Below are 576,716 nucleotides of genomic sequence, written 5' to 3'. Positions count from 1 at the left end.
CCCGACTCAACGGCCGCCCAGGGCCCAACAGTGGCTTCGATCACGGTGGATCAATCCAGGCCACACCCGTTGACAAAATCCATGATGGACATACAGGTAAACGGGAATTTAACGAAATGTTTAATTGACTGTGGGAGTACCGAGAGTTTTATCTACCCTAGCCTGGAACGGCACTCATTAACGGTAACCCTTGCATGGAGCAGAATTGCTGTGGCTGCTAAGCCCCACACTTCGGACATTTTGGGCTGCTGTGTGGTAACACTGACTGTAAAAGGCACGGACTACAAGGATTTTAAACTGCTCGTGATGCCAGAACTCTGTGTTAATGTAATCTTGGGCCTGGACCTCCAGTGCCACCACGAAAGTGTCACACTAGCATATGGCGGGTCCCAGCCACCACTCACAGTCTGTGGCCTATCAACCTTAAAAATCAGCCCGCCCTCTTTATTCGCTAATCTCGCTCCGAACTGTAGGCCCATAGCGACCAAAAGTAGATGGTACAGTCTGGAAGACAGACACTTTATCAAGGCGGAAGTGGACAGACTCCTGCGGGAAGACATTATTAAATGCAGTACCAGCCCGTGGCGTGCCCAAGTAGTCATAGTTAAAAATAGCGAAAAGAAACGGATGGTAATTGACTACAGCCAGACTGTTAATATTTATACCCAGCTGGACGCCTACCCTTTACCCCGCATATCAGAAATGGTCAACCAGATTGCGCAATACCGAGTCTTCTCGACTATCGACCTCAAATCCGCATATCACCAGCTCCCCATTAGAACGGAGGACCGCCCATACACCGCCTTCAAGGTGAATGGGCACCTCTACCATTTTCTCAGAGTGCCCTTTGGGGTAACAAATGGGGTCTCGGTTTTCTAACGTGAGATGGACCGCATGGTTGACGAGAATAAACTACAAGCTACCTACCCCTATCTGGACAATGTCACTATCTGCGGGCACAGCCAGCAAGACCACGATCTAAATCTTGCGAGATTTTTAAAAAATGCCCTAAAGCTGAATCTAACCTACAACGAAGACAAATGTGTCTTCAACACAACCCGTCTCTGTATCCTCGGCTGTGTGGTGGAAGATGGGGTAATTGGACCGGACCCTGACCGATTACGCCCCCTAAAGGAACTGCCCCTGCCACACAATCCCAAAGCTTTAAAAAGGTGCCTGGGATTTTTTTCGTATTATGCCCAATGGGTGCCCAATTACTCTGATAAGGCCCGACCCCTCATTAAATCGACGTCCTTCCCACTATCAGCTGAAGCTCGGGAGGCTTTCACCAGTATTAAACAGGACATTGAAAGGGCTGCAGTGTGTGCAGTGGACGAATGCATTCCCTTTCAAGTCGAAAGCGATGCGTCAGACTTTGCCTTAGCTGCGACCCTCAATCAGGCTGGGAGACCTGTGGCCTTCTTCTCCCGAACCCTTCAGGGACCTGAAATCAGGCACTCTTCTGTCGAGAAGGAGGCACAGGCTATAGTGGAGGCACTGCGGCACTGGAGACACTACCTAGCCGGCAAACGTTTCACCCTGCTCACTGACCAGCGGTCGGTGGCTTTCATGTTTAATAACAAACAAAGGGGGAAAATCAAGAATGACAAAATACTCAGGTGGAGGATCGAACTATCCACGTTCGACTATGATATTATGTACAGGCCGGGAGCCCTTAATGAACCCCCAGACGCCCTATCACGGGGAATGTGTGCCAGCATTCATACGGACAAATTACAGGGTCTCCACAACGACCTCTGTCACCCAGGGGTCACCCGACTATACCATTTTATAAAATCCCGCAATCTGCCCCACTCCATCGAGGAGGTCAGGGCAATGACCAGAGCCTGCCGCATCTGTGCGGAATGCAAGCCTCGTTTCTACAGGCCTGACCGTGCACACCTTATCAAAGCCACACGGCCAATCGAGCGCCTAAGTTTGGACTTCAAGGGACCCCTTCCCTCTGCCGACCGTAACGTATACTTCCTCAATATCATTGATGAATATTCCCACTTCCCCTTCGCCATTCCCTGCCCAGACATGACCAGTGCCACGGTCATCAAGTGTCTCTGTAATCTATTCTGCATGTTTGGCATGCCGAACTACATACACAGCGATAGGGGGACGTCATTCATGAGTGACGAGCTGCGCCAGTTCTTGCTCTCGAAGGGGATAGCCACTAGCAGAACCACTAGCTACAACCCCCGGGGTAATGGGCAAGTGGAAAGGGAGAATGCTACTGTTTGGAAGGCTGTCATGTTAGCCTTAAAGTCAAAAGGCCTTCCGACCTCCCGCTGGCAGGAAGTCCTCCCAGACGTGCTCCACTCCATAAGGTCTCTGTTATGTACTGCCACTAACGCTACCCCTCATGAAAAGATGTTCGTTTTCCCCCGGAAATCCACCTCGGGCATATCTCTACCCGCGTGGCTGACGTCTCCGGGGACAGTACTATTGCGGAAGCACGTGAGAGGCCATAAAACGGACTCCCTTGTGGAAAAGGTACAGCTCCTCCATGCAAACCCTCAGTACGCCCATATCGAATACTCTGACGGGCGAGAGGACACTGTTTCCATAAAAGACCTCGCTCCCTCGGGGAGCGGAGAGAACGAGGGGAGACTACCCGATGAAGACCTACACTACAAAGAGACAGGACGCCCAGAGGTATCAATACCCAACTTTAACCTGGAGGACACTGCAGATAACCTGGAAGACACTGCGGAGGCCCGGACAGCGGAGGAACCAGAATCCACTCCCCTAGAGGCACCCCAACCGGCTTTGCGCCGATCACTGAGAACTGCAAAACCTCCTGACAGACTCACTTATACCAACTTTTAAGAAACATCACCCCGATGGACTAAATCTATAGAAGGGGTGAATACAATGAAATCTGTTTGTCTTGATCCTGTATTCATTTTGCACTCATGTATATTACCCTCCCCCACTGTGTATAGTTTCACTTCCTCTTCCCGACTAACCTGGGAGGTTCCAGGTCTTGGCTCTTGGCTCCGCCCCGACTTCTCTTACATAAAGATCCCAGGATCTGTATGACTCATTCCTGTGAACCAGTCGGCGTGTTGAGATGTTAGCTCTGATCTTAGTGATTAAAAGCCAACTTGTTTAAGTCTATAACTTCTAGTTTTGTGGTTATTGAAGGCCCATCAAAACCAAACCCCCGCCATGATGTTTTTAAATAGAAGACTAAGATGCTGGCTGGATTTGGTCAAGCCAAACGTCAGAAGGGATGTAGACAACCGGCAATTTCAAAGCATGAATGAAAGGCCAACTAGAACCTTCCAGATAGGTCAACCAGTTTTGGCCCGGGACTACCGTACCGAGAAATGGCAGCCTGGAAGTATTTGCACATGACTAGGACTGCTGATGTATACCGTGGACATTGGAGAAAGCATAATAAGGCGCCATGCTGACCAGATCATAGAGACATCCAAAAAAGGACAACCTACACCACAACTCTATATGCCTAGTGATGAAGCAGAGATACCCATAGTATCTACCTCCAATCCGGTGATACTGGAACCACATGAACCCGACACTAGCAGTGAAGCCGAATCGACCTTGCCAAAAGAACCTACTACACCACCGAGGCGTTATCCGGACCGAGTCAGGAAGCCTACAGAGAGACTGAATTTGTAATTGATTAACTTCAGCAAATGTGTATATTATTGTTCTTGTAAAAATGTTATTTAATGATTACTTAAAATGTTATGTACTATTTATCTAAAAGGGGAGGAATTGTAGTGTACGTACCTTTAAGAGGAACTATGTTTTTGAAGCCCTTGTATACTGTAGTACCAGTAGTGACCACTCGGGTATATAAGCCTGTGTAGCGTCTTGTGTAGTTAGTTCACCTCTGGACTTTGTTCAGTAAACACTTGTTAAATCAACTCCTGCATTCCGTGTCTCCATTAACACACGGATCTAACACAGGTGGCTGCACACACTTGCATCACTCAGGTAACCGATGGCCTCTTTGCCCTCGCGCACAATCACATCCATTTCACCAGGGATCGCGCAAGTGTGAGGGCGCGAGCGCTTGGATTAACTCAGCTGACAGACTTTCCAAGGGTGCAGGGCATCATTGACTGCACACATGTGGCCCTTAGGGCACCCCATCGCAATCCAGGAGTTTTTGTCAACTGCAAGGGCTTCCACTCCCTTAATGTTCAGCTGGTGTGTGACCACAAGAAGGAGATTTTGCATGTTTGTGCCAAGTACTGTAGGGGGGTGGTGGGGTTGGCGCATGCGCCCAGTCAGTTATGCCCCTGACTGTTTCTGAGCGGTTCGAATTGCTCCCACGCCCCTGGGTTCTAGACACCGGAGTTAGGTACAGGCGGCGATACAGAAAAGACTCGAGTAGACAGGTGGTTTGGATGTAAGCAAAACCAATATTTTATTGAAATAGAAATTAACACAATCTTATGAGAAGTTACTAGTGTAAAATTACAGGCAAATACAAAATAACTATACTTATACAGGGAATGGGGAACACACGGCACATCGAGGGAAAACAACTATCTTAACAATCCCCTTATCCTTATCCCACCCCCTATACCTAACTAGGTTAAGCTATGAGGGGCCAGAATTCATGCTCACCAATCCAAAATCTGCTGAATTCACACAGCGGTGGGGCTTGGGGTTCGCTCTTTGTGCTCTCTGGGGCCTGCCATCATCAGGTGGTCTCGGGGCACTGCAAGGGCGTCATCCAGGTACAAGTACCCCAAGGTTAAAGTCTTTGCTTGGGTACTTTACCTCGCAGGGATGATGGTTCCTCTTCCTCGGGCGGCAGTTGGAGTTTGCATGAAGATAACTCGCAGGTCGGCTGGATTGAAGGCCCGATTATTCAAAGTGTTTCTTCAATCGTCTTCCCAATTCGTCGTCCCAATTCGTCTTGCCTCCTCACCTCGTCTCATACCGCCTCACCTGGCCTGGTTTGTCCGTGTCTGCCTGGTGCAATGCCGGGCGTTCCTGATGGGTTGGGGAAAAGGCACGGGCGGTGGCCAGGCGGTAAGCGCAGGATGGGGGAAGAGCAGCAGCCACGAGGGCGAGGAGCAGGAGCAGAGAGCGAGAGCCAGCGAGAGAGATTGCTACCCGGGACTTTCAGTTATACTCCTTTGGATGGCCCTTATCTGCGCGCCAAATCAGGTTAGTTCATTGTCCCAATCTTGGTGGGCTATTTTAAATAATGGTAGCAATCTAAGCTAACTAGCCGGTAATCGCACCTACTGGCCTGATGTCTGAGCTGTGTTGTTATTAATGCATCTTATTCGGCCTGTCCAGCCTCGATGGCTTCCTTAAGCTGTTTCCGATTATTTATGCAAACTGCTTGATGGCCTCAAGTATAGGCCTAACTGGTTTTTATCTGTCTCCGGTTTGGCTTAATGCATATTCAAAGTCCCACTGTCTGCTTTTCAAAATACAAAAGTCCTTCTTCACAGAAACTGCATATTAGGTTTCGATTTCCCCAAAAGCTACTTGTGCCACAGAGTCCAAGCTTTTAAAACTTGCAGGCTTTCGGCCACGAGGTGCTGATGCCATCTTTGGGAACCCTTTTAAAAAAATGTCCACGCAGGGTCCCTTTTATTAATAATAACCTTTGGGGAAATGTGGAAATTTTGCAAATCCTACACTCTCCCCGTGATACTAAAACTTGCTTGAAGTATCATTCTTACAAGGTGTGCAAAAATTTTTTCTGACCCTCCATAGTCAACCTTCCCCTGTAATTACATATCTAATTTACCCACGACACATGCACTTCCCATTCCGCGAAAATGTAGTGTACATCAGCACACAAAGGATAAATCACAGACTTTACACACATCCAAGCACGGAGGAGGTCCGACACCCCTGCACCACTTGGTACACACACATCTTTATTAACGCGTCACAAAAAAAACAGAAAAACCTTTATTAAAACATCAAACACAAAAAAACAACAATCTTTTATCAAAATACTAGGAAAAAGACTTAAGCAGGCGTATCTCCCTCCACCTTTACATAATGTTCCGTCCAGATCCTCTGGTTTCGGAATTCTGACCACTGACCTTTTCCCTTACATTGAATGCAAACTAGATACAACACTATCCCTAGCTGGCAAACCACGAGAATGTGGGAAGCCAGTCTGATCCACGAAGGGGCCTCTATGTTATTGAAAATGTCCCACCAGGGTGGAATCACAATATCCGTTATCTTAGTCCCTATCTCTACTGTTTTCTGCTCTAGAGTGTAAAAATGTTTCTGCGAAACTATAACGGCTTTGAGTATTTTGGTAAGAGGGGGAATTTCATAGCCAAAGTGCGCTATGTACTTCTGCAAATTTGTAAAATTCTCCTTCACAGTGAGGTGAACAGTGGAGGGTTCAGGAATAGGGACAATTCGCTCCTGGGCCACTTGAACTTCTGCCTCGGGTTTAAAACAGAAACTGTTGTCACTAACCGGACACCAGCTATGCTGTCCATGCTGGTAGTGGGACGCGCCAGTGGTGACACAATATGTCCCACCTCCTATATATGCTACCTGCCATTGCCTCTGTGGTACAATTTATAGGTTTTGCGCCAGCAGCTCTGAACCCACACTACGGTTTTGAATAGGCATTCAAGTGCTGGGGACACAAGATTATGTGTGCTCCCCGGCTCTGGCACCCTGAGAGGTCAGTACCTGTCATAGAAACATAGAAACATAGAAGATAGGAGCAGGAGTAGGCCATTCGGCCCTTCGAGCCTGCTCCACCATTCAACGAGATCATGGCTGATCATCCAAACCCTAGCACCCGGTCCCTACACCGACAGCCATCCCACACAAGCCCTATCCCCGTAACCCCGTAACCCCACGTATTTAATCCCCCCTAACACTAAGGGCCAATTTTTTTTTTTATCATGGCCAATCAACCTAACCCGCACATCTTTGTCATAGCGTGCTCCCACTTAATGACATAAGGCGGGACCACTGTGAAACGAATGTGTGCAGCCCCTTGAATGACTCCAATGTTCTCAACCCTGTATACCGGTGCGGGTCGGGCTATCCTACCCATGACCGGCATCCTAACTACTACTCCCATGATTGTGTGGTTGGACCGTCCACAATCCATGGGGACTGGGTAGGCCTCGGAAGCTAGCCGGAGTTGGCACGGGCTTAATGCATTCTCAAATCGGTGGAGGGCTGCGAGGTGCTTGTTACTAATCCAGGGGGGGAACTAAACCTTGTTTTAAATCCTCCAGATTACTGCGGCCCTCGCCCAGTAACCACGCCCCATATAACTCGCACACCTCATTCTGCGCAGCCTGGTCAGAAGCATTTCTGTCCTCCCTTATGAGGGCATTTACCGTCTTTGCGTGCTTCTCCAGCTCGGCTATGATTTCTTTTAAATCGACCGTCATGGCCTGGTCCTCATGCAACTCTGAGCCCACTACCTTGTTCACATCCATTAATATCTTGCTTAACTGTGTTTTTAAACTGTTTATCTGGGTCTGCAGCTCTATGTCATCCAAACTGTTGATGACAGAGGACCCAGTGTTAAATGCAGTAAAAACATCATTCCATACTCCCCTTCTTTGTCTCCCTGCATTACCCAAAAACTCGCGGTGTGTGGTGTACAGTTCGGTTTTGTCAACATGGGCAAAATTGAACTCATAAAACTTCCTGAACATGTCCTTTAATAGGCCCTGGTATAGCTGCTCTGTTTCTTTGGGGCACCACTCCGGTAAATGTACCTCGGTGAGATTTAATATTGCGTAGTGTACCCCCTGGTACAGCATCTGATCAGTACGTACTAGTACCAACCCATTCCCTCGTCCCTTGGTGGTGGTGGGGCAATCTTCCCTGGGTAACCTCGCTGCCTGCGCTGTGCGCGGGGCACAAGCTCAGTGGCATTGACTGGGATCGCACACACCTTCAGGCTGGTATCCCACTTCATCCCCTCCCCGGTGTCTTGCCACTGCCGGTGGAAAATAATGGATATGCCTGCGGGGCAGACCTTTTCTGACCCCCACATACAGATATAAATCCCTTGGTCCGGATCCCACCACTTGTCCCAACACACACTTAATCCTCCGTGAATCCCTGTAATCGTCCGGTGGGTTTTGTTCCCCAACCGTTCCCACTCGACTTCGGGGTTCCTCATATCTTTGCTCAGCTTCCTGAGCCACCACCACCTATCCAGAGGAATGTGTCTTTTACATGTTAAACATATTCGCTTTCCAATGGTGATGCTGACCCTCGTGGTAATGACCCATACCCTGGGGCACAGGAGGGAGGCCTCCCTGTACGTGAATCCGGTTTGGCTGGAGTACTGAGATGAATTGGACCCCAGCCATCCTGGCCACCTTCCCTCGTGGACGTAGACGGCGGTTTCCTCCGCATCCCGCTCACCGCTTCCTGTCTCCCGAGCACTCGCAGATGTGGGAATCCTGGACGTCGCCTCGTCTTCCGATGCTCATCCCAATCAGGGCTAATAGGATCACGATCCCCTTCATCCTGAAAGTCTTTCTGCAAAAAGATGTAAAAACATGCAGCCAGGTCCCCAAGAGCTTCTCTGGCTTGGTGAAGCATGGTCGGGTCCCGCGACCTCGACCCAAATACACACTCTTAGCAGATTACTTGCTTAAAACTACCCATCACCTTACTTAACTTAAACTAAACACCCAAACTTAGCTAAATAATTAAACTTAATATTAAACAATAATCAAAACTTAAACTAAAACTATATACATCCACCGCCCGTCTCCGTGCGGCCAGGCTAATTCTTGGTTGGACTGCGGCTCGCCGCTACCCCCAGCGTGACCGCACCGTCCTTCACTGTTGGTCCCTTGCAGTCTGTGGCTGCTGGCTGAGAACCTCTGTCCTTGGACCTCTCCCTAACTCGAGGGGCGGCCCTTGGTAACTGGAGGGCTGGTGACCATGGCTTTCTTGGCTGGGGCGTCCGTGGGGACCTTCCAGAGACTTTGGCGGGTGGGGCTTTCTTGGCCGATGGGCCTTTAACCCGAACCACTGCTCCCTCAGACTTGACCTCTCCCGAACCTGGGCTAGGGGCAGGTAACTCTTCGCAGCCTGCTGCTGCGAGCTGAGAGTCTCTGCCCCCAGGTCTCATGGCTGGGTCCAGGGCGGGGTTCTCGACCTCAGGTCCCTCCATCTCTACACCTGGGTTGGGGCAGGGTTTTCGCCCTCAGGTCCCTCCCCCTCGTCTGGATCCCAGAAGTGTGGGGGAGTGTCCCAATCGGTGGGCGGGATGGCCCCTCCCTTCAAACAAGCCACAGCGCCTGCCTGTGCAGTCAGTGAACTCGCTCCTGTTGCAGGCTGAGGATCTTTATCCTCAGACCTAACCCCAACTGGCTGTTTTCCCCTTTTAGGTGTAAACAGTTTACACTGGTTGATATGGAACCATTTGGTACACCGGGGCATCTTCATGGCGTATACCATGGGGCTGGCTTTATCTACAATGCTGTAGGGCCCCATGTACAATGGCTCCAAACTTCCTACTCAGGCATAGTTTCTCACCATGACCTGATCTCCTACCTCCCACTCATGGTGCTTTCTTGGTTCGAGCAGCAATTGGTTACTCCGATGCTGCCTTCCCATGTTCCCAGCCGCCTGCTCATGGACCTGCTTCAGGTGCTCAAAGAGGTTTCGGGCGAACCTGTCCCGGTTTATCTATCTGAGCTGACCCTCCGTGAGCACCAGGGCTAGTACATGGGTGGGGGTCTGCATAACCCTGCCATTCATTAGCTCGTATGGGGAGTGCCACGTGCTTCTAGACTGGCGGTCCCGGATCCTCATCAAAACCAGCGGTAGGACTTCGGCCCATTTACAAGGTGAGTCTACCGTCTCGTTCCTCAAGCTTTCCTTTAGGGTCCGATTCATACGTTCTACAATCCCCGATGATTGGGGGTTGTGTGCCACGTGCCATTTCCCTTCAATGCCTAACAGCATAATGGTGTTCTGCATCACCTGTCCGGTGAAGTGACTCCCTTGGTCGGACTCCACATACTGTGGCAGTCACCACCGCGAGAACACTTCCCGGACCAGGATCCTGGCAGTACCCAGAGCTGTGGCTGTCCTGCAGGGGAAGGCCTCTACCCATTTGGTGAACACGTCCACCAGGACTAGGCAGTACTTATAGCCTCCCTGGGCGGTGGGCAGGGGCCCGATGTAGTCGACCTCTATCGACTGCCATGGTCCCTCTACCCTCCTGACGTGTCCCATAGGTACTTTCCATTTGTGGGGGTCGGGGTTATTCGCAGCGCACACAAGACAGCCTGCACAGAACTCGCGGACATCGTCCCTGAGTCCCGGCCACCATCCCGCCTGTTCCACCCGCTGCCAGGTGGATTCAGGCCCGGGTGTCCTGCTCCTGGACCCTCATGGGGCAGTTGAAAGAATTCCCTCCGGTGCTGCTGTGGCACAACCCACTGTTCCCCCCGGAACAGCATACCCTCTTTAATGGAGAGGGTCGCTGTGCCGTACGGACCCTCTACTCCTTTTCCCTCAGCTACAGCGCTGAGGACTGCTTTGAGGACGGGGTCTTGGGCTTAGACCGTCTTAAAGTCCGGGGCTAACGCTACCCCTACACTCCCTTGGGTCCCGTCCCTACCTCTGACCGCTGCCATGGGTCTGGACCCAAACGGGTCCCAGAAAGTGCCTGTGCGGGCACCCTTCTTGGCGAGCAACTCAGCCTGCTGGTGGCGTTGGCCGCGGGGTTCTGTGGAGGAATGGGCTTTCAGCTTGTGAATGAAAACCTCCCCTTCCTTCCCCACTGCTGCCAGGATCTTTTCCAGCAGGGGTTTTACTGTGAGGGGTCTCCCGTCAGTGCAGGTGTATCCGCGGCAGGACCAGATGGCCAGGTACTCCGTACACGAATTGCACGTGAAAATGCTGTCCGAGCAAATCGTGTAGGGGGTGGGGAAGATTTCAGGTTGTGTAACAACGTACACCACCGCGGACAGTTCAGCCTGCTGGGCGCTCATGGTGCTGGGGAGCTTAATCGCCAGGGCAATGTTTGCCGCTGGGTCGTAAACTCCACACCCCGTGAGACGCTCGCCAGCAGATACTGTGCTGGAACGTCTACATAGATTTTGTGGCCTGTGGAATGTATCCCGGCCCGTAAACCTATGTTTACTTCCCAAACCCCTTCAATGGAACACCAGTGGGCTGTTCCAGGATATATCATGTTGGCTGCGAGCTTTGGCTCACAGAGACCCTTCACCTTCAGATCCATCTGTGAGAGGAGCAAGGTCCAGCGGACAATGCAGGCAGTGCTCATGGTCCCATCCTTGATCCTCCCATCCAGAAGCATCTGGGTGGGTGTGTGATGGGTGAGGAGGGTGATGGGAGAGGTGCCTGTGAAGATCAATGATCTTTTCACAGCCCAATGTGCGGCCAAAAGGTGCCGCTCACAGTTGGAATAGCTCCTTTCCGCATCTGTGAGTATCCTGGAGGAGTAGACCACCGGCCGCAGCCAGCCGTGCCGCTCTTGGAGCAGTACAGCACTCAGGCTGTCCCCGCTGGCTGCTACCTCCAGGAAAAACTCTTTCTCCCCATCTTTAGCCCCTAGAGCTGGTGTGGTCTGCAAGTCTTTCTTGAGCCTGACGAATGCTGCCTGGCAACCCTCATTCCAAAACCACTCCACTCCCTTGTGTAGGAGTCGGAGCAGAGGGGCTGTGGTGGCTGCATAGTCGTCAATACAGTCTCTACAGTACCCGGTTAGCCCTAGAAATGACCTCACACCCATTACTGTGTTAGGGACCGGTAGTTCTTGTACCACCTCCCTCCTAGCCTTATCTATGGCCTGCCCTCTGGCACGCACGGCCAGGCCGAGGAATTTCACCTCCTGCTGGCCGATCTGCGCTTTCTTTGGGTTTACTTTGAAACCCTTCTGCCCTAGCAGCTCCAGCAGTTCGGCCAATAGTGGGCCATGCTCCTCCTTCGAATCGGTAAACAGGAGCAGGTCATCCACATATTGGACCAACTGTCTGGGCTGGCTAAAATCCTTCAAACTGGTTGCCATGCACTGATGGAAAATGCTGGGGCTGTTGTGGAAGCCCTGCGGCAAGCAGTTCCACGTGTACTGTTGCCCGTTAAACGTAAAGGCAAACTTATACTGATCCTCCCTCCTTACAGGGATGGTCCAAAACCCATTGGAAATATCCAGCACCGTGAAAGTGATCGTGGATGCTGGAATACTCCCTATGAGGTCGTCAACTGCTGCTACTGTTGGTGCACAGGCTGGGATGTTACTATTGAGCACCCGGTAGTCCACCGTGGCCCTCCAGGAATTGTCTGGCTTTCTGACCGGCCATAACGGAGAATTCACGGAGGTAGCTATCGGTCTCAGAACTCCCTGCTGCGCTAACGAGGACATGACTGCTTCCATGTCCGGTTCTGCTTCCCTGGGGAAGTTATACTGCTTCTATGGTCGGGCCATGGGGTCCCCGTCTACGCTGACCTCAAACCCTCTGACCCTCCCGCAGTCGTGTTTGTGAGTGGCAAATGTGGCCAGGTGGGCCTGCACAAATGCCTGGAACACCTGTGGGGTGTTGCTGACCATGAGCCCGAGGTTATAATCCTCTTTGGGCTTCATGGTGCAGAGTGTCCCCTTCCCTTCCTTTCCTGGGATTACTACTATCTCTCCATTCTTTACTTTGCCTGCACCGCAAAGGCAATGATTCCTCAAGTCCACTAGGATCCCGTGGCCTACAATAAAATCGGCCCCCAGGACCCCTCTTCCACTTTCCAGTTCCCATTTCATCAGGACACAGGTCCACTTGGAGCGGAGCGGTCCTAACGAAATGGCGAGAGGGATGGAAAACGAACCAGCCTGTTCTCTACCCGTGAACCCCGATAGACTGTATGGGACCCCGTTAGAGAGAGGCGAGGCGGTGGGGTTAGCTGAGTAGACCACGGTGCATGATGCCCCCGTGTCTAACAGATAGGTCCCCGTCACCTTTTCCACCTCCATCTCCAAAAGGGGTCTTTTCCACTCATTATACCGGAGAGAACACAGGTAGACAGGCTGCGTTGGCTCTAGTCACGGCTGTGGGTTGGATGGGGCTGATGGGGTGAGAGCTCCGGTGGCAGCTGCTACTCTCCCTGGCCAGTCAATCAGGACCTCATGGTGTCCAAAAGTGACTCGACCTCTGCGGAAGGGATCCCTGCCCCCGCCTTTTGGGCTGGGGCTGTGGAATGATTTCCCTTGTTATCTTTCCAAGGATTTTTGCACTCCTTCCACCAGTGACCATCCTTCCCACACCTGTAACAATTGGTCTTTGTGTTGGGGGTGTTACTCCCTTCCTGGTGCCACTCTTTCCTACCCGGTCCGGGTTTTACCTGATGCACCTTTCCCTTGGGTGGGTGTGCATCGGCTCCCCTACCATTTTTATAGGCCAGAGTGTGCTGCCTAATCACCGTGAGTTCGGTGGTCTGGGGATTTTTGGGGTCGAACCAGGCTTCTGCCTTGGCCCGGATCTGTGGCAAGCTCTTCGCCACCAGGCAATGGAACCAATGGGCCAGGAGATCCCCATTCAGGAACACTCGGTCCGGCGTCCCCAGACAGGCCCTCCGGTACACCGGCCACAGCCGGTCCGTAAAAGCCTGAGGGGTTTTGCCTGGCAGCTGGATACCTTAAATAGCTACAGAGACTGGTAGTTATAACTCAAACAGTTGGCTTTTAATAGCTTAGAACTGGACAGAACAGAACACACATGTTAGCCTTCTGACCAGCTTCTCAGAGGTGAACTAGGAGGCGGAGCCAGGGGCGAAGTAACAGATCAGGGCAATCAATGGCACAGCAGAGTGGTATACAGTACATCAGCATTCCTGGCCAACCAAGAAAACAGCAGGGTTACAATAGATTACAATAGGAAACTATACACAGGTAGAATAAGGTATATACTTATAAGACTTATTTCACCACATTCACCCCTCCTATAAGTTAAGTCTGACCGGGGGTTTTACAGTTCGTAGTGAGCGATATAGCGTCGGCCGAGGAACCTCTTGGGGGACTTGCTCGGGTTCCTCCGTCGTCCCGGCGTCTGCTGGGTTTTCCAAAACGACGTTTTGTATGTCTTGTACCTCCGGGCATCCCACCCCCACAGGCGGCGCATCACGGTGCTCCACACCCGCATCTTCGCTAGCAGCATCGCTCTCTCTCTCTTCTCCTGCCGGAGCCAGGTCCTTTATTAAAACAGTATCCTCACGTCCATCAGGGTATTGAATATATGCGTACTGAGGATTGGCGTGGAGGAGCTGTACTTCCTCCACTAGGGGATCAGTCTTATGACCTCTCACATGTTTTCATAGCAGTACAGTGCCCGGGGACATCAACCACCCGGGTAGTGAAATACCTGAGGAAGATTTCCTGGGGAAACCGAACATCCTCTCATGAGGAGTAGCATTTGTTGCGGTGCACAGCATAGACCTTATGGAATGCAGGACATCGGGAAGAACTTCCTGCCAGCGAGAGGTCGGTAGGCCTTTCAATTTTAAAGACAGAACAACTGCCTTCCACACTGTCGCATTCTCCCTCTCAACCTGCCCATTGCCCCGGGGGTTGTAGCTAGTGGTTCTACTAGTAGCAATCCCTTTTGATAGTAAGAACCGGCGTAACTCATCACTCATAAACGACGTCCCTCTGTCGCTATGGATATAGTTGGGCATACCGAACAGACAGAATAAGTTGCAGAGGCTTTTGATTACCGTAGCACTGGTTATGTCCGGGCAGGGAATGGCAAAGGGGAAACGAGAGTATTCGTCTATAACGTTGAGGAAATAGACATTACGATCAACTGATGGGAGAGGACCTTTGAAATCAAGGCTTAGGCGCTCGAATGGCCGAGTTGCCTTGATGAGGTGAGCTTGTTCGGGCCTGTAGAAGCGGGGTTTGCATTCCGCACAAACGCGGCAGGCTCTGGTCATCGTTCGGACCTCCTCAATGGAGTAGGGTAAGTTGCGAGACTTGATGAAGTGATTCAATCGGGTGATTCCTGGGTGGCAGATTGCGTCGTGGAGACTTTGGAGCTTGTCAGTGCTAAGGCTGGCACATACCCCTCGAGATAGGGCATCGGGTGGCTCATTGAGTGCTCCTGGCCTGTACATAATATCGTAGTCGTAAGTAGACAGTTCTATCCGCCATCTTAGGATCTTGTCATTTTTTATCTTGCCTCTCTGCTTCGTGTTAAACATGAAGGCCACAGACCGCTGGTCAGTGAGGAGTGTGAAACGTTTGCCGGCGAGATAATGTCTCCAATGTCTGACTGCCTCGATAATTGCTTGTGCTTCCTTCTCAATGGAAGAATGCCTGACTTCAGGACCCTGTAGTGTACGGGAAAAGAAGGCTACCGGTCTCCCGGCCTGGTTGAGGGTTGCAGCCAACGCGAAATCAGAAGCATCGCTCTCTACCTGGAAGGGTATCCTCTCATCTACAGCACATACCACGGCCTTTTCAATGTCCCGTTTGATGTTGGTGAATGCCTCCTGCGCTTCTACTGATAGAGGGAAGGACGTCGACTTGATAAGGGCTCGGGCTTTGTCCGAATAGTTGGCCACCCACTGAGCATAATAAGAGAAGAATCCCAGACACCTTCTTAAGGCCTTAGGGTTATGTGGCAGTGGTAGTTCTTTAAGCGGGCGTAATCGTTCAGGGTCTGGCCCGATTACCCCATTCTCTACCACACAGCCGAGAATACACAGACGAGTAGTGTTGAAAGTACATTTGTGCTCGTTATAGGTCAGGTTTAGCTTTTGGGCAGTCTCTAGAAATTTAGCGAGATTCCGGTCATGCTCCTGTTGGTCACGTCCACAGATAGTAACATTGTCCAGGTACGGAAATGTTGCCTCCAACGCATTCTCATCTACCATACGGTCCATTTCCCGTTGGAAAACGGAAACTCCATTCGTGACCCCGAAGGGTACCCTAAGGAATTGGTACAGGCGCCCATTTGCTTCAAAAGCCGTATAAGGACAGTCGTCTACTTTTATGGGGATCTGGTGATAGGCAGACTTTAAGTCAATAGTGGAAAACACACGATACTGGGCAATCTGGTTCACCATCTCGGAGATGCGAGGCAAGGGATAAGCGTCTAGTTGCGTATATATGTTGATGGTCTGGCTGTAGTCGACCATGAGCCGTTTCTTTTCGTTAGTTTTAACCACCACTACCTGAGCACGCCACGGGCTATTACTATTTTCGATGATACCCTCCCGCTGTAGCCTTCCTACTTCTTCTTTTATAAATTTTTTATCTTCCGAACTGTACCGTCGACTTTTGGTCGCGATAGGTCTACAGTTTGGGGCGAGGTTCGCAAACAGGGATGGCGGGCTTATCTTTAAAGTGGAGAGGCCGCAAACTGTGAGCGGGGGCTGGGATCCACCATATGCAAGTGTGACGCTCTCATGGTGGCACTGGAAATCTAGGCCTAGAATTAGTTTCACGCAAAGCTGCGGCAACACAAGGAGTTTAAAATCTTTATACTCTGTGCCCTTAACAGTCAGTGTTACTTTACAGAAACCGATTACCTCCGAAGTGAGGGACTTAGATGCCATCGCGATTTTGCTCCGGGTAGGGTACACCTTTAGTGAGTACGGTTTGATGAGGCTAGGGTGAATAAAACTCTCAGTACTCCCGCAATCGATTAAACACTTCGTCGGGTGTCCGTTTACCTTAACGTCCATCATAGACTTTGATAGTGGATGCGGTCTGGACTGGTCAACCATGACTGAGGCTATCGTAGATCCGTAGGCGGCCGCTGAGACGGTATCAAATTCTGGGACCACGTGTAGGGCCGCGGAGACTGTATCAGGTACAGGATTCCCCTTACATACCTTGCTGAAATGTCCCCGTTTCTTGCACTTGAAACATGTGGCGTCTCTCGCAGGACATCGGTGTCTGGGGTGCTTGAGCTGGCCGCAGAAGTGGCATCTTGGTCCGCGGGACATCGCTGCAGTGTTGGGGCTGGGTGGGGACTCCCGTGGTGTAGGGCTGGTCCGAGGCCCAGGCGGAGAGGATGGCGCCTCCTCGCTCGGCGCGCACGAGGCTGAGAGGGCCGCATGGCCTGATGCATAGGTCTCAGAGTTCTTCTGCGCCACATCCAGCGATCGAGCTGTAGCCACGGCAGTCTTTAGATCCAGAGTGTCCCTTTCAAGCAACCTCTGCCGAATATAATTCGATCGAAGGCCCAATATAAACGAATCGCGAACCGCTTCTTCCTGGTACAAAATGGCCGTCACGGCCTTGTAGTTGCAGTCCTTCGCCAGGGCCTTTAGATTCTGTAGAAAATCATCCAGCGATTCCTCCAGTAGTTGCCTGCGGGTAGCCAAGAGATGCCTGGCATACACCTCGTTAACAGGCTTCAGGTATTGGGCCTTGAGAGTCGTGAGTGCATCCTCGTATGTAGAAGCGTCCTCGATTAGCGAGTAAGTCCGATGACTTACTAGGTTAGTCAGTAGGTCCAGTTTGTTGGCCCCATCATCGAGCGATGCAATGAAATGTTCGAAACACCGGAGCCAATGTGCGAATTTCTTCAACGCGTCCGCCGAATGTGGATCACTGTCTAGACGCTCCGGCTTCAGGAGTCTGTCCATCCCTGGAAGTAATAAGCTATTAAAATTGATATACCTTAAATAGCTACAGAGACTGGTAGTTATAACTCAAACAGTTGGCTTTTAATAGCTTAGAACTGGACAGAACAGAACACACATGTTAGCCTTCTGACCAGCTTCTCAGAGGTGAACTAGGAGGCGGAGCCAGGGGCGAAGTAACAGATCAGGACAATCAATGGCACAGCAGAGTGGTGTACAGTACATCAGCATTCCTGGCCAACCAAGAAAACAGCAGGGTTACAATAGATTACAATAGGAAACTATACACAGGTAGAATAAGGTATATACTTATAAGACTTATTTCACCACACGTGAGTTCGGTGGTCTGGGGATTTTTGGGGTCGAACCAGGCTTCTGCCTTGGCCCGGATCTGTGGCAAGCTGTTCGCCACCAGGCAATGGAACCAATGGGCCAGGAGATCCCCGTTCAGGAACACTCGGTCCGGCGTGCCCAGACAGGCCCTCCGGTACACCGGCCACAGCCGGTCCGCAAAAGCCTGAGGGGTTTCGCCTGGCAGCTGGATCGTCTTCTCCACACGGGAGAAAGGACTTCCCTCATTCATCCCCATGGACTCCAGAACCGCATCTCTAAGCTCCTCCTACCCGCTCTGCCCCCTTTTACACTCGTCAGAGAGGGATTGGAGGAGACTACTCTCCAGGTAAAATAGCAGCATCTTGGCCTTCTCAGCATGATCGCAGTCATTGATGCTGTCTGCCTGCTCTACTTCCCTGAAGTGGATCGAGGGGTCTCCCTTTTCGGAGAGCCTCGGGAGATGGTTGACCATAGCCCTAAGCTGTTGGGTGTTAAAGGGTAATACAAACTGGTTTTGGAGGGGTCCCTCATTGTCGCCATTGGCGGGAGGGCCGAACCTCCGATGCGGTGCTGGGCACATTGGTCCCGGCTCCGACCTCTCTGGCGGGGGTTGCTCCACCTCCGCCTCCATCTCTGGCTCCACCCCCCCTTGCTGCCAAACATCGCTGAGACTTGGCGCTACAGGTGGTGGTCGTGAGATCTCCTCTCTCTCAACCGGGTTGTCCCTAGGCACTACCGGTTACGTTGGAACTGTCCTCCCCTCGTTCCCCATAAAATCTGCCTGGCCTGCCTTTGGGCTTATGAGGCATACCATGCCTTTTGCCTTCCGGAGGGCCCGGATCAAATTTTCTATCCTCTCTTTACAGGGGCCGTGGTTTGCCTCCTCAAACCCCTGTTCGCTCGCTAGCTTGTAAGTGGCCTTTACCTCCTGTATTTTCTCTTCCTGTTCCCTAATCTGCCTTGCCAAGCGCGCATTCTTCTCCCGCAACCTTAACTCATTTCCCTTGGCCTCGGTGACTTGGCACCGTAGATATTCCAACTGGGCCTTGTGTTCTCCCATTAAATGCACTCTCTCCTGATTCAAGGCCTGCAAAGCTACTAATAAATTCTCCCCTGCAAGAGCCTTATCCTGGATCTCCAGGGCTGACTCCCTTAACTCGACTGCCTGTGCTGCAACGAGCCTTTCCAACAGCTGGAACTGCTTTTTAAAATACATCAGCCAAACTGCCTTCTCTAAGGACTTTGTGTGTTCCTTTCCCTCTGTCCACTTAGCTGCTGCATCTACCGGATGCCCAGCATTTAACAGAGTGGTGACCCACTTCTTAGTGTTATTCACCTTGCTAAACACATAATCAGAACTCCTTTCCTCCATCATGGTTTGCTCATCCGAACCATTGTCTACTGTATCGCAACCCTGTTGCCGGTGTCCTGCCGCGGTCGCCATTTCTGTAGGGGGTGGTGGGGTTGGCGCGGGTGCCCAGTCAGTTATGCCCCTGACTGTTTGTGATGGTTCGAATCACTCCCATGCCCCTGGGTTCTAGACACCGGATTTAGGTACAGGCGGCGATACAGAAAAGACTCGAGTAGAAAGGTGGATTGGATGTAAGCAAAACCAAGATTTTATTGGTGTGGAGATGCTGGTGTTGGACTGGGGTGGACAAATGTAAGAAGTCACACAACACCAGGTTATAGTCCAACAGTTTTATTTGAAATCACAAGCTTTCGGAGCGCTGCTCCTTCATCAGGTGAAGTGGAGAGATGCCTATAGACACAGATTATATAGTCAGAGAATAATACCAGATGATTACAGGTAATCTTTCTAACTGACATTTATCATACCTCGGAAGAGAGATAATCACAGCAATCAAAGGTGTGAATGGTGTCCAAACAGGTCAGTCAGGAAAACATTACATCTATTTTATTGAAATAGAAATTAACACAAACTTATGAGAAGTTACTAGTATAAAATTACAGGCAAGTACAAAATAACTATACTTATACAGGGAATGGGGAACACACTGCACATCGAGGGAAAACAACTTTCTTAACAATCCCCTTATCCTTATCCCACCCCCTATACCTAACTAGATTAAGCTATGAGGGGCCAGAATTCATGCTCACCAATCCAAAATCTGCTGAATTCACACAGCGGTGGGGCTCTCTTTTTGCTCTCTGGGGCCTGCCGTCGTCACGTGTTCTCGGGGCGCTGCAAGGGCGTCATCCAGGTACAAGTACCCCAAGGTTAAAGTCTTTGCTTGGGTACTTTACCTCGCAGGGATGATGGTTCCTCTTCCTCGGGCGGCAGTTGGAGTTTGCATGAAGATAACTCGCAGGTCGGCTGGATTGAAGGCCCGATTATTCAAAGCGTTTCTTCAATCGTCTTCCCAATTCTTCTTCCCAATTCGTCTCGCCTCGTCACCTCATCTCGTCCCGCCTAACCTGGCCTGGTTTGTCCGTGTCTGCCTGGTGCAATGCCGGGCGTTCCTGATGGGATGGGGAAAAGGTACGGGTGGTGGCCAGGCGGTAAGCGTGAGATGGGGGAAGAGCAGCAGCCACGAGGGTGAGGAGCAGGAGCAGAGAGCGAAAGCCAGAGAGAGAGATTGCTACCCGGGACCTTCAGTTATAATCCTTCGGATGGCCCTTATCTGCACGCAAAATCAGGTTAGTTCATTGTCCCAATCTTTGCGGGCTATTTTAAATAATGGTAGCAATCTAAACTAACTGTTTTTAGATGGCCGGTAATCACACCTACTAGCCTGATGTCTGAGCTGTATTGTTATTAATGCATCTTAATTGGCCTGTCCAGCCTCGATGGCTTCCTTAAGCTGTTTCCGATTATTTATGCAAACAGCTTGATGGCCTCAAGTATAGGCCTAACTGGTTTTTATCTGTCTCCGATTTGGCTTAATGCATATTCAAAGTCCCACTGTCTGCTTTTCAAAATACAAAAGTCCTTCTTCACCGAAACTGCATATTAGGTTTCAATTTCCCCAAAAGCTGCTTGTGCCACAGAGTCCAAGCTTTTAAAACTTGCAGGCTTTCACCCATGAGGTGCAGATGCCATCTTTCGGTATCCTTTTTTAAAAAATGTCTACGCAGTGTCCCTTTTATTAATAATAACCTTTGGGGAAATGTGGAAATTTTGCGAATCCTACAGTACCCTGGCAGCTGCCATGACTCCCTCATACTGCGCCAGTCTACTGTGCCTTCACTATTCAGTCTGCCAAACGAACTTCAGGGATGGCTGCTTGGAGACAAGGGATATCCCCTGTGGACTTGGCTAATGACGCCGCTGAGGAGACCAGCCAACGAAGCTGAGGAGCGCTACAACTCCAGCCACATTTCCACCAGATGCATTATCGAGCAAACCATTGGATTGCTGAAGATGCGCTTCAGATGCCTCGATAGATCAGGTGGAGCCTACAGTACTCAGCAGCCAGGGTCTCCCAAATCGTCGTGGTTTGCTGTGTGCTTCACAACATGGCACAGCGTCGTGGCTTGCAGATTCCGCAGGACCAAGAGGCTCCTCACAGAGCCGCCTCAGATGAGAATGATGCTGAGGATGATACTGAGGAGGAGGAGGTGGAGGAGGTGGAGGAGGCCAGAAACGAGCATCCTGCAGAGGCCCATCAACCAGCGGCACCAGTATGCGAGAACATTGCTGGCCGGAATGCAAGGAACGCACTCATCCTGGCCAGGTTTACTTAGCCTGGTACATCAAACACTGTAGCCTCGCTGCTTCTTACCTGACCATGGACAGTGACCCATCCCTGCGCATTTCTACCTATTTGAGCAGCTTGCTGACATCTGCAAGTAATCCTCACGGCCTCAATGTAAAATCCCCATTCACCAAATGACAGACGCCACAACTGCAGCAGTTGCCATCAGATTTTTTATGTACAAGAAACTGATGGCATTAAAACTATATACAAAACTTTTCACCCAAGTGTCTACCCTTGTGATTAGTGGTGCTTTATTTTTCTCTTATGCGTGCTCCTATGTAGTGGTACCCCTGTGGCTTCAGCAGATGTGGAGGCCCCTTGCTCACTTTCTGCTGCTCCTGTCTCGACACTTTTGGTGGGCGTCCTCTGGGGTGGCGAGCCTGTGAGGGCTCACCAGCAGTCTGCTGCTCCTGCGGCTGTGCAGGGGTTGAGACGCCTATCTCACTTGGGTGTGGACTCCGGCGGGGCTCTGACCGAAGACTCTGAAGTGGCATGGAAGTGTGAGCGCATGGAGAGGAGCCCCCACTTCCTTGAGGTGTGCCAACAACCTCCCTCTCATGGGTCAGCTCCCCCTCAGCGCCTGCAAGTGGCTGGAGAGCACCTTGCTGCACATCAGGGGGGCCATGGGGACCCGTCTCAGCACTGGAAGTCCTGCTCAGAGGGACTTCCATGAAGGTCTGGTTTCGGTGCTCAATAGATGTCATTCTATTCTGAGCACTCACCACGTTTTCCATACCCTGGTGACTAAGCTCCTCCATGGCTGTAGCCCTCCTCTCCTCGGCCGCAGCCCTCCTCTCCTTGGCCGCAGCCCTCCTCTCCTCGGCGGTAGCCAGCCTTACCACGGAGGTAGCCATCCTTTCCGTGGTGATGCGTCCATGCGCCAATGACTCCAATAAGGCTCTGCTCATGTTCGTCATGGACTCCTCCATTCGCTCCACACTCGCAGCGACCCTGGAGACAAAACCTGCCAGAGACTGCTGCATCTGTGCATGGAGATCCATCGCCTCTTCTCTTGCGGATGGATCCAGAGGCATAGGGTCGACATGCAGCTGAGTTGAGCTGGCAGAGGCCTGCGCCCTCCGATGAGGACTCTCCACTGCTGTCCCTGTCTCCACAATCTGCTGATGCTCACTTGTGAGCTGTGAAACACCAGGTGACAACACTACTCTATGCCCCGAAGGCCCCCCTGAGGTGTGAGTGTCTGCGCTGGTGCTGGGTGCGCTTACTTCTGCTGATGCTGCGCTCTCAGAGGTTGGAGCTTCCTCTGAGGAGTCTGGCTGCACAGCCTCTTCCTCCTCGACAGTAGGGACGGGGGCTCTGGATGGTCCTGTGGGGGAGTAAAGCAAAGAGTTAGAGATGTGATGCCAAGGCTACATGCACATTGGATTTTGCAAATGCTCATAAGTCCAAATGATGTAGCTTCAGAATCATAACAGCGACTCATGCTATGTCAATGAGAGAGATGGAAAACTATTCTTTCACCAGCTTGCGGGCTGGCTCCTTTCTCTCCTTCCCCAGCTTCCGCAGCCACATCAGCCCCGACAATCTCCATCACTCCTTCCTCCCAGGGGGTCAGGTGGGCGATGAGGGTGGGCCTCCTCCAGTCCTGGCTCGCTCTCTCCTGTTGTGAGCTCTCTTTTCCTGCAATGAGGGAGACAAGTGGAGTTTGAGTGAGAGTGCAGGAGTGAGTGTAGAGATTGCATAGCATAGATACTTAGGAGGAGACAAAGATGGTGTGAGGCTGCAAGACCAAGGGCCCTCCCTGTGCGTTGTCAGTTGTGTTCCAAGCATCAGAGTGAGAGGCAGTGTGAGGGCTGCATGGTGGAATAGTTATGTGAATGTGAGCATAGAGAGAGAGGGAATGGGTAAGGGTGCATGGATGTGACTGTGAAGTGGGATGTGGAGGAAGAGAGTGCTGAAGCTGAGTGCTGTTGGGGAAAGGCAATGGGGATCAGGTTGAGGGTGATGGAAACTGTAAAGTCTGTGGGTTGTGCAGTTAATAAATACACAGACTTCAGAAGTAACAAACAAACAGGTCTTTACTATTCGAAGGTCCGGGCGAATCTGCCCCAGCAATCATGCCACAACACTTATATACTGGTGTGGTCACTATCGGTATTACAGTATACAGAAGCCAAACAAATAGTGCCACCCGAAAGTAGTCCTCTTAAAGGTGAACGGTTACATTCAATAGTTCCCTTAAAGGTAGACGGGTACATACACTACAATCCTCCCTTTTTAGCTTATTACTTACTAAGTCCATAGTGAACATACATTCTAACATATATACAGGTTTATGTAAGACAGTTCATAGATTCAGTCTTTCCGGGGGTTTCCGGATTCTGTCAGGATAACGCCGCAGTGGTGTCGTCATTTCAGGCGGGCTAGGAGGTGCTTCTGGCAAGGTCGATTCGGCTTGAAAAGCCGTGTCAGGTTCAGCTGACTCCAGTATCACTAGATCGGAAGTAGGTGTTCTGGGTATCTCAGTTTCAACATTACCCGGATAAGGTGGTGAAGTCGGTGGCCCATTTGTGGCGGACCCTATGATTTGGTCAACATGGCACCTTATTATATTGTCTCCAATGTCCACGGTGTACATCAATGGCCCCAGCCTTTTCCCAATAGTTCCAGGCTGTCATTTCTCAGTACGGTAGTCCCGGGCCAAAACTCGTTGACCGATCTGGAAAGATCTAGTGACCCTGTCGTTCATGCCCTGGAATTGCCGGTTCTCTACGTCTCTTCTGACGTTTGGTTTTAGTAAATCCAGCCGGCATCTTAGGCGTCTATTACAGAACATCATTGCGGGAGTTTGATTCGTGACCGCATGTGTCGCATTTCGGTATGCCAACAAAAAGCTATCCACCTTATGTTGCAGACTTATATTTTCATTACTCATGGCCTTTACGGCCTTCTTGAAGGTCTGGACAAACCTTTCAGCCAATCCATTGGAGGCGGGATGGTATGGGGCTGACGTGTAATGTTTAACCCCATTGCTCTTTAAGAATTTCTTGAATTCTTCGGACACAAATTGTGGTCCATTATCAGGACAGATCTGTTCCGGCAGGCCATTCCGAGCAAACAGAGGGCTAGATTTTCAGTCGCTTGCGCCAGCAGTTAGCGCCTTAAGAGAAGTGATTTTCGGGCGCTATGCATGTAGCGCCCGGGCGCAGCGCAGTTTGCGCCCCGCCCCAAATTAAGTTGCCCGTTAGCGCCGGCGCAAAGTTTAGCGCCCGCCCGGATGCGCGCGCAGAAAATGACGTCACATCCTCGTGCAACGCCCTTTGCGCGCCCCGATTCCAAACTTCAGTCGGACCGCCCCATTGTGCGGCTGGCGGCCGGAGCGTTTGGAAAAAGGAACGCAACACAACCAGCGCGGGCCCCGGGGGGCGCAAATTAAAGGGGACGTACTCTCCAGTATAAAGGCCAGCCTTTTTTCAGAAAACACTCTTGTGCAACGCATTTCTGGAGACACAACAAGGAGGATAGCTAACTGGTTTCAAGCAGCAAGAGCCAGGTATTTTTGGACTCAGGCCAGAGCGCTGCAAGTGGCCTTTTGGAAATTAGCGTGTTTGCCAGGATTTGATGGGGGTTGCATGGGGTGCCAACGCGGAGCTGCAGCTCCATGTCCGTAGGGCTCGCAGACGCATTGTGAGAGGGGCAGCCCTGGCTAGAGGCAGAGGGGGCTACAGGCGTCGGCCACGTAGGCCTTACCCAGTCAGGCTATACCGCCAGCAGCGCTCCTACCTAAACATGAGTGCCGCGCGATGTGTTAAAAGGCTCCGATTCCGAAAGGAGGTGATTGCAGAGATCTGCCACCTGCTTCGCCGAGATCTGCGCCCAAAGCTCAGGTGCAGGACGTCTCTGTCGGTGGAAGTGAAGGTGACGGTGGCATTGAACTTCTATGCCACCGGCTCCTTCCAATACGCTGCTGGGGACATAGCAAACATCTCCCAGTACGGCGCGCATCGCTGCATCCGCCAGGTGACCGAAGCACTGTTCAGAAGGAGAAGCCAATTCATCTCCTTCCCCATGGCCCTGGAGAGCCAGCATCAGCGCGCATTGGAATTTCCCACACTCGGGGAATTCCCCTTGGTGCAGGGCGCCATTGACTGTACGCATGTGGCTTTGCGGGCCCCTCTGGAGCATGGCGAGCAGTATCGCAACAGGAAGGGCTACCATTCTCTGAATGTGCAGCTGGTCTGTGACCACAAGCAACGCATCATGGCAGTCAATGCCAGCTTCCCAGGCAGCAGCCACGATGCCTTTATCCTGCGGCAGAGTACTGTGCATGACATGTTCCAGGCACAGCCTCCCCCAAGAGGATGGCTACTCGGGGACAAAGGCTATAATTTGTGCACCTGGCTCATGACCCCGCTCCGCGCGCCCAGGACCGCTGCTGAAGAGGCCTACAACGAGAGCCATCAAACCACCCGCAACATCATCGAGCTAACTATTGGGGTCCTCAAGCATCGGTTCCGCTGCCTTGATCGCTCCGGTGGAGCTCTCCAGTATTCGCCGGACCGGGTCTCCCAATTTGTGGTGGTTTGCTGCATGCTACACAACCTGGCTATCCGCAGGACTCAGGCACTGCCACCTGACATTGGACCAGCACCTCAGGAGGAGGAGCAGGAGGAGCATGAGGAGGAGGAGGAGGAGGAGCAGGAGTACGTTCCCAGGAGGGAGCGACCAGGGCCAAGGGCCGCACGACGCCACCTTATTACACGGTACTTCTAAGCCCCCTGTCAGGGAATGGCCAGGGGCCATGAGGGAAGATGAATGCAGCCGCTCCGCAACCCCTCAGCCGGCGAAGCCAACAAACACTAAGAAGAACAACCATGGAGACTGCATGAATAAAGATAATTTTTTATTACACAAAAATGAAAAGCCCTTCCCACATGAATCCCCAAAAACAATAAACGGGCCCCACAAAAAGCCCAACAAACGACTCACTCCCACAAACTGGGGAGGAGTCACTCCACCTTTCTTCAAACCGGGCCTCAACGTCGGCCTAACGCAAAAAATAAGCCCTCCAACAACACAACCATGGGCAAAATAAAGATGGCCACTGCCATATAAAAGGAAAGCTGCCCACACCCTCTACTGAGTGGCCCGCGAGGGCGAGACCTTGCCCAGCCTTTTGCCTCCCCTGCCCGGCCTGCTGCTCCTTCGCAAGCTCTGCCCAGTGGCTGCTGCGAGGCTGGGGGAAGGCGCCTGAGGCTCAGATGCCCTTCCGCCAGATGCCGCTGGGGGGCGGCCTACACGGCGTTTGGGCCTCGAGGGGCTGTCTGCTGAGTGGCGCACCTGAGCCTGGCCACCATCAGCTGCAGCCGCTTGCCCTTGATGCCCCAGTGGGGGAATGGCGGCGACGGATGGCGCAATGTGGGCCAGCTGGCGTCTGGGATGCGCTGGCTGGTGCTCTGGCGCGGTGGCACTCGGCCGGGCCCGCACTGCAGGATCCGCAACAATCAGCCGAGGGGCGGCTTGCTGGGATGGTCCAGCGCGGCGGCTGCCCTGGCGATGCCTGCCTGAGACAGCGCGTGTGGCAGCAGTGAGTGCCCCTGTGGTCCTGCTGTGCGCGCGCATCACAGCCGCCAGGGTCTTGACGGCATCAGTCAGCATGCGGCCACTCGCGGCAGTTGCTGCCCCGAACTCGCGCCCACTGGTCGCCAGCGACTCGATGGCCTCAGGCATGCGCCCCACCACGCTCATGAGCTCCGTGTGGCGCCGGTCCGAATCCTCGGCCATCTTATCCAGCTTCCGCACCTCCTCCGAGGTGAAGGTGTCCGGACTGGAGTCGCGACTCTCCCGCTGGGGAGGAGGGGGCCGAACTAGGGGACCCTTGCCGCGTTGGTGGCGGCGAGTGTGCCGAACAGCAGCACTCCCCTCTGATCCTTCCCCCCTTTGGGGGGAAGGCCGCGGGCCACGCGCACGGCTCCTGGGTGGCTGGACGCCACTGGTCCCAGAAGCTGCATTGCCCTGCGACAGTTCCTCCAGGCACTCGTCCAGTGAGGAGGTGTCAAGCATTTCCTCCTCTCCTGCGGGACGTGACTGTTCCCCCGAAGGTCCGGCTTGCTCCTCCTCCTCCTCCTCGTCGGAGGTGCTGTCACTGGCAGCTTCAGGGTCCTGGTCGTCACCAGCTGAAAGCAGGAATGCACAAGAGTAGCTTCAGAGTGAGGAGACGGCGTCAGCGAGGGAGTTAGGACTGGTGGCATTCAGCGCATTGGTGGGACAGTGGCAAAGGAGGTAGCTCAGATGGGCCAGTGCGACGCGAGAGGGCCAAAAGGCGAGGTCCTTACCATTGCCGGGCAGTGGAGGGTCGGATACTCCGCACGCTGTGGGGACGATCACACAGGCTCCCATGAGCACACACACGCGCTCCTCCAGCCGAGTGAGCTTCTGCAGCTTGGCGCGGCCACCCCTGGCACGGGCCTGGTGATTAAACGCTACTTTAGCCTGCAAGAGAAAGGACGGGCTGTAAGTACGCAGTGAAGCCCTGATGTAGTGTGCACTGCCTCCCATGGTGGAATAGCGTGGACAGAGTGAAGCCCTGATGTAGTGTGCACTGCCTCCCATGGTGGAATAGCGTGGACAGCGTGAAGCCCTGATGTAGTGTGCACTGCCTCCCATGGTGGAATAGCGTGGACAGAGTGAAGCCCTGATGTAGTGTGCACTGCCTCCCATGGTGGAATAGCGTGGACAGAGTGAAGCCCTGATGTAGTGTGCACTGCCTCCCATGGTGGAATAGTGTGGACAGAGTGAAGCCCTGATGTAGTGTGCACTGCCTCCCATGGTGGAATAGCGTGGACAGAGTGAAGCCCTGATGTAGTGTGCACTGCCTCCCATGGTGGAATAGCGTGGACAGAGTGAAGCCCTGATGTAGTGTGCACTGCCTCCCATGGTGGAATAGCTTGGACAAAGTGTAGAGTGCCGAATGGCCACGTGATGCTCATGGCTGTCCCAATGCTGCTGGCTGAGGGCTGGCCAATAGGACTTTCAGCTCCCTTTGCCCATCATGTCAGGTGTACATGCAAGAATGAGGAGGAGACTGGAAAGGCTACTCACCTTCACAATCCTGGTAAGATCGTTGTATTTTTTACGACATTGTTTGTGGGTCCTGGGGGCATCGCCGGTGAACGTCACCCTCTGGGCGATCTGCTTCCAGGCTTTGGTGTAGTCGTGGTGGGTTGGCTTCCTCCCACTCTCTGGGAACAAGATCTTGCACCTCACCTCCAGAGCTGTGACCATTATGTCCAGATCACCCTCTGAGAAGCGCAGGGCACGCTGACGGGCCTTCTCTGGCGTTGCCATGACTCCCTGGGGCTGAGCAGCAGTGTTGAGGCCTCTTTGCAAGGCTGCAGTGTGCAGGGCGTGGCAGCAGACCAATTCGTCCCTTCCCCCTTTAAGAGCTGGTCGGCGCCACGGGGTCTGCTGTCAGTCCAAAAATGACCGCACCCGCGCTGCGCCCCGCCTGGGCGCTATCCCTCTGGACCACCGGCTTAGCGCCTAAAGATAGGAGTGGAACGCCTCTTTTAGCGCTCCACCAATCTCTTAGGGCGAAGCCACTGAATTTCTGGCAACGGGGCGCTACTTTGGGCGGGCGCTAACTTCGGGCGGGCGCTAAGGTTAGCGCCCCAAAACTAACCTTATACTGAAAATCTAGCCCATAGTCCTGAACACTGCGATGGTTTTTTCCGTCGTGGTGGTGGTCATCTTAATTACTTCCGGCCACTTGGAGTGGGCATCCACCGCTATTAGAAACATCGAGTCCATAAATGGACCAGCAAAGTCGATGTGTACTCTTTGCCAAGGCGATGAGGGCCACTCCCATGGATGCAGAGGAGCCTGGGGTGGCGCGTTCTGAACCCTCTGACATCCTAGGCAGTTCTTCGTGATCTCCTCTATGTCTCCATCAATGCCTGGCCACCACACAAACACTCTTGCTAGATTTTTCCTCTTTACTCCCCCCAGATGTCCTTCGTGCAGCTCCTTTAGCACCTTCTTTTGGAGTTTGGGTGGAATCACCACTCTAGATCCACACATCAGGGATCCTCGACACACTGACAGTTGTTCTTTCCTCTGTGCAAATGCTTGCAGTGTTGGTTCGCTCTGTGCTGGCCATCCCTCCACCGTTACATCATAGGCTCGTGAAAGAGTCGGGTCATTCCTTGTCTCATTCTCAATCATTGAGTTTGTTATTGGTAGACACTCCACTATGGATGAGTGGAACAACTCTACTGGGTCCACTATACTCGCTTCTTCTACCATCGGCAATGGCAAGCGTGACAACCCATCAGCATTTCCATGCTGTTTAGACCTTTTGTACTCAATTTCGTATTGGTGTGCCCCAAGTAACACGGACCACCTTTGTAACCTTTGTGCTGTCATGGTGGAAACGGCCTTATTTGGGTTGAATATGGACACCAACGGCTGGTGGTCTGTCAGCAATGTGAACTTTTTACATTGTAAGTAATGGTTGAATTTCTTCACGCCCCACACAAGACTGAGGGCCTCCCTATCTATTTGGGCGTAATTTCGCTCCGCGGGTGTCAATGATCGGGACGCGAAAGCCACTGGCCTTTCCGAGCCATTTGGTAGCCTGTGCGAGAGTTCTGCCCCAATTCCGTACGGGGAAGCATCGCAAGCTAGACGAAGGGGTAATGCTGGGTTGAAATGAGCCAACACTTCTTCAGAGGTAATCAACTCCTTGCTTCTGCGAAAAGCCTTTTTGCATTCTTCACTCCACTTCCATGGTGTTTCTTTCCGCAACAGGTCGTTCAGCGGATGCAGTACCGTGGATAAATTTGGCAGAAACTTGTGATAGTAATTAATCAACCCCAAGAATGATCTTAACTGTGATACGTTTCCTGGAGCGGGGGCCTTCACAACCGCTTCTACCTTTTCGGGTGACTTATGCAGTCCCTCTCGGTCAATGACATGACCGCAGTATGAGATCCGTTTTTGGAAGAACTCACACTTCTTGCGATTAACCCGAAGGCCATACTCCTTCAACCTGGTGAGTACCAGTTTCAAATTCGTGAGGTGTTCTTCCTCATCTTTTCCCGTGATTAAAATGTCATCTAAGTAGCACTGTGTGCTTGGAATTCCTTGTAACACCTGTTCCATGGCCCTCTGCCAAATTGCTGGCGCCGAAGCCACCCCAAAGACCAGTCTATTGTAGCGATACAAGCCTCTGTGAGTGTTGATGGTGAGGTACTGGCGTGACTCTTCCTCGACCTCCATCTGTAGATATGCTTGAGCCAGATCTATTTTCGTGAAATGTTTCCCTCCAGCCAACGAAGCAAAGATATCTTCAATCCGCGGAAGCGGGTATTGCACCGTGTGAAGCATCGGATTCACAGTAATCTTGAAATCTCCGCAGATACGGACCTTCCCCGGTCCCCCTGGCTTATTACTCGGTGAGGACTTCATGACGGGAACAATGGGCGTGGCCCACTCACTCCAGTCCACTTTTGACAGAACCCCTGATCGTTCAAGTTCTTCCAGTTCTGCCTCCACAGCTGGTCGTATTGCGTAAGGTACTGATCTGGCCTTAAAAAACTTTGGGCTTGCATTTTCTGCAATCTTAACCTTTGCTTTAATACCTCGCAGTGTTCCCAGTCCTTGCTGGAATACCTCCTTAGCTTCGTCCAATATTCTGGACAACCGTTCAGGTTTGACATCCTCTTTTTCGGAATCCACCGTCATGGTGTTTAGTGACTGCCAGTCCAATTTTATTTTTCGGATCCACTCCCGTCCCAGAAGTGGTGGTCCTCCCTCAGGCAATACATACAGGTCCAACCGGTGATGATCTTTATCCTTGTATCTCACCTTGACTTCTATCATTCCGATGGGGAATACTTTGTGCCCCGTGTATGTCTGTAGTACTAGTTCCGTATCCCGTAGTGGAATATGCTTGAAAAATTTCTTATAGTCATGCTTATTCATGACCGTCAACGCCGATCCGGTGTCCACTTCCATTTTTACTTGGACCTTTGCAATCTGTAGCGTTATCCAGATAGTTTGTCGGTCAGCTTCATTGCTCACGTTGTGAATTCTCAGACTGTCCAGTCCTTTGCATTTGGAGTGTGAGCCCGACTTCTGTTCCCTCAGACTCTTCTTAGTCACCTCTTGTACCTTTCCGTACCATTTTTGTGGTGACTTCTTATTGTTGTACGTTGCTCCTGACCGGCATACCTTAGCTATGTGCCCGATCTTGCCACATTTCCTGCATTCTTGGTTTTTACCCCAGCATTGATTCTGGCCGTGTGTTGTCTTCCTACAACGGTAGCATTTTGTTGTGCTCGAAGTAATTTGGTCCACCCCTAGTGCTGCCGCCTTTAGCTGCATTTCTGCTGTTCCTTTCGCTGCGGCTTCATGCGATGCAGCTATGAGGACAGCCCTGTCCAGTGTGAGGTCATTTTCTTCCAGTAGTCGCTTCTGCGTTCCTTCTTTGGACAATCCGCATACGAACTTGTCACGCAGTGCCTCTGTCAGATTCCCTCCAAACTGGCAGTATTTCGCTATCCTACGCAGTTCGACCAAGTATTCCGCATTGCTTTCGTCTTTCCTCTGCGTTCTTGCGTAGAATTTGAATCGTTCAGCCAGCATCAACGGTGTGGGGTTCAAGTGATCCTTCAGCACTGCTACAATATCATCGAAAGTCTGATCTGCCGGTTTAGCTGGTGAGAGAAGATTCTTCAACACCCCGAATGTTTTCGCACCCATCATGTTAAGTAAGGTTAAAGCTTTTTCCTCCTTAGCTATTTTGTTAGCCTTACAATGTATCTCAATATGTTCTACGTACGTGGCCCAGTCTTCTGTCTCCGAATTGAACTCGTTGATGTCCGCCCGCTTAGGCATCTTTCTTTCCTTGGGTACAACACAAGTATTTCTTCAAGTATTCTTATTTATTTGTTTATTTCTAAGATGGCGGTTTTCCCGTGAAAATGGCGGTTTCCCGCTCTTTCCTTCTCGCCCCGCCCACTTCAATCGTCTTCCCCGCCTAATGGCGGCTTCCCGCGTTTCTTCCCTGGTGGAAGGGGTACGCTTTCCCCACAGCGGACAGGTTCAGCCGCTGGGCTGGCTTCCGCACAGCTCCCCTTACTCGGCTCTGTCTTTTCCTCCCGCCCGCACGGCTCTACCGGCGCTGGGTACACCCCGTTAACGGAGGACAGTTCAGCCGCTGGACTGGCTCTCGCGCAGTCTCTCGCCCCGTTTTCGGCTGTGTCTCTCTCCCACTCCCGCACGTTCGGTTTTGCCGGCTCTGAGTACCCCGTTGGTGGAGAACAGCTCAGCCGCTGGACTGGCTCCTCGCAGTCTCTCTCTCCGCACCCGGCTCTCACCCGCACGGTTCCCGTTCGCCTCCCCAGCCCTCTCGCAGACCAGTGTTTCCCTCCCCGGCTGCGGCTGGGTTTCTCTTCCCGCGCCTACTCGCAGGCTCAGCGCTTCGTGGCTGCGGTCGCTGCCCGGATTTTTCCCGCCGATCGCGGTCCGGCTGTCACCCGACGCCGTTGGACCCGACTTTTGGCCGGCACAGCTCCCCCTCGACCGAGGTCGAGTGCTCTGCCCTTATCCTCCGGATACTTCTACACCTTCCCCTACTCACAGTCTCTTCGGCCGCCTTGTTTCTTGCTGGTCGGCTCAATCCGCACTGTGGCAGAAGGGTAGTCAGTGCCTGTTGCTGATACAGCTTTTGTTGTTAGTCTTCCTGCTTTCTGTTGTTGCCGCCTCGTGTTTTCTTTTGGTAGCACGACGAGGGCGGTTGTCTCCCTTCGACGCTTTTCGTTGCTTTTGGTAGCCTTGCCGCAGGGTACGATCGGACTCATCGCCACTGTAAAGTCTGTGGGTTGTGCAGTTAATAAATACACAGACTTCAGAAGTAACAAACAAACAGGTCTTTACTATTCGAAGGTCCGGGCGAATCTGCCCCAGCAATCATGCCACAACACTTATATACTGGTGTGGTCACTATCGGTATTACATTATACAGAAGCCAAACAAATAGTGCCACCCGAAAGTAGTCCGCTTAAAGGTGAACGGTTACATTCAATAGTTCCCTTAAAGGTAGACGGGTACATACACTACAGAAACTTCATACTTACTTTTCCGGTACGGTGAAGGTCATGGAATTGCTTCCTGCACTGCATCCAAGTTCTTCGCATGACTCCCTGAGAGTTCACCTCTGCTGCCACCTCCATCTGAGCAGTCCTGGTCTCATTGGAAGGCCTCTTCCTCCCTGAGCTAGGGAAGAGGACCTCCCTGTGGGCCCTAACCCCATCCACTAATGTCTGCAGTGAGGTTTCGTCAAATTTGGCGGCAGCTTGGGGTCTGCCACTGGCAACAGCTGCTGCAGGCTCCTCTGCCATTCTGGATGGCTCGTTGGGAAGCCTGCAGAGGTTGAAAAGCTTGCTGTAGACTTTAAAAGCAGCACGAATGATGACATCATACTGTGGGGCTTTCTGACTGGAAATAGTCAATTAACAAGGGTGCCCACACACTGGAAATTAATTGGCCAATTGTGCGAAAATTGCCTCCAGCTGGCTGACCCATTTAGATTCGTGTCGGAACCCGACATTCGGGCAACCCGACAATTCCCCGCACCTCCGGGAAAATCGGCCACAATGCCTCCGACAGTGCTGCATTCCTTCAGTACTGCACTGGAGTGTCAGCCTAGAAAACTGCTCAAGTCTCTGGAGTGGGCCTTGAATTGACAACCTTGTGACTCAGACACTCTGTCCAGTACATTGTACATCAATCTCTGCTGCGTATCTCTTTCTCCCATGCACTTCACATCATTTTGTTTCTCCAGCATACTTGCAAGGCAGTGTGGGACGTTTCAACCCTGCCCTCATTGTTGTCAACAAATTGTGACAAGTGAGAACAACCCACAGAATGCTGACAACATCTTTGGAATTGGTTAAGGACTTTAAAAGCTGAGCACAATGTGAAAGCCATTTGTTTCTGTCTTACACTCCTTGATTGGGATTATGCCAGGAAACAGCTTTCCAGAACGTATTAAGCAGCAAATAAGGTGCAGTGCATCATTCATTTTGCAGCAAACCTAATTGAATTACATGTTAGTTGTTTGGCTTTCAGCATATTATTAAACATAGCTGGATGTTCTAGCTGCCACAGGAATATTTCAGTTTACATTTCAAGTTACAAATGCTAACTTACCGACTCCTGCCAAATGACTTGATCACAAGCCAGAGCAAGAGCCACTTGAATCGGACAGCCATACATGGCACAAATCTATATTAATGACTTAGATGAAGGGACTGAGTAATGTATCCAAGTTTTCCCACGGTACAAAGCTAGGTGGGAAAGTAAGATGTGAGGAGGACACAAGAGAGATATAGACAGGTTAAGTGAATGGGCAATAAGGTGGCAGATGGAGTATAATGTGGCAAAATGTGAGGTTATTCACTTTGGTAGGAAGAATAGAAAAACAGAATATTTTTTAAATGGTGAGAAACTATTAAATGTTGGTGTTCAAATATATTTAGTTGTCCTCATACAGGAAACACAGAAAGTTAGTCTGCAGGTACAGCAAGCAATTAGGAAGGCAAATGGCATGTTGTCCTTTATTGCAAGGGGTTTGGAATACAAGAATAAGGAAGTCTTGGTACAATTGTACAGGGCCTTGGTGAGACCACACCTGGAATACTGTGCACAATTTTGATCTCCTATTCTAAGGAATTATACACTCACCTTAGAGGCGGTGCAACAAAGGTTCACTAGATTGATTCCTGGGATGAGGGGGTTGACCTATGAGGAGAGGTTGAGTAGATTGGGCCTATACTTTCTGGAGTTTATAAGAATGGGAGGTGATCTCATTGACACATGTAAGATTCTGAGGGGGATTGACAGGGTAGATGCTGAGAGGTTGTTTCCCCTGACTGCAGAGTCTAGAACTAGGGGGCATAATCTCAGGATAAGGGGTCGGCCATTTAAGACTGAGATGAGGAGTAACTTCTTCACTCAGAGGGTTGTCAATCTTTGGAATTCTCTACCCCAAAGGGTAGTGGAGTCTGAATCGTTGAGTGCATTCGAGGCTGAGATAGATAGATTTTTGGACTCTAGGGGAATCAAGGGATACAGAGATCAGGCAGCAAATTGGAGTTGAGGTCGAAGATCAGCCATGATCTTATTGAATGTCAGAGTAAGTTCAAGGGGCCGTATAGCCTACTCCTGCTCCTCATTCTTATATTCTTATATTTTCTAGGTAAAGAAGTTTCTCCTGAATTCCCTATTGGATTTATTAGTGATTATCTTATATTTATGGCCCCTAGTTCTGGTCTCACCAGCAAGTAGAAACATCTTCTCTATATCTGTCCTATCAAACCCTTTCATAATCTTAAAGAGCATTATCAGGTCCTCCCTCAGTCTTCTGTTTTCCAGAGAAAAGTGTACCAGCCTGATAGGTATAACCTCTCAGCTCTGGTATCATTATGGTAAAACTTTTTGCACCTTCTCCAGTGCTTCTATGTCCTTTTTATAATATCAAGATCAAAACTGTTCACACTACTCCAGGTGTGGTCATATCATGGTTCTATACAAGTTCAACATAATTTCACTGCTTTTCAATGCTATCCCTCTACAAATGAACCCCAGTGCTTTGTTTACTTTTTATTGGCTTTATTAACCTGCATTGGTGATTTGTGTATCTCTGTTCCTCTACCCCATTTAGACACCGAATTTCAGGCATAAAGTGAAAGGAAATTCTGGGCCCAGGAAAACATTGGGGTCCTTAACCTTTACTGTACACCATGGAGGATGACATTGAAGATAAGCACACGATATACAGATGGCAGGTGCTGCATGTCTGTGGTGGAGGCAAAGTCCTCATGTGGGTCCTTAATCTCACTGAGCAAACACTTTTTGGCTTTCAATAAAATTTATGAAACTCCCCTCATGGTGTGTCACATCATTTTGCAAAGGGAGTAAAAGCCAGCTGTTATAGCCTCAGGAATAGATTCTGTAAATCCAAGGCTGCATCACTGCTAATGTTCTCAAGCATTTCTGCCACTAAATTAAACCTGTGAGTCATAGCACTGCTAAGTGAAAATGGCAGTGCAAATACCAAGGAATCAGTGGTAGAGTGCATTGCAGATTCCTACACACTGTAGGGTTTGTCTACACAATCCAAACATTGGCCCTTACCGGCATCCAAAAGGTTGGCGAAGTCTGGGCGGTAACTTTGGAAAATTACTACACAAGCAAATCGTTTTAAGGCTAAACAATAAGTTCGTACAAACTTACTGAAGTAAGAAGTGGTCTTTGAGTTCTACAACAACAACAATTTGCATTTATATAGCGTCTTTAACGTAGTAAAATGTCCCAAGGTGCTACACGTTATCAAACAAAATTTGACAAGTAAGCCACATAAGGAGATATTAGGATAGGTGACCAAAAGCTTGGCCAAAGAGGTAGATGTTAAAGATCATCTTAAAGGAGGAGAGAGAGGTAGAGAGGCAAAGAGGTTTGGGGAAGGAATTCCAGAGCTTATGGACTAGGCAGCTGAAGGCACGGCAATGGTGGAGTGGTGGAAATTGGGGGATGTGCAAGAGGCCAGAATTAGAGGAATGCAGAGATCTCGGAGGATTATAGGGCTGGAGGAGGTTACAGAGATAGGGAGGGGCAAGGCCATGGAGGGATTTGAACATGAGAACAATTTTATAATTGAGATAATGCCGGACCGGGAACCAATGTAGGTCAGCGAGCACAGGAGTGGTGGGTGAATGGGACTTGGTACGAGTTAGGATATGGACAGCAGAGTTCTGGATGAGCTCAAGTTTATGTAAGGTAGAAGATGGCAGGCCACCCAGGAAAGCATTGCAATAGTCAAGCCTAGAAGTATCAAAGACATGATCAGTCTGTCGCACTCAAGGCTGTTGCATCTTCTTCAGAGCTCCTGTTGTTCTAACCTTTGACTGCAGGGCTCTTTACTTCCCTGTTGTCCTCTTCTTATACATTCTTCTCAGTTGGGCGTGAGTACCATTTGTTAGGCCTCAACGATTGGTAGTTTAGGCTTCGAGGATTAGCTTACTTTCATTGATTGACAGGTAAGCCAATTGAGGCTAGGTGCACCGATCTCATGTGACACATCAGACTGATATGTACTGCCTTTTTTTCACAATTCTGTTGTCCAATCTTTCTTCTTAATCATCTTGATAGAGTCCATTACCTCCATGGCCTCTTTTATTTGTCACTTTGTCTGATGTTGTACTCAATCACTTTGTCTGTGCACTCTCTTCTATTCCTCACTTGGTGGGCAGAGGAAACGCTTCAAGGACACCCTCAAAGCCTCCTTGACATAGTGCAACATCCCCACTGACACCTGGGAATCCCTGGCGCAAGACCGCACAAAGTGGAGGAGAAGCATCTGGGAAGGCGCTGAACACCTCGAGTCTCTTCACCTGGAGCAAGCTGAAGCCAAGCGAAAGCAGCGCAAGGAGCGCATGTCAACCCAAGCATCCCACCCACCTGCCCCTTCAACCACAGTCTGCCCCACCTGTGACAGAGACTGTAGGTCCCGCATTGGACTCATCAGTCACCTGAGAACTAATTTTTAATGTGGAAGCAAGTCATCCTCGGTTCCGAGGGACTGCCTAAGAAGAAAAAGATTCCTCACTATCTAAACCCCTTGTGGTGTATGTCTCTGGGCTGGCACATGTCATGCTGATGCATACTGCCACTGAGCAATGGCTCTCCATTGGGTCCTGAACAATCTAGAATGAGATAAAATAGCAGGTATGGGTGAGACTTGTGTTTTTTCACTCCAACATTAAAACATCGAAGGGGAAAATTTGTCCCCTTAGTGCCTCCCATTAGGGCCAGTAGATGGCGCTAATGGGGGGCTAGACCAGGATCGCCGGGGCGCGGCAAATCCCGTGGTGCACACCAAATCCGGCCCCCCCGCGTCGTAGCGCCGCCGGTAAGAGGTATCGCCGGGAATGTCGACATCAGGTGGATTGTGACATCAGTGAGTGTGCAACACTCACTGACCACCCGATTTGCAAAATTGTTTCTCGCCACTTACCTCACTGTCTGGAGTAAACACCAGCTGGAAGAGCTGGCGTGCAGCACCAGGAAGCCGGCTCAAGGGACGTTATTTAAAGGGATCATCAGTAATCACTCGCAGCTGTCAGGTTAGTGCAGTTTCAGTGTTTTTTTGTTAATTTCAGACACTGCAACAGTTTCATTCAGTAATTTCAAGGTTCTTTCGTATCAGGAGTCTTCTGGCAATTAAAACGTAACTACATTTATTCTTCACAGATTCAAACCGCTACACTTGGTAACATTAATGGGGGCTATACTGGCATGCCACCTCACCCTCCAGGATCTATGGCAGAAGGAGCATTGACATCTAGAAATACAGGAATGTGTGTGCAGAGAGCTAAGGAGGGACATCAAGGCTCTCACCAGGAGGCATTACCCTCCGACGGTATTCTGAGAGCACTTCTCCTACCTTCAATTAAGCGAGGAGTATTAGACAGCTCCGCTTCACCAAGGCAGAACTCTGCCACCTCCTCCAAACAGACTTCCAGCCTCACACCAGGATGACTTAAACCCCAGATCCCCTTTACTCACCACATCCCCATCATTCCATCCCTCTCACAGGCCATATCACAGTGCAAAGCTAAAATGAGAGACACTACAAAAGAATGGTAAGTGAAGTAATAAATTTATCAAAATGTAGTGGACACATATTGACACCAAAAATATTTACTTTTCACCCTTGTGCAATCCCTTAGTGCCTGTCGTTATTGTGCCTTTTCCTTCTCTAATGTTCCTATGAAGTGTTGGTCCAATGGCTGCAGCAGGGCTGGTGGAAGGCTGCTGAGTGTCCATGCGGGAGACTTTAGATGGCCTTGCAGGGCGTCCTCGACCAGCGCTGGGCCTGGAAGGCCCGGCTGTAGACTGCACCACCAGGGCGGCAGCAGTCTGGGCTGGCTGAATGACAGGCAGCAATAAGGGTAATGGCGGAGTGGCAGTGGTGGGAGCAGGAATGCTGTCATCCTGAGAGAGGACAGCAGGTTCTGGCTCCACTGATCCACTGCCACTCCCCCGGGGCAACACCTCAGCATCCCTAGCAATCTGTTGGAGCACAGATTGCTGGCCTGCTGTGACACCGTGAAAACCCCGGTCGGTGGTGGTAGACCCAGCCACAATGGCAGCAGTCACAGCTTGCGTGGCATCAAGCTGAGACTGCATGAGAGCAGTCTGAGATTGGATGCCACCAAGCAAAGACTCCATTACAGCACTAAGACATTGTGTCATTTCCACATGTGCTGCAATGGAGCTGTCAGATCGCCTATCACATGCGGCATCAGGTCTGGGTTGCCACGGTCTCTCTGGGAGTCTACCATCCTTTGCAGATTGGAAATGATGGGCTCCATGATGTGCACAGAACCTTGTGCAATGTTGGAGGTGGACTCCTCCACACTCCTTCGCATTGCTAAGAAGCTCTCGGGCACCCTTGCCATTGCACCTATCATCTCCGTGTGCATGCCCATCACCCTTCTTCTAAAGACCCCCCCATCGAGGTCCTCATCTGTGTCCTGTGCAGCAGAACTCGTGCGTGTACTCAGCCTCCGGGGAGCTGGCCCCAGAGCTACCCTTTCCCCCTGGCCTTGGTGCAGCCCAATCGTCCCTGGCGCCTCACTCTGTGTAGATCCCGCTACTATACTAGACTCTAAAGAAAGCGTAGTGCCAGTATCTGAACTGGTGTCTGTGGGTGAGAGATGCAGTGATGAGGTGTGTTCTTCCTCCTCCTCTTATTCTATCTCGCTCTCTGCCATGCCCTCAGGGACAGGCTGCTCAGGTGCTTGCTCATTATCTGAAAGCATAAAGGCACAAGTGTCAGGTTAAGTTGAGGGGAGGGGAGGCAGGAAAGAAGGAATGCATGCATAGAGCATAATTAGCTGGAAAGTGGGAAAGGCTTGTGGGGTGAGGGGGAAGTGGGATGTGAGAAGGAGTAGGGATGAACTTACTGTTGTTGTCCCCAAGGGGTTCAATGTTGCCATTGGCCACGGTGCCCACCACCTGGCGCCTAATGTTTTGCAGCACTCGATTCTCCAATGCAGATGTGAGATGTGGGTGTGAGTGCTGGTAGGTAGAGATTGTTGGTGGGTGAGTGCTGGGGTGTGGTGCATTGAGCAGTGTGTGAAGATTGTGGTACAGATGGTGGTATGTAGCATTCGTTGAAGCATTCACTCACCCTAACAACCCAAGTGAGACCAGTAAATTTCTTCCTGCACTGTGTTTGGGTCCTGGGGACCACAGTGCTACCCAAGACGTGCTGCGCTACCTCCCTCCACATGGTGTGGACGACTTGTGGCGAGAGCCTCGTGCCACTTGTTGGGTGGAGCACCATCCTTTGTCTCTCCACAGCAAAAACCAATGCCTCCAATGGTTCATCGGAGAATCTGCGGGCCCTTTCCCAGGGTTGTGGACCTGCCATCAGCAACCTGGTTCAGTCCTGCAGCACCATCTCCTTGTTCTGCTTCTGTTTGCTGAAACAGCTGCACAGCCAACAATGCTGAGAATGAGGTGCTGCAACATCAATGAACCTTCCCTTTAAGTAGTGAAAAAAGCCTGTGGCAATGATGAGTTGCAATTAGACTGCACCCGATATTGGTCCACCCTTTCAGTCGAATGCCAATGAGCTTGGGTTTTAAGACTTGATTTAGGACTCCAATCATTTTTCGTGCAGTCTAAAGCATTTGCGCCTGGTGCTAATTCTCCAACTTCTCTACTGACACCACCCATTCCTTGGCTATAACGAATTTCTAGCCTGAATTACTTAGAATGTACAGTTCAGAAACAGGCCATTCAACCCAACTGTTTGTGCTCCACATGGACCTCCTCCCACCCCTCTTCATCTAATCTAATCAGTATAACCTTCTATTCCGTTCTCCCTCATGTGTTTATCTAGCTTCCCCTTAAATACATCAATGCTATTTGCCTCAACTATTCCTTGTGGTAGCAAGTTGCACATTTTAACCACTCTCTGGGTAAAGAAGTTTCTCCTGATTCTCTATTTTATTTATTAGTGTTTCTTATATTTATGGCTCCTAGTTTTGATCTCCCCCAGGAGTGGAAACATCTTTTCTGAGTCTACTCTATCAAACCCTTTCATGATCTAAAAGACCTCTATCAGGTCACCCCTCAGCCTTCTCTTTCCAAGAGGAAAAGTCCGCAGCCTGTTCAAACTTTCCTTTTATAATAACATTATAACAATTATAATAACTAAGTACAGGAGCTGCATTTCAGATCAGTTTAAGATCAGTTTTTCAAGCAATGGATATGGTCTGCTGCCAAATGGGACAAACCAGCATTGCAGACTAGACTTCTCAATTCCGATTACCTCACCATCTCAATGTACTTGATGCCCTGGATGTTAATCGTGGCTTCCTTATAGGGAGTGAAGACTTTCTCACCTGTTCTCCACCACTCAGTTTTATTGGAGGTGAACTTATCCTAGAAAGAGAATGATATGGTTTATGTTGGAGCAATTGTTACATATTTAGCATAAACATGCAGCTCCATTCAGTAATTATCCGTGCACTGTATAATGTACAGGATGGAGACATTGCAGATGTGCCACAACCAAAGTAGTTTTGACATTGTCACTGATTATTTCCTTTATTGTTTCACATGTTGACAACTGTTGAGAATTTTAACATACAGTACTTGGATGCTCATCTATAATATACCATAAAATAGGCCCCTGTTCTGGCTTCTTATATTGGTATTTTCCTGAGGTCAAAATAATTCTTCCACAAAGAAAGGAAGATGGAAGAGTATATTCATTTACATTAAAGCACTTAACAGCCAATGTATTCCATTTTGAAGTGTAGCCCAAGAAAAAGCATTCACTTCCTCTGTGATTTGCAGCCATGTTTGACAAATTAACTGTAACCCTTTAGGTTGCATCTGTAACATGCAAATACCATTTCTGCGATGCTGATCCTTGTCAATTAATGCCTGCAGGGCCCTCAAATCTGGCTTTTCTGGATCTTTTCCTTCTTAATATTATTTCCAATGCCGCACAAACAAACTATTTACAATGCTTAACTAGACTGTTTTCAGCTTGTTTAGGGGATTAAACAGCAGCTGCTTGCAATTGGCTACCTTACTTCAAACAAAGGTGACGATAGGATAAACGCATGGTTTCAGGTGATCTTTGCACAGCAAAAAAAACGCATAAAATCATTTACTGAGGGTAGATCCAGAAAGCCATATTTAAAATCATTATCAATGCAAGGTAGGGAATTCCAAGATTTTGTCCAGTGATGAAAATTATATGTCCAAGTCAGGAAGATGTGTGACTTGAAGGGGATGGTGTTCTCATGATGTTGCTGCTCTTGTCTTTCCCAGCGATAGAGGGCACAGGGCTGGGAGCTGTTGTTGCAGGAAGCTTGGTGAGTTGCTACTATGCATTCTGCAGATGGAGGAAATGGATATTGAATCCAGCGGGTATCAAGCGGCCTGCTTTGTCCTGGATGGTGTTGAGCTTTGTGAATGTTGTTGCGGCTGTACCCATCCAGGTGAGAGGTCAGTATTCAATCTCATTTCTCATGAGCCCTGCAGATGGTGGAGAGGCTTTGAGCGGTCAGGAGGTGAGCCATTGATCAGAGTTTCCAGACTGATATCATTGTTCCAGTTAAGCTGGTCATTGGTGACCCCATAAGATGTTGATGGTGGGAGACAGAACAGAAGTGGTGCTGTTGCAGGTTGGGAAGGTATTTTATCTGGGTCTTGTTGGAGCTGCTCATTGGCTGACACTTTGGTAATGCAAATGTTTGCTGCCATTTGTCAACCCAAGTCACAAAGCTGTTCAGATCCTAGTATAAGCTGGAATAGCTGCTTCATTATTGGAAGAGTTATGAATGGAGTTGAACATTGTAGAATCATCAGCAAACAGGCCTCCTCGTGATGGTAAAAAAAGATCATTAATGAAGCAGCTGAAAATAATTGGGCCGAGGACACTGCCCTAAGGAACGTTTGCAGTGATGTCTTAGGGCTGCGATGATTGCCTTCCGACAATCACAAACATCCTCCTGTGTGTCAGGTATGACTCCAGTTATTGGAGGAATTTCTTTTTGACCATCATTGATCTCTGTTTTGCTAGGACTCTTTGATGCTATACCTGGTTGAATGCTGTCTCGATGTCAAGGGCAGGTACTCTCATCTTTAATCTTTATTTAGAAAGACACTGATTAATCAGGGACAGTCAGCATGGATTTGTCAAGGGAAGGTCGTGTCTGACTAATATGATTGAATTTTTTGAGGAGGTAACAAGGAGGGTCGATGAGGGTAGTGTGTTTGATGTAGTCTATATGGATTTTAGTAAGGCTTTTGATAAGGTCCCTCATGGCAGACTGGTCATGAAAGTAAAAGCTCATGGGATCCAAGGCAAAGTGACAAGTTGGATCCAAAATTGGCTCAGAGGCAGGAAACAAAGGGTAATGGTCGAAGGGTGTTTTTGTGGCTGGAAGGCTGTTTCCAGTGGGGTTCCGCAGGGCTCAGTACTAGGTCCTCTGCTTTTTGTGGTATATCAATGATTTGGACATGAATGTAGGAAGTATGATTAAGAAGTTTGCAGATGATACAAAAATTGGCCGTGTGGTTGATAATGAAGAAGAAAGCTGCAAACTGCAGGAAGATATCAATGGGTTGGTCAGGTGGGCAGAACAGTAGGAAATGGAATTCAATCTGTAGAAGTGTGAAGCAACACATTTGGGGAGGGCTAACAAGGCAAGAGAATACACAATAAATGGTAGGACACTGAGAAGTTCAGAAGATCAGAGGGGCCTTGGAGTGCATGCCCACAGATCCCTGAAGGTAGTAGGACAGGTAGATGAAGTGGTTAAGAAGGCATATGGGATACTTGCATTTATTAGCCGAGGCATAGAATATAAGAGCAGGGAGTTAATGCTTGAACCGTATAAAAAATTAGTTAGGCCGCAGCTAGAATACTGCATGCTATTCTGGTCACCACATTACAGGAAGGATGTGATTGCACTAGAGGGGGTGCAGAGGAGATTTACAAGGATATTGCCTGGGCTGGGGAATTTTAGTTATGAGGAAAGATTGGATAGGCTGGGGTTGTTTTCTTTGGAACAGAGGAGGCTGAGGGGAGACCCAATTGAGTCTATAAAATTAAGAGTGTCCTAGATAGAGTGGCTAGGAAGGACCTATTTCCATTAGCAGAAGTGTCAATAACCAGGAGACATAGATTTAAAGTGATTGGTTGGACGTTTAGAGGGGATTTGAGGAGAAATGTTTTCACCCAGAGGGTGGTGGGGGTCTGGAACTCACTGCCTGAAAGGGTGGTCGAGGCAGAGACACTCATCACATTTAAAAAGTACTTGGATATGTACTTGAAGTGCCATAACCAGCAAGGCTATGGACTGTAAGATTTGCAAAATTTCTACATTTCCCCAAAGGTTATTATTAACAAAAGGGACCCTGCATGGACATTTAAAATAAAAGGGTACCCAAGATGGCGTCCGTGCCTCGTGGCCGAAAGCCTGTGAGATTTTAAAGACTTGGACTCTGTGGCACAGGCAGCTTGTGGAGAAATCGAAACCAAAGCTGCAGTTTCTGTGAAGAGAGACTTTACATTTTGAAAACCCGACAGGACTTTGAATATGTATTAGGCCAAATCGGAGACAGATCAAAACCCAGTTGGGCCATCAAGCAGTTTGCATAAGTAATCGGGAACAGCTTAAGGAAGCCATCGAGGCGGGACAGGCCCATTAAGATGTATTAATAACAAAACAAGTCAATTATCAGGCCAGTAGATGCGATTACCGGCCATCTAAAAACAGTTCATTTAGATTGCTACCATTATTTAAAATAGCCCACCAAGATTAAGACAAAGAACTAACCTGATTTGGCACGCAGATAAGGGCCATCCGAAGCAGTATAACTGAAGGCCCCGGGTAGCAATCTCTCTCTCTGGCTCTGGCTCTCAGTTCTGCTCCTCGCCCTCATGGCTGCTGCTCCTCCCCCATCCTACGCTTACCCCCTGGCCTCTGCCTGTGCCTTTCCCCATTCCATCAGGAATGCCCGGCATTGCACCGGGCAGACACGGACAAACCAGACCAGGCGAGGTGGGACGCGATGAGGTGAGGAGGCGAGATGAATTGGGAAGACGAATGGGAAGACAATTGAAGAAAAGCTCTGAATAATCGCGCCTTCAATCCAGCTGACCTGTGACTATCTTCATACTATCTTCATACAAATTTCAACTGTCGACCAAGGAAGAGGAACCATCATCCCTGCGAGGTAAAGTACCCAAGCAGAGACTTTAACTTTGGGGTACTCATACCTGGACAATGCCCTTGCAGCAATCCGAGACCACGTGATGGCGGAAGGCTCCAGAGAGCACAAAGAGCGAACCCCAAACCCCACCGCTGTTTTGAATTCAGCTGATCTTTGATTGGTGAGCATGAATTCTGGCCCCTCATAGCTTAATCTAGTTAGGTATAGGGGGTGGGATAAGGATAAGGGGATTGTTAAGATAGTTGTTTTCCCTCGATGTGCCGTGTGTTCCCCATTCCCTGTATAAGTATAGTTATTAGTATTTGCCTGTAATTTTATATTTGATGTGTTACTGTTGCGAAATGTGGGAGCCAGTGGACCCCATTGCTGCTCACGGTGATTACATTTGCGATAAGTGTTTGCTGCTAGAGGAACTCCAGCTCCGTGTTGATGAGCTGGAGACCAAGCTTCAGACACTGCGACATATCAGTGGGGGGGAGTGTTACCTGGAATCTATGTTTCAGGAGGTATTCACACCAATTAGATTAATTAATTCAGGTGTAGTCCGTGGTCAGGAACAGGATGGTGTGACTAGAAGTGAGGCAGGTAAGGGGATCCAGCAGGTAGTGTTGGAGGAGCCACAGCCCTTGCTCTTGTCCAACAGGTTTGAGGCTCTTACTCCCTGTGGGGATGGGTTACTCCCTGTGGGGATGGGAACGGGGACTGTGGGGAGGATGAGCAACCTGGCCACAGCACCGTGGAGTGGGGGGCCATTTAAGTGGCGGGAATTAAAAGAAATGTTGTAGTGGTAGGGGATAGTATCATTAGGGGGATAGATAGGGTTCTTTGCAGCCGAGAGCGAGAGTCCCGAAGGCTGTGTTGCCTGCCCGGTGCCAGGGTTAAGGACATCTCCTCTGGGCTGGAGAGAAAATTGGAGTGGGAGGGGGAGGATCCAGTTGTCGTGGTCCATGTTGGTACCAACGACATAGATAGGACAAGGAAAGAGGTTCTGCTGAGGGAGTTTGAGTAGCGAGGGGCCAAATTAAAAAGCAGAACCACAAGGGTAATAATCTCTGGATTACTACCTGAGCCACGTGCAAATTTAGCTAGGGTAAATAAATTAGAGAGTTAAATGCGTGGCTCAAAGTCTGGTGTGGGAGAAATGGGTTTTGCCTCCTGGGACACTGGCATCAGTACTGGGACAGGAAAGAGCTGTTCCATTGGGACGGACTTCACTTGGCCAGTGCTGGGACTAGAATCCTGGTGAATCGAATAACTAGGGCTGTGGAGAGGGCTTTAAACTAATTAGTGGCGGGGGGGGAGGTTTTAAGAGAGCGAAAAATAAAAATGACAGTGGAGAAGGCAATAGAGCAAGGTAGCAGTGGGGTAATTAAAAACCAGAGCGTGTCAGGAAGGGACAGAATGTATGATGAAAAAGTAAAGTAATAAAAGGGGTAAAAGCAGGAATAAATTGTCAGAAAACATATTTGAAAGTTCTTTATCTGAATGCACGCAGCATTCATAACAAAATAGACGAGTTGATGGTACAAATAACTACACATGGGTATGATCTGATGGCCATTACAGAAACATGGCTGCAAAAGGATCATGACTGGGAACTAAACATACAAGAGTATTTGACAATTAGGAATGACAGACAGGAAGGAAAGGGAGGTGGGGTTGCTATGTTAATCAAGGATGGAAACACTGCAATAGTCAGAAATGATATTGGGTCAAAGGATCAGGATAGTGAAACAGTTTGGGTGGAGATAAGGAATAACAAAGGGAAAAAGTCACTAGTGGGCATAGTCTATAGGCCTCCTAGCAGTTGCAACTCTGTTAGTCGGAGTATAAATCAGGAAATTGTTGGGGCTTGTAATAAGGGAACAGCTATAATCATGGGGGATTTCAACTTTCATACTGACTGGACTAATCAAATTGGGCATGGCAGCCTTGAGGAAGAGTTCATAGAGTGTATTAGGGATGGGTTCCTTGAGCAGTATGTAACTGAACCAACCAGGGGGCAGGCAATCTTAGATCTCGTCCTGTGTAATGAGACAGGATTAATAAAAAATGTCCTAGTATAGGATCCCCTTGGAATGAGTGACCATAATATGGTTGAATTCCAAATTCAGTTTGAGGTTGAGAGATTTGGATCTCAAATCAGCATACTGAGCTTAAATAAAGGAGACTATGAAGGTATGAGAGTAGAATTGACTAAAGTGGACTGGGAAAACAGATTGAAGTGTAAGACGGTGCAAGAGCACTGGTCTACATTCAGGGAGATATTTCACAACTTTCAAGAAAAATATATTCCACTGAGGAAAAAGGGGAGTAAAAGAAAAGACAGCCATCCGTGGCTTAGTAAAGTAATAAAGGATAGTATCCGACTGAAAACAAGGGCATATAAAGTAGCCAAATCTAGTGGGAGGATAGAGGATTGGGAAGCATTTAAAAACCAGCAAAGAATAACTAAAAGATTAATTAAGAAAGGGAAGATAGATTATGAAAGTAAACTAGCAAAATATATAAAAACAGATAGCAAGAGTTTCTACAGCTATATAAAAAGAAAAAGGGTGGCTAAAGTGAATGTTGGTCCCTTAGAGGATGAGAACAGGAAACTAGTGGTGGGGAACATGGAGATGGCAAAGACGCTGAACAAATATTTTGTATCAGTCTTTACAGTAGAGGACACTAAAAATATCCCAACACTGGACAAACCGGGGGCAATGGGGGAGGAGAAGCTAAACACGATTAAAATCACGAAGGAGGTGGTACTCGGTAAAATAATGGGACTTAAGCCGGATAAATCCCCCGGACCTGATGACCTACATCCCAGGGCCTTGAGAGAAGTGGCGGTAGGGATTGTGGATGCATTGGTGATTATTTTCCAAAACTCCCTGGACTCAGGAAAGGTCCCGGCAGATTGGAAAACTGCTAATGTAACACCCTTATTTAAGAAGGGAAGTAGACAAAAAGCTGGAAACTATCGACCAGTTAGCCTAACATCTGTGGTTGGTAAAATGTTGGAGTCCATTATTAAGGAAACAGTAACAGAGCATTTGGATAAACATAATTTAATAGGGCAGAGTCAGCATGGTTTTATGAAGGGGAAGTCATGTTTGACAAATTTGCTCGAATTCTTTGAGGACGTAACATACAGGGTGGATAAAGGGGAACCAGTGGATGTAGTGTATTTGGACTTCCAAAAGGCATTTGACAAGGTGCCACACAAAAGATTACTGATCAAGATAAAAAATCATGGGATTGGAGGTAATGTACTGGCATGGGTGGAAGATTGGCTATCTAACAGAAAACAAAGTGTTGGGATAAATGGTTCACTTTTGGGCTGGCAATCAGTAACTAGTGGTGTTCTGCAAGGGTCAGTACTGGGACCCCAACTCTTTACAATCTATGTTAATGATTTGGAGGAAGAGACTGAGTGCAACATATCCAAGTTTGCCGATGATACAAAGATGGGAGGGAAAGCAGTGACTGAGGAGGACATAAAAAACCTGCAAAAGGAGATAAACATGCTAGGTGAGTGGGCAGAGATTTGGCAAATGGAATATAATATTGGAAAGTATGAGGTTATGCACTTTGGCAGAAAAAATCAAAGAGCAAGTTATTATCTAAATGGAGAGAAACTGCAAAGTGCTACAGTACAAAGAGATCTGGGGGTCCTGGTACATGAAACACAGAAGGTTGGTATGCAGGTGCAGCAGGTGATCAGGAAGGCCAATGGAATCTTGGCTTTTATTGCAAGGGGGATGGAGTTTAAAAACAGGGAAGTCTTGCTGCAGTTATACAGGGTATTGGTGAGGCCACACCTGGAGTGCTGCATGCAGTTTTGGTTTCCATATTTAAGAAAAGATATACTTGCTCTTGAGGCGGTTCAGAGAAGGTTCACTCGGTTGATTCCAGAGATGAGGGGGTTGACGTATGAGGAAAGGTTGAGTAGGTTGGGCCTCTACTCATTGGAGTTCAGAAGAATGAGAGGCGATCTTATTGAAACATATAAGATTGTGAGGGGGATTGATCGGCTGGATGCGGTGAGAATGTTTCCACTGATGGGTGAGACTAGAACTAGGGGGCATAATCTTAGAATAAGGGGCTGCCCTTTCAAAACTGAGATGAGAAGAAACTTCTTTACTCAGAGGGTAGTTAATCTATGGAATTTGCTACCCCAGGGAGCTGTGGAAGCAGCAACGTTAAATTGATTTAAAATAGAAATAGTCAGTTTCTTAGCAGATAAGTGAATTAGGGGTTACGGGGAGAGGGCAGGGAAGTGGACGTGAGTCTAGGTTCGCATCAGCCATGATCCTATTGAATGGCGGAGCAGGCCCAAGGGGCCGTATGGCCTAGTCCTGCTGCTACTTCTTATATTCTTATGTTCTTATGTACTAGTAACTTCTCGTAAGACTGTGTTATTTTTCTGTGCAATAAAAATTTGGTTTTGCTTACATCCAAACCACCTGTCTACTCGAGTCTTTTCTGCATTGCCGCCTGTACCTAAGTCCGGTGTCTAGAACCCAGGGGCGTGGGAGCAATTCATACCACTCACAAACAGTCAGAGGCATAACTGACTGGGCGCACACGCCAACCCCACCACCACCCCCTACAGAAATGGCGACCGCGGCAGGACACTAGCGACAGGGTAGCGATACAGTAGACAATGGTTCAGATGAGCAAACCGTGATGGAAGAAAGGATTTCTGATTATGTGTTTAGCAAGGTGAATATCACTATGAAGTTGGGTGTCCGGTAGATGCAGCAGCTAAGTGGACAGAGGGAAAGGAACACAAGAAGTCCTTAGAGAAGGCAGTTTGGCTGATGTGTTTTAAAAAGCAGGTCCAGCTTTTGGACAGGCTCGTTGCAGCACAGGCAGTCGAGTTAAGGGAGTCAGCCCTGGAGATCCAGGATAAGGCTCTAGCAGGGGAGTAGGTATAAGTGGCTTTGCAGGCTTTGAATCAGGAGAGATTGCATTTAGTAGGAGAACACAAGGCCCAGTTGGAATACCTACGGTACCAAGTCACCAAGGCCAAGGGAAATAAGTTAAGATTGCGGGAGAAAAATGCCCACTTGGCAAGGCAGATTAGGGAACAGGAAGAGAAAGTACAGGCGGTAAAGACCGCTTACAAGCTCGCGAGCGAGCAGGGGTTTGAGGAGGCAGACCACGGCCCCTGTAAAGAGAGGATAGAAAATCTGAGCCGGGCCCTCCAGAAGACAAAAGGCATGGTATGCCTCATAAGCCCAAAGGCAGGCCAGGCAGATTTTATGGGGAACGAGGGGAGGACAGTTCCAACATCACCGGTAGTGCCTAGGGATGACCCGGTTGAGAGAGAGGCGACCTCACGACCACCACCTGTAGCGCCAACTCTCAGCGAGGTTTGGAAGCAAGGGGGGGTGGAACCGGGAGTGGAGCCAGATGTGGAGGCGGAGGTAGAGCAACTCCTGCCCGAGAGGTCGGAGCCGGGACCGATGTGCCCAGCACGGCATCGGAGGTTCGGCCCACCCGCCAATGGCGACAATGAGGGACCCCTCCAAAACCAGTACGTATTACCCTTTAACACCCAACAGCTTAGGGTTATGGTCAACCATATCCCGAGGCTCTCCGAAAAGGGAGACCCCTCGATCCACTTCAGGGAAATAGAATAGGTAGCCAGCATCAACGTCTGCGATGACGCTGAGAAGGCCAAGATGCTGCTATTCTCCCTGGAGAGTAGTCTCCTCCAATTCCTCTCTGACGAGTGTAAAAGGGGGCAGAGCGGGTACGAGGAGCTTAGAGATGCGGTTCTGGAGTCCATGGGGATGGATGCGGAAGTCCTTTCTCCAGCGTGGAGAAGACAATCCAGCTCCCAGGGGAAACCCCGCAGGCTTTTGCAGACTGGCTGTGGCCGGTGTACCGGAGGGCCTGCCCGGGGACGCCGGACCGAGCATTCCTGAACAGGGATTCCCTGGCCCATTGGTTCCATTGCCTGGTGGCGAACAGCTTGCCACAGGTCTGGGCCAAGGCAGAAGCCTGGTTCGACCCCAAAGATCCCCAGAACACAGAACTCACGGTAATTAGGCAGCTCACTCTGGCCTATAAAAACAGTAGGGGAACCGATGCACACCCACCCAAGGGAAAGGTGCATGAGGTAAAACCCGGACCGGGTAGGAAAGAGTGGCACCAGGAAGGGAGTAATCTCCCCCAACACAAAGATGAATTGTTACGGGTGTGGGAAGGGTGGTCACTGGCGGAAGGAGTGCAAAAACCCTTGGAAGGATAACAAGGGAAAGCATCCCACAGCCCCAGCCCAAAAGGTGGGTGCAGGGATCCCTTCCGCAGAGGTTGATTCACTTTTGGACACCATGGCCTAGAAATTGGGTATGGCCCCGCCAGCTCGGTTGCGCCGAAAATTTTGCGCTGGCCGCGGAGCCAGTTGCGCCCGTCCCATATTCACTTTTAGCGCCCCAAGGCGGAACCGGGCGCTGTTCCAGGGTGTGCCCGCCCCCGCTTGGGGCGCTGAAAGTGAATTTCAGCGCTCCCGGTGCCGCTGCGCCACCCGATGCGGTGCGGCAGGCTGCTGTACTGCAGGCCTCCTCCTTCTCTTAAGGAGGAGGTGCCTGCAACGGCCGGAGCCCCGATCGCGAGTGCCGGCAAAAGAGCCCAGCACAACGGAGAAGTGCCGGGCTCCACGGAAACCAGCCAGCAATGCCGCGGGGGGGGGGTGGAGGAGGCCGGGGAAGGAGGTGCGGGCAGGCGGCCGCCGAAAAAGCGGCCGACTGCACCTCCACCTTAAAGCGCCCCGCTAAGGCTGCAGTAAGGACCCGGTCTCCTGATGTTGTTAGTGGCCGCCACGGAGGAGGCGGCGGCAACTGAAGATGGGGTTCGGGGCGGTATCGGGGCGGCACCGGGGCACTGCGCACACCGACGACGTCATCGGTGCCAGCGCAGCGCTACCGGCTACCGCCGCCATTACCGCGGCTCTCAAAATCAGCGCTACCACCCCTACTGGTGCAGAAGCCATCTTTGGGCTGTAACTGGGCGCAAAGCCCACCGAATTTCTAGGCCCATGAGTTCCCTATTGACTGGTCGTGACTAGAGCCAGCGCAGCCTGTTTACCTGTGTTCTCTCAAGTATGATGAGTGGAAAAGACCCGTTTTGGAGATGGAGGTGAAGAAGGTGATGAGGACCTATCTGTTAGACACGGGGGCATCATGCACCGTGGTCTACTCAGATAACCCCACCACCTCGCCTCTCTCTAACGGAGTCCCATACAGTCTATCGGGGTTCACTGGCAGGGAACAGGCTGGCTCGTTTCCATCCCGCTCACTTAACGGTTAGGACCGCTCCGTTCCAAGTGGACCTGTGTCCTGATGAAATGGGAAGTGGAGGGTGGAAGAGGGGTCCTGGGAGCTGACTTTATCGTGGGCCACGGTATCCTAGTGGATTTGAGGAATCACTGCCTTTGGGGTGCAGGTAGAGTAAAGAACGGAGAGGTAGTAGTAATCCCGGGAAAGGAAGGGAAGCGGACCCTCTGCACCATGAAGCCCAAAGAGGATGATAACCTCGGGCTCATGGTCAGCAACACCCCACCAGAGTTCCAGGCATTTGTGCTGGCCCACCTGGCCGCAGTTGCCACTCACAAACACGACTGCGGGAGGGTCACAGGGTTTGAGGTCAGCGTAGACGGGGACCCCATGGCCCGACCACAGAAACAGTATAACTTCCCCAGGGAAGCAGAGCCGGACATGGAAGCAGCCATGTCCTCATTAGTGCAGCAGGGAGTTCTGAGACCGATAGCTACCCACATGAATTCTCCATTATGACCGGTCAGAAAGCCGGACAATTCCTGGAGGGCCAAGGTGGACTATCGGGTGCTCAATAGTAACATCCCGGCCTGTACACCCACAGTAGCGGCAGTTGGTGACCTCATAGGGAGTATTCCAGCATCCGCGACTACTTTCACGGTGCTGGATATTTCCAATGGGTTTTGGTCCATCCCTGTAAGGAGGGAGGATCAGTACAAGTTTGCCTTTACGTTTAAAGGGCAACAGTACACGTGGAACTGTTTGCCGCAGGGCTTCCACAACAGCCCCAGCATTTTCCATCAGTGCATGGCCAACAGTTTGAAGGATTTTAGCCAGCCCAGACAGTTGGTTCAATATGTGGATTACCTGCTCCTGTTCACTGATTCGAAAGAAGAGCATGGCCCGCTATCGGCTGAACTGCTGGAGCTGCTAGGGCAGAAGGGTTTAAAAGTGAACCCCAAGAAAGCGCAGATCGGCCAGCAGGAAGTGAAATTCCTCGGCCTGACCGTGCGCGCTGGAGAAAGGGCCCTAGATAAGGCTAGGAGGGAGGCGGTACAAGAACTAAAGGTCCCTAACACAGCAACGGGTGTAAGGTCGTTTCTAGGGCTAACCGGGTACTGGAGAGACTTTAATGAGGACTATGCAGCCACCGCAGCCCCTCTGCTCCGACTCCTACACAAGGGAGTGGAGTGGCTTTGGGATGAGGGTTGCCAGGCAGCATTCGTCAGGCTCAAGAAAGACTTGCAGACTGCTCCAGCTTTAGGGGCCATAGATGGGGGGAAAGAGTTTTTCCTGGAGGTAGCAGCCAGCGGGGGCAGCCTGAGTGCTGTGCTGCTCCAAGAGCGACACGGCCAGCTGCGGCCGGTGGTCTACTCCTCCAGGATACTCACAGATGTGGAAAGGAGCTATTCCAACTGTGAGCGGCATCTTTTGGCAACACATTGGGCTGTGAAAAGATCACTGATCTTCACAGGCACCTCTCCCATCACCCTCCTCACCCATCACACACCCACCCAGATGCTTCTGGACGGGAGGATCAAGGATGGGACAGTGAGCAGTGCCCGCATTGCCCGCTGGACTTTGCTCCTCTCACAGATGTATCGGAAGGTGAAGGGTCTCTGTCAGCCAAAGCTCGCAGCCAACCTGGTATAACCTGGAACAGCCCACCGGTGTTCCATTGAAGGGGTTTGGGAAGTAAACACAGGTTTACGGGCCCGGATACATCCCACAGGCCGCGAAATCTATGTAGACGGTTCCAGCACGGTATCTGCTGGCGAGCGTCTCATGGTGTTTGGAGTTTACGACCCAGTGGCAATCATTGCCCTGGCGATTAAGCTCCCCAGCAGCATGAGCGCCCAGCAGGCTGAACTGTCCGTGGTGGTATACGTTGTTACACCCACCGAAATCTTCCCCATCCCCTACACGATTTGCTCGGACAGCATGTTCACGTGCAGTTCGTGTACGAAGTACCTAGCCATCTGGTCCCGCCGCAGATACACTTCCGCTGACGGGAGACCCCTCACAGTAAAGCCCCTGCTGGAAAAGATCCTGGCAGCAGTGGGGGAGGAAGGGGAGGTTTGCAACCACAAAGTGAAAGCCCATTCCTCCACAGAACCCCGCGGCCAAGGCAACCAGCAGGCTGACTTGCTCGCCAAGGCGGGTGCCCCCACAGGCACTTTCTGGGACCCATTTGGGTCCAGACCCATGGCGGCAGTCAGAGGTAGGGGCGGGACCCAAGGGAGTGTAGGGGTAGCTTTAGCCCCGGACCACAAGACTGTCCAAGCCCAAGACCCTGTCCTCAAAGCAGTCCTCAGTGTAGTCGCTGAGGTAAAGGGAGTAGAGGGTCCGTACGGCACAGCGACCCTTTCTGTTAAAGCGGGTATGCTGTTCCGGGGGGAACAGTGGGTTGTGCCACTGCAGCACCAGAGGGAATTCCTTCAACTGGCCCATGATGGTCCAGGAGTGGGACACCCCAGGCCTGTGACCACCTGGCAACGGGTGGAACAGGCGGGATGGTGGCCGGGACTCAGGGACGATGACCGCGAGTTCTGCGCAGGCTGTCTTGTGTGCGCTGAGAACAACCCTGACCCCCACAAAAGGAAGGTCCCTATGGGACACATCAGGAGGGTAGAGGGACCATGGCAGTCAATACAATTCGACTACATCGGGCCCCTGCCCACCGCCCAGGGAGGCTATAAGTACTGCCTAGTCCTGGTGGACGTGTTTACCAAGTGGGTAGAGGCCTTTCCTTGCAGAACTGCCACAGCTCTGGGTACTGCCAGGATCCTGGTCTGGGAAGTGTTCTCAAGGTGGGGACTACCACAGTATGTGGAGTCCGACCAAGAGAGTCACTTCACCGGACAGGTGACGCAGAACACCCTGATGCTGCTAGGCATTGAAGGGAAATGAAACGTGGCCCACAACCCCCAGTCATCGGGGATTGTAGAACGCATGAATCGGGCCCTCAAAGAAAGGCTAAGGAAGGAGACAGTGGACTCACCCTGTAAATGGGCCGAGGTCCTACCGTTGGTTTTGATGGGGATCCGGGCCAGCTAGTCTAAAAGCACGGGGTATTCCCCGTACGAGCTAATGACTGGCAGGGTTATGCGGACCCCCACCCATGTACCAGTCCCAGTGCTCACGGAGGGTCAGCTCAGGGAGGTAAACCGGGACAGATTTGCCCGAAACCTCTTTGAGCACCTGAAGCAGGTCCATGAGCAGACGGTTGGGAACATGGGAAGGCAGCATCGGAGTAACCGATTGCTGCTCGAACCGAGAAAGCACCACGAGTGGAAGGTAGGAGATCAGGTTATGGTAAGAAACTATGCCCGATTAGGTTGTGTGGAACCATTGTACATGGGGCCCTACAGTATTGTAGATAAAGCCATCCCCATGGTATACGCCGTGAAGATGCCCCGGCGTACAAAATGGTTCCATATCAACCAGTGCAAGCTGTTTCAGCTTGAAAGGGGAAAGCAGCCAGTTGGGTTAAGGTCTGATGATAAAGATCCTCAGCCTGCAGCAGGAGTGAGTTCACAGACTGCACAGGCAGGCGCTGTGGCTTGCTTGAAGGGAAGGGCCATCCCGCCCATCGATTGGGACACTCCCCCACTCTTCTGGGACCCAGACGGGGGGCAGGGACCTGAGGGCGAAAATCCCGTCCCTAACCCAGGTGCCGAGAGGGAGGGACCAGAGGTCGAAAACCCCGCCCCGGACCCAGCCATGGCACCTGGGGGCGGAGACTCTCAGCTCGCAGCAGCAGGCTGTGAAGAGTTACCTGCCCCTAGCCCAGTTTCGGGAGAGGTCAAGCCTGAGGGAGCAGCGGTTCGGGTTGAAGGCCCATCGGCCAAGAAAGCCCCACCCGCCAAAGTCCCTCGAAGGTCCCCGCGGACGCCCCAGCAGAGGAAACCATGGTCACCAGCCCTCCAGTTACCAAGGGCCGCCCCTCGAGTCAGGGAGAGGTCCAAGGACAAAGGTCCTCAGCCAGCAGCCATGGGCTGCGAGGGACCAACAGTGAAGGACGGTGCGGTCACGCCGGGGGTAGCGGCGAGCCGCAGTGTGACCAGGGATTAGCCTGGCTGCCCGGAGACGGGCGGCGGATGTATATAGTTTTAGTTTAAGTAAGTTTAATTATTTAGCTTAAGTTTGGGTGTTTTAGTTTAAGTTAAATAAGTTGTTGGTAGTTTTAAGTAAGTAGTCTGCTAAGAGTGCGTATTTGGGGTCGAGGTCGTGGGACCCGACCATGCTTCACCAAGCCAGAGAATCTCTTGGGAACCTGGCTCCATGTTTTTACAACTTTTTGCAGAAAGACTTTCAGGATGGAGGGGATAGTGATCCGATTCGCCCTGATTGGGATGAGCGTCGGAAGACGGGGTGACGTCCAGGACTCCCACATCTACGGGTGCACGGGAGACAGGGCGCCTATAGCGACCTACGGGAGTGGTGAAAGGGAGATGGAGGAGACCGCCGTCTACGTCCATGAGGGAAGGTGGCCAGGATGGCTGGGGTCCAATTCGTCTCAGTACTCCAGCCAAACCGGATTCACGTACAGGGAGGCCTCCCTCCTGTGCCCCAGGGTACGGGTCGTTACCACGAGGGTCAGCGTCACCGTTGGAAAGCGAATATGTTTAACGTGCAAAGGACACATTCCTCTGGATAGGCGGTGGTGGCTCAGAAAGCTAAGCAAGGACATGAGGAACCCCGAAGTTGAGTGGGAACGGTTGGGGAACAACACCCACCGGACGATTACAGGGACTCATGGAGGATTAAGTGTGCGTTGGGACAAGTGGTGGGAACCGGACCAAGGGATTTATATCTGTATGTGGGGGTCAGAGAAGGTCTGCCCCACAGGCATATCCATCGTTTTCCACCGGCATTGGCACAGCACCGGGAAGGGGATGAGGTGGGATGCCAGCTGGAAGGTGTGCGCAGCCCCATTCTCCCCGATCCCAGTCAATGCCACTGAGCTGGTAACCCGCCCCTGTAAGCCCATGCCCACGGCGCAGGTGGTGAGGTTATCCAGGGAAGGTTGCCCCACCACCACCAAGGGACCAGGGAATGGGTTGGTACTAGTCCCCACCGATCAGATGCTGTACCATGGGGTACACTACGCGGTAGCCTCCGTGATTTTAAATCTCACCGAGGTACAATTACCGGAGTGGTGTCCCAAAGAAACAGAGCAGCTATACCAGGCCCTATTAAAGGACATGTTCAAGAAGTTCTATGAGTTTGATTTCGCCCACGTGGACAAAACCGAACTGTACCCCACACACCGAGAATTTTTGGGTAATGCAGGGAGGCAAAGAAGGGGAGCATGGAATGATGTTTTTACTGCGTTAATACTGGGTCCTCTGTCATCAACAGTTTGGATGACATAGAGCTGCAGACACAGATAAATGGCTTAAAAACAGTTAAAGAAAATATTAATGGATGAGAACAAGGTAGTGGGCTCGGAGTTTCATGAGGACCAGGCCATGACGGTCCATTTAAAAGAAATCATAGCCGAGTTGGAAAAGCATGCAAAGATGGTAAATGCCCTCATAAGGGAGGGGAGAAATGCTTCTGTGCAGGCTGCGCAGAATGAGGTGTGCGTGCTATATGGGGCATGGTTACTGGGCGAGGGCCACAGTAATCTGGAGGATTAAAAACAGGGTTTAGTCCCCTCCTGGATTAGCAACAAGCACCTCACAGCCCTCCACCCGTTTGAGAATACATTAAGCCCGTGTCAACTCTGGCTAGCTTCTGAAGCCTACCTGTAATGTATGTACCTTTAAGAGAGGAACTATCTTTTACAGCCCCTGTATACTGCAGTACCAGTAGTGACCACACCTGTATATAACACCGTGTAGTAATTTGTACAGTTAGTTCCAGCATACCCTCTCTTCAGTAAACACCTGTTATTACCGTTCTCCTGCAGTCCGTGTGTTATTTATACGCGGACACTACAGTGGCGACGAGCAGGTTCGAACTCACCTGCAGTACTGCATCACCTCACGGGGATCCATCCCTGAAAAGAAGCTTCTTGGAGGTCGAAGCCAGGGCAACGGGCGTTGACCGCGGGCAACCGCCCAGTGATCCATCGGAGTTCAGAGAATCGCAGGGGAGGCTGTGGAGAGCTGGGCTTGGTTCTCCAGTCAAGGTGTTCCAGCAAATCGGGCTGGTAGCAGGTAGTGCGCTGACCCTTCCCGGACTGCGGCGGGCTAGAGCTCAATCGAGCGGCTCTGCAAGGGGGCCGAGCAGCGTCGTCGGGAAGAAAAAGAGAGAGGGTGGAGCGCACAGGGCGCGGCCGGTGCTCAAGAACCGGGCAGCGTTAAAGAAAATAAACAAGGGGGAAGGAAAAGAGACGCGCAGTGGACAGCGAAGAAGAATAAAACTAAGAAAATTAATTAACAAAAGAGAGACGCGCAGAAAGCCGCGAGGTGCCGCCATTACTATTTAGAACACCAGGAGCAGCGTTGGCAGTAGTGTGGGAAGAAGGAAAAGTGCGGGAGGCGCCATTTTAATCCATTGGGGAAGAAGGAAAAGCGCGGGAGGCGCCATTTTAAACCACCCAAGATGCCGAAGAGTGGCAGCATCACTGCTTCCGACAACGAAATAGAAGACTGGACCACGTATGTGGAAAGAATTGAAGTGTACTGCAAGGCAAATGAGGTGGCCGATGAAAAGAAGGAGTTGGTATTATTGAATTTGATGGGCGCGAGAACGTACGGCCTATTGCGGAATTTAATTACCCCAGCTAAACCAATGGAGAAAAGCTTTGAAGAGATTGTCAATATCTTACAGGAACATCTAAACCCTACACCGCTGCTGATAGCAGAAAGATTCAAGTTCCATAAAAGAAACCAGCACAAAGACGAAAGTAATGCTGGCTATCTTACGGAACTATGCAAGTTATCAAAACACTGCCAGTTCGGAGCAGGACTGGCAGATACCTTAAGGGATAAGTTTGTCTGCGGGCTCCAGAGTGAAGGAATCCAGAAACGACTACTTTCGGAAAAGGACCTTATGCTAGAAAAGGCTTTCAGCGTTGCAGTATCCTATGAAGCAGCAGCACGGGGAGCTGCGGAAATACAACAGAAACCGCAAGGGTATAGCACCAATGAAACGGCATATGGAGCAGAAAAGTGCTATCGCTGCGGCAGAACAACCCATGACCAGAAGAATTGCTGGTTTAAGGACAAAGTATGCCGGCAATGTGGAAAAGTGGGACACATAGCACGAGTCTGCAGGTCGGGAAAGAAAACCAACACTAAAAGAACTACCAAGGAAAAGTACAAGAAAGTACAAAAGATGACGGACAGCAGTTCAGAAGATCAGAAGAGTGATAATGACTCCGGGAGCAGGAGACTAAGTTGTCTAAAGTTACACAACGTGATTGCAAAGGAGGATCACTGAACCATTTGGGTCACCCTCATGATAGCAGGGTCCCAAGTAAAGATGGAATTGGACACAGGATCAGCCCTAACAGTCATGAATCGACGAGACTACGAGCGGCTATTCTCACACATACCCTTGAAGGACATGTCCATTGTCTTGAAGACATATATGGGGCAAAAAGTCTACCCCAGAGGAAAAATAAGGGTGCCCGTTAAATACAACGGCAAGGAAACACAGAAACTGTATCTATATATACTACCAGATGGAGGACCACCATTATTGGGACGTTAATGGATCCGAAAAATACAATTGGATTGGCATTCCATTCAGGCGCTAACTGTGGCTGACAAAAAGGATGACGACATCACACCTGGATGACTGTCAAAAATTCTAACTGATGCGAAAGAGGTGTTCCAGCAAGGACTTGGGACTCTAAAAGGTGTAACGGCAACGATAAAAATTGAAGATAACGCAAACCCAAATTTTTTTAAGGCCAGACCGGTACCGTATGCGATCCGCCCAGCCGTTGAAGCAGAGCTGGAGAGTCTGGAGCGTTCGGGTGTGCTGTCCAAGGTGGACTGGAGCGAGTGGGCCACACCCATTGTTCCTGCAATGAAGAAATCATTGAGCTGCACGCCTGGGGAGCCGAAGAAGGTTCGCATCTGTGGGGACTTTAAGGTAACTGTGAACCCAGTCCTTCACACAGTACAATATCCACTTCCGCGGATAGAAGATATTTTCGCCTCACTATCTGGAGGGAAACGCTTTACGAAGATTGATCTGGCCCAAGCATATCTACAAATGGAGGTAGAAGAAGCATCTAGAAAATACCTCACGATAAACACTCACAAAGGTCTTTACCAGTACAACCGACTGGTATTCAGGGTACCATCAGCCCCGGCTATTTGGCAGAGGGCGAGGGAACAAGTCCTGCAAGGGATCCCGGGGACCCAGTGTTATTTGGACGACATCCTGGTTACGGGCGAAAATGACAGTGAATACCTTGCCAACCTGGAGCAGGTGCTCACTAGATTACAAGAATATGGGCTACGAGCCAATCGCCCCAAATGCGAGTTTTTCAGGAAACAAATCTCATATTGTGGCCACGTGATTGATGAAGAGGGGTTACATAAGTCCCCAGACAAGATTGAGGCAGTAGTCAAGGCTCCAGCACCGGAAAATGTGTTGCAACTGAGGTCGTTCCTCGGGTTGGTGAACTACTACCATAAGTTCTTGCCAAATTTGTCTACAATTCTGCACCCAGTGAACGCCCTGCTGCAAACTGGAGTAGCATGGAAATGGAGTGATGAGTGTAAGCGTGCCTTTCAGAAATGTAAATGCCTAATCACTTCAAAAGAAGTATTGGCCCACTACAATCCAACACTACCGATTCGGTTGGCATGTGATGCGTCTCCCTACGGCATTGGAGCGGTGCTGTCGCACAAATTCCTTGACGGTTCAGAGAGGCCAATAGCCTTTGTGTCACGCTCGTTAACCTCAGCCAAGCGTAACTATGCCCAGATTGACAGGACGGCCCTCAGCCTGGTGTGGGGGGTGAAGAAGTTCAATCACTATCTGCAGGGGCAGAAATTCACCTTACTGACTGATCACCAGCCTCTTGTCTCCATTTTTAACCCAAAGAAGGGCGTTCCGGTGATGACGGCGCAACGGCTGCAAAGATGGTCCCTTTTTCTAGGGGCACATCAATACGAAATAGAGTATAAGGGCACGAAACAGCATGGAAACGCTGATGGGCTGTCGCGCCTGCCGTTGCCTACAGTGGAGGAAGCACCTGCAGTGGACCCTGTTGAGATATTCCATTCGACCATAGTCGAATGTCTACCTGTTACAAACTCAAGTATAGAGAAGGAAACCCGAAATGACCCAACACTCTCTCTGGTTTATGATTTGACAGTGAAGGGATGGCCAGCACATGGTGACTCACTGTTGCCAGCATTCTCGCCAAGGAGAGAACAGCTGTCAGTGTGCCGGGGGACCTTGATGTGTGGATCCCGAGTGGTAATTCCACACAAGTTGAGAGATAGAGTGCTCAATGAGCTTCATGAGGGTCATCTGGGAGGGGTAAAAATGAAGAGCCTGGCCAGGGCATTTGTGTGGTGGCCGGGAATCGATAAAGAAATTGAGGAAATGACCAAGAGCTGCACAGGATGCCAGAAAGTCCAAAACGCTCCACCACAGGCCCCGCTACACCCATGGGAGTGGCCCTCATCTCCATGGCAACGGGTACACATTGATTTTGCTGGCCCATTTATGGACTCAATGTTTTTAATCGCCGTGGATGCACATTCGAAATGGCCAGAGGTCATCAAAATGTCCTCCACCACCACGGAGAAAACTATTGCAGTCCTATGGACCATCTTCGCCAGGAATGGCTTGCCAGAACAGATTTGTTCCGACAATGGACCACAGTTTGTATCCGAAGATTTCCGGAGGTTTTTGAGGAATAATGGGGTAAAGCATTACACATCCGCCCCATATCATCCAGCCACAAATGGATTGGCTGAGCGGTTTGTTCAAACCTTTAAAAAAGCAATAAAGGCGATGTATAACGACAACATACCACTGCAACACAAGGTGGATAATTTCTTGTTTGCTTACTGGAATGCGACACATGCAGTCACCAACCAAGCTCCAGCCATGATGTTCTTTAACCGAAGGTTAAGATGTCGCCTGGATTTGCTCAAACCAAACATAAGACGAGATGTTGAGAATAAGCAATTCCAGCACATCAATGAGAAGCCAACCAGGAGCTTCAAGATAGGGCAACCAGTCTTGGCCCGCGACTACCGAACAGAAAAATGGCAGCCAGGAACGATATGCACACGGCAGGGACCACTAATGTACACAGTGGACGTTGGAGAGAGCATCGTGAGATGCCATGCTGACCAGATTCTAGAGTCACAGGAACAAGTCAAACCCATGCCACAATCATACGCACCTGGTGATGAACCCGATGTACAGATTGCGTCTACCTCAGAATCAGTGGTATTGGAAGCTGACGAACCAACCAATGACAATGAGCCAGAATCGACTCCGCCGCAAGAACAGGATACTCGAGAAAGGCGTTATCCAGACAGGATCAGGAAGCCTCCTCAAAGACTGAATTTATAAATGATTATTTCAGCTGATGTATATAGTACAAAGAAAATTGTAATTGTAATTAGTTATTATTTAATTGTTAAATGAATGTTATGTACTGTTTATCTAAAAGGGGAGGAATTGTAATGTATGTACCTTTAAGAGAGGAACTATCTTTTACAGCCCCTGTATACTGCAGTGCCAGTAGTGACCACACCTGTATATAACACCGTGCAGTAATTTGTACAGTTAGTTCCAGCATACCCTCTGTTCAGTAAACACCTGTTATTACCATTCTCCTGCAGTCCGTGTGTTATTGATACGCGGACACTACACTACCCAGTCCCCATGGATTGTGGGCGGTCCAACCACACAATCATGGGAGTAGTAGTTAGGATGCCGGTCATGGGTAGGACAGCCCAACCCGCACCGGTATACAGGGTGGAGAACACAAGGAGTCATTCAAGGGGGTGCACACATTCGTTTCACAGCGGTCCCGCCTTACGTCATAAAGTGGGAGCACGCTATGATAGGTACTGACCTCTCAGGGTGCCAGAGCCGGGGAGCACGCATAATCCTGTGTCCCCAGCACTTGAATGCCTATTCAAAACCGCAGTGTGGGTTCAGAGCTGCTGGCGCAAAACCTATAAATTGTACCATGGAGGCAATGGCACAAGGCCATGTTCCCCTGCAGGTAGCATATATAGGAGGTGGGACATATTGTGTCACCACCGGCACATCCCACTACCAGCATGGACAGCATAGCTGGTGTCCAGTTAGTGACAGCAGTTTCTGTTTTAAACCCGAGGCAGAAGTTTAAGTGGCCCAGGAGTGAATTGTCCCCATTCCTGAACCCTCCACTGTTCACCTCACTGTGATGGAGAATTTTACGAATTTGCAAAAGTACGTAGCGCACTTTGGCTACGAAATTCCCCCTCTCCCTGAAAACCTTGCCAAAATACTCCAAGCTGTTATAGTTTCGCAGAAACATTTTTACACTCTAGAGCAGAAAACAGTAGAGATAAGGACTAAGATATTGGATATTGTGATTCCACCCTGGTGGGACATTTTCAATAACATAGAGGTTCAGACTGGCTTCCCACATTCTCGTGGTTTGTCAGTTGGGGATAGTGTTGTATCTAGTTTGCATTCAATGTAAGGGAAAATGTCAGTGGTCAGAATTCCGAAACCAGGGGATCTGGAAGGAACATTATGTAAAGATGGAGGGAGATACGCCTCTTTTTCCCTGTATTTTTGATTAACAAATTATTGTTTTCTTGTGTTTGTTGTTTTTAATAAAGGTTTCTGTTGTTTTTTTTTGCGACGCGTTTAATAAATATGTGTGTGTACCAAGTGGTGCAGGGCTGTTGGACACCCTCCATGCTTGGATGTGTGTAAAGTCTGTAATTTTATCCTAGGTATGCTTATGTACACTACATTTTCGCAGAATGGGAAGTGCATGTGTCATGGGTGTATTTGATAGGTAATTACAGGGGAAGGTTGACTATGGAGGGTCAGAAAAATTTTGCTCACCTTGTAGAATGATACTTCAAGCAAGTTTTAGTATTGTAGGGGGTTTTGCACAGGCATGTTCGGGTCAGTCAGCTTTGCCTCTGACTGCCTTCCTTGAGCAGTTCGAATCGCTCGCCCCCTGGGCAGCAATACAGAGAAGACTCGAATAGACAGGTGGTTGGATGCAAACAAAACCAAGATTTTATTGAAGAGGAAAAACTTGATACAATCTTATGGAAAATTATTAGTGCACACTTCTACAGGCAAAAATTACAAAAGAGTCATAATAATACTATGGCCCAGTAATTCCGGGCCCAATGCGTGAGTAAGGACCGGGTACTAACGCGTGTGCCCAGAGGAATTGCCGGTTTTCAGCATGCACAGCGCATGCGCTGAAAACTGGCATTTCCTGTCCTCTGACCCAAGGGGTTAAGAGGCTGAACGCGTGTGCGGTATCAGGCAGCGCGTGCAACTTGGATTTCCTCTATTTTTAGAGAGTTGCGCGTGTGTAAAGGCCTCCGGTATTTACGCATTGAAAAACCACACGTAAGTACTTAGTTTTTCAGGTAAGTGGTCTATTAATACAATTGAGAATTTTTTTTCCCACAGGTTTGTTATTTTTAAAGAATTTCCAGTAAGGTAAGTTTAGTTTTAGCCCCGATTTTTTATATAAATTTTTTTTTCAAATTTTAAAATTATTGTTTAAAATAGTTTTTCAGAGTTCTTTATGGTTCATTTATGTAGTGCAATGTTTTTTAAAAATTTTCTTTCAGGTTTAAGTAGTGTTTTGGGGCCAGGAGTTTTCATGAGTTTGACAGCTCTTACTGTCAAACTCATGAATGAACTTTTGCAACCTCCCATTGGTTGCCCTGTGCTCACGTGATCCCAGCTGGCTCATCGCACTAAGTACGCCGCTGGGTCACGCACGTACAGCGCGGCAGGACCTCAAGCGGGCCAGTGAGAGGAAATGCAATGAGGGCCAGAATTAAAATGTCAGCGCGCCGGGTAAGTGAACATTGGGGGCTTGCACGCGCGGCAAGCTCCCGATCCTAATTTCAGGGCCTATATACTTATACAGGGAATGGGGAACACACAGCGCATCGAAGGTGTACTGGTCTCGCTAAACATACTCTTATCCAGTTATCCAGTCAGCTAAACACACATTCAAATAACTCCTCGAGAAACAGGGTGTGGTTTTGAAGCTTTATTGAATAAAATTTGTGAAACTGTAAACAAAGACAAAGTATGTTTTGTACATAGAGCTGAGTACTATACATTAAATGTTACATAAGATACAAACATGTTTATGAAAACAGAATAGACTAATTGTATAACTAAATAGCACTGAAACTAAACCTTGGTAGCTAACAGCTAATACACATCTTATAGACAAAGTATTGTCAAAATACTATACTGACAAGGTTGTTATCATGTTACTAAACAAGGATACTCACAGACATTGCGTCTTGCCTAGCGTATAAGGAGGGATGGAAGAGGATTCAGAATGTCTGCCTCATGTAAGCTTTCTTCACAACTCAGCAGATACTCCCTGGAATACTACTTCCGGGACAAACAGGAAGAAGGTCAAATAACACACTGCTATACAATAACACTGCTATACAATAACTACCACTAGAGGGTGCTATCTGCATGTAATAAGTCCAGAACAGAGGGAAAACAATTATCTTAACAATCCCCTTATCCTTATCCCACCCCCTATATCTAACTAGGTTAATCTATGAGGGGTCAGAATTCATGCTCACCAATAAAAGGGTTTCTTAGACTCAAAACAGCGGTTGGGTTCAGGGTTCGCTCTTGGTGCTCTCTGGAGCCTGCCGTCATCACGTGGGCTCCGGGTGCTGCATGGGCATTGTCCAAGTTCGAGTACCCCAAAGTTACAGTCTCTGCTTGGGTACTTTACCTTGCAGGGATGATTCTTCGCCGACAGCTTGAATTTGCATGAAGATACTCACAGGTCGGCTGAGGCTGAAGGCCCGATAATTCGAAGCCTACCCTCAGTTGGCCTTCCCTGGGTGGTCTTCCTCCTCCTCCCCTCGTCACGTCCCGCTTCGCCTGGCCTGAATTGCCCGTGTTCGCTCGGCCCGGTGTCGGGGTGAGTCTAGATGGAGTTGGAGAGGGCACGGGCAAAGGCCAGGGGGTAAGCGCGGGATGGGGGAAAGAGTGGCAGCCACGAGGGTGAGGGGCCGAAAGACAGGGGAGCGGCAATACTGACAGCAGCCGAGCAGCAGTCTTCTTCTTCCAACAACTTTCTTCAATTGCTACCTTGGGGCCTTCAATTATACCTTCGTCAAAAAACCTTACCTGCCCGCCAAATCAGGTTAGTTCTTTGTTTTATTTTTGGCGGGCTAGTTAAAATAATAGTAGCAATCTACACTGATGAGTTTTTAGATAAGAACATAGGAACATAAGAAGTAGAAGCAGGAGTAGGCCATATGGCCCCTCGGGCCTGCTCCGCCATTTAATAGGATCATGGCTGATCTGAACCTAGACTCACATCCACTTCCCTGCCCACTCCCCGTAACCCTTAGTTCCCTTATCAGCTAGGAAACTGTCTATCTCCGTTTTAAATTTATTTAATGTCGCAATTTCCACAGCTCTCTGAGGTAGCAAATTCCATAGATTTACTACCCTCTGAGTGAAGAAGTTTCTCCTCATCTCAGTTTTGAAACGGCAGCCCTTTGTTCTAAGATTATGCCCCCTAGTTCTAGTCTCACCCATCAGTGGAAACATCCTCCCCGCATCCACCCGATCAAGCCCCCTCACAATCTTATATGTTTCGATAAGATCGCCTCTCATTCTTCTGAATTCCAATGAGTAGAGGCCCAACCTACTCAACCTTTCCTCATAAGTCAACCCCCTCATCTCCAGAATCAACTGAGTGAACCTTCTCTGAACTGCCTCGAGAGCAAGTATATCTTTTCTTAAATATGGAAACCAAAACTGTACGCAATATTCCAGGTGTGGCCTCACCAGTACCCCATATAACTGAAGCAAGACTTCCCTGCTTTTATACTCCATCCCCCTTGCAATAAAAGCCAAGATTCCATTGGCCTTCCTGATCACCTGCTGTACCGGCATACTAACCTTCTGTGTTTCATGCACCAGGACCCCCTGATCGCTTTGCACTGTAGCAATTTGCAGTTTCTCTCCATTTAGATAATAACTTGGTCTTTGATTTTTTTCTGCCGAAGTGTATAACCTCACACTTTCCAACATTATATTCCATCTACCAAATTTCTGCCCACTCACTTAGCCTGTCTATGTCCTTTTGCAGGTTTTTTATGTCCTCCTCACTCACTGCTTTCCCTCCCATCTTTGTATCGTCGGCAAACTTAGATATGTTGCACTTGGTCCCCTCCTCCAAATAGTTAATGTAGCTTGTGAAGAGTTGCGGTCCCAGCACTGACCCCTGCGGAACACCACTAGTTACTGATTGCCAACCCGAGAATGACCATTTATCCCAACTCTCTGTTTTCTGTTAGATAGCCAATCTTCCACCCATGCCAGTATATTACTCCCAGTCCCGTGATTTTTTATCTTGTGCAGTAATCTTTTGTGTGGCACCTTGTCAAATGCCTTTTGGAAGTCCAAATATACCACATCCACTGGTTCCCCTTTATCCACCCTGTTTGTTACATCCTCAAAGAATTCGAGCAAATTTGTCAAACATGACTTCCCCTTCATAAAACCATGCTGACACTGTCCGATTAAATTATGCTTATCCAAATGTCCTCTTTCTGCTTCCTTAATAATGGACTCCAACATTTTACCAACCACAGATGTTAGGCTAACCGGTCTATAGATTCCAGCCTTTTGTCTACCTCCCTTTTTAAATAAGGGCGTTACATTAGCAGTTTTCCGATCTGCTGGGACCGTTCCTGAATCTAGGGAGTTTTGGAAAATTACCACCAATGCATCCGCAATCCTTACCGCTACTTCTCTCAGGACCCTAGGATGTAAGCCATCAGGTCCAGGGGATTTATCCGCCTTAAGTCCCATTATCTTACCGAGTACCATCTCCTTTGTGATTTTAATCGTGTTTAGCTCCTCCCCCCCATAGCCCCCTGTTTGTCCAGTGTTGGGATATTTTTAGTGTCCTCTACTGTAAAGACTGATACAAAATATTTGTTCAGCGTTTTTGCCATCTCCTTGTTCCCCACTACTAATTTCCCGGTCTCATCCTCTAAGGGACCAACATTCACTTTAGCCACTCTTTTTGTTTTTATATAACTGTAGAAACTCTTGCTATTTGTTTTTATATTTTTTGATAGTTTACTTTCATAATCTATCTTCCCTTTCTTAATTAATCTTTTAGTTATTCTTTGCTGGCTTTTAAATGCTTCCCAATCTTCTATCCTCCCACTAGATTTGGCTACTTTATATGCTCTTGTTTCCAGTCAGGTACTCTCCTTTATTACTTTACTTAGCCATGGATGGCTGTCTTTTCTTTTACGCCCCTTTTTCCTCAGTGGAATATATTTTTCTTGAAAGTTGTGCAATATCTCCTTGAATGTACACCACTGCTCATGTACCGTCTTACACCTTAATCTATTTTCCCAGTCCACTTTAGTCAACTCTGCTCTCATACCTTCATAGTCTCCTTTATTTAAGCATAGTACACTGGTTTGAGATCCAACTCTCTCACCTTCCAACTGAATTTGGAATTCAACCATGTTATGGTCACTCATTCCAAGGGGATCCTTTACTTGGTCATTTTTTATTAATCCTGTCTCATTACACAGGACCAGATCCAAGATTGCCTGCCCCCTGGTTGGCTCAGTAACATACTGCTCAAGGAACCCGTCCCTAATGCACTCTATGAATTCTTCCTCAAGGCTGCCCTGCCCAATTTGATTTGTCCAGTCAATATGAAAGTTAAAATCCCCCATGATTATAGCTGTTCCCTTATTACAAGCCCCAATTATTTCCTGATTTATACTGCGACCAATAGAGTTGCAACTGTTAGGAGGCCTATAGACTATGCCCACTAGTGACTTTTTCCCCTTATTATTCCTTATCTTCACCCAAACTGTTTCACTATCCTGATCCTTTGACCCAATATCATTTCTGACTATTGCAGTGATTCCATCCTTGATTAACATAGCCACCCCACCTCCCTTTCCTTCCTGTCTGTCCTTCCTAATTGTCAAATACCCCTGGATGTTTAGTTCCCAGTCATGGTCAACTTGCAGCCATGTTTCTGTAATGGCCACCAGATCATACCCATGTGTAATTATTTGTACCGTCAACTCGTCTATTTTGTTACGAATGCTGCGTGCATTCAGATAAAGAACTTTTAAATATGTTTTTTGACAATTTATTCCTGCTTTTACCCCCTTTACTATGTTACCTTTATCTTTATACATTCTGTCCCTTCCTGACACGCTCTAGTTTTTAATTACCCCACTGCTACATTGCTCTATTGCCTTCTCCGCTGACATTTTTTATTTTTCGCTCTCTTGAAACCTCCCCCCCAACTAATTAGTTTAAAGCCCTCTCTACAGCCCTAGTTATTCGATTCACCAGGATTCTAGTCCCAAGACTGGCCAAGTGAAGTCCGTCCCAACGGAACAGCTCTCTCCTGTCCCAGTACTGGTGCCAGTGTCCCAAGAAGCAAAACCCATTTCTCCCACACCAGTCTTTGAGCCATGCATTTAACTCTCTGATTTTATTTACCCTAGCCAAATTTGCTCGTGGCTCAAGTAGTAATCCAGAGATTATAATCCTTGTGGTTCTGCTTTTTTAATTTGGCCCCTCGCTGTTGAAACTCCCTCAGCAGAACCTCTTTCCTTGTCCTATCTATGTCGTTGGTACCAACATGGACCATGACAACTGGATCCTCCCCCTCCCACTCTAAGTTTCTCTCCCGCCCAGAGGAGATGTCCTTAACCCTGGCGCCGGGCAGGCAACACAGCCTTCGGGATTCTCGCTCTTGGCTGCAAAGAACCCTATCTATCCCCCTAATGATACTATCCCCTACCACTACAACATTTCTTTTTACTCCCCCCACTTGAATGGCCCCCCTTTCCACAGTGCTGTGGCCAGGTTGCTCATCCTCCCTGCAGTCCCTGTTCCCGTCCTCACAGGGAGTAAGAGCCTCGAACCTGTTGGACAAGAGCAAGGGCTGCGGCTCCTCCAACACTACCTCCTGGATCCCCGTACCTGCCTCACTCATAGTCACACCCTCCTGTCCCTGACCACGGACTACATCTGAATTAGTTAATCTAATTGGTGTGACTACTTCCTGGAACACAGAGTCCAGGGATCTCTCCCCCTCCCTGATGTGCCGCAGTGTTTGAAGCTCAGACTCCAGCTCATCAACACGGAGCCGGAGTTCCTCGAGCAGCCAACACTTACTGCAAATGTGGTCACCGCGAACATCAATGGCGTCCACCATCTCCCACATATTGCAGCAGAAACACATCACCTGCTCTCCCATTCTATGTAATTAATTAAATTTATTATTATTATTTATAAATACCCTCTGCCCTGATTCTAGATGATGAATATCACACCTTAGAAACTATAAACCTCAGAGTTTAAGTTTACAAAGGGAGAAATACTCACCAACCAATCACTTACCTGCTTTCTGGTGAGGTCACACTTCGATTATTTTTTACCTCTCTCCTTCCCACTGAGTTCCGAGTTCGGAGACTGGTAAACCTACCTGGTCTCTGGAGCCTTTTATAGCCCCGCTGCTGCCGCTGAAATTCCCACCGATGCTCTGAGGCCTTAACTGGTCTCTGGAGCCTTTTTATAGCCCCGCTGCTGCCGCTGAAATTACCGCCGATGCTCTACCGGCCCGATAATTGTCTCGTATTGTCCTGAAAGTCCTTGAAGGGCTTGTCCAGCCTCGATGGGAGTGTTTAATCTGTTTCCCATTATGTATGCAGACTGTTTTATGGCTTTAACTGTAGGCCTCATTGAATTCAGATCTGCCTCTAATTCGGCCTAATACATAATTCACAGTTTGTTTGGGTCCCAAATCACAAAGTTCTTTTCACAGGAAACCTGCAGCCTTAGTTTCGATTTACCTCAGAATCCATTTTGGAGACCCGCTGGCTTTCTGCCACGAGGCACGGACGCCATCTTGGGTACCCCTTTTAATCTCAAAGAAATGTCCACGCAGGGTCCCTTTTATCGATAATAACCTTCGGGGAAATGCACAAATTTTGCAAATCTTACAGTATCACAGCGGGGAGTGTAAGATTCGCAAAATTTCTACATTTCCCCAAAGGTTATTATTAACAAAAGGGACCCTGCGTGGACATTTAAAAATAAAAGGGTACCCAAGATGCTGTCTGCGCCTCGTGGCCGAAAGCCTGCGAGATTTTAAAGACTTGGGGCTAGAAATTCAGTAAGGCCCCGCCAGCTTTGCGCCCAGTTACCGCCCAAAGAGGGCTTCTGCGCCAATAGAGGAGTTTGCGCTGATATTCAGCGCAGCGGTAATGGCGGCGGTAGCCGGTAGCGCTGCGCCGGCACTGATGACGCCATCGGTGTGCGCAGTGCCCCGGTTCCGCCCCGATACCGGCCCGACCCCCATATTTAGTTGCGGCCGCCTCTTCCGCAGCGGCCGCAAACAACGTTCTGCAACCGTGGCCGTCCTGCAGCCTTAGTGGCGCTAGTTAAGGCAGCGGTGCGGCCGGACGCTTTTTCGGCGGCCGCCTGCCTGCACCTCCTTCCCCGGCCTCCTCCACCCCCCCCCCGCGGCATTGCCAGCTGCTTTCCGCGAGCCCGGCACTTCTCCGTGGTTCCGGGCTCATTTGCCGGCACTATCAAGCGGCAATCTCCCCGTTGCAGGCACCTCCCCCTTAAGAGAAGGAGGAGGCCTGCAGTACCGCAGCCTGCCGCTCCGCAGCGGGTGGCGCAGCGGCACCTACAGCGCTGAAATTCAGTTTCAGTGCCCCAAGCGGGGGCGGGCACACCCTGGAATAGCGCCCGGTTCCAACTTGGGGCGAAAAACTGAATTTCTGACGGTCGCAACTGGCTCCGCGCGCAGCGCTAACTTTTGGGCGCAAGCGAGCTGGCGGGGCCTTACTGAATTTCTAGGCCTTGGGCTCTGCGGCACAGGCAGCTTGTGGAGAAATTGAAACCAAAGCTGCAGTTTCTGTGAAGAGAGACTTTGCATTTTGAAAACCCGACAGGACTTTGAATATGTATTAGGCCAAATCAGAGACAGATCAAAACCCAGTTAGGCCTATACTTAAGGCCATCAAGCAGTTGCATAAATAATCAGGAACAGCTTAAGGAAGCCTTCGAGGCTGGGCAGGCCCATTAAGATGTATGAATAACAAAACAAGTCAATTATCAGGCCAGTAGATGCGATTACCGGCCATCTAAAAACAATTAGTTTAGATTGCTACCATTATTTAAAATAGCCCGCCAAGATTAAGACAAAGAACTAACCTGATCTGGCACACAGATAAGGGCCATCCGAAGGAGTATAACTGAAGGCCCCAGGTAGCAATCTCTCTCTCTGGCTCTGGCTCTCGGTTCTGCTCTTCGCCCTCGTGGCTGCTGCTCTTCCCCCGTCCTGCACTTACCCCCTGGCCTCTACCCATGCCTTTCCCCATTCCATCAGGAACGCCCGGCATTGCACCAGGCGGACACGGACAAACCAGGCCAGGTGAGGCGGGACACGATGAGGCGAGGAGGCGAGGCGAATTAGGAAGACGAATGGAAAGATGATTGAAAAAAAGCTTTGAATAATCGGGCCTTCAATCCAGCCGACCTGTGACTATCTTCATACAAACTTTAACTGCTGACCGAGGAAGAGGAACCATCATCCCTGCGAGGTAAAGTACCCAAGCAGAGACTCTAACTTTGGGGCACTTGTACCTGGACAAAGCCCTTGCAGCAATCCGAGACCACATGGCAACGGCAGGCTCCAGAGAGCACAAAGAGTGAACCCCAAACCCCACCGCTGTTTTGAATTCAGCAGATCTTTGATTGGTGAGCAGGAATTCTGGCCCCTCATAGCTTAATCTAGTTAGGTATAGGGGGTGGGATAAGGATAAGGGGATTGTTAAGATAGTTGTTTTCCCTCAATGTGCCGTGTGTTCCCCATTCCCTGTATAAGTATAGTTATTTGTATTTGCCTGTAATTTTATACTACAGTAAACTTTGTGATATCCGGCACCGACGGGACCGAGCTGTTGCTGTTCCATCAAAACTGCCGAACAAACCAGCGCTCCGTATCTGGCAACAAACACTGTTGCTTAGCAACAGCTTCTAAACAGTTGGCTGTACCTTGGAAGCGTCTCTGTAGCTTAGCAACAGCTTCAGAGAGACTTTGCAGAGCCTGACTGTTGAAAAAAAAGCCACGAGAAGAAAAAAAACCTAACAAAACAGCTCCTGATTTTTGCCGGTGGATCGAGCGTTCCGGACAATTAACCTCCAGATAAACCAAAGTTTCCTGCAGTAACTTCTCGTAAAACGGTATTATTTTTCTGTTTAATAAAATCTTGGTTTTGCTTATATCCAAACCACCTGTCTACTCGAGTCTTTTCAGTATCGCCGCTTGTACCTAAGTCCGGTGTCTAGATCCCAGGGGTGTGGGAGCGATTCGAACTGCTCACAAACAGTCAGGGGCATAACTGACTGGGCGCACGTGCCAACCCCACCACCACCCCCTACAGGACCAAGTGCTGGAAAGTGGGATCAGGATGGATAGCTCTTTGTCGACCGGCACAGACAAGATGGGCTGAAAGGCCTCCTTCTGTGCTGTAAATTTCTATGATTCTATGATGATCTCTTAACTGGTATTCAGTATCAGTGAGTAGGGAATTGATGAGTAGGTATCACTTGATGGAACTACTGATGCCTCCTTCCATCTTGTTACTGATGATAGAGAGGAAGCTGATATGGTGGTTATTGGCCAGGTTTGATTTGTCTTGTTTTTATGGATAGGATATACTCGGGCAATTTCTTTTTACATTATCAGGTAAATGACAGGGTCCTAGTTGCACTGGAGTTTAAATTTTCCCTCATAATCCTGAGCCTACTACTGCCCTAGTATATCTGAAATAATTATTTAAAATGTGTTTTTTCTATCATTAAGTGCAATATATATACCTCTATAAGGTCCCATCTGGGAAGCTTATCAAGTTGTTCCTCATGGGTTCATCCCGGCATCCATGTTGCTTGGTGTTAGAGAGTTTAGGGTCGAGAAAATTCCTGATGTGGGATGTCACTTCCACCCCTGCCCCTCTGATACCATGGGCCGCATTTGTGGTAGATGGAGGTTCTGCCCCAAGGGGTTCCATCAGAAAATGCCGGCCTTGCCTGGGATCCATCGCATCTGGGACTCACCCAAATTTCCTGCACAATGCTGCAGTCACAGCTGACTTACACTGGGAGTGTACCTTTGACCCCAAGGGAATTCAGGGACACACTATTTGCTTTGGTTTATTGCTATCATACACTGTTTAGATACGCTAAATGGTGAATCAGCTGCCTCCAATTGGTTTCTTTCAACTTTCTCTATGGTAAGTTGTGTCCCATGCAGTACATGTACTTCATATATTTTAGTTTGAACATACAGTTGTTTGCATTTGGATTTCCAAGTTGTGGTTAATGTTCTAACCAACATTTGGCTGTAATAGCATTATTCAAAAATCTGAATGGGTGCAAATTTAATAAAGTTTGCAAAAATGTATTAAAATGACAAGCTTAAAATAGGAATAAAGCAAAGAATTAAAAAAATAAACAACTAATTCCATAGAAAATACAATAAGGGGGAGGATTCCCTTTGTGTGCTGTTTATATGAGTGCATTTACAATTTCATTACAAATAACAAACAGAGACAATTTTCCCAAAATTCTACTAACAATAAAAATAAAACAAAATGAAGTCCTAAGGCTATGTTGCTAAACTTTTAAATTTGATTCTGGAGTTTGTTTTCTTTTTCTTTACTGTTCAGTACCTGACATGGGATAACAGATTGAAAAAAAAATGACGAAAATAAAAAAAGATTATACTGGGTCTTCAGTTTGAGACAAACAGTTATTTTTTTTTTTACTCCACTCTTTGACAGCCACCAGTATAATGAGGATCAGTGGTTGAACACAACGCTGTATGGCCACATCAACAGATGCCAGACCTATGCTTCTTAAGGGGGGAAAAAACATCAGCATTTGCAGAAAAAAAATGAAATCCTGGTTTGATGACGACTATCAGTGCCAATCTATCTGACACCTCAGCCTTCCTTGTGAGTCACAAAGTAGTTATAGAAGTGTTGTGTGTTAAAAAAAAGCAATTGTGTCTCACTGCAAACACCAGTAGGATTCTAATCTCCATTTACTGTAGTGAAACGGTGGGCCATTCACATGAAAACACATTGAAGCCAAAAAAGTGAAATGTGATTAAATGCAAAATGGCTGCATCACTGATATCTGCATATCACCTGCAGTGGTGTATGTCCCAATTGCAAAGTAGTCTGTGCATTCTGGATGGAAGGGTACCTTCCAGTTGGTATTTTTTCCAATTGACTTCAATGGAAATGAAAATCAGGAGAGGTGTTTAACTGATGGCCAAGCCAATATCGCACATTTTACAATATCGTCTAATGTCAAAATTACCCCACTTCTCTTTGAAGGATGCCGATCAAACTCAGTGATTTGACAAAGGCAGGCTGATAAATACACACAAAACAATAGTCACAGTGACTGTTCAATTCAAAATGCTGCCAATCAGACACGTATCTGAACAAATCACATGGAACGTTTGTCTTTGAATTGAGTGGCTTAGCTCTTCCTTCAAGCAAACTAGCTGGTGACAGCCAAGCAATGATTGTGATAAAAATTGATGCAATCTGAGACATCATCTCTTTGAGTGAAGCTTTAACTCCATGTGTTCTGTGACAGAATTAAAACAGCCATTACTAAGTTAGATTTTGTCACAGATTTATAACCACATTTTTAAAATATTAACCTCTCAAGATACTTTAGAACGGTAACCATTCAGACAATAAGGTGGAACCAATGAAATGGATTAAAATTTGGCTAGATAATAGAAACTGTATGTAGTTATAAATGAATATTTAAAATTTGTGGAGAAGTGACTTGTAGCGTTCACTTGGATTGGTTTGTGGATCTTTATGGTTTACAGTCTTCACACACGACCTTAGTGAGAGGATGAAATGCAGAATTTTTAGCCTTTCTGTTGACTGTGAAGTATATGGGGAGGGAAAATATTTAACTGAAAGAGCTGTTATTCAAAGGAATCTGGAAAAATAGAACCTGGACTAATAATTAGTAAGTGGAGTTTAACACAGATTAATATGAAATGATACATATAGGGGCCAATAATGTGGTCCCAGTGCAGCACCACAGGGACTGCTGTTCAAATGAGCTGACCTCACAGGATAACGTAAGGTCAGCTTATTTAAATATTTTTAAAGTGTGCACAACACTTAGAGCAGGACACTCTAGGAACACCACAGGGATGAATGGCAGGAATTGCAGGCATCACAATTCCTGTCTGCCCATATGGTAGAGCTATTTTTTAAAAATGCTTTGGAGCAAAATAACTCCTTCAATGTGTTGGCATTTGGAGGCTGAAGAAATGAGAGCTGTGGCCCTATTATATCAAGCTGGCCACCAAGGAGCAAAATGTATTTTTTTTCCTGTGAAGTGCTTGTTACAAATGAGCAGCGAATGAGTGGAGACCCCCCAATTTGCATGGTATTTGGACCATAGTGAATGTTATGCACAGTTCGGGGGCAGGCATCTACATGCTTCCCGCCTGCATTGCCCACTGTTCTGTGCATCAACAGTGGAGTAGACCTTGGACCTTCATACCCAATAATGCAGGGCCCTGGCACCTAAAGTTGCATTGCATCAGAGAGTCACTCTCCAAATATAGCAGCAGCACTCATTGTCAAAACAGGTAATACCACTCTGGGATAATATGACCGATGCAGGATAGAAGCAAAATGTTATGGAAGGCAGTTATAACAATCTAGAGATTGAAATGCATTTGTTTTCACAGTGTAGGAAACAAGTATGAATTAAGCATTTACAATCCCATCTTCTGTAATGAAACAAAAAAAATTGCTGTTAATATAGATGAGATTTAATGCAATTTAAATTGTCCTCTGCATGGATTAATTACATACACATTCCACACCTGGGAGAGCAACTCCTTTCATCCAAAACGTTCCCCCAACAATTGTCACTTTGATTTCTTATGTGTTAGAAGCGTAATAAAAAATTCAGCAATAATTCTTAAAGGTGTCGTAGTTAGAATTCGATTTATCCATTTTAGTTTATGACTTTCCTTTTTTGTCATTCATTCCTTTTTTTGGATAGTTATGTCAGTGGTGTACAAGCCATTTTTGCTGTCGCTTTTGAACAATGAAGTGTTTATCATTCAACATGGAATAAAGAAGACTGCATCATTGGGAATCTAATGGTTGCATGTGAACAGAATTACTGTAATCGGTAAATTATACCAGCAGCACTTTTTGACATAATAAGATCTGATTGTTTTGCTTTTCCAATTCAAATTTTTAAACTCCTTTGTTGCCATCAATGTTGCACCTTCTATCTTTGTCTTGAAGGAGCTGATGCAGAGACTCAGTGATTCTTAAAATGTATTTGATACAGGAATAGTAATAGTTTAGAAATCCCATCTCGCCAGATGTGATTGTACTTTTGGCTTTCAGCACTAAAACAGCTAAATTAAAGATTAATGTGCGTCCAGTGCAATTTGTGTCTAAGTTATTTCTATTTCAATTTGCAATATTTTTGAGGTGCTGTAACAAATTAGAGATATATTCCGCATGGTCCACAAAGGTTCTGGAGTAATAAAGCACAAAATCTGAAAGAAAATCCATACACTTCACTAAAACTCAGTGCTGCACTAGTTATTATCCTAAATTAAGCATTTCTACTTGGAGTACTTAAAGCTGATTCCTCACCAATGAAATGCTCATGGTACGAATGACCTTGGTTCAGAATGAAAAACTAGCATAAACACCCATTGGGCTGGATTTTGTCACTGGAGGCGATTTGGAGGCGGGACTGCTGCTTGTCATGTCAATGTCCCGCCTCCATCCTCGCCTGACCATTCAGAGGGATTTTCCCCTGATTGAGCTTGTTAAACCCGCCTGGCGGGTTCAGCAAGCCAATTAGGGAAGAAGTCACTGACAGATCATGTCAACGTCAGATGTGCTATCTGTCAAGACTTCTTGAAAGAAGAAATTACAGCATTTGACAGCTCTGTGAAGCAGTCAAACACTGACATTCTCTTGGGTTTGATTCGTTTTTGTGGTGAGGACAGAAAAAACATTGTACAAAAGTAAATTTCAGATGTCTGATGGATCGGAGGGTCCATCAGCCATTACCTGAAATTGACAACGTGGATGTCCACTCTCCTGATCTAGCACGGCTAAAGGCTACAGAAGTAAAAAAAGGTAAGTGAACACTTTTTTAAACTGATCACTCACCTTGCATACTTACCACTCCACACTTGCACCCACCATTCACCTCTACATCTTACTTCCAGGTGCCTCCGGCCGCTGCAGACCTCCTCCACGTCTCCTCCAACCCGGCGGCATTCTCCGAGGACGGGAAGCCTTCACCTGTGAAGGTAAAATGGCACTAATCCCTTTTTCTGCCTGTTAACAGGCAGTTAAAAGGATTAAAAGCCTTTCCCGCCTCCAGGAGACAGGACCCGAAGCTGCACATCTTTCCGCCTCCTGGCAAAAGAGCGCGGAGGCGGGATACGGGCGGGTTTGCCACCCGCCCCCAATTTCTCAGATTTTACATGCTGTCCCGCCTCCTCAGGGCTTGGAAAATCCAGCCCGAAGTGTCTGTAAGGTCTTGCATTAAAAGATAGGAGCTATCTACTGGGTGTAGTCAATTAATTAAGTTAATGGTCATCATGAAAAAGTGAAGACTGCAGCCCTTTTGCAGACAGGAATGGAATAAGTAATAAGATTTGGATCTGTGAATCCATTCCTTGCCCAGTTGTATGCAAATATATGTCTTTACTTATTACTAATAGGATTTTACGTTTATGTCTTTTGCTATCTTTTGCACTGATGTATTACTTCTAATATTTTTGACAGAGAGTATTTCCATATTAGCATAACCCAGGGCAAAAACATTACATTTTCATGAAGCATCAATCAAATGTTCACCTTATCGTTTAATGATTCCCTTCAGTTATCCAACTCTGGCCTCCTGTGCAACCTCCCCTCCCTTCACTCCACCACTGGTGAGAGAGATTTTCCCCACATTGACCTTACTCTCTGGAACTCCCTTCCTTAAATCTCTCTACCTCTCCACTTGCTATTCCATCTTTAAAAACCTTCTTAGAAGTATCAACCTTGGCTCAGTGTCAGAAGATTTTGGGTTCAAGTTCTGGTCCAGAGACTTGAACACTTTGGGCTGGATTTTGTCAGTGTGGACAGGCTGGGGCGTGTCAGGTGGAAATCGTGTCAGGACCCCGACTCCGAAGTGATGTGTTAAAAAAGTGGGATTTTCCCCCAATTGGGCAATTGATTTCCTGCATGTGGGAACCACTGGCCCAATGAGTCTTTTCATACAGAAAGTCAACTCCGATGACATCATCAATGCTGTTGGATTTAAGGAAACACTTTGGACATTGTATGAAGGACTTCATTTACCGAACATGTCCACCAGCAAGCAAAAGTGTGCACCTCGATTTGATGAGCCCTCCCTCCAAGCCCTGGTGCAGGGATCAAGATCTAATAAGGAGGTGCTCTTCCCTTCCTCAGGGAGATAAAAGCCACCACAACAGACGAAAGCTGTGTGGCTGCAAGTGGCCCAGGCGGTCAATGCCATCTCTATGTGCCGCAGAACCTGGCTGCAGTGCAGGAAGAGGTTTCATGACCTTCTCCGCACAGGAAAAGTGAGTATGACTTTCTCATCACCCTCAATCTCATCCCCATCGCCTCTCCTCACCAGCACTCTGCTTTGCCAAGCTCTTCCTCCACATCCCACTTGACACCGGCATCCCTACAGCCTTACCCATTCCCTCTCTCTCTATGGTAATATTCACTTAACTATTCGACCATGCAGCCCTCACACTCCCTATCACTGTGGCGCAATGACAACAAATTACAACTTTGTCTCCTTCTAAGCATCTATGCTATGGATTCTCTACACTCACTCCTTCATTCTCATTCAAACTCCACTTGTGTCCCTCATAGATACATAGAAGATAGGAGCAGGAGTAGGCCATTCGGCCCTTCGAGCCTGCTCCGCCATTCAATGAGATCATGGCTGATCATCCAAATTCAGTACCCTGTCCCTGCCTTCTCCCCATATCCCTTGATCCCTTTAGCCTTAAGAAATATATCCAACTCTTTCTTGAATATATTTAATGAACTGGCCTCCACCGCCCTCTGTGGCAGAGAATTCCACAGGTTCACCACTCTCTGGGTGAAGAAATTCCTCCTCATTTCAGTCCTAAATGGCTTACCCCTTATCCTTAGACTATGACCCCTGGTTCTGGACTCCCTGGCCATCAGAAACATCATTCCTGCATCTAGTCTGTCCAGGCCTGACAGAATTTTATAGGTTTCGATGAGATCCCCTCTCAATCTTCTAAACTCCAGTGAGTATAAGCCCAATCGACACAATCTCTCCTCATACGTCATTCCTGCCATCCCAGGTATCAGCCTGGTGAACCTTCGCTGCACTCCTTCCATGGCAAGAACGTCCTTCCTCAGGTAAGGCGACCAAAACTGCACACAATACTCAAGGTGTGGTCTTACCAAGGCCCTGTACAACTGCAGCAACACATCCTTGTTCTTGTACTTGAACCATCTTGCTACGAAGGCCAACATACCATTTGCCTTCTTAACCGCCTGCTGCACCTGCATGCTTACCTTCAGCGACTGGTGTACAAGAAAACCCAGGTCTTTTTGCACTTCCCCTTCTCCCAATCTATTACCATTCAAATAATAATCTGCCTTCCTGTTTTTGCCACCAAAGTGGATAACCTCACATTTATCCACATTATAGTGCATTTGCCATGTTTCTGCCCAATCACCCAACCTGTCCAAATTGTGCTGGAGTTTCACGACATCCTCCTCACAGCATACCCTCCCCCCCAGCTTTGTGTCGTCTGCAAATTTGGAGATATTACATCCAATTCCCTCGTCCAGATCATTAATATATATTGTGAACAGCTGGGGTCCTAGGACTGATCCTTGCGGTACCCCACTAGTCACTGCCTGCCACTCGGAAAACGACCCGTTTATTCCAACTCTTTGCTTTCTGTCCGCCAACCAGTTCTCTATCCAAGTCAATACCTTGCCCCCAATCCCATGTGCCTTAATTTTGCACGCTAATCTCTTATGCGGGACCTTATCGAAAGCCTTCTGAAAGTCCAAATACACCACAGCCACTGGTTCTCCCTTATCTATTTTACCAGTTACATCCTCAAAAAATTCCAGTAGATTAGTCAAGCATGATTTACCTTTTGTAAATCCATGTTGACTTTGTCCGATCCAGTCACTGCTTTCCAAGTGCTCTGCTATTACATCTTTTATAATGGACTCTAGCATTTTCCCCACTACCGATGTCAAGCTTACCGGTCTATAATTCCCCGCCTTTTCTCTACCACCTTTTTTGAATAGTGGGGTAACATTAGCTACCCGCCAATCCATGGGTACCGTTCCAGAGTCTATCGAGTTCTGGAAGATGACCAGCAATGCATCTACTATTTCTAGGGCCACTTCCTTAAGTACCCTGGGATGTAGATTATCAGGCCCTGGGGATTTATCGGCCTTCAGTCCCATCAATTTTCCTAACACCATTTCCCTACAAATACTGATTTCTTTCAGTTCCACCCTTTCATCAGACCCTATGTTCCCCGGCATCTCTGGGAGGTTATTTGTGTCCTCCTTTGTGAAGACAGAACCAAAATATGTATTTAGTTGGTCTGCCATTTCTTTGTTCCCCATTATAAATTCCCCCGATTCTGACTGCAGGAAAAGAGAGCCCGCAATAAGAGGGAAAGAATGAGGACAGGAGGAGGGCCACCCTCAGTAGCCCAGCTCACCACCTCAGAGGAGGCGGCCCTGGAAATTGCTGGGATTGAGGAAGATTCCCAAGTGGGGGACGGACAGGCGGGCGCATCACAGAAAGCTGGTGACAGAATAGTTTGGCATCTCTCTCATTGCCATTGCATGAGTGACTGATAATGATTCTGATGCTCTAACAGATTGATTTATGATCATCTGCACAATTCAATGTGCATGCAACATTTACCTCACATCTCTAACTCTTTCCTTTACTCCCCCACAAGACCATCGAGAGCCCCCATCCCCACTGTCCAGGAGGAAGAGCCTGAGCTTCCAGCCTCATCAGAGGAAGCTGCAACCTCTGAGGGCGCTCTGACAGCAGAATTAAGTGCACCCTTCACCAGCGCAGACACTCATACCTCGGTGGGACCTTCGCGACATAGAGTAGAGTTGTCACCTGATGTATCACAGCTCACAAGTGAGCATCAGCAGATGGTGGAGACAGGGACAGCAGTGAAGAGTCCTCGTTGCAGTGGAGAGGATGCTCCCAGATCGGCTCCACTGCATGTCGACCCTGTGCCTCTGGCACCATCCAGAAGGAGAGCGGTGCTAGAAATCCATTAACAGGTGCAAGAGTCTCTGGCAGGTTTTGTCTCCAGGGTCGCTGTGAGTGTGGAGCGAATGGAGGAGTCCATCGGTAATATGAGCAGAGCCTTTGGGGAGGTGTTGGCACATGAACGCATCACCACGGAAAGGATGGCAAACTCCTTGGAAAGGATGGCTCCGTGGTAAGGCTGGCTACCGTAGAGGAGAGACTGGCTACGGTAGAGGAGAGGATGGCTACATTCATGGAGGAGCTTAGTCGCCGGGGTATGGAAAACATGGTAATTGTTCAGAATAGACTGACATCTCTTGAGGAGCGATGGTCAGCTATTGAGCAAACAAACCAGACCTTCATGCAAGTCCTCTGGAGCAGGACTTCCAGCGCAGAAACGGGTCCTCATGGCCCCCCTGCAGTGCAGCAAGGTGCTGTCCAGCCACTTGCTAGCTCTGAAGTAGGGCTGACCCATGAGAGGGATGTTGGTGGAATAAAAGAAGGAAGTGGGGGCTCCTCTCCAAGTGCTCACACGACCATGCCACTGCAGAGCCCTCGATCAAAGCCCCACCAGAGTCCCCACCCAACTGAGATCGGCTTCTCAACCCCTGCACAGCCGCAGGAGCAGCAGACTGTTGCCGAGCCCTCACAGGTTCGCAACCGCAGAGGACGCCTACCAAAGGTGTCATGACAGGAGCAGCAAGAAAGTGAGCATGGGGCCTCCACATCTGCTGAAGCCACAGGGGAAGCACCACGTAGGAGCACGCGTAAGAGGAAGATAATGCACAAGTAGTCACAAGGGTAGTCACTTGGTTGTAATGTTGTGTTTAATTTTGAAAAGCCATCAGTTGCTTATTGTCATAAAAAATTCTGATGGCAAACTGTTGCAGTCGTGGCGTGTGTCATTTCGCAAATGGGACTTCCACATTGAGGGCTTAGGGCGACTTGCAATTGTCAGTATGGTGGTCAGAGTGATAGGAATCTGTAGGTTCTTGGCCATTGTTGGTCTGAGAAGAAAGTGCGAGGCAAAAGTGTTTGACTGTGCAGGCTAAGCAAATCTGGCCAAGATGAGTGCGTCCCTTCCATTCTGGGCAGCAATGTGGTCGCGCGCTGGCGCCTTCTGGCCTGTGCAGCTTCAGATGGGTGAGCAGCAGCTTGGCGCTTCTGTTGTTGCTGCTGCTGTTGGTGCTGCTGTTGTTCCCGGTTCTGCTGCTGCCACGGCTAGTCTTCATCCGAATCTGATGTCCAGGAGGAAAGCCAATAAATGGTTCTCATGCTTCTGGTATATGCCTCAGTTGAGGAAGCGCTCAGTCAAGGTGGCAAGAGGGGTTTCCCAGGAGGTCACACTGGAGATGGGTGTCAGGCTCCAAACTTCCACAACAATGGGTATGCCTGCTAAAAGCTCCCCCAGACCTGAGACAACAAAGTTCTGCCACCTGCAAATGATGATTGATGAAAACTCCTTTGTAATGGTGGAGCTGCAGCTGTTAATAACCAGTCCACTTATGAGGCCACCAGGATTCACTGGCATGTTCCAGAGGAGGCGTGCAGGATGTGGGAAAAGTGGTAAAATCAGAAAGGCCTCTCAAAATGGGATTATAGAGGCAATTAAGTGGTTGTTAAGAGCCTTAAGGGCCTATCCTGCCTCTTGGAGGCGGGATGGAAACGGGGTCAGAAAACACGCATTTAGGAATTTTGCTCGGAGGCAGCATGGATGCAGGATCGGGCCCGCCCACCATTTTTTGCGATTTTACCACCTCACATGCCTCCAATCCCGCCTCCTCGGGCCTGGCAAAATCGAGCATGTAATCTAGAATGAAAATTCAGTGTAGCACTGACATTTCAAAATTATTTCATTGGCTGTGAAGTGCTTTGGGATTTCCTTAGGACACAAAAGGCTTGAAAATGTCAACTCATTGGCCGCGATTCTGCTGACATTGGTGGGTCCGTGGTGGGCGACGTCGGTGGTGGGTCCAGACCCTGCTGCTGTCTCCAACCCGCTGTGTAAAATGACTTTCCCTTGATGGGGCTTGTTAAGCCCACCCACCGCTTTTGCCGGCCAATTAGAGGACAGCGGGTCTGGTGACATAATTTGATGGCGCGTCATCAGCCAGTTTCCTTAAAGGGACCATGGCCAACTTTTTTTTGCCATTTGTGCTGTCAGTGTTCTACAGCACTGAGGTGCTGCAAACACTGACTAGCACTGCACAGAGGTGCTCGGCTGCACACAGGCTCTCCAATGGCTCCCTCCATATGCTTATGGAGGAAGTCACAACACGCAGGGAGGTCCTCTTCCCTTCCCATGGGTGTTAGATCCGTGGTTCAGTGGATAAATAATTACACGGATGTTGTACATAAACAAATAACAGGTCTTTACTGGACGAGGGCAATCTCTAGACTGGGGTACAGAGGCATGCGCACAGCTTATATACCAGTGTGGTTACTGCCGGTACTACAGTATACAGGAGCTGTAAAAAGTAATTCTGACTTAAAGCACATACACTAAAATTCCTCCCTTTTTAGATTAATAATACCCCTTAATATTCAAATAACAATTACATTTTTGCATGTACATTCAATAACAAAAGTCCATTTATAGATTCAGTCTTTGGGGCGGCTTCCTGACCCTTTTGGGAAAGCGCCTTTCCGGAGGTTCTTGTTCTTGATGCAGAGGCGATTCTGACCACTTTTCATCGGGTAGTTCATCGGGTTCCACTGCTACTGGGTCTGAAGTAGATGCTACTGCTATGTCGGGTTGATCCCCAGGTACTCGAGACATGGGGTTGACACCTTCCTGTGACGCTAAGATCTGATCGACGTGGCGTCTCACAATGTTCTTCCCGACATCCTCTGTGTACATTAATGGCCCCTGCCTTGTACATATCGTTCCGGGTTGCCACTTCTCTGTTCGATAGTCACGGGCCAAGACTGGTTGCCCTACATTGAAGCTCCTTGTTCGCTTCTCGTTGATGTGCTGGAATTGTTTGTCCTCAACATTTCTTCGCATATTTGGTCTGAGCAAGTCCAGATGAGATCTCAACCTTCGGTTAAAGAACATCATGGCCGGGGTCTGGTTGGTAACTGCATGTGTCGCGTTTCGGTAGGCTAATAAGAAATTCTCCATCTTATGCTGTAGTGGAATATCCTCGTCGCACATGGCCTTTATCGCCTTCTTAAAGGTTTGTACGAACCTCTCAGCCAATCCATTGGTGGCTGGATGATACGGGGCGGATGTGTAATGCCTTACCCCATTCCTTTTCATGAATTGTTGGAACTCGTCGGACACAAACTGTGGTCCATTATCAGAGCAGATCTGCTCTGGCAAACCGTTTCTGGCAAATATGGTCCGTAGGACTGCAATCGTTTTCTCTGTAGTGGTTGAAGACATCTTTATCACCTCAGGCCACTTTGAATGAGCATCCACTGCTATTAAGAACATGGAGGTCCAGCATCTCGTGAAGTGGTGCGCCGAGAACAACCTGGCCCTTAACATCAAGAAAACCAAAGAAATCATTGTTGACTTCAGGAAGTCCAAAGGCGGAAGTCACACCCCCATCCACATCAATGGGGCTGTGGTGGAAAGGGTGGACAGCTTTAAGTTCCTCAGAGTCCACATCATGGAAGATATCTCCTGGTCCCTCAACACCTCCTCTCCGGTGAAGAAGGCCCAGCAGCGCCTACATTTCCTAAGGAGGCTGAAGGGATGTAACCTGTCACCCCTGATCCTCTCTAACTTTTACCGCTGCACCATAGAGAGCATCCTGACAAACTGTATCACAATATGGTATGGCAGCTGTAGCTACTATGACCGGAAAGCCCTGCAGCGGGTAGTCAAAACTGCCCAACGCATTACCGGCACCCGGCTACCGACCATAGAGTACATATACCAGAAACGCTGTCTACGGTGGTCACGGTCCATCATCAAAGACCCTACCCACCCCAGCCACAGTCTGTTTGCCCTCCTGCCATCTGGGAGACGCGACAGATGCATTCGCACCCGTACGACCAGATTTAGGAACAGCTTCTTTCCCAGGGCTGTCATCCGACTGAACTCCACAAATAAACTCTAAAGCCTGTACATCTGCCAATGCACTTTACTATGGTTATATTTATGTTAATATAGTACAAGCCAAATGTATGTTGAATGTTTAAATGTCTTAATCCAAATGTACACTCTCGGGAGCCACAAGCCTACATTTCGTTGTACTGCACTTGTGCAGTAACAATGACAATAAAAGTTGATTTGATTTGATTTGATTTTGAGTCCATGAATGGACCAGCGAAATCAATGTGCACCCGTTGCCATGGAGAGGAGGGCCACTCCCATGGGTGTAGAGGGGCCTGTGGTGGGGCATTTTGGACCTTCTGGCATCCTAAGCAGCTCTTAGTTAGGTCTTCGATTTGTTGATCGATTCCCGGCCACCACACATAAGCCCTAGCAAGGCTTTTCATTTTCACTCCCCCCAGATGACCTTCATGTAGCTCCTTTAGCACTCTCTCCCTTAACTTGGGTGGAATCGCCACTCTGGATCCACACATCACTGTCCCCTGGCATACTGACAGCTGTTCTCTTCTGGATGAGAATGCTGGCAACAGTGAGTCGCCATGTGTTGGCCATCCCCTCACCGTCAATTCATATACCCGTGACAGCGTCGGATCATTGCGGGTCTCCTTCTCTATATCCGCGTTTGTTACTGGCAATCGTTCAAGTATCGACGACTAAAATATCTCGATAGGGTCCACTGCTGGTGCTTCCTCCACAGTAGGCAGTGGCAGGCGCGATAGCCCATCAGCGTTTCCACGCTGTTTCGTGCCTTTATATTCTATTTCACATTGATTCGCCCCTAGAAACAGGGACCATCTTTGTAACCGCTGTGCAGTCATTACTGGCACGCCCTTCTTAGGATTAAAGATGGAGACAAGTGGTTGGTGGTCAGTCAGCAAGGTGAACTTCTGCCCATGTAGAAAATGGTTGAATTTTTTTACTCCCCATACTAGGCTGAGGGCCTCCCTGTCAATCTGGGCATAGTTGCGCTCGGCTGAGGTTAGTGACCGAGACGCAAAGGCTACTGGCCTCTCCAACCCGTCTGGGAATTGTGCAACAGCACCGCTCCAATGCCGTAGGGTGATGCATCACATGCCAAATGAATTGGTAGTGCTGGGTTGAAATGGGCCAACACCTCTTTTGATGTGATCAATTCTTTACACTTCTGGAAAGCTCGTCTACGTTCGTCATCCCACTTCCATGGTACCCCTGTTTGCAGTAGGGTGTTCAGCGGGTGTAATACCGTAGACAAATTTGGTAAGAACTTGTGGTAATAGTTTACCAGCCCGAGGAATGACCTCAGTTGTGACACATTTTCTGATGCTGGAGCCTTGACTACTGCCTCAATCTTGTCAGGGGACTTATGTAACCCCTCTTCATCGATGACGTGGCTGCAATACGAGATCTGTTTCTGGAAAAACTCGCACTTGTGGCGATTAGCTCGTAGCCCATATTCCTTTAATCTGGCGAGCACCTTCTCCAGGTTAGTGCGGTGATCACCGTCATTTTCGCCCGTGACCAAAATGTCATCCAAATAACACTGGGTCCCTGGAATCCCTTGCAGGACCTGATCCATCGCCCTTTGCCAGATAGCCGGGGCTGAGGCTACTCCAAACACCAGCCGGTTGTATTGATAGAGTGCTTTATGGGTGTTGATCGTAAGGTAATGTTTCGAAGCTTCTTCTACCTCCATTTGCAAGTACGCCTGGGCTAGATCAATTTTGCTGAAGCGTTTACCACCAGATAGCGAGGCGAAAATATCCTCAATTCGTGGAAGCGGATATTGCACCGTGTGAAGGACTGGGTTCACTGTCACCTTAAAATCCCCACAGATGCGGACCTTCTTTGGTTCCCCAGGCGTATTACTCAACGACCTCTTCATTACAGGAACGATGGGTATAGCCCACTCGCTCCAGTCCACTTTGGACAGTACTCCTGAACGTTCCAACCCTTCCAGCTCTGCTTCAACTGCTGGTCTGATCGCATAAGGCACTGGTCTGGCCTTCAGAAACTTTGGGCTTGCATTATCCTCTATTTTAATTGTTGCTGTTATTCCTTTTAGTGTTCCTAGCCCCTCCTGGAACACTTCTTTTGCATCAGTTAGCATTTTTGACAGTCGTCCAGGTGAGACATCGTCATCCTTTTTGGCCTCCACCTTCAGTGCCTGTATGGAATGCCAATCTAAATGTATCTTCCGGATCCATTCACGTCCTAGCAGTGGTGGTCCTCCATTTGGCAATACATATATATCCATTTTAGGTATTTCCTGACCTTTATATGTCACTTTCACCCTTATTTTTCCTTTGGGGTAGACTTTTTGCCCCGTATACGTCTTCAAGACAATCTCTGTAGCTTTCAAGGGTATGTGTGAAAATAGCTGCTTGTAGTCTCTTTGATTTATGACTGTTAGAGCTGACTCTGTGTCCAATTCCATTTCCACTTGGACTCCGTCTATCTTGAGTGTAACCCAGATAGTCTGGTGATCCTCCATTTCGGTTACATTATGTAGTTTCAGACAACCCAGCTCCTTGCTTCCGGAGTCTGTGTCACTTTTCTGTTCATCTGAACCACTGTCCATCACCTGGTGTACCTTTTTGTACTTCTCCTGTGGAGATTTCTTACTGTTGGTTTTCTTCCCAGACCTGCAGACTCTTGCTATATGTCCTGCTTTCCCACACTGTCTGCACACTTGGTCCTTGAACCAACAATCTTTCTGGTCATGTGTTGTTTTGCCGCAGAGATAGCACTTCCCTGTTCCATAGGTCATTTTGTTGGTGCCGTATTCTTGCGGTCTCCGTTGTATCTCTGCAGCGCCCCATGCGGCTGCTTCGTGTGATACTGCCATACTGAAAGCTTTGTCCAGCGTAAGGTCCTTTTCTGATAGAAGCCGTTTCTGGGTTCCTTCACTTTGTAGCCCACACACAAACTTGTCCCTTAACGTGTCTGCTAGTCCCACTCCAAACTGGCAGTATTTCGATAGCTTGCGCAGTTCCGTTAGGTACTCAGCATTGCTTTCGTCTTTGTGTTGGTTCCTTTTATGGATCTTAAATCATTCTGCTATCAGCAGCGGTGTGCGGTTTAAGTGCTCCTGTAGGATTTCTACTATGCTTTCAAAATTCTTATTTACCGGCTTCTCTGGGGTTATTAGATTTCGCAGTAACCCATAAGTTTTTGCACCCATGGAATTTAACAGAACCAGTGCTTTATTCGCATCTGGCACTTCGTTCGTCCTGCAGTACACCTCAATACGTTCCACATATGTCGCCCAATCTTCGAATTCATTGTCGAACGTAGAGATACTGCCACTCTTCGGCATCCTTGGTTGTGCGTTAACTATCACCAATGGTGCCTCCCGCGCTTCCCCTTCTTCTCCACTGGCACAAAATGGCGTCTCCCGCGCTTTCCTTCCTTCCCGCGCTCGCCCGTCTTCTCCGCTGCGGCTTCGCAAAATGGCGTCTCCCGCGCTCTTCCTTCTTCTCCGCGGCTCAATGGCGCCTCCCGCACTCTCCCTGCTTCTCCGCGGCTCAATGGCGTCCATCGCGCTCTCCCTGCTTCTCCGCAGCTCAATGGCGTCTCCCCTTGCTTCGCCCTGCGAACCCTGATCAGCCCGTGATCCCTGGCTGTGCTCTGCGCGTTCTTCTCTTGATATTTGTCGACGCCGCTCAGTCTAGAACCCGGCTGTTTCTTACCCTCTCTCTCTCCGGTTTTGCAGTATTTTTCCTCGACGCCGCTCGGTGATCAACCCCCGGCTGCGCCCTGCTCTCTTCACCCTTTTTCTTACCCCGTCGACGCTGCCCGGCTCTCTCTCTCTGCCGTCGGTCGGCTCCAGCCGCCGCTGCTCGGGAAGGGTCTGCTCTGGACCTGTCGTCGGTCTCTTACTGCTCATTGTGGCTGGGGAACCAAGCCCGGCTCTCCACAGCCTCCCCAGTGAAGTTGGATCTCTGCCTGACTGCTGGGCAGTTGCTCGCGATCGACGCCCGGGTTCCTGGCAGGTAGATTCGCATCAACACTTGTCGCCACTGTTAGATCCGCGGTTCAGTGGATAAATAATTACACGGGTGCTGTACATAAACAAATAACAGGTGTTTACTGGAGGAGGGCAATCTCTAGACTGGGGTACAGAGGCATGCGCACAGCTTATATACCGGTGTGGTTACTGCCGGTACTACAGTATACAGGAGCTGTAAAAAGTAGTTCTGACTTAAAGCACATACACTACAATGGGCAGAAGAGACCTCCCCAGGAGATCAACACAGCCTGGTTGCACATTGCAGAAACATAGAAGATAGGAGTAGGAGTAGGCCATTCGGCCCCTCGAGCCTGCTCCACCATTCAATGTGATCATGGCTGATCATCCAAATTCAGTACCCTGTCCCTGCTTTCTCCTCATATCCCTTGATCCCATTAGCCTTAAGAAATATATCTAACTCCTTCTTGAATATATTTAATGAATTGGCCTCAACTGTCTGCTGTTGTACAGAATTCCACAGGTTCACCACTCTCTGAGTGAAGAAATTCCTCCTCATCTCAGTCCTAAATGGCTTACCCCTTATCCTTAGACTGAGACCCCTGGGTCAGGACTCCCCCGCCATCGGGAACAGCCTTCCTGCATCTAGTCTGTTTAGTCCTGTTAGAATTTTATAAGTTTCAATGAGATCCACTCTCATTCTTCTAAACTCTAGTGAATATAAGCCTAATTGACCCAATCTCTCTTCATACGACATTCCTGCCATCCCAGGTATCAGTCTGGTGAAACTTCGCTGCACTCCTTCCATGGCAAGAACATCGTTCCTCAGATAAGGCGACCAAAACTGCACACAATACTCAAGGTGTGGTCTCACCAAGGCCCTGTACAACTGCAGCAAGACATCCTTGCTCCTGTACTTGAATCCTCTCGCTATGAAGGCCAGCATACCATTTGCCTTCTTAACCACCTGCTGCACACCTTCAGCGACTGGTGCACAAGGGCACCCAGGTCTCATTGCACTTCCCCTTTTCCCAATCTATTGCCATTCAGATAATAATCTGCCTTCCTGCTTTTGCCACCAAAGTCGATAACCTCGCATTTATCCATATTATACTGCATCTGCCATGCATCTGCCCAATCGCCCAAACTGTCCAAATCATACTGGAGTTTCACTACATCCTCCTCACAGCACACACACACACCCAGCTTTGTGTTGTCTGCAAACTTGGAGATATTACTTCTAGTTCCCTCGTCTAGATCACTAATATATATTGTGAATAACAGGTCGTAGCACCGATCCCTGCGGTACCCCACTAGTCACTGCTTTCTACTCGGAAAAAGATCCGTTTAATCCAACTCTTTGCTTCCTGTCTGCCAACCAGTTTTCTATCCAAGTCAGTACCTTACCCCCAATCCCATGTGCTTTAACTTTGCACGCTAATTTCTTATGCGCGACCTTATCGAAAGCCTTCTGAAAGTCCAAATACACCACATCCTCTGTTTCTCCCTTATCTATTCTACCAGTTACATCCTCAAAAAATTCCAGTAGATTAGTCAAGCATGATTTACCTTTTGTAAATCCATGTTGACTTTGTCCGATCCTGTCACTGTTTTCCAAGTGCTCTGCTATTACATCTTTTATAATGGACTCTAGCATTTTCCCCACTACCGATGTCAGGCTTACCAGTCTATAATTCCGTTTTTTCTCTACCTCCTTTTTTAAATAGTGGGGTTACATTAGCTATCCTCCAATCCATGGGAATTGTTCCAGAGTCTATAGAATTTTGGAAGATGACCAGCAATGCATCTACTATTTCTAGGGCCACATCCTTAAGTACCCTAGGATGCAGATTATCAGGCTCTGGGGATTTATCGGCCTTCAATCCTGTCAATTTCCCTAACACCATTTCCCTACAAATACTGATTTCATTCAGTTCCTCCCCTTCATTAGAACCTATGTTCCCCGACATCTCTGGGAGGTTATTTGTTTCCTCCTTTGTGAAGACAGAACCAAAGTATGTATTTAATTGGTCAGCCATGTCTTTGTTCCCCATTATAAATTCCCATGATTCTGACTGCAGGGGACCTACGCTTGACTTTACCAATCTTTTTCTCTTCACATATCTATAGAAGCTTTTACAGTCAATTTGTATGTGCCCTGCAAGCTTACTCTCATACTCTAATTTCCCCCTCTTAATTAATCCATTTGTCCTCCTTTGCTGAATCCTAAACTGCTCCCAATCCTCAGGTTTGCTGCTTTTTCTGGCCAATTTATACGTCCTCTCCTTGGATCTTATGCTATCCCTAATTTCCCTTGTTTGCCAATGTTGAGTCACCCTTTTTGTTTTATTTTTATGCCAAACAGGGATGAACAAATTCTGTAGTTCATCCGTGCACTCTTTAAATGTTTGCCATTGCCTATTCACTGTCAACCCTTTAAGTAACATTCTCCAATCCATCCCAGCCAACTCGCTCCTCATACCATCATAGATTCCTTTATTTAAATTCAGTACCCAAGTCTCTGAATCGATTACTTCACTCTCCATCTTAATGAAGAATTCGATCATATTTTGATCGCTCCTCCCCAAGGGGCCTCGTACAACAAGATTGCTAATTAATCCTTTCTCATTACATAATACCCAGTCTAAGCTGGTCTGATCTCTAGTTGGTTCCTCGGCATATTGGTCCAGGAAAACATCCTATATACACTCTAGGAATTCCTCTTCCACAGTATTGTTACTAATTTGGTTAGACCAATCTATATGTAGATTAAATTCACCCATGATAACTGCTGTGCCCTTATTGCATGCATCTCTAATTTCCCATTTAATGCCATCCCCAACCTTAGCATTACTGTTTGGGGGTCTGTATACAACTCCCACTAAAGTTTTCTGCTCCTTGGTATTTCTCAGCTCTACCCATACAGATTCCATATCATCAGAGCGAATATCCTTCCTTGCTATTGTGTTAATCTCCTCTTTAACCAACAATGCGACCACACTGCCTTTTCCTTTTTGCCTGTCCTTCCTGAATATTGAATACCCCTGAATGTTGAATTCCCAGCCTTGGTCACCCTGGAGCCATGTCTCCGTAATCCCAATTATATCCTATCCATTTACATCTATTTGTGCAGCTAATTCATCCACCTTATTATGAAAGGTCCTCGCATTAAGACACAAAGCCTTCAGGCTTGTTTTGTTAACACTCTTAGACCTTCTTAGAATTATTGTTGACTGAGGCCATGTTTGATTTACACCCTTGATTTCTCTGACTTCCACTTTTGCTTTTCTCCTTCCTGTCTTTTGCTTCTATCCTTGCTTCCCTTTCCTCTGTCTCCCTGCACAGCTTCCAAATCTCCAGCCAATTTAGTTTAAACCCACCCCAACAGCACTAGCAAACACTCCCCCTAGGGCATCAGTCCCGGTCCTACCCAGGTGCAAACTGTCCAGTTTGTACTGGTCCCACCTCCCCCAGAACCGGTTCCAATGTCGCAGGAAGTTGAATCCCTCCCCCTTGCACCATTCTTCTAGCCATGTATTCATCTGAATAATCCTTCTATTTCTACTCTGACTAGCATGTGGCAATGGTAGCAATCCTGAGATTACTACCTTTGAGGTCCTATTTTTTAATTTACCTCCTAACTCCCTATATTCAGCTTGTAGGACCTCATCCCAGTTTTTACCTATATCATTGGTACCTATATGCACCACGACAACTTGCTGTTCACCCTCCCCCTCCAGAATGCCCTGCAGCTGCTCTGAGACATCCTTGACCCTTGCACCAGGGAGGCAACATACCATCCTGGAGTCTAGTTTGCAGCCGCAGAAATGCCTATCTATTCCCCTTACAATAGAATCCCCTATCACTATAGCTGTCCCGCTGTTTTCCTCCCATCCCGTGCAGCAGAACCACCCATGGTGCCAGGAAGTTGGCTGCTGCTGCCTTCCCCCGATAAGCCATCTTCCCCAACAATATCCAAAGTGGTATAACTGTTTGAGAGGGGATGGCTACAGGGGACCCCTGCACTACCTGCCTGCGCTTACTACTCTGCCTGGCGGTCACCCATTCCCTTCCTGCCTGTGCAGCCTTTACCTGCAGTGTGACCAACTGATTAAATGTGATATCCACGATGTCCTCAGCATTGTGAATGCTCCAGCATGTATCCATTCGCAGCTCCAGTGCCGCAATGCGGTCTGCCAGTAGCTGCAGCTGGATACACTTCCCGCACACACGGTCGTCAGGGACACAGGAAGTGTCCCTGATTTCCCACATAGTGCAGGAGGAGCATGCCATGGGGCCAAACTTCGCTGCCATGACTTACCCTTTAATTAATTTAAATTAAATCAATACCACTAATTTTACTACAATTAAATGATATACTCAAGGGTCCTTGTTTCCGAGCACTCCCCGCTACACAATAGAGACCTTAGAAACTATAACCACAAAATTAAGACCTTCTAAACTTTATAAACTATGAACCTTAACTGTCAAACTATAGAGTAGTATAAGTGCTCACCCAATCAGCTGCTTCCTCCTGCCTGCGTAATGTTTTGAATCGTGATGTGGCTCTGGAACGCTGCCGTCGGTCTGCGAGATTGGTAAGCCTCTGTAAAACAGCCCGCGAAAATGAGTTTAAATATTCACTGAACCTCCACTCTCACCGCTCCCGACAATGGCCTGTGAAAAAAAGCCCGTGAAAGTGAATTTAAATACTCACTGAAACTCCGCTCTCACCACTCCCGACAATGGCCTCTGTAAAAATGCCCACGAAAGTAAGTTTAAATACTCACTGAAACTCTGCTCTCACCGCTCCCGACAATGTCCTGTGAAAAAAAGCCCATGAAAGTGAGTTTAAATACTCACTGAACCTTCGCTCTCACTGCTCCCGACATTGGCCTCTGTGTAAAAAAAAAAAAAAAAAGCCTGCGAAAGGACAGCACAAGCAGGGATGTGGACAGGAGGACATGGGTGCAGTGCCGCAAATGTTTCAATGATCTCAGCAGATCATGAAAAGTAAGTACAAAGCCACAGTCAACCTCAACTTGCTGTGCCTCTCATCACATCCCCATCACTCTGCCTTCCCTACCCTACTGCTGCACATCCTTACTCACACCAATTCACCTTGCACCTCCACCCATCCATCTCTATCGACATTAACACATTCCCATCTCACTAGCCACCCCTCACCCTCATCCTCATCCTAGTGCTATCATACCAACTAACAATACACAAGGGTAGGCACTTGGGTGTTTTATGCAATGTTCATGTTGAGGGGGAGAAATTCGGTTGGTTAGCGCCTCACATTAGCACCTGGGGGGGCGCTAATGGGGTGCTAAATGATTACCGACTGGGTGCGGCAAATACAGCGACGCCCACGAATATCATTTCATGCTTAGCGCTGGCGCTACCTCTTACCGCTTGGGCCTTGAGCACCTTGCAGATCATGACGTCATCAAGTGTGCAGCACCCTGTTACCGCCCCAGATATGAAATTGGCTTCTGCCCCCTGCTGTATCGCCGGCCGTGAGCAACGGCAGGAAGAGGAGTCATTGTCAACTCGGCTGGCCACTTGGGGAGCTCTATTTAAAGGGGAGGGTTTTCAGGTAGGCTAACCTTTAATATTTCCACCAGTCTGGATCCTGCTGAAAGTTTTTGGTCGCTTCATTGCTACTGTAAGGCTCGCAAAATTATACAGCTTCACCCCAAACCAAGAAAAGAAGAGATATTGGACTGTTTGAAATAATATTGGGCCAAAGGGGACCTAAAATCAAAACCCCAGGAAGATTTGGCTAGTTTAAACGGCATGTTCAGGCCTGTGGAAAAAGCTGCAACAAAAGGAAAGGGTTGGACACGGTGGGGCAGACAGTTTGAGTTTTGGAAAAGGGGCCAGATTGTCTGAGAATGTTCTGGGCCATCCCAGTCATTCTACATAAAGACAATAACCCACGGAAGAGACTGTTCCCGCCAAAACTTACAGGGCCACCAAGAACATGAATAATACAATATCTGCCAACAACCAACAAAAGAGAACCTGGCCCCAGCAGGAGAAAACAATCAAACAACAGTTTAAAACCACTCAGAAAGATTTCCAAAACACCTTGCACATTTTAAACTGATTTCAAAGCAATCCCGAAACCAGTTAAAAGCCAATTAAAAATAGATGGGACCATCCCCGAAATTCGATGAGAATTTAAACATATTAAAATTAACGAGCCCGCCAAAATTAACACAGGACCAGAGGAGATTTGGCAGTCAGATAAGCCAGGCCTCAAAACAGTATAATTGAGGCCAGCTTGTTCAGTGAAACAGATCACGTTGCGTTCGAGAGACAGCACAGTTCACACAGTTGAGGACACAGCTCCAGAAGGTTCAAGTTCAGTACAGGAGAGAGAAAGTACGGTTCAGAAAAAGATATCATCATCACTGTACTTAGCCAAAGGATCGGCGACTTGAGGAAAGTAGAACGAAACGGAAGGAAAAGGAAATTGCGGCAACCAAAGGCCTCAAGAAACCAACAACTAACAATATTACCACCAACTAGGTAATATTGGGCCACCGTGACCAACAAGAAACCAACCACAAAGAAGTCGAAAATTCACAAACTTGTTTCCACTCTACAAGCTAGTCTGACATACCCCTGGGTAAGATTTGACACAAAAGACTCTAAAAGCTATTCCTAACCTAAGAAAATTGGGTACTTACCCGATAAATCCAACTATGCATCCAACCACATCAGTGGACAGGCAAAGACAGAAAACCCAATGCAGGTGCAGTCTTCTACCACGTCCGGGGTACGGCAGGCCCCAACCGCCATAACTAAAGAGAACTCCGAAATCGCGAACTTCTACAATCTGTCAAGAAAGTCGTTTGGTGAGCATTTCCTGGTCCTCTAAAATTCAGCCTAGTTAGGATAGTGGGATTTGGAGGGTAAGGTATTTTTGTCTATTGTAATTCTCCCTCGCATATTCCAAAATGTTCCCCCTTTTAGAGTATAAGATTTATTGTATTGTATATTTACCTGTCTCAAAATAAAAATCTCAATTCTTTTGACCAACTCAGGTGTCTGTTGCAATTTCATTACAACCCTCAAATATGTCCAAAGTCTAGAACCAAGGGAGTGGGAGCAATTCGAACTGCTCGGGGTGTCAGAGGTGAAGCTGACCACACACACCACCCCTTACATTACAAGATGTCCAAGCCCTTCACTTTGTAGAGTGTTTGGGGCAGTAATGGCAGTTGTGCAGGTCGCTTTGCAATGCAGACTTGCCAACAAGTAGGTTGTGAAGCATCACTGGCCCTTCCCTTTAAGCGAGAGAAGCAGCCTCTGCTGCTGTTAGTGATGCGCTCCACATTGGTCAGCACTCGGCCTCTACCGCCCTTCTCCTGGACTTTAGCACAGTAGGAGAAGTGGTTAGTGCTTAATTTAGCACTCCACTTCTCTCTTGGAGTGCTAAAGCTGTGTTTCCCGTCAGGAGAGAAGCATTAGCGCCTGGCACTACTTTTCCTACTTTTCCAAAGTTAGCGCCCCAACCGGAGTGATACCCAATTTCTAGCCTAAAGTTTCTGTTAATGTGGTGTCAAACATTGAAACCTTTGGGCTAGAAATTTTTTATAGCCAAGGAATGGGCTGTGTTAGGACACAAGATGGTGAATTAGCACCAGGGGAATATGCTATAGACTGCACACAAAATTCATCCTCACTGCTCAGTAAAATGATTGGTGTCTTAAATCAAGTCTAAAAACCCAAGCTCATTGGCGTTACACTTAAAGTCTGGACCAATATCAGGTGCAGTCTAATCGCAAATCATGATTTGCCACAGGCTTTTTTCACTGCTTAAAGGGGAGGTTAATTGATGCTGCAGCACCTCATTCTCAGCATTGTTGACTGTGCAGCTGCCTCAACAACAATAAGAAAGAGGACAAGGAGAAGGAGCACTTATTTTAAATCATCATGGCAGATTGCCGCCCCAGGGAGAGAGCCTACATATTTTCCCATGAAGCTTTGGAGGCATGTGTTTTAGCACTGGAGAGAAGGTAGGCAGTCCTGTACCCACCAACTGGCAGGAGGCCATCATCACAAGTCTGCCGCATTATGTGGAGGGAGGTGTCACACCACATCATGGACCGCCCATCCGTAAGCCAGTTTGTCTGGCTGCCTCTTCCCTCCCTTCTGTTCCTCATCTTCTTCCTCCTCATCCTCGTCTTTCTCCTCAAACTCATCCTCCTCCCTCTGTGCATGTGTTCCCATCTTTCTCAATGCCTATGCTCCCTCTGGTGTAGATCCTGGAGGGCGAAGTGGCATGCCAGTACAGTCCCTATCAATCTTACTTAGTGTTGCAGTTTTAATCTTTAAAGAATAAATGTAGCTATTGTATATGTGCCACAAGACTACTGATACAGAAGAACCCTGCAATAACTCAATGAAACTGTTGCAGTAGCTGAAACTAACAAAAAGCCACTGAAACAACACTAACCTGACAGCTGTGAGTGATTACTGATGATCCCTTTGAATAACATCCCTGCAGCCAGCTTCCTGGTGCTGCACACCAGCTCTCCCTATTAGTATTTACTACAGGCAGTGAGGTAAGTGGCTAAAAGCAATTTGGGAAATCAGGCATTCAGTGAGTGTTGCACACTCACTGACATCACGATTTCCCTGGCATTGAGGTCCCCAGCGATAGCTGTTACAGGCAGCTCTACGGGGGGTCCCAACTTGGCATGCAGTGCTGGATTCACCTCACCCTGTCAGTACTGGTCTCAATGCCGCATTAGTGCATCTACTGGCACTAACGGGCCGTGCTAAGGGGACAAATTTTTAGCCCTTTATTTTCAACACTTTGTATTCTTCGACAGATTTGTGTGCACCTTTGGAAGTGGCTTAGTGAGTTGCAGTGAATGGTAAGACATAACGGTAACACCCCCCCCCCACCATGGTGATGAGTGTGAAAGGAATGGCTTGGGTATTGTAGGGTTGGTGTGGGGTGGTACTAACCTGGCACATCATGTGGCAGCCAGGGTGTACAGCATCAAGTGAAGTAAATTTGACCATGGTAAGGCTATCCCTGGTCTCCCAGGCATCAATGTGGTCGGGTGGTGATGCCCTGTGTCCTGTGCAGCATCAGGTGATTGCAGAGAAGGTTGGTGTTGTTGTTGGTGCTGCTGGTCTGCCTGGTGCTGCTGGTGTTGTGGCTGATCGTGGTGGGATTCTGAGGACCAAGGTGAAAGAATATAAAGGGCACTCATGCTGAATAAATAGATGGCAGGTGAAGTGGAGATGACAGAAGCGATCTGTCAATGGTGAGAGAGGTAATGAGGTCAGACTGGATGGAGACTTGTGTAAAGACTTGCAGCATGGTGAATCTGCAGTGGAAATGCAGTGAGGAAGAGTTAGTGACTGAGCGAAGATATCTCTGTAAGGTGGGAGCTTTTACTTTACATTTCAAGCTGTCAACTCAACAGTTGATTCAATGGCCACTGAATTCCCACCTCAGCTTGGCAGACGTGACCCCGTGGACGAGCTGCCAAATGCAGAAGGTGAACTGAAATTCATTCTTAAGTGGCTCTAAGCAAGCCAATAATTACCTGAATTGGGTTCCCCGCTGTAAACCCGCCGCTGCGTGTCGGGTCTGCTCAGTGTTGACAGACCCAATATTAAAGGAAAGGTGCGTGGTAGTGGGTTCACAGCGGGGACCCGACCCGCTGGGGGAACAAAACACTTTCCCACCCAATCCGCTACCGATTGTACCCACTGACCCGCCGGAAAATCCAGCCAACTGTCTTCCTTTCAAGAGGCCATACTGGATAGACCATAATAGCATCGGAGTGGGAGAGGTGTATACCAGATGCTGCTCCATGTTCAAGGCTAATACCATCAGCTTCCTTTTATCTTTCATCCACCTACCCACTCATTCATTTTAATCAATCACTCTCTCAATATTTACAGAGATCCTCCTGCTCATCCGCATAAATGCAATTTTTCCATGGTTTCCATAGTTCTTCTACCAAGGTTTCGGTGGACAAGCAGGAGAACCTCCACAGAAGTTCTTACCTATAGTCTATTACAATGTAATCACTGTTTCAAGGGGTATCTTGTAGCCAACAATATAACATATGTCCCTTAGAGGTACAGCTTAAAAGCATTGCCAGTGACTCAGAACAAGCCAGCATCTCACAACAACCTGCATTACTCTTACTCACTGTAGCAAGGGTCAGTTCTTCTATACCCAATCTGGAAGATTTAGATAGACTTCCTCCAGGGTTAGGTCTCTTTGGTTAAACTTGACTATTCCAATGCTCTCCTGGTCAGCCTCCCTTCTTCCATCCTACATAAACTTGGCAAAAGCAAAATATCGTGGATGCAGTTCCGGACTCAATGTCGTGTTCAACAATTTCAGATCATAACCACTACTCCCAATTTTTCAGACAGCAGCTGTTGATGATTCTGCTATTGCCATTTACACCTCTTCTAGACCCATCTTTATAGTTTCTTTCCTTGTCCCATTACCACCACTTTTGCCTTGCACCATCATTCCTTTTGTCACTTAATCTCTCCTGCCTTCCACCCTATCACAGACCTTCCCTTTTGTTCTTTCCTACCCTCACCCCCACTTTCCCTGCCTCTGTACTCGCTTAAAACCTGTTACCTCTGACTATTTCCAGTTCTGACAAAAGAGCATCGACATGAAATGCTAACTAGTTTTCTCTCTCCACAGATGCTGCCTGACCTGCTGAGAATTTCCAGTATTTTCTGTTTTTATTTGATATTATACTGCATAAACTTGAGCTCATCTAAAACTCTGCTGCCCATTTCCTAACTTGCACCAAGTCCCTTTTACCCATCACCCCTGTGTTCACTGATCTACATTGGCTCTCGGTCCGGCAATGCCTTAATTCAAAAATTCTCATCCTTGTTTTCAAATCCCTCCATGGCCTCGCCTCTCCCTATCTCTGTAATCTCCTCCAGCTCTACAACCCTTCAATATCTCTGTGCTCCTCCAATTTTGGCCTCTTGTGCATCCCCAATTTTAATCGCTCCACTATTGGCAGCTGTGCCTTCAGCTGCCTCGGCCCTAAGCTCTGGAATTTCTTCCCTAAACCTCTCTGCCTCTCGACCTCTCGCTCCTCCTTTGAGATGCTCCTTAAAACCTACCACTTTGACCAAGCTTTTGATCATCTGACCTAATATCTCCTTATGTGGCTTGGTGTCAAATTTTGTTTGATTGCACTCCTGTGAAGTGCCTTGGGACATTTTACTATGTTAAAGGCGCTATATAAATGGAAGTTGATGTACTGCAAAGTTGTGGACCATGCGACAGATGCCAGGAATTAGGTGCCCTCAACATGCAAAGATATGTGTAGTACTGTTTCAAAATACCAGTAGTATTCTCTATAATAATGCTGGTAGCAAGGGCCCTGCTGTACCTGTGCACTGATTATACTGGTGCAAAGGTTTTGTGCTGAAGGGGTTGCTCTTGGTGTCGAAGAAATCATCCTTGCAGTTTGATTTTTGTCTTCAAATAAACCTGGCACACCTGGGAAGCAGGTACAGATCTAAATAATTTGGTTTGTTGGTCACTGACTAGCTGCACATTGATGGAGTTGAAACCTTTTCTGTTCTTGTACACTGATGCATTGTGCCAAGATACCCAGATGGGCACATGGGTGCAATCAATGCCAATACCTTAGGAAATCCTGTAATGCAGTAAGATTGGGCAGCCCTGTCATGCTGCTGTTGGCATTCCCTTGGAATTGGAAATGGAACTGTTGTGCCTGCTGAACAATGCATCAGTCATCCATTTGATGCATCTGTGGACAGCAAGTTGGCTTATCCTGCAGATGCTCTCTGTACTTTCCTAGAAAGAGGCAGACACAAAATTCAAGAATGGTGATAACCTTGACTAGAAGCTACCAGTAGCTTTCTTTGCATCAGATGGAACAGCTCTATAATTGCTTCCCTGCTGAATTTGCAAAGGTAATTCTCCTCCATCATTGCCAAATGGCTGTGTGTGGGCCTGTAGATACGGTTGATGGCATAATGGCAGCTGCAGCCAATCTGGCTCTGGATCCATATGATCTTGTTTGTTTTCCTTGTCCTTCTCCGTGAAATCCTGTGAGAGGGGAGCACTGAAAGCAATCCTCACGGTTTGCAATTGAATGACAGTTAAAAAAGAAAGCTTTAAACGATCACTTGGCATCAGGTGAGAGACTTGCTTGCCTTTATTGCCCACTTTAGATCGGTGAGTTTAGCACAGTGCAGGAACAGGGTGAGAAAATTGGGAATTTAAGGAGCTGCGTCATTATGATCCTTTAATGAAGAATGCTGCCAGCAGAGAGTTAGTTGAAGAAAATTGCTTGATATGTGAAGTAGGTGAGAAGGTCGTGAATTTTCAAGCTTGTGCTTTTCTGGTCCAGGCTGGTCTAATTCCTGCCAGCAAAAACAGTCTAGCCAGCAGGAATTTCTAAGCTAGGTTTCTCCAATCAAAATACAACCATTTCCCAGTGCTTCTTACAAATAATTATAATTTCCTCTACTTTATTAAATCCTTATTAAGATAGTTGCTGTGGTGTTGCTTTGTGACTCACTGGGATGGGAACTGGAGACCTTAGCTGTCATTTTGTAAATCTCCATCTCCATCAAATCATCCATCAAAAAGTACAATGGGTGCCTCAGTTGCAGCTGTTATGTTTCATTTACCTTGAGGTCCTGTTAGTTTCTCTGGAGGTTAAGTTTCCATTTCTGACAAATATTGTTCTGTCTATTTTTGATCCATCATGTTGACCTGGGCCTTGGAAACTGACAACAAAATGACACTGCTACTAACTTTATATACGTGATGCTTGAGTGAATATTTCTCCCCAATCTGTTGTAGAACTTTAACAAGTACTAGCCTTGCCTGTTTTCTCACTCAGTACCTTAGAATTATAAAGTATATCAAAAACTACTTCCATTGATTTGGGGCCTGTAATGTAGCAAAACATTTAATGGAACTTCACGGAAGAGGAAAGGTGTTGGCATTGAACATTACCGCAGGAATGGGAGAGACAACTAAAAGGTTTGACTGAAGAGATGTGTTTTGAAAAAGGTTATAAAGATGAGAGGGAGAGTGTAAGGGGTTTTCTCTCTGAGGTCGCAGAGGTTTCTCTCGCCGGAGGCCTCTCTCTCTCTTTTGCACAGTAAAACCTTGAGTGGTTCGACCCACTCGCCCCTTAGGTTCTAGACACTGGACTTAGGTGCAGGGACTACAATGCAGAGAATACTCTTATAGACCAAGTTTAATGAAACAAAATGAAATTTTATTGCATAAGGAAAGACAAATCAAATGCAAGCAAATAAGAGGGTACATGGGAGGGAAAAAAAATCATAATAATACAGTACTAGCTAAAATAGATACAGGCATATTATACTTTACGAAGATTATCATGAAATGGGGAAACACACGGAACATCGAGGGACAACAACTCATGTTAATTATACCCAAAATGACCACCCCCTTAAACCTATCTAGATCCGATTATGTAGGGCCAGAAACATGCTCACCAATCCAACTAGGAATTGCAAGGTTTTGAAGCAGGTCTGCGTTTTGATCCTTTCAGCCGTCCTGTCTCCTCGTGGTCAGCACTGCGGGCTGCGAGCTGCGACATGCCTTCTCTTCCTCGAGGTGAAGGTCACGGACAGGCTGGATCTCAGCGGGCCTGGATGTCGATGTGGGGGAAGAGACCATCTGCTTGACCATGGTTGGAAGCCTCTAGTCGGCTTTCATATAGGTTTCTTCTGTAGTTTTGTCTCATCAAATGGCCCGGGGTTTGTCGACGATCTCCCGATGGTTATCCCGGGGCGGGATGTTGACTCGAACTGTCTTATTCTTCTTCAAGCGATGATGCCACCAATACGATGATAGCACCATGATGACTGTCCTCTTTTGCTACCCCCGGGTTCCCCCAGATATACTTCTCAGGAGAAGCCTTTATCTCCCGCCAAATCAAGGTTAGTTTTTGTTTAACTTTTGGCGGGCTTATAGCACAGTGGGGTAGTTATTATATTTAAACTGCTTTCGGGATGGCCGGTGACGGCCATCTCTGGTCTGGAATGACCTGGTAATGTTTTAATGTCTTCTTGGTGTCATTGATGCCCTCCTCATGAATATGAAACTGTTCCCCTTTGTCTGGGTAAACATTTAGATGGCCTTTATCTACAGGCCGATCTTGACTGGATCTGCATCCAATCTATATGTATTTGTATGTGTCTGGTTTCGTTCTCTCAGAAACGGCTTCCAGAACTTACTGTGGGTTGAATCCACAAAGGCTGTCTGGGGGCTGCAGGAACCATTTTAAAGTGTTCAAAAGTCAGTCACAGAGTCTGGTGGCCATTTTACATGCCCCCCTTTTTCTGGGCTTCTTTTAAAACAGTCTTTTAAAATCAAGGCCTCTTCTGCCAAAAGACCCTTATAGTACAATATTAATTTTGCGAATTCTACAGTCCACCCTGATGATACTATAACTTGCTTGAAGTATCATAATTCTGGGTGAGCAAAATTTTCTGACTCTCCATAATTAAACCATCCCTTGTATTTACCTATCTATGACCCCACGACACATGCATTTCCCGTTTCAGAAAACCTACAGTGTACATTAAGCATCTATAGATGGCAATACATTGGATTTAAAATCTGACACATATTTCCAGGCGTGGAGGGGGGCCTAATACCCCTACACCACCTGGTTCATACACATTATCTTTTATTAATAAGAACTCACTTAATTAATTTCAATAATAAGAAAAAAATACACACACAAAATACTCATGAACAAACATCAAACATAGAGGAGGGAGGGAAACTTTAACTTTATACATAGCAGCAAAAATCTAAATGGGTGTCTCTTCTTCTACCCGCACATAATGCTCTCTCCATTCTCCCCTGTTCTCATACTTCTGCGAATGTCTGACCTTTTTACAGTGTACAAACAGTAAATAAATCACAATAAAAACCTGACACACTACAAGGATGTGAGAGGCTATCCTAATCCAAGAAGGGACTTCTATATTAGTGAACAGACCCCACCACGGTGGGGTTACTATATCGAATATGTTTGCCCCTATCTCTAAATTCTTCTGCTCCAGTGTGTAGAAATGTTTCTGTGAAACGACAACGGCTTTTAATATCTTGGTGAGGTGTTCAGGGAGAGGGCGAATGATATACCCAAAATGTGCAACGAATCGTTGAAGATCGGTGAAATTCTCTTTAACAGTGATGTGAACAGTGGAAGGTTCAGGAATGGGGACAATTCGCTCTTGGGCCACTTGAACTTCTGCCTTGGGTTTGAAGCAGAAACTGCTGTCACTCACCGGACACCAGCCGTGCTGTCCATGTTGGTAGTGGGGCGCTGCAGTGGTGACACAGTATGTCCCACCTCCTATATATGCCACCTGCGGGGGCACATTGTGCCATTGCCTCCATGGTGCAATTTATAGGCTTCGCGCCAGCAGTTCTGAACCCGCACTGTGGTTTCGAATAGGCATTCAAGTGTTGGGGACACAGGATGATGTGTGCTCCCCGGCTCCGGCACCCTGAGAAGTCGGTACCCGTCATTGCATGTTCCCATCGAATGACGTAAGGTGGGACCGCTGTGTAGCGAATGTGTGCACCCCCCTGAATGACTCCAATGTTCTCCACCCTGTATACCATGGCGGGTCTAGCTGTCTTTCCCATCACCGGCATTCTTACCACTATACCCATAATGGTGTGGTTAGACCGTCCACAGTCCACTGGGACTGGGTAGGCCTCTGAAGCTAGTCTGAGCTGGCACGGACTCAATGCGTTCTCGAAAGGGTGGAGGGCTGCGAGGTGCTTGTTGCTGATCCAGGAGGGGACTAAACCTTGTTTTAAATCTTCCAGATTACTGCGGCCCTTGCCCAGTAACCACGCCCCGTACAGCACACAAGCTTCATTCTGCGCAGCCTGATCGGACGCATTCCGATCCTCCCTGATGAGAGCATTTACCGTTTTAGCGTGTTTCTCCAGCTCAGCAATAATTTCATTTAAGTGTAGTGTCATGGCCTGGTCCTCATGTAACTCAGAACCCACTACCTTATTCTCATCCGTCAGTATCTTTCTTAACTGTGTTTTCAAACCATTGATCTGTGTCTGCAGCTCCAAGTCATCCAGAGTGTTGATGACGGAAGTCCCTGTGTTAAAAGCTGTAAAAATCTAATTCACTGTACCCCTTCTTTGTCTCCCAACCCTGTCCAAGACCTCATGTGGTGTGGTGTATAATCCGGCTCTGTCTACATCAGCAAAGTCGAATTCATAAAACTGCCTGAACATGTTTGTTAACAGGACCTGGTACAATTGCTCCGTTTCCTTGTGGCACCACTCTGGCAATCGCACCTCGGTGAGGTTTAAAATCACCGAGGCCACCGCGTAGTGCACCCCTTGGTACAGCACCTGACTTGTGGGCACTAATACCAATCCGTTCCCGGGTCCCTTGGTAGTGATGGGGCACCCTTCCTTGTGGGCTTTGGCTACCGGAATCGTGGGCAGGGGCTTGCGGGGGCGGGTGATGAGCTCAGTGGCGTTTACTGGGATCTGAGAGTATGGGACTCTGCACGCCCGTGTGCTGACGTCCCACCTCATTCCTTTCCCAGCATCTTGCCACTGCCTTTGGAAAAAGATGGAGACGCCTGTGAGGCAGGCGCGTTCTGAACCACACATACAGATGTAAATCCCCTCATCTGGTTCCCACCATTTGTCCCAACAGACACTCAACCCCCCATGAGTCCCCGTAATAGTCCGATGGGTGTTGTTACCCAGTCTCTCCCACTCGACCGTGGAGTTCTTCATGGTTTTGCTCAACTTGCGCAGCCACCACCATCAGTCCAAAGGAACATATCCTGTGCATTGCAAGCAAATCCTTTTCCCGACGGTGACGCTGACTCTGGGTGCGATGACCCTCACTCGGGGACACATTAAAGAAGTCTCTCGGTACGCAAACCCGGACTGGCTGGAGTATTCCGTAGAGTTCGACCCCAGCCAATCTGGCCACCTCCCCTCATGGAAATAGGTGGCTGTCTCCTCAACGCCGCGCGCGCCTGACCCATCGGTTGCGATGGGGGCTGTGTTCCCCGAGCACCCGTAAATCGTGGAATCCTAGGTGCGGCCCCGATAGGCCCCGCTACACCCAATCACCGCGAATGCGATGAGAATTCCTCTCATCATCTCTTTGGTTTCTGTAACAAAATTAAACGATAGAGCCAGGCTCCCGAGAGATTCTGGCCTAGGTGAAGGCATGATCGGGTCTTTCGACCTCGATCCCAAACAACACACATGCTAGGCAGATTCCAAAACTACTGAAAACACTAATCACTTTAATATTTACACACCTTAAACTTAATTAAACTTAAACTTAACTTATGTACATTGCCGCCTGTCCCCGGGTGGCTTACCTAATCCCTGATTGGACTGCAGCTCGCCGCTCCTTGTGGCGGGGCTGCACTGACCTGTGGCTTGGGTCCCCCGCAGCCTTTTGCTGTTAATTGGGGACTGCGTTTTGCCAGGGATTTCCCAAGTCGGCGGTTAGTGAAATCGGGGAATCGGGCCAAGGTTTTACCGGCTGAGGCATTCGAGCTGACCTGCGAAGAGGTGCTTTGGGCGTGGCTCCCTTTGCGGCTGGACCTTCGGTTGGGACTTTAGCCCTCTCAGCCCGTGGCACCTCCATGGCTGCCGGCTTCGGCTTCCTTCCCTCAGGCTCCGCCCCTTTGGGATTTGGGTCTGTGGCAGACGACTCCTCCTCACCGATACGATGGCAAAATACTGCAGATGTTGGAAATCCGAAATAACAACAGAAAATGCTGGAAAAACTCAGCAAGTCAGGACTCCTCCTCACCTGTCCCTACAGGTGGAGGATCTCCGCCCCCAATTTCTAACTCCCCTAAGCTTGAGTCGAGGGCGGGATCTCCGTCCTCCGACTCCACCTCCTCCAGAATCGTGTCAAGGGCGGGGCCTAGCTGTTCGGCTCCCCCCCGATGGCGTTCGGATCAGGAGGAGGGCCTTAGTCTTCGGGCTCCTCCTCGTCCAAGTCCCAGACCAATGGGGAAACCTCCCAGGTGGGCGGGACGGCTTCTCTCTTCAAGCAGGCTGCGGTTCCAGCCTGTGTGGTCTGTGACTTATTGCACGCCTCAGGCTGAGGATTTTTACCCTCAGACCTGGCTTCGGTTGTTGGCTCTTTTGCACCCAGCTTAAACAGTTTGCACTGATTGATGTGAAACCATTTAGAAGCCCTTAGCTGACCCTCTAAACTGCCAGCCCTTGCTGTTGACCTAGTGTTCTCCTCCCTTAAAGCCTGCTCAACTAACTTAGCCTCCGCAACCTGGCACCGCAGGTATTCCTCCTTTTTACAGGAGGTCTCTTCCTGTGCATGTCTTGCTAGAGGACACAGGTCGACAGGCTGCGCTTGGTCTAGTCAATTCTGTGGGTTGTCAAAGGGGGCCGAGGGAACCATCACACTGTTGGTGGCTGCTATCTTCCCCTGTGAGATCATAAGAGACCGCATTGTCTCTAAAATTGATTCTATCACAGTGGGATCCATAGCTGCACCGGCTCCCTTTGCTGGGACAGGAGCTGTGGCTTGTGCTTGGGCTGGTGCTGGGGCGGTGGTCTGGGCTTGGGCTTGGGCTGCGGGAGATTTTCCCTTATTATCCTTCCACGGATTTTTACAGTCCTTGCGCCAATGTCCATCCTTCCCACACCCGTAGCAATTGAGCTTGGCTTGGGCAGGGCGATTCCCCTCCTGACGCCACTCCTTCTTACTTGGGGCTGCGGGTTTTGCCTCATGCACCTTTCCCTTAGAGGGAGGTACCTCCTGACATCTACAATTCTTATATGCAACAGTGAGCTGGCGGAGCACCGTTTCCTCCGTGACACCAGGACCTTGGGGGTCAAAGCAGGATTTGGCTAGGGCCTGTATCTGGGGCAAGCTGTTGGCAACCAAGCAACGGAGCCAATGAACCCGCTGTTCGGTGTTCATTGGAACCCATTCAGGCATGCCCGGACAACTGCGTCGACACACTGGCCACAGCCTTTCTGTGAAAACCCATGGGGGTTCTCCAGTTAGCTGCACAGTCCCTTCCACCCATTGGAATGGATTACCGTCGTCCACTCCCATAACTTCCAAGACCTCATCCCTGAGATCCGTATACCCTTTTTGCCCCCTCTTACTCTCGTCTGAGAGGCACTGAAGGATTGTGCTATCCAGGGAGAAGAGCAGCATCTTCGCCTGTTCAAGATCATCACAATCATTGATGGCGGCTGTCTCCTCTATCTCCCTGAAATGAACTGAGGGATCTCCCTTTAACGTGAGCCTTGGGAGGTGACTCACCATGGATCTTAGTTGTGGGGCAGCATAGGGCACCACGATCTGGTTCACGTGGGGACCGCTCGTGCCATCTGCGGCGTTGGGACCGAACCTCTGGTGCCGAATCGGACACATTGGTGCCGGCTCCATCTGTACTACCAGGGGTTGTTCCTCCTCCTGTACCACCTCGGCTACCCTTTCTTCCACCACCCCCTTCTCGGGCCAAGCCTCACTATAGCTCAGCAGGGCTGAGGGTTCAGTGGCTGGTGCTGCAACTACTTCGCAAGGAATCGGGTGTTTGGATTCCTGCAAAAAGTCAATCTGACTTGCTTTTGGGCTTACGAGGCATACCATGCCTTTTGCCTTAACCAAGGCCGTTCTCAGGTCCTCTATGGTCTTTTGGCAGGGGCCATGGTCTGCGCTCTCAAACCCGTGTTCTAGAGCCAGCTTGAAAGCTGCCTGGACTTCCACTACTCTCTCCTCCTGCACTCTTAGATGTTGTGCGAGGCGGGCGTTTTTCTCCCGTATTCTCGCTTCATGGACCTTTGCCTCAGTAACCTGGCATTCCAGATACTCTATTCTAACCTGATGTTGGCTGGCTACAACTTGGCGTTCCTGATTCAGCACATGAAGCGCTGTGATGAGTTTTTCCCCACCCATGGCCTTTTCCTCTATCTCTGCTGCCTGGGTAGTGACCTTGGCTGCCTGTGCTGCAACGACTCTGTCGAAAATCTGGACTTGCTTCTTGTAGCACATCAGCCACACTGCCTTTTCCACTAACTTCTTATGCTCTTTGCTATCTGTCCACCTGATGGCTGCGTCTACCGGACGCCCATCCAGTAAGAGATCGGAAATCCACTGCTTAGTGAGATTTAGCTTACCAAAGACATAATCTGCTATCCTCTCATCCATTGCATTTCGACCATTCAAACTTGGGTCTAATACATTGCAATCCTGCTGCCAGTGTCCTGCCGTGGTCACCATTTTCTGTAAGGGGTTTTCTCCCTGAGGTCGCAGCGGTTTCTCTTGCCGGAGGCCTCTCTCTCTCTTTTGTACAGTAAAACCTTGAGTGGTTCGACCCACTCGCCCCTTAGTTTCTAGACACTGGACTTAGGTGCAGGAACTACAATGCAGAGAATACTCTTATAGACCAAGTTTAATGAAACAAAATGAAATTTTATTGCATAAGGAAAGACAAATCAAATGCTAGCAAATAAGAGGGTACATGGGAGGGGGAAAAAATCATAATACTACAGTACTAGCTAAAATAGATACAGGCATATTATACTTTACGAAGATCATCATGAAATGGGGAAACACACGGAACATCGAGGGACAACAATTCATGTTAATTATACCCAAAATGACCACCCCCTTAAACCTATCTAGATCCGATTATGTAGGGCCAGAAACATGCTCACCAATCCAACTAGGAATTGCAAGGTTTTGAAGCAGGTCTGCGTTTTGATCCTTTCAGCCGTCCTGTCTCCTCGTGGTCAGTGCTGCGGGCTGCGTGCTGCGACACGCCTTCTCTTCCTCGAGGTGAAGGTCACGGACAGGCTGGATCTCAGTGGGCCTGGAGGTCGATGTGGGGGAAGAGACCATCTGCTTGACCACGGTCGGAAGCCTATAGCCGGCTTTCATATAGGTTTCTTCTGTAGTTTTGTCTCATCAAATGGCCCGGGGTTTGTCGACGATCTCCCAATGGTTACCCCGGGGCGGGATGTCGACTCGAACCATCTTCTTCTTCTTCAAGCGGTGATGCCACCAATACGATGATAGCACCACAATGACTGTCCTCTTTTGCTACCCCCGGGTTCCCCCAGATATACTTCTCAGGAGAAGCCTTTATCTCCCGCCAAATCAAGGTTAGTCTTTGTTTAACTTTTGGCGGGCTTATAGCACAGCGGGGTAGTTATTATATTTAAACTGCTTTCGGGATGGCCGGTGACGGTCATCTCTGGTCTGGAATGACCTGGTAATGTTTTAATGTCTTCTTGGTGTTATTGATGCTCTTCTCATGAATATGAAACTGTTCCCCTTTGTCTGGGTAAACATTTAGATGGCTTTTATCTGCAGGCCGATCTTGACTGGATCTGCATCCAATCTATATGTATTTGTATGTGTCTGGTTTCGTTCTCTCAGAAACGGCTTCCAGAACTTACTGTGGGTTGAATCCACAAAGGCTGTCTGGGGGCTGCAGGAACCATTTTAAAGTGTTCAAAAGTCAGCCATTTTATATGCCCCCATTTTTCTGGGCTTCTTTTAAAACAGTCTTTTAAAATCAAGGCCTCTTCTGCCAAAAGAACCTTATAGTACAATATTAATTTTGTGAATTCTACAAGAGGGCTTTGAGATAGGAGGCTGAGAGTTGGGTCAATCACTTCTCTGCCCTACATGGAGGAACACACTCTCCCTCTTTTCCACTTCCAAATCTTCATGCTCACTATTACTCAGTGCTTCACCCAAGTGAAAACTCTTCTGACGCCTGCTTCTTCACAAGTGGGTGTCTTTGGGCTGGTGCTGTAGTAAGTAAGATACCAAGATGGAGTTTGTTTAACTGTGTAAACAGTGACAGGAATGTAAGGGCACTGCAATACTTTTAGAAAGCACATAAAGTTATCTATGATGGGCCTTGCCCAGCCTTTCTCTTGCCATCTCGCCACCAATCTTGTGTATCTCCGACAGCCTCTTCTGCCGGCTGCCTATTATTTATACAGAATCTTCTTCATGCAGAGTCAGGATTTTCAAAGTGGTGTTCCTCCCTAGAGTCATTAATTTTTGTTCCTTTGTTGCATTTCTCTGGCACTGGTTGTGTATGATCTTTCCCTTTGCCACTAGACGACATTGCTGAGTGTTTCCAGCATTTACTATCTCCTCCATAGGCCTTGAGCCACCTTCTTAGGGGCTTCCTGCCCTCAAACCCGAGAAGTTTTTTTTTTCTTATAGTTCTTACTTCAGCCAGTAAAACATTCACAGATGAATCTGGGACCCCTTCCTGCTGGAGGCCCTCACTTCCCTGAGGCTGCTGCTCCTTCAGGTTTTCTTCCACTTGTTGCTCCCGCTCTCAAAAAATACACGCCCCTTTTAAAACGCTGTGGCATCAGTCCCTCCCTCCAAGCCACAGTTAGCCAATAAGTTTTTTTAAAATTCATTGATGGGATGTGGGCGTCGCTGGCTAGGCCTGCATTTAGTGCCCATCCCTAATTGCCCTTGAGAAGATGGTGGTGAGCCGCCTTCTTGAACCGCTGCAGTCCATATGGTGTAGGTACACCCACACTGCTGTTAGGAAGGGAGTTCCAGGATTTTGGCCCAGCGACAGTGAAGGAACGGTGATACAGGTCCAAGTCAGGGTGGTGTGTGGCTTGGAGGGGAACTTGTAGGTGGTGATGTTCCCATGCATCTGCTGCCCTTGTCCTTCTAAGTGGTAGGGGTCGCGGGTTTGGAAGGTGCTGTTGAAGGAGCTTTGGCGAGTTGCTGCAGTGCATCTTGTAGATGGTGCACACTGCAGCCACAGTGCGCCGGTGGTGGAGGGAGTGAATGTTGAAGGTGGTGGATGGAGTACCAATCAAGTGGGCTGCTTTATCCTGAATGGTGTCGAGCTTCTTGAGTGTTGTTGGAGCTGCACTCATCCAGGCAAGTGGAGAGTATTCCATCACACTCCTGACTTGTGCCTTGTAGATGGTGGAAAGGCTTTGGGGAGTCAGGATGTGAGACACTCACCACAGAATTCCCAGCCTCTGGCCTGCTCTTGTAGCCATAGTATTTATATGGCTGGTCCAGTTCAGTTTCTGATCAATGGTAACCGTCAGGATGTTGATAGTGGGGGATTCAGTGATGGTAATGCCATTGAATGTCAAGGGGAGATGGTTAGAGTCTCGCTTGTTGGAGATGGTCATTGCCTGGCACTTGTGTGGTGCGAATGTTAGTTGCCACTTGTCAGCCCAAGTCTGAATGTTGTCCAGGTCTTGCTGCATATGGACACGGACTGCGTCAGTATCTGACGAGTCTCGAATGGTGCTGAATAGTATGCAATCATCAGCGAACATCCCCACTTCTGACCTTATGATGGAGGGAAGGTCATTGATGAAACAGTTGAAGATGGTTGGGCCTAGGACACTGCCCTGAGGAACTCCTGCAGTGATGTCATGTGATTGAGATGAATGACCTCCAACAGCCACAGCCAACTTCCTTTGTGCTAGGTATGATTCCAACCAATGGAGAGTTTTCCCCTTGATTCCCATTGACTTCAGTTTTGCTAGGGCTCCTTGATGCCACACTCGATCAAATGCTGCCTTGATGTCAAGGGCAGTCACTTTTACCTCACCTCTTGAGTTCAGCTTTTTTGTCCATGTTTGGACCAAGGCTGTAATGAGGTCAGGAGCTAAATTGTATTACTATTCCTAACCAAACCCACATAAAGGGGGGAATTTTTCAGGGGGTCAGCAGGCACGTTTGGTGGTGGGTCGGTGGGTACATTTTCTTTTTGAGAGCGGGTAGGGAACCTGCTGTTAACCCGCTGTCACATTCATTTTCCAGATGTCGGGGGAGGCAAGTTAGATGATTAGGAGCTTGTTAACAGGCTATTTTAAACTATTTTAAGCTCACCTTCAGATTTTAAGAGTTCACCCACGGGTTCCCCACTGCTTGGAGATCACATCAGGTAAGCAGGTCGGGAGCTTTGTCAGCATGGGATCATTTCTTAGCTTGACAGCTGCAAATGTGCTATAAAAGCTCCCATCTCATAGCTGTTCACTTTACAAGGTCAGAAGCTGTTGCTTACTGCATTTGGAAGACAGATTGAGCTTTATGCATCTCGCAAGTGTTTGGAACAAACTCTGTATCCAATGTCACCTCATTCGAACAACCTCTCTCACCTTTGCCAGATCGCTTCTATCATCTCAACTTCACTTGCCATCATTGCATCAACATTGGTACCCTTGAAACTATCTTACCTTGGTCCTCAGAACCCCACCATGATCAGTCCCAATACCAGCAGCACCAGGCACACCAGCATCGCCAACAACAACACCAACCTTCTCCACAATCACCTTATGCTGCACAGGACAAAGGGCATCAGCACCCGAGCACATTGCTGCCCGGGAGGCCAGGGATCACCTCACCATGGCCAGATTTACTTCACTTGATGCTGTACACCCTGGCTGCCACATGATGTGCCAGGTTGGCACTGTGGTGTATGTAACCTGCTCCACCTTAAGAGAACTTAAGCCTGGTCCACCTTAAGAAAGGTACTACTTTCTTTGGCTGCTGTATACGTAATACCTGTGGTGACCACACCGGTATATAAGCACAGTGTAATAATATTGTATTCAGTATAGTCCGACCTCCAACCAGTAAAGACCTGTTGAATTTACTCTTGTGGTCTGTGTAGTAATTCTCACTATAACACACAGACTTAACAGTGGCGACGAGTCCGATTCTTACCCTGCTGCAGTAATTTCCACGGTGACTTCGTCCACAGACAGGACGTCGAAGAGAGGTTTCCACCCTCATCACCTACGGGAAGACACGTCGAGCGGCAGGCATCGAGCAACCGGAGTGCAGAAGACATCCTTACCTCGAAGCCTCCATCAGCGACTGTCAGCTTCTTCTACTACCTCGTGGTGGGTAAGCCGGGCAGCGACGCGACAGAAAGTCAACCGCGTTGGCTGTACAGACGGGGCTGGGAAGATGGAGGAATAAGGGCGGTGAGGTCGATCGCGACCAGAGATAAGGGCCGGGCCGCTTTCGAGCGAGAGGCGCAGCGCGGGACATCGATCGCGACCGGAGATAAGGGCCGCATTCGGGCTAAAGGCGCAGCGTCTGGGGAAACTGAAGGCGCGAGAGCCGCGGTGAAGTGGAGACAGCGTCGGGGGACGGGTGAAGACCGCCAAGCACGGGAATACCGCCATTTTGTGGGCGGAGGATGACGGCAAGAGCGGGAAGCCGCCATCTTAGATAACATTAAAAATACGATAAATTGCTACGATGCCTAAACATGGGAACATTAATGCCTTCGACAGTGATATAGAAGACTGGGCTATGTATGTAGAACGCATACAAAACTATTGTAAGGCAAATAAAGTTCCTGAGACAGATAAAGCACTAACATTACTAAACTTAATGGGTGCGAAGACATACGGGCAATTGAAACACCTGTTATCACCAGATGAACCGGCGGATAAGACGTTCGAATAGATTGTTACTGTCCTAAAAAATCATCTTAGCCCCACGCCGCTGATGCTAGCGGAACGATTTAAATTTTACGATAGAAGACAGCGGCAAAATGAAAGCAATGCTGAATATTTGTTGGAATTACGTAAGCTAGCAAAATATTGTCAGTTTGGAACGGGACTGACAGGGACACTTCGAGATAGATTTGTGTGTGGTTTATTTAAACAGGATACACAAAGGCGACTGCTCGAGGAGAATGAGCTGTCTCTCGAGAAGGCGGTCACTATGGCAGCAGCACACGAGGCCGCAGCGAGAGGCACGGCAGTAATGCAGCTACGGCCACCGGAACTCGGTACAAACAAATTGGGTTTGAGTTCTGTCAAATGTTATCGTTGTGGAAAGACAACGCACGATCAGAACCAGTGTTGGTTTAAAAACCAAGAATGCAGAACGTGTGGCAGGTTTGGCCACATAGCTAAAGTATGCCGGTCAGGAAAGAAGACCAGCAATAAAAAGTCACCGCAAGGAAAATATGCAAAGGTACACAAGGTGACAAAGAACAGTTTGACTGAACAGAAGTCAGATTCAGACGCGTGCAGTAATGAACTAGATAGCTTAAGAATACACAACGTTGGTAAGGATACAGACCTCCAGACAATTTGGGTCACTCTTAAGATAGCAGGAGTCCAAGTAAAAATGGAATTGGACACTGGATCGGCATTGACGGTCATGAATAAGAAAGATTACAGAAGGTTATTCCAACATATTCCCTTACAGGATACGGAGATTATATTGAAAACGTACACGGGGCAAAGAGTGTACCCCATCAGAAAAATAGAGGTAGAAGTGGTCCACAAGGGCGAAGGAAGCCAAGTAATGGACTTATATGTGCTACCTGAAGGAGGTCCACCACTACTAGGATGGGAGTGGATTAGGAAAATGAATATGGACTGGCACTCCTTGAAAGCACTAACGGTAGATTCCGGGGAAACAGCTGTCAAACCTAAATGATTGTCCAGAATATTGGATGAGGCTAAAGAGGTGTTCCAGCCGGGACTGGGAACACTGAGAGGAATTACGGCAAACATCAAGATTGATGAACATGCACAACCAAAATTTTTTAAAGCCAGACCGGTACCCTATGCAATACGACCTGCGGTTGAAGCGGAGCTGGAAGCACTAGAACGTTCAGGGGTACTGCCTAAAGTAGATTGGAGTGAGTGGGCTACGCCCATTGTTCCCGTTATGAAACGTCCTGCGAACAATAAGCCAGGAGATCCAGGGAAGGTTCGCATCTGTGGAGATTTCAAGATCACCGTTAATCCAGTGCTTCACACGGTGCAGTATCCGCTTCCACGGATTGAGGATATTTTCGCTTCACTGTCTGGCGGGAAACACTTCACCAAGATAGACCTGGCGCAGGCGTACTTGCAGATGGAGGTTGAAGAAGAGTCACGCCAATACCTCACGATCAACACGCATCGAGGGTTGTACCAGTACAATAGGCTGGTTTTTGGTGTGGCATCGGCTCCAGCAATTTGGCAGAGGGCCATGGAGCAGGTATTACAGGGAATTCCAGGCACACAATGTTACCTGGACGATATTCTGATCACAGGTGATGGTGATGAACAGAATCTCGCTAACTTGGAGCTGGTGCTCAACAGACTGAAAGAGTATGGACTTAGGGTAAATCGGCAGAAATGTGAGTTCTTCCAGAAGCGGCTCTCGTACTGTGGTCATGTCATTGACCGGGAGGGGCTTCATAAGTCTCCTGACAAGATAGCGGCAGTTGTAAAGGCTCCCGCTCCGGAGAATGTCTCTCAGTTGAGGTCGTTTCTAGGGTTAATTAACTACTACCATAAATTTCTGCCAAATCTATCCACGGTGCTGCATCAGTTGAACGCTCTTTTACAGAAAGGGGTACCATGGGACTGGGGCGAAAACTGTAAGAAGGCATTTCGCAAAAGCAAAGAATTGATCACCTCAGAGGAAGTGTTGGCTCACTTCAACCCGACACTGCCTATTCGGTTGGCTTGTGATGCTTCTCCATATGGCATTGGGGCAGTACTCTCACATAAATTGCCAAATGGCACGGAAAGGCCAGTCGCGTTTGCATCCAGATCATTGACCTCCGCTGAGCGCAACTATGCGCAGATCGATAGGGAGGCCCTTAGCCTTGTATGGGGAGTGAAGAAGTTTAATCATTACTTACAGGGCCAAAAATTCACACTTCTGACGGACCATCAACCGTTGGTGTCCATTTTTAACCCTAAGAAGGGTGTTTCGGTGATGACAGCACAGCGTCTCCAGAGATGGTCTCTTTTCTTAGGGGCACATCAATATCAGATAGAATTCAAAGGTACGAAACAGCATGGCAATGCTGATGGCCTGTCGCGCCTGCCACTACCTGAAGATGAAGACACGACGGAAGTTGACCCTGTTGAGTTATTTCATTCGACCATTATCGAGTGTTTACCTGTCACCAACGCAAGTATTGAAAGAGAAACCAGGAACAACCTGACACTGTCCAGAGTCTACGAGGTGACAGTGAAAGGATGGCCAACACGGGGTGATCCTCTATTACTGGCATTCTCGGCAAGGCGAGACCAGCTGTCCATCTGCCATGGTACTTTGATGTACGGGACAAGAGTGATTATTCCTCCCAAGTTAAGGGAAAGAGTTTTAAAAGAACTACATGAAGGTCATCTGGGGGGAGTTAAAATGAAAAGTCTTGCTAGGGCTTACGTATGGTGGCCGGGTATTGACCAACAGATTGAGGAGTTAACGAAAAGCTGCGCTGGGTGTCAAAAAGTGCAAAATGCACCTCCGATAGCACCGCTACACCCATGGGAATGGCCTTCAGCCCCATGGCAACGCGTACACATTGACTTTGCTGGTTCATTCATGGACTCCATGTTCCTAATCGCGGTGGACGCACATTCCAAATGGCCAGAAGTCATCAAGATGAATACCACTACTTCAGAAAAGACAATTGCGGTGTTAAGAACAATATTCGCAAGGAACGGATTGCCAGAACAGATCTGTTCGGACAACGGACCACAGTTTGTATCGGAAGAATTCCAACAATTCTTAAAGAAGAATGGAGTTAAACATTATACCTCTGCCCCATATCATCCGGCGACAAACGGGTTGGCTGAAAGATTTGTCCAGACATTCAAAAAGGCTATTAAGGCCATGAATGATGATCAGATTCCGCTGCAACACAAGGTCGATAAGTTCCTGATGTCATATAGAAACGCTGATCATGTTGTGACTAACCAAAGTCCTGCTATGATGTTTTATAACAGGAGGTTGCGGTCCAAGTTGGACTTGTTAAAACCAAATGTGCGGAGGGAAGTGGAAAACAAACAGTTTCGGCATATTAACAGCAAGACCACTCGAACTTTCGACGTAGGACAACCAGTGATGGCAAGGGGCTATGGAAACGACAAATGGCGGTCCGGAACAATCCGGGCCAGACAAGGACCTCTGATGTACACCGTAGATATTGGTCATAATGTGATAAGGCGTCATGCGGATCAACTGGTAGAGTCGAGAGCAAGGGTCGAACCCATGGTTGTGACAGAGACAGCTGTGGAAGACGTTCATGAACCTGAAGCATCTACCTCGGCCGAGAATGTATTTGATGATGATGACACCCAATACATTGGCAACCAACTAGAGGAGGCACCTCAACAACAAGAATCAGAGACCACTGAAAGGCGTTATCCAAGCCGAATCAGAAAGCCTCCTGAGAGACTGAACCTTTGAACTGTTATACCTGAAGTTATATATGTATATATGTTATGTTTATTTGAGGATATGACTGTTAAGCTAAAAAGGGAGGATTGTGGTGTATGTAACCTGTTCCACCTTAAGAGAACTTAAGCCTGGTCCACCTTAAGAAAGGTACTACTTTCTTTGGCTGCTGTATACGTAATACCGGTGGTGACCACACCGGTATATAAGCACAGTGTAATAATATTGTATTCAGTATAGTCCGACCTCCAACCAGTAAAGACCTGTTGAATTTACTCTTGTGGTCTGTGTAGTAATTCTCACTATAACACACAGACTTAACAGGCACCACCCCACACCAACACCATAAAGCATGCCTACAATGCCCAAGCCATTCCTTTCACACTCTTCACCATTGTGGGGGGGGGGGGCAGCGGGGGTACCGTTATGTCTCACCATTCACTGCAACTCACTAAGCCACATGCAAAGGTGCACACAAATCTGCCCAAGAATGCAAAGTGTTGAAAATAAAGATTTCAATGTTTGACAGCACATTAACATAAACTTCACATGAACATTGGCTAAAACACCCAAGTGGCTACCCTTGTGTGTTGTTAGTTCGTATGATTGCACTAGGATGAGGGTGAGTGTGAGGGGTGGCTCGTGAGATGTGGATGTGATAATGTAGACAGAGAGGGATGGGTGGAGGTGCAAGGTAAGTTGATGTGAATAAGGATGTGCAGGCATAGGGAAGGCAGAGTGATGGGGATGTGATGAGAGGCACAGCAGGATGAGGTTGAGTGTGGCTTTGCAGTGACGTTTTGTGATCTACTGAGATCATTGAAAGGTTTGCATCACTGCAGCCAGGTCCTCCTAATGACATCCCTGCTTGTGTCCTTCTGTGCAATGTGCAACCAGGCTGCGTTGTTCTCCCGGGGAGGTCTCTTCCACCCATGGGAAGGGAAAAGAATCTCCCTGCATGTTGTGGCTCCCTCCATAAGCATATGGAGGGAGTCATGGGAGAGCCTGGGTGTAGCGGTGCACCTCTGTGCAGTGCTTGTCTGTGTTTGCAACGCCTCAATGCTGTAGATTACTGACAGCACAACTGTCAAGATCAATTTGGACATGGCCCCTTTCAGGAAACAGGCTGATGACGTGTCATCAAGTGATGTCATCAGACCTGCTTCTTTCAATTGGCCGAGAAATGTGCTGGGTGGGCTTAACAAGCCCAATCAGCGTAAGAACACTTTGGACAGTGGGCTGGAGCCAGTTGTAGGGTTGCACCTCGCCACCGACCCCGGCCGCACTGAACCCGCCGAGGTTGGGGAAATCGCAGCCAAATAATTAGGGCCATTATGAGAAAAAAAATGGCAGGGACATAGAACTACATAAAATTACATAGAACATACAGCACAGAAACAGGCCATTCAGCCCAAGCAGTCCATGCCAGCATTTATGCTCCACTCGAGCCTCCTCCCATTCTTCCTAATCTAACTCTATCAGCATAACCCTCTATTCCTTTTTCACTCATATGCTTATTTAGCCTCCGCTTAAATGCATCTATACTATTTGCCTCAACTACTCCCTGTGGTAGTGAATCCCACATTTTCACCACTCTCTGGGTAAAGAAGTTTCTTCTGAATTCCTTATTTGATTTCTTGGTGACTAGCTTATATTGGGGGCCTTTTGTTTTGCTCTTCCCCACAAGTGGAAACACTCTCTCTGTATCCACTCTATCAAAATCTTTCTTGATTTTAAAGACTTCTATTAGGTCACCCCTCAGCCTTCTCTTTTCAAGAGAAAAGAGACCCAGCCTGTTCATCCTTTCCTGATGGGTATACCCTCGCAGTTCTGGTATCATCCTTGTAAATCTTCCCTGCACCCTCTCCAGTGCCTACAATATAACGATCAGAACTGTACACGGTACTCCAAGTGTGGTCTAACCAAGGTTCGATATAAGTTTAGTATAACTTCTCTACTTTTCAATTCTATCCCTCTAGAAATAAACGCTAGTGCTTGGTTTGCTTTTGCTATGGCCTTCTTGACCTGTGTCACAACTTTTACTGATTTGTGTATTTGTACTCTGAGATTCCTTTGCTCCTCTACCCCATTTAGATTCTTATTTTGCAAGTAATGGCCTGTATTTTGCTGCCCCTATGGGGATGTATGAGGTGCGCACGCACCCGTAAGGGCCACACATGTTCTGGGTTTCCACGGGCGAAGCTCATGCGCAAAAACCCAGAATTTGAGATCTGTCAAGAATCTTCTCGACAGATCATCCGCATCCCTGTGAAAAGGGCATCCGCAGGTGGAGAATTGGGCTATTTGCCCAACTTCTGCCCAGCAAATGCCCGTGAAATTCTTATGCCTGGTAAAAGCACATGTAAGGCCTGCTTTTACCAGCGTAAGAGATTAAATGAACATAAAAATAATATTTTTTCAATCATTTAAACATTAAAATACCTGTACAATAAGGTAAGGTTACTTTTATCCCCTTTAAAACATTTAAATTTATTTTTCAAAAAGTTAAATTTTTGTTTTAAATATTTAATTAAATGGCATTTTAAATCATTTTAAATATGTAATTTTTTTAATTTATTTGATGTGTACATGTATTTTTGGGGGTACATAGAGAATCCCCATAAGCATGAATGGGGATCCCCTTCTTTCATTCGTTAGGCCAGCCCACGTGATCCCAGGGGTGCTTGCGAACCGCCTGCACCCCTGGGATATGTGGGCCTCTACCCGCAGGTACCCAGAGAAGCCCAGGACCGCGAGTCTCCGTGCCTCCTGGACCACCAGGTACGCAGGCATTTTATTTGTGGATCGGAGGGGTTTCCCAGCGGGAAGCCTCTGACCACAAATTCAGGGCCATCATGTGCCCTCCTTATTTTTCTTACCAAAATGCAACACTTGTCTATGTTGAAATTCATTTGCCAATTATATGCCCATTCTGCAAGTTTATTAATGTCTTCTTGTAATTTGTTGCAGTCCTCCTCAGTGTTGACTATCCCTCCCAACTTGATGTCATCTGCAAATTTCGAAATTGTGTTTTTGATTCCAACGTCTAAATCGTTAATATAAATTGTGAACAACAGTGGTGCCAACCAGAAGAAAATTCAGCCAGTTAGGCTAAGTGGGTCAGAATCACTTTAAACTGATGGATGGAAGTTTTCCTTTTCTATCTCTGTAAATAAAACATAAGTAGTAGATCTTCAGGTTTACACAGTTTCCAGTGGTTCAAAATCTCAGGACAAAAAATTATACTGAATTCTGTACAATTTGAACTAATTCAATATAGGGGCAGAATTTGCAGTCGGTATGACACTGTGGCCTAAAAATTTGGTTGCTTTGCGCCTCCCGTTGGCACCCTAAGAGGACACTAATGGGGCACAAAGCAACTAGTGCCCGGGCGCAGCGCCGCCAACACCTCCCGCGAAATTCAGCGGGAGGTTAGCAGCGGCGGTGACCATTAGCGCCCTGCGGTGCTGTGCCGCCGGCGATGATGTCATTGCCGTGCACAGCGCCCCACTCGCACCCCGGCGGTGATCTTCATTAGCGCCCCCTGACTTACTGCCGGATGCTATGTTCGACAGGGTCAGGGGAGCCTAACTGCGGCCGGGGCGGTGCTAATTAAAGGCGAGATGCCGGGCGGCCATTTTTGTTGCTGGCCACAGGCAGCACCTGCCCCCATGGCTGTCCCCGGCCCCCTGACCAACCCCCCGCCCCCCCTCAGCCCCACGGAGTGCCAGCTGTGCTCTGTGAGCCTGGCACTTCGCTTGAGTGCTGGGCTCTTTTGTCGGCACTCCAATCGCTGGTGGCCCAGCTGGGCCCCGGGTCGCACTGCGCAAGGCCCCTCCCCTTTAAGAAGGGGAAGAAGGCCTGCAGCCCAACGTGGCGATATTCCCTCGCAGCACCCCAAGAGGGAGGCGGGGCGCTTCCAGTAGCACCCCGCTTCCCTCTTGGGGCGCTACCGATGAATTTCGGTCGCGGGGGTGCTAATTTCTTCGGGGAGCTGAAAGTAGCGCCCTGGCGAAGTTAGTGCCCCAAAGGGGGCATGACTCCATTTTTCCCCCCTACTCTCCCCTGGCCAGTCAGTAAGGACCTCATGGTGTCCAAAAGTGACTCGACCTCTGTGGAAGGGTTCCCTACCCCACCTTTTGGGCTGGGGCTGTGGGATGCTTTCCCTTGTTATCCTTCCAAGGATTTTTGCATTCCTTCCGCCAGTGACCATCCTTTCCACACCCGTAACAATTGGTCTTTGTGTTGGGGGGGTTACTCCCTTCCTGATGCCATTCCTATCTACTCTGCACTCCTGGTTTTATCTCATGCACCTTCCCCTTGGGTGGGTGTGCATCGGTTGCCCTGCCGTTTTTGTAGGCTAGGGTTAGCTGCCTAATTACCGTGAGTTCTGTGGTCTGGGGATCTTTGGGGTCGAACCAGGCTCCTGCCTTGGCCCGGACCTGTGGCAAGCTGTTCGCCACCAGTCAAAGGAGCCAATGCATCAGGGAATTCCCGTTCAGGAACGTCCGGCCTGGCGTCCCCGGGCAAGCTTTCTGATACACTGGCCACAGCCGGTCCGCAAAAGCCTGCGGGGCTTCCCCAGAAAGCTGGATCGTCTTCTCCACGCGGGAGAAGGGACTTCCCTCATCCATCCCCATGGCCTCTAGAACCGCATCTCTAAGCTCCTCATACCTACTCTTCCCCCTTTTACACTCGTCAGAGAGGGATTGGAGGATATTACTCTCCAGGGAGAATAGCAGCATTTTGGCCTGCTCAGCGTCGTCGCAGTCGTTGACGCTGGCGGTCTGCTCTATTTCCCTGAAGTGGATTGAGGGGTCTCCTTTGGCGGAAAGCTTCGGGATATGGTTGACCATAACCCTGAGCTGTTGCGTGTTAAAGGGTAACACGGACTGGTTTTGGAGGGGTCCCTCAATGTCGCATTAGTGGGTGGGCCGACCCTCCGATGCCGCGCTGGGCACATCGGTCCTGGCTCCGGCCTCTCGGGCGGGGGTTGCTCTACCTCCGCCTCCACCTCTGGCTCTGCTTCTAGTTCCACCTCTGGTTCCACCCCCCCTTGCTGCCAAACCTTGCTGAATCTTGGCGCTACGGGTGGTGGCCGTGAGTTCGCCTCTCTCTCAACCGGGTCGTCCCTAGGCACCACCGGTGACATTGAAACTGTCCTCCCATCGTTCCCCATAAAATCTGCCTGTCCTGCCTTTGGGCTTATGAGGCATACCATGCCTTTTGCCTTCTGGAGGGCCCGGCTCAGATTTTCTATCCTCTCTTTACAGGGGCCGTGGTCTGCCTCCTCAAACCCCTGTTCACTTGCTAGCTTGTAAGCGGCTTTTACCTCCTGTAATTTCTCTTCCTGTTCCCTAATCTGCCTTGCCAACCGGTTCTTTTTCTCCCGCAACCTGAACTCATTTCCCTTGGCCTCGGTGACTTGGCACCATAGGTATTCCAACTGGGCCTTGTGTTCTTCTACTAAATGTACTCTCATTTGGTTGAAATCCTGCAAAGCTACCAATAACTTTTCCCCCACAAGAGCCTTATCCTGGATCTCCAGGGCTGACTCCCTTAACTCGACTGCCTGTGCTGCCACGAGCCCATCCAAGAGCTGGACCTGCTTTTTAAAGCACATCAGCCAAACTGCCTTCTCTAAGGACTTCTTGTGTTCCTTTCCCTCTGTCCACTTAGCTGCTGCATCTATCGGATGCCCAGCCCTTAACAGATTGGTGATCCACTTCTTAGTGATATTCACCTTGCTAAACACATAATCAGAAATCCTTTCCTCCATCATGGTTCGCTCATCCGAACCATTGTCTACTGCATTGGCACCTTGTTGCCGGTGTTCTGCCGCGGTCGCCATTTCTGTAGGGGGTGGCCTGTGGTGGTGTTTTTGGTGCATACGCCCAGTCAGTTATGCCCCTGACTGTTTTGTGAGCTGTTCGAATCGCTCCCACGCCCCTGGCTTCTAGACATCGGACTTAGGTACAAGGCAGTACAGAGAAGACTTGAGTAGACAGGTGGTTGGATGTAAACAAAACACCAAGATTTTATTGAAGTGGAAAAACTTGACACAATCTCATGGAAAAATTACTAGTGTACACTTCTACAGGCGAAAAATACAAAAGAATAATAAGTATACTTATACAGGGAATGGGGAACACGTGGCACATCGAGGGAAAAAAACTATCTTAACAATCCCCTTATCCTTATTCCACCCCCTGTACCTAACTAGATTAACCTATGAAGGGTCAGAACTTCATGCTCACCAATCAAAAGGTTTGTTAGACTCAAAACAGTGGTTGGGTTCGAGTTCGCTCTTTGTGCTCTCTGGAGCCTGCCGTCATCACATTGTCTCCGGGCACTACAAGGGCGTTGTCCAGGTTCGAGTACCCCAAAGTTAAAGTCTCTGTTTGGGTTCTTTACCTTGCAGGGATGATTCTTCGTCGACAGCCGCCAGATTGAGTTGGTGTGCAGATATTCGAAGGTCGGCTAAGGTTGAAGGCCCGATAATTCAAAGCCTCCCCTCAGTTCATCTCCTCAGTTGGTCTTCCTCAGCTGGTCTTCCTCAGGTGGCCTTCCCTCCAGTGATCTTCCCTCCTCCCCTCATCGCATCCTGCCTCTCCTGGCCTGAATTGTCCGAGTCCGCCTGACCCAGTGTCGGGGCTAGTTCCAGATGGAGTGGGAAAAGGGCATGGGCAAAGGCCAGGGGGTAAGTGCGGGATGGGGAAAGAGCGGCAGCCACGAGGGCGAGGGGCCGCAGAGCGGCAGCACCAGCACACCAACCAACAAAGAACACACCACGAACACCGGCCGAGCACCGATTGCTACCCGGGGGCCTTCAATTATACCTTTGTCGAAAATCCTTATCTGCGCGCCAAATCAGGTTAGTTCTTTGTTTTAATCTTGGCAGGCTATTTTAAATAATGGTAGCAATCCATACTAACTGGTTTTAGATGGCCGGTAATCACATCTACCGGCCCAATAATTGACTTGTATTGTCCTGAAAGTTCCTTGATGGGCCTGTCCGGCCTCGATGGCTCTGTTAATCTGTTTCCGATAATATATGTAGACTGCTTGATGGCCTTAACTATAGGCCTAAACTGAATTTAGATTTGTCTCCAATTCGGTCTAATGCATAATTCAGAGCCCTGTCTGGTTCCAAAATACAAAGTCTCTCTTCACAGAAGCCTGCAGCTTGGTTTTCGATCCACAAGCTGTCTGTGTTGCAGAGTCCATTTTAAAATCTCACAGGCTTTCTGCCACGAGGCACGGTCGCCATCTTGGGTACCCTTTTTGATTTAAAAAGTCCACGCAGGGTCCCGTTTATTAATAACAGCCTTTGGGGAAATGCAGAAATTTTGCAAATCTTACAGCACCACATGATCCCAGGTATGCTTCCACACATGGTGTGCCCCTGAGATCTGTGGGCCACCACGCTGTGCACAACTCCGCAACGAAACAACGCAAGTTTTCGAAGGGGGGCCTCGCACCAGATAAGTGCAGATTTCTTTCAGAGGTTGAAGGCGAACTCATTAGCTACTCCGCCGACTGCAATTTCAGGGCAAATGTTGCTTGTTAGCCACAAGGATATGTGGTGTCAGAAATGTGAGTGTCACCCTAGTGCACTGGATGATATTTTACTGAGATTGATACGCGACTAGACAGAGCGAGGGGTTGACAATACCACTTATAAAGACACTAGAAGAATGACGCCATCATGCCAAAAGTACATATGATAATCCGACATGACTAAATCTTTGTGGTTGGCTAAATCTGTGCTTAGAAAAGTTTCGAAACTTACATTGACGAGACATCAACTACATTTTAAGGGCACAGCTACTGCTGCCTACGAGCTGATGCTCCAGGCTGTTACTGCTTTCATGGAATGAAAGGTGTTATTTTATGACTTTGTATTCCTAGTGGGGAGCCGTGTCTGCCAGAAGTGCATATCAGAAATTCAAATGTGCGCTTCGGATGATTTTCCAGCAATTTAAATTAATAATCAGAAACTGTGGTGCTCCCGGTGTGCAAGATTGCTCAGTGGAAATGTGAGTTTTGAAATTAACTCCTCAAATTCGTTGATTTGGCAAGATACTACGTATCAGTGTCAATATCTTGAAATGTGTGCAGCTGATGGTACCCAATACTTTCAATATCACAGGAATGGCATAAAGCAATTACAGTATTGAGTTCCAGTTGCTGCACACATTGAATTATAAAGGAATAACTGAAGCAAAGCATTTTTTTCTGCCATATAAACAGAAAATGCTGGAAATACTCAGCAGATCAGGCAGCCTCTGTGGAGAAAGAAAGAGTTCATGTTTCAGGTCGCTGACCTTTCATCAGAATTGAAAAATAGGTAGAGATATAACTAGTTTTAAGTAAGCACAGAGGCAGGGAAAGTGGGGAGGGGAGAAAAGAACAAAAGGGAAGGACTGTGATAGGGTGGAAGGCAGGAGAGATTAAATGGCAAAAGAGATGATGGTGCAAGGCAAAAGACAGTGGTAATGGAACAAGAAAAGAAACAAAAAATGGGCCTAGATTCTACCACACTCACCTTCTATTAAACTCTCAATATTCAGATCTGCTGAAGTAAGGGAGAATAATTTATTTTATAGTAAAGCTGTTTCATTTTCTGCAACTTTATTCTACTTTCCGGTTCCTGAAATCTCCAAATTCATGTCCTAAAGCTGTTGTAGATTTTTGGATTCCTATTCTGATATGAAAACTAATGGGAACTGGCAAATTCTGAGCACATTTGCTTCCACTGTAACACAGGAAAATTGGAATCTTAATGCATTGAGCAATAACTTGGATAATTTGGTACTTAAAGATGTTTGGATTAGAATTTTTTAATTGTGTATTTTGGGCAAACTAGGAATTTGACTGGATTAAAATTTGATTCTTGAGCTCCTTGTTATTTTAAAAAATATAATGAATGACTTGTGTGGTGGTATAATAAGGAAAATCTCAATAGTACCAAAATTGGAAGGAAGGCAAATAATGAAGAACAATGCAAACAAATTTAGATTACATAACTGGGTAACGAACAGATGTAGTAGCTCAATGATAAGTTAACTGATTAGTGTGGGAGCAAGGATGCAAATGAATAATATATGTTGAATGAAATAGTGATACAACATGCTGATCAGAAGAGATCTGAAGCCGACAGATAAATCTATGAACCCATTACCCCAATGCTTAGCATTAAAGAAGGAAACAAGGTACAGTGTCACAGTAACAGAAGGCAACAGAGTGAAAACCTAAAGAGGCTGCATAATATGTTGGAGGACTATGTGCAGTTCTGGTCATAGGGAAGATATTATTGACCTTGAAAAGTACAGAGCCAAGCAACAAAGATGATTCTGGTTGTCAGCTATTTAAATTATGAGGAGGGGTGAACTTGAGTTTATGTTCTTTGAGAAAGAGAACACTTTGAGGTGAAGTTTTCAATATTGAGAAGAGAACTGTCAAAATTGATCTAACAAAATTGTTCACTATGTTGAAGGACGCTCATTATAATGTGATTAATGAGCTGCCAGCGCACATTATTCCCCGATGGATAGCTCGCTAATCTAGAGCTGGGAAATCCGGTGCAGCAGCCGCGTGTTAAGGGGTTGCAGCAACATCTCAACTCGCAAGCGAATGGCATAAAAATGTTCCAACAGCAACCAATGCCAGACCAGACTTGCACCTCACATTCCCCTGTTTAACAACGGATTGCTTCTTTTCTCCCAGTGTTCCCAGCAAGAGGGACGGCTGTGCCTTCCACTCCTTCCCTTTTAGGGTTGTTGCCAATAGATCTGTCAAAAAACTGATACCCCCTCTCCCAAGAGTATATTCTCAGCAGACACCTCTTGCTGGCCCACATGAATAAAATTATTCGCACCGTAATCAATGTTGTTTTGTTAGGCCATCTGAGATTAGATTTTAAAAATTGCTTCATTTTCCCAGTCGTCATGGATAACAATAAGGATAGTTGGTCAAATTAACTAATCAGTTTCTTCTTTGTATCAGTAGCTGTAGCCTATAGCTTTTAAATTTTTGCAGATTTATTTTCTTTTAAAGCACGTCATTTAAACATAACCCATTGCAAAATTCTCTCAGTGAAAATATCCCAAAACGTGACAAAGCCACATTAAAAATGAAAAAAAAATTAGGCATCTGGTTGTAGAGTTTCTGCTTTGGGTGATCCGGGTGCAAATTGCACTAGTTTTTAGGTGTTTTTTCTCAACTTTACGCTCCAACTCATTTGCATATCAGCAAACGTACAATCTGTCATGAACTAGTGCAATTGGGCATTACATAGAAACATAGAAGATAGGAGCAAGAGTAGGCCATTCGGCCCCTCGAGCCTGCTCCGCCATTCAATGAGATCATGGCTGATCATCCAAATTCAGTACCCTGTCCCTGCTTTCTCCCCATATCCCTTGATCCCTTTAGGCTTAAGAAATATATCCAACTCCTTCTTGAATATATTTAATGAATTGGCCTCCACTGCCTTCTGTGTTAGAGAATTCCATAGGTTCACCACTCTCTGGGTGAAGAAATTCCTCCTCATCTCTGTCCTAAATGGCTTACCCCTTATCCTTAGACTGTGACCCCTGGTTCTGGACTCCCCGGCCATCGGGAACATGCTTCCTGCACCTAGTCTGTCTAGTCCTGTTAGAATTTTATAAGTTTCAATGAGATCTCCTCTCATTCTTCTAAACTCCAGCGAGTATAAGATCAATCGACCCAATCTCTCCTCATACGTCATTCCTGCCATCCCAGGTATCAGTTTGGTGAACATTCGCTGCACTCCCTCCATGGCAAGAACGTCCTTCCTCAGATAAGGCGACCAAAACTGCACACAATACTCAAGGTGTGGTCTCAACAAGGCCCTGTACAACTGCAGCAAGACATCTTTGTTCTTGTACTCGAACCCTCTCGCTACGAAGGCCAACATACCATTTGCCTTCTTAACCGCCTGCTGCACCTGCATGCTTACCTTCAGCGACTGGTGCACAAGGACACCCAGGTCTCATTGCAGATCCCCTTCTCCCAATCTATTGCCGTTCAGATAATAATCTGCCTTCCTGTTTTTGCCACCAAAGTGGAAAACCTTGCATTTATCCACATTATACTGCATCTGCCATGCTTCTGCTCAATCACCCAACCTGTCCAAATCATACTGGAGTTTCTCGGCATCCACCTCACAGCACACATGCCCACCCAGCTTTGTGTCGTCTGCAAACTTGAAGATATTACATCTAGTTCCCTCGTCTAGATCATTTATATATATTGTGAATAGCTGGGGTCCTCGGACCGATCCCTACGGTACCCCTCTAGTCACTGCCTGCCACTCGGAAAAAGAGCCATTTATTCCAACTCTTTGCATCCTGTCTGCCAACCAGTTCTTTATCCAGTTCAGTACCTTGCCCCCAATCCCATGTGCCTTACCTTTACACGCTAATCTCTTATGCGGGACCTTATCGAAAGCCTTCTGAAAGTCCAAATACACCACATCCACTGGTTCTCCTTTATCTATTCTATCAGTTACATCCTCAAAAAATTCCAGTAGATTAGTCAAGCACGATTTACCTTTTGTAAATCCATGTTGACTTTGTCCGATCTTGTCACTGTTTTCCAAGTGCTCTGCTATTACATCTTTTACAATGGACTCTTAGCATTTTCCCCACTACCGATGTCAGGCTTACCGGTCTATAATTCCCCGTTTTCTCTCTACCACCTTTTTTGAATAGTGGGGTAACATTAGCTACCCTCCAATCCATGGGAACTGTTCCAGAGTCTATTGAATTTTGGAAGATGACCAGCAATGCATCTACTATTTCTCGGGCCACTTCCTTCAGTAACCTAGGATGTAGATTATCAGGCCCTGGGGATTTATCGGCCTTCAATCCCATCAATTTCCCTAACACCATTTCCCTACAAATACTGATTTCTTTCAGTTCCTCCCTCTCATTAGGCCCTATGTTCCCTGACATCTCTGGGAGGTTATTTGTGTCCTCCTTTGTGAAGACAGAACCAAAGTATGTATTTAATTGGTTAGCCAATTCTTTGTTCCCCATTATAAATATCCCTGATTCTGACAGCAACGGACCTACGCTTGACTTCACCAATCTTTTTCTCTTCACATACCTTTAAAAGCTTTTACAGTCAGTTTTTATGTTCGCTGCAAGCTTACTCTCATACTCTATTTCCCCCCTCTTAATTAATCCCTTTGTCCTCCTTTGCTGAATCCTAAACTGCTCCCAATCCTCAGGTTTACTGCTTTTTCTGTCCAATTTATATGGCTTCTCCTTGGATCTTATGCTGTCCCTAATTTCCCTTGTTAGCCACGGTTGAGTCACATTTTTTGTTTTATTTTTATGTCAAACAGGGATGAACAAATTCTGTCATTCATCCATGCGATCTTTGAATGTTTGCCATTGCCTATCCATCGTCAACCCTTTGAGTAACATTCCCCAATCAATCCTACCCAACTCGCGCCTCATACCATCACTGTTTCCTTTATTTAAATTCAGGACCCTAGTCTCTAAGTCAACGACTTCACTCTCCATCTTAATGAAGAATTCTATCATATTATGATCGCTCCGACCCAAGGGGCCTCGCACAACAAGATTGCTAATTAATCCTTTCTCATTACATAATACCCAGTCTAAGATGGCCTGATCTCTAGTTGGTTCCTTAACATATTGGTCCAGGAAACCATCTCGTATACACTCCAGGAATTCCTCTGATGGGATCAGATCAGCCACCTGTCTTACACCCAACTCAATGTTTTAAGTCAATGGAAAGTAAAATTAGGCGGCATGCAAAACAAGTAGCCAATCCAAACCTGTCAGTGTCCTGTCGACTGAGTTAGGTTTAATGAATTCAAACTAATTCTTGCCTAACTACCTGTCTCAGACCAAAGTTGTTTCCTTACCTCCTCTCAACCCTTAAAGGGCTAGTGGCAAAAGTTTAATGGAAGCGGTCACTTAAGAATGGAGCAAAAAAATTGCTTTTTCAAAGGCTATTTGGGGCTAAAAAGGTAGGGAACCATTTTGTCAGGGTTTTACTCAGTTGGCCTCTCACAGCTCAAAAATCTTCAAGAATCAGTACTGGTAGTTCCATCACCAACCCAGCTTTGATTTGCTGTCAAACATGGAGGTAGCTTTTCTACAACTCAAAAAACAACAACCTAACAGAGCAGTAAGCATAATGTTCAGTAACTTCCAACTGGGCCAATCTGCTGGGGCTGGTCCCAATAAATATTCAGTTCAGTTTCTGACCAATATTGGGCCAGTGATGGGAGATCACCAACTTGCATGCATGAGCAACCCTTAAAGGGCTGTTGGCAAAAGTTTAATGGAAGCAGTCACTTAAGAATGGATACATATGGAGCAAAAAAATGGCTTTTACAAAGGCTATTTGGGGTTAAAAAAGTAGGTAACCAAACCTAGTTGCTGACGAAATAAATGTGGTGGTAGGCAACAGTGGGGGCGATTTTCAACATGCACCCAATATGGACGCAAAGTTAGTGGTGCATCTGCTGCAACCGCCCAATCAATTGAGCAGGAGGCCCAAACCATTTTCAGGACCGTTTGTATGTGTTACCAAAATGGAAATCAGCAGTAAAAGGGGGTGGTGGGGGAGGCGCACTACGGGAGTGGGGGGTCCACCCAGTGGCGTGGAGTGGGCTGCAGTAGTTTTGCGGATCAAATTCATGGATCAATAAAGAACATGAAGGGCCAGTGAAGGACCCTTCATTCAGGTAAAAGAATGCAATATGAAATTACTTACATAAGCATGAGCTACCTGCGTCCTGCTCACATTACTTCAGCATGACAGTTAAATATATGAATAATGAGACTGCAGCCTTTTGTTTTTTTGTGGTGAGAATTATATTAATTTAGAACCAGTGACAAATTAATTGCATGCTACAGTAATTGCTTTCTCATTTATGTAAACATATCAGTTTAGAACCTTTTTAGCTGATCAGTGAAATTATATCTGGGCAATTCAAAAGTTCATTAAGAAGAGCACTGACTTTATACATTATTTATTTATTAACTTGCATTTATATTACAAGCAGAATGCTGGGCTTTTTTCTTATGAAGGTATGGGGTAGGATAGTCTTGCAATGTTAGAAAGTCCACCATTATGGCTCTTTTAGGAGCTATTTGCTCAGCTCAGTTGAATCCCTCCTCTGAGAGCTGCACTTAATGCTTCATAGTTTGTGGCTCCTCCTCATCATCAGCTTCTTCTTGTGCCGTTGCTAGTGCCTCGCCCACTGCTGGCTTGATGCTGACATAAGAGTTTTATTAAAATGACCATTTATAGCAGCAATTAGAATTACTGTACATGTGCTGCGGGATTGACAAATCCGTTTATGCTTTTGCTGCACTTGTAGAATGGCTTTTTGAATTACCTAAACTATGTTGACTGGTTGAAAAATTGAAAGCACTGTTCTCCAGGCAATTTTTGAAATGATTCTTTTACTTTCAATTCATGATTTGGCTTGATAGGAATTTTCCTGCAGATAAGTATGTAGGACTGAAGCAATTGTTGGATAATGCGCCACATGTCCGTCGGCTACCAACATGCAGAATGCTGGAAGTCTGCAATTAAAGTGTCTGGTGATGTATTGCGATTGGAGTTGATCCCTCTTTGAAATTTGAAAGCTATATTTTTTGCCAGTGTGTAGTCTGCTTGGACAACAACAAAACAACTTGCATTTATATTACATCTATAACGTAAAAAATGTCCCGAGGCACTTCACAGAGGCGCACCCAGACAAAAAGTGGACGTTAAGCCATAGAATGAGACATTAAAAGGAGGAGACCAAAAGCTTGGTCAAAGAGGTAGATTTTAAGGAAGGTCTTAAAGCAGGAGTGGGAGGTGGAGAAAACAGAGGAACTCAAGAAGGGAATTCAAGATCATGGGGCCTAAGCAACTGAAGGCAGAGCTGCAAATGGTGGAGTGAAAGGAGGGCGGGATGCACAAAGTTAGTGAGTGTGTGATTGAGATAATTAAGTAGAAAGAAAATAGGAAAGGAATATGTTGACTAACCCTGCTGGGACAGGCCTCCAGCCTTACCACGTCCAATGCTGACTGATATGTACCTTCCTATTATGCCATTGGAGGCCTCTTCCATTGGGTGAGTGTTTGCACTGTGGGAAGACTTCCTCCTGTGCTGGTTACCTTCCTCCTGTTGTGTGTCAGCTTCTCTGGCAAGATGAATGGGAGTGGGTTAATATGTGCTCTGAGCAAGGACTTTCAACCATTGCATATATATAAACCAACTTAAAATAGTATACATGATAACGGCAAGAAGCAGCAAGTAAGGCCAAGAGTGAGAAGTAGTTGTGAGGGCAGTAGCATCTTTTATATGTATGTGACTACAAGCAGAAAGGAGGTGTAGTGAAGTCTTCCCTGCTGACTTATGGACAGCCATGGGAAGCAGAAGGGAAAGGATTGATAGTGCTCTGGCAAAGGTAGGGCTGTGCAGAAAGCATGAGAGATGTGGAAAAAGAGTCATACCTTAGCACTCCTTATGAGATCATTAAATCTCTTTCTACACTGCAACCAGGTCCTGGCTGTTGGCATTCAGCTGTTGTGCTACCTCTCACCGTGCCCTTTCACCAACTTCATTTGGGACCCACCAACTATCCGAGGGGAAGAGGACTCCTTTCTATCCTGAACTTGCTTGCTCTTTCTCTCCACGGCTGTATATGAAAACTTCGGAGCCCTGCTGTAAACACTTCCTGCCACCACACATCTTCCTACAGCTCCACACTTTGTTGCTTCTCTGCTTTGGAATTTAAGCTGCTGCAGACCTTCAAAAACCTGCTGCAACACCTGATTTCCTGCCTCTGAATTTGCGAACTGTCTATGGGGAGCAGATGTAAATAGTTGCATATCTGCTACATGATTAAAGCACCAGGCGGTCTCAACACTGTGGCAATGGGGCAGCTTCTCTTTGGATGCTGCAGTACCTGTAGTGCTAGGAACCGATCTTTCACTATAATGCAAGGTCAGCTGCTTTGTGTAATATTTCAGTGCTCCTGGCGCATGCCGCTGAAACAAAGCTCTTAAAGCCATGCTGGTCACCTTAACGTTGTGCTATTACTGAGAGGTAGATTAAAAACTAGCAAGACTAGGACTATGAATGGCAACCTTCCAGGATACTGCTTTGGCGGTCCTGTTGCAGGAGATGCTGGAGAAAAGGGCAGTCCTTTTTTGGAGTAAAGGGGCACTTGCTTTGAAGAATAGCATGTGAGAAGTTTGGACAGAGGTAGCAGAAAGAATAAAGGCTGTCTCACCTGTAAAATCAACAGATAAGAATGAAATTCGCTGGTGTCTGAAAAGTTGCATGGTAAATGTTCTCACACTTTACTTAATTTTATAATTTTGTCTGATGATGCATCTTAACAGCATTTTACTGTATGATTGGTGGAACATCAAAAAGAGAGAATGCACAGCACACTAGACTCGTAGCCATTCTAAGTACACAAGCATATCCATGTTTTAGCACTGCACTCTGTATTACTGCGATATCAATGCATTTTCTGTTTGTTCCTTGCTACATTTCAGGAACTAAATAGCAACCATGACACCAACACAAGTTACATGCATGCAGCATGTTCGCAGTCTCGCATTAGCTGCCATGAGATGAGTCCTACCTTAGTCCCAAGAAGCTCCTATTGCAACATAGTAGCCAGTCAGTTGATGCACTGAGCTAGCACCTAGGAGACGGGCAAGAATACAACTCTGGTCTCGTACTTCATAGACTGACACCAAGGTGAAGCACTCTGGTAAGAAGCATTAGGCTTACACTCAGTGTAGGCTTTCATTAAAATTATGATAGCAATAAAGTTATGTGGTAGCACAATGTCTTATCCAGCAATTTGAAAATAAAACCTCCCCAAATGATAGTCTGAAGTCAAATGTTCATAAATTAAACTTTCAAATGTATAAAGATGGTTCAACCACATCACAGCTGATTTCTCAGAAGAAACTGTTGGTTTGTATAAGAATTACAAAAAATCAAGGAAAAGGAGGAGACAGTAACATAGAAACAACAGTGTGAGGTGCTCAAGGACTTCATTGTCACTAAGATTGAGATTATCCATTCAGCTGCCTCGGCTGCTTTCCTCCCTTGCTGATCAGGCCAAACCATCCCCAAGACTTTCCCTTGCTGTAGCCTTGACCCTGCCCCTTTCGCTAGTTTCACTCCTATCGCCCCCTCATGTCTTCTGCCATCTCATCTTGTCCATATGACCCACCTCCTGTTCCCTTGACTTCATATCTACTAAACGGGCTCGATTTTGCCAGGCCTGAGGAGACAAAATTGGAGGCGTGTGAGGCGTGATGAGGACTCTCCACTGCTGTCCCTGCCTCCACCATCTACTGACGCTCACTTGTGAGCTGTGATACACCAGGTGACAATGCTACTCTATGTCCCGAAGGTCCCACCGAGGTGTGAGTGTCTGCGCTGGTGATGTGTGCACTTAATGCTGCTGACGCTGCGCCCTCAGAGGTTGCAGCTTCCTCTGAGAAATCTGGTGGCTCAGGCTGTTCCTCCTGGACAGTGGGGAGGGGGGGCTGTTGATGGTCCTGTGGGAGAGTAAAGGAAAGAGTTAGACATGTGAGATAAACTTTGCATGCACATTGAATTGTGCAGATGATCATAAGTCAATCTGTTAAAGCATCAGAATTAAGATCAGTCACTCATGCAATGTCAATGAGAGAGATGAAAAACTATTCTGTCACCAGCTTGCTCTGATGTGCATGTCTGTCCGTCCCCCACTTGCGCATCCTCCTCCACTCCCATGACCTCCAGGGCCGCCTCCTCCGAAGTGGTGAACTGGGCTATTGAAGGTGGCCCTCCTCCTGTCCTCGCCCTCTTTGTCTTATTGTGGGCTCTCTTTTCCTGCAATGAGGGAGACAAGTGGAGTTTGAGTGAGAATGAAGGAGTGAGTGTGGAGAATCCATAGCATAGATGCTTAGAAAGACAGAAAGATGGAATGAGCTTCTAAGACCAAGGGCCCTCCCTGTGTGCTGTAAGTTGTTGTCATATCATCACAGTGATAGGGAGTGTGAGGACTGCATAGTCGAATAGTTAAATGAATGTGAACATACAGAGAGAGGAAATGGGTAAGGGTTCGGGGATGTAAGGGTGAAGTGGGATGGGGAGGAGGAGGTTGACAAAACACAGTGCTGGTGATGAGAAGCGATGGGGATCAGGTTGAGGGTCATGGGGATGGAATACTCACTTTTCCTGTGCGGAGAAGGTCATGGAATCTCTTTCGGCACTGCAGCCAGGTTCTGCTGCACACTGAAATCGCATTCACCTTCTGTGCCACTTGAAGCCACACAGCTTTGGTCTGTTGTGGAGGCTGTTTCCTCCCTGAGGAAGGAGAGAGCACCTCCTTATTTGCTCTTGCTCCCTCCACCAGAGCTTGGATGGAGGCCTCATCAAATCTGGGTGCACACTTTGGCCTGGTGCTGGGCATACTCACAGTAGTAATCCCTCAGAAGTATGGTCATAAAGTTGTAAGGCTGAAAAATAACCAAGGTTGCTTGCAGGCCTTAAATCCAGCTGCATTGATGACATCATCGGAGGCGAGTTTCAATCCCAAAAGACTCATTGGGCCAGGTGTTCCCACAAGCAAATCGCACTTTTGTCCCGCCTCACATCGGAGGCGGGGTCCTGACATGCCGACCACCTGACACGCCCCCAGCCTGCCCCCATGACAAAATCCAGCCCAACATCTCACCACCCTGTTAGATCCGTGCTTCTGAGAGTATGATGTTTTTCAATAACCACACGGATGCTGTAACTTAACAGTCAATAGGTATTTACTGGAGTAGGGTAGTCTCAAGACTGGGGGTACAGAGGCATGCTCAAGGCTTATATACAGGTGTGGTCACTGCTGGTACTACAGTATACAGGAGCTGTAAAAGTAGTTCTCTCTTAGAAACATAGAAGATAGAAGATAGGAGCAGGAGTAGGCCATTCGGCCCTTCGAGCCCGCCCCGTCAATCAACAAGATCATGGCTGATCATCCAAACCCTAGCACCCGGTCCCTACACCAACAGCCATCCCACCCAAGCCCTATCCCCACATATTTAATCCCCCCTAACACTAAGGGTCAATTTTTATCATGGCCAATCAACCTAACCCGCACATCTTTGGACTGTGGGAGGAAACCGGAGCACCCGGAGGAAACCCATGCAAACACGGGGAGAATGTGCAAACTCCACACAGACAGTCACCCGAGGCCGGATTTGAACCCGGGTCCCTGGCGCTGTGAGGCAACAGTGCTAACCACTATGCCACCGTGCTGCCCCTTAAAGGTACATACACTACAATTCCTCCCCTTTTAGATTAGCAATACCCATAATATTCAAATAACAATTAACACTTTAACATGTATATTAAACAACAATAGTCCATTTATAGATTCAGTCTTTGGGGTGGCTTCCTGATCCTTTCGGGATAGCGCCTTTCCTGAGGTTCTTGTTCTTGGTGCGGAGGCGATTCTGGCCCCTTTTCGTCGGTTAGTTCATCGGTTTCCACTGCTACTGGTTCGGAGGTAGGTACTACCGGTATGTCGGGTTCACCCCAGGTACTCGAGACATGGGGTTGACTCGTTCCTGTAACGCTAAGATCTGATCGATGTGGCATCTCACAATGTTCTCCCCGACATCCACTGTGTACATTAATGGCCCCTGCCTTGTGCATATCGTTCCGGGTTGCCATTTCTCTGTTCGGTAGTCACGGGCCAAGACTGGTTGTCTTACATTGAAGCTCCTTGTCGGCTTCTCATTGATGTACTGGAATTGTTTATCCTCAACATTTCTTCGCACATTTGGTCTGAGCAAATCCAGACGAGATTTAACCTTCAGTTAAAGAACATCATGGCCGGGGTCTGGTTGGTGACTGCATGTGTCGCATTTCTGTAGGCTAATAGGAAATTGTCCACCTTATGCTGTAGTGGAATTTCATCGTCGCACATGGCCTTTATCGCCTTTTTAAAGGTTTGTACGAACCTCTCAGCCAATCCATTTGTGGCTGGATGATACGGGGCGGATGTGTAATGCCTTACCCCATTCCTTCTCATAAATTTTCGAAACTCTTCGGACACAATCTGTGGTCCATTATCAGAGCAAATCTGCTCTGGCAAGCCGTTCCTGGCAAATATGGTCCGTAGGACTGCAATCGTTTTCTCTGTAGTGGTTGAGGACATTTTTATCAGCTCAGGCCATTTCGAGTGAGCATCCACTGCTACTAAGAACATTGAGTCCAGAAATGGACCAGCAAAATCAATATGCACCCGTTGCCATGGAGAGGAGGGCCACTCCCATGGGTGTAGAGGGGCATGTGGTGGTGCATTTTGGACCTTTTGGCATCCTGAGCAGCTCTTGGTTAGGTCCTCGATTTGTTGATCGATCCCCGGCTACCACACATAAGCCCTAGCAAGGCTTTTCATTTTCACCCCTCCCAGATGACCTTCATGAAGCTCATTTAGCACTCTCTCCCTTAACTTGGGTGGAATCACCACTTGGGATCCACACATCACTGTCCCCTGGCATACTGACAGCTGTTCTCTTCTGGATGAGAATGCTGGCAACAGTGAGTCGCCATGTGTTGGCCATCCCCTCACCGTCAAATCATATACCCGAGACAGTGTCGGATCATTGCGGGTCTCCTTCTCCATATCCGCGTTCGTTACTGGCAATCATTCAATTATTGACGAATAAAATATCTCGATAGGGTCCACTGCTGGTGCTTCCTCCACAGTAGGCAGTGGCAGGCGTGATAGCCCATCAGCGTTTCCATGCTGTTTCGTGCCTTTATATTCTATTTCATATTGATTCGCCCCTAGAAACAGGGACCATCTTTGTAACCGTTGTGCAGTCATCACTGGAACGCCCTTCTTAGGATTAAGATGGAGACAAGTGGTTGGTGGTCAGTCAGCAAGGTGAACTTCTGCCCATGCAGATAGTGGTTGAATTTTTTTACTCCCCATATAAGGCTGAGGGCCTCCCTGTCAATCTGGACGTAGTTGCGCTCGGCTGAGGTTAGTGACCGAGACGCAAAGGCTACTGGCCTCTCCAACCCGTCTGGGAATTTGTGCGACAGCACTGCTCCAATACCATAGGGTGATGCATTACTTGCCAAACAAATTGGTAGTGCTGGGTTGAAATGGGCCAACACCTCTTTTGATGTGGTCAATTCTTTACACATCTGGAAAGCTTGTCTACGTTCGTCATTCCACTTCCATGGTACCCCTGTTTGCAGTAGGGCTTTCAGTGGGCGTAATACCGTGGACAAATTTGGTAAGAACTTATGGTAGTAGTTTACCAGCCCGAGGAACGACCTCAGTTGTGACACATTATCCGGTGCTGGAGCCTTGACTTCTGCCTCAATCTTTTGAGGGGACTTATGTAACCCCTCTTCATGGATGACGTGGCCACAATACGAGATCTGCTTCTGGAAAAACTCGCACTTGTGGCGATTAGCCCATAGCCCATATTCCTTTAATCTGGTGAGCACCTTCTCCATGTTGGCGAGGTGATCACTGTCATTTTTGCCCGTGACCAGGATGTCGTCCAAATAACACTGGGTCCCTGGAATCCCTTGCAGGACTTGATCCATCGCCCTTTGCTAAATAGCCGGAGCCGATGCTACCCCGAACACCAGCCGGTTGTATTGATAGAGACCTTTATGAGTGTTGATCTTAAGGTATTGTTTCGAGGCTTCTTCTACCTCCATTTGCAAGTACGCCTGGGCTAGATCAATTTTGGTGAAGCGTTTACCTCCAGATAGCGAGGCGAAAATATCCTCAATTCGTGGAAGCGGATATTGTACCATGTGAAGGACTGGGTTCACTGTCACCTTAAAATCCCCACAGATGCGGACCTTCTTTGGTTCCCCAGGCGTATTACTCAACGACCTCTTCATTACAGGAACGATGGGTGTAGCCCACTTGCTCCAGTCTACTTTGGTCAGTACTCCTGAATGTTCCAACCCTTCCAACTCTGCTTCAATGGCTGGTCTGATCGCATAAGACTCTGGTCTGGCCTTAAGTAACTTTGGCTTGCATTTTCCTCTATTTTAATCATTGCTGTTATGCCTATTAGTGTTCCGAGTCCCTCCTGGAACACTTCTTTTGCATCAGTTAGCATTTTTGACAGTCTTCCAGGTGTGACGTCGTCATCCTTTTTGGCCTCAACCTTCAGTGCCTGTATGGAATGCCAATCTAATTGTATCTTCCGGATCCATTCACATCCTAGCAGTGGTGGTCCTCCATCTGGCTATACATATAAGTCCATTTTAGGTATTTCCTGACCTTTGTATATCACTTTCACCCTTATTTTTCCTTTGGGGTAGACTTTTTACCCGTGTATGTCTTCAAGACAATCTCTGTAGCTTTCAAGGGTATATGTGAAAATAGCCGCTTGTAGTCCCTTTGGTTTATGACTGTTAGGGCTGATCCTGTGTCCAATTCCATTTTCACTTGGACTCCGTCTATCTTGAGTGTAACCCAGATAGTCTGGTGATCCTCCATTTTGGTTACCTTATGTAGTTTCAGACAACCCAGCTCCTTGCTTCCGGAGTCTGTGTCACTTTTCTGTTCGACTGAACTACTGTCCATCACCTTGTGTACCTTTTTGTACTTCTCCTGTGGAGATTTCTTTCTGTTGGTTTTCTTCCCAGACCTGCAGACTCTTGCTATGTGTCCTGCTTTTCCACACTGTCTGCACACTTGGTCCTTGAACCAACAATCCTTCTGGTCGTGTGTTGTTCTGCCGCAGCGATAACACTTCCCTGTTCCATAGGACATTTCATTGGTGCCATATTCTTGCGGTCTCCGTTGTATCTCTGCAGCGCCCTTTGCAGGTGCTTCGTGTGATACTGCCATACTGAAAGCCTTGTCCAGCGTAAGATCCTTTTCTGATAGAAGCCGTTTCTGGGTTCCTTCAGTTGTCGTGGGTGATCCGATCCAAGCAGGAGGAATACCAGTCAGTCGCTCACCTTTATACCTGGCCTGGTGGGTGGAGCCAAGGCGGAGTCGGCGGTGGTCATCCCAGGTATAGCAGTGTGGCAAGAGGCGACCTCGTACCGTGATACAATAGTGGTCAGTGATACAGTTATAACGAACAGTGGTGAACAGTGCTAACTACTAACAGTGATACGATAGTGAACGTGGTTTACCACATTCACCCCTTGTTTAGAATTAAGTCCGGCGGGGTGAAGTGTACTACCAATTCTGGTAGGTCAGTCTGTCCGGAGGCTTCGTAAGCCTCTCCGATCGCCGCAGCGGTGGTGTTGCCTTATCCGGTGCTGGTGCCTTATCCGGTGTTGATGCTGGTGTTTGCGTGGTCGGCGAGGGCTCGTGGGGTTCCGGCATGCCGTCTACCTGGGCTGGGGTTGGGGGGGGTGGTGGCGGTGTTTCCGGATCGGCTGAGGGTGCGAGGTCTCGTAGGGAGACAGTGTCCTCCCGCCCGTCTGGGTACGCCACGTAGGCGTACTGGGGGTTGGCGTGCAGGAGGTTCACCCTCTCGACCAGGGGGTCCGTTTTATGGGCCCTCACGTGTTTCCGCAGCCAGACCGGCCCCGGGGCGGTCAGCCAGGTTGGTAGAGTGGTTCCCGTAGTCGACTTCCTGGGGAAAACGAACATTCGTTCATGGGGGGTGGTGTTAGTGGCCGTGCAAAGTAATGACCGGATGGAGTGCAGCGCTGTCGGGAGGACTTCTTGCCAGCGGGAGGTTGGGAGGCCCTTAGACTTTAAGGCTAAGAGGACGGCCTTCCATACCGTCGCGTTCTCTCTTTCCACCTGACCGTTACCTCTGGGGTTGTAGCTGGTGGTCCTGCTTGCTGCAATACCTCTCTCTAGGAGGAATTGCCGGAGTTCCTCGCTCATGAAGGAGGAGCCCCGGTCGCTGTGTATATAGTTCGGGAACCCGAACAAGGCGAAGAGGGCATTCAGGCACTTGATGACCGTGCTACTGGTCATGTCGGGGCAGGGGAAGGCAAAGGGGAAACGGGAGTACTCATCAACGATGTTGAGGAAGTACACATTACGGTCAGAGGACGGGAGGGGCCCCTTAAAGTCGATGCTCAGGCGCTCGAAGGGGCGGGTGGCCTTGATCAGGCTTGCTCGGTCCGGCCTATAGAAGTGCGGTTTGCACTCCGCACAGGTCTGGCAGTTCCTGGTCATGGTCCTGACCTCCTCGATGGAGTAGGTCAGGTTGCGGGCCTTAATGAAATGGTAGAGTCTGGTGACTCCGGGGTGGCAGAGCTGGTCGTGGAGGGTCTGAAGCCTATCGATATGCGCGCTGGCGCATGTCATTCGTGAAAGGGCATCAGGGGATTCGTTCAGCTTGCCTGGCCGGTACAAGATCTCATAATCGTAGGTGGAGAGCTCGATTCTCCATCTCAAAATCTTGTCATTCTTGATTTTGCCCTTCAGCTTGTTATTAAACATGAAAGCCACCGAACGCTGGTCGGTGAGGAGGGTAAATCGTTTGCCTGCCAGGTAGTGCCTCCAGCGCCGTACTGCCTCCACGATCGCCTGGGCCTCTTTCTCGACCGACGAATGTCGGATCTCGGGGCCCTGTAGGGTCCTTGAGAAGAAGGCCACTGGCCTCCCCTCCTGGTTTAGGGTGGCGGCTAAGGCGAAGTCGGATGCGTCGCTCTCCACCTGGAAGGGGATGGACTCGTCCACTGCGTGCATCGTGGCCTTGGCTATGTCTCCCTTAATGAGGGAGAAGGCCGCGCACGCCTCCTCCGTGAGGGGGAAGGAAGTGGCTTTCAGGAGGGGTCTGGCTTTGTCCGCGTAATTGGGTACCCATTGGGCATAGTAGGCGAAAAGCCCCAGGGTTCTCCTAAGTGCTTTAGGGCAGTGGGGGAGGGGTAGCTCCATGAGGGGGCGCATTCTTTCTGGGTCGGGGCCGATGATTCCGTTCTCCACTACGCAGCCGAGGATGGCAAGGCGTGTGGTGTTAAACACGCATTTCTCCTTATTGTAGGTGAGGTTCAGCCGTTGGGCCGTACGGAGGAATTTCTCCAGATTCGCGTCATGTTCCTGCCGGTCGCGGCCGCAGATAGTGACGTTATCTAGGTAGGGGAATGTAGCCTGCAGTTCGTTCTGGTCAACCATCTGGTCCATCTCCCTTTGGAAGACCGAGACCCCATTAGTGACACCGAAGGGGACCCTAAGGAAGTGGTATAGGCGCCCATTCGCCTCGAAGGCGGTATACTGGCGGTCCTCAGGGTGGATAGGGAGTTGGTGGTAGGCCGACTTCAGGTCGATGGTCGAGAATACTTTATACTGTGCAATCTGATTGACCATGTCAGATATGCGGGGGAGGGGGTATGCGTCCAGCTGGGTATATCTGTTTATGGTCTGGCTGTAGTCGATGACCAGGCGGTTTTTATCGCCGGTCTTTACGACTACGACCTGGGCACGCCAGGGGCTGCTGCTCCCCTCGATAATGCCCTCTTTCAGGAGGCGCCGCACCTCAGAGCTAATGAAGGCTCTGTCCCCGGCGCTATACCGCCTGCTCTTGGTAGCGACGGGTTTGCAGTCAGGGGTAAGGTTAGCAAACAGAGAGGGTGGCGGGACCTTGAGGGTGGAGAGGCTGCAGGTGTTACGCGGTGGGCGGTTTAACGTTTGCTGGTTGTTGACTGTGAGTGGGGGGAGGGGTCCACCGTATGCTAGGGTTACGCTTTGGAGGTGGGATTGGAAGTCCAGCCCTAGTAGGACGGCAGCGCAGAGATGGGGGAGGACGAGGAGTTTAAAGTTTTTATACTCCGTGCCCTTAACCGACAGGGTCACGACACAGTAGCCGCTGATGTCCGTGGCGTGGGACCTCGATGCCATCGAGATTCGGCTGCGCGTTGGTAGGACAGAGAGGGAGTAGTGGCTCACCGTGTCTGGGTGGATGAAGCTCTCCGTGCTTCCGCTGTCGAACAGGCAGGTCGTGGCGTGGCCGTTCACTTTGATGTCCATCATTGACTTGGACAGATGGTGCGGGCGGGCTTGGTCCAGGGTGACGGAGAAGATGGCTGCCCCCGTAGCTCACATGAGGCACTATTGGGGTCGGTTGCCTTAATCAAAGATGGCCGCCCCCATGACTCATGTGTGGGGATGCTGGCCTCAGTTGCCCTAAACAAAGATGGCCACCCCCATGACTCATGTGTGGGGATGCTGGCCTCAGTTGCCCTAAACGAAGATGGCCGCCCCCATAGTTCGCATGCGGCACTGCTGGCCTCTGAGGATCCGCTCCTGCAGGCCTTGGAGAAGTGGCCTTTCTTCAGGCAGGTTCTGCATGTGGAGTTCTTGGCTGGGCAGCGCGACCTCGGGTGCTTCTCCTGGCCACAAAAAAAACAGCCGGCGGCCCGATCGCGGATGCCCGATGTCGGGGCCGGTGCCGGGGGTGGCGGGGCCGGTCGGGTCCGGGACGCCGACGCAGAGGTAGGTCCCGGGGGCGGCGCTGGGAAGGGTGCTGTGGTAGGGGTCGGGCCCGAGTCCCAGGGTCGCGAGCAGTACCTGGTGAATGCTTCCTGATCTTGGTGGGCCACTTCCAGGGAGATAGCGAGGGCTTCAGCTTTTTCCATGCTGAGGTCTTTAGCTTCCAGCAGTCTTTGCCGTGAGTACTCGGACCGTAGGCCTTTCAGGAATGCGTCGCGGATATTATCTTCAGTATTTTCGGCTGCCGACACCGATTTAAAGTCACAGTTCCTGGCGAGTGCATATAGCGCCTGTGAGAATTCGGCTACTGATTCTCCTGGCTGTTGCGGCCGTGATCTTAGGAGGTGCCTAGCGTACATGTAGTTTACCGGGGTCCGGTACTTCTGTTTCAGCAGGTTGATGGCGGTCTCGTAGGTAGTCATGTCCTCGATGAGAGTGTATACTCTCGGGCTCAGTTGCGCCTGCAGGACACTTAGTTTGGATGCCTGAGGGACGCTGGATTCTCTCAGGTATGATTCGAAGCAGACCAGCCAGTGTTTAAAGTCTGCGGCTGAGTTTGCTGCTCGTGGGTTCAGGTCCAGGTACGGCGGTCTGAGGGCTCGCAGCCAAGCTGGCTGGTGTGGCTGTGCTCCTGGGAGCTGCGCTGGTGGCTCCTCCGCCGGTTGTGACTCGTTGTCGGACATCATTAAATTTAGTCAATAAAATTGATATACCTATCAATTCCTCCAATAAAAGGCGAAGAGTTACGAAGGTGACTAAAGGTTTTTATTGACTAAATAACAGAGCCCACTCTCGTGGGTGATCCGATCCAAGCAGGAGGAATACCAGTCAGTCGCTCACCTTTATACCTGGCCTGGTGGGTGGAGCCAAGGCGGAGTCGGCGGTGGTCATCCCAGGTATAGCAGTGTGGCAAGAGGCGACCTCGTACCGTGATACAATAGTGGTCAGTGATACAGTTATAACGAACAGTGGTGAACAGTGCTAACTACTAACAGTGATACGATAGTGAACGTGGTTTACCACAGAAGCCCACACTCAAACTTGTCCCTTAGCGTATCTGCTAGTCCCACTCCAAACTGGCAGTGTTTCGATAGCTTGCGCAGTTCCGTTAAGTACTCAGCAATACTTTCGTCTTTGTGTTGGTTCCTTTTATGGAACTTAAATCGTTCTGCTATCAGCAGCGGTGTGGGGTTTAAGTGGTCCTGTAGGATTTCTACTATGCTTTCGATATTCCTATTCACAGGCTTCTCTGGGGTTATTAGGTTTCGCAGTAAACCATAAGTTTTTGCACCCATGGAATTTAACAAAACCAGTGCTTTCCTAGCATCTGGCACTTCATTCGCGCTGCAGTACACCTCAATACGTTCCACATATGTCACCCAATCTTCGACTTCATTGTCGAACGTAGAGATACTGCCACTCTTCGGCATCCCTGGGTGTGATTTAACTGTCAAAAATGGCATCTCCCGCGCTTTCCCTTCTTCTCCGCTGGCACAAAATGGTGTCTCCCACGCTTTCCTTTCTTCCCACGCTCGCCCTTCTTCTCCGCTGCGGCTTCTAAAAATGGCGTCTCCCGCGCTCTTCCTTCTTCTCAGCGGCACAATGGCGTCTCCCGCGCTCTCCCTTCTTCTCCCCGCAGACACTGTTCAGCCCTTGAGCCCTGGCTGTGCTCTGCGCATTTTTTTTTCTGTGCACCTTTCCCGTTTCCATCGCTCGGTCCTGAACCCGGCTGCTGCTTTACCCTCTCTCTCTCTATTTTGTTTTTCCTCAACGCCGCTCGGTTTTCAACCCCCGGTTGCGCCCTGTGCGCTTCACGCTCTATCTTACCCCGTCAATGCTGCTCAGCTTTTTCTCTGCCATCGGTCGGCTCCAGCCGCCGCTGTCCGGGAAGGGCCTGCGCTGTACCTGTCGTCAGTCTGTTGCTGATCCATCGTGGCTGGGGAACCAAGCCCGGCTCTTCACAGCCTCCCCTGCGATGTTCACTCTCTGCCGGATGACTGGGCGGTTGCTCGTGGTCGACGCCCATGTTTCTGGCCTCGACTTTCTTCCACCGCCCTCCCGGAGCGAATCGTCGAAGGGAAATGCAGAGTTGCAGGTAGATTCGAATCGACACTTGTCGCCACTGTTAGATCCGTGCTTCTGAGAGTATGATGTTTTTCAATAGCCACACGGATGCTGTAACTTAACAATCAACAGGTATTTACTGGAGTAGGGTAGTCTCAAGACTGGGGGTACAGAGGCATGCTCAAGGCTTATATACAGGTGTGGTCACTGCCGGTACTACAGTATACAGGAGCTGTAAAAGTAGTTCTCTCTTAAAGGTACATACACTACACACCCAACTTCCCTTCCTGGCACGCTGATATTGTAAGTTGTTCCCTCTCCTCAGGCACTGTCCCCTCCCTTTAAAAACTGCTGTCATCAACATCTCATAACACCTACAATCAGACCCTCTGTCTTTCTATACTAATCCCCCATCTCCAATTTCCCTTTCCTGTCCAAAGTTCTTGAACAAGTTGACACCTCACAAATACATACCCACCTTTGCCAGATGGCCAAAGTGATACTTTTTCAAGGCACCCACACCTAGGATTCTGTGCCTCCTGTCTTCAATCCCCTCAGGAGTGCTTTGAGGTCTGAATGAGTGAAGTTCTGGATTCTTCATCTCTGGCTTGGTGCCATGTACTGCTGCCTTCTTGGTGCTGGTGTTGCTGATGCCTGCATACTTCTTGAAAAGTATAATGAAAAAATTGACAAGACATGTAATGAAGTTATGCAAGAGAAAAGTGAAAGAGTAAAATAGTGTTCTTATCGCACCTGGTTTCCTCAGTCTGCTGCTGAAGTGTGCAGGCGGAACCATGTTTTAAAAGGCTGCATGAGTTTCCATGCAGTTTTACACAAATTTTACACCATTGCTGATTCCAATCGGTAGACCCAGGAAACCCACGTGTAACTCCCTCTAGAGACCAACGGAAGCCATAACACTTCTTTTGAAAGCGGAACAGTGGTGTAACTCAGCATCTGCAGTTTTTGCCTTTGTATTATTGTAGTGGTGTAACTCACTTTGAGGAAATCCATCACGCCTGGGCCCCGCCCCACATCTATTGTTTAGACAATTCATAAAAGACATAAACTTCTATTGCCTATAAAATATTGGCCCAGAAATTGGTGTCGGGGGCTTCCCGCGGTTGCAAGCCCCCGACCTACACTTACATAGCGCGCCGACAGTTGAAGCCTGGCCCTGCGTGGATTTCCTGTCAGTGGCCCGGTTCAGCTCCCGGCGCGCTGTGCTTACATGATCCAGCGGCGTAGTTAGTTCGATGAGCCGGCTGGGATCACGTGAGAACTGGGCAACCAATCCGAGGTTGCAAAACTTCATTCATGAGTTTGATAGTAAGAACTGTCAAACTCATGAAAAGTCCGGGCGCCCAAAACAGTACTTAAACTTCAAATAAACGTTTTTAAAAAATCCCACTAATGAAATGAACTATTAATAACAGTAAAAAACTAATTTAAACAATTATTCAAATTTTTGAAAAAAATAATTTTTTAACTAATCGGGTCTAAAAACACACTTACCTTAATGTAAATTCTTTAAAAATAATAAACCTGTGGAAAAAAATTCTAACTTTAATTAATAGACCACTTACCTTTTAAAACTAAGTACTTATGTTTGCTTTTTCTCGCGTAAAAACTGGAGGTTTTATCGCACGGGCAACCCTGTAAATAAAAGGAATTTCAGCGCGCATGCGCAGACTCCTGCGGTCACGCGTTCGACCTCTGAACCCCTTGGTTCAGAGGATCGGAAATGCCGGTTTCCCGCGCATGCGCTATGCATGCAGAAAACCGGCAATTCCATCGGTCCCACGCGTGAGTACACGGTGCTTACTCACGCGTTGGGACCCGAATTACTGGGCCATTAATGTGGCCAGGTGACTTGTGTAAAGGTATTAATAGTGTTTGAAGGAAAAATGGCACATAGATCAGCAATGGGGTGTATAGAAACTTCAGGTGGAAAGAGTGAAAATCAAGTATATGCCAGTAGGGTTGGCAACTCTGGAGGGTTCATCGCATGAACTCTCACCTCCAATCGCCCAACTCAAATAATCTTTCTTCCCCATCTCCAATATTTTTATATCTAATAAACAAAAGTGTTCAAAGAAACTTTAAAAAGCACGCCATTTTTTTAATGTCCCTATTATTTTTCTACCAGGTTGCTCATAGCAGTGTCCAGGAGATTAATCTTTAATTCCTGGAGATTCCAACACAATCCTTGAGGTTTGGCACCCCGACAGTAAGGAGGAAAAGGAAATGTATCAAAGGTTCAGGTTCTCTAGGCTGAATAGGGAAATTTGATCAAATGTGAAACAAAGGAACATTTAGTACTTAGAGGGAAGATAATAACGAAAGCCAAAGCAAATACTAAAAAATATAGAAAAGCCACAAAAAGGAAGATTAGAAACATAGAAACATAGAAGATAGGAGCAGGAGTAGGCCATTCGGCCCCTCGAGCCTGATGCACCATTCAATGAGATCATGGCTGATCATCCAAACTCAGTACCCTGTCCCTGCTTTCTCCCCATATCCCTTGATCCCTTTAGCTTTAAGAAATATATCTAACTCCTTCTTGAATATATTTAATGAATTGGCCTCAACTGCCTTCTGTGGTAGAGAATTCCACAGGTTCACCACTCTCTGGGTGAAGAAATTCCTCCTCATCACTGTCCTAAATGGCTTACCCCTTATCCTTAGACTGTGACCCCTGGTTCTGGACTCCCTGGCCATCGGGAACATCCTTCCTGCATCTAGTCTGTCTAGTCCTGTTAGAATTTTATAAGTTTCAATGAGATCTCCTCTCATTCTTCTAAACTCCAGTGAGTATAAGCCCAATCGACCCAATCTCTCCTCATACGTCATTCCTGCCATCCCAGGTATCAGTCTGGTGAATCTTCGCTGTGCTCCCTCCATGGCAAGAACATCCTTCCTCAGATAAGGCGACCAAAACTGCACACAATACTCAAGGTGTGGTCTCACCAAAGCCCTGTACAACTGCAGCAAGGCATCCTTGTTCCTGTACTCGAATCCTCTCGCTACCATTTGCCTTCTTAACCGCCTGCTGCACCTGCATGCTTACCTTCAGCGACTGGTGCACAAGGACACCCAGGTGTCGTTGCACTTGCCCTTCTCCCAATCTATTGCCATTCAGATAATAATCTGCCTTCCTGTTTTTGCCACCAAAGTGGATAACCTCGCAGTTATCCACATTATATTGCATCTGCCATACATCTGCCCAGTCACCCAACCTGTCCAAATCGTACTGGAGTTTCTCGGCATCCTCCTCACAGCACACATGCCCACCCACCTTTGTGTCATCTGCAATCTTGGAGATATTACATCTAGTTCCCTTGTCTAGATCATTATTGGGCCAGAAATTAGGATCGGGGGCTTGCCGCGCGTGCAAGTCCCCGATGTGCACTTACCCGGCGCACCTGCCTTTCAGCTCCCGGGATGTGTGGATTTCCTCTTCTCAGATGATGGCTCCCGGGCAGCGTCTGACGTCACGCCACCCAGGAGTGCAGCCAGCGCGAAGCCTCGAGCGCGGAGTGCAACTGAGACACGCCCCTTAAGGTCTAATTTCCATAGGACATGCCCCAATCTTTCCAAGCAGCTGGAGAGGACTGGTACTTACAGAGCAGCAGTGCAAGTAGGTTATCTGTATTTTTATGAATGTTTTGTTAACTTTTATAAAATTTTAAAAACGTTTAAATGATTTTGATGACTCTTAGATAGTTTTAAAGAGAATTGAAGCTATTTAAGCAGTTTTTAAAGCCTTGAAAACATTCTTTTCATTCTTTTCAGTTAATTAGCAAAGTGAAATTGCTGGAATGAGCACATTTCACGTGATTAAAAGAACTCAGAGCTTCACGGAGGATGACCTCAGCAATCTCCTCAATGAGGTGGAGGCGAAGCGCCTGTGCATCATGGGGAATGAGCAGTCGAGGGCACCGCGAAAAGGTCAGATGGCAGCGTGGTCGGAAGTTGCACAAGCTGTCAGCGCGACCTCGACCATTCCACGTACAGCGGAACAATGTCGCAAGAAATTCAGTGACTTGTTGCGACCTGTCAGGGTTTGTACAGTTATTACTAAAGTGTACTGTAACATTGCTTAGATTTTAAGTTAACCAGATTTGAAAAGGCTTTCAATGCATTTACTTCAGTCAAGTTACTTCTTGGTAAAGTCACCTGAGGTAGCAATAAATCTTTATGGCTTTGGGGCCAGCTCAGGGTTACCTACTGTTCTCTTATCTTGATTCCAGTGCTTGGAGCTGTAAAACTTCAATCAAAGATGTAAAGAAACACCCAACCCAGTCTTCAAAGCCTTCGCTGTCCATGTCAGAAATGCAGCTGAAGAGCAGGAAAAGTCTCATAGGGGCCTTGCAAGTAGCTCCGGAGGGCTCCAGTCATGGGGATTGAAAAGGTGCAGGAAACGTTAGGGTGTCACCTTCAGCTCACTCCGCCTCCCTCAACCCTAACTCACAGAGGCCAGTGGCCAAATCGTTATATTGTTATATTTTTCATTTTATTGAAATGTTAAATGTTTTCTTACATATTTAAATTCAAATGTTTATTTCTGAATGAAAGGATATGTAACCGTTTTGTTTCAGCAGCACACCCAGTAATCAATTTCAACATTTATTTTATTTCAAAAATTTTGACAACTGTTACAAAAGTAGAAAATAGCTAGTTTCCACCTTGAATGTCTGTATTGCAGTAAGAAAGTAAAAATAAGTGCTGTAAAATGTTGACACTTTTTTTTTACATTTTCCATTCTGCACATGTTTGAAAACGTTACAAGAGGTAGTTACCATCTTCAATTTTGTAATTTCACTAAGAAACCAGAACAAATGACTTAAACCTGTTTAAAAAGTGATTTCTAAACTGTTAACGTACTTGCACGAAGAAAGAAAGACAAGTAAATACGAACTGTTTGCAATATTTTTTCTGCACTGTTCCTGTTCACAAATGTTTTAAAAGTAGTGAAGCGCTACTTAAAATTTACAAGTTATTCACTTTATACATCGAAACTGAAGCTGAAGTGTTTGAAGATGCAATAAAAGGTCACTTTTTCACTTTAATATGTGTCTGCTTCTGTCTTTGCCTTGCGGGGGGAGGGGTAGGTACAGGGCGTTACTACTGCGTGAAGGTGTTGGCTACCAGCAGTTCCCGAGCAGCCTTATTTTCTGCGGCAGTTGGCTCCTCCCCATGAGGCCTGGCAACATGCACATTGCCATCGCCTTCATCCTCCATTTCAACAGGCAGCTGTTCTTCAGTGTTAAGAGTCAGTCCTTCCTGCAGGGCAAGGTTGTGCAAAGCGCAACAGGCCAGCACAATCCTTATCACTTTCTGGTGAGAGTACTGCAAGGTCCCCCCTGACCTATCCAAGCACTGAAAGCGTGATTTCAGAAGTCCTATTGTCCTCTCCACCACTTGATGTGCGGACACGTGTGCATGGTTGTATCTCTCCTGAGACTGATTATTGGTATTGCGGTAGGGGGGCATCAGCCATGGTCTTAGTGGGTAGCCCTTGTCGCTCAATATCCATGCGGATCCTGTAGGCAATTTGCTGAGAGAATCATACAATTTAGAGTTAAGGAGGACGAAGGAATCATGATTACTTCCCCGGTGCCCTGCATTCACGTTTAGGATCCTGAGGTGCGCATCACATAATATCATTACATTCAATGAATGATACCCCTTCCTGTTTATGTATGTCACAGGTGCATCCATTGGTGCCTTCAATGCAATATGGGTTCCATCGGCGGCCCCAATCACTTTGGGGAATCCAGCAATGCGATGAAATGCTAAGGCCATCTCCTTTTGATGTCGAGTGGACTTGTCATACTTAATGAAATCTGAAATCCTACGGCAAATGGCTTCTGTGACCTGGTGAATGCAGACCCTCGCAGCATTCTTGGAGATGTTGCTTATGTCACCGGTGCTTGCTTGAAATGATCCACTTGCAAAGAAGTTCAATGCTGTGGTTACCTTCATGTTCACTGACAAGGCAGTGTGGGTCTTCGAGCGTTGTTCCAGGTCTGCCTTCAGCATGTCACATAGTCGGCCAATTGCCTCTTTGCTGAAGCGCAGCCTCCTGACACACAACTCCTCGGACAGCATTTCAAATGATCGCCTCTCCCTGTAAACTCTGTGGGGTGGGTAGTTGTTCCTTCTGATTAAGAGCCGGTTATGGTTCCTCAATCTTCTACGTTGCTCCCTGGCATTCCGATTTCTTTGAAGCAAATCCACACAGAGCATCACGGCAACATTTCTATAAGAGGGCATGTTTCTCGCTCATAGGACTCCTCTTTACACAGACGTACCTGTAAGGAGGAAATGGAAATACTTGTTACAGTTATTTTACTAACATGAGTGGCTATAAAATCAACTCGGCCTATGCCAGGAAACATGCAATAATGGCTTGCGAACACGTCTTACCCGCCTGATGATTATCACAGGCCGAGATCCTTTTCCAATAACTTACATTTGCAGAAAGTCATCATTACATACATACATTCAACCACATACTGAAAGGAATACATACATAAATGCACATCCTTCAAGGAATATATACAGACATACATACAATCATACATACATACTTACTGAAAATAAGATAGATTACTGATGACTATTTCATTTTTTAAGCATTTTAATCCTTTTTAAACAGTCATTTTCACATTTAATAAACACATCAATTTCAATTAGGCCTTTCACTCAGCCACAATTGCTCCTTATACCTACATTACTCAAAACCCATTTAAAAAAAAAAAAAAAAGTTTAAAACTTACCTCAGACTTTCTAAAAATAAGTTTCCTCCCTTTCCCAACCAAAAATGAGCCGTTCAGAATCAAAACTGATTAAATACTTCTTCCTCCGCAGCTTCCCGGTGGCTTTACTCATCCTTTTGTCATGTGTAAAATTTTGGGACTTACACACACTCAATCCATTGATAAAAATGCCGAAGTTTAATGCGCATGCGCTGCCTGAAAGGACGCATGCGTCCCGCCTCTTAACCCCTTGGATACGAGCACAGGAAGTGCCGTTTTTCAGCGCATGCGCTGTGCATCCTGAAAACCGGCAATTCCTTCGGACCCACGCATGAGTACCCCGTCCGTACTCACGCGCTGGGACCCGAATTACTGGGCCAATATATATTGTGAATAGCTGGGGTCCTAGCACCGATCCCTGCGGTACCCCACTAGTCACTGCCTGCCACTCGGAAAAAGAGCCGTTTATTCCAACTCTTTGCTTCCTGTCTGCCAACCAGTTCTCTATCCAAGTCAGTACCTTGCCCCCAATCCCATGTGCTTTAACTTTACATGCTAATCTCTTATGCACCACATCCACTGGTTCTCCCTTATCTATTCTACCAGTTACATCCTCAAAAAATTTCAGTAGATTAGTCAAGCTTGATTTACCTTTTGTAAATCCATGTTGACTTTGTCCGATCCTGTCACTGTTTCCCAAGTGCTCTGCTATTACATCTTTTATAATGGACTCTAGCATTTTCCCCACTACCGATGTCAGGCTTACCAGTCTATAATTTCCTGTTTTCTCTCTACCACCTTTTTTGAATAGTGGGATAACATTAGCTACCCTCCAATCCATGGGAACTGTTCCAGAATCTATAGAATTTTGGAAGATGACCAGCAATGCATCTATTATTTCTAGGGCCACTTCCTTAAGTACCCTAGGATGTAGATTATCAGGCCCTGGGGATTTATCGGCCTTCAATCCCGTCAATTTCCTTAACACCATTTTCCTACAAATACTGATTTAATTCAGTTCCTCCCTCTCATTAGACCCTATGGGCTAGAAATTCAGTAGGCTTTGCGCCCAGTTTTCGCCCAAAGAGGGCTTTTGCGCCACTTGCTGAGCTTTCGCCGATATTCAGCGCTGCGGTAATGGCGGCGTTAGCCAGTAGCGCTGCGCCGCCACCGATGATGTCATCGGTGTGCGCAGTGCCCCGCTACCGCCCCGCTACCGGCCCGACCGCCATATTTAGTTGCGGCCGCCTCTTCCGCAGCGGCCGCAAACAGCGATCAGAAAACGGGGCCGTCCTGTAGCCTTAGTGGGGCGCTTTAAGGTGGAGGCGCGGCCGGCCGCTTTTTCGGCGGCCGCCTGCCCGCACCTCCTTCCCCGGCCTCCTCCACCCCCCCCCCGCGGCATTGCCAGCTGCTTTCCGCGAACCTGGCACTTCTCCGTGATGCCGGGCTCATTTGCCGGCACTATCCAGCGGCGATCTCCCCGTTGCAGGCACCTCCCCCTTAAGAGAAGGAGGAGGCCTGCAGTACCGCAGCCTGCCGCTCCGCAGCGGGTGGTGCAGCGGCGCCTAGAGCGCTGAAATTCAGTTTCAGCACCCCAAGCGGGGGCGGGCACACCCTGGAATAGCGCCCGGTTCCGACTTGGGGCGCAAAAACTGAATATCTGACGGGCGCAACTGGCTCCGCGCTCAGCGCTAACTTTTGGGCGCACGCCAGCTGGCGGGCCCAAAGTGAATTTCTAGGCCTGTGTTCCCCGACATCTCTGGGAGGTTATTTGTGTCCTCCTTTGTGAAGACAGAACCACAGTGTGTATTTAATTGGTGATGCCATTTCTTTGTTCCCCATTACAAATTCCCCTGATTCTGACTGCAAGGGACCTACACTTAACTTCAGTAATCTTTTTCTGTTCACATATCTATAGAAGCTTTTACAATCAGTTTTTATGTTCCCTGAAAGCTTACTCTCATACTCTATTTCCCCCCCTCTTAATTAATCCCTTTGTCTTCCTTTGCTGAATCCTAAACTGCTCCCAATCCTCAGGTTTGCTGCTTTTTCTGGCAATTTATATGTCCTCTCCTTGGATCTTATGCTACCCCTAATTTCCCTTGTTAGCCACGGTTGAGTCACCTTTTTTGTTTTATTTTTATGCCAAACTGGGATGAACAAATTCTGTAGTTCATCCATGTGATTTTTAAATGTTTGCCATTGCCTATCCACCGTCAACCCTTTAAGTAACATTCCCCAATCCATCCTACCCACCTCACACCTCATACCATCGTAGTTTCTTTTAATTAAATTTAGGACCAAGGGGCTAGATTTTCAGTTTAGGCAGTTTTGGGGCGCTAGCTTTAGCGCCCGCCCGAAGTTAGCGCCCGCCCCAAAGTAGCGCCCCGTTGCCGGGAATTCAGTGGCTTCGCCCTAAGAGGTTGGTGGAGCGCTAAAAGAGGCGTTCCACTACTCTCTTTAGGCGCTAAGCCGGCGGTCCAGAGGGATAGCGCCCAGGCGGGGCGCAGCACGGGTGCGGTCATTTTTGCACTGACAGCAGACCCCGTGGTGCCGACCAGCTCTTAAAGGGGGAAGGGACGAATTAGTCTGCTGCCACGCCCTGCACACTGCAGCCTTGCAAAGAGGCCTCAACACTACTGCTCAGCCCCAGGGAGTCATGGCAACGCCAGAGAAGGCCCGTCAGCGTGCCCTGCGCTTCTCAGAGGGTGATCTGGACATCATGCTCACAGCTCTGGAGGTGAGGCGCAAGATCTTGTTTCCAGACAGTGGGAGGAATCCAACCCACCACGACTACACCAAAGCCTGGAAGCAGATCGCCCAGAGGGTGACATTCACCGGCGAGGCCCCCAGGACCCACACACAATGCCGTAAGAAGTACAACGATCTGACCAGGATTGTGAGGGTGAGTAGCCTTTCCAGTCTCCTCCTCATTCTTGCATGTACACCTGACATGATGGGCAAAGGGACCTGAAAGTCCTTTTGGCCAGCCCTCAGCCAGCAGCATTGGGACAGTCATGAGCATCAAATGGCCATTCGGCACTCTACACTTTGGCCAAGCTATTCCACCATGGGAGGCAGTGCACACTACATCAGGGCTTCACTCTGTCCAAGCTATTCCACCATGGGAGGCAGTGCACACTACATCAGGGCTTCACTGCGCCCTTACAGCCCGTCCTTTCTCTTGCAGGCTAAAGTAGCGTTTAATCGCCAGGCCCGTGCCAGGGGTGGCCGCGCCAAGCTGCAGGAGCTCACTCGGCTGGAGGAGCGCGTGTGTGTGCTCATGGGAGCACGTGTGATTGTCCCCACAGCGTGCGGTGTATCCGACCCTCCACTGCCCGGCAATGGTAAGGACCTCGCCTTTTGGCCCTCTCGCGTCGCACTGGCCCATCCGAGCTATCTCCTTTGCCACTGTCCCACCAATGCGCTGAATCCCACCAGTCCTAACTCCCTCGCTGACGCCGTCTCCTCACTCTGAAGCTACTCTTGTGCATTCCTGCTTTCAGCTGGTGACGACCAGGACCCTGAGGCTGCCAGTGACAGCACCTCCAACCAGGAGGAGGAGGAGGAGCAAGCCGGACCTTCGGGGGAACAGTCACGTCCCGCAGGAGAGGAGGAAATGCTCGACACCTCCTCACTGGACGAGTGCCTGGAGGAACTGTCGCAGGGCAATGCAGCTTCTGGGACCAGTGGCGTCCAGCCACCCAGCAGCCGTGCGCGTGGCCCGCGGCCTTCCCCCCAAAGGGGGGAAGGATCAGAGGGGAGTGCTGCTGCTCGGCAAACTCGCCGTCACCAACGCGGCAAGGGTCCCCTAGTTCGGCCCCCTCCTCCCCAGCGGGAGAGTCGCGACTCCAGTCCGGACACCTTCACTTCGGAGGAGGTGCGGAAGCTCGATCAGATGGCCGACGACTCGGACCGGCGCCACACGGAGCTCATGAGCGTGGTGGGGCGCATGCCTGAGGCCATCGAGTCGCTGGCGACCAGTGTGCGCGAGTTCGGGGCAGCAACTGCCGCGACTGGCCGCATGCTAACTGATGCCGTCAAGACCCTGGCGGATGTGATGCGCGCGCACACCAGGACCAGAGGGCCACTCACTGCTGCCACACGCGCTGTCTCAGGCAGGCATCGCCAGGGCAGGCGCCGCGCTGGACCATCCCAGCAAGCCGGCCGTCGGCTGATTGCTGCGGATCCTGCAGTGCGGGCCCGGCCGAGTGCCACCGCGCCACAGCACCAGCCAGCGCATCCCAGACGCCAGCTGGCCCACATTGCACCATCCGTCGCCGCCATTCCCCCTCTGGGGCGTCAAGGGCAAGCGGCTGCAGCTGATGGTGGCCAGGCTCAGGCGCGCCACTCAGGAGACGGCCCCTCGAGGCCCAAACGCCGTGTAGGCCGCCCCCCAGTGGCATCTGGCGGAAGGGCATCTGAGCCTCAGGCGCCTTCCCCCAGCCTCGCAGCAGCCACTGGGCAGAGCTTGCGAAGGAGCAGCAGGCAGGGCAGGGGAGGCAAAATGCTGGGCAAGGTCTCGCCCTCGCGGGCCACTCAGTAGAGGGTGTGGCCAGCTTTCCTTTAATATGGCGGTGGCCATCTTTATTTTGCCCATGGTTGTGCTTTTGGAGGGCTTTTTTTTTGCGTTAGGCCGACGTTGAGGCCCGGTTTCAATAAAGGTGGAGTGGCTCCTCCCCAGTTTGTGGGAGTGAGTCGTTTGTTGGGCTTTTTGTGGGGCCCGTTTATTGTTTTTGGGGATTCATGTGGGAAGGGCTTTTCATTTTTGTTTAATAAAAAATTATCTTTATTCATGCAGTCTCCATGGTTGTTCTTCTTAGTGTTTGTTGGCTTCGCCGGCTGAGGGCTTGCGGAGCGGCTGCATTCATCTTCCCTCATGGCCCCTGGCCATTCCCTGACAGGGGGCTTAGAAGTACCGTGTAATAAGGTGGCGTCGTGCGGCCCTTGGCCCTGGTCGCTCCCTCCTGGGAACGTACTCCTGCTCCTCCTCCTCCTCCTCCTCCTCCTCCTCATGCTCCTCCTGCTCCTCCTCCTGAGGTGCTGGTCCAACGTCAGGTGGCAGTGCCTGAGTCCTGCGGATAGCCAGGTTGTGTAGCATGCAGCAAACCACCACAAATTGGGAGACCCGGTCCGGCGAATACTGGAGAGCTCCTCCGGAGCGATCAAGGCAGCGGAACCGCTGCTTGAGGACCCCAATAGTTAGCTCGATGATGTTGCGGGTGGTTTGATGGCTCTCGTTGTAGGCCTCTTCAGCAGCGGTCCTGGGCGCGCGGAGCGGGGTCATGAGCCAGGTGCACAAAGGATAGCCTTTGTCCCCGAGTAGCCATCCTCTTGGGGGAGGCTGTGCCTGGAACATGTCATGCACAGTACTCTGCCGCAGGATAAAGGCATCGTGGCTGCTGCCTGGGAAGCTGGCATTGACTGCCATGATGCGCTGCTTGTGGTCACAGACCAGCTGCACATTCAGAGAATGGTAGCCCTTCCTGTTGCGATACTGCTCGCCATGCTCCAGAGGGGCCCGCAAAGCCACATGCGTACAGTCAATGGCGCCCTGCACCAAGGGGAATTCCCCGAGTCTGGAAAATCCCAATGCGCGCTGATGCTGGCTCTCCAGGGCCATGGGGAAGGAGATGAATTGGCTTCTCCTTCTGAACAGTGCTTCGGTCACCTGGCGGATGCAGCGATGCACGCCGTACTGGGAGATGTTTGCTATGTCCCCAGCAGCGTATTGGAAGGAGCCGGTGGCATAGAAGTTCAATGCCACTGTCACCTTCACTTCCACCGACAGAGACGTCCTGCACCTGAGCTTTGGCCGCAGATCTCGGCGAAGCAGGTGGCAGATCTCTGCAATCACCCCCTTCCGGAATCGGAGCCTTTTAACACATCGCGCGGCACTCATGTTTAGGTAGGAGCGCTGCTGGCGGTATAGCCTGACTGGGTAAGGCCTACGTGGCCGACGCCTGTAGCCCCCTCTGCCTCTAGCCAGGGCTGCCCCTCTCACAATACGTCTGCGAGCCCTACGGACATGGAGCTGCAGCTCCGCGTTGGCACCCCATGCAACCCCCATCAAATCCTGGCAAACACTCTAATTTCCAAATGGCCACTTGCAGCGCTGTTGCCTGAGTCCAAAAATACCTGGCTCTTGCTGCTTGAAACCAGTTAGCTATCCTCCTTGTTGTGTCTCCAGAAATGCGTTGCACAAGACTGTTTTCTGAAATAATGGATGGCCTTTATACTGGAGAGGACGTTCCCTTTAATTAGCGCCCCCCGGGGCCCGCGCTGGTTGTGTTGCGTTCCTTTTTCCAAACGCTCCGGCCGCCCGCCGCACAATGGGGCGGTCCGACTGAAGTTTGCAATCGGGGCGGCCAAAGGGCGTTGCACGAGGATGTGACGTCATTTTCTGCGCGCGCATCCGGGCGGGCGCTAAACTTTGCGCCGGCGCTAACGGGCAACTTAATTTGGGGCGGGGCGCAAACTGCGCTGCGCCCGGGCGCTACACGCATAGCGCCCGGAAATCACTTCTCTTAAGGCGCTAACTGCTGGCGCAAGCAACTGAAAATCTAGCCCCTAGTCTCTGAGTCAAATACTTCACTCCTCATCTTAATGAAGAATTCTATCATATTATGATCACTCCTCCCCAAGGGGCCTCGCACAACAAGATTGCTAATTAATCCTTTCTCATTACATAATACCCAGTCTAAGATGGCCTGATCTCTATTTGGTTCCTCGACTTATTGGTCCAGGAAACCATCCCGTATACATTCCAGGAATTCCTCCTCCACAGTATTGTTACTAATTTGGTTAGCCTAATCTATATGTAGATTAAAGTCACCCATGATAACAGCTGTGCCCTTATTGCACGCATCTCTAATTTCCCATTTAATGCCATCCCCAACCTCGGCATTACTGTTTGGGGGTCTGTATGCAACTCCCACTAACGTTTTCTGCCCCTTGGTATTTCTCAGCTCTACCCATACAGGTTCCACATCATCAGAGCTAGTATCCTTCCTTACTATTGTGTTAATCTCCTCGTTAACCAGCAATGCTACCCCACCTCCTTTTCCTTTATGCCTGTCTTTCCTGAATTTTGAATACCCCTGGATGTTGAGCTCCCAGCCTTGGTCACCCTGGAGCCATGTTTCCGTAATCCTAATCATATCATATCCATTTACATCTATTTGCACAGCTAATTCATCCAGCTTATTAAGAATGCTCCTCGCATTAAGACACAAATCCTTCAGGCTTTTTTTTGAACACTCTTAGACCTTTTAGAACTATTATTTACTGTGGTCATGTTTGATTTAAACCCTTGACTTCTCCGCCTGCCACTTTTGCTTTTCTCCTTCCTGTCTTTTGCTTCTATCCTTGTTTCCCATTCCTCTGTCTCCCTGCACAGGTTCCCAACCCCCTGCCATTTTAGTTTAAACCCTCCCCAACAGCACTAGCAAACATTAGGAAAGAGAAAATGAGAGATAGATTAAGAAAAGGGCAATAAGAAGGCCTTACATTGCGACATTAATAGAGGACACATGAGCCAGCTGGAGAAATGTTTTAACTTCTGTTTCTCACAATTCTTATCCTACTGTACACTGCATTACTCAACTTGCAAATAACTCTCAAGTCACTCTTATTGAAAGTGGCATGTGAACTCTGCTCCTCAGCAACACATTATTACCTCTCCTCCTTTTGTCCTGCAGTTGTGTCGGGGGAAGATGAGCCAGGCTAAAGTGCAAGCTCCACTACCAGCAAACCTTGCCAGCCCTTCAAATCAAATGACATTCACTATCTTGCTTTCAATCCACAGCCCAAAGACATTCACCCTGGGGTAATTAGAGAGTGCACCAGAGGGAAATGCTCTGATTAAGGCACAGAATATCAGAACAGAAATAGCTTGGGGTGGAACATGAGGAACACATTGTTATCCAGCGGGGCAGGATACATTGCCCTTCAGTAGAAGAGTCTGGGGATCTGCATTTAATGGGTCCTGCTTTAAAGGAAGAATGTTCTCAGAGCATTAAGTGTATGTGTTGGGCTTGGGGTCTCTGTCAGACAGTGTGCTGCAGATGGCTACTTGATTGGAGAAGTCATTTGCATTACCATGCTGGATGGCTCTTCAGTACTCCAATCTGTATTGGAGCATGTGGCAGTTTCAGTGACATCTGCTGTGGAAACCCCCATGACAGAGACCTTTAGGAAAGTCTGTGCTTCTTCCATCATTGCTCAGACTGTTGCCATGACGTGGTGCCAAATTTGAGGGAGCTGCCTCTTCTGTCTTCAACAGCCTTGGTGATTGGAAAGAGAGAGAACTATGAGGCAAGGTTTCATTTATTTCATTGAAACCATTAGTTCAGCTTTCTTGCAGATCAGTGACCATGCAGATCCAATGCCTAAAACTAGTGGCACGGCAAGAATGGGCACTAATAATAGTGTGTATCTCAGAATAGTATGCCTTTTTGCCAGTTGCCTCTGAAGCTTGTGCCAGCTCGCAGAAAGGATTCAGGGCCAGGCTGCCCAAACAGCAGAACAAGAAGTGCAGATCCATCTCAGGACTTGAGTGAGGTAAGGGCAGTCTGTGCTTCTGTCATGTATGCTAAGACTGTTGCCATTGAGATCTGGGGTGTCAGATTGAAAAGGCTGTCTTTTCCAGCCTCAAAGACTAGGGCTAGGTTCCAGACAAGCATCTCAGGGGCTTTGCTGTTCCAATTAGGTCTGCATTTCTGCAGATCAGTTGCAATGCTGAACCAAAGCCCTGTACTAATGGCTCAGAAAATGGTGTTGCCTCTCAGGATAGCAGCACATATGGGTCTTCCTGCCTGCCAATTCCAATGCCTGACAACACATGGTGAGAAGGATGCAGGACCAGGCTACTGAACAAGAAGTACAACTTGCAGCTTCTCCGTCTAGAAACTTAGCTGCCATGATATGAGGGCTGCTCATATCCAGCATCCTGCCACATCTCGTGCTTTTGCCATGAATGATAGTACATAGGAGAAATATAAGGTTAGATTTACAAAGTTAAATATTACACACTGGCACAAATGGGTACTAGTAGGCAATCAAATAGAAATAAATTTGTTGTGTGTGCAGACATTATTCTTTCAAAGTTGCAAGTACGTTGATCTGGTGAAATGAATGGGCGCTGTGTAATTTGGAGTGCACAAGAAGGTTCTGTAGTTAATGATTTATTAGTGGTGGGAAGCAGGGAAGCTGTACATAGGGCTGTTGACTGCTGTGGTAGGTGAAAGAAGGCAATGCATTTAATGCATTTGGGGAGGGCTAACAAGGCAAGGGAATACACAATAAATAGTAGGGTACTGAGAAGTACAGAGGAACAGAGGAACCCTGGAGTGCATGTCCTTTCTGGAGGAAGAGAAGAGAAGAGAAGAAGGTATTCAAGAATGTCAGGATGATGAACTTGCACAGGAGCTGCATTGCACTCATCAGCTGGCATTCTACACTGGAAGACGTAGGCAGAGGAGGCCACCACCTCCCCACACCCCACCCCACAAAAAAAAACCTGGATTTGCCCGATGAGCAGAAGTAACTACTATCCAAAGATAGAGGAGGATCCCCAGTGGGAAATCTATTGAGCCCTGCCTGAAGTTGGGGGAAGGAGAGGAATGATAGCCCCACAGTATGGCTAGAATTTTCATTACCAGGGCGGGTCGGGTGCGGGCGGTCGGCGTGGCAGCTCGGATCCCCATTCTTCTTTTCATCCCGCTCCTCAGAGCGACTTTCCCGTAATGGTGCCTATTAAAGCAGGCCTGCGCATTTCCCGGCCCTATTAAATGATGCGGGTCTGATGATGTCATCGATGACTCATTTGCAGCCAGGATACTTAAAGCAACCTTGGCCACATTGCATTTGAAGGTTCAGCTAGGGGTGTGTAGGTACTACAAATCACCATCTGGTTATTGCTCAGCCTTGCACAGATGGCTTCACAGACACAGAGGGCTGCAACCACGTTTGCCAATGACTCCCTACATATTCTTGTGGAGAGAGTCAGAGTACACAGGGAGGTCCTCTTCCCTTCTGATGGGCGGAAGAGACCTCCCCAGGAGACTAAAAGAGGCTGGTTGCAAATTGCAGAGGAGGTGAACAGCAGGGATGTGGTGAGGAGGACCTGGGTGCAGTGCTAGAAGTGTTTCAATGATCTCATTAGATCAGGAAAGGTGAGTGCAAAGCCACACTCACCTTCATCCTGCTGTGGCCCTCATCACATCCCCATCACTCTGCCTTCCCAACTCTACTCCTGCACAGCCTTACTCACACCGACATACCTTGCACATCCACCCATCCCTCTCTCTCAATCTACATACTCACATCCCCATCTGACTAACCAACCCTCACACTCACCCTCACCCTAATGCAATCATACCAACTAACAACACACAAGGCCACTTTGCACTGGCACCCCACTCCCTCAAATTCACCCTTTAAAGATGTAACCCACACATTCCTTACAAGCATGCCATCATTCTCACTCAAACATCTCTTCTTTCCATCCTTGCAGGAGAAGAGAGCCTAAAATAAAAGGGAGGTGGCCACGTTGAATCCAGCAGTGGAGGTCGCCCTGGAGGTCTCAGGAGTTGCGGAGCAACTGGTGGTGGGAGACGGGGAGAGGCGGACACCTCAGCAACCTAGTGACAGAATGACATCTCATACAGCCACATGGCATACATAAGAACATAAGAACATAAGAAATAGGAGCAGAAGTAGGCCAATCGGCCCCTCGAGCCTGCTCCGCCATTCAATAAGATCATGGCTGATCTGATCCTAACCGCCAATCTACTATCACTGAAACATCTCCTGAATCTAACAGAATTAGACACACGAAATAGGAGCAGGATCAGGCTACATGGCCCCTGGGCCCGCTCCGCTACCCACAGGGCCATGACCGATCCGAACCTAGACTCATGTCCAAATTCCTGCCCGTTCCCCATAACCCTTTATTCCCTTTACTTCTAGGAAACTGTCTATTTCTGTTTTAAATTTATGTAATGATGTAGCTTCTACAGCTTTTTGGGGCAGCATATTCCATGGACCTACCACCCTCTGAGTGAAGTAGTTCCTCCTCATCTCAGTTTTGAAAGAGCAGCCCCTTATTCTAAGACTATGCCCCCTAGTTCTAGCTTCACCCATCATCGGGAACATCCTCCCCGCATCCACCCGATCCAACCCCTTCACAATCTTATATGTTTCAATAAGATCGCCTCTCATTCTTCTGAACTCCAATGAGTAGAGTCCCAATCTACTCAACCTCTCCTCATATGTCCATCCCCTCATCCCCGGGATTAACCGAGTGAACCTTCTTTGTACTGACTCGAGAGCAAGTATGTCTTTTCTTAAGTATGGACACCAAAACTGTATGCAGTATTCCAGGTGCGGTCTCACCAATACCTTGTACAGCTGAAGCAATACCTCCCTATTTTTATATTCTATCCCCCTAGCAATGAAAGCCAACATTACATTGGCCTTCTTAATCACTTGCTGCACCTGCATACTAACCTTTTGAGTTTCGTGCACCAGGACCCCCAGATCCCTTTGTGCTTCAGTACTTTCCAGTTTCTTGCCACTAAGATAATAACTTGCTCTACGATTTTTCCTGCCAAAGTGCATAACCTCACACTTTCCAGTATTGTATTCCATCTGCCAAATCTCTGTCCACTTACTTAGCCTGTCTATGTCCCCTTGCAGGTTTTTTATGTCCTCCTCACTCACTACTTTCCCTCCCATCTTAGTATCATCTGCAAACTTTGATATGTTACACTCGGTCCCCTCCTCCAAATCATTAATATAGATTGTAAAGAGTTGGGGACCCAGCACTGACCCCTGTGGAACACCACTAGTTACTGATTGCCAGTCCGAGAATGAACCATTTATCCCAACTCTCTGCTTTCTGTTCGATAGCCAATCCTCTATCCATGCCAGAATATTACCCCCAATCCCGTGATTTTTTATCTTAACCAATAATCTTTTGTGTGGCACCTTGCCAAATGCCTTTTGGAAGTCTAAATACACTACGTCCACTGGTTCCCCTTTATCCACCCTATATGTTACTTCCTCAAAGAACTCCAGCAAATTTGTCAAACTTGACTTCCCCTTCATAAAACCATGCTGACTTTGTCCTATTAAATTATGATTATCCAAATGTCCTGTTACTGTCTCCTTAATAATGGACTCCAATATTATACCTACCACAGATGTTAGGCTAACCGATCTATAGTTTCCAGCCTTCTGTCTACTGCCCTTTTTAAATAAGGGCGTTACATTAGCAGTTTTCCAGTCTGCCGGGACCTTTGCTGATTCCAGGGAGTTTTGGAAAATTATTGCCAATGCATCCACAATCCCTACCGCCACTTCCCTCAAAACCCTAGGATGTAAGCCATCAGGTCCAGTTGATTTATCTGCCTTGAGTCCCATTATTTTACCGAGTACCACTTCCTTAGTGATTTTGATCGTGTTTAGCTCCTCCCCCCCTATAGCCCCCTGTTTGTCCAGTGATGGGATATTCTTAGTGTCTTCTACTGTAAAGACTGATACAAAATATTCATTCAGTGTTTTTGCCATCTCCATATTTCTCACCATTAATTTCCCAGTCTCATCCTCTAAGGGACCAACATTTACTTTAGCCACCCTTTTTCTTTTTATATAACTATAAAAAGTCTTACTATCTGATTTTATATTTTTTGCTAATTTACTTTCATAATCTATCTTCCCTTTCTTAATCAATCTTTTTGTTACTTTTTGCTGTCTTTTAAAGTTTTCCCAATCCTCTATCCTCCCACTAGATTTGGCTACCTTATATGCCCTTGTTTTTAGTCGAATACTATCCTTAATTTCTTTACTTAGCCACGGATGGCTGTCTTTTCTTTTACACCCTTTTCTTCTCAGTGGAATATATATTTTTTGGAAGTTGTAAAATAACTCAGTAAAATACAGCAGTCACTCATATGGGGACTGATGTCAGCAGCCAGTGAATGTTCATCATGTGCATAATGGTATCTTTATCTATTCTTGATATAACATTTCTAACTCATCTCTTTGCTCTCCCACAGGTCCATCAAGAGCACCCCCCACTGTCCAGGTGGAAGAGGAAGATGACTCCTCAAAGGAGCCTCCAACCTATGAGAGTGCACCATCACCAGACCTAAGCACACCCAGCACCAACGCAGATACGTACACCTTGGTGGGTCCTATGTGAGATGGAGTAGTGTTGTCACCTGGTGTCTCACATGTGAGCAAGAGATGGGGGAGGCAGGGACAGCAGTAGAGACTCCTTCGCGGAGGGCGCACGATGCTCCCTGCTCTGCTCAGCTGCATGCAGACGCTCAGCCTCGGGGGCCAACAAGAAAGAGGGCAATCCTGGAGATGCAGGAAGAAGTGCAGGAGGCTCTGACGGGTTTTGCAAATGTGCAGAGAACGGAGGAGTCCATCTCCAACATGAGCACCACCGTGTCGCAGGCGATGGTGACTGTAGGCTCCTCCATGGAAAGTATGGCCACTTGCATGGAGCTTCTTCTTCTTAGGCTGTCTCTCAGAACCGAGGATGACTTGCTTCCACACTAAAAATGAGTTCTCAGGTAACTGATGAGTCCAATGTGGGACCTACAGTCTCTGTCACATGTGAGCGGCGGGGTCGGGAGGACCACACTGCAGCCTATGAAACCCAGGCAGAGAGGACCTGCGGGAAGGAGGGAAGAGGGCAATAGGAGTATGTTTGTGTGTGTGTGCTAGGCTGATGTAGCAGAGTCTGGTCTCCAATCATCTTGGATCCCCTTGCCATTGGACCAAGACCTTGCTCTGTCAAGCCTGTGTGGTAGCTGGTGTGCAACGGCCACCCCACGTTAAAAGAATTAATGCACAGGCATCTTCCACCCTTTAAAATTAAGTTCGGGACCTGGAACGTCAGGACCCTCATGGACAATCCCAACAGTGACAGACCGGAATGCCGTACTGTTATCGTTGCCCGGGAGCTCAGCAGCCCTAAGCGAGACCTGGCGGGCAGGGGAAGACCAGCTCAAGGAGCAAGGCGGTGGGTAAACCTTCTTCTGGAAAGGCAAACCTGAAGAAGAACACTGCCTCCATGGGGTAGGCTTCGCCATAAAAAATGAGCTAGTTGAACATGTCAGAGAACTCCACTTGTGGAATAAATGAATGCCTCATGACTCTACGGCTCACCCTAGCCCGCAACCAGTGTGCTACGGTCATCAGTGCGTACGCCCCAACACTGGTAGCCACAGACGAGACCAAAGAGGAATTTTACTCCAGCCTCAAACAGTCCCTGTCCCGAGTCCCAATGGGCGACAAGCTGATCCTCCTGGGCAGCTTTAACGCCAGAGTTGGAAAGGACACTGGGGAGGTGTGATCGGCAGAGAGGGGGTAGGGAAAGCCAACTCTAACAGTACCCTCCTCCTGATGAAATGCTTAGAACAGGGCCTTGTCATAACCAGCACCTTGTTCCGGCAGAGAAACAAGTACAAGGCTTCATGGCAACACCCTCGCTCCAAGCACTGGCATCTGCTGGACTACGTCATCGTCCGAGTGAGGGACCGCAAGGACATCCGCATCACCCGCGCCATGACAGGAGCTGATGACTGCTGGACAGACCACCGCCTAATCCGCTCTGTCATCTCCATCAACGTAGCCCCAAAACAGCGGCGGCAACAGAAGCAACGCCACAGGAAAATCAACGCTGGAGCACTCAAAGACCCTGCTAAGAAACCCCTATTCAGCCTGCACCTCACAACCTCACAACCAACCTGACAACTCCCAGTGATTCAGAGACACAGTGTCCACAGCACCTGGTCTGCACTCAAGGCCTCCATAATCAGCACCTGTGAAGAGACGCTCGGTCACTCGACCAGGAAACACCAAGACTGGTTTGACGAGAACGACCAGGAGATCCAGGAGCTAATAAGCTGCAAGCGTAAGGCATTCCTGATCTGGAAACAGCAGCAGAACTCGAGAGCAAGAAAGCAGCTCTACAGACACCTGAAGGCTGAGGTCCAACAAAAAACTCGTGACCTAAAGAACAGATGGTGGGTGGAGAAAGCGCAGGAGATCCAGCAGCTAGCCAACAGCCATGACATGCGTGGATTCTTTAGCGCAGTCAAGACCACCTATGGCCTAAGGTTCTATCCCACTCAGGGCCAAGAACGGAGAGGTACTCATCAAGGACAGAGAGGCAGTCAGTGCCTGCAGGAAGGAGCACTTCGAAGATCTCCTTAACCGAGACTCTGTCTTTGACGCGAGTGTCCTCAACTCCATCCCGCAGCATGCTATCCACCACCACCTCAGCACAATCCCAGCCCGGCATAAGGTTGAAAAGGCCATCAGACAACTGAAGAACAACAAGGCCTCAGGAGCAGATGGAATCCCCGACGAGGTGCTAAAACATGGCGGAGAAGCACTATTGGCGCGAATACATGAACTCATTTCTGTTATTTGGAAGAGGAGAGCATGTCAGGGGATTTCAGAGATGCCATAATCGTGACTATCTGCATGGAGCAGCTAATGCGCCAGTCACATGAGCACATGCTATCTATGGAGAACAGATGGCAGAGGCTCATAAACCTCCTCACTAGGAGGGATGTCAACATAGAATTGGGTCCTCATGGCCCCAGTGATGTGCAGCAAGGTGCTCTCCAGCTGCTTGCTAGCAGGGAAGTGCGGTGGCTCATGAGAGGGATGGGTGTGAGAGGGGACATGGAAGTGGAGGCTACTCTCAAAGCGCTCACACTTCTCCCCCGTTGCCTCCCCCTCAGTCAGAGCCTCAGATGCCTCCTTGGATCGCGCTGGTCAAGTTGGCCCCTGCAGTTGCAGGAGCAGCAGGCTTTGGCGGGCCCAGCAGAGGTTCCAAAACCCAGAGGACGTCCACCAAAATATCTACGCAGCCACAGCAGGAAAGTGAGCAGGCTGCCTTTAACTCTACTGAAGCCACAGTGGTTGTACCTCGTAGAAGTATGCGTAAGTGAAAAATGACACAGAAGTAGATGCACAAGGGTAACCACATGCGTATTTAAAGAATTGTTTCTGTTAAGGTTCTGTTACTCTTATGTCACATATAAAAGTATTTATTTTCACCACATTCCAATCATGCCCATTTTTATCTGCTACTTTGGAAGTTGGAGTGGATGCTCAGACATAACGTTACCTCCAGCAATGGGGGTCAATGTGAAAGCAATGGCTTGGTCATTGTAGAGATGCTTTATGGTGTTGCTGGGGAGGCGGGGGGGAGGGGGAGGGAACCTGGAACAGCATTTGGCAGCCATATATGTGTAATGCAGGAAGTTAAGTTAATCTGGCCATGATGAGGCCATCCCTGGCCTCCTGGGCAGCAATGTGCTCGGGTGTTGGTGGTATCTGGAGCTCAGGTTCTTCCTACTCCTCCTCCTCTTTCAGCTGATGCTCCTCCTCCTCCCCCTCCTCTGAAGAGGCTTTGCTCTCGGTGCCTTGCTCCTCAGGCAGCGCTAATCCTCATTGCTGCGCTATGTTGTGCAGCGTGCAGCAGGCGACCATGATTCTGGAGACCCTGGCTGGTGTGTACTGAAGGGCTCCTCCAGATCTGTCAAGACATCTGAAGTGTATTTTCAGCATGTCTATTGTTTGCTCTATGACACATCTGGTGGACATTTGGCTTTCATTATATCTCTCCTCGGTGGGTGTCATGAGCCCATGTCTTCAGTGGATAGCCCTTGTCTCCAAGCAGCCAGCCAGTAAGTCTGTTTGGTGCTGCGAAGAGCTGAGGGAGGGTGGACTGGTGCAGGATGAAAGAGTCATGACAGTTGCCAGGGAATTTGGCACACAAATGCATGATCATTTTTTTATGGATGCAGACGAGGGGCACACTGAGGGAGTGGAAGCCCTTACAGTTCACAAACACTCCTGGGTGATGATGGGGTGCCTTCATGGCCACAAGTGTGCAGTCAATGACACTCTGCACCCATGGAAAACCAGCCAGAGCAGCAAAGCCCAATGCCCACTCAGTAACACTGGCTTCATCAGTGGCAAAGTTGATTTATCAAACATGGCATCGGTGACCTGTGTGATGCATCTGTGGGTGGTCGACCACAAGATGTCGCAAACGTCTGCTGCAGATCCCTGGAGGGGGCCTGAGGTGAAGAAGTTGAGGGCACTGGTGACCTGGACAGCCACTAGTAAGGTGTGTCCACCAGGTCCTCGGGACTGTACGTCTGGTTCCAGTAAGCTACAAATGTCTGCGATGACCTGGCGTGATAGCCTGAACCTCCTTTGGCACTGCTGCTCTGTCATATTGAAGAAGCTCATCCTTTGCCTGTATACCCTGTGTTGGGATATCACCTCTGATAAGGTGCAGCCCTGTGCTGATGCCCTCTGTCCTGTGGTTGTTGTGTCCGTGTGTTAATAGAGACATGGAAGGCAGGAGTAGGTTTCACAGGTGTTTACTGAACAAAGTCTGGAGGTGAACTAACAGATACAAGACAATATATAGGCTTATATAGCCCGACTGGCCATTACCGGCATTACAGTACACAGGGGGCTCTAAAAGGCACATACACCACAATTCCTCCCCTTTTAGACAACCAGTACATAATATTTTAAGTAATCATTAATTAACATGTTACAAGAACAATAATCTACACATTGCTGCAGTTAATCAATTATAAGTCAGTCTTTCTGGAGGCTTCCTGACTCGGTCTGGATACCGCCTCGGTGGTGTAGTAGTTTCTGGTGGTGTAGTAGGTTCTTTTGGCAAGGCTGATTCGGCTTGAATGCCAGTGTCGGGTTCATCTGGTTCCAGTATCACCGGATCGGAGGTAGATACTATGGGTATCTCTACTTCATCATTAGGCGTATAGAGTTGTGGTGTAGGTTGTCCCTTTTCGGATGACTCTATGATCTGGTCAGCATGGCGCCTTATTATGTGGCCACAATATGATATTTGATTCTGGAAAAATTCGCACTTGGAGCGGTTTGCTCGTAGGCCCCGTTCTCTCAGCCTAGTGAGTACCTTCTCCAAATTGGCAAGGTGTTCGTTGTCGTTTTCTCCTGTTACAAGGATGTAGTCTAGGTAGCATTGAGTCCCAGGAATCCCTTGCAGGACTTGTTCCATAGCTCTTTGCCAGATAGCTGGAGCTGATGCTATTCCGAAAACCAGTCGATTGTACTGGTACAGGCCTTTGTGTGTGTTTATTGTGAGATACTTTTTAGAGGCCTCCTCAACCTCCATCTGTAGATATGCCTGTGCCAAGTCAATTTTGGTGAAACGTTTCCCTCCGGATAGTGAGGCGAAAATATCTTCTATCCTCGGAAGAGGATACTGTACCGTGTGAAGGACTGGGTTTACAGTCACCTTGAAGTCCCCACAGATGCGAATTTTTCTCTGTTCTTCAGATTTATCATTATTTAACGTTTTCTTCATGACCGGGACGATGGGTGTTGCCCACTCGCTCCAATCTACCTTGGATAACACACCTGTCTTTTCCAAATTCTCCAGCTCTGCCTCGACTGCTGGACGAATTGCGTATGGCACCGGCCTTGCCTTAAAAAACTTGGGAATTGCCGCATCTTCCACATTTATTGAGGCGGTGATGCCTTTCAAGGTTCCTAGTTCCTGTTGGAACACTTCTTTGGCGTTGGCCAAGATGTCTTTTAATCGTTCAGGTATGATGTCATCATCATTTTTCTTCTTACTGGTCACCGTCAGTGCCTGAATGGAGTGCCAGTCCAAACGTATCTTCCTGATCCATTCACGTCCCAACAGCGGTGGACCACCATCTTGCAGAACGTATAAATACAACTTCTGTATTTCCTTGCCGTTGTATACAACAGGCACCTTTATTTTCCCTTTGGGGTATACTTTCTGCCCCGTATATGTTTTCAAGATAATGGATGTGTCTTTCAAAGGTATATGCGGAAATAGCCGCTCGTAATCCCGTCTACTTATGACGGTCAGAGCTGATCCTGTATCTAGCTCCATTTTAACTGGGGACCCCGCTATCGTAAGGGTAACGCAAATGGTCTGGTAATCTTCTTTGGCAATTACATTATGTAATTTGAGAGAGCTTAGTCTCTTGTTTCCGGAGTCGCTATCGCTCTTCTGGTCTTCGGAGCTACTGTCCGTCATCATTTGTACCTTTCTGTACTTTTCTTTATTGATTTTTTTTCTGTCAGTGGATTTTTTGTTTCCAGATCGGCATACACGTGTAATATGTCCCATCTTTCTGCATTGCCTGCATGCTTTGTCCTTGAACCAGCAGTCCCTCTGGTCATGGGTGGATCTGCCGCAGCGATAACATCTCTCAAAACCCCGTGTCATTTAATGGGTGCCGAAGTCCTTTGGCTTTTGCTGTATCTTTGCAGCTCCTCTTGCTGCTGCTTCGTATGATACAGCCACACTGAAAGCCTTGTCCAGTGTCAAATTTTTCTCAGAAAGTAGCTTTTTTTGTGTTCCTTCACTTAGGAGACCGCAGACGAATTTGTCTCGTAGAGAATCTGCCAGTCCTGTCCCGAATTGGCAGTGTAGGGTATCAACAATCTCCTTAAAATTCTTGTCCATCAGTTTGGCTGGAGTGATTAAGTTTCGTAACAGCCCGTATGTCCTTGCGCCCATTAGATTTAGAAGTACCGATGCCTTTTTATCATCTTTTATTTCATTCGCTGTGCAATATTTCTCCACTCTTTCCACATATGTGGTCCAATCCTCTATATCATTATCAAAAGCATCAATATTGCCAGCCTTAGGCATCCTGGAAAAAAAATGGCATTTCCCGCGCTTTTCTTTCTTTCCTGCAGAAAAGATATGGCGCTTCCCATGCTTTCCCACCGCTGCTGCTGCTGACAACGCTGTTTTCCGCGTTTTTTAAAAAATTTAAAAACATTTTTTTATTTACAGGTGGAGACTCGTTCCCGCTGGACTCTCTGGGACTTTTCCCCCCCTCTGCTAGGTCCAAACGCCGACCTGCTTTGCAGCGCCGGCTGTCTCCCGAGTGCTCCCCCCATCTGTTTCTGCTTGCCTCCGCCTTCGCTGCTTGGCCTCGCTGCAGAGCCAGCTGATGGAGCCCCAGCCCACCCAGGAAGGATTATTGCAATACCTGCCACCAGCTCGGCTAGTTGGTGAAACAACAGCTTTTTTTTTTTTGCTTTTCTTCGACTTTGGATGTCTGAGGAATCGATGTCCTTGAGGTGCTGCCGAATTGCAGGTAAGTCCGTTTCCAATTCATCGCCACTGTTGTGTCCGTCTGTTAATAGAGACACGGAAGGCAGGAGTAGGTTTCACAGGTGTTTACTGAACAAAGTCTGGAGGTGAACTAACAGATACAAGACAATATACAGGCTTATATAGCCCGAGTGGCCATTACCGGCATTACAGTACACAGGGGGCTCTTAAAGGCACATACACCACAGTGGTGCTTTAGGTCTTTGAGAAGACTGTTAGAGGACCAATCTGTCAATGGTGTGATAGGTAGTAGTGCTACTACTCAATGAGGTGAGAGTGGCCTCCGAATTTGCAGAAAAAACTTGCAAACTGTAGACACCTAAATCTGTGCTCAAAATCCACTCAGCAAGAGCCTTTCCCTTAGGCAAGTAATGAGGTGTCATGTGGGAGTATTTACTGTGCTTTCCATGCTCTGCAGTAATGACCTCGATCAATGGCCACTGAACTTCCCCCTCAGGTTGACAGACGTGGTTCCTGAGCTGCGTGATTCCCATGGTCATGCAGTGAAATTCAAAAGGTCTGGTTAAAAGCAGTGTTAAGGGTCTGACAACAAGGTATTAATGAGGTAAATTAGGTCGCCCGCCTCTGCCGTTCGGGTCTGTGCCGCGCTAGCAAACGCGCTTGAGTTAAAGGTGTGAGGAGGCAGGATGACGGCGCATTCCCGACCCGCTCCCATTTATTGCGACTTTTACTCCTGACCCACCTCCAATCCTGCATGCACGGCAGCAAGAAAATTCTGGCCTATGTGTCTGGAAGGCAGTCATTGTCAAGAACAAAACAAATTCTGAGAAATAAAGATTCTTCAAAGCTTTGAAATATGTACCTGTATCTGGCTGCTTAAAATTTACTTTCACCTCTTACCCAGCTCCTGACAGCCCTGGATGACTATTTCATATGGGTGTGATTACTGCTGACCACAAATCGGGCCTCGGGCCAGGGGAGGGGCAATTGGTGACCGTGTGTTTGGATTGGACATGGTGGTGGGGGGGGAGGGCAATTGGGGGCTGTGTGTGAGGGAGTGGCCTGCATTCTTTTAATGTGAGTTTGGGAGAGGTACGCCTGCTTCTACTGGCTCCACATTCAGGTAAGTATGGGGGCCTTCCTCCCAATTATCACTATATTGTGCTGTGCTAGTTCAGCATGTGGCGCGTGAAGCATGGGACTTTCAAAAATCAAAAGCAAGTCTTGCAAGACGTGCAGGACCCTAATTTAAATAATATATTCTGCACTTTAAGAGGGAGAAATTGGGCTCTGTAACGCCCATTTTTTAGGAGCCTGTGATATCCGAGTGGTAAGGTCAGAAACTGAGAGAAGTGAGATATTAGGAACAAAACCCAACTGTTTATTTACACGATGTAGCAGAGAGACATAGCTCTTACAAACTGTAGGCAAAGCACATTTCTTACTGCACGAGCCAAGGTGGAGGATGAACCTCTGAGTCATACCCATAATGCAATGCCACATTACCGTATAAACTGGTGTACCAGGACATTGAATACATGACCCATTACCTTAAATACTGGTGAATGTGAACCCTTAATATTTGGCTCCACCTGGTGGATAACTTAAACATTACATCCCAGATTACTATATCCCTCCCCTCTTAAGTTGAACATTAATTTCTTAACAACATTCTTAAAAAGTCCCATAAGTAAACTCCTTTAACGATAGTCCATACTGAACGAATCTAGCAGGTCATTATCAATCTCACTGGTGGCTTGTGAGACCTTGGTGAACATCTTACAGTCAAGTCCCTGCTTGGTTGTGGTAGAGCCACCTGCTGCTCCTGAGCAGTACAAAGAGTATCTGACTCTGCTACGATGGTTTCCTCTTGACGAAGGGGTCCAGGTGGAACTGGCTCTTTTCGTGGTGGTGGTACCACCGAAGCATTTGGATAAATGAGGGCCGACTTGTCCTCCGACATCTCCTCTGGAACCTCCATTTTGATTTCCCGTTGTCTGGTCAGTATCTGATCTACATGCCTGCGTACTACCTGACCAGTTCCCACCATGGCCGTATATGATACTGGACCAGTCATTGAGTCTATGATGCCAGGAATCCATTTTGGACCATAACTGAAATTCCTGGTAAGGGCCACATCTCCTTCTCCAAAACTGCGGCTCTTTGTGCTTCTGTCATGGTTTTCCTTTTGTTTGATTTGTCGGTTTTCCACCTTCCTTTTTAGGTCTGGGTGAACCAGGTCAAGAGTGGAGCATAATCGATGTCCTAACAACAGCTCAGCAGGAGAGAGTCCTGTGGTAGATTGAGGTGTTATTCTGTAGCTGAAGAGAACTCGTGACACCTTGGCTGCCAAACTCACTTCCGCACTTTTTTTCATCATCTCCTTAAATGTTTGTACGGCTCTCTCCGCAAGTCCATTTGAAGACGGATGATATGGAGCTGAGGTCACGTGCACTATGCCATTGTTTCTCATGAATTCTTTTGTTTCTGTACTCACAAAACACGTGGCATTGTCACTTACTACGATCTCCAGTAGCCCTTGATTACTAAAACTCCTACGCAGGCAGTCTATAGTAACAGTAGATGAAGCAGAATTTACTGGATAAACATCCATCCATTTGGAATGGGCATCCATGATTATGAGGAACATCTTTCCCATGAATGGACCCGCATAATGTACATGTAATCTTCTCCATGGTTTATCCGGCCACTCCCGGGGATGGAGAGGAGCCGCTGCTGGTGCCTTCCTGTGTACTTGACAAGTGCTGCATGTCTTGCCTAGATTTTCTATCTCCTCATCTAGCTTTGGCCACCACAAGTAACTCCTTGCCAAGGCTTTCATACGCGAAACTCTAGGATGACACTGATGTAGTTGCCCTAGGATAGACTGTCATGCTGGCTGTGGAATAATCACTCGTGCTCCCCACAACACACAACCATCCTGCACACTCAGCCCTGTCTTCCTGACACTGTAAGGTATGAAATCAGTCCCTTCCGGATGCTGTGGCCAACCCCTCATCACATACTCTCGGACTCTAGACAGTACTGGATCTTTACCGGTCCATGTCCTTACTTGTTCCACGGTCACAATTGCCGTGTCCGTGTCCTCCAACATCAAAATTCTGTCCTCTGGAGCTGCACGGATAGGTGTACCTGGCAGTGGAAGATGGCTCAAGGCATCTGCGTTCCCATGGTACTTGCCCGCCTTGTAAACGATGACATACTCATATGCCCTCAACGTCACTGCCCACCTCTGGATCCGGGGTGACACCATCTGTGGTACTGCTTTCATTTCTTAAAAAGAGATAGAAGAGGTTTATGATCAGTGCATATGGTGAATTTCCTGCCATATATGTACTTGTGAAACCTCTGTAACCCAAACATTACTGCTAACCCCTCTTTATCTAACTGGGAATAGTTTTTTCCCGCTGGTGTCAGAGTTCAAGACATAAACCCTATTGGTCTTCCTGTTCCATCTTCCAAGCTGTGTGAAAGAACCACCCCCACCCCGTAAGGTGAAGCATCACAAGAGAGAATGATGTCTTTCTCTGCATTGTAGTGAACCAGCACATCCGAGGACAGCATCAGTTTCTTGGACTGTTCAAATGAAACCCTCTGTTCCTCTTCCCACTGCCACTGTGTCTCCTTGCACAGAAGTTTGTGAAGAGGCGCTAACACTGTTGCCAAGTTTGGTAAAAATCTGTTATAATAGTTTAGCAGTCCCAGGTAAGCTTTTAACTCAATCACATTGGTAGGAGCTGGGGCCTCCTGCAGTGTTTGTACCTTCTCCTTGATTGGATGGAGCCCGGTGGCGTCCATTCTGTGTCCCAGGAACACGGTCTCATTCCCCAGGACAGTGCACTTACTCCTCTTGAGCCGTAACCCAGCCTTATCCAATCTTTGTAGTATCTCTCTCAGAGTGCTCAGATGCTCCTGGTCGGTTCTTCCCGTCACCAGAATGTCATCCAAATAGATTGAAACATGTGGAATCCCTTGCAGTACACCCTCGAGAGTCCTCTGGAAAATAGCTGGACTAGATGAGACACCGAATGGTAAGTGGTTATAGGTAAACAAACACTTGTGTGTATTTATGGTTACATACTTCTTGGATTCCTCATCTAGTGTAATCTGCAAGTATGCATGACTCATATCCAGCTTCGTGAATTTCTTCCCTCCAGCCAGGTTTGCAAAGAGATCCTCTGTTTTGGGAACAGGATACTGTTCTAGTTTAGACACCCTATTTACTGTCAATTTATAATCTCCACAGAGTCTTACTGAATTGTCCGGTTTTAAAACAGGTACAATGGGAGCTGCCCATTCTGAACATTTCACGGGTTCCAGTATGTTCTCCCTCAAAAGACGGTCAAGCTCAGCCTCTACCTTCAGTTTCATGGCATACGGCACAGGTCGTTGTTTAAAAAACCTTGGCACTGCCTCCTTGTCAACATAAATCTTAGCTGGGGGGCCATTAAATGTGCCAAGTTCTTCCTTGAACATGTTCTCATGTTCAATCAACACTTCTTGCAAAGACAACTGTTTGCCTCCCTCTATTTGATTTATTGCTCCCCAATCTAATTTAAGTTCTTGTATCCAGCCCCGACCTAACAGGTTTGGTCCGGAACCCGATACTACAACTACAGGTAGCTGTTCCACGGTGTCCCTGTGTTGCACAGTTACAGTATCTGGACCCAATGTCGCCACTCGTTCACCGGTATATGTTTTAAGCTGCATAGAGCAAGACTTTAACTCTGGAACTTTTGCACGGTTCCACAATTCTGAGTACTCCTCCCTGTTCATTATGGTTATGCCGCATCCTGTATCCACTTCAAAGTTGACCTTAGAGTCATTTACTGTCAGTTGCAAAGTGATAGGATCCACTTTTGGAATGTTCTCTACCATACTCTGCATTATGAGCATGTCGTCTTCTTTCTCAGCTTCTCCGCTGATGTGATGTGCTCCCTGTTTTTTCACTTCTCTTCCTAGGTTTTGCTTCCCTCCCCTTTTGGTTTATATTCCTCCACGGTTGCTTTTGCCCTGCATGCACATTTTATGTGTCCTTTTTTCCCACACTTGTGGCACTTTTCCTCCAGAAACCTGCATTCCCTCGCCAGGTGATCGCCATTGCATCTATAACATGCATTCACATGCTCATGTTGAGGTTTCTGATGCAAGTTTAACTTGTGCACAATAACCTGACCTGCAACTTGCTTTGTAGTAGCCCAGTCGGAACCTTGTATTTCTTTTACATCTCGGTTCACTGTCTCTATGGCTTGAGCAAGTTCTAATACTTTTTCATATGTAAGCCCAGTCTCGGACAATAATCTCCGCTGCATTCAATCATCCATTATCCCGCAAACTAGCCTATCTCTCAGCATGTCTTTCAGGTTGTTGCCGTAATTGCAATCATGTGCCAATTTCCTCAACACCGCTACATAATCCAATACAGTCTCTCCCGGTTTTCTGTTCCGTGAATTAAATTTGAAACGCTGTACAATCTCACTCGGTCTGGGATTGAAATGGTCCTTCAGCAAGGCCACGAAGTTAGCAAATGATCTGTCTCCAGGCTTTTCAGGACTGCATAAGTTTCTCATTAAACTATATGTCTGACTTCCCACGGAAGTGAGCAAAATAGCTCTCCTTTTTCCGACATCATCTATATAATTTGCTTCAAAGAAATGCATCAACACCTCGCAGTATGCATCCCAGGTCTGCGTCTGAACATCCAAAAGCAGAGATCTTTCCTACCGTAGCAGCCATGATCTGTTATATAGTGTTCCCTTTCTTTTTTTTTCTTCGTCAAGATGTGATCTGTTTATCCTCGTCGCCAATATGTGACATCCGAGTGGTAAGGTCAGAAACTGAGAGAAGCGAGATATTGGGAACAAAACCCAACTGTTTATTTACACGGTGTAGCAGAGAGACATAGCTCTTACAAGCTGTAGGCAAAACACATTTCTTACTGCACAAGCCAAGATGGAGGATGAACCTCTGAGTCATACCCATAATGCAATGCCACATTACCATATAAACTGGTGTACCAGGACATTGAATACTGGTGAATGTGAACCCTTAATATTTGCCTCCATCTGGTGGATAACTTAAACATTACATCCCAGATTACTATAGAGCCTATCACTCAAATGGAGTCGGAGACACGCGCATACTTACCGAACGGCGGCAGCACACAAAGCAGGCAGATTATGAGGTCAATCAGTGTGCAACACTGATTTGATGTCAGCGCTGTCATTTTCAAATGCCAAGCTCCAGCCCTGTCTTAACCTCACCTGGCTGAATACAACGTTAAATGGCATGAAGGGACCCCACTAGCACTATTTAAAGGGATCATGAAGTAGTTACAGGTTAGTTATGGGATTTCTTCTGGCTGCTGGTGCAATTGTATGTGTTTTTGGAGCTTTCCTATACTTGCCTAAAGTTTGAATAGTCTCAGGGAAAGGTTTGGTTGGTGCTGAATTACTGTTTGGTTGATTTAAAAACTTGTGCTGAAATAACTTGCTTCCAGATATGGGTGGACTGGTAGGGCTTCCTTTGTGAATTGAGCATGACTGGGTGAATGAAGAAAGGCATGCAGAACAGAACAAGCTGCTAGAAGCGTAAGGAGAAGGAGGAGAGGGGGAGTGCTCTCTTCAGGAGGCCATATCACCAGAGGGTCTTTAGCGAGCAAATCTGTTGGTGAACAGATTGATGGACTGCTGTGATACCCTGGAAGCCCATTTGAACAGTGGTATCCAGAGCCATGATGGCAGCAGTCTGTGGTTGCAAAGCAGCAGTTTGAGCGGTGGTAGAGGTTGTGCATTTGAGAGGTGCTGTCGAAGAAACCTTAGCAAGTTGCTGCAGTGTATCTTGTAGATGGTACACACAAAGCAGCCACAGTGTGCCTGTGGTGGAGGGAGTGAATGTTTAAGGTGGTGGATTGGATGCCAATCAAGCGGGCTGCTTTGTCCTGGATGGTGTCAAGCTTCTTGAGTGTTGTTGGAGCTGCACTCATCCAGGCAAGTGGAGAGTATTCCATCACACTCCTGACTTGTGCCTTGGAGTTGGTGGAAATGCTTTGGGGAGTCAGGAGGTGAGTCACTCGCCACAGAATACCTAGCCTCTGACATCTCTTGTAGCCACAGTATTTATGTGACTGGTCCAGTTCAGTTTCTGATCAATGGTGACCCCCAGGATGTTGATGGTGGGAGATTCAGTGATGGTAATGCCATTGAATGTCAAGGGCCGATGGTTAGACACTCGCTTGTTGGAGATAGTCATTGCCAGGCAATTGTGTGGCGTGAATGTTACCTACCACTTATGTGCCCAAGCCTGAATGTCATCCAGGTCTTGCTGCATGTGGGCAGGGACTGCTTCATTATCTGAGGAGTTGTGAATGGCACTGAACCCTGTGCAATCATCAGCAAACATCCCCACATCTGATGTTATGATGGAGAGAAGTTCACCCATGAAGCAGCTGAAGATGGTTGAGCCTAGGACACTGCCCTGATGAACTCCTACAGCGATGTCCTGGGGCTGTGATGATTGATCTCCAACAACCACAACCATCTTCCACTTCCCTGCCCTCTCCCCGTAACCCCGAATCCCCTTATCTGCTAGGAAACTGTCTATCTCCATTTTAAATTTATTTAATGTTGCAGCTTCCACAGCTCTCTGGGGTAGCAAATTCCACAGATTTACTACCCTCTGAATGAAGAAGTTTCTCCTCATCTCAGTTTTGAAAGCGCAGCCCCTTATTCTTGGATTATGCCTCCTAGTTCTAGTCTCACCCATCAGTGGAAACATCCTCCCCGCATCCACCCAATCAAGCCCCCTCACAATCTTATATGTTTCGATAAGATCGCCTCTCATTCTTCTGAACTCCAATGAGTAGAGTCCCAACCTACTCAACCTTTCCTCATACGTCAACCCCCTCATCTCCGGAATCAACAGAGTGAACCTTCTCTGAACCGCCTCGAGAGCAAGTATATCTTTTCTTAAATATGGAAACCAAAACTGCACACAGTATTCCAGGTGTGGCCTCACCAATACCCTGTATAACTGAAGCAAGACTTCCCTGTTTTTATACTCCATCCCCCTTGCAATAAAAGCCAAGATTCCATTGACCTTCCTGATCACCTGCTGCACCTGCATACTAACTTTTTGTGTTTCATGCACCAGGACCCCCAGATCCCATTTGTACTGTAGCACTTTGCAGGTTCTCTCCATTTAGATAATAACTTGCTCTTTGATTTTTTCTGCCAAAGTGCATAACCTCACACTTTCCAACATTATATTGCATCTGCCAAATCTCTTCTCCACTCACTTAGCCTGTCTATGTCCTTTTGCAGGTTTTTTATGTCCTCCTCACTCATTGCTTTCCCTCCCATCTTTGTATCGTCGGCAAACTTGGATATGTTGCACTCGGTCCCTTCCTCCAAATCGTTAATATAGATTGTGAAGAGTTGGGGTCCCAGCATTGACCCCTGCGGAACACCACTAGTTACTGATTGCCAGCCCGAGAATGAACCATTTATCCCAACTCTTTGTTTTCTGTTAGATAGCCAATCTTCCACCCATGCCAGTATATTACCCCCAATCCCGTGATTTCTTATCTTGATCAGTAATCTTATGTGTGGAATCTTGTCAAATGCCTTTTGGAAGTCCAAATACACTACATCCACTGGTTCCCCTTTATCCACCCTGTATGTTACATCCTCAAAGAATTCGAGCAAATTTGTCAAACATGACTTCCCCTTCATAAAACCATGCTGACTCTGTCCTATTTAATTATGTTTATCCAAATGCTCTTTTACTGTTTCCTTAATAATGGACTCCAACATTTTGCCAACCACAGATGTTAGGCTAACTGGTCTATAGTTTCCAGCTTTTTGTCTACTTCCCTTCTTAAATAAGGGTGTTACATTAGCAGTTTTCCAATCTGCCTGGACCTTTCCTGAGTCCAGGGAGTTCTGGAAAATAATCACCAATGCATCCACAATCCCTACCGCCACTTCTCTCAAAACCCTAGGATGTAGGCCATCAGGTCCGGGTGATTTATCCGCCTTAAGTCCCATTATTTTACTGAGTACCATCTCCTTAGTGATTTTAATCATCTTTAGCTCCTCCCCCCTCATTGCCCCCTGTTTGTCCAGTGTTGGGATATTTTTAGTGTCCTCTACTGTAAAGTCTGATACAAAATATTTGTTCAGCGTCTTTGCCATCTCCATGTTCCCCACCACTAGTTTCCCGGTCCCATCCTCTAAGGGACCAACGTTCACTTTAGCCACCCTTTTTCTTTTTATATAGCTGTAGAAACTCTTGCTATCTGTTTTTATATTTTTTGCTCATTTACTTTCATAATCTATCTTCCCTCTCTTAATTAATCTTTTAGTTATTGTTTGCTGGCTTTTAAATGCTTCCCAATCTTCTATCCTCCCACTAGATTTGGCTACTTTATATGCCCTTGTTTTCAGTCGGATACTATCCTTTATTACATTACTAAGCCATGGATGGCTGTCTTTTCTTTTACTCCTCTTTTTCCTCAGTGGAATATATTTATCTTGAAAGATGTGAAATATCTCCTTGAATGTAGACCACTGCTCTTGTACCGTCTTACACTTTAATCTGTTTTCCCAGTCCACTTTAGTCAATTCTACTCTCATACCTTCATAGTCTCCTTTATTTAAGCTCAGTATGCTGGTTTGAGATCCAACTCTCTCACCCTCAAACTGAATTTGGAATTCAACCATATTATGGTCACTCATTCCAAGGGGATCCTTTACTGGGACATTTTTTATTAATCCTGTTTCATTACACAGGACCAGGTCCAAGATTGCCTGCTCCCTGGTTGGTTCAGTTACATACTGCTCAAGGAACCCATCCCTAATACACTCTATGAACTCTTCCTCAAGGCTGCCATGCCCAATTTGATTAGTCCAGTCAATATGAAAGTTAAAAGCCCCCATGATTATAGCTGTTCCCTTATTACAAGCCCCAACTATTTCCCGATTTATACTCCGACCAACAGATTTGCCACTGTTAGGAGGCCTATAGACTACGCCCACTAGTGACTTTTTCCCCTTCTTATTCCTTATCTCCACCCAAACTATTTCACTATCCTGATCCTTTGACCCAATATCATTTCTGACTATTGCAGTGATTCCATCCTTGATTAACATAGCAACCCCACCTCCCTTTCCTTCCTGTCTGTCCTTCCTAATTGTCAAATACCCTTGTATGTTTAGTTCCCAGTCATGATTATCTTGCAGCCATGTTTCCGTAATGGCCACCAGTCCATGTTTGGATCAAAGCTGCAATGAGGTCTGGGGCCAAGTTGTCCTGGAGGAACCCAGACTGAGCATTGGTGAGCAGGTTACTGGTGAGTAAGTGCTGCTTGATAGCACTGTCGACAACACTTTCCATCACTTTGCTGATGATTGAGAAAAGACTGATGGGGCAGTTTTCCACATTGTCGGATAGATGCCAGTGTTACAGCTGTACTGGAACAGCTTGGCTCAAGCTGCGGCTAGCTCTGGAGCACAAGTCTTCAGCACGACAACCGAGATGTTGTTGGGGCCCATAAATTTTTCTGCATCCAGTGCGCTCAGCCGTTTCTTGATATCACGTGGAGTGAAACAAATTGGCTGAAAACTGGCTTCTGTGATGGTGGGGACCTCAGGAGGAGGCCGATATGGATCATTCACTCAGCACTTCTGGCTGAAAATGGTTGTGAATGCTTCAGCCTTTCCTTTTGCAATCATGTGCTGCGCTCCGCCATTGTTGAGGATGGGGATGTTCATGGAGCCTCCTCCTCTGGTTAATTGTTTAATTGTCCATCACCATTCACCACTGGACGTGGCAGGACTGCAGAGCATTGATCTGATCCATTGATTGTGGGGTCACTTAGCTCTGTCTATAGCATGCTGTTTGGAGGACTTCCTGTCCCCCTGCAGATATAGGATGTCTCTCCTTCTTTCCACCGTTTCCACCAAGACCTCCAGTACATTGTCTTAAAACCTTGGTGCTTGTTCTCTTACTTGTTTAACCATTAAACAAAGTACCGCAGCCCAGATTGAGTTTTGAGAAAACTTGCACCACTTCTTGCAGCCATAATGCACCTCCCCTTTAAAAGGTGCAGTCTTCCTTTAAGTAAGACTAACCACTCATAATGTTGGGCCCCCTGCTTATGCGGCAGCCAATGAAGAGCACGGGGAGTACTGGATGCACGCAGGAATCATTTAAAAGAGCAGCCAGCATCAATTTAACATGCTGCCTGCAATGCAATGAACGGGCGTGGGTTCATCGCATACCCAGATCCCCAAGCCCGCTTCTGGGGGTTAGCCAATTTCTCCCCCAGAATGTTCCCACTGTGCGCTCCTGCCACTAGCACGTCTAACTTATCCAATGTGGTGGTCGCACTTCCTGCATGCCAGATTGGGAGCTTAGTAGATTGTTTAGCACAGAAAAAACGGGCGCAGTGTGGCTGAATTTCTAGGCCATGGAGTCTGTTAGCCCTGCTGTTTCACTTCAATGCTGGAAGTGATGGGGGAAAGTCAGGTGTATGCTAAAGTGCATGGGTTTCTTGCAAAATATATTCCTGCCCCATTTCCCACCCTTGTCTCATTACTGGACCAAAACCAGGTATAATGTGATGAAAAATATATGGTAACATTTCTAGTTTCTCTCCGTGTCTATCATATCGGCAATGCCATTTACACTTCATTTCAAAAATATAACATGGGAAAATAGATGTACAAGTTGATTTTTTTTAAATTCCCTACAAAACTTTGAATATATGGTTTGTGTAGTGTATGTGCCTTTAAGACAGAACTAATTTTACAGCTCCTGTATACTGTAGTACCGGCAGTGACCACACCTGTATATAAGCTTTGTGCATGCCTCTGTACCCACAGCCTTGAGACTACCCTCCTCCAGTAAATACCTGTTTGTTGTTAAGTTACAGCATCCGTGAGGTTATTGAAAAACAGCATACCCTCAGAATCACGAATCTAACAGTGGTGACGAGTGTCGATTCGAATCTACCTGCAACAAAAAAAAAAGTCGAGTCCAGGAACACGGGCGTCGACCACGAGCAACCGCCCAGTCGTCAGGCAGAGAGTGAAAATCGCAGGGGAGGCTGTGGAGAGCCGGGCTTGGTTCCCCAGCCACGGTGATCAGCAAGAGACTGACGACAGGTCCAGCGCAGACCCTTCCCAGGCAGCAGCGGCTGGAGCAGACCGACGGCGGAGAGAAAGCTGAGCAGCGTCGACGGGGTAAGACAGGGGGTGTAGCGCACAGGGCGCAGCCGGGGGTTGAAAACCGAGCGGCGTCAAAAAAGAAATAAACCGGAGAGAGAGAGGGTAAAGAAACAGCCGGGTTCAAGACCGAGCAGCGTCGAGATAAAAAATTTAAAAAAAGAAGAACGCGCAGAGCACAGCCAGGGCTCACGGGCTGAACAGGGTCCGCGGGGAGAAGAAGGGAGAGCGCGGGAGACGCCATTGAGCCACGGAGAAGAAGGAAGAGCGCGGGAGACGCCAGTTTTAGAAGCTGCAGCGGAGAAGAAAGGCGAGCGCGGGAAGGAAGGAAAGCGCGGGAGACGCCATTTTGTGCCAGCAGAGAAGAAGGGGAAGCGCGGGAGACGCCATTTTTGACAGTTAAATCACACCCAGGGATGCCGAAGAGTGGCAGTATCTCTATGTTCGACAATGAAGTCGAAGATTGGGCGACATATGTGGAACGTATTGAGGTGTACTACAGGGCGAATGAAGTGCCAGATGCTAATAAAGCACTGGTTTTGTTAAAATCCGTGGGTGCAAAAACTTATGGGTCACTGCGAAATCTAATAACCCCAGAGAAGCCGGTGAACAAGAATTTCGAAAGCATAGTAGAAATCCTACAGGACCACTTAAACCCCACACCGCTGCTCATAGCAGAACGATTTAAGTTCCATAAAAGGAACCAACACAAAGACGAAGGCGATGCTGAGTACCTAACAGAACTCCGCAAGCTATCGAAACACTGCCAGTTTGGAGCGGGACTAGCAGATACGTTAAGGGACAAGTTTGTGTGTGGGCTACAAAGTGAAGGAACCCAGAAACGGCTTCTATCAGAAAAGGATCTTACGCTGGACAAAGCTTTCAGTATGGCAGTATCACATGAAGCAGCCGCAAGGGGCGCTGCAGAGATACAACGGAGACCGCAAGAATATGGCACGAATGAAATGTCCTATGGAACAGGGAAGTGCTAGCGCTGCGGCAGAACAACACATGACCAGAAGGATTGTTGGTTCAAGGACCAAATGTGCAGACAGTGTGGGAAAGCAAGACACATATCAAGAGTCTGCAGGTCTGGGAAGAAAACCAACAGTAAGAAATCTCCACAGGAGAAGTACAGAAAGGTACACCAGGTGATGGACAGTGGTTCAGACGAACAGAAAAGTGACACAGACTCCGGAAGCAAGGAGCTGGGTTGTCTGAAACTACATAAGGTAACTGAAATGGGGGACCACCAGACTATCTGGGTTACACTCAAGATAGACGGAGTCCAAGTGAAAATGCAATTGGACACAGGATCAGCCCATCAGTCATAAACCAAAGGGACTACAAGCGGCTATTATCACATATACCCTTGAAAGCTACAGAGATTGTCTTGAAGACGTATACGGGGCAAAATGTCTACCCCAAAGGAAAAATAAGGGTGAAAGTGATATATAAAGGCCAGGAAATACCTAAAATGGATATATATGAATTGCCAGATGGAGGACCACCACTGCTAGGACGTGAATGGATCCGGAAGATACAATTAGATTGGCATTCCATACAGGCACTGAAGGTTGAGGCCAAAAAGGATGACGACATCACACCTGGACGGCTGTCAAAAATTCTAACTGACGCAAAAGAAGTGTTCCAGGAGGGAGTAGGAACACTAAAAGGCATAACAGCAACGATTAAAATAGAGGAAAATGCAAGCCCAAAGTTTCTTAAGGCCAGACCAGTGCCTTATGCGATCAGACCAGCTGTTGAAGCAGAGCTGGAAGCGTTGGAACATTCAGGAGTACTGTCCAAAGTGGACTGGAGTGAGTGGGCTACACCCATCATTCCTGCAATGAAGAGGTCGTTGAGTAATACGCCTGGGGAACCAAAGAAGGTCCGCATCTGTGGGGATTTTAAGGTGACAGTGAACCCAATCCTTCACACGGTACAATATCCGCTTCCACGAATTGAGGATATTTTTGCCTCGCTATCTGGAGGTAAACGCTTCACTAAAATTGATCTAGCCCAGGCGTACTTGCAAATGGAGGTAGAAGAAGCTTCAAAACAATACCTTACGATTAACACTCATAAAGGTCTCTATCAATACAACCGGCTGGTGTTCGGAGTAGCCTCGGCTCCGGCTATCTGGCAAAGGGCGATGGATCAAGTCCTGCAAGGGATTCCAGGGACCCAGTGTTATTTGGATGATATCTTGGTCACGGGCGAAAATGACAGTGATCACCTCGCTAACTTGGAGAAGGTGCTCACCAGATTAAAGGAGTATGGGCTACGAGCTAATCGCCACAAGTGCGAGTTTTTCCAGAAACAGATCTCGTATTGTGGCCACGTCATCGATGAAGAGGGGTTACATAAGTCCCCTGACAAGATTGAGGCAGTAGTCAAGGCTCCGGCACCGGAAAATGTGTCACAACTGAGGTCGTTCCTCAGGCTGGTAAACTACTACCACAAGTTCTTACCAAATTTGTCCACGGCATTACACCCACTGAACACCCTACTGCAAACAGGGGTACCGTGAAAGTGGGATGACGAACGTAGATGAGCTTTCCAGAAGTGTAAAGAATTGATCACATCAAAAGAGGTGTTGGCCCATTTCAACCTAGCACTACCAATTCGTTTGGCATGTGATGCATCACCCTATGGAATTGGAGCGGTGCTGTCGCACAAATTCCCAGACGGGTTGGAGAGGCCAGTAGCCTTTGCATCTCGGTCACTAACCTCAGCCGAGCGCAACTACGCCCAGATTGACAGGGAGGCCCTCAGCCTAGTATGGGGAGTAAAAAAATTCAACCACTATCTGCATGGGCAGAAGATCACCTTGCTGACTGACCACCAACCACTTGTCTCCATCTTTAATCCTAAGAAGGGCGTTCCAGTGATGACTGCACAACGGTTACAAAGATGGTTCCTGTTTCTAGGAGCGAATCAATATGAAATAGAATATAAAGGCACGAAACAGCATGGGAACGCTGATGGGCTATCGCGCCTGCCACTGCCTACTGTGGAGGAAGCACCAGCAGTGGACCCTATCGAGATATTTTATTCATCAACAATTGAACGATTGCCAGTAACGAATGCGGATATAGAGAAGGAGACCCGCAATGATCCGACGCTGTCTCGGGTATATGATTTGACGGTGAGGGGATGGCCAACACATGGCGACTCACTGTTGCCAGCATTCTCATCCAGAAGAGAACAGCTGTCAGTATGCCAGGGGACAGTGATGTGTGGATCCAGAGTGGTGATTCCACCCAAGTTAAGGGAGAGAGTGCTAAATGAGCTACATGAAGGTCATCTGGGGGGAGTGAAAATGAAAAGCCTTGCTAGGGCTTATGTGTGGTGGCCGGGAATCGATCAATAAATTGAAGACCTAACTAAGAGCAGCTTAGGATGCCAGAAGGTCCATAATGCACCACCACATGCCCCTCTACACCCATGGGAGTGGCCCTCCTCTCCATGGCAACGGGTGCATATTGATTTCGCTGGTCCATTCATGGACTCAATGGCCTAGAAATTCCCTATCGCCGCGCCTGGTGTTTAGCGCCCGAAAGTTTGCGCTGCGCCCGGATTCCCGTAGCGCCCGCCTGAAATTCAGTTGCAGCACCCCAAGACGGAGGCGGGCGCTATTGCAGGGTTTGGCCGCCTCCGCTTGGGGCGCTGAAAGTCAATTTCAGGCGTCCAGCTGCCGCAGCGCCACCCGATGCGGTGCGGCAGGCTGGGGTACTGCAGGCCTCCTCCTTCTCTTAAGGAGGAGCTGCCTGCAGCCGTGAGATCGCTGCTGGATTCCCCCGGCAAATGAGCCCGGCACCACGGAGAAGTGCCGGGCTCGCGGGGGTCAGAGACCAATGCCGCGGGGGGGGTGGTGTGCGATTCCGGGGAGGAAGGTGCGGCCAGGCGGCCGCCGGGAAAGCGGCCGGCCGCACCTCGACCTTTACGCCCCGGCCTCTCGGAGCTGCAAGGCCCCGTTTTACAAACGCTCTTTGCGGCCGCTACGGGAGAGGCGGCCGCAACTGAATTTGGGCGTCGGGCCGGCATCGCGTTGGAACCGGGGCGCTGCGCACACTGATGACGTCATCGGTGCCGGCGCAGCGCTACCGGCTAACGCCGAATTTCGCCCAGAACTGAATTTCAGGCGCAACAACACTTCCAGCGCAAAACACCTCCTCAGGCGCTAAGTGGGCGCAAACGCCACTGAATTTCTAGGCCAATGTTTTTAATAGCAGTGGATGCTCATTCAAAGTGGCCTGAGGTGATAAAAATGTCTTCAACCACTACAGAAAAAACGATTGCAGTCCTACGGACCATATTTGCCAGAAACGGTTTGCCAGAGCAGATTTGCTCTGATAATGGACCACAGTTTGTGTCCGACGAGTTTCAAAAATTTGTGAGAAGGAATGGGGTAAGGCATGACACATCCGCCCTGTATCATCCAGCCACAAATGGATTGGCTGGGAGGTTCCTGCAAACCTTTAAGAAGGAGATAAAGGCCATGTGCGACGATGAAATTCCACGACAGCATAAGGTGGACAATTTCTTATTAGCCTACCGAAACGCGACACATGCAGTTACCAACCAGACCCCGGCCATGATGTTCTTTAACCGAAGGTTGAGATCTCGTCTGGACTTGCTCAGACCAAATGTGCAAAGAAATGTTGAGGATAAACAATTCCAGCACATCAATGAGAAGCCGACAAGGAGCTTCAATGTAGGACAACCAGTCTTGGCCCGTGACTATCGAACAGAGAAATGGCAACTCGGAACGATATGCACAAGGCAGGGGCCATTAATGTACACAGTGGATGTCGGGGAGAACATTGTGAGACGCCACGCCGATCAGATCTTAGCGTCACAGGAATGCGTCAACCCCATGTCTCGAGTACCTGGGGATGAACCCGACATACCGGTAGCATCTACCGCAGAACCAGTAGCAGTGGAACCCGATGAACTACCCGATGAAAAGGGGTCAGAATCGCCTCTGCACCAAGAACAAGAACCTCAGGAAAGGCGCTATCCCGAAAGGATCAGGAAGCCGCCCCAAAGACTGAATCTATAAATGGACTATTGTTGTTTAATGTACATGTTAAAGTGTTAATTGTTATTTGAATATCTGGGGTACTACTAATCTAAAAGGGGAGGAATTGTAGTGTATGTGTCTTTAAGACAGAACTACTTTTACAGCTCCTGTATACTGTAGTACCGGCAGTGACCACAGCTGTATATAAGCTTTGCGCATGCCTCTGTACCCCCAGTCTTGAGACTACCCTCCTCCAGTAAATACCTGTTTGTTGTTAAGTTACAGCATCCGTGTGGTTATTGAAAAACAGCATACCCTCAGAATCACGGATCTAACAGTTTGCAAATGCAACATTTCTTTAAATAGAGGAGTTTTACTCAGAGTACACATGAATGAATACATTACATGGTTAGCCCGCATAGAATGCAAACATACTTCCCCACAGCTCATTTTAACCATGAAAGTGATAAAACCATTCTATTAGCCATATGTATCTGTAAGGCACAGAAAGTTTAATTAAACTTGCTAGCATAGCAGGTTATCAGAAAGTATAGTATGTGAAGCCAAGAACCCTGCAGCTCATTGCTAAAGCAAAATTCATGACAGCAATAACACGTTAATATCAGATATTCTCAGTGCTCCTTTAAAGTGATTGGTAATAGGGTTTGGAATTAAATGATTCCAATCTTTCATACAATAAGAATATTCATGGACCTCTTGCTACACTATCTGAAGTTATACTACAACCCTGCTCTTGGAGCACCTCCCCTTTACACGATTCCAAAATGAATTGTGCATCCAACTCTTTTGTTTAAACATTGAAACAAACTTCTGTTATTTTTAAAGGTTGAATTTGTAATTTGGATCTCTAGCTTCCTCCTTTGACACTCTTCCCCGCAACATCGTTCCTCTGCTATCCATCTCCAAGTTCTGCTCTCTCCGGATTCTGCTGTTACTTAACTGAACGCAGGCACTACATTTCTGCTATAATAACAACAGAAAATGCTGGAAGCACTCAGCAGGCCAGGCAGCATCCGTGGAGAGAGAAATAGAGTTAACGTTTCAGGTCTGGGACTCTTCATCAGAACTGGAAAAGGTTAGAGATGTAACAGATTTTAAGCAGGTGCAGAGGCAGGGAAAGGGGAAGAGGAGGAAGGAACATTCTGTATTAGGGTAGGAGGCAGGAGAGATTAAATGTTGCAAGTGGGGATGGCAGAATCATAAGCAGCCTGAATAATGGGGGCAGGGGTTATAGTCTGAAATTGTTGAACTCAATGTTCAGTCCAGAAGGCTGTAAAGTGCCTAATCAAACGATGAGGTGCTGTTCCTCGAGCTTACGTTGAGCTTCAAGAGGCCGAGGACAGAGAGATCAGAGTGGGAGTGGAGTGGAGAATTAAAGTGACAGGCGACCAGAAGCTCGAGGTCACTCTTACGGACTGAGTGGAAGTGTTTTGCAAAGCTGTCCCCCAATCTGCGTTTGGTTTCCCCATTTCTGCTATTGGCTTGTAGGAACGTAGAAACATAGAAACATTGGAACGGGAGTAGACCATTGAGCCCCTTGAGCCAGCTCTGCCATTCAATGAGATCATGGTTGACCTGTGACCTAACTCCATATACCCGCCTTTGGCCCATATCCCTTGATACCTTTGGTTAACAAAAAGCTATTAATCTCCGATTTAAAATTAACAATTGATCTAGCATCAATTGACATTTGTGGAAGTGAGTTCCAAACCACTACCACCCTTTATGTGTAGAAGTGTTTCCTAATTTCACTCCCGAAAGGTCTGGCTCTAATTTTTAGACTATGCCCCCTTGTCCTAGAATCCCCAACCAGCGGAAATAGTTTCTCTCTCTCTACCCTATCTGTTCCCCTTAATATCCTGAAAACTTTGATCAGATCCCCCCTGAACCATCTAAATTCTCGGGAATGCAATCCTAATTTGTGTAATCACTCCTTGTAACTTAACCCTTGAAGTCTGGGTACCATTCTGGTAAACCTAGGCTGCACTCTCTCCAAGACCAATATATCCTTCCTGAGGTGTGGTGCCCAGAACTGCTCACAGTACTCCATGTGTTCTCTAACCAGGGTTTCTGTGACTCTCACCACAAAGTTACACATAATGGCCATCAGGAGCAATCAGTGTTTATATACTGTTTGAATTTATGTAACATCATTTGAGTTAGTGGCATTCCAACTCCTCCAGCCAGGGAGGGGGATAAATTAAATTGTAACACTCATGATTTTGCAACTTCCGTGGATTATTTTTCAGATTTCACTTTGCTCTGTTGCATAAGTATTCCTAATATACAACACACTAGTGAGCACAATTTAAAGGCTGTCAAAAAAGAAAATTGGAAATACAGAAAACTTTTTTTAGTACGAAGTTAGAATTGTGCAACAGTTTATCAGCAGGTGTGAAGAAACAGAAAGCCAAGGCAGGTTTTAAAAAGGATTGGATGAATTCCTGTTAGGAAAGGGAATACAGGGCTATTCATTCCAGGACCATGATGAGGAAAATGATGAATTGTTTGGAAAGATAGGCTAGATGGACCAGTGGTTTTCTCCTGCTCAAAGCTTTACTATGGGCTGGATTTTCCAGGGGATCAGTGGGCGCAAGCCCAATCTAGGTAAATGAATTTCAGCAGTGGGCTTGGGACCCACCACCGACATCGCCCACCACAGACCCGCCGTGGTCAGCAAACTCGAGGCCTCTGTTACTATAGCCATCCAGCCTCTGAAATTAATTTACCTTGATTGGGCTTGTCAAGCCCGCCCAGTGCTTTTACTGGCCAACTCGAGGAAGCGGGTCTGGTGACATCATTTGATGACGCATCAGCAGCTGGTTTCCTTAAAGGGACCATGTGCACATTTATTTTGACAGTTGTGCTGTCAGTGTTCTACAGCATTGAGATGCTGCAAACACTGACAAGCACTGCACAGAGGTGCACGGCTGCACCCAGGCTCTCCCATGACTCCCTCCATATGCTTATGGAGGGAGCCACAGCACACAGGAAGGTTCTCTTCCCTTCCTATGGGTGGAAGAGACCTCCCCAGGAGATCAACACAGCCTGGTTGCACATTGCACAGGAGGGCACAAGCTGGGATGTTGTCAGGAGAACCCTGGTGCAGTGTCGCAAGCATTTCAATGATCGCAGTAGATCACGAAACATCAGTACAAAACCGCACTCAACCTCATCCTGCTGTGCCACTCATCACATCACCATCACTCTGCCTTCCCTACCCTACACATGCACATCCTTACTCACACCAACTTACCTTGCACCTCCACCCATCCTCTCTATCTACATTATCACTTCCCCATCTCACTAGCCACCCCACACACTCACCCTCATCCTAGTGCAATCATACCAACTAACAACACACAAAGGTAGGCATTTGGGTGTTTTATGCAATGTTCATGTAAAGTTTCTGTTAATTTGGTGTTAAACATTGAAAGCTTTATTTTCAACACTTTGCGTTCTTGGACAGATTTGTGTGCATCTTTGTAAGTGGCTTAGTGAGTTGCAGTAAATGGTGAGACATAATGGTACCCCCCGCAATGATGGTGAGTGTGAAAGGAATGGCTTGGCCATTGTAGGGATGCTTTATGGTGTTGGTGTGGGGTGGTGACAACCTGGTGCATCATGTGGCAGCCAGGGTGTACAGTATCAAGTGAAGTAAATCAGGCCATGGTGAGGCCAGCTCTGGCCTCCCGGGCAGCAATGTGGTCGGGTGCTGATGCCCTCTGCCCTGTGCAGCATCAGTTGATTGCGGAGAAGGCTGGTGTTGTTTTTGGTGCTGTTGGTGTGCCTGGTGCTGCTGGTGTTGGGGCTGATCATGGTGAGATTCTGAGGACCAAGGTGAGAGAGTATAAAGGACACCCATGCTGATGGAATAGATGGCAGGTGAAGTAGAGATGACAGAAGCAATCTGTTAATGGTGAAATAGGTAATGAGGTCAGACTGGATGGAGACTTGTATAAAGACTTAAAACATGGTGAATCTGTTGTTGAAATGCATTGAGGAAGAGCTTGTGGCTGAGGGAAGATTCCTCTGTAAGGTGGGAGCTTTTATTTTACATTTGAAGCTGTCAACTCAATAGCTGATCCAATGGCCACTGAACTCCTGCCTCAGCTTTAGAGACGTGATCCCCGAGCAGCGAAGACCCTATGGGCAAGCACGTAAAATCAAAAGGTGAGCTCAAATGTCTTCTTAATTATCTCTGAACAAGATCATAATGACCTGAATTAGGTTCCCTGCCGCTGCATGCCGGGTCTGCTCAGTGCTGACAGACCCGACATCGGGAAAAGGCACGTGGTGGCAAGTTCACAGTGGGGTCCCGGCCCGCTGGGGAAAAAAGTCACTTTCCCACCCGATCCGCCACCGATTGCGTCCGCTGACACGGCAGAAAATCCAGCCCTATACAGTTCAATCCAGTGCAATCCTACTGCTACAAATTCAACACTGCATTGAAAGTAGTTTAATGACAATATTGTTTCATATAGTTCAAAAGCTCCTAATTAAACATAATTGTGGTTTAATATGATTTTACGTGAGTTAGAACCCAGTGAGACACCAAGAGCGATCAGTAACTTACTAGCTTTAAATTATTATTGCTAAGCCGTAATGGGGGAGATTTTTCCCCAAGCAGACTTTTGGTGCCTGGCTAGCTGGAGGTCTGGTCCATTGTGAGGGCTGGGCCTCATTAGAATTTGGGACAGCAGGCTGTGGCTGGAGATTGCGTGCTGTGAAACAATATCTGTCAGCCTGGCCGGCCTCTGGTGCAGAAGAAGGTAGGCCTGTGGGGGAGCCTCAATATCTGGATGGGAGGGTGGGACCATAGCAACAGTGGCCCAGGCTGGTTTTGTGTACTCTGGAGAAGCACTCCTGTTCCTTCCAGTTTCATAAAATAAAGAGGAACTTACCATTGCGCTCATCTTCAGCCGGGCCGCCAATTGATATTAGTCAGAGGGTGCATGGCACATGCTCCACCCTGTTCAGTGCAAAAATGGCAGTCGGGGTCCTATGTATGTCAGATGAGTCCAATTAGCATTTTAAATGGGCCTCCTGCCTGACTCAAAGGCTGCTCCGGGCACCCAGAGGTAGGCCGTGGAGAACATTGCCACGGCCACAAGTACAGCAGCAACGGGAGTGTAGGCCGCTGCCCAGCATTTTTGAGGCACTACTGCCCTGTTTCTGTTAGGCAGGAGGCCTGAAAATTCACTCCCATGTTCTTTGATTGGATACAGGCCATACTTAATGAAGTTGCACTGCAAGGCACTAGCTGGGATTTAAAAAAAACAGAAGATATAATTGTATACATTGCTAAGTAGATGGTGATTGTTAACAGAACATTGTGGTACTGGATTTGTGTAATACATTGAATTGTAGTGATGCTTTTCCAAAATTGCACTGGTTGCCTGGATAATTTATAGGATCTTGGCAGTTAAGCTATTATTTAAATTGAGCTCAAAATATTTAGTTTTGCACTTCTTGAACATTAGTACAATTGTGGATTTACATTTATAATTTTGATATTTACTGTGGTGAAATCATATTTGTACACATGGAATTTGTGCCCACATTGCAGTTTGATACAGCGCAGCATGACTGACAGAATTTTATTTCTTGTTCTTGTGCCGCTCTCCAGTATCAGTAGCACCTTTAACATTAATTACAAAGTGAAAACATTTAATTATTTTAACCAGAATCTTATTCCACATGGAGTGTTAAGTCAAGCAACACTTGCAGATAAATATTACAAGACTAAGGGGAAAAATTGGGTATCGCCCATTTTGGGGCGCTAATATCGGCTGGGGTGCAAAGTTTAGCGCCCAGTGCTAATTATTGCATTCGGCTGTAAAATTCGCCTCTATCGCCCCTGGAGGTGATTTGAGCGCTAAATCAAGTGCTACACACCTCTCAAGGCGCAAGCATCAGGGAGCGAGGCGTTACTTCAGAACACTATCGAAGCTCAGGCAATGTCAGTTAACATGGAAGCCAGACAGACTGGCATCATCCAGTTCTTAAAGGGGAGGGGCCATCTTGCTGGCCAGCCACACCCTGCTGACTGCAGCTTTGAATCTCGGCCTGGAGAGACATTCAAAGCAATTGTGTTGGAAGCACTAATGGATAGGCCCAGGGAAAGAGCTCGGTGCTTAGGAACCTCCAAAGAGGTTTTCAGGACCCAAAACTGTAGGGGTTTTTTGGCGTGTGTGCCCAGTCAGCTCTGCCCCTGACTGTCTCTGAGCGGTTCGAATCGCTTCGCAACCCCTGGGCTCTGGACACCGGACTTAGGTACAGGCGGCGATACAGAAAATCGAGTAGACAAGTGGTTTGGTGCAAGAAAACCAAATTTTATTAAAAGGCTGAATAAAACACAATACTACTGAGAATTACTGGTATAGTTACAGGCATAAGCAGTTAATACACTTATATGGGAATGGGGAACACACGGCACATCGAGGGAAACAAATACATTAAAAATCCCCTTATCCTTAATCCCACCCCCTATACCTAACTAGATTAAGCTATGAGGGGCCAGGAATTCATGCTTACCAATTCAAAACCTGTTGCTTTAGATGGTGGGGTTTGAGGTCCGCTCTTTCTGTGCTTTGGGGTATCCCACCACCACGTGGTCACAGGGCGCGGCGCTGAAGTTGTTTGTGCGAGGCACCCTCCCTTTTTCTCCATTAACGTCTTCGTCGAGTACTTCGTCGCGATGGGCCTTCTTCTCCTTCGGGCGGTCGCCGATGGTATTGCTGTGGTCAGGGGTCGGTTGGCGGTCTTTACCGTCCAATGATTTTGCTATCCATGCTTCGAACACCAGCTTATTCTTCCACTGGGCTATTACTGTCCATGTGACAAACGCCAGCTTATAACTAGGCCATTTGTCTTGATTTTGCTACCCATTCTTCAAACACCAGCATATTCTTAAATTGGGGTTTTACTACCCATGCATGTAATGCCAACTTATTCCCCAAACACCAGCTTATAACTAGGCGTTTGTTCCCCAACGCGTCTTTTCGCTGCCCTTATCTGCTCTTATCGGTTTACCGTATTCTTCGTCTCGTCTCATCTGCCCGTTTGTGGCCTGTGTGTCCTGTGTGGTTTCGAACTTGGGTCTCGTTCGCCTCCCGCGTTGGGCCCTCGGTGTAGTAATGGGCGTCCTTGGTGTTGAGCGGCACGGGGAGCGAGAAGAGGGCCCCCCACGAGGCCAGGGCACGAGAACGAGAGGCAGCAGGCCAAAAGCCAAATGATAAGAGGCCAGAGCAAGAGGGATAAGAGAGCGATCACTACCGATGGGCTTACAATTATACCCGATTCTTCATTCCGCGCCAAATCAGATCAGTCCTTTGTCTAACTTTTGGCGGGCTCGTTTAAACTGATTACAGCTATTTACTTTAACGACTCCTGAAATGGTTGTCTCTGTGTTTTAATGGTTTTGATGTCCTGGCTGTTGGTTATGTATGAAACTTAATCGGGTTTCCTGACTCGATGGCTTCTGTGAGCTGTTACCGATTAAATATGCAGAAACCTGATGGATTTGATTGAGGCCCATTCTAACCTGATCTGTTTCAAGGCGAATGGAATGCATATTCTGTGTTTGCTTTAACTGTCTGGCTCCACAAAGTCTCTTCACAGATTTGTGCATTTTAAGTTTCAGGTTTGAAAAAGGTGCCTGCCTGTTTGCAGGGCCTTGCTTTTAAAATCCTGTACTTTTGGTCACGAGGTTGCAGAAGCCATTTTGGGTACCCCTTCTTATCAACTTGTCCATGCAGGGTCCCTTTATCCATATCTTTCGGGGAATGTGGGAATTTTGAGAACCCTATACTAAACTTGCTTTAAGTATCATCCTGATAAGGTGAGCAAAATTTCCGACCCTCCACAGTCGATCTTCCCCTGCAATTACCAATCTAAGATACCCACAACACATGCATTTCCCATTCTGTAAAATGTAGTGTACATAAGCATACATAGAATAATTACAGTTGTTTACACACATCCAAGCATGGAGGGGTCCAACACCCCTGCACCACTTGGTACAGATCATCTTTATTACAAACAGCATGTTGAAAATCTTTATTAAAAGCAATCAAAGGACATAAAAATCAATCTTTAATCAATGATTCAAACAACAAATTCAAACAGGTGTATCTCCCTTCACCTTAACATAATGTTCCTTCCAGCTCCTTTGGTTTCAGAATTCTAATATTTGACCTTTTCCCTTGCACTGAGTGCATACTAGGTACAACACTATCCCCAACTGGCAAACCACGAGAATGTGGGAAGCCAGTCTGATCAATGAAGGGACCTCTATATTATTGAAAATGTCCCACCAGGGTGGAACTACAATGTCCAATATCTTAGCCCCTATCTCTACTGTTTTCTGCTCCAGAGTGTAAAAATGTTTCTGTGAAACTATAACTGCTTTGAGTATTTTGGTAAGGTGTTCTGGGAGAGGGGGAATTTCATAGCCAAAATGCGCTACATACTTCTGTAGATTGGTAAAATTCTCTTTTACAGTGAGGTGAACAGTGGAGGGTTCAGGAATGGGGACAATTCGTTCCTGGGCTACTTGAACTTCTGCCTCGGGTTTAAAGCAGAAACTGCTGTCACTAACCGGACACCAGCTATGCTGTCCATGCTGGTAGTGGGGTGCTCCTGTGGTGACACAATGGCCTAGAAATTGGGTTGGTAGCGCCAGCGCTGAGCGCCTAAAGAGACCTAGAATTGGGGCGAAGCCCTATGTTGGGGCGAACGCTATGAAGATAGCGCCAACTCAGATATTGATTATACATTTAGCGCCTGCGCTAAGTGTTTGCACGCGCCCGCGAGCGCAAGCAGCTCATGACGTCATTTCAGTGTGCAATGCCTTTTAGGAGCGCCTGAGCGCATATTGGGTGGCGCCCGGAGCCTTAGCGCCCAGCGCTATTAGTGACAGTTCGAGGGAGGGCTAACAGGCCCTTCCTGGAGTAGGGCGGCGCTATTTAAAGGGGACAGCTCTAGTGCAGAATCTTCTGCCACTTGGCCTGCTCATTGCGATCGCTGCTAGAGAGAGTTGGCGAGCTAATGTGGAGCGGAGTTCTGGGAATTTAGCTTTACAGTACTTGAGACCTTCAACCCTGTCCGAAGCACTTGCAGCACGATACCTAAAAGCCTTTTGACCAACTGGCATCGGAATGGGTGCTTGTTTGGAGGGCGACGGCCTCATCGCCCAACATTGTGACGGGGCAGAGAGACGGCAGGAGAGAGGGCCGGGATTGGCCAGAATGAGGAGGGGCAATGGAGGTCGCCCAATCCAACGGGATGCTGCGAGGGTCTTTAGGCAGCAGGTGACAAGCCTTGACATGTCGGAGGAGCAGTGTTTGCGAAGGCTCCGAATCTGGAGGGACATTGTTACTGATCTGTGCCACCTGCTTGGTCAGGATCTGCAGCCGCGTGATGGCTAAACTTACTGATGGCCTCCATTTTTATGCCAACGGATCCTTTCAGTCAGCCATTGGGGACAATGCGACTGTCGCTCAGGCTGCAGTCCGCTGTTGCATCCGGCAAGTAACAGATGCCCTTTATAGGCGAACGCGTCAATTCATTACCTTCCCTCGGACCCTGCACAAGCAGGCGGAGGAGGAGGAGTATGAGGAGGAGGAGGAGGAGGAGGAGGAAGAGCAGGCGGAGGAGGAGGAGGAAGATGGAAGGGCTGCTGAAAGTGGAAGGTCCATACGTCAGAGGCTCCTCTGGACTCGTGTCGACACCCCTGTGGCGGAATGATGAGAGTCTTAACTCATGCGCACTTTGGATGTTTGAGGGCCTCTGAATGCCAGCATCACTGAAAGTAGTCACATGCACCATGCAACATTGAAACTTCTGTTTATTGACACAAAAGTCTTTCATTACAGCTAAACAACGTAAGGTGAGCAGAAACCATAACTTTCAAAATAACTGTGAACTGTTCGGCAAAGCCGCAAAACTCAACAAACCTTCTGCAAATATAACAGCAGGTGAGGGTGTCCTTGAATTTGGACAAACAAACGTCTCAGCACCTCCCTCTACAACTGGCCCCTTGAGGGAGAACGACTTCTCTTCTGCGCCCGGCCCCTTCCCTCCCTGCTGCTCCTACGTAATTGGACCCCAGTGGCGGGCTCAAGGCTGGGGGACGCTTGCTGACTGTCTGGAAGTGCAGAAGCCCCTGAGGGATGGCCTGGCCGACCTCTGGGCTTGGAGGGTGTGGACACAGGATGCTTGCTGTGACCATGGCTGGAAGCAGTGTGGCCTGCAGGTGGTGGCAGCTGCAATGCAGGCGTCCCAGCACTGGCATGTGCAATGCTCTCCTGCCGAGAAAGGACACCTGCACCATGGTCGGAGGACCCACTGGCTATCTGAGGGGAGAGGCTTGGCTCATCCGCCACAATTGCATGCTCCACTGATTCCTGGCCTTGTACGGGAGTGGAAGGGCCCGGGGTGATCCTATCTGATGCAGAGAGGGTGGCTGCAGTGAGAGATCGCGTTGCGTCAATCTGGCTGTGGAGGAGCCCAGCAAGTGACTGCGTGGCAACAGTGAGGACCTGTGTGCCAGGTGCCAGTGCTTCGGAGAAGGCCTGGACAGTTCTTCCCATGGCTTCGGACAAGGCAGGTGCCGACCGCTCCACTGCCTCGGACAAGCCCTGCACAGACCTTTCCAGGGATTGTCCGAAGCCCTGAACAGTCCTTTCCATTGCCGACTCAAAGCCGTGGACAGTCCTCTCCATTGTTGGGCCGAAGCCCTGGATAGTCCTGTCCATTGTGGCCCCGAAGCCCTGGATAGACCTGTCCATTGTTTCCCCGAACACCTGGAGAGTCCTCTCCATTGTTGCCCCAAAGCCCTGCAGAGTCCTCTCCATTGTTGCCCCGAAGTCCAACATACTCCTAACCAATGAATCTATTGACTCAGGCATCTTCTCCACCTCAGCCATCAGCTCCGTGTGTCTGACCCGGGCCTGTTTGCTCATCTTAGCCAGGCGACGGATCTCATCTGCACTCTGTGCAGCAGTCATGATGACCTGCCTTGCCCTGCGGGGAGACGGTGGCCGAACATGCCTATCCCCCGTGCGTTGCTGCATGCCGCTTGGTCCGGCAGCTGGTTCATCCTCAGAGCCACCCCCCCACTCCCCTCCAGGGGACTACTATCCCCAGTCTGCAGATGTCTCAGCTCCCCGGATTCTGCAGCGGCTGGTCCGGATTCCTCCTGGTCCTCGCCTCTGGTGGGACTGGCACTGGCAGCTTCAGCACGTTGAGCCCGAGTTGGTGCTGCTTCATCTGAAAGTGGGAGGTGGAAGAGTGGCTTTAGCAAAAGGACAGCTTTGCTGAAAGGCATGCCAGGTTGCGGCAAGGCTCTGACATGGCTGCACACTGAGGATGCATGCTGGCGGGGGGACCAAGTGGAAGGCAACAGGTGAAAAAGGTGAGAGTCTTACCCTCGCTGTCGGTAATGGGGTCAGCAGATGCAGTGGTCACAGGACCAGACAGATGTCCTCCAAGTATCTGGTGCACTCTCTCCTCCAGATCCGTGAGAGTGACCACTTGTGCAGGTCCGCCACTGGTTCGACGCTGCTCCTTTTGAATCATCGCCAGCTTGGACTGCAGGGGAAAGAAGGGGAGGTTCTGTTACACGATGCCTTGAGACCTCATCGCATGCCCCCCATGGTGCAAGAGCCCTTACATGAGGCCTTGAGACCTCATCGCATGCCCCCCATGGTGCAAGAGCCCTTACATGAGGCCTTGAGACATCTGTCCATGTGTGTGCCCAGAAAGGGCCATGGGTGCATTCTGACAGATGACCATTGGCGCATCATTGCAGCAGGGTGCCCGAAGTCATCTGCAGATGGAGGGAAGCACAAGTTTGGTAAACCATCACTCACCCTAACGATCCGTGTGAGGTCGTTGAATTTCTTCCTGCACTGAACAGGGGTCCTGGTCGCCATGCTGCTGGAGTTCACCCTCACAGCAACCTCCCTCCAAGATCGTCGATAAGCCTTCTGATTCGGCCTCTTGCCATTATCCGGATACAGGACCTCTCGACGGTGTTCAACTGCAGCCACCAAGTGGTCCAGAGCCTCAGTGCTGAAGCGCTCTGCTCTCTGCCTAACCTTCTCCATGATGAACAAGTTTGTACCACCAGACAAGGGCGAGCGCCGAATCTGAGGCCTACAGGGCGTTGGGTGTTGAAGCTCAGGCTGACTGACCCACCCCTTTAAGAGCCGGCCGGCACCTGGAGGTCTCGTGCTTTTCCGTAATTGAGTTCACCTGCGCTGCGCCCGTCCGCGTCGATATTGAGTAGCGCCTGACCTTTTGCGCCTGAAGAGCACCGTGCAATGGCTGATTTAGCGCCTCAATCCCCTTTGGGGGCGATGCAACCCAATATCGCGCCAGGCGGCGATAAGTTTCGTCTGGCTATAAACTTTGCACATTGCCAGTTCTAACGCCTCAAGTGGGGCTATACCCAATTTCTAGGCCAATATGTCCCACCTCCTATATATGCTACCTGCAGGGGAACATGGCCCTGTGCCATTGCCTCCATGGTGCAATTTATAAGTTTTGCGCCAGCAGCTCTGAATGTGGTTTTGAATGGGTGTTCAAATGCTGAGGACACAGGATTATGTGTGCTCCCCGGCTCCAGCACCCCAAGAGTTCAGTACCTGTCATAGCGTGCTCCCACTTTATGACCTAAGGTGGGACCGCTGTGAAACGAATGTGTGTATCCCCTTGAATGACTTCAATGTTCTCAACCCAGTATACCGGCGCGGGTCAGCCTGTCCTTCCCATGACCGGCATCCTAACTACTATACCCATGATGGTGTGGTTGGACTGTCCACAATCCACTGGGACCGGGTAGGCTTCCAAAGCTAGCCGGAGTTGGCAAGGGCTTAATGCATTCTCAAATGGATGGAGGGCTGCGAGGTGCTTGTTGCTGATCCAGGAGGGGACCTGGGTGTGAGCAGTGAGGTGAGGCGAGGCGGAGCTTAAAACCGGCAGCGACCCGAGGCCTGACTACAGCATCGGACCTGGGTGTGAGCAGTGAGGTGAGGTGAGGTGGAGCTTAAAACAGGCAGCGACCCGAGGCCCGACTACAGCATCGGACCTGGGTGTGAGCAGTGAGGTGAAGCGAGGCGGAGCTTAAAACCGGCAGCGACCCGAGGCCCGACTACAGCATCGGACCTGGGTGTGAGCAGTGAGGTGAGGCGAGGCGTACCAACTCAACAGCAGAGGAGAGAGGTAAAAAATAATCCAAGAGTGATGTCACCAGGAAGCAGGTAAGTGATTGGTTGGATTGGTTGGTGAGTATTTCTTTCTTCTTTTCATTACAAGCTTAAATTCTGCGTTTTTTTTCTAGGGTCTCTGTGCTGTAGTGGAGACAGTTGGTAAACCATTTAACTGGTGTAATTAGAGGGATTGATTTAATTTAAATCCAATTAATTAAAGGGGATACTAGCATCTATAATCGGGCAGAGGGTGTCCATAACTAACAATAAAAAAATTAATTAATTACATAGAATGGAGCAGGTGATGTGTTACTGTTGCGAGATGTGGGAGATAGTAGACCCCATTGAGGCTAACGGTGATTACATCTGTGACAAGTGTCTGCTGCTACAGGATCGCCAGCTCCGTGTTGATGAGCTGGAGTCTGAGCTTCAGACACTGCGACACATCAGGGAGGGGGAGAAGTACCTGGACTCTGTGTATCAGAAGGTGGTCACACCTATGAAGTTAATTAATTCAGATGTAGCCCATGGTCAGGGACAGGACAGTGTGACTACGAGCAAGGCAGGTACAGGGATCCAGGAGGTAGTGTTGGAGGAGCCGCAGCCCTTGCTCTTGTCCAACAGGTTCGAGGTTCTTACTCCCTGTGGGGACGGGAGCAGGGGCTGCAGGGAGGATGAGCAACCTGGCCACAGCACCGTGGAGCGGGGGGCCATTCAAGAGGGGGGAGTAAATAGGAATGTTGTAGTGGTAGGGGATAGTATTATTAGGGGCATAGATAGAGTTCTCTGCAGCCAAGAGCGAGAGTCCCGTAGGCTGTGTTGCCTACCCGGTGCCAGGGTTAAGGACATCTCTGGGCTGGAAAGAAACTTGCAGTGGGAGGGGGTGGATCCAGTCGTCGTGGTCCATGTTGGTACAAATGAAATAGATAGGACTAGGAAGCCGGTTCTGTTAAAGGAGTATGAGCAGCTAGGGGTCAAATTAAAAAACAGAACTTCAAGGGTAATAATCTCTGGATTATTACCTGAGCCACGAGCGAATTTGGCTAGGACAAATAAAATAAGAGAGTTAAATGCGTGGCTCAAAGACTGGTGTGGGAGAAATGGGATTTGCTTCCTGGGACACTGGCACCAGTACTGGGGCAGGAGGGAGCTGTTCCGTTGGGATGGGCTTCACTTGGCCAGTGCTGGGACTAGAGTCCTGGCGGATCATATAACTAGGGCTGTAGAGAGGGCTTTAAACTAACTAGTGGGGGGGGAGGTTCCTAGAGAACAAATAATAAAAATGACAACAGAGAAGGTCATAGACTTAGGAGCAGTGGGGAAATTAAAAACCAGAGCGTGTCAGGAAGGGGCAGAAGGTATGGAGTAAAAGGTAAAGTAATAAAAAGGGCAAAAGCAGGAACTAAGTGTCACAAAACACATTTGAAAGTTCTCTATCTGAATGCACGTAGCATTCGTAACAAAATAGATGAGTTAATGGCACAAATAGCTGCATATGGGTATGATCTTGTGGCCATTACAGAAACATGGCTGCAGGGTGACAATGCCTGGGAATTAAACATACCAGGTTATTTAACAATCAGGAAGGACAGGCAGGAAGGAAGGAGAGGTGGGGTGGCTATGTTAATAAAGGAAGGAATCACTGTAATACAGAGAAATGATATTGGGTCAAAAGATCAGGATAATGAAACAGTTTGGGTGGAGATAAGGAATAATAAGGGGAAAAAAACACTAGTGGGCATAGTCTATAGGCCTCCGAACAGTCGCAACTCGGTTGGACGGAGCATCAATCAGGAAATAGTTGAGGCTTGTAATAAGGGAACATCTATAATTATGGGGGATTTTAACTATCATATTAATTGGACAAATCAAATTGGGCAGGGCTGCCTTGAGGATGAATTCATTGAGTTTATTAGGGATGGGTTTCTTGAGCAGTATGTAACTGAACCGACCAGGGGGCAAGCAACCTTACATCTGGTCCTCTGTAACGAGACAGGATTAATTAAAAATGTCCTAGTAAAGGATCCCCTTGGAATGAGTGACCATAACATGGTTGAATTCCATATTCAATTAGAGGGTGAGGAGGTTGTATCTCAAACAAGCGTGCTAAGCTTGAATAAAGGAGACTATGAAGGTATGAGAGCGGAATTGAGTAAAGTGGATTGGGAAAATAGATTAAAGGGTAAGACGATACATGATCAGTGGTGCACATTTAAGGAGTTATTTTACAACTTCCAAAAAAAGTATATTCCACTGAGAAAAAAAGGGTGTAAAAGAAAAGACAGCCATCCGTGGCTAAGTAAAGAAATTAAGGATAGTATTCGACTAAAAACAAGTTCATATAAGGTAGCCAAATCTAGTGGGAGGATAGAGGATTGGGAAAACTTTAAAAGACAGCAAAAAATAACAAAAAGATTGATTAAGAAAGGGAAGATACATTATGAAAGTAAATTAGCAAAAAATATAAAAACAGATAGTAAGAGTTTTTATAGTTATATAAAAAGAAAAAGAGTGGCTAAAGTAAATGTTGGTCCCTTAGAGGATGAGACCGGGAAATTAATGGTGGGAAATATGGAGATGGCAAAAACACTGAATGAATATTTTGTATCAGTCTTTACAGTAGAGGACACCAAGAATATCCCAACACTGGACAAGCAGGGGGCTATACGGGGGGAGGAGATAAACACGATCAAAATCACTAAGGAAGTGGTACTCGGTAACATAATGGGACTCAAGGCGGATAAATCACCTGGACCTGATGGCTTACATCCTAGGGTCTTGAGGGAAGTGGTGGTAGGGATTGTGGATGCATTGGTAATAATCTTCCAAAACTCCCTGGACTCAGCAAAGGTCCCGGCAGACTGGAAAACTGCTAATGTAACACCCTTATTTAAAAAGGGCAGTAGACAGAAGGCTGGAAACTATAGACCGGTTAGACTAACATCTGTGGTAGGTAAAATTTTGATGTCCATTATTAAGGAGACAGTAACAGGACATTTGGATAATCATAGTTTAATAAGACAAAGTCAGCATAGTTTTATGAAGGGGAAGTCATGTTTGACAAATTTGTTGGAGTTCTTTGAGGAAGTAACATATAGGGTGGATAAAGGGGAACCAGTGGACGTAGTGTATTTAGACTTCCAAAAGGCATTTGACAAGGTGCCACACAAAAGGTTATTGCTTAAGATAAAAAATCACGGGATTGGGGGTAATATTCTGGCATGGATAGAGGATTGGCTATCTAACAGAAGGCAGAGAGTTGGGATAAATGGTTCATTCTCAGACTGGCAATCAGTAACCAGTGGTGTTCTGCAGGGGTCAGTGCTGGGTCCCCAACTCTTTACAATCTATATTAATGATTTGGAGGAGGGGACCGAGTGTAACATATCAAAGTTTGCAGATGATACTAAGATGGGAGGGAAAGTAGTGAGTGAGGAGGACATAAAAAACCTGCAAGGGGACATAGACAGGCTAAGTAAGTGGACAGAGATTTGGCAGATGGAATACAATACTGGAAAGTGTGAGGTTATGCACTTTGGCAGGAAAAATCGTAGAGCAAGTTATTATCTTAATGGCAAGAAACTGGAAAGTACTGAAGTACAAAGGGATCTGGGGGTCCTGGTGCACGAAACTCAAAAGGTTAGTATGCAGGTGCAGCAAGTGATTAAGAAGGCCAATGGAATGTTGGCTTTCATTGCTAGGGGGATAGAATATAAAAATAGGGAGGTATTGCTTCAGTTGTACAAGGTATTGGTGAGACCGCACCTGGAATACTGCATACAGTTTTGGTGTCCATAATTAAGAAAAGACATACTTGCTCTCGAGTCAGTACAAAGAAGGTTCACTCGGTTAATCCCGGGGATGAGGGGATGGACATATGAGGAGAGGTTGAGTAGATTGGGACTCTACTCATTGGAGTTCAGAAGAATGAGAGGCGATCTTATTGAAACATATAAGATTGTGAAGGGGTTGGATTGGGTGGATGCAGGGAGGATGTTCCCGATGATGGGTGAAACTAGAACTAGGGGGCATAGTCTTAGAATAAGGGGCTGTTCTTTCAAAACTGAGATGAGGAGGAACTACTTCACTCAGAGGGTGGTAGGTCCATGGAATATGCTGCCCCAAAAAGCTGTAGAAGCTACATCATTACATAAATTTAAAACAGAAATAGACAGTTTCCTAGAAGTAAAGGGAATAAAGGGTTATGGGGAACGGGCAGGAATTTGGACATGAGTCTAGGTTCGGATCGGTCATGGCCCTGTGGGTAGCGGAGCAGGCCCAGGGGCCGTGTAGCCTGATCCTGCTCCTGTTTCGTGTGTCTAATTCTGTTAGATTCAGGAGATAGTCCTGTCATAGTGGATTGGCGGTTGGGATCAGATCAGCCATGATCTTATTGAATGGCGGAGCAGGCTCGAGGGGCCAATTGGCCTACTCCTGCTCCTATTTCTTATGTTCTTATGTTCTTAAATCCTCCAGATTACTGCGGCCCTCACCCAGCAACCACGCCCCGCATAGCACACACACCTCATTCTGCGCAGCCTGGTCAGAAGCATTTCTGTCCTCCCTTATGAGGGCATTCACAGTCTTTGCGTGCTTCTCCAGCTCGGCTATAATTTCTTTTAAATGGACCGTCATGGCCTGGTCCTCATGTAACTCCGAGCCCACTACCTTGTTCTCAGCCATTAGCATTTTCTTTAACTGAGTTTTTAAACCGTTTATCTGGGTCTGTAATTCTATGTTATCTAAACTGTTGATGACAGAGGACCCAGTGTTAAACGTAGTAAAAACATCATTCCATGCTCCCCTTCTTTGCCTCCCTGCATTACCCAAAAACTTATGGGGTGTGGTGTACAGTTCGGTTTTGTCGACATTGGTGAAATCGAACTCATACCATTTTCTGAACATGTCCTTTAACAGGGCCTGGTATAGCTGCTCTGTCTCTTTGGGACACCACTCCGGTTAGTGTACCTCGGTGAGATTTAAAATCACGGAGGCTACCATGTAGTGTACCCCCTGGTACAGCACCTGATCCGTGGGCACTAGTACCAACCCATTCCCTGGTCCCTTGGTGGTGGTGGGGCACCCTTCCCTATGTGTCCTCGCTGCCTGTGTCGTGGGCAGGGGCTTTCGGGGGCGGGTCACAAGCTCAGTGGCATTGACTGGGATCAGGGAGTATGGGACCGCGCACGCCTTCAGGCTGGCATCCCACTTCATCCCGTACCCGGCGTCTTGCCACTGCCGGTGGAAAATGATGGATATGCCTGTGGGGCAGACCCTCTCTGACCCCCACATACAGACATAAATCCCTTGATCCGGTTCCCACCACATGTCCCAACACACACTTAATCCCCCGTGAGTCCCTGTAATCGACCAGTGGGTATTGTTCCCCAACCGTTCCCACTCGACTGCGGGGTTTCTCATATCTTCGCTCTGCTTTCTGAGCCACCACTACCTATCCAAAGGAATGTGTCCCTTGCACGTTAAACATACACGTTTCTCTACGGTGACGCTGACCCTTGTGGTAATGACCTGTACCCTGGGGCACAGGAGGGAGGCCTCCCCATACGTGAGCCCGGTCTGGCTGGAGTACTGGGACGAATTGCACCCCAGCCACCCTGGCCACCTTCCCTCGTGGACGTAGACGGCGGTCTCCTCCACGTCCCGTTCGCCACTTCCATCGGTTACTATAGGTGCTCTCTCTCCTGAGCACCAATAGATGTGGGATTCCTCCATGTCACCTTGCTTTCCAATGCTCAGTCCTATCAGGGCGAGTAGGAGTCCGCCCCCCTTCATCCTGAAAGATACAAGAGCATATAGCCAGATCCCCAGGAGATTCTCTGGCTTTGGTGAAGCATAGTTGGGTCTTGCGACCTCGACTCAAATACACACACTCTTAACAGATTATTACTGATTTAAAACTACCCATCACCTTATTTAATACTTAAGCTAAACACCCAAACTTAAAAATACCTAAACTTAAATTATCTAACATCCGCCGCCCGTCTCCGGGTGGCCAGCCTAATCCCTGTTTGGGCTGCGGCACACTGCTCCCTTTGGTGGGACCGCACTGTCCTGCACTTCTAGTCCCTCGCAGCCTGTGGCTGCTGGCTGGGGACCTCTGTCTTTGGACTTATCCCTAACTCAGGAGGCTGTCCCTTTGAAATGGGGAGCCAGTGACCAGGGTTTCCTTGGCTGGGGCGTCCGTGGAGACCGTCTAGGGACTTTGACGGGTGGGGTTTTCTTGGCTGGTGGGCCTTTAACCCGAACTGCTGTCCCCTCTGGTGCTGTCTGTGGGCTTACCACTGCCGCTGGCCGGGGATCTTCTTCCTCAGGCTTTACCTCTCCCGAACCTGGGCTAGAGGCAGGTAACTCTTCGCAGCCTGTTGCTGCAGGCTGAGAGTCTCCACCCCCAGGTCCCAAACCTGGGCCCGGGGCGGGGTCTTCGCCCTCTGGTCCCTCCTCCCCTAAACCTCGGTCAGGGGCGGGGTTTTTGCCCTCGGGTCCCTTCTCCTCTAGATCCCAGAAGAGTGGGGGAGTGTCCCAATTGGTGGGCAGGATGGCCCCTCCCCTTAAACAAGCCACAGCGCCTGCCTGTGCAGCCTGTGGACTTGGTCCCGCTGCAGGCTGAGGATCTCTATCCTCAGACCTGACACCAACTGACTGCTTTCTCGTCTCAGGTTTAAACAGTTTACACTGATTAATATGGAAACATTTGGTGCGCCGAGGCATCTTAATACTGTATACCATGGGGCTTGCCTTGTCTACAATGCTGTAGGGCCCCATATATAGCAGTTCTAAACTTCCTACCCGAGCATAGTCCCTCACCATGACCTGATCTCTTACCTCCCACTCGTGTAAGATTTGCAAAATTTCTACTTTTCCCCGAGTGTTGTTATTAATAAACGGGACCCTGCATGGACATTTTAAATCAAAAATGGTACCCAAGATGGTGTCCGTGTCTCGTGGCAGAAAACCTGTGAGATTTTAAAATGGATTCTGCAAAGCAGACAGCTTGTGGATCGAAACCTAAGCTGCAGTTTCTGTGAAGAGAGACTTTGTATTTTGAAACCAGACAGGACTCTGAATTATGCATTAGACCGAATTGGAGACAAATCTAAAATCAGTTAGGCCTATAGTTAAGGCCATCAAGCAGTCTACATATATAATCGCAAACAGATTAAAAGAACCATCAAGGCTGGACAGGCCCATCAAGGAACTTTCATGACAATACAAGTCGATTATCGGGCCGGTAGATGCGATTAGCGGCCATCTAAAAACAGTTAGTATGGATTGCTACCATTATTTAAAATAGCCCGCCAAGATTAAGACAAAGAACTAACCTGATTTGGCGTGCAGATAAGGGTTTTCGAAAAGAGTATAATTGAAGGCCCCCGGGTAGCAATTGCCCCTTCTCTTCTGTCTCCGCTCTTCAGCCCCTCGCCCTCGTGGCTGCCGCTCTTTCCCCATCCTGCGCTTACCCCCTGGCCCTTGCCCGTGCCTTTCCCCACTCCATCTGGAATCGCCCCGGCACTGTATCGGGCGGACATGGACAATTCAGGCCAGGCGAGGCGGGACGCGATGAGGGGAGGAGGGAAGACCACCTGAGGAAGACCAACTGAGGAGATGAACTGAGGAGACGGGCTGAGGGTAGGCTTCGAATTATTGGGCCTTCAGCCTTGGCTGACCTGCGAATATCTGCACACCAACTCAAACTGTTGGCTGGCGATGAAGAATCATCCCTGCAAGGTAAAGTACCCAAACAGAGACTTTAACTTTGGGGTACTCGAACCTGGACAACGCCCTTGCAGCGCCCGGAGACCACGTGACGACGGCAGGCTCCAGAGAGCACCAAGAGCGAACCCCTAACCCCGCTGCTGTTTTGAGTCCAACAAACCCTTTTGATTGGTGAGCATGAAGTTCTGACCCCTCATAGCTTAACCTAGTTAGGTATAGGGGGTGGGTGAGAATAAGGGGATTGTTAAGATTGTTGATTTCCCTCGATGTGCCGTGTGTTCCCCATTCCCTGTATAAGTATATTATTCTTTTGTATTTTTTTGCCTGTAGAAGTGTACACTAGTAACTTTCCATAAGATTGTATCCATTTTTTTTCTCTTCAATAAAATCTTGGTTTTTGTTTACATCCAACCACCTGTCTACTCGAATCTTCTCTGTACCGCCACCTTGTACCTAAGTCCGGTGTCTAGAACCCAGGGGCGTGGGAGCGATTCGAACCACTCATAAACAGTCAGAGGCATAACTGACTGGACCCCACAAGCCACCCCCTACAGAAATGGCGACCGCGGCAGGACACCGGCAACAAGGTTGCGATGCAGTGGACAGTGGTTCAGATGAGCGAACCGTGATGGAGGAAAGGATTTCTGATTATGTGTTTAGGAAGGTGAATATCACTAAGAAGTGGATCACCACTCTGTTAAGGGCTGGGCGTCCAATAGATGCAGCAGCCAAATGGACAGAGGGAAAGGAACATAAGAAGTCCTTGGAGAAGGCAGTTTGGCTGACGTGCTTTAAAAAGCAGGTCCAGCTTTTGGACGGGCTCGTTGCATCACAGGCAGTCAAGTTAAGGGAGTCAGCCCCGGAAATCCAGGATAAGGCTCTCACAGGGGAGAAGTTATTAGTAGCTTTGCAGGCTTTGAACCAAGAAAGAGTGCATTTAGTGGGAGAACACAAGGCCCAGTTGGAATACCTACGGTGCCAAGTCACCGAGGCTAAGGGAAATGAGTTAAGGTTGTGGGAGAAAAACGCCCGCTTGGCAAGGCACATTAGGGAACAGGAAGAGAAAGTGCAGGAGGTAAAAGCCGCTTATAAGCTAGCGAGCAAACAGGGGTTTGAGGAGGCAGACCACGGCCCCTGTAGAGAGAGGATAGAAAATCTGAGCTGGGCCCTCCGGAAGGCAAAAGGCATGGTATGCCTCATAAGCCCAAAGGCAGGCCAGGCAGATTTTATGGGGAACGAGGGGAGGACAGTTCCAACGTCACTGGTGGTGCCCAGGGACGAACCGGTTGAGAGAGAGGAGACCTCACGGCCATCACCCGTAGTGCCAAGTTTCAGTGAGGTTTGGCAGAAAGGGGGCGTGGAACCGGGGGTGGAACCCGAAGTGGAGCCAGAGGTGAAGGTACAGCAAACCCCGCCCGAGAGGCCAGAGCCGGGACCGATGTGCCCAGCGCGGCATCGGAGGTTCGGCCCATCCGTCAATGGTGACAATGAGGGACCCCTCCAAAACCAGTTCGTATTACCCTTTAACACCCAACAGCTCAGGGTTATGGTCAACCATATCCCAAAGCTTTCTGCAAAGGGAGACCCCTCGATCCACTTCAGGGAAATAGAGCAGACCGCCAGCATCAACTACTGCGATGACGCTGAGAAGGCCAAGATGCTGCTATTCTCCCTGGAGTGTAATCTCCTCCAATCCCTCTCTGACGAGTGTAAAAGGGGGCATAGCGGGTACGAGGAGCTTAGAGATGCAGTTCTAGAGGCCATGGAGATGGGTGAGGGCAGTCCCTTTTCCGCGTGGAGAAGACGGTCCAGCTTTCTGGGGAAACCCCGCAGGCTTTTGCGGACCGGATGTGGCCGGTGTACCGGAAAGCTTGCCCGGGCATGCCAGGCCGGACGTTCCTGAACGGGGATTCCCTGACGCATTGGCTCTGTTGCCTGGTGACAAACAGCTTGCCACAGGTCCGAGCCAAGGCAGAAGCCTTGTTCGACCCCAAAGATCCCCAGACCACAGAACTCACGGTAATTAGGCAGCTAACCCTCGGCTACAAAAACGGCAGGGCAACCGATGCACACCCACCCAAGGGGAAGGTGCATGAGATAAAACCAGGAGTGCAGAGTAGGAAAGAATGGCATCAGGAAGGGAATCACCCGCCCCACGCTAAGACCAATTGTTACGGGTGTGGGAAGGATGGTCACTGGCGGAAGGAGTGCAAAAACCCTTGGAAGGATAACAAGGGAAAGCATCCCACAGCCCCAGCACAAAAGGCGGGGGCAGGGACCCCTTCCACAGAGGTCGAGTCACTTTTGGAAGCCATGAGGTCCTTACTGACTGGCCAGGGGAGAGTAGCAGCTGCCACCGGTGCTCTCACCCCGTCTGCCCCATCCAGCCCACAGCCGTGACTAGAGCCAGCGTAGCCTGTTTATCTGTGTTCGCTCCGATATGATGAGTGGAAAAGACTCCTTTTGGAGATGGAGGTGGAGAAGGTGACTAGGACCTATCTGTTGGACACGGGGGCATCGCGCACTGTGATTTACTCAGCTAATCCCATCACCTCACCTCTCTCAAGCGGGGTCCCATACAGTCTATCGGGGTTCACGGGTAGGGAACAGGCCGGCTCGGTTTCCATCCCGCTTGCCATTCGGATAGGACCGCTCCGCTCCAAGTGGACATGTGTCCTGGTGAAATGGGACGTGGAAGGTGGAAGAGGGGTCCAGGGAGCCGACTTTATTGTAGGCCACGGGATCCTAGTGGATTTGAGGAATCACTGCCTTTGGGGGGCAGGTAAAGTAAAGAACGGTGAGATCGTAGTTATCCCGGGAAAGGAAGGGAAGGGGACCCTCTGCACCATGAAGCCCAAAGAGGATTATAACTTCGAGCTCATGGTCAGCAACACCCCACCAGAATTCCAGGCATTTGTGCAGGCCCACCTGGCCACATTTGCCACTCACAAGCACGACTGCGGGAGGGTCACAGGGTTTGAGGTCAGCGTGGACAGGGACCCCATGGCCCGACCACAGAAACAGTATAACTTCCCCAGGGAAACAGAGACAGACATGGAAGCAGCCATGTCCTCGTTAGTGCAGCAGAGAGTTCTGAGACCGATAGCTACCCACGTGAACTCTCCGTTATGGTCGGTCAGAAAGCCGGACAATTCCTGGAGGGCCACGATGGACTATCGGGTGCTCAATGGCAACATCTCAGCCTGCGCACCCACAGTAGCAGCAGTTGCCGACCTCATCGGGAGTATTCCAGCATCCGCGACCACTTTCATGGTGCTGGATATTTCAAATAGGTTTTGGTCCATCCCTGTAAGGAGGGAGGATCAGTACAAGTTTGCCTTTACGTTTAAAGGGCAACAGTACACGTGGAACTGTTTGCCACAGGGATTCCATAACAGCCCTAGCATTTTCCATCAGTGCATGGCTGACAGTTTGAAGGATTTTAGCCAGCCCAGACAGTTGGTTCAATATGTGGATGACCTGCTCCTGTTCACTGATTCGAAAGAGGAGCATGGCCCGCTATTGGCCGAACTGCTGGAGCTGCTAGGACAGAAGGGTTTCAAGGTAAATCCCAAGAAGGTGCAGTTCGGCCAGCAGGAGGTGAAATTCCTCGGTCTGACCGTGTGCGCTGGAGAAAGGGCCATAGATAAGGCTAGGAGGGAGGCGGTACAAGCACTACCGGTCCCTAACACAGTAACGGGTGTGAGGTCGTTTTTAGGGCTAACCGGGTACTGGAGAGACTTTATTGAGGACTATGCAGCCACCGCAGCCCCTCTGCTCCGGCTCCTACGCAAGGGAGTGGAGTAGCTTTGGGATGAGGGTTGCCAGGCAGCATTTTTCAGGCTCAAGAAGGACTTGCAGACCGCACCAGCTTTAGGGGCCATAGATGGGGGAAAAGAGTTTTTCCTGGAGGTAGCAGCCAGCGGGGACAGCCTGAGTGCTGTGCTGCTCCAAGAGCGGCACGGCCGGCTGCTGCCGGTGGCCTACTCCTCCAGGATACTCACCGATGTGGAAAGGAGCTATTCCAATTGTGAGCGGCATCTTTTGGCCACACATTGCGCTGTGAAAAGATCATTGATCTTCACAGGCACCTCTCCCATCACCCTCCTCACCCATCACACACCCGCCCAGATGCTTCTCGACGGGAGGATCAAGGATGGAACAGTGAGCAGTGCCTGCATTGCCTGCTGGACCTTGCTCCTCTCACAGATGGACGTGAAGGTGAAGGGTCTCTGTGAGCCAAAGCTTGCAGCCAACATGGTATATCCTGGAAGAGCCCATCGGTGTTCCATTGAAGGGGTTTGGGAAGTAAACATAGGTTTACGGGCCGGGATACATCCCACAGGCTGCGAGATCTATGTAGACGGTTCCAGCACTGTATCTGCTGGCAAGCGTCTCACAGGGTGTGGAGTTTATGACCCAGCGGCACAGATTGCCCTGGCGATTAAGCTCCCCAGCACCATGAGCGCCCAGCAGGCTGAACTGTCCGCGGTGGTGTACGTCGTTACACACCCCAAAATCTTCCCCACCCCCTACACGATTTGCTCGGACAGCATGTTCACGTGCAATTCATGTACGGAGTACCTGGCCATCTGGTCCCGCCGCAGATATACCTCCGCTGACGGGAGACTCCTCACAGCAACGCCCCTGCTGGAAAAGGTCCTGGCAGCAGTGGGGGAGGAAGGGGAGGTTTTCATCCACAAAGTGCAGGCCCATTCCTCCACAAAGTGAAGGCCCATTCCTCCACAGAACCCCACGGCCAGGGCAACCAGCAGGCTTACTTGCTCGGCAAGGAGGGTGCCCGCACAGGCATTTTCTGGGACCCATTTGGGTCCAGACCCATGGCGGCGGTCAAAGGTAGGGACGGGACCCAAGGGAGTGTAGGAGTAGCGTTAGCCCCGGACCTTAAGACGGTCCAAGCCCAAGACCCCGTCCTCAAAGCAGTCCTCAATGCCATAGCTGAGGGAAAGGAGATAGAAGGTCCGTACAGCACAGCGACTCTCTCTGTTAAAGAGGGTATGCTGTTCCGGGGGGAACAGTGGGTTGTGCCGCAGCAGCACCGGAGGGAATTCCTTCAACTGGCCCATGAGGGTCCAGGAGCGGGACACCCCAGGCCTGAGACCACCTGGCAACGGGTGGAACAGGCGGGATGGTGGCTGAGACTCAGGGATGATGTCCGCAAGTTCTGTGCAGGCTGTCTTGTGTGCGCTGCGAACAACCCTGACCCCCACAAAAGGAAGGTCCCTATGGGACACGTCAGGAGGGTAGAGGGACCATGGCAGTCGATACAAGTCAACTACATCGGGCCCCTGCATACCGCCCAGGGAGGCTATAAGTACTGCCTAGTCCTCGTAGACATGTTTACCAAGTGGGTAGAGGCTTTTCCCTGCAGATCTGCCACAGCTCTGGGTACTGCCAGGATCCTGGTCCGGGAAGTGTTCTCGAGGTGGGGACTACCACAGTTTGTGGAGTCCGACCAAGGGAGCCACTTCACCGGACAGGTGATGCAGAACACCCTGATGCTGCTAGGCATCGAAGGGAAATGGCACGTAGCCCACCACCCCCAGTCATCGGGGATTGTAGAACGCATGAATCGGACCCTGAAAGAAAGGTTAAGAAAGGAAACGGTGGACTCGCCCCGTAAATGGGCCGAAGTCCTAACGTTGGTTTTGATGGGGATCTGGGCCAGCCGTACGAGCTAATGACTGGCAGGGTTATGCGGACCCCCACCCATGTACTAGCCCCAGTGCTCACGGAGGGTCAGCTCAGGGAGCTAAACCGGGACAGGTTTGCCCGAAACCTCTTTGAGCACTTGAAGCAGGTCCATGAGCGGGTGGCTGGGAACATGGGAAGGCAGCATCGGAGTAACTGATTGCTGCTCGAACCGAGAAAACACCACGAGTGGGAGATAGGAGATCGGGTTATGGTAAGGAATTATGCCCGAGTATGTACTTTGGAACCACTGTACATGGGGCCCTACAGTATTGTAGATAAAGCCAGCCCAATGGTATATGCTGTGAAGATGCCCCGGCGTACAAAATGGTTTCATATCAACCAGTGTAATCTGTTTACACCTGAAAGGGGAAAGCAGCCAGTTGGGGAAAGGTCTGAGGATAAAGATCCTCAGCCTGCAGCAGGAGCGAGTTCACAGACCACACAGGCAGGCGCTGTGGCTTGCTTGAAGGGAGGCGCCATCCCGCCCATCGATTGGGACACTCCCCCACTCTTCTGGGATCCAGACGAGGGGGAGGGACCTGAGGGTGAAAACCCCGCCCCGGACCCAGCCATGGGAACTGGGGGCGGAGACTCTCAGCTCACAGCAGCAGGCTGCGTAAAGTTACCTGCCTCCAGCCCGGGTTCGGGAGGGGTCAAGCCTGGGGGAGCAGCAGTTCGGGTAAAAGGCCCAGCGGCCAAGAAAGCCCCACCCGTCAAAACCCCTAGAAGGTCCCCCACGGACGCCCCAGCCGAGAAAGCCATGGTCACTAGCCCTCCAGTTACCAAGGGCCGCCCCTCGAGTCAGGGAGAGGTCCAAGGACACAGGTCCTCAGCCAGCAGCCACGGGCTGCGAAGGACCAACAGTGAAGGACGGTGTAGTCACGCCGGGGGTAGTGGCTAGCCGCAGTCCGACCAGGGATTAGCCTGGCCGCCCGGAGACGGGCAGCGGATGTATATAGTTTTAGTTTAAGTTAAGTTTTAAGTAAAGTGTAATTATTTAGCTTAAGTTTGGGTGTTTACAACTTATGTTATATAAGGTGATGGGTAGTTTTATGTAAGTAGTCTGTTAAGAGTTTATATTTGGGTTGCGGTCGTGGGACCCGACCATGCCTCACCAAGCCAGAGAATATCTTGGGGACCAGGCTGCATGTTTTTACATCTTTTGCAGAAAGATGTTCTGGATGGAAGGGATCGTGTTCCTATTCGCCCTGATTGGGATGAGTGCAGGGAGATGGGGCGACTTCCAAGACTCCCACAGCTACGGGTGTTCGGGAGACAGAGCGCCCCTGGTGATCGATGGGAACGGTGAACGGGATGCGGAGTAAACCACCGTTTGCTTCCACGAGGGAAGGTGGCCAGGATGGTTGGGGTCCAATTCGTCTCAGTACTCCAGCCAAACCGGATTCACGTACGGGGATGCCTCCCTCCTGTGCCCCAGGGTACGGGTCGTTACCACGAGGGTCAGCATCACCGTTGGAAAGCGAATATGTTTGACGTGTAAAGGACACATTCCTCTGGATAGGTGGTGGTGGCTCAGGAAGTTGAGCAAGGACATGAGGAACCCCGAAGTCGAGTGGGAACGGTTGGGAAACAACACCCATCGGACGATTACCGGGACTCTTGGAGGACTAAGCGTGTGTTGGGATAAGTGGTGGGAACCGGACCAAGGGATTTACATCTGTATGTGGGGGTCAGAGACGGTCTGCCCCGCAGGCATATCCATTGTTTTCCACCGGCAGTGGCACGAAACCGGGGAGGGGATGAAGTGGGATACCAGCCTGAAGGTGTGTGCGGTCCCATACACCCAGGCCCCAGTCGATGCCACTGAACTTGTGCCCCGCTCACGGCGCAGGTGGCGAGGTTATCCAGGAAAGATTGCCCCACCGCCACCAAGGGACCAGGGAATGGGTTGGTACTAGTCCCCACCGATCAGATGCTGTACCATGGGGTACATTATGCGGTAGCCTCCGTGATTTTAAATCTCATGGAGGTACATTTACCGGAGTGGTGCCCCAAAGAAACAGAGGTTATACCAGGCCCTAGTAAAGGACATGTTCAAGAAATTTTACGAGTTCGATTTTGCCCACGTGGACAAGACCGAACTCTACACCACACACCGAGAATTTTTGGGTAATGCAGGGAGACAAAGAAGGGGTGTATGGAATGATGTTTTTACTGCGTTTAATACTGGGTCCTCTGTCATCAACAGCTTGGATGACATAGAGCTGCAGACCCAGATAAACGGTTTAAAAACACAGTTAAAGAGAATATTACTGGATGAGAACAAGGTAGTGGGCTCGGAGTTGCATGAGGACCAGGCCATGACGATCCATTTAAAGGAGATCATAGCCGAGTTGGAAAAACACGCAAAGACGGTAAATGCTCTCATAAGGGAGGACAGAAATGCTTCTGACCAGGCTGCACAGAATGAGGTTGATGCATTATCAACAACACCAAAGACTACGAGTTGAACTTATACGAAGTAGGCTTTTATTGACTAAGAACTGGAGCATGCCTCTGCTAGTGGATCCATCCTAAGAGCTCCCGGGGGAAGGGTGGTGAGTCACCTTTATACCTGGGCTTAGGGGTGGAGCCAGGGGCGGAGGCATGCCCGGACTTGTACAGAGTTAACAGTGGTTTACCACACAGACACGTACAGAGTTAACAGTGGTTTCCCACATTCACCCCTCGTTTAAAAAAGAGTCCGGTGGGGTGAAGTGTTTCAAAAGTTCGTATACAAAAGTCTCTCCGGGGGTCTTGTCTGCCGTAATGATCTTCGTGGTGCCGGTTGCGGCCTCGAAAAGGCAATTTGTGGCATGGCCATTTACCTTTACGTTCATCATGGACCTGGCTAGTTGATGGGGCCTAGATTGGTCCAGGGTGATGGAGGCCATCGTCGAGGTCGGTGGGTCGTTGTAGTATTGGCCCTCGCCGGGGGCCTGGTCCCGAACTGGTGTCCAAGATGGCGGCTCCCCCACGGCTGGTGGTGCCCAAAATGGCGGCCCGCACGGCTCACACGTGGTTGGTGGGGTCCAAAATGGTGGCCTGCACGGTTCACATGTGGCGCTGCTGGAATTGGGGGGCAATTTCGCCCTGCACACTCTCGCGTAGTGGCCTTTCTTGCTGCATTTGGAGCAGGTCGCGTCTTTTGCTGGGCATTGCTGTCTGGGGTGCTTGGCCTGGCCGCAGAAGTAGCATTTCTGCCCTCTGGTCATTGCAGCTGTAGTTGGGCTGCTGGCGGCTTGTGGCCTTACCGGGTCCCAAGATGGCTGCTCCCGTGACATCCACGTGGCCATCCGGTCAGGGGGGTAGGCGTCCATGTTCTGGAGGGCCACGTCTAACGAGTTAGCGAGGGCCACCGTCTTCTGCAGGTCGAGCCCCTTCTGTTCCAGCAGCCTCTGCCGAGTATAGTTGGACCTGATGCTGACTACGTAGGCGTCTCGGATCAGGTCTTCTGTGCATTCCTTGGCCGTCACCGCTTTACAATTACAGGCCCGGCCGAGGACTCAGTGCCAGTAAATATTCGGCGCCCGATTCCCCGGGGCGCTGTTTTCGGGTAGCCAGGAGGTGTCTGGCGTAGACCTCGTTAACAGGCCTCACGTATTGTTCCTTTAGCGTCGCGATGGCGGCCGCGTAAGTTGTGGCATCTCGGATGATCGAGTAGACTCGGTGGCTCACCCGTGAGTTCAAGACAAGCCGTTTCGCGTCATCTGTAGTGACGGTAGAGCTGGAGGCCTCCAGGAAGGCTTCGAAACAGCTCAGCCAGTGTTCAAAGTTATTGGCTGCATCTGCTGCTTGAGGATCCAAGTCTAAACGTTCCGGCTTCAAGATTTGCTCCATGTCGAAAATTTAGTCAATAAAATTGATGCACTATCAACAACACCAAAGACTACGAGTTGAACTTATACGAAGTAGGCTTTTATTGACTAAGAACTGGAGCATGCCCCTGCTAGTGGATCCATCCTAAGAGCTCCCGGGGGAAGGGTGGTGAGTCACCTTTATACCTCGGCTTAGGGGTGGAGCCAGGGGCGGAGACATGCCCGGACTTGTACAGAGTTAACAGTGGTTTACCACACAGACATGTACAGAGTTAACAGTGGTTTACCACAGAGGTGTGCGTGTTATACGGGGCGCGGTTACTGGGCGAGGCCCGCAGTAACCTGAAGGAGTTAAAACTGGGTTTGGTCCCCTCCTGGCTTAGGAACAAGCACCTCACAGCCCTCCACCCTTTTGAGAATGCATTGAGCCCATGCCAACTCCAGCTAGCCTCCGAAGCCTATCCAGTCCCCGTTGTGGTGTATGTGCCTTTAAGAGCAATTATGGTGTATGTGCCTTTAAGAGCCCCAGGTGTGCGTAATGCCGGTAATTGCCACTTGGGCTATATAAGCCTGTGTATTGTGTATATCCTTTAGAACCCCCCCCAGACTTGCTTAGTAAATACCTATGAACCAACTCCTGTCTTCAGTGTCTTTATCTACACACAGACACTACAGTGGCGATGAAGTGGAAACGGACTTACCTGCAATTCGGCAGCACCTGAAGGACATCGATTCCTCCAGTGTCCAGAAGACTCAAGGAAGTAAGAGAAACTGTGGTTTCACCAGCTGGCCAAGCTGGTGACAGGTACTGCGCTAATCCTTCCTGGGCGTCAGGCTGGAGCTCCAGCGGCGGGCTCTACAGCTGAGACAGGCAGCGAAATCGGAGGCAAGCAATAACGGACTGGGAGGTTGCACTCGAGAGACGGCCGGCGCGGCAAGCAGGTCAGCGTTTAGAACTCCGTCGGGAATGAGTCTCCAACAGTGAATAAACGGAAACCACAGTAAAACAGCGTTGCTATCGGTAGCAGCGGCGGGAAAGTGCGGGAAGCGCCATATCTTTGCTACAGAGAGAAAAAAAAAGCACGGGAAGCGCCATATCTTTTCTGAAATGCCTAAATCTGGTAATATTGAGGCTTTTGATGGCGAAATAGAAGATTGGACCACATACGTGGAAAGAGTAGAGGTTTATTGCACTGCAAATGGAATAACAGATGAAAAAAAAGCTTCAGTACTTCTGAACTTAATGGGCGCGAAGACATACGGACTGTTACGAAATTTAATCACTCCAGCCAAACCAAAGGACAAGACTTTTAAAGAAATTGTTGATACCCTGCAGGAGCATTTAAACCCAACACCGCTGCTGATAGCGGAACGATTCAAGTTCTTCAAGAGAAATCAACACAAGAATGAAAGTAACGCTGATTACCTAACCGAATTAAGAAAGCTATCAAAGTACTGCCAATTCGGAGCAGGACTATCGGATTATCTTCGAGACAAATTTGTTTGTGGTCTCTTAAGTGAAGGAACACAAAAAAGACTGCTTTCTGAAAAAGATTTAACATTGGACAAAGCTTTCAGTATGGCTGTATCATACGAAGCAGCAGCAAAAGGAGCTGCAGAGATAAAACAAGAGACACAGGACTTCGGCACCCATAAAATGACACAGGAGTTCGGAAGATGTTATCGCTGTGGCAGATCCACCCATAACCAGAGGGACTGCTGGTTCAAGGGCAAAGCATGCAGGCAATGTGGTAAGATTGGACACATTGCACGGGTATGCCAATCTGGACAAAATAAATCCACTGACAGAAAACAAAAAATCAATAAAGAAAAGTACAGGAAGTTACAAATGATGACGGACAATAGCTCCGAAGACCAGAATAGCGATAGCGACTCCGGAAACAAGAGACTAAGCTGTCTCAAATTACATAATGTACTTGCCAAAGAGGATTACCAAACCATTTGGGTTACCCTCACAATAGCAGGGTCCCCAGTTAAAATGGAGCTAGATACAGGATCAGCTCTAACCGTAATAAATCGACGAGATTACGAGAGGCTATTTTCGCACATACCTCTAAAAGACACATCCATTATCTTAAAAACTTATACGGGGCAGAAAGTCTACCCCAAAGGAAAAATAAGGGTGCCTGTGGTATACAACGGCAAATAAATACAAAAGTTGTATTTATACATTCTACAAGATGGTGGTCCACCGTTGTTGGGACGTGAATGGATAAGGAAGATACGTTTAGACTGGCACTCCATTCAGGCACTGACGGTGACCAGTAAGGAAAAAAACAATGATGACATCATACCTGAACGATTAAAAGACATCTTGGCCACACCAAAGAAGTGTTTCAAGAGAAACTAGGAACCTTGAAAGGCATCACCGCCTCAATAAAAGTGGAAGATACAGCAATTCCAAAATGTTTTAAGGCAAGACCGGTGCCATACGCAATACGTCCGGCAGTCGAGGCAGAGCTGAAGAATTTGGAAAAGGCAGGCGTATTATCCAAAATAGATTGGAGCGAATGGGCAACACCCATCATTCCAGTCATGAAAAAAACATTGAAAAATAACTCTGAGGAACAGAAAAAAATTCGCATCTGTGGGGACTTTAAGGTGACTGTAAACCCGGTCCTTCACACGGTACAGTATCCTCTTCCGAGGATAGAAGATATTTTCGCCTCACTATTCGGAGGGAAACGTTTCACAAAAATTGACTTGGCACAGGCATATCTACAGATGGAGGTTGAAGAGACCTCTAAAAAGTATCTCACAATAAACACACACAAAGGCCTGTACCAGTACAATCGACTGGTTTTTGGAATAGCATCAGCTCCAGCTATCTGGCAAAGAGCTATGGAGCAAGTCCTGCAAGGGATTCCGGGGACTCAATGCTACCTAGACGACATCCTTATAACAGGAGAAAATGACAACGAGCACCTTGCCAATTTGGAGCAGGTGCTCACTAGGCTGAAAGAACGGGGCCTATGAGCAAATCGCCCCAAGTGCGAATTTTTCCAAAATCAGATATCATATTGTGGCCACATAATTAATAAGGAAGTGTTGCATAAGTCACCTGAAAAAATTGAAGCTGTTATAAAAGCCCCAGCACCTGAAAATGTTTCACAATTAAGGTCATTCCTGGGATTAATAAATTACTATCATAAATTTTTACCGAACTTATCAACTATTCTACACCCTCTTAATTATCTTCTACAGACAGGAGTGATTTGGAAATGGAACGAAGACTGTAAACGTGCCTTCCATAAATGTAAAGACTTAATCACATCCGAGAAAATTTTGGCTCATTACAACCCATCACTACCAATCAGACTGGCGTGCGATGCATCCCCTTACGGCATAGGAGCGGTATTGTCCCATAGATTCCCTGATGGCTCGGAACGGCCGATAGCTTTTGCGTCACGCTCATTGAACTCAGCTGAGCGTAACTATGCCCAGATAGACAGGGAAGCACTCAGCCTGGTATGGGGAGTGAAGAAATTCAACCATTACCTACACGGACAAAAATTTACCTTACTGACTGACCATCAACCCCTCATCTCCATATTCAACCCTAAAAAAGGTGTCCCCATTATGACGGCACAAAGACTACAGAGGTGGTCCCTTTTTCTAGGGGCACACCAATACAATATTGAATACAAAGGGTCAAAACAGCATGGGAATGCTGACGGTTTATCACGCCTACCGTTGCCAATGATAGAAGAGGCACCTACAGTAGACCCAGTAGAGATATTCCACTCTACCATAGTGGAATGTCTACCGGCGACAAATTCTGCCATTGAAAGGGAGCCAAGAAATGACCCTACTCTCTCACGGGTCTACGATTTAACAGTGAAGGGATGGCCAGCACATGGCGAACCACTGTTGCCAGCACTCTCGCAAAGAAGAGAACAGCTGTCAGTGTGCCGTGGAACCTTGATGTGTGGATCCAGAGTGGTGATTCCACCCAAACTCCAGGATAAAGTGCTAAAGGAGCTTCACGAGCGGCATCTGGGTGGAGTGAAAATGAAGAACCTAGCTAGGGCGTTTGTATGGTGGCCAGGTATCGATGGAGACATCGAAGACATGACCAAGAGCTGCCTAGGATGCCAGAAGGTCCAAAATGCTCCGCCACAGGCCCCTCTACATCCATGGGAGTGGCCCTCATCTCCCTGGCAAAGGGTGCACATCGACTTTGCTGGTCCATTTATGGACTCAATGTTCTTAATCGCAGTTGATGCACACTCCAAGTGGCTGGAGGTAATAAAGATGTCCTCCACCACCACGGAAAAAACCATCACAGTATTTAGGACCATATTTGCCAGGAATGGGCTGCCGGAGCAGATATGTTCTGATAATGGACCGCAATTTGTGTCCGAAGAATTCAGAAAGTTCTTAAAGAACAATGGGGTAAAGCACTACACGTCCGTCCCATACCATCCCGCCACCAATGGATTGGCTGAAAGGTTTGTCCAGACCTTCAAGAAGGCCATCAAGGCCATGGGTAATGAAGACATAAAACTTCAGCACAAGGTGGATAACTTCTTATTTGCATATAGGAATGCAACGCATATGGTTACTAACCAAACTCCCGCCATGATGTTCTACAATAGAAACCCAAGATGCCGGCTGGATTTGGTCAAGCCCAACATCCGAAGGGACGTGGAGAACCGGCAGTTTCAGGGCATGAATGAAAGGCCAACTAGGGCCTTCCAGATAGGCCAACCGGTTTTGGCCCGGGACTACCGTACCGAGAAATGGCAGCCTGGAACTATCTGCACACGATTAGGACCACTGATGTATACCGTGGACATCGGAGACAGCATAATAAGGCGCCATGCTGACCAAATCATCAAGTCATCCGAAAAGGGACAACCTACACCACCACTCTATACATCTAACGATGAAGTAGAGATACCCATATCTACCTCCGATCCGGTGATACTGGAGCCCGATGAACCCGACACTGGCCTTCAAGCCGAATCAGCCTTGCCAGAAGAACCTACTACACCACCAGAAACTACTACACCCCCGAGGCGTTATCCGGACCGAGCCAGGAAGCCTCCTGAGAGACTAACTTATAATTAATTAATACAGCAATGTATATTATTTTGCATATAACATGTAATTAATAATTACTTAAAATATGATGTACTAGTTAGCTAGAAGGGGAGGAATTGTGGTGTATGTGCCTTTAAGAGCAATTATGGTGTATGTGCCTTTAAGAGCCGCAGGTGTGCGTAATGCCGGTAATTGCCACTTGGGCTATATAAGCCTGTGTATTGTGTATATCCTTTAGAAACACCCCCCCAGACTTGCTTAGTAAATACCTATGAACCAACTCCTGTCTTCAGTGTCTTTATCTACACACGGGCACTTCTCCCGTAGATTGTGGACGGTCCAACCACACAATCATGGGAGTAGCAGTTAGGATGCCGGTCATGGGTAGGACAGCCCGACCCGCGCCGGTATACAGGGTTGAGAACATTGGAGTCATTCAAGGGGGTGCACACATTTGTTTCACAGCGGTCCCGCCTTACGTCATTAAGTGGGAGCACGCTATGACAGGTACTGACCTCTCAGGGTGCCGGAGCCAGGGAGCACACATAATCCTGTGCCCCCAGCACTTGAATGCCTATTCAAAACCGTAGTGTGGGTTCAGAGCTGCTGGCGCGAAGCCTATAAATTGAACCATGGAAGCAATAGCAGAAGGCCATGTTCCCCCGCAGGTAGCATATATAGGAGGTGGGACATATTGCTTCACCACCGGCGCATCCCACTACCAGCATGGACAGCATAGTTGGTGTCCGGTTAGTGACAGCAGTTTCTGTTTTAAACCCGAGGCAGAAGTTCAAGAGGCCCAGGAGCGAATTGTCCCCATTCCTGAACCCTCCACTGTTCACCTCACTGTAAAGGAGAATTTTACAAATTTGCAAAAGTACTAAGCGCCGTTTGGCTACGAAATTCCCCCTCTCCCTGAACATCTGACCAAAATACTCAAAGCCATTATAGTTTCGCAGAAACATTTTTATACACTCGAACAGAAAACATTAGAGATAGGGACTAAGATATTGGATTTTGTGACTCCACCTTGGTGGAACATTTTCAATAATATGGAGCTCCCTTCATGGATCAGACTGGCTTCCCACATTCTTGTGGTTTGCCAGTTAGGGATAGTGTTGTATTTGGTTTGTATCCAGTGTAAGGGAAAATGTCGGTGGTCAGAATTCCGAAATCAGAGATTTTGGAAGGAACACTATGTAAAGGTGGAGTGAGATACGTCGGTTTAAGTCTTTTTCCCTGTATTTTGATTAAAGGTTTCTTTTGTGTTTGTTATTTTTAATAAAGGTTTTCTTTTGTTTTTTTGCGACGCGGTTTAATAAAGATATGTGTACCAAGTGGTGCAGGGGTGTTGGACCCCTCCATGCTTGGATGAGTGTGTAAAGTCTGTAATTTTACTCTCTGTATGCTGATGTACACTACATTTTCGTGGAATGGGAAGTGCATGTGTCATGGGTATATTAGATAGGTAATTACAGGGGAAGGTTGACTATGGAGAGTCAGAAAAATTTTGCTCACCTTAAAAGTGTGATACTTCAAGCAAGATTTAGTATCACAGGGGGGATTGTAAGATTTGCAAAATTTCTACTTTTCCCCAAAGGTTGTTATTAATAAACGGGACCCTGCGTGGACATTTTAAATCAAAAAGGGTACCCAAGATGGCGTCCGTGCCTCATGGCAGAAAGCCTGTGAGATTTTAAAATGGATTTTGCAATGCAGACAGCTTGTGGATCGAAACCCAGGCTGCAGTGTCTGTTATTTTGAAACCAGACAGGACTCTGAATTATGCATTAGACTGAATTGGAGACAAATCTAAAATCAGTTAGGCCTATAGTTAAGGCCATCAAGCAGTTTACATATATAATCGCAAACAGATTAAAAAGAACCATCGATGCTGGACAGGTCCATCAAGGAACATTCATGACAATACAAGTCAATTATTGGGCCGCTAGACGCGATTACCGGCCATCTAAAAACAGTTAGTATGGATTGCTATCATTATTTAAAATAGCCCGCCAAGATTAAGACAAAGAACTAACCTCATTTGGCGTGCAGATAAGGTTTTTCGAAAAGAGTATAATTGAAGGCCCCCGGGTAGCAATCGCCCCTTCTCTTCTCTCTCCGCTCTTTGACCCCTTGCCCTCGTGGCTGCTGCTCTTTCCCCGTCCCGCGCTTACCCCCTGGCCTTTGCCCGTGCCTTTCCCCACTCTATCTGGAATCGCCCCGGCACCGTATTGGACGGACATGGACAATTCAGGCCAGGCGAGGCGGGACGCGACGAGGGGAGGAGGAAGACCAACTGAGGAGACAAACTGAGGAGACGGGCTGAGAGTAGGCTTCGAATTATCGGACCTTCAGCCTTGGCCGACCTGCGAATATCTGCACACCAACTCAAACTGTCGGCTGGCGACGAAGAATCATCCCTGCAAGGTAAAGCACCCAAACAGAGACTTTAACTTTGGGGTACTCAAACCTGGACAACACGCTTGCAGCGCCCAGAGACCACGTGATGACGGCAGGCTCCAGAGAGCCCCAAGAGCGAACCCTGAACCCCGCCGCTGTTTTTGTCCAACAAACCCTTTTGATTGGTGAGCATGAAGTTCTGACCCCTCATAGCTTAACCTAGTTAGGTATAGGGGGTGGGATAAAGATAAGGGGATTGTTAGGATAGTTGTTTTCCCTCGATGTGCCATGTGTTCCCCATTCCCTGTATAAGTATATTATTCTTTTGTATTTTTTTGCCTGTAGAAGTGTACACTAGTAATTTTCCATAAGATTGTATCCATTTTTTTCTCTTCAATAAAATCTTGGTTTTTGTTTACATCCAACCACCTGTCTACTTGAGTCTTCTCTGTACCGCCGCCTTGTACCTAAGTCCGGTGTCTAGAACCCAGGGGCGTGGGGGCGATTCGAACCGCTCATAAACAGTCAGAGGCATAACTGACTGGACCCCACAGGCCACCCCCTACACTTGTGGTGTTTTCGGGGTTCGAGCAGCAATCGGTTGCTCCGATGCTGCTTTCCCATTTTCCCAGCTGCCTGCCCATGGACCTGCTTAAGGTGCTCGAAGAGGTTTCGGGCGAACCTGTCCCGGTTTACCTCTCTGAGCTGACCTTCTGTGAGCACCGGGGCTAGTACATGTGTGGGGGTCCGCATAACCCTGCCAGTCATCAGCTCGTGCGGGGAGTACCCCGTGCTTTTCGGCTGGCTGGCCCGGATCCCCATGAGGACCAGCGGTAGGACCTCTGCCCATTTTTGAGGCGAGCCCACTGTCTCCTTCCTTAACCTTTCTTGTAAGGTCCTAGTCATTCTCTCCACAATCCCTGATGACTGTGGGTTGTGGGCAACGTGCCACTTCCCCTCGATGCCTAGCAGCATAAGGGTATTCTGCATTACCTGCCCAGTAATGTGACTCCCTTGGTCGGACTCTACATAGTGCGGTAGCCCCCATCGCGAGAACACTTCCCGGACCAGGATCCTGGCCGTACCCAGAGCTGTGGCCGTGCTGCAGGGGTAGTCTTCTACCCATTTGGTGAACACATCCACCAGGACTAGGCAGTATTTATATCCTCCCTGGGCGGTGGGTAGGGGCCCGATGTAGTCGACCTGTATCGACTGCCATGGTCCCTCTATCATCCTGATGTGTCCCATGGGTACCTTCGTTTTATGGGGGTCAGGGTTATTAGCAGCGCACACAAGACAGCCGGCGCAGAACTCGCGGAAATCTTCCCCGAGTCCTGGCCTCCATCCCGCCTGTTCCACCCGCTGCCAGGTGGTCTCAGGCCCGGGAATTCCCGCTCCTGGACCCTCCTGGGCCAGTTGAAGGAATTCCCTCCGGTGCTGTTGCGGCACAACCCACTGTTCCCTCCTGAACAGCATGCCTTCTTTTACGGAGAGGGCTGCTGCGCCGTAAGGGCCCTCTACACTTTTTCCCTCAATCACTGCGTTGAGGACGGCTTTGAGGACGGGGTCTTGGGCTTGGACCGTCTTAAGGTCTGGGGCTAAAGCTAGCCCTGCACTCCCTTGGGTCCCATCCCTACCTCTGACCGCCGCCATGGGTCTGGACCCATATGGGTCCCAGAAAGTATCTGTGTGGGCACCCTCCTTAGACAGCATGTCAGCCTGCCAGTTACCCTGACTACGGGGTTCTGTGGATGAATGGGCCTTCACCTTGTGAATGAAGACCTCCCCTTCCTCCCCCACCGCCGCCAGGATTTTCTCCAGCAGGTGTTTTACTGTGAGGGGTCTCCCGTCGGTGGAGGTGTATCCATGGCGGGACCAGATGGCCAGGTACTCCGTACACAAATTGCACATAAACATGCTGTCTGAGCAAATCGTGTATGGGGTGACGAAGGTTTCGGGGTGTGTAACGACGTACACCACCGTGGACAGTTCAGCCTGCTGGGCGCTCATGGCGCTGGGGAGCTTAATCGCCAGGGCAATGTTTGCCGCTGGGTCATAAACTCCACACCCCGTGAGTCGCTCGCCAGCAGATACCATGCTGGAGCCGTCCACATAGATCTCGCGGCCTGTGGGATGTATCCCGGCCCGTAAACCTATGTCCACTTCCCAAACCCTTTCTATGGAACACCGGTGGGCTGTTCCAGGATATACCAGGTTGGCTGCAAGCTTTGGCTCGCAGAGACACTTCACCTTAAGATCCATCTGTGAGAGGAGCAGGGTCTAGCGGGCAATGCGGGCACTGCTCACCGTTCCATCCTTGATCCTCCCATCCAGAAGCATCTGGGTGGGCGTGTGATGGGTGAGGAGGGTGATGGGAGAGGTGCCTGTGAAGATCAGCGATCTTTTCACAGACCAATGTGTGGCCAAGAGGTGCCTCTCACAATTGGAGTAGCTCCTCTCCACCTCCGTGAGTATCCTGGAGGAGTAGACCACCGGCCTTAGCCTGCCATGCTATCCCTGCTGGCTGCTACCAAAGGAAGAACTCTTTCCCCCCATCTATGGCTCCTAGAGCTGGTGCGGTCTGCAGATCCTCCTTGAGCCTGACAAATGCTGCCTGGCAACCCTCATCCCAAACCCACTCCACTCCCTTGTGTAGGAGTCGGAGCAGAGGGGCTGCTGTGGCTGCAGTCTTCAATGAAGTCTCTGCAGTACCCGGTTAGCCCTAAAAATGACCTCACACCCGTGACTGTGTTGGGGACGGGTAACTCCTGTACCGCCTCCCACCTAGCCTTATCTATGGCCCTTTCCCCAGTGTGTACGGTCAGGTCCAGGAATTTCACCTCCTGCTGGCCGATCTGTGCTTTCTTTGGGTTTACTTTAAAACCCTCCTGCCTGAGCAGCTCCAGTAGTTCAGCCAGTAGTGGGCCATGCTCCTCTCTTGAATCTGTGAGCACGAGCAGGTCATCCATGTACTGCACCAACTGTCTGGGCTGACTGAAACCCTTTGAACTGTTGGCCATGCACTGATGGAAGATGCTGGGGCTGTTGTGGAAGCCCTGAGGCAAACAGTTCCACGTGTACTGTTGCCCTTTAAACGTAAAGGCAAACTTGTACTGGTCCTCCCTCCTTAAAGGGATGGACCAAAACACGTTGGAAATATCCAGCACCGTGAACGTGGTCGTGGATGCTGGGATACTTCCTATCAGGTCGGCAACTGCTGCTTCTGTGGGTGCACAGGCTGGGATGTTGCTGTTGAGCACCCGATAGTCCACCGTGGCCCTTCAGGAATTGTCCGGCTTTCTAACCGGCCACAATAGAGAGTTTACATGGGTGGCTATTGGTCTCAGGACTCCCTGCTGTACTACGGAGGACATGGCTGCTTCCATGTCTGGTTCCGCTCCCCTGGGGAAGTTATGCTGTTTCTGTGGTCGGGCCATGGGGTCCCCGTCTACGCTGACCTCAAACCCGTTGAGCCTCTCGCAGTCGTGTTTGTGCGTGGCAAATGTGGCTAGGTGGGCGCGCACAAATGCCTGGAACTCCTTTGGGGTGTTACTGACCATGAGCTCGAGGTCATAACCCTCTTTGGACTTCATGGTGCACAGGGTCCCCTCCCCTTCTTTCCCTGGGATGACTACTACCTCGCCATCCTTGCCTGTACCTGTCCCCCATAGGCAATGATTCCTTAAATCTACCCGGATCCCGTGGCCTACAATAAAGTCGGCTCCCAGGACCCCTCTTCCACCCTCCACTTCCCATCTCATCAGGACACAGATCCACTTGGAGCGGAGCGGTCCTAAACGAATGGCGAGCAGGATGGAAAACGAGCCAGCCTGTTCTTTGCCTGTGAATCCCGACAGACTGTATGGGACCCCATTAGATAGAGGCGAGGTGGTGGGGTTATCTGAATGGACCATGGTGCATGATGCCCCCGTGTCCAACAGATAAGTCCCCTTCACCTTTTCTACCTCCATCTCCATGAGGGGTCTCTTCCATTCATCGTACTGAAGGGAAAACAGGTAAACAGGCTGCACTGGCTCTAGTTATGGCTGTGGGTTGGATGGGGCTGATGGGGTCAGAGCACCGGTAACGGCTGCTACTCTCCCGTGGCCAGTCAATACGGACCTCATGGTGTCCAAAAATGACTCGACCGCGGCGGGAGGGATTCCTGCCTCTGCCTTTTGGACTGGGGTTGTGGAATTCTTTCCTTTGTTGTCTTTCCAAGGGTTTTTGCACTCCTTCCTCCAGTGGCCGTCCTTCCCACACCCGTAACAATTCATCTTAGTGCTAGAAAGGTTATTCCCTTCCTGATGCCACTCCTTCCTACCTTGCCCGGGTTTTACCTCATGCACCTTCCCTTTAGGTGGGTGTGCATCGGTTCCCCTACCGTTCTTAAAGGCTAGGGTCAACTGTCTGATCACCGTAAGTTCGGTGGTCTGGGGATTCTTGGGGTCGAACCAGACCTCCGCCTTGGCCCGGACCTGTGGCAAGCTGTTTGCCACCAGGCAACAGAGCCAATGGGCCAGCTGACCCTGGTTCAGGAATGCCCGATTAGGTGCCCCAGGACAGGCGCTCCTATAAACTAGCCATAACCTGTCCGTGAAAGCCTGCGGGGTTTCCCCTGTGAGCTGGACGGTCTTCTCCACACGGGAGAAAGGACTTCCCTCATTCATCCCCATGGCCTCCAGAACCTCATCCCTGAGCTCCTCATACCTGCACTGCCCCTTCTTACACTCGTCAGAAAGGGATTGGAGGAGCCTACTCTCCAGGGAGAATAGCAGCATTTTGGCCTGCTCAGCACCATCGCAGCCGTTGACGCTGGCTGCCTGCTCTACTTCCCTGAAGTGGATCGAGGGGTCCCCTTTTTCGGAGAGCTTTGGGATATGGCTCACCATAGCCCTAAGCTGTTGGGTGCTATAGGGTAATACGAACTGGTATTGGAGGGGTCCCTCATCGTCGCCATTGACGGGTGGGCCGAACCTCCGATGCCAGACTGGGCACATCGGTCCCGGCTCTGGCCTCTCTGGCGAGGGTTGTTCCACCTCCACTCCCACCCCTGACTCCACCCCTCCTTGCTGCCAGACCTCGCTAAAACCTGGCGCTACAGGTGGCCGTCATGAGACCTCCTGTTCCTCAACTGGGTCACCAGTGATGTTTCTACCATTCTCCCCTCGTTCCCTATAAAATCTGCCTGGCCTGTCTTCGGGCTTATGAGGCACACCATGCCTTTTGCCTTCCTCAGGGCCAGGCTCAGATTTTCTATCTGTTCCTTGCAGGGGCCATGATCTGCATCTTCAAACCCCTGTTCACTCGCTAGCTTGTAAGCTGCCTTTACCTCTTTTACTTTCTCCTCCTGTTCTCTAACTTGTCTTGCTAGGCGGGCGTTCTTTTCTCGCAACCTCAACTCGTTACCCTTGGCTTCGGTGACTTGGCACTGTAGATATTCCAACTGGGCCTGGTGTTCTTCCATTAAATGTACCCTTTCCTGATTCAGGGCCTGCAAAGCTACCATTAACTTCTCCCCTGCTAGAGCCTTGTCCTGGATCTCCAGGGCTGACTCCTTTAACTCGGCTGCCTGTGCTGCAACGAGCCTGTCCAAAAGCTGGACTTGCTTTTTGAGGCACATCAGCCAGACTGCCTTCTCCAGGGATTTATTTGGTGCTCCCTCCTTTCTGTCCACTTAGCTGCGGCATCTACCGGACGCCCAGCCCTTAACAGATTGGTGATCCACTTCTTTGTGATATTCACCTTACTAAACACATAATCAGAAATCCTTTCCTCCATCATGGTTTGCTCATCCGAACCATTGTCTACAGTATCACACCCCTGTTGCCGGAGTCCTGTCACGGTCGCCATTTCTGTAGGGGGTGGCGTGTGCCCAGTCAGCTCTGCCCTGACTGTCTCTGAGCGATTCGAATCGCTCCATACCCCCTGGGCTCTAGACACCGGACTAAGGTACAGGCGGCGATACAGAAAATCGAGTAGACAAGTGGTTTGGTGCAAGAAAACCAAATTTTATTAAAAGGCTGAATAAGACACAATACTACTGAGAATTACTGGTATAGTTACAGGCATAAATAGTTAATAGTAATGGGACTGGGGAACACACGGCACATCGAGGGAAACAACTACATTAAAAATCCCCTTATCCTTAATCCCACTCCCTATACCTAACTAGATTAAGCTATGAGGGGCCAGGAATTCATGCTCACCAATTCAAAACCTGTTGCTTTAGATGGTGGGGTTTGAGGTCCGCTCTTTCTGTCCTTTGGGGTATCCCGTCGCCACGTGGTCATAGGGCGCGGCGCTGGAGTTGTTTGTGCAAGTCACCCTCCCTTTTTCTCCGTTAACGTCTTTGTCGAGTACTTCATCGCAATGGGCCTTCTTCTCCTTCGGGCGGTCGCCAACGGTATTGCTGTGGTCGGGGGTCGGTTGGCGGTCTTTACCATCTAATGATTTTGCTATCCATGCTTCGAACACCAGCTTATTCTTCCACTGGGCTATTACTGTCCATGTGACAAACGCCAGCTTATAACTAGGCCATTTGTCTTGATTTTGCTACCCATTCTTCGAACACCAGCATATTCTTAAATTGGGGTTTTACTGTCCATGCATGTAACCCCAACTTATTCCCCATACGCCAGCTTATAACTAGGCGTTTGTTCCCCAACACATCTTTTCGCTGCCCTTCTCTGCTCTTATCGGTTTACCGTATTCTTCATTTCATCTCGTCTTGTCTGCCCGTTTGTGGCCTGTGTGCCCTGTGTGGTTTCGAACTCGGGTTTCGTTCTCCTCCCGCGTTGGGCCCTCGGTGTAGTAATGGGCGTCCTTGGTGTTGAGCGGCGCGGGGAGTGAGAAGAGAGCCCGCCACGAGGCCAGGGCATGAGAATGAGAGGCAGCAGGCCAAAAGCCAAACGATAAGAGGCCAGAGCAAGAGAGATAAGAGAGCGATCACTACCGATGGGCCTACAATTATACCCGATTCTTCATTCCTTATCTGCGCGCCAAATCAGGTCAGTCCTTTGTCTAACTTTTGGCGGGCTTGTTACCGATTAAATATGCAGAAACCTGATGGCCTTGATTGAGGCCCATTCTAACCTGATCTGTTTCAAGACGAATGGAATGCATATTCTGTGTTTGCTTTAACTGTCTGGCTCCACAAAGTCTCTTCACAGATTTGTGCATTTTAAGTTTCAGGTTTGAAAAAGATGCCTGCCTGTTTGCAGGGCCTTGCTTTTAAAATCCTGTACTTTTGATCACGAGGTTGCAGAAGCCATTTTGGGTACCCCTTTTTAGCAACTTGTCCATGCAGGGTCCCTTTATCCATATCTTTCGGGAAATGTGGGAATTTTGAGAACGCTACAAAACTCCTTCGGACAGTGTCAAAACTCTCCAGACGTGTCTCTCCCTCTGAACCTGCGTGTTCCAAAAATTTCACTTACAAGAAAAGGCAGGAAGCGCTCCCCCAGCCCCTTCCCGACTTGAAAACGTTCCCCTCTACCTGTTGTTCCTAATGGCAGGTGGTAAGACAGGGGGCATGACTCACTATCCAGTCCGGGGCACTACTGGGGCATTGCACGCTCGACTAACGTCACGATCTGTGGGTGCAAGAGATCATGGCGGTAATGTTCAGCGCCGCCGCAAAATGACTGGTCAATTTCGCGAGTGGCACTAAAATCGCCGCACTTGGACGCTAAGTTCCTAGCGCCCAGTTAGCGCCCCCCAGAGGTGCTGATGGGAGGCACAACCAACCAAATTTTTCCCCCTAAAGATTTTAAAGTTAGTCTGGTCACTGCAGTGTTGTTGCAATGATGTATGGGATTCTGTCTGCGATTTTCAGGTTTGTGTATTTTTTTAAGTGATCCCCATTCATACTTATGGGAGTTCCCTTCTTTTATTTGTTGGGCCGGCCCACATGATCCCAGGGGCGTTTACGAACCGCCTGTGCCCTTGGGATACATGGGCCTCTGCCCGCGGGTACCTCGAGAGGCCCAGGACCGTGAGTCTCCGTATCTCCCGGGCCACCAGGTAAATGCGTAGATATCTTACAGGTCGGAGGCATCCACCCGTGGTAAGCCTCCGATCAAAAATGTTGGGACAATAACTTTCTAAAATGTCCAAATAAATGATTACTGTAAGAAATCCAACTTGATTCATTTGTGGAATATTTTCAATTGATTGACATACCAAGTATATTTGGAACAAGTACCTATTATAGATTGTTGACATTTTTACTCAGGCCATTCTTTTTTCCCCTTAAATTTAAGGTTTCATAATTATTTTCTTTATAATAAAGTAAAGATTTTTTTGACCACTTTACTCTCTGAGTTTAATAATACATTTTCAATGGTGAGAAGAAGACTGCATATTTTTCATGCTGTATGATATAGCACAGAAAATCACAATTAGTCATCATAGTGGTCAATAAGCATCATGGAGGACAACACAAAATAGGAAACATAGAAACATAGAAGACAAGAGCAGGAGCAGGGGGACTGTGATATACTTGAGCATATTAGCATCGAGAGGGAGGAGGTACTAGCGGTTTTAGCAGGCTTAAAAGTGGATAAATCCCCAGGCCCGGAAGAGATGTATCCCAGGCTATTATGTGAGGCAAAGGAGGTGATTGCAGGGGCTCTGACACAAATTTTCAGAACCTCTCTGGCCACAGGGGATGTGCCAGAGGACTGGAGAACAGCTAACGTAGTACCATTATTCAAGAAGGGTAGTAGGGATAAACCAGGGAATTATAGGCCAGTGAGCCTAACATCAGTCGTAGGGAAATTATTGGAAAAAATTCTGAGGGACAGAATTGGTCTCTACTTGGAGAGGCAGGGATTAATTAGGGATAGCCAGCATGGCTTTGTCAAGGGAAGATCATGTCTGACCAATTTGATTGAATTTTTCGAGGGGGTGACTAGGTGTGTGGATGAGGGTGGTGCAGTGGATGTGGTTTACATGGATTTCAGTAAGGCTTCTGATAAAGTCCCGCATAGGAGACTGGTCAGGAAGGTAAGAGCCCATGGGATCCAGGGTGCCTTGGCACATTGGATCCAAAACTGGCTTAGTGGCAGAAGGCAGAGGGTGATGGTGGAAGGTTGTTTTTGTGACTGGAAGCCTGTGTCCAGTGGGGTACCGCAGGGATCGGTGCTGGGTCCCTTGCTGTTTGTGGTCTACATTAATGATTTGGATGTGAATGTAAAAGGTATGATCAGTAAGTTCGCAGATGACACGAAAATTGGTGGGGTGGTAAATAGCGAGGCGGGATGCCTCAGGCTACTGGACGATATAGATGGGTTGGCCAGATGGGCAGAACAGTGGCAAATGGAATTTAACCCTGAAAAATGTGAGGTGATGCATTTTGGATGGACTAACAAGGCAAGGGAATACACAATGAATGGTAAGACCGTAGGAAAGACAGAGGATCAGAGGGACCTTGGTGTGCATGTACATAGATCCCTGAAGGCAGCAGAACAGGTGGATAAGATGGTTAAAAAGGCATATGGGATATTGCCTTCATTAGCCGAGGCATAGAATATAAGAGCAGGGAGGTTATGATGGAGCTGTACAAAACGCTGGTAAGGCCACAGCTGGAGTACTTGTGCAGTTCTGGTCGCCACACTATAGGAAGGATGTGATTGCTTTGGAGAGGGTGCAGAGGAAATTTACCAGGATGTTACCTGGGCTGGAGCGCTTCAGCTATGAAGAAAGATTGGACAGGCTGGGGTTGTTTTCCTTGGAGCAGAGAAGGCTGAGGGGGGACCTGTTTGAGGTATACAAAATTATGAGGGGCATAGATAGGGTTGGTAGAAAGTAACATTTCCCCTTAGTAGAGGGGTCAATAACAAGGGGGCATAGATTCAAGGTAAGGGGCAGGAGGTTTAGAGGGGATTTGAGGAAAAACTTTTTCACCCAGAGGGTGGTTGGAATCTGGAACTCACTGCTTGAAAGGGTGGTAGAGGCAGGAACCCTCACAACATTCAAGAAGCATTTGGATGATCACTTGAAATGCCATAGCATACAAGGTTACAGACCAAATGCTGGAAAATGGGATTAGATTAGATAGGGCTTGATGGCCGGCGCGGACGCAATGGGCCGAAGGGCCTCTTTCTGTGCTGTATAACTCTATGACTCTATGAGTAGGCCATTCAGCCCCTCGAGCCTGCTCCGCCATTCAATGAGATCATGGCTGATCATCCAAATTCAGTACCCTGTCCCTGCCTTCTCCCCATATTCCTTGATCCCTTTCGCCTTAAGAAATATATCTAACTCCTTCTTGAATATATTTAATGAATTGGCCTCCATTGCCTTCTGTGGTAGAGAATTCCACAGGCTCACCACTCTCTGGGTGAAGAAATTCCTCCTCATCTCAGTCCTAAATGGCTTACCCCTTATCCTTTGACTTTGACCCCTGGTTCTGGACTCCCTGGCCATCGGGAACATCCTTCCTGCATCTAGTCTGTCTAGTCCTGTTAGAATTTTATAAGTTTCAATGGGACCCCCTCTTATTCTTCTAAACTCCAGCGAGTATTAGCCCAATCGACCCAATCTCTCCTCATACATCATTCCTGCCATCCCAGGTATCAGTCTGGTGAATCTTCGCTGCACTCCCTCCATGGCAAGAACATCCTTCCTCGGATAAGGTGACCAAAACTGCACACAATACTCAAGGTGTGGTCTCACCAAGGCCCTGTACAACTGCAGCAAGACATCCTTGTTCCTGTACTCGCACCCTCTCGCTACGAAGGCCAACATACCATATGCCTTCTTAACCGCCTGCTGCACCTGCATGCTTACCTTCAGCGACTGGTGCACAAGGACACCCAGGTCTCGTTGCACTTCCCCTTCTCCCAATCTAGTGCCATTCAAATAATAATCTGCCTTCCTGTTTTTGCCACCAAAGTGGATAACCTCACATTTTTCCACATTAGACAGCATCTGCCATGTTTCTGTGAAAAGCTAAGCATAAGAGTTGAGAATAGGCCACTGTTAATACCAGCTTCAGGTGTTTTATTTTGAGAAATGCTTTATCTTTCTGCTCTCTTCTGTACAATTTAAGTTCCATTATAATTTCCCTATCTACTGAAGCTCTGTGCTGAATAAGCATTATATTATTATATGCAATCTGCTCAACATCATAAACAATAGAATACAAAGCTGCCACTGTTATTTTTACTGTAGTTGTCTGATAATTCAGAAAAACCCTTCCGGATTGACTTACACTTTTGAGCATGCTGATAAAATTGTCTGCATAACATTATCAGATGATCCGTACTCATGACAAATGAAGTATCCTTTAACTTAAACAGCAGAAAGCTATAGTCAAAAGGACACAAGGTAGGGGCAATCTAAAATTGATCTAAAACTCAGAATAAAAATGAATAATCCTTCAGCTGTCTGTTGGCTTGTTCTATATTCCTTTTATGCCTATCAAAATATAGAAACGACTTCATTCAATTTATATTATAAACATTTGGCAAAGATGATCAAAAGATAATTTGTTCCTGGGATGTGGGCGTCGCTGGCAAGGCCAGCATTTATTGCCCATCTCTAATTGCCCTTGAGAAAGAGATTGTAAGTTAATGGCAAGTATTTTATGAAGGTGATTGAATAAAGAGGTGTTGCAAGAGGATTTGAAGACAATAAATGTAAATGGAGCCTTAAAAGCAGATCCAAAGCATGGTCTATCTATTAGCAGGAAAATAAAACAGAAATAATTAAAAGTAATAAACATTTAGGAACAAGAAAGGCAATAGGTTCTAGCCAACAGGGAGTTTAAAATGAATTTTAAAAAATTGTTCCTGATGCATTCTAAGATTGGGGATTTATGAACTTTCAAGCAATCCAGTTTATGATGACTGTTTCCTGTATGAAACTCCCAAGAATTTAGTTACCCATCTGGGAAACTACTGATGTGTCCTCTAGTGATATCTGTTAATAAAGAAAGAAAGACTTGCATTTATATGGTGCCTTTCACGACCACCGGACATCTCAAAGCGCTTTACAGCCAATAAAGTACTTTTGGAGTGTAGTCACTGTTGTAATGTGGGAAACGTGGCAGCAAATTTGCACACAGCAAGCTCCCACAAACAACAATGTGATAATGACCAGATAACCTGTTTTTGTTATGTTGATTGAGGGATAAATATTAGCCAGGACACTGGGGATAACTTCCCTGCTCTTCTTCAAAATAGTGCCATGGGATCTTTTGCATCCACCTGGGAGAGCAGACGGGACCTCGGTTTATCCAAAAGATGGCACCTCTGACAGTGCAGCACTCCCTCAGTACTGCCCTGGAGTGTCTGCCTAGATTTTTATGTGCTCAAGTCCCTAGAGTAGGACTTGAATCCAGAACCTTCTGACTCAGAGGTGAGCATACTACCCCCTTTTTTTATATATATTATTTATTGAACATTAAAAACATTTACAACATCGTGATCATACAAATCCATTCCGCCATTATGCACAGCCATTCCTCCACCACATATTAGCATCAAAACCTGAAGTTTAATTTGTCTTCCATAACATATATTAATCAATTGTATTTTAAAAATTGATCGTAAAATACTATCTTTAAATTCCTTTCTGAACAAAACATCCACAGATCCTTGTAATGATCTATAAGCTTATATTTAAAATACTCTTTTAGATTTATTCTCCTCCTCTTAAAAAACAGAGCATTCCTTCTTTGCACAATCATGAATCTAGCCAAACTGAGCATTAAATTAATTGCTGCTCCGCTAGACTCTGCCAGATAATTCTGCAATCCCCATCTCAAAAATGAGTCGCACGGGATTCCCATTCTCGCTCTTCGGTTCCCACGCAGTAAACAACCTCACACAACTGTCGAACATAGTACTTAAAATCCTTTAACTGCGGACATAACACCATGAAATGGGACAGAGTCTCATCCCGTGTCCCACACACTGGGCAAGTTGCCCCCCTCCACTCGCCCAATCTTACATAAGACCATCATGGTAAAATTCCGGTTATGAGCCAATTTGAAATCCAGTTCAATCCACTCTGGACATTTAAAATTCACCCACACTCCTTTCCAAATCCTGTTGACGTCCAGCTGTGGATATATACTTTGCCAAAACTCCTGACCAGCAGGGGTATTGAATCTCCATTTTCTGAATACCCCATAGAAATCTTGAGTATTTCAGTTGTCAAATTGAAACAACTCTTCCCCTTTCTCCAGCAGAAAGCTTGGAAAAGCGGGACGCATTTTACTTCCTTTGGAGATTTCTGCATTTATTTCTTCCATTGCCCTCACAATCTTCTCATACATGATCATAATTGCTTTTCCCTCTACCTCCTGAACCTCCTCCCACACCATGTCCCTCACTACCACTCCGGCAACCAACCTGGAAGTACCTCATATAATATATCTTTCACACATATAATACCAGCTTTTATAAAAGCTTGATTAAATAATACCTCTCCTTCAATGTTGACCCACCTGTTCAAAAATAAGGGTTGTTCTAAAAATTCCTCAGCACCCTTGGGCATAAACCGCACACTTTTTAAAAATTGGGGCCAAGTCTCTACAACCCCCTTATAAAACTTAGGGAGAGGTTTAATCGAGTTCGAAAACATATTATGGTATTCCATATACAATATCCCCTGCCCTCCAATCCCACTTTTGTTGTGTATGTACCTTTAAGAGAATAACTGGTCTCAGACTGCAGTACCGGCAGTGACCACCCCTGTATAAAAGGCGCTAGAGAGCCTCTGTTGTTTAGATTCATTTATGCCTTTCACCAGTAAAGATCTGTTTGTTTCTCTCCTGCTAGTCCGTGTCTTAATCATTCACGGACTTAACACTGGCGACGAGTTAGAAACAAACTTACCTGCAACTCAGCAGCAGCCCCGACGACGTGTTGAAGGTCGGAGCCAGAAGAAAGAAAAAAAAAAAATAGGCCATTGAAACTCGAGAAACGGGCGTCGACCGTCAATCATCGATTTCAAAACTTGCAGGAGAGACTGTCCAGAGCCAGGCTGGGTTCCTCGGTCCGTGGTTTCCCAGCTAATCGGGCTGGTGGCAGGTAGTGCTCTGATCCTTCCTGGGCTGCAACGGGGCCGGGCAGCGAGTTGGGAAGCAAGGAGAGAGAGAGAAGGTGGAGTATACAGGGCGCGGCCGGTGTTTCGAAGCTGGGCAGCGTTCAGACCTCAGAAGAGGGAGGGAAGTGTCCCAGAGGGTCCGCTCCACGACGGGAAAAAAATAAAAGGAAAAGAATTAATATTTAACGCGCAGGAAACCGTGGAAAGCAGCGCTAACAACAGCGGGGAAGAAGGAAAAGCGTGGGAGGCGCCATTTTGTTAAATTGGAGAAGGCGGCAAAGCGCGGGAGGCACCATTTTAGATTTGCAAGATGCCGAAGACTGGCTGTATCACTGCTTTTGATAATACATTAGAGGACTGGACCACGTATGTGGAAAGAGTCGAGGTATATTTCGAGGCAAATGAAATAGCGGAGGGGAAAAAGGCATCAATATTGCCAAACGTAATGGGCACTAGAACGTACGGCCTATTGCGGGATCTGATTACTCCAGCCAAACCCAAGGCGAAGAGTTTTAACAAAATTGTTGCTGTTCTACAGGAGCACTTAAACCCTGCACCGTTGTTGATAGCAGAAAGATTTAAATTCCACAGGAGAACTCAGCAAAACGATGAGAGCAATGCTGAGTATCTTACGGAACTACGCAAGCTATCAAAGCACTGCCAGTTCGGAGCAGGACTGGCAGATACCCTACGGGACAAATTTGTCTGTGGACTCCTGAGTGAAGGAACACAGAAGAAGTTACCCGCAGAAAAAGAGCTGACGCTAGATAAGGCTTTCAGCATGGCAGTATCGTATGAAGCAGCAGCCAGGGGAGCTGCAGAAATTCAACAAAAGCCACAGGAATATGGCACCCACAAAATGACACGGGGATTTGCAAAATGTTATCGCTGCGGCAGAACTAACCATGACCAGAAATACTGCTGGTCCAAAGACAAAATATGCAGACAATGCGGGAAGATTGGACACATTGCATGAGTTTGTAGGTCTGGGAAGAAGACCAGCGACAACAAAAAGGCTACTAAGGAACCGTACAAGAAAGTACAAAAGATGATGGACAGTAGTTCCGAAGACCAGATGAGCGATAGTGAATCCGAGAACAGGAGATTAAGCTGTTTCAAACTTCACAATGTAATCACAAAAGAGGATCACCAAACCATTTGGGTCACCCTCACGATAGCAGGGTCCCAAGTTAAAATGGAATTGGATACAGGATCAGCGCTAACCGTCATGAATCGACGAGACTATGAGCAGCTATTTTCACACATACCCTTGAGAGAGACATCCATCATCTTGACGACCTATACGGGGCAAAAAGTATACCCCAGAGGAAAAATAAGGGTGCCTGTCGAATACAATGACAAGAAAATACGGAAATTGTATCTCTACATACTGCCAAATGGTGGACCACCGTTATTGGGACGAGAATGGATCAGGAAGATAAACTTAGATTGGCATTCCATTCATGCAATGACGGTGGATGGTAAAAAAGATGAAGCCATCACTCCTGGACGATTGCCAACAATCTTAGCTAACGCCAAAGAGGTATTTCAACAAGAACTGGGCATGCTTAAAGGCGTAACCGCCTCGTTAAAAATAGAAGAGAATGCAGTTCCCAAGTTTTTCAAAGCGAGACCGGTACCATATGCAATTCGTCCAGCCGTCGAGGCAGAGCTGGAGAATCTGGAGAAGGCGGGTGTGTTGTCTAAGGTCGACTGGAGCGAGTGGGCGACACCCATCGTTCCTGTCATGAAGAAAACGTTAAGCAATAAGTCCGGAGAGCCAAGGAAGATTCGCATCTGTGGGGATTTCAAGGTGACGGTGAACCCTGTCCTTCACACAGTACAATATCCTCTTCCAAGGATAGAAGACATCTTTGCCTCACTGTCTGGAGGGAAGCGTTTTACAAAAATTGACCTAGCACAAGCATATTTGCAGATGGAGGTTGAAGAGTCCTCTAGGAAGTATCTCACGATAAACACTCACAAAGGTCTTTACCAGTATCATCGATTGGTATTCGGAGTAGCATCGGCTCCGGCAATATGGCAAAAAGTGATGGAACAAGTCCTGCAAGGGATTCCGGGGACTCAGTGTTACTTGGATGACATCCTTGTAACAGGTGAAGATGACAGTGAACACCTTAACAACCTAGAACAGGTGCTCACTAGACTACGGGAACATGGGCTGCGAGCCAACCGCCCCAAGTGCGAATTATTTAAGAAACAGATATCGTATTGTGGCCACGTGATTGATGAAGAGGGGTTACATAAGCCCCCGGACAAAATTGAAGCGGTTGTTAAGGCCCCAGCGCCTGAAAATATGTCGCAACTGAGGTCATTCCTCGGGTTGGTGAATTACAATCATAAGTTTTTGCCGAATTTGTCGTCAATTCTGCATCCACTGAACGCCCTGCTACGAATGGGGGTAGCATGGAAATGGAGCGATGATTGTAAACGTGCTTTTCAGAAGAGTAAGGACTTAATCACTTCGAAGGAAGTATTGGCTCACTACAACCCAACACTGCCAATCAGGTTGGCGTGTGATGCGTCTCCCTACGGCATTGGGGCGGTACTGTCACATAAATTCCTTGATGGTTCGGAGAGGCCGATAGCTTTTGCGTCACGCTCGTTAACTTCTGCCGAGCGTAACTACGCCCAGATTGACAGAGAGGCCCTCAGCCTAGTGTGGGGGGTGAAGAAGTTCAATCACTATCTGCACGGTCAAAAATTTACTCTACTAACCGATCATCAACCTCTTGTCTCCATTTTCAACCCTCAGAAGGGCGTACCAATAATGACAGCACAATGGCTGCAGAGATGGTCCCTTTTCCTAGGGGCACACCAATATGACATCGAGTACAGGGGAACTAAACAGCATGGAAATGCTGATGGATTGTCACGTCTACCGTTGCCGACGGTGGAAGAAGAAGACCTTGCAGTGGATCCAATGGAGTTATTCCACTCGACCATAGTCGAATGTCTCCCTGTGACGAATGCAAACATAGAAAAGGAAACACGGAATGACCCGACACTATCACGGGTCTATGAGTTAACGGTGAAGGGATGGCCAGCACATGGCAAACCACTGATGCCAGCATTTTCGCCAAGAAGAGAACAGCTGTCAGTGTGCAGAGAAACCTTGATGTGTGGATCCAGAGTAGTAATTCCACCTAAGTTGACGGATAGAGTGCTCAATGAGCTTCATGAGGGTCATCTGGGTGGGGTAAAAATGAAGAGCTTAGCCGGAGCGTTTGTGTGGTGGCCGGGAATCGATAGAGAAATCGAAGAGATGACCAAGAGCTGTGCAGGATGCCAGAAGGTCCAAAACGCCCCACCACAAGCTCCTCTGCATCCATGGGCGTGGCCCTCATCTCCATGGCAAAGGGTGCACATTGATTTTGCTGGTCCCTTCATGGACTCGATGTTTTTAATTGCGGTGGATGCACATTCAAAGTGGCCAGAGGTAATAAAAATGTCCTCAACCACCACGGAAAAAATTATCGCAGTTTTACGAACCATATTCACCAGAAATGGTCTGCCTGAACAGATTTGCTCTGACAATGGACCACAGTTTGTGTCTGAAGAGTTCCGGAGGTTCTTAAAGAACAATGGTGTTAAGCATTACACATCTGCCCCATATCATCCAGCCACTAATGGATTGGCCGAGAGGTTTGTCCAAACATTCAAGAAGGCTATCAAGGCAATGTGTAATGAAGATATACCCCTACAACACAAGGTGGACAACTTCTTGTTTGCCTACCGGAATGTGACACATGCGGTTACCAACCAAACTCCAGCCATGATGTTCTTCAATCGAAGACTACGATGGCGCTTGGATTTGGTTAAGCCAAACGTCCGAAGAGATGTGGAGAACAGGCAGTTTCAGAATATGAATGAAAGGCCGACCAGGAGTTTTAAGATAGGTCAACCAGTTTTGGCCCGGGACTACCGCACTGAGAAATGGCAGCCAGGAACGATTTGTACACGACAAGGACCTCTCATGTATACCGTGGACATTGGGGAGAGCATTGTAAGACGACATGCTGACCAGATTCTAGAGTCACTGGAAAACGTCAACTCCACACCACGATCTGATACACCTGGTAATGAAATCGACGTTCCAATTGCAGCTACCACAGAACCGGTAATATTGGAAGCAGATGAACCAAACAACGACATTGATTCCAACTCAACATTGCCAGAAGAACCTGATACTCCAAAGAGGCGTTATCCAGACAGAATCAGGAAGCCTCCTCAAAGACTGAACTTATAATTGCTTAAACTTAACCAATGTATCTAGCAACAGTAATTGTGATTGTAATTCGTTATCATTAGTTGTTAAATGAATGTTATGTACTGTTTCTCTAAAAGGGGAGGAATTGTTGCGTATGTACCTTTAAGAGAATAACTGGTCTCAGACTGCAGTACCAGCAGTGACCACCCCTGTATAAAAGGCGCTAGAGAGCCTCTGTTGTTTAGATTTGTTTATGCCTTTCACCAGTAAAGATCTGTTTGTTTCTCTCCTGCTAGTCCGTGTCTAAATCATTCACGGACTTAACAACTTTGTTTTAAAAAATGCTCAAAAGAACTCTTCCAAAAACTTGTGTATGACTTCTGAAGAAATCTCTTCACCCATTTGATTCTAAAGGATTTTTTCTTCAAATGAATTTCTGGGAAATTGAATCCTCCCTGATTTCTCCGTCCAATTATGGTATTGTAAGCAACCAAGGCTGGTTTCCCTTCCCATAAAAACTTTACACAAGCCTCTCGGATGGACTTTTCCGCCCACTCAGGAATATCTTCCACTGTCAATAAGTACCATAGCTTAGATAGCAGCAGAGCAGACACCACTGTCGCTCTTCCTTGCACTTTCAACCACCTTCGTTCCCATCTTCCCAAAATCTTTTTAATTTTCATAACCTTCGGTTCCCAATTTAATCGATCCACTTCATCCCTGTCCTTCTTGCACCCCATATGCACCCCCAGAACTTCCAAAACCTCCACCACCTTAAAAGGGCTTCCTCCAACCATTCTTCCCTACTCCTTCCCGCAAACAGGCATTGGGACTTACTACAATTCACTCTGGCTCCTGAAGCTCTACATTACTCCTGTATTATGCCCATAGCTTTCCTCACTGAATCCCCATCTCTCAATGTTAAGGTTGTGTCATCTGCATATTGGTGTATCACCAACACACGCCCGGATCAGGGAACTGCAATCCCGACTACACCTTGTTCCTTTCACATCATATAACCTAATGGTTCTGCTACCAATGTGTACAACAATGGGGATAAGGGACAACCCTGTCTCACTGATCTCTGTATCGGGAAATACTTGGTTAAAAAAAAACATTACATTTAACACAGTGAAATATGTTTGAATAAAAAATCCTTATCCACTCAATGAAATTTTCCTGAAACAAAATGCTTCCAAAACCATCAATAAAAACTCATGAGAGACTCTATCAAAGGCTTTCTCTTGATCTATCTTTAATACATAAGCCTCCCTTCCACTCTCTTCCATGAACTCTATCGCAGCTCGGATTGAGACCACAGAGTCTGCGATGTCCCGGCCTATGACTCCATAGGACTGAAAGGGCAAAACTAGCTGTGGCAACACCTTCTTCATACGATTTGCCATAACCCTCGCCAAGGTCTTATAATCTACATTTAATAATGTGATGGGCCTCCAATTCTTTAGATCCTTTCTATCCCTTTTATTTTTATAAGCTAAGCTTATGACACCTCTCCTCATAGATGGGGCCAGGCTTCCCTCAATTTTAATTTCCTTAAAAACCTCTAAGAGCAATGGGCTTAAAATCTTAAAAAATTCTTTATAAAATTCTGCACTTAATCCATTGGACCATGAGCTTTTACCTCCCTTCATTCCACTTATTGCTACTTTTATTTCCGCTAATCCTACTTCTTTGTCACACATGCTTCTCTCATCCTCCTTTAAACTCTCTTCAATAAAAGCATTAACCTTCTCCATCACCAATTTGGAAATGTCTTCTTTTGTTTATAACGCTTGATAAAAGTTGCTAGCCGCCTCTAAAATCTCCCTGTTATGTCTGACATTGGTGATAGGCACTCGATTGCCTTGGCCTGAGCACATGGAGTTTGATAGTGCTGTTATCGTTGTATTGTGTCTGACATTGGATATAGGTATTCGATTGCTTTTGCCTGGGAGAGTGTGTTTGGATCAGCCATTAAAAACAACATGAATTGAGCTCTGCATACGGCCTCTGGATTATCTTTGCAAACGCAACATTTGGCGACGAGGATGGCTGAAATCTCTCTTCCACCACCTCCTCCCTTCCTTGCACTACCCGGTGAGCCCCCGATCCCATGGGTTCGCTGGTTACAGTCCTTTGAAACCTACCTCACTGCTCTCGGACTAGAAAATGTGAGTACAGCACGGAAAAAGGCACTGTTATCCCATTGCTTGGGAGCGGAGGGCCAGCGTGTTCTTGGGACATTAGGCACAGCAGACTCAATTCAAACATATGATGTGGCTGTGGCTCTGTTAAGCACACACTTCTCTGCCCCACAAAGTGCCCTCCTGTGGCGAGTCATTTTTAATCAGTGTCACCAACTTCCCGGCGAGTCTGTGCATCAATACGTGGCAAATTTGAGGGGGTTAGCTAGCTCGTGCAAGTTCGGTGCACTACAAGACGAGATGGTGCGTGATCAACTAATGGAGCACACCAACAACGTGAGAGTGCGTGAAAGACTGTTGCTCGAGTCCGACGATCTGTCGTTGTCACAGGCAGTTATCATTGCCTTTCAAGTGGAGTCTGCAGCCGAATGTGCAGCGAAACTAGCACACACACCCAGTGACGGCACCCTCGGCCCCGACAGCTCTGACACTGTAATGCTCACGCGATGGCAGCAACGCGCGCTACCGCGGCAACAGTGTGGAAACTGTGGATCTCGTTCACATGCTACCAGAGCGCAGAATTGCCCCGCGCGTGGCCAAGCCTGTCGCAATTGTGGAAAACAAAATCACTTTGCCAATGTCTGCCGCTCTGCCCCGGTTGCTACAAATGAACACTCTCAGTCCTCAAGCACTGTAATTCACAATGTGAGCTCTGGGCCAGTAGTGGCTTTCAAGTCATGCACAATTAACCTGAATGATGTGTGCATCCCTCTGTTGTTGGATACCGGCACCAGAGTCTCACTGCTGAATGTGGACACATTCAAATGTTTTTTCAGCTCCCTGCCATTCTCTGCGCCCTCCACTGCCCTTTGCGGGTATGGTAATTCGAAAATTGGATGAGTGGGCTCAGTCAACCTCACTGTACACTATGGAACAAAAGTTTTGCCAGATTTTTATTTTCATGTGGCATGCCAAGGAGCTAACCTGATGGGACTGGATTTTTTCACTGACCTGGGTTTTTCTCTCTTGGACACCGGCGGGTCTGCGATTCTGCACGTCGCCCCACCGTGGCGCCAAACATGGCCAGCACTCTTCGAGGGTCTGGGCTGCCTGACTGCCTTCACTCACCAGCCCATGGTTGACTCCACCGTTACCCCTGTCATTCAGCCACTGCGCCGCATCCCGCTTGCTCTCCGTGACGGGGCCACAGCTGAACTAAAGCAGCTACTGGAAGCTGGCATCATCGAACCAGTTGATGCCTCCCCATGGCTCTCCAACCTGGTGGTCGCAAAGAAAAAGTCAGGTGGTCTACGCATCTGTGTCGATCTTCGAGCAGTGAATAAGGCTGTAATCCCTGACAAATATCCACTGCCCACGTCAGAGGAACTCACAGCGCAGTTCTATGGCTCCATCCTGTTCTTGAAACTGGACCTTCGACAGGGCTATCTACAGGTTCCCCTCCACCCCAGCAGCAGGGACCTCACTGCTTTTGTGACACATGCTGGCATCTTTCGGTACACCAGGATGCCATTTGGACTTAGCTCGGCACCCAGCTGCTTCCAAAAGGTGATGTCCTCTGTGCTCGCGGGCATTCCTGGGGTGGCCATCTACCTGGATGACATCGTCGTGCATGGGCCCTCGACCTCCACTCACGACAAACGCCTTCACAGCGTTTTCACGGCTCTAGCAAAACACAAGCTCACACTGAATGGCGAAAAGTGTGTCTTTGCTGTTTCAGAGATCGAATTTGTGGGGTTTCGGTTGTCGGCTGATGGTATATCCCCACTCCAGTCAAACGTGGATGCCATTCACAGCATCCCGGAACCCAGCTCTGCAGCACAGGTTGCCTCCTTCCTTGGCATGACTGGGTACTACCTGAAGTTTTTGCCCCAGTACTCAGCCACCACAGCCCCACTGCGCCAGCACCTGCGAAAGGATGAGCCCTGGGTGTGGTCACAAGCCTGTAAGGAAGCTGTTCGCCTCCTCAAATCGCAGCTCACATCGCCTCCAGTGTTGCTTCACTTTGACATTGCCAGCCCCACCCTCATCACATGCGACGCGTCCGCTGCAGCTGTGGGGGCAGTGTTATCGCAGATACAGAATGGAGTGGAGAAACCAATCGCCTTTGCCTTTGCCTCCCGAGCCCTTAGCCCCACTGAACAGAAGTACTTATTAGGTGAGTGTGAGGCGCTGGCGTGCGTCTGGGCATATGAGCGGTGGCACCTGTACACGTATGGCCGTGCCTTCACCCTGCGAACTGATCACCAGGCTCTCACTGCCCTGCTGTCGACATCCGGCATGGGCCACAGACCACTGCGTCTACACCGCTGGTCTGACCACCTCCGCCAATACAATTTCAGTTTCCAGTTCACACCAGGACGTGACAATGTTGTTGCAGATCTGCCCTCCTGCACTGCCTCTGCCCCAGCCCCACTCGTCGGGTTTGAACATGTGGAACAGGATATCATCCAGATGCTGCACACACCCCTCCAAACCACAGTCTCTCTCCAGGAGCTCAAAGAGGCCTCTGAACAGAATTCGGCCCTCTCCCAGCTGTGCACCTTCATCAGAGATGGCTGGCCTCGCAAGGTGCCTGAGGAATTGTCTGCCTACTCCAGAGTTAAAGAGGAGCTCTCCTGCTGGAATGACTCCTGTGTTGCACGTGGGCTCTGCGCGTGTTTTATCCATGGCGCACGAGGGCCACTTGGGCATAGTGAAGCTCAAACAACGATGCCAAGACCTAGTTTGGTGGCCGGGTATCGACAGGGAAATCAAGGCCCTGGTCAAGGACTGTGCAGCCTGCCTTGTAAGTGGCAAGACTGGCCACCAAGCTCCTCCACCCCTGCAACCCCTTGCCTGGCCCTCTCAGCCCTGGGAGCACCTGCAGCTGGACGTCTGTCCCCCACCATCAACGGTTCCTAGTGGTGACCTATGACCTGCACTCAAAATGGCCAGAGGTCACTGCCGTGGGCTCCGTCGCCTCTCGGGTCATCATCGATATCCTTGAATCCCTCTTCTCCTGCTGGGGGCATCCAAAGGCCATCACCACAGACAATTGGCCCCAAATGGTCTCTTCACAACTCTCCTCTTACCTTGAGAGCAAGGGCATCCGTCACATACCACCCTGAGTCAAATGGGGGGGTGGAGCGTTTTAACCAGATGCTGAAAAATGGCCTCAGAGCACACCTATCCCAGGGGTATGCATTTGACAAGGCCCTCCTCCACACACTGCTGCACTACAGAGCCTCCCAGCATTCCACTACAGGGGTCTCACCCGCATTCCTCATGCTAGGCCATGAGCTCATGCTGCCCCTTGGCAGGCTCCGCCCCTCACTAGCTCAAGCCACAGTCGCTAGACAGCAGGAGAAGATGAAACTCCACTTCGACCAGTCGAAGAGGGCCAAGGCACCCAACATCTCAGTCTCCGATTGGGTCAGAGTCCGCAGGCCTCACCGCAACAATAAGATGGCCTCATTCTGGTCCTCCCCTCTCCAAATCAGCCGCCAACTTGGACCAGCCACTTTCTGCCTCACTGATGGCTCTTGGTGGCATGCCAGCCGCCTTCGGAAGGTGCCAGCATCCCCTGATGCGGGGTTATATGGATCTAATCCCCAAGCCTTACCCCCAGAGTGGCGGGATGCACATGTGGCTCAGCCAGCCAACCCTCAAGCAGATATTGTGCCTCAGCCTGCTCCTCACCAGTCCCCACCTCGGCCTGCTCTTCACCAGTCCGCACCTCGGCCTGTTAGTATACGTTCTCATCCTGGCCACCTACAGGACTTTGTCACTACATTTCATATTTGAAATTCTGTGAGGGGGAGGAAATGTTATGTCTGACATTGGTGATAGGTGCTCGATTGCCTTGGCCTGAGCACATGGAGTTTGATAGTGCTGTTATCGTTGTATTGTGTCTGACATTGGATATAGGTATTCGATTGCTTTTGCCTGGAAGAGTGTGTTTGGATCAGCCATTAAAAGCAACATGAATTAAGCTCTGCATATGGCCTCTGGATTATCTTTGCAAACGCAACACTCCCCACTTTATTGAATGATCTTCTCCCCAACCTTCAACTCTCCAATTAATGATAATCTCTGTTGCAGCTTCTCTCTCTAGAAAATATCTAGTGCGTCTTTCGCCCTCCAATGCATCTTTAGCCGAACCGCACTGGGACCTGCCTACCCGAGGCTGGAAGGGATTAGTGCCAATTAACTGCCTGTTAACAGGTAGTTAACAGGCAGTTTTTAGCCTAATCCCTATTTGTAATGCTGAAGTGTGGGATTCCCGAAGGCTCCGAACCATGCCAAGTATGCGAGGCGGGTCGTCGGGTTGAAGGATTTGGAGGGGTCGAGATGTTGGTGTTCAGGTGAGTGATGTGTGCATGAGTGCAAAGGTAAGCGTGTTTGGTGTGTCTAAAGTGTTTAAAGAAGTTTAAATTACCTTTTCTTACCTTTTCAGCCTTCCTTCCTTTAGGTCTCGGGAGTCCCTTATCTCACCGGCACAGAAAGCAGAATGGCTGCGAACTGTCAAGAGTGACAGCCTTCAGCTTTCTGTGCAGGAGAGATTTCTAACTGAGTCTGTGGAGAAGGACTCATGTTAGAAGTAAGACTGTCAGTGTTTGACAGCTTCAAACAGCTGTGAAACGTTGATATTTCATCTGTCAAAGCCTCTTCACAGATGAAATTTCAGTCTGTGACGTCACCTGTTGCCGGGTGGCCCTTAATTGGCCTGTTGAGCCCGCCCAGCGGGCTCAACAAGGTCAATCAAGTTAAAATCACGTGGATTGGCCATATCTCGATGGAGGCGGGACTACAACCCCGAAAGTTGTAGTCCCGCCTCCTACCCAACTCCTGAATGAATATCCAGCCCATAGTCTCAGCTCCCTTATCCCCTCCGTCAACTGCTTTACAGATATCTGTAAACTTTCTGTTTATATTCCCTTCTGGACACCGGTTAGCTGCCGCTCTCTCTTTCCCATAATATACCAAAAAAACGTTTACCTCATATTTGAAATTGTCCCACCAACTCTTCTTTCTTTCAAGAATAAAGGTTCCTACCGAGCATTCTTTGTTATATTTAAAATCTCTTCTTTATAAGTTATTTCTTTCAGGTATTGATTGTTTAAAATCCACACCCCTAGACCAATCTCAACTCTGCTGAACCTAATTCTAAGAACCAAAGCAAAGTGGTCACTAAAAAATACTATTTTGTAATAAATCTCCATCATCTCAGAACTTTGTTATGTTCATTAATAACTAGACATTCTTATTATGAACACAGCTAGCTTCTAGCTAGTCATTTATTCAGTACACGTTCTCTAGGTACAGTATCTGTAGAGATGCAGTATATGTGCTCCTGTGTGCAGGCTGCCCTCTTGACTGTTGCCTTGTGGGTAGCCTAGTGCCTCATGGGTAATGTAGTCTTAATATAAATACAGCTGGGTAGTGTAGTCTTAATACAGCTCTACACAGCTCTACGGCTCCACCTAGTGTCCACTATAGAATGACATGTTATTGATCATTACATCCCCCTTTCTTTGAGGTTTAACAAAATCAATATCAATCAACTTTCAAGAAAACAATAAAGATAATATCAGTAACACTTTTGCTAGTGCTCTATAAACATAAACATTTTCAAAACAGTCAACACATTTTCAAAGCTTTACATTGTACTCAAAGATTAAGTCTATCAGACTTTTTTACTTCACATGTGGATCTTCTCAACACGGGTAAGTCTGATGTGTCTTCATGAGATTGCTCTGGCGGTGAATGACAAGATGCAGTTGTGGCATTGTCATCAATCTGCTCTTGTATAGATCGAGGTCTCCTTGCGATCTTTGCTTGGAGAGGGTTTCAGTCTTTCCTTCACTCTTCATGCCATAACTCTCAATGTAGTCAATGCCTCTCGAAAAACTGTTGGCAGCTGGATCCCATCATACAGCATAGTCCTCTCAGCAGCCTCAGCTATTGGAACACCAAAGATTGGCCTGAGGGAAGAAGGAGTATCCACCAGAACTGCTTCCTGCTCTGGTGCAGGCTTCTTCTTTTTCTTTTTCTCTTTCCACTGCTTAACAACATCTGCTGCAGTTATATCTTTGGACTTTTTCTCCTTGTGTTTTTCCTCTTTGTGCTTTTCTTCCTTTGGCTTCTCTTTGACCTTAATGTCTTTTTCTTTCTTCTTGGAGAAACTAGGCTTTTTGAAGACATGGATACCCTTTGGCCTTTTCATCCTTGATGGGCTCTCTGCTTCATCACCTGAGTCATCTGGTCTGCTTATGGCACAGTTTATACGGTAGACTCTCTTGACCAGTTCTAAGTCTTCACAAGCTTTGTCACCTAGTATCGAATCAAGTCTTTCAGCCACAACAGAAAACATGAGATGATGCACTTTGTCTTTGACTGTCACTTTAAGTCTGCATACACCTAAGCTATCTATTTTCTGTCCATTATAGCTCTTCAGTAGTACTGACTTTTTCTGTATTTTGGGCTTTTCTTTCATATTTTTTATGTCACTCATACTGATTAAGTTTGCTTTTGCCCCAGTGTCCAGTTTCAATGTAACTAATGCTCCATTTACCTGCAGTGGGATCATCCATTTGTCCACTTTTACTGCATTGACTTTATGTTCAGCATTGTCCATTTCTGAGGGCTGCACATTTTCTGTATCTTTTTTGATATCGTCACATGACACCATTCCTACAAAAAATGTCTCACTTAAATCAGTGTCCTCAATCACATTAACTTGTTGCCCTTTCGTTATTTTTACTTTTGAAAAGCATTGTTTGGCAAAGTGATTCTTTCCATTACACTTTGTGCACATTTTTCCAAACACTGGGCATTGTCTTAACTGGTGTTTGTAACCACAGCGTTTACAATTAAAAATTTCATCCTCCGATTGCTTTTCATTTCTGTTCTGCCCACGTTTCTTCCCCTTGTAGGACACAGCACCGACAGCAGCATTTTCACTCATTACAATCGCATCATTATTGATTTCACTGAAAGTCTTCGCGTGCTTTCGAGCTAGCTTGCTGGCTTGGCATATTTTCACCGCATTTTCCAAATTTAGTTCGGTTTCTCTCAACAGACGTTCCCTGACTTTTTTATCATGAATATCAAACACAATCTGGTCACGAATCATGGATGATTTCAGCTCAGAGAAATTACATGTCTGTGCTTTCAGTTTCAGATCAGTTATAAAGCTATCAAAAGTCTCATTTTGTTGCTGTGTCCGAGAATGGAAGATGAATCTTTCATACGTCTCATTCTTTTTGGGAGAGCAATGTGCATCAAATTTTTTTAGCACATCTTCTAATTTTTCTCTGTTCTCCGCTGGATTAAATACAAATGTATTAAATACCTCTATCGCCTGTGGGCCTGCAACCGTAAGCAGCAATGCTATCTTCCTTGCATTTGGCTTCATACCGAATCCGATGGCTGCAATGTAGAGTTTGAATTGCTGTTTAAAAGTCTGCCAGTTGTAGTCGATTTTTTCTGTGAGATTCAAACGCTCTGGTGGCTTCAAATTCTCCATGTCGCTTTTCACAATTTTCAGCAGGTCTTCACCATCCTGGTACCATGTTATGTTCATTAATAACTGGACATTCTTATTATGTAAGAAGTCACACAACACCAGGTTATAGTCCAACAGCTTTATTTGAAATCACAAGCTTTCGGAGCGCTGCTCCTTCTTCACCTGAAGAAGGAGCAGCGCTCCGAAAGCTTGTGATTTCAAATAAAGCTGTTGGACTATAACCTGGTGTTGTGTGACTTCTTACATTTGTCCACCCCAGTCCAACTCCGGCATCTCCACACCATGGCTACATTCTTATTATGAACACAGCTAGCTTCTAGCTAGTCATTTATTCAGTACATGTTCTCTAGGTACAGTATCTGTAGAGATGCAGTATGTGTGCTCCTGTGTGCAGGCTGCCATCTTGACTGTTGCCTTGTGGGTAGCCTAGTGCCTCATGGGTAATGTAGTCTTAATATACATACAGCTGGGTAGTGTAGTCTTAATACAGCTCTACACAGCTCTACGGCTCCACCTAGTGTCCACTATAGAATGACATGTTATTGATCGTTACACTTAACCCTTCCAAAATCTATTTGGCTATGTTTTAAAACATCACCCACCCAACCTGTTCTGGAGAACTCCCTTTTTATGGGGTTCCGATCCCTCCATAAGTCTCTCAAATTTAAATTTGCCATCATTTTTACAATCATCCCTCTGGAGTTATCATTCTTAAAGGTTATCTGGGCTGAAATGTCCATCCGATATAAAAATATATTAAAATCCCCCACTATATAAGAGTTTTCCGGCTCTGCCACTTCAGTGAATAATCACCGTAAAAACTCGCAACGCTTGCAATGGTCGTTCGGTGCATAGATATTAAAGAAATCGCAATTAAATTCTTCCATTTTTACCTTTAGCTTTAAAAATGTCCCCTCAGTGTCCTTGTCCACCAAGGCAACATTCTCTTTTATGGACGGACTCACCAAAACAGCCATCCCTCTACGGTTATTGTTTCCACAACTTGCAAACAACTCTCCCTTCCAAACCTTCTGAACTCTTTCTAGGATATCCTCGTCCCAAAAGGCTTCTTGCAGACACAAGTCAGTGCATTTAATGCACTGCAACAACTGCTGCAATTTCTTCTCACCCCTCAGTCCGTTCACATTAATCGAGACCAATATAATCATGGCTCCGAATAAGGGAACTATGCCTGATAATCTCCCCATCATTTAATCTCAGGGGCTTCCCTCCTCTCATGCTCTTTCCCAACTTTTCAGCCAGCTGTTGCTTTCTCCTGCAGCCTCCGGCTCTTTTTCACTTCCTGTTTGAACCTTCCCTGCAGTTTCAGCCTCTTCCTTACATTAGGTTTGGGCCGAGGAGCTGCCCCTTCTCCCTCCTTCTGCCCATCACTAACCTTTCCCTTGCCACATGATGTCACCCCACCCCCCACCCCCCACTGCCACGTCTCTGTCGCCCTCTGATCCCTCACTCCTGAGCTCTTCTGTAACCTCCTGACCCTGCTCCCCATCAGATAGATAGGGCCAGATTTTCAGTGTGCCGTGAGGCAGGCTTTTAGGCATGCGGGGGGGGGCAAAAATCCCGAATTCGGGGGTCCCGACACCATCCCGTCCAAAACCCGCCTCCACATAAGTTTCAATGGAGGCGGTTACCCGCCCTGCACTGGGACCCGCCGATCCGAGGTGGGAAGGGATTATTGCCAATTAACTGCCTGTTAACAGGTAGTTAACAGGCAGTTTTAAGCCTAGTCCCTATTTTTAGGGGTGCCGTGTGGGATTCCCGACGGCTCCAAACCATGCCAGGTTAGAGCAGGCAGGCCGTCGGGTTGAAGGACTTGGAGGGGTCGCGATGTCGGTGTTCAGGTGAGTGATGGGTGCATGAGTGCAAAGGTAAGTGTGTTTGGTGTGTCTAAAGTGTGTAAAGAAGTTTAAATTACCTGTACTTACCTTTACAGCCTTTCTTCCTCTAGGCTTCGGGAGTCCATCACTCAGCCGGCACTGAAAGCTGAATGGCTGCGATCTGTCAAAAGTGACAGCCTTCAGCTTTCAGTGCCGGTGAGAGTTCTAACTGAGTCTGCGTAGAAGGACTCAGGTTAGAAGTCAGACTGTCAGTGTTTGACAGCTTCAAACAGCTGTGAAACATTGATATTTCATCTGTCAAAACTCTTGACAGATGAAATTTCAGTCTGTGATGTCACCTGTTGCTGGGTGGCCCTTAATTGGCCTGCTGAGCCCGCTGGGTGGGCTCAACAAGGTCAATCAAGGGAAAATCGCATCGATTGGCCGGACGTCGATGGAGGTGGGACTAAAACCCGAAAGTTGTAGTCCCGCCTCCTTCCCGACTGCTGAATGAAAATCCAGCCCATAATCTCCCTTAGAGAGTCTTCCTGCTAGTGTGGTTTCTCCAACAGTGCCTCTCCCTTCAGTCTCATCTCCACCGCTGACCCTTGCTCCCCGTTTTTTCTCTCTCTGGGACAATGGCGTATCTGCACATATCTTGCTCCCTTCTAGCGTATTTGTCTCCCTCCTCCCATCCTGCTGCCCCTTTAAGGCTCCTGCCTATTGCACACTCTCCTTGTCTTGCCCCCTCCTGCTCTCCGAGATGTCCTACTCCCCGTCTTTCTTTGGAGTACCTACACTTACCCCACATCCCTCTCCCGCCTCCTCTCTCCCTGCGGACACCAGATTCTTTAGGGAGAACTGAACCATATTATGGCTCGACTCTGCCCTCGACCCGTGCTACCCTCTGCTGTCTTTGTCCCTTTCCACTGTACTTGGTGTGTCTTCCACCATCTCCATCCTGTTCTCTGCTCTGCAATGTTCTGCCTCTTCCTGTGCTCTTTTCTCCTTCCATTCACCAGATGTGTACTCCGCCTGCTCCGCTCCTCCGGCCATTCCACTCACACCTCCTGCTCCTTCTCCCAACCCCTCGTGGCTTCCTTCTGCCTCACACTCACAGCGGGTGGAGCCTTTGTGACACACCCCACAGTTCTCCACCTTGCAGCTCCAAGTGATGTGTCCGGACCTGCCGCAATTGTAACAGTACAAATGTAGACAGCTTCTTTCAAGATGGTCATGTCCAAGACAATAATAACAAACCTTCAGTGGAAGTACTGCATTCCTTCCATTGTCTCAAATTTCATGCTATATGGCAATGAATTTACCCCCTCTGGGAACTGCACCTTTACGCAACGGGTTCCATCTGCTACCCGCGTTCCTGAATAGTATCGCCTCTTTATTACCGAGCAAATTTTAACGTCCTAAGACTCCAGCTTTTTGATTAGCACATCATCCTCAATATAAACAAGCAGGTTTAAGAATGAGACCACCACCTCTTCAGAGTATAGCAGAGATACCTCCATAGAGTAATAAGCCTAGAATTTCACTGTGCTGTGAGATGGGCTTTTAGGTGTGCAGGGGGTTAAAATCCCGAATTCGGGGGTCCCGACACCATCCCGCCCAAAACCCGCCTCCACGTAAGTTTCAAAGGAGGCGGGTACCCGCCCCGCATTGGGACCCGCCGACCCGAGGCAGGAAGGGATTCGTGCCAATTAACTGCCTGTTAACAGGTAGTTAACAAGCAGTTTTAAGCCTAATCCCTATTTTGAGGGGTGTCATGTGGGATTCCCGACGGCTCCAAACCACACCAGGTTAGAGCAGGCGGGCCGTCGGATTGAAGGACTTGGAGGGATCGCAATGTCGGTGTTCAGGTGAGTGATGGGTGCATGAGTGCAAAGGTAAGTGTGTTTGGTGTGTCTGAAGTGTGTAAAGAAGTTTAAATTACCTGTACTTACCTTAACAGCTTTTCTTCCTCTAGGCGTCGGGAGTCCATCACTCAGCCGGCACTGAAAGCAGAATGACTGCGATCTGCCAAAAGTGACAGCCTGCAGCTTTCAGTGCCGGTGAGAGTTCTAACTGAGTCTGCGTAGAAGGACTCAGGTTAGAAGTCAGACTGTCAGTGTTTGACAGCTTCAAACAGCTGTGAACCACTGATATTTCATCTGTTAGCACATCTTGACAGATTAAATTTTAGTCTGTAACGTCACCTGTTGCCGGGTGACCCTTAATTGGCCTGCTGAGCCCGCTGGGCGGGCTCAACAAGGTCAATCAAGGGAAAATTGTGTGGATTGGCCGGATGTCGATGGAGGCGGGACTAAAACCCAAAAGTTGTAGTCCCACGTCCTTCCCGACTGCTGAATGAAAATCCAGCCCATAGAGTTATACAGCGCAGAAAGAGGTCCTTTGGCCCATCATGTCCACACCGGCCATCAAGCCCTGTCTATTCTAATCCCATTATCCAGCACTTGGTCCGTAGCCTTATATGCTATGGCGTTTCAAGTGCTCATCTAAATGCTTCTTGAATGTTGTGAAGGTTCCTGCCACTATAAACCCTTTCAGGCAGGGAGTTCCAGATTCCAACCACCCTCTGGGTGAAAAGGTTTTTCCTCGAATCCCCTCTAAACCTCCTGCCCCTTAACTTGAAACTATGCCCCTTGGCTATTGACCCCTCTACTAAGGGGAAATGTTCATTTCTATCTACCCTATCTATGCCCCTTATAATTTTGTACACCTCAGTCAGGTCCACCCTCAGCCTTCTCTGCTCTAAGGAAAACAACCCCAGCTGGTCCAGTCTCTCTTCATAGCTGAAGCGCTCCAGCCCAGGTAACATCCTGGTGAATCTCCTCTGCACCCTCTCCAATGCAATCACATCCTTCCTATTGTGTGGCGACCAGAACTGCACACAGTATTCCAGCTGTGGCCTAACTAGCATTTCGTACAGCTCCATCATAACCTCCCTGCTCTTATATTCTATGCCTCGGCTAATGAAGGCAAGTATCCCATATGCCTTTTTAACCAGCGTATCTACCTGCCCTGCTGCCTTCAGGGATCTATGTGCATGTACACCAAGGTCCCTCTGATCCTCTGTCCTTCCTAGGGTCCTACCATTCATTGTGTATTCCCTTGCCTTGTTAGTCCTCCCAAAATGCATCACCTCACGCTTTTCAGGGTTAAATTCCATTTGCCACTTTTCTGCCCGTCTGACCAACCCATCTATATCATCCTGTAGCCTCAGGCTTCCCTCCTCACTATTTACCACTCCACCAATTTTCGTGTCATCTGCGAACTTACTGATCATACCTCCTACATTCATATCTAAATCATTAATGTACACTGGAAACAGCAAAGGACCCAGCACCGATCCCTGCGGTACACCACTGGACACAGGCTTCCAGTCACAAAAACAACATTCGACCATCACCCTCTGCCTCCTGCCACTAAGCCAATTTTGGATCCAATGTGCCAAATTGCCCTGGATCCCATGGGCTCTTACCTTCTTGACCAGTCTCCCATGTGGGACTTTGTCAAAAGCCTTACTGAAGTCCATGTAGACTACATCAACTGCACTACCCTCATCCACACACCAAGTCACCCCCTCAAAAAATTCAATCAATTTGGTTAGACATGATCTCCCCCTGACAAAGCCATGCTGACTATCCTTGATTAATCCTTGCCTCTCCAAGTGGAGACTAATTCTGTCCCTCAGAATGTTTTCCAATAATTTCCCTACCACTGATGTTAGGCTCTCTGGCCTGTAATTCCCTGGTTTATCCCTGCTACCCTTCTTGAATAATGGTATTACATTAGCTGTCCTCCAGTCCTCTGGCACCGCCCCTGTGGACAGAGAGGTTCTGAAAATTTGTGTCAGAGCCCCTGCAATCTCCTCCCTTGCCTCACACAGCAGCCTGGGATACATCTTGTCTGGACCTGGGGATTTATCCACTTTTAAGCCCGCTAAAACCGTTAATACCTCCTCCCTCTCAATACTAATTTGTGCAAGTATATCACAATTCTCCTGCCTGATTTCTATGCCTATGCCTTCCTTCTCCACAGTGAACACAAATGCAAAATATTCATTTAAAACCTCACCCACATCTTCCGGCTCTACACACAGATTGCCACTTTGGTCCCTAATGGGCCCTACTCTTTCCCTGGTTATCCTCGTGCCCTTAATATACTTTTAAAACACCTTGGGATTTTCCTGTATTTTGCCCGCCAGTGTTTTTTCATGCCCCCTCTTCACTCTCCTAATTTCATTTTTAAGTACCTCCCTGCACTTTCTATGCTCCTCTAGGGCTTCCATTGTTTTTAGTCCTTTGTATCTGCCAAAAGCCTCCCTTTTTTTCCTAATCCGTTCTTGTATATCCCTTGACATCCAGGGTTCCCTGGGCTTGTTGGTCCCACCCTTGACCTTTACGGGAACATGTTGGCGTTGTACTCTCTCTATTTCCTTTCTGAAAGACTCCCACTGCTCTGATGTGGATTTTCCTTCAAGTAGCTGATCCCAGTCCACTTTAGCCAGGGCCTGCCTTATCATATTAATATCGGCCTTCCCCCAATTTAGAAGCTTTATTTCCGGTCCATCTTTGTCCTTTTCCATGACTACCTTAAATCTCACAGAATGATGGTCACTGTCACCAAAATGCTCTCCTACTAACACTTCTACCACTTGCATGGCTACATTCCCTAGAATTAGGTCCAGTACCGCCCCCTCTCTTGTAGGACTTTCTACATGCTGGCTCAAAATGCTCTCCTGGATGCACTTTAAGAATTCCGCTAAAACCGCTAGCACCTCCTCCCTCTCAATACTAATTTGTTCAAGTATATCGCAATCCCCCTGCCTTATTTCTATGCCTACATCGTCCTTCTGCATACTGAACACAGATGCAAAATATTCATTTAAAACCTCACCCACATCTTCCGACTCTACACACAGATTGCCACTTTGGTCCTCCAAGAACTTATCACCAACCTTCAAACTGATTAAAAGTCTTTCCACCTGCTCTCGGCCACTGACCATCACCTCAAACCCAACATTCGGCTTTGATGGCAGGCAAAGTAGCTTCCGTCACGACAGTCCTCATGTACCTGGATAATATCCCAAGCTCGTATCTCCTTATCCTCACACTGAACCACCACCGTGTTTTCTTTTCCAAACCTACTGGGGTCCCAGCCCAAATCTTTGGACCTTTTTTTCCCACTTCCCCCAACATTTTCTCCCCTGATTAAATTCTTTCTGGGAACACTGTCATCTGAGGGGCCCGGCACTCCAGACCCCTCAGCAGCCATCTGGCTGTTGTTTATGGACCAAAAAGGCCCTAAAACCTGAATAAAAAACCACCACCAACTTTTACAAAACTCACTCCCTGCAGTAATCAAGCACCCAATCGTAGCCCCTCCCATCTAGAGACTGCTACCCACTGAGCCACAGCTGACACTGGGCTTTAAATTAAAAAATTTGTAAACAGTTAGTGGTAGATCTTGACTTTTGTGTGGTCGTGTAAAACAGGTGAGTCGGCAGCCCGTTTTGCATCTCTCCTGATTTTAAATTCCATTGATGTCAATGGGCTGCCGACTCGTTATCACCCATTTACACTATCACACAAAGCCAAGATCTACCCCTTAGTGTCTCCCATTTTCTCAGCTTCCCCATTCTTAAGAGACTCCACTGGCTCTTCAATACTTTGCTTGCTGCAATCATGTCATTACTTCAAGTTCTTTCTTAATAGGGAATCAACACTGAGCAAAAATAGTAAAAGTGAATACTCTTCAGACACTCAAAGGGAACCATTGCAACTTGTCTAACACCAAAGTGTAACATGAATTTAAATTTTTTAGCTGATAAAGTAATTACATGTTAATCTGGTTAACCAAGAAGTACATCCTCCAGTACATTGGCCATTTTAGTAAAATCAAAACCTAGGGAAGTGCAAAAATAATCATGAAATTACTGAGACATGAGAACAGGAACAGAAAAGGGAAGTTATTACTGGCAATGTGCAGAGAGAAAATGGTAATTTCCTGAATTTAATTGAATTTTCATGTGCTGCAGGAAATGTTGAGATGATGAGGGAAGCTGGGTATGAGCACTCCTGCAGCTAAATAGTATCTAAGATTCCCACATTCCACCCTATGTAAACTTAAGGCCATCGAAAACTCAGCTGCCCATGTCCTAACTCGCAACAAGTTCCGTTCGCCCATCTCCCCTGTGCTCGCTGACCTATATTGGCTCCCGGTTAAGCAACGCCTCGTTTTCACAATTCTCATCCTTATTTTCAAATCCCTCTATGACCTCACCCCTTCCTATTTCTGTAATCTCCTCCAGCACCAAAACCCTCCGAGATATCTGCGCTCCTCTAATTCTGCCCTCTTGAGCATCTCTGATTATAATCGCTCAACCTTTGGTGGCCGTGTCTTCTGTTGCCTATGCCATAAGCTCTGGAATTCCCTGCCTAAACCTCTCTGGCTCGCTACCTCTCTTTCCTCCTTTAAGATGCTCCTTAAAACCTACCTCTTTGACCAAGCTTTTGGCTCGGTGTCAAATTTTTTGTCTTAAAATACTCCTGTACAGCGCCTTGGGAAGTTTTAATACGTTAAAGGTGCTATATAAATACAAGTTGTTGTTGTTGATATTCAGAGTAAATGTGGGTGAATCTAACAGGAAAAACAATAGCTGACTAACATCAGGCACATTATTATGCTATATGTATATAGTTTAAAACTTAGGGAATGGTTAGGAAGAAAGACTGAAAACAAAAAGGAACAGAGCAAATGAAATGATGGATGACTGGAAAAGTCTGTTGAGTTCCTTTTCAAGAAATTCATCGCTTCAAGTACTGAGAAGCAGGGAAAGGCTGCACAGTTGGAGCCTAGGATTTAGTTAAAAGACTTGAAAAGGGTGCAAGTTAAACCTGGGAATATTTGGTAGAGGCATGTTGGTGATTAAACTATATGATGATCAGGAAGAACTTTGCACTGGAGAAAGTGCTTGCAGTTAGTGTTAAATTTGAAGAACCAAAGTAAGAGCAGCAACAACTGAAACGAGGACAAAATAGATTCATTCGTTTCAAATGGTCTTTATGGGTCCAGATTGTCCTTCCGGGACCACTTTAAGTTTTGCATTGTACAGTAAAATGCTAAAGTCTTTCAAACTATACATGAATTTTTGTAGAAGTATCTCATATATATGGGTAGAATTCATAAGATAGAAATTGACAGAAGTGTTTTACATGCAGCATGGATTGTATGGAAAGTGAATCAAATACAGACGAGTTACTCAACTTGTGAACCCTGGTTGCTGGCTTGATCTTTGCCATGATGGGTACAATGTTACTGTTAGATCCGTGATTCTGAGAGTATGATGTTTTTCAATAACCACACGGATGCGGTAACTTAACAATCAACAGGTATTTACTGGAGTAGGGTAGTCTCAAGACTGGGGTAGAGAGTCATGCTCAAGGCTTATATACAGGTGTGGTCACTGCCGGTACTACAGTATACAGGAGCTGTAAAAGTAGTTCTCTCTTAAAGGTACATACACTACAATTCCTCCTAGATTAGTAGTACCCATAATATTCAAATAATAATTAACACTCTAACATGTACATTAAACAACAATAGTCCATTTATAGATTCAGTCTTTGGGGCGGCTTCCTGATCATTTCGGAATAGCGCCTTTCCTGAGGTTCTTGTTCTTGGTGCGGAGGCGATTCTGACCCCTTTTCATCGGTTAGTTCATCGGGTTCCACTGCTACTGGTTCGGAGGTAGATGCTACCGGTGTGTCGGGTACATCCCCAGGTACGCAAGACATGGGGTTGACTCGTTCCTGTGACGCTAAGATCTGATCAACGTGGCATCTCACAATGTTCTCCCCGACATCTACTGTATACATTAATGGCCCCTGCCGTGTGCATATCATTCCGGGTTGCCATTTCTCTGTTCGGTAGTCACGGGCCAAGACTGGTTGTCCTGCATTGAAGCTCCTTGTCGGCTTATCATTGATGTGCTGGAATTGTTTATCCTCAACATTTCTTCGCACATTTGGTCTAAGCAAGTCCAGACAAGATCGCAACCTTCGGTTAAAGAACATCATGGCCGGGGTCTGGTTGGTAACTGCATGTGTCGCGTTTCGGTAGGCTAATAAGAAATTGCCCACCTTATGCTGTAGTGGAATTTCATCGTCGCACATGGCCTTTATCGCCTTCTTAAAGGTTTGTACGAACCTCTCAGCCAATCCATTTGTGGCTGGATGATATGGGGCGGATGTGTAATGCCTTACCCCATTCCTTCTCATAAATTTTTGAAACTCTTCGGACACAAACTGTGGTCCATTATCAGAGCAAATCTGCTCTGGCAAGCCGTTTCTGGCAAATATGGTCCATAGGACTTCAATCGTTTTCTCTGTAGTGGTTGAGGACATTTTTATCACCTCAGGCCACTTCGAATGAGCATCCACTGCTATAAAGAACATTGAGTCCATGAATGGACCAGCAAAATCAATATGCACCCATTGCCATGGAGAGGAGGGCCACTCCCATGGGTGTAGAGGGGCATGTGGTGATGCATTTTTGACCTTCTGGCATCCTGAGCAGCTCTTGGTTAGGTCTTCGATTTGTTGATCGATTCCCGGCCACCACACATAAGCCCTAGCAAGGCTTTTCATTTTCACTCCCCCCAGATAACCTTCATGTAGCTCATTTAGCACTCTCTCCCTTAACTTGGGTGGAATCACCACTCTGGATCCACACATCACTGTCCCGTGGCATACCGACAGCTGCTCTCTTCTGGATGAGAATGCTGGCAACAGTGAGTCGCCATGTGTTGGCCATCCCCTCACCGTCAAATCATATACCCGAGACAGCGTCGGATCATTGCGGGTCTCCTTCTCTATATCCACGTTCGTTACTGGCAATCGTTCAATTATTGACGAATAAAATATCTCGATAGGGTCCACTGCTGGTGCTTCCTCCACAGTAGGCAGTGGCAGGCACGATAGCCCATCAGTGTTTCCATGCTGTTTCGTGCCTTTATATTCTATTTCATATTGATTCGCCCCTAGAAACAGTGACCATCTTTGTAACCGTTGTGCGGTCATCACTGGAACGCCCTTCTTAGGATTAAAGATGGAGACAAGTGGTTGGTGGTCAGTCAGCAAGGTGAACTTCTGCCCATGCAGATAGTGGTTGAATTTTTTTACTCCCCATACTAGGCTGAGCGCCTCCCTGTCAATCTGGGCATAGTTGCGCTCGGCTGAGGTTAGTGACCGAGACGCTAAGGCTACTGGCCTCTCCAACCTGTCTGGGAATTTGACTACTGCCTCAATCTTTTCAGGGGACTTATGTAACCCCTCTTCATCGATGACGTGGCCACAATACGAGATCTGCTTCTGGAAAAACTCGCACTTGTGGCGATTAGCTCGTAGCCCATACTCCTTTAATCTGGTGAGCACCTTCTCCAATTTGGCGAGGTGATCACTGTCATTTTCGCCCGTGACCAGGGTGTCGTCCAAATAACACTGGGTCCCTGGAATCCCTTGCAGGACTTGATGCATTGCCCTTTGCCAAATAGCCGGAGCCGATGCTACCCCGAACACCAGCCGGTTGTATTGATAGAGACCTTTATGAGTGTTAATCGTAAGGTATTGTTTCGAGGCTTCTTCTACCTCCATTTGCAAGTACGCCTGGGCTAGATCAATTTTGGTGAAGCGTTTACCTCCAGATAGCGAGGCGAAAATATCCTCCATTCATGGAAGCGGATATTGTACCGTGTGAAGGACTTGGTTCACTGTCACCTTAAAATCCCCACGGATGCGGACCTTCTTTGGTTCCCCAGGCGACTTACTCAACGACCTCTTCATTACAGGAACGATTGGTGTAGCCCACTCGCTCCAGTCTACTTTGGACAGTATTCCTGAACATTCCAACCCTTCCAGCTCTGCTTCGACGGCTGGTCTGATCGCATAAGGCACTGGTCTGGCCTTAAGAAACTTTGGGCTTGCATTTTCCTCTATTTTAATCATTGCTGTTATGCCTTTTAGTGTTCCGAGTCCCTCCTGGAACACTTCTTTTGCGTCAGTTAGCATTGTTGACAGTCGTCCAGGTGTGACGTCGTCATCCTTTTTGGCCTCAACCTTCAGTGCCTGTATGGAATGCCAATCTAATTGTATCTTCCGGATCCATTCACGTCCTAGCAGTGGTGGTCCTCCATCTGGCAATACATGTATGTCCATTTTAGGTATTTCCTGGCCTTTATATATCACTTTCACCCTTATTTTTCCTTTGGGGTAGACTTTTTGCCCCGTGTACGTCTTCAAGACAATCTCTGTAGCTTTCAAGGGTATATGTGAAAATAGCCGCTTGTAGTCCCTTTGGTTTATGACTGTTAGGGCTGATCCTGTGTCCAATTCCATTTTCACTTGGACTCCGTCTATCTTGAGTGTAACCCAGATAGTCTGGTGATCCTCCATTTTGGTTACCTTATGTAGTTTCAGACAACCCAGCTCCTTGCTTCCGGAGTCTGTGTCACTTTTCTGTTCGTCTGAACTACTGGCCATCACCTTGTGTACCTTTTTGTACTTCTCCTGTGGAGATTTCTTACTGTTGGTTTTCTTCCCAGACCTGCAGACTCTTGCTATGTGTCCTGCTTTTCCACACTGTCTGCACACTTGGTCCTTGAACCAACAATCCTTCTGGTCATGTGTTGTTCTGCCACAGCGATAGCACTTCCCTGTTCCATAGGCTATTTCATTGGTGCCGTATTCTTGCGGTCTCCATTGTATCTCTGCAGCGCCCCTTGCGGCTGCTTCATGTGATACTGCCATACTGAAAGCCTTGTCCAGCGTAAGATCCTTTTCTGATAGAAGCCGTTTCTGGGTTCCTTCACTTTGCAGCCCACACACAAACTTGTCCCTTAACGTATCTGCTAGTCCCGCTCCAAACTGGCAATGTTTCGATAGCTTGCGCAGTTCCGTTAGGTACTCAGCATTGCTTTTGTCTTTGTGTTGGTTCCTTTTATGGAACTTAAATCATTCTGCTATCAGCAGCAGTGTGTGGTTTAAGCAGTCCTGTAGGATTTCTACTATGCTTTCGAAATTCTTGTTCACAGGCTACTCTGGGGTTATTAGGTTTCGCAGTAACCCATAAGTTTTTGCACCCATGGAATTTAGCAAAACCAGTGCTTTCCTAGCATCTGGCACTTCATTCGCCCTACAGTACACCTCAATACGTTCCACATATGTCGCCCAATCTTCGACTTCATTGTTGAACGTAGAGATACTGCCACTCTTCTGCATCCCTGGGTGTGATTTAACTGTCAAAAATGGCATCTCCCGCGCTTTCCCCTTCTTCTCTGCTGGCACAAAATGGCATCTCCCGTGCTTTCCTTCCTTCCCACGCTCGCCTTTCTTCTCCGCTGCGGCTTCTAAAAATGGCGTCTCCCGCGCTCTTCCTTCTTCTCCGAGGCTCAATGGCGTCTCCTGCGCTCTCCCTTCTTCTCCCCGTGGACACTGTTCAGCCCTTGAGCCCTGGCTGTGCTCTGCACGTTCTTTTTTTTTGTTTTGTTTGCCTTTCCCGTTTCCGCCGCTCGGTCCTGAACCCGACTGTTGCTTTACCCTCTCTCTCTCCATTTTGTTTTTCCTCGACGCCGCTCGGTTTTCAACCCCCGGCTGCGCCCTGTGCGCTTCACCCTCTGTCTTACCCCATCGACGCTGCTCGGCTTTCTCTCCACTGTCGGTCGGCTCCAGCCGCCGCTGTCCGGAAAGGGTCTGCGCTGTACCTGTCGTCAGCCTATTGCTGATCGTCATGGCTGGGGAACCAAGCCCGGCTCTCCACAGCCTCCCCTGCGATGTTCACTCTCTGCCGGACGACTGGGCGGTTGCTCGTGGTCAACGCCCGTGTTTCTGGCCTCGACTTTCTTCCACCGCCCTCCCGGAGCAAATCCTCAAAGGGAAATGCAGAGTTGCAGGTAGATTCGAATCGACACTCGTCACCACTGTTAGATCCGTGATTCTGAGAGTATGATGTTTTTCAATAACCTCACGGATGCGGTAACGTAACAATCAACAGGTATTTACTGGAGTAGGGTAGTCTCAAGACTGGGGTACAGAGGCATGCTCAAGGCTTATATACAGGTGAGATCACTGCCGGTACTACAGTATACAGGAGCTGTAAAAGTAGTTCTCTCTTTAAGGTACATACACTACAGTTACTATAGACCATGGTTAGTGCATGTTTAATGTTATTGAGACTGAAATACTTTGACCTTTTAATAATAAATTGAAACAGCGTCAGATTAACATTGAGGCCTAGAAATTGTGTATAGCCCCGCTTAGGGCATTAGAATTGGCGCTGCGCATAGTTTATAGCCAGACGCAACTTATCGCCACCTCGTGCGATATTGGGTTGCAGCACCCCTAAAGGTGATTGCGGTGCTAAATCAAGCGCTGCACGCTACTCTTAAGGTGCTAACCCGGTGGCGGGGCACAGCGACGGTGCTGTCAATAATCACTTTCCCTGAGACACACTGGCGCCGGCCAGCTCTTAAAGGGGCAGGTCAATTGGCATCACCAGACACACTCACTGCCTTGTAGGCCTTCAAAGCGGTGGGAGCCTACCCGTGGCGCACCAGCCTAGCAAGACATGGAAAGGGTGAGGCAGAGGGCGGAACGCCTCACTGATGGGGCATTGGATGCTTTGGTTGGCGCAGTGGAATCAAAGCCAAGGAAGATGGTCGGAATGTGATTTATGTTTAGGACAGTCTTCCGGGTGTGAGAGGCAGTTATGTGTCAGTGTATTAGTTTTGCTTTCTGTTGCCATAGCTTTCTCATGTTTGAAGGAACCACATTTTGTGTAATGAAACACTTTCTTCATTTACAATGGCCATGCCTGCTATTTACATGCATCTTGCCCTTCACAGGCTTGGGGGTATCAGACCGGTTCCATTCCTGTTCTTGGAATGGCAGCAAGCATTCCGTGAGAGGGGCCTAGAAGCTACTTCTGATCAGCCTCTGACGCGCAGCCTGAGAAGAGCCGCTCGCGTAGAAGTTCAGGCCAGAAGGCATCTTCTCAGCCACCGACAGAGATGTCCTGCACCTTATCTGGGGCTGCAGATCTGGCTGAAGCAGCTGGCACAGCTCAGTCACCACCTCCTTTCTAAATCGCAGCCTTCTGACACACTGCTCCTCCGGCATGTTCATGTAGGAAAACTGCTGTCGGAAAATCCTGCCAGCATAAGGTCTGCTGTGGCGACGTCTGTTGGCCCTCCTCCGTCTGGCCATGCCCGCCCCCCTCTCCCAGCGTCTCAGTGCCCTTTCCAGATGATTCAGCAGCAGGACATTCCCCTCCAATGCAGCCCCATAATAAGTGCCCACAGGAAGGTTCCCGTTGTCAAGGCTCACCAACAGCAAGGTGATGGTCAGAAGGCTGAAGATCGTCTGCCTGCGCTGGCTCAGTGGTCAAATGGCTCTCAGTGTGCAGTTCAGCAACTCTTTGTAGCTCTCGAGGAAGTTGTGCTCCAAAAATGGCTGCCGCTTTTAAACCACACCAGTCCCCTTTAAATAACGCTCCTCCAGCCCGAGAGCGAATTGGTAAGGCTCCAGCAAGCTGTCACTATTAGCGCCAGGCGGAACGGAGGCGGGCGCCACTCAATTTCCGGTCTGGGGCGCCAAAAAGGCGTTGCACACTGAAATGACATCATGATCTGCCTGCGCCCACGAGCGGGCACTAAGATTTAGCGCCGGGCTAAAACCCACTCAATATAGCAAGAGGTGCTGGGTTCACTGCGCACGGGCGAAAATTGGCTAATGCCCCACTTCTCGGCCTCTTTAGGCGCTAATCACTGGTGCAACCAACCGAATTTCTCCCCCTGAATGTTTTCAACAATATTTGGAAACACATAAATAGAAATGAGAAACACTTAACATTTTATTCATGCTTTATTCATTTTCGTCTACTAAAAGTTAGTTCAGAATGTCAAATTACTTCATTATTTTTGGTGTTTGTGGGTTTAAGTTGATTGTTTTGCTTAATAGACCTGTATATTAAATGTTCATAGAAAGATAATTAGATGGGGAATTAGTGGATTTAGTTTAGGGTCAGTTTTTTTATATTTGGTATTTTCTTTTCTGGATATTCAGGCAGCATGTTTGAGATTCTGCTTTGTTGAGTGCCTTTTGTTTCTGAAAGGATTGCTACTCTAGGCTTGCTTTTGTTATCCATTAGCCTGGATAGTTTAATTTGATGAACTTCTATACCACATTCATGTTTGCGTTGTGCATATTGAGTGGGTTTGTGATCTTTGGCTTTGATTCTAGAATTTATTACCATATTTCATTGGATTACTGACTTGGCTCAGTCTCACACATCATGCTTTATGGCTCGTTTAGGGATTCACAAATTTGTCGTTGGTTAGATGGGAATATTGTCTATTAACATGTTTTTGGTTGTGTTGTCATGTAAATTCTCTATTCTAGGCCAGCCACTGTGAAGGAATAGCCATGATTCAGAGAAATACACAATACCATGAACAGAATACTGATATTGGCCCAGAACTTGGTGTCAGGGGCTTGTCGCGGGTGCAAGCCCCCGATCTGCACTCACCCTGCGCGCTGACATCTGAAGCCCGGGCTTGCTTGCATTTCCTGTGATAGGCCCGGTTCAGATGTCAGCGCGCAGTGCTTACCTGATCCAGCGGCGTAGTTAGTGCGATGTGCCAGCTGGGATCAGGTGAGCACTGTACAACCAATCAGGGGAGGGGAAGGTTCATTCATGAGTTTGAGAGTAAGAACTGTCAAACTCATGAAAACTACGGGGGCCCAAAACACTATTTAAACTTTAAATAAAAATTTAAAAATCATCCCAATCATTAAATTAAGTATAAATAAGTTAAAAAAAATAATTTAAACAATAATTTTTTTTTTTGAAAAAAATAAATTTTTAATAAAAAGGGTCTAAAACTAAACTTACCTTATTGTAGATTCTTTAAAATAATAAGCCTGTGGAAAAAAATTTTCTAAATTACACTAAAACACCACTTACCTGTAAAAATAAATACTTACGTGTGCTTTTTACAAGTGTAAAGACCGGAGGCCTTTACACATGCGCAAATCCCCCAAAACAGAGGAAATCCAAGACGCACGCGCTGCCCCCTACAGTGCATGTGCTAGCCTCTTCACCTCTTGGGTTAGAGGAGAGGAAATGCTGGTTTTCAGCACATGCGCTGTGCATGCTGAAAACCGGCATTTCCTCCGGCCAGACGCGTGAGTACCCCTTCCGTACTCATGCGTTTGGGGAGGAATTACTGCACCAAAATTAATAAAAGACATACTGGGTTTAAAAGACACAAGTCTCAGCAGACAAGGCTACAAACAGAATACAGGCTTCTGAAAAAAGATCAGTTGATAACAAAGCTGTAAACAAGCTTTGAAATGAGAATTAGTTAAATATTCTAAAACAATGAAAGATTGAAGCAAACCATTGGCGCTTCCGAAAGGTTTAGAATTTGGAGGTAACACAATGGAAATGCCCAGTTTAAAGTGTGAAGAGCTAACACGGTAAAACAGAAACACAAACATTAAAAGAGGCATGTGCCTTTGAAACATGACATCAAGTAAAGAAACAACTGCTGGTCAAATAGTTTTATGTTAAACTTGGAAAACAGGAACCATGAGATAATGCAACCAGTTGAGATAACTAGAAATGCATGAACCACCCTGGTCAAAGTGTCTTTAATTTAGATATAGTAAAGACAATACCAACAAGAAGGCTTTGAAGATATAACATCAAATAGATGACACCAAGCAATTGCATTGTGTTTGTATTAAATGTGGACCACCACGGAGACTCGGGGGCCGATTTTCATTGACCCGTAGAGTCGGGATTGAAGGCGTGCGGGGGGTTGAAGTTCCAAATTCGGGGGTCCCGACACCATCCCGCCTCCATGTAAGTTTCAAAGGAGGCGGGTACCCACCCCGCACTGGGACCCGCCTACCCGAGGTGGGTAGGGATTAGTGACAATTAACTGCCTGTTAACAGGTAGTTAACAGGCAGTTTTTAGCCTAATCCCTATTTTAAAGCTTGAAGTGTGGGATTCCCGACAGATCCAAACCATGCCAAGTGGGAGGAGTCGGGCCGTTGGGTTGAAGGACTTGAGGGGTCAAGATGTCGGTGTTCAGGTGAGTGATGGGTGCATGAGTGCAAAGGTAAGTGTGTTTGGTGTGTCTAAAGTGTGTAAAGAAGTTTAAATGACCTTTTCTTACCTTTTCAGCCTTCCTTCCTCTAGGTTTCGGGAGTCCATCATCTAACCGGCACAGAAAGCAGAATGGCTGCGAACTGTCAAAAGTGACAGCCTGCAGCTTTCTGTGCTGATGAGATTTCTAACTGAGTCTGTGTAGAAGGACTCAGGTTAGAAGTAAGACTGTCAGTGTTTGACAGCTTCAAACAGCTGTGAAGCACTGATATTTCATCTGTCAAAATCTCTTGACAGATGAAATTTCAGTCTGTGATGTCAGCTGTTGCTGGGTGGCCCTTAATTGGCCTGCTGAGCCCGCTGGGCGAGCTCAACAAGGTCAATCAAGTTAAAATCGCATGGATTGGCCACAACTCAATGGGGGCGGGACTACAACCCCGAAAGTTGTAGTCCCGCCTCCTTCCCGTCTTCTGAATGAAAATCACCCCTCAATGTCTGGTAAAAAGCAGGAAAGCCAAAATTAAGAATCTTCGATAAGAATGACATCAAACAAAAACCATAGCTGTCGTTGTTTTTATGATGGTTTTAGAAGCACTTAAAGGTAGAGAAATAATTATGCATGCAATAGTAGAATTGATAGTAAAATAGAAAGCATTCAAACAGAGAGAATGAATAAGACAATTAGCTGACATCAGCAGAGAACATCAAAGAAGAAACCAATGCCAAAAGCGTATAAAACATAAGACTTTTTAACAGAAGTCAGAACACGCTGAACGGGCAGGGAATTTCTCAACTTTCCAGAAGCATCTCTGTAAGTCTTTAACTTTGAGTCTCGGGAGTCCAAAGAGATACTATTATTTGATTTTGGTGGATGTTCTGGATTTAGAAATAAGTAAGCAATAAGAAATGTAACGAAGTAAAGAATTGAAAATAAGGATCTCTGAGAAATAAGGAATGTAAGCTAATTGTATTTTGAATTGTTAATGTTGCGACTGATTCAACAGATGTTAACTGAATGTCAGCTCTTAAATAAAACGATATATTTTTAGAATTGTCTCAAGGAGTAATTCTGTATAGACTCGCGAACCCACAAATTCTGTACACTCTTTTGTAAGGAGTTGCAGAATTCTGGGGGGTATTCCGGACCCTTATAATATCTGGAAGGTTACAGTCTAGTTCAATTTATTAAAAGTACTATCTGGAGGACGGTAACATCTTTAGTCGTTCCTTTCCTTTAGGGAGAGATAGCCTGAACCTTTAGACCCATTTAAGCATCTTATAGAGTTTGGCTATCTCTAAATTAAGTTGAGAGTGAATGCATTGGTGATCATTTTCCAGAACTCCCTGGACTCAGGAAAGGTCCCGGCAGATTGGAAAACTGCTAATGTAACACCCTTATTTAAGAAGGGAAGTAGACAAAAAGCTGGAAACTATAGACCAGTTAGCCTAACATCTGTGGTTGGCAAAATGTTGGAGTCCATTATTAAGGAAACAGTAACAGAGCATTTGGATAAACATAATTTAATAGGACAGAGTCAGCATGGTTTTACGAAGGGGAAGTCATGTTTGATAAATTTGCTCAAATTCTTTGAGGATGTAACATACAGGGTGGATAAAGGGGAACCAGTGGATGTAGTGTATTTGGACTTCCAAAAGGCATTTGACAAGGTTCCACACAAAAGATTACTGATCAAGATAAAAAATCACAGGATTGGGGGTAATATACTGGCATGGGTGGAAGATTGGCTATCTAACAGAAAACAAAGAGTTGGGATAAATGGTTCATTCTCGGGCTGGCAATCAGTAACTAGTGGTGTTCCGCAGGGGTCAGTGCTGGGACCCCAACTCTTTACAATCTATATTAATGATTTGGAGGAAGGGACCAAGTGCAACATATTCAAGTTTGCCGACGATACAAAGATGGGAGGGAAAGCAGTGAGTGAGGAGGACATAAAAAACCTGCAAAAGGACATAGACAGGCTAAGTGAGTGGGCAGAGATTTGGCAGATGCAATATAATGTTGGAAAGTGTGAGGTTATGTACTTTGGCAGAAAAAATCAAAGAGCAAGTTATTATCTTAATGGAGAGAAACTGCAAAATGCTACAGTACAAAGGGATCTGGGGGTCCTGGTGCATGAAACACAGAAAGTTAGTATGCAGGTGCAGCAGGTGATCAGGAAGGCCAATGGAATCTTGGCTTTTATTGCAAGGGGGATGGAGTATAAAAACAGGGAAGTCTTGCTGCAGTTATACAGGGTATTGGTGAGGCCACACCTGGAATACTGCGTGCAGTTTTGGTTTCCATATTTAAGAAAAGATATACTTGCTCTCGAGGCGGTTCAGAGAAGGTTCACTCGGTTGATTCCGGAGATGAGGGGGTTGACGTATGAGGAAAGGTTGAGTAGGTTGGGACACTACTCATTGGAGTTCAGAAGAATGAGAGGCGATCTTATCGAAACATATAAGATTGTGAGGGGGCTTGATCGGTTGGATGCGGTGAGGATGTTTCCACTGATGGGTGAGATTAGAACTAGGGGGCATAATCTTAGAATAAGGGGCTGCCCTTTCAAAACTGAGATGAGGAGAAACTTCTTCACTCAGAGGGTAGTAAATCTATGGAATTTGCTAAACCAGAGAGCTGTGGAAGCTGCAACATTAAATAAATTTAAAATGGAGCTAGACATTTTCCTAGCAGATAAGGGAATTAGGGGTTACGGGGAGAGGGCAGGGAAGTGGACGTGAGTCTAGATTCAGATCAGCCATGATCCTATTGAATGGCGGAGCAGGCCCGAGGGGCCGTATGGCCTACTCCTGCTTCTATTTCTTATGGTCTTATGTCTGGGGAATACGCCTGATCTGGGATAGCCCGATAGGGCTAGGACTGTAATTAACCCTTCACCACAATACAACAGCAGCGAGAGCGGCCCTGTGTGAAGACTGAGCGTAGAGACCGAGGATTTAAAGAGCAGGGAGAGAGAGAGAGAGCGAGCGGCCCAGACTCACCGGCACCAGAGGCAGCGAGAGCGGCCCTGGGTGGAGACTGAATGCGGTTTAAACAGAGTGCTGTGAGTTGGGAATTGGTTCTTACTTTACACCAAGGAAAGAGAGAGTCCGAGAGCGGGCGCAATCAAACAACAACAACTGCAAAACTGCTAAAGTGATGTCACAACCAGGGAAGGAGCTGATTGGTAAGTAGGACCTGGTGAGTATTTTGACAGTCCAGTCGTTAAGGTCAAAGTAAGGTCTCTAGTTTAGAGTAAGTAGTGTATAAAGTGAAGCAAGGTCCCTAGTGTATTTAATATTCTTTAATTTAAAGGAAGTAAAGGGAGTAAGTTAAGGGTAGGACATGGCAGGGCAGCTCGGCAGCATGGAGTGCTCCTCCTGTGCTATGTGGGAAGTCAGGGACACTTTAGGTGTCCAGGGCGAACACATGTGCATGAATGTCTCCAGCTGCAGCTACTCAAAATCCGCGTTTCGGAGCTGGAGCTGCGGCTGGAGTCACTGTGGAGTATCTGCGGAGCTGAGATCTTCGTGCATAGCATGTTTATCGAGGTGGTCACACCACAGGTAAAGAGTACACAGGCAGACAGGAAATGGCACCAGACAGAGTAAAAGAACTGGGAAGGTAGTGCAGGAGTCCCCTGGGTCCATCTCCCTCTCCAACACATTTTCCGTTTTGGATACTGCTGGGGGAGATGGTTTCTCAGGGGAATGCAGCAAGAGCCAAATCCGTGGTACTACGAGTGGCTCAGCTGCACAGGAGGGGAGCAAAAATAGTGGGAGAGCAATAGTGATAGGGGATTCTATCGTAAGGGGAACAGATAGCCGTTTCTGTGGCCGCAGACGTGGCTCCAGGATGGTATGTTGCCTCCCTGGTGCCAGGGTCAAGGATGTCACTGAATGGCTGCAGGGCATTCTGAAGGGGGAGGGAGAACAGTCAGAGGTCATGGTTCACATTGGTACCAACAAAATGGGTAGAAAGAGGGATGAGGTCCTGCAAAAAGAATTTAGGGAGCCAGGTAGCAGAATAAAAAGCAGGCCCTCAAAGGTTGTAATCTCTGGATTACTCCCGGTGCCACGTGCTAGTGAGCATAGGAATAGGAGGAGAGAGCAGATGAATACGTGGCTAAAGAGTTGGTGCAGGAGGGAGGGCTTTAGCTTCCTGGATCACTGGGTCTGCTTCTAGGGAAGGTGGGACCTGTACAAGTCAGACGGGTTGCACCTGAACCAGAATGGGACCAGCATCCTTGTGGGGAGGTTTGCTAGTACTGTTGGTGGGGGGTTAAACTAACTTGGCAGGGGAATGGGATATGGAGTGGAGCTATAGTAGGGGGTGATGCACAGCCAGATATAGAGGGAAAAAACAAGTCAGCCTGGAAGGCAGAGCAAATATGTAACGGCACAAGGGAGTATGGCAAGGCTGGATGGCATTTATTTTAATGCAAGGAGTCTTGCGAGTAAGGCAGATGAATTGAAGTTGCTGATGAACACATGGGAGTATGATACTGTTGCTATCACAGAGACATGGTTGAGGGAGGGGCAGGACTGGCAGCTCAATATTCCAGGGTATAGAATCTTCAGGCGAGACAGAAAGGGGTGTAAAAGAGGAGGGGGTGTCGCAATATTAATAAAGGAGTCAATTACTGCTGTAAGCAGAGATGATATCTTAGCAGGTTCCTCTAATGAGGCCATATGGGTAGAACTTAAAACTAAAAGGGGGCAAGCACTTTGCTGGGAGTGTACTATAGGCGCCCAAACAGTCAGGGGGAGATAGAGGAACAGATATGCAGGCAAATCTCAGAGAAGTGCAGAAATAATAGGGTAATAATAGTAGGTGATTTCAACTTCCCCAATATTAACTGGGATAGTCAGAGTGTAAAAGGCTTAGAGGGTGTGGAATTCTTAAAGTGCATCCAGGAGAGCTTTTTGAGCCAGCATGTAGAAAGTCCTACAAAAGAGGGGGTGGTACTGGACCTAATTCTAGGGAATGTAGCTGGGCAAGTGGTAGATGTGTCAGTAGGAGAGTATTTTGGTGACAGTGACTGTAATTCGGTGAGATTTAAGGTAGTCATGGAAAAGGACAAAGATGGATCGGGAATAAAGGTTCTAAATTGGGGGAAGGCCGATTTTAATATGATAAGGCAGGATCTGGCCAAAATGGACTAGGATCAGCTACTTGTAGGAAAATCCACATCAGAACAATGGGAGTCTTTCAGAAAGGAAATAGAGAGAGTAAAGTTCCCGTAAAGGTCATGGGTGGGACTAACAAGCCCAGGGAACCCTGGATATCAAGGGATATCCAAGAATGGATTAGGAAAAAAAGGGAGGCTTTTGGCAGATACAAAGGACTAAAAACAGTGGAAGCCCAAGAGGAGTACAGAAAGTGCAGGGGGTACTTAAAAAATAAATTAGGAGAGCGAAGAGGGGGCATGAAAAAGCATTGGTGGGCAAAATAAAGGAAAATCCCAAGGTGTTTTATAAGTACTGACGTAATAAAACTCACTACGCACTTGGTTTGAGTATAAAGCAAGGCTTTAACCAACTCGTTTCAGAACATGGAGGTCTAGGTGTCCTTCACTAGTTCCTGTCTTACAAAAAGTCCCTGGGCAAGCTGGGCCCACGCCCGAGTATTTATACTCCTTGGATGGCGCCACCAGCTGGCCGTCCAGTGTTATTTCATGAGTAGTTTCTTTTTGATGATGAGGTTTATAACAAGTATATTAAGGGCAAGAGGATAACCAGGGAAAGAGTAGGGCCCATTAGGGACCAAAGTGGCAATCTGTGTGTAGAGCCGAAAGATGTAGGTGAGGTTTTAAATGAATATTTTGCAGCTGTGTTCAGTATGGAGAAGGGTGATATAGGCATAGAAATCAGGCAGGGGGATTGTGATATACTTGAACAAATTAGTATTGAGAGGGGGGAGGTGCTAGCGGTTTTAGTGGGCTTAAAAGTGGATAAATCCCCAGGCCCTGACAGGATCTATCCCAGGCTGCTGTGTGAGGCAAGGGAGGAGATTGCAGGGGCTCTGGCCACAGGGGAGGTGCCAGAGTACAGGAGAACAGCTAACAAAGTACCATTGTTCAAGAAGGGTAGTAGGGATAAACCAGGGAATTACAGGCCAGAGAGCCTAACATCAATGGTAGGAAAATTATTGGAAAAAATTCTGCGGGACAGAATTAGCCTCCATTTGGAGAGGCAAGGATTAATCAGGGATAATCAGCATGGCTTTGTCAGGGGGAGATCATGTCTGACCAATTTGACTGAATTTTTTGAGGGGGTGACTAGGTGTGTGGATGAGGGTAGTGCAGTTGATGTAGCCTACATGGACTTCAGTAAGGCTTTTGACAAAGTCCCACATGGGAGACTGGTCAAGAAGGTAAGAGCCCATGGGATCCAGGGCAATTTGGCACATTGGATCCAAAATTGGCTTAGTGACAGGAGGCAGAAGGTGATGGTTGAAGGTTGTTTTTGTGACTGGAAGCCTGTGTCCAGTGGTGTACCACAGGGATCGGTGCTGGGTCCTTTGCTGTTTGTAGTGTACATTAATGATTTAGATATGAATGTAGGAGGTATGATCAGTAAGTTCGCAGATGACACGAAAACTGGTGGAGTGGTAAATAGCGAGGAGGGAAGCCTCAGGCTCAGGACTATATAGTTGGGATGGTTAGATGGGCAGAACAGTGACAAATGGAATTTAACCCTGAAAAGTGTGAGGTGCTGCATTTTGGGAGGACTAACAAGGCAAGGGAATACACAATGAATGGTAGGACCCTAGCAAGGACAGAGGATCAGAGGGACCTTGGAGTGCATGTACATAGATCCCTGAAGGCAGCAGGACAGGTAGATAAGGTCATTAAAAAGGCAACAGAAAATGCTGGAAAAACTCAGCAGGCCAGGCAGCATCCGTGGAGAGAGAAACAGAGTTAACGTTTCATGTCGAAGACCTTTCATCAGAACTGGAATAAAGCAGGAAATGGAACACATTTTAAAGTAAGTTTAGGGGCTGGGAAATGGGGCAGGGGATGAAAGAACAAAAGGTAAGGTCAGTGTTAGGATGGAAGGCAGGAAAAGTAAAGAGGCATTAAGCGATATTCAAGGCAAGAGGAGATGGTAATGGGACAGGTTAAGAAACAAAGGATGTCTCTGGATGAAGTGTGAATTGTGCTGGTAGAATGAAAGACAGCTGCCATGTGGGAGAGAAGAAAAAAAGGCACAAAGAAAAAGTGTGGCTAAAAAATATATATGTGATAGGGGCTGAGGTTATGATCTGAAATTGTTGAACTCTATGTTGAGTCCACAGTGCTGTAAAGTGCCTAATTGAAAGATGAGGTGCTGTTCCTCGAGCTTCTTTTGATTAGGAGTATCTGGCTCTGTCACCTGCAGCTGGTGTAAAACAAATAGCTTACAGGCAACAATTGTATGATAACTAATGCATGGGAACAGATGCAGATCCAGGGAGGAATCTCTATACTCAGACCGATGTCTCACCATGATGGCGAGACAATTCCCTTGATCTCCTTCCCCACTTCTACTGTCTTTTGCTCTAAAGTGTAAAAATGTTCCTGGGAGAGCTCAACGGTCTTTATTTACTCTGTGAGGTGTTCCGGCAGAAAAGGAATCGGGTACCCGAAATGCTCCACATAGTCCTGGAGACACGTGAAGGTGTTATTCACAGTGAGGTGAATGGTCGAGGGTTCGGGGATGGGAGTAATTCGCTCTTGTGCCACTTGAACCTCAGCCTTGGGTTTGAAGCAAAAACTGCTCTCGCTCACCGGACACCACATGTCCTGGCTGTACCAGTAGCGGAGCGCACTTGTGGTGACACAATATGTCCCACTCCCTACGGATGCTACCTGTGGAGGTACGTGATCTGGTGCCATCACTTCCATGGTGCAATTGATAGGTTCCATGCCTGCAGAAGCAAGCCCACATTCTGGTCACGCAAAAGCATTCAAGTGCTGGGGACACAGTATTATGTGTGCACCCCGGCTCTGGCATCCGGAGATGTCAGCGCCTGTCATAGCATGCTCCCACTTTATGACATACGGCGGGATCACTTTAAAACGAACATGTTCTCCTCCATGAATGACCCCGATATTCTCAACCCTCTATACTGGTGCCGCCCGGGGTGACCCGCCCATTACCGGCCTCCTCACTACAATTCCCACCACTGTATGGTTGGACCGCCCGCAATCTACAGGGACAGGACAGGCTTCAGAGGCTAAACAAAGCTGGCACAGGCTCAACGAATTGCTATACGGGTGCAGCGCGGCGAGATGCTTGTTGCTTAACCATGAAGGGCCGTGATCATGCCTCAGGTCCTCCAGGTTACTGCGGCCCTCGCCCAGCAACCATGCTCCATACAACACACACACCTCATTCTGTGCAGCCTGCTCCGAGGCGTTCCTGTCCTCCCTTATCAAATCATTAAATGAATGGTCATTGCCTGGTCCTCATGAAGCTCTGAACCTACCACTGTAGTCTCTTCTCCTAGAATCATACGCAGTTGGTTCTTTAACCCAGTGATCTGCATCTGGAGTTGTGCATCATCCATACTATTAACAATACCCATTCCTGTACTGAACGCTGTGGCTACATCATTCCAGGTCCCTCTTCTCTGCTGTTCTTTCTCTACATTTCCATAGTCCAGTTCATAAAATTCCTGAAACATCGCTTTTAACAGAGCTTCATAAAGCCTCTCCATCTTCCTTGGACACCACACAGGCAGATGGACTTCAGTCAGGTTCAGGATCACGGATGCCATGGTATAGTGCACATTCTGAAACAACACTTTGTCAGTAGGGATTAACACCAACCCATTCCCTGGACCCTTGGTGGTGGTGGGACACCAATCTACAGTCGTCTGTACCATCGGGGCTCTGGGCGAGGGTTTCCTGATGTATGAGGTGAGCTCTGTGGCATTGATGGTATTCGGGTGTTTTGGGATCACACAGGAGTCCACACTCCAATCCCAACCGATCCCACCCCCGGTGTCCTGCCATCGCCTGCTAAACGCGATCGACACACCCACTGGGCAGATCTTTTCCGACCCCCACATACACGCATAAATCCCTTCCTCGGATTCCCACCACTTATCCCAACACACATTCACTCCTCCCTGAGAACCCGTGATCGTCCGGTACATGTCATTACTTAGTCTTTCCCAGTCAGCTGTCTGGTCCCCTGTATCCACGCTCAGTTTCCTGAGCCACCACCACCTTCCCAGTGGAATGTGTCCCCTACAGCTAAGGCACACCCATTTACCCTCTGTTACCCTAACCCGGGAGGTGGTAACCCCTATTCTCGGGCATGGGATGGACACTTCACCATAGGTGAACTTGTCATTGTTATGTATTGTGTGTTCTCCTCCCACCTGTGGTGGCGCTGTCACAGCAGATAAATGGTTGGGTGTTCTCTTGGTTAAGTTTAGCTCTCTTTGTTCGGAACTCTCCAGAACTTCCCTTTCCTTTTGAATAAAGCACTTCATGTTTGAATCTCTGGGTTCTGAGATCTAATTGTGTCTAGATAGAAAGGTACCGACACAACAAGTGGCGACGAGGATGGGATAAATCTGTGTTGTGGGAACTTTCTTGTTTTCGACTACAAAACACTCGGAACAGAGATTGCAGCATCACATTAACGTTACGGGTGCAGTGAGTAAACAGAAATTGAAATTTGAAACGTGAGATGGCTACTATATTAGGAAACATCGGTGATTTTGATGAAAATGTGGAGCAATGGAGCGCTTATATGGAATGTTTTGACTATTTTGTCTTGGCGAATGTGGTGGCAAACGAAAAGGTCGTGCCTACCTTTTTGAGTGTAATGGGGCCGAAGACATTCAATTTACTTCGCAGCCTTGTGCAGCCAGGTAAGCCAGGAACTAAAACATATAAGCAACTAGTGGAAATTCTTGGAGAACATTTTTCACCAAAACCTCTGGGTATTGCTGAGAGATTTAGATTTCACAAACGGAATCAAGAGGAGGGGGAATCAGTGACGATGTTTATTGCTGCTTTAAAAAGGTTGTCAGAACACTGCGAGTTCAAGGAAGTGCTGAATGACACCATTAGAGACAAACTTGTGTGTGGTCTGCAAAGTGCAGCCACACAGAAGCGCCTTCTTACTGAGGACAACCTTACTCTTGAAAAGGCCATTGAAGTTAGTGTCTCCATGGAGATGGCGGAAAAGGAGGCTCACCAGTTGAGTTCAACAGGGAGAGTTCACAAGGCGTCGTCTGAGCCTAAAGGTGCGCGGAACGGCACATGTTACCGTTGGTGGAAAACGAGCCACCACGCTAATGACTGCTGGTGTACGGAGCTGGAATGCCAAAATTGTGGCAAAAAGGGTCACATTGAACAGGCCTGTAGAGGTAAAAAAAGAACAGACAGAGCTGGAAAGCATGAAAGCAAAATGTCTGTATTTGGACAAGAGAGGAAAAAGAGTGTTCATTCAGTGCAGTATGATGGAACAAGCAAAACAAAGGGGAGCGACACCTCTGAGGAGGAAGAGGTGCACATACTGACGGTTGCAGGTGGTTCAAATGGCTACTGGTGTCACCACTGGTGGAGGGACAATCAGTGCGGATGGAGGTGGACACAGGCACGGCTGTGTCCCTTGTTTCAGACACTATCTACAACAAAATGCTAAAGCATCTTACCCTTCAGCCAACAAACATTGTGCTAAAGACGTATACCAGCGAACCTGTGGCCATGAGAGGCGCCATTGAGGTGACAGTTAAATTGAATGGACAGACTGCGAAACTGCCACTATATGTGGTAAAGGGAAATTACCCATCGCTACTGGGACGTGCGTGGCTAGAGAAAATCATGCTGGACTGGCCTGTAGTCCGCATGATGTCAAAAGGGGAGTCAGGTCTGACTGCAGTGTCAAACAAACATGCAGAACTCTTCAATGGGGAACTTGGGAGCATGAAAAAGATCAGCATGAGACTGGACATTAAACCTGACAGCAAGCCGAAGTTTCACAAAGCCTGACCTGTACCCTATGCAATTAGGCCAAAAGTTGAGGCTAACTTGGAGGCATTAGTCAAGAATGGAGTCCTGGAGCCTGTGAGCATGAGCAAATGGGCCACACCCATTGTTCCTGTCCTGAAAAAGGATGGATCTGTTCGAATCTGCGGGGATTTTAAAGTGACTATTAACCCGGTGCTGTCTGCGGAACAGTATCCACTTCCCCTCATTGATGATCTTTTTACGGGCCTGGCCGGAGGGCAAAAGTTCAGCAAAATAGACTTATGCCAGGCTGATCTACAAATGCATGTCGATGACAAATCAAAGGAGCTGCTGACAATTGTGACACACAAGGGGCTATACAGGTAATGCCGCCTTCCGTTTGGAATTACGTCGGCCCCTGCTCTATTCCAAAAGGGCAATGGATCAGATTTTGAGTGGACTGCCAGGAGTCCAGTGCTACCTGGACGACATCCTTGTCACTGGGACAAATGAGGAGGATCATCTTCTGAACTTGGATACGACACTACAACGACTGAAAGAGTACGGACTCAGAGTTCGTAAAGACAAATGTGAATTCTTTCAGTCTTCAGTTGAGTACCTGGGGCAGGTGATTGACGCTACTGGCCTGCATAAGGCGCCGTCAAAGGTCAAGGTGATCGTGGAGGCCCCAACACCCCAGAATGTGAGCCAGTTACGTGCATTTCTGGGGCTACTTAACTACTATGGGAAGTTTATTCCAGACTTAGCAACATTGCTGAAGCCGTTACATCAGTTGCTATGTCAAGGCAAAACATGGAAATGGACTGAACTGTGCAACGAAGCTTTCGCCCAAGCAAAGAAAGCATTGCTGAAGTTGGAGGTCCTGACACACTTCGACCCAAAGCTACCCATGCAGCTAGCATGTGATGCATCACCATATGGTGTGGGAGCAGTCATAACCCACATCTTGCCTTCTGGTGAAGAGAAACCTATCGCCTTCGCATCACGCACCTTGAACAAGGCCGAGAGTAACTATGCACAGATTGAGCGCGAGGCCTTGGGAATCGTTTTTGGAATTCGAAAATTTCATCAGTACCTGTTTGGGAGAAGGTTCACACTCCTGACGGACCACCGTTCATTGACTTCAATTTTCGGGCCCCACACTGGAATTCCGTCTCTTGCTGCAAGCAGGGTGCAAAGGTGGGCTTTACTGTTGTCAGGACACACATACGACATCAAATATCGTAAATCAGACTTGCACGGCAACGCAGACGGTCTCTTGAGGCTGCCTTTGCCTGTTACTCCCCCAGAGCCTCGTCAGATAGACATCTTCTACTTTAGACAAGTGGAGGGAGCACCTGTCACGGCAGTTCAGGTGTGAAGGTACACCCGCAACGATCCAGTCCTGTCTGAGGTAATGGACGATGTCATTCGAGGGAGAGCTATAGGAGATTCTCCGAGTTTGAAACCTTACGTTTCAAAAAGAAATGAGCTCTCCGGCCAGGCAGGTTGTCTTCTTTGGGGACGCCGTGTCATCATTCCGCCATCTCTGAGGGAACCTATACTGCAACAACTTCATACAGGCCACAGTGGGATGGTTTGGATGAAGGAAATGGCAAGAAGCTACTTCTGGTGGCCAGGTCTCGATGGAAATATTGAGGAGAAAGCCAAAACATGTTCCCCATGTCAAAGGGTCCGGAATGCTACACCCCTGGGATTGGCCTGCAGAAGTGTGGCAGCGAGTATATGTTGACTTCACCAGTCCTTTCGAAGAGAAGATGTTTATGGTGGTTGTGGACGCTCGTAGCAAGTGGCTGGAGGTCGCTGTGATGAGGTCTACCACAGCAGAGAAAACAATTGAGAAACTTGGTGAGATGTTCAGCTGTTATGGCTCACCGGAACAACTCGTAAGTGACAATGGTCCACAATTTGTATCACAGGAGTTTGCAACCTTCCTGCATGTGAATGGTGTCCAACACATTAGGTCTGCGCCCTATCATCCCTCTACTAATGGCCAGGCAGAAAGGTTCGTGCAAACTTTGAAGCACGCCTTGAAGGCATCGCAAGGTCAGGGCTCCATCCACCAACGTCTGAACAGCTTCCTGTTGTCCTACAGGAATGAGCCGCATGCCACAACCAAAACTTCCCCCGCTTCGCTCATGATGAAGAGGCAGTTGCGGATAAGTTTTGACTTACTCAAACCTCCAAGGGCAGAACAGGTTGGCCATTGTCAACAACAAGCTCAAGTTGAAAAGAGAGAGAAAAGACCCAAGGAGAGACAGTTTCACCCTGGAGAGCACGTCCTAGCTTGAAACTACAACACTGGACCGAAATGGGTTCCTGCTATGGTGATCGCGCAGACGGGCCCTGTGTCTTACACGGTTGAGACTGCTGAGGACGTCATCTGGAGAAGACACACAGATCAACTGTTGCTAGGAGCAGAGACAGCCACAGAGGCTCCAACGGCTGGTTGGCCTGAACTGTTTCCGGATGATACCGCAAACCAGCATGCTTTGCCACAGTGCTCTTCTCCAACACAGGAAGTCATAGAGACTGTTCCACCTGTGCAAACTCCTGACTTTCGACTGACACAGGCACCTTCTCTATCTAGGCCTGTGTCAATGCCTACTGCTGTGGAAGCCAGCGATGACCGCCGGTATCCTGTCAGAGAGCGGCGGCCTCCAAGATGCTGGGATCTGTAGGCTTAGTGACTTACCCACAAGGCTGGGGCAGAATAAACCCCAGGGTAAAGCCAGGGTTTGAGGCAATCTACCTCTACCCTTGGTTAGTTGAGTGCATTGAATGTAACTTACCTGTTGAGGGATAATGTGGACCTTTCATTTAAGAGGGGAGGAATATGTTATGTATTGTGTGTTCTCCTCCCACCTGTGGTGGCGCTGTCACAGCAGATAAATGGTTGGGTGTTCTCTTGGTTAAGTTTAGCTCTCTTTGTTCGGAGCTCTCCAGAACTTCCCTTTCCTTTCGAATAAAGCACTTCATGTTTGAATCTCTGGGTTCTGAGTTCTAATTGTGTCTAGGTAGAAAGGTACCGACACAACAGTCATGGCTGGAATACCGGGTGGAATTCGACCCCAGCCATCCAGGCCATCTTCCCTCATGGAGATAGATGCTCGCCCCATCCTTCGAGCCACCTCCAGTGGTCACTGTCAGTCCGTCTCCACCGGTGCAGCCGAAGACAACCTATTCCTCGGTGTCGCCCCTGTGACTTGTGCTGGCTTCAATCATGATGGACAGGACTACCATGGCTGACTTCATTTTGTTCTTAGGCGTTCCCTGAAAACAGACAGAATGCAACGTTGCCCTTGGGTGATGCCTCACCTTTCCAGACGCAGCTACACACGATTACATTGGGTATCCACAGCATACATGTAAATCCAAACTATACAGATAAGCTAAGGCAACAGACAGGAGAGAAAGAAGTTATGTACAGCACCACCCGTCTCCGGGTGGCCACACTAGGTCTCCTCGACCCTGGGCCTCTTACGACTCCGACTTCCTTTATTCACCGGTGTGTAAGGAGGCGTCCACGGCACCCTCGGCTGTGGGATCCTGGCACTCCTTCTCACTCCTGCCCCCACAGGTGGAACGACTGGTCCCTCTGTGAGCTCCTCACAGTCCCAGATTATGGGCTGGAGACCCACACCTGTAGCGCAGCTCACCACTCCCTGCTGTTTCCTCCTCTTATCAGCTCTTTCCCCAGGGTTGAAAAGCTTGCACTGATTGATATGGAACCACTTAGTGCGTTGGGGCATTTTGACCGCATATACCATTGGACTTGCCCTATTCACGACACTGTACGGTCCCATGTATAGCGGTTCAAAAGTCCCGACCCTGGTGAAGTTTCTAACCATTACTTGATCTCCGACTTTCCACTCGTGGTGCCTCTGAGGCTCAAGCAATAATCAATTTCTATGATGTTGCTTCCCCATATTACTGGCAGCCTGCCAATGGATCTGCCTGAGATACTCAAGCAAATTCTTAACAAACCTGTCACGGTTCACCTCTCTCAACTGACCTTCCATGAGAACCGGGGCCAGTACATGGCTGGGCGTTCTCATGACCCTGCCAGTCACAAGTTCATGTGGGGAATACCCTGTGTTTCTAGAAAGGCTGGCTCGGACCCCCATCAGAACTAACGGCAAGACCTCCACCCATTTTCTCGTCGAGTCTCCCGTCTCCTTCCGTAACCTTTCCTTGATGGTCCTATTCATCCGCTCCACAATCCCTGATGACTGAGGGTTGTGTGTGACGTGCCATTTACCCTCTACACCTAGCATCTTCAGAGTCGCCTACATGACTGCCCCTGTGAAGTGACTCCCCTGATTGGACTCCACATACTGTGGTAGCCCCCACCTAGAGAACATTTCTCTCACTAGAATCCTTGCCTTTGGGTCAAAAATCCTGCATCCAGTGAGTCGCTCCCCGGCCACCACTGTACTGGACCCGTCTACATAGATCTCGCGGCCCGTGGGATGGATCCCAACCCGAAGCCCTATGTCTACATCCCACACCCCTTCAACAGAACATTTGTGGGCCACCCCTGGGTAGATCAAATTTGCGGAGAGCTTGGGCTCACAGAGGCCTTTCACACTCAAATTCATCTGAGAGAGCAATAAAGTCCAGCGAGAAATGCGTGCACTGCTCACCGTGCCGTCCTTTCTCCTCCCATCCAGAAGCATCTGAGTGGGCGTATGATGGGTTAAGAGAGTTTGTGAAGGAATAGCCATGATTCAGAGAAATACACGATACTATGAACAGATTTCTAATATTATTAATAAAAGACACACTGGGTTTAAAAGACACACGTCTCAGCAGACAGGCTGTAAACAGAATACAGGCTTCTGAGAAAAGATCAGTTGATAACAAAGCTGTAAACAAGCTTTGAAATGGGAATTAGTTAAATATTCGAAAACAATTAAAGATTACAGCAAACCATTGGTGGTTCCAAAGAGTTTAGAGTTTGGGTGTAACACAATGGAAGACCCAAGTGAAGTGTGAAGAGCTGACATGATAAAACAGAAATACAAACATTAAAAGAGGCATGTGCCTTTGAAACATGACATCAAGAAAAGAAACATCTGTTGGTCAAATAGTTTTATGTTAAACTTGGAAAACAGGAACTATAAGATTAAATATGCAACCAATTGAGATAGCTAGAAAACAAGTAAACACACAGTTAAAGTGGTTTTGATTTACATACAGTAAAAACCATACCAACAAGACTTTGAAGATATAACTTCAATAGAGACACCAAGCAATTGCATTTTGTTTGTATTGAAGTTATATCTTCAAAGTCGACGAGACTATGAGCGGCTATTCTCACACATACACTTAAAGGACACGTCCATTGCATTGAAGACATACACGGGGCAAAAGGTTTACCCCAGAGGAAAAATAAGGGTGCCAGTTAAATATAACGGCAAGGAAACGCAGAAACTATATATACTACGAGATGGAGGACCACCATTATTGGGACGTGAATGGATCCGAAAAATACAATTGGATTGGCATTCCATTCAGGCGCTAACTGTGACTGACAAAAAGGATGATGACGTCGCACCTGGACGTCTGTCACAAATTCTATCTGACGCGGAAGAGGTGTTCCAACAAGGACTTGGGACTCTAAAAGGAGTAAAGGCAACCATAAGGATAGAAGATAACGCAAACCCAAAATTTTTTAAGGCCAGACCGGTGCCATACGCGATCCGCCCAGCCGTTGAAGCTGAACTGGAGAGTCTGGAACGTTCAGGTGTGCTGTCCAAGGTGGACTGGAGCGAGTGGGCCACACCCATCGTTCCTGTAATGAAGAAAGCATTGAGCTGCACGCCTGGGGAGCCGAAGAAGGTTCGCATCTGTGGGGACTTCAAGGTGACTGTGAACCCAGTCCTGCACACAGTACAATACCCACTTCCGCGGATAGAAGATATTTTCGCCTCACTATCTGGAGGGAAACGTTTTACAAAGATTGATCTGGCCCAAGCGTATCTACAAATGGAGGTGGAAGAAGCATCTAGAAAATACCTCACGATAAACACTCACAAAGGCCTTTACCAGTACAATCGACTGGTATTCGGGGTAGCATCAGCCCCGGCTATTTGGCAGAGGGCGATGGAACAAGTCCTGCAAGGGATTCCGGGGACCCAGTGTTATTTGGACGACATCCTGGTTACGAGCGAAAATGACAGTGAACACCTTGCCAACCTGGAGCATGTGCTCACGAGATTACAGGAATATGGGCTACAAGCCAACCGCCCCAAATGCGAGTTCTTCAGGAGACAAATCTCGTATTGTGGCCACATGATTGATGAGGAAGGGTTGCATAAGTCGCCGGACAAGATTGAGGCTGTAGTCAAGGCTCCAGCACCGGAAAATGTGTCGCAACTGAGGTCGTTCCTCGGGTTGGTGAACTACTACCATAAGTTCTTGCCGAATTTATCTACAATTCTGCACCCACTGAACGCCCTGCTACAAACTGGAGTAACATGGAAATGGAGTGATGAGTGTAAGCGTGCCTTTCAGGAATGTAAATGACTAATCACTTCAAAAGAAGTATTGGCCCACTACAACCCAACACTACCGATTCGGTTGGCATGAGATGCGTCACCTTACGGCATTGGAGCGGTGCTGTCACACAAATTCCGTGACGGTTCAGAGAGGCCAATAGCCTTTGCATCGCGCTTGCTAACCTCAGCCGAGCGTAGCTATGCCCAGATTGACAGGGAGGCCTTTAGCCTGGTGTGGGGGGTGAAGAAGTTCAATCACTATCTGCACGGGCAGAAATTCACCCTACTGACTGATCATCAGCCCCTGGTCTCCATTTTTAACCCAAAGAAGGGCGTTCCGGTGATGACGGTGCAACGGCTGCAAAGATGGTCACTTTTTCTAGAGGCACATCAGTACGACATAGAGTACAAGGGTACGAAACAGCATGGAAACGCTGATGGGCTGTCGTGCCTACCATTGCCTATGGTGGAAGAAGCACCTGCAGTGGACCCTGTGGAGATATTCCATGCGACCATAGTCGAATGTTTGCCTGTTACAAACGCAAATATAGAGAAGGAAACCCGAAATGACCCAACACTCTCTCGGGTCTATGATTTGACGGTGAAGGGATGGCCAGCATATGGCGACTAACTGTTGCCAGTATTCTCGCCAAGGAGAGAACAACTGTCAGTGTGCCGGGGGACCTTGATGTGTGGATCCCGAGTGGTAATCCCACCCAAGTTGAGAGATTGAGTGCTCAATGAGCTTCATGAGGGTCATCTGGGAGGGGTAAAAATGAAAAGCCTAGCCAGGGCGTTTGTGTGGTGGCCGGGAATCGATAAAGAAATCGAGGATATGACCAAGAGATGCACAGAATGCCAGAGGTCCAAAACGCTCCACCACAGGCCCCGCTACATCCATGGGAGTGGCCCTCATCTCCATGGCAACGGGTACACATTGATTTTGCTGGTCCATTTATGGACTCAATGGCCTAGAAATTCAGTGCCCTTAGCACCGATTTTGCGGCGCTAGAGGGCCTAGCGCTGCAATTGGCGCCGGTTCCTAAATTGCCTGGGGCCCTTCCGCGGCGGTAGACCGGTAGCGCTGCGCCGGCACCGATGACGTCATCGGTGTGCGCAGCGTCCCGGTTGCCGTGGTAACCCGGCCCCAAGCCGAAATTCAGTTGCGGCCGCCTCGCCAGTGGCAGCCGCAACTAAGACTCCGGCAAACGAGTGCTGCCGGAGTCTGCGCCGGCGCTTTAAGGAGGCGCGGCGGCTGGCCGCTTTCCCGCCGGCCGCCTGCCCGCAGCTCCCTCCCCGGACTTCTCCCCCCCCCCCGGAACAGATGCAAGCCCGGCACTTGTCCGAGGTGCCGGGCTCATTTTTGAGGAGATTTGCGCGGGCCGCGGCCGGGTGCAGGCAGCTCCTCCTTAACGGAAGGAGGAGGCCTGCACTTCCCCAGCCTGCCGCACCGCATCGGGTGCCGCAGCGCCGGAATTGCGGCGCGAAACGGCAGTTAGCGCCCTTTTCCAGGCGCTAAGACCCTTCAGTAGCGCCGGCAGCCGTTTGGGCGCGGCGCCACTGAATTGGCTAAGCCAAAACCCAATTTCTAGGCCAATGTTTCTAATCACTGTGGACGCCCATTCGAAATGGCCAGAGGTCATTAAAATGTCCTCCACCACCACGAAGAAAACTATTGCAGTCCTAAGGACCATCTTCGCCAGGAATGGGTTGCCTGAACAGATTTGCTCCGACAATGGGCCACAGTTTTTGTCTGAGGATTTCCGGAGGTTCCTGAAGAATAATGGCGTGAAACATTACACATCTGCCCCATATCATCCAGCTACAAATGGATTGGCTGAGAGGTTTGTTCAGACCTTTAAAAAGGCCATAAAGGCAATGTATAATGACGACATACCACTACAACACAAGGTGGATAATTTCTTGTTTGCTTACCGGAATGCGACACATACAGTAACCAACCAAACTCCAGCCGTACTGTTTTTCAACCGAAGGCTAAGATGTCGCTTGGATTTGCTCAAACCAAACATAAGACGAGATATTGAAGATAAGCAGTTCCAGCACATCAATGAGAAGCCAACCAGGAGCTTCAAGATAGGGCAACCAGTCTTGGCCCACGATTACCGAACAGAAAAATGGCAGCCAGGAACGATATGCACACAGCAGGGACCACTAATGTATACAGTGGACGTTGGAGAGAGCATCGTGAGACGCCATGCTGACCAGATTCTAGAGTCACAGGAACAAGTCAAACCTATACCACAAGCATGTGCACCTGGTAATGAGCCTGAAGTACAGATTGCGTCTACCTCAAAAGCAGTGGTATTGGAAGCTGACGAACCAATCAATGACAATGAGCCAGAATCGACTCCACCGCAAGAACAGGATACTCGAGAAAGGCGCTATCCAGTCAGGATCAGAAAGCCTCCTCAAAGACTGAACTTATAAATGATTGTTTCAGTTGATGTGTATAGTACCGAGAAAATTGTAATTGTAATTAGTTATTATTTAGTTGTTAAATGAATGTTATGTACTGTTTATCTAAAAGGGGAGGAATTGTTGTGTATGTACCTTTAAGGGAATAACTGGTCTTAGACTGCAGTACCGGCAGTGACCACCCCTATATAAGAGGCCCTAGCAGGCTTCTGTATTTCAGTCTGACATTGCCCTCCTGTTCAATAAAGTACCTGTTAAACTGTTCTCCCGAATTCCGTGTATTATTGAGGCGCGGACTTTACAGGGGCAGGTAGCTCCTGTACAGCCTTCCTCCTCGCCTCATCGATGGCCCTCTCTCCAGCACGCACGGTCAGCCCGAGGAATTTTACTTCCTGCTGGCCGATCTGTGCTTTCTTGGGATTAACCTTGAACTGAGCTTCCTTTAACAAACTCAGCAGCTCAGCCAGCAGTGGGCCATGCTCCTCCCCCTCATTGGAGAACAAAAGCAGGTCGTCCACGTACTGCACAAGCTGCTGTGGCCTGCTGAACCCTTTTAAACAGTTGGCCATACATTGGTAGAAAATAGAAGGACTGTTATGAAACCCTTGCAGAAGGCAGGTCCATGTGTACTGCTGACCCTTGAAAGTGAATGCGAACTTACACTGGTCCTCCTTTTTGAGAGGGATAGACCAGAATCCATTCAAAATGCCCAGCACCATGAATGTTTTCGCGGATGCTGGGATACTCCTGATCAGGTCAGCTACGGCTGCGACGGTGGGGGCACAGGCTGGGATGTTCTTATTAAGAACCTGATCGTCCACAGTGGCTCTCCACGAATTGTCCGGTTTCCTAACCGGCCAAATCGGAGAGTTCACATGAGTCGCTATGGGTCTCAACAAACCCTGCTCAACCAGTGATCCCAATGCCATCTCTAAATCCACCTCTGCCTCTCTGGGGAAGTTGTACTGTTTCTATGGTCAGGCCATGGGGTCTCCTTCTAGTCTGACCTCCACTCCTATTACCCTCCTACAGTCGTGCTTGTGTGTAGCGAATGCTGCGAGGTTGGTTCACACATCCGCTATGTACTCTGCCGGGGTAGAAGTGACCAAAAGTTCAAGGTCATAACTACCATTGCGCTTCATCGTACACACGGTTCCCTTGCCTTGCTTCCCTGGTATAACTACCACCTCCTTCTCCTTTCCCATGCATACTGCCCCCCAAAGACAGTGATTCCGGAAATCCACCAATATCTTGTGGGCCAGTATGAAGTCTGCCCCAAAATGTCTATTCTCTCCCACTCCCAATGCATCAGGACACATTTCCACTCCATATGGAGTGTGCCCAGATCAATGGCTAGTGGGATGGAGGAAGACCCAGCCTGTTCATTCCCAGTGAACCCTACTAAGTTATATGGGACCCCACTCGATAGAGGTGATGTGGTCGGGTTATCCGCATAGACAATGGTGCTTGAAGCTCCAGTGTCCAGCTGATAGGTCCCTTGCACCTTCTCCACCCCCATCTTCATGCACGGTCTCTTCCAAGCATCATAACTTAGTGGGCACAGGTAAACGGGCTGAGAAGCCCCTAGTCATGGGTCGGGATTGTTCAGGACAGATGGGAGTACGCTGCCCGCTGCCGCGTCGACCCTACCCTGCCCTGCCGGAAAGACTGCACGGAGAGCAGCCACTAATACCACGAATGGATCAGTGCTGCTTCCTGCCACAGCTGCGGCTTTCTGCACTGGCGCTGGAGGATCCCCTTTCCCGCTCCTTTTTTCAGAACTGGGCAGTCTTTCCTACAGTGCCCTTTACTCCCGCACCCATAACAACCCTGCTTCTTCTCTGAGCTACCCCCTTCCTGGCGCCAATCTCTTCTAACGTTGCCTCCACTAGGCTTTAACACGTGTACTCTGCCCTTTGGTTTGTCATCCTCACCCATACCATTCTTAAAAGAGAGAGTTAACTGTCGGATCGCACTCTCTCCTGTGGTCTGGGGATCCCTGGAATCGAACCACCCCTCTTATTTGGCCTTGATCCTGGGCAGGCTATTCGCCACCAGGGTCCTCAGCCAATGAGCCCTAGGCTCCACATGCAGCTGCGCCCAGTCGGGCACCCCCATACAAGCACTCAGGTAGACGGGCCAAAGCCTGTCCATGAAAGCCTGCGGTGCCTCCCCAGCTGACTGCAGTGTCCTTTCCACTCGGGAGAAGGGACTTCCATCATTGAGGCCCATAGCCTCTAGGATGTCATCCTTTATCCCCTCTAATGTACCCTGCCCCCTCTTGCTACCCGCTGAGAGCGACTGGTACAACCTATTATCCAGGGAAAATAAAAGTAATTTGACTGTCTCAGCTTCATTACAATTATTGATCCCCCCACCTGCTCCACATCTGTAAAATGGACAGATGGGTCCCCTGTGCTGGTCAGTTTGGTCAGGTTAGAAACCACTGCCAGCAGCTGGGGGGTCGTATATGGGACCACGAAGTCACTCTGCAGTGTTCCTTGCTCTTGACCATCTACGGGCGCACCGTATTTCTGCTGCCGGACAGGGCACATGGGTCCTGGTCCCGGCCCTTTGGGCGGTGGTCGAGCGTCCTCCTCTGCCTCACATTCCTCATTATCTCCCTCCTGCTCTTCCTCATCTACCCGGGCCATTCCCGGAGCTACCAAGCAGACCATCCCTTTGGCCTTAGATAGAGCATCGGTCAAATTCCGGATCTGCTCCTGGCAAGGACCATAATTACCCTTATCAAACCCTCCACTGCTGGCGACTCTGTATGCCACCTGAATATCCTTCAACTGCTCTCCCAGCAACTTTACTTCACTCGACAAGTGAACATTCTCCTCCCTAACCACCCTCTCATTCCCTTTTGCCTCAGTTACCTGGCATTGCAGGAACTCCTTATGGTTACGGAAGGTTTCCTCCTGGCTTAGAAACATAGAAACATAGAAGATAGAGCAGGAGTAGGCCATTTGACTCTTCGAGCCTGCTCCGCCATTCAATGAGATCATGGCTGATCATCCAATTTCAGTACCCTGTCCCTGCCTTCTCCCCATAACCCTTGATCCCTTTAGCCTCAAGAAATATATCCAACTCTTTCTTGAATATATTTAATGAACTGGCCTCCACCACCCTCTGTGGCAGAGAATTCCACAGGTTCACCACTCTCTGGGTGAAGAAACTCCTCCTCATTTCAGTCCTAAATGGCTTACCCCTTATCCTTCGACTATGACCCCTGGTTCTGGACTCCCCAGGCATCAGAAACATCCTTCCTGCATCTAGTCTGTCCAGACCTGACAGAATTTTATAGGTTTTGATGAGATCCCCTCTCAATCTTCTAAACTCCAGTGAGTATAAGCCCAATTGACACAATCTCTCCTCGTACGTCATTCCTGCCATCCCAGGTATCAGCCTGGTGAATCTTCGCTGCACTCCCTCCATGGCAAGAATGTCCTTCCTCAGGTAAGGTGACCAAAACTGCACACAATACTCAAGGTGCGGTCTCACCAAGGTCCTGTACAACTGTAGCAAGACATCCTTGTTCCTGTACTCGAACCCTCTTGCTACGAAGGCCAACATACCATTTGCCTTCTTAACCGCCTGCTGCACCTGCATGCTTACCTTCAGCGACTGGTGCACAATAACACCCAGGTCTCTTTGCACTTCCCCTTCTCTCAATCTATTGCCATTCAAATAATAATCTGCCTTCCTGTTTTTGCCACCAAAGTGGATAACCTCACATTTATCCACATTATAGTGCATTTGCCATGTTTCTGCCCAATCACCCAACCCGTCCAAATCATACTGGAGTTTCACGACATCCTCCTCACAGCTTACCCTCCCACCCAGCTTTGTGTCGTCTGCAAATTTGGAGATATTATATCCAATTCCCTCATCCAGATCAGTAATATATATTGTGAACAGCTGGGGTCCTAGGACCGATTCTTGCGGTACCCCACTAGTCACTGCCTGCCACTCGGAAAACGACCCGTTTATTCCAACTCTTTGCTTTCTGTCCGCCAACCAGTTCTCTATCCAAGTCAATACCTTGCCCCCAATCCCATGTGCCTTAATTTTGCATGCTAATCTCTTATGTGGGACCTTATCGAAAGCCTTCTGAAAGTCCAAATACACCACATCCACTGGTTCTCCCTTATCTATTTTACCAGTTACATCCTCACAAAATTCCAGTAGATTAGTCAAGCATGATTTACCTTTTGTAAATCCATGTTGACTTTGTCCAATCCTGTCACTGCTTTCCAAGTGCTCTGCTATTACATCTTTTATAATGGACTCTAGCATTTTCCCCACTACCGATGTCAGGCTTACCAGTCGATAATTCCCCGCTTTTTCTCTACCACCTTTTCTGAATAGTGGGGTAACATTAGCTACCCTCCAATCCATGGGTACCGTTCCAGAGTCTATCGAGTTCTCGAAGATGTCCAGCAATGCATCTACTATCTCTAGGGCCACTTCCTTAAGTACCCTGGGATGTAGACCATCAGGCCCTGGGGATTTATCGGCCTTCAGTCCCATCAATTTTCCTAACACCATTTCCCTACAAATACTGATTTCTTTCAGTTCCTCCCTTTCAACAGACCCTATGTTCCCCGGCATCTCTGGGAGGTTATTTGTGTCCTCCTTTGTGAAGACAGAACCAAAGTATGTATTTGTTGGTCTGCCATTTCCTTGTTTCCCATTATAAATTCCCCTGATTCTGACTGTAAGGGACCTACGCTTGACTTCACCAATCTTTTTCTCTTCACATATCGATAAAAGCTTTTACAGTCAGTTTTTATGTACCCTGGGAAAAACTGGCTCCTCTTTGGCTGGCTAGGCTAGTGGGTTCAGTGTTCTGCTTCTCTTCTGAGATGGAGGTGAGAAGTGCTTTTACATATTAGAGTGGCTTTCTAATAGGTTCAAGTTGACGGTTGCCTCAAGGTCCTCAGCCCCTTCGTCAATGGCACCCCCCCATTCCTTTTTCCAGGACTGTCGGGCGAACCCATACATTCTGGATGACTGACAGTTCTTTTGTCACAGCCAACTGCCATGCATTCTCTGGAGTTTTAACAAACCAGTTTTTCACGTATCTGCACAGGGCGAACCCATCACAGGGAAAATACCCTCCGAAAAATCCCATAATGTCCACAAAATATTCTCGACTGAGTCCATTCTTCAAACAGAGATTTGCAATCTCTTCGCCCTAAAGTTCAAGTAGGCCATCGCTTTGTTCCCTAGGGCACAACGATCACATAGATACTGTCAGTCACCCTTGTACAATCCAGCAGTCTGGTAAAATTGAGCTGCCCTCTCGTTGCTGTTGCCAGCTGATGGGAAAGGAAATGAAGTATTGGCCTTGCTGAATAAAGATTCATTCACCTGTTTGATGCAGCTATGGAGAGCACATTGGTTGATGCTGCTGATGCCCTCTGCACTCGCTTGGAAAGAGTCAGAGACATAACAATGAAGGTCTCACTTTGACAGTCACAGGCAGCTTCACCCCAGTGTTCAAGATTGTCTGCAGGTCTTATTGCAGGCAAATGGTATTACTCTGCTACTGCTTCTCTACTAAACACGAGCAATGCAGCCCAGTCATGGCCAAGATACTGTGCCAGGGCCTGCAAGTGCAATGGGTGGCCAATTGGCAGTATAGATGGTATATATCTGGTGCTATCTGCCATCTCTGACAGCCTTCTCTGCCCCAGCTTGTCATTCTCCACACTGACAGGTCTGCTGATAATGATCTCCATTGTAGAAAATGTGTTAATTGCAAAAAATGGTCGACACTGTTGCCATTGATTCAAACTCAGATTAGAAACTGCCCAACTTCTGATGCCCATTTCATTAGTGCACTGCAAGTGTAATGCATTGATGTCGCAAATGTGTAGGTCACTCTCTTAAATTATAATCCTCCAATCTGCAAGAAGAACAAGAACACTCAGTGCATGTGCTAAAGTATACTGCCTGCTCAAAAGCCTTGCGGAAATTTGCAATAGATGCAAAACACAGGGGACACACAGGCTTCTGATCCCCTCCAAACAGCTGGACAGCATTGCACAGCTGTCAAAAGGCAAGATACAAAAATGTAAAAAGCTGGAAACAGTCAGCAGGTTAGTCAGCATCTGTGGAGAGAATAGACAAGTTAATGTTTCAGGTGTGGTCTTTATCAGAACCAGAAGATATGACAGATGAACAGCTTTTACAAAGGAGAACAAGGAGAAGATGGAGTAAAAACACACGCACAGTGGAAAAGGAATACAATCGCCTATAAAGTGCATGAATGCAGAATAGCAGATGGTTAAATGGCAGGAGTGATATTTGTATGAGAGATTAGGAGGCATAATGAGAGAAATCAAAGAAGTAAAGGGCATGTACAAAGAATAGAGAGTGTGAATAGCTTAAAAAGGTCAGAATTGTTATGTACATTAAGGTGAATAAGATTTTCTCATTTATTAAATGTGTGAGAAGATTCAGGATTCTGTTTCCTGCTGCCAACTGCATTTTGTACTCAAATACTATTCCTATCACTAATGCCAGAGCAAAAATGGATATAGTGAAGCACAATTGAGTAGGTAAATTGTCTGATTTTAAATTCATTGTTTAATATGGACTGGGAAAGTGAACATGAATGCAGATAACCTGTGCTGGAATCTATTGGTTATGATCATTAAAGAAGCCACACTTGTTCATTTCTGTACTATAGCACTGAAGCCTACACTGCACAAAAAGTGCAACTGCATGGCTGGCTGCTCTCAGTATCGATTCAGAAATATTGAATTTGTCAGCTCTGATGAGTCACTACCTGTCATATCAGGGGGGAAAAGCTACACAAGGAGAATAGCCAGCAATCAACAAGTTTAACAAGTTAATAGCATTTTAGATTAAGAACATGGGGGGGAGAAATTCAGTATCGCCCCATTTGGGGCGCAATTATCGGCCGGGGGCAAAGATTAGCGCCTGGCGCTAATTATCACCTCCAACTGCAAACTTGGCCTCTATCGCCCCCGGAGTTGATTGGAGCGCTAAATCAGGCACTTCACACCTATCTTAAGGCACTAACGCCGAGGAGCGAGGCGCTACCTCAGAGCACTGGCGAAGCTCATGTGATGTCAGTCAGCATTGGAACACAGACACAATGGCGCCAGCCAGTTCTTAAAGGGGAGGGTCGATCTTGCTCTCCATCCACATCCTGCTCATTGCAGACTTGAATCTCGGCCTGGAGAGACCTGTACATCAAATCTGCTGGAAAGAATAATGGAGAGGCCCAGGGAAAGAGCTCAGAGTGCAACCCCCATAGTCTCTTCTAAATTGATACAAGGAAGGGCAAATCAAAATGAACCTGCAAAGTGCTGCTCAGTATCCAAAACTCCTTCACACAACTTTGAATCTCTCCAGAAGTCTCCCTCTCTCCCTCAGAATGCGTGGTGCAAAAATGTCACCAACAGAAAAAGGCAGGAAGCGGTCGCCTTTAAATAGTGCTCCCCCAGTCCCTTCCTGACTGCAAAACGCTCTCCTCAACCTGTCGTTGCTAGCGGCAGGCAGTAATATCTGGTCTGGGGCACTACTGGGGCGTTGTACACTTGACTCACGTCACAATCTGCCGGCGCAGGAGATCGTGGCGGTAGCGTTTAGTGCCGCTGCAAAATGTCTAGTTAATTTCGTGAGCAGCGCAAACATCGCTGCACACGGGCACGCGCTAGTTGCTAATTGTAGTGTATGTACCTTTAAGGGGAGAACTACTTTTTACAGCTCCTGTATACTGTAGTACCGGCAGTGACCACACCTGTATATAAACCCTGAGTAGGGATCTGTACGTTTAGTTTTTAGAGTAACCCTCATCCAGTAAATACCTGTTGATTGTTCCTACAGTCTCGTGTCTAGTTATTGAAGGACACACAACATCAAAAATACACGGATCTAACAGTGGCGACGAGGCAGATTCGAACCTACCTGCAAATCTGCATTACCTCCCAGGGATTCGCTCCTGGAGAACAGTGGAAGAAAGTTGAGACCAGAAGCACGGGCGTTGACCACGAACAACCGCCCAGTCATCCAGCAGAGATTTGAGCATCGCAGGGGAGGCTGTTGAGAGCTGGGCTTGGTTCTCCAGTCACGGTGGTCCAGCGAAACGGGCTGGCAACAGGTACGGCGCAGACCCTTCCCGGACAGTGGCGGCTAGAGCCGACCGATGGCACAGAAAAGGCCGAGCAGCATCGACGGGAGAAGAGAGAGGGTAGAGCGCACAGGGCGCAGATGGTGTTCAGGACCGAGCGGCGTCGACGGGAGAAGAGAGAGGGTAGAGCGCACAGGGCGCAGCCGGTGTTCAGGACCGAACGGCGTCGATGGGCGAAGAGAGAGAGGCGCGAAGGAAAATGCGCAGAGCGCAGCCGGTGTTCAAGGGATGAGCAGCGTCAGCGGGGAAGAAAGGGAAATGCGCAGAGCGCAGCTGGTGTTCAAGGGCTGAGCAGCCACAGCGGAGAAGAAGGGAGAGCATGGGAAACGCCATTTTGAGCCACAACGGAGAAGAAGGGGGAGCGCGGGAAAACGCCATTTTGAGCCGCAGTGGAGAAGAAGGGAGAGCGTGGGAAAACGCCATTTTGAGCCGCAAGAAGATGGGAAAGTGCGGGAAAACGCCATTTTGAGCCAGTCTAACCACACCCAGGGATGCCGAAGAGTGGCAGTATCACAGCGTTCGACAATGAAGTCGAAGATTGGACGACATATGTCGAATGCATAGAAGCGTACTGCAAGGTGAATGAAGTGCCAGATGAGAGGAAACCGCTGGTATTGTTGAATTCCATGGGTGCAAAAACGTATGGCTTACTGCGAAACCTAGTAACCCCAGAGAAGCCAGTGGACAAGGATTTTGGAAACATAGTGTCAATCCTACAGAACCACTTAAACCCCACACCGCTGCTGATAGCAGAAAGATTTAAGTTTCACAAAAGGAACCAGCATAAAGATGAAAGCAATGCTGAGTATTAAACGGAACTGCGCAAGCTATCGAAACACTGCCAGTTTGGAACAGGACTAGCAGATACTTTAAGGGACAAGTTTGTGTGTGGGCTTCAAAGTGAAGGAACCCAGAAACGGCTTCTATCAGAAAAGGATCTTACGCTGGACAAGGCTTTCAGCATGGCAGTATCACATGAAGCAGCTGCACGGGGTGCTGCAGAGAGACAACGGAGACCGCAAGAATATGGCACAAATGAAATGTCATATGGAACAGTGAAGTGCTATCGCTGCGGCAGAACAACACACGACCATAATGATTGCTGGTTTAAGGACAAAGTGTGCAGACAGTGTGGAAAAGTAGGACACATAGCAAGAGTCTGCAGGTCGGGAAAGAAAACCAGCAGCAAGAAATCTCCACAGGAGAAGTACAAGAAGGTACATAAGGTGACAGAGAGTAGTTCAGACGAATAGAAAAGTGATACAGACTCCGGAAGCAAGGAGCTGGGTTGTCTGAAACTACATAAGGTGATCCAAATGGAGGATCATCAAACTATCTGGGTCACGCTCAAGATAGCTGGAGTCCAAGTGAAAATGGAATTGGACACAGGATCAGCCCTAACAGTCATAAACCGAAGGGACTACAAGCGGCTATTCTCAGATATACCCTTGAGAGATACAGAGATTGTCTTGAAGACGTACACGGGGCAAAAAGTCTACCCCAAAGGAAAAATAAGGGAGAACGTGGCATATAACGGTAAGGAAACACCAAAAATGGACCTATATGTATTGCCAAATGGAGGACGTGAATGGATCCGGAAGGTACAGCTAGATTGGCATTCCATACAAGCACTGACTGTAGATGCCAAAAAGAATGACAGTGCCGCACCTGGACGACTGACAAAAATGCTAACTGATGCACAAGAAGTGTTCCAGGAGGGATTTGGTACACTAAAAGGCATAACAGCGATGATCAAAATAGAGGAAAATGCAAGCCAAAGTTTCTTAAGGCCAGACCAGTGCCTTATGCGATCAGACCAGCCGTCGAAGCAGAGCTGGAAGGTTTGGAACGTTCAGGAGTACTGTCCAAAGTGGACTGGAGCGAGTGGGCTACACCCATCATTCCTGTAATGAAGAGGTCGTTGAGTAATACGCCTGGGGAACCAAAGAAAGTTCGCATCTGTGGGGACTTTAAGGTGACAGTGAACCCAGTCCTTCACACGGTACAATATCCGCTTCCGCGGATTGAAGATATTTTCGCCTCGCTATCTGGAGGGAAACGCTTCACTAAGATTGATATGGCCCAGGTGTACCTGCAAATGGAGGTATAAGAAGCCTCGAAACAGTACCTCACGATCAACACTCATAAAGGCCTCTACCAATACAACCAGCTGGTGTTCGGGGTAGCATCAGCTTCGGCTATTTGGCAAAGAGCAATGGATCAAGTCCTGCAAGGGATTCCAGGGATCCAGTGTTATTTGGACGACATCCTGGTCACGGGCGAAAATGACAGTGCTCACCTTGCCAACCTGGAGCAGGTGCTCACTAGATTGAAGGAATATGGGCTCTGAGCAAACCGCCACAAATGCAAGTTTTTCCAGGAGCAGATCTCGTATTGTGGCCACGTTATTGATGAAGAGGAGTTACATAAGTCCCCCGAAAAGATTGAGGCAGTAGTCAAGGCTCCAGCACCGGAAAATGTGTCACAACTGAGGTCGTTCCTCGGGCTGGTGAACTACTACCATAAGTTCTTGCCGAATTTGTCTACAGTACTACACCCACTGAACACCCTACTGCAAACGGGGGTACTATGGAAGTGGAATGACGAATGTAAACGAGCTTTCCAGAAGTGCAAATAATTGATCACATCAAAAGAGGTGTTGGCTCATTTCAACCCAGCACTACCAATTCGGTTGGCGTGTGATGCATCACCCTACGGCATTGGAGCGGTGCAGTCACACAAGTTCCCGGATGGCTCGGAGAGGCCGGTAGCCTTTGCGTCCCGGTCACTAACCTCAGCCGAGCGTAACTATGCCCAGATTGACAAGGAGGCCCTCAGCCTAGTGTGGGGAGTGAAAAAGTTCAACCACTATCTGCACGGGCAGCAGTTCACCTTGCTGACGGACTATCAACCACTTGTCTTCATCTTTAATCCAAAGAAGGGCATGCCGGTGATGACTGCGCAATGGCTACAAAGATGGTCGCTTTTTCTAGGGGCGAACCAATATGAAATCTAGTATAAGGGCACAAAACAGCATGGAAATGCTGATGGGCTATCACGCCTGCCAGTGCCTACTGCGGAGAAACCACCAACAGTGGACCCTGTCGAAATATTTCATTCGACTATAATTGAACACTTGCCAGTAACTAACGCTGATATAGAGAAGGAGACCCAAAATGACCCGACACTGTCTCGGGTATATGATTTGACGGTGAAGGGATGGCCAACACATGGCGACTCACTGTTGCCAGCATTCTCATCCAGAAGAGAACAGCTGTCAGTATGCCAGGGGACCTTGATGTGTGGATCCCGAGTGGTAATTCCACCCAAGTTAAGGGAGAGAGTGCTCAATGAGCTTCACGATGGCAATCTGGGAGGGGTGAAAATGAAAAGCCTTGCTAGGGCTTATGTGTGGTGGCCGGGGATCGATCAACAAATCGAGGACCTAAAAAAGAGCTGCTCAGGATGCCAGAAGGTCCAAAATGCCCCACCACAGGCCCCTCTACACCCATGGGAGTGGCCCTCCTCTCCATGGCAACGGGTGCATATTGATTTTGCTGGTCCATTCATGGACTGAATGTTCTTAATAGCCATGGATGCGCACTCGAAATGGCCTGAGCTGATCAAAATGTCCTCCACCACCACGGAGAAAACGATTGCAGTCCTACAGACCATATTTGCCAGGAACGGCTTGCCAGAGCAGATTTGCTCTGATAACGGACCACAGTTTGTGTCCGAAGAGTTTCGAAGATTCATGAAAAGGAATGGGGTAAGGCATTACACATCTGCCCCGTATCATCCAGCCACAAAAGGATTGGCTGAGAGGTTCGTACAAACCTTTAAGAAAGCAGTAAGGGCCATGTGCGATGACGACATTCCACTGCAGCATAAGGTGGACAATTTCCTGTTAGCCTACAGAAATGCGACACATGCAGTCACCAACCAGACCCCGGCCATGATGTTCTTTAACCGAAGGTTGAGATCTCGTCTGGATTTGCTCAGACCAAATGTACGAAGAGATGTTGAGAATAAGCAATTCCAGCACATCAATGAGAAGCCGACAAGGAGCTTCAATGTAGGGCAACCAGTCTTGGCCCGCGACTACCGAACAGAGAAATGGCAACTAGGAATGATATGCACACGGCAGGAGCCACTAATGTACACAGTGGATGTTGGGGAGAACATTGTGAGACGCCATGTCGACCAGATCCTAGAGTCACAGGAACGAGTCAACCCCATGTCTCGCGCACCTGGTGATGAACCCGACATATAGGTAGCATCTACCCCAGAAACAGTAGCATCAGAAGCTGATGAACCAACTGACGACAGGGGGCCTCCGCACCAAGAACAAGACACTCAGGAAAGGTGCTATCCAGAAAGGATCAGGAAGCCGCCCCAAAGACTGAATTTATAAATGGACTATTTTCAGTTAATGTGCATGTTAAAAGTGTTAATTGTTAAATGAATGTTATGGGACTGTCAATCTAAAAGGGAGGAATTGTAGTGTATGTACCTTTAAGGGGAGAACTACTTTTTACAGCTCCTGTATACTGTAGTACCGGCAGTGACCACACCTGTATATAAACCCTGAGTAGGGATCTGTACGTTTAGTTTTTAGAGTAACCCTCATCCAGTAAATACCTGTTGATTGTTCCTACAGTCTCGTGTCTAGTTATTGAAGGACACACAACATCAAAAATACACGGATCTAACACTTTGCGCCCCATTAGCGCCCTCTTAAGGCGCTAACAGGAGGGGCAAACCAACTGAATTTTTCCCCATGAAACCTAGGGGTAGATTTTCCTGAACCTGTCGGGAAGAAGGCGGTACGTCCCCTTTCGGGTTTTTGACCTGCCTACTTCGATGTCCAGCCAATCCGCGTGATTTTCCCTTGATTGACCTTGTTGAGCCCACCCAGTGGGCTCAGCAGGCCAATTAAGGGCCACGCGGCAACAGGTGATGTCACAGACTGCAATTTCATCTGTCAAGAGTTTTTGACAGATGAAATATCAGTGTCTCACAGCTGTTTGAAGCTGTGAAACACTGACAGTCTGAGTTCTACCATGAGTCATTCTGCACAGACTCAGTTGGAACTCACACCGGCACTCAAAGCTGAAGGCTGTCACTTTTGACAGATCGCAGCCATTCAGCTTTAAGTTCCGGGTGAGTGATGGGCTCCCGACGGCTACAGGAAGAAAGGCTGTGAAGGTAAGTACAGGTAAGTAAAAGTTCTTTACACACTTTAGACACACCAAACACACTTACCTTTACACTCATGCACCCATCTCTCACCTGAGCACCGACATCGCGACCCCTCCAACTCCTTCCACCCTACGGCCCGCCTGCTCTAACCTGGCGTGGTTTGGAGCCGTCGGGAAACCCACACGAAACCCCTGAAAATAGGGATTAGGCTAAAAACTGCCTGTTAACTACCTGTTAACGGGCAGTTAATTGGCACTAATCCCTTCCTGCCTGGTTTTGGCGGGTCCCAGTGCGGGGCGGGTACCTGCCACCCCTGAAACTTACGTGGGGCAGGGTTTTGTGCGGGATGGTGTCGGGACCCCCAAATTTGGGATTTCCCCCCCCACATGCCTGAAACCCTGCCTGATGGCTCCACAAAAATCTAGCCCCTACAGTCAATAAACATTTTAAAAGTTGCTGCTTGAATGGTCAAGCTGTTGAGAACAGTCTCAGGAAAATAGATAATACAGAGCATTTGACCTGAAGTATATACATGATAATATGAGATACCTGAGATTAAAAGGTGAGTGTTACAATCTGTTGAAAGGAATTTTACAAGCATTTCATTTACCAGGGTATGGTGAAAAATTTTACAATGAACTAGGAAATGTCTAAAACAACCAAAAGGGAAGAGAGTAGAGTAACAGTCAGAAATTGTACTTTAGGCACTACAGGTAAAGGGAAAACTAAAAGATGTAAAGCGATTAAACCAGGAGAGAGAAATAAAAAACATGTGAGTAAAGCTTCAGAGCTGAAGGACAGGCTAGGTAGGGTGTGTGGCACAAATAAGTGTTCTTTATACAAATGCACAGAGTATAAGGAATAAATTGAATGAACTGCAGGCGCAAATTCAAATGACAGGGTATGACATGGTAGCTATTACTGAGACATGGCTGCAAGACAGTCAGGACTGGAAACTAGATATACCAGGTTATAAGGTCTACAGGAAAGATAGGGAAAATGGCAGAGGGGGAGGTGTAGCCTTAGTGATTAGGGATGAAATGCAAAAAATAGCACAGATCCTGGCGAATGGGAAATATACAAAGAACAGCAGATAGTAAGAGCTACAAAAAGGGAGTATGAAAAGAAACTTACAAGGGATATCAAAATCAATATGAAGAATTTTTATACATTAAGCAAAAGAGGGTAGTCAGGAGCAATGTTGGCCCCTTAAAAACTGAAAGTGGTGATATTGTCAATGATAATGGGGAAATGGCGGACATGCTGAATAATTACTTTGCGTCCGTATTTACAGTAGAAGAGGATAGCATGCCAGAAATCCCAAAGAAACTAATATTGAATCGGGGACAGGGACTCAATAAAATTAACATACATAAAATAACAGTAATAAAGAAAATAATGGCACTAAAGAGTGACAAATCCCCAGGGTCAAATGGTTTCCATCCCAGCACTTTAAAGGAAGTAGGTGAGCACATTGTAGATGCCCTAAGATCTTCCAAAGTTCTCTCGATTCAGGAACCATCCCTTTAGATTGGAAAATTGCGCATGTCACTCCGCTTTTTAAGAATGGTGAGAGAGGGAAAACAGGGAATTATAGACCAGTTAGCCTAACATCTGTTGTTGGGAAATTGCTAGAGTTTATAAGTAGAGGGTGACTGAACACCTCGAAAATTTTCAGTTGATCAGTTGGATTTGTGAAAGGTAGGTCATGCCTGACAAACCTGATTGAATTTTTCGAGGAGGTGACTAAAGTAGTGGACAGGGGAATGTCTATGGATGTTATTTAAATGGACTTCCAGAAGGCATTTGATAAAGTCCCACATAAGAGATTGTTATCTAAAATAGAAGCCCACGGAGTTGAGGGCAAATTATTGACCTGGTTAGGAAATTGGCTGAGCGGCAGGAGACAAAGTGTAGGGATAATGGGCAGATACTCAAATTGGCAGGATGTGACTAGTGGTGTCCCACAGGGATCTGTGTTGGGGCCTCAACTATTCGAAGTATTTATTAACGACTTAGATGATGGCATAGAAAGTCATATATCCAAATTTGCCGATGACATAAAGATAGGTGGCATTGTAGGCAGTGTAGATGAAAGCATATAATTACAAAGGGATATTGATAGATTAAGTGAATGGGCAAAACTGTGGCAAATGGATTTCAATGGAGGCAAATGTGAGGTCATCCACTTTGGACCTAAAAAGAATAGAACAGGGTACTTTTTAATGGTGAAAAGCTAAAAACAGTGGAGGTCCAAAGAGACTTGGGGGGTTTAGGTACATAGATCATTAAAATGTCATGAACAGGTACAGAAAATAATCAAAAAGGCTAATGGAATGCTGGTCTTTATATCTAGAGGACTAGAGTACAAGATGGTAGATGTTATGCTGCAGCTGTACAAAACCCTGGTTAGACCACACCTGGAGTACTGGGAGCAGTTCTGGGCACCACACCTTAGGAAGGATATATCGGCCTTGGAGGGAATGCAGCATAGGTTTACCAGAATGATACCCAGACTTCAAGGGTTAAGTTACGAGGAGAGATTACACAAATTAGGGTTGTATTCCCTAGAATTTAGAAGGTTAAGGGGTGATCTGATCGAAGTTTTCAAGATATTCAGGGGAACAGATAGGGTAGATAGTGTTAAGTATGTGTATTGTATTGAACAATTAACACAAAGACTTAAACGTATAACTCAAACAGGTCTTTACTGGTTGGAGGTAGGGACTACACGTAGATCTTTACTTCATGCCCACAGGCGGGAACTGAGGGGAGATCAGTACCCACAGTACTATTTATACCCCATGGCCAGGAGTGGTACTGCGTATCACTACGCCCTACAAGTAGTGCAGTCCTGTCCATAGGTTCAAAGTAGCACACATATTACATACACAACATTCCTCCCTTCTTAGCTTTACAGTCATCTCCCCATTTAACATAACATAATAACCTATATACATATATAACTTCAGGTTTACATAACAGAATAACATAGATACATAGATAACTTCATGTCAAAACAGATCACAGATTCAGTCTCTGCGGAAAACAGTTCACAGATTCAATCTCTGTGGTGTAGTCGGTTCACGTTGCTGGAGTGACTCATTCAATAGTCCTTCCATGGATTTAACAGTTTGACCTTCCGAACTGAATTGGCTCCGTTCGGAGGGACCACGTGTGTGATCTGGTAGAGGTAATAATGGTTCAGATGGGTCATCTTCTGTTTCGACTTTTCCTTTTCTGCTTCTTGGAGACTCTCTGGGCTCCACTGTCAGCTGCCAGCTGCATGCGCAGTTCCTCCTTCTCTTCCTCCTTTTTCCGTAGTAGAGCCACCTTCTCCCGATGTTCCGTAGACTTTCGGTGCTCCTCCATGATTTCTGTATGGTGGGAGTCGAAGTTACAAGTTGGGCAGGACAGGACATAGTAATATTCGGTGTCGTCCTGATCTAGGCCAGCGAGAGGGTCTTCTATTTCCTCCATACCCAGCTGGGCGTTAGCCAGCTTTTGTTCCAAGTCCAGACATCTTTCCTGAAGAGACTTCTTCATGCGTACCTCTTCATCCAGCTTTTTCTGGGCTTTCAGCAAGTCGTTTACTAATGACCTCATTTGAGATTTTACTACTTCAACTTCTTTTGGAGATTGATTGATCGGACTATTCAATCCCTCTACCGGAGCAGCTGTTTCAGCGGTCTGTTGTTCTACGTTGACGTGAGTCAGCGTACTTTTGGCATCCAAGGGCTGCTCTGTTGCAGTCATCTCAGTCTGTGTTGCCACCTCAGCTCTTCCAATAACCTTTGAGAGCTCCGAACCCCTTTCGTTTGAATATTGAAGTTCGTGTTCAAGTTTTTCCCATTTCAGAGTCCTGTCCTTCAGCATATGCAGGAGTTGGCTGACCGTTAACTCCTCTGACATCAGACGTTTTGTGTGCTCCTGCTCCATTTTCTCCATCAGCTGCTTCTGTTGTCTTTCCAGATTCTCCAACTCTATATCAAAGAACTCTTTCGTTGCATTCAACTCTTGCTCACAACGGCGAAGCATTTGTTCTAATTGCTGTTGTAGTTTGAAATGGAGTTGAGTTCGAGCCCGGTGTCCCTCAGAAATGGGCACATCAGTAGACTTGCCAGACTCAGAATCCACAGTTAAACTATGTTGTTGTTGTTCAGTGGAATTCTGTGCTGAAACTTTGTCTTTTGCACCTGAGTTGGGCTTACCATCATCCGTTCCAGAGTCTGGGCCGACTATCTTCACCGAGTTCTCACTCGTTATTGTTTGTAGGAAATGCCAGTCCATATTCATTTTCCTAATCCACTCCCGTCCTAGTAGTGGAGGACCTCCTTCAGATATCACATATAAGTCCATTATTTGACTGTCTTCGCCCTTGTGGACCACTGCAACCTCTATTTTCCCGATGGGGTACACTCTTTGCCCCGTGTATGTTTTCAATATAATCCCCGTATCCTGTAGGGGAATATGTTGGAATAACTTTCCATAATCTTTCTTATTTATGACCGTCAATGCCGATCCAGTGTCCAATTCCAGTTTTACTTGGACTCCTTCTATCTGAAGAGTGACCCAAATTGTCTGGAGGTCTGCACCCTTACCCGCGTTGAGTACTCTTAAGCTAGCCAGTTCATTACAGCTTAAGCTAGCCAGTTCATTACTGCTAGCGTCTGAATCGGACTCCTGTTCGGTCACCTTGTGTACCGTTGCGTATTTTCCTTGCGGTGACTTCTTGTTGCTGGTCTTCTTCCCTGACCTGCATACTCTAGCTATATGTCCAAGCCTACCACAAGTTCTACATTCTTGGTTTTTAAACCAACACTGGTTCTGATCATGCGTTGTCTTTCCACAACGATAACATTTGCCAGAACTCACACCCAATTTGTGTGCACTGAGCTCCGGTGACCGTAGCTGCATTACTGCCGTGCCTCTCGCTGCGGCTTCGTGTGCTGCTGCCATAGTGACCGCCTTCTCAAGCGTCAGCTCATTCTCCTCGAGCAGTCGCTTTTGTGTATCCTGTTTAAATAAACCACACACAAATTTGTCTCGAAGTGCCTCTGTCAGTCCCGTTCCAAACTGGCAATATTTCGCTAATTTACGCAATTCCAGCAAATATTCAGCATTGCTTTCATGCTGTAGCTGCCTTCTGTCATAAAATTTAAATCGTTCCGCTAGCATCAGCGGCGTGGGGTTTAGATGATCTTTCAGGACAGTAACAATCTCATCGAACGTCTTATCCGCCAGTTCATCTGGTGATAACAGGTGTTTCAAATGCCCGTATGTCTTCGCACCCATTAAATTTAATAATGTTAGAGCTTTATCTTGGTCACGAATTTTATTGGCCTTACAATAATTTTTTACTCTTTCAACATATATGGCCCAATCTTCGAGGTCACTATCAAAGGTGCTAATATTCCCGTGTTTAGGCATTGTAGATTTGCAATTTCTCAGATTTTATTTTCTTTACTTGTTATCAAAGATGGCGGCTTCCCGCTCTTGCCGTCGTCCTCCGCCCACAAAATGGCGGTTTTCCCACGCTTGGCGGTCTTCACCCGTCCCCCGACGCCGTCTCCCTTCAGCCCCCGAGTGCGGCCCTTATCTTCGCCGCGATCGCCCGAGTGCGGCCCTTATCAGCGGATGCGATCGCTGGATAGCGAAGTGGCTCCCGACCGAAGCGGCTCTTGCTCGCTCCCTCCCGGGCTCTGGCTTACCCGCTCGCGCGTTTCACCGCGGCTCTTATCAGGGATTGCGATTGCCCTTATCTTCTCCAACTTCCCCAGCCCTGTCTTTGCAGCCAACACTGCACGGCTTACCCCACCACCTAGGTTGAACAAGGAAACTGCAGAAAGACTTCTGTCAGTCGCTGGAAGCTGTCAGGATGGCTGCTGCATTCCAGTGCTCAGTCGCTGATGGAGGCTTCAGAGTCCTAAAGCCTGTCGCTTCTAGTGGGGTGGTGATGTTTGAAACCTCTCTTCAACTGCCGCAGGGTAAGAACCTGACTCGTCGCCAGTGTTAAGTATGTGTATTGTATTGAACAATTAACACAAAGACTTAAACGTATAACTCAAACAGGTCTTTACTGGTTGGAGGTAGGGACTACACGTAGATCTTTACTTCATGCCCACAGGCGGGAACTGAGGGGAGATCAGTACCCACAGTACTATTTATACCCCATGGCCAGGAGTGGTACTGCGTATCACTACGCCCTACAAGTAGTGCAGTCCTGTCCATAGGTTCAAAGTAGCACACATATTACATACACAACAGATAGAGAGAAACTATTTCCGCTGGTTGGGGATTCTAGGTCTAGGGGACATAGTCTAAAAATTAGAGCCAGACCTTTCAGGAGTGAAATTAGGAAACACTTCTACACACAAAGGGTGATAGAAGTTTGGAACTCTGCAAAAGGCAATTGATGCTAGATCAATTGTTAATTTTAAATCGGAGCTTGATAGCTTTTTGTTAACCAAAGATATTGAGGGATATAGGCCAAAGGGTTAGGTCGCAGATCAGCTATGATCTCATTGAATGGTAGAACAGGCTTGAGGGGCTCAATGGCCTACCCCTGTTCCTATGTTCCTATGTCCTATGTTCCTATCTACCACCAAATATGACCAGTGAGGAAATAACTGTACACACCTTTCTGTTTTTCAGATTCAATAAACTGTTTTTTGTAAAATGCGATTCCAGAAACCAATGACATTTTAAATTAATTTATGGTATAATTATTGACAGAGAGTCAAAGGTTCCTTTATGGGATAGGTCCTAATGAGATTTTCCACATCCGGATGAATTTGCATTGATCCATGTAGGATTTGTCTTTTACCTAAAGTTTAAGAAGCAGGACCAACTTCAACTCTTGGTCTCAAACTAACACTTGAATGGAATAAAAATAAAATAAAGTCAACCTCTATAATGCATTATTTTAAAGCTGCAGTAATCTTTTAAAAATACACTTCTTAGTTTGAGGTGAAACTCAAGCAAGCTTTCATTTATGGGTACTTGGTCTGATTAATATATTTTTTGTAATTAATTCAGAAAATGCGAGAAAGATAAAGGCATATGGGCATTTTAGGGGAAAAACATACCTACTACTTTCTTACTGGTAACCATGTATTGTGGCTTCTGCCATAATTTGCTGCTGTCACGAGCTGCAACGTGATAAATTGGTGCGTGACTTGTTTGCTATAGAGAGGTCTCACCCTATTCTTCAACAACAGCTTAGTTATCAGTTTACAGATAAATTAATGGTGTCAGAAAGGATTAGGCTTGGATGGTATGCCTTCTATTCACTGCTGTGAAATATGGGACCAAAAGGCACTGTGGTCAGCTTACTTGCCATGAAATATAGGTCATGAATTTATGATTGGCTAAAATATTTAATTATAAGGCATTCTGGAATCATAATTTACAACTAAACAGTGTCTTCATTTATACGTACATCATTTATCTGTGGACGTATGCTATTTTGACCAAATTCCAGCATGTGTACAGCATTCAAACAGTAGAAATAAATTGAGGGTTTTTGTCACACTTCAAAATCCAGACAGCCAGACAATAATTGAAGAAAAACTTTGGATATGCAATCGACAATAACTTTTTGAAAATCTACCACCCATCCGGGGTATCAATACTGTTCTTTTAGCCATAAACACCCATTTTTATTTTAAATGTCATAATGTTAACTGTTCTTTCTGATTCTGTTCTATATATCCACTACTCTGGGGAAAGAAAATCTCTGGTCTGTACATCTGTTGGCCTTTGATCCTGAGGCAGATACAATTCTTTTGGGACACCTAGTGACACCCATACCCAGGATTCTATGGCCTAGAAATTCAGTTGTTAGCGCCAGCCGCTAGCGCCTTAAGAGGGCGAGAAGTGGGTCGCGAAGTGGCTAGCGCCCGGACACGGCACAATCTGCGCCTCTCACAAACTTGAGTGAAGAATTAGCGGCGGTGCACACAGATCCTGACGTCATTTCATGGTGCAACGCCCTTCGTACGCCCCGAACCGGAACTTCAGTGGCGCCCCCCTTCTTTGCACCTGGCGCACCCAGCGACTGCTTGAGTGGAACGGTTCCCAGTCGCTGTGGGGCTGGGGGGGGGCGCTATTTAAAGGGGACTCTTACTGCATTCTTTGTGGCAGCCATTTTGTTCTACTCCTTCTGTGTGAGAGAGAGAGATTTGGAGAGCGACAAAGGGAGAGAGCTTTCTGCTTTGACTCATCGCTCGCACAGGTACTTCTGGCTTCAGGCCAGAGCTTTGCAGTTGGATTTATTTCTCCGTGCCATAGCCTTGAGTGGCCACATATAATGGGGGCTGCAATGGGTGGAAACGTTGGGTTTCTGCATTGCATTGAAAGGGCTCAGAGACGCCGAGAGAGAGTGCCAATCATGGCCAGACGGAGAAGGGCCAACAGGCGTCGGCACAGGAGGCCTTACCCTCCCAGGGTATACCGACAGCACTTCTCCTACCTCAACATGTCTGAGGAGCAGTGCATTTGGAGGCTTTGATTCAGAAGGGAGGTGGTCACGGAGATCTGCCACCTGCTTCAGAGAGATCTGCAGCCTCAGCTGAGGAGCAGGACGTCTCTGTCGGTGGCGGTGAAGGTGACAATGGCTCTCAACTGCTATGCCACCGGCTCCTTCCAACCCGCTACTGGGGACATTGCCAATATCTCCCAGTTCGCGGTGCATTGCTGCATCCGCCAGGTCACAAATGCCCTCTTCAGAAGGAGACGTCAGTACATTTCCTTCCCTATGACCCCGGACAAGCAGCAAGAGCGTGCAATGGGATATGCAATAATAGCGGGCTTCCCCATGGTCCAGGGCGCCATTGACTGCACGCATGTGGCTTTGCGGGCACCTCTAGAGAATGCCGAGGATTACCGCAACCGGAAGGGCTACCATTTGCTGAACGTGCAGTTGGTGTGTGACCACAGGCAGCTCATACTAGCTGTGAATGCCCGCTTTCCAGGCAGCAGCCATGACGCCTTCATCCTGCGCCAGACTTCTGTGGTAGACATTTTCGAAGCCCCGGCTCACCCAGGAGGCTGGCTTCTTGGGGACAAGGGCTATCCTTTGTGCACCTGGCTGATGACCGTACTCCGTGCGCCCACCACGCCAGCTGAAGAACGATACAATGACAGCCATCAAGCGACCAGGAACATCATTGAGCACACAATCGGCGTGCTGAAGCAACGGTTCCGCTGTCTGGACCATTCCGGGGTAGCCCTACAGAACTCGCCTGAGCGAGTCTCCCATTTCATTGTAGCGTGCTGCATGCTGCACAACCTGGCTATCCTCAGGACTCAGCCACTGCCAGCAGACATTGGAGGACCACCAGAGGAGGAGGAGGAGGAGGAGCACCAAGACGGGAGGGAGGCACAAAGTGCAAGGGCCGTCCGTCAGTGGCTTATTGCAAGTTGGTTCTAGGCCCCCTCTCAGGGAATGGCTTGTGCCATTGAAAGAACATGAATGGAGGTGGTCAAGGCAACAAATATTTCAAAGTGCAAACATGGACAATCTGAATAAAGACAATTTTTTATTTAACAAACTCTGTGCCCTTCCCGCATGACAAACAAATACAGAGAAACCCCCCAAAAAACAGTCAGACACATAACTGGCTCTCACAACCTGGAGAAAATGAACAAAACATTGAAACAAAAATGACCATGTTCCTCGGCCTTCATAAAAAACAAACACAACATTCTCGGCCTTCATAAAAAAGTAACACAACATTCTCGGCCTTCATAAAAAATTCAACATTTTGCCACACCTCCTACTTTTTGGCCTGCGAGGGTGATCCGCCTCAATTGCGCGATTGGCCCCTTCCCGCCCTGCAGCTCCTCCTCAATGGGACCCCAGTGGCTGCAGCAAGGCTGGGGGAAGGCTGCTGAGGGTCAGATAGTGAGTCGGCAGATGCCCTTGGGGGACAGCCTGGACCAGCTCTGGGCCTGGACGGCCCAGCTGCTGACTGCTCCAACTCTGCTTGGGTGGCAGCAGTCTGTCCTACGGGTGGTGGCAGCTGCAGTGGAGGAGTGACAGTGTTGGCAGCAGGAATGCTGTCAACCTGACAGAGCACAGGCACTCCCTGGTCGGCCGAGACACTGGCACTCGCACGGGCCAGCACTGAAGAATGTGCAGCAATCTGCTGAAGCACAGACTGCTGGGCTGCTGCGGCGTGGCGAGGGCCCCGGCAATTCCTGTCCGATCCAGCGAGGGTGGCAGCAGTTAGTGCCCGTGTGGCCCTGATCTGTGTCTGCATCAGACCAGCCAGTGAATGCATGGCTCGACTAAGCACTTGGCTGGAAGCCGCATGTGATGCAGCGATGTCCTGCTGACTCCTGGCCTGTGATGCAGCGACCTCCTGCAGACTCCTGGCCTGTGCTGCCCCGAATTCCTGCAGACTCCTGGCCTGTGCTGCCCCAAATTCCTGCACACTCCTTGACAGTGATTCTATGCAGTCAGGCATCCTTGCTGTAGTGTATGTACCCGTCTACCTTTAAGGGAACGATTGAGTGTAACCGTTCACCTTTAAGAGAACTACTTTAGGTGTGGCACTATTTGATTGGCTTCTGTATACGGTAATACCGACAGTGACCACACCAGGATATAAGTGATGTTACAGGATAACTAGGGCAGATTCGCCCTGACCTCTGAATAGTAAAGACCTGTTTGTTTGTACTTCAAAAGTCTGTGTATTTATTTACTGCACAACCCACAGACTTTACAGTGGCGACGAGTCCGATCGTACCCTGCGGCAAGAATAGCAAAGTAACAAAGAGCGTCGAAGAGAGGCAACCGCCCTCGTCGTGCTACCAAAAGAAAACACGAGGCTACAACAACAGAAAGTGTGGTACTTTACAGAAGCTGGAAGACTAGCAACAAAAGCTTCATCAGCAACAGGCACTGATTACACTGCTACCACGGTGTGGAGTGAGCCGCCCAGCAAGAAACAAGGCGGCCGAAGAGACTGTGAGTAGGGGAAGGGGTAGAAGTATCCGGAGGAGAAGGGCAGAGCACTCGACCTCGGTCGAGGGGGAGCTGTACCGGCCAAAAGTCGGGTCCAACGGCGTCGGGTGACAGCTGGACCGCGATCGGCGGGAAAAATCCGGGCAGCGACCGCAGCCACGAAGCGCTGAACCTGCGAGTAGGCGCGGGAGGAGAAACCCAGCCGCAGCCGGGGAGGGAAACACCGGTCTGCGAGAGGGCTGGGGAGACGAACGGGAACCGTGCGGGTGAGAGCCGGGTGCGGAGTGAGAGACTGCGAGGAGCCAGTCCAGCGGCTGAGCTGTTCTCCACCAACGGGGTACTCAGAGCCGGCAAAACCAAACGTGCGGGAGTGGGAGAGCGAACAGGAGCCAAGAACGGGGAGAGAGACTGCGCGAGAGCCAGTCCAGCGGCTGAACTGTTCTCCACCTACGGAGTACCCAGAGCCGGTAGAACCGAACGTGCGGGAGAGGGAGAGACAGAGCCAAGCATGGGGAGAGAGAGACTGCGCGAGAGCCAGTCCAGTGGCTGAACTGTCCTCCGTTGACGGGGTGTACCCAGCGCCGGTAGAGCCGTGCGGGCGGAATGAGTCAAGATCAGAGACTGAATCTATGAACTGTTTCCGCAGAGACTGAACCTGTGAACTGTTCCCACCGAAAGTATATCTGTAAACTGTTTTATATGACGTTGACTCCACCGGAATTATCTCTGTAAATTGTTTGTTCTCCACCGAGAGTATATCTGTAAATTGTTATGTGAAGTTGAAGATATGTATGTTTAACGGGGACCCTGTAAGTAATAAGCTAAAAAGGGAGGATTGTAGTGTATGTACCCGTCTACCTTTAAGGGAACGATTGAGTGTAACCGTTCACCTTTAAGAGAACTACTTTAGGTGTGGCACTATTTGATTGGCTTCTGTATACGGTAATACCGACAGTGACCACACCAGTATATAAGTGATGTTACAGGATAACTAGGGCAGATTCGCCCTGACCTCTGAATAGTAAAGACCTGTTTGTTTGTACTTCAAAAGTCTGTGTATTTATTTACTGCACAACCCACAGACTTTACACTTGCCCCTGCAGCCATGAGCTCAATGTGCCTGCGCTCAGCCTGGGCGCCCATTTCACCAAGGAGCCGCACCTCATCTGCGCTCACTGCAGCAGGACTGGAGGCCGAACTCACCCTCTGGGGAGAAGGCCGCCAAGCTTCCCTACCCCTCCCACATTGCTGCAGCCCGCTGGGCCCTGGAGCTTCATCGTCATCAGACCCTTCCCCCCTGCTCCCCTCCAGGGAAGACGTGTCTCCATCATGGCCATGGGCTGCCTCGGCTGAGGGTGGCACTGATGGTCCGGCTTCCTCTTCCTTCTCCTCGCCTTCCGATTCACTCACAGTGCCAGCTTGAGGGCCCGCCTCCTCACCTGGCGATTCAGCATCTGAAAGCAGGGAGGCACAAGAGTTGCTTTAGAGTGAGGACAGGGCGGCAGCATGAGTGCTGCAATGCACTGCATTGGTTCGAGAGTGGCAAAGGATGCTGCTGTGAGGCACAAGTGGAAAGAGAGAGGTCAAAAAGGTGATGACCTTACCATTGCTGTCCAGAACGGGGTCGGCATCTCCAGTGGCGACGGGGCCAATCAGCCGGCCTCCCATATTCCACTCCACTCGCTGCTCCAGGTTGCTGAGGTCTTTAAGTTCAGGACTGCCTCCCCCGGTCCGTAGCTGCTGCCTGCGATTTTGGGCCAGCTTGCCCTGCAAGAGAACGGACGGGCTCTGAGTAGAGTGTCAAGCCCTGATCTTGCCTGCACTGCCTCCCATGGTGGAATAGCCCTGACAGTGTCAAGCCCTCATCTTGCCTGCACTGCTTCCCATGGTGGAATAGCCCTGACAGTGTCAAGCCCTGATCTTGCCTGCACTGCCTCCCATGGTGGAATAGCCCTGACAGTGTGTAAAGTGGTGAATGTGCATGTGATTTTCATGAGAGTCCCATAGGTCTTGGATGAGTGCTGGGCATTGGGGCTTTCAGGATCCTTTGGCCAGAAAGTGAGGTGCACATGCAGGGATGAAGAGGATACTGGAAAGGGTACTCACCCTGACAACCTGAGTGAGGTTGTTGAACTTCTTTCTGCACTGTGTGGGTGTCCTGGGGACCATGCTGCTGGAGGTCACTCTGTTTGCCACCTCCCTCCAAGCTTTTCTGTATTCGCTGGGCAGCGGCCTCCTGCCACTGTCAGGGAAGAGGACAGGTCGCCTGCGCTCCACTGCACCAACCAGAGCCTTCAGGGCCCCCTCACTGAAGCGCTGCACTCCCTCCCTGGCCTTCTCCACGGTCGTGGGCGTTGAGTTGTTGAAACAGGTCTGTCTAGGCCTAGATTCAGGGCTGCAGTGTGCAGGGCGTGGCTGCAAAAGAAATCGACCCTCCCCCTTTAAGAGTTGACCGGCGCCAGCGTGTCTGCCTGCAATCTATAACTCGCCGCACCTGCGCTGCGCCCGCCCTCGCTGGTAGCGCCTCGGCTCGCCGGCTTAGCGCCTTATGATAGTTGTGCACCGCCTGCTTTAGCGCAGCAGCAAACTCTTGGGGCGATGCAACTCAATTTCGGCGAAGGTGGCGCTAAGTTGCGCCCGGCGCTAAATTTAGCGACCGCCCGGCTGTAGCGCCCTAAACGTGCCGATACTGAATTTCTAGGCCTATGCCTCTTGAGTTCAGTCTCCTCCAGGAGGGCTTGGATGTGTGAATCAGTAAAGTTCTGTATTCTTCTCCTCCTGCTTAGTGCAGGTGCTCCTACTATAGACATAATTTTTGAAAAGTATGACGAAAAGCTTGAGGAGACATGCAGTAAAGTTAGCTGAGAGTCAAGTGAGATGGCCAAGCACTGTCCCTTCCCTACCTTCTTGCACCCCAGTCTGATGCTAAAGTGTGCAGCTAAACTGTCTTTTTAAAGGCTATGCTCCAGTTTCCATTCACTCCAGCAGCTTACACCCTTTTCACAACTCTAATGTATCTGCAAAAGAGTTGAAACAGGAAACCCTCTCTTGACCACCGGCTGGCTCAAGTCCCCTTTTCATGGCCTAACAGAGGCACAACTCAACCTAAGAAAATTCACCCCTGTAATTTTTTCACCCATTGGTCGGAATTTTCTCCAGGTAGGCGGGTTGGGGCAGGGGGAGGGGGTCCTCCGAGGTGGGTGGGAAACCCGGGAGGCCGGATTTCCCGCAGGCCCTGCCAACTCTAACGGCAGGGCCAGATTTGCATGTGAGGTCTTGGATTCCTGCTCGCAGCCAGCCAGATTGAGAGGCTGTCTGGCTGGCTGCAGGCGGGTAGGCCTGCAGATGCGAAGAGGAAGCGAGGGGTCGATCCGGGGGAGGAATTGCGGGGGTGTCGGAAATCGGCAATGGAGAATTGGGGATCGCCGGGGGGTGTTGGGAATCAATACTGTTCTATTAGCCATAAACACCCATTTTAATTTTAAATGTCATAATGTTAACTGATCTTACTGATTCTGTTCTATATATCCACTACTCTGGGGAAAGAAAATCTCTGGTCTGTACATCTGTTGGCCTTTGATCCTGAGGCAGATACAATTCTTTTGGGACACCCAGTGACACCCATATCCAAGTGAGGATCGGGGATCGCCGGGGGGTTGGGAATCAGCAATGGAGGATCGGGGATCGCTGGGGGAGGGGTGGGGTTGGTAATCAGCAATGGAGGATCGGGGATCGTGGGGGTAAGGGTTGGGGGGTCGACAGGTGGGGTCAGCCAGGGATTGGCAGGGGAGAGGGTTGGAGGATCGGCGGGGGGTGCGGGGTTGGCCGGGGTGGGGGGGAGAGAGGATCGTGGCTGTCCACCGGAGGATTGTGGCCGGCCTAAGCATCATTGGTGGGGTGAGGTGGGGGAAGGCCTCATGGTGGGGATCGGAGGCCTGGGGTGGGGATCGGAGGCCTGGGATGGCGATCGGAGGCCTCGTGGTGGGGTCTTCAATCACAGTGAATGGGTTAGGTCAGGACCCTGGATCCAGGAGGTAGGTAAAAAGCCACTTACCTCCTGGATGCAGTAGTCCTTGCCTCAGTTTAACTGCTGGGTTTCACGAATTATGTGAAACCCCTCCACTTGCAGTTGAATTCAAAATGGAAGTGAAAAAAGAGGCTTCCAACTTCATTATAATATTTAAATTGACATTTCTCCCCCGGGAGTGGATTGGTCGCACACCCCCACATCCTGCCCCCATCCCACCTCCATTAAAACCGGAAGTGGGTGGGTTGGAGGTGGGATCAGGTCAGGAATCCCATTTTTAACAATTTAATTGCCCCCATGCTCCAAACCCACCCATTTTTTTTTAGGGTAAAATTCCAGCCATTGTGTCTGCAAAATTTCCATTGTGATTATCCTGCCATGTGCAAGCATTGCAGCAACCTCTTCACTATTTACTCAAAAACTGCAGGGAATGCAAAATGGGACAGTGGGATGGTAGGAGGTGGATTTTCGGCTATGAGGGGACTTGTTTGATGAGATTTTCTTGTGGTTAATAACTGACTCATTCATTTAATCTTTTACATTGTGTGGTAAAAGAAAGAAAGACTTGCATTTATATAGCGCCTTTCATGACCTCAGGATGTCTCAAAGCACTTTACAGCCAATAAAGTACTTTTAAAGTGTAGTCACTGTTGTAAGGTAGGAAACATGGCAGCCGATTTTTGCACAGCAAGCTACCACAAACAGTAATGTGATAATGACCTGCTAATCTATTTTAATTATGTTGATTGAGCAATACATATTGGCCAGGACACTGGGGATAACTCCACTGCTCTTCTTCAATATAGTGCCATGGGATCTTTTACGTCCACCTGAAAGAGCAAACAGGGCCTCGGTTTAACATCTTATCCAAAAGATGGCACCTCTGACAGTGCAGCACTCCCTTAGTACTGCACTGGAGCATCAGCCTAGATTTTTATACTCAAGTGTCTGGAGTGGGATTTGAATACTCAACCTTTTGACTCATAGGCAAGAGTGCTACCCACTTTTTTTTAATTAATATACTTTATTGAACATTAAGAACATTTACAACATCGTGATCATTTCATTGTATCATACAATTCCATTCCGCTGCTCTGCACAGCCATTCCGCCACCACATTTTAACATCAAAACCTAAAGTTTAATTTGTCTCCTGCAACATATATTAATCGATTGTACTTTAAAAATTGGTTGTAAAATACTATCTTTAAATTCCTTTCTGAATAAAACATCCACAGAGCCTTATAATGATCTTTTAGCTTATATTTAAAATACTCTTTTAGATTGATTCTCCTCCCCTTAAAAAACAGAGCTTTCCTTCTTTGCACAATCACGAATCTAGCCAAACTGAACTTTAAATTAATTGCCACTCCGCTAGACTCGGGCAAACTCTCCTGCAATCCCCATCTCAAAATTGAGTCCCACGGGATTCCCATTCTCGCTCTTCGGTCCCCACCCAGCAAAAAAACTTCACACAACTGTCGAACATAGTACTTAAAATCATTTAACTGTGGACATAACACCAGTAAATGGGACAGAATTTCATCCCGTGTCCCACACACTGGGCAAGTTGCCCCCTCCAATCGTCCAATCTTGCATAAGACCGTCATGGTAAAAATCTGGTTATGAGCCAATTTGAAATCCAGTTCTATCCCCTTTATTTTTATAATAAGCTAAGCTTATGACACCTCTCCTCATGGATGCATGGGCCAGGCTTCCCTCAATTTTAATTTCCTTAAAAACTTCTAAGAGCAATGGACTTAAAGGGCCCGATTTTGTGGATTGTGTGGGAAATGGGTTGGATTCCCCGAATGTGGGGTTCTGACACAGAAAAAAATGTGTCAGCCAGCTGCACGCAATTTTCCCTCAAGTGGCCAATTAATTTCCAGCGTGTGGACAGCCTTGCTAATTGTCCATTTCTAGTCAGAAAGCTCCACAGTATGATGTCATCATTTCTGGTGCTTTCAAGGTCCACAGCAAGCATTGCTTCCTCTGTTGGCTTCCAAACGAGCCATACAGGATGGCAGAGGAGGCTGCAGCAGCTGTGGCCAGTGCCAGACCCCGAGCTTCCTCCAAATTCGACGAAGCTTCACTGCAGGCATTATTGGATGGGGTTAGGGCCCACAGGGAGGTCCTCTTCCCTAGGTCAGGCAGGAAGAGGCCTCCCACTGAGATCAAGGCTGCATGGATGCAGGTGTCAGCTGATGTCAACTTGAATGTGCATGTAACCTTGGCATCACATCTCTAACTCCTTCCTCTACTACCCCACAGGACCATCCAGAGCACCCGTCCCCACTGTGGAGGAGGAAGAGGCTGTGCAGCCAGACTCCTCAGAGGAAGCTCCAACCTCCCTCCTGCTGTTCCTGGTTCTGCTGCTGCCGCCTCTGCTGCTGGAGATCCTCTAATAGCAAGAAGGGAAGGAAAAAAAGGCGTCAGCAGAAGTAAGCGCAGCGTCAGCAGAAGTAAGCGCACCCAGCACCAGCGCAGACAGTCACACCTTGGGGGACCTTCGGGACATAGAGTAGTGTTGTCACCTGGTGTTTCACAGCTCACAAGTGAGCCTCAGCAGATTCTGGAGACAGGGACAGCAGTGGAGAGTCCTCGTCGGAGGGCGCAGGACTCTGCCAGCTCAGCTCAGCTGCGCTGCATGTCGACCCTCTGCCTCTGGGTCCATCCGCCAGAGAAGAGGTGATGGATCTCCATGCACAGATGCAAGAGTCTCTGGCAGGTTTTGTCTCCAGGGTCGCTGCAAGTGTGGAGTGAATGGAGGAGTCCATAGCGACCATGAGCAGAGCCTTTGTGGAGTCATTGGCACAGGAACGCATCACCATGGAAAGGTTGGCAACCTCCATGGAGGAGATAACTCGCCACCGTATGGAAAACATGGTGAGTGCTCATAAGAGAATGACATCTCTTGAGGAGTGTTGGCCATCTATTGAACCGAGAAACCAGACCTTCATGGAAGTCCTTCTGAGTAGGACTGCCAGTGCAGAAACGGGTCACCATGGCCCCCTAAAGTGCAGCAAGGTACTCTCAAGCCACTTCCAAGCGCTGGCCCCTTCTGGCCTGTGCAGCTTCAGGTGAGTGAGCAGCAGCCTGGTGTGCTCCTGGTGCTCATCCTGCTGTTCCTGGTTCTGCTGCTGCCGCCTCTGCTGCTGGAGATCCTCTAATAGCAAGAAGGGAAGGAAAAAAAGGCGTCCCATGCTTCTCGTAGATGCCTCCGCTGAGGAAGCGCTGAGTGAGGGTGGCGAGAGGGGTTTCCCAGGAGATCACATTAGAGAAGTGTGTGAGGCTCCAACCTTCCACAGCCGTGCCTAAGCCTTGAAGAAGTAGCCCCTAGCAACAAGGTCCTTCACCATACAAATGCTCTCCGTTTAAATCGCAGCTTTCCCGAATGACCTGCAGCTGACAGCAAGCAAGCCGGCAAGCTTCACGCCAGGTTTCATCAGCGGGGTTCCCCGCAGGCGTGTTTAGCGTGAGGAACCCCACAACGGCCCCTGAAAATAGGTTTAAAGATGGTAATAAATACTGATTAGTGTTCCGACAGCCAGTCCCGCCAGCGGCGGGCGGGACTGATTCGGGTCGCGGAGAAACGGCGGTCTGAAAGTCAGACGGGGCGGGGAATCAGGCGGGGAGGGGTCGCGACCCCTATTTCTGCGATTTTCGGCCCCCACCCGCCTGAAAACCCGCCCGATGGCTGGCAGAAAATCCGGGCCAAAATCTCTAAAAATTCTTTATAAAATTCTGCACTTAGTCCATCGGACCCTGGGCTTTTCCCCCCCTTCATTCCACTTATTGCTACTTTTATTTCTGCTAATCCTACTTCTTTGTCACACATGCTTCTCTCATCCTCCTTTAAACCCGCTTCAATAAAAGCAGTAACCTTCTCCATCGCCAAATTGGAAATGTCTTCTTTTGTATATAACTCTTAATAAAAGCTGCTAGCCGCCTCTAAAATCTCCCCACTTTCATGAATGATCTTCTCCCCAACCTTCAACTCTCCAATTAATGACAATCTCTGTCGCAGCTTCTCTTGGTCCAGAAAATATCTAGTGCATATTTCGCCCTCCAATGCATCTCTAGCCTTTGCACGGAGAATGGTCCCCTTGCATTTTTCAGCTTTCAATAATTCCCACTCTTCCTTTAGCACGCGGAACTTAGTCTCAGATCCCTTATCCCCTCCGTCAACTGCATTACAGACATCCGTAAACCTTTTGTTTATATTCTCTTCTCAATTCCGGTTAGCTGCCGCTCTCTTTTTCCCATAACGTACTGAAAAAACCTTTACCTTATATTTGAAATTGTTCCACCAAACTCTTCTTTCTTTCAAGAACAAAGGTTCCTTCCGAGCATTCTTTATTATATTTAAAATCCCTTATTTATAAGCAATTTCTTTCAGGTATTGATTGTTTAAAATCCACACCCCTGAACTGATCTTAACTCTGCTGTTCCTAATTCTAAGAACCAAAGCCAAGTGGTCACTAAAAAATACTTTTTTATAATAAATCTCCATCATCTCAGAACTTAACCCTTCCCGCATTAACACAAAATCTATTCGGCTCTGTTTAAAAACATCACCCACCCAACCTGTTCTGGAGAACTCCCTTTTTATGGGGTTCCAGTCCCTCCATAAGTCTCTCAAATTTAAATTTGCCATCATTTTTACAATCATCCCTCTGGAGTTATCATTCTTAAAGGTCATCTGGGCTGAGATGTCCATCCGAGATAAAAATACATTAAAATCCCCCACTATACAAGGATTTTCCACTTCTACCACTTCAGTGAAAAGCCCCCGAAAAAACTCGCGACGCATGCAGTGGTCGTTCGGTGCATAGATATTAAAGAGATCGCAATTAAGTTCCTCCATTTTTACCCTTAGCCGTAAAAATCTCCCCTCAGAGTCCTTGTCCACCAAGGCAACATTCTCTTTTATGGACGGACTCACCAAGACAGCCACCCCTCTACGGTTATTGTTTGCACAACTTGCAAACACCTCTTCCTTCCAAACCTTCTGAACTCTTTCTAGGATATCCTCATCCCAAAAGGTTTCTTGCAAACACAACAAGTCCGTGCCTTTAAAACCCTGCAACAACTGCTGCAATTTCTTCTCACCCCTCAGTCCGTTCACATTAATCGAGACCAATGTAATCATGGCTCCAAAGAAGGGAAGTATGCCTGATAATCTCCCCATCATTTAATCTCTTGCCCTTCCCTCCTCTCATGCTCCTTCCCAACTTTTCAGCCAGCTGTTGCTTTTTTCTGCAGCCTCCAACTCTTTTTCACCTCCTGTTTGAACCTTCTCTGCTGTTTCAGCCTCTTCCTTGCATTAAGTTTGGCCCAAGGAGCTGCCCTTTCTCCCTTCTTCTGCCCCTCACTAACCTTTCTCTTTCCACATGATCCCACCCCACCCCCCACTTTCATGTCTCTAATTCCTCACTCTCAAGCTCTTCTGTAACCCTCTGTGCCTGCTCCCCGTCAGATACATAATCCTGCTCCCCATCAGATACATCATCTCCCATAGAGAGTCTTCCTGCTTTCGTGGTTTCTCCAACAGTGCCGCTCCCTTCGACCTCACCTCCACCTCTGAACCTTGCTCCCTGATCCTTCTCTCTCTGGGACAATGGCGCACCTATATTGCTCCCTTCTGGCATCTTTGCCTCGCCGCTCCCGTCCTGCTGCCCCTTTAAGGCTCCTGCATCTTGCACCCTCTCCTTGTCTTGCCCCCTCCTGCTCACCAAAATGTCTGACTCCCTATCTTTCTTTGGAGTACTTACATTAACCACGTACCCTGCTCCCGCCTCCTCTCTCCCTGCAGAAACCAGATTCTTTAGGCCAGCTGAACCGTATTAAGGCTCGAGTCTGCACTCGACCATTGCTGCCCGCTGCTGTCTTCCTTCTTTTCCACTGTACTTGGTGTGTTTTCAACCATCTCCATCCTGTTCTCTGCTCCGCAATTTTCTGCCTCTTCCTGTGCTCTTTTCTCCTTCAATTTACCAGCTGTGTCCTCCGACTGCGCCGCTCCTCCGGCCGTTCCACTCACACCTCCTGCTCCTTCCCCCATCTCCTCGTCACTCATAGAGCTTCCTTCTGCCTCACACTCACAGTGGGTGGGGCCTTTGTGACACACCCCACAGCTCTCTGCCTTACAGCTCCGAGTGATGTGTCCAGACTCGCCGCAATTATAACAGTACAAGTCTGGACAGTTTCTTACAAGATGGTCGTGTCCAAGACAATAATAACAAACTTTCACTTGGTTATCATGCAGTACTCAGAAGTACTGCATTCCTTCCATTGTCTCGAATTTCATGCTGTACGGAAGTGACTTCACCCCCCCTCTCGGAGCCGTACCTTTATGTAATGGGTTCCACCTGCTACCCGTGTTCCTGGATAGTATCGCCTCTTTATTGCTGAGCAAATTTTAACGTCCCACGACTCCAACTTTTTGATTAGAACATCGTCTTCAAGATAAACTGGCAAGTTTAAGAATGAGACCACCACCTCTTCCGAATATAGCAGAGATACCTCCAAGAACTTATCGCCAACTTTCAAACTGAGTAAAAGTCTTTCCACCTCCTCTCGGCCACTGACCGTCACCTCAAACCCAACATTCAGCTTTGGTCGGCAGGCAAAGCAGCTTCCCTCGCCACAGTCCTCATCTACCGCTTGGATAATATCCCAAGCTCGTATCTCCTTATCCTCGCACAGAACCACCACCATGTTTTCTTTTCCAAACCTCCTGGGGTCCCGACACAAAACTTTGGGCCTTTTTTTTCCCCTTCCAACCACAGTTTCTCCCCTAATTAAATTCATCTTGGGAACACTGTCATCTGAAGGGCCCGGCACTCCGGACCCCTCAGCAGCCATCTGGCTGTTGTTTATGGGCCAAAAAGGCCCTAAAACCTGAAAACAAAAACCCCAAAACCCACAACCAACATTTTACAAACTTACTCCAACTCCCTGCTGTAATCAGGCAACCAGTAACACCTGCTCACTCCTAGCTCCTCCCACCTAGAGCGTGCTACCCACTGAGCCATGGCTGACACCTAGATTGCATGGAGGTGAGCCATGCTTCCAGCATTATATCAGCATCTGCAGGGACACTCATGCCTCCACTTACCTCGGCCATCCTGGTGAGGTAATTAAAACATTTCTGACACTGAATAGCCATTCATTGGGTGGGTGAGGTGGCACTGACCACCTGAGCTACCTCCCTCCAAACTGACATCATGTATTTTTTCTGGGGATTCTTTTCCCAGCTGCCAAAGAGCTGGTCTATTCTTACCTTTATCTCTGCCAACATGATCTCCATCAGAGCATAAAAAACCTCAGGGCTTTGGCTGTTGGAGACCCATGCAACTTCTCCTTCTGCCAAGAATTAAGCATGATTTCTAGCTCCAGCACATACATGCAGGCTCTCTTTCTCTTCTGTTAGTCAAACGGCAATGCGTCTAGTCCTTTAAGTTGCAGCAGCCTTTGAACTGCTGCGGCTAGACTTGATTTCTTGCCCTTCCTGTGGATAAGAATCAGTCACTCTAAATCCATCCTGAACAATAAATTACCCCCCACTCCACCAAGGAAAATTAGGTCAGGTACTAGTGGGATAATATGGGCACCATGTGTCTTGTGGTACAGTCTCTCGAGGTCTCCAAGATCATTGTCATATGCTGCAGGCTGCACAGCTTTGCTGCACACAGCAGCCTAATTATATCTGCTATTAATAGAGGAGAAAAGGATAATTCAGAATTGGTCAGAGCAAAACAAAAACCAACCATGGATGTTGCTGCAAAAACAGAGAGCAACCAGAAAGACTAGAGTGCCAGGTGCTCATTCAAGATACGTAGCTAAATACTTGAGCTGGCCCTTTAAGGAGCCCTCCTATCCATAAGTAATGAAGAAAATGGCTCAAAGGATCTTCTGCGAAACTGCCTTCTGCCCTTCCTCAACAATCATCAGTGCCCATCCTCTGCTGGGCTGCTATCGTATTCTACACAACCATAAACTAAGGGCTGAATTTTCTGGAGTGGTAGCAGGTGAGATCCATGGCAGGTCAGGTAGGAAAGTTGTTTTTTTTGACACCCTGTCATCTCGCTCCCACATACCTTTCCCACAGGTGCATCTGTCATCGTGGAGCTGACCCGAACGGCAGTGGCGGGGGACTCAATTGAAATCAAAAAAGTACTTTACAGGCACTTAAGAGCCTTTTTCCCCCTACTTTTTAAATTTCCCTGCATGGCCACGGGATTCACACAGCTCGGGAACCATGTCTGTCAACCTGAGGTGGGAGTTCTGTGGCCATTGCTCCAGCTGATTACTTGACAGCATGGAAAACAAACCAAAATAAAAACATGTTGATTACATCAGCTAACAGATTGATGGAGATTCTGTTCTACTTGAAAAGCTACTGATAAATGTTAATTCAGAAATTCCTGAAGGTATGTAAGTGCTATCCTGGATGGTGAGGGAAATACATTTTTCACAGGCCATTCTCGGCTGTTGCCTTCCAACTCAACAGTAATTGCAGTGAATCGCTCTGCACTATAAAAAATGACATATACCATTTAAACACATTTTTGTGTTGTTTCTGGTCAGGTTTTTCTCACAGTATACTGTGATTGTCCAGTTACACGTTAAATCAAGTCATCAACCATAACAATTTCATTTTCATCACTCATTCCATTGGTTCAATATGCTTTCAGTCCCTGAATATGACTAAATTAATTTTTCAGTCTGAGACTTTGAGAGTGAATTTCTGTGGAGGTTCACTTGTAAAGGAATAGCCATATTTCAGAAAAATACACCATCCTATGAATAGAATTCTGACTTTATTAAAATATGAAAACTGGGCTTAAAAATCTAAAAGCCTCAAAGACACAGGCTGTAAACAGAATACAGGCTTTTGAAATGGGAATTGGTTGTTTATACTGAAACAATGGCCCTATTGAAGAAGCAAAGTGTTGCTTCCAGAATGTTTGCAGTTTGGGAGAAACACAATAGCTATACCCAGTTTAAATTGTTAAAAACTAACACTTTGAACAGAAACACAGAACATTAAAATGCCATGTGTAGTTGATAAATATGACATCAAATGAAAGACAGGAGACATAATTCTTAATACAACCAATTGAAGTAGCTAAGAAATGCATAGAACACCCCAGTTGAAATGTTTTTGATTTACATATTGTAAAAGGTACAAATAGAAGACTTTGTAGATATGATATCAATAGATGCATCAAGCAATCACATTGTGTTTGTGTTGAACTTGGAATAACTAGGAGACACGACGTCTGCTTACAAACAGCTGAGATGATTTAAGAATTGAATGGAGGAAATTCATAAGAATGGCATCAAATTAATACATCTGTTATAACCGTGTTTCATGATAAGCTTTGAATACCTACATAGCAAACAGAATTCTGCAAGCTAACAGCTAAATTGACAGTAAGAATAGAAAAAAAGTCAACAGAGAAATGACTGGAGATAATTAGCTTATATCAGCAGAAAACTTCAAAGGATATACCACTGCAAAAAGGGTATAAAATATGGAACTTTCAGATAGGAAGCCAGAAGTCGCTGAAAAGGGCAGCTGTCTTTCATTCTGCCAGCACAATTTACACTTTATCTAGAGCCATCCTTTGTTTCTTAACCTGTTCCATTACCATCTCCTTTTGCCTTGAATATCTCTTAATGTCTCTTGATCTTTTCCGCCTTCCATCCTATCACAGACCTTCCCTTTTGTTCTTTCATCCCCTCCCCCCTTTCCCAGCCTCTTCATTTGCTTAAAAATCTGTTCCATTTTCTGCTTTTTTCCAGTTCTGATGAAAGATCATCGACCTGAAACGTTAACTCTGTTTCTCTCTTCACAAATGCTGCCTGACCTGCTGAGTTTCTCCAGCATTTTCTGTTTTTATTTCAGATTTCCAGCATCTGCAGTATTTTCTTTTTGTATTAGTGTTTAATTCACTGCCACTTCTCTTACAGGAATGCCCACCTTGAAGAAGTTCTGCTCTTCTCTCCAATGGGAGTTCCGTTTGTCTCTTTTACCTTGTTCATCTTCATTGCTTTCTGTCTCCCTTCTCGTGTTTGATCAGGTATCTACCAAAACTCGCTTTCATAGCCACATATCTTTCCTCAGCAACTGTCTCCAGCTCCAACTTATTCCACGTGGATTCCAACTGAAATTCCAACCTTTGTGTTATGGATCCACCCAGGACTACAGATATCTCCAAGATATTCAGTGTTCCTCGAACCACTGCTCTCGCCGTATCCTGAGATCCATGCTGAATGCCATGCGCTGCCACATGCACACCCTTGACCTCTCTCTTCAGCAGCACCGACTCACTCTATCTCAAATCTGTCCTGGTCCGCAGTTCCATTTGATCCTTCGCTTCATCCGGCGCTTAAACAAAAAACTTTTTTTCTTCCTTTCAGGTGTCAAGGGTCGCAAGCTTCAACATCTCTTGGACACCAATGCCCCTCCGGAACCTTCTTCCCCTTCACTTTCCTCTGACCCCATCCCGTCTCCCAATCTCACCCCCTGCCGCGTTTTCACTATCCCCTCTGACCTTGCCCTCTCTGACCCCGAACGATCAGTCCTTAGCAAAGACCTGAGCTTCATCCCCTTACGCCCCCACCTCAATGAATTTCGAGCTCAGCACGATGCTGAGCTCTTTTTCCGTCGCCTTCATCTCCGTGTCCACTTTTTTGGCCAGGGGTCTTCTCCCCGCACGGCTGACCCTTTCTCCCACTTTCAGAATTCTCGTTCTACCTGGACCCCTCCCTCTGGCCTCTTACCCTCTCTAGATCTTTTCACTGCAAACTGCCGCTGTGACATCGGTGTCTCCATTTCTCTGCTCCCCTCACTCACTCCAACCTACCTCCCTCTGAAATTGCAGCACTCCATTCTCTCAGATCCAACCCCAACATTGTCATTAAACCCACTGACAAGGGTGGTGCTGTTGTTGTTTGCCGAACTGATCTCTACCTAGCGGAAGCTGAATGCCAACTCTCCGACATCTCCTCCTACCTCCGCCTGGACCATGACCCCACCACCGAACATTAAGCAACCGTTTCCAAGACTGTCACTGACCTCATCTCCTCTGGAGATCTTCCCCCCCATGGCTGCCAGCCTAATAGTTCCCCAACCCTGCACAGCTCGCTTCTACCTCCTTCCCAAGATCCACAAACAGGACTGCCCTGGTAGACCCATCGTTTCAGCCAGTTCTTGCCCCACAAAACTTATCTCTTCCTATCTCGACTCTATTTTTTCTCCACTATCCAGTCTCTTCCCACCTACATCCGTGAATCTTCCGACACGGACTGCAGGAGTTGGTTACAACAGGTCTTTACTGAGTGGAGACAAACTGGAACTAACTATGCAAAGTTACTACACAGGCTTATATACAGGGGTGGTCACTACTGGTACTGCAGTATACAGGGGCTGCAGAATATAGTTCCTTCTGCAAAGTACATACACTACAATTCCTCCCCTTTTAGCTAAACAGTACATAACATTCGATTAATAATTAAATAACATATTTACAATTACAGTTGCTAGATACATTAGCTGAAGTTAAGCAATTATAAGTTCAGTCTTTGAGGAGGCTTCCTGATTCTGTCTGGATAACGCCTCTTTGGGGTATCAGGTTCTTCTGGCAAAGTTGATTCGGGATCAACGTCGCTGTTTGGTTCGTCTGCTTCCAATATCACCGATTCTGAGGTAGATGCAATTGGTACTTCGGTTTCATCACCAGGTGTATCGGATCGTGGTGTGGAATTGACGTTTTCCAGTGACTCTAGAATCTGGTCAGCATGGCGTCTTATAATGCTCTCTCCAACATCCACGGTATACATTAGGGGTCCTTGCCGTGTGCAGACCGTTCCTGGCTGCCATTTCTCTGTGCGGTAGTCCCGGGCCAAAACTGGTTGACCTATCTTAAAACTCCTGGTCGGCCTTTCATTCAGATTCTGAAACTGCCTGTTCTCCACATCTCTTCTGATGTTTGGCTTAACCAAATCCAAGCGGCATCGCAGTCTTCGATTGAAGAACATCATGGCTGGAGTTTGGTTGGTAACCGCATGTGTCGCATTCCATGTAGGCAAACAAGAAGTTATCCACCTTGTGTTGTAGGGGTATGTCTTCATTACACATTGCCTTGATAGCCTTCTTGAATGTTTGAACGAACCTCTCAGCCAATCCATTGGTGGCTGGATGATATGGGGCGGATGTGTAATGCTTAACACCATTGTTCTTTAAGAACCTCCGGAACTCTTCAGACACAAACTGTGGTCCATTGTCGGAGCAAGTCTGTTCAGGCAGCCCATTTCTGGCAAATATGGTTCGTAAGACTGTGATAGTTTTTTCTGTGGTGGTTGAGGACATTTTTATTACCTCTGGCCACTTTGAATGTGCATCCACCGCAATTAAAAACATTGAGTCCATAAAGGGACCAGCAAAATCAATGTGCACCCTTTGCCATGGAGATGAGGGCCACTCCCATGGATGTAGAGGGGCTTGTGGTGGGGCGTTTTGGACCATCTGGCATCCTGTACAGCTCTTGGTCATCTCTTCGATTTCTCTATGGATTCCCGGCCACCACACAAACGCTCTGGCTAAGTTCTTCATTTTTACCCCTCCCAGATGACCCTCATGAAGCTCATTGAGCACTCTATCCTTCAATTTGGGTGGAATTACTACTCTGGATCCACACATCAAGGTTCCTCTGCACACTGACAGCTGTTCTCTTCTCGGCGAGAATGCTGGCAGCAGTGGTTCGTCATGTGCTGGCCATCCCTTCACCGATAAATCATAGACCCAGGAGAGTGTCGGGTCATTTCGTGTTTCCTTTTCTATGTTTGCATTCGTCACAGGTAGACATTCGACTATGGTCGAGTGCAATATCTCCACAGGATCCACTGCAGGTGCTTCTTCCACCGTCGGCAACGGTAGGCACAACAATCCATCAGCATTCCCATGCTGTTTAGTTCCTTTGTACTCGATGTCATATTGGTGTGCCCCTAGGAAAAGGGACCACCTCTGAAGCCATTGTGCTGTCATTATCGGGACGCCCTTCTGAGGGTTGAAAATGGAGACAAGAGGTTGATGATCAGTTAGTAGAGTAAATTTCTGACCGTGCAGGTAGTGATTGAACTTCTTCACCCCCCACACCAGGCTGAGGGCCTCTCTGTCAATCTGGGCGTAGTTACGCTCGGCTGAAGTTAACGAGCGTGACGCCAAAGCTTTCGGCCTCTCTGAACCATCAAGGAATTTATATGACAGTACCGCTCCAATGCCGTAGGGAGACGCAACACACGCCAGTCTTATCGGTAGTGATGGGTTGTCGTGAGCCAATACTTCTCTTGAAGTGATTAGGTCTTTACTCTTCTGAAAGGCCCGCTTACATTCATCGCTCCATTTCCATGCTACTCCAGTTTGTAGTAGGGCATTCAGTGGGTGCAGAATTGTGGACAAATTCGGCAAAAACTTATGGTAGTAATTCGCCAATCCGAGGAATGACCTCTGTTTCGACACATTTTCAGGTGCTGGAGCCTTAACCACCGCTTCAATTTTATCAGGGGACTTATGTAACCCCTCTTCATCAATCACGTGGCCACAATACGATATCTGTTTCTTAAAAAACTCGCACTTGGGGCAATTGGCTCGTAGCCCATGTTATCTTAGTCTAGTGAGCACCTGCTCTAGGTTGGCAAGGTGTTCACTGTCATCTTCACCTGTCACTAGGATGTCGTCCAAGTAACACTGAGTCCCCGGAATCCCTTGCAGGACTTGTTCCATCGCTCTTTGCCATATCGCCGGAGCTGATGCTACTCTGAATACCAGTCGATTATACTGGTAAAGACCTATGTGAGTGTTTATCGTGAGATACTTCCTAGAGGATTCTTCAACCTCCATCTGCAAATATGCTTGTGCTAGGTCAATTTTTGTAAAACGCTTCCCTCCAGATGGTGAGGCGAAAATATCTTCTATCCTCGGGAGAGGATATTGTACTGTGTGAAGGACTGGGTTCACCGTCACCTTGAAGTCCCCACAGATGCGAACCTTCCTTGGCTCCTCAGACTTATTGTTTAATGTTTTCTTCATGACAGGAACGATGGGTGTCGCCCACTCGGTCCAGTCTATCTTAGATAACACGCCTGCATTCTCCAGATTCTCCAGCTCTGCCTCGACGGCTGGGCGAATTGCATACAGTACCGGTCTTGCTTTGAAAAACTTGGGAATTGCATTCTCTTCTATTTTTATCGAGGCGGTTACGCCTTTAAGAGTTCGCAGTTCTTGTTGAAATACCTCTTTGGCGTTAGCTAAGATTTTTGACCATCGTCCAGGTGTGACGTTGTCATCCTTTTTACCAGCCACCATCAGTGCCTGAATGGAGTGCCAGTCTAAACTTATCTTTCTGATCCATTCACGTCCCAATAACGGTGGTCCACCATCTTGCAGTATGTTACAGATACAATTTCTGTATTTCCTTGCTGTTGTATTCGACAGGCACCCTTATTTTCCCTCTGGGGTATACTTTCTGCCCCGTACACGTCTTCAAGACAATGGATGTCTCTTTCAAGGGTATGTGTGATAATAGCCGCTCATACTCTCGTCGATTCATGACGGTCAGTGCTGATCCTGTATCCAATTCCATTTTGACTTGGGACCCTGCTATCGTGAGGGTGACCCAAATGGTTCGGTGATCCTCTTTTGCGATTACGTTGTGAAGTTTGAGACAGCTTAGTCTCTTGTTCCCGGATTCACTATCGCTCTTCTGGTCTTCGGAACTACTGTCCGTCATCTTTTGTACTTTCCTGTACTGTTCCTTAGTAGCCTTTTTGTTGTTGTTAGTCTTCTTCCCAGACCTGCAAACTTGTGCAATGTGTCCCATCTTTCCGCATTGCCTGCATATTTTGTCCTTGGACCAGCAGTCCTTCTGGTCATGGGTTGTTCTGCCGCAGCGAAAACATTTTTCAAATCCCCGTGTCATTTCGTGGGTGCCATATTCCCGTGGCTTTTGCTGTATTTCTGCAGCTCCCCTTGCTGCTGCTTCGTATGATACTGCCACGCTGAAAGCCTTAGCTAGCGTCAGCTCTTTCTCTGAGAGTAACCTCTTCTGGGTTCCTTCACTCAGGAGTCCACAGACAAATTTGTCCCGTAGAGTATCTGTCAGTCCTGCTCCGAACTGGCAGTGCTTTGATAGCTTGCGTAGTTCCTTAAGGTAATCAGCATTGCTCTCATCTTTATGCTGATTTCTCCTGTGGAATTTAAATCTTTCTGCTATCAGCAGCGGTGTAGGATTTAGGTGTTCCTGTAGGATATCAACAATTTCGTTAAAACTCTTCGCCATCGGTTTGGCTGGAGTGATCAGGTTTCGCAATAGGCCGTACGTTCTTGCGCCCATTAAGTTTAGTAGTACCGATGCCTTTTTCTCATCGGCTACTTCGTTTGCCTTGCAATATACTTCGACTCTTTCCACATACGTGGTCCAGTCTTCTATTGCATTATCGAAGGCAGTGATATTGCCAGTCTTCGGCATCTTGGAAATCTAAGATGGCGCCTCCCGCGCTTTGCCTTCTTCCCTGATTTAACAAAATGGCGCCTCCCGCGCATTGCCGTCTTCCCCGCTGGATTAAGATGGCGCCTCCCGTGCTTTCCGTCTTCTCCGCAGCTGCTAGCGCTGTTGCTGGCGTTTTATGCCTTGATGGCGACGCCCTATGGTCTTCGCACACTCCCCCCCCGCGCTGCTGCTAGCGCCGCTCTCCGCGGTTCCCGTGGCAAACTGCAGCTCCTCGCGGATTTCTGCGCTTCTAATTTCTTTTATTTTCCTGTCATCAGAGCAACCCTACGGGACACTTTCCTCCCTCTTCTCGGGTCTGTACGCTGCCCAGCTTCGTAGCACCGGCCGCGCCCTGTGTGCTCCACCCTCTCTCTCTCTCTCCTCTTCCCGACAACGCTGCTCGGCCCCCTTGAAAGCCACCCGATCGAGCTCTAGCCCGCCGCAGCCCAGGAAGGATCAGTGTACTACCTGCCACCAGCCCGATTAGCTGGAACACCATAGACAGGATAACCAAGCCCCGCTCTCGACAGTCTCTCCTGCAAATCTTCAACTCCGATGAATCAGAGGCGGTTGCCTACGGTCGACGCACGTTTCTTCTGTTTGTTTGTTTTTTCTTTCTTCCTTCTGGCCTCGACCTCTAACAACTTTGCTTCAGGGATGGATCCCCATGAGGTGGTGCAGAACTGTAGGTAAGTTCGGATCTGCTCGTCGCCAGTATTATGTCCGTGTGTAATTGAGACACGGACTGCAGGAGTTGGTTACAACAGGTCTTTACTGAGTGGAGACAAACTGGAACTAACTATGCAAAGTTACTACACAGGCTTATATACAGGGGTGGTCACTACTGGTACTGCAGTATACAGGGGCTGCAGAATATAGTTCCTTCTGCAAAGTACATACACTACATCCACCACTTTAACAGTTTCCAGTTTCCTGGCCCCAACCGCCTCCGTTTCACTATGGACGTACAATCCCTCTACACCTCCATCCCCCACCAGGATGGCCTGAGGGCGCTCCGCTTCTTCCTTGAACAGAGGCCCAACCAGTACCCATCCACCACCACCCTCCTCCGCCTGGCTGAACTTGTTCTCACATTGAACAACTTCGCCTTTGACTCCACTCCTTCCTCCAAGTCAAAGGTGTTGCTATGGGAACCCGCATGGGTCCTAGTTATGCCTGCCTTTTTGTGGGATATGTGGAACACTCTTTGTTCCAGTCCTACTCAGATCCCCTCCCTCACCATTTTTCCCGGTACATTGATGACTGTATCAGTGCCGTTTCCTGCTCTTGCCCTGAACTAGATAATTTCATTCACTTTGCTTCCAATTTCCACCCTTCCCTCACCTTCACATGGTCCATCTCTGACTCTTCCCTTCCCTTCCTCGACTTCTCTGTCTCCATCTCTGGGGATAGGTTATTGATAAACATTCACTACAAGCCCACTGACTCCCACAGCTACCTGGACTACACTTCCTCCCACCCTGCCTCCTGTAAGGACTCTATTCCATTCTTCCAGTTTCTCCATCTCCGCTGCGTCTGTTCTTACGATGCCACCTTCCATACCAGTGCTTCCGACATGTCTTCCTTTTTCCTCAACCGAGGATTTCCCTCTACAGTGGTTGACACGGCCCTTGACCATGCCTGTTCTATCTCCCGCACTTCTGCCCTCACCCCTGCCCCTCCCTCCCGGAAGCATTTGCAACTATCTTCAGCCAGAAGTGCCGAGTGGATGATCCATCTCGGCCTTCTCCTGAGGTCCCCAGCATCACAGATGCCAGTCTTCAGCCCATTCAATTCACTCCACGTGATGTCAAGAAACGGCTGAAGACACTGGATACTGCAAAGGCTATGGGCCCTGACAACATTCCGGCAATAGTACTGAAGACTTGTGCTCCAGAACTAGCTGCGCTCCTAGCCAAGCTATTCCAGTACAGCTACAACACTGGCATCTACCCGGCAATGTGGAAAATTGCCCAAGGATGTCCTGTCTACAAAAAGCAGGACAAATCCGACCCGGCCAATTACCGTCCCATCAGTCTACTCTCAATCATCAGCAAAGTGATGGAAGGTGTCGTCGACAGTGCTATCAAGCGGCACTTACTCAGCAATAACCTGCTAACTGATGCCCAGTTTGGGTTCCACCAGGGCCACTCAGCTCCTGACCTCATTACAGATTTGGTCCAAACATGGACAAAAGAGCTGAACTCAAGAGGTGAGGTGACAGTGACTGCCCTTGACATCAAGCCAGCATTTGATCGAGTGTGGCATCAAGGAGCCGTAGCAAAACTGAAGTCAATGGGAATCAAGGGGAAAACTCTCCATTGGCTGGAATCATACCTAGCACAAAGGAAGTTGGCTGTGGTTGTTGGAGGTCATTCATCTCAATCACATGACATCACTGCAGGAGTTCCTCAGGGCAGTGTCCTAGGCCCAACCATCTTCAGCTGTTTCATCAATGACCTTCCCTCCATCATAAGGTCAGAAGTGGGGATGTTCGCTGATGATTGCACACTGTTCAGCACCATTCGAGACTCGTCAGATACTGACGCAGTCCGTGTCCATATGCAGCAAGACCTGGACAACATTCAGACTTGGGCTGACAAGTGGCAAGTAACATTCGCACCACACAAGTGCCAGGCAATGACCATCTCCAACAAGCGAGACTCTAACCATCTCCCCTTGAGATTCAACGGCATTACCATCGCTGAATCCCCCACTATCAACATCCTGGGGGTTACCATTGATCAGAAACTGAACTGGACCAGCCATATAAATACTGTGGCTACAAGAGCAGGCCAGAGGCTGGGAATTCTGCGGCGAGTGTCTCACCTCCTGAATCCCCAAAGCCTTTCCACAATCTACAAGGCACAAGTCAGGAGTGTGATGGAATACTCTCCACTTGCCTGGATGAGTGCAGCTCCAACAACACTCAAGAAGCTCGACACCATTCAGGATAAAGCAGCCCGCTTGATTAGCACTCCATCCACCACCTTCAACATTCATTCCCTCCACCACCTGCGCACTGTGGCTGCAGTGTGTACCATCTACAAGATGCACTGCAGCAACTTGCCAAAGCTCCTTCAACAGCACCTTCCAAACCCGCGACCTCTACCACTTAGAAGGACAAGGGCAGCAGGCGCATGGGAACATCACCACCTACAAATTCCCCTCCAAGCCACACACCATCCTGACTTGGACCTGTATCGCCATTCCTTCACTGTCGCTGGGCCAAAATCCTGGAACTCCCTTCCTAACAGCATTGTGGGTGTACCTACACCATATGGACTGCAGCGGTTCAAGAAGGTGGCTCACCACCATCTTCTCAAGGGCAATTAGGGATGGGCACTAAATGCAGGCCTAGCCAGCGACGCCCACATCCCATCAATGAATATTTAAAAAAAACCACGACAGAGTTCCCCTTGTCCTCACCTTTCAACCCACCAGCCTCCACATTCAACAGATCTTCCTCCGCCATTTCCGCCACGTCCAGTTTGATCCCACCACCAAATGCATCTTCCCCTCACCTCCCCTTTCAGCATTCCGTAGGGACCGCTCCCTCCGCGACACCCTTGTCCACTCAGCTATCACCCCCAACACCCCTTCCCCTTTGCCCAGCACCTTGCTGTGCAAGCGCAGGAGATGCAACACATGCCGTTTCCCCCTGTCCAGGGCCCCAAACACCCCTTCCAGGTGAAACAGCGATTTACTTGTACTTCTCGCAATTTAATATACTGTATTTGTTGCTCACGATGTGGTCTCCTCTACATTGGGGAGACCAAACGCAGATTGGGTGACCGCTTTACAGAACACCTCCGTTCAGTCCATAAGGGGGACCCTGAGCTTCTGGTCACCTGTCAGTTTAATTCTTCGCACCACTCCCACTCAGACCTCACCGTCCTCGGCCTCTTACATTGTTCCACTGAAGCTCAGTGGAAGCTCGAGGAACAGCACCTCATCTTTCGATTGGGCACTTTACAGCCTTCCGGACTCAACATCGAGTTCAACAATTTCAGATCATAACCTCGGCCCCTATTACAGATATATATATATTTTTTATCCACACTTTTTGTCTGTGTCTTTTGTTTCTCTCCCCCACATGGCAGCTGTCTTTCGTTCTGCCAGCACAATTTGCACTTCATCTAGAGCCATTCTTTGTTTCTTAACCTGTCCCATTACATCTCCTTTTGCCTTGAATATCTCTTAATGTCTCTTAATCTCTTCCGCCTTCCATCCTATCACAGACCTTCCCTTTTGTTCTTTCATCCCCTCCACCCTTTCTCAGCCTCTTCACTTGCTTAAAAATCTGTTCCATTTCCTGCTTTTTTCCAGTTCTGACAAAGGTCATCGACCTGAAACGTTAACTCTGTTTCTCTCTTCACAGATGCTGCCTGACCTGCTGAGTTTCTCCAGCATCTTCTGTTTTTACATTATATATTATATAAGTGATTCTCTCACTCTTCAGAGGCAAGCTCTGTAAGTTTTTAACTCTTTGAGTCTCGGGGATCTAAAGGTACTTTTATTTGATTTTGGTTGATATCCTGGATTACAAATAAGTAAGAAATGTAAAAATGTAACGAAGTTAAGATTTGAGAATAAGAATTGTAAGCTATTTGTATTTTGAACTGTTAATGTTGCAACTGAAATCACCAGCTGTTAACTACATGTCGGTTCTTTAATAAATCTATATATTTTTAGAATTGTCCCACAGAGTACTTCTGTATCAAACTCACAAACTCAATCTCTGTACACTCTTTGGTGGGGAGTTACAGAATTCTGGGGGAGTATTCCGGACCCTGATAATATCCAGAAGGTTACAGTCTAGTTAAACTTATTAAAAGTGCTATCTGGAGGACGGTAACATCTTCAAGTCATTCCTTTCCTTTAGGGAGAGATAGACTGAACCTTTAGACCAAATTAAGCGTCTTTTAGAATTCGGCTATCTTTAACTTTAGTTGAAGGCGAACATCTGGGGAATGCGCCTGATCCAGGGTAGCCCGAAAAGGGCTAGGACTTGTAATTATCCCTTCACTCTCACTTGTCCAGTGTTAACTTCAACGGAAGAGCTGCAGAAATCCCAGAAGCTCATTGTAAGCACCACTTACACTGTTTGTCTGTGATTCCCCAGCTCTTCTGCTGAACTTGTATAAGGTTGTAAGTCCACCCCATTACAATAACATTTAAAATCTGCTTAACTTTATGTATTACCTTTACACACATATCTTTTATTTGTACCAGTTACTGCTCCAAAAGTCTATAGATTTGTGACTAAAGCACCAATAACTTTCCAATTAATGTACTTTTTTAATTATGTTCTTGATCGCATTTGTAAATGGTGTCATATTACTTAATGATAATATTATTTAAATATATCTTTGTCACTCATATATAATGTTTATTATGTTATTGTACAGTATAGATTCAACACCCACTATGTTAGATTAAATTTCAAATGGAATATATGGCCATGGTCCCTTTAAGGATCCCAGCTTAAAACACGTCATGAATGACGCCACCCGACCCACTCCATCTCATTGGGCCAGCTAATATTGGCTTAATAGGTTCCATTAAGGTAAGCTCAATTTCTACAGTGGGATGGAGCCAGGAGAGGAGTTGTGACCTGCCACGGACACAGGCCGCCCCAGACCCATCAAGGTAAGGAAAATTCCAGCCTAACTCTCTGGACAATGTTCAAATACAGAGAAAATAATCTATTACCCTATTTGGTCAAGTGTGTGTGATATCAGTGAGTTTTACATAGAAACATAGAAGATAGGAGCAGGAGTAGGCCATTCGGCCCCTCGAGCCTGCTCCGCCATTCAATGTGATCATGGCTGATCATCCAAATTCAGTACCCTGTCCCTGCTTTCTCCCCATACCCCTTGATCCCTTTAGCCTTAAGAAATATATCCAACTCCTTCTTGAATATATTTAATGAATTGGCCTCTACTGCCTTCTGTGGTAGAGAATTCCACAGGTTCACCACTCTCTGGGTGAAGAAATTCCTCCTCATTTCTGTCCTAAATGGCTTACCCTTTATCCTTAGACTGTGACCCCTGGTTCTGGACTCCCCGACCATCAGGAACATCCTTTCTGCATCTAGTCTGTCCAGTCCTGTCAGAATTTTATAAGTTTCAGTGAGGTCCCCTCTCATTCTTCTAAACTCCAGCGAGTATAAGCCCAATCGACCCAATCTCTCTTCATATGTCATTCCTGCCATCCCAGGTATCAGCCTGGTGAATCTTCGCTGAACTCCTTCCATGGCAAGAACATCCTTCCTCAGATAAGGCGACCAAAACTGCACACAATACTCCAGATGTTGTCTCACCAAGGCCCTGTACAACTGCAGCAAGACATCCTTGTTCCTGTACTCAAACCCTCTTGCTACAAAGGCCAACATACTTCTTAACCGCCTGCTGCACCTGCATGCTTACCTTCAGCGACTGGTGCACAAGGACACCCAGGTCTCATTGCATGGTACTTAGTACTGGTGCACCATCTATCACTTAACTTGTGACTCGCTCTAAGTGGTTTGTTTGTGGAAGGAGTAAGTGTGCTTGCTGGCTGTGCACTTTCAGTGGGAGCCACTTGAGATTCATGTGGCCCTGTACTTCTTCATGCTGGTTCCTGAGATGCTCATGCACGTGATTCGGCTATGCTCACTGTGGCTATGGCTGGCCTCTCCTGCCTGCTTTTTGTCACATATACTATTATTTGCACAGGGATGCTGAATAGACCAGGTGCGGCTTCACTCTGAAAGATGGCAGTGATAGCTCATCTTTATAAAGTGCTTTTATTGTAGAAAATTTCCCAAGGCACATCACAGTGCTGAAATGGACACTGGGCTTTAAGAGGAGAGATAACTGAAAGCAAGACCAAACAGGTGAGTTATGGAGAGGCTTTCAAATACAGGGATAGGTAGCAAGGTGAAGATTTAGGGAAGGTACGAGAGAGGTGGACTGAGACTGCATTAGTTCTGCTTCCATTGTGATATACCTATCAATTCGTCCAATAAAAAGCGACGAGTTAGGAACGTAACTAAAGGTTTTTATTGACTAAATAACAGAGCCCACCCTCGTAGGTGGAGCCATGGGCGGAGTCGGAGGTGGTCAGCCCAGGTATAACAGCGCGACAAGAGGCGACCTCGTATCGTGATACAACAGTGATAACGGTGATAACAATACAACAGTGATAACTATAGTGTAACGATAAAAGTGGTTTACCACACATTGCATCAGAAGGGGATACACAGATGGCCAGAGTCAGATAACTAAAGCGTATTAGAGTTCAGTTGGTTGCTGAATGCTAAAGTGCTGCTAAATAACTCTGCTGTCTCCTTGTGCTGCTGTCACCCTTATTTTAAATGGGTTTGGCAGACACACAAACTTATGCATTGCCGGATATGGTTATTTTGCAATAGGCAGCTTCAATCACCATTGAACAAGGCATGGATGTTTCAAAAAAGGGATACACAGATTTTGTTACAAAAATGGCAGGGCCTGTAACAGCGAAGACATTTCAGGTGAAGCAAAATGCACAAACTTGGAACTTCTGTTTAGTAATGCACATTGGGGGTGAATTAGGACAGAGACGGGGACCTAAAGCAGGCAGTATTGCACCAGTTGCCTGTTATACGCCCTGCCTGATATTAATTTCCATGGACTTCAATAGAACTGAATATTGGGAATGTCATATAATGGGTGGCGAAAGCCATTCCACTTGTTTTGGGTTCTCGCCCAAGTCCAATTTCACTCCTCCTTAGTCCACATGCTAAATGTTGCAACTGACAAATTCTTAAGCCATAATCACCAGCCACCAAAGAAGCAATAGATGTGTTGAATCTAAAAAAAAAGTAATATTTGAAAGTTAAATTAGCCGCATGAAAAGCATTCGTTCACAAACTGCAGTCAAGAACACCATTACTTTCAAATAGTACCGGTAAGGGACTCCGATCAATTGTATATAATTCCCTTTAATAATATGTTAGCTACAGCCTGAGTCTGTATCTTTGTTTTCACCGTTTACATGTACAGAGTGCGATCATTTTAATAGTAAACGCGATGACGTCACGTCGTTCATCACGTGATCCCCCACCGGCGGGAAAAACGTGATGACGTCATGACGTCAGCCACGGGACCGCCCAAGCAGTCCTCATGGAGCCTCCGAACTGACTAGACCTATATTCGATGTTCTCCTGTAATTATCCGTTAAACTCTGTTAGTTTTCATTAAACCTCGTTTATTTGATCGCCTGAGTGGACCTGTCTTTTGGATAGGAACTAAACATTCCTACATTGGTGCCCCCGACATTTGCAAACGGTTTTCGCGGAAGTTACTGAACATGGAAACGAACGCCGTTGCTTTGAAGCTACCGCAGTTCTGGGAGCAACAGCCAGTCGCGTGGTTCATCCAGGCTGAAGCCCAGTTCGCAATCAGGAACATCGTTGCGGATCAGACCCGTTACTATTACGTGGTCTCCGCCCTCGCCAGCGCCACAGCCTCGCGGATCGTCAGCCTGCTTGGTAATCCACCTGAAGATCGCAAGTATGATACGGTAAAGGCACGGTTATTACAGGTCTTCGGGCTGACAAAGTCAGAGCGCGCCCGCCGGCTGCTCGCTATGCCCGGCCTCGGGGACTCCAAGCCGTCCGAGCTCATGAGCCAAATGCTCACGCTCCTGGGCTCCGAACCGGAATGCTTCCTCTTCAGGGAGCTATTCCTCAGCCAGCTACCGGAGCAAGTTCAGGCTGCCCTAGCCAGGTCGGAAGTCACAGACTGCGCAGAGCTGGCTGCCGATGCGGACAAGGTTTTCGTGGTGACACAGCAGCACTGCGCTGCCACGAGGCGCCCATCCCCCTCAGACGCTGCTCCAGCCCCTCAACCTGCTGGGTTGTGCTTCTACCACGCCTGTTTTGGCGTGAAAGCAAGATGCTGCTACCCTCCCTGCAGCTTTTCGCTCAAAAAAAACCAACAGCAACCCTGTCGAAAGAGGACCGGTTATAACGAGCGCCCCGCAGCTGCGATGGCAATCGGTAATTCGGGAAAACTCCTCTTCATCACCGACTCCCTATCTGGTCGACGTTTCCTCTGTGACATCGGGGCGCAGTGTAGCATCCTACCCGCGTCAAATCTGGATATACAAGCCGGGGGGCACGGCCTCTCCCTCGAGGTGGCTAATGGTGGGGCCATTCGGACCTTCAGAAGATGGCGGGTCCAGGTGTGCTTCGGCGGCCAGCGGTTTTACTGGGATTTCATCACGGCCAATGTCTCTCAGGCCATCCTCAGGGTGGATTTTTTGTGCGCCAACGGCCTCCTGATGGATGTACGGCACCGCCGGTTGATCAATGTGGCCACTTTTCACTCCATCCCATGCCACCGCGGTAATGCCATGTCACGCACTGTCTCCTGTGCGTTCCCACCTCCGGATGACTTCACTCGCCTCCTTGGAGATTTCCCAGACCTGACCAGACCCACTTTCTCTTCCACGGCCACGAAACATGGTGTCGAACATCACATTACCACTACTGGCTCCCCGGTCTATGCGCGGGCCTGGCGCCTCGAACCTGGCAAGCTTGCGGCTGCGAAAGCAGAGTTCGACATGATGGAGCAGTTAGGGATTATTCGCCAGTCAAATTGTCCCTGGTCTTCGCCTCGCCACATTGTTCCAAAGCCTGGCGGCGGATGGCGGCCTTGCGGCGACTACCGACGCCTGAATGATGCCACTACTCCTGATCGGTACCCGATCCCTCATATTCAGGATTTCTCTGCCCATTTGGCGGGAAATACCATTTTTTTCAAAAGTCGACCTTGTCCGTGGCTACCACCAGGTCCCCGTGCACCCGCAAGACGTCCCGAATACTGCAGTTGTAGGAATGTCTAGTTCCTATCCAAAAGACTGAGGTCCACTCAGGTGATCAAATAAATGAGGTTTAATGAAAAGTAACAGAGTTTAACAGATAACTACAAGAGAACATCGAATATAGGCCTAGTCAGTTCGGAGGCTCCACGAGGACTGCTAGGGCGGTCCCGTGGCGGACGTCATGACATCATCGCGCTTTTCCCGCCGGTGGGGGATCACGTGATGAACGGCATGACGTCATCGCGTTTACCCGCGCTATTAAAGTGATTGCGCTCTGTACATTTAAACAGTGAAAACAAAGATACAGTCTCAGGCTGTAGCCAACATATTATTAAAGGGAATTATATACAATTGATTGGAGTCCCTTAGTGGCTCCGCCACAGGTGCCCCCCCAGAATTGGCTTTAATAGCAAAAGTAAAACGGCGAGGAGGCCTGACAAGCCTGTCAGATCGACTTCTGTAGCCTTGAAGTGGAAGCTGATGGATGGTGGGCGAGCTGGCGGGTGGTTGCGTTTGATCTGGCACGGCGACTGTGGGCAGTTGGCCACGTTTCGGCGGTTGTGCGATCTCGACTGGGCGGTCAAGGTCCTAGTGAGCTGGCTTCAACCGGTCAACCGAAATGTGGTCCGGTTTACCACCGACATCGACCGAAAAAGATTTGTCTCCCGGCTCCATCACATGGAAAGGACCAGTGTAAGGGGGTTTGAGCGGGTCCCGATGAGCGTCGTGGCAGATAAACACCTAGGCCTAGAAATTCATTAAGGCGCTGCCAGCTTTGCGCCCAGTTAACGCCTAAAGGGTGAGTTTGTGCCAAAAATGAGTTTGCGCAGATATTCAGCGCAGCGGTATTGGCGGCGGTAGCCGTTAGCGCTGCGCCGGCACCGATGATGTCATCGGTGTGCGCAGTGCCCCGGTTCCGCCCCGAAACCGCACCGATCCCCATATTTAGTTGCGGCCGCCTCCTCCGAAGCGGCCGCAAACAGCGACCAGAAAACGGGGCCGTCCTGCTGCCTTAGTGGGGCGCTTTAAAGCGGAAGGTGCGGCCGGCCGCTTTTGCGGCGGCAGCCTGCCCGCACCTCCTTCCCCGGCCTCCTCCACCCCCCCCGCGGCATTGCCGGCTGCTTTCCGCGAGCCCGGCACTTCTCCGTGGTGCCGGGCTCATTTGCCGGCACTCTCCAGCGGCGATCTCCCCGTTGCAGGCAGCTCCCCCTTAAGAGAAGGAGGAGGCCTGCAGTACTGCAGCCTGCCGCTGCGCAGCGCCTGGCGCAGCGGCGCCAAGTGCGGTGATATTCAGTGTCAGCGCACCAAGCGGAGGTGGGCACACCCTGGTATAGCGCCCGCTTCCGAATTGGGGCGCTAACAATGAATATCTGGCGATCGCTATAGGCTTCCCGCCCAGCGCTAACTTTTGGGCGCTAGCCAGCTGGCGGGGCCATAGTGAATTTCTAGGCCATAGTCGGCATTCTGCAGCTCAGCAGGGACGTGGGAACTCTGCAAGCCATGATGCGACGTAGGCACCGGAGCGAAACTTCTGGCTGCCTCCTGATGGCTGATGAGCTGCTGGGACGCGGACCATGGCTCTGTTGGAGATGGAACGAAATCCCCTGGTACGCGTAGGGGCTGGCCATATACGAGCTCCGCCGAAGACAATTGAAGATCTTCTTTAGGTGCCGTACAAAGACCCAAAAGGACCCATGGAAGCCTGTCCACCCAGCCCGCGCCTTGAAGGCGGGCCCGCAGTGCGGCTTTGAGCGACCTGTGGAATCGTTCGCACAGGCCGTTTGCCTGTGGATGGTAGGCAGTGATGCGATGTAGCTTGACGCCGAGCGCCTGAGCCACAGCGCTCCAGAGCTCCAAAGAAAACTGCGGCCCACGATCGGACGAGATGTCCACCGGTACCCCGAAGTGGGCGACCCAAGAGGAGATGAATGCCCTGGCGACCCAAGAGGAGATGAATGCCCTGGCGACGTCTGCGGAAGTGGTGGAAGACAGAGGAACTGCCTCCAGCCATCGAGTGGTGCGGTCCACCATTGTAAGAAGATGAGTAAACCCGTGTGAAGGTGGAAGTGGCCCCCCCCCAGGTCCACATGCACATGATCAAACCTACATTCCGGAATGGCGAAAGTGGCCAATGGAGCCTTGACGTGACGCTGCACCTTGGCCTTTTGGCAGACCACGCAGGTGTTGGCCCAGTCGCGAACATCCATGTGCATGCCCCGCCACACGAATTTGGATGACATCAACCGTTGTGAGGCCTTCATGCCGGGGCGCGACAACCCGTGGATGGCGTCAAAAACTTTTCGGCGCCAGGCGACCGGGACGATAGGGCGAGGATCTCCTACGGAGACGTCGCAGAGTAGCGTAGTGCCCGCGGCATGGAATTTGACATCGGCCGCTTGGAGGCTAGAGGGGTTGGTTCTGTAAAATTGGACCTCTGGATCCGAGGCTTGATCCGCAGCCATGAGGGCATAGTCGATGCCGAGCTGGACTGCATGAATGGTCGCGCGGGAGAGGCAATCCGCCACCAGGTTGTCCTTACCGGACACATGCTGAATGTCAGTGGTGAATTCTGAGAAATACGTCAACTGACGTTGTTGCCGAGCTGACCACAGTTCGGCGGTCATGGCCATAGCGAACGTTAGTGGCTTATGGTCCACAAAAGCCGTGAACGGACGTCCCTCTAGCAAGAACCGGAAATGGCGGATGGCCAGAAAAAGGGCCAGGAGCTCCCGGTCGAACATGCTGTACTTTCGTTCGTTTTGCCGTAGTTGATGGCTGAAAAACGTCAGCAGTTGCCACGTCCCATGCACCCACTGTTCCTGCACTGCGCCGATGGCGTAGTCTGACATGTCGGTGGTAAGGGCGATGGTGGCACCTGGCAGCGGGTGTGCCAGCATGGTTGCGTTGGCTAAAGCGCCTTTTGTGTCGACGAACGCCCAGTCCATGTCGACCGTCCAGCTGATCAGATCCTTGCCGGACCAGCCCTTGAGGGCCTTGTACAGGGGCTGCATGAGCAGAGCTGCATTAGGGACGAACCGGTGACAAAAATTTATCATCCCGAGGAACTCCTGCAGGGCCTTGACGAACTGTGGGCGCGGGAACGAAGTAACTGCCTCCACCTTCGTTTGCAGGGGAATTGCGCCATCTGATGTGATGCGATGGCCTAAAAAATCAATCTGCTGCAGGCCGAACTGGCACTTGGCCGGGTTGATGATCAAGCCGTGTTGACTGAGGCGTCTAAAGAGGGTGCGCAAATGGCAGATGTGCTCCTCTTTATTAGGGCTGGCGATGAGGATGTCGTCGAGGTAGACAAATAGAAACTTTTGGATAGGAACTATACATTTCTACACCGGTACGCTTAAGGGCACAATGAATTGGATTCTCAGCAGCAGCTTTTGGGATGCAAAATAGGAAGCAAGCAAACATTAACGAGAAACCTATGCTGTCACCAATTATGTACCATTGTATTATCATGATACTAAATCAACTGTAATATATATTTCTATCATTACTACTGTTTGATCAGCAAGATCTCTCCTCAACTTCCTCTTACAGATAATTTGAATACTAAAAGATGCATATATATGACAATTCATAAAATGTTGAACTATTTCCAGTCAAGGATCTTGAATCCACACATGAGTACAATCCATAGCTCCAGTCACTCCAGGCAAAATAGGATATTGCAGAAATGCAGTGTAAATATAATTTATTTTAGTATCAGTAAGGATTTAAATGCAACGTTGATGAACTCAGTTGAACAGATGTGACACTTTAGTTGCAATGTGCCATATGCTTAGTTTAGGAAACTCCAATCAAATCCACTGTGATTTAAGCCTGAGCGCCAAAAGCAAAGTGCCTTAATGCGATGGGATGGGATGTCTTCTTTGTTCTTTAGTCACAAAGCATTTTGTAGAATATTAATGAGCCAGCACATTCCAGGCCCTTTGATAATCTAAATCTCCTAATTTCCTCAGCCTTATGACACATGAATGAATCTCTCGGTGGGCATAATATTGTATAAGATTCTAATATTGCAACATGAGAAGCACAATTATGCTCAAAAAACAATTCACTGGGGTATAACAAAAAAGTGACCCTGGGAGTCCTCAACATTGGCTCTAGACCCCATGAAGTCTCATGGCTTCGGGTCAAACATGGGAAAGGAAACCTCCTGCTGATTATCACCTACCGCCCTCCCTCAGTTGATGAATCAGTACTCCTCCATATTGAACACCACTTGGAAGAAGCACTGAGAGTAGAAATGTTACATAATGTACTCTGGGTGGATACTTCAATGACCCTCATCAAGAGTGGCTCAGTAGCACCACTACTGAACAAGCTGGCCAAGTCAAGCAGGACACAACTGCCAGAATAGGCTTGCGGCAGGTGGTGAGAGAAACAAAACAAGCGAAAAACCTACTTGACCTCGTACTCACCCATCTACTTGTCGCAGATGCATCTGTCCATGACAGTATTGATAGGAGTGACCAGTGCACAGTCATTGTGAAGACAAAGTCCCATCTTCACAATGAAGACACCCTCCATCGTATTGTGTGGTACTAACACCGTGCTAAATGGAATAGATTCAGAACAGATCTAGCAGCTCAAAACTGGGCATCCATGAGAAACTGTGTGCCATCAGCAGCAACAGAATTGTATTTCACCACAATCTGTAACCTCATGGCACGGCATATATCCCTCACTCTACCATTACCATCACGTTAGGCGACCAAGCCTGGTTCAATAAGGAGTGTAGGAGAGCATGCCAGGACTGGGCATACCTGAAAATGAGGTGCCAACCCAGTGAAGCTACAACACAGGACTACATGCATGCTAAACAGCGGAAGCAGCATGCTATAGACAGAGTTCAGCGATCTTACAAAGAATGGATCAGATCAAAGCTCTGCAGTCCAGGCACATCCAGTCGTGAATGGGGGTGAACAACTAAATAACTGATGGGAGGAGGAGGCGCCATGTACATCCCCATCCTCAATGATGGCAGGGCACATCACGTGAGTGCAAAAGACAAGGCTGAAGCATTCACAACCATCTTCAGCCAGAAGTGCCAAGCTGTTGTTGGACGACATTTTAAAATAATGCTGTAGTTCTTTTTTTTTGTTTTGTGGTAAAGCATTAACTTAATTTTCAATTGTAACCTTCCACAAGTTGCTCCAATTTATCTTACCTGTAATGTTTTGAATTCAGTACTTGTTGCCCTTCTCCCTCTTCCAAAGGAAATTCAAACAATACCATTAGTTATCTTCCAAGAAGCTCAATCAACATTATTGGGCCCGTGTGTACTATGACAGACTTCTGTATTTAATATCATCACTACAAATAATATATGATCCAGTTTGTGAAATGTAAGGAATTCTCCTCCATGGGCAGCCCTGCCTGAAGTTGGCCAAGTTCATGCCAAAGACTGAAGGAAAATCCAGATGGTGAGGCTTATCATCAAATCACTGCTCTAACTAATATTTCCCTCCCCCATCCCTCCCCACCGCATGGGCATGTGAACTTGTCCCTGGAGGGTTTCCTCCCATCTGTTCCACTTGCTAATGCTTCCCAAGCTTGCCATGTGGAAAATGGCAGTCAGCCTTAGGAAGAGTCAGTAATGGTCCTGAGATTCCCCAAAAGGAAGGGTAGATTCTTAATACAGCCTCCTCTCCCTCCAGGTTGGGCTTAGGACTTACCTGCTGATGGATTCCTCATTTGATGCATTTCTGCCCCTTTAAGATCCGTCGCCACCTCTTCTGGTGTCTCCGTTGCAGCAACATTGGGATTTTCTGCCTTCACACTGGCAAGTTCCCTCTTGGTGGTGGTAATCCTGTCTTTCACATAGCACTGACAAGTTTTACTGCAAATTAATAATGCCATCACAAAGACCAGGTTATTCCCTTGGCAAAGTTGTGGCCCTAGGAGGGAAGTGTTGTGGGTATAGGGGTAATGCTTGGGGTGTGAGAGGAATGGTCCATATATCCTTGATTGTGTTCTGCTTGCAAGCCACGATTCTGCATAACTACTGGGAGAGGACCACAGGTAGGTGCCTTGCAACCATCAAGACCTTTACTCCACATAAGGGACTGGCTCTCCCTCTGTTCTTTATGGCAACTGTGTAAGGCGTTTGCCGGTTTGGTGCCACTACCCAGCAAGTATGCTCCTTTCTTTAATGTCTTTCCCACACTCCCTGTCTTCCTCTTCCACTGAGGCTACACTTGTTAAGCAGCTGTATTACACACAAAATGTCTTATGTTCTTACCTATGTTTGAAGACACCTGACCTCATTACAGCCTTGGTCCAAACATGGACAAAGGAGCTGAATTCCAGAGGTGAGGTGAGAGTGACTGCCTTGACATAAAAGCAGCATTTTGATCGAGTCTGGCATCAAGGAGCCCTAGTAAAACTGAAGTCAATGGGAATCAGGGGGAAAACGCTCCACTGGCTGGAGTCATACCTAGCACAAAGGAAGATGGTTGTGCTGGTTGACGGTCAATAATCACAGCCCCAGGACATCACTGCAGGAGTTCCTCAGGGCAGTGTCCTAGGCCCAACCATCTTCAGCTGCTTCATCAATGATCTTCCCTCCAACATAAGGTCAGAAACGGGGATGCTCGCTGATGGTCAGCGCCATTTACAACTCCTCAGAAAATGAAGTAGTCCATGCCCGCATGCAACAAGACCTGGACGATGTTCAGGCTTGGGCTGATAAGTGGCAGGTAACATTTGTGCCACACAAGTGCCAGGCAATGCCGATCTCCAACAAGTGAAAGTCTAACCACTGCCCCTTGACATTCAACGGTGTTACCATCGCCAAATCCCCCACCATCAACATCCTGGGGGTCACCATTGACCAGAAACTTAACTGGACCAGCCACATAAATGCTGTGGCAACAAGAGCAGGTCAGAGGCTAGGTATTCTGCGGCGAGTGTCTCACCTCCTGATTTCCCAAAGCCTTTCCACCATCTACAAGGCACAAGTAAGGAGTGTGATGGAATACTGTCCACTTGCCTGGATGAGTGCAGCTCCAACAACACTCAAGAAGCTTGACACCATCCAGGACAAAGCAGCCCACTTGATTGGCACCCCATCCACCACCTTAAACATTCACTCCCTCCACCACTGGCATACCATGGCTGCAGTGTCTACTATCTACAAGATGCAATGCAGCAACTCACCAAGGCTTCTTTGGCAGCACTACCCAAACCCACGACCTCTTCCACCTAGAAGGACAAGGGCAGCAGGCGAATGGGAACACTACCACCTCCATGTTCCCCTCCAAGTCACGCACCATCCTGACTTAGAAGTATATTCCCGATCCTTCTTTGTCATTGGGTCAAATTCCTGGAACTCCCTCCCTAACAGCACTGTGGGAGTACCTTCACCACACAGACTGCAGCGGTTCAAGAAGGCGGCTCACCACCACCTTCTCAAAGGCAATTAGGAATGGGCAATAAATGCTGGCCTTGCCAGCGACGCCCACATCCCATAAACGAGTTTAAAGAAAATGTCAGTTATACACTCTTCCTAAGATGATATATCAAAACACATTGTCACCACAGCATCTTGCAAATTACCACAGATTATATCAAGCACTCCCCGTGCACCCAAAACCAGCTCAACTATTAGCAGGCAATTGTTGAAGTGGAGGACAGGGCATTGTATAAAGCACTATTCACAAATGAGGAGTATCAAGTGGATGGGGTGTGAGGGAATACGCCATATTTCAGAAAGATACACCATAATATGAACAGAATACTGATATTAGTACATGATATTGGCAAAGGAGGAACTGACGCAAATCAATATCTCTAAGGATATGGTGTTAAGGAAGCTAAAGGGATTGAAGGTGGACAAATCCCCAGGGCCTGATAACATGCATCCTAGGGTACTGAAGGAGGTGGCCCTAGAGATAGCGGATGCACTAAGGATGATTTTTCAGAATTCATTAGACTCGGGAACAGTGCCGATGGATTGGAGGGTAGCTAACGTTACCCCACTATTCAAAAAGGGGGGTAGGGAAAAAGCAGGTAATTACAGACCTGTAAGCCTTACATCAGTTGTGGGCAAAATGCTGGAGTCCATCATTAAGGATGAAATAGCGGAGCACTTAGCAAATGGGGACAGGATAGGACAGAGTCAACATGGATTTACAAAGGGTAAATCGTGCTTGACTAATCTATTGGAATTTTTTGAGGGAGTAACTGGTAGAATAGATGGGGGAGAGCCAGTAGATGTGGTGTACCTGGACTTCCAAAAGGCCTTCGATAAGGTCCCACATAAAAGATTAGCATGGAAAATTGAGGCTCATGGGATAAAGGGGAAAGTTTTGGCGTGGATAGGGAACTGGCTGTCAGATAGAAAACAGAGAGTTGGAATAAACGGCTCATTTTCTGAATGGCAGGCAGTAACAAGTGGGGTACCACAGGGATCTGTCCTGGGCCCCCAGCTGTTCACAATTTACATTAATGACCTGGATCAGGGAGTCGGATGCAGCATTTCCAAATTTGCAGACGACACTAAACTAGGAGGGGGGGTGGGCTCAGAGGAAGAGACCAGGAAGCTCCAGAGCGATTTGGACAGACTGGGCGATTGGGCGGATAAATGGCAGATGCACTATAATGTGGACAAGTGCGAAGTTATCCACCTTGGGTGCAGGAACGGGAGGGCAAATTATTATTTAAATGGCAATAGATTGGGAGAGGGGGAAGTACAGAGAGACCTGGGTGTTCTTGTACACCAGTCACTGAAGGCGAGCATGCAGGTGCAACAGGCGGTCAAGAAGGCAAACGGTATGCTGGCCTTCATAGCAAAAGGGTTAGAATACAGGAACAGGGATACCTTGCTGCAGCTGTACAGGGCACTGGTGAGACCACACCTCGAGTACTGTGTACAGTTTTGGTCGCCTCATCTGAGGAAGGATGTTCTTGCCATGGAGGGGGTGCAGCGGCGATTCACCAGGCTGATACCAGGAATGGCGGGAATGACCTATGAGGAGAGACTATGTAGTTTAGGGATGTACACACTGGAGTTTAGAAGATTGAGAGGGGACCTCATAGAAGTGTATAAAATTCTGACAGGTCTAGACAGACTGGATGCAGAAGGAATGTTTCCCTTGGCGGGTGAGAACAGAACTAGAGGACATAATTTGAGGATAAGGGCTAAACCATTTAGGACAGAGATGAGGGGGAATTTCTTCACTCAGAGAGTGGTGAACCTGTGGAACTCATTGCCACAGAGGGCAGTGTACGCCAGCTCATTAAATATATTTAAGAGGGAATTAGATATATTTCTACGGGCAAAAGGGGTTAAGGGTTACGGAGAGAAGGCGGGGACGGGATACTGAATTAAAAGATCAGCCATGATCTCATCGAATGGCGGAGCAGGCACGAAGGGCCGAATGGCCTACTCCTGCTCCTATCTTCTATGTATCTATGTATCTATGTATATACTGGGTGTTATGAATCTTATGATCCATGAAGAAAGACTCATGAAATAACACTGGACGGCCAGCTGGTGGCACCGTCCAAGGAGTATAAATACTCGGGCGTGGGCCCAGCTTGCCCAGGACATTTTGTAAACAGGAACTAGTGAAAGATAACTAGATCTCCATGTTTTGAAACAAGTTGATTAAAGCCTTGCTTTATAGTCGAACCAAGTGCGTCGTGAGTTTTATTACGCCATTGGGTTTAAAAGTCTGGAAAGCCTCGGAAACACAGGCTGTAAACAGAGAACAGGCTTCTGAGATAAAGATCAGTTGATAATAAAGTTGTAAACAAGCTTTGAAATGGGAATTAGTTAAAAATACTGAAACAATGAAAGATTGAAGCAAACCATTGGTGCTTCCGAAAGGTTTACGGTTTGCAACCAACAACATGAGAAGACCCAGTTGAAAGTGTTAAGAACTAACACATAAAACACAAACACAAACATTAAAAGAACCATGTGCCTTTGAAAACATGACATCAAGTAAAGAAACAGCTGCTGGTCAAATAGTTTTTATGTTAAAGTTGGAAGACGGGAAACACGATTAAATATGCAACCAATTGAGATAGCTAGAAATGCATGAAACATTCAGTTAAAGTGGTTTTGATTTATATATAGTAAAAACCATATCAACAAGGACACTTTGAAGATAAGACTTCAATAGATACACCAAGCAATTACATTGTGTTTGTATTAAATTTGGAGCTGCATAGAGTCACAACGTCCACTAAAAACCAGTAAAGCCAATATTAAGAATTGAATGAAAGCATTTTGTAAGAATGACATTGTTGGAGTCGACAGAAATCAACAGGCTCAGACTTTTCTTACAGCAAAAACAAAACGTGTCTTACTTTAATCAATCTCCACGAGGTCTGAAAGCTCAGCCCCGTGCAGGGGCTATGACGTCGTCATGCAACCGACGTCATGACGTCATCACGTTCCCGACGCTCTTAAAGGGGCCCTGCACCAATAACCGAACCCAGCATGTACATATCACAACATTGCTATACAAAGTGAATTGTGTTTAGGTACATAAAACAGCATTGGCTATACATTGTGTTATTGTCCCTATCTGGTCTCCACCACATACATCCCCCCAGAATTCACTAGTACTGGCAATGTCAGTCGTTGGGGGGGCCGGATCACACGGTTGGAACGGCTCCTCAATTCCGGGGTGGGGACCGGGGGGTTCGTCGGAGGGACCTCGGGTGCTCGGTGGTGGACTGAGGGTGTGGAAGCCAGAGGTCGGCCCCGTCTCGGGGGCTGGGCCAACTCAACGGGTTGGTCCAGATCCAGGTGGGCCGGCTTGAGACGGTCCACGGAAATGCAGTCCGGCTTACCGCCGACATCCACGACGAAGGTCTTGTCCCCGGTTTCCAGGACGCAGAATGATCCATCGTAGGGTGGCTGAAGAGGTCCCCGGTGGGCGTCGTGGTGGACGAAAACATACTCCGCCGCACGAAGGTCGTGCGGAACGTGGAACTGCGGGAGGCTGTGCTGCGACGTGGGCACCGGAGCGAAAACCTTGGCGTTGTCCAGAAGGTCAGACCGCTGACGGGCTGTGGACCAAGGTTCCATTGCGTTGGGGACAAAATCCCTGGGAACCCGCAGTGGCTGTCTGTAGGCGAGCTCGGTGGACGAGGATTGGAGGTCCTCCTTGGGAGCGGTCCTGAGTCCCAGCATGACCCAAGGGAGTCTGTCGATCCAGCCGTCGTCCCGGAGGCTGGCTCGGAGCGCGGTCTTCATGGAGCGATGAAACCGTTCGCACAGCCCGTTAGCCTGAGGGTGGTAAGCTGTGGTGCAGTGGAGTTTCAACCTGAGGCCTCGGGCGACAGCGTTCCAGAACTCTGACGTGAACTGGGGCCCCGGTCGGAGGAAATGTCAGATGGGGCGCCGAACCGGGCGAACCAAGTGCTGATGAACGCCCGAGCCACATCGGCGGTCGTCATTGAAGACAGTGGGACGGCTTCCGGCCATCGGGTGGTTCTGTTGACCATTGTGAGGAGGTGGGTGAACCCGCGGGAGGGCGGTAGGGGCCCCACCAGGTCCACGTTAACGTGGTCAAACTGCCTCTCGGGCACCGCGAAAGGCGCCAATGGGGCCTTAGTATGGCGATGTACTTTCGAGCGTTGGCATACCACGCAGGTGCTGGCCCAGTCGTGAACGTCCTTCCTGTGCCCGTGCCAGATGAACTTGGCCGCCACTAGCTTCTGTGATGGCTTCCTGCCTGGGTGGGAAAGATTATGGACGGCGTCGAATAATTGCCGTCTCCACCCTTCGGGCACGACGGGATGTGGCTGCCCAACGGAGACGTCGCACAGGAGTGTGGTGCCGGCAGTGTCGAACGTGACGTCTGCTAGTTGAAGGCCCATGACCGCCGTCCTGTAGGTCTGGACGTCCGGGTCGGAGGTCTGGTCGGCCGCCATGCGGGTGTAGTCGATGCCGAGTTGCACGGCGCTGGCGACAGCTCAGGAGAGACAGTCGGCGACAGGGTTGTCTTTCCCAGCCACATGCTGGATGTCCGTTGTAAACTCCGAGATGAAGGCCAACTGGCGTTGCTGACGGGCCGACCACGGCTCGGAGGCTTTGGCCATGGCAAAGGTCAATGGCTTGTGGTCCACGAACGCCGTGAATGGGCGGGCCTCCAGCAGGAAACGGAAGTGTCAGACGGCGAGGTAGAGGCCGAGAAGCTCGCGATCAAAGGTACTGTACTTCCGCTCATTGGGGCGGAGCTGCTGGCTGAAGAAGGCAAGCGGCTGCCAGGTGCCGTTGACCCACTGTTCGTGGACGGCGCCGACCGCATAGTCCGAGGCGTCAGTGGTGAGAGCAATCGGCGCATCAGACAACGGATGCGCCAGCATGGTCGCGTTAGCCAGGGCCCTTTTCGTGTCCGTGAAAGAACTGGCCATCTCATCAGACCAGTTGACGGCGAGTTTGTCGGGCTTGCCTTTGAGGGCCTCATAAAGGGGCCGCATAAGCTGGGCTGCTCGGGGGACGAAACGATGGTAAAAGTTCACCATGCCCAAAAACTCCTGCAGGGCCTTAACGGTGAGCGGTCGCGGGAAGTCCATCACGGCCTCCACATTCGATGGGAGTGGCACCGCCCCGTCCTTCGTGATGCGGTGCCCGAGAAAGTCGATTGAGGACAGCCCGAACTGACACTTGGCCGGGTTGACGATTAGGCCGTGTTGGCTGAGTCGTTCGAAAAGAGTCCGGAGGCGGGACACATGTTCCGTCCTGGAGGCGCTGGCGATGAGGATGTCATCCAGGTATACGAACAGGAACGTCAGGATCTGTAACACGGTGTCCATAAGGCATTGAAAAGCCTGTGCGGCGTTTTTGAGGCCGAATGGCATGCGGAGAAATTCGAATAGCCCGAATGGGGTAATCACCGCGGTTTTTGGGACATCCTGCGGCCGGACGAGGACCTGGTGATAACCCTGGATGAGTTCCACTTTCGAGAATACCACTTTCCCGGCCAGGCGGGCGGAAAAGTCCTGGATGTGTGGAATTGGATAGCAGTCGGGGGTCGTCGCGTCGTTGAGGCGCCGGTAGTCTCCGCACGGGCACCACCCGCCGCCTGGTTTCGGGGCGATGTGGAGGGGCGAAGCCCATGGACTGTTCGACCGGCGGATGATGCCGAGGCACTCCATGGTGTCGAACTCAGCTTTGGCGATGCCGAGCTTTCCCGGGTCGAGGCGCCGAGCGCGGGCGTAGACGGGCGGACCGGTGGTCAAAATGTGATGTTCTACCCCATGTTTAGTGGTGGTGGACAAGAACATGGGTTTCGTAAGGTCCGGGAACTGGGCAAGGAGGTGGGAAAACTCGTCGGAGGCCGAGAGTGCACTAGACAACTGCGTCGTGCTGGACCCGCTGAGGGAAAATGGGAGCAAGCTGAAGGTTTCCACGTTGATGAGATGTCGGTTCTTGATGTCCACCAAAAGGCCATTGGCGTAGAGGAAGTCAGCGCCGAGAAGGGGGGTGGACACCTTTGCTGTGACAAAGTCCCAGGTGAACCGTTGCCCGTCAAAACAAAGTGCCACGTTCCATTTCCTGAAGGTACGGATGGAACTGCCATTGGCGGCTTCAAGGATGGGGCCATGGCTCCCCCCTTGAATGTCTATGGTTGACATGGGCAGGACGCTCACCTGAGCGCCCGTGTCGCAAAGGAAACAACGTCCGGAATCAGTGTCTGTAATAAACAACAAACTGCCTGAACGGCCGACAGCCATGGCAGCCGATGAGTGGTCTTTAGTTTGCTTCGACGCGGGAAAACTGCACGGGGGCCGGCACTTCCTGGCTTTGGGGCCGAACTGCGCATGGTAGAAGCAGAGGCTTGAGAGTTGCTGCTATTGGGCTGTATCAGTGGGGGCAGGGCTCCGCGTGGCCGTGCAGTACTGTTGCCCGGCGGAGAAAAATTTGTCGGCCTCCTTGGCCAGGTCACGGAAATCAGTAGTGGAAGAGTTGGCTAACGCCGACCGTACCTGACCTGGCAGCTGTTGGAGGAACAGTTCCTTGAAGAGGAAGCACGGCGTGTGTGTGCCCAGAAGGGCCAGCATGTGGTTCATCAGCTCTGAGGGCTTGGAGTCACCCAGCCCAGGTAGAGAGAGAAGCCGGCATGCGCGTTTGGCTTCGGTGAGTCCGAAAGTTCGTAAGAGGTGCACCTTCAGCGTTTCATATTTGTTGAGCTCCGGGGGGTTTTCGAGCAGGTTCACAACTCTGGCCGCGGTGGAGCTGCCGAGAGCAGAGACGATGTAGTAGTACCTCGTGTCATCTGCGGTGATGTCACAGATTGCAAATTGAGACTCGGCCTGGGCGACCCAAGCGGCAGCCTGTTGTTCTCAAAACTCGGGTAATTTGATGGAAACGGCGTTTGTCGCCATTTCAGATGAGGTCTTTGGAATCGTCCAAAAGAGCAGCGGGGTCACCAATGTTGGAATCGACAGAAATCAACAGGCTGAGACTTTCCTTTAAGCAAAAACAAAACGTGTCTTACTTTAATCAATCTCCACGAGGTCTGAAAGCTCAGCCCCGTGCAGGGGCTATGACGTCATCACGCAACCGACATCATGACGTCATCATGTTCCCGATGCTCTTAAAGGGACCCTGCACCAATAACCCAACCCAGCATGTACATATCACAACATTGCTATACAAAGTGAATTGTGTTTAGGTACATATAACAACATTGGCTATACATTGTGTTATTGTCCCTATGTGGTCTCTGCCACAACATCAAATAAAGATAGCTGACATATTGTTTTTATGATAGTTTTTGAAACACCTAAAGGTAGAGAAATAATTATGCATGCAATAGTTGAATTGACAGTGAGATAGAAAGCATTCAAAAGAAAGAGGTATCAATAAAGACAATTAGCTGACATCAGCAGAAAACTTCAAAGAAGAAACCACGGCCAAAAGGGGATAAAAATAAGACCTTTTCAACAGAAAGGCAGAACTCGCTGAACGGGCAAAGCATTTCTCAATGCTTCAGAGGCATCTCTGTAAGTCTTTAACTATGAGTCTCGGGGTGTCAAAGTAATTGATTTTGGTGGGTATTCTGGATTTAGAAATAAGTAAGAAATGTAACGAAGTAAAGATTTGAACATAAGGATCTCTGAGAAATAAGAAATGTAAGCTATCTAGTTTGAATTGTTAATGTTGCGACTGATTCAACAGCTGTTAACTGAATGTCGGCTCTTAAATAAAACTATATTTTTAGAAGTGTCTCAAAGAGTAATTCTGTATAAACTCGCAAACCCAAATTCTGTACACTCTTTTGTAAGGAGTTGCAGAATTCTGGGGGAGTATTCTATACCCTCATAATATCTGGAAAGTTACAGTCTAGTTCAACTTATTAAAAGTACTATCTGGAGGATGGTAAAATCATCAGTCGTTCCTTTCCTTTAGGGAGAGATAGCTTGAACCTTTAGACCCATTTAAGCATCTTATGGAATTCGGCTATCTCTAACTTAAGTTGAGGGTGAATGTCTGGGGAATATGCCTGATCTGGGATAGCCCAAAAGGGCTAGGACTTGTAATTATCCCTTCAGAGGCAGAAGAGATACATGAGAGATTGGAGCCGACAGCTAGACTATGCTGTGGTATCCTTCCGACACAAGTTGATGCAAAAGCACAAGACATTAGATCCAAATTAGATTCAACTTTGCTGCCCACCATAAACAGCATATAGCAGTTGTCCAAGACTGCACATTAAAGCATTTTGGACATCACTTCAGTGCTGTGGAATTGATTTTCTCAAATGCAGAGTTCCTTGAAGCAAGTGACATCCTCACAGCCCTCTGCAGGAGAGACCCAAAACAATGAGGGGCCAAGCATAGAACAGTATTGTCTCATAGCCATTGTGACTGCTGCTACTGATTTCTTGCTCTAGCTCTGTCATACTGGAAAGATTTGGCGAGCATTGGCAAAGAGCTGTGATGGGTTTCACGCACATTGAAAATACCCTATGGATTCTGCAATCTGCCAGGCATCCATCTGTACTGTCTAGCATCAGTGTCGTGGCTGTAGAGATGTCCAATGAGATGGCTGAGACAAAATGAAGCACTTTTGTTAGATTAGCCACTGGATTCTTTATTTCAGACCAATAAATGACAGGGTTAAGGTTAATCACTGTTAGCTGAATCGACAAATCAAATAGAATTTGCATTATAGTCTGGCAAATATTCACAGCTCAGGACAAGGCTGTATAGTTTCGGAAGTCCTTGGTATGGGTGATTTGATTGTTCACATTATACCCGGGTGAGGATCAATCTAATTTGTAATTCAGAGTATTTGACACAGATCAATGAATCAAGCCATTCCATTCAATTCCAAATATCCTAGGTGATTGACATCCTCGGATGGCGGTTTTGATTTAGAGATATGTTTGGGATGATAACATGGGTCAGGCCTGTGTGAGAGCAGAGCCAATGATGCTTTGTAAATGGATAGTTCAGTGGCCAATAGTTTCCAGTTGTGTACTTATAGTTGGCTTTGTGGCTTCAGCTCAGCAATCAGTTTAAAGCCAGCAGGGATAATGAGCTAGATCAATAGCTCAGTGGCAACATTTCACCACATTAGAAATGAGCAACCATGAATTGCATATTGTTAACTGAACACTAGATGGTCCCCCTAATGGGATACTGAGCACATTGCAGCAATTGCACTGTAATGTCTCTCTTGTATTAACATGTTATTCTTTGACAGAATATTCTACAGGGTCTGGTAATTAAAGCAGCTAGTTATTACCACACCAATTTGAGTGTTTTGCTATGTTTGGAGCTCATTTAACTGTGTAATTCATATTGATATTGGACATGGCTGTGTGGGACATATGACTGTCAGGCGCAGTATACCAATCTCCACATCAGGTCTTTAACATCCTCTGCAACATTCTTTGCCATTTAAAAAAAGACTTTCCCTTGTCACAGTATGCTCTCTGTTCACCAGTGTTGTTTCTAAAACTGCCCCTCAAAACCTTGCATTATTTCTCTTCTGTGCATGCGTGATGTTCGTGCATGAACAGAAGAGAAATAACAAGATTGATTAAGAAAGGGAAGATAGATTATGAAAGTAAATTAGCAAAAAATATAAAAACAGATAGTAAGAGTTTTTATAGTTATATAAAAAGAAAAAGGGTGTCTAAAGTAAATGTTGGTCCCTTAGAGGATGAGACCGGGAAATTAATGGTGGGAAATATGGAGAAAAACACTGAATGAATATTTTACATCAGTCTTTACAGTAGAGGACACTAAGAATATCCCAACACTGGACAAACAGGGGGCTATAGGGGGGGAGGAGCTAAACACGATCAAAATCACTAAGGAAGTGGTACTCGGTAAAATAATGGGACTCAAGGCGGATAAATCGCCTGGACCCGATGGCTTACATCCTAGGGTCTTGGGGAAGTGGCGGTAGGGATTGTGGATGCATTGGTAATAATTTTCCAAAACTCCCTGGACTTGGCAAAGGTCCCGGCAGACTGCAAAACTGCTAATGTAACACTGTTGAGATACCGCGGCAAACGTGGGAGTCGAGACCAGAGTTGATGGAACACAACTGCTTTAATTTACATCATGGCAAAGAGAGCGCTTGAAAAGCCCGCGCAACCACTTAAATACTCCCCAGACAGGAAGTGCTCCCGGCAGCCTGTCCCTGCGGGAAACAAGTTGCCGGAGGAAAGGGCCCCCGGCTGGGGGCGGCTGCTGCCGGCAGTGCACCTGCGTAAACTGTCCGTGCCGCTGTGAGCGGATTATGTCCAATGGTGGCGTGTCACCACAGAGCTCCCCCCAGAATCCGCTTAGGAGGAGTGGACGAGTCGTGACGGTGGTCTAATAGTTCTGCCGGAGCGGCTCTGAGTGGTTGCCGGTCTAGTTGGTGGGGCCGGGCGGTTCGCCGCTGGCTGTGCTGGCTTGCTGGCGGGACGGCCTCTAGTTGGAGGTCGGGCCACGGGGACCTGTTCCCCTGGTTCTGTGTGTGCTGGTTTGAGTCAGTCGATGGAGACTGTTTCGAACCTGTCGCCGAGTCGCAGCTTGAAGACCTTGTCCCCGGTTTGTAGTACCTCGTACGGTCCGTCGTACGGGGGTCGCAGGGGTCCGCGGTGCGTGTCGTGTCGCACAAAGACGAAGCGTGCCTGCTGTAAGTTTGGCGGGAAGTGAGGTGCGAGTTCGCCATGTCGGTTGACCGGAAGTGGGGCGAACTGTTGAGCGGAAGAGAAAGAGTTGAGCCGCTGCTGTTCGGCCGACCAAGGCGTGGTAGCCTCCGGGAGGAATTCGCCTGGTACGCGCAGCGGTTGTCCGTAGACTAACTCCGCTGCTGAGGACTGGAGGTCTTCCTTGACCGCAGTGCGTAGGCCTAGTAGCACCCACGGTAGGCGGTCAGTCCAGGTACTGTCCTGCAGGCTGGTGCGGAGTGAGGCCTTGAGTGACCTGTGGAAGCGTTCACACAGCCCGTTGGCCTGCGGGTGGTACGCCGTGGTTCGGTGGAGCGTCACCCCGAGGTTGCGTGCTGTGGCCGTCCAGAGTTTGGAGGTGAACTGGGCGCCTCTGTCAGAGGTTATGTCAGCCGGTACGCCGAACCTCGTGACCCAGGTGTTAACGAACGCCCTGGCGATGTCGGCTGTGGTGGTGGAGGTCAGCGGCACTGCCTCAGGCCAGCGTGTGCAGCGGTCGACCATCATGAGGAGATAAGTTTGGCCTTGCGATGGCGGCAGAGGACCGACGATGTCGACGTGTACGTGGTCGAAGCGGCGGCTGGGTACCTCGAAGTCTCCCAGGGGTGCTTTTGTGTGCAGCTGTACCTTAGCCCGTTGGCAGGTGAGGCAGGAGGTGGCCCAAGTCCGAACATCTTTGCTGAGGCCACGCCAGACGAAGCCCTGGGAGGGGAGTTTGACGGATGCGCGGGAACCCGGATGGGAGAGCCCGTGGAGCGCGTCGAAGATGCGGCGGCGCCAGGTGGCAGGGACGACCGGCCTGGGTTGGCCGAGTGAGACGTCGCAAGTGACTGCCGTGGCTTTGGGCCCATGCGCGACCTTGGCTAGGCGTAGCCCTGGCAGGCTGGTAGCCGCCGAGAGGAGGTCTGGGTCCGTGAGCTGGGCCGCTGCTAGTTGCGCATAGTCGACCGCTAGGTGATTCGCGCAGATGGCAGGACGGGAAAGGCAGTCGGCGACAACATTGTCTCTGCCGGAGACGTGCTGGATGTCCGTGGTAAACTCGGACACGGCCGCGAGCTGGCGTTGCTGCCTAGCGGACCAGGGTTCGGTGTTCTTGGCCATCGCATATGTAAGCGGCTTGTGGTCCACGTACGCGGTAAAGGGGCGGCCCTCCAGGAGGAACCTGAAATGGCGGACCGACAGGTGGAGCGCGAGGAGCTCGCGGTCGAAAGTAGAGTATTTGACCTCCGGGGGGCGCAGTTGGCGGCTGTAGAAGGCAAGTGGCTGCCACGCGCCATTGACCCACTGCTCGAACATGGCTCCGACCGCATGGTCGGAGGCGTCGGTGGTGAGCGCGACCCGGGCATCGGCCCTCGGGTGCGCGAGCAGGGTGGCGTCGGCGAGCGCGTTTTTGGTGGCATCGAAGGCAGCTGACATGTCAGTGGTCCAGGCTACGGCCATCTTGCTGGATTTACCTCGGAGGGAGTCATATAGGGGCTTCATGAGGGCTGCAGCTCTGGGGATGAACCTGTTGTAGAAGTTCACCATCCCGAGGAACTCCTGGAGGCCCTTGATGGTTTTGGGGCGGGGGAATTGCTGGACAGCCTGCACCTTGTTGGGCAGGGGGACGGCCCCAGCAGGGGTGATGTGGTGGCCGAGAAAATTGATCTCGGCTAGGCCGAATTGGCACTTTGCCGGGCTGAGGATGAGCCCGTGTTCGGCTAGGCGCCCGAACAGGATGCGAAGATGTTCGAGGTGTTCCTGTTTGGAGGAGCTGGCCACGAGAATGTCGTCTAGATAGACGAATAGGAAGTTCAGGTCACGGAGGACTGAGTCCATAAGGCGCTGGAAAGCCTGGGCTGCATTCTTGAGGCCGAAGGGCATCCTCAGGAACTCGAACAGGCCGAATGGGGTGATGACGGCCATTTTGGGGATGTCCGTGGGGTGTACGGTAACCGCGCACCAGGTCGACCTTGGAGAAGACGGTTCGTCCGGCCAGTCAGGCCGAGAAGTCCTGGATGTGCGGCACCGGGTATCGGTCGGGGGTGGTGGCGTCGTTGAGGCGGCGGTAGTCCCCGCAGGGGCGCCAGCCTCCGCCGGGCTTGGGGGCGATGTGGAGGGGTGAGGCCCAAGGGCTGCTGGAGCGGCGGATGATGCCGAGTTGCTCCATGGTGGTGAACTCGGCCCGCGCGATTTCCAGCTTGGCCGGGTTGAGTCTGCGGGCGTGGGCAGAGACCGGGGGGCCGGTGGTGGGGATATAGTGCTCCACACCATGTTTGGCGGCTTTGGCTGAAAAGGTCGGGTTAGTGAGGGCGGGAAACTCGGCTAGTAGTGCCGAGTAGTCGTCCGTGGCTCTGGCGAGGCAGTAGGTCGTCAGGCCGGCCGAACGGGCCGGGGTGAATGCGCCAGGGATGGGGGCCAGAGTGTTGATGTCGACGAGGCGGTGCCTCGGAATGTCGACAAGGAGGCCGTGGGCACGTAGGAAGTCGGCGCTGATGAGTGGGCAGAGGACCTTGGCTGTGGGGAACTCCCAGCAGTAGCGGCGGCCTGCGAGGTCGAGCGTGACCATGCGGGTGCCGTATTTGCGGATGTCAGAGTCATTGGCTGCAGCCAGCGTGATACCCCGTGCGCCGCGTTGGATTTCGAGGGCAGAGGCGGGGGTGATGCTGTGCTGGGCTCCTGTGTCGCACAGGAATCGGCGGTTGGTGCTGTTGTCGGTGACGTACAGTAGGGGCCCCTTTTGCCCCGCGGCCATCGTGGGGGCCGGTGCGGGGGGGGGTTTGAAAGTGCACGGTGGCGTGCAGCGTTGGGCCCTAGTGCCAAAACGGGTGTGGTAGTAGCAGTGACCCGGAGTGGAAGGGCGGTCGGGCCTAGTGGGCCGGGGGGATCGCGTGGTCGTTGCCGTGAGGTCGGGTGCCACGTCGCGGACGGTCTGCGCGGAGAGCAGCCGGTCGGCCTTTTCGGCTGTCTCATTCAGGTCCGTGGAGCCAGACTCCACAATGAGCGGGCGGATGCTGGCGGGGAGCTGCCGAATGAAAAGCGTGCGAAAGAGGGCGCCGGGGTTTTTGTCGTCCGAGAGGGACAGCATGTGGGAAAGCAGGTCTGATGGTGAAGCATCACCAAGGCCTGGGAGGTCGAGGAGTTGGCAGTTGCGCTGGTAAGAGGATGCCTGAAATTTTTTAAGAAGCGCGGCCTTCAGATGTTCGTACTTGCCTTCCTCTGGTGGATCATGCAGCGCTGCCCAAACCTTAGGGACTGTGGCGTAGGTGAGAGAGGCGACGAGGTAGTCGTACTTCGTGGCGTCGGCTCTAATGCTTCTCAGCCGGAATCTGGACTAGGCTTGAACGAACCAGGCCTCGGCCAGGTTCTCCCAAAAGTCCGGTAGTTTAACCGTGACTGCGTTTGTATCCGCCATGCTAGCTTAGGATTTATCCTGAGCATCGGGGTCACAAGTGTTGAGATACCACAGCAAACGTGGGAGTCGAGACCAGAGTTGATGGAACACAACTGCTTTAATTTACATCATGGCAAAGAGAGCGCTTGAAAAGCCCGCGCAACCACTTAAATACTCCCCAGACAGGAAGTGCTCCCGGCAGCTTGTCCCTGCGGGAAACAAGTTGCCGGAGGAAAGGGCCCCCGGCTGGGGGCGGCTGCTGCCGGCAGTGCGCCTGCATAAACTGTCCGTGCCGCCGTGAGCGGATTATGTCCAATGGTGGCGTGTCGCCACAACACCATTATTTAAAAAGGGCAGTAGACAGAAGGCTGGAAACTATAGACCGGTTAGCCTAACATCTGTGGTAGGTAAAAGTTTGGAGTCCATTATTAAGGAGACAGTAACAGGACATTTGGATTATCATAATTTAATAGGACAAAGTCAGCATGGTTTTATGAAGGGGAAGTCATGTTTGACAAATTTGCTGGAGTTTTTTGAGGAAGTAACATATAGGGTGGATAAAGGGGAACCAGTGAACGTAGTGTATTTAGACTGCCAAAAGGCATTTGACAAGGTGTCACACAAAAGATTATTGCTTAAGATAAAAAATCAAGGGATTGGGGGTAATATTCTGGCATGGATAGAGGATTGGCTATCTAACAGAAGGCAGAGAGTTGGGATAAATGGTTCATTCTCAGACTGGCAATCAGTAACTAGTGGTGTTCCGCAGGGGTCAGTGCTGGGTCCCCAACTCTTTACAATCTATATTAACGATTTGGAGGAGGGGACTGAGTGTAACATATCAAAGTTTGCAGATGATACTAAGATGGGGGGGAAAGTAGTGAGTGAGGAGGACATAAAAAACCTGCAAGGGGACATAGACAGGCTAAGTAAGTGGGCGGAGATTTGGCAGATGGAATACAATACTGGAAAGTGTGAGGTTATGCACTTTGGCAGGAAAAATCATAGAGCAAGTTATTATCTTAATGGCAAGAAACTGGAAAGTACTGAAGTACAAAGGGATCTGGGGGTCCTGGTGCACGAAACTCAAAAGGTTAGTATGCAGGTGCAGCAAGTGATTAAGAAGGCCAATGGAATGTTGGCTTTCATTGCTAGGGGGATAGAATATAAAAATAGGGAGGTATTGCTTCAGTTGTACAAGGTATTGGTGAGACCGCACCTGGAATACTGCATACAGTTTTGGTGTCCATACTTAAGAAAAGACATACTTGCTCTCGAGTCAGTACAAAGAAGGTTCACTCGGTTAATCCCAGGGATGAGGGGATGGACGTATGAGGAGAGGTTGAATAGATTGGGACTCTACTCATTTGAGTTCAGAAGAATGAGAGGCGATCTTATTGAAACATATAAGATTGTGAAGGGGTTGGATCGGGTGGATGCGGGGAGGATGTTCCCGATGATGGGTGAAACTAGAACTAGGGGGCATAGTCTTAGAATAAGGGGCTGCTCTTTCAAAACTGAGATGAGGAGGAACTACTTCACTCAGAGGGTGGTAGGTCCATGGAATATGCTGCCCCAAAAAGCTGTAGAAGCTACATCATTACATAAATATAAAACAGAAATCGACAGTTTCCTAGAAGTAAAGGGAATTAAGGGTTACGGGGAGCGGGCAGGAATTTGGACATGGGTCTAGGTTCGGATCGGTCATGGCCCTGTGGGTAGCGGAGCGGGCCCAGAGGCCGTGTAGCCTGATCCTGCTCCTAGTTCGTGTGTCTAATTCTGTTAGATTCAGGAGATGGTTCTGTGATAGTAGATTGGCGGTTAGGATCAGATCAGCCATGATCTTATTGAATGGCGGAGCAGGCTCGAGGGGCCGATTGGCCTACTCCTGCTCTTATTTCTTATGTTCTTATGTTCTTATGTCGTGTAAGGTTTGGTGAAACAGTTCTGTAGGTCCTGAAAATCAACGAACAAGAAGTGGACTGCATACCGACAGGCATCCTAAAATCTGAACACTCTCACAAAACATAAGTGCTTCACAACTATGCAGATTTCATGTGCTCCACTGACATTTTGGGGAAGCCCTATTATTTGTTTTCTGGCCTTACCGAACAATTTGAGCACAGGCTCTGAGAGTCCACAAAGCTTCAGGCCTTCTTTTGTCCCCCACATCAGGTGAGTGCTTTTCTTCGGGCTTCTGTTCTTGATAATACGGAGAACTGGCTCTCAATCTGCTTCAGCATATTAGACATTTGCCATTGCCTTAAAAGCAGCATTGCAGGTCAGCAAAGCAATTAAAATACTAACAAAGCACTGGGATCTATTTTGAGGGGTATAGAATTCAAAAGTAGTGAATTTATGTTAAACTTGTATAGAACCTGGTCAGGTTGCACTTAAGGTACTTAAGGTAGAAAAAGGACATAGAAGTACTGGAAAAAAGTGCAAAAAATATTTACAAGAATGGTACTAAAACTGAGAGATTATGGCTATTGGGAAAGATTGAACAGATTGGGATTTTTTTTCATACAAAAGAAAATACTTAATGGTAACCTGATAGAGGTCCTTAAAATTATGAATGGGTTGGACAGGATAAATGTGGAGAGAATGTTTCCACTTGTGGGAGAATGCAAAATTAGGGGGCATAAATACAAGATAATTACTAATAAATCTGATAGGGAAATAGAGAAATATCTTTACACTGTAGGGGGGCATCCTTTACCTGGTTTACGGTAATGTACCTTCCTTTACCTGGTTTACGGTAATTTACCTGGTCAGGCAGCCTTTTTGCCACTGCACTGTCACCAATTCCAATCAGCGGTTTCGAATCGCTAAACCACCCCTTCCAGTTCTGACTGGAGGAACTTATAATTAATGATATATTAAAACGGACAAATGGTCTGGATGCAAGAAAGTCAAATTTTATTAAAACTGAGAAACTACACCATGTGATCAAAATAATCACAGTAAAATTGCTTAAATAGGGGAGAAAAAATGGACACAACGAGGGAAATCGACTAAAATACAATTCTAACGAAATCCCCACTTTACTCCCACCCCTAAGCCTATCCTAAGTCACCTTGTGGAAGGCCAGAAAAATATATGCTCACCACTGCAATGCCAGCTCTGTGTCCCACGAGATCTTCACTGCCCTGAAGTAAAGAAACACCCCAGTGTTTTAAAAGTAAACTGCTGGTGTTTTACTTCTTCAGACAGACTCCACGCTGTAGAGGGCACATGGAGGCAAGCCAGAGAGAGAGAGATGCCTCTGAGAAGCTATCTCTTATACTCCAATTTTGGGGCCCAAATATTCCCGCCCAGATCCGGAAGTTTCTGGGCTAAAACAAAAGGGATCCAACTGTCCCCATTGTCCAGTAATGGGTGATTCAAACCCATTCATTTTAAACTGTTCCCCTCCTCAGTCCAAATGTCTCTTCTGTGCTGAGTTCATTGCGTGTGATGGGCTATTGAACCATTTCCATTCATCCTGATGGGTTTTGAATGGGGCTGTATTACTATGTAAGCAGCCTGGGAGGCTATAGTAACAGAAGCCATTGTCCTGTGGTCACTGAAACTGCAGCCTAAGTGGTTTAATCCCTTGTGTACACAAAGTAGCAGTTTCTATAAACAAACATCGATTGTCTCTGCAGGGAGGGGAAACTCCCCTTTTGATTGACAGAATTTGACTGCCATTGCTTCACAGACACAGAAAGCTGCTTCCAGGCCCTTTGTCCTTGGCCACGCAGTCTGATGGCCATTTTACCCCTGGGCAATTTACCAAACTCAAGAGTACATTTTTAAAATAAAAATGTACTGTCTTAAGGTGTGAGATTTTTTTACAAAGTTCTTTGATTCCTGTGTTGTCCAAGTGCTGCCTAGCTTAACGCAGCCTTCTTGCGGTTCTGGGTATGTTTTAAAACATTGTCCAACCCAGAGACAATTTAAATCATGCAAAGTCTTCATCCACGATGTGGATTAATATTTCCCGATCTTCGGGGGCTGAGGGGATTTTGCAAACCCCTACACTCAGAACATGATTCGAATGTGGAACTCGCTACCACAGGAAGTGGTTGAGGGAAATAGCTTAGATGCTTTCAACAGGAAACTAGACGAGTACATGAGAGGAAAGGGAATAGAAAGATATGCTGAAAGGCTGAAATGAGATAAATGGAATGGAAGGAAAATCATGTGGAGTATAAACACCAGCACAGATTAGTTGGGCCGAACGGTCTGTTTCTGTGCTTTATATTCTATGTAATTATCAGCTCCTAAGTGAGCTCCCAGCACCTGGCCCAATCTAGGCCAGGACCTCACTATGAATATTTAATTAGGCTAACCTTGGAAGATCACATGAGGTTGTCCTTTCTGATGGGAACAAAATAATCTAGCATTAGATGTTAAATTTCTTCACTGATCTGTCGGTATGTCGAATATGCACTCATGAAAAGTTAATGTGGAGTTAATTAATTTAGTTCACTATTAGATGTTTATCTAGGCACATTGTAAAAGAATTAAAGATTATAAAAATTAAAATAATGAAAAACAGTTAAACACTCCATGGACCAGTAGGATAAATCCAACAGGTTGCATTCTATAGATGCCATTCCATGGTTCCAAAGGATTGAAAAGCCAGTTACACAACAACTACCTGTATTGATATAGCATGTTTACCATACAAAAATTAGCAAGGTGTTTCACAGAGTCATGTGGAAAATGGACGATGAGCCAAAGAAGGGGGCAATCGGGATCAAAAGCTTAGACAGAGAGGTGGATTTTAACAGGGTGTCAAAGATGAAGAGGGAGGTGAAGATGCAGAGATTTTTAAACAGGGAATTCCACCAAGTGGTACCTAAGTGGCTGAAGGTATCATGGTCAATAATTAAACAAAGTGAAGGAGAATGCACAAGAGGCTGGAATTAGAGAAATTGAGATTTCAGGGTGGTGGGTTGTAGAGTTGAAGAGGTTTACCAACATAAGGAGGGGCAAGGCTGTTGAGGGACATAAAGGAAAATAATTTAAAAATTGAGACTGTGTGTGACTGAGGAGCCAATGTAACATCAATGAGGACAGAGGTGAAAGGGAAAAGGTTGCTTGCTGTGGGTTAGGATATGAGTGGAAGGTTTTGGACAAGCTGGAGTTTATAGAGGGTGAAGGATGGAAGCTCTGGAGTAATTAATCCTGGAACCAAAGCATATATGAAGGGCTCAGCAGTGGACGGGCTGAGGTAGGGGAGGAGGTGGACAATGTTACAAAAGTGAAATTAGTAATTTTCAGTGATAGAGAGGAAATGGGGTCAGAAACTCAGGGGGTGATTTTGCCAATGGGGACGTGATGGAGGCGGGACTGCTGCTTGGCAGGTTTTAGTCCCGCCTCCATCGATGTCCGGCCAATCCACGATATTTTCCCTTGATTGACCTTGTTAAGCCCACCCAGCGTGCTTAGCAGGCCGATTAAGGGAAAGCCGGTGACAGAGAACATCAGCGTATGACGTTTATGGTGGAATAAATGGCTCTTTTTCCGAGTGGCAGGCAGTGACTAGTGGGGTATCGCAGGGATCGGTCCGTGGACCCCAGCTATTCACAATATATATTAATGATCTAGGCAAGGGGACTAGATGTAATATCTCCAAATTTGCAGACGACACAAAGCTGGGTGGGCGTGTGTGCTGTGAGGAGGATGCAGAGAAACTCCAGTATGATTTGGACAGGTTGGGTGATTGGGTAGAAACATGGCAGATGCAATATAACGTGGTTAAATGTGAGGTTGTCCACTTTGGTGGCAAAAACAGGAAGGCAGATTATTATCTAAATGGCAATAGATTGGGAGAAGGGGAAGTGCAACGAGACCTGGGTGTCCTTGTGCACCAGTCGCTGAAGGTAAGCATGCAGGTGCAGCAGGTGGTTAAGAAGGCAAATGGTATGTTGGCCTTCGTAGCGAGAGGGTTTGAATACAGGAACAAGGATGTCTTGCTGCAGTTGTACAGGGCCTTGGTGAGACCACATCTTGAGTGTTGTGTGCAGTTTTGGTCGCCTTATCTGAGGAAGGATATTCTTGCCATGGAAGGAGTTCAGCGAAGATTCACCAGGCTGATACCTGGGATAGATGGAATGACGTATGAGGAGAGATTGTGTCGATTGGGCTTGTACTCGCTGGAGTTTAGAAGAATGCGAGGGGATCTCATTGAAACTTATAAAATTCTGACAGGACTGGACAGACTAGATGCAGGAAGGATGTTCCCGATGGTCGGGTAGTCCAGAACCAGGGGACACAGTCTAAGGATAAAGAGTAGGCCATTTAGGACAGAAATGAGGAGGAATTTCTTCACCCAGAGAGTGGTGAACCTGTGGAACTCTCTACCACAGAAGGCGGTGGAGGCCAGTTCATTAAATATATTCAAGAAGGAGTTGGATATATTTCTTAAGGCTAAAGGGATCAAGGGGCATGTGGAGAAAGCAGGGACCAGGTACTGAATTTGGATGATCAGCCATGATCGCATTGAATGGCGGAGCAGGCTCGAGGGGCCGAATGGCCTACTCCTGCTCCTCTCTTCTATGTTTCTATGTTTCTATGTTTCATCTGTCAAAATTTTTTGACAGATGAAGTGTCATCTTTTGACAGCTTTGAGAAGCTGTCAAACACTGACATTCTCTGTTGTTTGGTGAGTTCTTGTACTCAAGCAGATGGTAATGGGGCAAGTTAAGAAACAAAAGATGACTCTAGATGAAGTGTAAATGGCAATGGCAGAATGATCGACAGCTATCATGTCAGACAGAGAAAAAAAATGATAGGGGCAGAGGTTATGGTCTGAAATTGTTGAACTCGCTGTTGAGTCCAGAAGGATGTAAAGAACCTAATTGAAAGATGAGGTGCTGTTCCTTGAGCTTATGTTGAGCCTCATTGGAACAGTGTAACAGGCTGAGGACGGAGAGGTCAGAGTGGGAGTGGAGTGGAGAATTAAAGTGACACGAGTCTGGAATTTCAGGGTAACATTTACGGACTGAATGGAGGTGTTCCACAAAGCGATAACCCAATCTACATTTTGTCTCCCCAAATGTAGAGGAGACCATATCGTGAGCAGCGAATACAGTACACTAAATTGCAAGAAGTACAAGTAAATCGCTGTTTCACCTGGAAGGAGTGTTTGTGGCCCTGGACAGTGGGAAGGATGGAGGTAAAATGGCAGGTGTTGCAGCGCCTGCGCTTGAACATGAAGGTGCCAGGCAAAGGGGAAGGGGTGTTGGGGGTGATAGAGGAGTGGATCAGGGTGTCGCGGAGGGAATGGTCCCTTCGGAATGCTGAAAGTGGAGGTGAGGGGAAGATGTGTTTGGTGGTGGGATCACGTTGGAGGTGACAGAAATGGCTGAGGATGATCCGTTGAATGTGGAGGCTGGTGGGGTGAAAGGTGAGGACAAGGGGAACCCTATCGTGGTTCCGGGAGGGAGGGGAAGGGGTGAGAGTAGAAGTGTGGGAAATAGAACGGACACGGTCAAGGGCCATGTCAACCACGGTAGAGGGGAATCTTTGGTTGAGGAAAAAGGAAAACATGTCAGAAGCAGTAGTATGGAAGGTGGCATTATAAGAGCAGATGTGGCGGAGACGGAGAAACTGGGAGAATGGAATAGAGTCCTTACAGGAAGCCGGGTTGGAGGGAGTGTAGTCCAGGTAGCTGTGGGAGTCAGTGGGCTTATAGTGAATGTTTGTCAATAGCCTATCCCCAGAGATGGAGACAGTGAAGTAGAGGAAGGGAAGATTCAGAGATGGACCATGTGACGGTGAGGGAAGGGTAGAAATTGGAAGCAAAGTGAATTAAATTTTCTAGTTCAGGGCGAGAGCAGGAAATGACTCTGATAAAGTCATAAATGTACTGGAAAAAGAGGTGAGGGAGGGGACCTGAGTAGAACTGGAACAACAAATGTTCCACGTATCAGAAACTCAGTTCAGGTTTTGTTAGATAACCTCGTTAACCGTTAAATGGGGTTCGATGACCTTAACTTCATTAAGTGTTAACTACTCATCAACTGCATACTTTGACAATAGATTAGTGGGAAGTCACACCTAATTCAAGGTGATTTAGACAAATTGAGTGAGTGGGCAAATACATGGCAGATGCAGCATAACGTGGATAAATGTGAAGTTATCCACTTCTGTCGGAAAAACAGAAAGGCAGAGTATTATTTAAATAGTGACAGATTGGGAAATGTTGATGTACAAAGGAACCTGGGTGTCCTTGTGCACCAGTCACTGAAAGCAAACATGCAGGTGCAGCATGCGGTTAGGAAGGCAAATGGTATGTTGGCCTTCATTACAAGAGGATTTGAGTACAGCAGCAAGTATGTCTTACTACAGTTATACAGGGCCTTGGTGAGACCACTCCTGGAGTACTGTGTGCAGTTTTGGTCTCCTTACCTAAGAAAGGATATACTTGCCATAGAGGGAGTGCAGCGAAGGCTCACCAGACTGCTTCCTGGGATGGGAGGACTGTCGTATGAGGAGAGATTAGGTTGACTAGGCCTGTATTCACTAGAGTTCAGAAGAATGAGAGGGGATTGTTGTGTATGTAATATGTGTGCTACTTTGAACCTATGGACAGGACTGCACTACTTGTTGGGCGTAGTGATACGCAGTACCACTCCTGGCCATAGGGGTATAAATAGTACTGTGGGTACTGATCTCCCCTCAGTTCCCGCCTGTGGGCATGAAGTAAAGACCTATGTATAGTCCCTACCTCCAACCAGTAAAGACCTGTTTGAGTTATACGTTTAAGTCTTTGTGTTAATTGTTCAATACAATACACATACTTAACACTGGCGACGAGTCAGGTTCTTACCCTGCGGCAGTTGAAGAGAGGTTTCAAACATCACCACCCCACTAGAAGCGACAGGCTTTAGGACTCTGAAGCCTCCATCAGCGACTGAGAACTGGAGTGCAGCAAACATCCTGACAGCTTCCAGCGACTGACAGAAGTCTTTCTGCAGTTTCCTTGTTCAACCTAGGTGGTGGGGTAAGCCGTGCAGTGTTGGCTGCAAAGACAGGGCTGGGGAAGTTGGAGAAGATAAGGGCGATCGCAATCCCTGATAAGAGCCGCGGTGAAACGCGCGAGCGGGTAAGCCAGAGCCCGGGAGGGAGCGAGCAAGAGCCGCGCGAGCGGGTGAGCCAGAGGCCGGGAGCCGCTTCAAGTGCGAGGCGCAGCGCGGGCCAGCGATCGGAACCAAAGATAAGGGCCGCACTCGGGGGCTGAAGGGAGACGGCATCGGGGGACGGGTGAAGACCGCCAAGCGCGGGAAAACCGCCATTTTGTGGGCGGAGGACGACGGCAAGAGCGGGAAGCCGCCATCTTTGATAACAAGTAAACAAAATAAAATCTGAGAAATTGCAAATCTACAATGCCTAAACACGGGAATATTAGCACCTTTGATAGTGACCTCGAAGGTTGGGCCATATATGTTGAAAGAGTAAAAAATTATTGTAAGGCCAATAAAATTCGTGACCAAGATAAAGCTCTAACATTATTAAATGTAATGGGTGCGAAGACATACGGGCAATTGAAACACCTGTTATCACCAGATGAACCGGCGGATAAGACGTTCGATGAGATTGTTACTGTCCTGAAAGATCATCTAAACCCCACGCCGCTGATGCTAGCGGAACGATTTAAATTTTACGACAGAAGGCAGCTACAGCATGAAAGCAATGCTGATTATTTGCTGGAATTGCGTAAATTAGCGAAATATTGCCAGTTTGGAACGGGACTGACAGAGGCACTTCGAGACAAATTTGTGTGTGGTTTATTTAAACAGGATACACAAAAGCGACTGCTCGAGGAGAATGAGCTGACGCTTGAGAAGGCGGTCACTATGGCAGCAGCACACGAAGCCGCAGCGAGAGGCACGGCAGTAATGCAGCTACGGTCACCGGAGCTCAGTGCACACAAATTGGGTGTGAGTTCTGGCAAATGTTATCGTTGTGGAAAGACAACGCATGATCAGAACCAGTGTTGGTTTAAAAACCAAGAATGTAGAACTTGTGGTAGGCTTGGACATATAGCTAGAGTATGCAGGTCAGGGAAGAAGACCAGCAACAAGAAGTCACCGCAAGGAAAATACGCAAAGGTACACATGGTGACCGAACAGGAGTCCGATTCAGACGCTAGCAGTAATGAACTGGCTAGCTTAAGCTGTAATGAACTGGCTAGCTTAAGAGTACTCAACGCTGGTAAGGGTGCAGACCTCCAGACAATTTGGGTCACTCTTCAGATAGAAGGAGTCCAAGTAAAACTGGAATTGGACACTGGATCGGCATTGACGGTCATAAATAAGAAAGATTACGGAAAGTTATTCCAACATATTCCCCTACAGGATACGGGGATTATATTGAAAACATACACGGGGCAAAGAGTGTACCCCATCGGGAAAATAGAGGTTGCAGTGGTCCACAAGGGCGAAGGCAGTCAAATAATGGACTTATATGTGATATCTGAAGGAGGTTCTCCACTACTAGGACGGGAGTGGATTAGGAAAATGAATATGGACTGGCATTTCCTACAAACAATAACGAGTGAGAACTCGGTGAAGATAGTCGGCCCAGACTCTGGAACGGATGATGGTAAGCCCAACTCAGGTGCAAAAGACAAAGTTTCAGCACAGAATTCCACTGAGCAACAACAACGTAGTTTAACTGTGGATTCTGAGTCTGGCAAGTCTACTGATGTGCCCATTTCTGAGGGACACCGGGCTCGAACTCAACTCCATTTCAAACTACAACAGCAATTAGAACAAATGCTTCGCCGTTGTGAGCAAGAGTTGAATGCAACGAAAGAGTTCTTTGATATAGAGTTGGAGAATCTGGAAAGACAACAGAAGCAGCTGATGGAGAAAATGGAGCAGGAGCACACAAAACGTCTGATGTCAGAGGAGTTAACGGTCAGCCAACTCCTGCATATGCTGAAGGACAGGACTCTGAAATGGGAAAAACTTGAACACGAACTTCAATATTCAAACGAAAGGGGTTCGGAGCTCTCAAAGGTTATTGGAAGAGCTGAGGTGGCAACACAGACTGAGATGACTGCAACAGAGCAGCCCTTGGATGCCAAAAGTACGCTGACTCACGTCAACGTAGAACAACAGACCGCTGAAACAGCTGCTCCGGTAGAGGGATTGAATAGTCCGATCAATCAATCTCCAAAAGAAGTTGAAGTAGTAAAATCTCAAATGAGGTCATTAGTAAACGACTTGCTGAAAGCCCAGAAAAAGCTGGATGAAGAGGTACGCATGAAGAAGTCTCTTCAGGAAAGATGTCTGGACTTGGAACAAAAGCTGGCTAACGCCCAGCTGGGTATGGAGGAAATAGAAGACCCTCTCGCTGGCCTAGATCAGGACGACACCGAATATTACTATGTCCTGTCCTGCCCAACTTGTAACTTCGACTCCCACCATACAGAAATCATGGAGGAGCACCGAAAGTCTACGGAACATCGGGAGAAGGTGGCTCTACTACGGAAAAAGGAGGGAGAGAAGGAGGAACTGCGCATGCAGCTGGCAGCTGACAGTGGAGCCCAGAGAGTCTCCAAGAAGCAGAAAAGGAAAAGTCGAAACAGAAGATGACCCATCTGAACCATTATTACCTCTACCAGATCACACACGTGGTCCCTCCGAACGGAGCCAATTCAGTTCGGAAGTTCAAACTGTTAAATCCATGGAAGGACTATTGAATGAGTCACTCCAGCAACGTGAACTGACTCCACCACAGAGATTGAATCTGTGAACTGTTTTCCGCAGAGACTGAATCTGTGATCTGTTTTGACATGAAGTTATCTATGTATCTATGTTATTCTGTTATGTAAACCTGAAGTTATATATGTATATATGTTATTACGTTATGTTAAATGGGGAGATGACTGTAAAGCTAGGAAGGGAGGAATGTTGTGTATGTAATATGTGTGCTACTTTGAACCTATGGACAGGACTGCACTACTTGTTGGGCGTAGTGATACGCAGTACCACTCCTGGCCATAGGGGTATAAATAGTACTGTGGGTACTGATCTCCCCTCAGTTCCCGCCTGTGGGCATGAAGTAAAGACCTATGTATAGTCCCTACCTCCAACCAGTAAAGACCTGTTTGAGTTATACGTTTAAGTCTTTGTGTTAATTGTTCAATACAATACACATACTTAACAGGGATCTCATTGAAATGTATAAAATTCTGACAGGTCTAGACAAACTGAATGCAGGGAGGATGTTTCCTCTGGCTGGAGGGTCTAGAACGAGGGGTCACAGTCTCAGGATATGGGGTAGGACATTTAGGACTGAGATGAGGAGAAATTTCTTCACTTAGAGGGTGGTGAACCTGTGGAATTCCCTACCACAGAAGGCTGTGGAGGCCAAGTCACTGAATATATTTAAGAAGGAGATAGATAGATTTCTAGACACAAAAGGCATCAAGGGGTATGGGGAGAGAGCGGGAATATGGTATTGAGAGAGAAGATCAGCCATGACCATATTGAATGGTGGAGCAGGCTCGAAGGGCCGAATGGCCTACTCCTGCTCCTAATTTTCTATGTTTCTAATTCCAAGCAAACAAGAACACAGTAGTCTGTGTAAAAGAATGGCTGGTTGAAATTAGACGGAGTGGTGCCAATGAGTTTCTGCTGAAGCAAGAATATGTATGCACCACCGAACCATAAGGAAAGGGGTATAAATGAAAGAGTGTGAACAGAACAAAACACAGCAGATTTGAACAAGACCCAACATGCTGTGTTGCTGTCTAAAGGTTTGGACCAGGTAATAGTGACCTTGATTCTGTTAATTGTTGCTTGAGTACTATGCGTATGATTGATTCTGCTAATGTTAAAATAAAGCCTTGTTATACCCAATTGGGATTGCCAAACCGAATCACTGACAGGGTAACCTAGGACTGAGTATCCTTGACACAAGGGAAACCTGTGACAGTTGTGATCAGTCTGGTTCAATTTTAGATAGTGGCTGGAGAGGAGGGATAGAGTCAACCGTGAAAGAGTGGAATTTGTGACAGAGGGCAAAGATGATCGCTTCAGACTTCGCAATGTTTAGCTGAAGGATACCACAACTCATCCAAGACAAGCAACCTGACAGCACAGAGGCAGTGAAGAAGTAAAAGAGATGGCAAAAGAGATAGAGTTGGGTGTTATCAGTGAATGTGAGCTGGGTGTCATTAACGTACATGTGGAAACTGAAACCATGTTGTAGAAAATGTTACCAAGGGGCAGTAAATAGATGAGAGAGAGGAGGAAGGCAATGATGGATCTCTGGGAGGTGAGAGTGAGTGAGAGGGAGGGAAAAGAAGCCATTGCTAGAGATGCTCTGGCTGTGATCAGATAGGTAACAGTGGAACCCAGCAAGGACAGTGCTGCAGATTTGGACAACAGAGGAGAGGCATTGCAGGCAAATTGTGTTGTTAATCACTGGAGATGGTTCAAGCAGTATGTTTAAGACATTAAGGGGGTTATTTTGGTGAAAGGGTGAAAACAGATGCTAAATGGGTGCTGTGGGTGTTTCAAAGTTTGGTTTTAGCACGCAATTTTCGAATTTTATTTCTAATTGCTGACTACCATAACTTGAACTTGCATGGAGATGCTAAAACAGACACCTGCAGGTTTAGCACTAAAGTGCTGATTAGAAGCAATTTTCATGGAGCAATATATGTGGGCTCCTCGCACCCACTTCCACTGAGAGTGTGGAGTGGGTTGGCTGGTACACAGCGGCAGATTTCAGAATGGCTCGGGGACCAAGTGAGAGGGCGCACAGGTTCTCGGACGCTGCACTGGAGGCCCTGGTGGATGAGGTCCAGAGGAGGAGGGATTTCCTGTACCCGCAGGGGGGAAGGAGACTACCTCACCCTCCTGTCCCTCTCTCCTGCAGCAGCTGGAGCTGCTCTGCCTGGCCTCATGTCCTCCTTCCATTCCTCCTGCTGACCAAGGGGGAACCCTAGCAAGGTGCCCATGTTCAAGCACTCCCTTCCTCCTGGTGACTCCTATAAGGTGTCCATTAAGGTAGAGTAGCACAGAATTAAGGTGAAGTCCTAGAATCATAGAATCATAGAATGGTTATAGCACAGATTGAGGCCATTCGGCCCGTCGAGCCCGTGCCGGCTCTCTGCAAGAGCACTTCAGCTAGTCCCCCGCCTTTTCCCCGTAGCCCTGCAAATTTTTTTCCTTCAGGTACTTATCCAATTTCCTTTTGAAATTTATGATTGAGTCTGCCTCCACCACCCTTTCAGGCAGTGCATTCCAGATCCTAACCACTTGCTGCGTAAAAAGGTTTTTCCTCATGTCGCCTTTGGTTCTTTTGCCAATCACCTTAAATCTGTTTCCTCTGGTTCTTGACACTTCCAGCAATGGGAACAGTTTCTCTCTATCTACTCTGTCTAGAACCCTCATGATTTTGAATACCTCTATCAGATCTCCTCTCAACCTTCTCTGCTCCAAGGAGAACAACCCCGCTTCTCCAGTCTATCCACGTAACTGAAGGTCCTCATCCATGGAACTATTCTCGTAAATATTTTCTGCACCCTCTCTAAGGCCTTCACATCTTTCCTAAAGTGCGGTGCCCAGAATTGGACACAATACTCCAGTTGAAGCCAAACCAGTGTTTTATAAAGATTCATCATAACTTCCTTGCTTTTGTATTCTGTGCCTCTATTTATGAAGCTCAGGATCCCGTATGCTTTTTAAACTGCTTTCTCAACCTGCCCTGCCACCTTCAACGATTTGTGCATATATACTCCCAGGTCTCTCTGTTCATGCACCTCCTTTAGGATTGTACCCTTTATTTACATTGCCTCTCCTCATTCTTCCTACCAAACTGTATCACTTTGCACTTTTCTGCATTAAATTTCATCGGCCACGTGTCCACCCATTCCACCAGCCTGTCTATGGTTGTGAAGGAATAAGCCATATTCAGGAAAATATACCATTCTATGAAATAATTCTGGCCGTATTGTAACATGACAAACTGGGCTTGAAAATCTAAAAGCCTCAACAATCTAAAGCTGTAAACAGCATACAGGCTACTGAGATAAGATACGTTGTTGACACTGAATCAATAGCCTTATTGAAACAGAAGGTTGGAGGTTCCTGAAGTCTGCAGCCTTGGAAAGAACACAATGGTACACCCTCTGAAGGTGTTTTAAATTACACTTTGGAAACAGGCACATAAAAGAATTAAGAAACATATGCCTTCATAAAAATGACATCAAATGAAACACAGGAGACACGATTCTGTGTTGGAACCAGCTGAGGTAATTAAGAATTGCATAGATCACCCTGGTTGAGGAGTTTTAATATACACATCGTAAAAAGGCACAAACAGAAGACATTGGTAAGAATGACATCAAATAGATGCACCCGCTGATCATACCATTAAGCTTTAAACACCTAGTGTAGAGACATAATTCTTAATGCTACCAGCTGATCTAACTGTAAGAATAGCAGGGGTCAGCAAAAAAATGACTAGAAATAATTAGCTTACATCTGCAGAAAACTTCAAAGGAAATACCACTGCAAAAGAGTATAAAGATTGAACTTTCAAATGGGATAATAGACTTGCTTGAAGGGGCAAAGCGATTCTCGGCTTCATAAGAACATAAGAAATAGGAGCAGGAGTAGGCCAATCGGCCCCTTGAGCCTGCTCCGCCATTCAATAAGATCATGGCTGATCTGATCCTAACCGCCAATCTACTATCACAGAACCATCTCCTGAATCTAACAGAATTAGACACATGAAATAGGAGCAGGACCAGGCTACACGGCCCCTGGGCCCGCTCCGCTACCCACAGGGCCATGACCGATCCGAACCTAGACCCATGTCCAAATTCCTGCCCGCTCCCCATAACCCTTTATTCCCTTTACTTCTAGGAAACTGTCTATTTCTTTTTAAATTTATGTAATGATGTAGCTTCTACAGCTTTTTGGGGCAGCATATTCCATGGACCTATCACCCTCTGAGTGAAGTAGTTCCTCCTCATCTCAGTTTTGAAAGAGCAGCCCCTTATTCTAAGACTATGCCCCCTAGTTCTAGTTTCACCCATCATCGGGAACATCCTCCCTGCATCCACCCGATCCAACCCCTTCACAATCTTATATGTTTCAATAAGATCGCCTATCATTCTTCTGAACTCCAATGAATAGAGTCCCAATCTACTCAACCTCTCCTCATATGTTCATCCCCTCATCCCTGGGATTAACCGAGTGAACCTTCTTTGTACTGACTCGAGAGCAAGTATGTCTTTTCTTAAGTATGGACACCAAAACTGTATGCAGTATTCCAGGTGCGGTCTCGCCAATACCTTGTACAACTGAAGCAATACCTCCCTATTTTTATATTCTATCCCCCTAGCAATGAAAGCCAACACTTGCTGCACCTGCATACTAACCTTTTGAGTTTTGTGCACCAGGATCCCCAGATCCCTTTGTACTTCAGTACTTTCCAGTTTCTTGCCATTAAGATAATAACTTGCTCTACGATTTTTCCTGCCAAAGTGCATAACCTCACACTTTCCAGTATTGTATTCCATCTGCCAAATCACTGCCCACTTACTTAGCCTATCTATGTCCCCTGGCAGGCTCTGTAAGTCTACACCTCTTTGTACCTCGGGTATCAAAGTATATCTTGGAATAAACTAAGAACTGTAAAACTAGCAAAGTTAAAATTTGAGAATAAGGATCTCTGATAATGGAATTATAAGCTTTATGTATTTGGAACTGTTAATGTTGCGATTGAATCACCAACTGTAATTACATGTCGGTTCTTTAATAAATCTATATATTTTTAGAATTGTCTCACATAAGACTTCTGTATCAAACTCGTAAACTCAATCTGTGTACGCTCTTTGGTGAGGAGTTGCATAATTCTGGGGGAGTTTTCTGGACTCTCATAATATCCGGAACGTTACAGTCTAGCTAAACTTATTAAAATGCTATCTGGAGGACGGTAACATCTTCAGGTTGTTCCTTTCCTTTAGGGAGAGATAGTCTGGGCCTTTAGACCCAATTAAGCGTCTTTAGGATTCAGCTACCTCAAACTTTAGTTGAAAGTGAACGTCTGAGGAATACGCCTGATCTGGGGTAGCTGTAAAGGGGCTAGGACTGGTAATAATCCTTTCATGGTCTCTTGAAGTCTATCACTATCCTCCTCACTGTTCACTATACTTCCAAGTTTTGTGTCATCTGCAAATTTTGAAATTGTGCCCTGTACACCCAAGTCCAAGTCATTAATATATATCAAGAACAACAGTGGTCCTATTACTGACCCCTGGGGAACACCACTGTATGGGGGAGAAATTGGGTGAGTAATGCCACCTGTTAGCGCCTAAAGAGGCAGTCAGTGGCTGTAGCGCCACTGGCTGCGCCTCCCGCGATATTCAGGAGGGGCGCTAATGGTGGCGTTAGCCTGTTGCGCTGCGCCGCCACCGATGATGTCATCGGTGTGCACAGTGCCCCATTCGTGCCCCGTTCGCGATATTTGGTAGCGAACGCCGCAGTTGCGCCGTTCGCTACCCGCGCCCGGTTCACGGGGCCTTACTGTGCCGGCAGCAGCGTAAGTTAAGCTGGAGGTGCGGGGCGGCCGCTTTTTCGGCGGCCGTCTGCCAGCACCTCCGTCCCCGGCCTCCTAACCACCCCCCCGCGGCATTGCCGGCTGTTTCCCGAGAGCCCGGCACTTCTCCTTGGTGCCGGGCTCATTTGCCGGCACTCGCGAGCGGGGATCGCGCTGTTGCAGGCACCTCCCCCTTAACAGTGGGAGGAAGGCCTGCAGTACTGCAGCGTGCCGTGCCGCAGCGTGTGGCGCTGTGGCACGTGGCGCTGCGATAATCAGTTTCAGCACCCTAAGATGGACGCGGAGCACCTCGAGCCTCGCCCCGTGTCCCTCGAGGGGCACTGAAACTGAATTTCTGGCGATCAGTATTACTCCGATCGCTGCGCTAAATCCTGCGCTCAGGCGACTTTTGCGCCACTTTGGCGCCCCAACCCAATTTCTAGGCCTATACCTTCCTCCAGTCCGAAAAACAACCATTCACCACTACACCCTGTTTCTTGTCACTTAGCCAACTTTGTATCCATGCTATAATAAAAACAGAAAATGCTGGAGCTACTCAGCAGGTCAGACAGCATCTGTGAATAGAGAAACAGTTTTAACATTTCAGGTCGATGACCTATCGCCAGACCTAGAAATAAGCAGGAACTGGAAATGCAGATTGGGTGACCGCTTTGCAGAACACCTCCCTTTCAATCCGTAAGGGGGACTCCGAGCTTGCGGTCACCTGTCACTTTAATTCTTCGCACCACTCCCACTCAGACTTCACCATCCTCGGCCTCTTGCATTGTTCCACTGAAGCTCAGCAGAAGCTCGAGGAACAGCACCTCATCTTTCAATTAGGCACTTTACAGCCTTCCGGACTCAACAAAGTGTTCAACAATTTCAGATCATAACCTCGGCCCCTATCATATATATATTTTTCATCCACACTTTTTGTCTGTGTCTTTTTTTCTTCTCTCCCACATGGCAGCTGTCTTTCATTTTGCCAGCGCAATTCACACTTCATCTAGAGCCATCCTTTGTTTCTTAACTTGTCCCATTATCATCTCCTCTTGCCTTGAATATCCCTTAATGGCCCTGAAATTAGGATCGGGAGCTTGCCGCGCGTGCAAGCCCCCGATGTGCACTCACCCGATGCGCCGACATCTGAAGCCCGGGCCTGCTTGCATTTCCTGTCACTGGCCCGGTTCAGATGTCGGCGCGATGTGCTTACCTGATCCAGCGGCGTAGTTAGTGCGATGTGCCAGCTGGGATCAGGTGAGCACTGTGCAGCCAATCAGGGGAGGGGAAACTTCATTCATGAGTTTGAGAGTAAGAACTGTCAAACTCATGAAAAGTATGGGTTGCCAAAACACTACTTAAACTTTAAATAAAATTTTAAAAAACATCCCACTGATTATATTAACTATAAATAAGTTAAAAAAAATATTTTAAACAATTAATCAAATTTTTGAAAGAAAGACATTTTTTAAAAATAGGGTCTAAAACTAAACTTACCTTACTGTAATTTCTTTAAAAATAATAAACCTGTGGAAAAAAAATTTCTAAATTGTACTAAAAGACCACTTACCTGTAAAACTAAATACTTACGTCTGGTTTTTCCACGCGTAAAAACCGGAGGCCTTTACACTCGGGCAACTCTGGAAAAAAAAGGAATTTCAGCGCGCACGCGCTGCATCACAAGTCGCAAGCGTTCTGCCTCTTAACCCCTTGGGTCAGAGGACAGGAAATGACGGTTTTCAGCGCATGCGCTGTGCATGCTGAAAACCAGCCATTCCTCCGGGCACACGCGTGAGTACCCCGTCCGTACTCACGCGTTGTGACAGGAATTACTGGGCCAATGGCCTAGAAATTCAGTTGTTTGCGCCAGCTGTTAGCGCCTAAAGAGACCGAGAATTGGGGCGTTACCTAATGTTGGGGCGGGCGCAATGAATTTAGCGACAACTCCCATATTGACTATACATTTAACGCCTGCGCTAAGTGTTTGCACGTGCCTGCCAGCGCAAGCACATAATGATGTAATTTCATTGTGCAACGCCTTTTAGGGGTGCCTGAGCGGATATTGGGTGGCGCCCGGAGCTTTTACGCCTAGCGCTATTAGTGACAGTTCGAAGGAGTGTTAGCAGGCCCTTCTCGGAGTCGGGGGACGCTATTTAAAGGGGACAGCTCTAGTATAGAAGCTTCAGCCACTTGGCCTGTTCATTGCGATCGTTGGTGGAGAGAGTTGGGGAGCTACTGTGGAGCAGAGTTTTTGGAATTTAGCATTAGATTACTTGTGACCCTCAAACCTGTCCGGAGCAGTTGGAGCACTAGACCTAACAGCCTTTTGACCAACTGGCATCGGAATGGGAGATGCTTTGGAGGGCCACAGCCTCATGGCCGAACACTATGAAGGGGCAGAAAGACGGCGGGAGAGAGGGCCGGGATTGGCCAGAAGGAGGAGGGGCAATGGAGGTCGCCCAATCCGAGGGTATGCTGCGAGGGTCTTTAGGGGTCATACCTTGACATGTCGGAGGAGTAGTGTGTGCGAAGGCTTCGAATCGGGATGGACGTTGTTACTGAGCTATGCCACCTGCTTACTGAGGATCTGCAGCCGCGTCTACGGTGCATGACCACTCTGTCGGTGGCGGCTAAACTGACTGTTGGCCTCAATTTTTATGGCAACGCATCCTTTCAGTGAGCCATTGGGGACATCGCGAATATTTCTCAGGTTGCAGTCCACTGCTGCATCCGGCAAGTTACAGCTGCCCTTTATAGGTGAAGGCGCCAATTCATCACCTTCCCTCTGACCCTGGAGAAGCAGGCGGAGGAGGAGGAGGAGGAGCATGCGGACGAGGAGGAGGAGGAGGAGGAGGAAGATGGAAGGGCTCCTGAAAGTGGAAGGGCCATCCGTCACTGGCTCATGAGGACTCGTATCGAGGCCCCTCTGGCGGAATGATGAGTGTCTTAACTGCTGCGCACTTTGGATGTTTGAAAGCATCTGAAGGCCAGCATCACTGTAATTATTCACGTACACCATAGCACATTTAAACTTCTCTTTATTGTCACAAAAATCTTTCATTACAGCAAAATAACAGTTAACTCTTCGGCAAAGCCGCCAAACTAAACAAACTATTTCCAACAATTCCAACAGGTGAGGGTCTCCTTGATTTTGGCCAAAGAAACGTCTCAGTACCTCCCTCTACTGCTGGCCCCTTGATGGAGAACGACTTCTCTTTCGCGCTCGGCCTCTTCCCTCCCTGCTGCTCCTACATAATTGAACCCCAGTGGCGGGGTGAAGGCTGGGGGACGCCTGCTGACTGTCTGGAAGCGCAAAAGCCCCTGAGGGCCGGCCTGGCCGGCCTCTGGGCTTGGAGGGTGCGGACACAGGATGCTTGATCTGAGCATGGCTGGAAGCAGTGTGCACTGCAGGTGGTGGCAGCTGCACTGCAGACGTGCCAGCGCTGGCATGTGGAATGGTCACCTGCCGAGAGAGGACACCTGCACCATTGTCGGACGACACACTGGCTCTCTGAGGGGACCGGCTCGGCTCATCTGCCACAATCGCATGCTCCACTGATTCCTGGCCTTGTATGGGACTGGAAGGGCCCAGGATGATCCTAACTGATGCAGATAGGGTGGCTGCAGTGAGAGTTCGCGTTGCCTCAATCTGGGTGTGGACGAGGCCGGCAAGTGACTGCGTGGCAGCAGTGAGGACCTGTGAGCCAGGTGCCAGTGCTTCGGAGAAGCCCTGGACAGTTCTTTCCATTGCTTCAGACAAGGCCGGTGCTGACCGCTCCACTGCTTTGGACAAGCCCTGGACAGACCTTTCCAGGGATTGTCCGAAGCCCTGAACAGTCCTTTCCATAGCGGCCTCGAAGCCCTGGACAGTCCTCTCCATTGTTGGTCCAAAGCCCTCGACAGACCTTTCCATAGTTGTCCCGAAGCCCTGGACAGTCCTCTCCATTGTTGGTCCAAAGCCCTCGACAGACCTCTCCATTGTTGCCCCGAATCCCTGGAGAGTCCTGTCCATTGTTGCCCCGAAGCCCTGGAGAGTCCTGTCCATTGTTGCCCCGAAGCCCTGGAGAGTCCTCTCCATTGTTGCCCCGAAGCCCTGGAGAGTCCTCTCCATTGTTGCCCCGAAGTCCAACACACTCTTTGCCAGTGTATCTATTGACTGAGGCATCCTCCCCACTGCAGCCATCAGCTCAGTGTGCCTGAGCCGGGCCTGGGTGCTCATTTCAGCCAGGCGACACACCTCCTCTGCACTCTGTGCAGCAGTCATCACTACCTGCCTTGCCCTCCGGGGAGACGGTGGCCGAACTTGCCTACCCCCCTTGCGTTGCTGCATGCCGCTTGGTCCGGCAACTGCCTGATCCTCAGAGCCCCCCCCCCTCCCCTCCAGGGAACTACTATCCCCAGTCTGTACATGTGTATGCTCCTCTGAGATTGGAGCGGATGGTCCGGCTTCCTCCTGATCCTCACCTCCGGAGGCACTGGCACTGGCAGCTTCAGGGCGTGGAGCCCCAGTTGGTGATGCATCAACTGAAAGCAGGGAGGTGGAAGAGTGGCTTTAGCAAAAGGACAGGTTGGCGGGAAGGCATGGCAGATTGCGGCACACTGAGGAAGCATGCTGGCGGGGGGACCAAGTGGAAGGAGACAGCTGCAAAAGGTGAGAGCCTTACCCTCGCTGTCGAACATGGGGTCGGCAGCTGCAGTGGTCACAGGACCAGACAGACGTCCTCCAAGAATCTGGTGCACTCTCTCCTCGAGATCCGTGAGAGTGACCACTTGTGGAGGTCCGCCACCAGTTCGACGCTGCTCCTTTCACATCGTCACCAGCTTGGACTGCAGGGGAAAGAAGGGGAAGTTCTGTAACATGATGCCTTGTGAGATCATCTCATGCCCCCCATGGTGCAAGAGCCCTTACATGATGCCTTGAGAGATCATCTCATGCCCCCCATGGAGCAAGAGCCCTTACATGTGGCCTTGAGAGAAATGTCCATGTGTGTGCCCAGAAAGGGCCATGGGTGCTTGCTGACAGATGGCCATTGGGGCATCATGGCAACAGGGTCCTCGAAGTTAGGTGCAGATGGGGGGAATCAGAAGTTTGCATAATCAACACTCACCCTAACGACCCGAGTGAGGTCGTTGAATTTCTTCCTGCACTGAACAGGGGTCCTGGTCGCCAAGCTGTTGGAGTTGACCCTCTGAGAAACCTCCCTCCAAGATCGCCGGTAAGCCTTTTGATTCGGCCTCTTGCCATTGTCAGGATACAGAACATCTCGACGGCGCTCAACTGCAGACACCAAGTGGTCCAGAGCCTCAGTGCTGAAGCGCTCTGCTCTCTGTCTCACCTTCTCCATCCTCACCAAGTTTCTTGCGCCAGAGAAGGGCGAGCGCCGATTCTGAGGCCTACAGGGCATTGAGTGCAGCAGCTCAGGCTGACTGACCCACCCCTTTAAGAGCCGGCCGGCGCCTGGAAGTCTCGTGGTCTCCGGTAATTGAGATCACCCGCGCTGCGCCCGTCCGCGCCGATATTGGGTAGCGCCTGAACTTTTGCGCCTTAGGAGCCCCGTGCAATGTCTGAGTTAGCGCCTCAATCCCCTTTGGGGGCGATGCAACCCAATATCTCGCCAGGCAGCGATAATTTTCGTCTGGCTATAAACTTTGCGCAGCGCCAGTTCTAACGCCTCAAGCGGGGCTATACCCAATTTCGAGGCCAATGTCTCTTAACTTCTCCTGCCTTCTACCCTATCACAGACCTTCCCTTTTGTTCTTGTACCCCCTCACCCCTTTCCCAGCCCCTGCACTTGCTTAAAAATCTGCTCCATTTCCTGCTTTTTTCCAGTTCTGATGAAAGGTCATCGACCTGAAACGTTAACTCTGTTTCTCTCTTCACAGATGCTGCCTGACCTGCTGAGTATCTCCAGCATTTTCTGTTTTTATTTCAGATTTCTAGCATCTGCAGTATTTTCTTTTTGTATTCATATCCATGCTGTCCCTTTTATTCCATGGGCTTCAGCTTTTCTGGCAAGCTTATTATGTGGCACTTTATCAAACGCCTTTTGGAAATCCATGCCCTCATCAACCCTCTCTGTTACCTTATCAAAAAACTCATTCAAGTCAGCTAAACACGATTTGCCTTTAATAAATCCGTATTTGTTTTCCTTAATTAATCCACACTTGTCCAAGTGATTGTTAATTTTGTCCCTGATTATCGTTTCTAAAAACTTCTCCACTACCGAGGTCAAACTGACTGGCTTGTAGTTGCTGGGTTTATCCTTACACCATTTCTGGAATGAATGTTAATTGAGTGTTGGTGAAGTCTTTGCAAAGTGCCCCAGAAAGTTTCAAAAGTCTTCTTCAAACCTCCAGCAAGTGAACAGTAAAAGGTAAGTGTGCCTTTAAGTAGCGCTCAAAATCCTCAGCAACGACTTGTTTACTCCTAGTCAGCTGGTCACTGTTAGGAGAGAGCATTAGGACAAGCGCTATCCACCAAAATGCTATGCAGCCTCGTTAATGAGCGTTAGCAGGTAATTTAAGTGGCAATCAACCCTTTAATGATCCTCCAGGCGGCCGTTCTTAGCACGTGCTTCAACTCCTTTACCAATATGGCATCTTGCGCTAAACGTGAACTAAACCGGCATTTCAACTCAAGACCCCATCTTGGCCACCTTGGAGGCTCTTTAGTGCCTAAAGGAGCTGTCAGAAATCGCCCCCTAATGGTGCTAAATAAATTCAAGTTTTTGATGATGATGAAACTATTTTCTATTTGTATTTAACTCTGGTATTTTCTCAAATAGTTTTGTTATACTATCCTTTTCCTACTAGTCACTCCCTTCTTTTGGTTCCCATGATAACTCACTACGGACTCTACCCAAGGATAGGGAAAAATGTGGACTGGTTGTAATTTGGGTGATAGAATTAAGTGATCATTCAATACTCCCAATGGTAATACCCACACAGGAGAAAATTGTACCTTACACTTTGATGATCTTTATTTTTATATTTGAAAATTAATAAATGCAAAAAGTTATCATTTATAACATTTTAAACACCTCTGCTCTAGAATTATTAATCTTCACATGAATGCAGTCTAAAACTCTACTCATTGCAGGCAGAGCAGAACTTTGTAGAAATTCTGCATAAATATAATTCACTTCAACATCAATAGCCATGTGATAACGTAACTCAGTAGGCAGATGTGAAACTTCCGTTTTGGTTTAGAAACTCCAATCAAATCTGTTAGGTCATGACACTGAGCGTGAATAACAAAGTACTTCAGTGCAATGGAAATCTGATGTTCCACAGAAAAAGGATGTCCTTTGAGTTGATTACAGAATGTGATTCAGAATATAAATGAGCATTCCTGCCTTTAATGTTCTGATTTGCCTTCTACATTCTTCAGGTGTGTTACACATAAAGGGACCCTCAATGAGCTATAGTGCAGCAGCTACTTACATTTAGAAAATGTTGCTGCATAAGTTTGCTGAACAAGTAATTCCCTGAGGTATTTATTTGTTTCTACAGATACCATTAAATCTTAAGGTGCCAGTGTTTTAATACATTGTAATGTGTTGCCATCTTAACTAATGATTTTGTATGTTCAAAGGGACTATGAGAATAAATGAAATGCTTTTGTCTAATTTGGGTTTGTAGCTTTCCTTTTAATCCCAGTCACAGTACATATGTAAGGGGTCGTTTTAACGAGCTTATGGTGTGCTAGATCGGTTTTGATTTCGCACTGCTCGTGAGCAGTTCCGAAGCACTCCCCCCTCACCGGTTCTAGACACTGGGCTTATTGCCAGACAACCTTGATGTGTGCCCAACTTGTGACTCGGAAGACAAATGGATCAGGTGAGACAAGGTGAGTTTTAAATCAGAAATATCTTTATTTTCAAGGAGAATAAACACAGAGAATGCAAGAATCAATTTAGACAAAAATCATTAGCACGTCTCCCAAAGGGAACTAAAATTTAACACACAAGGAATAACTTTGACTATCTTAAATCATACAACAATTCTTAATCAGCGGTATACTAAAACGGGGGTGGGAAAAGCGCACGGACACATCGAGGGATAAATCACACTCCTGAATTACAAAACCCTTAATGTTACAAACCCTCCCGTTGCTAAAATATACCTCAACTATGTCAGTTAAGTAGATTTGGGCCTTTATGCTCACCAGAATTTTAAAACCCTCCTGGACCTTGGTACTCCTTGTTACGTCCGGGATCTCCAATCTTCCTTATGGGACCGGCTCCTGGACCCGCTCTCCTGCACAAACTTGGAAGTCCTCTGAACTCCTCGAGCCGTCTCCTCTTCTGCACAGTCTTCGAACTCCTGATGGTATCTGGACTTGGACTTCACTGCTTCTGGTGAATCTTGTGGATCTGTCTGAGTCTGGCTGAATCTCTCCTGCACAATGTTGAAAGTCCTTCGAACTCCTCGAACCGTCTCCTCTCCACTCAGCCTTCGAACTCCTGATGGTCTTGGATCTGGACTGAACTTCTGAATCTGCTCTCCTGCACAATCTTGTGGGTCCTCCTCGCTCTTGACCTCGTGTCTGTGTGAATCTGTGATGGATCTGTCTGAATCTCACTGAATGAATCTGTCTTGTTGTCGATTTTCCCTCAACAGTTATACTGTTTCCTTGCCCTTATCTCGGCGCCAAATCAGGGGTTTTCTTTTGTCAAGGTAATGGGCAGGCTGCTTTGACAAAAGCAAGTACTTTATTTTAATGTCTTGTAAATGAAACTGATGGGATCTGTCCTGTGTCCCTCTGAGTTTGGTACAGATAATGGTTTTTTTTCTGTGCTCAGCGATTTCAGAGATGGGTTTGTGTTTTGCTAGCAATTAGCGCACCTCCAGGTGCAAATACTTTTGTTTACGAGTTCGTTACTGCTGTAACCATATTATCATATTAATAGCAGTAAGTTCTGGAATCTTCTAATCAGTGATGACTCAGGCTGCTGTAAGATACTGCTGGTGTGTCCTTTTGAACTGAGCCATGAGAACTGCCAACTCCATCTTGTGTTCTCACAATGTGGCCATTTCAGGGGTTTTACCAATCTAGACTGTATTTTCTGGATTTTGCGAATCCTACAATAAGCAATTTAGAAATCAACTGTAGTTCAGATTCTTGTGCAAAGTTTATGGAAGGAAAGTCAGGCTGGCTACATTATGGGCCTGTGATCCTTCTACCTAATTTTTCTCCAAAATCTGTGATATCACAAACAGTTGATCTATTGTACTTCGTCCTGGTCTAAAACCAACTACTTCTTTATGCAGTACCATTGCTTCATTTATTTTCATTCTCCTCTTCATTGTCTGAGTAAATACTTTTCCAGGTATACTCAGTAATCTGATTCGCACTTGTCTCCTTATTTGAAGGTTGGTGTTACTATCATTGCCTTTCCCTGATCTTCAGGTACTGGCTCTTCACGAGCTTTGTCAAACAGTCTTTGAATCACTTTCACAGTATTTTGCTCACCCGCCTGCAACAACTCTGTAGTAATATTATCGATACCAGGAGCCTTGATCTTTTTCAAACTATCAGTAGAAACCTTTACTTCATCCTCTGAGAAATCCAGCGTTAACTCCCCTCCAGCGGTACAGGGTGATTGCTCCAGAACTGATTCGTCCATTATTCTCCGCACATTGTAGAGATCTTCAAAATATCCTTTGCACCACTTGCTCCTCGCCTGTTTGTCCTCAATTACCTGATCATTTTGGTCTTTCACTGTAACCATCTTAAGTTTGTACGATTCACTTTGTTCACTTATCTTCCGATACAGCCCCTGTGTTTCGGTTCTTTTGGCGTAATCTTCTGCTGCTTTGCACTGGTTGTTTATCCAATTCTTCTTATCTCTCTTGGCTTTTAGTTTCATTTCTTTGGTTGATCTGTTGTATTCGGTCCTCCATATTAGAATCTGCAGTAAATAGAAATAGAAATCGGATGGCTGATCCGATGTTGCCCATTTTACACTGTCAGTTATTCACTATCTGGGCACCACACCTTAGGAAGGATATATTGACCTTGGAAGGAGTGCAGTGTAGATTTACCAGAATGATTCCTGGACTCCAAGGTTTAAATTACAAGGAGAGATTACACAAACTAGGGTTGTATTACCTGAAATTTAGACGGTTAAGGGGTGATTGGATTGAAGTTTTCAAGGATAGAGAGAAACTATTTCTGCTGGTTGGGGATTCTATGACTGGGGGCATAGTCTAAAAATTAAAGCCAGACCTTTCAGGAGCGAAATCAGGAAACACTTCTACACATAAAGGGTGGTAGAAGTTTGGAACTCTCTTCCACAAATGGCAATTAATGCTAGATCAATTGTTTATTTTATGTCTAAGATTGATAACTTTTAGTTAACCAAAGGTATTAAGGGATTTGGGCCAAAGGCGGGTATATGGAGTTAGGTCACAGATCAGCCATGATCTCATTCAATGGCGGAACAGGCTTGAAAGGCTCAATGGCTCCTGTTCCTATGTTCCGATAGCCAAAAGTCAAAATTACCCCCAAAATGTTTTTGGCAATAGAGAGACAGTCTTTGACAGCTGCAATAAAGATCTTTGAAGGGGCTCAGTTAGCCCTGCAAATTTTATTTTTTATCTTGAGAAATCTAGGTGAAGAGCCAAGACACCTGGTGTAGGGCACTACCAAGGTTGAAATAAGGAGGAGAAAAGAAAGGATAAATCAAAAAATTAAACTTGGCATGCTCATCAATCTACTTCTTGATCTAGTCACAAATCACTGTGATTGATGGGCTGTTCCGCACAAAAGACTGACCCTGTATAGAACCTTGTAGTGATGCTTCCTTTCAAATGTTGTGCTTAAAATACTGTTTCAAAATTTATCTGCGTAGGTAATTACCAGTGAAATTAAAGTGTCAATCACTTAATTTCATTGTACAAAAATATTAATATATATTATTATTATTGAAGAGTTAAATATAAACTCTTTCTCATCACTTACATGTTTTTAGTTTTGCAAATAAGATAAACATTATGAAATTGGGGTTGCAATTGGTTAGAATGTGGAACTTGCTACCACAAGGAGTAGTTGAGGCAAATAGCATAGATGCATTTAAGGGGAAGCTAGACAAGTACATGCGGGAGAAGGGATTAGAAGGATATGTTGATAGGGTGGGAAGAGGCACCTGGGGAGCAATTGCGGTGTGTATTGCGGCGCACTCTCAGCGTATGCCATCGTATTCCCTTTGAAATCCACTGAAAGTTCAGGATTTCCGCATCTGCATGTGCATGCGCATAATCTGGAACTTGGGGCCTGTCAATGTATAAGTTGACAGGTCATTGCAGGGGCCATGTAAATGCAATCGCTGGAGCAGAGTTGGGCTATCTGCTCACCGACTAGCCAGCGATTGCGCACGAAAGTCTTACGGTTGATGCAAGCAGGCAGAGCCTATTTGCATTAGAGTAAGGGGATATCTAAGCCATTAATTGAACAGTTTTATATCCTAAATTGTGCACATACACTGTATGAAATGAGTTTATGCAAATATTAGTCCAGACTACAGATTTAATGATGTATAAAATTATTATCAAAAAATAATGGGCTACAAATTGGGTTGCTTTGCACAAATGCCACAGCAGCGGGAGGTTAGCAGCGGCAGCCGCCGGTGATGATGTCATTGCCGTGCGCAGTGCCTCACTTGCGCCCCGGCCGTAAACTTCCCTTGCGCCCCCTGACCTATGTGCGACGGGTTCAGGGGGCGGTTTTGCAGCGGCGGCGCAATTTAAAGGGTAGGTGTCGGGTGGCCATTTTTATTTTGGCCGACTGCCAGCACCTGCCCCCTTTCACAGTTGTGTGCGGGGTGCTGGCACTCCTCTTGATCACCGGACTGTTTTCAATGACACCCCGCCCCCCGGTGGTTCGGCAGGGCCCTGGTGCATGCAGCGCTAGGCCCCTCCCCCTTAATTCAGGGAAGAGGCCTGCGATGATGCAGTGTTGTGTGTTGCCACACATGTCGCTGCTGCACATAGCGCTGCGACATTGAGTAGTAGCGTCCCAAGGAGGAGGTGGAGCGCGCCACCTCCTTCTTGGGGTGCTACTACTGAATTTACGAGGTAGAGGCACTAACTTTTTCAGGGTGCTAATGGTTAGCACCCCAAAATAGGCTATATCCAATTTTTCCCCTTAAATTTTTAGTGAGGTTGGTGGAATGAAGGTAATTACGAATAAAATTCCATTTTTGTAAATTGTATAATTATTAGATTTCGGGATTCCATTGCATCTCATTAGGGGATACCCTTCATAAATGATTAAAATTAATTCTTTATTGATTGGAGGACCAGGCACACGTGACCCCAGGTATGCTTTTGCACCGCCTGCGTCCCTGGGATCCGTGGGCTATTACGCTGCCCTCCGCCTCGAGGCCTGGGACCACAAATTTTCGCAGCCTCGTACTTTTGTAATTTTTTTGTGGGTCGGAGGCATACTCTGGTGGTATGCCTCCGACCACAATTTCTAGCCCACTGACATAGACCAGTTGGACCACATAGCCTGTTCCTGAGCTGTAAATACTATGTCATTCTATGTCTGTAAGCTGGCCCTGTGTCCTGTACATTCATTTTCTGGAGTGCACTGGCATACTTGGAACCTTATTTCCTTCCTTTATGTATGCTGAAGGTGGCTTGTGGTAGGTCAAATAATCCTAGAATCTTTAGACACAACATTCATTCACAATATGTATAGCTGTACATGTAAGGTGAATCGCCTTGAAGGGATAATTACTAGTTCTAGCCCCTGTAGAGCTACCCCAGATCAGGCGTATTCCTCAGACATTCACTTTCAACTAAAGTTTGAGGTAACCGAATCCTAAAGACGCTTAATTGGGTCTAAAGGTCCGGACTATCTCTCCCTAAAGGAAAGGAACAACCTGAAAATGTTACCGTCCTTCAGATAGCACTGTTAATAAGATTAGCTAGACTGTAACATTCTGGATATTATGAGGGTCCAGAAAAGCTCCCCCAGAATTCTGCAACTCCTCACCAAAGAGTTTACAGAGATTGAGTTTGCGAGTTTGATACAGAAGTCTTATGTGAGACAATTCTAAAAATATATAGATTTATTAAAGAACCGACATATAATTTACAGTTGGTGAGTCAATCACAACATTAACAGTTCCAAAAAGAGAAAGCTTATACAGGAAACTTTTTTTTATCCGGCACTGACGGGACCGACGTGGTGCCGGTTCATCAAAAATTACGGATAACCGAGCGCTATAGTAAAAGATAGGGAGAGCTGAGAGCTCCGTATAAAGCAACAAACCCTGTTGCTTAGCAACATGTTCAGAACAATGGCCACACGTTCCAAGTATCTCTGTAGCTTAGCAACAGCTGCAGCCACACCCTTGCACAGCAACAGATCGATGAAAGCAAGTAATATGAAGTATGAACCTACTCCTGAATTTTGCCGGTTAACCGAGGTTTCCGGTTATTTAGGTGCCAGTAAATCGAAAGTTTCCTGTAATTCTATTATCAGAGAATCTACTCTCAAATCTTAACTTCGCTACAGTTTTACAGTTCTTAGTTTTCTACAGGATATCCACCAAAATCAAATACCTTTGATCCTCGAGGTACAAAGAGATGGGGCTAGATTTTCAGTTGCTTGCGCCAGCAGTTAGCGCCTTAAGAGAAGTGATTTTCGGGCGCTATTCGTGTAGCGCCCGGGCGCAGCGCAGTTTGCGCCCCGCCCCAAATTAAGTTGCCCGTTAGCGCCGGCGCAAAGTTTAGCGGCCGCCCGGATGCGCGCGCAGAAAATGACGTCACATCCTCGTGCAACGCCCTTTGGCCGCCCCGAATCCAAACTTCAGTCGGACCGCCCCATTCTGCGGCTGGCATCCAGAGCGTTTGTAAAATGGAACGCAACACACCCTGGGGAGCGCAAATTAAAGGGCACTCCTCCTGCACTATAAACGGCAGTCTGCATGTGTTGTGTGGAAGGATTCAGTGTGCTGTTGTGAACGGTGTATTTATGTTTCCGGCCTCCTCCTCCTCCTCCTCCTCCTCCTCCTAAAAAAACACATGCACCCTTCCCCTTTAAGAGCTCACTGGCACCAGAGTGTCTGCCGTGCGCTGCGCCCGAGCGCTGCGCTCTGCACCGCCGGCTTAGCGCCTAAAGATAGTAGTGGAATGCCTCTTTTAGCGCTCCACCAACCTCTTAGGGCGAAGCCACTGAATGTCCGGCAACGGGGCGCTACTTTGGGGCGGGCGCTAACTTCGGGCGGGCGCTAAGGTTAGCGCCCCAAAACTGTCTATACTGAAAATCTAGCCCATGGAGACTTACAGAGCCGCCTCTGAAGTTGAGAATAGCTTTGCCCCTTTAAATTGAGTCTACTATCCCATTTGAGAGTTCAATATTTATACCCTTTTCCAGTGGTATTTCCTTTAAGGTTTTCTGCTGAAGTAAGCTAATTATCGCTAGTCATTTTTCTGCTGACCCCTGCAGTTCCCACACTCACCTCAGCTGGTAGCATTACAGAACCATGTCTCTCTTCTAGGTGTGCTAAATTTATCATAAAAAATGGTGTAACAGCAGGTGCATTTTACTTGATGTCATTTTTACAAAGGCAGATGTTTGTGCTTCTTTCCAAAGTTTAAATTAGAACATCTTGTACAGGGTGAATCATTGTCATGTTCCCAATGGTTCAGACTGTCAGGAGCCTTTAACCTTCTGTTTCAATAAGGTTATTGATTCAGTGTCAACAACTATCTTATCTCTATAGCCAGAATGCTATCACAGCTTTTTCATAGTTAGGTTTCTAGATTTCCAAACCCAGTTTGTCAAGTTTTAATAAGGCCAGAATTCTTTCATAGAATGGTGTATTTTTCTGACTAGGTTATTGTTGTGTATTTTGAATGTGTATTAGAATTGTCCCACATGGGATACCGTAGTGGTGATTTGCAATGCACTATGGGGAATGTAGTGCATTGAGTGAAGAAGCACATTGTAAATAAAATGGCCGTTAACTAAACTCTCCACCCCGGAGTCCTTCTTAATTGTTATATAGGTAAGGGTATAAAACCCCTTGAGACGCAGCAAAACTGGCGACGAGGATGACGGACTTGCGCATCACTTTGCACTGGAATCGGCGATATTTAAAGTAAGAAGTTCCTGTGTTTTCTTAATAGCGCGCCCGCAGTTTAGTGCTGATGCAATCGCATCGTAAAGGTGGCGGTTCGTGTGTTACACAAATAAGAAGGGGGAAAGTAACGATACAGTGAAACGAAGTGGAGGAAAAGGATTGTAAAAATTAAAAAAAAGTGGAGGAAAAGGACTGCAAAGAAAGAAAAAGGAAACAAAATGGCTATGCTAACCGAAGCGTTTGGACCATTTGATGAAACGGCGGAGCAATGGAGTGCTTATACAGAGCGTTTTGATTTTTCATGACTGCAAATGGCATTAAAGATGACGGGAAAGTGGCGACGTTCCTCAGTGTGATCGGAGCAAAAACATTTGGCTTGTTACAGAGTTTGATGCACCCGGATAAGCCCGGCGCTAAGACATATGATCAGATTGTGGAAGTTTTGGAAACACATTTCACACCCAAGCTGCTGCTGATTGCTGAGAGGTTCAGGTTTCACAAACGAAACCAAGTGGAGGGTGAGTCCATAGCTGAATATGTTGCAGTGCTAAAGAAGCTAACTGAGCATTGTGAGTATAGCTGTATATGTAAGGTGAATCACCTTGAAGGGATAATTACTAGTTCTAGCCCCTTTAGGGCTACCCCGGATCAGGCGTATTCCTCAGACGTTCACTTTCAACTAAAGTTTGAGGTAGCCGAATCCTAAAGACGCTTAATTGGGTCTAAAGGTCCGGACTATCTCTCCCTAAAGGAAAGGAACAACCTGAAAATGTTACCGTCCTTCAGATAGCACTGTTAATAAGATTAGCTAGACTGTAACATTCTGGATATTATGAGGGTCCGGAAAAGCTCCCCCAGAATTCTGCAATAGGTTTGTGTGTGGATTAAGATGTGAAGCAACACAGAAGTGCTTGCTCACGACTGACAAACTGACACTTAAATCAGCAGTGGAGATTGCTGTGTCTATGGAGTTAGCAGCTAAAGATGCACAGCTGTTGGGGGCACAGGGTAGCAGCTACACCGGATAAGCATGCAAGGGGCGCCAGAGAGTGTTACAGATGTGGAAGGTCAGGTCATCAGCCATCTGACTGCTGGTGTAAAGCCCTGACCTGTTGGAAATGTGAAAAGAAAGGACACATTGAATGTGTGTGTAAAGGGCAAAGCAAACAATCCTGCACAGAGACACACAAAAACAAACAAGGAAACACATCCAACTGGCGTTCTAAAAAGAAAAACCTACACATGGTGAAACAAGAACAGGAAGACAGTGACACAGACTCTGATGGGGAGCTGAATCTCCATGTGTTCACGGTGAATGGAGGCTCATCAGGCTATGGAGTCACTCCACTACTAGAGGGAATACCGGTCAAAATGGAGTTGGATACGGGGGCCGCTGTCTCCTTGATTTCAGAGAAGCTATTCAAAGAAAAACTGAACCACCTATCACTGACGCCGGCCAAGCTCATCTTAAAGACCTACACTGGGGAAACAGTCCCAATGCTGGGTAAGACGGAGGTCAAGGTGGAGCTTAATGGACAAACCGTGATGCTGCCAGTTTACAGTGTCAAGGGTGACTATCCATCCCTGATGGGCAGGCCCTGGTTGGAGAAAATTCATCTGGATTGGAAAAAAGTGAATGCGGTGTCATTCGAAGAGGCGGGGCTAGCGGCAGTGTTGACAAAGCATGCGGCTGTCTTTGACAGAGAACTGGGGAGTATGAAGGGGATTACGGTCAAACTCAAGGTGAAGCCTAACAGCCAGCCACGATTCCTGAAGGCCAGGAACGTTCCCTATGCCCTCAGACCAAAGGTGGAGGCTGACCTGGAGCGTCTGGTCAAGATTGGGGTCCTGGTGCCGGTTTCGCACAGTGAGTGGGCCACGCCCGTGGTACCAGTGATGAAGAGTGACAGCGCGTTCGCTTATGTGGAGATTTCAAAGTAACAATGAATCCTGTGCTCTGAGCTGAACAGTACCCCCTCCCCATCATTGAAGACCTTTTTGCGGGTCTAGCAGGCGGTCAGAAGTTTAGCAAGATTGATCTATGCCAAGCCTACTTGCAGATGCATGTAGAAGAGGACTCACAGAAGTACCTCACCATCACCACCCACAAGGGCCTCTACAGGTACTGCCGCCTACCCTTTGGTATAACGTCAGCACCAGCTTTGTTTCAGCGGGATATGGACCAGATCTTAAGCGGCATTCCAGTGGTACAATGTTGTCTCGACGATATCCTTGTCACAGGAAAGGACAACAAGGAACATCTGCAGAACCTGACGAAGACACTGGGAAGACTTGAAGAATATGGCGGAGGTGAAATACCCGCAGATCGAAAAAGAGGCTTTGGGCATCATCTTTGGAATCAAAAAGTTCCATCACTACTTGTTCGGAAGGAAATTCACCTTGCTGACGGATCATCGTCCTCTGACATCGATCTTTGGTCCACACATAGGAATACCCTCCCTGGCAGCGTGCAGGATGCAGCGCTGGGCGCTGATGTTAAGCGCTCAGAATTACAACATCAAATACCGGAGGTCAGCAGCACATGGCAATGCGGACGGATTGCCATGACTTCCGCTGCCTGTGCCCTCTGAAGGCTGTGAGCAGAAGATTTTCTACTTTGACATGGTGAGCAATGCCCCTGTCACGGCCCAGCAGGTCAAGAAAGAGACCAGAGTGGACCCTACGCTATCCAAGGTGCTGGATCGGGTGATGCGAGGAGACGGATCACGGGTGTCAGATGCACCACCTGTGCTCCTACCTTACCTGTCAAGAGGGAAGGAGTTGTCTATCACGTCAGGATGCCTCCTTTAGGGCATGCGAGTGATCATACCACCAAAGCTGCGGAAACATGTCCTCAATGAGCTGCACTCAGGGCATTGTGGTACTGTCCGGATGAAGGAGCTGGCACGAAGCTACTTCTGGTGGCCTGGTCTGGATCATGAAATTGAAGTTGAAGCGAAATCATGCCCATCATGCGAGACAACCAGGGATACGCCAAGAGCAGCACCACTGCATCCATGGGAATGACCGGTGACACCGTGGCAACGGATCCATCTGGACTTCGCAGGACCAGTGGAAGGAGCGATAGTCCTGGTCGCGGTGGACTCCCATTCCAAATGGCCGGAGTTTGCAGTAATGTCCACTACCACTACGGAGAAAACCATCGAGAATCTGAGAGAGATGTTCGGGCGATTTCATCTGCCGGAGCAGATCGTAACCGACAATGGAACACAGTTCACATCCCAGGAGATGGAGGAGTTCCTCAAGAGAAATGGAATCCAGCACACGTTCTCCGCGCCTTATCATCCACCCATGAATGGATTGGCGGAGCAATTTGTCAGAACGCTGAAATGCGCGTTGAAAGCGGCAAGAAGTGATGCTCCTCTAAAGCAGCGCCTGAATGCTTTCTTGCTGAAATACCAAAACACGCCTCATGCTACGACTGGGGCATCTCCTGCTTACCTACTCATGGGAAGGCAGCTACGGACACGCCTTGACCTGCTGAGGCCAACGTCCAGAGAAGCAGTGGTGCACGCCAATCAGCAGGATCAAGTCAGCAGACGAGCTCAGAGGTCCAAAGAACGACACTTTATGGTGGGGGGCAAAGTGCTCGCGCGTAACTACACCACCTCGGAGCGGTGGGTCCCGGCTACAGCCATTCAAAAGATGGGCCCCGTTTCATACTGAGTCCGCACCAGAGACGACCGAACATGGAGATGGCACGTAGACCAGTTACTGCCAAGGCTCAGCAGGCTACCTGTTTTAAATGTAAGAAACGGGGACATTTTAGTAAAGTGTGTAAGGGTAATCCTGTACCCGATGTCTTCTCTGCTGCCGCCTATCATTTTACTCTAGCCTCGGCTACGGTTGACCAGACCATACCGTGTTCCTTGTCAAAATCTATGATGGACATTAAGATTAATGGTCGTCCTACTGGGTGTTTGATAGACTGTGGCAGTACTGAAAGTTTTATACACCCCAACCTTGTTAACTCCTGTTCATTGAAGGTGTATCCTACTCGAAGTGAAATTGTGATGGCGTCCAAATCCCTTGCTTCGGAGGTAACTGGATATTGTAAAGTCACATTGACCGTTAAGGATACGGAGTGTAAGGACTTTAAACTCCTCATATTACCTCAGTTGTGTGTGAACTTAATATTAGGCTTGGACTTCCAGTGTCAGCATGAGAGCGTTACCCTTAAGTATGGTGGATCTCAGCCTCCGCTCACAGTCTGCGGCCTTTCTACTTTAAACGTAAGTCCGCCTTCTTTGTTTGCGAACCTTGCTCCTAATTGTAGACCTATAGTGACTAAGAGTCGACGGTATAGTTCAGAAGATAAAACATTTATAAAAGAGGAAGTGGAAAGGCTTCAATGGGAGGGAATCATCGAACACAGTGGTAGCCCGTGGCGTGCCCAGATGGTGGTGGTTATAACTAATGAGAAGAAAAGACTTGTGGTCGATTATAGCCAGACTATAAACTTATATACCCAATTAGACGCCTATCCTTTGCCTCGTATTTCTGAGATGGTGAACCAGATAGCTCAGTACCGCGTGTTCTACACCATTGATTTAAAGTCTGCCTACCATCAACTCCCCATCAAAATAGAAGACCGACCTTATACGGCCTTCGAAGCTAATGGGCGCCTGTTCCAATTCCTTCGGGTGCCCTTTGGAGTGACGAATGGGGTATCCATCTTCCAACGGGAGATGGATCGTATGGTGGATGAATACGCGTTGGAAGCAACATTCCCGTACCTGGACAATGTTACCATCTGTGGGCGTGACCAACGGGAGCATGGTCAAAATCTCGCGAAGTTCCTAGAGACTGCAAAGAGGTTAAACCTGACCTACAACGAAAACAAGTGTACCTTCAATACTACACGTTTGTGTATTCTTGGTTGCGTTGTGGAGAATGGGGTAATCTGGCCAGACCCTGAAAGATTACGCCCACTTAAGGAATTACCTTTACCTCACACTGTAAAAGCTTTAAGAAGGTGTCTGGGATTCTTCTCGTGCTATGCCCAGTGGGTGGCTAGCTACTCAGATAAAGTCCGACCTCTTATTAAGTCGACGTCTTTTCCGCTATCGGCGGAAGCTCAGGAGGCTTTCCTTAATATCAAACGGGACATTGAGAAGGCAGTGGTATGTGCCGTGGATGAGAAGATCCCATTTCAAGTGGAAAGTGATGCATCTGATTTTGCGTTGGCAGCAACTCTTAACCAAGCTGGTAGACCAGTAGCCTTCTTCTCTCATACATTGCAAGGACCAGAAGTTCGAAATTCTTCAGTGGAAAAGGAGGCACAGGCAATTATTGAAGCAGTCAGGTATTGGAGACATTATCTCGCTGGCCAACGTTTTACGCTCATTACTGACCAGCGATCTATGGCCTTTATGTTCAACACTAAGCAGAGAGGCAAGATCAAAAATGATAAGATTTTAAGATGGCGAATAGAACTGTCAACATATGACTATGATATTCAGTACAGGCCTGGAGTATTTAATGAGCCATCGGATGCTTTGTCACGAGGAGTATGTGCTAGTCTAGGTACAGATAAGCTTCAAAGTCTCCACGCACACTCTGCCACCCTGGGGTTACCAGAATGAACCACTTCATTAAGTCCCACAATCTACCCTACTCTATTGAGGAGGTCCGGACAATGACCAGAACCTGTCGTGTTTGTGCTGAATGCAAACCCCGCTTCTATAAGCCGTCCGAGCCAGCTCATCTTATTAAAGCAACTCGACCATTTGAGCGTTTGAGTCTCGATTTTAAAGGTCCCCTTCCATCGAGCGACCGTAATGTCTATTTTCTTAATATTATAGACGAGTACTCTCAGTTCCCTTTTGTTATCCCCTGTCCGGATGTGACTCGTGCTGTTGTAATTAAATGCCTCTGCCAACTGTTTTCCTTGTTTGGCATGCCTAACTATATACATAGTGATAGGGGTTCTTCCTTTATGAGCGAAGAATTACGACAGTTTTTGCTATCGAAGGGGATTGCAACGAGTAGAACTACCAGCTATAACCCTCGTGGTAATGGGCAGGTCGAGAAAGAAAATGCGACAGTGTGGAAGGCTATCGTACTGTCTCTGAAGTCACGAGGCCTGCCGACCTCTCGCTGGCAGGATGTCCTGCCAGACGTGCTGCATTCCATAAGGTCTCTTTTGTGTACAGCGACGAATGCCACCCCTCACGAAAGGATGTTTAGTTTTCCAAGAAAAGCTACTAATGGAGTATCGTTACCCACATGGTTGACGACCACGGGCCCTGTGTTGTTGCGCAGACATGTGAGAGGCCACAAGACTGATCCACTGGTGGAGGAAGTACAACTCCTCCATGCTAATCCCCAGTATGCGTATATTCAATATTCGGATGGGCGAGAGGATACGGTCTCTATTAAAGATCTTGCACCTGCTGGAGCTCGAAAAGAGTTCAACTCTGAGAGTAGAGTTTTCAATCGTGGTATTGGACCTTCAGAGACACAAACCCTCAGTGTGGAAAATACTGATGATTCTGGGAATTCGAATGAACCGGAGTTAGTACTCCGGGAGGAGCCTCAGCAAGAGTTACGTCATTCCCAGAGGATTATCAGACCTCCTGACAGACTGAATCTATAGCAGGGGGTGAATGTGATGAAATAACTGTGTTCTGATATTTGTACTTGTACTTGTAATGTCTGGAATGTTCCACTGGGGGGAACCACTAATGCTCCTCCCTGGCCCCGCCCCTCTTCTGGTATGTTCTACCAAGGGCTCGGTCGATGATGGACTCTGTTAACTCTGCCATGATTCTTATTTAATAAAAGGCTTCAGTCTTAAGCTTTAACTTCGGATTCAGGCAGTTATTTGGCACATCAAAGGGGAGGAAATATATTGTGTATTTTGAATGTGTATTAGAATTGTCCCACATGGGATACCGTAGTGGTGATTTGCAATGCACTATGGGGAATGTAGTGCATTGAGTGAAGAAGCACATTGTAAATAAAATGGCCATTAACTAAACTCTCCACCCCGGAGTCCTTCTTAATTGTTATATAGGTAAGGGTATAAAACCCCTTGAGACACAACAGTTATATGGCTTAATCCTTCACAGACTGATGGTGCAAACAGTTTGCAGAATCTTGCTTGTGACACATTTCTGGCAGAAAATGGGACCTTTGATCTCAGGCACTGGTTCTTTTTGTGTCCAATTCATCAACAGTACTTTTTGCTGGGACAAACTGTACCTCACTTCATGTATGCACAAGCCTTCTTTAAAGGTAAAAATCATATATATTGGGTTCATGATGCACTCCCCTGATTGTCTCAGAGGAGTCCAGTCTTCTCAAGACTGCTGCTGCAGCGTTGTGCCATCTGCTGCCCTATCAGCACACAACATCTGGATCGGGGACGCATTGCCCATAGATGTGAAGGTTACCACAGCATGAAGTTGCATCCTTACAAGCCGCCCCAGAGAATATCTGCCACGTTCGGCAGTCTGCAGTGGATTTATGTATCAGGGAAGTGACAACTGCTATGTTTGCAAGGGGCAACACTCTCATTACTTTTCTTGAGAAAAGGAGGCGTTAGCTGGACAGGATGCACAGCTTCCACTGAATGGCAGGGTTTCCTTGAATGCAAAGGGTTGCACATGGAACCCATATCGGCATAACATTTGTTCATTCCAACTCAATGACCTTCATGAAGACAAAAGGTTTTCACTCAATTAATGTCCAGGTAGTATTTGTTCACTGCACTTTCAAAATTTGGGTGAGTCTCTGCTACATTTTGGGTGCACTGGAACTTCTATCAATAGAAACATAGAAAAATTAGAGCAGGAGTGGGCCATTCGGCCCTTTGAGCTTGCTTATTAAGCCTTCTTAAAAGGAGAAGGCAATTAAATATATATACATATATATTGTACTTTTACATACCCTTGGCTACATTTTTATTCATGCATTAGTTGTTTTTGCTGGGTACACCTCCATTTTTTAATTTAGGGCTTTTACCTCCAACAATGCTTTTCATCAATGTCCTTGGTTCCTGCTGGCTTTGATGTACCTGTAGTACCTTTTTAAATACAAAAGAATGGGTTTTCATCTGAGAGTTCCAAAAGCAATGCCTAATTGCCCCTGATTGTGTCAGAGGAGTCTAGTCTTCTCAAGACTGCTGCTGCAGAGTTGTGCCATCTGCTGCCCTATCAGCACACAACATCTGGATCGGGGACGCATTGTCCCATAGACATGAAGGTTACCACAGCATGAAGTTGCATCCTTACAAGCCGCCCCAGAGAATATCTGCTACGTTCGGCAGTCTGCAGTGGATTTATATATCAGGGAAGTGACAACTGCTATGTTTGCAAGGGGCAACACACTCATTAATTTTCTTGAGCAAAGGAGGCGTTAGCTGGACAGGATGCACAGCTTCCACTGGATGGCAGGGTTCTCTTGAATGCAATGGGTTGCACATGGGACCCATATCGGCATAACGTTTGTTCATATCAACTCAATGACCTTCATGAAGACAAAAGGTTTTCACTCAATTAATGTTCAGGTAGTATTTGGTCACTGCAATATCATTACGTACATCAATGGCCATTATCTATGAAGTAGGCATGATGTCATCAGCAAGCAGCAGTCCACAATGGGGGTGGGGAAAATTCTGTTAAGTGACCAGCTCCGTTGCTGCCAGGTGCAAGGGACCTTGGTGAATACATGGCCTTTGAGCTGCAGCTGCAGGTAAGCCTGCAAGCTGTACAAGGGTAACCCATTTTTGTCAGATTCAGAGTGGGTGAACTTCAACTTCTGTTGCTGTTGGGAGGCCTGAACCATTGACAGATTTTAGCCTCATTTAAATGCCACTGGTGAACTGTGGGTGTCAAATGGGCCCCCACCTGCAGCTCACTGCAGTGTGAAAGATCATCTGGCTTCCACTGCGGCTCCTCTCCCACAAAAATAAAAACTGAAAATTTCTTTGGCCATTTTTTTGAGCAGCCTCGAGCAGTCCCTTTAAGGGCCATTGGTTAGGCTGCTCAACTTCTGGTACAATTGGGCAGAGCATGCACAACACACTCTTCTCCCATTTGTACCTGAAAATTGCAATTGGGATCCTGCAATCTGCGTAATGTTCCAATTTGCACACTGAAGCAGCCTCTCACCAAACACATGTAGGCATGCTGCTTGCCTATTTACTACCCTTGCCTGAAAATTGCATCAGGCAAGCTTTGGGCTTCAATGGGGTGATCAAGGTGCCCCCCCCCCCACCCCCACCCCCACAACACAACTTTCAATGGCTGGCCACCCAATTATTCAACCCCCCAGAAAATCAGAGCTTTCAAAAACTTTTGACCAGTTTATTAAAATATTTGTCACTTAAAATCCTGTCGTTCTCCAATCACTTTCTAATCAGTTATTAATGACATCACTGAATGAGTGCTGGACATTCTGCGATGAGAAGGGAAACAGCCAGAAGTCGAGGTCCAAGTTGAAACCAATGACATAGGTAGGAAAAGGGTTGAGGAGCTAGGAAAAGATTAAGGAGCAGGGCCTCAAAGGAGGCAATCTCTGGATTACTCCCAGCGTCATGTGCTAATGAGTACAGAAACAGAAAGATAGTGCAGGTGAATGCATGGCTGGGGAAGTGGTACAGGAGGGAGGGCTTTAGACTCCAGGGGAATTGGGACAACTTCTGGGGAAGGAGGGACCTGTACAAGGTGGATGGTGTTAGATCCGTGCATCTTGATGTTGTGTCCTTCAATAATTAGACAACAAGACTGCAGGGAACGATTCAACAGGTGTTTACTGAATGAGCGTTACTCTAGAACTAACTATACAGATCCCTACTCAGGGTTTATATACAGGTGTGGTCACTGCCGGTACTACAGTATACAGGAGCTGTAAAAAGTAGTTCTCCCCTTAAAGGTACATACATTACAATTCCTCCCCTTTTAGATTAACAGTACCATAACACTCATTTAACAATTAAATATCAAACTCATTACAATAAACACTTTTAACATGCAACATTAACTGAAAATAGTCTATTTATAAATTCAGTCTTTGGGGAGGCTTCCTGATCCTTTCTGGATAACGCCTTTCCTGAGTGTCTCGCTCTTGGTGCGGAGGCGATTCTAACACCCTGTCGTCAGTTGATTCATCAGCTTCCAATGCTATTGTTTCTGAGGTAGATGCGACCTGTACGTCGGGTTCCTCACCAGGTACGTATGGCCGAGACATGGGGTTGACTCGTTCCTTTGACTCTAGGATCTGGTCAGCATGGCGTCTCACAGTGTTCTCCCCAACATCCACTGTGTACATTAGTGGCCCCTGCCGTGTGCATATCGTTCCTGGTTGCCATTTCTCTGTTCGGTAGTCGCGGGCCAAGACTGGTTGCCCTACATTGAAGCTCCTTGTCGGCTTCTCATTGATGTGCTGGAATTGCTTACTCTCAACATCTCTTCGTACATTTGGTCTGAGCAAATCCAGATGAGATCTCAACCTTCAGTTAAAGAACATCATGGCCGGGGCCTTGTTCGTGACTGCATGTGTCGCATTCCGGTAGGCGAACAGGAAATTGCCCACCTTGTGCTGCAGCGGAATGTTGTCATTGTACATAGCCTTTATTGCCTTCTTAAAGGTTTGTACGAACCTCTCAGCCAACCCATTTGTGGCTGGATGATACGGGGCGGATGTGTAATGTCTTACCCCATTCCTTTTCATAAATCTTCGAAACTCTTCGGACACAAACTGTGGTTCGTTATCAGAGCAAATCTGCTCTGGCAAGCCGTTCCTGGCAAAAATGGTCCGTAGGACTGCAATAGTTTTCTCCGTGGTGGTGGAGGATATTTTGATCACCTCAGGCCATTTCGAGTGCGCATCCACAGCTATTAAAAACATTGAGTCCATGAATGGACCAGCAAAATCAATATGCACCCGTTGCCATGGAGTTGAGGGCCACTCCCATGGGTGTAGAGGGGCATGTGGTGGTGCATTTTGGACCTTCTGGCATCCTGAGCAGCTCTTTGTCAGGTCCTCGATTTGTTGATCGATCCCCGGCCACCACACATAAGCCCTAGCAAGGCTTTTCATTTTCACCCCTCCCAGATGACCTTCGTGAAGCTCATTGAGCACTCTCTCCCTTAACTTCGGTGGAATTACCACTCGGGATCCACACATCAAGGTCCCCTGGCATACTGACAGCTGTCCTCTTCTGGATGAGAAAGCTGGCAACAGTGAGTCGCCATGTGCGGGCCATCCCTTCACCGTCAAATCATATACCCGAGACAGTGTCGGGTCATTTCGGGTCTCCTTCTCGATACCAGCATTAGTTACTGGCAAGCATTCAATTATAGTCGAATGAAATATTTCAACAGGATCCACTGCTGGTGCTTCCTCTGCAGTAGGCAGTGGCAGGCGTGATAGCCCATCAGCGTTTCCATGCTGTTTCGTGCCCTTATACTCGATTTCATATTGGTGCGCCCCTAGAAAAAGGGACCATCTTTGTAGCCGTTGAGCAGTCATCACCGAAACGCCCTTCTTTGGATTAAAGATGCAGACAAGTGGTTGGTGGTCAGTCAGCAAGGTGAACTTCTGCCCGTGCAGATAGTGATTGAACTTTTTCACTCCCCACACTAGGCTGAGGGCCTCCCTGCCAATCTGGGCATAGTTACGCTTGGCTGAGGTTAGTGACCGAGACACAAAGGCTACCGGCCTCTCCGAGCCGTCCGGGAATTTGTGCGACAGCACCGCTCCAATGCCATTGGGTGATGCATCACTCGCCAACCGAATTGGTAGTGCTGGGTTGAAATGAGCCAACACCTCTTTTGATGTGATCAATGCTTTGCTCTTCTGGAAAGCTCGTTTACATTCGTCACTCCACTTCCATGGTACCCCCGTTTGCAGTAGGGTGTTCAGTGGGTGTAGTACGGTAGACAAATTCGGCAAGAACTTATGGTAGTAGTTCACCAGCCCGAGGAACGACCTCAGTTGTGACACATTTTCCGGTGCTGGAGCCTTGACTACTGCCACAATCTTTTCAGGGGACTTATGTATCCCCTCTTTATCAATAACATGGCCACAATACGAGATCTGCTTCTGGAAAAACTCGCATTTGTGGCGATTAGCTCGGAGTCCATATTCCTTCAATCTAGTGAGCACCTGCTCCAGGTTGGCGAGGTGATCACTGTCATTTTCGCCCGTGACCAGGATGTCGTCCAAATAACACTGGGTCCCTGGAATCCCTTGCAGGACTTGTTCCATTGCCCTTTGCCAAATAGCCGGAGCTGATGCTACCCCGAACACCAGCCGGTTGTATTGGTAGAGACCGTTATGAGTGTTGATCGTGAGGTACTGTTTCGAGCCTTCTTCTACCTCCATTTGCAGGTACGCCTGGGCCAGATCAATCTTAGTGAAGCGTTTCCCTCCAGATAGCAAGGCGAAAATATCTTCAATCCGCGGAAGCAGATATTGTACAGTGTGAAGGACTGGGTTGACTGTCACCTTAAAGTCCCCACAGATGCGAAACTTCTTTGGTTCCCCAGGCGTATTACTCAATGACCTCTTCATTGCAGGAATGATGGGTGTAGCCCACTCACTCCAGTCCACTTTGGACAGTACTCCTGAACGTTCCAAACCTTCCAGCTCTGATTCGATGGCTGGGTGGATCGCATAAGGTACCGGTCTGGCCTTAAAAAACTTTGGGCTTGCATTTTCCTCTATTTTGATCGTCGCTGTTATGCCTTTTAGTGTTCCGAGTCCCTGCTGGAACACTTATTGTGCATCAGTTAGCATTTTTGACAGTCGTCCAGGTGTGACGTCGTCATCCTTTTTGGCATCTACAGTCAGTGCTTGTATGGAATGCCAATCTAGCTGTATCTTTTTGGATCCATTCACGTCCTAGTAGTGGTGGTCCTCCATCAGGCAATACATATAGGTCAATTTTTGGTGTTTCCTTGCCATTATAGAAACATAGAAACATAGAAGATAGGAGCAGGAGTAGGCCATTCGGCCCTTCGAGCCTGCTCCGCCATTAAATGAGATCATGGCTGATCATCCAAATTCAGTACCCTGTCCCTGCCTTCTCCCCATATCCCTTGATCCCTTTAGCCTCAAGAAATGTATCCAACTCTTTCTTGAATATATTTAATGAACTGGCCTCCACCGCCCTCTGTGGCAGAGAATTCCACAGGTTCACCACTCTCTGGGTGAAGAAATTCCTCCTCATTTCAGCCCTAAATGGCTTACCCCTTACCCTTAGACTATCACCCCTGGTTCTGGACTCCCCGGCCATCAGAAACATCCTTTCTGCATCTAGTCTGTCCAGACCTGACAGAATTTTATAGGTTTCGATGAGATCCCCTCTCAATCTTCTAAACTCCAGTGAGTATAAGCCCAATTGACACAATCTCTCCTCGTACGTCATTCCTGCCATCCCAGGTATCAGCCTGGTGAATCTTCGCTGCACTCCCTCCATGGCAAGAACGTCCTTCCTCAGGTAAGGTGACCAAAACTGCACACAATACTCAAGATGTGGTCTCACCAAGGCCCTGTACATCTGCAGCAAGACATCCTTGTTCTTGTACTCGAACCCTCTTGCTACGAAGGCCAACATACCATTTGCCTTCTTAACCGCCTGCTGCACCTGCATGCTTACCTTCAGCGATTGGTGCACAAGAACACTCAGGTCTCTTTGCACTTCCCCTTCTCCCAATCTATTGCCATTCAAATAATAATCTGCCTTCCTGTTTTTGCCACCAACGTGGATAACCTCACATATATTCACATTATAGTGCATTTGCAATGTTTCTGCCCAATCACCCAACCTGTCCTAATCGTACTGGAGTTTCATGACATCCTCCTCACAGCATACCCTCCCACCCAGCTTTGTGTCGTCTGCAAATTTGGAGATATTACATCCAATTCCCTCGTCCAGATCATTAATATATATTGTGAACAGCTGGGGTCCTAGGACCGATCCTTACGGTACCCCACTAGTCACTGCCTGCCACTCGGAAAACGACCCGTTTATTCCAACTCTTTGCTTTCTGTCCGCCAACCAGTTCTCTATCCAAGTCAATACCTTGCCCCCAATCCCATGTGCCTTAATTTTGCATGCTAACCTCTTATGCGGGACCTTATCGAAAGCCTTCTGAAAGTCCAAATACACCACATCCACTGGTTCTCCCTTATCTATTTTACCAGTTACATCCTCAAAAAATTCCAGTAGATTAGTCAAGCATGATTTACCTTTTGTAAATCCATGTTGACTTTGTCCGATCCTATCACTGCTTTCCAAGTGCTCTGCTATTACATCTTTTATAATGGACTCTAACATTTTCCCCACTACCGATGTCAGGCTTACCGGTCTATAATTCCCCGCTTTTTCTCTGCCACCTTTTTTGAATAGTGGGGTAACATTAGCTACCCTCCAATCCATTGGTACTGTTCCAGAGTCTATCGAGTTCTGGAAGATGACCAGCAATGCATCTACTATTTCTAGGGCCACTTCCTTAAGTACCCTGGGATGTAGATTATCAGGCCCTGGGGATTTATCAGCCTTCAGTCCCATCAATTTTCCTAACACCATTTCCCTACAAATACTGATTTCTTTCAGTTCCACCCTTTCATCAGACCCTATGTTCCGCAGTATTTCCGGGAGGTTATTTGTGTCCTCCTTTGTGAAGACAGAACCAAAATATGTATTTAGTTTGTCCGCCATTTCTTTGCTCCCCATTATAAATTCCCCCGATTCTGACTGCAAGGGACCTACGCTTGACTTCACCAATCTTTTTCTCTTTACATATCTATAAAAGCTTTTACAGTCAGTTTTTATGTTCCCTGAAAGCTTACTCTCATATTCTATTTTACCTTTCTTAATTAATCCCTTTGTCCTCCTTTGTTGAATCCTAAACTGCTCCCAATCCTCAGGATTATTGCTTTTTCTGGTAAATTTGTATGTCCTCTCCTTGGATCTTATGCTATCCCTAATTTCCCTTGTTAGCCACGGTTGAGTCACCTTTTTTGTTTTATTTTTATGCCAAATTGGGATGAACAACTTCTGTAGTTCATCCATTCGGTCTTTGAATGTTTGCCATTGCCTATCCACCATGAACCCTTTGAGTGCCATTCCCCAATCAATCCTACCCAACTCGCTCCTCAGACCATCGTAGTTTCCTTTATTTAAATTGAGGACCGTAGTTTCTGAGTCAACTACTTCATTCTCCATCTTAATGAAGAATTCGATCATATTATGATCGCTCCGACCCAAGGGGCCTCGTACAACAAGATTGCTAATTAATCCTTTCTCGTTACATAATACCCAGTCTAAGATGGCCTGATCTCTGGTTGGTTCCTCGACATATTGGTCCAGGAAACCATCCCGTAAACACTCCAGGAATTCCTCCTCCACAGTATTGCTACTAATTTGGTTAGTCCAATCTATATGTACATTAAAGTCACCCATGATGACTACTGTGCCCTTATTGCACGCTTCTTTAATTTCCCTTTTAATGCCATCCGCAACCTCCGCCTTACTGTTTGGAGGTCTATATACCACTCCCACTAATGTTTTTTTCCCCTTAGTATTTCTCAATTCTACCCATACAGATTCCACCTCATCAGAGCTAATATCCTTCATTACAATTGTGTTAATCCCTTCTTTAACCAGTAATGCCACCCCTCCTCCCTTTCCTTTTTGCCTATCTTTCCTGAATATCGAATACCCCTGGAGGTTGAGTTCCCAGTCTTGGCCGTCCTTGAGCCACATTTCCGTAATCCCAACCAAATCATATTCGTTTACCTCTATTTGCGCAGCCAATTCATCCACCTTATTACAAATGCTCCTCGCATTAAGACACAAAACCTTCAGGCTTGTTTTTTTAACGCTCTTAGACCTATTAGAATTATTATTTACTGTGGCCACATTTGATTTAAACCGTTGATTTCTCTGACTGCCACTTTTGTTTTTCTCCTTCCTATCTTTTGCTTTTATCCTTGTTTCCCTTTCCTCTGTCTCCCTGCTCAGGTTCCCAACCCCCTTCCATTTTAGTTTAAACCTTCCCCCACAGCACTAGCAAACACTCCCCCTAGGACATCAGTTCCAGCCCTGCCCAGGTGCAGACCGTCCGGTTTGAACTGGTCCCACCTCCCCCAGAACCGGTTCCAATATATAACGTTCACCCTTATTTTTCCTTTGGGGTAGACTTTTTGCCCCGTGTACGTCTTCAAGACAATCTTTGTATCTCTCAAGGGTATATGTGAGAATAGCCGCTTGTAGTCCCTTCGATTTATGACTGTTAGGGCTGATCCTGTGTCCAATTCCATTTTCACTTGGACTCCTGCTATCTTGAGCGTGACCCAGATAGTTTGGTGATCCTCCGTTTTGATCACATTATGTAGTTTCAGACAACCCAGCTCCTTGCTTCCGGAGTCTGTATCACTTTTCTGTTCGTCTGTGTAGTGTATGTGCCTTTAAGTCAGAACTACTTTTACAGCTCCTGTATAATGTAGTACCGGCAGTGACCACACCGGTAGATAAACTTTGCGCATGCCTCTGTACCCCCAGTCTAGAGACTACCCTCCTCCAGTAAAGACCTGTTTATTGTTAATGTACAGCATCCGTGTGATTATGTAATAATAGCATATCCACTGAACCACGGATTCAACAGTGGCGACGAGTGTCGATTCAAATCTACCTGCAACATAAAAAATAAAAAAATAGTCGAGGCCAGGAACACGGGCGTCGACCACGAGCAACCGCCCAGCAGTCAGGCAGAGATTGAACTTCGCAGGGGAGGCTGTGGAGAGCCGGGCTTGGTTCCCCAGCCATGATGAGCAGTAAGAGACTGATGACAGGTCCAGCGCAGACCCTTCCCGAGCAGCGGCGGCTGGAGCCGACCGATGGCAGAGAGAAAGCCGAGCAGCGTCGATGGGCTAAGACAGAGGGTGAAGAGCGCAAGGCGCAGCCGGGGGTTGAACACCGAGCGGCGTCGAGAAAATGAAAACAAACCGGAGAGAGAGAGGTAAAGAAACAGCCGGGTTCTAGACTGAGCGGCGTCGAAAAATATAAAAAGAAGAACGCGCAGAGCACAGCCAGGGCTCACGGGCTGAACAGGGTCCACGGGGCGAAGAAAGGGGAGACGCCATTGAGCCGCGGGGAAGAAGGAAGAGCGCGGGAGGCGCCATTTTTAGAAGCCGCAGCGGAGAAGAAGGGCGAGCGTGGGAAGGAAGGGGACGCGCAGGAGGCGCCATTTGTGACAGTTAACTCACACCCAAGGATGCCGAAGAGTGGCAGTATCTCTACGTTCGACAATGAAGTCGAAGATTGGGCGACATATGTGGAACGTATTGAGGTGTACTGCAGGGCGAATGAAGTGCCAGATGCTAATAAAGCACTGGTTCTGTTAAATTCCATGGGTGCAAAAACTTATCGGGTACTGCGAAATCTAATAACCCCAGAGAAGTCGGTAAACAAGAAGTTTGAAAGCATAGTAGAAATCCTACAGGACCACTTAAACCCCACACCGCTGCTGATAGCAGAACGATTTAAGTTCCATAAAAGGAACCAACACAAAGACGAAAGCAATGCTGAGTACCTAACGGAACTGCACAAGCTATCGAAACACTGCCAGTTTGGAGCGGGACTAGCAGATACGTTAAGGGACAAGTTTGTGAGTGGGCAACAAAGTGAAGGAACCTAGAAAGGGCTTCTATCAGAAAAGGACCTTATGCTGGTCAAGGCTTTCAGTATGGCAGTATCACACGAAGCAGCTGCAAGGAGCGCTGCAGAGATACAACGGAGACCGCAAGAATATGGCAACAATGAAATGTCCTATGGAACAGAGAAGTGCTATCGCTGCGGCAGAACAACACATGACCAGAAAGATTGTTGGTTCAAGGACCAAGTGTGCAGACAGTGTGGGAAAGCAGGACACATAGCAAGAGTCTGCAGGTCTGGGAAGAAAACCAACAGTAAGAAATCTCCACAGGAGAAGTACAAAAAGGTACACCAGGTGATGGACAGTGGTTCAGACGAACAGAAAAGTGACACAGACTCCGGAAGCAAGGAGCTGGGTTGTCTGAAACTACATAAGGTAACAGAAATGGAGGATCACCAGACTATCTGGGTTACACTCAAGATAGACGGAGTCCAAGTGAAAATGGAATTGGACACAGGGTCAGCTCTAACAGTCATAAATCAAAGAGACTACAAGTGGCTATTTTCACACATACTCTTGAAAGCTACAGATATTGTCTTGAAGACGTATATGGGGCAAAAAGTCTACCCCAAAGGAAAAATAAGGGTGAAAGTGACATATAAAGGCCAGGAAATACCTAAAATGGATATATATGTATTGCCAAATGGAGGACCACCACTGCTAGGACATGAATGGATCCGGAAGATACAATTAGATTGGCATTCCATACAGGTACTGAAGGTTGAGGCCAAAAAGGATGACAACGTCACACCTGGACGACTGTCAAAAATGCTAACTGACGTAAAAGAAGTGTTCCAGGAGGGACTAGGAACATTAAAAGGCATAACAGCAATGATTAAAATAGAGGAAAATGCAAGCCCAAAGTTTCTGAATGCCAGACCAGTGCCTTATGCGATCAGACCAGCTGTTGAAGCAGAGCTGGAAGAGTTGGAATGTTCAGGAGTACTGTCCAAAGTGGACTGGAGCAAGTGGGCTACACCCATCGTTCCTGTAATGAAGAGGTCGTTGAGTAATACGCCTGGGGAACCAAAGAAGGTCCGCATCTGTGGGGATTTTAAGGTGACAGTGAACCCAGTCCTTCACACTGTACAACATCCGCTTCCACGAATTGAGGATATTTTCGCCTCGCTATCTGGAGGTAAACGCTTCACCAAAATTGATCTAGCCCAGGCGTACTTGCAAATGGAGGTAGAAGAAGCTTCGAAACATTAACTTACGATCAACACTCATAAAAGTCTCTATCAATACAACCGGCTGGTGTTTGGAGTAGCCTCGGCTCCGGCTATCTGGCAAAGGGCGATGGATCAGGTCCTGCAAGGGATTCCGGGGACCCAGTGTTATTTGGACGACATCTTGGCCACGGGCAAAAATGACGGTGATCACCTCGCCAACTTGGAGATGGTGCTCACCAGATTAATGGAGTATGGGCTACGAGCTAATCACCACAAGTGCGAGTTTTTCCAGAAACAGATCTCGTATTGTGGCCACGTCATCAATGAAGAGGGGTTGCATAAGTCCCCTGACAATATTGAGGCAGTAGTCAAGGCTCCAGCACCGGAAAATGTGTCACAACTGAGGTCGTTCCTCGGGCTGGTAAACTACTACCACAAGTTCTTACCAAATTTGTCTGTGGTATTACACCCGCTGAACACCCTACTGCAAACAGGGGTACCATGGAAGTGGGATGACGAATGTAGACGAACTTTCCAGAAGTGTAAAGAATTGATCACATCAAAATAGGTGTTGGCCCATTTCAACCCAGCACTACCAATTCGTTTGGCATGTGATGCATCACCCAATGGTATTGGAGCGGTGCTGTCGCACAAATTCCCAGACGGGTTGGAGAGGCCAGTAGCCTTTGCGTCTCGGTCACTAACCTCAGCCGAGCGCAACTACACCCAGATTGACAGGGAGGCCCTCAGCCTAGTATGGGGAGTAAAAAAATTCCACCACTATCTGCATGGGCAGAAGTTCACCTTGCTGACTGACCACCAACCACTTGTCTCCATCTTTAATCCTAAGAAGGGCATTCCAGTGATGACTGCACAGCGGTTACAAAGATGGTTCCTGTTTCTAGGGGCGAATCAATATGAAATAGAATATAAAGGCACGAAACTGCATGGGAACGCTGATGGGCTATCGCGCCTGCCACTGCCTACTGTGGAGGAAGCACCAGCAGTGGACCCTATCGAGATATTTTATTCGTCAATAATTGAACGATTGCCAGTAACAAATGCGGATATAGAGAAGGAGACCCGCAATGATCCGACGCTGTCGTGGGTATATGAATTGACGTTGAGGGGATGGGCAGCACATGGCGACTCACTGTTGCCAGCATTCTCATCCAGAAGAGAACAGCTGTCAGTATGCCAGGGGACAGCGATGTGTGGATCCAGAGTGGTGATTCCACCCAAGTTAAGGGAGAGAGTGCTAAATGAGCTACATGAAGGTCATCTGGGGGGATTGAAAATGAAAAGCCTTGCTAGGGCTTATGTGTGGTGGCCGGGAATCGATCAACAAATCGAAGACTTAACTAAGAGCTGCTTAGGATGCCAGAAGGTCCAAAATGCACCACCACATGCCCCTCTACACCCATGAGAGTGGCCCTCCTCTCCATGGCAACGGGTGCATATTGATTTCACTGGTCCATTCATGGACTCAATGTTCTTAATAGCAGTGGATGCTCATTCAAAGTGGCCTGAGGTGATAAACATGTCTTCAACCACTGCAGAGAAAACGATTGCTGTCCTACGGACCATATTTGCCAGAAACGGTTTGCCAGAGCAGATTTGCTCTGATAATGGACCACAGTTTGTGTCCGACGAGTTCCAAAAATTTATGAGAAGGAATGGGGTAAGGCATTACACATCCGCCCCGTATCATCCAGCCACAAATGGATTGGCTGAGAGGTTCGTACAAACCTTTAAGAAGGCGATAAATGCCATGTGCGACGATGAAATTACACTACAGCATGAGATGGACAATTTCTTATTAGCCTACCGAAACGCGACACATGCAGTTACCAACCAGACCCCGGCCATGATGTTCTTTAACCGAAGGTTGAGATCTCGTCTGAACTTGCCCAGACCAAATGTGCGAAGAAATGTTGAGGACAAACAATTCCAGCACATCAATGAGATGCCAACAAGGAGCTTCAATGTAGGGCAACCAGTCTTGGCCCATGACTATCGAACAGAGAAATGGCAACCCGGAACGATTTGCACAAGGCAGGGGCCATTAATGTACACAGTGGATGTCGGGGAGAACATTGTGAGACGCCACATCGATCAGATCTTAGCGTCACAAGAACGTGTCAACCCCATGCCTCGAGTACCTGGGGATGAACCCAACATACCGGTATCATCTACTTCAGACCCAGTAGCAGTGGAACCCGATGAACTACCCGATAAAAAGGGGTCAGAATCGCCTCTGCACCAAGAACAAAAACCTCCGGAAAGGCGCTATCCTGAAAGAGTCAGGAAGCCGCCCCAAAGACTGAATCTATAAATGGACTTTTGTTGTTTAATGTACATGTTGAAATGTTAATTGTTATTTGAATATTAGGGGTACTACTAATCTAAAAGGGGAGGAATTGTAGTGTATGTGCCTTTAAGTCAGAACTACTTTTACAGCTCCTGTATACTGTAGTACTGGCAGTGACCACACCGGTATATAAGCTTTGCGCATGCCTCTGTACCCCCAGTCTAGAGACTACCCTCCTCCAGTAAAGACCTGTTTATTGTTAATGTACAGCATCCGTGTGATTATGTAATAATAGCATATCCACTGAACCACGGATCCAGCAGTCTGAACTACTCTCCGTCACCTTATGTACCTTCTTCTACTTCTCCTGTGGAGATTTCTTGCTGCTGGTTTTCTTTCCCGACCTGCAGACTCTTGCTATGTGTCCTACTTTTCCACACTGTCTGCACACTTTGTCCTTCAACCAGCAATCATTATGGTTGTGTGTTGTTCTGCCGCAGCAATAGCACTTCACTGTTCCATATGACATTTCATTTGTGCCATATTCTTGCGGTCTCCGTTGTATCTCTGCCGCGCCCCGTGCTGCTGCTTCGTGTGATACTGCAATGCTTAAAGCCTTGGCCAGCGTAAGATCCTTTTCTGATAGAAGCCGTTTCTGGGTTCCTTCACTTTGAAGCCCACACACAAACTTGTCCCTTAAAGTATCTGCTAGTCCCGTTCCAAACTGGCAGTGTTTCGATAGCTTGCGCAGTTCCGTTAAATACTCAGCATTACTTTCATCTTTATGCTGGTTCCTTTTGTGAAACTTAAATCTTTCTGCTATCAGCAGCGGTGTGGGGTTTAAGTGGTCCTGTAGGATTGACACTATGTTTTCAAAATCCTTTTCTAATGGCTTCTCTGGGGTTACTAGGTTTCGTAGTAAGCCATATGTTTTTGCACCCATTGAATTCAACAATACCAGCATTTTCTTGTCATCTGGCACTTCATTCGCCTTACAGTATACTTCTATGTGTTTGACATATGTCGTCCAACCTTCGACTTCATTGTCGAACGCTGTGATACTGCCACTCTTCGGCTTTTTTGGGTGTGGTTAGACTGGCTTAAAATGGCGTCTCCCGCGCTTTCCTTTCTTCCCTGCTGTGGCTTAAAATGGCATCTCCCGCACTTTCCTTTCTTCCCCGCTGACGCTGCTCGGCCTTTGAACACCGGCTGCGCTCTGCGCGTTTTCCTGCGTGCCTCTCTCCCCCGTTGATGCTGCTCGGCCCTTGAACACCGGCTGCGCTCTGCTCTCTCTCGCCTCTCTCTCCCATTGACGCCGCTCGGTCCTGAACACCGGCTGCACTCTGTGCGCTCTACCCTCTCTCTCTCCCCCATCAACGCTGCTTGGCCTTTTTCTGTGCCGCCCGGTCGGCTCTAGCTGCCGCTGTCCGAGAAGGGTCTGCGCAGTACCTGTTGCCAGCCCGTTTCGCTGGACCACCGTGACTGGAAAGCCAAGCCTGGCTCTCGACAGCCTCCCCTGCGATGCTCAAATCTCCGCTGGATGACTGGGGGGCTGCCCGTGGTCGACGCCCGTGCTTCTGGACTCGGCCTTCTTCCACTGCTCTCCCGGAGCGAATCCCTGGGAGGTGATGCAGAGTTGCAGGTAGGTTCGAATCTGCTTGTCGCCAATGTTAGATCCGTGTATCTTGATGTTTTGTCCTTCAATAATTAGACAACAGGACTGCAGGGAATGATTCAACAGGTGTTTCCTGAATGAGGGTTACTCTAGAACTAACTGTATAGATCACTACTCAGGGTTTATATGCAGGTGTGGTCACTGCCAGTACTACAGTATACAGGAGCTGTAAAAAGTAGTTCTCCCCTTAAAGGTACATACATTACAGATGGGTTGCACCTGAACAGGGCTGAGACCAATGTTATCGCGGGGAGTTTAACTTGTGCTGTGAGGGAGGGTTTAAACTAATTTGGCAGGGGGAGGGAAATCAGGACATAGCAGCAGAGAGGAGAGACATAGAAAACTAGGAGGGACAAACAACAACAGAATAAAGAATAGTGCAGAAAGAGCAGGAATTAGATAGAGGAAAAAGGCAAAGCTAACTATCATTGCATTGGAATGCATGTGTGCTCATGCGACGAGTGTTACAAATGAGCTGCAGACACAAGTTGTCACATGGGGTTATGATATCATGGCTATAACAGAACTGGCTTAAACATAGGCAGCAATGTAAACTAAACATTCCTAACTACAATGTATTCAGCAGAAATAGGGAAGGAAAAAAGAAAGGAAGTGGGGGGTGGGTGGGGTGGCAGTATTGATGAGGGATAACATCACAGTTCTACAGAGGGTCAATATGCCAGAGGATTGAAAGACTGAATTGTTTGGTTCAAGTTAAGGAACAGAAAAGGAGCTATTGCATTGCTGGATGTTTATTATAGCCCCCCAAATAGGGAGGAAATGGAGGAGCCAATCTGTAGTCAAATTTCAGAGAAATGTAAAAATAATAGAGCATTAATGGTAGGGGATTTCAATTATCCTAATATAGACTGGGGGGGGGCGCAGTATAAAGGGTAAAGAGGGTGAAGAATTCCTAAAATGTGTACAGGAGAACATTCTTAGTCAGTATGTTTCTAGCCCAATGAGGAAGGAAGCAGTGCTGGATCTAGTTCTAGGGAATGAATTAGGGCAAGTGGAGTGTGTTTCAGTGAGAGAACATCTGGGTAATCGTAATCATAATATAACTAGGTTGAAAGTAGTTATGGAAAAGGATGAAGTAAAAAATCAATGGTGAAAATACCCAACTGGAAGAGAGCTAATTTCAGTGATTTGAGAAGGGCTCTAGCACATGTGGACTGGAAACAAGGATTGGCCAAGGAAACAGTAACTGAGCAATGCCAGGCCTTCAAGGTTGAAATAAAACCGAAGAAGGAGGTTTTATGACAAATGTCAGGTACAGAATACAGTAGAAAACCAGGCAGAATACAGAGTGTGCAGGGGGAAATTGGAAAAGGATATAAGAAGGGCAAAGAGAGAGTTTGAGCAAAGATTAGTGGGTGACATAAAAGGGAACCCAAAAATCTTTTCTAAACATATAAAAACTAAAAGGATAGTTAAAGGCTTGGTGGGATGATTAGGCACAAAAAAGGAAATCTTCTTGTAGAAGCAGAGGGCATGACTGGGGTACTGAATGGGTACTTTATAACTGTCTTCTCAAAAGAAGGGGAGGAAGTTAATGTCACAGTAGAGGAGGAGGGAGTAAATGTATTGTCCAGGATAAAAATAGATAGAAAGGAGGTGCTAAATAGGTTGGCATCACTCAAAGTTAACAAGCCACCAGCTCCACAGCCCTAGATGGGATGCATGCTGAGGGAAGCTAGGGTGGAGATAGCAGAAGCCCTGGCCACGATCTTTCAATCCTCCTTGGATATGTGAGTGGTGCCAGAGGGCTGGAGGATTACAAATGTTACACCCCTGTTCAAAAAATGGGAGAGGGATAAACCTGGTAACTATAGGGTTAGTCAGTCTAACGTCAGTGGTGGGTAAACTACTAGAGACCATTATCAAAGACAAAATTAATTCTCAGTTGGAGAAGACAACCAGCACAGATGTATTAAAGGCAAATCATGTCTGACTAACCTGATTGAGTTCTTTGATGAAGTAACAAAGTGGTGCAGTAGATGTTATATATATGGGCTTTCAAAAGACATTTGATAAGGTAGCACACAACAAGCTTATTTGGAAAATAGAAGCACATGGAATTAAAGGGATGGTGGTAACTTGAGTACATAATTGACTAAGGGGTAGGAGGCAGAGAGTAGTGGTGAACAGATGTATTTCTGACTGGAGAGAAGTATGCAGTACAGTCCCCCAGGGGTTGGTATTAGGACCATTGCTTTTCTTGTAAAATATATGTCCTGGACTTGGGTATAGTCAGTACAATTTCAAAGTTTGTGGATAATACGAAACTTGGCAACATAGTAAATAGTGTGGAGGATAGTAACAGACTTTAGGAGGACTTGGATAGGCTGGTTAAATGGGCAGAGAGATGACAGATGTAATTTAATGCAGATAAATATGTAATGATGCACTTTGGGAGGAACAATATGGAGAGGCAGTATAATCTAAATGGTACCATTTTGAGGTGGTTGCAAGAGCAGAGGGACCTAGGGATACATATTCACAAATCTTTGAAGATGGCAGAGCAAGTTGATAAGGTGGTTAGGAAAGCATATGGAATACTTGGCTTTGTAAATAGAGTCTTTGAATTCAAAAGCAAGGAAGTCATGCTAAACCTTTACAAATCTCTGGTTCGGTCTCAGCTGGAATATAGTGTCCAATTCTGGGCACCACACTTTAGGAAGGATGCCAAGGCCTTGGAGGGGGTACAGAGGAGGTTTACCAGAATGGTACTAGGGATGAGGGACTTCAGTTATGTGGCGAGATTGGCGAAGCTGGTTCTCTTGGAGAAGATTGTTCTCCTTAGAACAGAGAAGGTTAAGGGGAGATTTAATAGAGGTGTTCAAAATTATGAGGGGTTTTGATAGAGTAAGTAGGGAGAAACTGGTTCCTCTGGCAAGTGGGTCGATAGCCAGAGAAGATTTAATATAATTGGCAAAAGAATTTAAGGGGGAATGAGGAGAAGCTCTTTCACATAGAGGGTTGTAAACAGCAGGAATGCACTACCTCAAAGGGTGGTGGAATCAGATTCCACAGGCAATTTCAAAGGCAATTGGACATGTATTTGAAGAGGTCTATTTTCAGGGTTATGGGGAAAAAGCTGGGGTGTGGGACTAAACTGAACAGCCTTGTCAAAGAGCCGGAATAGGCAGGATGGGCCAAATGGCTTCCTTATATGCTGTACGATTCTGTGATTCCAATTCCAATAGTTCTATAAATCACACTAGAGGAAAGAAAGAGGGGAAGTTGAAAAGTCACAAATCTGCCTAACTCACTGGGGCTCGCTAAATTTGTATTCATGTCCTGTACTTCTACAACCTCACATTAAATGACAAAACATACCTACATCTTCATTACCCTTGTGCTATGCCTTATCCTTAAATGTGTTGCGTTGCAGTGTTAAGTCCGTGAATGATTGAGACACGGACTAGCAGGAGAGAAAACAAAACGATCTTTACTGGTGGAAGGCATAAACGAATCTAAACAACAGAGGCTCTCTAGCGCCTTTTATACAGGGGTGGTCACTGCCGGTACTGCAGTCTGAGACCAGTTATTCTCTTAAAGGTACATACACAACAATTCCTCCCCTTTTAGATAAACAGTACATAACATTCATTTAACAACTAATGATAACGAATTACAATCACAATTACTGTTGCTAGATACATTGGTTAAGTTTAAGCAATTATAAGTTCAGTCTTTGAGGAGGCTTCCTGATTCTGTCTGGATAACGCCTCTTTGGGGTATCAGGTTCTTCTGGCAATGTTGAGTCGGAATCAATGTCGTTGTTTGGTTCATCTGCTTCCAATATTACCGGGTCTGCGGTAGCTGCAATTGGAACGTCGATTTCATTACCAGGTGTATCAGATTGTGGTGTGGAGCTGACGTTTTCCAGTGACTCTAGAATCTGGTCAGCATGTCGTCTTACAATGCTCTCCCCAACATCCACGGTATACATGAGAGGTCCTTGTCGTGTACAAATCGTTCCTGGCTGCCATTTCTCAGTGCGGTAGTCCCGGGCCAAAACTGGTTGACCTATCTTAAAACTCCTGGTCGGCCTTTCATTCATATTCTGAAACTGCCTGTTCTCCACATCTCTTCGGACGTTTGGCTTAACCAAATCCAAGCGGCGTCGTAGTCTTCGATTGAAGAACATCATGGCTGGAGTTTGGTTGGTAACCGCATGTGTCGCATTCCGGTAGGCAAAAAAGAAGTTGTCCACCTTGTGTTGTAGGGGTATATCTTCATTACACATTGCCTTGGTAGCCTTCTTAAATGTTTGGACAAACCTCTCGGCCAATCCATTAGTGGCTGGATGATATGGGGCAGATGTGTAATGCTTAACACCATTGTTCTTTAAGAACCTCTGGAACTCTTCAGACACAAACTGTGGTCCATTGTCAGAGCAAATCTGTTCAGGCAGCCCATTCCTGGCGAACATGGTTCGTAAAACTGTGATAGTTTTTTCCGTGGTGGTTGAGGACATTTTTATTACCTCTGGTCACTTTGAATGTGCATCCACCGCAATTAAAAACATCGAGTCCATGAAGGGACCAGCAAAATCAATGTGCACCCTTTGCCATGGAGATGAGGGCCACGCCCATGGATGCAGAGGAGCTTGTGGTGGGGCGTTTTGGACCTTCTGGCATCCTGCACAGCTCTTGGCCATCTCTTTGATTTCTCTATCGATTCCCAGCCACCACACAAACGCTCTGGCTAAGCTCTTCATTTTTACCCCACCCAGATGACCCTCATGAAGCTCATTGAGCACTCTATCCGTCAACCTAGGTGGAATTACTATTCTGGATCCACACATCAAGGTTCCTCTGCACACTGACAGCTGTTCTCTTCTCGGCGAGAATGCTGGCAGCATTGGTTTGCCATGTGCTGGCCATCACTTCACCGTTAAATCATAGACCCGCGATAGTGTTGGGTCATTCCGTGTTTCCTTTTCTATGTTTGCATTCGTCACAGGGAGACATTCAACTATGGTCGAGTGGAATAACTCCATTGGATCCACTGCAAGGTCTTCTTCTTCCACCGTCGGCAACGGTAGATTTGACAATCCATCAGCATTTCCATGCTGTTTAGTTCCTTTGTACTCGATGTCATATTGGTGTGCCCCTAGAAAAAGAGACCATCTCTGCAGCCGTTGTGCTGTCATTATCGGTACGCCCTTCTGAGGGTTGAAAATGGAGACAAGAGGTTGATGATCGGTTAGTAGAGTAAATTTTTGACCGTGCAGATAGTGATTGAACTTCTTCACCCCCCACACTAGGCTGAGGGCCTCTCTGTCAATCTGGGCGTAGTTACGCTCGGCAGAAGTTAACGAGCGTGACGCAAAAGCTACCGGCCTCTCCGAACCATCAAGGAATTTATGTGACAGTACCGCCCCAATGCCGTAGGGAAACGCATCACACGCCAGCCTGATTGGCAGTGCTGGATTGTAGTGAGCCAATACTTCCTTTGAAGTGATTAAGTCCTTACTCTTCTGAAAAGCACGCTTACAATCATCGCTCCATTTCCATGCTACCCCCGTTCGTAGCAGGGCATTCAGTGGGTGCAGAATTGTCGACAAATTCGGCAAAAACTTATGATAGTAATTCACCAATCCGAGGAATTACCTCAGCTGCGACACATTTTCAGGCGCTGGGGTCTTAACAACCGCTTCAATTTTGTCAGGGGACTTATGTAACCCCTCTTCATCAATCACGTGGCCACAATACGATATCTGTTTCTTAAAAAATTCGCACTTGGGGCGGTTGGCTCGCAGCCCATGTTCCCGTAGTCTAGTGAGCACCTGTTCTAGGTTGTTAAGGTGTTCACTGTCATCTTCACCTGTTACAAGGATGTTGTCCAAGTAACACTGAGTCCCCGGAATCCCTTGCAGGACTTGTTCCATCGCTCTTTGCCATATCGCCGGAGCCGATGCTACTCCGAATACCAATCGATGATACTGGTAAAGACCTTTGTGAGTGTTTATCGTGAGATACTTCCGAGAGGACTCTTCAACCTTCATCTGCAAATATGCTTGTGCTAGGTCAATTTTTGTAAAACACTTCCCTCCAGACAGCGAGGCGAAGATGTCTTCTATCCTTGGAAAAGGATATTGTACTGTGCGAAGGACAGGGTTCACCGTCACCTTGAAAACCCCACAGATGCGAATCTTCCTTGGCTCTCCGGACTTATTGGTTAACGTTTTCTTCATGACAGGAACGATGGGTGTCGCCCACTCGCTCCAGTTGACCTTAGACAACACGCCCGCCTTCTCCAGATTCTCCAGCTCTGCCTCGACGGCTGGGTGAATTGCATATGGTACCGGTCTCGCTTTGAAAAACTTGGGAACTGCATTCTCTTCTATTTTTATCGAGGCAGTTACGCCTTTAAGCGTGCCCAGTTCTTGTTGAAATACCTCTTTGGCGTTAGCTAAGATTGTTGACAATCGTCCAGGAGTGACGTCTTCATCTTTTTTACCGTCCACCGTCATTACATGAATGGAATGCCAATCTAAGTTTATCTTCCTGATCCATTCCCGTCCCAATAACGGTGGTCCACCATTTGGCAGTATGTAGAGATACAATTTCCATATTTTCTTGCCATTGTATTCGACAGGCGCCCTTATTTTTCCTCTGGGGTATACTTTTTGCCCCGTATACGTCATCAAGATGATGGATGTCTCTCTCAAGGGTATGTGTGAAAATAGCCGCTCGTAGTCTCGTCGATTCATGACGGTTAGCGCTGATCCTGTATCCAATTCCATTTTAACTTGGGACCCTGCTATCGTGAGAGTGACCCAAATGGTTCGGTGATCCTCTTTTGCGATTACATTGTGAAGTTTGAGACAGCTTAGTCTTCTGTTTCCGGATTCACTATCGCTCATCTGGTCTTCGGAACTACTGTCTGTCATCTTTTGTACTTTCTTGTACGGTTCCTTAGTAGCCTTTTTGTTGTCGCTGGTCTTCTTCCCAGACCTACAAACTCGTGCAATGTGTCCAATCTTCCCGCATTGTCTGCATATTTTGTCTTTGGACCAGCAGTCCTTCAGGTCATGGTTAGTTCTGCCGCAGCGATAACATTTTGCAAATCCCCATGTCATTTCGTGGGTGCCGTATTCCTGTGGTTTGTGTTGAATTTCTGCAGCTCCCCTGGCTGCTGCTTCATACGATACTGCCACGCTGAAAGCCTTATCTAGCGTCAGCTCTTTTTCTGCGAGTAACTTCTTCTGTGTTCCTTCACTCAGGAGTCCACAGACAAATTTGTCCCATAGGGTATCTGCCAGTCCTGCTCTGAACTGGCAGTGCTTTGATAGCTTGCGTAGTTCCGTAAGATACTCAGCATTGCTCTCATCTTTGTGCTGAATTCTCCTGTGGAATTTAAACCTTTCTGCTATCAACAGTGGTGCAGGGTCTAAGTGCTCCTGTAGAACAGCAACAATTTCGTTAAAACTCTTCGCCTTCGGTTTGGCTGGAGTAATCAGGTCCCGCAATAGGCCGTACGTTCTAGCGCCCATTAAGTTTAACAATATCGATGCCTTTTTCCCCTCCGCTATATCGTTTGCCTCGAAATATACCTCGACTCTTTCCACATACGTGGTCCAGTCCTCTAATGTATTATCAAAAGCAGTGATACAGCCAGTCTTCAGCATCTTGCAAATCTAAAATGGCGCCTCCCGCGCTTTTCCGATTTAACAAAATGGCGCCTCCCGCGCTTTTCCTTCTTCCCCGCTGTTGTTAGCGCTGCTTTCCACGGTTTCTTGCGCGTATTCTTTTTCTTTTATTATTTTCCCGTCGTGGAGCGGACCCTCTGGGACACTTCCCTCCCTCTTCTGAGGCCCGAACGCTGCCCAGCTTCGAAATACCGGCCGCGCCCTGTATGCTCCATCCTTCTCTCTCTCCTTGCTTCCCGACTCGCTGCCCGGCCCCGTTGCAGCCCAGGAAGGATCAGAGCACTACCTGCCACCAGCCCGATTAGCTGGGAAACCACGGACCGAGGAACCCAGCCTGGCTCTGGACAGTCTCTCCTGCAAAGCCTTGAACCCGATGATTGACGGTCGACGCCCATTCCTCGAGTTTCAATGGACTCTCTTTTTTTTTCTTTCTTCTGGCTCCGACCTTCAACAAGGTCGTCGGAGCTGTTGCTGAGTTGCAGGTAAGTTCGTTTCTAACTCGTCACCAGTGTTAAGTCCGTGAATGATTGAGACACGGACTAGCAGGAGAGAAAACAAAATGATCTTTACTGGTGGAAGGCATAAACAAATCTAAACAACAGAGGCTCTCTAGCGCCTTTTATACAGGGGTGGTCACTGCCGGTACTGCAGTCTGAGACCAGTTATTCTCTTAAAGGTACATACACAACATGCAGGATTATCCTTGTGCCTTCTCTCTGGATTGTTGGGTTGCTGTTGGAAATGTCAGTTCCACCCAATCCTTCATCATCCTCAATGGTAAGAACTGCACTTGCCTTCTTCTTCTATGGAGCTATTGATAAATAATGGCCACATCTAAATCAGTCTATCGTTTCCTCTAATACAATAGCAAAATACTGCGGATGCTGGAAATCTGAAATAACAACAGAAAATGTTGGAAACACTCAGCAGGCCAGGCAGCATCTGTGGAGAGAGAAACAGAGTTAATGTTTCAGGTCTGTGACCCTTTCGTCAGAACTGGTAAAAGTTGGAGATGTAATAGGTTTTAAGCAGGTGCAGAGGCAGGGAAAGTGGGGGGGGGAGGGGAGGAAGGAACTGAAGGGACAGTCTGTGCTAGAATGCAAGGCAGGAGAGATTAAATGTTGCAAATGGGGATGGCAGAATCATCAACCGCTGCTGCCTGAAAAAATGGGGGGTTATAGTCTGAAATTGTTGAACTCAATGTGGAGTTCAGAAGGCTGTAAAGTGCTTAATCAAAAGATGAGGTGCTGTTATCCACTTTGGTGGCAAAAACAGGAAGGCAGATTATTATTTGAATGGCAATAGATTGGGAGAAGGGGAAGTGCAAAGAGACCTGGGTGTTCTTGTGCACCAGTCGCTGAAGGTAAGCATGCAGGTGCAGCAGGCGGTTAAGAAGGCAAATGGTATGTTGGCCTTCATAGCAAGAGGGTTCGAGTACAGGAACAAGGATGTCTTGCTACAGTTGTACAGGGCCTTGGTGAGACCGCACCTTGAGTATTGTGTGCAGTTTTGGTCGCCTTACCTGAGGAAGGACGTTCTTGCCATGGAAGGAGTGCAGCGAAGATTCACCAGGCTGGTACCTGGGATGGCAGGAATGACGTATGAGGAGAGATTGCGTTGATTGGGCTTATACTCACTGGAGTTTAGAAGATTGAGAGGGGATCTCAGCGAAACCTATAAAATTCTGTCAGGCCTGGACAGACTAGATGCTGGAAGGATGTTTCTGATGGTCGGGGAGTCCAGAACCAGGGGTCATAGACTAAGGATAAGGGGTAGGACATTTTGGACTGAAATGAGGAGGAATTTCTTCACCCAGAGAGTGGTGAACCTGTGGAATTCTCTGCCACAGAGGGCGGTGGAGGCCAGTTCATTAAATATATTCAAGAAAGAGTTGGATATATTTCTTAAGGCTAAAGGGATCAAGGGATATGGGGAGAAGGCAGGGACAGGGTACTGAATTTGAATGATCAGCCATGATCTCATTGAATGGCGGAGCAGGCTCGAAGGGCCAAATGGCCTACTCCTGCTCCTATCTTCTATGTTTCTATGTTTCTATGTTCCTCAAGCTTACATTGAGCTTCATTGGAACAGTGTAAGAGGCCAAGGACAGAGAGGTCAGAGTGGGAGTGGAGTGGAGAATTAAAGTGACAGGCGACTGGAAGCTCGGGGTCACCCTTACGGACTGAACAGAGGTGCTCCTCAAAGCGATCCCCCAATCTGCGTTTGGTCTCCCCAATGTAGAGGAGACCACATCGTGAGCAGCAGATACAGTATACTAAATTGCAAGAAGTACAAGTAAATCGCTGTTTCATCTGGAAGGGGTGTTAAGGGCCCTGGACAGTGAGAAGGGAGGAGGTAAAAGGGCAGGTGTTGCAGCTCCTGCACTTGCACGGGAAGGTGTTGTGGGGAGGGGAGGGGCTGTTGGGGGTGCTTGTGGAGTGGACCAGGGTGTTGCGGAGGGAGTGGTCCCTTCGGAATGCTGAAAGGGGAGGTGAGGGGAAGATGCGTTCGGTGGTGTGATCACATTGGAGGTGGCGGAAATGGCGGAGGATGACCCGTTGAATGTGAAGGCTGGTGGGGTGAAAGGAGTACCCTATCGTGGTTCTGGGAGGGAGAAGGGGTGAGAGCAGAAGTGTGGGAAATGGAACGGACACGGTCAAGGGCCATGCCAACAATAGTAGAGAGGAATCCTCGGTTGAGGAAAAAGGAAGACATATCAGAAGCACTGGTATGGAAGGTGGCATCATCAGAACAGATGCGGCGGAGACAGAGAAACTGGGAGAATGGAGTAGAGTGGGAGGAAGTGTAGTCCAGGTAGCTGTGGAAGTCAGTGGGCTTGTAATAGATGTTTGTCGATAGCCTATCACCAGAAATGGAGACAGAGAAGTCAAGGAAGGGAAGAGAAGAGTCCGAGATGGACCATGTGATGGTGAGGGAACAGTGGAAATTGGAAGCAAAGTGAATGAAATGTTTTAGTTCAGGGCGAGAGCAGGAAACAGCACCAATACAGTCATCAATGTACTGGAAAAAGAGGTGAGGGAAGGGACCTGAGTTTCCTCTGCCTCTTTCCACTTCCTAATTATAATTTTTACCATTCTTCGCAATGAAGGTAAAACAATTTTTTTAATCAATATCCAATTATTTTGGAATATGTGGCCATTTTCTAAATAATATTTGCCTGATTTTACATTTGCAATGTTTTCAGACAATTTTGGTCATATTTCAATGGTGTAGCAGCATTCTTAGCAATTTTAGTGCATGTATAATTTGAATGCATTTTTCCTGGATTATCATTGGATTTCCATGTACTTGCATTTACTGCACTAATGTAGATTGTATAGTGGAATAAAATGCTATTTTAATCAAATGTTGGTAGAACGGATTCAGGTGACTTCAAAGAATAACCCAGAGACGTCATTTATAAGTTGTTATCAGAATATTCAGTGCTGTCAATATATTACTAACAGATTTTGCTATATTAGCTGTGAGTTCAATCTCTAACACGATAATGAAAGTTTGAGCTTGGCTTCAGTTTCATGAGGATCAACATTTTTGACCTACAGAAGCTAAAGGTGAAAATATCCATTCACTCCTACTTATTACCCACAAGAATATTGTTACACTTTTTACTTAATATTAAAATATCCCATTAACAGTACTTCTCACACTTAATCCTAAAACTAAGGCAGCCATTTGTAAGTTTTCAGCTCATGCAGTCTGCTGCTGAAACAAACACAAATATATTGTTATAACTAATTAACTCAAATATCTGGAGTAGATTTATTTGAATAATAATAACCCTAAACTACAAAAATAAACATTTTAAACACAATTTCAAACAATAAAAATGTAAACACTTTTACTGCTTGCTGTGCCTACCTAGCCTTTTTCTCCATTCTTTTTTCTTCCTCATACCCTTTCATATTAATATTATTTTAATGTCAATATTTTATTTGTTTCAATATCATAACCTGATCTATCTATCCTAACCTGTCTTTTCTCTTAAAAATATAAATTTAACACACATTCTTAGCTTGTTTTGCTCTTCCTCTTGCCTCTCACCAGCCATTTTGGAGAAACTGGAAAAGATTATTCTTCGTTGAGAACTGTCTCCAAATTTTAATTTCAACAATTGTGTGCTGAATATTTAGAGGAAAAATCTCACCGGTGGCCCCACAGCCCAATTGGACGTAGAGAACTTAACTCATCCATGGCATGATAGGGGTTGATTAACAGTGCCAGTATCAGCTTTAATAAGTGGCTGAACTTTATGATTCTCTTCTCATCGCAAACAACACTTTGATAAAATTCCAAAGCAATAACACATCTGCTCCATTCACTATTAAACAATCGGGTTGAGGTAACCTTCAAAACAATAATGTAGATTGTATAGTAGAACTTCTCTAATTCACTCAGAGCAAATAGCAGCTCAGCTTCTTAATATCGCCCAACAATATTATTCTGTTTCTACAAACAAGCTGTGAGGTCAAATTAAATTTCATAATGATCTACATCTGTTTCTGCAAATAGTGGTTAGGCCTGATAAATTCTATGATGATATGCAATCATTTTCTTCCTTCGCATCTAGTTATTATTTCTGCAACATTTCATGAAAAGCATTCACAGCTGTTAGCACTTTAACTTTGTCTTATCTGTTAAAATGTTCAATCCATTGGTAACTGTGGTCAGATCTCGAAGCAGAAAAGACGTGCTTCCGACTGCTGAAATCTAGCAACTACAGTTCAGTCTTGGATATACATATGAACTTTAATCACCGTTCAAAGCCTTATTCAATTTGAAAGAATAAATAATACTGCACAGGTGAAAAGCTGAACAATTATTTAAGGTGCTGAAGTTGGTCCCTAAGTCTGTTAAGTGATGGTATTATTTGTGGACCGCTATTTATTCCAGTTTAATTTTCATTGAATGTCTTGAGGACACTGCCATACAGCAGTGCTTTCTGGATTCCATCAGGCAAAGTCTTCCAAAGGAATACCCACATGATACTGGAGAACATTGGAAACTGCTGAAAGCCACTATCCTCAACACCTCCCAGAACATACTCGGTTTCAAGTCCAGAAAACATCAGGACTGGTTTGATGAGAACGACACAGAAATTGAGCAGTTCATAGAAAGGAAAAGGAAAGCTTTCTGCGCCTGGCAAAACAACATCAGCAGCAAGGCCAAAAGAGAGGCTCATGCTAGAGTCCAGCAGAGAATAAAGGAGATGAAGAGCAACTGGTGGTCTCAAAAGTCCCTAGAAATACAACGTATGGCTGATACTGGGGACTCCAAAGGCTTCTTCAGTGCCACCAAGGCAGTTTTCGGACCAAGCTACCGTGGCTTAAACCCCTTACGCTCTAAGGACGGTTTAACTCTGCTCAAGGACAAGGAGGCAATTGACACAAGATGGAGGGAGCATTTTCAAGAACTGCTCAACCGACACAGTAGCGCAGATCTGGAGTCCATCAATCAATTACTGCAGAGACCAGAAAGGGAGGAAATGGGGGCACCCCCAAGCATTGTAGAAGTGCAGAATGCCATCAGGTCCATGAAAAACAACAAAGCTGCCGGCTCAGATGGGATTCCAGCAGAAATCCTTAAAAAAGGTGGCCCTGAGCTCCTGGCACACATACATGCCTTCCTCCTAAAAATATGGCAGCAGGAAGAAATTCCACAAGGTCTCAGAGACGCTTTGATTGTTACTATCTTTAAAAAGGGGGAAAAGTCGGTGTGTGGTAACTACCGAGGTATCTCCCTTCTTTCTTCCACAGGAAAAGTGCTTGCCCGTGTCCTTGCTAACAGACTTTTGCCGTTATCTGAGGAGGTGCTTCCGGAGTCGCAATGTGGTTTCCGACCATCCAGAGGAACAGTTGATATGATCTTTACAGCACGTCAATTACAGGAGAAATGCCGTGAACAAAAGCAACCACTGTTCATAGCTTTCATAGACTTAACTAAAGCTTTTGACACCGTCCACCGCCAGACTTTATGGCATATCTTGTCTAAGCTTGGTTGCCCCGATAAATTCATCTTAGTTCTGAGGCTGCTACATGACAACATGCCTGCAGCAGTTCTCAGAGCCCTTTACAGTTGAGACAGGAGTAAAACAGGGCTGCATCATTGCTCCAACCCTTTTTGCAGTGTTCATCTCAGTTATCCTCCATCTCATCGGCAATGATCTGCCCACCAGAATTCAAATCCTTTACCGTACTAATGGCCGACTTTTCAATCTCAACAGGCTTAAGGCCAAGAGCAAAGTCTCCATCACTACCATTACGGAGTTACAGTATGCAGATGATAACGCCATCACAGCTCTTTCTGAGCATGATCTACAAAACACCTTGAATGCTTTTTCGAGAGCCTACAAACTTCTGGGCCTCACCATGAATATAAAGAAAACCCAGGTGCTCCACCAGCCATCACCTAATCAGCTTGCAACTCCTCCCTCTATAAAGATTGATAATAACACCCTTGAAAATATCAACACCTTTCCATATCTTGGTAGCCATTTATCCTCTAAAGCTGACATTGATTCTGAAATCCATCACCGCCTGAGTTGTGCAAGTGCAGCCTTTTCTAAACTGAGGAGAAGAGTCTTTAAAAATCATGACCTCCAATTCCAAACTAAAATTCTTGTATACAAAGCCATCATCCTTCCCACCCTTTTATATGGAGCTGAAACCTGGACTACGTACAGTAGACATCTCAAAGCCTTAGAGCAATACCACCAACGCTCTCTACGCAAAATTTTGAGGGTCAGCTGGGAGGACAAGCGTACCAACTGGAGTATACTTGAAGAGGCCAATATCTACAGCATCACTACGCTCATCATGCAGCATCAACTCCGATGGATTGGACATGTCATTCGCATGTCAGACTTATGTCTCCCAAAACAGGTTCTGTACTCCTAGTTGAAGGAAGGGCAGAGGTCTCCTGGTGGTCAAAAGAAGTATTACAAAGATAGCATCAAAGTAATCCTTAAAAAGTTCCATATCGATATTAATAACTGGGAGGAAATCGCACTGGACAGAGACAATTGGAGAAAATGCATCCACAACGGTGCCGCACTACATGAAAAGAATCTCCAGTGTGCCACTGAGGATAAACGCCAGCGCCATAAGGAGAGACAACAACTTAAGAAGACCAATACTCCAGTCACTACAAATAGTCTTACATGCCCACAGTGTAGTAGAGTCTGTGGATCTCGGATTGACCTCCACAGCCACCTGAAGACCCACAAGTAGATGACTGATGAAGGACATACCATACTCGAATTCGAGTGGTCGCTGATGATGATGATACATATTGTAGTAACCTGGGAGGTTATGGGTAACCTGATCCACCAGGTGGTGCTGTGGCAATTGGTCTCCTGAGTTAAGTCTGGTCTGTACTGGTGGTACTCTTTGTTTGTGCTGCCTCATGGCAGAAGCTTTTATGTGCAAGTGTTGATTAAACCATGTTACAGAGTTAACCTGTGTCCGTCTCCATCTATGGCCACTTCAAGATACCACATATGGCGACGAGAATAAAGGACGGAAAAGTTTTGGTGGATCAGTCATAGTTAGGGAGTATTCAGAAGAGGTGTTCGGGTTGGTTAGCAAACTAGTCGGAAAAGCACGAGGCTAGGCTGCGGGAGTCAAAACGGAGTTTGATTTTTTGGCTGAAGTGACCGGACTCCAAGGATGGCAGGAACGGTAGGCTCCGTGGCACCTTTTGACAGCAAGTCGCAGTCTTGGTAGGAGTATTGTGAAATGCTGAGCCATTTCTTAATGGCAAACGAGGTGGACAGTGCTGAAAAGAAAAGGGCCATTTTACTGAGTTGTGTGGGAGCGCAAACCTATACACGGATGAGGAATCTGCTGAGCCCGGAGCGGCCAGGAGAAAAATCTTTTGATGAGTTGGTGAGTCTACTAAAGAATCATTTCAATCCAAAACCTAGTGAAATAGTACAGAGATGGAAATTCAATTCGAGGATTAGGAGGCCGGAAGAAAGCGTTACTGAGTATGTGGAGGAGCTTCGGAAGCTCGCACAGGACTGTAATGTTGGAAATGCGCTCACAGTCATGTTAAGGGACAGACTAGTATGCGGAGTTAACGACGACAGTATACAGCAAAGGTTGCTGTCAGAAGAAGGATTAACGTTTGAGATGGCACTTAAAAAAGCACAAGCCATGGAGACGGCTAACCAGGACATTAAGGATTTAAACAGTATGAGCAAGGAGAAATGGAGTAAACCAGTGGGAGGAGCTGTTTTCAAGATGGAAGCTGGCGCGAAAAGTCCACCAGTCGGGGTTGGGGATTGCTACCTGTAGTGTATGTACCTTTAAGGGGAGAACTACTTTTTACAGCTCCTGTATACTGTAGTACCGGCAGTGACCACACCTGTATATAAACCCTGAGTAGGGATCTGTACTGTTACTTTTAGAGTAACCCTCATCCAGTAAACACCTGTTGATTGTTCCTCTGCAGTCTCTGTCTATTTCTTGAAGGACACCATACATCAAGATTCACGGATTTAACATTGGCGACGAGTCGATTCGAACCTACCTGCAACTCTGCAGAGGAAGGCCGATTCCAGAGGACCGACAGCACAGCACGGGCGTCGACCATCCGGCGGCGACTCCAGCAAGGCGGGCTGGTAACAGGTACGGCGCAGACCCTTCCCGCACAGCGGCGGCTAGAGCCGAAAAAGGCTGAGCAGCGTCGACGGGAGCAGAGAGAGAGGGTAAAGCGCACAGGGCGCAGCCGGGGTTCAGGACCAAGCGGCGTCAATGAGAGAGGCGCGCAGGAAAACGCGCAGAGCGCAGCCGGTGTTCAAGGGCTGAGCAGCGTCCGTGGGGGAAGAAAGGAAAGCGCGGGAGACGCCATTTGAGCGGCAGCAGAGAAGAAGGGAGAGCGCGGGAGATGCCATTTTTGAGCCGCAGCGGAGAAGAAGGGAGAGCGCGGGAGACGCCATTTTTAGCCAGTCTAACCACACCCAGGGATGCCGAAGAGTGGCAGTGTCACAGCGTTCGACAATGAAGTCGAAGATTGGGCGACATGTGGAACGCATAGAAGTGTACTGCAAGGCAAATGAAGTGCCAGATGCCAGGAAAGCACTGGTATTGTTGAATTCCATGGGTGCAAAAACGTATGGCTTACTGCAAAACCTAGTAACCCCACAGAAGCCAGTGGAAAAGGGTTTTGAAAGCATTGCGGCAATCCTACAGGACCACTTAAACCCCACACCGCTGCTGATAGCAGAAAGATTTAAGTTTCACAAAAGGAACCAGCATAAAGACAAAAGTAATGCTGAGTATTTAATGGAACTGCGCAAGCTATCAAAACACTGCCAGTTTGGAACGGGACTAGCAGATACTTTAAGGGACAAGTTTGTGTGTGGGCTTCAAAGTGAAGGAACCCAGAAACGGCTTCTATCAGAAAAGGATCTTACGCTGGACAAGGCTTTCAGCATGGCAGTATCACACGAAGCAGCCGCACGGGGCGCTGCAGAGATACAACAGAGACCGCAAGAATATGGCACAAATGAAATGTCATATGGAGCAGTGACGTGTTATCGCTGCGGCAGAACAACACACGACCATAAGGATTGTTGGTTCAAGGACCAAGTGTGCAGACAGTGTGGAAAAGTAGGACACATAGCAAGAGTCTGCAGGTCGGGAAAGGAAACCAGCAGCAAGAAATCTCCACAGGAGAAGTACAAAAAGGTACATAAGGTGACGGAGAGTAGTTCAGACGAACAGAAAAGTGATACAGACTCCGGAAGCAAGGAGCTGGGTTGTCTGAAACTACATAATGTAATCAAAATGGAGGATCACCAAACTATCTGGGTCACGCTCAAGATAGACGGAGTCCAAGCGAAAATGGAATTGGACACAGGATTAGCCCGAACAGTCATAAACCGAAGGGATTACAATAGGCGATTCTCACGTATACCCTTGAGAGATACAGAGATTGTCTTGAAGACGTACAAGGGGCAAAAAGTCTACCCCAAAGGAAAAATAAGGGTGAACGTTATATATAACGGCAAGGAAACACCAAAAATGGACCTATATGTATTGCCAGAGGGAGGACCACCACTACTCGGACGTGAATGGATCTGGAAGATACAGCTAGATTGGCATTCCATACAAGCACTGACTGTAGATGCCAAAAAGGATGACGACGTCACACCTGGACGACTGTCAAAAATGCTAACTGATGCACAAGAAGTGTTCCAGGAGGGACTCGGAACACTAAAAGGCATAACAGCGACGATCAAAATAGAGCCCAAAGTTTTTTAAGGCCAGACTGGTGCCTTATGCGATCCGCCCAGCCGTTGAAGCAGAGCTGGAAGGTTTGGAACGTTCTGGAGTAATGTCCAAGGTGGACTGGAGCGAGTGGGCTACACTCATCGTTCCTGTAATGAAGAGGTCTTTGAGTAATACGCCTGGGGAACCAAAGAAGGTTCGCATCTGTGGGGACTTTAAGGTGACAGTGAACCCAGTCCTTCACACGGTACAATATCCGCTTCTGCGGATTGAAGATATTTTCGCCTCGCTATCTGGAGGAAAACGTTTCACTAAGATTGATCTGGCCCAGGCGTACCTGCAAATGGAAGTAGAAGAAGCCTCGAAACAGTACCTCACGATCAACACTCATAAAGGTATCTACCAATACAACCGGCTGGTGTTCGGGGTAGCATCAGCTCCGGCTACTTGGCAAAGGGCAATGGATCAAGTCCTGCAAGGGATTCCAGGGACCCAGTGTTATTTGGACGACATCCTGGTCACAGGCGAAAATGACAGTGATCACCTCGCCAACCTGGAGAAGGTGCTCACTAGATTGAAGGAATATGGGCTCCGAGCTAATCGCCACAAATGCGAGTTTTTCCAGAAGCAGATCTCGTATTGTGGCCACGTTATTGATGAAGAGGGGTTACATAAGTCCCCTGAAAAGATTGAGGCAGTAGTCAAGGCTCCAGCACCGGAAAATGTGTCACAACTGAGGTCGTTCCTCGGGCTGGTGAACTACTACCATAAGCTCTTGCCGAATTTGTCTACAGTACTACACCCACTGAACACCCTACTGCAAACGGGGGTACCATGAAAGTGGAATGACGAATGTAAACGAGCTTTCCAGAAGTGCAAAGAATTGATCACATCAAAAGAGGTGTTGACTCATTTCAACCCAGCACTACCAATTCGGTTGGCGTGTGATGCATCACCCGATGGTATTGGAGCGGTGCTGTCGCACAAATTCCCGGACGGCTCGGAGAGGCCAGTAGCCTTTGCGTCTCGGTCACTAACCTCAGCCGAGCGTAACTACGCCCAGATTGACAGGGAGGCCCTCAGCCTAGTATGGGGAGTGAAAAAGTTCAACCACTATCTGCACGGGCAGAAGTTCACCTTGCTGACTGACCACCAACCACTTGTCTCCATCTTTAATCGAAAGAAGGGTGTTCCGGTGATGACTGCGCAATGGCTACAAAGATGGTCCCTTTTTCTAGGGGCGAACCAATATGAAATAGAGTATAAGGGCACGAAACAGCATGGAAATGCTGATGGGCTATCACGCCTGCCACTGCCTACTGCGGAGGAAGCACCAGCAGTGGACCCTGTCGAAATATTTTATTCGACTATAATTGAACGCTTGCCAGTAACTAACGCGGATATAGAGAAGGATACCCGAAATGACCCGACACTGTCTCGGGTATATGACTTGACGGTGAAGGGATGGACAACACATGGCGACTCACTGTTGCCAGCATTCTCATCCAGAAGAGAACAGCTGTCAGTGTGCCAGCGGACCTTGATGTGTGGATCCCGAGTGGTAATTCCACCCAAGTTAAGGGAGAGAGTGCTCAATGAACTTCACGAAGGCCATCTGGGAGGGGTGAAAATGAAAAGCCTTGCTAGGGCTTATGTGTGGTGGCCGGGGATCGATCAGCAAATCGAGGACCTGACAAAGAGCTGCTCAGGATGCTAGAAGGTCCAAAATGCACCACCACATGCCCCTCTACACCCATGGGAGTGGCCCTCCTCTCCATTGCAACAGGTGCATATTGATTTTGCTGGTCCATTCATGGACTCAATGTTTTTAATAGCCGTGGATGCGCACTCAAAATGGCCTGAGTTGATCAAAATGTCCTCCACCACCACGGAGAAAACGATTGCAGTCCTACGGACCATATTTGCCAGGAACGGCTTGCCAGAGCAGATTTGCTCTGATAACGGACCACAGTTTTTGTCCGAAGAATTTCGGAAATTTATGAAAAGGAATGCGGTAAGGCATTACACATCCGCCCCGTATCATCCAGCCACAAATGGATTGGCTGAGAGGTTCGTACAAACCTTTAAAAAGCAGTAAGGGCCATGTGCGATGACGACATTCCACTGCAGCATAAGGTGGACAATTTCCTGTTAGCCTACAGAAATGCGACACATGCAGTCACCAACCAGACCCCGGCCATGATGTTCTTTAACCGAAGGTTGAGATCTCGTCTGGATTTGCTCAGACCAAATTTACGAAGAGATGTTGAGAATAAGCAATTCAAGCACATCAATGAAAAGCCGACAAGGAGCTTCAATGTAGGGCAACCAGTCTTGGCCCGCGACTACCGAACAGAGAAATGGCAACCAGGAACGATATGCACACGGCAGGGGCCACTAATGTACACAGTGGATGTTGGGGAGAACATTGTGAGATGCCATGTTGACCAGATCCTAGAGTCACAGGAATGAGTCAACCCCATGTCTCGCGTACCTGGTGATGAGCTTGATATACAGGTAGCATCTACCCCAGAAACAGTAGCATCGGAAGCTGATGAACCAACCGACGACAGGGGGCCAGAATCGCCTCCGCTCCAAGAGCAAGACACTCAGGAAAGGCGCTATCCAGAAAGGATCAGGAAGCCGCCCCAAAGACTGAATTTATAAATGGACTATTTTCAGTTAATGTTGCATGTTAATAGTGCTAATTGTTAAATGAATGTTATGGTACTGTTAATCTAAAAGGGGAGGAATTGTAGTGTATGTACCTTTAAGGGGAGAACTACATGTTACAGCTCATGTATACTGTAGTACCGGCAGTGACCACACCTGTATATAAACCCTGAGTAGGGATCTGTACTGTTAGTTTTAGAGTAACCCTCATCCAGTAAACACCTGTTGATTGTTCCTCTGCAGTCTCTGTCTATTTCTTGAAGGACACCATACATCAAGATTCATGGATTTAACACTACCGATGTGGCGGGACAAGCCATTATGCAAAGGACTGCAGGTTTGCAAAGGCAAAGTGCACAATTGTGGAAAAATAGGGCACTTAAAGAAAGTCTGTAAAAGGGCAGTGAGTAAGAGAAGCAGTGCTAAAGGGGCAAATTACATACAAGAGGAGGAAGAGTCTAGTGAGTCTGGTGAGGAGGTTTTCACTATATACAGTATAGACACTTCAAGACCCAAGGTACCCCCTCTCACTCAGTATTTGATAGTGAACGGAGGTCAAGTAAAGTTTGAGATTGACACCGGATGTAGTGTAACCATAATGTCGCAGACTGAGTACGCCAAGCTATGGGGGGAAGCAAAAGTACCAGAGCTAGGTACATGCCCCATTAGTCTCAAAACCTACACAGGGACAGAAGGTGGACATTTTGGGGGTGGCCGAAGTAAAAGTGGAACACAAAGGAGTCACGAAAGAGCTTACGGTGGTAGTGGTAGCAGGGTCAGGGCCAAACCTGTTAGGGCGAGGGTGGATCAGTGAGTTGAGTGTGGACTGGCAGGCAATGAATAAAATGGAGGACAGTACAGAGGCACTGTAAGAAGTGCTGATGAAGCATGAGTTAGTGTTCAAGGACGAACTGGGCACCTTAAGGGGAGCCACAGCCAAGATTCATGTAGCCAGTGATGCCACGCCTCGTTTCTTTAAACCAAGGCCGGTACCTTTTGCAATGAAAACCAAGGTTGAGGTGGAACTAGATCGCCTGCTAAAGGACAAAGTAATAGAACCAGTGAAATTTTCAGACTGGGCGGCACCAATAGTCCCGGTATTGAAGCCCGACGGTAACGTAAGGGTGTGTGGTGACTATAAGTTAACAGTGAACAGAGTATCATCACTGGAACAGTACCCCATTCCGAGAATGGAGGACATGTTAACATCGCTCGCTGGGGGAGAAAGAATCAGCAAACTGGACATGAGTCATGCGTATCAGCAGATATTGCTAGATGAAGAATCAAAAAAGTTTGTCACGGTGAACACGCACAAGGGGCTGTTCACATATGCCAGGTTACCATTTGGTGTCAGTTCTAGCCCAGCAATATTCCAACGGACTATGGAGGACATTCTGCAGGACATTCCAAAGGTGCCGTGTACTTAGATGATATTCTGCTAACAGGAAGTGATGATCAGGATCACGTAAAAACACTGGACAAAGTGCTACAGCGGCTGGAAGAGGTGGGGCTATGCCTGAAATGGAGTAAGTGTAGTTTCATGGAGAAGGAAGTTACATTCCTGGGAAATCGGGTGGATGCCACAGGCCTCCATCCATTACCAGGGAAAGTGCAGGCAGTGCAGTATGCACCAGCACCCACCTCAGTGACTGAACTGAAAGCCTATCTAGGGCTCCTGAATTATTATAACCAGTTTCTTCCAAACTTATCGATGCTGCTGGCACCCCTGCACAAACTGCTGAGAAAGGAGGAGCCATGGTGTTGGGAGCCAGAGCAAGCGAAAGCGTTTCAGCAGTCAAAGGAGCTACTTCAGTCCAGCAGGGTGTTAGTGCATTATGATGAGAAGAAGGAGCTGATAATGTCCTGCGACGCATCACACTATGGAGTGGGGGCAGTGTTGGCCCACCTCATGCCAGATGGAGCGGAAAGGCCCATCGGGTTTGTTTCACGCACGCTCACAGCTGCGGAAAAGAACTATTCACAGCTTGATAAAGAGGGGTTAGCCATTATATTTGGAGTAAAGAAATTCCATAAGTACATATATGGGAGGAAGTTTGTAATCAGTACTGACCACAAGCCTCTTATTAGCTTACTGAATGAGATGAAAGCGATGCCTCAAATGGCATCACAGAGAATAATGAGATGGGCAGTAATACTAAGAGCCTATGAATATGTGATCACGTACAGAGCCGGCAAGGAAAACGGGAATGCTGATGCTCTCAGCCGCCTGCCCCTCTCAAAATCTCCTCGCAGTACTTCCCCTGAGGAGCACGTCCTGATGCTGGATCAGGAGATCAGTCCCCTGATGACTTCAGCGCAAATCCAGGGCTGGACAGCCAAGGACCCCGTTCTGTCAAGGGTCCGTGAGTATGTGTTGAAAGGCTGGCCAGATCACCGTGAGGGACTGGAGTTCGCACTGTACAGACAGAGACAGCACGAGCTCAGTGTCCAAGATGGATGTGTGCTATGGGGAGCACGCATCATAGTCCCAGAGCGGGGACGCTCTACTTTGATGGAACAGTTGCATCAATCGCACCCAGGAATGACTAGAATGAAAGGACTGGCTAGGAGCTAACTGTGGTGGCCTAACTTGGATGCTGAAATTGAGTCAAAGGTAAAGTCATGCACTATATGTCAGGAACAGAGGAAAGCACCTGCCGGGGCACCACTCCATCCCTGGGAGTGACCCAGCAAACCGTGGAGGAGAATTCACATAGACTATGCGGGACCTTTTATGGGCAAAATGTTTTTGGTGCTGGAAGACGCTCACTCAAAGTGGATCGATGTTTATCCAGTGAGCTCTGCAATGACTGATGCCACACTGGATTGTCTCAGGAACAGCTTCAGCACGCATGGTATTCCAGAAATGATTGTATCCGACAATGCACAGTGTTTTGTTAGTGAAGGGAGCAAAGAATTCATGGTAAGGAATGGAATCACACATGTCACCTCGGCTCCATATCACCCAGCCTCAAATGGGTTAGCCGAGTGAGCCGTGCAGACTTTTAAGGAGCTCATGAGGAAGAGCTCAGGTGACACCCTGGAGACCAAGCTCAATAGAGCCTTGTTTAGTTATCGTTTAACACCCCAAGCTACCACGGGGCTTTCTCCGGCTGAGTTGATGATGGGGAGAAAGTTGCGGTGCACGTTAGACCTGATACACCCAGATCTCAAAAGCAAGGTTGAGACAAAACAAACAAACCAAAAAGCGTACCATGGCAAACATACTAAAGCTCGCCAATTCACCATAGGGGACTCTGTGTATACCCGAAACTTCAGCTATGGACCTAAATGGATACCAGGACTAATCCAGGACATTACAGGACCTGTGTCGTACTCCATGTTACTAGGGGATGGTCGAGGGGTTTGTCGGCATGTGGATCAGCTTTTCAGCTGGCAGCAGGGGGAACTGCCTCAGATGGAACAAAGGGCAGTAGAGGAGGCTGTTCCAGGACCCAACACGGCTTATAAGGTGCCAGTGGACACTGGTACTGCCAGGCCACAGTGGGACAGAGTAAAACCAACATCAGAGACTACTCCAATCTCAAGTGTGAATGAATCTGAGAATCCACCACAAGTGGAATTAAGACGTTCACAAAGGATTCGCAAGCAACCAGAAAGACTTATACAAACCTGTTAAATTAGTCAGGGGTTAACCATGGTTAGAGCATACTGGTTAATTAAAATGTAGTACCTAGTAAGGGTTATTGTTTAAGAATTGCATACAGCAATCTTAAGGGGGGAGGAGTGTAGCAACCTGGGAGGTTATGAGTAACCTGATCCACCAGGTGGTGCTGTGGCAATTGGTCTCCTGAGTTAAGTCTGGTCTGTACTGGTGGTACTCTTTGTTTGTGCTGCCTCATGGCAGAAGCTTTTATGTGCAAGTGTTGATTAAACCATGTTATAGAGTTAACCTGTGTCCATCTCCATCTATGGCCACCTCAAGATACCACACATATGAACTTTAATCACCGTTCAAAGCCTTATTCAATTTGAAAGAATAAATAATACAGCACAGGTGAAAAGCTGAACAATTATTTAAGGTGCTGAAGTTGGTCCCTAAATCTGTTAAGTGATGGTATTATTTGTGGTCCACTATTTATTCCAGTTTAATTTTCATTTAACATTATTCAGCATATTTTTTCTATTCTTACAATGCTCTAGACTGACATCTTCATAACCTCCTGGCCATTTTTTGGTAACTCTTAGATAAACCAGGTATACATTTAATATTTGCTAGCCTGTGATCTTGCTTCCTCCATTAAACATCTAGGGTTGACAAAGAAAACTTCAATTGCATTTCAATGCTGCAGTTAAATATTTCAGGTGGGTACTGGACACATTTACGGTGCCACTGAAGCACATGGCTCAGGTGAGAGTGGGGGAAATCTCTTGGCATGTGAAGCAAGCCAAATATTTTATAAAGCTTTAACAATGTGCTCATTTTCCAATATGGGGATTCCCTCACAATCAGGGGAAGACAGGGGCTGGGAAGGCCCAAGGACTTCTGCTTCTACTGGCCCAGAAAGAGTTCAAAGAGAAGGACAATTTTAATATTTACCTTGGCCTCTTCTGGCCATTTGGCCCATGCAACAGACAGCGTGGGACTAACCCCTGGCTTGATGGTAATATTATGTCAAGGCACCGATGACGTCATTGGGCCGCGACTTTGCATGTCAAGTAAACCCCCGTCTGCTTTTAGCAGGAGCCTCATCAATGGCCTGAATTGCCACTGTTAATATTACCACAGCTGGGAATGCAGGATGTTGGAGGCAGGATCACGATTTCCAAGATTTTAAAGCTTCCTCTGACCCTTTCCTATCTTTCAGGGGCAGAGGGAGATGGGACGGAGGGGTAAAAATCGAGGCCTCTGCTTCTGCACATGCCACTCTGTGACTCTTCCTCCATTAAAGTGAAGAAGTGAAAAATCAGTAGCTGACAAATACTGTAGGAACATAGGAACTTAGGAACAAGAGGAGGCCATTCAGCTCCTAGCGCCTGTTCCTCCATTCAATGAGATCATGGCCGATCTGTATCTTAACTCCATCTATCTGCCTTGGATCCATATCCTTTTATACCCTTGTGTAGCAAAAATATATTGATCTCAGATTTAAAATTATGAATTGAGCTAGCATTTACTGCTTTTTATGGGAGAGAGTTCCACACTTCTACTACCCTTTGCATGAAGGAGAGTTCCCCACCTTCTCTCCTGAATGGCCTGGCTCTTATTTTAAGGTTATGTCCTCTTGCCCTAGACTCCCCCACCAGTGGAAAAGGTTTCTCTCTGTCTACCCTATCAATTCCTTTTAAAATCCTAAAAACCTCAATCAAATCACCCCTTAACCTTTTACATTCCAGGGAATGCAAGCTCAGTTTATGTAATTTTGCCTCATAATCTAACCCTTGGAGCCCTGGTAACATTCTGGTGAATCTGCGCTGCACTCCTTCCAAGGCCAATATATCCTTTCCAAGGTGCAGTGTCCATAACTGTACACAGTGCTCCAGATGTGGTCTAACCAGAGCTGGGCATAGCTGTAACAAAACTTCTTCCCCTTTATATTCTAGCCGTCTAGTTATAAAGGCTTACATTCCTTTAGCTTTTCTGATTATTTTTTGTACCTGGTAGATGATGTAAAGATGCATCCGGCCTCATATAAACAAACACCTTACTGTCTCAAAATAAAAACTGCAGTTTAAGTGCACCCAAAGTTTCAATCACAACTCCTGCAGCAGTCTTACTATACATTTTACCAAGTTTTAAAGAATAATAGAAGCCTAGGCCTAGAAATTCGGTTTTGGCGCAGCGAGGGCTTTAGCGCCGGAAGTTAGTGCCGGCGCTAAGTCCCCCTGCGCGCGCCAAAAATTCAGTAGCGCCGCGCCCAAACGGCTGCCGGCGCTACTGAGGGGTCTCAGCGCCTCAAAACTGGCGCCACGCGCCGCATTGCGGCGCTATTCCGGCGCTGCGGCGCCCGCTGCGGTGCGGCAGGCTCGGGAAGTGCAGGCCTCCTCCTTCCGTTAAGGAGGAGCTGCCTGCACCCGGCCGCGGCCCGCGATAATCTTTTTAAAAATGAGCCCGGCACCTCGGACAAGTGCCGGGCTTACTTCTGTTCCGGGGGGGGGAAGTCCGGGGAGGGAGCTGCGGCCAGGCGGCCGGCGGGAAAGCGGCCGGCCGCCGCGGGGCCTTTAATGCGCCGGCGCAAAGTTCTGTAAGGCACCTCTGCCAGAACGTTGCTTGCGGCTGCCACGGGCGAGGCGGCCGCAACTCAATTTCCGAGTTCGGGCGGGTTACCATGGCAACCGGGACGCTGCGCACACCGATGACGTCATCGGTGCCGGCGCAGCGCTACCGGCCTAACGCCGATTTAGGGCCCCTGTCAATTTCTAAACTGGCCATAACTTCGGCGCTAGGCCCTCTAGCGCCTCAAAAGCAGCGCTAAGGCCAGTGAATTTCTAGGCCCTAGGCTTCAGTTTTGAATGGAAGGGCTCGATTTTCATTGAGCCATGGAGGCGGGCTTGGAGGCTTGCGGGGGGTTAAAATCGGAAAAACTGGCGGACGGGACCCCCCCACCGCCTGGTTCCTGACTGCGACCAATTTTAACTCAGTCGTATCTGATGATCCCGACTCCGTCCCGCATCCAACAGGCGGGACTGGTCATTAAGGCCCTTAACAACCACTAAATGGCCTCTATAATCCTATTTTGAAAGGCCCTTGCAAATTTAACCCTTTTCCCACATGAAACACGCCTGGTGGGAAACACGAATGTGAAACCTGGTGGGAGCACTATTGGATAGCTGACTGTTAACTGCAGGTCAACCATTAAAGAGATTTGATTAGCCATGATTTGCAGGTGGCAGGACTTCGTGGTCTCAGGTCTGGGGCAACTTTTAGAAGGCTTAACCACACCTGTGGAAGGTTGCAGCCTCACACCCATCTCCAGTGTGACCTCCTGGGAAACCCCGTTCCCCACCTTGACTAAGCACTTCTTCAACTGAGGCATATTCCAGAAGCATGGCAAACATTTAATCCCTTTCCACCTGGACATCAGATTCGGATGCAGACCAGCCGCAGCAGCAGCAGAACCATGAGCAACAGCAGCACCAACAGCAGGAGCATCAACAGGAGCGGCAAGCTGCTAGTCACCCGCCTGAAGATGCACAGGCCAGAAGGCGCCAGCACGCGACAACATTGCTGCCCGGGATGCAAGGGACGCACTCATCCTGGCCAGATTTGCTTAGCCTAGTCAAACAAACACTTTTGCCTTGCAACTTCTTACCAGAGCATTGACAATGACCAAGAACCAGAGGATTCCTAGCAATCTAACCACCATACTGACAGTTGCAAGTATGCCTAAGCCCTCAATGTGGAAGCCCCACTAGCGAAATGACAGACGAAACAACTGCACCATTTGCCATCAGAAATTTTATGTACATTACCGAAGTGATGGCATTTTTGCAGTAAACACAAAATTGCACTCAAGTGATTACCCTTGTGAGTATTTGTGCAGAATTTTCCTCTTACGCGTGCTCCTACGTGGTGCCTCCCCTGTGGCTTCAGCAGATGTGGAGGCCCCTTGCTCACTTTGCTGCTGCTCCTGTCTGAACACCTTTGGCAGGCCTCCTCTGGGCTGGTGAACCTGTGAGGGCTCATCAACAGTCTGCTGCTCCTGCAGCTGTGCAGGTGTTAAGACGTCTATCTCACTTGGGTGTGGACGCCGGTGGGGCTCTGGCCAAGGGCTTGGCAGTGGCATGGAAGTGTGAGTGCTTGGAGAGGAGCGCCCACTTCCTTGAGGTCTGCCACCTCTCATGGGTCAGGTCCCCCTCAGCGTCTGCAAGTGGCTGGACAGCACCTTTCTGCACATCAGGGGGGCCATGGGGACCCGTATCTGCAATGGCAGTCCTACTCAGAAGGGCTTCCATGAAGGTCTGGTTTCTCTGTTCAATAGATGCCCATCGCTCCTCAAGAGATGTCATTCTATTCTGAACAACTCCTGCCATCCTTTCCATGGTGATGCGTTCATGCGCCAATGACTCCACAAAGGCTCTGGTCAAGGTTGATATGGACTGCTCCATTCACTCCACACTCGCAGCGACCCTGGAAACAAAACCTGCCAGAGACTCCTACATCTGTTCCTAGTGTTCCATTACCGCTGATATAAGAACATAAGAACATAAGAAATAGGAGCAGGAGTAGGCCAATCGGCCCCTCGAGTCTGCTCCGCCATTCAATAAGATCATGGCTGATCTGATCCTAACCACCAATCCACTATCACAGAACCATCTCCTGAATCTAACAGAATTAGGCACACGAAATAGGAGCAGGATCAGGCTACACGGCCCCTGGGCCTGCTCCGCTACCCACAGGGCCATGACCGATCCGAACCTAGACTCATGTCCAAATTCCTGCCCACTCCCCGTAACCCTTAATTCCCTTTACTTCTAGGAAATTGTCTATTTCTGTTTTAAATTTATGTAATGATGTAGCTTCTACAGCTTTTTGGGGCAGCATATTCCATGGACCTACCACCCTCTGAGTGAAGTAGTTCCTCCTCATCTCAGTTTTGAAAGAGCTGCCCCTTATTCTAAGACTATGCCCCCTAGTTCTAGTTTCACCCATCATCGGGAACATCTTCCCCGCATCCACCCGATCCAACCCCTTCACAATCTTATATGTTTCAATAAGATCGCCTCTCATTCTTCTGAACTCCAATGAGTAGAGTCCCAATCTACTCAACCTCTCCTCATATGTCCATCCCCTCATCCCCGGGATTAACCGAGTGAACCTTCTTTGTACTGACTCGAGAGCAAGTATGTCCTTTCTTAAGTAGGGACACCAAAACTGTACGCATCTCATGGATGGACCCAGAGGCAGAGGGTCGACATGCTACTGAGCCAAGCTGGCAGAGTCCTGCGCCCTCCAACTAGGATTCTCCACTGCTGTCCCTGTCTCCACCATCTGCTGATGCTCACTTGTGAGCTGTGATACACCAGGTGGCAACACTACTCTATGTCCCAAAGGTCCCACCAAGGTGTGAGTGTCTGCGCAGGTGCTGGTTGCGCAGATTTCTGGTGACGCTGCGCCCTCAGAGGTTGCAGCTTCCTCTGAGGAGTCTGGCTGCTCAGCCTCTTCTTCCTGGCTAGGGGGGACGGATGCTTGTGATGGTCCTGTGGGGGAGTAAAGGAAAGAGTCAGGGATGTGATGCCAAAGCTACATGCACGTTGCTTTTTGCAGATGCTCATAAGTCCATCTGTTCGAGCTTCACAATCATTATCAGCGACTCATGCAATGTCAAAGAGAGAGATGGGAGTCTTTTCTGTCACCAGCTTGCTGTGTTGCACCTGTCTGACAATCCTCCACATGCACATCATCCTCCAGTCCCACTATTTCGAGTGCCGCCTCCTCCCAGGGGGTCAGGTGGACTATTGAGGCTGTCCCTCCTCCTGTCCTCGCTCGCTCTCTTTTGTTGTAAGCTCTCTTTTCCTGCAATGAGGGAGACAAGTGCAGGTTGAGTGAGAATGAAGGAGTGAGTGTAGAGATTGCATAGCATACATACTTAGAAGGAGACAAAGATGGAGTGAGGTGGCAAGACCAAGGGCCCTCCCTGTGAGTTGTCAGTTGTTTTCATAGCATCAGAGTGATAGGGAGTATGAGGGCTGCATAGTCAAATAGTTACGTGAATGTGGGCATAGAGAGAGAGGGAATGGGTAAGGGTACATGGATGTCAGTGTCCAGTGGGATGTGAAGGAAGAGATTGCTAAAGTTGAGTGCTGGTGAGGCAAGGCAATGTGGGTCAGTTTGAGGTTGATGGGAAATTCATATTCACTTTTCCAGTGTGCTGAAGATCATGAAATCTTTTCCAGCACTGAATCCAGGTTCGCCGTGTGACTCCCAAGGAGTTGACCTCCTCAGCCACCTGCATCCACACTGCCTTAGTGCGCTTGGGAGGCCTCTTCCTCCCTGAGGAAGGGAAGAGCACCTCCCTGTTGGTCCTAGCCCCATCCACCAATGCCTGCAGGGCAACCTCGTCGAAACGAGGAGCTGATCTGGGCCTCCCGCTTGTCATCTTTCCTGCAGGTCCCTCTGACACCAAATGAAGAAAGCTTGGAAGCCTGCAGAAGAAGCAAGGCTTGCTGTGGACCTTAAATGCAGCAGCAATGATGATGTCATCGGAGGGGACTTTCAGTCATGAAAAACCCATTTGCAAAGGCTTCCCACACGTTGGAAATCAATTGGCCACTTAAGTGAAAATTGCATCAATCTCCCACATCCATTTAGATTCATGTGAGAAACACGAAATTCGGATAACATGAGACCATCCCGCGCCTGAGTTAAAATTCTGCCCAAAGTGTCCAGTCCAAACTTCTACACAAACTCTAATTACGTCTTTCTGTTGCCTCACTGTGCCTCAAATTATTCTCCTTTCCTCTTATTATGGTTACAATTGCATAGATTTTTCATCCACATCAAGCCTGTCATCATCTTATTTATCTTATTCACACAGCAGAGAAGTCTGATTCTCCAGCCGGTTATTTTTACCTCACAGCAGATTTCTCTTCTTCCTTTCTGTCCTTCTACAGACTAATAACCATATAGTCTGTGTTTCCTCTGGCTCCTCTCTTCCCTGTCTTGTTCCTCTCGATTGTACTCTGCACTCTATAATCAGCACTACATACAAAACAAGTGACAGGATATATGTCAGAAAATAATAAAATAGATGTCAAGATATATACGACAGAAAATAAAAGAATACATTTTTTACAGAACAAAGCGATCCAAAGAAAGTATCAAAACAGTAACAGAAGATGAATTCAGCAGACAGCCCATTTTGTGCCAGTGCTCGCATAGATATCACTTTGTGCTTTTCCTGCAAGTCACATTTTTCCCTCCCTGTTTTCACTTGTATTTTGTGTTAGAAGTGAGTCTGAATGCAACAAAAAGTGTGGAAACAATTGTGCATATGCAACTTCTCTTGTCTAACATATACTGCAATATTTGTAACTTAATAGTTACTTATTACTTTTATCTTATCTATTGTTTTGCTGCTCTGTTTTCTCTGAGTGGTCTCTCTGGAGATGAAATTTTGGGTGTTGGTAACGTGTCTAATGAACCAACGATACCAAAAATCAACTGCATGGTGCACATAAAATCAGCTGGAGGTTATAGTTTCCAACAAAGGTTGACAATGCTGGAAATGGGTTGCAAATCTGCCATGAAAATCCCAATTAACTGTGGGAAGAGAGAGAGGGAATCCAATTAAAGCACGTCACATTGCATTTTCTGGTCACTTAAGGGTGGCTGCTCATGTCAACCATATGTCCACCTTAGGTTCTAGGTTCGGAATGGTCATGGCCCTGTGGGTAGTGGAGCGGGCCCAGGGGCCGTGTAGCCTGGTTCTGCTCCTACTTCTTGTGTTCTAATTCTGTGTTAGATTTCAGAAGATGGTTTTATTCCTGTTCCTGGCTGGGGTGGAGATCGCCTTTACAGAAGGTAAGTACTGTAGAAAATATAGGGACAGAGTGATCTCCTGGAAGAGTTTCGATCGCCTAGATGGGTCGGAGAGGAATTTCCCAGATTTTTTCTCCCAAATTGGCCATTGGGTTTTTTATCTGGTTTTTCGCCTCTCCCGGGAGATCACATGGGTTCGGGTGGGATGGAGAGTGATAGAAGATTTGAGGTTAGGATCAGATCAGCCATGATCTTATTGAATGGCGGAGCAGGCTCGAGGGGCCGATTGGCCTACTCCTGCTCCTATTTCTTATGTTCTTATGTTCTTATGTTATGTTCTTAAAATCAATTTTTAGTGTTCTGTGAATATGTGATGAATAACCTACTATATGAATGGTGTGGAGATGTCGGAGTTGGACTGGGGTGGACAAATGTAAGAAGTCACACAACACCAGGTTATAGTCCAACAGCTTTATTTGAAATCACAAGCTTTCGGAGCGCTGCTCCTTCATCAGGTGAAGTGGAGAAATGCATAAAGACACAGCTTATATAGTCAGAGAATAATGTCAGATGTTTACAGGTAATCTTTCCAACTGCCATTTATCACACCTCGGCAGAGAGATAATCACAGCAATCAAAGATGTGAATGGTGTCCAAACAGGTCAGTCAGGAAAACATTACATCAAAGAACAATGAGGTGGGGTCACAAGGGGTCAAATATTGCAGATGCTGGGGTCTGTATGAAAAACAAAAAAACAGACAAAAAACATTTTTTTTGCTGGAAATCACAGCAGGTCCGGCCGCATCTGTGTAGAGAGAACAAGCCAATGTCGACTCGAGTCTGGATGACCCTGCGTCAGGTGGGGTTACAAGTAGCGTGACATGAACCCAAGATCTCGGTTGAGGCCATCCTCATGGGTGCGGAACTTGGCTATCAGTTTCTGCTCGACGATTTTGCGTTGTCGTGTGTCTCAAAGGCCGCCTTGGAGAATGCTTACCCGAAGATCGGAGGCTGAATGTCCTTGACTGCTGAAGTGTTCCCCGACTGGGAGGGAACACTCCTGCCTGGTGATTGTTGCGCGGTGTCCATTCATCCGTTGTCGCAGTGTCTGCATGGTCTCGCCGATGTACCATGCTCCGGGGCATCCTTTCCTGCAACGTATGAGGTAGACAACGTTGGCCGAGTCACATGAGTATGTACCATGTACCTGGTGGGTGGTGTCCTCATGTGTGATGATGGTATCTGTGTTGCTGATCTGGCATGTCTTGCAGAGGTTGCTGTGGCAGGGTTGTGTGGTGTCGTGGTCGCTGTTCTCCTGAAAGCTGGGTAATTTGCTGCGAACGATGGTCTGTTTGAGGTTAGGCGGCTGTTTGAAAGCGAGTAGTGGAGGCGTGGGGATGGCCTTAGCGAGGTGTTCGTCGTCATCGATGACATGTTGAAGGCTGCAAAGAACATGGCATAGTTTCTCCACTCCAGGGAAGTACTGGACGACGAAGGGTACTCTGTTGGTTGTGTCCCGTGTTTGTCTTCTGAGGAGGTCGATGCGATTTTTCGCTGTGGCCCGTCGGAACAGTCGATCGACGAGTCGAGCGTCATATCCCGTTCTTACAAGGGCGTCTTTCAGTGTCTGTAGGTGTCCATCGCGTTCCTCCTCGTCTGAGCAGATCCTGTGTATTCGCAGGGCTTGTCCATAGGGGATGGCTTCTTTAACGTGGTTAGCGAGGAAGCTGGAGAAGTGAAGCATCGTGAGGTTGTCCGTGGGCTTGCGGTAGAGTGAAGTGCTGAGGTGTCCGTCTTTGATGGAGATTCGTGTGTCCAAGAATGAAACCGATTCTGAGGAGTAGTCCATGGTGAGTTTGATGGTGGGATGGAACTTGTTGATGTTATCATGTAGTCTTTTCAGTGATTCTTCGCCGTGGGTCCATAGGAAGAAAATGTTGTTGATGTATCTGGTGTATAGCGTTGGTTGGAGATCCTGTGCAGTGAAGAAGTCTTGCTCGAACTTGTGCATGAAGATGTTGGCGTATTGGGGTGCGAATTTGGTCCCCATGGCTGTTCCGTGTGTTTGGGTAAAGAACTGGTTGTCGAAGGTAAAGACATTGTGGTCAAGGATGAAGCGGATGAGTTGTAGGATGGCGTCTGGAGATTGGCTGTTGTTGGTGTTGAGTACTGAGGCTGTCGCAGCGATGCTGTCATCGTGGGGGATACTGGTGTAGAGTGCCGAGATGTCCATCGTGGCAAGGAGTGTTCCTGGTTCAACTGGTCCGTGGGTGCTGAGTTTCTGTAAGAAGTCTGTAGTGTCGCGACAGAAGCTGGGGGTTCCCTGTACGATGGGTTTCAGGGTGCCCTCGACGTATCCAGAGAGGTTCTCACACAGGGTTCCGTTGCCTGATGCGATAGGACGTCCTGGTGTGTTGGCTTTGTGTTTTTCATACAGACCCCAGCATCTGCACTATTTGACCCCTTGTGACCCCACCTCATTGTTCTTTGATGTAATGTTTTCCTGACTGACCTGTTGGGACACCATTCACACCTTTGATTGCTGTGATTATCTCTCTGCCGAGGTGTGATAAATGGCAGTTGGAAAGATTACCTGTAAACATCTGACATTATTCTCTGACTATATAAGCTGTGTCTTTATGCATTTCTCCACTTCACCTGATGAAGGAGCAGCGCTCCGAAAGCTTGTGATTTCAAATAAAGCTGTTGGACTATAACCTGGTGTTGTGTGACTTCCTACTATATGAATGTTATGGGCTTCCTTGTGAAACCTGCGGATAAGTAGCTGTGCTGATACACTCTGTGTTCCCCTTTTAGTAATAGTAGCACTGATGGAAGGAAGGGATGACAAAGTAATTGGTGATGGTGCAATAGCAGAGCACAGAGTGCCTCAAACAATAACCACAAAGCTGAAAACTTGAAAATATGTGGCCAATTCTCTCTGACATCAGAGAATGGGAGCTGGTCTGAGTTCCAATGTCTCGGCCACTGGTGGCTGACATTTGCTCACGGCTGCCGGTGATCTATCTTGATGACAGGTGACTGCATTTCCATAAATTCAGAGAAACCTTGCCTTGTGGTTGACTGCATCCTCTCTCTAAGATTGGCTAAGCTTGACTGCACGCCTCATTTGGGTCAGAGAGTTTGGGGATGATGCATTACTTAGTCCTTCGGTCAGAGAGGTTTCCATTGTCATTAGCATTCCCTTCATGGCTGAACCAGCTCATGTATAAGATGGATGTCTGCATCTTCTCCAGACTATTATAATATGCATGGTAGCTACAATATTGTACAAATTTGGTTGGTGCTCAATAACCTCATTTTGAAGAAGAGTCCACTGATCTCGGCACCTACCAGTAACCTGTTTTAATTAACAATTGGATCAAGGATTCCTGCAATCTCATTAATACATCTTCAGCCAACTTCGGTGTTTGGTAAGTGCTCATCTGCTGAAAGTGTACTCAGTCGTGGAAGGGCAGGTGCCTCTGTAATTGTGTTAAAGCTTGGCAGAATAATAACTTGTGGTGCAATAGTGCTCTGCATCTTAGAGATTATCTGTCATACGCGATAGGATTGTTCAAGTGTAGGAAATGTAAAGCATATAGTTTGCACGAGAAAAGCAATCTTAAGTGATAGCACATTTTCCTGTAGGCTAAAATTTCCATTGAAGGCAAGACTTTCTATTGTTTTATTATTACTTCTTCTGCTGGTTTCAAGGAGTTTGGGGTCAATATTAACCACCTCCCCCCCCACCCCCACCCCAAGTAGATGATGTTCTCCCAAGGTTTTTGTCTGGCAGGTGGATTGGGGGAGCAAATGTTTTCCTGTGTTGATCTCCTGGTAAGTGTAATCTCCTACAATGATTGACGTGACCAACACTAGGTAGCTCAATCCTTCTGGTTTTCTTTGTGTTTCTTTTTCTACCTGCTACATTGTAGCAACAGGGAAATGCTTCCAGATTTTTTTCTTTGTTTATGGGATGTGGGCATTGCTGGCAAGGCCAGCATTTATTGCCCAACCCTAGTTGCCCTTGAGAAGGTGGTAGTGAGCCGTCTTCCTGAACCGCTGCAGTCCGTGTGGTGAAAGTACTCCCACAGTGCTATTAGGGAGGGAGTTCCAGGATGTTGACCCAGCGACAATGAAGGATCGGTGATATAATTCCAAGTCAGGATGGTGTGTGACTTGGAGGGGAACTTGGAGGTGGTGGTGTTCCCATGCACCTGCTGCCCTTGTCCTTCTAGCTGGTAGAGGTTCCAGGTTTGGGAGGTGCTGTCGAAGAAGCCTTGGCGAGTTGCTGCAGTGCATCTTGGAGATGGTACACACTGCAGCCACGATATGCTGGTAGTGGAGGGAGTGATTGTTTAAGGTGGTGGATGGGGTGCCAATCAAGCAGGCTGCTTTGTCCTGGATGGTATCGAGCTTCTCAGTGCATAAGCTTTCTCTGACCCCTTCCCCAATGTCCTCCTCTATGATGAGGCCTCTGAAACCCTTGGTCTACCTTTGTCACCTTGGCCCATAGCTTAGCTGTAATGAAGGTGAAATGTTGGGCACAGTTGGGTACAGACAAATGATTTATTAGGGCACAAGTGAAGCAGATTATCAGTCAATGTAGCAGGGAGCATAAAACATTTATTCAAATGACCCAACTTCAGGATTTTCAATAAAACCAGTTCTTTGTTGAACATGCTTATGGTACTGGAATTCAAATCTGGGCAGTGGTATTTCTACCTTGATCACTCAACCTTCAGAAAGTCACATGCAAGAGAGCGAGAGTTTCAAAATCCAAACAATTGTATCAGTTTTCCCCACAAATTTGCCCCAATTTTGGCAGCAAAACTTTTCTCCTTTGTCTTCCCACCAGATATCAGCCTTATCTCAGTGGTAGCACTCTTATGTCTCTGAGTCAGGAGGTCATGGGTTCAAGCTGTGCTGTAGACAAACACATATTCTAGGCTGACACTTCAATGCAATACGGAGGGTGTGCTGGATTGTTGTAAATGCTATCTTTTGGATGAGATGTTAAACCAAGACCCCATCTACCCTCAGGTGGTTGCAAAAGATCCCATGGCACTATTGAAAGAAGTGACGGGGAGTTCTCCAGATATCCTGGCCAACCTCATCACTAAAACAGATTATCTGGTCATTTATCTCATTCCTGCTTGTGGGACCATGGCTGTTTGTGCAAATTGGCTGCTGTGTTTCCTTACATTACAACAGTTACTATGCTGGAAAGTGCTTCATTGGATGTGAAGCATTTTGAGACATTCTGAGGTCATGAATGACCTCAGAATGCAAATTGCTTTTCTTTCACTATCTACTAAATGGTTCATGTATCATCACCATAGGAAAGCAGATTTGAACATTTTAATGCATTCCTATTAATATTTCATTTCTTCCTTTTCATTTTTTAAATGCTACTATACTAGGACAATGAAAAAAAATGCTATTAAATGAACAATTGAGTTGCAGTGAACCTAGGCAATATTTTGAGTAAAAATGCTATTGTCTGGACTGACGGTTGTTGCATAGATTGCACTCTAACACTAAGATGCTCTATGTGGATATCAGCATTATCCTTCAATAATTCAGGATAATTACAGTTTCAGCAAAGCAATACTGGAGAATCATAGGTTCCAATTTGACATTCAGATTCCTGTAGTTATCTTGTCAGATCTCTTAAGTTTAGAAGTGAAGCTTACTGTAGATGTGTCAAATGCATGAGGAAAACTTATTGCAAAGGGCTCAGCAAAAACTATTTTACCCTTCTCTTTATAGAAACATAGAAACATAGAAACATAGAAGATAGGAGCAGGAGTAGGCCATTCGGCCCTTCGAGCCTGCTCCGCCATTCAACGAGATCATGGCTGATCATCCAAACCCTAGCACCCGGTCCCTACACCGACAGCCATCCCACCCAAGCCCTATCCCCGTAACCCCGTAACCCCACGTATTTAATCACCCCTAACACTAAGGGCCAATTTTTATCATGGCCCATCAACCTAACCTGCACATCTCTGGACTATGGGAGGAAACCGGAGCACCCGGAGGAAACCCACGCAAACACGGGGAGAATGTGCAAACTCCTCATTTCATTGAATAGTCTGCGTGGATTCCTGCAAAAGATGAGAAATACAGATTTCCACCTGAACCAGTTCAACTTAAAATCAAATGGTTAAATTAAATCATTCAAAATTAAATTGAGCTGAATTTCAATTTGGAATGAATGATGGGGCTGAAAATTCTTTACCTTTCCAACACACTCCTGCTGCAATACTCACTGGGTCGCAGTCTTTTTTCTCTTTAACACTACCCAACCAACACAGCGAGTGTGGGCTGGAGATCACACTACCCAACCAACACAGTGAGTGTGGGCTGGAGATTACACTACCCAACCAACACAGCGAGTGTGGACTGGAGATTACACTACCCACCCAACACAGTGAGTGTGTGATATACCTATCAATTCATCCAATGAAAAGCGACGAGTTAAGAAAGTAACTATAGGTTTTTATTGGCTAAATAACAGCCCACCCTCGTGGGTGATCGGATACAACAAGGAGGAATGCCAGCCAGTCGACTACCTTTATACCTGGGCAGGTAGGTGGAGTCATGGGCGGAGTCAGCAGTGGTCAGCCCAGGTATAGCAGTGTGACAAGAGGCGACCTCGTATAGTGATACAACAGTGTGAACAGTGATAACCATAGAGTAACGATATAACAGTGATAACTATAGTGTAACGATAGTGAACGATAAAAGTGGTTTACCACATTCACCTCTTGTTTAGATTTGAGTCCGGCGGGGTGAAGTGTACTACCAGTTCTGGTATGTCAGTCTGTCCGGAGGCCTCGTAAGCCTTTCTGATCGTCGCAGCGGCAGTGTTGCATTATCCGGTGTTAATGCTGGTGTCTGCATGGTCAGCGAAGGCTCGTGGGGTTCCGGCATGCCGTCTACCTGGTCTGGAGTTGGGGGGGTGGTGGGGGGGGGTGAAGGTGGTGTCTCCGGAGTGCCCGAGGGTGCGAGGTCTCGTAAGGAAACTGTGTCCTCCCGCCCGTCTGGGTATGCCACATAGGCGTACTGGGGGTTGGCGTGCAGGAGGTCCACCCTCTCGACCAGGGGGTCCATTTTATGGGCCCTCACGTGCTTTCGCAGCAAGACGGGCCCCGGAGAGGTCAGCCAGGTTGGTAGCGTGGTTCCCGTAGTCGACTTCCTGGGGAAAGCAAACATTCGTTCATGGGGGGTGGCGTTGATGGCAGTGCAAAGTAGTGACCGGGTGGAATGCAGCGCTGCCGGGAGGACTTCCTGCCAGCGGGAGGTTGGGAGGCCCTTAGACTTTAAGGCTAAGAGGACGACCTTCCATACCGTCGCGTTCTCTCTTTCTACCTGGCCGTTCCCTCGGGGGTTGTAGCTGGTGGTTCTGCTTGCAGCAATACCTCTCGCTAGTAGGAACTGACGGAGTTCCTCGCTCATGAAGGAGGAGCCCCGGTCACTATGTATATAGTTTGGGAACCCGAACAAGGCGAAGAGGTCGTTCAGGCATTTAATGACCGTGGTACTGGTCATGTCTGGGCAGGGGAAGGCAAAGGGGAAACGGGAGTACTCATCAACAATGTTGAGGAAGTACACATTACGGTCAGAGGACGGGAGGGGCCCCTTAAAGTCGATGCTCAGGCGCTCGAAGGGGCGGGTGGCCTTGATCAGGCTTGCTCTGTCCGGCCTAAAGAAGTGCGGTTTGCACTCGGCACAGGTCTGGCAGTTCCTGGTCATGGTCCTGACCTCCTCGATGGAGTAGGGCAGGTTGCGGGCCTTAATGAAGTGGTAAAGTCTGGTGACCCCGGGGTGGCAGAGGTTGTTGTGGAGGGTCTGAAGTCTATCACTTTGCGCGCTGGCGCATGTAATTCGTGACAGAGCATCGGGGGGTTCGTTCAGCTTACCTGGCCGGTACAAGATATCATAATCGTAGGTGGAGAGCTCGATTCTCCACCTCAAGATCTTGTCATTCTTGATTTTGCCCCTCAGCTTGTTATTAAACATAAAAGCGACCGAACGTTGGTCGGTAAGGAGGGTAAATCGTTTGCCTGCCAGGTAGTGCCTCCAGCGTCGTACCACCTCCACAATCACCTGGGCCTTCTTCTCGACCGACGAGTGTCGGATCTCAGGGCCCTGTAGGGTCCTTGAGAAGAAGGCCACCGGTCTCCCCTCCTGGTTAAGGGTGGCGGCTAGGGCGAAGTCGGATGCATCGCTCTCGACTTGGAAGGGGATGGACTCATCCACTGCGTGCATAGTGGCCTTGGCAATGTCTCCCTTAATGAGGGAGAAGGCTGCGCACGCTTCCTCCGTAAGGGGGAAGGATGTGGACTTCATGAGGGGTCTGGCTTTGTCCGCATAATTGGGCACCCATTGGGCATAGTAGGCGAAGAGCCCCAGGGTTCTCTTCAGTGCCTTTGGACAGTGGGGGAGGGGTAGCTCCATGAGGGGGTGCATTCTTTCGGGGTCGGGGCCGATGACTCCGTTCTCTACTACACAGCCGAGGATGGCAAGGTGCGAGGTGTTAAACACACATTTATCCTTATTGTAGGTGAGGTTCAGCCGTTGGGCCGTACGGAGGAATCTCTCCAGATTAACATCGTGGTCCTGCCGGTCGCGGCCGCAGATGGTGACGTTATCTAGATAGGGGAATGTGGCGTGCAGCCCGTTCTGGTCAACCATCCGGTCCATCTCCCTTTGGAAGACCGAAACCCCGTTGGTGACGCCGAAGGGAACCCTAAGGAAGTGGTAGAGGCGGCCGTTCGCCTCGAAGGCTGTATACTGGCGGTCCTCAGGGCGGATAGGGAGTTGGTGATAGGCCGACTTAAGGTCGATGGTGGAGAATACCCGGTACTGCGCAATCTGATTGACCATATCAGATATGCGGGGAAGGGGGTATGCGTCCAGCTGGGTGTACCTGTTTATGGTCTGGCTGTAGTCGATGACCAGGCGGTTTTTATTGCCGGTCTTAACGACCACGACCTGGGCACGCCAAGGGCTGGTGCTCCCCTCGATGATGCCCTCCTTCAGGAGACGCTGCACCTCAGAGCTAATGAAAGCTCTGTCCCCGGCGCTGTACCGCCTGCTCTTGGTAGCGACGGGTTTGCAGTCGGGGGTGAGGTTAGCGAACAGGGAAGGTGGCGGGACCTTGAGGGTGGATAGGCCGCAGGTGTTACGCGGTGGGCGGTTTAAAATCTGCTGGTTGTCGACTGTGAGTGGGGGGAGGGGTCCGCCGTATGCTAGCGTGAAGCTTTGGAGGTGGGATTGGAAGTCTAGGCCTAGTAGGACGGCAGCGCATAGCTGGGGCAGGACGAGGAGTTTAAAATTTTTATACTCCGTACCCTTAACCGACAGGGTCACAACACAGTAGCCGCTGATGTCTGTGGCGTGTGACCTCGATGCCATTGAGATCCGGTTGCGCGTTGGCAGGACAGGGAGGGAGTAGTGGCTCACCGTGTCTGGGTGGATGAAGCTCTCCGTGCTTCCGCTGTCGAACAGGCAGGTCGTGGCGTGGCCGTTTACTTTGATGTCCATCATCGACTTGGACAGGTGATGTGGGCGGGCCTGGTCCAGTGTGACGGAGGCTATTGTATAGCTGAGCGAGTTGTTGTAGTCTGCGGTTGAGGCGGTAGTCGGGTCTAGAGGCACAGTGGCGGTCGGGCGTGGTGGGTAAAATGGCGTCTCCCACGAGGTTGGACAAAATGGCGGAGAAGATGGCTGCCCCCATAACTCACATGAGGCACTGCTGGTGTCGGTTGCCTGTATCAAAGATGGCCGCCCCATGACTCACATGTGGGGATGCTGGCCTCTGTTGCCTTGAAGGAAGATGGCCACCCCCACAGCTCGCATGAGGCACTGCTGGCCTCTGATGATCCACCTCTGCAGGCCTTAGCGAAGTGGCCTTTCTTCATGCAGTTTGAGCAGGTAGAGTTCCTGACTGGGCAGCGCGACCTCGGGTGTTTCGCCTGGCCGCAGAAGAAGCAGCCGGCGGCCCGATCGCGGGGGTCCGATGTCGGGGCCGGTACCGGGGGTGGCGGTCTCGATCGGGTCCGGGACGCCGACGCTGAGGTAGGTCCCAGGGGGGTTGCTGCGGGGGGTATCGCGGTCGGGGTCGGTCCCAAGTCCCAGGGTCGCGAGTTACAGTACCTTGAGTATGCCTCGAGGTCCCGATGGGCCACCTCTAGAGAGAGAGCGAGGGCTGCAGCTTTGTCCAGTTCGAGGTCCCTTGCTTCCAGTAGTCTTTGCCGTGAGTAGTCGGACCGCAGGCCTTTCACGAAAGCATCGCGGACATTGTCTTCAGTATTTTCTGCCGCCGTTACCGCTTTAAAGTTACAGTCTCTGCCGAGTGCTTGTAGCACCCGTAAAAATTCCTCCACGGGCTCTCCTGGCTGTTGCGGGCGGGATCTTAGGAGGTGTCTGGCATACATGGAATTTACTGGGGTTTGGTACTGTCTTTTCAGCCGGTTGATGGCGTCCTCGTATGTTTTAAGGTCCCGGATGAGTGCGAATACTTTAGGGCTCACTTGGGCGTTCAGAACTCTTAGCATGGATTTCTGAGGCACGCCGGATTCTCCCAGGTAGGCTTCGAAGCAGCTCAGCCAGTGTTCGAAGTCGAGGGCTGAGTTTGCTGCCTGTGGGTTTAGATCCAGGTACGGTGGTCTGAGGGCTCGCAGCCAGGCCGGCTGCTGTGGCTGTTGTAGCTGGGCGTCTGGCTGGTCGCTTGGCTGGTCGTTTGACTGCTCAGGTGTTGACATTTTAAAATTTAGCCAATAAAATTGATATACCTATCAATTCATCCAATGAAAAGCGACGAGTTAAGAAAGTAACTATAGGTTTTTATTGGCTAAATAACAGAGCCCACCCTCGTGGGTGATCGGATACAACAAGGAGGAATGCCAGCCAGTCGACTACCTTATATACCTGGGCAGGTAGGTGGAGTCATGGGCGGAGTCAGCAGTGGTCAGCCCAGGTATAGCAGCGTGACAAGAGGCGACCTCGTATAGTGATACAACAGTGTGAACAGTGATAACCATAGAGTAACGATATAACAGTGATAACTATAGTGTAACGATAGTGAACGATAAAAGTGGTTTACCACAGTGTGGGCTGGAGATTACAATACCCGCCCAACACAGTGAGTGTGGGCTGGAGATTACACTACCCGCCCAGCACAGTGAGTGTGGGCTGGAGATTATACTACCCAACCAACACAGCGAGTGTGGGCTGGAGATTACAGTACCCAACCAACAGAGCGAGTGTGGACTGGAGATTACACTACCCACCCAACACAGTGAGTGTGGGCTGGAGATTACACTACCCGCCCAGCACAGCGAGTGTGGGCTGGAGATTACACTACCCACCCAACACAGTGAGTATGGGCTGGAGATTACACTACCCGCCCAGCACAGCGAGTGTGGGCTGGAGATTACACTACCCAACCAACACAACGAGTGTGGGCTGGAGATTACAGTACCCAACCAACAGAGCGAGTGTGGACTGGAGATTACACTACCCACCCAACACAGTGAGTGTGGGCTGGAGATTACACTACCCAACCAACGCAGCGAGTGTGGGCTGGAGATTACACTACCCACCCAACACAGTGAGTGTGGATTGGAGGTTACACTACCCGCCCAACACAGTGAGTGTGGACTCGAGATTACACTACCCACCCAACACAGCGAGTGTGGGCTGGAGATTACACTACCCACCCAACACAGCGAGTGTGGGCTGGAGATTACACTACCCACCCAACGCAGCGAGTGTGGGCTGGAGATTACACTACCCACCCAACACAGTGAGTGTGGACTGGAGATCACACTACCCAACCAACTCAGCGAGTGTGGGCTGGAGATTACACTACCCAACACAGTGAGTATGGGCTGGAGATCACACTACCCAACCAACACAGCGAGTGTGGGCTGGAGATTACACTATCCAACCAACACAGCGAGGGTGGGCTGGAGATCACACTACCCACCCAACACAGTGAGTGTGGACTGGAGGTTACACTACCCGCCCAACACAGTGAGTGTGGACTCGAGATTACACTACCCACCCAACACAGCGAGTGTGGGCTGGAGATTACACTACCCACCCAACACAGCGAGTGTGGGCTGGAGATTACACTACCCAACCAACACAGCAAGTGTGGGCTGGAGATTACACTACCCGCCCAACACAGTGAGTGTGGGCTGGAGATTACACTAACCAACCAACACAGCAAGTGTGGGCTGGAGATTACACTACCCACCCAACACAGCGAGTGTGGGCTGGAGATTACACTACCCACCCAACACAGCGAGTGTGGGCTGGAGATTACACTACCCAACCAACACAGCAAGTGTGGGCTGGAGATTACACTACCCATGCAACACAGCGAGTGTGGGTTGGAGATTACGCTACCCACCCAACACAGTGAGTGCGGGCTGGAGATTACACTACCCAACCAACACAGCAAGTGTGGGCTGGAGATTACACTACCCAACCAACACAGCGAGTGTGGGCTGGAGATTACACTACCCAACCAACACAGCAAGTGTGGGCTGGAGATTACACTACCCAACCAACACAGCAAGTGTGGGCTGGAGGTTACACTACCCAACCAACACAGGGAGTGTGGGCTGGAGATTACACTACCCGCCCAACACAGTGAGTGTGGGCTGGAGATCACACTACCCAACCAACACAGCAAGTGTGGGCTGGAGATTACACTACCCAACCAACACAGCGAGTGTGGGCTGGAGATTACACTACCCGCCCAACACAGCGAGTGTGGGCTGGAGATTACACTACCCGCCCAACACAGCGAGTGTGGGCTGGAGATTACACTACCCATCCAACACAGCGAGTGTAGGATTCGCAAAATTGGACTTTGTATTAATAAGGGTCAAATGGCAGAAGAGGCCTTGATTTTAAAACTGTTTTAAATGAAGCCCAGAAAAAGGGGCATACAAAATGGCTGCCATACCATGTGACTGGCTTATTGGGACATTTTTAAATGGTTCCTGCGAATCCTCAGACTGCTTTGTGGATTCAACCCACAGTAAGTTCTGGAAGCCGTTTCTGAGATAACGAAACCAGACCCACACATATACATATGGATTAGATGCAGATCCAGTCAAGATCGGCCTGGAGACAGAGGCCATCTAAATGTTGACCCAGACAAAAGGGGACAATTTCATATTCATGAGAACAGCACCCAGGACTAGATAACATGATCAGCAGGACATTAAAAACAATGAAGGTCATTCCAGACCAGAGATGAGCCTTTACTGGCCATCTAAAACATTTTAAAATATAATAACTACCCCGCTGTGCTCCCAGCCCGCCAAAAGTTAAACAAAGACTAACCTGATTTTGGACGGGAAGTGGAGACTCCTGAAGAAAGGTATAACTGGAGGAGTTGAAGTTGTACAGACACACTGAAGGAGACACCGGAGTTGTAGCTGCGGAGACAGTTGGAGACAGCTACACTCAGAAACACACGACCGAGTGGCAGTGGGTGAAGAGGAGTCGCTTCGGGAGAAGATCAGCAAACTCCTCTCCAACACCGGAGGAGGAAGAAGACTAAGCCGCCATCAAGAAGACCGCTCGGGCCGGCATCCCGCCCCGGGGAAAACATTGGGAGATCATCGACCATCCCCGGGCCGTTGCCGAAACGAGAGGCCATCGACCCAACTCGGGAGAAGAGACAAAAACGAACCGGCGAAACGATGGGAGCCAGCCCAAGGCTCCTCTGACCGGGGTCGAGCCGATGATCCCTGACCCCACCGACAGCCAGAACCAGCCTGTGTCCACCCGCCCCCGACCCCCACCTCAGGAGAGAGGTGTGGCGCAGTTCGCTGGGGCTCCATGATCCACGTGGAGACGGGACACCTGAAAGGATCAAACGCAGACTGGTTCAAAACCTTGCACTTCCTAGTTGGATTGGTGAGCATGTTTCTGGCCCTTCACAATCAGATCTAGTTAAGTTTAAGGGGGTGGATTTAAGGGTACAATTAACATGAGTTGTTGTCCCTCGATGTTCCGTGTGTTTCCTTATTTCATGATGATTTTTGTAGAGTATAAGATGCCTGTATTTGTCGTAGTTAGTATTGTGTCATTATGATTTGTTTGTGTTTTTCCCTCCCATGTACTCTCTTATCTGCTTGCATTTGATTTGATATTTTTCCTTATGCAATAAAATTTCATTTTGTTTAATCAAACTTGGTCTACAAGAGTTTTCTCCACATTGTAGTTCCTGCCCCTAAGTCCAGAGTATAGAATCTAAGGGGCGAGTGGGTCGAACCACTCACGGTTTTACTGTGCAAGAGAGAGAGGCCTCTAGAGAGAGAAACCTCTGCGATCTAAAACCCCTTACAGAAAATGGCGACCACGGCAGGATTCTGGCAGCAGGATTGCAACGTAGTAGATCCAAGTTTGAATGGTCAAAATGCAATGGATGAGAGGATAGCGGATTACATCTTTGGCAAGGTAAATCTCACTAAGCAGTGGATTTCTGATCTCTTGCTGGATGGGCGTCCGGTGGACGCAGCCATCAGGTGGACAGGGAGCAAAGAGCATAAGAAGTCAGTGGAGAAGGCAGTGTGGCTGATGTGTTAAAAGAAGCAGGTCCAGATCTTGGACCGGGTCGTTGCAGCACAGGCAGCCACGATCACAACCCAGGCAGCAGAGATAGAGGAAAAGGCCATAGGAGGGGAAAAACTCATCACAGCGCTTCAAGCGCTGAATCAGGAATGCCAAGTGGTAGCTAGTCAACATCAGGCTAGGATAGAGTACCTGGAGTGCCAGGTTACTGAGGCAAAGATTAATGAAATGAGGATACGGGAGAAAAATGCCCGCCTCGCACAAAAGCTAAGAGTGCAGGAGGAGAGAGTAGTGGAGGTTAAGGCAGCTTACAAGCTAGCCCTCGAGCATGGGTTTGAGAGCACAGACCATGGCCCCTGCCAAAAGACCATAGAGGGCCTAAGAACGGCCCTGGTAAAGGCAAAAGGCATGGTGTGTCTCGTCAGCCCGAAAGCTAGTCACATGGACTTTTTAAAGGAATCAAAACAGCTGATTCCAGCTGAAGTAGTTGTGGTACCAGCCACCGAGCCCTCAGCACCACCGAGCTATAGTGAGACTTGGCCGGAAAAACAGGGAGTGGTAAAAGAGGAGGTAGCCGAGGTGGAATGTGAGGAAGAACCACTGGTCGCAAAGCCGGGACCGGCACCAATGTGTCCCGCTCGGCACCAGAGGTTCGGTCCCAACGCTGCCGATGGCGATATCGGACCCCACCAGAACCAGCTCGTGGTGCCCTATGCTGGTCCGCAATTAAGGTCCATGGTGAGCCACCTCGCACGACTCACCGTAAAGGGAGATCCCTCGATTCATTTCAGGGAGATAAAGGAAACAGCAGCCATTAATGACTGTGATGATCAGGAACAGGTGAAACTGTTGCTTTTCTCCCTGGTTTCCACAATCCTTCAGTGCCTCTCAGAGGATAGTAAGAGGGGACGGAAAGGGTATACCGATCTCAGGGAGGAAGTTTTAGAAGTAATGGGAGTGGACGACGGTAGTCCATTCGACCATGTAAAAGGGACCGTGCAGCTATCTGGAGAACCCCCACGGGTTTTCGCAGAAAGGCTGTGGCCAGTGTATCGACGCAGATGTCCGGGTATGCCTGAATGAGCTGCAATGAGCGACGAACAGCTGGTTCATTGGCTCCGTTGCTTGGTTACCAACAGCTTGCCAGAGATATGGGTCCTAGCCAGATCATGGTTTGATCCCCAAGGTCCCAGTGTCACAGAGGAGACAGTGCTCCGTCAGCTAAACATTGCGTACAAGAACTGTAGAGGTCAGGAAACATCTCCCCAGAAGGGAAAGGTGCATGAGGCAAAACCCACAGCCTCAAGCAAGAAGGAGTGGCGTCAGGAGGGGAATCGCCCTGTCCAAGCCAAGCTCAATTGCTACGGGTAGATTGGAGGTCAAGGCCAGAGACATGGGCGTCGACCACGGGCAACCGCCCAATCATCCAACAGAGACTCGAGAATTGCGGGGGAGGCTGTTGAGAGCCAGGCTTGGCTTTCCAGTCGCGGTGGTCCAGCGAAACGGGCTGGCAACAGGTAGTGCGCAGACCCTTCCCGGACAGCGGTGGGCTAGAGCATGACCGAGCGGCACAGCAAAGGGCCGAGCAGCGTCGACGGGAGAGAGAGAGAGAGGGCAGAGCGCACAAGGCGCAGCCGGTGTTCAGGGGCCGAGCAGCGTCGAGGAGAGGGAGAGAGATGCGCAGAAACCCGTGAGGCGCCGCCATTGCCACAAGGACCGCTGAGAGCGGCATTGGCAGGAGCGCAGGAGAAGCGCGCGAAACCTACAGGGCGCCGCCATTGCCACGAGGACCGCCGAGAGCGGCGTTGGCAGCAGCGGGGGAGGAAGGAAAGCGCAGGAGACGCCATTTTAAGCCATTTTAAACCACACCCAAAATGTCGAAGAGTGGCAGTATCACCGCATTTTACAATGAAGTCAAAGATTGGACTACATATGTCGAACGAATAGAGGTATACTGCAAGGCAAATGAGGTGTCAGATGACAAGAAAGTGCCGATATTGTTAAATTTAATGGGTGCAAAGACGTATGGATTATTACGAAATCTAGTAACGCCAGCGAAGCCAGTGGAAAAGAGTTTTGGAGACATAGTGACGATACTACAGGAACATTTAAACCCCACACCGCTGCTGATAGCAGAAAAATTCAAGTTTCACAAACAGAACCAGCATAAGGATGAAAGCAATGCTGAATATTTAACAGAACTGCGCAAACTATCGAAACACTGCCAGTTTGGAACGGGACTGGCAGATACCTTAAGGGACAAGTTTGTGTGTGGGCTTCAAAGTGAAGGAACCCAGAAATGGCTTTTATCTGAAAAGGACCTTACGCTGGACAAGGCTTTCAGCATTGCGGTATCATATGAAGCAGCAGCACGGGACGCTGCAGAGATACAACAGAGACCGCAAGAATATGGCACAAACGAAATGTCATATAGAACAGAGAAGTGCTATCGCTGCGGCAGAACAACACATGACCACAATGATTGCTGTTTCAAAGACAAAGTGTGCAGACAGTGTGGAAAAGTAGGACACATAGCATGAGTCTGCAGGTCAGGAAAGAAAACCAGCAATAAGAAATCACCAAAAGAAAAGTACAAGAAGGTACATAAGGTGACGGAGAATAGTTCAGACGAACAAAAGAGTGATACCGACTCCGAAAGCAGGGAGCTGAGTTGTCTGAAACTACATAATGTGATCAAAACGGAGGATCACCAAATCATTTGGTCACTCTCAAGATAGCAGGAGTCCAGGTAAAAATGGAATTGGACACAGGATCAGCCCTAACAGTCATAAACCGACGGGACTACGAGCGGCTATTCTCACACATACCCTTGAGAGACACAAAAATTATTTTGAAGATGTACACGGGGCAAAAAGTCTACCCCAAAGGAAAAATAAGGGTGACCGTTATAAATAACGGTAAGGAAACAACAAAACTAGACCTGTACGTATTGCAAGATGGAGGACCACCATTACTGGGACGTGAATGGATCCGGAAAATACAGCTGGATTGGCATTCCATACAAGCACTGACTGTGGCTGCCAAAAAGGATGACGACGTCACACCTGGGCGACTGTCAAAGATCCTAACCGATGCACAAGAAGTGTTCCAGCAAGGACTCGGAACACTAAAAGGCATGACAGCAACAATTAAAATCGAAGAAAACGCAAGCCCAAAATTTTTAAGGCCAGACCGGTACCTTATGCGATCCGCCCAGCCGTCGAAGCAGAGCTGGAGAGTTTAAAACATTCAGGAGTACTGTCCAAGGTAGACTGGAGTGAGTGGGCTACACCCATCGTCCCTGTGAAGAAAAAGTCGTTGAGCAGCACACCTGGGGTACCAAGGAAGGTTCGCTTCTGTGGGGACTTTAAGGTAACAGTGAACCCAGTCCTTCACACCGTGCAATAGCCACTTCCGCGGATTGAAGATATTTTCACATCGCTATCTGGAGGGAAACGCTTCACTAAGGTTGATCTGGCCCAGGCGTATCTGCAAATGGAGGTAGAAGAAGCATCAAAAAATTACCTCACAATCAATACCCATAAAGGTCTCTACCAATACAACCGGCTGGTATTCGGGGTAGCATCAGCTCCGGCTATTTGGCAAAGGGCAATGGAACAAGTCCTGCAAGGGATCCCAGGGACCCAGTGTTATTTGGACGACATCCTGGTCACGGGCGAAAATGACAGTGATCACCTCGCCAACCTGGAGCAGGTGCTCACTAGATTGAAGGAATATGGGCTCCGAGCTAACCGCCCCAAATGCGAGTTTTTTTAAAAACAGATCTCATATTGTGGCCACGCTATCGATAATGAGGGGTTACATAAGAACCAGAAAAGATTGAGGCAGCAGTCAAGGCTCCAACACCAGAAAACGTGTTACAACTGAGGTCGTTCCTCGGGCTGGTAAACTACTACCATAACTTCTTGCCAAATTTGTCTACAATACTACACCCACTGAACACCCTACTGCAAACTGGAGTGCCATGGAAGTGGAGTGACGAATGTAAATGAGCTTTCCAGAAGAGCAAAACACCAATCACATTGAAAGAGGTATTGACCCATTTCAACTCAGCACCACCAATTCGGTTGGCGTGTGATGCGTCACCCTACGGCATTGGAGCGGTGCTGTCGCACAAATTCTTGGACGGCTCGGAGAGGCCAATAGCCTTTGCGTCACGATCACTAACCTCAGCCGAGCGTAACTACGCCCAGATTGACAGGGAGGCCCTCAGCTTAGTGTGGGGAGTGAAAAAGTTCAATCACTATCTACACGGGCAGAAATTCACCTGGCTGACTGACCACCAGCCTCTTGTCTCCACTATTAATCCGAAGAAGGGCGTTCCGGTGATGACTGCGCAACGACTACAAAGATGGTCACTCTTTCTAGGGGCGCACCACTATGAGATTGAATATAAGGGCACGAAACAGCATGGAAATGCTGATGGGCTATCACGCCTGCCACTGCCTACAGCGGAGGAAGCACCAGCAGTGGATCCTGTCGAAAAATTCCATTCGACTATAGTTGAATACCTACCGGTAACTAACGCTTGTATCGAAAAGGAAACCCGAAATGACCCGACACTGACTCGGGTATATGATTTGACGGTGAAGGGATGGCCAGCACATGGCGACTCACTGTTGCCAGCATTCTCGACAAGGAGAGAACAGCTGTCAGTGTGCCGGGGGACCTTGATGTGTGGATCCCGAGTGGTAATTCCATCCAAGTTAAGGGATAGAGTGCTGAATGAGCTTCATGAGGGTCATCTGGGAGGGGTAAAAATGAAAAGCCTAGCCAGGGCTTATGTGTGGTGGCCGGGAATCGATAAACAAATCGATGACCTGACCAAGAGCTGCTCAGGATGCCAGAAAGTCCAAAATGCACCACCGCATGCCCCTCTACACCCATGGGAGTGGCCCTCTTCTCCATGGCAATGGGTGCATATTGATTTTGCTGGTCCATTCATGGACTCAATGTTTTTAATAGCCGTGGATGCGCACTCGAAATGGCCTGAGGTCATCAAAATGTCCTCCACGGAGAAAACTATTGTAGTCCTACAGATCATTTTTGCCAGGAACGGCTTACCAGAACAGATTTGCTCCGATAACGGACCACAGTTTGTGTTTGAAGAGTTTCGGAGGTTTATGCAGAAGAATGGGGTAAGGCATTACACATCCGCCCTGTATCATTCAGCCACAAATGGATTGGCTGAGAGGTTCGTACAAACCTTTAAGAAGGCAATAAAGGCTATTTACAATGACAACATTCCGCTGCAGCATAAGGTGGACAATTTCCTGTTCGCCTACCGGAATGCGACACATGCAGTCACCAACCAGGCCCCAGCCATGATGTTCTTTAAACGAAGGTTAAGATCTCGCCTGGATTTGCTCAGACCAAACGTACGAAGAGATGTTGAGCGTATGCAATTCCAGCACATCCATGAGAAGCCAACAAGGAGCTTCAATGTAGGGCAACCAGTCTTGGCCCGCGACTACCGAACAGAAAAATGGCAGCCAGGAACGATATGCACACGGCGGGGCCCACTAAAGTACACAGTGGACGTTGGGGAGAACATCGTGAGATGCCATGCTGACCAGATCCTAGAGTCACAGGAACAACCCCATGCCTCGCCTATACGTACCTGGTGAGGAACCCGACGTACAGGTCGCATCTACCCCAGAAACAATAGCATCGGAAGCTGATGACCCAACCGACGACAGGGTGCCAGAATCGCCTCCGCACCAAGAGCGAGACACTCGGGAAAGGCGCTATCCAGAAAGGATCAGGAAGCCTCCCCAAAGACTGAATATATAAATGGACTATTTTCAGCTAACATTGTATGTTAAAAGTGTTAATTGTAATTAGTTTGATATTTAATTGTTAAATGTGTGGCCAGTGTATCGACGCAGCTGTCCGGGTATGCCTGAATGAGCTGCAATGAGCGACGAACAGCGGGTTCATTGGCTCCGTTGCTTGGTTACCAACAGCTTGCCAGAGATACGGGCCCTAGCCAGGTCATGGTTTGATCCCCAAGGTCCCGGTGTCACGGAGGAGACAGTGCTCCGTCAGCTAAACATTGCGTACAAGAACTGTAGAGGTCAGGAAACACCTCCCCAGAAGGGAAAGGTGCATGAGGCAAAACCCGCAGCCCCAAGCAAGAAGGAGTGGCGTCAGGAGGGGAATCGCCCTGTCCAAGCCAAGCTCAATTGCTACGGGTGTGGGATGGATGGACATTGGCGCAAGAACTATAGAAATCTGTGGAAGGATAATAAAGGGAAATTTCCCACAGCCCAAGCCCAAGCCCAGACCGCCGGCCCAGCACCAGCCCAAACCCAAGCCGTAGCTCCTGCCCCAGTGCAAGGAGCTGGTGCAGTTATGGATCCAGCTGCGATTGAATCAATTTTAGAGACAATGCGGTCTCTGATGATTTTGCAGGGGAAAATAGCCGTCACCACTGGTCTTGTCGCTCCTGAAACCCCGACCGCTGTGCCCAAATGACTTGAGCCAGCGCAGCCTGTCGACCTGTGTCCCCCAGAAAGACACGCACAGGAAGATGTAATGTATATACCTTTAAGGGGGGAACTACTTTTTACAGCTCATGTATACTGTAGTACCGGCAGTGACCACACCTCTATATAGCACTGAGTAGTAATCTGTACAGGCAGTTCCAGAATGAGCCACGTTGAGTACACACCTGTTGTACCGTTCTCCTGCAGTCTTGTGCCTTACTACTGACGGACACAACAGAAGAGACCTCCTGTAAAATGGAGGAATACCTGCGGTGCCAGGTTGGGGAGGCTAAGTTTGTTGAGCAGGCTTTAAGGGAGGAGAACGCTAGGTTAACAGCGAGGGCTGGCAGTTTAGAGGGTCAGCTAAGGGTTTTTAAAATGGTTCATAATCAGTGCAAACTGTTTAAACCGGGTGCTGGAGTATCAGCAACCGAAGCCAGGTCTGAGGGTAAAGATCCACAGCCTGAGGCGTGCGATGAGCCACAGACCACACAAGCTGGCGTTGTAGCCTGCTTGGAAGGAGAAGCTGCCCCGCCCACCTGGGGGGAGGCTTCCCCTATGGCCTGGGACTCCGACGAGGAGGGGCCCGAACAACAAGGTCCTGCCCTCAACACGATTCTGGAGGAGGTGGAGTCGGAGGATGGAGGTCCCGCCCTCGACTCTGTAGTGTATGTACTTTGCAGAAGGAACTATATTCTGCAGCCCCTGTATACTGCAGTATCAGTAGTGGCCACCCCTGTATATAAGCCTGTGCAGTAACTTTTGCATAGTAGTTCCAGGTTGTCTCCACTCAGGAAAGACGTGTTATAACCAACTCCTGCAGTCCGTGCTCAATTACACACGGACATAATACTGGCGACGAGCAGATCCGAACTTACCTACAATCTGCACCACCTCATGGGGATCCATCCCTGAAGCGAAGTTATCAGAGGTCGAGGCCAGAAGGAAGAAAGAAAAAAAAACAAATAATAATAAAACGAACAGAAGAAACGGGCGTCAACCGTGGGCATCCGCCTCTGATTCATCGGAGTTGAAAATTTGCAGGAGTGGCTGTCGAGAGCAGGGCTTGGTTATCCTGTCGATGGTGTTTCAGCTAATCGGGCTGGTGGCAGGTAGTACACTGATCCTTCCTGGGCTGCGGCGGTCTAGAGCTCGATCGGGTGGCTTTTTCAATGGGGCCGAGCAGCGTTGTCGGGAAGAGGAGAGAGAGAGAGGGTGGAGCACACAGGGCGCGGCTGGTGCTACGAAGCCGGGCAGCGTACAGACCCGAGAAGAGGGAGGCAAGTGTCCCGCAGGGTTGCTCTGACGACAGGGAAATAATAAAAATTAGAAATGCAGAAAGCCGCGAGGAGCTGCAGTTGCCACGGGAACCACGGAGAGTGGCGTTAGCAGCAGCGCGGGGGGAAGTGCGCGAAGACCATAGGGCATCGCCATCAAGGCATAAAACGCCAGCAACAGCGCTAGCAGCAGCGGAGAAGACAGAAAGCGCGGGAGGCGCCATTTTGTTAAATCGGGAAAGAAGGCAAAGCGCGGGAGGCGCCATCTTAGATTTCCAAGATGCCGAAGACTGGCAATATCAATGCCTTCGATAATGCAATAGAACACTGGACCACGTATGTGGAAAGAGTCGAGGTATATTGCGAGGCAAACGAAGTAGCCGATGAGAAAAAGGCATCGGTACTACTAAACTTAATGGGCGCAAGAACGTACGGCCTATTGCAGAACCTGATTACTCCAGCCAAACCGAAGGCGAAGACTTTTAACGAAATTGTTGATATCCTACAGGAACACCTAAGTCCTACACCGCTGCTGATAGCAGAAAGATTTAAATTCCACAGGAGAAATCAGCATCAAGATGAGAGCAATGCTGATTACCTTACGGAACTACGCAAGCTATCAAAGCACTGCCAGTTCGGAGCAGGACTGGCAGATACCCTACGGGACAAATTTGTCTGTGGACTCCTGAATGAAGGAACCCAGAAGAGGTTACTCTCAGAGAAAGAGCTGACGCTAGATAAGGCTTTCAGCGTGGCAGTATCATACGAAGCAGCAGCCAGGGGAGCTGCGGAAATACAGCAAAAGCCACAGGAATACGGCACCCACGAAATGACACGGGAATTTGAAAAATGTTATTGCTGCGGCAGAACAAGCCATGACCAGAAGGACTGCTGGTCCAAGGACAAAATATGCAGGCAATGCGGAAAGATGGGACACATTGCACGAGTTTGCAGGTCTGGGAAGAAGACTAACGACAACAAAAAGGCTACTAAGAAACAGTACAGGAAAGTACAAAAGATGACGGACAGTAGTTCCGAAGACCAGATGAGCAATAGTGAATCCGGGAACAAGAGTCTAAGCTGTCTCAAACTTCACAACGTAATCACAAAAGAGGATCACCGAACCATTTGGGTCATCCTCACGATAGCAGGGTCCCAAGTCAAAATGGAATTGGATACAGGATCAGCTCTGACCATCATGAATCGACAAGACTACGAGCGGCTATTCTCACACATACCCTTGAAAGAGACATCCATTGTCTTGAAGACGTATACGGGGCAAAAAGTATACCCCAGAGGAAAAATAAGGGTGCCTGTCGAATACAACAGCAAGGAAATACAGAAATTAAATCTGTACATACTGCAAGATGGTGGACCACTGTTATTGGGACGTGAATGGATCAGAAAGATAAGTTTAGACTGACACTCCATTCAGGCACTGACGGTGGCTGGTAAAAAGGATGACAACGTCACTTCAGGACGATTGTCAACAATCTTAGCTAACGCCAAAGAGGTATTTCAACAAGAACTGGGAACTCTTAAAGGCGTAACCGCCTCAATAAAAATAGAAGAGAATGCAATTCCCAAGTTTTTCAAAGCAAGACCGGTACCATATGCAATTCGCCCAGCCGTCGAGGCAGAGCTGGAGAATCTGGATAATGCAGGCGTGTTATCTAAGGTAGACTGCAGCGAGTGGGCGACACCCATCGTTCCTGTCATGAAAAAAACGTTAAACAATACGTCTGAGGAGCCAAGGAAGGTTCGCATCTGCGGGGACTTCAAGGTGACGGTGAACCCAGTCCTTCACACAGTACAATATCCTCTTCCGAGGATAGAAGATATTTTCGCCTCACTATCTGGAGGGAAGCGTTTTACAAAAATTGACCCAGCACAAGCATATTTGCAGATGGAGGTTGAAGAATCCTCGAGGAAGTATTGTGGCATTGCCACATTGGGGAAACACTGTGTGTATGTAGATAAACCTGCATAATCCCCTTTTAACTGCTGTATTCTCCTCCCCCCGCAAGACAGTTGCAAGCTGAGAGGAATAAGGCACGTTCAGACTTGCCTGCTGCTGATAGAAGGAAAACCAATCAGGTTCCAGCAGGTGACCAATCTGTGAGTCATCACAGGTTCACGGGCTTCACGAATTCAGTACTGTATTGTGAGAGTTGGAGTAAAGACCTATTTCTTGTAGCTCGCTGTGTTGCCTATTTCTTTACGCGGGAGACCGTAGTCTCCCACATTGGTGACCCCGAATGTCGGCGGCCAAAGCCCCCGACTCACGCAGCCCTACAGAGGCCAGCAACGACCCGATGGAAACCAGCAGCAGCCTGATGTCGGCCGGTGCCGCGTCCTTGAAGCTCCCCACCTTCTGGGAACACCAAGCACCAGCTTGGTTCACGCATTCGGAGGCCCAATTCACCTTTCGCAGGGTTCAAGACGATGAAGAAAGGTACCTCCACGTAGTCTCAGCACTAGCAAGCTCTACTGCCGCCGAAGTTCTCGACCTGCTGGCGAACCCACCACAGACCGGCAAGTACTCAACCATTAAGGGCCGCTTGCTGCAGGCTTACGGCCTGTCCAAGGAGGAGAGGGCCTACAGGCTTCTCTCACTACCAGGCCTCGGCGATTCGACCCCGACCCAATTGATGAGCTGGATGCTTGCGCTCCTGGGCTCTGAACCGCAGTGCTTTTTGTTTCGGGCCCTTTTCCTCAGCCTGCTTCCTCAGCAGGTACAGACTGCTCTCGCGGGGTCCCCGATCACGGACTGCGTACAACTGGCAGCCACCACGGAGAAAGTTTTCGCCGTCGCCGAACTCGGCTGTGCAGCCGCGAGGCTCCCCGACACCACCGAACGCGCGCCGCTACGCCAGGCCGCAGAACTATGCTACTACCACGCGCGTTTCGGCCACAAGGCCCAAAGCTGCAGAGCACCCTGCTCTATCAACCAAACCAAGATGGCCGCCCGGCCCAATGCACCAGCCCCACGCCGCCGCGTAGGCCCGTTCGACCGCACCTCCGCTGCCACGATGGCCATCGGCACCGCAGGTAAACTGCTGTACATAACCGACTCTCTTTCAGGGCGCAGATTCCTTTGCGACACCGGAGCCCAATGCAGCATAATTCCTGCCTCCCAGCTCGACATCCAGGCAGGCCGCAGCGGCCCACCCCTCGTGGCGGCAAATGGCGCAGCCATCGCTACTTTCGGAAAGCGACGGGCCGAGGTTTGTTTCAACAGCCAGCGATTTACGTGGGATTTCGTGACGGCCTCGGTGGCACATCCTTTGCTGGGCGCCGATTTTCTTTGCGCACACAGACTCCTGGTCGACATCTGCGACAGGCGCCTGAACGACGCAGCAACTTTCGCTTCACTGGCCTGCCAGCAGAGCAACAGCCCGGCCCTCGTCGGGTCATGCTCCGCCCCGGCGCATGACGACTACGCCCGCCTACTCGCAGATTTCCCGAGGCTCACACAAACGACCTTCTCAGCCACGGCAGCCAAGCATGGGGTCGAGCACCACATCGCCCCTACGGGAGCACCAGTGTTCGCTCGAGCCAGACGCCTGGACCCAGCCAAGATGGCGGTGGCCAAGGAAGAATTCGCCACGATGGAAAAACTGGGCATCATCCGCCGCTCGAACAGCCCTTGGTCGTCCACCCTCCACATTGTGCCCAAGCCGGGCGGTGGCTGGCGCCCCTGCGGCGACTACAGACGGCTCAACGACGCCACCACGCCCAATAGATACCCCATTCCGCACATCCAAGACTTCTCAGCACACCTAGCAGGAAAGTCCATCTTTTCCAAGGTCGACCTGATTCGCGGCTACCATCAGGTTCCCGTCCACCATGCAGACGTCCAGAAGTCGGCGGTCATCACCCCCTTCGGACTGTTCGAGTTCCTGCGCATGCCCTTCGGGCTTAAGAATGCCGCACAGGCCTTCCAACGGCTCATGGACTCCGTCCTACGGGACCTGAGCTTCCTGTTCATCTATCTGGACGATATCCTCATGGCCAGTACCAGCAAGGCCGAGCACATCGCACATTTGCGCTCCCTTTTCCAGCGCCTCAGCCAACACGGGCTAATCATCAACCCGGCCAAATGCCAGTTCGGAGCAGCCCAAATTGACTTTCTCGGCCACAGAATCTCGCCAAGGGGAGCCATTCCCCTACCTTCCAAGGTGCAGGCGGTGGCGGACTTTCCCCAGCCCACCTCGGCTAAGGCGCTGCAGGAATTTTTGGGGATGGTCAATTTCTATCACCGGTTCGTGCCCAAGGCTGCTGCACTCATGCGCCCCCTCTACGAGGCCACCAGGGGCAAAACGGGCAAAGAGCAACTCACCTGGTCCAGCGAGATGGCGACAGCCTTCCACCAGACTAAAAGCGCCTTGGCCAACGCCACACTACTGGCCCACCCCATCCCGGGCGCCAAGACCGCCCTCACCATGGATGCCTCGGATTACGCCGTCGGCGCCGTCCAGCAACAGTGGGTCGAAGGCGCGTGGCAGCCACTGGCATTTTTCAGCCGACAGCTGCGCAAGAACGAGCAGGCTTACAGCACGTTCGACAGAGAGCTCCTGGCCCTGTTCCTGGCAATCCGGCACTTCCGTTTCCTTCTGGAAGGCCGGCCATTCACCGCATTCGTGGACCACAAGCCGTTCACTTTCGCCATGGCCAAAGTAACCGAACCCTGGTCCGCGCGCCAACAGCGCCAACTCAACTTCATCTCGGAGTTCACCACGGACATCTGCCACGTCGCCGGCAAGGACAATTTGGTGGCCGACTGCCTCTCAAGACCCTCGCTCCACGCAGTGCACCTGGGCATCGACTACGCCAGCATGGCGAGAGACCAGGCTGCCGACGCAGAGATCCAGGCCCTCAGGACGTCAACTACCAGCCTCACCCTGGCCGACATCCACTTCCACGCAGCCGGCACAACCCTCCTGTGCGACGTCTCAGTCCCCTCGCCTAGGCCGGTCGTTCCATCCGCCTGGCGCAAGCGAGTTTTCGACATCATCCACGGCCTCTCACATCCAGGGATGCGTGCGTCTCAGAAACTTATGTCTGCCAAGTTCGTCTGGCCTGGACTCCACAAGGATGTGAGAGACTGGACCAACACATGCGTGCCGTGTCAGCGCGCTAAGGTCCAGCAGCACACCAAGGCGCCATTGGAGTGTTTCCCGGTGCCCGAGAGGTGTTTCGACCATGTCCACGTCGATCTGGTAGGCCCCTTGCCGCCGTCGCACGGTTTTACACACCTGCTCACGATCGTCGACCGCACCACCAGATGGCCCGAGGTGGTTCCCCTTGCCTCCACCACCGCGACTGACGTCGCGCGAGCATTCGTCTCGACATGGGTGGCCCGGTTCGGCGTGCCGACCGACATATCCTCGGACAGAGGCCCCCAGTTCACCTCCCACTTGAGGAATGCCATCATCGCCGGCCTCGGCACCAAGTTGCACAGGACAACAGCCTACCACCCGCAGGCCAACGGGCTCTGCGAGCGCTTTCATCATTCTTTGAAAGCCTCCCTCCACGCCAGCCTGGTCGACACCAGCTGGATCGACAAACTACCCTGGGTTCTCCTGGGATTGTGTACCGCGCCCAAAGAGGATCTCCGCGCCTCTGCGTCCGAGATGGTCTACGGCCAACCGCTCAGAGTACCAGGCGACTTCCTCCCCCTGACAACGGAGCCGTGTTCGGCCGCCAGACAGCTTTCCCTGCACCAGGACGCGGCCCAGCAATTCCGTCCAGTGCCCACTTCGCAACACGGCCCGCAGCCGTCCTACGTGCCTCGAGACTTACGACATGCGGAGTTCGTCTTCGTGCGCCGGGACGCGCACAGAGGCCCGCTGCAGGCACCATACACCGGCCCCTTCCCAGTATTGGAGACGGGGGACAAAGCTTTTCTTATCGATGTCGGCGGGAAGCCGGACCTTATTTCAGTAGACCGCCTCAAACCGGCGCACCTGGACCTCAGCTTCCCGTTTTGGCCGGCTCTTCCCCCACGGCGGGGCAGACCTTCCGCGTTGGCGGCGGCCCCACAAGAGGACCAAGACACGCCAGAACCTTACTTTCCGGCTGCCGCCCCACCTTCGCCGGCAGCCCGTCCAGCCAGCCCACCGGCAGAACAGCCACCAGACCAGCCGATGAACCAACCGGCCGACCTCCCAGACAGCCCTCCTCACACGCCAGATGGCTACTACAGCCGCTACGGCCGCTTGGTCAAACCTCCGCAGAGACTGGCTTTTACAGTTAACGAGGATTCTGGGGGGGCGTATGTGGCGTTGCCACATTGGGGAAACACTGTGTGTATGTAGATAAACCTGTATAATCCCCTTTTAACTGCTGTATTCCCCTCCCCCCGCAAGACAGTTGCAAGCTGAGAGGAATAAGGCACGTTCAGACTTGTCTGCTGCTGACAGAAGGAAAACCAATCAGGTTCCAGCAGGTGACCAATCCGTGAGTCATCACAAGTTCACGGGCTTCACGAATTCAGTACTGCATTGTGAGAGTTGGAGTAAAGACCTATTTCTTGTAGCTCGCTGTGTTGCCTATTTCTTTACGCGGGAGATCATAGTCCCCCACAGTATCTCACGATAAACGCTCACAAAAGTCTTTACCAGTATAATCGACTGGTATTCGAAGTAGCATCAGCTCCGGCAATATGGCAAAGAGCGATGGAACAAGTCCTGCAAGGGATTCCGGGGACTCAGTATTACTTGGACGACATTCTAGTGACAGGTGAAGATAACAGTGAACACCTTGCCAACCTAGAGCAGGTGCTCACTAGACAAAGAGAACATGGGCTACGAGCCAATCGCCCCAAGTGCGAGTTTTTTAAGAAACAGATATCGTATTGTGGCCACGTGATTGATGAAGAGGGGTTACATAAGTCCCCTGACAAAATTGAAGCAGTAGTTAAGGCTCCAGCGCCTGAAAATGTGTCGCAACTGAGGTCATTCCTCGGTTTGGTGAATTACTACCACAAGTTTTTGCCGAATTTGTCCACAATTCTGAACCCACTGAACGCCCTACTACAAATTGGAGTAGCATGGAAATGGAGCAATGAATGTAAGCGGGCCTTTCAGAAGAGTAAGTACCTAATCACTTCAAGAGAAGTATTGGCTCACTACAACCCATCACTACCGATAAGACTGGCGTGTGATGCGTCTCCCTACGGCATTGGAGCGGTACTGTCACATAAATTCCTTGATGGTTCAGAGAGGCCGATAGCTTTTGCGTCACGCTCGTTAACTTCAGCCGAGCGTACCTATGCCCAGATTGACAGAGAGGCCCTCAGCCTGGTGTGGCGGGTGAAGAAGTTCAAGCACTACCTGCACGGTCAGAAATTTACTCTACTAACTGATCATCAACCTCTTGTCTCCATTTTCAACCCTCAGAAGGGCGTACCAATAATGCCAGCGCAATGGCTACAGAGGTGGTGCCTTTTCCTAGGGGCACACCAATATGACATCGAGTACAAAGGAACTAAACAGCATGGGAATGCTGATGGATTGTCGCGCCTACCGTTGCCGACGGTGGAAGTAGCACCTGCAGTGGATCCAGTGGAGATATTCCACTTGACCATAGTCGAATGTCTCCCTGTGACGAATGCAAACATAGAAAAGGAAACACGGAATGACCCGACACTATCACGGGTCTATGATTTAACGGTGAAAGGATGGCCAGCACATGGCGAACCACTGCCGCCAGCATTCTCGCCGAGAAGAGAACAGCTGTCAGTGTGCAGAGGAACCTTGATGTGTGGATCCAGAGTAGTAATTCCACCCAAATTGAAGGATAGAGTGCTCAATGAGCTTCATGAGGGTCATCTGGGAGGGGTAAAAATGAAGAACTAAGCCAGAGCGTTTGTGTGGTGGCCGGGAATCGACAGAGAAATCGAAGAGATGACCAAGAGCTGTGCAGGATGCCAGAAGGTCCAAAACGCCCCACCACAAGCCCCTCTACATCTATGGGAGTGGCCCTCATCTCCATGGCAAAGGGTGCACATTGATTTTGCTGGTCCATTTATGGACTCGATGTTTTTAATTGCGGTGGATGCACATTCAAAGTGGCCAGAGGTAATAAAAATGTCCTCAACCACCACAGAAAAAACTATCACAGTCCTACGAACCATATTCGCTAGAAATGGGCTGCCTGAACAGATTTGCTCCGACAATGGACCACAGTTTGTGTCTGAAGAGTTCCAGAGGTTCTTAAAGAACAATGGTGTTAAGCATTACACATCCACCCCATATCATCCAGCCACCAATGGGTTGGCTGAGAGGTTCGTTCAAACATTCAAGAAGGCTATCAAGACAATGTGTAATGAAGACATACCCCTACAACACAAGGTGGACAACTCCTTGTTTGCCTACCGGAATGCGACACATGCGGTTACCAACCAAACTCCAGCCATGATGTTCTTCAATCGAAGACTACGATGCCGTTTGGATTTGGTTAAGCCAAACATCAGAAGAGATGTGGAGAACAGACAGTTTCAGAATATGAATGAAAGGCCGACCAGGAGTTTTAAGATAGGTCAACCAGTTTTGGTCCGGGACTACCGCACAGAGAAATGGCAGCCAGGAACGATCTGTACACAGCAAGGACCTCTAATGTATACCGTGGACATTGGAGAGAGCATTGTAAGACGCCATGCTGACCAGATTCTAGAGTCACTGGAAGACGTCAATTCCACACCACGATCCGATACACCTGGTGATGTGCCTCAATAATTCCGAGACTCGAAGTTAGCAGAACAAAACAAGGCTTTTATTAACTTAGAATGCAACACGTAAGCGAGAGAGATGTCTTCCTTCTGGGGACTGAGGCCAGACTGAGCCAGCCTACAAACGGGGCCAGGTATGGGCAGAGCCCTACACACAGCACATTCCAGTATACAATACAGCACATTCCAGTACACAATACAATGAGGTCTGGGGGAAGGGAAATGGCACTGAAACCGATCTCAGTCACAGGCAGTGATGATGATGAATATTTCATCACATTCACCCCTTCTATAGATTTAGTCTGTTCGGGGGTTTGATAGTCCTCTGCGACCGACGTGGCTGTTGCGGTGCCGCGGGTGTCGGCTGGGTGTCCCCGGTAGCCTCCTGGGTCTCTGCCGGGGGTGCCGCCAGGGTTGTTGAAGGGGTAGTTGGTGGGAGTGCCGTTGGTCGGTGTTCTTCCGGGGGTGATGAAAGAGTAGTGGGTGGGTAAGAGTTGCTGTGATCGTCGTTGCCGCTATTGCCGTGGTTGTTGTCGATGCCGGCTGGGGCGACGTCTTTTATGGACACGGTGTCCTCCCTTCCGTCGGCGTGCCGGACATATGCGTGTTGGGGGTTGGCGTGGAGTAGGTGTACTGGCTCCGCGAGAGGGTCCGTCTTGTGTCCCCTCACATGCCTTCGCACGAGTACCGGACCTGGGGTGGAGAGCCATGATGGCATGGATACGCCTGAGGTGGATTTCCGGGGAAAGACAAACATTCGTTCATGAGGCGTGGTATTAGTGGCCGTACACAATAGCGACCGTATCGAATGGAGCACATCCGAGAGGACTTCCTGCCAGCGGGAGATAGGGAGGCCCTTGGTCCTTAGAGCTAGAGTGACTGCTTTCCATACTGTCCCGTTCTCTCGCTCCACTTGGCCGTTACCCGGGGGTTGTCGCTGGTGGTACGGCTCGTGGCGATCCCCCTGGACAGCATGTACTGGTGTAGCTCTTCACTCATGAAGGACGCCCCCCTATCCGTATGGATGTAGCTCGGCATACCGAACAGGCAGAACAGGCTGTTGAGGCATTTCATGACCATGGCGCTGGTCATGTCTGGGCAGGGGAAGGCGAATGGGAACCGGGAGTATTCGTCCACAATGTTCAGGAAGTAAACATTGCGGTCGACGGACGGGAGGGGGCCCTTGAAATCTAAGCTGAGCCACTCAAAGGGCCGTGTAGCTTTGATTAAGTGGGCTCTATCTGGGCGGTAGAACAGAGGCTTGCACTCAGCACAAGTGCGGCAGTTCCTGGTCAGGGACCGAACTTCCTCAATCGAGTAGGGTAAGTTACGGGACTTTATGAAGTGGAACAGCCGCGTGACCCCGGGTGGCAGAGGTCGTTGTGGAGGGTCTGTAGCCGATCCCCGGTGGCGCTGGCACACATCCCTCGTGAGAGGGCGTCAGGGGATTCGTTAAGGGCCACTGGCCGGTAAATGATGTCGTACTCGAAAGTGGAGAGCTCGATTCGCCACCTAAGAATCTTATCATTTTTAATCTTCCCCCTCTGTTTATTATTGAACATAAACGCTACCGACCGCTGGTCGGTAAGTAGGGTGAAGCGTTTGCCGGCTAGGTAGTGGCGCCAGTGGCGCACTGCCTCCACGATGGCTTGGGCCTCCTTTTCCACGGAGGAGTGTCTGATCTCGGGCCCTTGGAGGGTCCTCGAGAAGAAAGCTACGGGCCGCCCCGCCTGGTTGAGGGTGGCCGCCAAGGCAAAGTCAGACGCATCACTTTCCACTTGAAAGGGAGTGTTCTCGTCCACTGCCTGTAGCGTGGCCCGCTCAATATCCTGCTTAATGCTTTTGAAGGCGGCGTGGGCCTCAGCAGAGAGCGGGAAAGAGGATGCTTTCAAGAGGGGGCGGGCTTTGTCGGAGTAGTTGGGGACCCATTGGGAATAATAAGAAAATAACCCCAGGCACCTTTTCAGGGCTTTGGGAGTGTTGGGCAGGGGCAGCTCCCGTAGGGGGCGCAATCGGTCGGGGTCTGGTCCGATTTCCCCATTCTCCACCACGCTGCCTAGTATGCAGAGGCGCGTGGTGTTGTAAACGCACTTGTCCTCGTTGTAGGTGAGGTTGAGTTTTTGTGCGGTTTCCAGGAACCTCTCGAGGTTCGAGTCGTGATCCTGCTGATTGTGGCCGCAGATGGTGACGTTGTCGAGGTAGGGGAAGGTTGCCTGCAAGTGGTGTTCATCGACCATGCGGTCCATCTCCCTCTGGAAGACCGAGACCCCATTCGTCACCCCAAAGGGGACTCTGAGGAATTGGTAGAGGCGTCCGTTCGCCTCGAAGGCGGTGTACGGGCGGTCCTCTGGTCTGATAGGGAGCTGGTGGTACGCTGACTTGAGGTCGATGGTGGAGAACACCCGGTATTGGGCGATTTGGTTCACCATTTCTGATATGCGGGGTAGCGGGTAGGCGTCTAGTAGGGTGTACCTGTTGATCGTTTGACTATAGTCAATCACTATCCGTTTCTTCTCGCTACCCCTTACCACTACCACTTGGGCGCGCCACGGGCTGTTGCTGCGTTCAATAATGTGCTCTTTCAGGAGCCTGTCTACCTCGGTCGCGATAAACCGCCTGTCCTCCCAGCTGTACCTCCTGCTTTTGGTCGCTATTGGCCGGCAGTTAGGGGTAAGGTTCGCGAATAGCGAAGGCGGCTTTACCTTCAGGGTAGCCAGACCACACACTGTGAGGGGCGGCTGGGACCCACCGTACTTGAGCGTGATGCTTTGGTGGTTGCACTGGAAATCCAGGCCCAAGATCACGCTCGCACATAGGTTCTTCATGATTAATACTTTAAAATTATCATATACAGTTCGGTTAACGCACAATTGTACCGTGCAGTAACCCAGAATGGTCGATGTCTGGGTTTTGTCAGCCATAGAGATGGTACCCTGAGTAGGGACCACCTTTAGGAAGAGTTGTTGTGCCAGTTCTGGGTGGATAAAGCTCTCCGTGCTTCCACTGTCAATTAAGCATTTAACCCGGCACCCGTTTACCTCGAAGTCCACCATTGATCTGGATAGCGGGTGCGGCCTGGTCTGGTCCACTGTGACCGATGCCACTGTAGGGCCCTGATCGATACAAGATGGCGTCCACGCTGTCTGCTCACAAGATGGCGGACCCCACGAGGTCGGGCAAGATGGTGTCCAAGATGGCCGCTCCCACGGCGCACACGCGGCGGTGGCGGGTTTTCCGGCGGTTGGTTTTCCGGCGGGGTTCCCTCTGCACACCTTCCCGAAGTGCCCCTTCTTACCGCACTTAAAGCAGGTGGTGCCTTTCGCCGGGCACAGGTTTCTGGTGTGCTTTGGCTGCCCGCAGAAGTAGCAGTTGGGTCCCTGACGCGTCGCGGCTGTCGTAGGGCTTCTGGGGGGAGAGCGGGGCCCAGCCGGTGTCGGGCTGTCGGGCGGGGAAGATGCCTTCCAAGATGGCGGTGCCTCGGTGCACACGTGGCGGCGTGGACGGCGCGGGCTGAAGAGTAGGCGTCCGAGTTTCTCTGGGCCACATCCATGGATCGCGCGGTGTCCGCAGCCTGTTTCAGGTCCAACCCCGTTTTTTCCAGCAGTCTTTGCCGGATGTAAGTGGAGCTGAGGCCTGTGATGAAGGCATCGCGAACAAGCTCGTCAGTGTACACTGCGGCTTTTACATCTCGGCACTTGCAGTCTTTGCCAAGCATTTTCAGGGTGCTTAGCGTGTAGCGAGCAGGTGCCTAGCATACACCTCATTTGTAGGCTGCTGGTAATGCGCCTTTAAGATGTCGCAGGCGGCCAGGTATGTCTCGGCATCTTGGATGAGGGGGTAAACCCGGTGGCTTACCCAATTCCGCAGAATTCCGAGTCTCATCCTCGCAGCGTCCGTAGCGTCTTTGACGGCTGCGGAATTGTCCAGGAAGAATTCCATACACTCAAACCAGTGTCCGAAGCGTGCTGATGCGTCCGGAGCATGTTGATCCAAATCCAAACGTTCGGGTTTCAGGAGTTGATCCATAGTGTTGAAAAATAAGTTAATAAAATTGACGTGCCTCAATAATTCCGAGACTCGAAGTTAGCAGAACAAAACAAGGCTTTTATTAACTTAGAACGCAACACGTAAGCGAGAGAGATGTCTTCCTTCTGGGGACTGAGGCCAGACTGAGCCAGCCTACAAACGGGGCCAGGTATGGGCGGAGCCCTACACACAGCACATTCCAGTATACAATACAGCACATTCCAGTACACAATACAATGAGGTCTGGGGGAAGGGAAATGGCACTGAAACCGATCTCAGTCACAGGCAGTGATGATGATGAATATTTCATCACACCTGGTGATGAAACCGAAGTACCAATTGCATCTTCCTCAGAATCGGTGATATTGGAAGCAGACGAACAAAACAACGACGTTGGTCCCGAATCAACTTTGCCAGAAGAACCTGATACCCCAAAGAGGCGTTATCCAGACAGAATCAGGAAGCCTCCTCAAAGACTGAACTTTTAATTGCTTAACTTCAACTAATGTATCTAGCAACTGTAATTGTAAATATGTTATTTAATTATTAATGGAATGTTATGTACTGTTTAGCTAAAAGGGGAGGAATTGTAGTGTATGTACTTTGCAGAAGGAACTATATTCTGCAGCCCCTGTATACTGCAGTACCAGTAGTGACCACCCCTGTATATAAGCCTGTGTAGTAACTTTTGCATAGTAGTTCCAGGTTGTCGCCACTCAGTAAAGACCTGTTATAATCAACTCCTGCAGTCCGTGTCTCAATTATACACGGACATAATAGACTTGAGCGTGGGGGAGGTAGAAATTTGGGGCGGAGATCCTCCACCTTTAGGGACAGGTGAGGAGGAGTCGTCTGCCACAGGCCCAAATCCCAAAGGGGCGGAGCCTGAGGGGAGGGAGGCGAAGTCCACAGTCGGGGAAGAGCCACGGACTGTGAGAGCTAAGGTCCCACCCGAAGGTACATTCGCTAAGGGAGCCACGCTCAAAGTACCTGTTCGCAGGTCGACTCGTACGCCTCAGCCAGTAAAACCTTGGCCGAGTCCCCCGCTCCCAGTAAACGCCGACCTGAGAAATCCTTGACAAAACGCAATCCCCGATTAACAGCAAAAGGCTGCGGGGAACCCAAGCCACAGGTCACTGCAGCCCCGCCACAGGGAGCGGCGAGCTGCAGTCCAATCAGGAATTAGGCAAGCCGCCCGGGGACGGGCGGCACTGTACATAAGTTAAGTTTAAGTTTAAGTTTAAGGTGTGTAAATATTAAAATGATTAGAGTTTAAGTAGTTTTAAATCTGCCCAGTGTGTGTGTTGTTTTGGATCAAGGTCGAAAGACCCGATCATGCCGTCACCTAAGCCAGAATCTCTCGGGAGCCTGGCTGTATTGTGTGATTTGTTGCAGGAACCAGGAGAAAGATGAAAGGGATCCTCGTCACGTTCGTGACGATCGGGTGGAGTTGGGCCTATCGGGGCCGCACTAAGGACTCTACCATATACGGGTGCTCTGGCAGCAGAGGCCCCGTCGCGACTGACGGAACCGGCCCACGGGATGCTGAAGAGGCTGCTGCCTACTTCCATGAAAGAAGATGGCCAGGCTGGCAGGGGTCGAACTCTACTGAGTACTCCAGCCAGACAGGGTTTGCGTACAGAGAAACGTCTCTGATGTGCCCCAGGGTGCGGATCATTGCACCCAGGATCAGCGTCACCGTGGGCAAGAAGATTTGTTTGAACTGTCTGTGACATGTACCTTTGGACCGTTGGTGGTGGCTGCGCAAGTTGAGCAGCACCATGAAGAACTCCACCGTGGAGTGGGAGAGACTGGGTAACAACACCCATCGGGCGATTACAGGAACTCATGGGGGTTGAGTGTCTGTTGGGACAAATGGTCGGAACCAGATGAGGGGATCTACATCTGTATGTGGGGTTCAGGACGCGCTTGCCCCACAGGCGTCTCCATCTTTTTCCAAAGACAGTGGCAGGATGCTGGACAAGGAATGAGGTGGGACGTCAGCACATGGGCGTGTGGAGTCCCATACTCTCAGATCCCAGTAAACGCCACTGAGCTCATCACCCGACCCCGCAAGCCCCTGCCCACAGTTCCGGTAGCTAAAGCCCTCAAGGGAGTGTGCCCCACCACGACAAAGGGACCTGGGAACGGATTGGTATTGGTACCCACAGGTCAGGTACTGTACCAAGGGGTCCACTACGCAGTGGCTTCAGTGATTTTAAACCTCACAGAAGTACGGTTGTCAGAGTGGTGCCCCAAGGAAACGGAGCAATTATACCAGGTCCTGTTAACAAACATGTTTAAACAGTTTTACAAATTCCACTTTGCCAATGTCGACAGAGCCGAATTGTACACCACATCACATGAGGCCTTGGACAGAGTAGGGAGGCAAAGAAGTGGTGCAGTAAATTATATTTTCACAGCTTTTAACACAGGGACTTCCGTCATCAACACACTGGATGATGTGGAGCTGCAAACCCAGATCAATGGTTTGAAAACACAGTTAAGAAAGATACTGACTGATGAGAATAAGGTAGTGGGTTCTGAGTTACATGAGGACCAGGCCATGACACTACACTTAAAAGAGATAATAGCTGTGCTGAAGAAACACGCCAAAACGGTAAATGCTCTCATCAGGGAGGATCGGAACGCGTCCGATCAGGCTGCGCAAAACGAAGCTTGTGTGCCATATGGGGCGTGGTTACTGGGCGAGGGCCGCAGTAACCTGGAGGATTTAAAACAAGGTTTAGTCCCCTCCTGGATCAGCAACAAGCACCTCACAGCCCTCCACCCTTTAGAGAATGCATTAAGTCCATGCCAGCTCAGACTAGCCTCAGAGGCCGACCCAGTCCCAGTGGACTGTGGACGGTCTAATCACACACTTATGGGTATAGTGGTAAGAATGCCGGTGATGGGAAAGACAGCAAAACCCGCCCCGGTATACAGGGTGGAGAACATTGGAGTCATTCAGGGAGGTGCACACATTCGCTACACAGGGGTCCCACCTTACGTCATTCGATGGGAGCATGCAATGACGGGTACCAACCTCTCGGGGTGCTGATGCCGGGGAGCACACATCATCCTGTGTCCCCAGCACTTGAATGCCCATTTAAAACCACAGTGCGGGTTCAGAACTGCTGGCGCGAAGTCTATAAATTGCACCATGGAGGCAATGGCACAAGGCCATGTGCCCCCACAGGTGGCATATATAGGAGGTGTGACATACTGTGTCACCACTGCAGTGCCCCACTACTAACATGGACAGCATGGTTGGTGTCCGGTTAGTGACAGCAGCTTCTGTTTCAAGCCCAGGGCAGAAGTTCAAGTGGCCCAAGAGTGAATTGTCCCCATTCCTGAACCTTCCACTGTTCACATCACTGTGAAAGAGAATTTCACCGATCTAGAGCGATTCGTTGCACATTTTGGATATATCATTCCTCCTCTCCCTGAACACCTCACCAAGATATTAAAAGCCGTTGTTGTTTCACAGAAATACTTCTACACACTGGATGAGAATAATTTAGAGATAGGGGCAGACATCTTGGACATAGTAACCCCGCCGTGGTGGGACCTGTTCACTAATATAGAAGTCCCTTCATGGATTAGGATAGCCTTCCACATTCTTGTAGTGTACCAGGTTATCATTTTAGTTTATTTACTGTTTGTACACTGTAAAAAGGTCAAACATTCACAAAAGTATGAGAATAGAGGGGAATGGAGGGAGCATTATGTGCGGGTAGAAGAAGAGACACCCGTTTAGATTTTTGCTGTTTTGTATAAAGTTGAAATTTTCCCTCCTCCTCTGTATTATTTTTGATATGTATTCATGTGCATTGTGATTTTCGTGTGTATTTTATTTTATTATTGAAGTCTTATTAGATGTGATGTTATTATTAAAAGGGTAATGTGTATGCACTAGGTGATGTAGGGGTATAAGAAACACCTCCATGCCTGGAAGTAAGTTGTCAGATTTTAACTCCAAGATATTGCCATTTATAGATGCTTAATGTACACTAGATTTTTCTGAAATGGGAAATGCATGTGTCATGGGGTCATAGATAGGTAAATACTGGGGATGGTTAGATTGTGGAGAGTCAGAAAATTTTGCTCACCCAGTATTATGATACTTCAAGCAAGTTACAGTATCATCAGGGGGGAGTGTAGGATTTGCAAAATTGGACTTTGTATTAATAAGGGTCAAATGGCAGAAGATGCCATGATTTTAAAGACTGTTTTAAAAGAAGCCCAGAAAAAGGGGCATACAAAATGGCCACCATACCATGTGACCGGCTTATTGGGTCATTTTAAAATGGTTCCTGCGAATCGTCAGACAGCTTTGTGGATACAACCCACAGTAAGTTCTGGAAGCCATTTCTGAGAGAACAAAACCAGACCCACACATATACATATGGATTAGATGCAGATCCAGCCAAGATCAGCCTGGAGACAGAGGCCATCTAAATGTTGACCCAGACAAAAGGGGACAATTTTATATTCATGAGAACAGCGCCAAGGACTAGATAACAAGATCAGCAGGACATTAAAACAATGAAGGTCATTCCAGACCAGAGATGGGCCTTTACCGGCCATCTAAAACATTTAAAAATATAATAACTAGCCCGCTGTGCTCCCAGCCCGCCAAAAGATAAACAAAGACTAACCTGATTTTGGACGGGAAGTGGAGGCTCCTGAAGAAAGGTATAACTGGAGGAGTTGAAGTTGTACAGACACACTGAAGGAGACACCGGAGTTGTAGCTGCGGAGACAGTTGGAGACAGCTACACTCAGAAACACATGACCGAGTGGCAGTGGGTGAAGAGGAGTCACTTCGGGAGATGATCAGCAAACTCCTCTCCACCACCGGAGGAGGAAGAAGACTAAGCCACCATCAAGGAGACTGCTCGGGCCGGCGTCCTGCCCCAGGGAAAACATTGGGAGATCATCGACCATCCCCGGGCCGTTGCCGAAACGAGAGGCCATCGACCCAACTCGGGAGAAGAGACAAAAATGAACTGACGAAACGATGGGAGCCAGCCCAAGGCTCCTCTGACCGGGGTCGAGCCGATGATCCCTGACCCCGCCGACAGCCAGAACCAGCCGGTGTCCACCCCCCCCCGACCCCCACCTCAGGAGAGAGGTGTGGCGCAGCTCGCTGGGGCTCCACGATCCACGTGGAGACGGAACGCCTTAAAGGATCAAACGCAGACTGGTTCAAAACCTTGCACTTCCTAGTTGGATTGGTGAGCATGTTTCTGGCCCTTCAAAATCAGATCTAGTTAGGTTTAAGGGGGTGGATTTAGGGGTACAATTAACATGAGTTGTTGTCCCTCGATGTTCCGTGTGTTTTCCTTATTTCAGGATGATTTTTGTAGAGTATAATATGCCTGTATTTGTCATAGTTAGTGTTGTGTCATTATGATTTGTTTGTGTTTTTCCCTCCCATGTACTCTCTATCTGCTTGCATTTGGTTTATTTTTCCTTATGCAATAAAATTTCATTTTGTTTCATCAAACTTGGTCTACAAGAGTTTTCTCTACATTGTAGTTCCTGCCCCAAAGTCCACAGTATAGAATCTAAGGGGCGAGTGGGTCGAACCACTCAAGGTTTTACTGTGCAAGAGAGAGAGGCCTCTAGAGAGAGAAACCTTTGCGATCTAAAACCCCTTACACGAGTGTGGGCTGGAGATTACACTACCCACCCAACACAGTGAGTGTGGGCTGGAGATTACACTACCCAGCACAGTGAGTGTGGGCTGGAGATTACACTACCCAGCACAGTGAGTGTAGGCTGGAGATTACACTACCCACCCAACACAGTGAGTGTAGGCTGGAGATTCAACTACCTGCCCAACACGGTGAGTGTGGGCTGGAGATTACACTACCCACCCAACACTGTGAGTGTGGGCTGGAGATTACACTGCCCACCCAATGCAGTGAGTTTAGGCTGGAGATTACACTACCTGCCGAACAGAGCGAGTGCGGGCTGGAGATTACACTACCCTCCCAACACAATGAGTGCGGGCTGGAGATTACACTACCCACCCAACACAGCGACTGCGGGCTGGTGATTACACTACCCGCCCAACACAGCAAGTGTGGGCTGGAGATTACACTACCCAGCACAGGGAGTGTGAGCTGGAGATTACACTACCCACCCAACACAGTGAGTGTGGGCTGGAGATCACACTACCCAACTGACACAGCGAGTGTGGGCTGGAGATTACACTACCCAGCACAGTAAGTGTGGGCTGGAGATTATACTACCCACCCAACACAGTGAGTGTGGGCTGGAGCTCACGCTACACACCCAACACAGTGAAAGAGGCTGTGGTGTACATTACGCTACACACACAACACCGTGAGTTAGTGCGGTATGGAGATTACACTACCCACCCCCTGGGCCTGGCCAAAAAAGCCATCAATTCATCCAGGCAGTGGGCGGTCGAGGGGGTCGTTCGGCCCGATTGCCTGCCTCTCTTCCGCGGCCATGTTCGCGCCCGGGTGGCCCTGGAGATTGAGCATGCGGTGTCCGCCGGCACGCTCGAGGCCTTCCCCGACCGGTGGGTGCCACGGGGACTGGCGTGCATCATCACCCCGGCCAATGAAATTTTAATTTAATTTGTTAAGTTTTATTTAAAGTTTTATTAAGTTACAGAAAATTTGTTTAAACACCCATTCAAAAAGAGTACACTACCCACCCCTGGGTCGCAGTTTTAGGTTGGGGAATCACGGGGCCTTGTTAGGGGTGGAGCCTCTGTCTGCCCCTTATAAAACCATTGGTGTAGGAGGGGCTGAGACCAGGGATTCCTGATGGCAGGAGTTTCTGCATCTCCAGCCCTCACGGGGACTTCCATTTAATTGAAGAGACCAGGTCGGGTTTGTGACCTGGACCTCTGAAGATTTAAGATGTGGATTACGTTTACATTGTAAGATAGCCTCCTTACAAAGCAGGTCATGGGGGCAGGGATGGGGGGGCACACATTATTCTATTTCTGGGCGCGGCAATGACACTCACTCAGACCGGGCACAATAGACCACATATTGCACCCTCCGGGGGAAGTCGGTGGTCCAATGTTCACCTAAAGCACCCACCATTAGAATGCAAATAGGGAGTCTTCCTCTGATCTTGGAAGGTACACTAGGGTCAGCATCAAAGGCTTGCAACGAGCGCTATCTGGCATAATTTCCCGGATCACAGGTGTGTGGATTGTCAGAGCTGCGAAGTCTGTAACACTGCAGCTATCTAAGTGGTCTCAATCACACTCTAGGCAATATTGTAAGGAAACCAATGTGATGATGTTAACACTCTAAATAATGCAATTATCTGAAAGTATTTGTACTTTAGCATGAGGTCTGTAAATCTTTCCAAGTCATACTTTCATATGGTTTAGGATAAAGCATTGCATTTTTTCATTTTTGTATGAAAATCTCAGTTATGGCTTTGAAATAAAAGTTACTGAATTCAGAATATTTAAATTTTCATTTGAATTGAATGAGGATGAAGAACTAGGAATTTGATCATATGCACCTGTCTGGCATATTAGATCAGGCTCCTCCATAGTTGTCTAGAGCACTCGCCAGAATCATTTGAAAACTTCATTATCATATTTAAATAAGGGTCCTATGCTTGTAGTAGGATCCTTTTGTGAAATTGGTCTGGGTCTTTTTTGTTGCCTATTTTCTGCCTTCTACAATTATACACTTCCTGTGTCCCTGACAAATATGTGTGTGGGAAGTGTATCCAGCTGTAGCTACTGACAAACCGCATTGCGGCACTGGAGCTGCGAATGGATACATACTGGAGCATTTTCAATGCTGAGTACATCGCAGATAGCATGTTTAGGGAGTTGGTCACACCGCAGGTAAAGGCTGCACAGGCAGGAAGGGAATGGTTGACCACCAGGCAGAGTAGTAGGCGCAGGCAGGTAGCGCAGGAGTCCCCTGTGGCCATCCCCCTTTCAAACAGATATACGACTTTGGATATTGTTGAGGGAGATGGCTTATCAGGGGAAGGCAGCAGCAGCCAACTTCCTGGCACCATCAGTGGTCCTGCTGCACGGGACAGGAGGAAAAAGAGTGGGAGAGCAAAAGTGATGGGGGATTCTATTGTAAGGGGAATAGATAGGCGTTTCTGCGGGCGCAAACGAGACTCCAGGATGGTATGTTGCCTCCCTGGTGCAAGCGTCAAGGATGTCTCGGTGTGGCTGCAGGGCATTCTGGAGGGGGAGGGTGAACAGCCAGTTCTCATGGTGCTTTTAGGTATCAACGATATAGGTAAAAAACAGGATGATGTCCTAAAAGCTGAATATAGGGAGTTAGGATTTAAATTAAAAAATAGGACCTCAAAGGTAGTAATCTCAGGATTGCTACCAGTGCCACATGCTAGTCAGTGTAGAAATAGAAGGATATTTCAGATGAATATGTGGCTAGAGGAATGGTGCAAGGGGGAGGGATTCAAATTCCTGGGACATTGGAACCGGTTCTGGGGAGGTGGGACCAGTACAAACTGGACGGTTTGCACCTGGACGGGACCAGAACCAATGTCTTAGGGGGCATGTTTGCTAGTGCTATTGGGGAGGGTTAAAACTAAAATGGCAGGGGGTTGGGAACCTGTTCAGGGAGACAGAGGAAAGGGAAGCAAGATTAGAAAAAAAAGACAGGAAGGAGAAAAGCAGAAGTGGAAGGCAGAGAAATCAAGGGTATAAGTCAAACAGGGCCACAGTAAATAATAATTCTAAAAGGGCTAAGAATGTTAAAAAAATCAAGCCTGAAGGCTTTGTGTCTTAATGCGAGGAGCATTCGTAATAAGTTGGATGAATTAGCTGCGCAAATAGATGTAAACGGATATGATATAATTGGGATTATGGAGACATGGCTCCAGGGTGACCAAGGCTGGGAATTCAACATCCAGGGCTATTCAATATTCAGAAAGGACAGGAAAAAAGGAAAAGAAGGTGGGGTAGCATTGCTGGTTAAAGAGGAGATTATAACACTATAGTAAGGAAGTATATTAGGTCTGATGATGTGGAATCTGTATGGGTAGAGCTGAGAAATACCAAGGGGCAGAAAGTGTTAGTGGGAGTTGTATACAGACCCCTAAACAGTAATGCTGATGTTGGGGATGGTATTAAACGGGAAGTTAGAGACGCATGCAATAAGGGCACAGCAGTTATCATGGGTGACTTTAATCTACATATAGATTGGACTAACCAAATTGGTAACAATACTTTGGAGGAGGAATTCCTGGAGTGTATACGGGATGGTTTCCTGGACCAATATGTTGAGGAACCAACTAGAGATAAGGCCATTTAGACTGGGTGTTATGTAATGAGAAAGGATCAATTAGCAATCTTGTTTTGCGAGGTCCCTTGGGGGGGGTGATCATAATATGATAGAATTCTTCATTAAGATGGAGAGTGAAGTTGTTGACTCAGAGACTAGGGTCCTGAATTTAAATAAAGTAAACTACGATGGTATGAGGCATGATTTGGCTAGGATGGATTGGGGAACGTTCCTTAAAGGGTTGATGGTGGATAGGCAATGGCAAACATTTAAAGATCACATGGATGAACTACAGAATTTGTTCATCCCTGTTTGGCATAAAAATAAAACAGAAAATGTGACTCAACCATAGCCAACAAGGGAAATAAGGGATAGCATAAGATCCAAGGAGAGGACATATAATTTGGCCAGAAAAAGCAGCAAGGTGGTAGAGAGAAAATGGGGAATTATAGACTGGAAAGCCTGACATCGGTAGTGGGGAAAATGTTAGAGTCCATTATAAAAGATGTAATAGCAGAGCACTTGGAAAACAGTGACAGGATCGGACAAAGTCAACATGGATTTACAAAAGGAAAATCATGATCGACTAATCTATTGGAATTTTTTGAGGATGTAACTGTTAGAATAGATAAGGGAGAGCTAGTGGATGTGGTGCATTTCGACTTTCAGAAGGCTTTCGATAAGGTCCGGCATAAGAGATTAGCGTGCAAAGTTAAAGCACATGGGATTGGGGGTAAGGTACTGTCTTGGATAGAGAACTGGTTGGCAGACAGGAAGCAAAGAATTGGAATAAATGGGTCGTTTTCCTAGTGGCAGGCAGTGACTAGTGGGGTACTGCAGGGATCGGTGCTAGTACCCCAGTTATTCACAATATATATTAATGATCTAGACGAGGGAACTAGATGTAATATCTCCAAGTTTGCAGATGACACAAAGCTGGGTGGGCGTGTGTGCTGCGAGCAGGATGCAGAGAAACTCCAGTATGATTTGGACAGGTTAGGCGATTGGGCAGATGCATGGCAGATGCAGTATAATGTGGATAAATGCGAGGTTATCCACTTTGGTGGCAAAAACAGGAAGGCAGATTATTAGCTGAATGGCAATAGATTGGGAAAAGGGGAAGTGCAACGAGACCTGGGTGTCCTTGTGCACCTGACGCTGAAGGTAAGCATGCAGATGCAGCAGGCGGTTAAGAAGGCAAATGGTATGCTGGCCTTCATAGCGAGAGGATTCGAGTACAGGAGCAAGGATGTCTTGCTGCAGTTGTACAGGGCCTTGGTGAGACCACACCTTGAGTATTGTGTGCAGTTTTGTTCGCCTTACCTGAGGAAGGATGTTCTTGCCATGGAGGGAGTGCAGCGAAGATTCACCAGACTGATACCTGGGATGGCAGGAATGACGTATGAAGAGAAATTGGGTCGATTGGGCTTATATTCACTAGAGTTTAGAAGAATGAGAGGGGATCTCTTTGAAACCTATAAAATTCTAACAGGGCTAGACAGACTAGATGCAGGAAGGCTGTTCCTGATGGCGGGGGTGTCCAGAACCAGGGGTCACATTCTATGGATAAGGGCTAAGCCATTTAGGACTGAGATGAGGAGGAATTTCTTCACCCAGAGAGTGGTGAACCTGTGGAATTCTCTACCACACAAGGCAGTTGAGGCCAATTCATTAAATATATTCAAGAAGGAGTTAGATATATTTCTTAATGCTAAAGGGATCAAGGGATATGGGGAGAAAGCAGGGACAGGGTACTGAATTTGGATGATCAGCCATGATCTCATTAAATGTTGGAACAGGCTCGAGGGGCCAAATGGCCTACTCCTGCTCCTATCTTCTATGTTTCTATGATTTCTGACTTCTGATAGCATGCAAAAATAGGAGAGCTATAATATGCTGCAATAGTTTGCAGGGAATTATAGTACGATAGAGACTTTAGCTATTTCAGTTATGTAAGTGATATTTTAAGCCCTTTAATCTATGCTGCAATAATGGAGCCTAAAGAGTTATATTGTACAGAACCTACTCCAGTGTCCAGGCCTACGTTAGGTCATTTGTGATGGCTATGTCTTGCTCACTGTACAGTACTAAGGTATAAACATGGTTACTAAATTATTGTTCTGATTAGTAAATAAGTAGCTCAATGGCCACCAGCTGTCTCAAATATGGGATTATTATAATTTAATTGGAATTCAAGCTGGCAAACCATGCAGTAGACAATGGTTTTTAAACTTACTATAGCTAACTGTTAAGTTTATTTGGTTGAAATACATGCTTGTACTATTTGTACATTATGAGCACTTGAAATCATGTGCTCTGCATTGTTTCTTAAACGGCTTCCAGAATTACTCAGCTGATCAGCAGAATATTTAGTGAGCTCTTCATTGAAACAGAGGTTGAGAATTTTGGCGGATTCCCTCAACAGTGGTATTTCCTATTCAGTATGTATGCCGAAACAACAAACATTTAAAAAGTTTTGACGTGGCAATAGCTTTATAACTCAATGATCCTTTTATAACATGCATTAAGTTAGCATTCCATTTTGTTATTTGCAGTAATCCTTCTGAGAGCTCGAAACCACCAGTATATAAGCTCTGCTGTAATACAAACAATTCTAGTCCCAATTATATTTTTCTTAACCTTTTCATCAGCATTTAGATATGTTTTATGTTAATCCAAATCGCTGTCATCATAACCTGTTTGAAAATGTATTCATTCAGGACTCCAGTTTAACTAAGTTTCCCAGTGTAATTAATTGACTGGATCGCGTTTGATTGTCTTGGCCACCTGAAACCTTTCTTGGGATCTTGCCCTATTGATCTGGGTATTACAACAGGGAAAGGCTATTATACTGAGAAGGAAATTAATATGTATTTCAGCCTCTGTCCCTGTTCAAACTGCTCATTTCTCTGCTAGGAAGAGTAAATTGGTGTAGAAGGATGTGATATGAATTTTTCATGCTATGTTGGGATGTATTATTCATGATAGTACTCCTTCGTAGGGAATGGATAAGTAGAAGCAGTGGAAACTGCAGACAAAAATAATCTTCGGTTAGCACCAAGAGCACAGATGAGCCCTCTGGATGGCCATCTGAACATGTTGTTCTGTTCTGTGCACATTTTTTTTGCATTATAGCACGTAGCAGATTAATGTGTTTAGAAAAACGGAATACTTCTTTGAAAAAATATCCAATCTATTATATTAAAGTCAAATATATAATTTTACTCTGTACCTTAGTACATTTAAGATATTGGATTTTTTAAAGAAGTTGATTGTTAGCTTTGCTTATATCCACTGTGATTTCCTTAAAACATAAGCGTTACTTTCTTCATTAAACATCGTCGGTGGAAGATATCAGCAGGTTTCATTCCACTTATTTCACTTCATGCTGGGAAATTACAGTAAGAAAATAATTGCGTGACCCCACATTCATTCTAATGCATTTAATGTGTGGGAGAAGATTTACAGTACTTTGGTTGCTAGGAGTAGCAAAACCATAAACACAATCTTTTTGAATGTATTTGAATATGTCATTACACATAGTGACCAGAGCAATTCTTCCCTTGAGTTCCTTCAGCTGTTTCATTCTTCAGTTTGAGTTTTCCATTGCCATAGCCCTGCATCATATTTCTTCCACAGAAATGCTTCCACAACTGTCATCGAGGTAAATTTCTCAAGTCTGTTTAAAACCAGCAAATTGTTGTAATAAAAAATCATGAAATTATATTTTAAGTTGTTTTTAAAAATGATGGTTCAGCATTCCACTCATTTGAAATTTAGTTGTAAGAAATATAAAAAATATATTTATATAAAAAGAGCATACGGCTGCCCCATAAGGACATTCAGTACTACATGTCTGCTCTGCTTTTATTCAAATGTTTTAAAAATAACGTGAATAGAGGAATTTATGGGGGATTTGTTTGCGCTATTGATTTGAACCAAGTCTAGGAGCAAGCTGATCTCACACATACTGGAAAAATACCGGAGAAATGAGGTCACATGTATCAGTACTATTAACATACATAATCGTCTCAGAAAATGATTTTTTTTTCTTTCCTGGAATGTGGGTGTCTTTGGCAAGGCCAGCATTTATTGCCCTTGAAAGGGTGGTAGAGGGCCGCCTTCTTGAACCGCTGCAGTCTTTTTGGTGAAGGTACTCCCACAGTGCTTTTAGGGAGGGAGATCCAGGATTTTGATCAAATGACAATGAAGGAACGGCGATATACTTCCATGTCAGGATGGTGTGTGACTTGGAGGGGAACTTGGAGGAGATGGTGTTCCCATGCGCCTGATGCTCTCATTCTTCTAGGTGGTAGAGGTCGCGGATTTGGGAGGTGTTGTCGGGGCCCATAGCCTTTGCTGTATCTATCCAATGCGTTCAGCCATTTCTTGATATCACATGGAGTGAATCGAATTGGCTGAAGACTGGCTTCTGTGGTGGTGGGGCCCTCAGGAGGAGGCCGAGATGGTCCATCCACTTCTGGAATTCAGCTCTTTTGTCCATGCGTGGACCAAAGCTGTAATGAGGTCTGGAGCCGAGTGATCCTGGCAGAATCCAAACTGAGCATCAGTGAGCAGGTTATTGGTGAGTAGCTGCTGCTTGATAGCACTGTTGACGACACCTTCCATCACTTTGCTGATGATTGAGAGTAGACTGATGGGGTAGTAATTGACATATACTTCCTTCTGCAGATCTCAAGCAGCCATCATGTGACTGGATGTTTTATTAATGGAAACTTGCATTTCTTGTCTTTATTTAATCTATTTCCATTGACTTCGAACTGATGGGAGTAATTTTGACTTTGTACGATTGTGTAAAACGGGTGATAGGGAATCGGCAGGCCATTTTACAGCTCCCAATTTTTATTTAGTTATCACCTTTTTAACGCTATCGCACAGTCAAAATTACAGCCCATGTGTCCAAACCGATCACAATGGCTCAATTTTTAGATCTGCAAATCTGCACACCACCACTATTCCTATTAAGTTATGAATTAGAATTAATGGGGGTTATTTTGGTGAACGGGTGAAAACAGGCACGAAGTGGGTGCTGTGCAAATAAGACATGCCTGTTTGAAAGTCTGATTTTAGCATGCAATTTTGGGGCTAATTGACCATTACCATGATTTTAAACTTGCCTGTAGCAATCATATAAAGATTGCCATACTGCCACGAGGAATCTCATCGAGCAGACCATCGGAGTGCTCAAGCAACGGTTCTGCTGCCTTGACCACTCGGGAGAAGCTCTCCAGTACTCACCAGAGTGGGTGCAATGTGCTTGGGTGATATACTTGTCATGGTTAAATAGCTGACAGTGTGTGCAAGCTGTGAGATGTGGGTGTGAGGCTTGCAGCAGTGGTAAGTGTGTGTCAGTGAGGTGAAGCTATGATTGTGAGGTATGAGTCATGATTGCTAGAGGTTGTTGGTAGGTGAGTGATGGGGTGTAGTGCATTGAGTAGTTTGTGAGGCTAGTGGTGCAGTTGGTGGGATATGGCATTTGAAGATGCATTCACTCACCTTGACAACTCGTGTGAGGCCATTAAGCTTCTTCCGGCACTGCATCCATTTCCTGGGGGAAACACTAGTGTCACTGATGGCTTCAGCAATCTCCTCCCACTGCCTTCGAACAGTGTTTCTGGAAGGCCTCCGGCCACCCCATCTCCTCCTGCAGACCCCCTCCACCAAAGCCTCCAGTGCTACATCGGAGAACCGAGGTGCCCTTTCTCTCCCCTGCTGAGCCATTGCTCCAGCTCCAGTCACAATGAGATAGTTCTGTAACAAAGCAGCTTCCCTTTAAGAGGTGCAGACAGCCTTTCACTCTGCAGGCAACCTTTAAAAAGAGAGCAGTCTCCACGAGATATTATTGGGCCATCTGTTGAGCACTGAGTGACAGGATTGGACAAAGTCAACATGGATTTACCAAAGGTAAATCATGCTTGACTAATCTACTGGAATTTTTTGAGGATGTAACTGGTGGAATAGATAAGGGAGAACCAGTGGATGTGGTGTATTTGGACTTTCAGAAGGCTTTCGATAAGGTCCCGCATAAGAGATTAGCTTGTAAAGTTAAAGCACATGGGATTGGGGGTAAGGTACTGACTTGGATAGAGAACTGGTTGGCAGACAGGAAGCAAAGAGTTGGAATAAATGGGTCTTTTTCTGAGGGGCAGGCAGTGACTAGTGGGGTACCACAGGGACCGGTTCTAGGACCCCAGCTATTCACAATATGTATTAATGACCTAGTCAAGGGAACTAGATGTAATATCTCCAAGTTTGCAGATGAAACATAGCTGGGTGGGCGTGTGCGCTGTGAGGAGGATGCCAAGAAACTCCAGTATGATTTGGACAGGTTGGGTGATTGGGCAGATGCATGGCAGATGCAGTATAATGTGGATAAATGTGAGGTTATCCACTTTGGTGGCAAAAATAGGAAGGCAGATTATTATCTGAACGGCAATAGATTGGGAGAAGGGGAAGTGCAACGAGACCTGGGTGTCCTTGTGCACCAGTCGCTGAAGGTAATCATGCAGGTGCAGCAGGCGGTTAAGAAGGCAAACGGTATATTGGCCTTCGTAGTGAGTGGATTCGAGTACAGCAGCAAGGATGTCTTGCTGCAGCTGTACAGGGCCTTGGTGAGACCACACCTTGAGTATTGTGTGCAGTTTTGGTCGCCTTATCTGAGGAAGGATGTTCTTGCCATGGAGGGAGTGCAGCGAAGATTCACCAGACTGATACCTGGGATGGCAGGAATGACATATGAAGAGAGATTGGGTCGATTGGGCTTATACTCACTAGAGTTTAGAAGAATGAGAGGGGATGTCATTGAAACTTATAAAATTCTAACAGGACTAGACAGACTAGATGCAGGAAGGATGTTCCCGATGGCGGGGGAGTCTAGAACCAGTGGTCACAATCTAAAGATAAGGGGTAAGCCATTTAGGACAGAGATGAGGAGGAATTTCTTCACCCAGAGAGTGGTGAACCTGTGGAATTCTCTACCACAGAAGGCAGTTGAGGCCAATTCATTAAATATATTCAAGAAGGAGTTAGATATATTTCTTAAGGCTAAAGGGATGAAGGGATATGGGGAGAAAGCAGGGACAGGGTACTGAATTTGGATGATCAGCCACGATCTCATTAAATTGCGGAGCAGGCTCGAGGGGCCGAATGGCCTACGCCTGCTCCTATCTTCTATGTTTCTATGTTTCTATGAGCCAACCAGCAATGCGTTTAGCACTGGGCTCAGTGCAGCAGCAATCATGGCATTGAGCAGGTAGCATGAATTTCACATGTTGCCTGCACTACTTTCAATAGGCGCAGGGGGTAAGCATGGCTGCAGAACCTGACTTAGCTATAGGAGACAGTGCTGGAGATCATTGGAGGGGCCGTCACTGAGGCCATGGTGATCGGCGAGGCTGAAAGCATTGATGATGACGGTATGCTCATACCTAATCCTTTTTCTCACATCCCACTTCCCCCTCATCCCACAACCTCTTCTCAATTACCAGCTGCTGATGGTGTAAGCACGCACATCTTGCTTCCCCCTTCCCCTCACCACAATCCGACCCTTGTGCCTTTCTCTTTTCAGATACCCAAGAAATGCCACCTGCTCAGCCTATGCAGGAAGATGTAGAGGAGAAGAGTGATGGAGAAGAAGAGGCACCATCGATCGATCTGACACTCCCAGGCACCAGCTCAGAAAATGGCACTGCACAAACTTTAGAGGGTCACTGGGCATGAGTGGGCTGCAGCCAGACCAGGGGGAAGGGTTAGCGCAGGTGCCAGCTCCCGGAGGCCGAGGTCACACATGAATTCTGCTGCAGAGGACTCAGATGAGGACTTCAATGGGGAGGCCTTCAGATGAAGCGTGATGGGCATGCACACAGAAATGCTTGGTGCAATGGCCTGTCATAGAGTCTCTTGTCACCGACAAGGAGCATGGAGGAGTCCAGTTACAACATTGCATGGGGCTTTGTGCGGAGCTTGGAGCATATGATTTCCAGGATGGACGTGATGGGCAACTCCATTAGAGCACTTGTGGACCCAACTGGTTGTGATGGGTGATGTCACAACTTCCATTGCAGTGCAAATGGAAGCAACCCAACGTCTGAGTGCTGGAGTGGAATGTCAGACTTCTGTAATGCAGGCTCAGCTTGCTGCCATGCAAGATCAGACTGCTGCCATCATGGCTGGGTTTACGAGTGCGGAAAGGGGCTTGCAGGGTGTGATAAAAATAATAACTTCCGGGAAGTTATGTCATCACTTCCTGTGAACTGTGAACTGTGAACTATGAACTATGAACTATGAACTGTGTACATACCTCACTTCCTGTCATGTGTCACTTCCTGTTGGACTGGTATAAATACTGGTCTGTTCAGTATTGTAAGAGGCTTCTACCAGAGGCATGGTAAAGACCTCTCTTGTATATAGTGTGTTTATAAGTTACTTAAAGCTTACTTTAAAGTTACTTGATGGTAAGCCTCCTTTTTCTTACATCAATTTAAGTAACTTAGTATTTACACTCACGAATACTAGACCTTCGGACAAACTCGGAATTAAGGATCCAGGGAACCACCCATCATGGAGAAAATCCTTAGACCTATTCGTCTGGACTTGGACCCGAATGCACCAGCAGCTGGCAGGGTATGGAAGCATTGGTACCGTACTTTTGAGAATTTTCTGGATGAATGTGAAGCGGATGCTCCTGCTAGATTGAAGATACTTATCAATTATGTGACCTCAAAAGTGTTCGAATATGTTGATGAATGGGATAATCACGATGAGGTGATTCGGGCACTTAAGAAACTGTATGCCAAGACCCCAAATGAGGTCTATGCTAGACATCTACTGGCCACAGCCCGACAAGGGCCAAGGGAATCAATTGACGAATTCCTGCAAGAACTTCGCAGGCTCAGCGTAGATTGTAACTTTCAGGCAGCCTCAGCTGAGCTGTACCGCCAAGAAATGATTCATGATGCTTTCATCTGCGGGATTGCCTCTCCATTTATACGCCAGCGTCTACTAGAAAGTAAAACACTTGAGCTACAAAAAGCTTTTGACCTAGCTTGTTCACTGGATTTGGCAAAGAGAAATGCAGACCTCTATCAGCTGCCCAGATCTCGATCTGCTGCTGTAGCTGCAACCAGACAATTCAAGCGGTCTCAGGTGAACCCTATCATGGGGGAATCTAATTCTGATAATTCTGATGAAGAAGAGGAGGACGACCCCACTTTAGCAGCCTCTTGGCAATCTAGGAAGGAATGCTTCTTTTGTGGAGATGCTTTTCACCCTAGGAAAACCTGCACTGCTCGCAATGCAATCTGCAGTTATTGCGGGAAAAAAGGACACTTTGCTAAAGTTTGCCTATCAAGGGCCTCTACGAGGGCCAATCCAGCTAAGGCCTACCGAACTGCCCCAATTAGGGCCTATCAAGATGCTCCAGCTAGGACCTATCAAGCTTCCTCTCGAGCTCTCTCCCGAAGAAGCACACCGAGAGTTTTAGCCACTCTCTGTGCAACGACACCAATAACAGCTGCTTGCCCACAGAACCTGTCTCATGCTGCCACAAAAATTTCAATTAAAGGGCATACCTTAGATGCCTTAATTGACTCAGGAAGTACTGATAGTTTCATTAAGGAACAGATTGTTGCAAAATTGAAACTACATGTCTTCCCATCGGACCAGACAATTGCGATGGCCCAGTCATCACTTAATACCAGAATCTCCGGCTTTTGTGTTGTTGATATGACACTTCATGGTCGTATGTATCCCTCCACCCGACTTTCGGTGCTCAAGGACTTATGTAGTGATCTCCTCTTAGGACTGGACTTCCAAAAACAGCATAAGAAACTCACCATTGAGTTTGGTGGATCCTAACCCGGACTTACTATTTCTAATATACCGTCTAAATTACCATTTTGTGCATTATCAGCAGCTTCACTTGATGAACCCTCATTATTTGCCAGTATTCCGCCTCAATGCCAACCGATAATAACGAAATCGCGGCGCTTTAATCAGGAAGACCAATCTTTTATTGCGGCTGAAATCTCTCGACTTCTAGCAGAGGATATCATTGAACCATGTTCGTCGCCCTGGCGGGCTCAAGTCGTCATTGTCAAGAACCCTCTAAAACCTCACAAACAGCGACTATGCATCGATTATTCGCAAACCATCAATCAATATACCGACTTGGACGCCTACCCATTGCCACGCATTGATGATATGGTTAATAAACTGGCCGAATACAAAGTGTTCTCAACTTACGATTTAAAAAGTGCCTATCATCAGTTACCCTTGAAGGTCTCAGATAAGCAGTACACAGCCTTTGAGGCTAATGGACGGCTGTACCAATTTTGTCGCCTCCCATTCGGGGTTACTAATGGAGTGGCTGTCTTTCAACGGGCAATGGATGGCCTGGTTAAGCAGGAAAACCTAAGGGACACTTTTCCCTATCTTGATAACATTACCATTGCAGGTCACGATCAACAGGAACACGACTCCAACCTCCAAAAATTTCGGGATGCCCTCCATCGCCGTAATTTGACCCTGAATGAATCCAAATCTGTTGAGTCGCAACCGACCATCAACATCCTTGGCTACTGCGTAGGCAATGGTATCATTCAGCCAGACCCAGAAAGACTTCGCCCGCTCCAAGAGCTCCCGTCACCTAAGAATCCGGCTTCTTTACGTCGGGCTCTCGGTCTGTTTGCATACTACGCTAAATGGATTCCTCATTTTTCGGACAAAATCCAACCCTTGCTGCATGCTAGATCATTTCCACTGGGAACAGCGGCTGTTGCAGCCTTTAACCTTCTCAAAAAACAGTTGGAGAAAGCGGCTCTTCACTCCATTGATGAGAATCTCCCTTTCGTGGTTGAATGTGATGCCTCGGAGGTGGCGATCTCGGCTACTCTGAATCAGGAAGGTCGTCCTGTAGCATTTATGTCCAGGACCTTACAAGGTGCCGAGCTACATTATCCTCCGGTTGAGAAAGAAGCCACAGCCATCATAGAGGCAGTACGGAAGTGGAACCATTTTCTAGCTCGCCAGCACTTTACATTGATCACGGACCAACGATCAGTCGCCGTCATGCTCGATAATCGAAAACGAACCAAAATTAAGAATAATAAAATACAACTTTGGAGGATGGAACTGGCCTCTTTTGGTTATACCATTCTCTATCGGCCTGGCAAGGAGAATGTGGCCCCGGACACCCTCACACGGGCATTCTGCTCCACTATGTCATCCTCCACCCTCATGGATGTCCACAATGGTTTGTGCCATCCTGGCGTTACGCGCATGCTACATTTCGTACGATCACGGAATCTCCCTTTTTCCACTGGAGATGTAAAGAAAATATGCTCAGAATGCCGGCTTTGTGCGGAATTAAAACCTCAGTTCTTCCGCCCCTCAGATGGTATACTCATACATGCAACCCAACCGATGCAACGACTTAGCATCGATTTTAAGGGCCCAGTGCCCTCTTCAACTCGGAACACATATTTGCTCGCCATGATCGACGAATATTCACGTTTTCCGTTTGCCTTCCCCTGCTCCAATATGCTGGCGTCCACAGTAATCTCCTGCCTTGAGCAGGTATTTTCTCTCTGTGGCATGCCGGCTTATATTCACTCAGATCGGGGTCCATCCTTTATGTCGAGGGAACTCAAGGACTACCTCTCAGAACGGGGAATTGCTACAAGCAAAACAACACCATACCATCCCATCGGAAATGGGCAGGTAGAGAGGTATAACGGTATCAACTGGAATTCCGTACGTCTCGCTTTAAGATCTCGGGGCCTACCAGACCAGCAATGGGAAACAGTGCTTCCGGATGCATTGCACTCTATACGGTCCCTGCTTTCTACAGCCACAAATACTACACCTCATGAGCGGTTCTTTGGATTCCAGCGTCGCTCATCTCATGGGACATCACTCCCGTCATGGCTAACTACTCCTGGACCTGTATTACTCCGAAGATACGTTCGGACGTCTAAAAATGACCCTCTTGTAGACGAGGTCGAACTAACCGATGCCAACCCCACCTATGCAAACATACGATATTTCGACGGCCGAGAATCTACCGTATCATTACAGGATCTGGCTCCCTGCCCACCAGGACCTAGTGGGACATCGGGTGATGGCATTTCACCAGGAAACTCTTGGGACCTATCGGGTACCCCTCTCCAGGATCCTGATCGGACACCAACTAGCTTGGTGCCGGTAGAACCCCGTGCTCAAGGTTGCGACCCTCCCAGTACCACGCATGAAAGTACTGGTCTGCCACAGACCAGCTCTGCACCTCCCTCTGAACAGAGGCAGTCTGACTTTGAACCTATTGGGGCTCGTACTCGAAGCCATGATCTCCCCGACCCTTCACAGGGCAATCCAGGCCACACGGACTCTGGCCAATGGCCAACCGCATGTAAGCGGACCAGCGAGCCTCTACGACGGGAATCCAAATGGGTGCGACTCTTCCTTGTTCGGCGGCTGCGGACCAAAAGGTAGACCACAGCCTCCTAAACCTGCAGGAGGGAAGAATGTGATAAAAATAATAACTTCCGGGAAGTTATGTCATCACTTCCTGTGAACTGTGAACTGTGAACTATGAACTATGAACTGTGTACATACCTCACTTCCTGTCATGTGTCACTTCCTGTTGGACTGGTATAAATACTGGTCTGTTCAGTATTGTAAGAGGCTTCTACCAGAGGCATGGTAAAGACCTCTCTTGTATATAGTGTGTTTATAAGTTACTTAAAGCTTACTTTAAAGTTACTTGATGGTAAGCCTCCTTTTTCTTACATCACAGGGTCTCACAGCAGTCCAGCAATCTGTGCTCTGGCTAGGAATGTTGAGGTGTCACCCTGAGGGAGTGGCAGTGGATCTGTCCAGCAAGAACTTGCTGTCCTCTCTCAGGATGACAACATTCATACTTTCACCACTGCCACTCTGCCAGTGCCATTGCAGTTGCCTGTCAGCCGGCTAGCCCAGATGGCTGCCACCCATGCCGAGGCGGTGCAGTCTACAGCTGGGCCTTCAAGGCCCAAAGCTGCTCAAAGTTATCCTGCAAGGCCATCTGCAGTGTCCCCCATGGACAGTAGCCTTCTGCCAGCCATGCGGCAGCCACTGGGGTAGCACTGCGTAGGAGCACTAAGACAGGCAAAGGCACACTGAAGACAGGCACTAAGGGAATGCATAAGGGTGATTAGTTGACTTTGTTATGTAATATTGGATGGAGTGATGTATAAAGTTGGATTGGAATGTTTATTTTGTTGTGGCTTTTACTTCAGCATTGTGTCCAAAAGGACGCTGTGATGGTCAGTAACAGAGGGAACGTAAGGTGTAAGACTTTTGTTGAATAGGAAATTTGTGTTGCATTCAATTGTTCACGGTTGGATAAGTCGTTAACTGACAGCCCAGGCAGAAAGGGGCTGTCTAGGTTGCCTCCTTCCTTCCGCTTCACCCTCTTCTCTTTTCGCCTTTTCCGCTTTCCCCTCCAGCTCTTCATCCTCCTCATCTTGCACTTCCTCCTCTTCCTCCTCCTCCACAGCTGGTCACCGTGTGCCTGATGGCAAGGACTCTGCCCTCATGATGGTGATGTTGTGGAGCATGCAGCAGACCACGACAAATATTGAGACACGCTCTGGGGAGTACTGCAGGGCTCCTCCTGAGCAGTCCAGGCAGTGGAAACATTATTTAAGCATGCCAATGATCTGCTCTATAAGATGCTGTGTGGTAGCATTGCTCTCATTGTACTCATGCCGCCCACATGTGGTTGGGTTGCGGAGTGGAGTCATGAACTACGTTGTCAGCGGATAGCTTTGTCACTCAGTAGCCACCCTCTGGTTTTTCGTGGTGGCTCAAAGGCTGAGGGAACAGCGGACTGGCACAGAATAAAAGTATCATGACTGCTGCCAGGATACCAAGAATTATGATGTGCTGAGCATGTTTGCACACCAACTGCACAGTTGGTAACCTTTGCAGTTGCGGCACATCTCAGCATTTAGATGTGGTGGCTGCAAAGTCATGTGCATGAAGTTGATGGCACCCTGAACCACGGGGAAGCCTGTTATCCTAGCAAAGCCATGTGCATGCTCCGCCTGCTTCTCTCTGGTCAGAGAGGAGACAATGAAGTCCACTCTCCTGGCATGAAGAGAGTCTGTCGCCTCTCTTATGCAGCTATGGACGGCGAACTGGGAGATGTTACAGCTGTCGCCTGCTGCAGCCTGGAAGGATCCCGACGTGAGAAAATTCAGGGCCACGGTCACCTTCACATCCACTGGCAGTGCTGTCCTTGCCCAGGAGTGAGGCTACAGGTCTGGTTGCAAGAGGTGGCTGAGTTCTGTGAGCACCTCCTTCGTAAAGCGCAGACACCTCACACACTGCTCCTGGTTCCGGTTGAGGTAAGAGAATTGTTCTCGGAAGACCCTAGGTGGGTAAGGCCTCTTGCTGAGAGCCCTTTTCCCCCTCCTTTTTCGTCCTCTGCGAGCAGCTTGTCCTCTTCTTTGCTGTCTCTGCTCTATCTCCCTGTCATGCTGCAGGCCAGCGGGAATGACAACTAGAGCACCCCTGGCTGGGAATAAGTGGTCTGACCAGAATGCTTGAAGTCAGAACCAAGGCCTTCTCCACTTGCAGCACCACTCCCTGTCACCTCACCAACTTTAAACAACTCTAGAAAGGACCAAACACTTCCACAAACTTACAGAGTCAGTAGAAATTAATCAGAAACTCACCTTAGAGTGGTTGTTGATCTCTTTAAATATTGCTGGTGGAGGGTCCTTGCTGCTGCTGAATGCATGTTCAGCTGTGCAAGGTTACGACAGGGCATTAGCTCCAGCATTGAGGATGAAAAGGGCAGCGTTGGCGTCAAATCAGTGTTGCACGCTGATTGACGTTACAATCTGCCTAGTTACCATACTTCCAGCACACGCTTCTAACGTCCACCCTACAGCCCTCACTAAGATGGTGTCTAGTGCGACGCGCACCAGAAGTGTGCGTGCAGAGTGGGGACACCGTTTTCGGCACAAAATGGCACCCGTAGCGCCCAAACAATGGAAGCTACGGAGCCGAATTTCTAGCCCTCCATCTGAACAACTTAAAGAGTGATTAGAATGGAGTCATTATTTTTTTCTTCTGTAGACTCTTTCCACAAAAGTTTGTCTTACAAAGTGGATTTTCTCTCTCCCATTTGAATGTTTTTCATATTTCTCTGGGTTTTATTTAATCTTTTTGGTGTATTGTGCAATTACAGTGACTTTATATACTCAAGCTGGTTACAGCAATCCTTAAAATTAATATGTCATCTCCAATTGGAGATATCCTTCCAATAATAATGTATAAGGATTTTCCAGACATGACTAACACTTATTTTTAATTAAGTATCTGTGAATTCTAGTTCCCTTTTATATAACAACATTAACTGCAAGTTCATAATGGGTAAAAAGAAAGAATTTATATTTATATAGCACCTTATCACATCTTTGGTGTCCCAAAGCACTTCACATCCAATTACTTTTTATTATAAGTGTAGTCACTGCTGCTGTATAGGCAAAAGCAGCAACCAATTTACACAAAGCACAGTCCAACAGGAGAGACAACATCATCCTTTGCCAGGTCAGGCATGTCCCCATTCCCATCCTTCGTGTCTCCATGTACATGGATCTAGGTGAGCAGACACAACCAGAGCAGTGACATTGCTGAAGCCTCTATCAATTCCGCTGCCCATTCAGACAACCTGATTAGCCATCCTCTCCAAGGAGGAAGTAAATCTACAGCTCAAGCGCAATGTGATAGCAGTCTGAGCCAGGTCTGAGCCAAGTGCCCCCTGCTCCTTCTTGACCACCTCCTCCTGCTCCTGCTCATTGTTGCCAAGCATCCTTCACCAAAGTACTGACCTAGAGCTTTCACAACAGTGATTTTTGTAACGGAATAGGATGGTGTGTGAATGAAAGATAACCCTGCTCTGGGCTATGCCTCTTAATTCTCCATCTCTTACATCCTCATCTTTTGATTTGAAGGGCCTACTCTTCACAAAATACAACATGCCTGTAATTCCACTGGCTACCAAACTTCTTCTCTTGTTAAATGCTGCCTTCGCCTGCAGAAGCAGAAGCATGCATTGCTCGGCAGATATTGGCAGCATGGACTCTCCCTACAGCCATGTATCAAGGAGCTCTCCATAGGTATTATGAAGACAAAAGGAGCGGGAAGTGGGTTGTCCTGGGGTGCTGGAAAGTGCACAGTGCAGCGTGTGATGGTGGAGACAAAATGAAGTAATACGTGAGTAGAAAGGACCATTTCATTATGGTAAGTTAGTACAATGTATAAATATGAGTTGATACTTCCGGCCCCCATCTAGCTCTCCTGGTGAGGCCATTGAATTTCTTGTGACACTGCACCCACATCCTCTGTACAGTACTGCTGTCAGTTCCTGCAAAGCTGCTTGTCCCTCCATCCTGCTGAGCCACGCCTGTAATATATATGGGTAGAACAAATGAAGGACAGAAACACGATGAGTTACTAGTCAAAGTGCTTGTTTACTAGGCCAGAGCGAACTGAGCATGCTCATACTAAACCATGTGATAATACATTACAACACCCAATTCACAGAAAGACTTGCACTTGCTGCAACAAGATTTCTATCAAAGCAAGGGGCTCTCCCTCTCCCCAGATCACTGCCAGACATGTCTTCACTCTCAACACGTGTCCTCATGCAACCTGGACAAGGCATCTGCGATTGCATTTTCTTTGAAGTGCAATATTCAATCGTAATGTGACAAATCATGTGATAATACATTGAAGGGATAATTACAAGTCTTAGCCCTTTTCGGGCTACCCCAGATCAGGCATATTCCCCAGACGTACACCTTCAACTAAAGTTAAAGATAGCCGAATTCTATAAGATGCTTAAATGGGTCAAAAGGTTCAGACTATCTCTCCCTAAAGGAAAAAAATGTTGTGAAGATGTTACCATCCTCCGGATAGCACTTTTAATAATTTTAACTAGACTGTAACCTTCCGGATATTATGAGGGTCCGGAATACCCCCCAGAATTCTGCAACTCCTTACAAAAGTGTGTACAGAAATTGGGTTCACGAGATTAATACAGAAATACTCTGTGAGACAATTCTAAAAATATATAGATTTATTTACGAGCTGACATTCATTTAACAGCTGTTGAGTCAGTTGCAACATTAACAATTCAAAATACAAATAGCTTACATTTCTCATCAGAGATCCTTATTTTCAAATCTTAACTTCGGTACATTTCCACACTTCTACTTATTCTTAATCCAGAATATCCACCAAAATCAAATACCTTGATTAACCGAGACTTGTTGGCTTACAGAGTGGTTCTGAAGCCAAGAATCGCTTGCCCGTTTCCAACGACTTCTGTTTTCCCATTTGAAGATCCTATCTTGTATACTCTTTTTTTAGTGGTTTATTCTTTGACGTTTTCTGCTGATGTAAGCTAATTATCTTATTCATTCTCTCTGTTGAATTCTTTCTATTCATACTGCCAATTTAGCTGCTGCATGCATAATTATGTCTCTACCTTTTGGTGTTCCAAAAACTTATCATAAAACACTATGACAGTAGTCACAGAATCACAGAATCACAGAAACCCCACAGTGCAGATAGAGGCCATTTTGGCCCATCGAGCCTGCACCGACACATATCCCACCCGATCCCCGTAACCCCTACACCAACACATATCCCACCCTATCCCCGTAACCCCACGTATTTAATCCCCCTAACACTAAGGGTCAATTTATCATAGCCAATCAACCTAAGTCTTTATTTGATGCCATTCTTATCGAAGGGCTTTCATTCAATTCTTAATATTGGTTTAACTGGTTATAACCACAGTCGTTGTGACTCTGTGGTGTTCCAAGTTCAATACAAAAACAATGTAATTGCTTGGTGTATCTATTGAAGTTATATCTTCAAAGTGTTCTGTAGGTATCATATTTACTATATGTAAATTAAAACCACTTTAACCAGGGTGTTTCATGCATTTCTAGCTATCTCAATTGGTTGCATATTTAATCTTATGTTTCCTGTCTTCCAAGTTTAACATAAAAACTATTTGACCAGCAGGTATTTATTTTTCTTGATGTCATCTTTTCAAAGGCACATGCCTCTTTTAATATTCTGTTTCTGTTCGAAATGTCATTTTCTAATACTTTACTAGGGTCATTCTATTGTGTTTCTCCCAAACTCCAGACCTTTTGGAAGCGCCAAACTGCTATTTCAATAGGGCCATTATATTAGCATTAACAATCAATTCCCATTTCAAAGCTTGTTGTGTTTATAACTTGTGTTATCAAACTATTCCATCTCAGAAGCCTGTTTTCTGTTTGCAGCCTGTGTCTCCAAAGCTTTAGATTTTTAAACCCAGTATATCATGTATTAATAAATATCAGAATTCTGTTTATATTATGGTGTATCACTTGAAATATGGCTTATTCCATCATAACATTACACTGCTTTCCCCTTAAAAAAAAGTACATATTCTCCTGTCAAATACAACAAAACTATGGCCCCACTTTTCCCTGCATTATATGTACCACATATCAAAAACTCCTGGCTTTTTTTCTTTTAAATCAACTACAAATGCTACAAATGAACTAAAAATCCAGTTTAATAACAGGTTTGCGGAGCCTTCCTACAAAAGGTTTTGGTGTTGAACCAATTTTTGGGCTGTTTTGTTCTGGTTCCGAACTCAAAGATGATCCTGTTTCTAGCTCAGATTTGTTTGAACCTATATGTTTCTCTTCAATCCACTTTGCTGACAATTGATTCAAGATCACTGTCCAATCTATTCAAGGTGTTTTCATACACTCTTTTCAGTACTGAGTCCTATACAATCTCAGTTACATTCACGGGAAAATCTTTGTCAACTGCACCTAGCGTGAAAATCTCACCTTCACTCTCAACACGAGTCCTCTTTCTCTTATAAGCATCGTAAACTTCCTGTTGTGCTTTTGTCCACTTCCACGGGACATCCTTCTTGAGGAGCTCGTGCAATGGAGCTAACATGGTCGCTAACTCAGGTAAGAAGCGTGCATAGTGCTGGACCATTCCAAGGAAAGATCTTAACTCAGACACATTCTGTGGCTTTGGAGCATTGATGAAAGCATCAACCTTTTCCTTCACTGGTTGCAAGCCATTTGCATCAACTTTCAGACCAAGGTACACAACCTCGGGCTGCACAAAAGCATGTTTGCTCCTTTTCAATTTGACATCATGGGAATTCAACCTTACAAGCACTAAATCTAACACTTCTAGATTTTCTTCCTCGCTGCTTGTTGCAATCAGCACATTGTCTTGATTGCACAAGCAATTTGGAACTCCTTGCAAAATCTTATCCATCGTAGCCTGGAAGATTTTGGAGGAGGACTTTACACTGCATGGCAGCTTGGTGTACAGTCCCCTGTGTGTGTTGATAGTGAGTTACTGTTGACTCTCTTTGTCAACATTCATCTGAGCATAAATGTGCAACAGGTCAAGCTTGGAGAAAACCTTTGACCCAGAGAGTACTGCATACAAATCTTGTAATGTAGGTAACGGGTACTGCTCATCGTCAACTGTTTGGTTGATAGTGACTTTGTAGTCACCGCACAAGCGTACAGTTTTGTCTACTTTGGGCACTACCACAATCGGGTAAGCCCATTCACTTTTGTCAGTTTTTACTAGCACTCTGTTCTCTCTGTTTCTCTAGCTCTTTCTCCACCTAACTTTTCAACGCATAGGGGAGCGGCCTTGCCTTACAATAGACAGGCTTCGCGTTGGACTTGATGCGGATATGCACGTCATACCCAGTGATGCCCTCATAACTGTCTGAGAACAAGATTTTATACTTGTTCAGCATTGTGTCGAGTCGCTTCTTTGAAGCATCTACACTGAAGATGTTTTTCCAGTCTTTGCCCATGAGGGTTGGCCTGTTGTTGTAGCTCGCTACAACAATTGGCAGCTTTACTGACTGGCCATTGTGTTGAACTGTACATTCCATTTGTCCACATGTCTCTAGGATTTCCCCAGAGTAGGTTTTTAACTCTATGGTACTCTTTGTAAGTGGTATTTGATTAAACTTAATCTCATATGTGTCCTTACTCATGATAGAGCAGTCCGCTGCTGTGTCGATACACAATATCAATATATTGGTCATTGATCAAAAGTTTTGTATGGAATTCTTTCTCACGACTGCTAGCGTTGCTACTAGTGGCACTGATACTGTAGATGCCTAGTTCTTCAACATCAGGTTTGTTCACTTCAATATTGTGAATTCTTCCCTTTTGTTGTCGCTGCTTTGCATTGCCACTAGAATGATTCTTACTTCCTGCTTTTGATCTAGCTCTGCAAGCTGTTGAAATATGGCCTTGCTTTGGGCAGTGAAAACACTTTACATTTCTGTATTGGCAGGACTGTGGTGAGTGATTTCCATTGCAGTGATAACAATTCACTGAACTGCTCTCACTGACATACTTTTGACTTGGTCTCACAGCTTTAGGTTCGGCGGTGGCTTTGTGACTGTAGACCTCAGCTGCACTAGTCACTTGAGTTAGACAGAGCTCCCCAGCATTCTTAGATGCCATCTCCATAGATAGGGCAATTTTGCATGCTATGTCAAACGTTAGGTTCAGAGTGTTCAGTAACTTGGACTGTGTGTGCTCATCCACCAGTCCACACACAAACTTATCTTGCAATGCACGATCCAAAAATGTGCCGAGGTTACAATGCAAAGACCGGTTATGAAGAGCTACAATGTACTCATTGATGGTTTCACTTTGCTTTTGGTTTCTGGTACCAAACTTATAGCTCTCTGCTATTTCTAATGGCTTTGGGTCAAAATGGTCCTCAAGTTTCTCAACAATGTCTTCAAACGACACATCCTTCGCTTTCCCTGGCGCGCGTAGGTTTGTCAACGTTCCATAGGTATCTGGCCTGATCTCCATTAGAAAAATTGCTTTTTTACGCTCACAAATTATTTTGAGCTTGAACATTCTCATCTGCACCTTCGGTCTCAATAACGTTATTGGCCTTAAAAAACATTTCCATCTACTCAATGTAAGACCTGAATGGTTCACAAGCTCGGTCATACATGCCAAGGCTTCCAATGGCCATGATTGTCCTGATCCCGTCGAACAGTGACTCAGCACACTACCTGTATACATGTGAGAATCAATGCCGCTGTTGCTGTGTATACATACATGTGAAGGCGAAGCACAGACAATTCTGCATCAGCACTAACAATAAAACATCGCAAAAAATTCAATTTAGGTGTCACAAATTCACCTTAAGCTTTTCCACTCGAAGGTTGAAAACTGTGTCCTTCCATGATCCCTAAAAATGGCTTTGGGATCCCATCCTCGTCGACAAAATATAATATATGTGGGTAGAAAAAATGAAGGACAGAAACACGATGAGTTGCTAGTCAAGGTGCTTGTTTACTAGGCCAGAGCGAACTGAGCATGCTCATACTAAACCATGTGACAAACTATGTGATAATACATTACAACGCCCAATTCACAGAAAGACTTGCACTTGCTGCAACAAGATTTCTATCAAAGCGAGGGGCTCTCCCTCTCCCCAGATCACTGCCAGACATGTCTTCAATTAAACGCCCCAAACAACGACTTCCACTTTAAGCAGCTGCAAGCCACAGAATTAACATCACCTGAACTTGGAAAAACAGAAGGAATTGAACAGTGGGTTGACAAATTAACCTTCAGTTCAGGGAAGAAGAAGTCTAAAACTAAGAAAGATTGGCCGTGGTGCCTATCTTTAGAATTCTTTCTCAGGATGTAGGCGCGCTTGCATTTATTGCCCAACCCTAGTTGGCCTTGAGAAAGGGTGGGGGATTGGGACTAGCTGAAGTGCTTTTGCAGAGATCCGACACGGGTTCGACGGGCTGAAAGGCCTCCTTCTGTGCTGTAACCATTCTATGATTCTATGATTCCATTAGGTGATAATGGGCTGCCTTCTTGAACTGCTACAGTCCGTGTGTTGAAGGTATCCTCACAATAATGTTAGGTAGGGAGTTTCAGGATTTTGACCCAGTGACAATGAAGAAACACTGATTATATGTCTAAGTCAGGATAGTGTAGGGGGTGGTGGTGGGGTGATTGGCACATGCGCCCAGTCAGTTATGCCTCTGACTGTTTGTGAGTGGTTCGAATCGCTCCCACGCCCCTGGGTTCTAGACACCGGACTTAGATACAGGCGGCGATACAGAAAAGACTCGAGTAGACAGGTGGTTTGGATGTAAGCAAAACCAAGATTTTATTAAACAGAAAAATAACACCATCTTACGAGAAGTTACTAGTATAAAATTACATCAAATACAAATAACTATACTTATACAGGGAATGGGGAACACACGGCACATCGAGGGAAAACAACTATCTTAACAATCCCCTTATCCTTATCCCACCCCCTATACCTAACTAGATTAAGCTATGAGGGGCCAGAATTCATGCTCACCAATCAAAGATCTGCTGAATTCCAAACAGCGGTGGGGCTTGGGGTTCGCTCTTTGTGCTCTCTGGAGTCTGCCGCCGTCACGTGGTCTCGGGTGCTGCAAGGGTGTTGTCCAGGTACGAGTACCCCAAAGTTAAAGTCTCTGCTTGGGTACTTTACCTCGCAGGGATGATGGTTCCTCTTCCTCGGTCGGCAGTTGGAGTTTGCATGAAGATAGTCACAGGTCAGCTGGATTGAAGGCCCGATTATTCGAAGCTTGTCTTCAATCGTTTTCCCAATTCATCTTCCCAATTCGTCTCGCCCAATTCGTCTCGCCTCCTCACCTTGTCGTGTCACGCCTCGCCTGGCCTGGTTTGTCCGTGTCCGCCTGGTGCAATGCTGGGCGTTCCTGATGGAATGGGGAAAGGCACGGGCAGAGGCCAGGGAGTAAGCACGGGACGGGGGAAGAGCAGCAGCCAGGAGGGCGAGGAGCAAGAAGAAGAAGAGAGTGATTGCTACCCAGGGCCTTCAGTTATACTCCTTCGGATGGCCCTTATCTGCACGCCAAATCAGGTTAGTTCTTTGTCTTAATCTTGGCAGGCTATTTTAAATAATGGTAGCAATCTACACTAACTGTTTTTAGATGGCTGGTAATTGCATCTACTGGCCTGATAATTGACTTGTTTTGTTATTAATACATCTTAATGGGCCTGTCCAGCCTCAATGGCTTCCCTAAGCTGTTCCCGATTATTTATGCAAACTGCTTGATGGCCTTAACTATAGGCCTAACTGGGTTTTGATCTGTCTCCAATTTGGCCTAATACATAATTCAAAGTCCTGTCGGGTTTTCAAAATGCAAAGTCTCTCTTCACAGAAACTGCAGCTTTGGTTTCAATTTCTCCACAAGCTGCCTGTGCCGCAGAGTCCAAGTTTAAAAAAAATCTCACAGGCTTTCTGCCATGAGGTGCGGACACCATCTTGGGTACCCTTTTTAATTAAAATGTCCACGCAGGGTCCCTTTTGTTAATAATAACCTTTAGGGAAATGTAGAAATTTTGCAAATCTTACAATAGTGTGTAACTTGGAGGGCAACTTGGAGCTGATGGTGTTCCTAAGCACCTGCTCCCCTTGCCCTTCTAGGTGATGGAGGTCGCGGGTTTGGGTTGGTGCTGCCAAAGATGCCTTGGCGACATACTGCAGTGCATCCTAGCCTTGATGCTATCCATGTACATTTACTCTGTGGGGTTGCAAAACTCTCTTTACAAATATTCAGCTTCTCGACTTGCTAATCACATGTGATCTAAGGTCAGAAAACAAGTGAACTTAGAGGGAAAAACTGGCAGAACAGTAGGAGTTCAAAAGCAATCTGAGCCATTCTTGCCACTGTCAGCCACTTCAGTGTCCTATGGTGCATAAATCAGCCCTTCAAATTCATGACAAGAGGTGTTGCAGCTGAACTTCAACATTCTGTATAAAATCAGAAAAGTCTGCACAAAATGACAGCTGTATACACTCCTTCTTCCTATGGAACTCTTTGCAGACAATGTCAAAACCTGGACCCTGAGCCTCTGATGTATAAGTCTAAATACAGAATTCAGCATCACAAGCTGAACCAGAATTACTGGACATGTATGAAGCTGTGAGAAACTTGTGATTTTTCTAGTACAACTTCTGTAGATGCTCCCAGCACTTGTCAGCATCAATTGCAGAGCCATTTAAGGAACATAAGGATTAGGAGCAGGAGTAGGCCATACAGCCGCTGGAGTCTGCTCCGCCATTCAATAAGATCATGACTGATCTTTGACCTCAACTCCACTTTCCCGCCCGATCTCTATAGCCCTTGATTCCCCTAGAGTCCAAGGGGAAATATTCAGTACCTTACTGCCTCCCATTAGCCCCAGCAGATGCCGCTAATGGGGCGCGAAAGCAGTATCGCTGGGGCGACACAGATCCAATGCCGCACAACAAATCCTCCCCCCCACCCCGCAGCGCCGCTGCTAACAGTTATCACCGGTAGCCTCAACACCAGGTGGATCGTGACATCAGTGAGCGTGCAACGCTCACGGGCTGCCCAAGCTGCAAAATGAATTGTCACCACCTACCTTAGTGCCTGGAGGAAACAGCGACAGGGAAAGCTGGCATGAAACAACAGGAAGACAGCTCCAAGGACGTTATTTAAAGGGATCATCAGTAACGAGTCACAGCTGTAGGTTAGTGGAGTTTCAGTGCTTTCTTGTCAGTTTCACATAGTGTAACAGTGTGATTCCATCATTTCAACATTATTTAGTATCAGGAGTGTTGTGGTACTCTAACCCCCTTGCAATAAAGGCCAACATGCCATTTGCCTTCCTAATTGCTTGCTGTACCTGCATGGTAGTCTCATGGGGTTGGGGTAATGTATTAGCATGGATAGAGGATTGGTTAATGGACATAAAACAGAGAGTAGGGATAAATGGGTCATTTTCAGGTTGGCAGGCTGTAATTAGTGGGATTCCGCAAGGATCAGTGCTTGGGCCTCAGCTATTTACAATATATATGTTAATGACTTAGATGAAGGGCTGAATGTAATGTATCCAAATATGCTGACTATACACAGCTAGGTGAGAAAGTAAGTTGTGAGGAGGACACAAGGAGCCTGCAAAGGGATATAGACAGGTTAATTGAGTGGGCAATATGATGGCAGATGGAGTATAATGTGGGGAAATGTGAGGTTATTCACTTTGGTCGGAAGAATAGAAAAACAGAATATTTTTGAAATGGTGAGAAACTATTAAATGTTGGTGTTCAGAGAGATTCAGGTGTCCTCGAACAGGAAACACAGACTGGGGTAGAAATTCAGTTGATTAGTGTCTCCCGTTAGCGCCTGGTGGGGGGGGGCGCTAAGGGGTTAGCAAACGCGCGCGGTGAATGCAGCAACGCCCGCGAACATCAGTACCGATTTAGTGCTGGCACTAACTCTTACTGCCTGGGCTTCCAGAGCCTCGCAGATCGTGACATCATAAAGTGCGCAGTGCCTCATTATCGGCCCGGATGTGAAATTGCCTCCCGCCGCCTGCTGTATCGCCAGCGTGAACAACGGCAGGAAGAGGAGGCATTGTCACCTCGGCTGGCCGCTTGGGGAGCACTAATTAAAGGGAATAGTTTTCAGGTAGGCCAACCTTTATTATTTGCCCCAGTCTGGTGCCTGCTCAAAGTTTTTGATGTTTCATTGCTGCAAGATGTCCAGCCCTCCACTTTGTGAAAGTGTTTGGGGCTGTCATGGCAGTTGCGCAGGTCGTCTTGCAACGCAGAACTGCCGACAAGTAGTTTGTGCACTATCATTGGCCTTTAAGTGAGGGAAACAGCCTCTGGTGCTGTTAGCAATGCGCTCCAAATTGTTCAGCGCTTTGCCGCTACTGCCCCGCTCTCGGACTTTAGCGCCCTAAGAGAAGTGTTTAGTGCTTGATTTAGTGCTCCATTTCCCTCCTGGAGTGCTAAAGCTGAATTTCCCGGCAGGAGAGAATCATTAGTGCCTGGTGCTACTTTTCCTACTTTTCAAAAGTTAGCGCCGCAATCGGGGCTAAACCAAATTTTTAGCCCAGGAGGAAAAATTCGGTGTGGTAAACCACTGTTGTTGTTGTTGTTGTTGTTGTTACACACTGTTGTACCTATGCATGCCTCAACATGTCTCGGCTGGCTCCACCCACACAGGCCCAGGTATAAAGGTGATTGACCTGCAGCCCCCTGCCTTCTTGGAACCCAGTCAACCACGAGAGGCATGCTCTGTTCTTTGCTAATAAAAGCCTTTAGTTACTCTCTTAACTCTCAGTCTTTTATGAGTAATTGATAGCGCATCAATTTTATTAGCAAAAACAAAATGTCGACATTTGCTGAACAGCAGGCTGCTGCACCAAACGCTGAACAGCAGGCTGCTGCACCAAACGCTGAGCAACAGGAGCTGCTGCGAGCCCTCAGACCAACATGCCTGGACCTAGACCCCCAAGAAGCGGGTTCGGCTACCAAATTTGCGCATTGGCTGCGTTGCTTCGAGGCCTACCTGCAAGCCTCAACTGTGACCCTGGACGAAAACAAGTTGGAAATCCTGGCCTCAAAGGTGAGCCACCAAGTTTATACAATAATCCAGGACGCGACGACCTACGCGGCGGCTATCGGTCTGCTAAAAGGGCAATACGCGCGCCCGGTAAATACGGTCTATGCCCGGCACCTCTTAAGATCCCGCAGACAGCAGCTCGGGGAATCGGTGGAGGCCTTCCTACGGGCACTACGGATACTCGGCCGAGACTGCGATTGCAAAGAAGCATCAGCCGCAGCACACACGGAGGGACTGATCCGAGATGCTTTTGTTGCGGGTCTAAGGTCCGACTACTCCCGGCAGAGACTGTTGGAAAAGGGAGAAATGGACCTGAGAAAGGCAGTGTCCCTCGCGCTCTCGCTCGACGCGGCCCACAGGAATATGGACGCCTTCTCCCCTAACCGCTCCGCAACGTGGACGCCACAACCTTGGGTCATGGGACCGCCACCTTCAACTGCTGCTGCGATGTCCAAGGCACAGAAATGTTATTTTTGTGGCCAGGCAAAACACCCCAGAGCACGCTGCCCGGCGAGAAACGCTACCTGCTCCGGCTGCGGGAAGAAAGGACACTATGTCAGCGCCTGCAAAGGTAAAACCGCTAACGCCAGCAGCGCCGCGTGCGAACCGTGGGGGCAGCCATCTTGTCCGCCATCTTGGGCTCCCCCAGCCGCGTGGGGATCGGGACCATGGGCGCCGCCATTTTGTCCGCCATCTCGGACGTCTCCAACTTCAACCACGGGGGACCCGGACTCAACCACCGCCTCATCTGACGACCACATCGACTCGCACGACCATACGCTGGCCTCCGTGACGCTGGACCAGTCTCTCCCTCATCAACTGTCCAGGTCCATGATGGACATTAAGGTAAACGGCCACGCCACTACCTGCCTTTTTGACAGCGGGAGCACGGAAAGCTTTATCCACCCCGACACGGTGCGGAGTTACTCTCTCCCGGTCCTGCCGACGCAACATCGGATCTCTTTGGCTTCCAAAGCCCAGTCAGCGGACGTCGGTGGCTACTGTGTAGTGACCCTTTCAGTAAAGGGCACAGAATACAAAAATTTTAAACTCCTGGTCCTGCCCCATCTTTGCGCTGCCGTTCTACTGGGGTTGGATTTTCAGTGCAACCTTAAGAGTGTCACATTAGCGTACGACGGACCCCTCCCCCCACTCACAGTCTGCAGCCAGCAGCTTTTAAATCGCCCGCCACGCACCATTTGCAGCCTCTCCACCCTTAAAGTCCCCCCCCCTCCTTGTTCGCTAACCTCACCCGCGACTGTAAGCCCATCGCTACCAAAAGCAGGCGTTACCGTGCCGGGGATAGGAGCTTCATTAAATCCGAGGTAGCAAGACTCCTGAAGGAAGGGATTATTGAAAGTAGCACCAGCCCATGGCGAGCACAAGTGGTGGTAGTGAAGACTGGCGAAAAACAGCGTCTAGTTAATGACTACAGTCAGACAATCAATCGCTACACCCAGCTAGATGCATACCCACTCCCCCGCATATCTGACATGGTCAATCAGATAGCACAATACCGGGTGTTCTCGACGATTGATCTTAAGTCGGCATACCACCAGCTCCCCATCAGGGCTGAGGACCGCCAGTACACAGCTTTTGAAGCTGACGGTCGTCTCTACCACTTCCTCAGAGTTCCCTTCGGCGTCACCAACGGGGTTTCAGTCTTCCAACGGGAGATGGACCGGATGGTCGACCAGAACGCGCTCCAGGCCACTTTCCCCTATCTAGACAACGTCACCATCTGCGGCCGCGACCAGCAGGATCATGATGTTAATCTAGAGAAATTCCTCCGTACGGCCCAGCGGCTGAACCTAACATACAACAAGGACAAATGTATGTTTCGTACCAAGCGCCTTGCCATTCTTGGCTGTGTCGTGGAGAACGGAGTCATCGGCCCCGACCCCGACAGGATGCGCCCCCTTATGGAGCTCCCCCTCCCCCACTGCCAAAAAGCACTGAAGAGATGCCTAGGGTTTTTCTCGTACTATGCTCAGTGGGTGCCGAACTATGCGGACAAAGCCAGACCCCTCATCAAGTCCACCTCCTTCCCCCTGACAGCAGAGGCCTGTGCAGCCTTCACTCTCATAAAAGGAGATATTGCGAAGGCCACAATGCACGCAGTGGATGAGTCCATCCCTTTCCAAGTGGAGAGCGACGCTTCCGACTTTGCCCTAGCTGCAACCCTTAACCAGGCAGGGAGACCCGTGGCCTTTTTCTCAAGGACCCTCCAGGGCCCCGAGATTCGACACTCCTCTGTCGAAAAGGAGGCCCAGGCCATTGTGGAAGCTGTGCGACATTGGAGGCATTACCTGGCCGGAAAACGATTTACCCTGCTCACTGACCAGCGTTCAGTAGCTTTTATGTTTAATAATAAGCAGAGGAGCAAAATCAAGAACGACAAGATCTTGAGGTGGAGAATCGAACTCTCCACCTACAATTACGATATCTTGTACCGGCCCGGGAAACTCAATGAGCCCCCAGATGCCCTATCACGTGGTACATGCGCCAACGCGCAGGCCGATAGACTGAAGACCCTCCACAATGACCTCTGCCACCCGGGGGTCACCAGGTTTTTTCACTTCATCAAATCCCGTAACCTGCCCTACTCCATCGAGGAGGTCAGGACCATGACCAGGAACTGCCAAATCTGTGCCGAGTGCAAACCGCATTTTTATAGGCCAGACAGAGCAAGCCTGATCAAAGCCACGCGCCCCTTTGAACGGCTGAGCGTCGATTTTAAAGGGCCCCTCCCCTCCTCCGACCGCAATGTGTACTTCCTCAACATAATTGATGAGTACTCCCGTTTCCCGTTTGCCATCCCTTGCTCAGACATGACCAGTACCACGGTCATTAAATGTCTGAATGACCTCTTCGCCTTGTTCGGTTTCCCTAGCTATATTCATAGCGACAGGGGCTCATCCTTTATGAGCGACGAACTCCGGCAGTACCTGCTCTTGAGAGGTATTGCTACAAGCAGGACCACCAGCTACAACCCCCGGGGGAATGGCCAGGTGGAAAGGGAGAATGCGACGGTCTGGAAGGCAGTCCTTTTAAACTTGAAATCTAAGGGCCTTCCGACCTCTCGCTGGCAGGAAGTCCTCCCTGCGGCGCTCCATTCCATTCGGCCACTGCTCTGTACAGCCACCAATGCTACCCCTCACGAGAGAATGTTCTCCTTCCCCAGGAAGTCCACATCGGGGATCTCGTTACCGACATGGCTGACTTCTCCAGGACCCGTCTTACTGCGGAAGCACGTGAGGTCCCATAAGACGGACCCCCTGGTCGAGAGGGTGAGCCTCCTCCATGCCAACCCTCAGTATGCTTACGTGGTGTACCCGGATGGGCGGGAGGACACAGTCTCCATACGAGACCTCGCACCTTCGGGTGCTCCCGAAACACCCCCCTCGCCATCCACCACTACCCACGCCTACCTCCAGTACGCTTACGTAGCGTACCCGGACGGGCGGGAGGACACAGCCCCCACACGAGATCTCGCACCTTTGGGTGCCCCTGAAACACTACCATTGCCATCCACCACTACCCACAACCCAACCCCGCTAGACGGCATGCCGCAGCCCCAGGACCCGTCATTGACCACCCAACCACTCAATGAGACGCCAGACTCAACGTTGGATGCTGCACCATCACCGCCGCCACCACGGCGATCAGGACGGCATACAAGGCCACCTGATAGACTTACTTACACGAACCTTTAGTACACTTCACCCCGCCGGACTCAATTTTAAACAAGGGGTGAATGTGGTAAACCACTGTTGTTGTTGTTGTTGTTGTTGTTACACACTGTTGTACCTATGCATGCCTCAACATGTCTCGGCTGGCTCCACCCACACAGGCCCAGGTATAAAGGTGATTGACCTGCAGCCCCCTGCCTTCTTGGAACCCAGTCAACCACGAGAGGCATGCTCTGTTCTTTGCTAATAAAAGCCTTTAGTTACTCTCTTAACTCTCAGTCTTCTATGAGTAATTGATAGCGCATCATTCGGTATCTCCCCTTTTGGGGCGCTAACATCGCCGGGGCGCTAATTTTAGCCCCCCCGCCTGAAATTGAGTTGTAGCTCCCCAAGCAGGAGACGGGGCGCTACTGGAAGCACGCCACCTCCTTCTTGGGATGCTACAACTAAATATCGTGGTGCTACGTGCATCAGTACCGCACGCGTCGGCACATAGCGCTGCGTCATTGCAGGCCTCTTCCCCTGCTTAAAGTGGAGGGATCTAGTGCTGCACGCGCCGAGGCCTTGCTAGACCACCGGGGAGTGGGGTGCCGTGAAAACAGCTCGGCACTTGAGGACTGTCAGGCTTCGTAATCGCGGCCGGCATCCCGAAGAAAAAAGGGGAAAAAATGGCCAGCATTTATTGCCCATCCCTAATTGCACTTGAGAAGGTGGTGGTGAGCCACCTTCTTGAACCGCTGTAGTCTGTGTGGTGAAGGTAATCCCACAGTGCTGCTAGGGAGGAAGTTCCAGGATTTTGACCCAGCGACGATGAAGGAATGGCGATATATTTCCAAGTCAGGATTGTGTGTGACTTGGAGGGGAACTTGGAGGTGGTGGTGTTCCCATGCACCTGCTGCCCTTGTCCTTCTAGGTGGAAGAGGTCGCGGGTTTAGGATGTGCTGCCGAAGAAGATTTGGCGAGTTACTGCAGTGCATCTTGTAGATGGTACACACTGCAGCCACGGTACGCCGGTGATGGAAGGCGTGAATGTTTAAGGTGGTGGATGGGGTGCCAATCAAGCAGACTGCTTTGTCCTGGATGGTGTCGAGCTACATGAGTGTTGTTGGAGCTGCACTCATCCATGTGCAGTTTAGTTGTTGGTTTGTACTCTTAGCCTACTGGTTAATTTCTGGGACTTTTTTTGACTTTCTTCTGCATTTCACAAGCGAATTCTGGAAACTGCGCTGATGCAGGACTGCTTTTTTCTCCTTTGGGGAGAGTTTATGCCAGTCATGGGTGGTCTGGTAGGTCTGCCTTTGGGTCTGGTGGAGGAGGTGGAGCAGTGAAGAAGACAGGAGAGAGCAGGAGCAGCAGGGAAAAGAGGGAGGTGGAGACCCCTGCACAGAGGCCATACCCACTGCAGGCCTTCAGGGAGCACTTCTTGTTTCTCAACTTCACCGAGAATCAATGTATGAAGCACTTTTGCTTTTTCAAGGAGAGTGTCACTGAGTTATGGAACCTGCTGCAGCCACAACTGGAGATCCAAACCAGGGTATGCCTGTGACTGTCAAGGCCACTGTGGCCTTTAACTTTTACACTACAGGATCAGTCCAGGCTGCAGTATTATTAGTGCATGGCTGTGTCCGGGAGGTCACCGAGGCTCTCTACACCAGGAGGAACAGATACATCATATTCCCCATGGACAGAGCGAAGCAGGACAAGAGAGCACTAGGCTTCACCCATGTTGCAGGTTTCCCCAGAGTCTAAGGTCTGTAGATTGTGCCCGCATTGCCTTGCGTGCTCCCCATTACCAATCTGTCACCTTTCTCAGTAGAAAGGGATACCACTCCCTGAATGTGCATTTGGTTTGCGACCATCGGCAGCGCATCATGCCAGTCCTCTGTGTAGCCTTTATTCCAACCAGGCCACAGGCTGGCTACTTGGCAACAAGTGGCTCTAGCCTATATTCTAAAGTACGCATGGTGCCAGTATGCTGATGCTTGCTGGGATCAGATCAAGGCTGTCCTCCTCTTCCTGCACTGGTACTCGACATTTTCAGTCCTTCAAATGAAAGAAAGCAACAAGGTTTAGCTTTTAGTGTGAAGGGAAGCAGAGGAAGAAGTGGTTGCTGAAAGCAGCTGCAGTTTGCAGAAAAAGAGCATAAGGTGTGAAGAAGCCCTGCGCAATGCCTCCTCCAGTGTTACCGCTCACCACGGCAATGACCCGCACCCTGCCCGTGATGGACAGCACGTCTTCCTCCAGTGCAGACAGCATGTGCAGGCAAGCTTGGACTCCTCCGGACACTTCCTCCTGTCACATGTGGTGCGCAACGTTCTCCGGCAAGAAAGAAGGGAGTGTGGTAGTAGTAGTGTTATGAGGCAGTTTGAGAATGTCCCTGTTATGGTTGAATAGTGCAATTGTTGTGTACAAGATGTGAAGCGTGGGGAAATGAGGGTTGCAATAATATGAGAGTCGGAGAAAGAAGAAAGAAAGACTTGCATTTATAAAGCGCCTTTCACGACCACCGGACGTCTCAAAGTGCTTTACAGCCAATTAAGTACTTTTCGAGTGTAGTCACTGTTGTAATATGGGAAACGTGGCAGCCAATTTGCGCACAGCAAGGTCCCACAAACAGCAATGTGATAATGACCAGATAATCTGTTTTATTATGTTGATTGAGGGATAAATATTGGCCAGGACACTGGGGATGCTCTTCTTCGAAATAGTGCCATGGGATCTTTTACGTCTACCTGAGAGAGCAGACGGGGCCTCGGTTTAATGTCTCATCCAAAAGACAGCACCTCTGACAGTGCAGCACCCCCTTAGCACTGCACTGGAGTGTCAGCCTAGATTTATGTGCTCAGGTCCCTAGAGTGGGACTTGAACCCACAACCTTCTGACTCAGAGGTGAGTGTACTACCCACTTTTTTTTAATATTATACTTTACTGAACATTAAGAACATTTACAACATCGTGATCATTACATTGCATGATACAAATCAATTCCGCCGCTCTGCACAGCCATTCCGCCACCACATTTTAACATCAAAACCTGAAGTTTAATTTGTCACCTGTAACATATATTAATCGATTGTACTTTAAAAATTGGTTGTAAAATACTGTCCTTAAATTCCTTTCTGAATAAAACATCCATAGAGCCTTATAATGATCTTTTAGCTTATATTTAAAATACTTTTTTAGATTGATTCTCCTCCCCTTAAAAAACAGAGCATTCCTTCTTTGCACAATCATGAATCTAGCCAAACTGAACATTAAATTAATTGCCGCTCCGCTAGACTCTGGCAGACTCTCCTGCAATCCCCATCTCAAAATTGAGTCCCACGGGATTCCCATTCTCGCTCTTCGGTCCCCACCCAGCAAAAAAGCTTCACACAACTGTCGAACATAGTACTTAAAGTCATTTAACTGCGGACATAACACCAATAAATCGGACAGAATCTCATCCCGTGTCCCACACATTGGGCAAGTTGCCACCTCCACTCGTCCAATCTTGCACAAGACCGTCATGGTAAAAATCCAGTTATGAGCCAATTTGAAATCCAGTTCAATCCATTCTGGGCATTTAAAATTCGCCCACACTCCCTTCCAAATCCTGTTGAAGTCCAGCTGTGGGTATATACTCTGCCAAAACTCCTGACCAGCAGGTGTCTTGAATCTCCATTCTCTGAATACCTCATAGAAATCTCGAGTATTACAGTTGTCAAATTGAACCAACTCTCCCCCTTTCTCCAGTACAAAGCTTGGAAAAGCAGGACGCATTTTACTTCCTTTGGAGATTTCCGCATTTATTTCTTCCATCCAATCCTGTGGCATTGCCCTCACAATCTTCTCATACATGATTCCTATTGCTTTTCCTTCTACCTCCTGATCCTCCTCCCACACCATATCCCTCACTATCGCTTCCGGCAACCAACCTGGAATTACCTCGTATAATACATCTTTCACAGATATAATCCCAGCTTTTATAAAAGCTTGATTAAATAAAACCTCTCCTTCGATGTTGACCCACCTGTTCAAAAATAAGGGCTGTTCTAAAAATTCCTCAGCCCCCTTGGGCATAAACTGCACACCTTTTAAAAATTGGGCCCAAGTCTCTACAACCCCCTTATAAAACCTAGGGAGAAGTTTAATCGATTTCAAAAACATATTATTGTATTCCATATACAATATCCCCTGCCCTCCTATCCCACTTCATTTTAAAAAATGCTCAAAACAACTCTTCCAAAAACTTGTATTTGACTTCTGAAGAAATCTCTTCACCCATTTGATTCTAAAGGATTTCTTCTTCAAATCAATATCTGGAAAATTGAGTCCTCCCTGATTTCTCCGTCCAATGATGGTATTGTATGCCACCAAGGCTGGTTTCCCTTCCCATAAAAACCTCACACAAGCCTCTCGGATGGACTTTTCCGCCCACTCAGGAATATCCTCCACCGTCAATAAGTACCAGAGCTTGGATAGCAGGAGAGCAGACACCACTGTCGCTCTTCCTTGCATTTTCAACCACCTTCTTTCCCATCTTCCCAAAATCTTTTTAATTTTCATAACCTTCGGTTCCCAACTTAATCGATCCACTTCATCCCTGTCTTTCTTGCACCCCATATGCACCCCCAGAACTTCCAAAACCTCCACCACCTTAAAGGGACATTCCCCCAACCATTCCCCCCTACCCCTCCCTGCAACCAGGCATTGGGACTTACTAAAATTCACTCTGGCTCCTGAAGCTCTACAATATTCCTCCACTAAATCCATTGCTTTCCTCACTAACTCCCCATTTCTCAATGTTAAGGTTGTGTCATCTGCATATTGGTGTATCACCGACACCAGCCCAGAACTGGGGACCACAATCCCGACTACACCTTGTTTCTTTTGCATCATGTAACCTAATGGTTCTGCTACCAATGTGTACAACAATGGGGACAGGGGACAACCCTGTCTCACTGATCTCTGTATCAGAAAATACTTGGATAAAAAACCATTACATTTAACGCAGCTAAATATGTTTGAATAAAAAATCCTTATCCACTGAATGAAATTTTCGTTGAAACCAAATGCTTCCAAAACCTTCAATAAAAACTCATGAGAGACCCTATCAAAGGCTTTCTCTTGATCTATCTTTAATACATAAGCTTCCCTTCCACTCTCTTCCATGAGCTCCATCGCATCTCGGATTGAGTCTACAGGGTCTGCGATGTCCCGGCCTATGACTCCATAGGACTGAGAGGGCCAAACTCTCTCCGGTAACACCTCCTTCAAACAATTTGCCATAACCCTCGCCAAGATCTTATAATCCACATTTAATAATGTGATGGGCCTCCAATTATTAAGATCTCGTCTATCCCCATTATTTTTATAAGCTAAGCTTATGATACCTCTCCTCATAGATGGGGCCAGGCTTCCCTCAATTTTAATTTCCTTAAAAACTTCTAAGAGCAATGGACTTAAAATCTCAAAAAATTCTTTATAAAATTCTGCACTTAGTCCATCGGACCCTGGGCTTTCCCCCCCCTTCATTCCACTTATTGCTACTTTTATTTCCGCTAATCCTATTTCTTTGTCACACATGCTTCCCTCATCCTCCTTTAAACCCTCTTCAATAAAAGCAGTAACTGTAACGCCCGTGTGTAATTGAGACACGGACTGCAGAAGTTGGTTATAACAGGTGTTTACTGAATGGAGACAAAACTGGAACTACTATACAAAGTTACTCCACAGGCTTATATACAGGGGTGGTCACTACTGGTACTGCAGTATACAGGGGCTGCAGAATATAGTTCCTTCTTCAAGGTACATACACTACAATTCCTCCCCTTTTAGCTAAACAGTACATAACATTCAATTAATAATTAAATAACATATTTACAATTACAGTTGCTATATACATTAGCTGAAGTTAATCAATTATAAATTCAGTCTTTGAGGAGGCTTCCTGATTCTGTCCGGATAACGCCTCTTTGGGGTATCAGGTTCTTCTGGCAAAGTTGATTCGGGATCAACGTCGTTGTTTGGTTCGTCTGCTTCCAATATCACCGATTCTGAGGTAGATGCAATTGGTACTTCGGTTTCATCACCAGGAGTATAGGATCGTGGTGTAGATTTGACGTTTTCCAGTGACTCTAGAATCTGGTCAGCATGGCGTCTTACAATGCTCTCTCCAACGTCCACGGTATACATTAGAGGTCCTTGCCGTGTGCAGATCGTTCCTGGCTGCCATTTCTCTGTGCGGTAGTCCCGGGCCAAAACTGGTTGACCTATCTTGAAACTTCTGGTTGGCCTTTCATTCATATTCTGAAACTGCCTGTTCTCCACATCTCTTCTGATGTTTGGCTTAACCAAATCCAAGCGGCATCTTAGTCTTTGATTGAAGAACATCATGGCTGGAGTTTGGTTGGTAACCGCATGTGTCGCATTCCGGTACGCAAACAAGAAGTTATCCACCTTGTGTTGTAGGGGTATGTCTTCATTACACATTGCCTTGATAGCCTTCTTGAATGTTTGAACGAACCTCTCAGCCAATCCATTGGTAGCTGGATGATATGGGGCGGATGTGTAATGCTTAACACCATTGTTCTTTAAGAACCTCCGGAACTCTTCAGACACAAACTGTGGTCCATTGTCGGAGCAAATCTGTTCAGGCAGCCCATTTCTGGCGAATATGGTTCGTAAGACTGTGATAGTTTTTTCTGTGGCGGTTGAGGACATTTTTATTACCTCTGGCCACTTTGAATGTGCATCCACCGCAATTAAAAACATCGAGTCCATAAATGGACCAGCAAAATCAATGTGTACCCTTTGCCATGGAGATGAGGGCCACTCCCATGGATGTAGAGGGGCTTGTGGTGGGGCATTTTGGACCTTCTGGCATCCTGTACAGCTCTTGGTCATCTCTATCAATTCCCGGCCACCACACAAACGCTCTGGCTAAGTTCCTCATTTTCACCCCTCCCAGATGACCCTCATGAAGCTCATTGAGCACTCTATACTTCAATTTGGGTGGAATTACTACTCTGGATCCACACATCAAGGTTCCTCGGCACACTGACAGCTGTTCTCTTCTCGGCGAGAATGCTGGCAACAGTGGTTCACCATGTGATTGAACTTCTTCACCCCCCACAACAGGCTGAGGGCCTCTCTGTCAATCTGGGCGTTGTTACGCTCGGCTGCAGTTAACGAGCGTGAAGCAAAAGCTATCGGCCTCTCCGAACCATCAAGGGATTTATGTGACAGTACCGCTCCAACGCCGTAGGGAGATGCATCACACGCCAGTCTTATCGGTAGTGATGGGTTGTAGTGAGCCAATACTTCTCTTGAAGTGATCAGGCCTTTACACTTCTGAAAGACCCGCTTACATTCATCGCTCCATTTCCATGCTACTCCAGTTTGTAGCAGGGCGTTCAGTGGGTGCAGAATTGTGGACAAATTCGGCAAAAACTTATGGTAGTAATTCACCAATCCGAGGAATGACCTCAGTTGCGACACATTTTCAGGCACTGGAGCCTTAACTACCGCTTCAATTTTGTCAGGGGACTTATGTAACCCCTCTTCATCAATCACATGGCCACAATACGATATTTGATTCTTAAAATACTCGCACTTGGGGCGATTGGCTCGTAGCCCATGTTTTCTTAGTCTAGTGAGCACCTGCTCTAGGTTGGCAAGGTGTTCACTGTCATTTTCACTTGTCACTAGGATGTCGTCCAAGTAACACTGAGTCCCCGGAATCCCTTGCAGGACTTGTTCCATCGCTCTTTGCCACATAGCCGGAGCTGATGCAACTCTGAATACCAGTCGATTATACTTGTAAAGACCTTTGTGAGTGTTTATCGTGAGATATTTCCTAGAGGATTCTTCAACCTCCATCTGCAAATATGCTTGCGCTAGTTCTATTTTTGTAAAACGTTTCCCTCCAGATAGTGAGGCAAAAATATCTTCTATCCTCGGAAGAGGATACTGTACTGTGTGAAGGACTGGGTTCACAGTCACCTTGAAGTCCCCACAGATGCGAACCTTCCTTGGCTCCTCAGATTTATTGTTTAACGTTTTCTTCATTACAGGAATGATGGGTGTCGCCCACTCGCTCCAGTCTACCTTAGTTAACATGCCTGCATTCTCCAGATTCTCCAGCTCTGCCTCGACGGCTGGGCGAATTGCATACGGTACCGGTCTTGCTTTGAAAAACTTGGGAATTGCATTCTCTTTTATTTTTATCGAGGCGATTACACCTTTAAGAGTTCCCAGTTCTTGTTGAAATACCTCTTTTGCGTTAGCCAAGATTTTTGATAATTGTCCAGGTGTGACGTCGTCATCCTTTTTACCAGCCACAGTCAGTGCCTGAATGGAGTGCCAGTCTAAACTTATCTTTCTGATCCATTCACATCCCAATAACGGTGGTCCACCATCTTGCAGTATGTACAGATACAATTTCTGTATTTCCTTGCCGTTGTATTCGACAGGCACCTTTATTTTCCCTCTGGGGTATACTTTCTGCCCCGTATATGTCTTCAAGACAATGGATGTGTCTTTCAAGGGTATGTGTGAGAATAACCACTCATAGTCGCGTCGATTCATGATGGTCAGGGCTGATCCTGTATCCAATTCCATTTTGACTTGGGACCCTGCTATCGTGAGGGTGACCCAAATGGTTCGGTGATCCTCTTTTGTGATTATGTTGTGTAGTTTGAGACAGCTTAGTCTCTTGTTCCCGGATTCACTATCGCTCTTCTGGTCTTCGGAACTACTGTCCGTCATCTTTTGTACTTTCCTGTACTGTTCCTTAGTAGTCTTTTTGTTGTCATTAGTCTTCTTCCCGGACCTGCAAACTCGTGCAATGTGTCCCATCTTTCCGCATTGCCTGCATATTTTGTCCTTGGACCAGCAGTCCTTCTGGTCATGGGTTGTTCTGCCGCAGCGATAACATTTTTCAAATCCCCGTATCATTTCATGGGTACCCTATTCCTGTGGCTTTTGCTGTATTTCCGCAGCTCCCCTTGCTGCTGCTTCATACGATACTGCCACGCTGAAAGCCTTATCTAGCGTCAGCTCTTTCTCTGAGAGTAACTTCTTCTGGGTTCCTTCACTCAGGAGTCCACAGACAAATTTGTCCCGTAGGGTATCTGCCAGTCCTGCTCCAAACTGGCAGTGCTTTGCTAGCTTGTGTAGTTCCGTAAGGTAATCAGCATTGCTCTCATCTTTATGCTGATTTCTCTTGTGGAATTTAAATCTTTCTGCTATCAGCAGCGGTGTAGCATTTAGGTGTTCCTGTAGGATATCAACAATTTCGTTAAAACTCTTCTCCATCGGTTTGACTGGAGTGATCAGGTTCCGCAATAGGCCGTACGTTCTTGTGCCCATTAAGTTTAGTATTACCGATGCCTTTTTCTCATCGGCTACTTCATTTGCCTTGCAATATTCTTCGACTCTTTCCACATACGGGACCAGCGGGAGCAGTGAGTCGGAGCCCGGTATAAAAACCGGAGAGCAGCGAGGCCCGAGACCAGTCGGGACCAGCGGGAGCAGTGAGTCGGAGCCCGGTGTAAAAACCGGAGAGCAGCGAGGCCCGAGACCAGTCGGGACCAGCGGGAGCAGTGAGTCGGAGCCCGGTGTAAAAACCGGAGAGCAGCGAGGCCCGAGACCAGTCGGGACCAGCGGGAGCAGTGAGTCGGAGCCCGGTATAAAAACCGGAGAACAGCGAGGCCCGAGACCAGTCGGGACCAGCGGGAGCAGTGAGTCGGAGCCCGGTATAAAAACCGGAGAGCAGCGAGGCCCGAGACCAGTCGGGACCAGCGGGAGCAGTGAGTCGGAGCCCAGTATAAAAACCGGAGAGCAGCGAGGCCCGAGACCAGTCGGGACCAGCGGGAGCAGTGAGTCGGAGCCCGGTATAAAAACCGGAGAGCAGCGAGGCCCGAGACCAGTCGGGACCAGCGGGAGCAGTGAGTCGGAGCCCGGTATAAAAACCGGAGAGCAGCGAGGCCCGAGACCAGTCGGGACCAGCGGGAGCAGTGAGTCGGAGCCCGGTATAAAAACCGGAGAGCAGCGAGGCCCGAGACCAGTCAGGACCAGTGAGTCGGAGCCCGGTATAAAAACCAGAGAGTAGCGAGGCCCGAGACCAGTCGGGACCAGCGGGAGCAGTGAGTCGGAGCCCGGTATAAAAACCGGAGAGCAGCGAGGCCCGAGACCAGTCGGGACCAGCGGGAGCAGTGAGTCGGAACCCGGTATAAAAACCGGAGAACAGCGAGGCCCGAGACCAGTCGGGACCAGCGGGAGCAGTGAGTCGGAGCCCGGTATAAAAACCGGAGAGCAGCGAGGCCCGAGACCAGTCGGGACCAGCGGGAGCAGTGAGTCGGAGCCCGGTATAAAAACCGGAGAGCAGCGAGGCCCGAGACCAGTCGGGACCAGCGGGAGCAGTGAGTCGGAGCCCGGTATAAAAACCGGAGAGCAGCAAGGCCCGAGACCAGTCGGGACCAGCGGGAGCAGTGAGTCGGAGCCCGGTATAAAAACCGGAGAGCAGCGAGGCATACCAACTCAGCAGGGGGGAGGGAGGTAAAAAGTAATCAGAGTGTGATGTCACCAGGGAGCAGATAAGTGATTGGTTGGTGAGTATTTCTCTCTTTTCAATACACGCTTGACTTCTGTGGTGTTAAATTTCTAGGGTCTCTGGTGTAGTGGGGACAGTTGGTAAAAAAAGCGCCCTAGAGTATACCTGTAACTGGGGTATTGAATAAATTTTTTAATTAATTAAAGGAGTAAGTCATGGCAGGAGAGTTCAGACCCGTGTTCTGCTCCTCTTGCTCCATGTGGGAAGTCAGGGACGCTGCCAGTGTCCCTGACGACCATGTGTGCGGGAAATGCATCCAGCTTCAGCTACTTGTAGACCGCATTACGGCGCTCGAGCTGCGTGTGGATGAATTTTGGAGCATGCGCGATGCTGAGAGGCTCGTGGATAGCACGTTTAGCGAGTTGTTCACACCTCAGGGTAGGGCTGCACAGGCGGTGACCATCAGGCGGAGCAACAAAGGCAGGCAGGTAGTGCAGGGAACCCCTGCGGACATCCCCTTTCAAACAAGTATACCAAGTTGGATACTGTTGAGGGGGATGACTTACCAGGGGAAGGCAGCAGCAGCCAGCTTCCTGGCACCAGGGAAGCTTCTGCTGCTCAGGAAGGGAGGAAAAAGAGTGGGAGAGCAATAGTGGTAGGGGATTCTATCGTAAGGGGAACAGATAGGCGTTTCTGTGGCCGCAAACGTGACTCCAGGATGGTTTGTTGCCTCCCTGGAGCCAGGGTCAGGGATGTCACTGAGCGGCTGCAGGGCATTCTTAAGGGGGAGGGTGAGCAGGCAGAGGTCGTGGTCCACATTGGGACCAACGACATAGGAAGGAAGGGAGATGAGGTCCTGCATCAAGAATTTAGGGAGCTAGATAACAGATTAAAGAGCAGGACCTCAAAGGTTGTAATCTCTGGATTACTCCCAGTGCCACGTGCTAGTGAGTATAGGAATGGGAGGATAGAGCAGATGAATGCGTGGCTAAGGAGTTGGTGTAGGGGGGAGGGTTTTACTTTCCTGGATCACTGGGCCTGCTTCTGGGAAAGGTGGGACTTGTACAAGTCGGACGGGTTGCACCTGAACCAGAGCGGGACAAATATCCTTGCGGGGAGGTTTGCTAGCACTGTTGGGGGGGGTTTAAACTAACTTGGCAGGGGGATGGGATACAGAGGGGAGCTGAAATAGGGGGTGATGTGCTGCCAATTATAGAGAAAAAAACAAGTCAGCTTGGTAGACAGGGCAAACATATAAGGGCAAGGCTGGATGGCATCTATTTTAATGCAAGGAGTCTTGCAAATAAGGTGGATGAACTGAAGGTGTTGATAAACACATGGGAGTATGATATTGTTGCTATCACGGAGACATGGTTGAGGGAGGGGCAAGACTGGCAGCTCAATATTCCGGGGTACAGAATCTTCAGGCGAGACAGAGGGGGAGGTATAAGAGGAGGGGGTGTTGCAATATTAATTAAGGAGTCAATTACTGCAGTAAGGAGGGATGATATATTAGCAGGTTCCTCTAATGAGGCCATATGGGTGGAGCTTAAAAACAAAAAGGGGGCAAGCACTTTGCTGGGAGTGTACTATAGGCCTCCAAACAGTCAGGGGGAGATAGAGGAACAGATATGTAGGCAAATCTCAGAGAAATGTGCAAATAATAGGGTAATAATAATGGGGGATTTCAACTTCCCCAATATTAACTGGGATAGTCAGAGTGTGAAAGGCTCAGAGGGTGTAGAATTCTTAAAGTGCATCCAGGAGAGCTTTTTGAGCCAGCATGTAGAAAGTCCTACAAGAGAGGGGGCGGTACTGGACCTAATTCTAGGGAATGTGGCTGGCCAAGTGGAAAAAGTGCTAGTAGGTGAGCACTTTGGTGACAGTGACCATAATATGGTAAGATTTAAGGTGGTCATGGAAAAGGACATGGATGGGCCGGAAATAAAGGTTCTAAATTGGGGGAAGGCCGATTTTAATAGGATAAGGCAGGATCTGGCCAAAATGGACTGGGATCAGCTACTTGTAGGAAAATCTGCATCGGAGCAATGGGAGGCTTTCAGAAGGGAGATTGAGATCATACAATGGCAACATGTTCCCATAAAGGTCAAGGGTGGTTCCAAAAACCACAGGGAACCTTGGATGTCAGGGGATATACGAGAATGGATTAGGAAAAAAAGGAGGGCTTTTGGCAGATACAAAAGGCTAAAGACGGAGGAAGCCCTAGAGGAGTACAAAAAGTGCAGGGGGATACTTAAAAAAGAAATTAGGAGATCAAGGAGGGGCCATGAAATAACACTGGCGAGCAAAATAAAGGAAAATCCTAAGATGTTTTATAAGTATATTAAGGGTAAGAGGATAACTAGGGAAAAAATAGGGCCCATTAGGGACAAAAGTGGCAATCTGTGTGTGGAGCCGGAAGATGTAGGAGGGGTTCTAAATGAATTTTTTGCATCTGTTTTCACTATGGAGAAGGACAATGTAGACATAGAAATAGGGCGGGGGGACTGTGATATGCTCGAACATATTAACATCGAGAGGGAGGAGGTATTGGCGGTTTTAGCTGGCCTAAAAATGGATAAATCCCCAGGCCCGGATGAAATGTTTCCCAGGCTGCTGTGTGAGGCAAAGGAAGAGATTGCGGGGGCTCTAGCACATATATTCAGGACCTCTCTGGCCACAGGGGATGTGCCAGAGGACTGGAGAACCGCTAATGTAGTACCATTATTCAAGAAGGGAAGTAGGGAAAAACCGGGGAACTACGGGCCAGTGAGCCTAACATCAGTGGTAGGAAAATTATTGGAAAAAATTCTGAGGGACAAAATTTGTCTCCACTTGGAGAGGCAAGGATTAATCAGGGATAGTCAACATGGCTTTGTCAAGGGAAGATCATGTCTGACTAATTTGATTGAATTTTTTGAGGGGGTGACTAGGTGTGTGGATGAGGGTAACGCAGTGGATGTGGTATACATGGATTTCAGTAAGGCCTTCGATAAAGTCCCGCACAGGAGACTGGTCAAGAAGGTAAGAGCCCATGGAATCCAGGGTGCCTTGGCACATTGGATACAAAACTGGCTTAGTGGCAGAAGGCAGAGGGTGATGGTCGAAGGTTGTTTTTGTGACTGGAAGCCTGTGGCCAGTGGGGTACCACAGGGATCGGTGCTGGGTCCCTTGCTGTTTGTGGTCTACATTAATGACTTGGATATGAATGTAAAAGGTATGATCAGTAAGTTCGCGGATGATACAAAAATTGGTAGGGTGGTAAATAGCGAGGAGGGTAGCCTCAGTCTGCAGGACGATATAGATAGGTTGGCCAGATGGGCGGAACAGTGGCAAATGGAATTTAACCCGGAAAAGTGCGAGGTGATGCACTTTGGGGGGACTAACAAGGCAAGGGAATACACAATGAATGGTAAGACCCTAGGCAAGACGGAGGGTCAGAGGGATCTGGGTGTGCAAGTACACAGATCCCTGAAGGCGGCGGAACAGGTGGATAAGGTGGTAAAAAAGGCATATGGGATACTTGCCTTCATCAGCCGAGGCATTGAATATAAGAGCAAGGAGGTTATGATGGAGCTGTATAAAACACTGGTTAGGCCACAGCTGGAATACTGTGTGCAGTTCTGGTCGCCACACTACAGGAAGGATGTGATCACGTTGGAGAGGGTGCAGAGGAGGTTCACCAGGGTGTTACCAGGGCTGGAGCGCTTCAGCTATGAAGAGAGACTGGGCAGATTGGGTTTGTTTTCCTTGGAGCAGAGGAGGCTGAGGGGGGACATGATTGAGGTGTACAAAATTATGAGGGGCATAGATAGGATGGATGCTGAGGAGCTTTTTCCCTTAGTAGAGGGGTCAATAACTAGGGGGCATAGATTCAAGGTAAAGGGCGGGAGGTTTAGAGGGGATTTGAGAAAGAACTTTTTCACCCAGAGGGTGGTTGGAGTCTGGAACTCACTGCCTGAAAGGGTTGTGGAGGCAGGAACCCTCACAACATTTAAGAAGCATTTGGATGAGCACTTGAAATGCCACAGCATACAAGGCTATGGACCAAATGCTGGAATATGGGATTAGATTAGACAGGGCTTGATGGCCGGCGCGGACACGATGGGCCAAAGGGCCTCTATCCGTGCTGTATAACTCTATGACTCTATGACTCTATGACGTGGTCCAGTCTTCTTTTGCATTATCGAAGGCAGTGATATTGCCAGTCTTCGGCATCTTGGAGATCTAAGTTGGCGCCTCCCGCGCTTTGCCTTCTTCCCCGATTGAACAAAATGGCGCCTCCCGCGCTTTGCCTTCTTCCCCGCTGGATTAAGATGGCGCCTCCCGCGCTTTCTGTCTTTTCCGCTGCTGCCAGCGCTGTTGCTGGTGTTTTTATGCCTTGATGGCAACGCCCTATGGTCTTCGCGCACTTCCCCCCGTGCTGCTGCCAACACCGCTCTCCACGGTCCCCGTGGCAAACTGCAGCTCCTCGCGGCTTTCTGTGCTTCTAATTTCTTTTATTTTAATTACTGTTCCCGTCGTCAGAGCAGACCCTATGGGACACTTTCCTCCCTCTTCTCGGGTCTGTACGCTGCCCGGCTTCGTAGCACCGGCCGCGCCCTGTGTGCTCCACCCTCTCTCTCTCTCTCCTCTTCCCGACAACGCTGCTCGGCCCCGTTGAAAAGCCACCCGATCGAGCTCTAGCCCACCACAGCCCAGGAAGGATCAGTGTACTACCTGCCACCAGCCCGATTAGCTGGAACACCATAGACTGGATAACCAAGCCCAGCTCTCGACAGCCTCTCCTGCAAATCTTCAAATTTGATGAATCACAGGGCGGTTGCCCACGGTTGACGCCCGTTTCTTCTGTTTGTTTTTTTTTTCTTTTTGGATTTCTTCCTTCTGGCCTCGACCGCTAACAACTTCGCTTCAGGGATGGATCCCCGTGAGGTGGTGCAGAACTGTAGGTAAGTTCGGATCTGTTCGTCGCCAATGTAACGTCCGTGTGCAATTGAGACACGGACTGCAGAAGTTGGTTATAACAGGTGTTTACTGAATGGAGACAAAATTGGAACTACTATACAAAGTTACTGGACAGGCTTATATACAGGGGTGGTCACTACTGGTACTGCAGTATACAGGGGCTGCAGAATATAGTTCCTTCTTCAAGGTACATACACTACAGTAACCTTCTCCATCGCCAAATTGGAAATGTCTTCTTTTGTATATAACTCTTGATAAAAGCTGCTAGCCGCCTCTAAAATCTCCCCACTTTCATGAATGATCTTCTCCCCAACCTTCAACTCTTCAATTAACGATAATCTCTGTCGCAGCTTCTCTTGCTCTAGAAAATATCTGGTGCATCTTTCGCCCTCCAATGCATCTCTAGCCTTTGTACGGAGAATGGCCCCCTTGCATTTTTCAGCTTGCAATAATTTCCACTCTTCCTTTGGCACCCGGAACTTAGTCTCAGCTCCCTTATCCCCTCCGCCAACTGCTTTACAGACATCCGTAAGCCTTTTGTTTATATTCTCTTCTCGATGCCGGTTAGCTGCCGCCCTCTTTTTCCCATAACGTACCGAAAAGACTTTTACCTCATATTTGAAATTGTCCCACCAAACTCTTCTTTCTTTCAAGAACAAAGGTTCCTTCCGAGCATTCTTTATTATATTTATAATCCCTTTATAAGCAATTTCTTTCAGGTATTGATTGTTTAAAATCCACACCCCTGAACCGATCTTAACTCTGCTGTTCCTAATTCTAAGAACCAAAGCCGAGTGATCACTAAAAAATACTTTTTTATAATAAATCCCCATCACCTCCGAACTTAACCCTTCCCGCATTAACACAAAATCTATTCGGCTCTGTTTTAAAACATCACCCATCCAACCTGCTCTGGAGAACTCCCTTTTTAAGGGGTTCCGGTCCCTCCATAAGTCTCTCAAAATTAAATTTGCCATAATTTTTACCATCATCCCTCCGGAGTTATCATCCTTAAAGGTCATCTGGGCTGAAATGTCCATCCGAGATAAAAATACATTAAAATCCCCCACTATACAAGGATTTTCCACCTCTGCCGCTTCAGTGAATAACCCCCGAAAAAACTCACGACGCTTGCAATGGTCGTTCGGTGCATATATATTAATGAAATTGCAATTAATTCCCTCCATTTTTACGCTTAGCCGTAAAAATCTCCCCTCAGTGTCCTTGTCCACCAAGGCAACGTTCTCTTTTATGGACGGTGTAAGAGTCATGAAAGTTTAAGAAAGAAAATACTTTAAAATATTGGTTAAATAGTATAATACAGTTAATTTACCTGACTGACTTATTGTATTGAGAAACCCCCTCTTTTCTTGTTACAATAGTATAGGCTGAGAGACCCCCTTTATTCTTGCTACAATGGTACAGTCCTTAAGCTTGTCACATGGTATCCAGCCATTTTACAGCTCAAGCACCACGAGGCTGGAGGAGGCAGAAGCTTTGAGGGCTGGAGCAATACAGTTTTTGACCGTGTTCGTTTAAACGTGTTTTGCTTTGTAATTCTGTTTGTAAGGTGTTACAGTAAACAGTTTAAAGACAAAGTTATGGTTTGGAACGTTTTATTTTGTCACGCGTCTACTCGTTGCTAAAGCCTCAAAGCTCAGTGGCTGCATGTTTGGAAATTACGAAGCGCCACTACATTAGTCAAAAACTAGCTCCCTAAGAAGGAAAGGACGGAATTGTCGGCAAACGTATACATGAATGGTCACGGAGCCAGACGACAATATAAGAAAGCGAAGGTACAGTGACTGTTACTTGCCTTGTTCATTCTATTGAGAAGCTAAATAAGAGCTGCGGGTAAAATGGTCGAGGCCTTATGGAGCCGTGAGGAGCTTCCCCCAGCCAGAAGGATTGTTGGCCAAAAGAGGGAAGTAAAGCTCACCCCAAAGGCAATGGAAGAGAAGTTACATAGAAGCATAGGTGCAAGTAGGGCTAAATTAGCTCAGATAACTGGAAAAATGAAGATAATTGATTGTCTCATGGAAGATAATGCTAATGTTAAGAAAGTTGAAGACATAATGCATTCTCCAAGTTGCATGAAGAATTTAATGTACTCAATGAAGATGTATTAGCACTTCTGTCTGAAGAAGAAGGAAACGCTGATCAGCACAACTGGTTTGATCTTAAATCATCCAGCATTAAGGACTATGTCAAGGCCACAGAACAGTGGATGTTAAAGATTCGTCAAGATGCTGATACAGCAGAGAAAGATAAAGACGATGATAAAGTCAAACCAGATGATAGCATTTCAGAGACTTCAGCCAGACTGAGCAAAAATCGAAAAGAAGGTAGCTCTGTTTCTGGACACAGGTCAGTTGCTTCTACCACATGCTCGTCGCGACGCATGAGAGAGTAGGTTGAACGGGCAGCGTTGATGGCGCACGCAGCATCTTTAGTGGAGAAGCAAGCTCTTGAACGGGAAGAGGCCCAACTGCAGGCCCAAGAGGCCCAACTGCAGGCCCAACAAGCCCAAGAGGCCCAACTGCAGGCCCAACTGCAGGCCCAACAGGCCCAACTGCAGGCAAAGAAAGAACAGCTGGAGCTAAAAACAGCTATTGCGGTCTCAGATGCCAAGTTGAGTGTGTATGAAGATTATGAAGGCTCACAGGATGGCATGGACGAATACTGCCAGTCAATGTTGTCACACAGAGTTGGATCCAGGGCACCTTCAAGAGTTAAATGAGAGTCTGAAGGCCATCTCCTGACATTACAGCATGGAAGAGAGGCCTCTCCACTAATAGGAGCACGTGATGCTACCCCAGACGTCAGACGGTCTAGACTAGACCCTGCTGATGACCACCAGAGGCCTGAAGACACAGAGAGAGGCCTGTACCGAGTGATGCAACGTCAGAATGAAATTACAGAGATGCTTGTAAAACAACAGAATCTGTTTCGACTCCCTCAAAGAGACATACCAGTGTTCCAAGGCGACCCACTCAAGTATAAGCCCTTCATCAGATCCTTCGAACAAGCCATTGACTCCAAAACAGAGAGCAGCAGTGATAAGTTGTACTACCTGGGACAGTACACCAGTGGTAAACCGCAAGACCTGGTCAGAAGCTGTGAACACATGAGACTGGACCGGGGATACATAGAAGTCAGGAAGTTGCTGCAGGAGCACTATGGTAATGAGCTGAAGATAGCCTTTTCAATATATGCAGTGGCTATCAAGTGGCCACAGATCAGATCGGAGGACGGGGAGGCATTGAACACATATGTTCTTTTTCTCATAGGATGTCGCAACACCATGGAGGATGTTGAATTCATGGAAGAGATGGACAATCCTACGACTATGAGAATCATCATCTCTAAGCTTCCTTACAGGATGAGAGAACAATGGAGAAGAACAGCCTTTGAGATAATGGAGAGACGGAAAAGTAGAGCCAGGTTTGCAGACTTAGTGAATTTCATAGACAAACAGGCTAAAATTGCTAGGGACCCATTGTTTGGAAACACCCAGGATGTCAGCCCAACTACTGATGGAAGAGTGAAAGCCAAGCCTGCTGAATCAAGACTCTCAGGAAAGGTGGTTCCAGGGGAAGCAGCTTTGCAACTATCATCACTCAGGCTGGGGAAGAAAAGTCTCAGAACTCATCTCCCAAAAAGAGCAGCACAGTGACGCCTGCTAATGCCTTTCAGAAGCCATATTTATTCTGCCAGAAGAATCATACATTGGATTTCTGCAGTGACATCAAAGCACAGCCACATAAAGACAGAATCGAATTTCTGAAGTACAATGGCCTATGTTTTGGATGTCTCTCTCAGGGGCACCTGAGTAGAAACTGTAAGCAAAGAACAACATGCAGAGAGTGCACTCGGAAACATCCCAGTCTGCTGCATATCCACAAAGAAGAACAAGTTTCTAAGAAGAGTGAAGAAAACAATACCGACGAGAAGGTTGTTTCAAGTGCTCTGGTGTCGCTAGAACCAGAGACTTGTGGATTCACTGGGGCCGGTGACAGTGATTGTATTCTTGCCATCGTACCTGTAAAGATCAAATCTAAGAGGAGTGAGAAGTTTGTGGAGACTTACGCCTTCATGGATCCAGGTAGTTCAGCAACGTTCTGCACAGAATCACTCATGCGACAGCTGAACGTTAGAGGCAGAAGAACAGAAATCCTATTACGCACCATGGGTCATGAGAAGTCAGTGCAAAGTTATATCCTGTCAGACTTAGAAGTGTGTGGACTTGAAGAGAAGGACTTCATAGACCTGCCTAATGTTTTCACACAGAGGGACATTCCTGTTAAAATAGGGAACTTAGCCCTGCAGAAGGATGTGGAGAGATGGCCTTACCTGGAAAAGGTGCGTCTCCCATATATTGAAGCAGAAATTGGCCTATTAATTGGAACCAATGCCTAGAAAACTATGGAGCCATGGCAGGTGATAAACAGCAAGGATGACAGACCCTACACCGTCAGGACAGCCCTTGGATGGGTAGTCAATGGACCGGTAAGGAGAGATGATGGCAACAAGTCAAACAAGGAGCAACGACAAAATGTAACAGTTAATCGTATCTCTATCGCAAGCATTGAAGAGCTGTTGATACAGCAGTTCAACGCAGGTTTTTCAGAACGCAGCTGTGAGGAAAAGACAGAGATGTCACAAGAAGACCATCAGTTCATGGATTTGATGACAAGGTCTACACAGTTCATTGATGGCCACTATCACATTGGTTTGCCACTGAGAAGACAGATGGCGAAGATGCCGAACAATCGCTGCATAGCAGAGCAGCGCGCCATCAGTCTCAAGAGAAAGCTGAACAAGGACCCCGACTTTCACGAAGACTACAAAGGCTTCATGAGAAACATCATAGTGAAAGGCTATGCTGTAAAAGTGCCCGAGGAACAGTTGAACAGAGACGATGGAAGGGTCTGGTACATTCCTCATCACGGTGTGTATCACCCAAAGAAGAAAAAGATCCATGTAGTGTTTGACTGCACCACCTCATTCAGAGGAACTTCACTGAATGACCAGCTGCTTCAAGGTCCTGATCTTACTAATACCCTCATTGGCGTCTTGATGAGGTTTAGACAAGAGCTCGTTGCCATGATGGCAGATATAGAATCAATGTTCTACCAAGTCAGAATCCCTGATGAAGATGCTGATCTTCTGCGCTTCCTTTGGTGGCCAGATGGCGATGTTAGTCAAGCTATGGTGGAATGTAGAATGGCTGTACACTTATTCGGAGCCACATCATCTCCCAGCTGTGCAAGCTACGCTCTCAGAAAAACTGCAGAAGATGGCAAAGGCAAAGTACCATCAGAGGCTGTGGAGACAATCTTCAGAAACTTTTACGTCGATGACTGTCTGAAGTCCGTGTCAACAGAAGATGATGCCATTGCATTGTCAAGAGACCTTAGAACTCTGTGTTCGAATGGAGGATTCCATCTGACTAAGTGGATAAGCAACAGCAGAGCAGTTCTAGCTTCTATCCCAGAAAAGGAAAGGGCCACTGAAGTCAAAGATCTGGACCTGAGCCACGATGTCCTTCCAATTGAGAGAGCTCTTGGTGTACAATGGTGCATTGAGTCAGACACGTTCAACTTCAGAATAATGGTGAACGAAAGACCATCCACAAGACGAGGGATTCTCTCTGTGGTCAGTTCCATCTATGACCCTCTTGGATTCCTGGCACCACTCATTCTGCCGGTGAAGCTGATCCTACGAGAACTGTGTAGAGACAAGAGAGGTTGGGATGAAGATATCCCAGAAGGTCAAGCTCAGAGATGGCTCAGATGGTTGACAGATTTGCAACAACTTTCTAGCTTCAATGTCAGCAGATGCATCAGGCCTGTGAGTTTTGGAGCTACAAAGACGGCTCAACTACATCATTTCTCGGACGCCAGTGAGGACGGCTATGGCATGGCTACTTACCTCTTGCTGACAAATCAAAAGGGCCAGAAACATTGTTCCTCCCTCATGGGGAAATCCAGGGTGGCTCCGCTGAAGCAGTCACCATCCCGAGACTGGAGTTGACGGCAGCGGTTGTTGCAGTTAAAGTTGACAAGGTGATGCGGAAAGAGTTACAGCTCCCACTAGAAGAATCTGTCTTCTGGACGGATAGCACGACGATGCTGAAGTATATAGAGAATGAGAAGATACGCTTCAAGACCTTCGTAGCAAACAGAATCTCATCCATTAGAGAAGCTACACAACCATCTCAATGGAGGTATGTAAACACCTCATTAAACCCAGCAGATCAAGCCTCACGGGGATTGAAGGCTGAAAACTTCATGAGGAGTGAAACTTGGATACAAGGCCCAAGTTATCTGTTGGAAACAGAGAGATCATGGCCAGAAAGACCAGATATCCCAAGTCAGATTGCTGAAGACGACGTCAAAGTCAAGAGATCAGTCACAGCAAATCTCATAACTACGAAAGAGAACTTTGACACAGTGAACAAGCTTGTTAACCATTTCTCAGGATGGCACCAGTTGAGGAAAGCAGTTGCATGGTTTCTAAGGTTGAAAGAGTTGCTGCTACACCTGAGCGGTAAGAGAAAAGAGTACCGAGCCACTATCAGTCAGTCTGAAAGTAACCCTGATAAGCAGAGAATGCTTCAACAGCAATATATGCACCAGCACAAGACCACATTGGGTAAGAATTCATTGACCGTGGAGGATTTGGCCAAGGCTGAGATGGAGATAGTTTGCTTCAGTCAAAGACAAAGATATCCAGAAGAAATCAAAGCTTTACAGCGAAATATTCCAATCAAGAAAGGTAGTCATATCTACAAGCTGGACCCTACACTCCAAGATGGAGTACTGAGGGTAGGAGGGCGACTAAACAAATCTGCTATGCCAGAGGAGGCCAAGCATCCTGCTATCCTTTCTAAGGACCTCTGGGTTGCTACTCTCATTCTTCAGCATATACACCAGAGTATTGGACACAGTGGGAGGAACCATGTGCTTGCGAAGCTAAGACAAAGATACTGGATTCCAGGAGCTAATTCTGTAATAAGAAAAATACTCTCTGAATGCATTGTTTGCAGACGGTTACACGCTAGAGCTGGGGAGCAGAAAATGGCAGACCTGCCTGAAGACCGTTTGTTACCAGACAAGCCCCCATTTACAAACGTAGGGGTGGACTATTTCGGGCCTTTCGAGGTAAAGCGAGGACGGAGCCTTGTCAAGAGGTATGGTGTGCTTTTCACTTGTTTGACCATCAGAGCAGTTCATATTGAGGTGGCACACACGCTTGACATTGATTCCTGTATTAGCGCCCTGCGGCGCTTTGTCTGTAGAAGAGGACAGGTGTCCATTATGCATTCTGATAATGGCACTAATTTTGTCGGAGCAGAGAGAGAACTACGGGAAGCTATTGAAGGTTGGAATCAGCTTAAAATACAGGAAGCCATGATGCAAACAGGAATTAAGTGGATCTTCAATCCACCGGCTGCATCCCACCATGGAGGTGTCTGTGAAAGACAGATACGCACTGTAAGAAAACTACTCAGTTCTGTACTGAAGCTGCAAGTGCTTGACGACGAGGGACTTCAAACCGTTCTGTGTGAGGTTGAAGCCATCATTAACGACCGACCGATAACTAAGACATCAGATGATCCCAATGACCTCGAAGCCCTGACCCCGAACCACCTGTCGTTGTTGAAAACACAGCCAGTCATGCCCCTGGGAGTCTTCAATAAAGAAGATCTGTATGCACGTCGGAAGTGGAGGCAAGTTCAGTATATGTCAGACCTTTTCTGGACCAGATGGACAAGAGAATACTTACCTCTGCTACAGGAGCGTCCAAAATGGTCCAAAGTAAAGAGGAACTTCATTGCCGGACACATCGTCTTAATTGTGGATGATTCAGCCCCTAGAAATTCTTGGTTGATGGGAAAAATAATTAAGACCATGCCAGACTCCAGAGGCGTTGTTCGTCGCGTTTGTTTGCAAACCAAGACCAGTACCCTGGAAAGACCGATCACAAAGCTCTGCCTGCTACAAGAAGCAGCGTGAAAGATTCCTGAACAATAAAAGTGGACATTTATATTGTAAATATGTTGAACTCATTAGTTCATGAATCTTAAGAATGTTTGAGTAATTGATATGCTTCATGTGCCTAGTCAATTAGGGGCCGGAATGTAAGAGTCATGAAAGTTTAAGAAAGAAAATACTTTAAAATATTGGTTAAATAGTATAATAGTTAATTTACCTGACTGACTTATTGTATTGAGAAACCCCCTCTTTTCTTGTTACAATAGTATAGGCTGAGTGACCCCCTTTATTCTTGCTACAATGGTACAGTCCTTAAGCTTGTCACATGGTATCCAGCCATTTTACAGCTCAAGCACCACGAGGCTGGAGGAGGCAGAAGCTTTGAGGGCTGGAGCAATACAGTTTTTGACCGTGTTCGTTTAAACGTGTTTTGCTTTGTAATTCTGTTTGTAAGGTGTTACAGTAAACAGTTTAAAGACAAAGTTATGGTTTGGAACGTTTTATTTTGTCACGCATCTACTCGTTGCTAAAGCCTCAAAGCTCAGTGGCTGCATGTTTGGAAATTATGAAGCGCCACTACAGACGGACTCACCATAACAGCCACCCCTCTACGGTTATTGTTTGCACAACTTGCAAACACCTGTCCCTTCCAAACCTTCTGAACTCGTTCTAGAATATCCTCATCCCAAAAGGTTTCTTGCAGACACAACAAGTCCGAAACTTTAAAACCCTACAACAACTGCTGCAATATCTTCTCACCCCTCAGTCCGTTCACATTAATCGAGACCAATGTAATCATGGCTCCAAAGAAGGGAAGTATGCCCGATAATCTCACCATCATTTAATCTCTGGCTCCTCCCTCCTCTCATGCTCCTTCTCAACTTTTCGGGCAGTTGTTGCTTTTTCCTGCAGCCTCCGGCTCATTTTCACCTCCTGTTTGACCCCTCCCTGCTGTTTCAGCCTCTTCCTTGCATTAAGTTTTGGCCCCCTAGGAGCTGTCCTTTCTCCCTCCTTCTGCCACTCACTAACCTTTCTCTTTCCACATGATGCCACCCCACCCCGACTTCCACGTCTCTGTCCCCCTCTAATTCCTCACACTCAAGCTCTTCTGCAACCCTCTGTGCCTGCTCCCCGTCAGATACATAATCTTGCTCCCCGTCAGATACTTCATCTCCCATAGAGAGTCTTCCTGCTATCGCAGTTTCTCCCACTGTGCCGCTCCCTTCGACCACATCTCCACCTCTGACCCTTGCACCTTGTTCCCTCACTCCATGGGACAATGGCGCACCTAAATTGTTCCCTTCTGACATCTCTATCTCACCAATCCCATCCTGCTGTCCCTTTAAGGCTCCTGCCTCTTGCACCCTCTCCCCGTCCTGCCCCCTCCTGCTCACCAAGATATCCCACTCCCCGCTTCTCGCCGGAGCACCCACATCCACCACACACCCCGCACCCGCCTCCTCTCCCCCCACAGACACCAGACTCCCCAGGGTAAGCCGAACTACACTAAGGCTCGAGTGTGCACTCGACCCTCACTGCCCGCTGCTATCTTTGTTCCCCTCCACAGCACTTGGCATGTTTTCCGCCATCTCCATCCCGTTCTCCGCTCCGCCATCCTCTGCCTCTTCCTGTGCTCCATTCTCCTTCATTTTACCGGCAGTGTCCTTCGACTGCACCGCTCCTCCGGCCGTTCCACACTCATTTCCTGCTCCTTCTCCCATCTCCTCATCACTCATATCGCTCCCTTCTGCCACACACGCACAGCGGGTGGGGCCTTTACGACACACCCCACAGCTCTCCGCCTTGCAGCTCCAAGCAATGTGTCCCGACTCACCGCAATTGTAACAATACAGGTCTGGACAGTTTCTTACGAGATGGTCATGCCCAAGACAATAATAGCACACCTTTACTTGGTTATCATGCAGCACACGAAAATACTGCACTCCTTCCAGTGTCTCGAACTTCATACTGTACGGCAATGACCTCACCCCCTCTGGGAACCGCACCTTTACATACCGGGTTCCGTCTGCTACCCGTGTTCCCGGATAATACCTCCTCTTTATTGCAGAACAGATTTTTATGTCCCACGACTCCAACTTCTTGCTTAGTACTTTGTCCTCAATGTAAACTGGCAAGTTTAAAAATGAAACCACCACCTCCTCTGAATATAGCAGAGTCACCTCCAAGAATTTCTCACCAACTTTCAGACTGAGTAACAGTCTTTCCACCTCCTCATGGCCACTGACCATCACCTCAAATCCCACATTTAGCTTAGGTCGGCAGGCAAAGCAGCTTCCCTCGCCACAGTCCTCATGAACCGCCTGGATAATATCCCAAGCTCGAATCTTCTTATCTTCACACTGCACCACCATCGTGTTTTCTTTACCAAACCTCCTGAGGTCCCGGCCCAAATCTTTGGGCCTTTTTTTTCCTTTCCCACCACAGTTTCTTCCCTAATTAAATTCCTCTCGGGAACACTATCCTCTGAGGGGCCCAGCACTCCAGACCCCTCAGCTGCCATCTGTCTGTTTTTGTCGGCCAAGAAAGGCCCTAAAACCTGAAAACCAGACCCCAAAACCCACCACCAACTTTTTACAAAACTCCCTCCAACTCCCAGCTGCAATCAGGCAACCAGTAACACCTTGGTCACTCCTAGCCCCTCCCACCTAGAGAGTGCTACCCACTGAGCCACAACTGACAAGCAGATAAGCTTCTGCAAAGCAAAGTTTGTGAGTAAGAGCTGAATGAGATGGAGTGGAGTGTGGTGCAGTGATTATAGGAGACTGAAGGGAAGGGAGTATTGTGAGGTCGTGCGGCTGCAGGTGGTGGACCTGTAAGCAGGTGAGTTGAGAGGAGCAATTTTAACATTGGCAACTCTGCTGAGGTCATTAAACTTCATTCGGCATTGCAGCCAGGTACTGGGTGCTAAGCTCCTGGCATTAACCTCATCAGCAACCTCATCTCACTGTCGACGGAGGCGTTACCTAGAGGGCTTCCTCCCCCACAGGGGAAACAGGATCTCGTTCCTCCTTGCCATCTCCTGGACCAGGACCTCCAAAGCAGCATTGGAGAACCTGGGGGCCCAATCTGCAGGTATTGCAACCATTTCTCCCCTTTAAGAGGTGGTGGCTGTCTTTAAGTGGCATCAGAGATGCTCACTTTCCCACCCCCCAAAAAACAGACACGCAGCCAATAAACAGTGTGTTTCGCGCTGGCTGCAGGTGTGCCCTGTTATAATCAGCTGTCAGTATCAATGTCACGTGATCCCTTTGACAACATGAACAGGAGTGTGCAGCGAGCTTCCCAGACTGTGTGCCCGTTTGTGGGCACAATCTAATTTATAGGACATGCTGTCTATCATTAATGCTTGTAATTAAAGTCTGTACTCTCGTTAAATGCACTTGAATTTCTTCCAATAGACACCACTATTTTTCCCAGTGTTAATGATGTCAAGCTAATTTTGAGGACTGTGTTTCTGAATTTTTTTTGTAATTGGAATAGTATTACCTATTCAGGTACTGCTTCTGTGTCAACCCACTATATGAAATTTCTCTTTACTTCTGATATAATTTCTCTCAGTACACTTGAATGCATTCTACCTTGTCTCAGTACCTTGTGAATATTTAAGCAGTTCAACTTTTTAATGGCCATTAAGCACTGACACCTATTTTCTCCATGACTGTGGATAAATTCCCAGTCTAGCACTTTCAACAATCGTTGTACTGCCAAAATTTTCTGTAGCAAAAATTAATATGACAATGATTTAAAATTTGGCCATGTGGTTCCCCCTTCCAATATTTTCTGTAATATTTTGCTCACTATGCATTTGCCCAAATAATCTATTTTTAATTATTGCATTTTAGTCTGTTAACCTTTATTTTTTTTAAAATACGCTTCTTTATTACAATTGAAATGCCAATCATTATCTTAAATATGAATTACAACAAAACACCCAAGTGACTACCCTTGTGACTATTTGTGTGTTAACTTTCTCTTATGCATGCTTCTATGTGGTGCTTCCCCTGTGGCTTCAGCGGATGTGGAGGCACCTTGCTCACTTTCATGCAGCTCCTTCTTCGACACCTTTGGCGGATGTCCTCTGGGATTGTGAGCCTGGGGGGGCTCGGCAACAATCTGCTCCTCCTACGGCTGTGCAGGGGCTGAGATGAACATCTCAGTTGGGTGAGGAATCTGGTGGGGCTCTGACTGAGGGCTCCGCAGTGGCATGGGAGTGTGAGTGCTTGGAGAGGAGCCCACAATTCCTTGTTGCCTGCCACAAACATCCCTCTCATGGGTCAGCCGCACTTCAGTGCTAGCAAGTGGCTGGACAGCACCTTGCTACACATCAGGGTGGCCATGAGGACCCATCTCTGTACTGACAATCCTCATAACAAGGATGTCCATGAACCTCTGGTGTCTCTCCTCAATAGATGTCCATCTCTCCTCCATAGCATACAATCTATCTTGAAGAGTTACCATGTCTTCATTAGTCTGGCGACTTATGTCCTCAATGGCGGTTGCCACCCTCTCCCTGGTGGAACGTTCATGCGCCATTCCCTCCACAAAGGCAGTGCTCATGTTAGAGATGGACTCCTCCATTCTCTGCACACTCACAGTTACCCTGGATGCAAAACCAGTCAGAGACTCCTGCACTTGCTCCTGGAGTTCTAGCACCGCTCTCTTTCTGGATGGCCCCAGAGGCACAGGGTCCACATGCAGCTGAGCAGAGCTACGAGTTCCCTCCGACCTCTGACGAGGACTCTCCACTGCTGTCCCTGTCTCCACCATCTGCTGATGCTCACTTGTGAGCTGTGATACACCAGGTGACAACACTAATCTATCCCGCGAATGACCCACCGAGGTATGCATCTCTGCTGGTGCTGGGTGCACTCAATTCTGCTGATGCTGCTCCCTTAGAGGATGCAGCTTCTTCTGAGGAGTTTTCCAGCTCTTCCTCATGAACAGTGGGGAGGGGGGCTCTCGATGGTCCTGTTGGGGATTAAAGGCATGAGTTAGACATGTGATATTAATGTAGCAGGCACATCGACTTGTGCAGATGATCATAACTCAATCTATATGAACATCAGGGGGGAGAAATTCGGTATCGCCCCATTTGGGGCACAATTATCTGCCGGGCGCAAAGATTAGCGCTTGGCGCTAATTATCGCCTCCGACTGCAAACTTGGCTTTTATCGCCACTGGAGGTGATTGAAGCGCTAAATCAGGCGCTTCACATCTGTCTTAAGGCACAAAAGCCAAGGAGCGAGGCGCTAACTCACAGCGCTGGCGAAGCTCATGTGATTTCAGTCAGCAATGGAACACAGACACACTGGCACCGGCCAATTCTTAAAGGGGAGTTCTGATGAATGGTCATCGACCTGAAACGTTAACTCTGTTTCTCTCTTCACAGATGCTGCTTGACCTGCTGAGCTTTTCCAGCATTTTCTGTTTTTATCTTAAAGGGGAGGGTTTATCTTGGTCTCCATCTTCATCCTGTTCATTGCAGCCTTGAGTCTCGCCTGGAGAGACCTGTACATCAAATCTGCTGGAAAGAACAATGGAGAGACCCAGGGAAAGAGCTCAAAGTGCAGCCCCCACAGTCTCTTCTAAATAGATACAAGGAAGGGCAAATCAAAATGAACCTGCAAAGTGTTGCTCTGTATGCAAAACTCCTTCACACAGTGTAGAATCTCTCCAGAAGACTCTCTCTCTCTCTCTCTCTCTCAGAATGCATGGTGCAAAAATGTCACCAACAAAAAAAGGCAGGAAGTGGTCACCTTTAAATAGCGCTCCCCCAGTCCCTTCCCAACTGCAAAACGCTCCCCTCAACCTGTCGTTGCTAGCGGCAGGCGTTAAGGCAGGGGGCGCTACTCAATTTCCAGTCCGGGGTGCTACCGGGGTGTTGCGCACTCGACTGACGTCACGATCTGCCGGCGCAGGAGATCATGGCGGTAGTGTTTAGTGCCGCCGCTAAATGTCCAGTCAATTTCGCGAGAGGCGCAGATATCGCTGCGCCCGGGCGCTAGTTGGTTTGCGCCCCACTTAATGCCCTCTTAAGGTGCTAACAGGTGGCGCTACCAACTGAATTTTTCCCCCCAGATGCCATCTCAGTCACTCATGCAATGCAAATGAGAGGGATGCAAATCTATTCTGTCACCAGCTTGCTCTACTGGCCCATCTGACCATCACCCACTTCCATGATCCTCAGCACCTCCTACGATGTCCAGAGCAGCCTTCTCAGCAGTGGTCAACTGGGCAATCAAAGGTGGCCCTCCTCCTGTCCTGGCCCTCTCCCACTTATTGTGGACTCTCTTTTCCTGCAATGAGGGAGACAAATGGAGTTTGAGTGAGAATGTTGGAGTGAGTGTAGAGAATCCACAGCATAAATGCTTAGAGGTAGACAAAGATGGAGTGAGGTGCCAATACCAAGGGCCCTCCCGGTGCATTGTTAGTTGTTGTCATTGCATAAAAGTGATAGCGCGTGTGAGGGGTGCATAGTCGAATAGTAAAGTGATTCTTTACATAGAGTGAGAGGGATGGTTAAGGGTGCAAGGGATGTAAGGGTAAGTTGGGGTGTACAGGAGTAGGGTGACAATGCAGTGTGCTGGTGATGAGAGGAGATGGGGAGCAGATTGAAGGTAAGTGTGATGTTATACTCACTTTTGCTGTGCGTAGCAGATCATTGAACCTTTTCTGGCACTGAACCCAGGTGCGACCACACAAAGACCTGGCGCCGACCTCCTCAGCAATTTGCAGCCAGGCTGCTTTGCTTTGCTGAGGAGGCTTCCTCCATCCGGTTGAAGGGAGCAGTACCTCCAGGCGCCCTCTCACTCCCTCCACCAGAGCATGGAGGAAGTCATCATCAATCTGGGAGAGGCCTTGGCGCTTGCAGCAGTCATTTTCACAAGTGTTACACCGAGAAGCAGCAGAAAAGGATGGATGAAAAACAAGGCTGCATGGGCCCCTTAAAAACAGCTGGCTGACAGACGTCAGCAGAGGCGAGCAGCAAACCTGAAACCACTGATTGGCCTGGATAGTGCGCACGGAGACCTTAATCAGGCCACTTAAGGGAAAATCTTAATTCCTGGGCGGCTGAAAGCGGCAGCGGGATCGGATCCCACCGAACATCAAAGCCGCCTCCAAAGCGCCTCCACTTGGAAAATCGCAGCCTTTGTGTCTGTCTTCATGGAAGAAAATGCAAAAGACTTCCCGGAATTAGTGGAGAACCAAGGGAGAATGAGGAACTGAAAGATATTAGTATTAGTAAAAAAGTAGTACTGGAGAAATTAATGGGACTGAAAGCCAATGAATGCCCTGGACCTGATGGCCTACATCCTAGGGTTTTGAAAGAGGTGGCTGTAGAGATAATGGATGCATTGGTTGTCATTTTCCAAAATTCCATAATTCTAGAACAGATTCCACGGATTGGAAGGTAGCAAATGTAACTGCACTATTTAAGAAAGGAGGGAGTGAGAAAATGGGGAAATACAGACCAGTTAGCCTGACATCAGTAGTAGGGAAACTGCTAGAATCTATTATTAAGGATGTGGTAACAGGGCACTTAGAAAATAATAATAGGATTGGGCAGGGTCAACGCGGATTTATGAAAGGGAAATCGTGTTTGACAAATCTGTTCGAGTTTTTTGAGTTGTAACTAGCAGAAAAGATAAGGGGGAACCAGTGGATGTAGTGTATTTGGATTTTCAGACAGCATTCGATAAGGTGCCACACTAGAGGTTATTAAACAAAATTAGGGCTCCTGGGATTGAGGGTAATATATTAGCATGGATTAAGGATTGGTTAATGGACAGAAAACAGAATAGGAATAAACGGGTCATTTTTGGGTTGGCAGGCTGTAACTAGTGGGTTAACGCAAGGATCAGTGCTTGGGCCTCTGCTATTCACAATCTACATCAATGATTTGGATGAGGGGACCAAATGTAATTTATCCAAGTTTGCTGATGATACAAAGCTGGGTGGGAATGTAAGTTGTGAGGAGGATGCAAGGAGGCTTCAAGGAGATATAGACAGGCTAAGTGAGTGGGCAAGAACATGGCAAATGGAATATAATGTGGAGAAATGAGAAGTTATCCACTTTGGTAGGAAAAATAGAAAAGCAGAGTATTTTTTAAATGGTGAGAGATTGGGAAATGTTGGTGTTCAGAGGGACCTGGATGTCCTTGTACACAAATCACTGAAAGTTAACATACAGGTACAGCAAGCAATTAGGAAAGCAAATGGTATGTTGTCCTTTATTACAAGAGGATTTAAGTATAAGAGTAAATACGTCTTACTGCAATTATATAGGGCCCTGGTGAGACCACACCTGGAGTATTGTGTACAGTTTTGGTCTCCTTACCCAAGTGTAAGGTTCGCAAAATTCTACAGATTCCCCCAAACCAAGAAGATTACTGTTTTAAAGAATATTGGACCAGAAAGGGGCTTAAAGTCAAAACCCCAGGATTTTGGCTATTTTAAAAAGGCATGTCCAGGCCTGTGGAAGGCTGTGACAAAGGAGTTGGGATGGGCCCCTGTAAAACAAACAGTTTGAGTATTGGCATAGGCCAGATTGTCTGGGAATGTTCTGGACTGTCTCAGGCATTCATACATAATGACAATAGGCCTACGGAAGGACAGTTCCCGCCAAAATTACAGAGCCATCGAGGATATGAATAATACAGTACATGCCACTGATCAACAAAAGGGACCCTGACCCCAGCAGTCACAGACAATCGAACAACAGTTTAACCAGTCAGAGAAACATCCAAAACCACTTCACACACTTAAACCGATTTCGAAGCAATCCCGAAACTAGTTAAAAATCAATTAAAAATAGATGGGACCAAGTCGAAACTCGATAAAAAATTTAAAACCATTAAAGATAACGAGCCCACCAAAATTAAAAATGGGCCAGAGAAGGTTTGGCGGGCAGATAAGCAAGGCCTCAAACGGTATAATTGAGGCCTGCTTTGTCAGTTCAACAGTCTTTCGGAACAACAACACGGGAGAAGTGATTCGACATCATCATTTATCCTCATCATCACTCACAGTCAGAGAATCAGAGACTTGAGGAAAGGAGAACGGAACGGAAGGAGAAAGGAACCATGGCAACCAAGGGCCCCAAGAAACAAACAACCAACAATATTACCAACAACTAGATAATATTGGGCCACCGCGACCAACAAGAAACCAACCTGGAAGAAACTGAAGATTCGCCAGTTTGTTTCCGCTCTACAAGCTATCCTGACTTACCCCTGGGTAAGATTTGATGAAAAAGACTCTAAACCCTATACCTCACCAAAGGAAATTGGGTACTTACCCGATAGATCCAAATACGCACCTGACCGCATCAGCGGACACGCGAAGACTGAAAACCCAATGCAGGTGAAGTCTTCCACCATGTCCGGGGTACGGCAGGCCCCAACCGCCACACCTAAAGAGAACCCCGAAATTGCGAACCTCTGCAACTGTCAAGAAAGTCATTTGGTGAACATTTCCCTGGTCGTCTGGAACCCAACCTAGTTAGTGTAGTGGGATTGGGAGGGGTGAAGTATTTTGTCTATTGTCATTCTCCCTTGTATATTCCGAAATGTTCCCCCTTTTAGAGTGATAAAATTATTGTATTGTATATTTTCCTGTCTCAAAATAAAAATCCAAGCTCTTTTCACCAACTCAGTTGTCTGTTGCAATTTCATTACAATCCCCAAATAAGTCCAAAGTCTAGAACCAAGGGAGTGGGAGAAATTTGAACCGCTCAGGGAGTCAGAGGCAAAGCTGACCACACACACCACCCCTTACACAAGGAAGGATATACTTGCCACAGAGGGATGCAATGGAGGTTCACCAGACTGGTTCCTGGGTTGGGGGGATTGTCCTATGAGGACAGATTGAGTAGACTAGGCCTATATTCTCTAGAGTTTAGAAGAATGAGAGGTGATCTCATTGAAACATACAAAATTCTTACAGGGCTTGACAGGGTAGATGCAGGGAGGATGTTTCCCCTGGCTGGGCAGTCTAGAACCAGGAGTCACAGTCTCAGAATAAGGGTCAGCCATTTAGGACTGAGATGAGGAGAAATTTCTTCACTCTGAGGGTGGTGAATCTTTGGAGTTCTCTACCCCAGAGGGCTGTGGAGGCTTAGTCATTGAGTATATTAAAGGCAGAGATCGATACATTTTTGAATATTAAGGGAATCAAGGGATATGGGGATAGTGCAGGAACATGGAGATGAGGTAAAAGATCAGCCATGATCTTATTGAATGGCGGAGCAAGCTCGAAGGGCCAAATGGCCTACTCCTGCACCTATATCTTATGTTATTATGTTACAGATTGTGGTGGAATACAATTTTGCTGCTGCTGATGGCCTACAGCACCTCATGAATGCTCAGTTTTGAGCTGTTAGATCTGTTCTGAATCTATCCCATTTATCACGGTGGTAGTACCACGCAAGGCGATGGAGAGTGTCCTCAGTTTGAAGATGGGTCTTCGTCTCCACAAAGACCGTGCAGTGGTCACTGCTTCCAATACTGTCATAGACAGATGCATCTGCAACAGGTAGATTGGTGAGGACGAGATCAAGTAGGTTTTTCCCTCATGTTGGTTCTCTCACCACCTGCCGCAGGCCCAGTCTGGCAGAGATGTCCTTCAGGACTCGGTCAGTAGTGGTGCTACCGAGCCACTCTTGGTGATGGACATTGAAGTCCCCCACCCAGAGTATATTCTGTGCCTTCACTACCCTCAGTGCTTCTTCCAAGTGGTGATCATCATGGAGAAGTACTGATTCATCAGATGAGGGAGGGCTGTAGGTGATAATCAGCAGGTGGTTTCCTTGCCCATGCTTGATCCAAAGCCATGAGGCTTCATGGGGACCGGAGACAATGTTGAGGACACCCAGGGCCACTCCCTCTCAACTGTATACCACTGTGCCGCCACCCCTGGTGGGTCTGTCCTGCCGATGGGTCAGGGCACACCCAGGGATGGTGATGGAGGTGTCAGCAACATTTGCTGAAGGGTATGATTCTGTGAGTATGACTATGTCAGGCTGTTGCTTGACTAGTCTGTGGGACAGCTCTCCCAATTTTGGCACAAGTCCCCAGATGTTGGTGAGGAGGACTTTGCAGGGTCGACTGGGCTGGGTGTGCTGTTGTCGTGTTCGAAGCCGGTGCCGAGGTCGATGCCGGGTGGTCCGTCCAGTTTTATTCTTATTATTGTTTATCGTAGTGGTTTGGTACAACTGATCGGCTTGTTAGGCCATTTCAGAGGGCAGTTAAGAGACAACCACATTGCTGTAATTTTTAATTGCCTAGGTATAAATTTTGTACCCACTTCAATCCATCATTAACACATTCTTTTTTAACGTGATTTTTTCCCCTCTGCTATCATTTCTTGTGATATTAAAACCAGCTCTCCTGAGGGTTGGTGTACTCGTTTTACTTTTCTTTCTCTTACCCTTTCAACAACATTAAACTTGACAAATAATTTCAGCAGCAAAGAACAGCTAAGCACTATCATAAGCCCATTGTACATTTATAGATAATAATAGATGCCAGATAATGATTTTGGTCAGTGACACTTTGAAAGAAACAGAGGGACATTTCTATACATATGTAGAGCTGATCCAAAAGATATGATAATGAAGAGGCACTTGTTTATGTTAATTCACCATCACAAGTTTTGTTGTGAAAAATGCAGGGAGACTAGAATATTCCCCATGCAAATTTAATAGAAATTTTCAACTGAAAAAGAACCACTTTACTTGACAATAATATCTCAAGGTAGGAAATACTAAAATCAGTGTTTCACATTTGCAAAGGTCACCATTAATCTGAGTGAACTGTTACAACAGTCCTTTGACTTGGCTGCGGGTTGAATCCAGCCTGTCGGATAGTTTTCTATAGGATCACCAAGGTGTTTACAGCTTTGGAAATACATCAGAGCAACTGACCCCATAGCCAACTCTATTAATTCAGTTTACTTTTTATGATTTTTATTGTATTAAATATGAAAGAAACACTATTCAATCAGGAGGGAATATTCTGTGCCATTTTGCACCTCACTGAGCACTCCAAAGTTGGATATGGTGCAGTAAATTTGTAATGCCCAGCTCCTCTGAAACATTAACTGAGAGATATACTTAGCCATCACCACCCCTTCCAGGCGCATCAGAGCAGTCATTATGAGATTTCCATTTGCCAACCAACTGGTCTGAGCTTTCAGAAAAGGTCTGGTGGATTAGCCATATGTTCAGTTCTATTTTTACAGGATTGCGACTGTTGACAACTAGAGTGAGATCAGCAAAACTTTAGAAGGAGCTCTTCAATCATGGGTTGAAGTTAAACCTGCATTGGAGTGGAAATGGAAGTACATCAAGCTGTATTTCAATCTATATCAGCCCAAACATCAATCCATTACTCTATTAGCTATTTCAAATGCAGTACTACACAAAATATACTTAAATCAATTTGAATTGACAGCAAAGCTTGCAGGAAGATTTTGAACTATTGTACAATACTTTGTTTTCATTTTTGGGATGCAGGTCTCACTGACAAGGCCAAAATTTATTGCCTATCCTTAGCTGTCCAGGCTTGATACAACTTAATAGCTCGCTAGGCTACCTCAGAGCGCAATTAAGAGTCAACCACATTGGTGTGGGACTGGAGTCACATATAGGTCAGATGTTCCCTGAAGGACATTAGTGAACTAGTTGAGTTTTATAACAGTCTGACAGCTTCATGGTCACTTTTACTGGCACCAGCTTTTTAATTCCAGATTGTTTAAACTGAATTCAAATTCTCAAACTGCCATGGTAGGATTTGAACTCGCAAATCCCAGTAAAATAACCACAAAGCTGCCATACTACCTGTAAATCTACAAGCCATAACAGCTTTCTTTGTTGCAATCTCTATCTGACATACACAAAAAAGGAAAATCTGTCTTATTTTTTGGTGAAGTTTGTAATGAATATCTAAAAAACAGCTTTGGGGCATTGCGTCATTCTCTGTTTTCGAAAAGGACATACATGTTGAACATTTGCTCAATAAGGCCCTAGGATGTTAATCTATATCTTAAAGAGCCTATCCCTTTACAGCTATAAGGAGTTCATTTTTAAAATGAATCAATAGCTAAGGAGCCAATTGGTACTATAAGATAGAAACATAGAAACATAGGAGATAGGAGCAGGAGTAGGCCATTCGGCCCCTCGAGCCTGCTCCACCATTTAATGAGATCATGGCTGATCATCCAAATTCAGTAAGCTGTCCCTGCTTTCTCCCCATATCCCTTGATCCCTTTAGCCTTAAGAAATATATCTAACTCCCTCTTGAATATATTTAATGAATTGGCCTCAACTGCCTACTGTGGTAGAGAATTCCACAGGTTCACCAGTCTCTGGGTGAAGAAATTCCTCCTCACCTTTGTCCTAAATGGCTTACTCCTTATCTTTAGACTGTGACCCCTGGTTCTGGACTCCCCCGCCATCAGAAACATCCTTCCTGCACCTAGTCTGTCTAGTCCTGTTAGAATTTTATAAGTTTCAATGAGATCCCCTCTCATTCTTCTAAACTCCAGCGAATATAAGCCCAATCGACCCAATCTCTCCTCATATGTCATTCCTGCCAAGATGAACCATGTTCTGGGGTGAGCTGAGAACTGTAAGACCCACCAAGCAGGTCTTCAGAGTGATGCTAAGAGCTTTTTTTAAATTTATTTCTGGGATGTGGGCATCGCTGGCAAGGCCAGCATTTATTGCCCATCCTTAATTGCGAAGGTAGTGGTGAGCCGCCGCCTTAAACTGCTGCAGTCTGTGTGGTGAAGGTACTCCCACAGTGCTGTTAGGGAGGGAGTTCCAGGATTTTGACCCAGCGACGATGAAGGAATGGCGATATATTTCCAAGTCAAGATGGTGTGTGACTTGGAGGGGAACTTGCAGGTGATGGTATTCCCATGCGCCAGCTGCCCTTGTCCTTCTAGGTAGAAGAGGCTGCGGGTTTGGGAGGTGCTGCCAAAGAAGCCTTGGTGAGTTGCTGCAGTGCATTTTGTAGATGGTACACACTGCAGCCACCATAAGCCGATAGTGCAGGGAGTGAATGTTTAAGGTGGTGGATGGAATGCCAATCAAGCGGGCTGCTTTGTCCTGGATGATGTCGAGCTTTGTGAGTGATGTTGGAGCTGCACTCATACAGGCAAGTGGAGAGTATTCCATCACACTCAGAGTACACTGTCATACCGCCTTTGAAATTGACCGCAAGTTCGGGATTTAAATCCCAACCTTGTGATCTGTCAACATAAGAACATAAGAAATAGGAGCAGGAGTAGGCCAATCGGCCCCTCGAGCCTGCTCCGCCATTCAATAAGATCATGGCTGATCTGATCCTAACCGCCAATCCACTATCACAGAACCATCTCCTGAATCTAACAGAATTAGACACACGAAATAGGAGCAGGATCAGGCTACACGGCCCCTGGGCCCGCTCCGCTACCCACAGGGCCATGACCGATCCGAACCTAGACTCATGTCCAAATTCCTGCCCGCTCCCCGTAACCCTTAATTCCCTTTACTTCTGGGAAACTGTCTATTTCTGCTTTAAATTTATGTAATGATGTAGCTTCTACAGCTTTTTGGGGCAGCATATTCCATGGACCTACCACCCTCTGAGTGAAGTAGTTCCTTCTCATCTCAGTTTTGAAAGAGCAGCCCCTTATTCTAAGACTATGCCCCCTAGTTCTAGTTTCACCCATCATCGGGAACATCTTCCCTGCATCCACCCGATCCAACCCCTTCACAATCTTATATGTTTCAATAAGATCGCCTCTCATTCTTCTGAACTCCAATGAGTAGAGTCCCAATCTACTCAACCTCTCCTCATATGTCCATCCCCTCATCCCCGGGATTAACCGAGTGAACCTTCTTTGTACTGACTCGAGAGCAAGTATGTCCTTTCTTAAGTATGGACACCAAAACTGTACGCAGTATTCCAGGTGCGGTCTCACCAATACCTTGTACAACTGAAGCAATACCTCCCTATTTTTATATTCTATCCCCCTAGCAATGAAAGCCAACATTCCATTGGCCTTCTTAATCACTTGCTGCACCTGCAGACTAACCTTTTGAGTTTCGTGCACCAGGACCCCCAGATCCCTTTGTACTTCAGTACTTTCCAGTTTCTTGCCATTAAGATAATAACTTGCTCTACGATTTTTCCTGCCAAAGTGAAGTTCCGACTGTGCATCGGCTTCATTGGACGTTTCACCGACCCATTCAAATCAACTCACCGGCGAAAAGTGGAGCGAATTGCCCACCTACTGTGCATTAATTACCCTGAAAATGTTTATGTCTGGTGCAAACAGGCGCAGGAGCCTGTTGCACAGCTTAAGAAGAGGGAGGATGAGTTTATGCTGCAGCCCAAAATAATGAGGCAATGGTTCGTGTCTGAGTGGATATAAACTTTGAAAGAAACTTTCATTTATTCGAGTTTGAAAACAGGGCCATTTTGTGTCAGCATCTTTGCTGCCCAAAAACCTTTTGTAGATTAAGAAAGAAAGATTTGCATTTATACATTTCTGTGCTCAAGTCTCGGTTTAATTATTTCCCAACTTCTATTTAGATAGGATTCAATTCATTTTCATGATTTCCTCATGTTATCAGACATTTAAACTCTCGATTTTAGATTACTTAAATTAATCAAAAGTTAGATAGTCTATAAGACTGCAATTATAGGTTTGTGTATTAAATACTATTGCAATGATCGTAATTTATTTATAAAATAGCATTTCTGGCTGCTAAATTATTTAAAATGAGTTGTGGGCAAATCAGCAATCTCCTCTGTTTCCTAATTGGTTAAGAGTCAGGAAGTGAAAGGAGCACCGCCCAAGTGATCCCAGGTTCACAGACGCACAACAGTGCGCCCTGGGATCCGTGGGCCACTATGATGTGCACAACTCTGCAGCATTTGAAAGCAACTTTTCGAAAGGGTGTTCACATGAGATAAGCGGGGATTTCGTTCAGATGTTGGCGGCGTACACCTTGGCTATGCCGCCGACCATGAATTCAGGGCCGATGCTATGCAATATATAACATTTCACAATATAGCAAGATTAGATGAATGTAGAGAAAGTCTTTGTAATTTAATTTCCTCAAACTCCATCACTCGAATTGTAACTAGTATAATGAAAAAGACCAAGTGGGTAAAATGTGGTGGAATACAGGCAGAAAGCGCTAACAGACTAATTTTTCATGCCTAGCACAGCTTTGGTTAGTTCTTCCACTCCAAAGAATGAACTAACAAAATTAAGTAAAAACAACATTTTTTGTTTGTTAAGACCTTGTCAGAATTCATTATTGAGGAGACCACCTTTCCATAACTGCACAATCATGTTGAAAAGTGAGTATATCAGCAGCCAACTGGTATATTGCAGGGAGGGGGTAATAAACCATAATAAACTGCTCCTAGGGTACGGTAGTATAGTGGTTATGTTACTGAACTAGAATTCCGGGCTAGAAATTCAGTAGGCTTTGCGCCCAGTTTTTGCCCAAAGAGGGCTTTTGCGCCACTTGCTGAGCTTTCGCCGATATTCAGCGCTGCGGTAATGGCGGCGTTAGCCAGTAGCGCTGCGCCGCCACCGATGACGTCATCGGTGTGCGCAGTGCCCCGCTACCGCCCCGCTACCGCCCCGCTACCGGCCCGACCGCCATATTTAGTTGCGGCCGCCTCTTCCGCAGCGGCCGCAAACAGCGATCAGAAAACGGGGCCGTCCTGTAGCCTTAGTGGGGCGCTTTAAGGTGGTGGTGCGGCCGGCCGCTTTTTCGGCGGCTGCCTGCCCGCACCTCCTTCCCCGGCCTCCTCCACCACACCCCCCGCGGCATTGCCGGCTGCTTTCCGCGAACCCGGCACTTCTCCGTGGTGCCGGGCTCATTTGCCGGCACTATCCAGCAGCGATCTCCCCGTTGCAGGCACCTCCCCCTTAAGAGAAGGAGGAGGCCTGCAGTACCGCAGCCTGCTGCTCTGCAGCGGGTGGCGCAGCGGCGCCTAGAGCGCTGAAATTCAGTTTCAGCGCCCCAAGCGGGGGCGGGCACACCCTGGAATAGCGCCCGGTTCCGACTTGGGGCGCAAAAACTGAATATCTGACGGGCGCAACTGGCTGCGTGCTCAGCGTTAACTTTTGGGCGCACGCCAGCTGGCGGGCCCAAAGTGAATTTCTAGGCCCTGGACCCTAATCTGGGGACGTAGATTTAAATCCCACCATGGCTGTTTGTGAATTTTAATTCAGTTAATTAAATAAACTGGAATAATTAGCGAGCATGAAGCTGTCGGATTGTCGTAAAAACGCAACTGGTTCACCACTATATGCCACAATTTCAGAATCCTTCAATCATTTTGGTTAAGAACCTTGCTGACATTATCAGCTTGCACTTTCAGCAAATTGCCACACAAAAAACTTAAAAATACAAATGCAGGTAAATTTTGGTCCAATATGTTTGTAAATATAATGACAAATCACAAGGGTAAAAATATTAAAGTAAAAATTATTTAACGGAGAAGGAAAATCTAGGGACCATCCTTTATGCTCGAACTGCTCCTCATTTTATGGAAGTAAATAATAGTCAAGCTTCAAAAACATGTGATGGTTTTACTAAAATCTAACAAAAATTGTTTAGGCTATTTTCTTCTATTTTCCCACTCCAGAGACTTGAGCACATAATCTCAGCTGACACTTCACTGCAGTCCTGAGGGAGTGCTGCACTGTCAGAGGTGCCGTCTTTCAGATCAGACGATGAACCGAGGTGGCCTGCCCGCTGAGGTGAATGTAAAAGATCCCATGGCACTGTTCAAAGAAGAGCAAGCTGCCCTGGCAAACATTTATCCTTCAACCAACATCAATAAAAACAGATTATTTGATCATTATCCCATTGCGATCTGTGGGACTTTTTTGTGCCCAAATTGGCTGCCGTGTT

Source organism: Somniosus microcephalus, chromosome 12 (assembly GCF_052327205.1).
Source record: "Somniosus microcephalus isolate GS21.2 chromosome 12, FLI_Smic_1.0, whole genome shotgun sequence".
Classification (NCBI taxonomy): Eukaryota; Metazoa; Chordata; class Chondrichthyes; order Squaliformes; family Somniosidae; genus Somniosus; species Somniosus microcephalus.
The sequence above is the reverse complement of the archived record's forward strand: the minus strand, read 5'-3'. Positions refer to the sequence as shown.